General features: G+C 41.4%; 5 protein-coding genes across 5 annotated transcripts; 3 read left to right on the top strand and 2 right to left on the bottom strand.

Annotated features, from left to right (window-relative positions):
* Positions 1-508: 508 nt before the first annotated feature.
* On the top strand, positions 509-5,726 carry PIGH (phosphatidylinositol glycan anchor biosynthesis class H; the record flags this gene model as incomplete). Its single annotated transcript, XM_079536680.1, has 4 exons — positions 509-685; positions 2,105-2,314; positions 3,457-3,540; positions 5,625-5,726. 4 exons carry the CDS (start codon positions 509-511, stop codon positions 5,724-5,726), a joined length of 573 nt encoding a protein of 190 aa, XP_079392806.1.
* Positions 5,727-11,880: 6,154 nt separating this feature from the next.
* Positions 11,881-55,575, bottom strand: PLEKHH1 (pleckstrin homology, MyTH4 and FERM domain containing H1; the record flags this gene model as incomplete). The annotated part of the gene is made up of 28 exons (XM_079537773.1): positions 55,405-55,575; positions 49,832-49,894; positions 46,864-47,013; positions 43,672-43,755; positions 41,644-41,725; positions 37,307-38,313; positions 34,866-34,944; positions 34,110-34,198; positions 33,577-33,727; positions 32,261-32,400; positions 31,197-31,307; positions 29,524-29,610; positions 28,146-28,307; positions 27,382-27,462; positions 26,237-26,416; positions 26,002-26,110; positions 24,863-24,975; positions 23,909-24,085; positions 23,580-23,677; positions 21,314-21,491; positions 20,775-20,930; positions 18,797-18,897; positions 16,876-17,017; positions 15,545-15,687; positions 14,712-14,841; positions 13,059-13,145; positions 12,382-12,528; positions 11,881-12,057 (listed from the first exon to the last, which is right to left on the bottom strand). The coding sequence occupies exons 1-28, from the start codon at positions 55,528-55,530 to the stop codon at positions 11,881-11,883; spliced, it is 4,350 nt and encodes a 1,449-aa protein (XP_079393899.1). The 5' UTR covers positions 55,531-55,575.
* A 58,799-nt stretch (positions 55,576-114,374) lies between these two features.
* On the top strand, positions 114,375-114,878 carry TMEM229B (transmembrane protein 229B; the record flags this gene model as incomplete). The annotated part of the gene is made up of 1 exon (XM_079536661.1): positions 114,375-114,878. The coding sequence occupies one exon, from the start codon at positions 114,375-114,377 to the stop codon at positions 114,876-114,878; it is 504 nt and encodes a 167-aa protein (XP_079392787.1).
* Positions 114,879-132,926: 18,048 nt separating this feature from the next.
* RAD51B (RAD51 paralog B) lies at positions 132,927-476,024 on the top strand (the record flags this gene model as incomplete). The annotated part of the gene is made up of 10 exons (XM_079537451.1): positions 132,927-133,010; positions 133,822-133,935; positions 135,478-135,594; positions 139,335-139,471; positions 141,264-141,383; positions 142,414-142,597; positions 283,093-283,189; positions 331,325-331,449; positions 350,500-350,578; positions 475,888-476,024. 10 exons carry the CDS (start codon positions 132,927-132,929, stop codon positions 476,022-476,024), a joined length of 1,194 nt encoding a protein of 397 aa, XP_079393577.1.
* A 49,526-nt stretch (positions 476,025-525,550) lies between these two features.
* On the bottom strand, positions 525,551-526,965 carry ZFP36L1 (ZFP36 ring finger protein like 1; the record flags this gene model as incomplete). The annotated part of the gene is made up of 2 exons (XM_079537871.1): positions 525,551-526,501; positions 526,909-526,965. 2 exons carry the CDS (start codon positions 526,963-526,965, stop codon positions 525,551-525,553), a joined length of 1,008 nt encoding a protein of 335 aa, XP_079393997.1.
* Between the last annotated feature and the right edge of the window lie 20,994 nt (positions 526,966-547,959).

The following is a 547,959-nucleotide window of genomic DNA, read 5'->3' as shown; positions in this document are numbered from 1 at the left end:
GCGGTGGCACGGGGCGATGGCACGGGGCGGCTCCCCGCCTCTCATCGAGGGATCGCTCCGCTCCGTCGCCTCGCACGGCGCCAGCTCCTGCCCCGCCCCCACCTCCTCGGCCGTCACTTTTAGCACCTGCTCTCCTCGTAACAACGCGCAGGCCCCGTCTCTAACGTTAGCGTCCCATTTTCAGCCTACGCAGGCTTTTTTTCCCACCGGTTCTGCCCTCACCCCTTCAGCCCCCATTTTCGCCGCTCCTTTGTTTACACGGCACCCATGCAGGGACTCTGCAGCCGCCACGAAGGCAGGCAGTTGCACACGGAAAGTTGGTACCGGAGGGGGACAAGCGGGGGAAAAACGCCTGCCCCGCTCCGTCACGGTGAGAGCCACACAGGAGAACAACGCAACCGGAGCCCTCAAAGCCAGGCGGCAGACAGGCTCCCGCAGCTCCGCGCACGCGCCGCCCGCCTCTTCCCTTCCCCTTTTTCCTTCCCGGCGGAAGCGGGGCGCTGTGCGGATGGAGGAGCGGCGCTATCGCTCGGCGTCGGGGGCGCCGCTGGCGCTGCGGTGCCGCCAGCATAGCGCTTCCTGCCGGGAGCTGGCCGTGCGCTGCCCCCGCCTGCAGCTCCGCTCGCTCAGCGCCGTCACCTCCGCCGTCTGGCTGGCGGCCTACGGGCTCTTCGTGCTCTGCCAGGTACCCTCGCCCCGCCCCGCTCGGCTCCTCGTGGGGACCCCGGCGGAGAAGGGCGGCGGGCGCCTCCAGGTGGGCCCTGCGCGTCGCTGCGCTCGGGTCCCGGAGGGCGCCTGCTGGGCCCTGCCGAGGCGACCGGGCTGCTCGCGGGCCCTGCCGGGCAAATCCGGGGCTGCCCGCGGATCCGAGCGAGCTGCGCCGTGCCCTGCCCTGCTGGTGCGGGGCGGGAGCTGCGGCCGCACTGCGGCTGTTGCGCTTCCGTTTTGGCCTCAGCGGTCTTTTCCGTGGAACGAAGGCAGGGAGGGTAGCGGGAGTCAATTGGCAGTGGTTCGCTATGCGGTAGCTACCGCCCGCTGTCGTCCAACTCGGTTTTACATGTGCTCCTGCGGCCCGCGTGTGGCTGCAGTCATTCCTTTCTGCCAGCAAACCGGGTCTGAATGGCTGTCTTCGTGGATTTCAATGCCTGTAACTCATGACTGCCTTTCCATGACAGCAAACTGTGGGAAAAGCTCTGTTTCCATTCTCTTTGTATGTTGCCACGGCTTCTTTCTTATCACCTTACATGGTGATAGAATCTACTGTGCGCTGCTTGCATGGCAGAGCTGTGCCGTTCTGGTAAAGCCTTGCAGTTCTAGCCCTTAGGAAGTGTTAGATTTAACTCGGGCTGATGAGTGTGTGGCCTGGTACTCTCTGAAACAGATCCCAAAAAGCAGCTATAGGTTGAAAGCCTTCAGGCTTTGTTACCAGGTCCTTCATTGATGCTGCTGATTTACTGAGAAAAGATGACTTGTGGAACATATATTTGTAAACTTATGTATTGTTTTATGTAGCAACAAGCCCAAGGTTGCAGCATGCAAAAAACAGTTTGTCCTCAGGTGAAGCACAGGAGGAAGCAGACATTCTCGAGCTTGATGTTTAAGGCAAGAAGAGAGACAAAGTTTGAATGAATTTAGACTTCCCATGGTAAGAAGAAAACTCGAATCTCCTAAGTAGGCCTAGGCCAGTGGTTTTTGCTGAAAGATTTTTCTTTGAATCACCAAGCTTAGTTCAAGTAAACGTTTAACAACATTTCTCTATCCCTACAGATACCTGTATAATACACTGTCAATGATGTATACAACTGCATTTGGATGGGATTTATCCAGTAACTTTACAAGGGAATACAGTGTTCTTGCTGATTTCATTTTCAGTTGTTCTTTCAGACCATCCTATGAAGGGTGATGTTTGGTGACTTAAATCCATCGTGCACATATCAGCCAGCCTTTTGAATGAATGGACTCCACCTACATAAAATCACCTTGTAAATGTAGCCATTATATTATGATTAACTGTTCAGTATTTACTTGTATACTTACATACTTATACTCTACATTCAATTAATTTTAAGACTAGAGCCCTGTCTTTGCTTGGTTTGTGTTACAGAATAGTATGGTGCTTTCTGCCGCTATATTCCTCACGCTGATCGGCCTCATCATCTACCTGCACTTTGTGAAAATTGACCAGGAATCCCTACTGGTCATCGGCTCACTTGGCATTCAGGTGACTTCTTCTTACGCTTCAGGAAAGGAGAGCACAACCTTCATTGAGATGAGCCAAGTGAAGGATGTGGTTATCAATGAAGCCATCCATATGGTAATCATATCGTCTTTCTTGTACCCACCTTTCTTGAGGGTGCGCTCATCACACGTATTTTCACAGGAGTGGTTTGGCATTGCAATTGAATACAGCTGCATAAATACAAATATGTAGACTTGACTGTGCTCTGGAGTGACTGGGAGATGGCAGACGTACTGCACCAAGCTGCTTGCATCAAGGGGGGGGTTGAAACCTGTAACTTCCACAGAAGGCTGAAGCAGGCAGCTGTGATAGCTCTTTAAAGTGACACCCATAAATCCAACAGATTAATGTATGTGAGCCTGAAGTCATCTTCTGCTAGACTTACCCAAAAGAGAGTTGTTTTGCCTGAAGAGCACTCTGGGAAGACATGGAGATTTGCATAGGTCTGTATAAAGTTTTCTAGTAAAAGGAAACAAAGGTTTCTCATTATATGCAAGGAGGCAGAAAAGCCTTTGCACTTGCTTGTCAGTTTTATGTAAGACTTGGTGAGCTGTGCCACCATCACTGTTGAGTTCAAACGGTTACGGAGAACTGAGGTTGTACACAATGTCACTGACGTGTGTGAAATCATCACAGATGAAAACAAATTCTTAGTAAGTCCCCACAATCTTCAACATGGTCCAGCATTGTATAACTTCTTAGAAAGGCAAAACAGGTAATTAGTAAAATGGTCTGTATAACAAAAAAATAAGAGAAAGGCATTGTCAGCAGGAATGTTTAAATCCTATGCTGCTTGTTGTTTTTTTCCTGTGTTTTTTGTTGTTATATGTTTAGTAAGCAGTTCAAGATGAACTTCAGTAACTTGAGTAGATTTGGGTGAAGAATGGCTTTACAGAAGGGATGGGTTTTCTGAAAATCCACCTGCAACCTTTTCAATTCAAAATGAGAAGTTCATGGAGCAAAGCCATCCTGATATTTTTAAGGCTGAACACAAACAGGAAAAAAGTGAAAGGACTGATTTCAAGCTGCTTTATTCATAACCTTGTAGCAAGAATTTTTACCCTCTTGAAATACTGATGTTTCTGCTGTTTTATCTTTAGAAAATGTCACACATTTTGTTCAGCCCGGTGAGCTGAAGCAATTGCTCTTTCTGTGATGACTCCAGGCACTTTGATAGCATTTTCAAACTTCAATTATTTGGTCTGTTTGTCTTGTAGCAAAAAGTTATCTATTACCTGTGCATCCTCCTGTGCGACCCTCAGGATCCTCAGGGAGTGTCTGAGGTTGTGCCACTCTTTCAGGTGAGTGTGACTGAATAATGAGGCAGTACAAAGCTGTGTTTTGTGTGTGTGTCAGATGCCTTGGCGTACCTTTGTTCCGCCACACGTGGGATAGAGGGTTACAGCTGCCTTTCTCCGACTGCACATTCAAGTTGGATCTTACAGCAGTGTGCTGTGAGCAATACTCGAGTCTCACAGAATTAAGTACCAGGGAAGTTTTGTTTGTTGGTCCTCCATGCTAGGAATAGGGCGCTATGTAATTTTGAACCTGACCAGTAGATTGCATGAACTGGAAGTCTTTGGCTCACTGATGGTAATGAGGACTTGCACAGCTTTCTGTGTAATCTCTTGCTCAGTGTTACCTTTGTAATTGTATTGCCATAGTTGATTTATCTCTCGGCAATCTGTGCCAAAAAGATTTCATAAAAATCTCTTTGGCTTACAACGATAGCTTCCCCTACAACCACTGACAAAGATCACAGTACAAGCTGTGAGCAATTTGCTTAATGTGTAATAACTTGTTTGTTTTAGTCACACCCTGTCTATCTCATACCCTGCTTTACTCATACTCTGTCCTTTCTCTTCTCTCGCTAACCTGTTTTGGCTGTTCATAATCCTGTTTTGGGGATGGAATTTCTTTCTCTCTCTGTGTGTACTTCACTCAACAATACACTGATCCTTGAGTGTAAGTAAGGAGTACAGATGTACCTCATATTCTAGACTGCTGATGTCATGTTTATCTTCCTCTCTGTTCACCAACTGCTCATGAATATCAGTTTGTAGTCAAATGCAATTTATGACTGGATACAGTTAAGTCTTCAGCTAAATACTTAGAGGAGTAAGTGCACTAATCCATAGATATTTACAACTGACTCAGTCCCAAAATTGTGAAGACATTTACTAACAGTAAAATAAATGAAGTATTTCATGTATGTCCAAGGAATTCACAATAAGTGTATTCCAGGCAGCTGCACTCAGGATTTGTGTTCCTTTCCAGCTTCCTGGCATTAGTGTGTTAGGTTTTTTTCCCTGTTTTTTTTTTTTGTTTTTTTTCCTCCTTAACTCAAGTCTGAACAGTGTTATTTCTTTGGAAATATCTTAATGTTGGCAGTGTTGATTCCACCAGCAAAGGATTAACAGAAAGAGCTGTGTCAGTTTGCAGTTTGTTACCTGTCAGTAATTCTCACTTTAAAGTTACTTAGTTTTGAAGGAGCAGTAATTAGTAACTTTCTTGCATCTCCTTCAGTGGGTCTTTGCTCCTCTAAGGCATGTCAGCCCTCAGAAACACAACTTAACATGTCACTGCACCCAGGAGCACTTCTGTGCTGAGTTGACCTATTGTTCTCTTAAGCAATGGTTGCAAAGAAAGGCATTAAATGGACTTTACACAGTAATGCTGTTTTGAGATCTCAATAGTCATGGAGCCATAGGGATCCCAGAACTGGGAAACTTTCACCTTCCTGCTGATCCAGGTTAGGAATGATGAAGAATCATTATTCTCTGACTACCATTCCTCTATTAGTGTGAAATTAATTGATGTTTTCAGTTAACCTTCAGTTGTCCTCTTGTTGACAGTAATAGCTGTGGCTAAGGGCCAAGCATGTAAGCTCCTTGTTCTGAAGGTCATTTTTTCAGGGTGGAGATCGTTGAGGGAATATTGTCTCACAGATAGGCTAATGGCTTGGAAGATGTGGATTTTCTTCTGTATTTTCACTGTACATTGTGAGTTGAAAGGAGAGGATCTCTGATTTGGTGAGAGATTCAGGCTGACTGGAGAGTGGTGCTGTGTGTTTTAACCTGACAGCTCTGGGGACTGGTGCTTTTCATCCCTGAGCTGATGTGGCTGATTCTTTTGTCACAACTTACATTAAAAAGCTCCTGGAATTTGATGAATTCTAGATGAGCATGTAAAAAGGAAATCTATTCTCAGATGAGTTAATGTGAGATAGTAACTAGAGATATCTTACTGTTGCATTCCTTATACATGCATGCTTCTATCCATCAGCTTTGTGTCAGCTGTCTCCACATTCCTTTCTCTGTCCGACAAATCTCCTTTTTACAACTGGTTAACAGTGTGATTCTCTGTTGTTTGGCTTGACTTCTAGAGTTCCAAACCACGTCTGGACTGCTTGATAGAAGTGTACAAAAGTTGTCATGAAATCCTGGATCAGAGAAAAACAGCTTCACAACCAGATGGAGTAAAATAATAAATACTCAAGATGGATAACTTGCAGCAGGACTTGGAGAGATGTATGGAAAAGCAAGCAAATCTGACCTATGGCTCTTTAAAATTAAATGTTTAGAATGTGATGCAGTTGTAAGAATGACATTATAGATAACAGCCCGCACAGACTCACAGAGCTGTTATAGAAGATGTCAGCTGAAGTGCACAAGTGAACCTAGAAATTGACTGTTATGAAAAACAGGTGAGCAACACTTATAAAAGAGTCAAACAGAAGAGGTTTTTCCATGCATCTCTGGAAGAAGGTATTGGAAGGGGAGACAAAAATATGCAGCAAAAATATGTTTATTCTTTCATGGATCCGAGATTTCTGACAAAAACAAATTGTAACCTTGGGAAGACAGAAAAAAATACCTTTTTTTACTTTTTTTTTTTTTTTTTTTTTTTTTTTTTTTTTTTTTTTTTTTTTTTTTTTAAGTTTCTTTGTAATCCTTTCTTGGAAAGAGTATCAAAACAAAGGTGGGCTGGCTCAGTAAGTTTTCCTGATCCAATGGGGAATTTCAGATAGAGAATGACAGAAAATGAGAATAAACTGTTGCTTTGATTTATATTTATGGAATTAAGCATAGCAGAGGATACTTTAGTTTCTTCAGCAATCTGCTTGAAAAAAAGTCCCATGGTATGGGACCCTAGGGAGAAGAGTGTCCAAGATTGACACTCGGGAATCACTTCCTCCAAGCACGTGAGTAGTCCATCCCAACAAGTAAAAAGTTGAGCAAAAATGGCAGGAGGCCTGCATGAATGGGCAATTTATTCCTGGCAAAATTAAAATACCGAAAGGTAGAAGTGAGGACAGGTAGCCTGGGATCAATATAGAGACTGTCTCACCATGTGAGGTATGTGGTTAGGAAAGCCAAAGCCTATCTGCAATTGAATTTTTCTAGAAATGCCAAGGGCGACAGAAAAGCCTTCTGTGAGTACTTGAGTAACAAAAAGGCAAGGAAAATGTGAGGCCACCTCTGAATGGTGTAGAGGTGTGGTAACACCAAGACCTGAAAAAGAATGGGGTACTGAATGCCTTCATCATTTCAGTCTTTACTAGAAAGACTAGACTTCAGGAATTCCAGGCTGCACATAGCAAGGGAATGTTCTGGAGCAAGGAAGACCCTTGATGGAAGGTGATCAGGCTAGAAAATACTTAAGCAAACTGCATGTTTGTAAGTCCATGGAACCTGGTGGGATGCACCTACAAGTGCTGATGGATTTTGCTAATGACACAATCTCAGAGGAATGGCTGATATGTCAGAGATGTGTGCTGCCAGGGACCCAGACAGGCTGGAGAGATGGGCATGCAGGAACCTCTTGTAGCTCAACAAACGGTCCTGGAGAGGAATTACTCTGTGCTGTTCCTTCCAGTACATGCTGGTTCTTTTTCAGAAAAGGATGCGGAGGTCACAGTGGACACCAAGCTGAAGACGTGCCAGCTGTGTGTCCTTAGTACAAAAAGGCTAAGAGTGTCCTGGATTGCGTGGGAGATGCATTGCTAGCAGTTCAAGGGATGGGATCCCTCCCCCTTCCTCAGCACTGGTAGGACCACAGCTGAAGTGCTGCATCCATTTCTGGGCTCTCCAGTATGTGGGCATGTCAGGTGCTAGAATGGGCTGCCCAGGTAGGTGGTGGAATCACCGACTCTGGAGGTGTTCAAGGAGCATTTGGATGCTGTGCTGAGGGATGTGGTTTAGTGAGAACTATTGGTGATAGGTGGATGGTTGGACTGGATGATCTTGTGGGTCTTTTCCAACCTTGGTGATTCTGCGGACAGTGAGGGGCTGCTTACATTGGCGTGGAGCTGGAGCCTGAAGAAAGACTGGAAGAGCTAGGGCTTTAAGCCTAGAGAAAAGAGGGTTTGGGGGCAATCGTATATAAGTACCTAAAGGGAGGTTATAAAGAAGATGGAGTCAAGCTTTCTGGGGGCTGGAGCAGAGCTCACTTCCAACCTCATTCAAAAGATCAATTACTATGAGAATATGAGAAAAATATGTTATAAATTAAAATTATAATAATGACTGTGTGAATAAAGTAAGTTAATGTGAAGAAGTTCTTAGTTGATTATTTAAAAGTTACTGTAACTTTTAACTGGTATTTTTCTGTTCTTTTTTTTTTTCCTCCATGACTTCTTATTAAATTAATTAAGGCAATTGAGATATTGGGAAAAGCAAAAGCTAAACTAGCAAGCTGGCAGAAGCCTTGGTCTCAATCTCCATACAACACTGTGCTATTGTTTTGTACATTCCCTAGAATTAAGACATGGCAGCACATCAACATCATCAACATGTAATGTGGGGTTTTTTTGTTTGTTTTTTTTGCACTGTGCTGCAACGTACAGGTTAACTCAATTGACAGGAGTACTCTGGCTGTTGAAGCGAAGGGCAGTGGCTTGGGGATGCACGGTGGCATTTGGGCAACCTTGTCTGGGTGTTCAGTTTCTTCTGTGGTTTCATTTCTCACAGATGCTTTAAATGATGGTGTTGGCTGGATTTTTAAGTCTGGTTCAGTTGCAATGCAAGTTTGTAGGTCTGCCTCTGAGGTTAAGGATGCTGTACCTGATGTTTGGTGGCAAGTCCAGGCAAAGCTGGAGTGTTGGGGAAGAGGCAGAAATTGGCTGTTGACAGCAGAAGCAGGCTCCAGGGATGTGGCTACGGTGGAGGTCCTTTGGCTGAATCTTGTGGCGCACTTAGAGCTGGGTACAGAGCTGCCTGTAGACCTGCTTTGGGCAGGGTGTGTTTCTTCATGGGGATTAGAAATGATTGAGAACACTGAAGAGCATTTATAGCAGTGGGAAGATTTGCTGATCTGTGGGAAGAATGTGTCAGAGGAGAAGTTATCTCAGCAGAGTGGGCAGACTTGGACCTAACAGTTTGCTGGGAACTCTGGCTATGCTGTAAAAATGTCATAGAGTCTGGAGAATGTGAACTGAAGAAATGAAAGAGAAGCTGTATTGCAGGAAGAAGTCTGGAAAATCTTTTTAGCTATCTTTGGGACGTCCCATGCATGTGTCATTGCACTTCAGTGATCTGCTCAAGCCAAGTTAAAAGACAGAATCAAAGAGTGGGAGACGGGGAGCTTTGCTCCAGGTATGTCTATGGAAACTAACACAGTATTTGACCACATACATTTACTTCAGGGTTATTCTGGCTTTTGAGATAAATAGTTTATTTCACTCTGTGAAAACATACGAGTTCATTCAGGATAATTTCATTTTATTAAGATCAGAAATCTCACGTATCTCCAAGACAGCCTTTCACATACACACAGCAGTTAGGGAAACAAAGGCTGTTGTCTCATTCCATACTGTTGGAATTATCATCGCCAAAAGCATTGATTAAAATAAAAACTTTACCAAGGAATCATACAAAATAGGTATCTACATAGGGTTTGTTTTTTTTTAAATTTGTTTGCTTTATTTTAAAATCAAGTAACCTATAAATAAGAGGTATATGTGCATCCATCGGAGTGGAGTGGTCTCTGAAATACTCAAGTATTAATATTTGGAAGAAGGAAAAGTCACATTTGCCATGTTTGTGAATTTAGAATGAATTTATGGCAGAAAACAATGAGCTTCATGACAGCTCTTGCTTATTAACATTTCTGCTTCCTGTTTCCCCAGTACAAGGATGTAGGTGTTAGCAGTGCAAGGTAAGCACAATCTCAGAACAGTGAACTGGAGACTTTCATGCCTTGAGCATCCTTATGACAGATGACAATGAGCGGAGCTCATTTCGTTCTGAGGCAGCTTTGTTACTGGTGGGGCACAAGAAGCAGGCTGCCAAACAGACGTCCAGATACCAGAGAAATTGTTTGTCGCAGGAGACTTAAGTAGTGAGATGGAATAACACTGTCTTTATTCCAACTTGTTTATCCTTACTAAGATCAGAGAGAGAATGTGTACTTCTGATATATTTTCAATAGAGTGATCAGTAGTATACAAGGAGATTACATAAAGAGACTAAAACAATACCTTAACATTATTGTTGACTCAGAAAACTACTTTTTCAATAAGTTCAAGGGGTGGATCTTAAATTCATGACAAGTGGGTACATTGCAGAGTGGACAAATCAGGTCTCTGTGTATATATAATCTCCTACTTCAAGTCTATTGTATAATTTCCACAGGCCATTTTTTTTTTTAGTGTTAAAAATATGCTGATAAGTGATTGATTAGAATGATTGTTGTCCCATGTAGTTTTGATTTTTGGCTTTGTACGCACAATAAGCTTGAAACAAAAACTTCTTGTGGTTTTTGCAGTACTTCTTGCAGTATCAGCTCCACCGTGTATTGAATATTTCAAGGTTGGTGACAGATACTAGGAAGTAAAAAAAAAAAACCACTGGTATGGTTGGTTGATTCATTGGTGAATCACTTTAGTTTGTTATTGCTGAATTCTTTATGATGGTTGGATTCACACTGTTTTAATTTGAGAAAGCTGCCCATGGATGCATTATTATGAAGTTACTCAGGTACTTTTGAAAGGACTATTCTTCTTTACTTCTTAAAAGGTTTCTCAAAATAGCTTAACTCAAGCCAGATAGATATCGAGTTCTTACGAAGAATGTCTGTTTGGTTTTTTTTGTTTTGTTTTGTTTAATTTTGCTTCCCAATCAGAACGAAGTCCCTTTGAAACCAATCAGAAAAACACTCTTTAGGAAAATCTGAAGAACAATATTAGAGTATATGTTTGCTAACAACCTCCTCATTGAGACAGTAGCATGAAGAAAGGAGGAGATCTAAAGGAACAGCTTCTGTGAAGGACAGAGCTGGTTTGGGAAGGTCTGTTCCAATTACTGAAAGATGTAAAAATTGAAAGGTTTGCTTGCCTTGTCTTCCTTTGTCTGAGGTGACATGCACATCGTGAAACACGTAACAGTGATTAATGAAAAGAGTCTGTATGTGGTGGTGGGGCATGTGACACTTTCAGCCCTGCAGCAGGGATCTGGTGTTCATCAGTTGTATAGAGAAGCATCAAGTGTCAAAAGCCATCCATTCTACAGGAGCCAGGGCACTGTCTGACACTGGTCCAATCCCAGCTGTTCTGAGTCCTCAACATGGAAAGACATCAGGTTTAATCTTCATAAAATTAAAGTTGAAAAGATTCTCACGTACCGCTGAATTCTTATTCTATACTCCCTATTCCAGGTCTTAAAAATCACCCCCGACATGGCATCAGAAGTCTTGTCAGTTCTGTTCCCATTCCCTTTCAACAGCTGTATCTCTTTTTCTTTCATGTCTGGGGCAGAGACTTGGAAAGTTTCTGTCTTTGAATTTTGGAATCAGTTTTAGGGAGGAATCAGTGCAGCTTCAGGAAAAAATAAATTATCTTTTTTGTGTTAATTAGTGGCAAAAATACAAAAAACTATCTTAGTCTCTTCAAAAGGACTATCTTGATAGCAAGAGTAGCAGCAGTGAATTTAAACACAGGTCAAAACTTTAATGCAATGGCTATTCATAACCAGAGCACAGAGCTGAAGCTATGTCTAAACTACCTGATCAAACTACATCATATTAATCTTTGCACTCTGGAATAGCCTGCCAGTGTCTATCTAGTTTATGAGGAAGTGATATGCTGCTCCTTATGCAGGCAGTATTCACCAAGATGCATCCTTATACTTGGCTTGTGGCACAGTATCCAGAACCACCTGTCTTTAATTTTATTGAGACTGTGTGCTCAGTCCACTTCTGTCAAATTCAAGCTTACGCACCACTCAAACCTGCCTTGCAGAAGCTGCAGTCTGTTTCAGGTAAAGAGTGAGCGAGTCAGTGACTGATGTAAACAGAAGATTATTGGAAATAATGGGAATAATCCAAAGGGACTGATGAGGACAAGAGATCACAAGGAGTTCAAGAACTGGGCTGAGGTCCCAGGCATAGGGTGCAGTGCAGTGATTTAAATGCAGGTGCAAAGCTGAAAATGGGAAGGATTAAAGAAAATGTTGCTTGTAAACAAAGCTGTAAGCTTGGGAGATGGAAGAATACTTGCAGCGAAAAGAACCAGAGCCCGCATTAAAACAAGGTGTGTAACTGGCACGGAATTGTAGCAGTCTGCAATTTGGTACAGAGCAGTGGGGAAAGCAACAGCACACTGCAACCCCACAAATAAAAAATTCCCAAATCGGAATGAGCCCTCAGAGCAGGGTGGGCCCCTTAGTGCTTCGGGGCATGGAAGGGAAAAAACACCGACTTTCAGTCTCCCAGAGCCTGTTGGCAGGTGGTGTGCTTCGAGAGGGCTGTGCGGAGGGTAGGAGCGGAGTTGTCAACCGGGAGTTAATGTAGGTGGCAATAAGAAGCGTTGCTTCAACAATCTGGGGGAGAAAAAGAAAATGATTAACTGTAAGTCAAGGAGAGGGAAAAGTGCCCTTTGAATTTATTTATTTTCTTAAGAACCTATTGACCACGTAACATTTGCAAAAGATTTCTTTCTCACATGGAGTTGTTAAGTTCTGAATTGAAGGACTGTCTGTAAGAGGTAGAACAAGTCTCTCAATTAAATGAAACAATTTACACGGAACTTCTTGACTGTACATAGCTAGTGCAGCAGCCAGAAGTACCAGACCCAGGGCTTGTTCAAAATGCCTGGCTTAGGTACTGCCAGCTGGAAAGATACTCACTGTTCATTTTGTAATTACCTTTGGAATTGCCATTGTGAAAAGGAGTTTTTCTGTGCTGTTTTTTCCAGAACTCCTTTCTTTTATTTGATTGACTACAATCATGAAGTCGTCTCGACAGCCTCCAAAGGTCAACACAGAAGAGTATGTGTAAGAGAACTTCAGGTGCTGCAGACAACAGAGAGATGAAGAGTCATACTTCTGTAAAAGACAAAATGGCCACCTCAAACTAGTGTGTTTGCTATTTACTGCAAGCAGTAATAGGCAATTGGCTGTACAGATAACAGCTGGTAGAGAAATCTCAAAAGAGAATTGCATTTGTAGGATTTTTCTAGCTTGCTCCATGCCCTGATGCTTCAGAGCTAAGGTGCAAACTTTGTTAACTGGATGGTAATAGTAAAGCACATAGCACTTAGATCTTGCAAAGTGCCTGTATTTGTTTGCTGCCCATCATCAAGGCAGTTAGCTGTTACATGAAACTTTACCTTACACAGAAGCTGTAATTTTCCTTTGTTTATGTAGCTCTAAAACATAGCCCTCACTTCTTCATCTCTGACTTCTACAAATTAACTTCTGGATCCATTTGAAGTTAAACACAAACTTCTACTGACTTTAAGTGGATTCAAGGGAGGTCTTCCTGTGGGAGAGTTTTTTTTTTTTTTTTTTTTTTTTTTAAACAGTGGTGTTCCTCACCATACCATAGTGTTATAATCCAGTACGCTGATACCATCTTCATTCACAGCTATCCAGACTGGACAGTCTTCTAATGAGGAAGGCAAAATAGGCTAGAGAAAAAGAAAATTTGATTTGAGTCATTTATTGAATACTGTAAATAGGCAGTTTCTGATACAAAACTTGAGCTTTAAGGATAAAGTGGAGGTGAAAGAATCCTCTAGACTTACTGATCTAACCTGATTTGACTTTTAAGAGATTTTTTTCAAAATCTGGAAAAATATTTTCAGATTGACATAGAATTTGGGAGACTAGCTGTACATGAGATGGAATTGAATCTCAAAATCTTTCTCATTGTTGCATCAGTGTAGTTAAAAGTGAGGATGATGCTGGGACAATGACAGAATGGTAGTTCCACTCTGTTCTGGTTCTTGCACTACTGCCTTCCATCAAGCAGTAAAGCCCATTGGCTTCAATAGTAGTAACACTCAGAGCCATCATATCAATGCAGTTTTCTTTCTTACTGATTTTGGCAAATGTGTCAATTATCTGTTCTGTCTAATAACATTTTAGGTTTATAATAACATTTAATAACATTTAAATAACATTTAACATTTAACAAATTATTTTATAACTTTTCTGGAAATTTTGCTGGTGTATGGCTGTTTAACTATTGAAAAGTTACATAATATGGTAGTTATCAGAAATACCAACGTTATTTAACCCATTCTTATTCTACACTCTCAAGTAACCTTAAATACCAATAATATTTCTGCTCTAATGCTGAAAGTGGAAAACATGATCTTTATTTTAAAAAATAAATTTTTGCGTATTTACTTGGATTCTCTTTTCATCATTAGATGTAACTATCACAACTTTCTCTTCAAAGTAAGAGACATTAACCATGGGCAAGACACTCTCAGATTTTCAATGGAGCAGAGTTCTGTTGGGTTGGAGAGGATGGTTAATGCCAAAACAAGACTTCTCAGCATGACTGTGTTAGGACATTATTTATGGCAAGGGTAATAGGTACAGAGCTCAACTTTTGGGTGGGCTGAGGGATGGTACAAGCTTCTGGAAGAACTATTCCCACCTATGATTTTTTGCTCTCCTGCCGATGCCCATGGGCTGGCAGATTACCCAATACATGCTTAATTTTTTACATTTCTGCTACAGGACATTATCATTGCTTGCCTGTCCCATGTGGCAAGAAAAGCAGCTTGCTCTTGGATAGAGAGCAGGACTGAAATACTCACACTTTAGCTAGCATCAGCTGCGTGGTGTGATTTATGGGGGACTCTTCCTTTTTTCCACATGGGAGTATGTAAAGACTACTCTTTAAACTATTATTGCAGCTTTATGACCAAGAAAATGCCTTTGGTAAAAGCTGTGGTAAGGATTCAGTGGTAGTATTTTGTATTGTGTTGAAAGGATAGTCAGAAAAGTTTCAATGTCTTATTTAGTGAACGCTAGCAACCCCTAGTGTCTAGAATGTATGTCTTCCTTCTTTCTGAACAAATGTGGCACTAGAACTTGTTCAGAACAGAGCATTGTTAGTTTTTTCCACTTCCTGTAGGAGCATTTTCAATCTTTCAAGGGTTAACAGAAAACAGATATGGTTCTGCTCATAGACTTCATTCTTAGGAGGAAAAAAAGGTGCACTCCTGTACTCCTGTTACCTTAGCAGTAAATAGTTTGCTTCCAAAGAGAGGCCATTTGCGGGCCACTGTCAGATAAATTCGAACGCATTCCGGTGGAGAGCATCCCTGCAGCACCATCCACTTTGTTGCCAGCCTGTCAGCCAGTTGCCTTTCAGAGTCCAAGAAAAAAGACAGCACTATTTAATAAAGTCTTTCAAGGGAACGTGAGTAAAATTATACTAATAACTAAACCTACCTCTCATTCCAAAGGGCTGCTCTGTACAAGCATTGTGGACAAGGCTGTTAGCACTGTTGCTTAGGGTGTGTTGTACAAACTGAGTTTATTTTAGCAGTTTCTCTACTTCGCCAGTTATTTTGCTACTAGTTATACTGTAATATCCAGGAATCCCAGTTGCATGCTGGTTGTTCATTGGTGTATGTACTCAACAACTCCAACAGCAAACACTTGGGCAGCTGTTGCAGTAAAATCCTGCCCAGCTTCACATTCAATTATACTCTCACCTTCATCTTAACCTGTCTATAGTGTGCTCTAGATGCTCTGACAACACACTTCTGCTCCCTCTTGATTTGTCTCTCCTAGGTAACTTAGTTCCACCTTTGCATCCCTAAGTATGTATTCACAAATAGAATTCATCCTAGGCTTAAACTTCTTGACTTGGGGAAAGTTAGTCTATGATTTGGCTGTTTTTGTATGAGTTAACTACTGTTCTTTTTTTAAAGGAATCTTTTTTATGATTCTGGTGTTCTGTTTAAGCTTCTACATTGAAATAAGCTTGACAGGGCTCCTCTAAACTTCTTAAGTATGAAGAGGGCAAATGTACCAAATTGTGTTAAGAGAACAAACAACTTACTTGAGCTGTTCATGAGCAATATTTTTCTTGTAATGTTTGGGGTAGAATTTATCCAAGACCTGATGTAGAAGGTGCTGCATTTTGGAGTGTGATGTTCCCCCAGGACTTGAAGATGCTGTCCGATCCAAATCCCCATATTCTACCTGTATGGGAACAGTTAGGTCATGGCCTGAACCAGTGATAGAGCACCTGGTGAAGGGGCACAGCCAGCCCTGAGAGCACAGGGGGAATCAATTCACCTGTGCAGCCAGAACCTCCCTCACCTCATATAAGGGCTGGCAGCCACCAGGGAACCATTTTTTCCTTTGGAGTATTCAGCAAGCCCTGATCTTTGGAAAGGGGTAAGTTCCTCTTTTATTACTAGCTCGTGACCTCTGCTTTTCTTGGGTGATCCAAAATTGGTTTAGAGTAACTGTATCTGTTACTGCCTATCCATTCACCACTTAAAATAATGTTAGGGTTTGTAGCGTAACACAGTGATGAGGTTTTTTAGTGTAATAGAATGTTGCAGGGATTCCCATACTGATATCTGCTGTGTTTACTAGTCCTGCAAAACAGCACCATCAGGATGGGGAATTTTTGTCTGTAGCATTTACTACAATAAGCGTACAACAAAACAGCAGTAGGGGACATGACTGCTCAAGGAATCCTTTGTTGCTCTGAAAAAAAAAACACAAAACAACATCTGGGCCAGCACCTGCATGAGGATGCTTCTGCTTAACTGCTAAACTTTTGAGTTTTGTTTTCAACTGGCCAATTAAAACAGCAGCCTGTTCGTAAATAGGATGGATAGTGTTTCCAAGCTTCTTCACCTCAGTTTACCTTGCTTTAGCAAATGCAACAGTTTCAGCTTAAGGAGAAATGATTATCCTGTTCATCATGCCCACAGCTCATGCTTTGTGTTTTATGTGGTAAAATGCTAAATGTAAGCCTGGAGTTTTAATGAAGAATCCTGAAAAATGCTGTTTCTGAGTGCAATGGTGAAAGCTTTTACTGTTAGGAAGACTTTTTAGTAGAGGTAATATTTCAATATCCCCAGTATGGCCATAATCAAAGCACTTTGGGGGACAGTCCAGCCTCACTGTGTTTTGAAGTATTTTTTGCAGAACGAAAGGAGACTTTGTCCTGTAGTAAATTTCCCTACAGCAGAAGGTGATCTGTCAGTATGGGTTTGCTGGTGCAATGAGTCTGGCGCAGTACACCTCAGAATACATATTTAATAAGAAATATCACTTTTGGTGCAAAACATAGCTGCTTCCTCAAGATGTTCAGTGTACAGGTGTACTCCCTAGAGGACAAAAACAAGGATTTCTGCCCACATTTATGCTCACCTGAGCCATCAGAGCAACCATTTCTAGAGCTAATTCTTTATTAACTGGGAACCTTCCACTGGCTATTTCATTGCTGACTTGGAAGGCCAGCAGCAGCCGCTCCCGGTCTGTCTCACCCTTGGCTTGGCTCCGAAAATACAGCCTAAAATATAGAAGATTGTAAAGGTAAAAGCATGTTGTGAATTTTAGTCAAGGTGAGTAAAAATGAGCGTTTTGTTTGTTTTTGGTCTAAAGTGACTTTTGTGTATTAGAGGGTGATTAGAGAAAAGTTCAGAAGCTAAGGTGTTTCCCTTATGATGAATATTTAGGCCAGGAGGCTCAAATCATGTTGTCTACTTTGGCAGCTATTTGAATTCTGTGAGCCAACCAAGTCAAGATAGCAAAGCGTTATTATACACAGGTAGACGAGCATCGTTCCTATTAACCATTGAGGCAAAACTTAAGAGATGTCATTCTCTGCTTACCACAGATTACAGAGTTAGAGTTTTCTCTGCTGTGAGGCAAGAACTGTGTGACCTTCTACATGCCAGCCTTGAAGACTTGTTACATTTGCCAACTTTGTTTTGACTGCTTACATTGAAATTGTTATTGAAAATTCTTCAGTTTGCTTCAGCAGGAAATAAGAAACCCAATCATCAGACATTACTGCAAAAATGAAAGAAGCATTCTTGCGATACTACTAAGAAGCTTTGATTTATTCTTTTACACTTAATTCTTTGACCTGGTACAGCAATATGACTAATGGGGGTTGAAGATATAAGTATGGGGAATGCTTCCTAGAACGATTCCTCATATGAGCTGTACATAGGCATGCATCATCTAACTCAAATACTAATTTAAAGTTACAGCAATGACTGTATATTCCACAATACCACACAAGATACTCATTCCAGTGGATCATTGTATCAATTTTTATGACAATTTAAGACAACACCATTAGGACCATAGTGGCCTTACATGTCTTATCATGGTCCTTCAGTTTTGGAACAGTCCAACCTTGGAAAGACCTTATTAAAATATCCTTTCTACCCAGCCTAGCCACATTCCAGTCTTAACAAAATAATACTGCAAAGAGTTACTCCTTAAAAAAAATACTTCTTTGTCAAAAGTAATAACTTCTGCTTCTATTACTGTTAAGCCAGCTAATAGAGTTCCCAGAAATGTATTTCCATCATTATAGTCAACAAAATCTTTGTGTTCAATACAAAACTTTGACTTTTCTAATTTAGGTGAGGCTTAATTTCCCTGAAAATGGAATTAATGTGCAGAAGGTCATTACTTGTTCCTATCCACAGATTTCTATTCATTTTAATTCAGAATTCCTCTCTTTGTTATAAATGATGAACTTGTTCCAGTTTTGTTTTGATCTGTGTTTCATAGTTTTCCTCTCTATCTTTCATCGTCTAGCTTTTAACATTTCTGTCTTTATGAAGTCTGGGCATTGCTACTACATGTCTTCCCTACAGTCCCTGCCATGTGTAATGTTGTTCTTGTATGCTTTTCAACTTCATGATTCCTCACTTAATTGCAAGTTTCATTTATAGTGGTGATATTTTCCCCCCAGGTTTCTCATCCTCTCACCTAATGTTATTTAATTACATTTTAGGATCTAGGCAAACAAAATTTTGCCAAGTGTGTTTTTTTGTATTATAGCTAGTTCTTTAACCCATTTTAAGACTATCTCACCATTGCAAAGTGTTTTTAGATTTACTCCTAGATTGTGTACTCTTTTGTACATGCATACTGCACACATATAAAAGAAATTGCATCACATGTAGGAGTTGACATCGTATTTGCTAAAATAGCTTTGGTGTCAACAGTATTGTACTTCACTGGCTTTCTGCACAAATACAGGCATTCTAGAAATGTTTAATTAACAAGAGGCCGACCTCTTGTGAGGCCAACCAAGAAAACACAGTACCTGCTCTTATAGGTCAATTTCACGATTCTTGTGCCACCTTCATATTTACCAGGATGCAATTCTTTTAAGGCTTGTTCCCATTTAGAAATGACGTCACAGATCTTTTAAAGATATTAAGGAGAGAGAAAAGACAAACGTGAAGCGTATAGTCAAGGCTTGATGGGAAAGTAGGGGGGAAAAAAGTGCTATGGAACACAGATTATACAGAAATAGACAGGATCATTATAAAGACAGCCAAAAGTGATAAATTGATTCCTTTTTCTATTACACAGTATGTTGAAAAAATAAAATAGTTGCAACTAAAAACTCCGTCTCTGAATCTGCAGAGGGACACTGTGAATTCTGGCCTAGTATCAGGCTGTTATGTCTATGTTAGCAAGTTATGTAGCTCGGGGAATGGATGTACACAACAATGTGCTATTGTTAAGACTTTGAGCTCACACTATGGTGTTTTCCTCCGCACTAACTTTAGTTTGGTCAAAAGACTTGGAAGTCCACTAGATTGGATCACATTTTTCATCTTGTTTCATGTGAAAAGAATCCAGTTCCTGCTAAGATAGCTTCACAATGTGAACCAAAGCATAGTTCATAGGAAAGATTGGTAGGATTGCTTCCAAAGTGCATTCCTGAGCTTACCAAAAGCTGTAATGTATTTTCTGAATGGCAGTCACGTGCATGGTTGGCTAAACCACAGCCCTGTGAATGTTCAAACTCTGGGAACATTTGGATCTAGATTCCAGCTTCATACCTCACATATATTCTTAACAACAACACGGTTAACTATTTTGGTTCAGTTCAGATTCCAGTCCTTTCACAAGTGGTTTAATAAAGGTCCGTAAGTTCTCTTTTGATAGCATTCCAGTAAAAGGAATATGAACATAAGAAACCATGTGAAATACATAACCAGATACTCCTATCTTCTCTTAAGAAGGTATTGAAGTTGCCTTGGTCACTAAGTAATAACTTGTTAATAAGGACTAAGAGCAATGCCTTTGGTTGTCTCAGTCTCCTTCTCTTAGTCTAATGCTTTATCTCTCTGAACAACGATTTGATTTCCAGCAAAGCTTCAGATTATCTGATCTGCATCAGGCCAGAAAGCAAAGTTTATTATTTGGCACTGTGTGGTAGTTTCCTTTTTAAATTGTCAAATTTAAAGTTATTGGCCTCTACTCTCTATCTTGGAAGTAGATGCCTATATTGGCATCTACTTGCCCAAGTGAAATTTTACACTGTGTGTAAGTGAATTTTTATATTCCTTACAGATGTCAGGGGTTCTTTGAAGTTGTCACTGCCACTAGATCCTCCATCAGTACTGCATAGCAAATTTCTCTCATAAGTTAATACAAAAATTTGATGTCTTTCATTCATAGCCACTAGTCTACATAATTCAGGTAGCTGTCCAGCTGCAGCGTGAGTAAAAATCTCTGTATGAAAGACGTGTAAGTTAATACTTGAACTGTTTTCCCTTGGTCTAGGCACTCCTCTCTTAAAGTGAAGGTATGCTCAGCAGAGCTTTCTTCTCCTAAGAATACTCCTCAAGCAAAGTTATCTGGAGGAAGCAAAGAGAGAGGTACTTCATAATCCAATATTTAAGATTTGTATAAGCATGCCATGAAAATCACAGCCTAATCTAAATTTGTCTCCACTGGGAGTATTATACTTGATGTTAGTTATGATATCATGTCAGCTAACTCAATCTTGTTTTAATTCTGTAGTTGAGACAAACTAAACTTTAGTATGAGCTAAAATCTGTCTTAAAGCCTTTTTTTAACCAATTTATCACCCACCAAAACAACGTGCTTTGTCTTAACTCAGTAGCTTTGATGATATATTAATATTTAATCTCTGAATACTAATCAAGGGAGGCAAGATCCACATGTATTTGATCTTCTTGCATTAAGAAAAATTTATTAGCCAATTAGCAGCTCTACAAAGATGTATGCTAGACAGATGTAGCAGAGGGGGGAAAAAGAATTACCTTCATGTTGCCCTGCAGACAGTGTTCCAAATCCCTGCCAGAAGGATCATCTGTGAACAGAGAAAACCCCATGTGGGATGGTTTCCGCATTCCTGTCTCCTGGTTCAACCGGTGGATGAATTCATCAACTGTTGAAGAACCATCAAAACCTACAACCTGTGATGCAATAGGAGCTAATTTAATATAACTTTCAAAAAGGATGACGCTGAGTATCACAACTAATGGAACCTAATTTTCTACAGATCAGTGTATCATGATTGATTGTGAGCTGCAGTGACTGCATTTATATTATCTGCTTTAACATTGCATTCTTTCTCAGACTGAGACACTTTCAATGTCTCATCCCAGATACCTTTTCTTTCTAAGTTTTAAAGGAAAGGGACTGAATTCCTTTCCTGGCTAAAATAGCAAGGAAGAGAAATAATACCTATCTCTAAATGCCTGACATGTATAATCACCATGGTGCTACCAAATCACATAAAGGAAGCAGGTTATGGCACAGTCCTCTGGTGCCCAGAAAAGCAACCATAGTGACTCACCTGGTAGGTTCCATTCATGAAGTGCACTGGGATGCTGAAGGGGAGTGAGTGATGGTAGGGATTCCTCAGCAGGATGGACACAATCTCCATTCTTGAGGGCTTGGCTTCCCGTTCACCAGTCTGCACAGTGCGGTCCACTGATCTCTGGCAGTAGATGGCATACTTGCCTATTTCACTCCTAGGCAGGGAGAGAGACATAAATAAATCACAAACGTGCTTTAAATATGTCATTTCCTTCTTCTATGCTGTAGCAAAGCATTTCTCAAGATTCACCTTAAAGTTACATCTCTATGTAGATATCCTATCTGATCTCAACTGAGTAGCTCAGGTGAAAAGTTACAACACAAACCTGAGCTCTGCAGCTCTGTGAAATTCAAGTATACAGTGAGCTCTCTGGAAAGCACAAGAGCATTCCCTGCTCCTGGCTGGACTGGACACAGCATAGGATTGCCCTCTTTTGTACTTTGTTGACATGATAGCATTTGTTGAACCAAGACCAGGTAGTTCGCCCTTAAACTCACTATCACACCAGAAGAACTTAGTTACTATCACTGATAGGAACTATCAGATCCTGATAGGAACTAATCATAAACTATAATGAATTAGCTCTAGTGAGGGAATTACATAAACTTTGTTCATTAATTTGCATGACTATATAAACTACAGGTTTTCATTTATGAAGACTATTTGTCAGTCAACAGGGATTGTTCGTTCATGGCAGGCTCAGATTTGTTGCTAGTCGAATACAGTTCAGGGACAGTTAGTAACGTGATCAGTTTATTGCATAGCAAAGAATTGCTCCACTGACTTGGACCAAAAGGATTTAAGTGTCTCTAAAGCCAGGAAAAAATGGTCAATTACACCTGTTGGAAAAATGTTTAAAATGTATACAGGGAATAAGTTCTGAAACTGAATGCAACCCAAGGATTTATATGGGTTCATAAACTCCCACCATTTTGTAGGTGAAGAGGGAGGAGAGCAGTTCCATTCAAGATGACTTGAGGAGCTCGCTCTGTACATGATTAAAACTGTAGTTAAACCCTTGCAAGCAACATGAAAGTCAGGAGATCCAGGTTTTCTCTGCACTAAGATGCTACTCACTTCCCCAGTAATGTGTTTTTCATGAGGAAGAATCTTGCTTCTATGAGAAGCTGCTGTTTCTGACTCCCAGATGATCCTGAGCCATCTTCTTGCCTAGAACTGTGCGCAACTTTGCTTCCACTTGTAGAACATTAGATACAAACTTAAATGTCACCTTTTATGAAAAGCAATACTTAGAATAAAGGTCTTGGTTAAATCTAAATCATAGGAATTATGCAGCATAATTTGGGAGATGATAATGCATGTAGCTGAAGAAGTAGTTTCTGGTACTAAGCAGAAGAGCCCTAATGTATTATCTTAGACAGTGAGAGTGTGAATTCTGATGAAATCCTGACATCTGTTTTTTACTTCTGAGAAGAAAGACCAATTGGGAGGCATCATCATAACAACAACAACAACAAACAAACAAAAAAGAAAACCACTTGGTAGGAGTACATAGATTCCCTTTCCAATGCCAGGAAATGCTAGACTTAGGCCAAAAGTTTGTGTGAGCACTTGTCTGAAATGAAACACTGTTTTACTGATTTCTGAACAAATACTGTTAAAACCAGACAAAGTGACATCTCTACTCATGACCATGCCAAGGACGTAGTCAGACATGCTGAAGACCAGATCACCGTGAAAACACACGAAGACCACAGCATGAACACCAGAGAAAAGCTTAGTCCTGCTACAGTATATATTATCCTGTGTAACATGCTAAAAAGGTAACAAAAACCAATAGAAGAATGTATTTTCAGGTTTGGTTTTTTTTATAGCTTTCTATGGTTCCCCAAGTTGTTATCTTTTTGTACCATCAGTGTTAGCTAACATGACATAAGAATATCATCACCTAAAATTCATTCTGAGTTTAGTCTGTAACTATGAATAAAAGGAATCAGTTGCATCAGCAAAAGCAAGGAACAAGCAAAAAAAAAAAAGCTGGGTAGCTCCAATTATATTTGGAGAAAGTTCTGCTGGTTTTGTGAACTAGTTTAATGTAATCGATAAAATGAGTGTGGATGGCTGAAGAGGAACAGCTTGATATCTTTAGGAACCTTCCATCCCTTTCCTCAACTTGTTTTGCAGGTAGGATTACAAAGCAATTCCCATCTATTTCTGTAGCAGATGTGAAAGGCAATTGTCTTAGCAAAACAAAACAAGAAAATGTTGTTGAAGCCTTTACCTGGGGTCGGTGTGGCGCTGCAAGTGCTGCTTGACGTACCAAAGGAAGTGATGCTGGGGCAGGAACAGAGGAGCACATAAAGCCAGGAGCTGCCAGCACTGCAACACAAAGCTTGGTCATAATTGTTGCTCTGTACTTCCTGTCTATTGCCTTTCACAGAATACTGTAAGCAAAATGTTGGATGGTGAGTAGTGCTTTCAGGAGTGACCATTTTTAGACATGCAGTTCATGTATCAAAATTCTCTTTCCTCCAGCACACCTTTCGCATTTTATTAATATTATCAATAGCATTAATATTTACAGATTTGGATTAACAAAGAAGAGTTCACCTGAATGACTGAGTGGTTCTGGGGCTGTCTGCAATTCGTCTGTTTAACAAGCTGACAGAAGATTTCATTCTGCAGCTCAGTATGTGTCAAGCAGACCTGCAGTGCTGTCTGGGCGAGTGACACGTGGTAATCAATAGAGGATGCTTCCACAGGGACATTGATGAACAGCTGGCAGGACTGTAAAGTGGGGAAGTTAATCAGTGCTGTTAATACAGTGACTCTTTGGTACTTTCCAGCCCAGATTCCCCAAGCATGTTATAGACAATTCTTCTAAATAAACCTGAAAGGAAACATATAATATTAGATATTTTTATCCCTACCTCTCTTACATCCCTTACAGATGTGGCAACTGGAAAATTCACATAGCCTTCTCCAATCAGAGAAGCTCACAGTTCAGCAGAAGGATCAGGAAATTGTGCTTCCCACCTTTCGTGTCCACGCTTTACTTTGCTATGATTATTTACTCTTAGTGCTGATCTTACACTTTTGAAGTGCAAGCTAGAAGTGCAGGCTCTGAGCACTGTGATCTAGCTGTAGGTGTCCCTGTTCATTGCAGGGCTGTTGTACTAGACAATCTTTAAAAGTCCCAACTCAAACAATTCTATAATTCTGTGAATCAGATCTCCTTCATGGCTTCACCACTGATGTTACTGCCACAGCTGAGTTTGCCAGAACAATGTTTTCTTCAGTCCAGCTGACAGAGAGGAAAGAGGAAGGTATGGCTAAGTTTGAAGTACAAAGCCTGCATGGAACATTGCTCCTAGCTTCAGATTCTCTACAAGGAAAAGTTAATCTTCTAAAAAATGAATGACACCTGATGTATGACTGTAATTGAATGACCCAGTAGGCCTGTCTAAAGCAACCAACTGTGATGGTAAATGTTAACTAACAACATGACCAATGCTGTGTCCCAGCAACTGAGCAAAATGGCTGAAAAATATAATGTCCCTTTACCTTGAAAAGTTTCAGAGCTTCAGTCTGCAGAGCCTCAGAAGGCAGAGTGGTGAGGGACATGTGCAGCCCATCTTTACTGTAGCACAACATAGGGTGTTTCCACAGTGGAGAATCTGAAGTAGCAGATAGGCAAAAACATGCATTGTCAGAACCAGAAGATAGGCAACAGTCCTCATGTTGAAAAGGAGCCTTGTTGAGGAAGCAAAACATACTGGGAAGCAGCACTGTGCTATGCTATATTTATCTTTGAGGCAACTTGGCTGATCATGGCAATGCCTCCTATGAGAGAGAGACCACCATCAGTGTTAGGAATCAGCAGAAAGAAGCACTTCCATCCATGACACAGAGCTCCTTGTCAGTTAGTTTCTGCTGAGAAAGTGCTCAGTTGTGTATTCAAACAGGAGATACAAACTGCCAGGACATTTATGTGCTATGAGAATCTTTATTAATGCAAGTTACAATTCTACAGTAAGCAAGATAGGTGTAGGAATATGTGAGTGTGCAAGATAGAGTATAAAGAACAAACATACCTGTTAATATGCATGCAACCTACTCTAGGGAACCTGCTTTAGCAATGGGGTTGGACTTGATCGTCCACAGAGTCCCTTCCAACCCCTGCAATTCTGTGATTTGAGAACGTGGTGCACAAGTGTACGTGAATGAGCAAGTACCAGAGACAAGGAGGAAAAGATGAGCATGGAGGTAGATGTTAGGGTTTATACATGTGGACAAAAAAACAGATCTGAAGGCAAGTGTGTGTGTGTGTGTGTGTGTATTTAGAGTAGAAAAGAGAGAATGTGTTTGTACTGTCAAGATTCCCATGAAAGGGATACCAGGACCAACAAATATAGAAGCAAAAAAAAACAACAAAGCCCCAGTTATTTGAATTTGAGTAAATATTACAGAAGTTTCATATGCTTTGATAAAAGACGTAATGCTGTTACAGACTTGCTATGTCATTACAATGCCTATACTCTCCCAAGATGTTATTGTGCTAGTAGGAGTGAAATGCACTGTATCATATGCTATTCTACTGAGAATCTCCTTTCTTCATCTCTGACTTAATTAAAATTGAGGATTTAAATTACTTTTCCATATGTTTTGCTACTGTACAAAAAGAGTTTGCTGTTTCTACTTACGAGGGTCTCCCTCTGCATCCAACAGTTTTCCAATGAGTTGCTCGTATGATGTGCCCACTGTGGCATTCCTGCTACCAGCTGCTACTGTCAGATGGTAGAGCCAGGTATCCTAGGCATGAGGATGAGAACAATATGGAACAAATTAAATCTTGTTTTCTACACATAGCTTTATTCCCCATACATTGTCTGATACCAAAAACTCTCTTGCTCTCCAAAAAAAACCCATCATTCATACCTTCTCTTGTTTTGTGCGAATGAGTAAGTATGTGGGACTCTGGTCTTGTGGGTGAATGACCAAAGTGCAATGGGATGAGAGAAGTCCTCCACCAGTGGTTTCATAATCTTCATCAGAGTCACAGGAACGGTCTACTTCTTCCACTTTGGACTCACGCATAGGTAGATGCCCTAAGGGACACTAGAAAGATGAAGCAAGCTAGGTAACTTCAGCTAATGATCTGCTATGGACAAGGAACATTGGGAAAGAAGCTCTATCTCAAAATGTTAGCAGTTCTGTAATATGTGAGTAATTAATTATAATTCAGTCCTTAACAATAAAATTAAATCATCTCACACTTGTACAGAAGCTTCTCCATGAACTAAAGTATTTTCGAACTCTGGTATTACTTCTACTATATTTCTTTTGGGGGCATTTACAGGTCAGAATGAGCATATGAAAATAAAAAGATGATTTTCCTTTAAGCTACTGCTTTCCTCTCATTAGCTCTTTTTGTACCATTAGTTTTGCAGTGTAGGATGTGCTTTCTGATGGTCAGCTGCCCAATATCTTGAGCCACTGGGTTCTAATTGTGGTCAGACTTTCTGGATACTACTGGAAAATAAGTACTTTTAAATTACATAAATTGGTAGATTCAGAAAGACAGAGGATATCTATTGTGTTAACTCTAGAAGTTGATCCCAAGTATGAAACACAGTGTTCCTTGGTAAGCTAAAACTTGGGTTTAGACATTGTTTAGAAAAATAATGGAGCACTGGGCCAAGTTTTCTAGAAACAGAAGAACATTACGCTGATTAAATGACTTTCCTCATTCCATCTTGTTGTCACTACTTCTTTTCATTACAATATGCAAAATATATCAGCTGCTGTACAAAATAGCTTGCACTAAAGTTTTCACTAGACCTAATGTAGCAATTGAGAAACAAGACCCATGGTGATCTCAGAAACAGCAGTCACTTGCCTTTCAAGACTTTTGTAATTTTACATGATGCGGGTTTTTCCTTTAGCTATTTCAGGAGATCATGTAGAAGAGACTATTAGAAGGGGAGAAGTACAAGCAAGGAAGAGTTAGAAATGTGAGAGCCAGAAGCAATAAAAGGAAAGAAAATTTCGTAAGTGGGAATGGAGGGCTCAAGAAGAGTTACCTTATCCTCATGATTTCGGTAGTAGTAAAAAGTTTTTCCAATCAGTGCACACCAGACCAGCTTAGAATGGCCATGCTTGACCTATATGGAGGAGAAAGAAATGCACAATGTTCTTAACATCAGCAATGCTGTTGCCACAGTTTTATAGAAGTTCCATTTTCAATTAAATATTGCTTATAGTACTTGTTGTATGTTAATATAAGCTCCTCCCAAAGCACACAGGGCACCATTTCCAAAGGCAAGTAGGTAGATCCCAGTTAAGTGTCTGGGATATAGGTGTTTGTGGAAATGTCATAGAAGAGAATAATTTCCAGAAACTGTACTTTGTACCAATGCGATTGCAGTCTGTTACTGTGGAAGCAAATCTTCTGCTAAAACTATACAAGACGTGTCCTTAAAACTCTCCTACATCACCAAGTTCAGATCAGTTAAATGAGAAGCTTTACACTTTCTTGGTATTTGTTTATTAAACTATGAAATGTTGTGATTTATGTTGGAGGAAAGCCTACATAAACTATGTCTGTTACTACTTTATTATCCGACAAAGTCAGTATCTCTTCATAGCCTTGTTTGTCCCATTCCTTATCATTAATGTAAACCTTCATCTCTGACAATCCTAAGTTTACTGCCAATTTTCTTTGTTTCACATTCTTCTAGGAAATATTAAAATACTAACTTCTTGCTGACATTTACTGTACAAACCAAGAAGCTGGTACTCTGTCAATACTGAACTAAGCTGAATAAAGTCAAAAGTAGTATTTTACCTTAGTGAGCCAACCTTTCACAGTGGGTTTAGTATCACTGTGAGGAACTCCAACAGGACTGGTCACTTGCACTCTAAGAATACTCTGTAGGACATGAATCCATTCCTCCAGGATGTTGGGAGAGTCTGCTGTCAGGAAGTAGGTTCTTTTCTCCGTCATGAGCTGGAAGGAGAAGGAATGAGGAAGTGTAAATCTGCACACCTTCATTCTTGTCATTATTTGATGAATTTCATTATCCCATTAGATTTTTTCCTGGTAGTTGAGGAGGGATATTTTTGCGTAAGGAAAAAAGTGCTAAAACTCCAAGCCTGAATGAAAGATATGAAACTCAGATAGATAGCAAATTCCTGTGAGCGCTCTTGCTGTTACTCTTAGATACTGCAGCTTTACCTGTCTCTCATCCTGTTTTGTTTTCAGTGCTGATTATAGAATTGTTTAATTGGAAGGGACTCTTAAAGGTTGTCTAGTCCAACTCCTCTGCAAGGAATAGAGACTCGTACAGCTAGATCAGGTTGTACTTCTCCCTCTCTGCCCTTACTACGTGGCATTTCTGAGATAGCAGCTACTTTCTTAGGTCAGTGAGTACCCGGACACAACGACCCCACTGATGTTGATAAGTATTCATTTTAAAAGTTGCTGCAGAAATATTTTTTGTTGCTTTAACTTTGTATTAAATAGTTTGGCAATCCAAGAAGAAAGACACCATGAATTTAAGAGTATTAAGCCTTAGCAACTTCAATTTTGTAAACGCGGAAGGTAGTTTCCAGGCCAGGCAGTGTGGCTTTCAGTCCAAGTATGACAGAAATTTTAATGTCTCCATTATAGTGAACTCCTTTAAAAATAAGGGCTTAAAAACCCAGTGAAGAACTGACTTGTAATGTTTGGAAACTGAATTCTAATAGGAATCCAAAGCTTTAGGTATTTCTTCAGATTCTCCATACATAACCTTAGCATAGTTTGGGTAGGAAAGAACCATTAAAGAACATCTGATCCAGCTTCTGCCATGGGTAGAGACATCTGTCACTACATTACACATGTAAAGTCAGTGAGAGGAGTCTTGCAGAGGAGATCCTATGTACTCTCTGGCTTTAGTTGTTGTAAGAATTGCTTTTCTCTGTAGTTTACAAGTTCTCAAGTTGCAAAAAGGAAAGTGCTATAGTCTAAAATCAAATAAGGGAGAATTTCTTTCAACATCAAAAAAGCTGCATTTGGGTTACAATTTCTCCATTATTATTAAAACTTGTCTTGTGCCAGGAAACAGGAGCCAAAGTTAGCTCTTATCAGTTGAGATGTACAGTACCATTCTGTCTGAAATAAGTGCTCACTCACCCAGACATCAAGTGTATTGTTACCTGCAGGATGAAAAAGGAGTGCTTACCTGGAATGTTTGGGACCCTTCACCTCTGACAATTTGGCATAAGGAATTTAGCTCCATCTGCCCTTGTGGTTTGCGGATAACATCACTCTGGGGAAAGAAAAGCAAACAACTTTTTAAGTAGGAAGAAATTATATGTATAATTTATATGTATAATCTCAAAGTAGTTAAATACAGCATTAAATAAATCCTTGTGCAGGTTGAAATCTGAAAAGGACAGAGGTTGAAGATTGCCAGGTAAAATAAGACAACAATGTGATCCCTTTACAGTAGTGAAATAAGTCTCCTTAGCAGTGACAGACAATACAGCAAGGGTAAAAGTAACAAGTAGCATCTTAGGAAGCTCATATTGGACATTAGGAAAAAAGAATCAACAGCAATAAAACTTTCTTACTAGGAAGGCAAGAAAACTCAAAATAGGTGCCCAGATTTAATGACTTTCCACCTTTGGAACTTTTTAAGACTCAGCTAAAAAAGCTATGGCTGGTCTGGTCTATAGCTGGTGATAGTTCGCTCTCAGTGCGCATCTTCCAGAATTCCCTTGCAAACAACAGTCTGGATTCTTTGCATGTATTAAATTATGTATATGTTATATATGTACAATTTACTTGTAAATCATGATAGATAAACATAGTAGCAGAAATAAAGATGTATTGTGCGCTAAGATGTATTTTTGTATTGTCAGGATATGATGGAGAAAAAAAGTTGGAAATATATTTTATCAGTGTTTCTGACTGTCTGGGAACTGTTTGAGCACAGCCTGAACCAGTGATTGAGCATCTGGTGAAGAGAGTGGTGAGCCCTGGGAGCACAGCTGAAAGCAATTCACCTCTGTGACCACAAGAAGTGAACCCAGGGTCCACCCCTCCATAACCTCATTTAAGGACTGGTAGTCAAGGGGAAAACATTTCTGAGAAAATTTCCTTCTGGGAGCCTTTCGCTGTGTTCTTGCCTTTGGGACAGGGTAAGCTATTTTTATTTATTTATTTTTTTAATAGCTTCTTATTCCTATCTTATGTGTAGCTTTGTTCAAGAGGAGAAAAAAATAGGGAAGGTGAATATTCCTAAACTAAGGTAACTTCACTTAGGATGCTTCCAAGTTATAAAAATATTTGGAAGAGTTTGAATGCACGTGCTCTCTTGATATTGTTTCATTAATTATTGTAAGGGAAAACATTCCATATGAAAACCTTTTTTAAATTGTATCCTACTTTCCTAACACTTTCTTATCAGTTTGGAAGGCTCTGTGAAATTAGACAGCTTGGATTTCCCTTCAGTGATAGCTTTTTTTTTTTTTTTTCCCCCTCTCTTCAAAGCCCCATATATTGTCTTGGTAAGTACTGTGCTCTCCTGGTATTTTCCTTTATTGTCATCTTAAACCTTACCAAACAGTATGCCTTCTTTAGTCATCTATATGGAGTCAACTAGAGGCATCAAACGCCTACATCTGTGAACAGCCCTCCATCTCTCAGAAGCTACATCTCCAAGATTTCCTGCCTGAGCAAACAATCCATAGTTGAACATGTGGGTGAAACACACAACTCTCTGACAGGGTGCTTGGCGGTAAGCTTAGCCACAGCTGCACATTGTGCCAGTGTTGTCTGGAAGCAATTTAGCAGCCAGCCTTCCTTCTATGCTTCCTCGCACAGGTAAGTATCTCTAAGTAAGTGACTCACCGGAGACTTATAGTACATGATTTGTCTGTTTCTTAGTACAAACCATCGTCTCTTCCACATCTTCACCTGGCTGCCCATTTTCAGCAAGTAACCTGATTTCTCCATGGGTTCCTGGAGGTAAGAGAGCAAAGTAGGATTACCACGAACCTTTTAAAATGCAAAGAAAAGCATGAAATTGAGCTCAGACATTTACTGTATCTTCTTCACATTCCTCTTTACTCTGCCAGATGGAATTAGCAGCCATCCAACGTCAGTGATCTTCACTTAGTTCGAAAAAAAGCCCTATACCACGTGTCCAACTGTTTGACTTGCCTGAGCCACATACAAAATATATAATTTATATATATATATATATATACATAATAAACTACTTCTAATTTTTAATTAAAACATTAAAAGAAGGCAACAAAAACGTAAAACTGGTGGGGTATTTGATTTAATTTTGTGAAACTAATGCACAGATCAGCTGTTTGTTTTGGGGTTTTTTTTCCACATTGAAGATATTTGTTTAACTCTTTTAAATGGCCAGTCAAGTTCACTAGAACTGCTAAAGCTGTGAGCCATTTTAATCACAGAACAGTAGAGGCTGGGAGGGTCTTCAAGACATCATTGAATCCAACCCCCTGCTAACTCAGATCCCTCGAATAGGTTGCATAGATAGGTATCAAGATGGATCTTGAATATTTCCATAGAAGGAGGCTCCACAACTTCTCTAAGTAACCTGTTCCAGTGCTCCATCACTCATACCATTAATAAGTTCTTCTATGTGTTTGCATGGAACTTCCTGTGTTTTAGGCCATTGCTATTTGTCTTATCACTACGCACTACTGAGAAGAGCCTGGCCACATCCAACTCTCAACTCCCTTTAGATATTTATAAATATCTAATCACCACAGCATGATGTTTAAGTGAAGAAGTCACTATCCTTTCTTCTTCCTTTGAATTTCCAAACTTGCTTAGTCATAAAGGTATAAGGCTGTCACTGAAGGAAAATACGGCTTCAAAAATACAATATAGATCATCAGGAAGGAATACAGTCCTCAGTGCTTATACTTTTCTCTTACAGTGCAAATTCCACCATCAGTGGAATATGATGATGTCCGCTGTAGCTTGTGCTCTGGCTCTGAGTAATCACCATCCAAGGAATAGGCATCAGGAGGGACAGCATAGTCACTTTCAGAGCTCACTGAGGACATAGAAACACCTGTTAAAAACAAAGGAAAGAATTATAGCTAGGTAGAAGCAGGCACAGGTGTAACATGTATTTGATACTGCATACTTTTGAAAAATTCTTGAGTTCAACACTGAAGTTTCTTTGCTCAATAACATGTTATATCAGAAGTTAGAAATTCAAAGCACACTAACCAAACTTCGGAGACTGTTCTTTTTGTAGGGAAAAAAAGATTTCTGTGAATGTTTCACCATTGGTGGGCATTGCTTACTCATCACAACAGATGTTAAGACCACAAGTAATGAGGTTATACTTTATTGACTGCAAATTGTAAAGAATTTTCTACTCCTGGATCCAGTTTAACCTCTCCAGAAAACTGCCCTAGCCAGGACACAAATTACTTGGTGCCTCTCAAAGGTAAGAAACTTTTCAATTAATTATCGGTAAATGGCAGATTTAAAAAACAAAGCAAAACAAACAAACAACAACAAAAAAAAACACTTTAACATGTCAATATAAACTTGCTTACAAGGAGAAGTCATAAAAGGGAGGGGTCTAGAAGACAAGACTTACGAGGAGCAGTTGAGGGAATTGAGATTGTTCAGCCTGGAGAAGGCTCAGAGGAAACTTTGTCGCACTCTACAACTATTTAAAGGGAGGTTGTAGCAAGATAGTGGATGGCCTTTTCTAGCAGATAACAGTGACAAGATGAGAAGGGATGGCCTCAGGTTGTGCCAGGGGAGGTTCAGGTTGGATACAAGGAAAAGTTTCTCAAAAACAGTGGTTAGGCACTGGAATGGGCTGCCCAGGAAGATGGTTGAGTCACTGTTCTGGTAGGTGTTCAATAAGCACTTAGGTATTGTGCTAAGGGACATGGTTTAGTAGGGAAATGTTGATGGTACGTGGATAGTTGGACTAGATGGTCTTGGAGGTCTCTTCCAACTTTGGTGATTCTGTGAAAAGCTATCAATGCTCCACTGTATGATGAATTTGAGGAATAATCCTTACCATCATCTTAGTTTAGCAACTGTCTGGATAGAAAGCTGCTAGAAGCAAAATCCATCTAAGAGGACAGGTTTCTGTTGAGTAGCTGTTCATGTCTTCATGCATGCTGTGAGAACTTGTATTTGCCTGTGTGCCACTGATGTTGTTCAGGACAATTTGTAGGGAGAACACATGTGCTGCTCAGTAGCAAAACTCCCACTTTACCTCTTTTTGTTGCACGAGGGCTGCCTGGTACACTAGCTTTCCTGTTTTCGGATCCAGCAGCAGAATTCCTGAAGCTGGCATGGGAGCCACAATCATCATCGGAGCCTGAAGACTCATCTAAGAAAGGCACGTTGCTGATCTGTGTGGCTTTCTGGAAAACAGGCATATATGGTCAGCATGTAAGGGAGGAGTTTCTCCAAGGCAATCCCTGTTCACACTGCTTTGACTAATACTGTTCCTGGACTCCTCATTTTTCACCCTTTCACTTTCTAGGCTACAACCACTATCGCTGCTAGGTTTCTACAATCTCATGGCACAAGTTGCAACTTCCTGTACCAAAACTTGCTGCAGCATTCTCTATTTCCTTATAAATTTATCATTTCCTGTTCCTTCTACATTCTTTTGATCTCCACTCCTTAGCATTCTTTGATTTTTCTTTTCTTCTCCGCGCAGCTTCAATCCATTCTGTCTCAAACTAGTGGTAGCCCTGGCCCATGCTTTTCGTAAGAGGGAAAACTGAAATAACTCCTTACCCCCTTCAATGTAGTGTAGACTGGAACTGTGATGTTTTTGTAGATGAGACAGGTAAATGGCCCAGAAGCTGAATATGAGAAATTTGAAACTGGGAAAATTCAGAGAGGAAAGGAAAAAAAAAAAAAAAAAAAGAGAGAGAGAGCAAAAAATACAATCTGGTGAAATGAAACAGATTTTAATGAAGAGGTACATATGTTTTGGAACACAATGGAGGACTGCCATCCTGTACTGTTTGGCCTCAGAAAGCCTAGAGGTTGCATTACTTGTTACATACTACTATCAGAGACAGCTGCAATGTTCCTTTCATTTAGCCTGTAAGACATCTTTTCCCCCCCCCCCCATGCTCCCCATGGTGTGATGGCAGTTGAGCAAACCAATTCTGAACAGGTTAAAGCCAAAAGGGGCAACTTGTTCCCTGCTTCGCTGGGAACTTTTTCATAGCTACCTTCCCTGGCTCACAAACAGGGAAAAGTAATGGTGAAATCACATGGCCAAAAGCATGTCACTGGCACGCAAGGCCAGAACAGTTTCAGTAAAACAGAGATAACAGAATCCTGTGGAGATGTTACTGAATACATGGGCTTAAAAAATTCAGCAACAGTCACTACCCTTTCTTTCTCTGTTACGGTTATCTGATAAATCAAATTTACTTTGAAAACAGGCAAGTAAATGAAGAAGTATAAATAGCCAGTTGTTCAGATTCCTACGCTGTCACTGTAATTGCTCTCTAAGAATGGATCTTGTCTAGAACTTACAGCAGCTGGGAGTGTCATTCACAGTGGCCACTTCAGACATCCTCATGCCAGACTTGGCCACGGCATAGATTCGGCTCTCCTGGAACAATACAATACCATGAACAGCAATGGTCAGACAAAAACACCAGTCCTGCAAAAAAGAAGTGCTCATGGATCACATATCCCTTTTGGTCAGGAAGGAATGGCTCTCCAAGAAAAATTGTTCCATTCTACCAGATGTTGGATAAATGACTGTTAGTGGAAATGTGCATACATGTAATTCCCTGAATCACAACAGACTTGGTGGACAAGAGTGCTAGAGATGACAATTGCAAAATGGAGCACATACATAAAATTGTAAATAAGTAACTAAGTCTCAGCTTAGAATAGTTTTTTTTTTTCCTCTTCTTTTATAAACAATGCATTAAAATAATCAAGAACAGCTCTAAAACAGGATAATTTATTGAAGCACCACCAGCAGAGGATTTCCCTTCTCTGATAAGGGAATGAAGGAAACACTTAAAATGATCTTTATGAGCTTGTGATTTAGCTACATCAACATACAGAGCTTTCAGTTCTAAAGATCTCCAAGCACTTCACAAATTATTTTCAATGGAGGAAACTTAAACCTGTAACTAAGTTCCAACTAAGACAGTGTAAATTTGATAGAATCAAAGCTGGAAATCTGGATCCTCTTGCTGCTCCTTATAATGTACAGTCACTATCAAGTGTCAGGCAACACACGTGCACATACCTTACAGTACCTGATGACTGAGAAGTCAAGCATGCCAAAAAACAAAAGTAACAGGCTCAGTATTATTTCTATATTTATGCAGTGTTATTCAGTCTCTAGTGAAATGCATGCATTTTTTTCCCTACATACTTCCTATTCAGCATACAAAATCACAGAGAGTGGCTGAGACTGGCAAGAACCTCTGGGTCCATCAGGCTCAACTCCTGTTCCAGCAGGAACATCCAGAAGGCAGTTCTCAAACCCAAGTCTAGGTGGCTTCTGAACATCTCCAAGGAGGAGACCCCACAACCTCTGGGCAGCCTGTGCCAGTGCTCCATCACCTGCATAGAAAAGAGCTGCTTCTCAGTGTTCAGACAATCTTTGAATCTTCTGTGTTCCAGTTTATGCCCACTGCCTCATGTCCTATCACAAAAGAGCACCAAAGAACTTGGATCCACCTTCTTTGCACTCTCTTTTCAGGTATTTATGCACACTGGAAAGATCCTCCAAGCCTTCTCCCTCAGCCTTTTCTCATAGGAGGGACGTTCCTGTCCCTTAAGCATTTTATTAGTTCTTTACTGGACTTGCTTCAACAGCACAGTACTCCAGGTAGGTATCATCTGCCTCAGCCTGCTGTCAGTGCTTTTCCTAATGCATCCTAGGATACTAGTGACCTTCTTGGCCACAAGGGCACGCTGCTGGCTCACGGCAGTCTGGTGTCCTGGTCCATATCTGCAGAGCTGCTTTCCAGCAGGTCAGCCCCAGCCTTTTTATTCCTTCCTGGGAGCAGGATTCTGCACTTGCCTTTGTTGAATTTCAAGAGGTTCCTCTCAGCCTAGCTGTTTAGTCTGTCAAGATCCTTCTGAATGGCAGCACAGCACCCTGTGGCACCACCCACTCCACTCAGTTTCAGCAGTAAACTAGCCGAGGAGAAGCTTTATCACTTCAACCAAGTCACTTAATGATTAGTCTGCTATTTAATAATGATACTAAAATACACTTCCCTGACTCTGTTCTGAAGAGAAAATAGTGGATTTTCTCATAAACCTTTCTTTGACTATGCTGTCAAGTTTTGTTCCCAACATGGTTCCATATGGACTGAATACAGGGATGTTCTTTCAGAAAAATAGCTGCCATTATACTGCGATTTAAACTGATATCATAAAGGATGCATCCAAAGATCAAAAATTTAGATTTCATAGTAAAAATATTATAAAACATGAGAAATAACACTGCGCCTTCAATTTGCACCTTCAATAAGCCACTTGCTTGCCAACACCTTTAAAAAAGCAAATTGAAAAGAATGGAATTATCTCCTAGGATATTATATTGTTTTTTACCAAGTGTATCAGTTGGATTGACAGATTAGGAAGAGGACAGCTATTTGAACTAAATACTAAGAACATAACAACAGAACTAAGGATTAAGTTTTGATAACTCATAAGGATGTAACACAATGCAACACTTCTTGACTTTCATTTTTTTTCCTGTCTGTATCTTGAGAATTATTTTTCTTTGACTGTTTTTTTCTTATAAAGGAAGAAGAATAAGAAAACTATCAATGGAAGTAACATGTCCCATGATTGAAACTGTCAGAATAAGTGGTTCAGAAATGAAATCTATATCACCAGGAAGCAGTTGTCTGATATCAAAAGCTGCTCTAGTTAGCCACTGGGCACCTCTCAAAGATGAACAACACCTCTTGGACTGTTGTCCCTGCATTTCTTACCCAGGAAGGAAATCTGTGTAGAGGTGGTGTGGGAGGTTTACCTCCTGGTTCAAGGACACCAGCCTTAGAATGCACAACTTCTCTCTGTTCTGTAGGTAAGTGGTTAATCTCACACATTCCAGCTTCTTCCCTCACCAAGTCACCTTCTGTCTCCATCTTCTCCAGCACTGCGTCATCGTCAATGTCTGTCTCCTCCACTGGCCTGTGACAGACTGGGGAATCTTTTATGGGCTGGAAGGTGCTAGCCTCAAAGCTCATTACACGACAGGAAGAACTAGTACCTGACTGTGGTTGACTGTAATGTCTTTTGGCTAGTTGGATACTGTCTCTTGGTGTACTAGGAGTTCGTATTTTTGGAAAGGTCATACTTGTGCTAAGTCCATGTTCTCTCTCTGGACGGGTGGAACATGCTGTAACGGCAGATGCTGGCACAACTAGGGGTGGCTCAGCAGTTTGAAGGTGGCCCTCAAAGATGCTCATTATTTCTCCTGAGAAAGAAGAATCCAAACAGTGGGAGTGGAACCTGGTATTCAAATCATCAGGGAAGCTGGCTCTGTCCAAAGTCACTTGTTTCAAGGTGCTCACAGTGCTATGGTTACTTGCTAAAGATGACGGGAAAGTCAAAGCCCCTAGGAGTTTTGTAGGCTCAACTGGAGGGTCCAGTGATGTGGGATCAGAGCACCCTAGCCTGTGTTTTGAGCTTATGGCTGAGAACGTGTCTTTCTCTGTGGAGAGATTCCAGCTTGATGGGTCAGTCAAGAGCTTCAGTGTGTTCTGGGAAAGCAGAGATTTATCCTCTTCTTCCTCAGTAAAGTTGTCATTGGCCAGGACTATGTTTGTTGTTGAAAGGACACGTTTGGTCAGTCCTGTCTGACACACCTCTCTGAAAGCAGGTGCAAGGAGCCCAGATTTCTGGTCAATCTTCTCAGGATAAGAGACCTGTGGTGCTCTGGGCTTCAGAGAATTACAGCTCCAAAGAGATTCCAAAGGAGGAATGCTGGTCATATCTATGATGAAGGAGAATACATGGTTAGGGCATTCAAATTCTTTACTGTCAAAAATGTTTCTTGCTAATGTAATTTGTTCCAGTTGTATTTCAGCAGCAGCCATATCAAGACAGGCTAGAGGAGAGGCTCTGACCTAATCAGAACTATAGCCATCTCTCTTCCACAAGGACAGTTACAAGAGAAGTGTTAAATATTTAGAATGGTACAGAAAAGATGAATAGGAAATGATTAAATGATTAATCACAGTTTCTTACAGAAATGGAACTGAGAGACACCTAATGAAATTAGAAGGCAGTGTGTTTGAAATTCACAAAAGAAAGGTTTTTTCGTTTGTTTGCTTGCTTTTTATTGTTGTTTATTTTTTCTCCCTGGTCAACCAGAAGACAAGATACTGACCTAGACAAGCTTTCAGTTTAACCCAATAGAGTAGTTGTTTATTTCTTACTTTTATCCATATTCATGTCTCTTCTGTTAGAATTGCTCAGGTTGGAAAAGACCTTCAAGATCATCAAGTCCAACCACAACCTAACCATACCACCCTAACTAGTAACCCTCTGCATAATCATGTCCCTGAGCACCACATCCAAACAATTTTTAAACACATCCAGGAATGGTGACTCAACTACCTCCCTGGGGAGTCTACTCCAGTCTTAACAGCCCTTTCAGTAAATAAATTTTTCCTGATATCGAACCTAAACTTACCCTGGCACAACTTGAATCCATTTCCCCTCATCCTATCACCTGTCACCAGTGAGAAGAGACCAACCCCGCTCTTAAGACAGACATAAGAAGGAAATGCACCTGTCTACACAATGCTCTATCAAAAACCACCTAGGTGGCCCAGAATACTGGTTAATGTGGATCTTTTGTCTTCAATCCTTCCATTCATTTCTACTGAATGAGAACTTTAGAGGATGAGAAAGTGTGGGTACAACTTTGAGTAGCAGAGGATATTATTTATCCAAGAAACCTATGCTAAAGCCCTGCAAATTTTCTGTGGCTCTTGCTCACCATAGCAAGCTCCTGTGGTATTCCACTGGATACTATGAACTCAGACCTTTATTTTCTAGCACTAAGCTTAAGAAAGAACACCACAAACAACCATGTTGTAGGTTCAGTCTTTCTTCTGTGCTGTTAGAACAGGGACAACAAACCTCAAGGAGCAGCCATGCCTGAAGAGGAGATGAGGGGAGGCTTCATGGCGGCTTACAGCTTTCTCATGATGGGAGTGGAAGGGCAGGTGCTGATTTCTTCTCTCTGGTGACAGCAACAGGACCCAAGAGAACAGCATGGAGCTGTGTTAGGGGAGGCTCAGGTGGGGACAAGGTTCTTCACCGAAGTGTGTTCAGGCACTGGAACATGCTCCCCAGTGCAATGATCTAAAGCCTGCCAGAGTTCAAGCAGCATTTGGACAGCACTCTCAGACAGAGGGTTTGGATGGTCCTACGAGGAATCATGAGTGGGACTCAGTGATCCTTGTGGGTCTCTTCAACTCAGGATGTATTCTGGTATTCTGTATTCCGCACTGCATCTGTGCCAACACTCCTGCAAGGCTGAAAGAAGATTGGCCCAGATCTCCCTGGGCCAGGCTCATCCGTGTTTTGGTGGTGGGTTTTGTTTGGTTTTTTTTTTTTGGTTGGTTGGTTGATTGGTTTGGTTTCTGTTAATCTAGAAGTCTAGAGCTTTGCCATTTTAATCTTTGGTTGTGATAAAACCCTATTTCATTTTTTTCATGTCTAATCTTCTCAACTACTCTTTTCTAGACCACTAGAAATTTCTGGAAGTCTAGCTAACTTACATACATAATTTCCTGCAAGATGGGATGTGGTCACTTAATCACTTAGTGATTTTCACTAACCTTAGCATTTATATTCTGCCTTATTGAAAAGCAGCAAGCCACAACATGCTGTATAATTTGCGTAAAGCTGTGCAGAGTCACATTCACCACATATTACTAAAAGCGCTGCCTGAACAAACTCCACAGGAATTGTTTAAACTCCAGAGAGATTTAAGAGGAAGTAGAAATACACTGAAGACACAAAGTAACAAAGGGAAGCACAAACAGCAGAATAAATCACTGTTAATTGTGGAGAGGCCAAAGCCCGCTTTCAGAAATACAGCTGAGAAAAAGACAGTCAGAGCTGTTCTGACCTTGGCAACTGATCCCAAGAAACTGGATGCTAACAAAGCTATTCCTAACACACAGGCCTGACATGCATTTTTGTTAGACTGAAAAAAGGCCATTCATTTTAAGTAAAATTGATAGTTTTGCAGCTTGCTAGATGTGACAGTAGATGAAGCAGAAAAGCTCTTAGTATTAGCATGGCAAGCAAAAAGATTTGTCCCTCTGCAGGGGCCTCTGAATTTAGCCTGGCACGGTGAGACCAGTGGGGAATAGAGTAGAACTATTTACTGCCCAGAGCACTGGGCTACAGGGAACACTTAATACCAGATTATTAACGCAGCTTACCAGCCATTCACTTTTTGTAAACAGCTAGAGCCAGAGGGGATGAGAAAAGCCCAGCCAATAAAGCATTTAGCTAGAAACATGGTGGGATTTAGAAGGAATCTTGCCCTATTATTTGTGGAGTAACGGGAATGCCAGAAAAAGATTTCTGCAGGAAAGAAGTACCCCCTGCCTGCATGCCCCATGAAGTTCTGAAAATCAGCTCATCTTAGGTGATCAAAACACGCACAGTGAAAAAGGGAAAGAAAAAAGTGAAAAAATTGTAAATATTTTCCTCTTTAAAATGTGTTGCAACAAAATATGCTGATTTCAAATTCTGGAGACCAAAGATCTCCATCTATCCTCCCTTCAGGAATCACAAAAGTGCAAGCAATATAAACTGCTTATTTCACCCCAACCCAATAGCAAAAAAGAACCGAGCTTAGAAAAGCAGATAGGACAGCTGCTGCCTTGGCCCATTCAGTATTCAGTTACTCAATCCAAATGTCAGCAGAGGAGGCCGGCCGCTGACGATGAGGATGCTTCACATGAGAAAGTGAAGTGAAATACCTCAGAGGTTTCTGTTCTGCACCACTGATATTTTCCTACAGAGTGCTTTTAATTCAGGATCTCAGTGGTTTACTTCATTGGCAAAATGGGGAATCTACATTCAATCCTTCATGGAAAACCAATGAAGAATATTTTAAGACAGCTAAACAATGTTATTCCCATTTTAAAAACAGACCCTTTGAAAAACAGAACAACTATACTTTGCTCAGTGATGTAAGTGTTTGTTTCTGACAAAGTGAAGAATGTAACTCAGGAAGGCTGACTTCTACTCTTGAGATGGTTAATAGGCTACAACACCAGGTGAATGCAATTACCTTGCAATGTGTCCTGAAGGGCTTCAATTTGCTCAGTCAGCCTCTGATTACAGTTTTTCAGGTGGTAATTTTCTAGCTCAAGCTATGAAACAACAATAACAAAAACTGAAAATTAATGCATAATGTGTATGTGCTTGTGTTCCTCTACACAGAACAAGTCTTCAACTTCACTTACATTCAAGTATCTGAACAGGAAAATGGAAAAAATTAGGTGAATTCTACCAGTCACCTCCTCCTCAGCAGCACTACTTACACTTACCTGCACTTTCTCAAATCACCTGTCTATTCTATTTGTACCTCTCAGATAGATCTTCTAGTTTTGTTTTCTGCTGTTGTTTATCACTTATTCCCATTTCAGAAATAACTGTTATGAAAGACACAATCAACAGCACTTTTCCTCTATGTGTAAACATAGATCCCCATCTGCTGTATGTGTATGTCTATTGTAACCATAGATCCCCACCTGCTCTAGAAGACCAAAGAAAAAAAACGTTATACATTTACAGTTTTGCCTTATGTCTGTAAAGGAATTGTTAGATCATGGCCTTAACTGGTGATTGAGCACCTGGTGATGGAGTATGGCTGGCCCAGGAAGCACAGGTGCAAACAATTTATGTGTGCTTCCCACACGACCAGAAGGGATGGACCCAGGGTCCACTGTCCCTTCTTTCCTGGACTCCTTTAAGGGCTAGCCTGTAAAGGGAGAACATCTCCTAGATGAAGGCTGTTTCCTTAAAAAGGATGTTCCATAGTCAGAGAGCTTTATCACTAGCTGGGTGAGTCATTTATTTATTTATTTTCATGTGTATGTCTATTGATATTTCTAATGATGCTTTGCCTGGTATTGTAAAGAATTTGTCAGAGGCAGTTTCATTGCTTCATAGGGCAATCAATGTCTTTGCTTGAAGCATATCAGTGTGCAATCTTAAGCACAATAGTGTACCCAACGAGGCTTTATTTTTGATTATTTTTGAATTAAGGCTGAAACTGTACTTGTGGTGCTTTCTAGAGTACTTCATTTGCAGTGTAGATATTAAGTCCTTCAGTCACCTATCGTTTACACATGTGTGGTGTGCACCTAGGATCATCACACAGCATGATCTTATTGCTAATAAAGACACAAGGTGAATGCATAGTCCTGGATTCTCAGCAGTTCACTTTAAGTCAACCCCTTTGTTTCCCTTAGGTTGTATCAGCCAGTAGTGTAGGTGCCCCTTAAGTTACCTCATACAGGAGAATTAAAAAAGTAGCCAAGTTCTCAAGCACACAACTGCAGAGGTAATCTAATGAGTTTACGGAATCATATCTCAGCATAATTAGTGTCCACAAAGACTACTACTTTCAGCTCCAACAAGTTTTTTGGTTTTTTTTTTTTTTTTTATTTCTGGTGTAAGTTCTGAAATGGCTTTCCATTAGAATGAAAAAGAAAGGCTGGATAGACTCAACTAAGGCATATTTAAACCTGAGCGATGACCCATTGTTACCTTTTCATTGCTCTAAAGAGTATTGAATTGCACCCAAATGAAGGTGTACGTCCACAGGATGGTTAAACATGAGAGCATAGGTATGAAAGAATGTTAGGTAGGACAACAGGGATGTAGTGTGTCATGAATGGCAAACTACGGAAGAACAAATGATAATGTTTGTGTTACAGCTGCTTTGTCAGGAAGAAACACAGAAACTGCAACCTCTGAGAAGAAGGGAGGTAGAGGAAAACTGTGGAAAAGCCATTTGTGTTTAGTTGATATGTAGAATGTATGATATGATAGAATGTAATAACATTCTACAGGGCCTGTGTTTGGGCACTAGTGACTTAGCAGTCATTCATAGTTTGTCTAAATCAGTAAAGTAACCCTGAGGGGTGACTCTATTCCTATAGTTGAATGTGTGCACTGGGGAGAAAAAAAGGCTGAAAGACTCTCTGGCAGACTGTCTTCAGACTATTGTTCCTATAGAAGAGCATACAGGCAATGCAGCCACTGCATTTACCCATAGGCCTTGAAACTTGGTAGCAGGCTGCAGACTCACCTCTTTCAGCTTAAATGTTACCCACTCTTTAATCTTGGCAGCTTTCTCTTGAATGATTTTGGCTTCCTCAGTCCTCAGCTGTTTCTGTGTAAAAAAGAATTCTATGCATTAGGATGTTACAACTGACAGTTTTCTCAGTGGTTTACTGCATGAGTTGTTCACTGACAATCCTATTATAAACGTAAAACTTAAAAACTCTGTTTGGACATTACTGTCTAGCTAACCACTGAAAATCAAGTTCTTTAAGTCACCTTATGTAGTCCCTGGAGTCAAATTCACAGGATTATTTTAAGAGCCTGTTGTGGAATAGCAAGCCTAGCTTAGGTAATGATTGCCCCTCTCCCACGGTTTTAAGTAGTCTCCGAGTTTTCCTGTTTTAGGTGGTTTTGCAGTGTTGAGCATCTGTAGTGTCCTTCCTCTCACCACCCCGCCCTGCAAAATACACCCTGCTGGCTGTGGTTAATGAAGAATTAAGCAGTGCCAGTAAGTGATATTCATAAAACAGTGTAATTCTTGCAAGCAAAAGCAATTCATTTGCTGTAAGTACTTGTGTACAGTACGGATTAAAGACATGAGATGGAAACTAACACACGAACAAATTGTTAGTAACGTGCAGTATTAGTAACTTTCTTTGAGAAAGTAGATAAAATGAGTAAACAGATCTAAAAGCTTAAGAATCTGATCTTGAAACAGTGAGATCTGCCAGGATGTTTTTTGTTGGTAGAAGTAGTTGTACGTTTACATATTGATGAAAGCAGTTTTTATTCTACAAAGCAGTGCTATGGAAATACAGTTGACTTGTACAATGAACGTTTTTCTCCCGAGTAGCTGATTGAGCAGCATTGCTACGTTATTTCTGCAGGTGTGTTTTCTCAGCTGCATTTTTCTCCTTTTCTGAGAATTTCTTTGGCAAGGCACTAGATAGGCACTATTGTCACCTGAAGCCTTCTGTTTATCTCCTCTATGGGTTCATCAGGAGCACTGTCGTAGAAAGGCCTCCTATCTACATTGTGGTTTAAATGACTACAAGGAGAAACTAGTACTAGAGGCATGGTAGGGAGTGGGAATATAATCTATGTGATATATTCAGCCTTTAAATTCTTTCCTTAAAGGGACAAAAAGTAATAGTTACTGGTAGCAGTTGGTGTTGTCAGCTTTTCTTTTATTTGCTGATGTGTACAAATATCACTAATTGTGAAAACAGAAGTGAATGTCTTTTTTCTTTTTTCTTTTTCTTTTTTTTGGGGGGGGGGGGAAGGGGGGGCTTAAAAAAAAAGCACAAAAAAACAAACAAACAAAAAAAAAATCAACCCTGAAGAACATAAGTTCAGTTACTGGAACTACTGTATTTATGTGGAGTTCATTAAGTTGCCACATCTTAGCATCACTCTTAATCACTGCATGTTTTTAGTCACCATAGCTGCACATTTAAATGCTTTTATTCAAATGAGCTTCCTGACCTTAAAACAGACCCTGGCAACACTATGGGCAGCAATAAAATTTGTAGTAGAGCACAATGAAATAAAAATAATCTAATCACATGCTTCAAGAGGAGGATTTATTTAGTTTTTTTTCTTTCTGAACATAGCTGTGTGTGTTCCTAATTATCAGGTGCCAGTCTTTGCTAGAGTCATAATATTATACGTGACTGTTGATCTGAAATGATCAAACAAATATAGTGGATTTACTATAGTCCTCTGAATAAACATCATATAGTTATGCTTTTGAATCCCTAATAATTCAGGAAGCAAGTGACAAGTGATTCAGAATATTGCTATACTAGACAGTGAAGTACAAAACCAGTATTTCATTTAGGGTCCTAAACCAGACTAGCAAAATTATGACAGCATTGTGACAGAGCTTACTAAGCCCAGTCTCCAAGCAGAACCAATTTGCTCAGGCACAGCACCCACAGATGCAGTTATTGTGCCTAAATATCCAGGAGCAGTTAGGGATTCATTGTGTCCCATGCTATTGTGTGGTGCAGACATGACCTCAGTGTCCTTTTATTAATACTGTGAACTCTACAGCTTTCCCCAACCTGGTAAAAGCAAATAGAATGGCAACATTACAGCACCAAATGAACTTCCAGAACTCCCACTATCTCATTCCACTTTGAAATTAAACCAGTGACCCAGAGAGAGTGTTATTTGTCTGAAATTGTCCTCTTTTTGCTGGAATAAAAAGATTTCTGCTAACAGAAATGCTTTTCCAACTTCTGTTTATTTATTTTAATTTAATCACACCTTGTATTTATGGGTAAATCAAAATTTCTTTCATCTTTGATTGCAATGACTGCTTCTAGACTTTGATCACTCTTATAGCTCCTTCTCAATGTCTTGTTTTTCTTCCAGAAGAAAAACTTCATCTACGTTGTTTCTGAGTAAGATGGACCAGGGAAGTGACCTGAAACCAGAGACCTGGTGCCTGACCTCCACACACTATACTTGATCTCAGTAAGTACCAACAGCTTACCAATCTACTTTGATTTTGAATTATTTATCAATTAGTTAAATTGAAAGTGCAATTCAAACACCAAAATTTTCCAAGTAAAATTCTGATAAGGAGTTTCCATTAAAAAGAAAGTTATTTACATAGTAATATAAGGTTATCTCATTCCTCATATTATAAAACAGACTACAGGGCCAAGGCCTTTAGAAGAGCTGAAATTTCTGCTGTCAGTTTAGCTCCTGTCATCCACCAAATGAGAATGGAAAAGGCTAAGAGGTTGTCTTTTATACTGAAGGCATCTGGCAAGATAAGAACTGTGTCAAAGAATCCCTGAAGACTAGGAAAAGCCCCTTCCCAAGATGCAGCCCACACTGAGTCAGAGATGAGCCCTGCAATGAATCTGTAGAGCAATCTATATGCTAGGAAGCCAGACAAATACCTAGATTTGAGCGTTACAATTTAGGGTCTCACCACTGATTCAACAGTACTGTAAGCCCTTGAATGATATCTATTAATCTTTTGTAATGAAGAGACAAGTGCTACTGGGGCTGAATGAAGGGTTTGTCTGAAAAGAGAAAGGAAGGAGAAAAATCTCACTGAGGAAGACATCATTTGAGTTCCCTTCAGATCCTCTGCAAGAGGCTAATGTGTAATGGAGACAAGCTGTACCTTTGAACCATATGTTACAAAGTCCCTCCAGCTCATGAAGTCTACAAATCTGCGTGCAGAAGAGGCCTTTACCTGTTTTGCTAACTGTGTCTCCAGTTTGCTAATCACATCTTCCTTTCTTTGCACTGTACTTATCAGCTCTTGATATTTCCTGTACAGAGTGCTGTTTGATTCAGTAGTCTTCATGTTGGCTAGTTTTATCTCCTCTCCCATAATTCTGACCTGTAAGGAAAATCAGAGGGAGAACAAAAAAAAAAAAAAAAAAGCAAATGAAGGAGCTGCTTGTTTAGTGGTAAGACCCTTACTCACAGAATATTTATTATTTCATATTTTTGTAGTCGGAATAGGAAGAAAAAACCTTAACTCGTGTTTACAATAAGGATACTGTCCATTTGTTTGCACTGCAGAAGAAGTAACAGCTGCAAACTGGAAAATGAGCACAAATGCACTGTGAATTGTTACATACTTACATGTTATGAGTCAGAGAGACTGTGCAGGCACTACAGTCCGTACAGATGTTTAAGCAAGGTATACCACATTTTCCTCCTTTGCAATACTACATCCAGCTTTTTAATCCCATTCAGCACCGAAGTATACACCAGAACAACTTTTCTCTATGATCTCCAGCTTAAGATACTGTTTTGGTAACTTCTGACAATTTGGTAACATATTTTTATAGATCTGCCTACTCTTGAGCTCCTGTGAGTGCCAACACTTGGTGATTCTCCTGCTGAGATAAACAATGTAGTGCTCCCTCACTACTGACAGGTTTCAATGCTTTAAAATTTAGTTGCTGCTGGAGCCTTCTAAATTTTTAATTGATTTTGTAAACTTCACTTTCTTCAAAATCAGTATCTCTCAATACCCAGTCTGTTTTTAATCTCTACTTCATCGTAATGCAGTGGATTATAAATCTTCCATTCCTAAAGTGGATTTCTGCTAGCTTAATTCAAATGTTAAATGCAGTATTTAACAACAAGAAGATATCTGACTCCAGTGCATTCCAGACAGACTGAATCTGCAAAATAACCAGTTCCAAGTACTGTTAATTTGCCCTGAGTTTGGAACCAGAAAGGCAGAAGATGGGCACTTCACAGAGCCTGTGCAAGTGAGTTATTCATGCTCTGTTGAACAGACTGCACCTCGTACTGGCAGCTGTATTTTGTTCTTCTGTCTCTCTATGTTAAGTAGAGAAGCACAATGCCTCTTACTCATTCTGAGTAAGAAAGGTAGGCATTCAATATCTGAGCCAGAAAACTGACCCTGCTGAGTCAGATGTTTTCATTAGAGTTTAGGGTGATTATAGTAAAAAAAAAAAAAAAAAAAAAAAAAAAAAAAAAAAAGATGGCTCCTTCTTTCTCTATGACGCCCAAATGTTGACTCTGTGCTAAAGGCACAGAGTGGGGACTGCAAATACATGATTTCTTTAATTGAGGTTGGCAGCTTCAGGGAGCCCATTGAATTAACAAATCCAATCCCTCAGAATCCTGGAGTGAAAGAAAACAAGGGATTTTACACTTGATGCAGAGCCCTCTCATTTGTAAGCTGCTTCTCATTCATTAGAAATACATTTGTTAGCTGAAAGGAATGGCCCTACTCTATTCTGTTGTATCTTCCAGCTGTTAGGTAGCAGCAAGGAATGCCTCTAGCAACATTTCACTATGTGGGGCCAAAGTTGCTAGAAAGGCAGACTATATAGCTTTGAAGGTTGCTGGTCTTTGGGTCCTACCCTATACAAAGCTGCAGAACCTTCATTTGCCTTAGGGTGCCCCTTCTACTCCTTCCCAGTCAAGTACTGTTTTGCTCATTCCCTGGCTTGGATTTGACTTTCCCTACATCTGCCTCTTGGTATCATTGCATCTTCCTATATCATAGGCGCTATTCCTGATGCAGTAACAGTCAACATTACCTTTGTTCATCTGTTTTTGTGTGAACTTATTGATATTACTCTCATGAACAATTCTTGTTCGTGGTTGACAATTGACTGATCTTGCCTAGAGGCCAACAGCATGCAGCTAGTATCCTTCCTAAATTTAAATTGGTCAGAATAAAGAAATCTCACCATTAATACAGAACTGATGGAGGTTTGCAGAACTACGTTTTACAGATGGAAGTTCCTAATTCTGAGGTGGTGTTTTCCAACGCTTATAACAGTCTTTTCAGTCCTTCACAGCCAAAATGCTTGTCAGCCATTCCCAACCATCTTGGATGGTTCTTAGTTCTATGCTTTAATCTCTGACACTATGCTCAGTCCTGCAGTTTTTGACCACCTGGAGGGAGCTGGTTCAATTCAAAGCCTCCATTTAGCTGTTGCTTGCATTGATGCAGGAGCCCAAGCCATCTGGCCCTTCCTGGCTTGTGTTACAATACAATTGTGTTTTACAGTGCAGACTGTATAATAATATGCTTCCTAAAGTTACATTATTCTTTGTCCACAAGCATGAAGCCTTTCTGTCTACTTAGCCATTACTCAAGGAACACAGAAGTACTAGCTTAGAAAACATACCTAATTTTCCAATGGCTATAGTACAGTGCATCATATCTTGCTCTTACTGCTTTTCTCTGTCTCATTTAGAGCAATTACTGATGAGAAGAAAGACTAAAATAACTGACTGGTTTTGCAGAGATGCTATGGTTCTTCTGCAGAACTTTTCTACTTCTAGACATTTCTCTACCAGTACTGCTTATATATTTATTTTCTGAGGACCTGCCAGACAGCTTTATCTCTGCAGTTTAATCCTGAGGTACTACATCCCCTAGCTTTTCCTAAAATTAGTGTGCCTGTCATAAGTGAGGAGGTAAAGGCTGTAAAGTAGAGTGACATATATAACAAACTTGTTTTCACTTAATGTGGACGCATTTGGGAAGCTGTTCATAGTTTAGACTCAAAGACCAGGAAATATGACCTGAATATCCATTTAGTGTGATAAATCAGTGTTCCTTAGTATAGTACAAGGTGCTGTCTGTATGCTAAACTGGAGGGAGTTTAGAGTAAATTCCTACTTGGCTTGCACCAGAGTAACATAAGTGAACATCTTACCTGTTTCTCTGCATCCTCAGCTCTTTGCTCTGCTTCTATCACTCTCTGTTCCAATTCTTGCATCTTCAGAGCCAGAAAAGAAGTAGGGAAGAGGGGGGGAAAAGGAAATAATCATCACCTGGAGGTTCATTTGTTAGAATTCAAACCTTCCATTCCTTAGGTAGGTCACGGATTTTTGGCATCTCTTGGGTTAACTGATCAACTCTGGACCGCGGAAAAAAGCCTTTGACCTTTCCCAGTCATCTGCCCCAGTCTGAATTTACTGGAACTGTTTCCTCATTAGTGAGCTTCATCATTCATTACATGGGTCAAGAAAATAGTTCCAAATTCTTGACCTCTTCTCTACAATTTATGTGCCATCGGCTGTTCCTGCAAGAAGCCTGCCTACAGTTCACAGTTTTTTCCTGTTTTCATTTCATCTCAAATTTATGATGGTGAAGAAAATAATCACACCTTGGAAGTCCCTCAGCAGGTTCTCTATTGTGTCCCTTTATAATCAGTGAATATTTTGGTTTAGCTTCAGAAGTATCCTAGACTTGTATCTGATAGGATTATGAATGTTCTTAGTTTTCATTTTAAAGAACTTTGCAAACTAATGATACTTAATCTAAGCATTGCTTCTACTGAAACATGATCTACAGGTAAACAAATAGCTTCATCACTTGTGAAATACAGATGCATTCAGTGTTCTTCTAACAACTTAACAATAATCTCCCCCACACCTCTGTATTCATGTGTTTATTTTTAAATAGCAGTAGGATTTCATTTGATGTTTGCAAGGTCATCTTCCATCCTCACCCCTATTTGATGGGTCTCAGGTTTTAGTCCAGTAATATCTATGTCACTAAGTTTCAGCCATTGAGCTACACTGGATTTTCAGCATTTACTAGTGTTTTACTCATGAAAGAATGAGAAAGAAATAGCTTCAGTAAATTAAAAGAATCATGCCTCAAGCAGGAAACTTGACTACAAGGGAAACCGAACTTCTCTTTGATACATTTTATGACACTGGATAAAAGTCAAGTTGGACACTATTGGAACAGTATCAACGCTTTTGGAAAGGAAACTTCATTCATCTTGAGTTGATTACCCTGAAGGCAGATGTCAGTATTCCTATGTTTTCATTTACCATCCTTTAGATGGCAACAAGACTCCTCTTCATATGTTAATCAAAAAGAGCAAATTGATACCTACTGAAAAACTTATCAGAATTATATGCACATAGACACATCAGTGATCATGTAACTAAAAAAAGCCATGACAAAGGAATGCACACCATGGAAGTTAGAAAGTGCCATGTGTAGATACCTATCAGATACCTATCTGATGATGATGATGATGATTATTATTATTATTATTTCAGTATAGCAGTCAAGGACAGCACAGTTCATGGAGCTTAGTCTCCAAATGATTGAGGGTGCTTCCTTGGCAGAGAAGAGAGATGCTACGAAAGATTACCCAGACAGCCGAAGTCATAGAAAAGACAGAGTATTTGAGAAACTTAAGAGACTGAGGTCTAGGCAGTTAACATTACAGCAGTTGTCTGGGCACAAGCCTTTGTCCATTAGGAATAGTGGTCTCCTCAGGACCACTGTCAGTCTTGGAATAGCAATCACCATAGACAGGTAATAGCAATTGTGCCAGCAAAAGACATGCAAACTGGAAATGTAATACACTTTAGAAAGTGAAGGCTGTTTCTAACAGTAGATTCTAAGTCAGTTTCTTTTAGTTTTCTCATGAAATGATGGGAGCTACATTCTCAGCACAGTTTAGATGAATCTGTAGACTTTTCCCCAAGGGCTATTCTCTTAGATGTACAGCTGGATTCTTCACAATGGGAGATCTCCATGAAAGACTCAAGTTATTTTAAAAAGGCAGCATTGTTCTGGCTGAAAGAAAAATACTTTATTGTTCCAGCCTCAAGACAATTTGTTTTTTATTAGTAGTTGTCCTGGTTCTTGATCAGGATAAAATGAATTAAGTATGTTGGGACCATTCCTGATCACTAAAGGGTTATGAAACTTCTTGTGCAATCAAGATGATCTGGCTAAGTTCCAGGCAAATCAATTACATCCTGTCACCCTAATCCCCTCTGTAACCTTAAATGAACTTGCACTTTTCTTAACTTCCTCTACTACTTTGTTGGGTTGCCCTACTATGAACTGTTAAGTAACCACTGCATTTCTTGTAGACGAAAATGATTACTTCACCCATCCCTGGTGCCAACTATCTCACTGGAGAACATTACATTTTAATACATCCATGCTTGTAACGCTCTTTCAAATCCCTCAATGAACTAATAGTAATATTCGGTATTTACATGGGTCCTTTCATTCAAAATGCTTTATAATTTGACAAATGCTACTAAATAACTTGACCCAGTTCACACAGAAAAAAATTAGTGGCAAAGCAAATCCAAGTAACTCTTCTCCCATACACTAGCTTGTATGAAGAGAGAAACAGGCCCAGTTGTACAGCCCTCATTGCATGAGACAAAAGAGGCTTTTTTTAAGTGTTCATTTTTATCGAATTAGTACAGAAACTGGTAAAAGCTAGACAGATGGCCCTTAAAAGCTGCAAAAGATCCTTCTATTTGCCATTCAGATAGGCTTTCTCTCTCCTGACTGCTCAGAACATGCAAAATAAAACTAAGTAGAAAAAAGTTCATGCATGTTTCAGCCTCAATTTCCTCTTGTTCTCTTCAAGAGCTCACTTGTAACCAGGTCACTGTGCTGCCAAGACAACAGCTTGCAGTGTCACTCACCAGCAGAGCAGCCAGAATGGAAATAACTGGCTGATTCCAGAGACAATGGGCCCCTGCTGATGGCTGAACCAAGTAGGCATCCATGGCTATTGCATGCTAGGGGAGTGCAGGAGGACAGCAGAGTGCTGCCTGGGACACTGTGCTGAGGCACCTTGGCACACTCACCTGCAGCCAGGCGTGAGCCAACCCAAGCAGTGCTGCTGGAAAGCTGAGCCCAGGTTACTGACGTGGCAGCTCACACCATGTGAACTGCGGTGCTAGCAGTTAAACCGCTGGGTTTTAAATTCTTCTTGTTCTAAACAATGATCTAGATTATTTTGTCTAAGCGGATTTTAAGAATCTGAAGGATTTAAAATGTTAGCATGCATTGTACTACGAGTGATTTTTTTTTTTTTTTAAATTTAGTTTTTTGAGTTAAAATAGTAAAATATGCCTTTAAATCCAAAAATTAGTTGAAGAATGATTTAAAGTTGGGAATCAGGTTTCCAAGCCTTCAATTAGTAGCTTTCCCTGACAAAGCCATGTTTGATTTAAAAAAAAAAAAAAAAAAAAAAAATCCCATTGCTAAAACCATATCAGGGGTTCTCAGGAGCACCACAGGTTGGCCTCACAGTTTCAAATGGTGTCCATTTCTCGAGATTCTCTATCTTCCCTCAAAACTCATAAGAAATGCAGTACAATTTCAAAAATGTCTATATTTCTTCATTCTCACAGATGGACCCAATTATAAACAGAATCACAGTTGCTATAGAATAAAAATGTAGATAATATCTCTAGATACTATGCTATAGATAAAAAATCCCTGAAATTGGCATTATAAGGCATAATACATGCATCTTTTTTGGTTCTGCATCACTGCCTATCTGAGTAGAAGGAAGCACTGTGGACAGGAACCTTGACATACTATGGGGCCTGTAGGGAAGAGAAATAAACTTCTGAGGAAGTAATTGCAGAACAGTTGGGAAGCTGAGGCAGAGGAGACTTGCCATCAACTGTGCAGTGGGAACATCGCGTGCTTGAGCACTTGCTCTAGGTTCTTGAGTCCACCTGTGTCAGGAGAGGACACGAACTGACCCACATTCGCTGGTGCTCTGCCCTTCCTGTATGACATTCAGAGTAGGAAATTGCAAGCCTGATAGCTCTTTGACCCTCCAAGTGAGCCTACAGGGTGCTGTACACGTAGTTACAGAGTAACCTGACCACTGAACCAAGCAGATCCTTAATTTTAACAGAGAGAATGTTGCTTTGACCAAATGGATGGGTGAATTGTCTTAGGGCCCCTTCCTTGAGCAGCCCCACACAGCTGATTACAATTTTGTTCTCTGCTGTGGCTCACAGACATCCCTAAACAGACAGTCCGAGAGGTGCCTGCCAAATTTGCTCTCCAAAATATTGATAGATGGGTTTCTCTGTGTTCTGGAGAATAGTCAAGAGTTAACAAAGCACATGGCTACTTCTCCTGCATTATGGAGTCTGTGGAGTGCTGCACACCACAGTTGTCCTTACCAGACTTGCACCATATGCATACAGGATTCTTACGCTCTTTTGTCTAAATCAACTTTATGACTACTTTTAACATTCTCAAAGGCAAACAATATCTAAGGTCCACCTCCAAATCTACCTTCAAAAGATGAACAGGGTACTAGAATTGCATTATTTCTTAAAACAACATGAGAGGTGGAATCACTGTCTCACATGAAGTGTAAAGCATTAGTGGAAATGTAATTAGACTGAAAGCAACAATAAAAATCACTCCCCTCTGAAGTTGTCATTTAAAAACACAACAAATAAAGACAAACCAGGCAGGCTTAAACACACGGAGGTTACGTAACCCAAAATGGAGCACATCTATCATCAGGTATAGCTTAAAAGCATTCAGAGTAAGCTGCATTCAGTCACAAAGATTTCAACTTTTATTATTATTAGCAAAGCACGAATGAAAGGAATTGTACTCACTTTGATAACAGCGATTGAATGGCTGAATAATCTTTAACTGGACTGAAATATTGTAAGTCACATTTTGAAACAAGGAACTCCACAGTGAATTACAAACTTGGATAATGTGCAAATTAGAGCTTAATGAAAAAGCTTGAATTCAAATTGAAATGTAAACTATTTTGAGATAAAGAAAATGTACACCATGGTGGAAACAAACAATCAGACAAAAACAAATAAAACAAACAAAATCCCCACCGAAAATACCTATATCAAAATCTCTAATCTTTGCTACTCCTCTCCCCTAAGATTGCAGGCAAGTTCATATAAAGCACTTCAAAGAGTTTGGTCGGAGTTGCCTCAAAACGAGATACTCTGCAAATTTCTGACATTCTGATCTTGAAAAGCATCTTAGTTCTAATCTTCAGCATCTCCAGAATGTTTTGACTGGTTATGCAATATTATTCTAACATTATGGCAATACATGTACCACTGCCCAGTCTTACAGTATAATTTCTCATCTTACAAGCTTTTCTATTGCCAAGCCTACTACTATAATTACAAGAATCCACCTTTGCTCTGTAGCTGCCTCACACATTAGAGGTCCAGAATCTTGCTATGGTGTTTTCCAGTAGTCAGAATATCTGGTGATTTTCCAACAAACAAATCCAAGTACTTATTTTCACTAACACCATTTTATACCACTATGGCAACATCCCTGTACCTCAAGAGATATAAGAAAAGTGAAATGACTTAGTGTAAATCAGAAAGAGATCCCTACTGCAGGTAGGACTTTGCCTGATGGGTCAGTATTTAGAGAACTTTTGCTTTCCTGCTATAATTCAGAATGAAGCTGAAGTCACCACTATCTCACCTTCTCAGCTAACAGCTCTCGGATCTTGCTTGCCTGCAAGCGGAATTTGAAGAGCTGGGACTCCAATGCAAGGCATCGCTTTTGCCAGTCCATACAGCTGCCACTCTCCTCTGTGAGTTCAGCCATTGTGAAGTTATTTGTTCACCTGGGATACCTTCTCTGGTGCTCTAAAAATCCTAGAGAAAAGAAGGGAAAAAAAACCCAGCATTTTAAACTGGCAAACTTTTCATTCCTTAGGCCTAGTCTTCCTCAGTTTAGTCAATGGGACTGGGAACAAAGGTGATTTCTTCCACAAGCCGACTATGAAGTGGTGCTATCCCAAGTTATAGACATGCCCTCTGCCAGAAGTTTCTCTTTTTAGTGCTGTTATGGATAAATTGATCATACAACAGTACACCAACTTGCGCTGACCTTGCTAATGGTCAGGATGTGGGTAATTATGTGAACTCAGGAGAACTTGCCCTCATCACCCTCTCAGGGGAAAGAATGATGGTTTCTAGCTGATGAGCAGGGATGAACTCCAGTGAGCAGTGATATCTTCCACAGACACAGCTGCATTTGGAAGAGGGTGGAAATCTAGAAAATGAGAGAGCTGCATGCAGCTACAGATATTACAGATGAGCATAGTGAAGCATTTAATCATACGAAAGACAGTCATTAATGGGTAACAGATAAATATTCAAATAAACTTTTACCTTTAGACTAAATAATTTGCTAGTGCATCACACTGCAAATTTCACAGCCATTTTGCCATCCTTACAGCCCTGCTCAGCCTTTTCCTATGAACTAGTAGTGTTTTTCCCCCCACCTTCTTCATACCAGTATGGTTGCAAACTCTCAAGTCAATAAAACTTTTAAAATATAACTCACTCATTACCAATTTGAGACACCAGTGTCTTACATCATGCAGACTGTTAAGAGAAAGTGACGTATGAAGTAACACTGTCCACAAATTGCATCCAATTCTTAGTTAATCTCAAAAATTCCTCTTCCCATCTGAAAAAGACAGTGAGCTGTCCTATCAGCTCTAAGTCTCAGAATGACTTTTCAAGTCCTGCTCTCTGGAAAATGTAAGGCAATGCACATGCTGCTCAACACTGACAGCAGAGCTGGACACAGGGCCTAAGGAGGAGCTAGAGATTCTCTTGTGCTTTGTAAGGTCTGTGCTCTCCTTACCAGCCAGCTGGCATCCAGGTTTTGTCATATCACAAAATAAAGTTTTCTAGCCTTGAACAGCCCCAAGTCTGGGCAGGACTCCTCTCCACCATTTTGGCATATTTGATGTTGCAATAGGACCTGCCTACAGACAGGGATAAACAAAAAATCAGAAGAAACAAAGTTACACAACATGAAACCCTGAAAGCTTGTACCTTTTCTCATTCAAGACTCAGGTTAAAAATACAAAACTTTACAACACAACCATGCCTCTAACGTTATCGAGCACTGCAGAGAGTAGAAGAGAAAGCCTTGAACATTGGAAGAACTAGACACAGTTACTCGAGACACATTCAACTCAGATGATTCTTCTACACACATCGTGTTCCTGTTTAACTCCCCAGGTACACATTTAATGCTGAATTCCAGAAATAAGAGATGGAAAGAGCCTACTGGGTTGAGTGGGCAAATCTTTTAAAGTTAACCACGGTCAAAAACCAGGAATTTGTTTTTTCCTATGTTTACAGACCTTTCATATTATTTTCCAATAAATACATTTCTAGAACTTTTTTTTTTTTTTTTTTTTTTGGCAACAGTATATCTGAAAACTATAAATATGCAAAAAGTGAACTCGCATTAGAAACCTGACGTATTCCATGCTTTCAGTCAGACTCTGAAATAATATCAGAAGACCTTATCCAACAAAAAGACCTAGGAAGCAAAAAGCACTGTAAGTCCTTATTCACACTTGCTGACTAAAATGAAGCTTGCGGAAGAATGGAAATGCAAACTGCTGGACAGTACTGCTTATGAAAAAGATACAAAGAAGCATACACAGAGAATCCATGCACTGAAAGCCTGTTTGCTGCTCTGTGTACAGGCTACCAAGGAAAGAAGTTGCAGCTTTTTAAACCAATCCTACTTCAGGTGACCTGAGCATCTCTATATACAAGCTTGCAGGAAAAAAGCTAACAAGGAGAAAGAATATGATGTGGATTTCCAAGATGCAGATAGGAAAGCATCAGTGCAGCTTTGGGACATAGAGCTCTTTTTCCTTGCCTCCCCCCATCCCCCACTGCAGCACCATTCAATCCCTCGTTTCCTCCATGTCAACAGCAGCAAGAGGAATCACGTATTCCTGCTCACACATGCTGCTGTGACAGATGGTCCATCTCTTCAGCACAGACAAGCAAGCAGCTTGTGGTCAGTTTGCCCAAAGTTCCTTGTCCAGAGGCAGCCTGTCTCCATCATCACTGCTGGAAATGACATCCATCTTGACAAGGAGTCAAGAGACTTGAATGCTCTACTATTGTCAATTCTATTGCTGACCTCTTTATTTCTGTGTTTCATCCTTCCCAGTCTAAGGAAGGGCAGTGACAACAAGTCCATTATCTTGAACATTTTGAACAATCTAAGCTAAGATTTAAAGCACTCCAAAAGCTCCACCTTTACTATATCTGTTCCTGTGCCACAGAAAGCAGGCTTTAGTGACTACAAGCATCATATGGGTGTCTTCAGACTGAAACATCATATGCAGAGCATTTTGTTTCCACATTTGTTTTACGTTACTGTAACAGAACACAGGCAGTAAGAGACAGAAAACACAGCCTCTGTGCTCTGAACATCGTTTTTACTGCAGCTTAAACATTTCACTTTGACCAATCTCTGCAGCCATCAGACATCCTGTGAAGATGACAGACAGTGGAAGATTATCTAAACAAGCACTTCATTAAAACAAAGAGATAGATCTAGCTAGGAACAAGCGATGTCTGAAGACAAAACTGAAGATGTTGAAGACATCAAGAGTTGTAATTCCACAAAGTAGAGAAAGCTGTAGTTGTTTAATTTTGTTACTCAGTAACTGTTTAGAAGTTTTGTTTTGTTTTAAAATGGGCACAGATTATGTAAGATGTGCATAATGATAGTGCCTTTAATCAAAATGAGAAGTGGCTGAGCATTAACAGACATTATAATACCAAATGAAGGTGTACAGTCCAGCAACAAGCTGTGCAACACTACAAGAACATTTGCAAACCCAAAATAGTTATTAGTTCATCAGCTTCATTAAAACAATGAATCTCAAACTTAAAGGAACTTCTCACCTGCTCACAGGCAAACTCAGAGCTTCCCTGAGTTGGGGCCAAAGCAACAGGCCAAGACTTGGGAAAGAGCAGTGAAGTCACTCAGCCTTACTGCTTGTACATCTGACTTTGTAAGGTGAGAATGCTTAAGATGTCCCTCTGGTTGTATTTGCTCTTCAGCACAGCTGGCTCATATTTTGCAGGTAGGAGAGCTTGAAGTTGCCCCAAGTATATGTAATAGTGTAAGTACACATAACACAGCAGACCACTTAATTCAGAACAGCAGGTATGTAGATGAATAAAGGAAGGCACATTTTATCCCCTTTAGCTACATACATTAGCTGTTAGTTATTTTGTAGGCAGGTAGTTTTCTTCAGTAGTAGGAAGTTTTCCAGGCAATGTGCTGGGAGGTGGAAAAGGGGACAAGGAGCAAATAAACAAAAATTTTAGGAAGGAAAACCAGCATTCTTCAGCAAGTATCAGTACAGCTTATAGAAATACAGACTTGTCTTTTCCACAGTCCAGCCCAGCAAATTACTAGAATCTCTAGCCCCAGTTCCTTGCCAGGCATTTAACTTGGCTTTCACACACTTCACAAGAGTGTAGGATTTCAATCTCAACTACAGGTATCAGCCATTCTCAAGCCAAAAGAAATGCACTAGTTGTGGAAGGATCCTACAACACTAATTCTTTTTACTGGCACCTCTGCTCAGGATGTAATACTTCAGCTCTCAAATGAATTTTTTCATATAGGCACAAAGATATTTTAGTCTTTTTTCATACAGTTTAAGTCCACTGATAGTCAATGAACCTGATTTACTGCACAGTTTATGTCAGAGCAAAAGTAACTTCCTCAGCTAGACCAAAACTGCTGGCTGATCTAAAATACCCAGATCTAAGTCTGAGACTAGGAGAGGTGTCCCAGGTCTGTAAGACTCATTCCCTCTAAACTGTGGACAATGGCATCATGTAATCCCTTTTGTAAATAAACATAGCCATTCCCTAGAACCACACAGGCATTTTTGCTCCCACTATTCCTGTTCTAAAACCTCACCCCTCTAATGAGCTGCCTTGTAATTACCAGCATAAATGTAATCATAACTAGCTTGTATCTGTTCATTCTTGCAAAATATTGTCCTTCAGCCTAACTCGTTTTTTCCCCTCCCCTCCCTCGTATTTGCCCTTTGGTACATTCATAGATAGCAAAAGCGTCTCCTTAGAAAATTCATTTTACAAGGCCAGAGATAAGGAGCTCTTGTGGTCTTCTAAAAAGCTTACCACCTCCTTCTGCACCTGTTCCAACTTCAGTGCATATAAGAGGTGGCTTTTGTCTTTCTCACTCCCCTTCATGTACAGGTGACCACAACTGCAGCTGGAAGGCGGTGTGTCACCAAAGCTTTCTGTGAAGACAATAATTCTCCTAGAGAGTTACCACCCCTGACCACATTTGCCTTTTTATGACCATATTGCACTGGTGGTCAACACCCACAGACAAGGCAACATTGTCAGAGCAGAGGAATCGGAGCTAGCCTTCCTTCACAAGTGCCAGATGTAAGAATGTGGGGGGTCTCATTACAGAGATCCTGGAATAGATTAATAAAGCACAGGTCTGCACCAGATTTCTGCAAGGTCAAGGATCTCCGTACTGCAGTCTATTTCAGATTTTAGCAGGCCCATTTTTATCCTGTGATCAATAGGTATATTCACACATTTTCCTCCTCTGCTGTTTCTAACCAATGACCTCCCAGGCTTTCTATACATTTTGTTACTACAGCTAATGCACAATTTTTTGTTGTTCCATTAGCATTCACTTCATTCTTCACTAAACCCCATTCAACTCTTCCAATAAAATGCCTTTCAACATCCCCTCTTCAGCACAGTGTCACATTCTCTTTCATCATTTCTTTGCACATCTTATCATTCTTCTATTAATCCCCATTTTCTCAGCATTTGCTAATCATTTTCCCAAGCGTCATCCTATCAAATGATTTCAGAAGACCAGAGATTGGATTTAAATCTTCTTCTCTCTAGTAAAAGCTGCACCATTTCAGAGAAATACATCCTATCACTCTGAAACCACGTCTACCACCTCACTCTTATCTTCACCTGCTAAATTACAACTGTCCTTCAAACTTCTGAATTCTCAGTTGCTGTTGAATACACTGCTCCTCCCCACCTTGTCTCCGGAACAGAAGCATTCAATTTGTGCTTTATGAATTACAGTATCAACTTTAATCTAGCAGACTGACTGACTTTAATCTAGCAGACTGACATGAAATCCTTTCTATTGAACATATGATGAGTTCATATGAGCATATGATGAGTTCATATGATATTTATTTAGTTTTTGTTTTGTTTTGTTGTTCTTTTTTTTTTTTTTTTTTTTTTTTTTTTTTTTTTGAGAACTCTTAACTATGTTGATCCACTAAGTTTTTGGATATGATTTTTGCTCAGATAATGGTAATTTTCAAATCAGATAGATAATTTATACAGTTTTATGAACAGTATTTATATGCATATATAAAATTGATTCTACATTTTTTTCCTCTGGCATGTGAAGAAGTCAGGAAACATACTTTCAGGTGCAATATGCTTTCTATGGGGAGGTGGGAAACAGAAAGCAGCCACATTGTTCAGAAAAGCTGAGATCATCAAAACTTGATTCTTAAATGCAGGCATCTCTTGAAGAGCATCTTCATTTTCAGAGTGTTGAGTGTAAACAACTTACAGTGAAAGTAACAGGAGACTCTCAGTTCTTAGAATCTTGCAGCAAACGAAGTCAACTGAACCTGAATGCAGATATGAAACTTCTAGTTCGGACTTCCATGTATAAAAGTTTTGATGATCATCAGGGACAGTTTTATTCCAAATGCTATAACCAAAACAAATGCAATTGGATTTACTTTGAGTGCCCAAGGTTTGATCCTGATGAAGCTAAAATGTCTAGCAGAAACTAATGTTTTCTTCTCTAGACTGGATTCAATCAATATCCCAGAAGTTCTGAATTCTACATTGGATCCAGCGGCACTTCAGACTTCATATATTTTCACCTGAAAAACCTCCTGAGAATCCAAGGTAACTGATTACAATGAACATTTTCAGATATACAATATTTACATGTGAAGTGTTTGCAGCTCGTTCAGTCCATGCAAACAATGAGAGAAGCAAAGCACCATTTCCATATTGCGGACGCAAGTGCTTGGGCAGCTAAGGAAATAGCTTCTTTGGGCTGCCACGGGGAACCCAGTGCAGAAGGAACACAGTTCTTAGCACTTGCTGGAAAAAAGCACCAGCATCTGCATGAACATCAGAGCCAAACCATGGTCTGCTACCACCTTGGTACAAAAAGGAATCGTCAGAAACATGACAGAGGTAACACCGAACGGAGAAATTTCCTCCTATGTCGCTGCTCTAGACAGGCAGCAGGCAGCAGTATGGGCAGCGGGCAAAACCCAGCTCTTCTTCTTGTTTTCCATCTCACAGCCAACTTCACCCCCACGTTTTTAACCCCGAGGCCACTGGATCTGTTCAGCCACAGACTCTTTTTCCACTCGCTAGAGTGGCTTGGAATGCACGGAGAAAGCACGGTGACAAAATGCAGGTAGGGCTTGCTGTACACCGGGAAACGCTTGGCAAAGGGGAAAAAATAAAATTTCTCTCCGTGAGCGCAAGGTGGCTTGAACAGAAAGGCACAAGGCAGGAAGAGGGCTCACGGCTCTCGCATTCTGCTGCCGAGATCTCGCCCTGCACACCGGGGCTTACCATAAAGCCCGAGCAGACGGCAGGACGCAGGTATAGCTGATCTCGGGCTGCATCTCCCTCCAGAGCCGCTGTTCCTGACCGCAGCCCCGCTCCGCTCAACTGCAAGCGGGCAGCTCCGCCAGCTCCGCACGGACCGACCCGTTGGACCTCCACCGCCCTCTCCCCACCCGAGGGCTGCCCTTCGGCAGCGACGGAGCCCAGGCTGCTCCTTCCAGAGCTCACCTTGCCCGGCGCGGGGCTCGCTCGAGCGCAGGGCAACGTCGGGGCCGCCGTCGGGTGCAGGCAGGTGTCCGGCGGGACTTCTGTCCCATTCGGCACTTCGCCGTTCTCCTTCGAGCGGGAGAGACCGGCTCAAATATCAGAGCCAGCCCTCCAGAAGAGCGCAGGAACTGACATCACCCGCCACGGGCTTTAACCCCTTCTCGGGTTCGGCGGTGGGGCAGGTGGGACGGGCAGCCTGCCTCGGGGGACGGGGCGGACCCGGGGAGAGGAGCCGCAGCCGCGCTCTGCTCCTGACGGGATCGACCGCCCTTCCCGCTACCCTCGGGAGCTGCCTCTGAGATAGAACGTGCTGAGAGCGTGCCGGTACCGGCGGGGCATCCCGGGCCGGGCTCCCCGCGGCCATCCGCTCGGAGCTGCCCAGGCTGGACGGCCATCTTGATGTGCCGTAGGACAACGGCAAAAGTTGCTGGAACCCACCCAGGGCAGAACTCCTGGCGGCTGCGAGCGTCCTTTTCTGCACCTGGAATTCCCCTTGTAGTCATCTCTCTGCTTTCAAAGCCAGTGCTCCCAAACCGTCCGCAGCCCCGAGGCGCTGCAGCGTTCTGTGGGCGAGGCGAGCCCCGTCTCCCGCTGCTGCCCTAAGCTCCTCACGCAGCAGTGACCAAGAGGTGTGCGGGCACAGAGACCTCCGCAGCGCCTAACTGTCCTCCTCTGCTGCGTGGCCGAGTCACCCACTGGAGCTCCTCCATGAGCTGCAGGCATCCCCAGGGCATGGGTTCATACTGGGAGAGATGAAAACCAAATAAGTGTCCTAAAAGCTCTCCTGGCCAGTAGATGCTGTCCTTCCCATGTACTTGGGCCACTTCACATATGATGGCAAAAACACACCGGCCTGCAGCTACAAACATTTCTATTGGGAGCTGGCAGTGCACAGAGTATTCTCTTCAAGGTTAGGGACATCACTTAGTGAGCTGCTTTGCCCATAGCATGCACTTATGTGGATACATATTGACATGTGAATACATATACCTGTTACGTCAACCTGGCAAACTGCTGGGGAGTGCCAGTTGCTGCCCGTTGCTGCTCTCTGCTATACACTGCCCATTGCCTCCCCTCCCCAAACTGGCATAGCTGAACAAATTCTTGAATGCAGCTACCTGGCTTACAGGTATCACCTGGTCCAAGATCCGCTGCTTATTAAAGTGTTTAGGTTAGATATTAGGAAGAAGTTTTTCACACACAGGTTGGTGACACACTGGAACAGGTTGCCCAAGGAGGTTGTGGATGCCCCATCCCTGAAGGCATTCAAAGCCAAGCTGGATGTGGATCTGGGCAGCCTGGTCTGGTGGTTGGTTACCCTGCACCCTGCAGGGAGGTTGAGATTAGATGACTGTCATTGTCCTTTTCAACCCAGGGCATCCTGTGATTCTATGATTCTATATGATTTGTTGTAAACAACTGGTAGTATGTTTTCTCTGGTGTCTCAGCAGAAGACTGGTGAAATCACTTATGTGACTATGTAATCAAAGATTCAAAATATAACTAAAACCATTAGGTCTAGATTTGGACACTGAAGTGTCTGAAGGCAGACTCTGAAATCTATGCCTCATTATTCAAATAGACAGTCAGATTTCCAAAGACTCTGTGGGCCTTGCAGTTCTCTCAAGATTGTCTTGCTTTGATTTCTCATCCGTTTCCAGTTTCTCAGGGTTTTGGCTGAATGCAGCTGCCTGTTCCTTTCTAGCTACTAGACAAAGCATGCATTTCTGAGCTGGTTCAGGCAGAGAGCAGGATAGAACTACGCAGAGATGGCCAGTGAGCCAAGAGAAGACAAGGATAAGGCTGAAAAGAAACAGGCATCTGGCAAGGAGTTCTTCCATTTGGCCAGCAGGGACAAGCAGGACTAGAAGATGAGATGGCTGCTGTGACAGTAGATTTCTCCAGCAATTTGCAGCACCAAGGACTCCAATTGCCTGCAATGTGTATGTTTCATGCATGCCTGTATTGACTGGTACTCCCAGTGAATGAGGAGTTGTAATAAATAACCAGAATCAATGTCTCTTGAGGCTCCCTACAGGTGTTTCAGCAGGGCAAAAGGTAGCTTCATGCTTCACAAAGTTTTCTTCTGAACTGAGACTGACCAAAGACTAAATGGGAAAAAGAGTTATTCCCTGCATCCTTTCTATACAGTTTCTGATTTCTTTTGGCCACAGCATGCAACCGCAATGTTCCTTACTCTGAATTTTATGAAGTATTCTTATTCTTCCTTTAAAATTACTGGTCAAATTCTCTCCCTTGCACCAGCAAAGCCAACATGGCTGTATCACTAGCTAAAACATCTGGCCTTGTGTTTTTCCCAGGCATTGAAGCTTGACTGCCAGGACATTCCTCAGCCAGTGAACTTTATACAAAGTACCTCCCCAGGAACTGCCTGCACACACCTTACTTTAACCCTTGGAGGCCCAGACCCACATCAGTGCTCACAGAGCCACGTGCTTCCATTTCTGTAATGCAGATATTCTATAAAGCTGTACCTTTTTATATCTGCTGACCCTTCAATTAAATAATTTTACACAATAATTATTTTTAAAAAAATTAAGTGCTTTCTATGATACAAAGCAGATAGAAAAATTGTTTTAACTTCAGAGGGAGGACATCATAAGAACAGCCAGTAGTATGGCACAGTTCCCAAGGGACTTCCCTTGGCAGTTATCTTTAATATGTCTGCTCCAGCATTTTATGTCAGTTCTTCATAATTTGCAGACAAATCATTCAGCAAAAACCCCAAAATTTACTATAAACAGCAAGTATCTTATTGACAAAACAAACTCTCCAGCAGTTCCAAGAGAACTAGCTTGGCACTGTTAGGCTATTGTTATCACAACACAAGCACAGACTGCTTTGTTAAGAGCACCTTATCTGAGATACCTAAATAGAAGGTCAAGAACATACAAGAGAACAAGGTGTCAGTAGATGAGAGCAGAAAAACCCTAGTAAGCAAAGTTGTTGCAATCCTGCAGATGGGAGAGAGAATAACGTTCCAGACATGGCACTGCTGAAAACTTACCAAAAGGGCAGGAACTCCAAACAGACCTAGTCTGTGTGTGATAGCCCCCCTGAGGGCTCAGTCCTATGTGGGAAAAGACTTGTTCAGTAACAAGACACTGTCGTGAAACATCTATTCAAGGTACTTGTCTCTCTCCAACAAGAACTTAGGCTTCAGACTGTAGCTTTCTAAATTCCAACCAAGTTGTGATTTAGGGGCTTAAAGAAGTTTAAAATGGCCTTTGTGCTCTTCTCATGCTCTGTTTCTTGTGGGCTTGCAGTGTGCTGACAGATGCAACACAGACTTGCAAACTCCCGCCTTGCTTATCTTCTAATTAGCAAACACAAGTTCATGCAGCAGAAAATGAGACAGTCAGCTGTGGATCACTGCACTGCATAAACCAGTTGCTTGTGGGAGGACCCAGTAGGAATGCCAGGAAGACATTGCCCTCCAGTAGGTACTATATCAGCTGGGTTTGATTGTATTATGGTCATTTCATCACACATGACACACGGGACATAAAGGTCCTTGTGTGTTCTAGTCACACTAGAGCTCCTGCTTGAGCAAGAGTGTATGTTTTGTATGCACAGTCTTGACTGGCAGAGAGCAAAACAAATGAGAATTCCCATTATCCTCAGGGAGTCAGTCCAGGGGTAACTGCATTATTACTACCAGCATTAATAGGTTATGCCTTGTTTCATCTCTGTATTTCTTCTATTTCAGCCTCCAAGAATCAGATTTCATTAGATCTTTTTCTGTTAGATTAAGAAGACATCAACTATCACGTATAGACTGTGACAGAGCAATCAAACAACAATCCCAAATAAACAAAAATCCAAACAACAAACCCTTAACTTTCTCTTCTATAAAACACAAACTTAAAATCTTCATAAAAACTGTGTTCTTTTGCCTATATCCTCATAGTTTTACCTAGATCATAGATTAAACAGCTCATTAGGTTCTCACAAACAGCAGTGCTCTTTGAATCTTTTTCAGAGTCCGCATGCTATAGAATTAAATACTGTGCTAGTGATACCATAGATTATGTATCTCACAAGAAAACTGTATCAAGCCCAGATGCTGCAACTAATCAGAGCTTGCTCAACAGCACTTAACAAAACTCTACGCTGCAGCCCCGAGGATGGGAGTCCTGAATGCTCCTGCCAATGAGAAGGAGGCATGGAAAGAAGGGGGAATGGAGATGGAATGAGATGCTAGGGAGAATCAGAAAAGTTGGACCTGCTACTTCTGCAGCCCCAGTGATCTGAAGATGGTCACAGTTCTGCCGCTGCAAAAGGGAGTATGTATCCCTTGCCCTCTACTTCCAGAAGCAGCAGCAGGTCTGCCAACCTAGGAGTGTAGCATAGGCAAAGTAGGCAGCAGTTAATGACTATTTTGCTTCTCCAGGTTTCCTGTGAAATGCCAGACTGGTTCTGGAAGCACAGTGCAAAAAGCTACACTAGAGAAAAACTCAAACCTTGTTGGGAAAAAAAGTACAAGTTGGGAAAAAGAGTACAAGTTTGCACTTGGGCTAAGTATTAGAAATAAAATACTGCTACCCTCTGACAAGCAGCAGCAGAGATGGCTTTGTGGTCAAACTAGTGTTCTCAGCCCAATTCTTAAATATCAGATCTCTGTAGGACATATTCACTAGAGCTGAGCACTGAAGAGGCAATAGTGTGTGCTGCAGGTCACTGAACAGCAGAGCTCCACTGTATTGCAAAGAACTCCACTACTACTATGGTTGATCACAGCTCATCATCCATTTCAACATGGCAAACAGCTTCTCAACATATTCAGACAGGATCATGAGGAGTGAATTGATGTCTGAACCCCATTGGTGCTGTGAGAAGAATTGCAATTGGATGGGAGAGAGTTAGCTAGGCCAGGTAGAATCCTTGTCCTTGCCACATCTGTGTGGCAGCACTGGATGGAAATTCCATTTCAGTATTGTTAAATCAATACTTTCTGTTAGGAGGAATGTAGGTCCCAGCTCACTTTCCTTTTGGGTGCAGATCTGAGAACTCTGGCACAGGCATTGGGGCAGCTCTGTGGCCAAAGCAGGAGATGCTGCACAGAGCATGACAGAGGATCCCCGCCTGCCCAAAACTGGTTTACTTGCTGAGAGTGGGGCAAAGAAGACTAGTAAGTGATGGAGCTACTCTGTGGGAAGGGTTTGGCTGTTTTCCCAGTTTTGCATTGAAGTCAGGCCTACAGCTACCAGATGTCAGGATGGGGTGTGGAGAGGAATGTGGTTTCCCACCGTAGGACTCCTACTTGAAAGAGCCTCTGCTGCTGAACCAGTGGGCAGGCTGTTCTACAGCAAGTGCAGGAGGGAGGCTACATTTCTGGAAAGGCTTTTGGCTCCTTTCCTGGTCTCACACTGGAGCCAGGCACACAGTTCTTCCCAGATGTTTGTGATCTCTGCTCTGTGATTTTTCAGACTTGTCAAGGAGTTGTGTAAAGGGAGGAAATATTTCACTCCTATGCAGAGGGCAGATATGCCGAGAGCCCGCGTGGAGGTCCCTCCGCCTGCTTCTCTTAGGAGGGGTCACCCACAGGTGAGCAGCCTTGGAAAATGCTTCACCTCTCAGCAGGCAAGATCTCAAGACAAAGTGCTTTGACAGCAGCAGTTGCTGAGCCTCCCTGGCATGGCTCTGTTCCTGACAGTTTCCATGGCGATTCACAAAAACGGCAGAAAAGCACTGATCTCTTTTGGAAGGCAAATAATAGGAAGTGATAGTGCTTGTGGCTGCAGAGGTGGGGACAACTCTGCCTTTATGCGGTTAACTGAGCGCCTCAGGGTCAATCCTGGGGCTTACCCCACCAAATTGGCAGGAAAATCATTGCTGTACTATTCCCAAAGGGTGAGCAGCAGCTCAAAGCAATAACTCCTGCTTACAAGCTGCCATAGGCAGGTTCAAAAGATATTTCAGACTGGTTTTTATTTACAGCGTTGGCAAATAATGTCAGCAGGCACCTTGAGCAAGCAGTATTTGATAGTACTTGACTGGAGAGGTTTAATAGGAAGTGCTGGTGGAGAGCCCATGATGTGCCAGCACGTGCCACAGCATGCAAGCACAGATGCAGGTGTTGCATGCAGAGAAAACACACGCATTGCCCTCTCTTCTGTCATGTCTGTAAGTATATGTACAGAATCTCAAACCTTTCGTCTTAGTCATAGAGGGAAATTAACCATGTGCAAAATACAGATACATAATTCTTACAGCACAGTATCATTTTACCAGGGCTTCACCCACTGCCCTGAAGATCTTGCCATGTCCTCTCTGCATTTCGAATGCAGCAAGTGTTACACAACTCACTCTTCCCTATGCAGTCCTTAGGTGTGTGCTTGCTTGATACCCACCCATTCTCTTGCACACAGCAACTGCCAAACAGCACAGCCTCCAGGAAGAAATGACATGGAGGAGATGTTGGAGGAGTGGCTTTTCTGATCTGCACCATTTTTGTGATATGGTTGAATATTTCCAAAAAATTCTAGGACAGAGTAGTAGTTGTGAAATTGTTAAAGGGCAAGATGACTTTCAAACACGGTTAACAAATATCTTAAAAAGTAAATCTAGTTTTGTGTGCCACAACCTTTGGATAAAATGTTCTTGGCTCAGTTCCACAAGTGCTGGCAACCTCTGAAAACAGGCCTCAGGGTGCCTGCAACAAGGTGACCACAAAAAAAAAAGGGTCAGTTTTGAAAATTTCCTACCAATAAGCATCCACTGGCATGCTCAGGGACTGGACCGGACCATTCCACTTGCCTGAGGTCAAACTCCTCATATGACGAGTCTGTCATCTTGGAGGTAGATTTCAACAGCGTTCAGATCTCACTGCCTGGCTGCAGCCATACCAATGACTCCTGCTCACCTCATGCTGTGCTTCCTTGTCCAGAGCCATGCCAGCCTGCAGAGGAGCCTCTGGAAAGCAGGTCGCTGTGCAGCCTCTCCCTGTCAGTGTGCTTCCCTCACCTCAGCCCCAGCATGGCAGTATGCTTGCACCCTCAGAAACCTGGATCAGCACACAGAACAACAGCTAATTAAAACGATCAACACAAAGTAAAGCTGGGATCTTCTGCAAAGGACATCACGGGGTAGTTTTTAATTATTTGTTTAATTAGTGTTAATTGCACACAGCAGGAGAACAGAGCTCAGTCTGCAGTGCCCAGTCAGCTGGCAAGCACAAGGTCTGGCCGCTCTGGTAACTCCAGCCAAAGGCAGTGCAGGAGGGAGGTGCACGCTCTGCTGCTATGACGGAGACGGCAGTCGGTGAGTGAAATTCAGGGGATTTTTTTCTGGAGCAGAGAGAGACCACGCTATCTGTTTAATTGCATAATGTCCGCTTTGCTATGATAATAAGCGTATCATATACAGTAATCTGGAAAAACCACACAGCTCCCTTCGGACGCTCGTGGCTGCCTGAGGACCATCGCCCCCCGGCGCGCGCAGCCCGCGCGGCCCCGGCGGCGGCGGTTGGGAACGGTCGGGCTGCTGGCGCCGCGCTGTCCGCAGGCTGCGTGCTCTGGCGCCACCTGCTGTCCAGTGGCGGCGCTGCGGGAGGGTGGCGCCCGGCGGGAAACCGGGGTGGGATTGAGGGTATTCTTAGACCTGTTTGAACAGATATTGCGGCGCGGAGCTGTGCGGTAGCCTCATTCGGCACTGAAAGGTTTCAGCGTGCGACGTTTAACTGGATCCCAGTGCTCTTATAAGCTACGGAACCTGTGTTGAGCTGTGCTTCCTTTGTTTTGCATTTCTCCACGAGCCTGAACTTCGCAACGGTCAGTTTAGACCCCCTGCTAGTTACAGATAAGAGAGCCAGAATTCAAAGCCTGATGTTTCCATACAAGATTCTTGTCTCCTCTCGGCCATGGACTGTTTTCTCATGCGGACAAATAGCATTAGAGTTTTTAGCATTTGTTGTTTTCCCAAAGGTTATTTGAGAAGACACCACAGAAATTAAATGCCTTATATAAAAACTTCTAAAATTTAAGATCCGTAGCAAAACTGTGCTAGAGCAAAATTATAGTGTGATTTTTCTAGTGATAAAAGTAGTGCCACCATTCCCACAAGAAAGAGTTTCTTTTAGATCTGAGAGAGATTTTCTTGTGATTTCTAGATTTAACTTCCCTCTACAGATATACAGCAGTGCAGAGTGCTCTATCCAGATCTCCATAGTCTTTGCATGAAACCAGTTCCCACATTTTACAATCCTGGCTTTGATTTACTAGATCTATATGGAAGGTAAACCTACTGTCATAGTAAATATTCTGAATGGTAGGCGTGCAGGCAAAAAAGGAGAGAAGAGTCAGCATTTATCTTCCTGCACAGGACCAGGCAAAATCCCCCATGGATCTGTGACTGGGCCGTATCTCTCAACCTCTGCAGAGGAGGCAGCAGGTTTTGGATAGCAGCAGCCGTACGCGTCTTGCAAGCTCATATTCATTCCTCCCAGAGACCAAAATCTCTGTCCTGATTTTCCAGTAGCTGTTTATTCTGTTATCATAAAACTGGTCATAGATGGTGCTTTCGATGCTGGCAGTTTGGAAAAATAATATCTTGTCTTATATTCTGAGCACATCTAATTTAGACTCACTGAGTGGAGTCATGACTGTCCATCATGTTGTCATTGATAGGGAAACATTTTCCTGACTGCAGCTAGATTTTGGGCCAGTATGAACATTTTCAATTAAATAGCAAACTTGAACCTTAAATAGTTACACTTTGCCCTTGCTGTTTGGCTCTCTTGCATACCAAAGACTTAGCTCTTAGCAACATGAAATCCCATCCTAATTAGCTTCTGTTTAACAATACCACTTTGTACCATGCTCAGAATGCCAAACTCCTTCAATTCTGGGGCTTTAGGAGAGGAGAATATTTCGTTTCAAGCCTGATGCAGTTTAAGACTCTTTCTACAATTTTTTGAAGTTTGAAGTAGTCCTTATGTTAAACCTCAACCACTCTGTGTGAGTAAAAATCACATTCAAGAAATAAAATACTTTTAACCAAACATAATTCAGTATAAGAACACAAATGAGAAATTCTGGAATATTCAGCCAGAGAATAAAACAAATGTATGATTCACTCTCTGAGGAGACAGTGAATATTTATGAAATGGAACAATTCTCAAGTGTACAAGTAAGCCATCCTTTGCATTTGAACCAAACCTTCCACCACTTCCCAAACACTTCAGTACCAAAGGTACCTCTGTTTAAGACAACCCTTCCAAAAGAAATAAGGTCTTGGCACATATAATCCTATATCTCAAACAGTCACAGTTTCATGTCCCCATGCAAGATGACAAAATTTCCACCAGCAGTTGTGGAACTGCTTATTCGGTCTGTTGGCAAGACGTGTTCATGAAAATATAAGCAAACACACAAATGTTGAAGAGAAAAAAGAGAGATCTTATACTGAACCATTAAAACAATTGGCATGGCAGTGTGACCGTTTAATGTCTTGAGCTTTGTCTTTTTCTGCCTGCCTTTTCTTCTCTTATGGCCTGGCCACATGGAGAATCACTTCTAGAAAATCTGAAGAGCTATATATCTCCCTAGAATAAAAAAGAAACAAGATGGCATGTGAGGATCTGCCCACCATAAACGCCAATATTTAATGATGATCATGCACACGTACTGTTTTGTATTCGATGTTATGCTACTATCTGTATATGTATCCTCATATTACAGGAAGGTGTCTGCTTTCCATGAAAGTCTCTTTATTTGCAGCTGTCTGAAGATACAGATAGTGATGAGGCAGGGCTAGTTTTCTTTTCATCCTTTCAAGAAAACTCTTTGCAATATATTTCACTCGATATCCTTGAAACTTTGACCTAAATTCCATCCCCAAAATCTATTCCCCTAGACAACATTATTCATAATTATGAAGATCCTGTGATGGCCTCAAATAGGTCTATTTGCTTTTTGTATTTGGTGATTATACAGATTTCTGTCATTTTCTGTGTATTGTGAAGCTGTACAAGCAACATATTGCATTCCTTAAAATAAGGCTTTTTATCTTACAAAGTAAATAAAAATACTCCTTGAAATGAATGATTTTGATGCCTATTTTAAAGGAAAAACTCCACTATCATATGACACATTCCTGTCACTGTAGGTAAGTATAGAGAAACATGGAAAAGCAAAAAAAAAAAAAAAAAAAAAAACAAACAAAAAAAAAACCAAACCAAACAAACAAAAAAAACACCACAACAAAAAAAGAGCTCAAAAATCTTTGCGTAGATACATTTAAGGTTGCAAGTTTGAATGGATATTCAAGTCACTGAAAATTGGCATGATCTTAGTCTTGAAATATAATATCCAGCAAATCTTTATTTTTTAGATCTTTCTGCCCATAAAGATTTGGAGGCAGTGACTGCATTTTGTTGGGATAGTTTCAGCATGTTTTGTCTTTTACACTCAATGGCATGAAAACTGCAGTCAGGAATCATGCACCAGTGGAACCTTTGACCTCTTGCTCTGTGTGGATGACAGACAGCTGTGTAGAGCCACTATATTTTACTCAAATGACAGAGCTAAGAGACTGTGTGTGTAGTCAGGTCTGGGCTCTGAGGAAAGGCCAGCTGGTGGAAGTTGCAGATAAGCCTGCTAGAAATTATCCAGTGTCACAGAGAAGCCTGTATTAGCCCCAGTGAGTGACAGTTTCCATTTGTTACTCTGCCTAATAATTTGTACTTTTTTGTCATTACTGCTTTTGGATACCCAGAAATCAGCACGGGCAAACGTCTGTTCTGAGGCTGTGAGAAGAGCTTTTTGCAGATTATTCTCTTTCCCTCTGTCATCCAGCAGGTGGGAGGAGATAGACACAAATAGTGAAATGTAGGGTTGCTGAATGGATTGCTTCCCAAAGATACCTTGTTTCCCTGTGCACAAGTCCTCTGGGCAGATTCAGTTGCCCTAATTTTCATACAACTGTGCACCAGCCTCAGGAAACGTAACAGCACTAATTTTTACTCTTTTGGAAAGAAAGTATTTAGGTATCGCAGTGTTAATTTTAATTAATAACAACAAAAAGACCCTACTCTTGCCCTAGCAACATCCCAGCAATACCTACACTGAGGAACTGCCAGTTGATGTTACAGGACTGGTGTAAGCAGATGGGATATCAACTCCATCTATCTGCATCCTTTCATTAGCAGTTTTCTACATTGTTTTTAGATGTTTCTACATTTATTTCTGCAAGTATAACATTCTGGGATGTCTTCTTGGGGGGGAAGTGAGGGACAGCATAATCTAATTATGGAAGCAGGGCTTGTGAATTCCTAATTTCATTGTGTTTTATTTATGCCACAGGGATGTTTGCAGATAATTAATAGCTAAATGTTCACACAGAATTATGAGCACATAAATGTTTTATACTCAGCACAATATAGCTAGTAGTGGCAATTCAAATCTGGGATCATGCTGGACAAATAGTTCATTTGGAGAAGATATAATATATACAAGGATAGCTCTGGAAGTAATGCTGTCTATTTTGTTACGTTGTCCCAAGACATCAGAGGCAGATGTTGATGGTATAGCAGTAGAGGTTTGTAGCAGAAATGCTAAGTTACAGCATGAAACTGACTGAGCATCTGGTGAGAAGGCAGGGCCAACCCAGGGGAGCTCACCTGCATGCAATGTGTCTCAGTGACCAGAAGGGGTGGAGCCAGGATCCTCCCCTTCCCAGACCTCATTCAAGGGTTGGCAATGGAGGCCAAGGTGCCTTACTGGAGTTTCTTGTCTATCTGATGTCATTTGCAGGTAAGAAGCTCCTTTGCTTTATTTTTGTGCCCATGGCTGTTGCGTTTGAGTAAACTCTCACTCCCTGCAGCCTGGGACTTTGCTACCCTGTTGTCATTGCTGTGCTTTCCATTGCATTCCAAGATCAAACCTAACCACTAATATTTCTTTATGTTTTGTTGCTGTGTGACAAATGGCAACAAAAGGGCAGTCAGACAAACTTGCATCTGATATGGAAGTGTGTATAAAGCTAAGGTGTTTCATTGAGTTTCTCCTTACGGGAAAAATTTTACTCACTGATGCTAAGTGAGTGCTTATGTAATCCAAGTAGTGGATTTGAGCAGTGGGATAATGGGTGGTGCTCTCCAGTAGTTGTGACATTGGAGTGAAAAACAAATTACCTTCTGGATGGGCACATGCAGCTGTCACACCAAAAAATAAAGAATGTTGTGGTCAGCTTACCTATGTGAGTTGGTGGATTACTACCAGCAAACTGTGTATGGAGCTGAATATCATCTTCAGCACATTGGAAATGATGCTGGGAATGTTGAAACATTGCAGTTTGTGTCAGCTTGGTCCCATGTAGGCTTACAGAGAGATGGAAAGAGCACCCTATGCAAGTTTGTTGGGACCTACTGATCTAATATGAGTCTGGAGGTGACAGGCTCCTGGATCATGTTGTTACTGGTGATTGTAAGTGGTGTCACCACTACAAGCTAGAGCCAAAACAACAGCTTATGGGATGATGACATCTGAAACCCCCTTCTAGGAGAAAGTTCAAGACACAGCCCTTAGTGAGTAAAGTGATGAGCACTGCCTTTTGGAATAGTAAAGGGGTGATTCTACTGGATTTCCTGGAAATCAGACAAACTATCAACTCTGACTGCTGTGTTGTGACACTGGCTAAGCTGAAAGCTCAAACTTCCAGAGTCAGGCTAGAGGGGAAGACAACTTTTCTCTTGCAACCCAATAATGCCAGGCCCCACACAAATTTGAGCACCATGGAGAACATTGCCAGTCTTGTCTGCATTGTCCTACCATACTCGTCTATAGTTTAGATTTGGTGCCTTCTGATTTCCAACTGCTCAGGCTAAAGATGAACTGTGTGGACAATGTTTTCCAAGTGACAATGCTATCATAGCAGCTAACAGTTAACAGCTAACATAATAGCTAGCATAGCAGCTATCATAGCAGTGAAACAGTGGATCACCTCTACTGGTGCAGATTTTGGGTGCGACATGCAGGCCCTTGTTCATCATCTGTGAAAATGCAAGCTAATTGTGATGACTATATTGAAAAACAGTCTTTTACAGCTGAGAACTTTCTCTATCAAATATTGTTAATATGTTCTTTGTATCTATCATAGTTTCCATGAAATAAATAGGAGGCATAACTTTTGGAATGACCTATGTAGTTCATACTCTCGTCAGAATAGATGATTTGTGGTTGCTCTTGTACCTAAGAGACTGATGAATAGAGCATCCTTAACTGCTTGCATCTCTATAGGCGTCCCTTAAGGAAAAAAAAGCCTGCTGAAAATACAGCAGACTCCAGAAGTATCTTATATGCTGATATCATCTTTGGCTGTGCTGAACTATAGTTGAATATTTCTCTCTAATAGCATGCCCGCTGCTAAAACAAAACTTCAAATGTTTTTGAATTGAGAAGCAATTATGATTTATTTATTTATTTGTTTTGCTGAAGCACTGTTCAGTACTGGTACTTTTATTCTCAAATTTGCCTCCTATTGTAATTTTCCTTTGGAAGGATATAAAGGAGGCAAATTAGTTTGTTTACAAAGTCAATTATGCAAAAAGTTCTGATGGCCTTGGGTGGTATAGGAGTGAAAGAGGTCAAATTATGGAACAAGTGCTATTTACTTATGCCTAATTGGGCTTCTTTCTAATCTTCATTTAACCTGTTTAGGATATCTCATGCATTTAGGCAGAGTGTTATGGGACAGAAGTTATCCAGTTTGACCATCAGTGTGGGATTAGATTTCCTGTAGTTGAGCAACTTGTCTGAACTTCTCATCTGGCACTACCTATCATCAGTGGAGAAAGGGGAGCTTGTTCCATCCACTTAGGATTGGAGTGAATCCAGCCAGAAGCATCCACCTCTCATGATTGAGTATACAGGGAGTTACAGGAGTTGGAGGGCAGCAAATTATAATATTCTTGTAGGCAAGTGACTTTCACTGCTGGGGAGACAAAAAAATACATAGACATCTTTGCTCAAGTTTTACTTCACTTAATCTATTTTTGTGCTTGCTTTTCTGAGGTTGACTTCTCGTTATCAACATTAGTTACACAAGCTGTAACTGAAACTTCTGTAGGGTTACTGATTGGGATTATTGGTATCTGAAGGATAATTTCTAGTCTCTATTAGAATTGCAGTTTTTCAAAAGTAAAGTTTTAAGTATCACTGCACTGGATGTTGTTGAGCCAGCATTATTAGGCAGTGTAGAAACATCTGATAGTTTTATATTACAACATGATAAAGTCTCATAATACTTATTTTGAAAATGTCTTGAACTAAATGATCTTTGGGGTAGACATATACTTAATCCTATTACGTTCTTCACAAGAAGTCTCCTTAAAAACTTTCAAAAATACATTCTTTAGACAGCATGACCATTCCTATGCAGTCTGTGCTGGGGTGACGCCTATTGATGGGAAGTTTTGTTATATTAGATAAAGATGATTTTTTCATGAAGTAGTTATTTATTCATTGTATCTTAGAGGCAGAAAGACTTCCTCGTGTGATTCTTCCTAGTCATCAAATGATTTGGGACCATTTGGCTCCTACTCCACCTGACCTGTTAACATTTGTTGGGATCATGTGTCTGTTGTGGGACTACTGCTGAGACGATGACAACACCTGGAAGGAAAAGAAGGAAAGGAAGAAGCCACCTTCTCAAAATGCAAAATGATCTCATGGGTTATCACTTTGATGCATTATTTACCCTACAAATGTATACAGGTAAGGTTAGGTGGCTGCTCATCCAGGCCTCTGGGTATTCTTTCCAGTTCTTTGTGATGAGCTTCAGAAAAACTTCTCTGCACTTGAGGTGACCTGCTTGAGCTCTTAATGCAAATACACTGTAGCAGCTCAAAACCAGAAGTATTTATTGCTAAGAAGAAAATTAATTTAATCAACATTCTGAAAGCTGCTGAAATGATTTTATATATATAATCTCCTGATTTAGTTTCTCTCCAAGGAGAGAATGAGTAGAAGAGGAAGAGACAGAATAAGGAGGATATGCCTTATGTTAAGGACAGTGATTACTTATTTTAGAGTTTTAATAACCAATAATCATATGCTCCTGAATGTACTAAATAATATCAAAGCACAAAATACCACTGGGGGAAAGGAATCTCTCAGAGGCCATCAAATCAAATTAAAGGGCAGGATGAGGCACTCTATAAGCACATCAAAACTGATGAAGAGAAGCTTGGGCAGAAAAGTCTGAAAGATAACTCTTTTTAAACAGCTTTCAGTTAATAGATGAAAAGAAAGAAGTGCCTGAATTTCATAAGCATAATAAGCATTGTTTAAAATTCCATCCTGGGTTAATGTGTGAAGACTGAAGACATACTTAGAAAATAAAAAGCCTACATAGTAAATGGATAAAATGGAAATTCTAATTTATATTGATTAATATATAAATTATACAGTGTAAAAATAGACAGAAAAAGACAACACAAAAATTACTGTCTGTCAGGACTTGAAATGAGTTAAGAGTATATTCAGACTAAAAAGCCCTAATGAGGGCACATACAGTTGCTTGACAGGGATGATAAGATGATAATGCAGCAGAAAATGCAAAAATATTCAATAAGTATTTCTCTTCTCCATTTGGAAGTAATAAAAATGATGATGCACTTACATCATATGGGCTGATGGAAAAACTTTCCACTCCATTAGTGACCGGGAGGAATGTAAAGTATGTACTGGGGGTAAATATTTCAAAATCAGCAGGCCTAGAGAGCTTACAGAAGAATACCAATAGAGCTTATTTAACTGATTTCTAGCCTGCTGGTATTGATATTTAATAAATTCTGCAATAGGGAGGTAATATTAGAACAGTAGAGGAGTGTTTATTCTGTGCCAGTATTAAAAATGACAAAGTCAGTAATCACAGAAGATGTGTGCCAGCAAGGTTAGCAACATGCCACAGTTTGGGGGGGAGTATTAACTGATAAAGAATCATCTCTGAAAGAATGAGAAAACTTAAGGATATGTATTTCCAACAACACAATAATCTTGGTTAGAAAAAATGTCAATAATTAGCATTAACATTCTTGCCCCGGTAAGGACAATGACTAGGATGTTCATAAAGTGCTTTCCAGCCCCATTTTTCTGTGGTCCCAAGGTGAAATAACATGGTTACCAACAGAGTCCTCACTTAATAGGAGTCAGTGTATGTAGGCAGCACTGGATCTTTGTACCCTATGAATTCCACTCATTGAGAGAAACATGTGACAACAGGATTGTTGTTACTAAAAAGTTCTAGCTGCAGTTTTATTCAGCACTTTATTCTTTACAGTAAATAATAATTACAAGCTCACTGGTGACAAAATATGCAGATATATAAAGCCTCATGAAATGGTAATGATGAAGGGAAAGCATTGCTATAAAGCAGGCTCAATCACTTGGCAGATCAGACATATTGGAGTAAAGAGCCTTTTGCTACAGCCAAATGCAAAGTTATGCATGTGGGAACCAGATAGGAGGTTAGGAGATGTGTAATCAGAAACTCTACCCTAGAAAACAGCGGTCTGAAAGGGATCAGGGTCATAAGGAGCAGTTTCACTCCAGCAAGATACTGTGGCGAAAAGGGTGAAATCAATCCGTGCATGCATAAACAGGGAAATGATGAGTAAAAGTACCAGGATGCTTTATTTTCCTCTGTGGTACTTTATTTTGCCTCTGAGGCTAATCATATGCAGGATATTTATTTTCAAAGGCTGCTGAGAAACTGGGGAAGGTGTGGAAGAAGCTTTGCTATTATTCAAGATCTAAAGAAATTGATTTACTGTATTTAAAGAAAAAAAAAAAAAAAAAAACTTGCAGTGCCCAACTTATCTTCCTAACTGAAAAGGAGATGCCTTGATTTATGGTTTGATTAATGAATTGGTATAGTTGGAGGAGTAAAACACGAGAAGGAAAGGCCTCTGAGCAGGGTAAATCTTAGTGAGGTCTTAGTGCAGGGGTTATAAAGCCAGACAAATTCAAGTGAAGAATGAGATAGAAAATGATTAACCACCAGGACAAGCTCATGTGGTGAATCCTTCATCTCCTTATGTCTTCATCTCAAGATTAGATGTCTTCCTTACTAGCCGACAGCCAGATACAAATTGTCAAGCATGATTTATAGTGTTTAAACTGGAATATCTCTGTGAAAATTAATGGTCTATGATATCTAAGAGGTCACTGTAGGTGATACTGATAACTGGGATCCATAATGCTGCAGGAGAGCATGTATTTGTTATGATGATTATGTCAATAAGCTGTACCTAAACATGTGACTTTTCTTATGTGCTGTCATTTAATGATAGCAAGATGAGTCAAGGTAGTTGAGGTAACTAGTGGAAGAAAACTAGTGAAAGAAACTGGAGGACTGTATAGAGAAAAATCAGTCAGGGACTTTTGTTCTAATATTCCTGTAGGCGGCCACTTTGCCAGGTGGACTGCTATTATACACGTGAAATAGAAGTTGCTGAGCGATTGCCTTTTCCCTTCCTTGCTCTGTCTAGAAACTACTTTCTTTAGCTGTGATGTGCACCAATGGCAAGTAAGTAACTCAGCCTCCTGCACACATCATATTAACAAAAACAGATGAAGTATTTCTAAAAGACATGAATGGAAGTTGGGATGCAGAGGGAAAAAAACAACAACAGCGGGTCATTGGACATGCTTTTCAACATTATTTAGGTGCTTGAACACAGGAACCTTATTTTCCAAAATGTTACTTGATATTTGGATCACCAAAATGAATAATCATGAATTGCTGCTAAATTGCTTTTGAGATTCCCTATAGTAGTGACCTGAGTATCTGGGTGCCTAAATACTTTTATGATTCAAGTCCCTGAAAACTTCCCTCCTCCCAAGCTCTTGGGAGGCATTCATGGCTTGAGGGCAAAGCATGGATGCTGCTGATATTGTGCAGCCATTCCAGATAACAATTTAGGAAAGAAACTGAAGAATCTCATCACTAATGGAACTTTAAAGGAAATTCAGGCAATGCAGAATGGGAAAGGGAAGAGCTAATAATGTATTTATAGTAGACAGCTTATCTGACAGATTTAGCTCCTCTTGCTGCTTCAGCCCTACTTGCGAACAGCTTTCATTCATCCCAGATGTTTTCATTATTCAAAAGCCCTTGGCCTGTAGAATGTTCTCAAGCAGTTCCTTGTAAGTATTTGATACATGAAAGTAAAGAGTCAAACTGATTCTTTGCTCTGAATAATTTCTATGTATTCCTTTGACTGATTCACTTTGCACATCGTTTCAGATCTCAGAGGAACACTTTTTCTATTTCTTTCATACAGTTTAGTTGCTCCCAACATTGTTTATTGATCTTTTTTTATATTGTAATTCAAGTCTTTTCCATCATTTCCCCCATCCACTCCCCTCCTCTTCCTGGTTTATTATTATTACTTGACTAATTTTTTCGAATTGTACTGTAATTACTTAGAGCAGGCACTTGTCATTTTACTGTTGTGCAGAGCACTTTGCAAACATGTCGTGTTGTATAAATAAGAATTACAGCTACAGAAATACTTAGTCTCTCAACCATTTTGCAGTATAATGCATACCAGAGGCACTCTATGAAATAGAATTATTTATTATAATTATCCCATCTCTGGTACTGACATTCAAAAGTATTTTAGGTGAATCATGCTCCTTCTCTTTTCTCTTTGTTTTTTAGCTGGCTCAGACTTGCAAGATATGTTGGAAGTGATAGCACTGGGTTGCTTCTAGACACTCTAGAAATCTTTGAATATAACATCTCCTTTCTTTTCCTGCTTTCTACTGGCGTACTTCTCAGCCTTTGAGAGAAGGAAATAAGTTCTGGTTTACAGAACTGTGTTTGGGGAAGCAAACACAGAGAAGTGAATCTGGGGCCCTTGGGGATGCTTGAAGCATGTCTGTGAGCAGAGACCGAGTCTCCAATGCTCCCATCACCTGACACTTTTTAATGGACAATGCTTTCCCACAAAATAAGTTATTGGGCTGAGAAGAGCTGTGCATGTGCAGTGTTGTATGGTGGCTTTCTCTTCTCCACAGTGATGTTTGAAATTTGTTAAACCTGGGAAAATAATGGAAAACAGAGATCCCTCTAAACCCTTCTGGATCTGCAGTTTTCACGTATGTGGTATTTACTTCTGCCTGGCAATGAAGCCAAAATAGAAACTGTAAGGGCTTATTTATTTTTCCAAAAAAGGTAAACAGAATCTTACTTTGCGAGGCATCAGTCGTGATGCACCTTGCCTGCTGCTGGCTCTGCAGCTCTTGCTGGTCTGTTCTGGCTGATATCTACTCAGTCCACCTGAAAGGATGATGGCAGCAGTGCAGGATGCCAGCACCAAACAATTTATCTGTCAGTCCAAAGTGGTCCCTAAACAACACCTGAGAGGAAACTCAAAAGCTTTGGTTTCTGTGGAAATGTTCTGCTGCAACATTCCTTCCCATGCACATATTGAAGTGGAACACTTGTCTTTCCTAAGTAGGCTGCCTGGACAGGAGGAATGCTTTGTTGTGTGTCACTTTGGTAGGATCTCTTCCCTACCCATCCTGCATAGTGAGAGTTCAGCTCTGAAACTAAACCATAAGGTACTGTAGGTATCTACAGCGGAAAGTATGCCTTTTAAAAAAGCATGTAGCCCAAAGCATGCGAACTTTCCTATTACAATTAATACCCAGAGCAAAGAGCATGCTCCTGGAAGGGAATTATTTTAACAGTTTCAGAGAGGAAGGAAGCATTTTCAAAAACATCTGTCTTTTTTGAAGTTTGCTGCCTAGCCTCCAGCATTTTGAGGCAACCCCAAGGGCTGTACCTTATTGGCAGAGTGCAGCATATGGTCCCACTGCAGAACCTGGCATGCAAGTGGTTAAATTAATAGGTGTTTAAATGCCTTGAATTTGGGGCAGAGATATGATAAGAACTTGTGTGGACCTAAGTCCTACTTCAGTCCCTTTGTAGGCCATGGATCTTGTCAGGAATGGTATGATGTTAGTGCCTGAAGTCAGGAGAAGAAAGCAAATGTGCTTTGATAGGGCCTACAGTGGAAAAAAAGAAGTCCAGCTACATGGAAAAAAATAAAAAATAAAAAAACACATTGCATGAGGAAATCTCCACTTTGAAGGGTTCATATTTGAAAAACTACATTTTCTTCCATGAACTCCCTGGAAGTGTGAAGGTGGCTTATGGCTTTCTCTACCTTCAATGAAAAGAGGGAGCAATTTCCATGTTAACGCATTAAAATCTGTTCAAGCAACACAAAAAGTAGGTTAGTCTGCTCTGAAACCGCATGTGACTTGTGGTAGTCTTAAAAACACTTCCTCTTTCTGTCTGGAGAACATGTGGCAACACAGTGATAGGGGACCCCTCAGAAAAAGAGGGGGGGGGAGGGGGGAGAAGGAGAAATTAACTTCTTCAATTTCTTTGTAAGCTTCAGGATTGTTTCTCAGTTTTCTGATAGAGAAGCCTGTTTTGAATGTACATCTGTGAGGGATTTATTACATAGAATACAAAGGAGATGCTCTCTGTTCATTTACCCAGAGAGATGAAATTCTCAATTCCCAGTTGCAGGACATCCTCAGGTATGCAGGAGGGGGGAAGAGTAATTTCATGAGCCAGGTGGTTAAAGTTCTCACTGGAAAAGTTTTTTCTCTGGCAAGTCCCATCCTCCATTAATTCCAAAGTAATAAAAGTGGAAGTCATGGAATTAAAGTGGAAGAAAAATAGGAGTTCCTGATTTCCTAGGTGCTTTTTTTTTTTTTTTTTTTTTTTTTTTCCCCCATCTCTCCACACTGAGGCTGGATTTACAGAAGGGATGAGTGTTCACAAATGAAATGTAAATATAAGAAGCCGTATGAAGCAAAAATCTCTGGAGGAAAAGAGAAGGCTCAAATTTATGATTCCTTTTGACTGTGACATGTCTGGGCTTCAAATCCTAGTCTGCAGAGTGAGATCTGATTTCACTAGGGATGACTGGGCTCGCAGTGGTATTTGTGATGCACTCAGACACTGCTGTAATGACCGCATTAAGAGTCCCTGAAGAAATAAGTCACCCTTCTTTTTCAGTCTGACAACTTTGCCATAAATAAAACACAATTTAGAGTGGGAGAATAGGCTCTGCTAGTCTGGGGTGGATGACTGAGGAACAAGCCTGAGTATGTCCATGCTGTACTCTGAGTGTGCTCAAAGACAAGACTGTGGTACCAAGCAGATGTGATTATGCCAGTTTTTGGGATGTTTATGTATGTTCAAGTGTGATACTGCACCAAATGAATGAATCCTTCCAGATCTGGTGTAGTGCAGAGACCTCTGGCTCTGGATGCACATATAGAGGATCTAGGCCTGGTGCTGCATATGATCTCTCTTTTTCCAGATAAAGGCAATACAGTTGTGGCACAGTTATAAGACAGTTAATAGGATCAGCCACATCTCTGCTGCCTGTTTATAGATGGCTGCAGAGGTGCTGGGGCATCTGTAGGTCACTGCAAATTTCCATCTCAGAGCCAGCACCCTGCACACATTTGAGTGTTCTGTAGAGATCAGTGCTCATTCCTGGCTGGCCCTCAAGAAGCACGCGAGTGGGCAATTCTGGGGATCCTTATGCCTCTAGGCTCATCTTACTGCATATTTCAGCATTTTATAATTTTGGTTCTATTAGCTTTTCCATTACTAGCTCAGGCTAAAAGAATGGAAGCTGGATGGAGAAACAATAGCTTTTCTGGACCAGCCCGAGGGACACAGCACCACCCCAGGTGCTCTCGGGCTGTCTCTCTCCTACCTGTCACTCAGCAAGAGCAGCCCTAGTCTCCATCCCCCTGCCTTGCTGCCACCTCCTTCCTTACTCTTGGAGCCCTCTCCTTTCTCCTCACCTCCTCCTTCCTCCCTGCTTACTGTGACTAGGGAGGAGAATGCAGATTTATATGTTCCCTACGTGTGCTTCTCATTTATTCTGGTCTGTCTCTCGCTGTTGATTTCTCCTTCTTGTAGGTATCTCTTAGCTCTCCTCTTCCTTTCTCTTTGACCTTTCATCTGCTCCTCGTAAGGCATTCTCTGCTCTCATGCTGTGAAATATTCGTGCTGCCTCATGCTGTGAAATGATCTCTCTCACGCTCTCTCTCTGGCACAATGCTCAGCACTTTCTGGAGGATGCTGTTTCACAGAAAATACAAGAGCATAGCATCTGACTACTGTCTTCTGCATCTGTTTGATCAGATACAGTATTTTAAAGGTGCTTCTACAACATCAGAGATACCTTATCTAAGCATTTTCCTTCCTGGCTCTGTTGAAATATACATCAAACAGTTTATTTTTTTTAAGCCAGCCTGAGGTCACTGGCATGCGCTACCATCCCAGCTGGCACACCTTGACTGGGATAGGGCTGGTCGTGTTATTCTCCATTTCCCCTTTAAAACACTCCATCTTTCTGACACTCCAGCTCTCGCAGAGAGATTGTGTGGTCAGGTGACACTCTGACAGGCGCTTTGCTGCAGTGTGGCATCCTCAGAGCAGCCACAGCTCTGTGCACAGTGTGTGGGCCCTTGGAGCATCGGGGCCACGATGGGGTCGTGCATCCATGCAGCACCTGTGGTACCAGTCTGTGGGCAGGCTTTTTGGGAACCCATTCCTGTGAGTGCTTCAGGCCTGAGCCGGTCTGGTGCTGCCTCATCACAGTGATTGGTTTTTATTGATCTCTAAACCGCTGAATCATTAAACAGAGGTCATGAAAGCATCTTTATTCTGCTGAAAACATGAGCTCATCCTTCCTGGTATTGCAGGGGACAGGGGAGAGCGAGAGACATGGGGGCTGGGAGAAACAAGGTGCAGCAGTGACCTGGGCAGAGTGGGGAACTCAGAGATGTGGTGGCTGAAATGCAGGGCCAGGAGCCGGGCCACTTCCCATCCCAATGATGTTACTGGAGGTAGTCTCCTACCCCATGACACACTGGGTTCTCTCCGTAAAGTAACAGACACAGAAATCTCTTTCCCTTCTGGAAGAAGGTAACACATTAACCTGCTGCTGCCCACCGCAGCCCTCCCAAGTGGTGGCACGTGGCTGTGTTGCCTACCCTGCCCCAGGGCACTGAGATGTCCGCTCCTCAGCTCTGGCTTGAAGTTGCAGTTTCCTGGTTTCTAACTCTAGAGAAAGGCACTTCCCTCTCCCATGTTCTCGTGCTGCAGAAGAGTTAATGCAGAAGGAGAGAGGAATTTAATCTGCTCTACTATTTATGCCTTAAATTTATTTTCTTACTCTCCTTCTTTAGGCCATTTTTTTTCAATCTGGAGAGATCCTTCTGGGTAGAAAAACACTTCTTGAGGGGATTATGTTTCACTCTTTACCAGCTAAGCTACAGACAAATATTTCCCCTGATAGTGGTGTTAGACGTCCCTCTGCTCCCGGCTCCAGCAGCAGGCGGTTCAGTCTGAGCCCCACGGCCACCCGGGCTCTGTGGACGCGGATTCCTTCGGAAGGGTAAATACGAAGGACCGCACCGCAGGTACCGTGCACCCGCAGAGCAACCGCTCGGGAGGGCTCCCGGAGGGCTCGGAAGACGGGTTCTGCGGCACGCACCCACCGCGCCGTGCGGGGAACTCCGGGCCCAGACCCCGCAGCCCCTCCGCGATGCGGGAGGGGCGGAAGGCGATGCGAGGCAGTTGGGAAAGAGTTAAGGGAAGGTGGCGGGGAAGGCCGGCTGTCGGAAGCGAGCATGTGCAGATTGCAACCGCATCCACACTACGGGCGAGTGTCACGGGCGCGTTTCGCCTCTCGCCGTCGCCGGTCGCAGGGCACCCATGGACCCCGGTGAGGCGAGGGCCCGCGGCGGGGGGGGACGCGACGGCCGCCCGGCACCTGCCCGGGAGGCGCGCCGGCGCCTGGCGGCCTCCCCGCAGCCGGAGATGCGCCGCCCGGGGCGGAGGGCGGGCGCCCGGCTCTACCGCTTTCGGTTTGGCGGCAGGGGCCGCCTGCACCGCCGGGCCGCGGCCGCGCCTCCCGCTCGGCGGGCGGTCGTAGGGTACCCGGGCGGGCGCCGGTCTCGGGCAGACAAAGGCGGCGGCGGCGGCGGGATCCGCAGTCGCCCCCTCCCGGGAGCAGCCGTGGGGAGCCGCGACCCCGAGCGTAGCCGCCGCTGTCGAGGGGTGCGGCGGTACGGGGGCGCGGAGGGAGCTGCGGGGATGGCGAGGCTGGGGCTGCTTTTCTTCTGAGATGTGACGTGTTTTGAACAAAGCGAGATGTTGTGAAATGTCCCGGTTGTATTGGTTTCACTAACTCTTTGTGCTGGGAAAGGACAAATCCGTGTTCAGCCCCCCAGAACAGGGCGGGGGGTGGGGGGCCGACAGCCCCCTCAGTGATTCCTCCGCAGCCCTGGGAACTGCTCGTGCTGCGGTGCCGGGAGGTCAGGAACCCGGATATCAGCACCGCTGAAACGAGGATATCCTTCTGCCGCTGCTTTTACATTTAAATCGGTCTTGGGATGTTTGTTCTTGTTCCATTTTTGGTATGGAAAACATCCAGAACAGCTGAATTTTTGCGAAATGGAAAATGTGCTTCCTCCCGCCCATCCCCTGCAGCAGGGTTCTGACTACTGTCCCCTGGTTGTGCGGCGCGAGGATGCAGGGAGGATCGCCCTCCCCCTGTCCCCTCTCCGTCTGCCGTTGTGCAACGCGGGGCTTCCCGGGGAGCTCCGCATCGCCGGCCCGGGGGGAGCGCCGACGTGCAAAGTCCCCCAAATCATGCAGCATAGGCGGCACATCTCTGTCAGATGAAATGTTTGGTATTGTTCTCTGGCATCATGTGCTTGGCAGGTTTGTTCCAATTCCCTCCCAGTTCCCAGGAAGAATATTACCTGCAGGGGATGGGGATATTTGCAGGTGAGGTGTTGGCAGTTCCACGATGGAGCCTTATGTTGGGATTTGCAAAGGGACCGGATTGCCCAGAGTGTTGTTCGTGGCTTGTGAGTACACTGATGCATCAATACATGAGCTGCATCAGCTGAAAATGGGGCTCACTGCTGCTTGGGGATAAATAGAAAGCCCTGAAAAGATGAAACGTCCACAGGAAATAGCAAAAGAGGAGGGACTGAGATGCAGGTGTGAGCCTCTGTGGCCACTTTTGCAGGTGCTGGGGAATGCATGGCAGGAGATCTGGGCACCGCCATGCTCACGGTGTACCCTGAGGGCTCCCAAACTGTGGTGCCCCTCTGTACATGTGGTTTTCTGTGCCTCTGAGGCATGATCCTGCTGCAGGGCAGGAGGCTGAAGTAGCTTCCTCTGGGGAGGTCTGATTTTGGGACTCTGGGTGCTGGGTCCCAGGGCAGGCTGCAGGACAGAACCAGGGGCCACAGTGTGAGTCGTGGGCAGTGGTGGATGGGGGCTGAGGGCAGCACAGGGCCCTGCATAGGTATGGAAGGTGCCTGGCCATGGGGCTCTGCAGTTCTACTGGCAGTGTCATAGCACGAGGTTAAGATGAACTTAACCTTGAAGCGAGGGGGGAAGGGTTCTTTGGGTGAGGTGGTGGATCTGGCAGTGTTTGGAGCCTTCAGACTGAGGTATCTTTTTAAGATCTGTACTTCAGTTCAGCAGCTTGAAGAAGTTCTAAGGAGCGCAGATGGAGGATCCCCTTGGCCTTTTAATTTGTTAGTCTGCTTATTCCTTCACATCAAGAGGGTGAGTTGTGCTGCAGTGTCCTGAGATATGCACATCACTCATTCATTTGGGTACAGTGATGGCTGCACCCAGTTCTCACACTACAGGGCTGTGGGTGGTCCCTTGTGCTGTGCAGGAAGGGTGCTCTCTCTCAGTGCGCAATTCACCCAACAACTGCAGTTCTTGTTTTCCTCTGCAGCACCAGCAATGAGCCAGGTGAGGCTGATTGCAGTGGGAGGTCTGGGGAGGTGGGAGGTGATGACCCTACCAAGAGCCATCTGAACCCCAAGAGGAGTTTCTGGTCATGGAAGATGAAGGAGAAGCAATTGGGAGAGCATCCAGAGAAGAGAAGCCCAATGCAGTGGTATGAAGGAGTCCTGATGGCTGGCCTGGGAATTGCAGAAAAAATGGGAAATTTTATTGTTGGCATTTGTGCATTAGGACTCTTTGTTTCTGGGTTGCATTTAAGGATGTTGTATTTAAGGAAATGAAATCAAGTTGTTTGTTTGTTTGTTTTGTGGATTTTTTTTCCTTAGTCTCTGGCTGCTATTATTACAAGGTAAAACAAGAGAGCTACTAACATGACTAATTAAAGGGCAGTAGTGTGTTGTTCCCCTGGGCTAATTATTCTGTAGAAAATGGGTCAATTACTTGGATAAATTGCTTGCCAGCAGGAGGCAGGAAAAGGCCCTGCTGCTCCCTGTAGAATGCTGCTTATCTCCAGTTGAAGGCTTTGGAGAGTTGCTGGAGGCCAGGGTGTTCAGATGCTTAGTGCAGACCAGGCAGGGAGTGGAAATGTCTCACACTGTACAGCAGAAATAATGGTCCTTGCGTTTCTGTGACAACATATGAAACAGGAGCATCCAGATGGTATCTGAGCTCTTGGTGAAAAGACTGTGCAGGCAGCCAGAACAAGGCTAGTGAAGGCTTAGGCTTTCTGGACAGATGACCAACATCTCTGCTCATTTCTGATTAGTCAGAGGTCAGAGTTCCTGGTGGGAAATGGTGCTTCCAATAAGATGTGGTGCAAGATAGAGCCTGGACACTTCATGGGCTGTTTAAAACAAAGCTGAAGGGCATCTACCTGCAGGTATATACCGCTCTTTAACGTGTCCCCGTAGGCTAAGTAAAAGTTCAGCTGCTTTAGAAATTTATTTGTAGCCACATCTGAATGAGATTGTCGTTCGTGTATGAGTTCAGAGGCGTCTAATTGGTCTGTATAAAAGAGAGTAGCATTTTGTTACCTTTGTTTTGTTCTAGATTTTTATTGTTGCCAGCACAGAAGTTTGCCACAACCTTATCTCAATCCCCTCCGCCCTCGCAGGCTTCTGTCAAAGCTGGATTAGATTACAGAGAGAATCTTCTCTACCACAAATGTGTGCCGTCTTGCTTTCATTGCATAAGATCCAAGCATTAGGAGTCATTGGATAAGTGCTGATAGCACGAACAGCAAAACAGGGAAGGCTCCTTCCCAGCTGCCCCACACTCAGGTGCGCTGGTGCTGAGCCTGCACCGGGGCTGCTGCCAGGCACCGTGTTGTGCTTCTCGACTCATGTGGGAGATAACGAGGTATTTCTGATGGGGGAAGCTCTCTTCTAGTACAGACAGCTGTGACACAGCGTGCTCTCAAGTGCCTGTTTTCCTTGGTTTGTTTTTGCCCAGAATATGAGTGGGAGATGGTCAGACTCACCCAGCTCCACTAGCTTAATTTGGCTAAGAACTTCTGTCTGAACTGCATCCATACGCAGCTCTAGGTGGGGTGGGTTCTTGCTGCGATTGGTGGTGTTGGCAGAGCTGGGTGTGCACAGCCTGCAGGATGCTCTTCAGCCGAGGGGTCCTCCTTGGATCTTGGATTGGCTGAGGCTCACGGTAAGGATGTTTCCAGTATGTCCCAGGAGAGAAATGATTTCTTTTTGTGATGCCTGGTGTTTTCCAAAATGTGCATGTGGTTCCCACTAGCGGCATGATAGGTGCCATGTGATTGGGTTTATTTTGATCCAGCAGGTCTTTCCAAGGCAGGTCCCTCTATTAAGCCTTTAATTGGTTGTGGACTTGCACAAGAGCTGCAGGATGTAGGGCAGAGTTTATAAAATTGCTCTAATGTCTACTAGCAAGAGAGGAGCTGCGGTGAAAGTAAGATAATTACTTGGTAGCAGTATAGAGCTTGGCTGTCCTTGCTTGGGGTTTTTCATTGCGGGTTAATACTTTGCCATAGGGATGAGATACTGGGTTCCCAAAACTTTACCTTTGGTTACTTCAGCTGACAGGAACTATGTGCTGTAAGTGGAGCTCCAGCTCCACTGGGCTGTGAGCTGCTTTCTGTGCAGTTGAAGACAGAGGTGCATATATAAGGTAGACACTTTATGTTTTAATGGAATATATCTCATGGATATGCAAAAGATCTATCTCTATGGTGCAAGTTCTTTTTAGAGCTGATTATAACCTTTTGGAAACAGTGCCTAGTTTTGATATTTGTATTATTAGCTATTACTGCTCACTGCAAAGGCAGCTGAAGATTCAATTCTTTCATGGATTAGCTACAGTGTAATTAGGTTTTCAAAGAGCAGATCGATAGGTACAACATGTTCTTTTCTAAAAATGCCATGTATGCACATGTTCTGATTTACCTCTGCTTTTTCGTAGTAGCAGCTCCAGGAGCTGCAGCAGTGCTTAGTACTGCAGCCTCAGGTTGGGGTATGTACTGTGGAGTGGGGGGGAATTTTGGATTTTGTTTTCTTTTTTCTTTCCTAGGTGGTGAAAGTAGATTCTCTTGTTAGAATTGTAATTTGCATGGTGTGAGACTGGACAGTCCTTGTTTCCCTAACAATGTTATGACAATGACTAGAATCTGCTGCTCTTCGGACCAGGGCTTAACAATGTTTGGAGTACTAAATAAGCTGTAAGTGCTAACAACAATGCTTCCTCAGCATCTTTCATCTGAAAATCTTACTGTTCTTAATGAATTTTGGTGCCTCTCTGTGAGGAAGGAATTACTACTGTCATTTCGCAGACAAGTGGATAAAATAAAATACTTTCATAGAGACATTCTGAAAGCCATTTATATTCAGGAATATTAATGCTTCAACTTGCTTTTGAGCTGCTATATTGTCTTTTCTCTTTTGCCAGATACAGCTATAGGTATTAATTTTGGTAGAAGTTTGGTAGATTTATTTTTTTTTTAATTGGGTTAGGAAACATGAAAGTGAGACATTATTATGCAACATCTCTAAGTGTGCATGTGATACTTGAAAAATGGTAATCAGATAAATTGCTAAGCAACTGTACCCTGCCTTCAGTTACCAAAAAGCCAGTGACTTCGCTTTCATGATGTAACATGCTCTATACTTCTCCATGAAGCACGTGTAGGTGGAGTTCTGTGAGAGTTGCTCCTTTTAACTCTCCTCCTGCTTGACTGCCATATTGTGAGGTCAGGTTTGACCGTGGTTTTACAGAAATGTATTCACAGAACCTGAAAGCGACAGAACAAATGTTAGATGAGCTGTTCAAAATAATGAAGTGTAAGTAAGTGTGTATATAAGGAAACAGCCATTCTCTCCCACGGGCCTTCACCAGCTTGTAAAGAGCAGGCCATAGCTCATCCCTGGGAACGCGAGAGGTAAGAAAATGAGTGAGAGGCTGATGCTAAAAGGCACATGTCAGGGAAATGTGGTAAGCTGTGGGGAACCTTGAACACCACTGCGACCCATTTGACCCGAGTGTTGAGAGATGCAGTAATGCACAAGAACCTGTATGTAGAGCCAGCTGGTTCGTTCTCATTGTCTTAGCAAGAAGGGAATGGCAGGAACATCAGCAGTGAAGTGTGCATGTAGAAACAGTAAGTAGGACTCCAATAACATAAGGCAGATTTAGGGGATTTTGTTTGAAACCTGACTACCTGATAGATTACAGGATCTGTCTTAGAAGTTCTGCAGGGTAACTGCAACAACAACAAAATAGACTCTTGTTGGTTATTCTGAAATTCTGCTTCTTGTTGGTGACCATCCACAGCAGCATTTGCAGCTCCTGTGGCTTGTGGAGCACCTGCCCAAGGTTCTCCAGTTCTCACTGGTGCCAGCGCTTTTAGGAGCACTGAAGGCCTTCCAGAAGCCACAGTGTGCTGATGTGGAGGTGTTTGGGAAAGGATGCTCCTAATCTTGAAGGTGCTTTGTTTTTTTGCAGGTGGCTGAAAGCTACTTTCTATGGAGTTTTGCAATCTTGTTGCTCTGCTCCTCTTCCAGCCCAGATGTCATCTCATGGGATGGTGCAGCCCTGCCTCCTGCCTTTGGGAGGGAGTGCCATGTTTTGTGCTCTAAGTACCTTGAGTCTAGGGATCCCAGAGCCTGGCTGCTCCATGCGCAGCTGGAAACCCCAACCAAAGGACAGAGGAAAGGGCGTGCTGGGTTCATTTGGGTGACATCTGCATCACCCTCCGTGGAGGTCTTGCAGGGGTTAGAGTGTGGGGGTGCATTGCTGAGACGTTGTTTGCTTTCTGCTTTAGATAAACTGAGCCTGGGTGCTGCTCAAGGGCTTCGCTGTTGGTGGAACATCTCAGTTTAATTACCAGGTAGTGGCATGGACCTGAGTTTCCTTCTCAAGTGCACTTTGCAAATCATGAAAAAGCATAAGCAAACAGGTGAAGGAACACGCAAGTAGCCACTTGGCAGCCAAGAATTTCATTTCCATCCAGTTCTCACTGGATGAGTGCTGCTCCTTCGCTTACTGACGTGCAGCACTTGCCTGCTGGTGTTGGCATCTGAGAGGAGCCCAAGTCTTGCATAACAGTGGGCTTCAGATTCTTTCTTCCTTTTTTTATTGAATGGCCGCACCACTGCTGAGTATTTGTTGTAGTTGTTGATTTTTGCTAATACAAACATTACACCTTTTTAATCATTAGCATTTCAGTACAAAAAGTTCACTTATCATTTATGCGACCTTTTCTGACCAGCCAAAGTGCTGTGAACTCCAAGGTCAAGCCTTTATCTTCAATGCTGCATTTCTGCTCTTATGTTACCACACAGTCTTTGCTAACAAAGAGTTTCTTTTTCTTTCAAGTGTAGATACACGTGCGACTGAAGCGATGGTTTCTCAAACATTTTGAGCTCGCAGAAATGAAGGAGGCTTTTTTGTTTGCTTTTCTTACTGAAAAAAAGGATCTCTTTCCTGCTGGGTGGAGGCCTGAAAGCCAGATCTGGGAGGTGATATGGCTGAGTACAGGGAGGTTTTTGGTAGCAGCGTTCAGATGAATGGCAAATCCCTTGATTGGAGTTTCTGTGACACTGTGGGCGGCTGTAGGGCTGGTGCTAGCAAAAGGGCTGAGCTGTGCAGCAAGGTGCAGGACAGGACAGAGCTGTCCCAATGTTGTCCCCCTGCCAGGAGAATTTCTCAGCTCCACTCTGTCCTTCACTCCCATGCCAAACCTTTGAGTAAGGAACGGAGCGCTCACACCGAGATATGTGGAACTCACCTGGCAATAAATATACCCTTTTGAAAATGTTGTACTTTGTTTTTTTTCCAGGGTGTGCCCAGCCTTGTGGCAAACAGTGGGTGTATGTGTTTATTAACTGGCTTCAGAGATGGGAAGCAAAACAAGTGACCCAGAGCACAGCTTCTGGTTTAAAAGCAGTGGTGTGTTTTTTGGTTTTCAGGTTTGTGCCTTGAAGGAGTCAAGAGTGTTACAGCTGCTTATTTTGTATCATTTTGTTCTTCTCTCTTTTATAGAACAAATTATAGTCAAATAGATCTGAGTATGTAAAAAAGAGTTCTCAGTGTTATTTAAAATGCATTTCTAGGAAATACTTTTTGAACTTTTGTGTGCAAGCATCTGATAAATAGCTCAGTAGAAATCTATACTGTTACAAAATGCATACAGTGAAAATAGCGTACGTGTGAATAACTTACAGTAACATCAAGTTTAGAGCAATTTAAATGAGAGCTAATAAACAACAGCCGCTCTTTCCAGTGTGACGTATAAGTACCTGGCTGTTAAAATAGCAGCTATTCCTCATGGTAAGAGAGGCTCCAAAGCAGACGTTAACATCAATGCACGTGCAGGAAGTGCTTGGTGTGTCTCATGATACTCAGGTTACATTGATTTAATTAGTAGTTTTATGCTATTCATCACTCTGCTGATCTTGGTGGGAAGGTTTTGTTGGGGGAGGATTAGTTATTTAATCTGCATTTTTTTTATTGGAATATGTTTGTAGTTCAGTGTGATCTAAAGGCAAATGGTGTATTTCTTCTATTGTTTGTATTGTATTTCTTTGTTTTTAAGAGAAAATGTTTCTCTTGAATTACTGTTGGATTTAGGTGCGCAAAATTTTACGTTCATTGGGATCTGATAAATGTTTATAATATCTAAAGGAGGTGGGGTGCAGATGGATGGGGCCAGGCTGTTCTTGGTGCAGCAACAGGACAAGAAGAATAGCCTAAACTTTTATGTGGGAATCTCCATAATAACATGTGGAATAACTTTTTTATGGTAAGGGTGATGGAGTGCTGGAACAGGCTGCCCAGAGAGGTTGTGGAGTCTCCTTTTGTGGAGGTATTCAAGACCCATTTGGATGCCTACCTGTGTGATCTATTGTAGGGTACTTGTTTTAGCAGAGAGGTGGGACTCTCTCTGATCTCTTGAGGTTCCTTCCAACCCTTGCAATTCTGTGATAATGTGAAGATCCTGTTTGTTATGCAATCTGGCACATAGTTGTTCTTGCTCTGTAACTTCGTCACATGCCATTAATCTAGAAAATTGCTGTGTGTAGACAAGCCCTCAGAGTGTGAGATCTGTGAGACTGAAGTGGTTATGTGCTGGATATTTTTGTGTTGGAACTGGCACCTCAATGTGTGACTTCTGCGCAAAGCAGCACAGTGGCACCCTGAGCGACAGTGCCTGAGAAGGGGAGGGCAGCTCAGGCATGCGGCTCTTCTCATGGCCTGGGTCTGATGCAGGGGCAGGTGGCAGCCTCCTCACCAGGGCAGGGGGGAAACAGGCTGGGGGCTGAAAAGGGCCTGCCTGTGTGAAGGTGTGGAGCAGAAAAGGGAGGGGAAGGAATGTGTGGTTAGAGGGGAGATAGGGAGGCAGTGTTAGGAGGAGGATTGGGATGAAACTTAAAAAAAATAAATTAACATCTTTAAAATGATTGATGGGCAGGAAAAAAAGACTGAGCGGACACTTTCTGGTAGATCCTCTATGGTTAACTGAGCCCTTGTCTGAGATGGCAATGGTGAGGAACCTTTGGTCGTTGGCTCTAGTGCTATGCTCCTCGTGTTTGTCATGGCAGGGATCCAGAAGGACAGTATGGAGCTGAAGGACCCAGCCCAGCTTGGGGAGTGGCTGCCAGCCTGGGACTGGGGCAGGGGCAGCACTCATCTGCACTTGGTAGAGGTTGGCCATCCACACAGCCAGGTGCCAGGGCTGAGATACATATGTTGTATTTTGGGTGTTGGAAGGTTCTCTCACATTGTGCCGCATTAACATTAACCTGTGCTGCTTTGCTTTATGAAGGCTGCCTGGTCGCCACACTAGCTGCTGGTTGCACGCTCCTGTCTCGAAGACAGCAGCTGTCTGAAGCGGCTCGGACCTGCGGGGACAGCCTGGCCTCACCACGGATGCTGTGAACTGGGAGCTGGCCAAAGTGGGAGAGCTGCCGGATCCCTCCCAACAGGTAGGGTTGGGGGGTAGAAGGCAGGAGTGGGCTGCAGCACAGCAGATATGTAGAGTGGGTGAGTGTGGACAGGAGGTGAAATTATTTCCATGAGTTCAACCTGCAGATTGCTTTTTGGAAGCATGAGTAAGGTTGCAGTTTGCATGCATTGTCATTGGTTTCTGTCTGCTTCATGTCACACTGTTCTGATCACTCGTAATTTATATTGCCAAGCTTATTCCAGCATTATTGTCACTTTAAAACCTCACCCACAGATAGTCTGAAGAAGTCACAGCAATCAGGACAGTGGAGCACTGCCTGAGCTAAAGAAGAGCAGTAGGTAAGGAGCAGGGGTTGCTCTCTGCACAGATGTGAGTCAGATGATGCAGAGTCTATTCCTGCCCCTGAGGAACTGTGCAATCTCTGCACTCAACAGTGCTACTCTGCTGATCACAGGCTCCTCTTGCCTGTACCTATTGCAGCCTGCTACAATTGCGCAGAGTAAAACGCTATCAAAGTGAGAGGTTTTACATTTGAGTGAAGAGTTGCATTGATCCTAGTAGACAGGCTAGGCATTGTGGGATATGAGCAACAATCCCTGGACCCTGCAGTGTTCTCAGAGTACTCCGCAGCACAGTGCCCTAGCAAGAGGCAAAGTCAGGTGCTCTGCTGCAGCTTTTAGCAGTTTAGAGTACAGTTTTGTTTTCTAGATTGTGGCTAAGGCCCTCATGGTAGGTCATGCACAGTACTTCTCTGACATGGAAATCACTTTGAGTTCTCCATGTGTAGCACCTACCTGTTCAGATTCACATAGCACCTCCACCATAGTCCGCTCTCTGTCTCAGGAGTCTCGTGGCCCTCTCCTTGTGGTGGTGTCCAAGGGATCCCTTGTGGTACTGTCCCAGTCACACAGGTTGCCTTGCTTGATCCCTGCCCCTCTTCTGGGACTGGGCAGCAGTTCTGGACAGATACTGAATAAAAGCAGTGGGCTGAACAATGACAGTGCTAACGACGTGGGTAAGCAGGGTCAACAACTGCTTCAGGCTCTGCGTATGATCTTGTTGCTGGGTTGTGCAGTTATACACATGCCCTCAATTGGTCAGAATGTCATCTCTTGAGCAGCAAGGTTCATGCCAGTTCTGCAGGTTATGACAAAGCAAGAGTCAGCAGCTTCTCAGGAAGTTTGCTGCTGCTGGACCATGCCTTGGAGTGCACCCAGACATTCTGTCAGTGATGCAGCCATGGGTTCTTCTGGAGAAAGCTGTGTCTGGCATGTGCCCTGAGGTATAGTACTGTTGCTGTGAGCGGAGCAAATGCCACTAATCGCCTGCCCTCAAGAGCCATCGAAGGAGACACAGACATCTCCTATTACTGTTAAAACAAAAACTGAGCACTGTGTGGGCACAAGAAAACATAGATCCATTGGCAGCAGAACAAGACTATGAATAATTAATTCCTCCAATGCCTCCTGTATGTGCCATCCACTTGGGCTGCTTGGAATGCCATCTGCTGGAGATGCAGACAGATTTGCTCCCAGAGCCGCAGGGACACGACCCTGCACACTACATCACTCTTCCACTCAGTCTGCCCTTCTCCAAGAACCTGTCATATGCACTGTTGTGACATCCTTGAGGACACAGAAGTAACCTTTACTCATTCTGTGGGCTGTTGGTAGGAACTCCCATAACACCAATGGAACTGGAATGTGTCTGATCACTGATAGAATCCTGGAATGTCTGTGGGAGGGAAATGAGGATCAAGAAGGAAGCACTGACTGCTCCCTTTTGTGAAAGCTGGTAGGGGGTAGCACCTTTAGTGTGGCTGCACCTTGTTTTTGTAAGAGAATTTATGCTATGTTAGGTTGTTTCTATGTCCTACTGAGAAGCCAGACTGTCGTCTGCCGAAAGTCCTCTGAGCATAGCTGGACTTTTCTTTCTTTACAGAGTACCTTAGCATAGAAGAGGGTGCTTACGTGCTGTAAAATATATACCTTTTCTCAACTCATTTACTAGTGGGCATTTGCTCCATAATGATTGGAAAACTTGGCAGCTGAAGCTGAGAGGTGCCAAGGAGTTGAGGAACTACATAGGCTAAATTCTGAACTGCTGTGAGCTCTTGGGATAGATGAGCTGGGAGGTCAGAGGGAACTTGCTGAAGACGTTTTCAAAGGCTCACCACAAAATTCACAGACACAGGGGAGAATTTACCCTCTCTGACATGTTAGTATGAAGATTCTATCAGCCATTTCACATACCTGGGCTGCAGAATGCACACCTTATTTCAGACTTCTAAGTATTGTCCCCCATTTTAATTCTGCGTCTTCCAGATTTGCTCTTGGCTTCAGGCTTTTGATGAGAGATTTAGACTTTTAGTGTGGGAAAAGTTACCATTAACCAGCAACTTCTGCAGAAGTAATGGGCTTCTTTGGCAACAGTTCAGCCCTTGTGTTTGCAGCTGCCTAGCAATGTCATCTACCTTGATTTTAGAGCAATTCAAATGTTCTTCCACAAAAATGAGCTTTGAGGAAAGAAACTGGATGTTTCAATCTAGGAAAGACACTGTAGCTCACATCCAGAACAGTTTTCAGCTTTCAATTTAACCTTCTCACTGAATTTGCCCTAAAAGTCACTCACCTCTGGGGCTGTCCTAGTCCAGAAGCTGAGGGAAGTCGTAGGTGGGAAACAAAAGTGAAATCCCAGCCTGGGTTTGGGGAGTGCTTTTTGAAAGAAGTGGAGTAAATGTGCTGGTGAAAGTCTGCCCAGCTAGGTGGAGAGGTGGGGCCTTTCACAGAGTGGCTCTGAAGGAAGAAGGTATTTTTCCTGAGGCAGGTAAAAAGTGTTTGTCTTCCTGTGATCTAGATAGAAGTGTGGAGATTGGAAAAATAGGATTTTTTTATTTTTTTTTTTTTTAATCAGATAAGGAAGCAGACAAACAGAGCAGGAGGTGGATGTGTGGTTTCCATAGTGATGTAACTGTGGAAGCTTTTGCATGCTGAGCTTTGCCTCACTGTAATCACACTTAAAGGCTACGAGTATTCAACTCTTCTACAAGGGGAATGTAAATGTATGAACACAGAAATGAGAAAAATGCAACTGCATGGCCAAGAATATATGGATGTTGGGAACCTTATTTTTGTCATGGCTTGTTTCTCCTTTATCTGTTGTTCTGTGCTGAGTCAACACACGTGATAATACTGTTATAATACCACAGTTCTTGCTGTACCAGTCTGTGATATGCTGACTTGTGTCCTTAGTTTTCTTCTCATCTGTACATGCAAACATTCCACAGCACTGATAGCTGTCACTCTGTTCACCCACAACAATTTCAAACAGGTACTGATTGAGAAACATGTTCCAAACTCTTTCAACATACCAGCTGATCAGAGCACCACCCTCTACAGCTGGGGGGAAGGTACTTGATGCTGCTCCTAACCATCACCTCAGCTGTTCCTGTAGGCTGTGGAAATGAACTGCACGTGACATTAAACTGTAGTTTATTTGGGAATTTTTGAAGTGTTTTACTATTAAAAACAAACAAACAAACAAAAAACCTTTGGGGGATTTTTTTTTTTTTTTTGCATTTGGAGAGAGATGGTTATGAGCTTAAGTGGCTGAATTTGAAAGCATTCAAAAAAAAGATGGGGTGCCAAATTTTTCAGCATCTCAGTTGATGGAATATCAGCAGGTCATAGAGGTAGATAAAGAACATATCTGTGTGCAAATGCTACACATTTACACATCTGACAACTAGACACACCAATCCTGTGTACCCACCTGCGTAGTCTTCATGAGTCACAGGCATCTGTGCCTCCTCAGCTTCCTCTTTTAATGGCATTGCTGGATGCTTCCCATGCTCTTCCTCTGAAAAAAAGTCCCTTACCTTGGGCATTTGTTTTGCTTGTCTAATGGATGTAATGGGTCATCTGTTCTCTTTATAGAAAGGAATGTTAATTATTTTCAGAAAGCTAATTAGGTTGCTAATGAGAAGCTCTACTACAGTAATATTTTCTTTAATTATTCACTCTTAAGTGCTGTACAGAAGAGAAGAAGCTTATTGAACATGCTGTTAAATATGAATATGTGAATCCACTCAGAGATGCACCTCCGGGCACCCTGGAATAAAAAAATGCCTTGGTGAACTCCAGCATCCATGTGACACAGATGACTGAGTAGACAAGGGTGATGCTGGAGCCTTCCAGTCCTGCAGCCTTTCTGACTCTATCTGGATCTAGTACCGCTGCAAGTGGCTGATTGCAGTTGCTCTCTGTGTTCCACTGGTGCTGGATGGTTTTTGGCAGTATCTGTAACCAATTGTGCAACCTGCCAAACCTATCTGTAACTAAATGCAGTTCTTGTGGCAGCCAGAGGCATAGGAAGGTGGGGTGATTAATCCACAGCTGTATCTCAGAGTGCTGTGAACCTCAGCAAAACGGAGGTTTCATGAGTCCTTTGTTACTGTGCAGTACTATTTAGCCCCTCACATCTCTCTTGTGGCCACTGCATCTTTGATTTTGCACCAGTTTGCACACTGTTTTGTGAGACAGCACAGCTTTAAGATACCCAATCCATGTGTTCACTTTGGCTCTGACTTAGGAATATCATTTTACTTCTCCATTTGAGACCTGGGTGCTACTCGTCTAATTTTTTTTTCTTTCCCCACCCTTCATTGTAGAAATCTGAATGGCTTTTAGAATTAATCTGGAAGAGCTATGGTATTGCAGATTTAGGTGTACCTCCAGAATGAGAGACGTTGGGTAGATCTCCAGTATCTCCTGATCTGTAAGTGCTGAGCCTTCATGCCGCATCACATCTTTGCAGCATTCTCTGATGTGTAGTCCAATTCCTGAGGCTTCATCCCAGCCTTCTAACACCTCTGCCACTTGATTTCTCCTATGCTCTCAGTCAGACTCCTGGAGTCCTTTGTGTGCTATAGCTCTGTCAGGAGGGGAGCAGTATTCTGTTGAAAGGGGACACGTCCAGGCAGCAGCAGGAGCTCCCTGTGCCTGTGTGCTGATCATCGCAGAGCCTGTCACAGAATGAAGGGAGGTTCTGCCGGTGTTGCGGCTGCAGTGTAGAACTTTGTATGTTATAATGTGCTGTCAGTGTCTAAATTCAGATGAGTGGGAGTGACCTAAGGCCTAAATAGCTCAGAAAACTGTTACTAACATAAGGTTTTAAAAGTCACCCTTCAATTCTAGAGTGTTTTCAGGTACAGATGTACTCTGTTCTGTGTTACACATGCACTTGTTTAAAAGTTGCTTTTACATATGCAATGTGTAAGTTAACTTTGTATATTGTTACAGCTATGGGAACTCTGAGAAACAAGGAAAATAGAGTGAAGCAATCTGGTTAGGTGCAGGATAGGTTCTAAGTTAGAACAGGTTTAAGCACAAGGAGCACACTTGAAAAGTGCCTTAGTAGCCATTCTGAACACCTTGGTTTCGCTAGATGCTGCCATTCAAAGTCATGGCACTAGCATGAGTTGTCATGAGTGCAGTGTGACAGGTCTTTTGTTGTATGGATTGAGACTGCTCATATAATGGAAGCACATTCAGTCTGATTTAGCTATGGTAGGTGATAAGAACTTAAATTCTTATTCATCCTATCAATAGTGTATGCTCAAATACCTGCTGATTGACACAGAAGCCCTCGCACACTGCTTGGTATAAGTGCCTCCTGAGAGGAACGGACAGGGTGACCAGTGTGTGTGCCTCCAGGGCTGCCAACAGCAGATGTGTGATTGAAATGACAGCTCTTAAGCATTTTACATAAGCAGAGACAACATATGCTGCTGCTCTGGTTCCATTTGCTGTGGATCATCTGATGCTCTGTTTGTCGAACACATGTTACAGATGATTCTAAAGGAATTTAGGTATGCTTTTTGTTTGTTTTGGAGAGGTTTTTTTTCTTTCTTATGTTTTTGGTGGCTGATGTGAATAGGATTACATTGAAGAATTCTGTATTACTCTTATCACAAGATCATTCCTCACACGCAGAGGAGAGCTGTCCCTTTGCCCAGAGGCATGAGGTACCTATTGTTGCCCCAAGGAAAATAAGGTAAAGAAAAATATCTTTGTGTTTGATAAGACCTGAAATTATCCCACTTAATCTTGGGTAAACTGGGGTAAATAAGTGATGATTCTACAAGCTTCAAGTGCCTGTAGGGAGGTATTGGGAAGGTGCAGGAATAGTACCCTGGTGATACCAATGTGCAGGCTCCACTTTTGTTTCCAGTATGTCCACTTGTGGCTGCCATCACAGTTTGGGTTGACTGCTAGCGAGAGGCTGCAGAGACAAAGCTTGTAGCCAAGGTACCTGGGAGTGTCTGAAGTTTTTGAGTCCATCCTGGTCTGTATGTGGTGAGAGAGAAAGTTTATATGAAATTCAAAAGCTAGTAAAACTGCCATTCAAATAATTTGTCAGAATCGTGTTCTGCTGTAGTAATGGTGTAAAGCAGGTGACTGCAGCCTGAATCTCAAGGAACAGGCGCCCCTATTAAAGGTTCTTTTCAGTTAATATTAACAAGAGCTCTGTGCCTGCACAAAGGAGAGTTCAATTCCTCACTGCTAAACTAACAGCTGTGTCTCCTAAATAACATGTGGGTTGTTTTTTTTTTTTTTTTTAGAGTATGTCTTTATCTTTTATCTTCAGGAAATTGCAAAATAAAAGCTGAAAACATAAGTCAGGTGTTAGGGGCACTCCAAACAAAGAGCTGAACAGAAAGTCCCAAACAGAAAATAGCCTGGCTCTGGAAAAGCCCTGTTCTGCTCTGGAGCCAGTGATGGGTTGCCACTTGGGCAGGATGCTTCTGTCACCTCTGGCCAAGGCCATTCTGTCTGAACACAAAGGGACAATTACACAGTAGCTGGATGAAGCATTAGGTTACAGCAGGATAAAACGAAGTCAGGTGAATTGCTGTTCAGTGACAAGGTAGGGACCACACCATGGGCTCCAGAGGGGCAGTTTGCCTCCATTTTGCCCTCCTGCTGCACTGTGATGTGGCCATGGTGTTTTTCTTTTCTGGGTGTTCCCCCCAGGCCCCAGGAGGAAACGGAGTCCTTCTTACCAGGTGCAGAGCACAGTAAGCTTCCTCTGGCAATGTCACAGAAATTAAGGGACAGCTCGGTCATTGTGAGAAACTGGTTATGGGAGGTATTAAGAAAGAATTGAACTCTGTGGGTGGAAGCAGTGATCTGACCACTTCCTCTTACACATACGAGTGGAATGTAAATGTCTCTGTGGAGTGCAGCCTGGTAGGGAGCATCTTTTCTCATCTTGCAGCTGACAGTGTCCTTGTACATCACAGGATTTGGTCACTAGGCTTTGTGAAACTTTCAGAATTCTACTCTTGGGAACTGGGTGAGGTATTTTCTACTCAGAACTCCTTTTCCTTCAAAGATTAAGTGCCATAGGATTTCCTAAGGAGTGGTAATATGTTTGACAGCAGCTGATGCTGGTGAGGTGCTAGAGCAGGGGTGAACAGTAAGATTCGGGTACTTGGCTGTGTTTGGGCTTGGAGCTATTTGTTGTGTCAGGTTTCTGTCTCTGATCCGATCAAAGTAATAACATCAAAAAGTTGCTGAAAATATGTCTTGGTCTGCGGTGGGTCTGATCTTCTCTACCACAAGCATCAAGCTTCTTGCCTGTGGAACCCAGAAGTGAAGACAAGCCACGTGCATTGCAGAGCTGAAACCAGGCAGACACTGACTGCCAATTGCTCCTCCATAGTCTTGTCCCTGTGTGTTCTGGAGGGCCCTGTATGCCCATCAAAGTGTTTTTGTGAGTGTAGTTTGGTGTTAGTGAAAGGTAGTGACTGGACTGTTCAGAAATTCTGAGACTGAGAATGTGAGCTTTATCTGTTATACATCAATATGGGAGGCAAGTAAATGAATACAGAGTCAACTGGTGTCTGGTCTCTCTTTTGACATGGCCAAGGTTCCTGGCTAATTAGTGCCTGTGGTTGGATTATGAAGAATCTTTGTCAATCATTTGAAATATAAGAAAACATAAGAGCTTCGTGTCTTGGAACATCTTATTTTTGAAGCCCAAATAGCAAAATAAATAGGATTCTAGTTTTTAAATCTCGGTCTTCCTGCAGCAACAGGGAATTAAGAAAGATGATGTGGTTTGACATGTTGTTTTAGGTACATACTGTTTGTGTGTTTGTACAGGCCTTTGTTACTTGAGTTTGCTGATACCTGGTTGTATCCTGTGATGGAAATACTAGGGGAAGGGGGATGAAGGATTCTGATATGAGCTGGGATGCAAGGAATTTATCTGTCTTAACAAACTTCTATTCTAGAAAGGTGTTTTTTCTCTCCTTTCTTTCATTTCATCCTCAATGTTGGCATCTGGGACAGGCAGATGCAAGGCAGGATCTGGCATTTGGCAATTTCAGTTGTGATGTGTGCTGCTAGCCCCGGGCTGAGGCTGCAGGAGATTATGACAACAAAAGCCCCCTCCTGCTGCTGATCTTTCTGCTGGGCATTAGACAAATGATAGCCATGCCCCACTGCAGCACCAGGTTAGTGGAGATGGGATTTAAACAATTGACTTCTCTGTTTCGTAAGGCCAAAACAGGTCAGTGCACACAGTCTGGCTATACTTAGTCATTTTCTGTTCTTCCTGCATACAGCAGCTTCTTCAGACAGAGGGGAATGCTGAACTAGAGAAGCACAATCTCCTGCCTGCAGAGCAGAGCAGAACTTAGTTTTCTGAAACAGTGTCTAATACCAAGGGAAACTGTTCTAGAGGCTGTTGACTTAAGGTTGATAGTCAGAAGTAGGGTAGAACATGTATGCAGATTTTATCTCATCACTGTAGCAGCTGTGAAGAGCTATGGATCTTCATTATTATCTGTGTAGGTGAGGTTAGTGGTTACGAAACAAGCGATTCATTTTCCCAAAATCTGGCCCCTGCAAGGATTCTGCTTTAATACACTTGAAAATTTACTTCTGTGTGTGCACTCTTCCTCATTTCCTTCAATTCTACAAATTATCCTGAGTCTTTCCAACTGTCTTCTTTTGAGCCAGATTTTGTTCTCAAGGCAAGGTTCTCATGAAGTTTTTTCCCACATTATTTCACCAAATCACTGTATGGCTTATGTTGGAGTAGACCTTAAAGATCATCTATTTCCAACCTCTCCTATCTGGGCAGGGTTGCCAACCACTAGATTGGGCACTAGATCAGGTTGCCCAGGGCCCCATCCCACCTGGTCTCGAACATTTCCAGGGATGAGGCATCCACAACTTCTCACCAGCTTTCCCTCCCTTTCTATGCTTTAACTCTTGGGTCTTAAAGGAGACAACACAAATATGGTAGCAGTTCAAGCAAGAAAACTGTTCTGCCTTTTATTGTGGCAGCTGTGTGTATGAACTCAAATCCAAATCTCCCTTTGTCTTTGTGTGTTGACCTTTTGTGTCTGTGCCATCTTTCTCCAGCTGAGAGAGGAAGATATTTTCTGTGTGAATTGGCAACCAATAGGAGTGAAGAGGTGAGTATTATTTTGACCTCCTTGCTGAGTTTAGGATTAGAGTTAGTAGTTCTTAAGGATTTTCTGTTGTAAGGTGAAGGCTTACTAAGGTGGAGGCTTAATTCCTTTCTCAGATGTTTATCAAGTAAGCGGTATTTACATGACACAAGTAGTTTTCAAGTAGTTCCAAAGAAAATGTTTGTTAGGTACTATTCACTAGACGTGGTTTTGAATTCTTCTGAAGACTAAATGTGTACATCAGATCCAGGATAAGGGACGAATACGAGTAGGCTTTCAGCACATATCGCAGCCACAAATGGCCAGATCTTCAAAGCAGAGGTATTGCATTATTTTATGATTTGGGCCACTCTATCTCTATCTATGAATGATTAATTCCTGGACTTGTCATACGGCAGTGTTCAAAGCATCCCTGTGCACATACTTATCAACACGTCTTGTGTCTTATTTCAAGAAGCCTAAAGGCTGATACTGATGTTGACTAATAAATATAGGCCATTTTTCAAAATGCTATACTGCATCAGAGTGATGAATCCATTCACAGGTTTTATCAGGAATACCGTTCAATAAAGCACAGTCATCTGGGCATGCTGCAGTCAAAAAAGGGAATCTGAAAGAAAGACGTAGATCTAGCATTAAATGTACCTGCTTTCATATGGGATCCTCCCTAAAGGATGGAACTGGGCATTCCCTGCGGAGCTGTAATATGTGGTTGGCAAACTGCAGGCAGGAATCCTGAATCTAGCATTTTTATGTATCTGTACATCTGTAGGTAGATTTAAAAATTGTGATTGATTGATTTAAAAATCAAGATATCTGTGGTTCAGTCCCAATTAGAGCGTGAGAGAACAGTTCAGGTCTGTGATTTGGGAGTGAGGCAGCATGAAGCTCAAAAAAAACTGGAAAGGAACCAAGGTGAGGTCAGCTGCAGACAGAAGAGAGGCAGGGCATCCTTCTGACCCAGCTCCCTGGCTCACAAGCTGGAGTTTGTGAAACTGCAGCTGGGAGCACACTTTTCTGCCTGGAAGAACGGTACTGGGAAACATTTCTGGGACTGTGCTTTCATGAGGTGAGTGACTTGAAAAGGAGATAGATGTAGGGTGAGGCAGTAAAAGCTTGAGGGCCAATGCTGAGTTAAGAAACTGATGACTAAAGAGGTAACAGGTTTCTCTGAATAGCAGGAAGAAGCAGATGTCCAGTTCCACATGAAGCACAAATGTTTAGTTACTCTTTTATTTGAAAAAGGCTGTGAGTGTTTGGCCAACCACTTCTTGGAAGGTTGATGATTTCAGTTAGGTTTTCCAGTGGGAAAGTGCCACCTTCTTGAGGCACAAATCAGATGGGTGACTTTGATCTGAGAAGAAATATGAACCTGTGAATTTGAGGTTTGTGACAGATCTGTTTCTTCATTGTTACAAAAGAAAAGAGTGGCAAGAGTGCATAAAAAGTGAAGATGGTATGAATGTAGTTGTAACCCAGAGAGAACAGAATCATAGAATCGTTAAGGTTGGAAAAGGCCACTGAGATCATCTAGTCCAACCATCATCCCACCCCCACCATACCCATTAACCATGTTCCTCAGTGCCATGTCCACTTGGTTCTTGAACATCTCCAGGGATGGTGTCTCCACCACCTCCCTGGGCAGCCTGTGCCAGTGCCCAACCACTCTTTCTCAGAAGAAATTTTTCCTGATATCCAACCTGAAGATAATAAGCTTCCTGATACTTCGAGGAAATAACAGTGCTGAAAATGTAAGCGTTCTTTTTGCAAAGATGTAAATAGCAACTACCCAATGCAGCAGGGGGATATGTCTGCTGTGTAGGAATTTGGCTTAGAACCTAAGACTTTGGTGTTTTGGTTTTTTTTTTTAAATTTCTTATTAAGGACAGAAAAATTTGAGTAGTCTGTGAAGACAAATATCCTCAGTGATAGCACTTACAGGATGCTTGCAGCTTTTTCTGAATTGAGCTAAACCTGAACAGTAGAGGCTAAAATTCACTAATTTATTTGCTCGTACAATGTATTTCAACTGCTGATTTTTGTGCTCTGCAAGCCAGTTATGGCATGATTCACCCCTAAGGTAAAATGGAAGCTGTTTCAGAGGAGCTGCCTTCCCCAGCTGTAGGCAGGGGTGCCTACCTGAGGATTTTGTTTGACACGGTGGTCAGTAGGACTCTGAGACTTAGCCTCTTCTGCCCATCCTTCCCAGATCATTTGCTGCCTCTCAGGATCTGCATGAACTTGAGATGAAGATGAGACAGCCACCGTCTTGGGGGCTCCACTAAGATTTCTTCCTTAAAAGAGAACAATTTAGCAATGTGAAATCTGTGAAGCTTCCTCCTGCAAGGCTGTTAGCAGGAAATCTCAGGCTTTGCAGCATGGCAAAAGCAGAGAGCACTTTGAGGTTCTCATTACTTCACATTTCAGTGGTAGTTTGATATTAGGAAAAGTGTGTAAGTAAATAAGAAAAATACGTATTCGCAGAATATTAAAGGAGGAACAGTTAAGAAGGAAAAAAAATGTAGAATTGCCATCAACAGACTTCAAGAAGTTTTCTTCTCTCTTTCCCCCTTTGATGGCAGTCTAAGGTCCCATTTCTGCAGGTGCTTGAAAGTGTTCTCTCTCTTTTATTTCATCCATCTCCATGCAGCACTTTCTGCCTGTGAGGCTTGAATCTATCTCAGCATAAGCCCAGATGCTGCATGTCTTCATGGTTTGCTGCAGATGCTGTTCCTCTCAGGTGAGGAGTGGCCACAGCTGCTTGCTGTGGGTGCTTGCACTGCCCAGTTACCCACTACCATCACTTGAATAGTAGGGATTTATAAAAGTTTGTGTGCTGGAGAAGAGAAATGCAAGGAGAAGGAAAAAGTTTTTTGCAGCTGTGTATGTAGCAAGAATTTTTTGAGGCTGCTCTCTTCTTCTGCAATAAAAGAAGTACCAGACTTCTGAAATGCTGCATTTCGTTTCTTCTGCAGCAAACCAGGAGACGCTGCCTTGGATCTGCCGATAGTTCTAATGTTTAGGTTTTTTTGGTCTTTTTACACACGCAGTTTCTCTTCACGGTTTTAGGTGACTTGGATTATCTCACAGTATTAGCAGGCAAGGATTTTACATACTTTTACTTCGGTGCCTTGATCACAAGGTTCTTTTCTGCCAAGCTTCATTTTCGATGCAAAGTGAGTTTGAATTTCTTGATGTTCTAATTGCCAAACCTGGCTTTCTTCCACTGCATACTGATTCTGGCTTGTAAGTGAAAATTGTTCTGAAGAGCTGGGCTAAGTGCTTGTTTGTTAGGACTGGTATTGATCTCAGAGTTGTCTAAATCAATTTATTATTGTGAGGTTGTTTATCAGGAGTAGACTGGTGTGTATGCTTTTCATTTTGCTTTGGAAAGAAGACGAGAGGGCATTTACTAAGAAGAAAAAGAAAACTGCAAAAGAAGAGCTGCCTTAGATTTCCTTAAGAAATCATGTAAGTTAGGCAATATGCCTTGATCTTAATGTTTTTTCTCCCTCGTGTTTGCTGGCTCTTTAGTGGCAGAGGAAATGATATTGGCTGTGGCTTGTAAATTCTCAGCATGTTTTCAGGATAAATTCTCTCTCCACTCATCACTCTGTTTTGGTTGCTTTTCCTTGTAAGCCATGATGTGCATTATGTTCTCTGAATGTCAGATTTGCTTCAGTCAGCTAATGCAACATGTTAAGCCCAAGCTTTCAAAAACAGCCGTGAATTTTGATTGCTACTGTGCGTGAGCACACCGTTAGAAGTGCATGTCCGTGGCCTCAAGCAGTGAGCTGACAGCTGCCCACCAAGAGCTACCAATGCTCAGTCCTGAAGTTATGGACTGTAAACTTGCAGCAGCTTTGGAAAAATCATTTCTGGAACTCAGTTCTGCCCTCACCGCAGAGAATAAAGTAAATTTAGGCTACTGTTAAGACTGAAAAACCTCTGCAGGCTGATAGATGCTCTGTCTACTCCTACAGCTGTGCCCTGGCTTCCAAGTGTTCTCTGTGCTGGGGCTTTGGTGGACACTTTCCTCTAGTGCCAGTGCATGTCCTGAGGACTCAGGGCAGCTTTTTCACATGGGAGTGAGGCAGGTGAGGCGGTGTTCTAGCAACTAGCTAGACAGGGACTTGATTTTTGCCTGAAAAGATTTGGACAGACTCAATGATAATAATTCTACATGTTGAGTGTGATCTCAGCCATTTTTCACAAATTTGCCTTGTGAGCATGCTACTTGCTTGACTCTAAAGGAGCTTTTTGTCTGGAACATGAGAAGCATTCCACTTGGTCACTGGGAGTGAAGAGCTGCTGCCTTAGCTTGCTCTCAGGTTAGGGTGGTTGCTGTGGGCAAAGGTCCATTCTGGTAACATGAGGCAATGCATGGTGCAGGGCATGGCAAGTCTCATCTTCCTGAGCTTTTTTTTCAAGAGATCACATTTGTCAGAAAAATTTTTAATCTAGTAGTGCCTTCTTGTTTTCTATTTGTTCCTTGAAAAGCTCCCTCCAAAGAAACCCCCATCTTTCTCCTCATTATGAAATGGTGCCTTCTGGGCATCCCACATAGGCATTACTGGTAACAGCTACACTTCCCCACCCCTTTAGCTTAGTCTGGTAATTGGATTCATTTAATCTTCTTTTGTCGTCATTCCTTTTTACTGAATCCCAGTTCTCTTTGGAACAGATTTGAAAGATAGGCAGGGTCAGAGGCTGCCAGCAAGTATAAGAATGTACAGGGTGAAGGACCCGGAAGATGATGTACCTTGTAAGGAGAAGGAGCTAGAAACAAAAAATGAGGGGAAAAAGCAGAAAATTGTCTTTCTTCCTTGCAATATAGTAGACCTCAGAAGAATGGAGACAACATACATCCCAATGGAGTGGAGTCCAGAGAGAGAAGGAACAAAAACAGATCAATATATTCAGAAGTAACCAAAATCCCAGAGCTCCAGATCCATCCTGAAAGTGCTAAGAGTAAGGAAGGGCCATCAAATCTGTCAAGACACATATGTCTGTGGCTCTCTTCTAGCACTCATTATGAGGCTTGATTAATCGATTTGCTGGAACTGTTCCACACTTTAGAAGAGCTAAAATTCAATTTTCTGAGATGCAGTTAATTGAGGCTCTCAGTTACCTGGAGGATGGCTATCTCCTCAGACTTATGACTTCAATGCATAAGTACTGCTGAGACTTTGCTGCATAAATCTTTAAACACTAATGAACTAATGTCTTGGGGCCAAATCCAGCACTAGTGTTCCATAAATCTTTACTTCTAATGATCTGTGTGAGATTTATACAAAAACACTGAAGATAGATACAGTTGCAGCACGTTAATGTTGTCCCTGGTTGCACAAGCATTCTGATTTCGAGCTTACACAGAGGGAAAGAAGAAAGAGTAAGAGATACGCATTTAAAAAGGTATTGCCTCTAAAATGTGTGTTGCTTTTCATCAACATGTCCTCGTTGACCTACTCTTTGTTAAAGCAAAAAGGCTTTATTTGATTCTCCCAGCCTTAATGAGTAGCAAAGTATCTTCAAAGATGTCCCAGTGAAAATCATCGATAAACTCATTAAGAACAGTTACTTTTATGTAAATACTACTTGGGTAAGAAGGAGCATGTCATAAGCGGAAGGGTTTATAATAAGGGAGTGGCAGGTGCCACTGTTTCAGAGTTATCTACTCACAGTTGTCTCATTTGAAAAAAGGGGGAAAAAAAGGACAACTGGAAGGGAGGATGAAAGTCTTCCTCTTGCACAAAGGATCTTGCACTGATATTTACATCCTTTCTGCTTATGTGGCCTCATGCAGCAGGTTTGACTGCATCTTGCTCACCCTAAGCAATGATGGATATCCCATTTGGAGTTGATATACTGAAGTGTGGAAATATGATCTTACTGCTGTTACAGTATTGTTTTCTTATAGCCCTAAACCAGAATTCTGCCCTAATTCTTCTGAACCATGTCTCTGTAAAGAATCACAGCCCTTCACAGTCTTCCCCTGTTCGACCTGTCCTTCCTTGTTGTAGGCAGAGGAGCTCTTGTCCTCTGTGTTACCTGCACAGGCAGCACATTCCTCTAAGGCCTGGTTGTGGTTTCCATAGATCTCCCATTTTTCTTGTAATTCTATCATCAAGTTGGAAAAGAAGGTCCTACTTGAGAAAAACACAGTGCTTCTGAAATGTTTTTGCTCAGTCTTAATAATGACATTGCATTTTGAGTGAACCATTTCTCTAGCTGCTTGAAATATACTTTTCTGGTGGAAGATATTTCCATCATCTCGAGCTGCTGTCAGTGTGCAGTCTCCATGACTTGTTCTGCTGAGACAATTGCACAGATGGCAACTGTGTTTCTTGTTTTCTGGAAGCTGCTGCTCATTCCACCAGAGCTACCTCGCTGATGAATGCCATTTGTTTTTCTCAGGGGACTGAACAACTATCGTATACTCAGAGTTTTTTAATCTGTATTACTGTCACTCCATTAAAAGTCTTGTATCACCAAGATCAATTATCTATTTCAAGCTTTTCATAAATGTGCATCAGTTACAGTCTTGGCCCTCTGTCTGGATGCTTGTGCCACTAACAGCCTGCAATTATTTTGAACATGGTCCTTGGGCATTAACTGCTATCCAATAAGACAGCACCATTTTCCCTCATTTCCCTTTTAAGACTGTCTTTCTCTGTACTATCTGCCAAGCATGAGCCACTTTGGTATGGCTGAGAGACAAGATACTTGGGAATGGCTGCATTGTCAATTACTTTTGTAATTGCTCAAGCAACTTGTCATCATGACGCTGTACAATACGCAACTTGTGCAAGGATGTAGCTTCTTGTATACACTCTTGGCATTGCCTGTTCTGTTATATTTTTTAACGTATACTTTGGTGTCACCTTGAATTGAATGTTGTACAGGAGAAGCTGCATTGACTGAAGGACTTATTGCCTAGCGCAGTGCAACCAGATTACATCTGGGCTTCCCCAGTTCAGCAACTGTCCTGTCTACAGGTGCTTTTCATCAACAGGCCATCTGTGAGGATTGTCCTTCAAGGATATCAAGAGCAGGAAGTTCCCATCAAGCTTGTGCTGACTTGGCACCTGACAGTTGAAGGGAAGTGCTGAGACAGTGTCAGCACTTTGATGCTTTACTTCTTGCAGTTACAATGAAAGGCTCGGGATTCATAATACATCAGTGGTGGTTATAAATGGGGTCATTTGTACTGTAGAGGTTGTCTCAGACCTAGTTTCAGTTCAGCTATTAGCCAAAAATTTCAGTATCAGGAATTGATACTTAGCAGAGTCTTTCACACACAAGTTCAAAATGTGCTGTTGACCCAAATGTGTAGCATTTGATGATAGTTCAGTACCATATGTGAAACAGATTGTGCTGTTAGGAAAAGAGTCTTTGTTCATTCACATCATGTGAGCTGACAGGTCTATGGTTGTTTATAGGTGATTACGTAAGACAGGAGTGAATTCATGGATACAGTTCTGTCCTTTTCACTTTCAATATTCCCCATTGGTTTTCATTGCTAAGAAACATACCACAGTTCATCTCTCCTCCCATAGGTACTTTTTCAGTGAATATTCTCTTTTGTGCTCTCCATTTTCATTATTCCACTTCCATTTTCCTGATGATTTCCTGACAGTTTTAGTCACACTGCATGTTAATATTTTGTCCAGAGAGGCAGTGATTACAAAGCAGGGCAGGAACAATCCACTTGGAATTGCACACAGGACATAGTGTAGTCCTTACTTAGCACACTGTACCATGGGGTTGACAAGTGCAGAGCAAGTGAATTAAATAATGCCTGATGAAGTCGAGAAACTCAGCCTGGAATAAAAAGTTTTTTAAAATCCAGAAGATGTCTAATTCACCCTGGAGCATAGGTCTCCCTTCAATAAAACTGTATCTAATCAGCTTCTGCCAGTGAATACAGTGTGGTAAAGCAATGCTTAGGACCTTGTGAACCTCTACAAAGAAGCATGAAAATCAACTGTGTTTAAACTGCTCAGCGATAAGCAAATTATGCCCTCTCACAAATCACTTCACCAAGTTTCCTCCTGTAGAGACAAATAGAGTTTGTTCTCATTTCCTACTTATTATGACTAATCACCTCTCTCTATGCTCAGCTGTTCTTTTTATTCTCATTCTTTGTGCTTTGCTGTCCTGAAGCGAAATCTGTATGGATTTCAATGGCTCTCTTGTCTTTTTTTGACTTGGTACTGGGCAGTTCGATAGCATAAGAGATGATTCTCTAAATCCTAGGTATGATGCCAAAATTCTCTAACTGAAAGAATTAAGAAGAGATAACAGTTCAGCTGAATGGATGCAAGGTGTATATGGGGAAGTGTAAAACTTTCTGAGACTTTCTCTTCTGGTTTCCTTTCTGTAGTTCCCATCAAATGTCAGTCTTTCTCTACAGTAAACTTTCTGGGTATGGAGACTGTAGGAGACATGAAAAAGGCTCAGATTTTCAATGCTGTGCTCAGCTAGTCTTCATTTTAGAGGCAGAAATAAAAGCAAAGGACAGTACTGTTTCTTGAAGGGAGCAAAAAGATGATGTGTGCTCCTTCTGAGAAGCCTGTATTTTTCTGCTGATGATTGCATCCAGTAAGTTCTTTAGTAGCCTCACTCCTGGCAAAGTCCTTGAAACTTTCAGTTCCCTCTTTACCATGAGTGCAATAACAGCTACATCCCAGTCTTCAGTCAGAGTAGTCCAGATGCATTCTGAGACTCAGAGCCTGATAAGGTGCCACCTTTCCCCAGGGCTTAAATTTGCTGTAGTAAAAATGATACAATTTTAAATGCACTTTTCTTATTAGAATTTTCCCTTTGTGGATGTTACTGATCTGTGCATGTTGCAATCTAGGTGGTAAAGACTTGACTTCCTCACTGACTCCTCTCTCTGTCTTTGTTTCAGAGTGCCTACCAGGGCGTGTGCAGAAGGATGGCTGCGGCAGAACCTCTGACCGCTTTCTCCCGATGGTACCTCTATGCCATTCATGGCTATTTCTGTGAGGTCATGTTCACAGCTGCCTGGGAGTTTGTGGTCAACTTCAACTGGAAGTTCCCAGGTGTTACCAGTGTGTGGGCACTCTTCATCTATGGCACCTCCATCCTCATTGTGGAGAAGATGTATCTGTATCTCAAAGACAAGTGTCACATTTTAGTTCGCTGCTTTATTTACACCCTCTGGACGTATCTCTGGGAGTTCACCACTGGCCTCATCCTACGCCAGTTCAATGCCTGCCCATGGGACTATTCCCAATTTGATTTTGACTTCATGGGCCTGATCACCCTGGAGTATGCCATCCCATGGTTTTGTGCTTCTTTCATCATGGAACAGCTGGTGATCAGGAACACCCTGCGCTTGAGATTTGATGAGACTGCCGAGCCAGGGGCTCCTACTGTTCCCATTGCCTTGGCCAATGGCCACGTGAAGACGGATTGAACCATGACTCGGAGCCACCCTTAGCAATCTGAGAGAGCCCAGACCTCTACCACAGGCTGTTAGCTCTGGCTTTGAGGTACTGCTCCTTGCTGTATGATAAGATTCATAAACCCCATTTTTCTAATGGGGGTGTGCATGGGATATACCAGAAAAAAAAATGGAACCAATAGATTTTGTAAGGATTTTACTCTTTGGGTTCCAAGGACCAATATCAGTTACTTGTTAGTTAGGTCATTTCTGATTTTAACTTATTACAGATGAAAGCAGTCCTTTTGCTTACTTTTGTGTGGAGAAAGAAGGAGGGAAAAAATACTAAGGTGGAAAAGTATTCAAAAAGGAAAAATGGAATCATTGGAGGATGGTCATGGACACGCCAGCAAAGTCAGTGATCGGCTTACTCCATTAGGCAATATTCAGGTGCTTGCTTGCAACCAATACCTCCTGTGGGACCTGAGATGCTGCAGGAACAAGGAAAATCCGTCTGCTATGGAGAAGAACCTAAGGCTGGCAGTCTGCTGGGGAGGTAGATGGTGTTCCCCTCATGAGGTCCCACTGGCCTACTCCAAGGTTCTTTTTTTGCACCACAGTATAATATGGTGCTGGACATCTTGCTGAATTTATACAAATCTTGTACTTTTTGAAATCTCGGTCCTGATAATAGATTTTTTTTCTTTTTTTTTCCTTTTTTTTTTTTCTTCTTCTTTTTTTTTTTTTTTTTTTTTTTTTTTTTAAGAAAAAGCCTTTTTTGCTGAGTGAATTTTACCATAATCTGTGCAATCTGAATCTTGGCAAAAGGCACAATGAATATGTAAGTCTTCCCATCTCCTCTGTCCCCCCAAAGCAGAACTTGTCTGAAGGGCTGCTGCCGATTCCAGCTCCCATCCCAACCATGCAAACTTTGTAGAGACTATACATGCCACAAGTCTTCTGCCTTCCTTCCCAGGGATTCCTCTGTTTCTGGTGATGTTGATGACTTAATCTGGCTGCAACTCATTGTATTTGACCAAAGGTCAAAATTTTTGTGTGGCTGAAGTGATACCCAGCATTCAGTCCTCTAGCACTGATGGTCACCCTCCATCAGCACTGGCAGCCCAGTGGTCTCCTCAGTGTTCCAAGAGGATTTGCTCTTCTTTCCCAAATTCTATTCTAAATAACTACAGCAAACCTTTCCCATGAGAATAACTGCAGGCAGCAAGAGTGTTGCATATACCATGCTGTCTGATATAGGGAGACACATTACTTCCAAAAACAAACACAATTCTCCCTGAGGAGCTCTTCTTCACAGTTTGAGCAAGGTTTTGGGTTCTAGTGTGAGAGAAGCAATAGAGAGCTGTAGGAGCAGGGAGTGCTGTGGCTCCATTTTGGAGCTGCTTGCATGGGGGCAGTTTGAAATTTAACCTCTTGGGAACACTTGTAGAGTCCGGGAAAAGCTGTAGAATAGGAAAGGTGCCTGATACTGGCAACCACAGGTTAAATAATGTGCTTTGGTAAGCCTTGGCTGTCAGAGTTAGCCACAAAAGTGGAATTTCCTGTTGTCAGAAATATCGTGCTCGTGACAGTTTTACCAGGCAGGTTTGCTGTAATTGTCTCATAGGACAGATTAATTTTGAGTGTTCCTATACGGTAATCAGCAGAGCTGCAGCAGGGATGAATTTGGCTTGAAACACACGTGTTTGTCTGGTTGTGGGTTTCCGCTCTTGCACTGGAAGTAGCCAGGTTATTTTTGTGCTGCTCCTCTGTCTGAGGTAGAGCTCAGCTGTGAACGTTGTCCTTGGGGAAACTTCTCCCAAGGGGAGAAGCACTTCTAGCCCTGTGAAGGGAATCATTGTCTGGTTCTGCCCTTAGAAAGCCAGTGTTAATCCTTTCTGTGTTGCACAGTGTGCAATTATTTTATTCCTCTCCTTCCCCCTTCTCACATGACATCCATTGCTGGCAATGGACACAAATCAATGGTGTCAAGGAGTTAATCACATCTGCCCTAGGATACACAGTGTCTCTTAAAGCACTCTGAATGTTTAGATGGGTATTTAGGGTTTCCTTTTTATAGACCATTAAATTAAAAGAGAGCAAATACTGAGTAGATGTATATACTTTTTCCTTGCTGTGATGCCAGTATTATAAAACCAGAGAAGCAGTATGTTGTTTGTCAGTCCTGATGGTCTCGCGTGTACAGACCCAGGCAAAACAGCCACCTCGTGTAGTGCAGGGGGGCAAAAAGAGATGAGCTCTGCTGAGTTAGAACAAGAACTGCAAGGTATAGATAAGAGCTGGGATCTCATCCCATATCTGGAGGTGTTCAGGGCCAGGCTGGATGGGCCCTGGGCAGCCCTATATGGTGGGTGGCAGCCTGGCCCATGGCAGGGGGTAGGAACTAGATTTTCTATGAGGTCCCTTCCAACCTAAGCCATTCTATGATTCTGTGATGTCCCCGCTTTGGCCCTAATTCTGTCAGGGTCATGCAGTACCTAGAGCCAGGCTATTCTGGCTATTCTCTCACAGCACAGCATGGCTGTGGTATGATGCTGCCTCTTATCTCTCCACACCATCTGAAACCCTCAGTTTCATAGAAGCATTCCTAGGATCTCTGCTTTCTCCTTAGCAGCTACAAAACTCTCAGAAGTGTTAGAAGGAGCTAGCAGCATCATTTGGTGACTCCATACCAGCTGCAGGTGGGACTAAGGGAGGAAGAGTTCACAGAGCTAACTTGGTACACAGCCATGTGTTGTGACTGCAGAAGTTTCCACCAAATGGTACAGTTCTTGCACAGTGATGTAATATTTAGGTGCTCAGGCTATGGAGGCGTCTCCCAGCAGCTGCAACATCTTATTCTATTATCCCTATTGCCTATGCCATTGTAACCACTACTCTGGTTTGCTTTCTAGCGATGTCTGATGCGTACCACCCAGATATTGCATCCTTAGAGACTTGTAATTTACACCCAGAAGTGCACTTTTCTTGCAGTTTGCACACCAGAAACAGGAAGGGGCCCAACAAATTATTAAATAATTTCAAATAATTCCCTGGACAACAAACGTTATTGCAGGGTTTGCTTTAATACCATGTACCTAACAAAGCAGGGTTAGCTAGACTTCTTGCTAAGCAATGTGGCTTTGTCTCTTCTGCAAAATCTCTCTTTTTAATACGTGTGATGCTTCTTACAACATCTTACAGGAGAAGTGCCCAGAGCACGTTACTGAGGTGTTGGTGGCAGCTCAGCATGAGCTCAGGAGCTGGACTGAAGTGATACAGACACTTACATTGTGAAGGAAAGAAAAAAAAAAACAACGCACAAGGCCTAACCATTTGTTTGTATGTGTATCTTCCTTGGTAGATTAAAGTTGCCTGTTTTGAGTTCACCAGCAATAAAAAAAAACTTGTGATTTATCCACCTCGTTCTAACTCTGCAGCAGGAAGGAGACAGGGGCCCTGTGCTGCTTTTTGAGGAGGGTGGGGAATGGGAGTGGTGGATTTTGGGCTCAAAGTACCCCAGGGTTCTACTTTTGACTCCCTTGTATTGCTTATCCCTCACTCTGTCCATCCTAAGGGGTGCACATGTACATGATAAAATACAGTTCTGCATCCTCGGCACACGGAGCAGTTCAAGCACTGTTGTGATGATGTCTGTGCACATTGCAGTGATCTTGCCAGAGGGAAACAGTTGGTTCAAAGCAGGACTAAACCACATTTTGATCTTGGCATTATAATTGAGAGAAATGTGTACATATGTACCAGGTATAATTATGCCTTTGGTCTGAGTGCATTTTCTAATTAAAGCAGAATAATCCAATCAAACTTTTGCTTGACTAGTCCTGTGACTATAAAAGGTAAAAAATGGCAGAAGGACTCAAGCTTCTGGAGAATCAGGAAGCTGGTGGCAGAAGTTCTCCTGCGGCCAGTAGTGTTGCTCTGCTACTGACTTTTTGTAAGCAGCACCGAAAGAAAGGGGATTTCTTCATTCACAGGAACGCCTGACCTCTGACTACTATGAATAAAACATGAACCACCACCAAGACGTGAACTGAAACCAAACAGATTTCTGTTTTATTTTTTTGCTGGGCCATGAATATGTGCACTATACCCTGAATTCAGGGGGACCTGCTCTCTTTGCTTCAGGCTTTTTGCTTGCAAACTGCAGCTGAACCACCAGACAAGGAAACTGCTCTTTTCCCTTCCTTCCTGTGTGTTTGCAGCTACCGCCTCCCCTGTAGAAGGAAATTCTTCCCTGGTGCATCCCTGCTCAGTCAGAAGTCATTCCCACTCTGACACCTCACCCAGCTGCTTTGGCACCCATGCACAAGTAGGCTCATGGAGCTAGGGAGGCATGAGGAGTGCTGTCAAATGGCCACCTCTCATGCCTGCCTTCCCTCACACCCCTGATGTGTCTGCTCGCAGCCCCAGACGTCCGACGCAGGTGCTGGAAGAAGAATTGCTGTCTGGAAGTAAGTCCAAGGGAGGCCTGGGTTTGTTGGTGTCCAGCCCACCCACCACTTCTTTAAAGACAAAGCTGCCCTTGCCCAATGAGTTCTTTACTGTAGGTTGCCCAAACGTCCTCTGAGGAGGAAAGGAGCTTCAAAATCTCATCTTTTTTTTTTTTTTTTTTTTTTTTTTTCTCAAGGAGATTCTCTCCTACAGCTCCATGGAAAAATAGTGATATGCGAGCTCTTGCTCGTTCAACTCACAGAGGTACTGAAATGCCCCCAGCTCTGCGCTCTATCTTCGTAAGGTAGCCATGCTGAGACATAGGACACTTCAGCGCTCAGGGTACTGCCTGTGGCACTCTCAGCACCTGGATTAACCTATGGGCCTACTCAGGAATGCATTTTGCTGTATAACTTGTACTCTTAATTCCATGGGTTCCGAAGGAAATGTTTTTCATGTGAAAGCAGGAGGTTAAAAGAGAAAGACTGAGATACAATACATATTCATTACCATTTTTGATCTCACTTGAAAGCATTTTGTTTAAAGTTCCAGATACTTACTTGAGCCTCTAGATACCAAATGTGGGAAGGTGTTTGTCAAGGCCATGGAAGATATCACTAGTACCACTTAATGCAGGTGAGCTGTGCATGGTGTGCTGCACTGCCCCAGCGCAGCCTGGGAGAGCTTCCAGTGCACGAGGACTACAACCAGAACTGCTGATGTAAGTGCTGGGTAATGGCAGCCCTGCAAGGCCTGCTGGTGACATCTACATTCCCAAATCTTCAGGATCTGGACGGGCTGGAAGCAGCTATTTCCTGTTCTCCGTGTCTGGGACTTCTTGCAGGTGGAAAGCAGTGTGGCAGGGTTTGTTCTGGCAGAAGCAGAGCATTTCCTTGACTCCTTCCTCTAGAGCCCAGGCTGCTCACTGCTGTTGTAGCTGTTGGATTTCAGATGTGAACGGCCTTTGTCAGCTCCTCAGAAAAGAGCAGTTTTTGAATGGTAGTTACAAATGCTTGATGTTAGTTTGTAGAATGGTTTGTCAATTAAGGAGCTAACGACACGTATGTATCTGCAAGTTCTTATTTATATGACTGAGTGGCATGCTGTCCTGCTTTGATGCTATAAAGAAGGAGAAAGAAATATACTCTCTTTGTTTTTTAATAATTAAAAAAAAAAAAAAGAGTAAACATGCAGTTGAAACAATATTTGTTATATAAGTGAACACTATAAGTGTGGTGATTGTAGATATCTGGCCTTTCAAACTCAGGACATTTTCCAGTACAGAATGTGTGATTAGCTCCCATTGCAACATATCTGTACTGCTACTTTGGCATGGCTCTTCTCATTGTGTTTTGGGGGATGAGGGAAGGGAAGGAAGGGAAGGGAGCTCCCTGTACTGGACAGAAACTCGTCTAAGAAGCTGGGCAATCCCTGGTTATGGCATGACACAGGGACCCTGAGCACAGGGTTGCTGTAGAGAAACCTCTCTTTACCAAGGGTTTGGACTAGATGATCTCCAGATGTCCCTTCAACACCTCTGATTCTGTAATTCTGTGATTCTGTCATGATGCATTTAGTTGGAATTTGGGAACCAGTTTAGTGCACTGCATTAGGGGAGTCTTGTCTTGTAAGACGTGTTTATTCTGCTAGCCTGGAGCACAGAGATTTTCCTTCTTTTCAGAAGGCTGTTGTGTTTTTTACTGCTTGGTAAATGGGGTTTTTGATAAACGCAGCAGTCTGCCTTCAAAGTTACCATTCCTGTATTTGAATCAGCACCTTCTACTCTTATCCACAGCAACTTCTATCTCTACTTTTCCCATTTCAAAGCCAAATTTGGCTTGCTTTAAACCCCATGTCTCCTCCATTGGTGTGCACAGTTTTGGTTCCAGAGTGCCCTGTGTGTTACAGCCCTGGGAGCAGCAGGATGCCCACAGGTCAGAGGCTTGTAACTGAAAAAATTCCTTCCGCTTTTCACTGGAGAGAAGTTGCCAGCAGCCACCTGCACGCAGTCTGCCCAAATGCACATGAAGGGGCTGTCAGAGCTGATACATAGCATGGGTCTATTATGTTCAGAATAGAACTGCTCTCCCTCCCTTTACTACATTATCCCATCTTCATCAGCAGAGTACTTTGGGGCATGTATTGCTAGGGGCAATAAACTATGTTAGAGACTAAGAGGAGATGACCATCTGCTCTATCAGTTCTAGTTGTTGCAGTTACTGCAGAGCTTATCTACATTGCTCCTTCTGCTGACATCTTATGCCACAGCTCTTCCTTGTGCCATTTCTCCATCAGCAATTTTGGCAACCTGTCACTTTCTATGCCTTACATCCATTTTGCAAACACAGGTACTCTAAGATTCCTTTCAGGAGCTTTCCTTTGGCAATTTAATACAAATGTGCTGATTATTGATGAGCTGTAGCATCCACTGAAGCCCACAAGAGCTGCAGTTGTCAGAGCTTTGGAAGCTCAGAGCAGAAAGCACTTTACATGCCTGCCTTCAGGCACTGGGATAGCTGCAAGCTTGCAATTAATTTTCAGTGCCTTTGCTATCACATCCACACAATGGCATAAAATAGGCTTTCAGGCCTAAATTCAGCTAAAAGGTTGCCTTGTCAGTCTCTGAATTTCAATGTGTGCAGAATAATAAGCAATTTCAAATGATCCTTCTCACAAATGCCTATACACATAGTGAGTGCATGTGTGTTTAGATGCACAAACACAGCCAAGGGCCTCTGTACTGCACCACTGACTGCATCAGAGCTTGTACTGGTGAGGAAGAACTGTAACTGCTTAGTGCAAGCAGCACTCTGGCCCATTTCCTCTGCTCCTCCCTGAACATCTAAGAACCAGAGAAGAGTCAGGATGAAGATCTGTGTGCTCATGGAGCAGGCTAGGAGAAGTGCTGTGTCTGCATGTTTTACATGGGGCTTTAAAATCAGATTAATATCTAAGACAGACATGCCACACCCCTTTAAAAAGAGGTAGTTACTGCTATGTGGACATCCTCATAGAAGGACATTTTTTACTTAATTTGAACTCATGACAAATCCCCCATTGAGGTAGAACAGGTCATTTCCCCATGTGCTTTGTGTCAGTGGGTTGAGGACACTGAGGGCCTGGGACATGCCCCAGTGGGCTGCATGGCTCCCTCAGGTCACTTCAGGCAAATCTAGGAGGGTTTGCAACTCCTCTGCATGTGGCTTCTCAGCTACACGTTCTTGCTGTATGAACACCATCTCCTCAGGCCCGTTGGTGCTCTCCATTCCTCTGTATTAGATCTGAGCATTCTGTGATCCTCTGAGAAGCTCTTCCATGCTTTCTGTTTCATCATCTCGTCCTCACCCCTGCAATCCTCTTGCTGTATTGGTGCTGCTGTTACTGTGCCTGTTTCTTGTTCCCCATCCCCTATGCAGTTCAGCTGACCTGTCAGAATATACCCTTCTCCCCATTCCTGTCTGTCATGCCAGCCCTACAAACCCTAGCAAATTAGATCATCTACATATCTATTTCACATATTTATGAGTGAGATGCTAATCCCCACATAGTGGAAGGGTCATATGTACAAAAGGGGAAGCAAGGACAGCAATATTACAGGGAGAAGTGGGGGAAGGGAGGCAATGGTGAGGGAAGGGCAGATGTCAAGGATAGGAGTATTGGAAAAAAATGCATAAAAATGAAATGTATAAAGAAGAAAGCAGCAGACAGCAATCGTCACTGTGTCTTTTTCATACAGACACCCCTGGTTCTCTTTCACTGTGCCATTAGAGCTGCTCTGCCACACAGACCCACACTGCAGGGTGTCCTTGCAGAGCCCTTGCCTAACACCTGCCAATTCCTTGGCTCCCAGTGCAGCCACAAGCCACTGCCGGGCTCCCTGCAGGCATAGGATCCACAGCTCCATCTCCCATCTGTTCTTCCTGGAGTACAGAGCAGGTGAAATGGCTGTTGGAAACCATAGGCACCTCTTGGGCTGCAGGAGGGGTAAAACAGCAATTCTTAAAGAAATAGAAAGCTCCTCTATGATGGAGCTCCTTGCAGGAGGGACTGAATTTTACTGCCCTTTAAGTGAGTCTGCAGCCAGTGATCTGGGGATTTGACAGTTGGGTCTCAGTCATATTTAATATGATGCAGACAACAGATGCTTCAGGAAGATTATATTTCTTCATGTACATCAGGTCTCTGGGGAGATTACATGTTCAGGATCGAGGGCTTTAGGGGCAGCCCCAGAGGAGGATTTTTCTGTTTCCAGCAAAAATATCTGTAAGTACAGGGTGTTCTGCCAAGCCTTCTACATGGAGTCAGCAGGAAATGCTGCTCCTGAGGGAGATTTCACCTGCAGCTCTGGCAGAGATAGCATTTATTATAAACAGAGCAACTGATCAGGTATCCTACAGAGTGACAACACCTTGCAGCCTGAGCATCAGGGCTGATCCTGATCCGAGGAGCAGCATGATCAGGCTGCAGAGAGGTTATTTATGTAGGTAGAAACTGTCTCACTCTAAAGGCAGGCTGTAGCAGGCACTGTAAGATGCTGTGGCTTTGAACTGCAGATATCTTGGCCGAGGCAACCAGCTGTCCAGCACAGATTTTGGAGGGGAAATAATGATGCCCGAAGAGGCAACTAAAGTCTTCCCAGTGTCTTTGCAGTAGACACTGACAAGCCAGAGATGATCTATATCTCTAAGAAGCTTCACAAAGAGCTTGCCTCCCCCTCCTCCCAGTCCTGCACCACAGTTAATTGATCTGCTCCAGATATTGAGGGATTAAGGACTGAGCCAGCCCTACCAGAGGGGGAATTTCAGATTCCACATGTCCTAGAAACACAGGGAGCAAGTCCCTCCAAAAGCCACTCCTGGGAACACCCACAGCTATCAGTAACATCCAAGCACAGTGACAGGCGCCCTTCATCCCACAGCAGCTGCCATGTGCTATGGCCCACTGCCTTGCAGGGGAGTAAATTTAGCTTTGAAAAAGGATGGCTCAGGCTGTTTAGATATGTTTTCCTGGCTCCTAGCCCACTCCTTGCATGGTAGCAGCAGGACAGTGATACCTATCTTTGAGAGTTGGGGTACCAGGACATCCGTGTGACATCTTTAGGAACAAGGGATCTGCAGTCATTCACTGAGCTCTCCCAGTCAGCAAACCCAACATAAACATCACTTCTGGCCATGGTACTTGGATCCAGATCTGGCCCTTTTCAGTCTTGGGACAGAACGTGTTCCTGAGGGGTACACGTGGAACGGTTATTCAAAAGCAATATCATAATACCTTTCATTTTACTCATGTCATTACTTCTCCTACCTTGGTGTATTTGAGCACAGTCTTGCTCCTGCTGAACTTCCTTGGTGTCTACAGTTTTGCTCTTTTTTTTCCCCCTCCCTATTCTGAGCAGGCAGAAGGAGGAACAGTGGTGCTGATAAGCAGGTGGAGGTTGTAAAGGGGAGGAAAGATTGAAGGAATTCTTGTTCACCCTAAACTATTTTTTTTCATTTCTTCTAAAATAATGAATTTAATGTTATATGTTGCCTTAGATTTTTGACAGATTGCAGGAAAAGAGCCTATACGCTACACTAGGCATTTTTGGCAGATATGCAGGAAAGCTATCAAGATCAGCAGCTAACCCACAAAGCTTAATCTCCAGCCAAAAGCTTAATCCAACAGAAACCAAACATCTGCCCTTCTTGAGCATGCTGGGATGGAGACAGCAGCCTTGGCTTCTGGGGCTGCCCCAGAATTGTTCCTCTCCTGTCTGTCTGGCTGCAGAGCAGAGCACGTGTACTCACTTTGTGGATTAGGTAAGAGACGGTGATGTGGAGTGGCAGATGCCAGGCTCTCAGAAAAGCAGCCACAAAATCCCAGAATGAACCATGCATAAATAGATTGAGTACAATAACAGTACCTCTCCCTTGCCCTGTAAAACCTTATGCTATTTCTGTCTTTCCTCTCCAAGAGTCTCTTTTCATATACAACAAATCAAGTCCATTATCCCAGAAAAAAAGAAAAAAGAGTGTTCATGCTGCTTTTCTTTGCAGTATCTCATTTCTGACCTCTGCTGCTTTTTTTTTTTACTATTCTAGTCCTTATCATACAGAATGGGAAGCCCAAAGATTTTTCTTCACATCTGACGTTCATTCATCCTCACCACTTCTTTATCTCCCCATGAGATTAAAAGCAGGGAGAAAGAAACAGCAATAGTATTGTGGCCCATATTTTTATACCCAAAAGCCTGATTCTGTTCTTAGTCTCATTTTATCCTTGTGAAACTATTCATTTCACCGATGTAGTTCTGGATCCTTCCAATGTAAGATGGAAGTAGGTTGATATATTTAAAGCGTATTCATTTTAAATACAAAATCAAGAGTTAAGACAAACAAGTCTCATGCTCATCTGCCCTTTCCCTAGTCCTGATGACTGATGTATATTCCTGAGCTTATAATTCAAGCCAGATATATGAAAAGTGACCACAGATTTAGAGTGACTCAAGTTTTACCAGTTTGGGACATCTCTATCCCGATTTTCAGAAGGCTCCAGTTAAAATCATGGCAACTGTGTGCTCCTGTACACAGGGCAACTGTGTATTTCAAGTTGGAAGCACAAAAATCAAGACAGCTTGAATCAGAGGCTTTTAAAAATCCTTTGGCCTTGGTGTCTGAGTTGGTGGTAGATGCAAGCAGGTCCCAGTGCAAGCTGAATGAAAGCCAGATGAGTTAAACCTTTGGTTTAACTGTAAGGCCACTGGTCACACAGCCCAGGATTCACCTGTCCCCACTGGTGCCATGACATCACAGCTGTAATGAAAGTCAGACATGAATGCAGAATGGCTCCAGCTTCCATCATCTCAGGAGCACTTTCCTTGTGGTGCACCTTATTTGGCTGGGGTGGGAGTACTGTCATTTCAAGTTTTGATTCCTCTTGGACATGAAAACTCCAAAGACTTAGGAAAAATATGCCTTCAAATGCTGAAATAGATTGGGCTGACTGTGATGCTACTAGCAGATTTATAAGTCTACATTCGAAGGACCATCTAAAACAAAAGTTTAATTATCTAAGAATTAATAGGACCTTAATTCAGCAAAACAGTTACTCTTGAGTTCATCCTCTGCTGTACATATGTCCTATTTTACTTCAATTAAGTATATGCTTAATTTGCTACATCTTTCATTTAAATCACTGTCACATGCTGCAGTGATTTAAAAAATAGCTGTGACACTGTAAAATCAATTTGTTATGGGTAGTCACTGTAGGGGGATGATAATATGATCACAGTGATGGCATCATGCCCAAACAGTGAACAGCAGACATGCTTGCCTAGATGCTCTATAGTAGTTGAGTTTCGGGTAGTGCTGTCCTGGGGTGATACTCAAATTATTGCTGTGTGCTCATCCCAGTAAAATGGCTAAGAATTGCCATTATCCAAGGTAAAAAGTCAGCATAGAATTAATTTAATTTCTACTTTCCTCTGTAAATTCTTCTGTAATTATCCTTTAAGAAGTCTCTCATATCTGTTCCTCAGCACTGGTAAGACTCAGGACATGAGGTCCCTAGGTCCCTGGTTTGATCAAGTCTGCAAGTTCCTCAAAGGAAACAGTTGAGAGTGAGTGGCAAGGCATGAAGATGTCTCACTCCTTCAGGGCTAAGCAGAAAACTGTAAAGCACAAAGATGCTGAGAGGAGAAACTTACATCGGATTCCTCTGCCCAGGTTTGGCAGTTTCTTCTCTTCCATGCCACTCAGTCACCTTTGGAAGAAGTTCAGCAACATCTGAAGAGGATGGGAAAGCTAGGACCATGCATACATTTGGAGCAGTCTCCCGTCTAGTCCCAGCAAAGGGCTTTTAAAATGAGTACAATTAAAAGCATGCAAGAACCAGAACCAGACTGAAATGATTCATGGAATGAAGCACGGATTGCATCCTTTCCCTTGCTGGTTTTTGTGCTTGTTGTTTGAAATAAGATCTATATTAGGCTCAGTTCAGCTATCAGAGTTATCAGAGTTATTAATCTGTAACAGTGCAAAAGTGAAGGCTTCTCTTCCAAAAGCCAAAGCACTTTCACTACAATTGCTGATTTGGGATACGCTCCTTAGGCAGTGATCTGAACAAATATGTTCACACTGCTTTTTTTTTTTTTTTTTTTTTTTTTTTTACATTGTAGATGAATATTTTTTTCTTTTTTTTCCTTTTTTTCCCTTTTTTTCTTTTCATGGGCACCATTGTATTTGGCAGCTACACAAAGATGAGTGTCTGGAAGTTGATTTTCTCTGCTGCTGTTATCAGCAAAAGCTCCTCCCTCTGCAGTGCCCACCTGCTGCTGTTTGTTATTGCCACTGCAGATCTCTGTGGAAGGAGTGAGGTCAACCTGAAAGGAACATATGTCCTAACGGAGCCACAAAAGCTCTGCAGGTACTAATTGCAGTGTTGTCTGATTCTCTGTGTACAAGGGGTACATGGTGCCATTTCTCTGCTCATCCCCATGAAATGGTTGGATCATCTCAGTCTAATTGCTGCTACTCAATGGAGACTGGATGCTGTGAAGGATCACAGGGTGACTTGCTGGATGCACACATCTACAGAGAAGTCAACCAATCAAAGGAGAACCACTGAACTACTAAACACTACTGAATATCCTTCTGTATCTGGTCACTGTGAAACAAGTCTGCTTCATAGGACATAAACCCTATGTTCAAGTTTCTGAGTAATAGGAAATGTTGCACTTTTCTGTGGTTTAGCATAAAAAAGCTACAGTGGACACCAAAGGATTACCTTGGTTTTCTTTGTGCAATGCTCCTAAAGCTCTACTGCTGCAATATTTGTCATTTCTTAGCAACTCAGGGAAGGATGCAGGAAATGTTGTGGTATGAACAGCAAGGTTGGTAACTGCAGACATTGCAATTGCAGCAAGCGTAGTTCCTTAGTACATGGAACTTCAAGACAAGACAGTAAAAGGGGTGATGATAAGGCAGAGATAAAAGGGAGGATTGTCTTATGTAGGATAAATTGGGTTTAGCTATAAAGATAGCAACAACTTCACCTGGATTATTATTCTGCTGCTTTGTTAGTTCATAGATTTCTCATCCAATTTAAAAGGGAAATGTGAAAAGCCCAAAGACTTGAATGAATCCTGCTGTCCCTTAAACCAGAAAATGCTAAATGAAGTAGGAAGCTGATCTTGGAGAGCAATCTGCTTAGATGAGTACAATCTAAAAGTGGAATAATCCCTGAGGTCTCTCATTTTGCTTGCTATAATTTGGGCAGAAAGCAATCACGTGTGAATTTTTCAGAGCTATAATGCGCAGGTGGTTCTGTCCTTCTGCCTGCAGTGGCAGTGAAGGTGGCCGTTCTGCTGTTCAGCAAAAGGGTGGGAGGTACAGAAGCTCTTTCAAAAAGTCTACATTGCTGCTGAATATTTCTGAAACTGTTTTAGGATGATGGATAATTCTGAATACTTCCTCACAGTAGCATCTATGAAGAGGTAGAAATTGGAGAAATGTCTTCTGATTGTCCTGAGAGATAAGCTTCTTTTTCCTGTGTGTAAATGCGTATGGTTGGACAAGTCCTCACTAATACCTGAGGAGGATTCATTATAACTGGTTTTAATCCTTCCTGAGGCAGGAGGAAAAAGGTTAATTGCCTGGTGAGAGGCATTTAACTGGACTACAGACTGCTCAGAGCAATGGGGGAGGGAGGAATGGTCAGAATGGTCAGAATGGTCAGAATGAGAAGATGGGCTGATATTTCACAGCTCTATTGTTCTTAGTCTGCTTATTATAGCCACTGATAACACCAAGGTTGTGCTGAGCAGTTTGTAGAAACAATAGAAGGATGTTTTCCTTTCCCTCTGCTCCATCTCTGCAGCATATGCAGCTGGGAAAGTCTCAAGTGAGGTGAGGTGGCTTTGATAAAACTTTGCCAAAGTGTGTGTGGAAAACGAAGTGTTTTTAATCAGGGTGTGCCTCCTTGTGATATCACTTCAGTTCTCTCTTTCGAGATGAGTAGAACACCAGAGAGTTGGAAGTAAATCTCCATCTCCTTCAGGGAGACAGTAATGGACAGAATATTTCATTGGCGGTTCCTCTCTATGTCATTATTGAGAAACCTCTTGGGACATTAATATCGGGAAAGAGTGAGATGGTCTCATAACTGCTTTCCAGTCTCAAGAGCACATTAGTTGCTTTTAAGAATGTGCTAGGCATTAAGTAGATATCACCAAGAAATAAGAATACATTAGATTAATTAGGCACTATTCAGCAAACGTAAGGTAGGGAATTGCTCTGAATGTCTGAATTATTGCTGTGAGTCAGAGCTCTCACTGTATTCTCATGCACTGTACTTTGGTAGGGAGCTGTTTTCCTTTCACACAGGTAGTAGAGCACTGCCACTGCAGTTTTAAAGGAGCAACTGATAGTTGGAAAACTGTAATTAATCTGAAGAATATAGTCAATATCAGCAGGCTGATGCTGTTTTAGAAGTTAAGTGAATAATGTGAAACTTTCCAGCACGCAAAACTATTGTCTGAAGTTACTTATAAAAGTCTGTCTTAGGTTACATAAAGACTTTTTTTTTAATTATTATTTTTTAATTTTTTTATTTATTTTTTTGGTTTATTCTTTTCGAGGAAGGAAATATTTTGCCATTATCTTTTGGATTCTGGAGCATAGCAGAACCGCTTAACTCCTGAGCATTTATTTGGATAAGGATTGATAAGCATTTCTTTTCATTCTGTGTCCTTCAAATCAGGTTCTTGCCCCCTTTATTTAATTGTAATTTTATTGTTATTGCTGTGTTTGTTGATAGACCACTCTGGTTCTATGAATTTAATAGTTGCTGCTGTTACGCTTTCCCTTTCTGTAACATTCTTAGTCCACCGCTGCCAATTTAGTGGACCATCTTAAATCAGTGTGGTGAGGCTCAGTCTTACAAAGTAATCATCTTCTCTTAGCTTTTTTAATCCCTTCTTATTATGAGTTCCAGGGGCTGCTAAAGGCTTAGACTGGAGCTGTGCCACAACCAGCACATAATTCTGTTGGGCCAGCAGTGCTCACTGTGTTTACAGTCTAAATAGGTAAAACCAAAAATGAAAAAGAAAACAGATACCCTATCATTACAGAACTTGACCAAGGTCACAGAGCAGAGGCAGAGCTGTTAGTCGAGTGCCCCAATTCCCCAGTGACCAGCGATGCCCCTGCCAAACACACGAGTGTGATGGTCACTGCTCTGTTGCTGCTTGGGAGCTTTGATACATGTAGGTGCATACTTGTCTGAGTATCCTCAGGATGTGTAAGACTGAATTTCTCAAGTCCGATGGAGAAGACAACGCATGATTATTTCCCAGTAGATCTGGAGGTGTAGCAGAGCAGTCAAGAGTGGAACAGCTGTGACTCCATTGAGAAACATGACACAAAGAACTCACAAGAGAGACAATAGGGTGCCTAGGTTTTGCTTACAGATCCTCCAGAGGAGCTATATGGCGAGATGTGTTCTGGTTTAATACAGATATCTGTTTTTGTGGAAGACAGGAAGGAATCTGTAGCCCTTGTGGTAAATGGAAAGACCTGCTCCAACTGAGGGAGAACATCACCAAGGCAGTGTTACTTTTTCTTCCATCTCTGATATAGAGTTTGAGGGTCCCGATGGCATTAGTAACAAGCAGTAAATAAAGACCGCAGCAGAGTTATGCTGCAGTCACGGCCCCTCTTTCCACAGAAACGAACACGCAGCCACAGCCAGCCTTTCTTCTAGCACGCTTTTTTTATGCTGAATTGCGACTTCCCGTTTGGAAGCTAATTTTTACAGAGAGTGTCCAGCAGGAGGAGCTCTTTCTCCATTCCGCTTCTCCGCGCTCAGCCCGCTGCTCCCCGTACCCCGCGTTTCTTTGTGGGCTCTGGACTTCCCTGGGCGGCGAATCCAGGGGATCCGTCCAGGGTACGAACGAAACACCGATTCTAGGGAATCTCTGCTACTACCGCTACCGGGCGCACAGCCCACGGGCCGCTGCCCCAGCACTATCAGTCCCGACATGCCCCGCGCGCCGCCGGCCGTCAGGGCTGCGCGCCATCGCCGGGAGCGCAGCCAATGGCGTGCGCGGGCCTCGCCGGGCGGCTCCGCCTCAGCGCGGCAGCCGCGGGGGGACTTTGAAAAGTTGCGAGCCGGGGCCCGGTGCTGTCGGACGCCCCGGGGTTGTGGTGTGGTTACGTGCCGGCGCGGCTCGCTCCCGGCAGGGCCGACCCTCCGGTTGCCGCTGGAGCTCGGGTGTCGGAGGGCGTAAAGCCGCGTTCGGGCTCCAGATGAGGCGGTAGTTTCAGGCTCTCCTGCGGCACCCGTGTCGTTCGGTGTAAGTCCGTACCGCTCCGTATGCACTGTGGGTGTTTCTACCGGCCCGGGCGCCATCTGCGTGGCCGCTTGTTGCCCTCAAGCGGGGGCTGCGATGCACGGCTGGGTGCGGCCGTCCCGGTAAGGGCTGTTAGCGGGGCTCCCCCGGCACCCGGCCTTCCGCCTCTGCTCCGAAGGGGGCTGTGGAGGGCGGGCGCCTTGTCTCCATCTCGCGAACGAGCGAAGGTCTGCGCGTCTGCAAAGATGTAGGCGGTGCAGGCTGCTTAGAAAGCTTTTGGTTTCGCGTGAACTTCTGTGTGAACGAGTAGTAGGAATATCGCCTAATAAATGTGTGTAGGATGTACTTGAAAGCCTGCTGGCGGAGTTGAGTACAACCACGTGTGGCTCTGCTAGCAGGATGGTACAACTCTCCCCACAGAAAATGCACACGGCTGGGGGTTAGGGGGGCTTCACAGAGCAAACACAATCGCACGTTAGTCCTAAGGCTTATCCAAACTAAGCTACTCTTTAAAAAGAAGTCTCAAAACAATAAATAAACCTGAAGTGGCTTGTCTACACCACAATACCTCATTCCAGTGATGTCGGTTGTTTTGCTGGTTTTTTTTTCTTTGCTGTTTTTAATTCAGTGATATTTACATTGTAGTTCCAGTGTTCACAAACTTAGCTTTGACCTCTAGTTTCTTTTATGCCATTGGTTAAGTAGAAGAGCCCCCTTTTAAGCAGTATTTTCTATAAACTTACCTAGAAGGTTATGAAATGGCTCTGAACAGTTTGTCTGTCTTGAATCTTGCATGTTAAAGCGTGTTTCCAAACCTCGGGTTATTCTTTTGCCTGCATCCTTCCCATCTTTTGACATCTCTGTTGCATACCTGGTCACCACAAGCGTGTTGTATTTTAGCAGTTCTGGGTCTAAGTAAATCCTGTCATTATTGTTCAGTTTTAGCATCTTGGGAGAATCTTCTTTCCTTCTGGTGCCATTTAGCACAAGGAGTTCCTTTTCAACTCATTGCATTGCTGAGTGGTTTTGGGCTTGCTTCTTTCTCAGAAACCCATGTCATACAAGCAAGCACTGTGGTTTCTTTGTTCTTATTGCTGTGATCTCCTAATGATCAAATATTAGGAGATGTGATTAAACAGAACTGTTTTCTGTGTGGTAAGATTATTTCTTGTGACTTAGGCTTTCTATACATGTATATCTTCTTTCCTACTCTTTAGTGAGGAAAGGGTGTAATTGTTTGCATAGGCATGTTCCAAGCAGCCTTTAAAAACTGTTTTATTTGCCTTGTAGACCAAGTGAGTATGGCTGCTAAGAAGCTGAGAAGAGCAAAGTTGTCTCAGGAGCTGTGTGAAAGACTAAGCCGCTATCAGATCACTACCTGCCAGGTGAAAGGGTTACTCTATGGCTTTGGATTACTTTTATTAAATTTCTATGTTTAATTTACACGAAGCTATGCCATCTAATAAAATTTCTGGCTCAGTCTGCTTACCTTGTAAAAATGTTGCTTTAAGATGACGGATAGCTAAGGCATTTAAATGTTGGATATACTTAGTACCTTTCCTTCTGGAAAAAAAAAAAGATTATTTTAAGAGAGGTGTGTAGCTACTTCCCATATGAAGTCAGCCTGCATGATCCCTCTGCAAAAACACATGTACATTACATAATCTAGCATCTATGAATGTGTTATGAAGCTATTCTATCAGTTATGGGTTGATTCATCAATAAACTCAGAAGTTACTGTGTATGTTTCTTTAAAGAGAGGAGAGACTCTGTGCATTTCAACAGCATGTAAGGTAGATGCAAGATCTATTCCTAGAATTGCAACCTAAAAAATGCAATGCAATTTGAATGTTTTTGGGTAGACACCTAAGTGGGGGAAAAAAAGATGATAACTCATTAGAACTTCATCACGGTACTTGCATTTTTAGTTTATGCTGTGTCTTTTAAAATATAAATGCAATTTCTTCTGTGATAACCTTATGATCTTTGAGGTCCCTTCCAACCCAAACTGTTCTATGACTGTCTCTTATTGGCATAAGAGAAGGGTAAAAGAGGTATGAGAAAACACTACATAACGTGGCACAGTTGGTAAATCTGGCCTTTGGAATGTATCCTAGTAATGTATAAATTGTATTAGTTTAGTCCTTAGTCTTGATCTCCCAGTTAAGCTCTCTGAACTGTTTTATCTTCTTTCAGGACTTCTTATGTCTTTCACTCTTGGAGCTAATGAAAGTGACAGGACAGAGCTACAGAAATGTGCAGAAGCTTCTTCGGAAGGTCAGCCTAGCTTGTGCTCCCAAAATGCAGACAGTAAGTATGCTTGTGTTGGTTATATTTTTAACTTTTTGTTTGAGAAAAAACTAAACAGTTTTGCTTGTGTATTTATCGGAGAGTGGCTTTTAATCTAGCTTTGTGGTGTCTCAGTTTGATTGTATAATGAGATAATAGTTTTATGTCTAAATTTAGATCCATGAGTGACTTCAGTTTGAGACGGCAGCTTCTATTAGACATTTTAGCTTAAGGAGATTGTTTAGTCTTACAGAATTGGTCCTGAGTCCCATAGGGTAGTCTACCATTCTCTCTTACATTCCAGCGTATAAAAATTACTTCATTTAAAGGAAGCATTTACTAATAGAAGCATGGAATAAGAATTACTGAATGAAGTCTTAGAGTCTGTGTTATTCAGGAAAATGAGACTGGAAGATTGTTTCCATGGTTAATGTAGGAAAGAAAAAAAATACATATATATATATATATATAGCTTTGCAAATCCTTCTTCATCAGTGTCTATATTCACTCTTGAGTGCTTCAGAACATAAACTCTTAATGAGGTAAAATGTATTATTTGTTTTGGCATGTTCTGTGTCTTGAAAGCTATCTTATTGTATTTGTCTTTAATAGAATAACAGCATGTATGGAAGATTTTGGAGTATTATCTAATGTGCTCACTCATAAAATAAGGAAAAAACTGTAGTATGAGAAAGGAGAGTACTGTATAAAATTCAAGTTGTTCTACTCTGCTGGTAGAACTAGCTGAGAATTCTTCTGATGAATGCTGTAGAAAAATGGCTCACTCATTACTCAACAAGTGCGGACTAAAACATCTATGATTCAGTGGCATGGTGGTTTGTTGATGATTCCTGTGGAGATGCACCATAGTGCACTGTATTTCTAGCCGGCTGATGACATCATTGGGTTAAAACTGATGCTAGTATTTCTCTTGGGGATAGAGAAGCCTCTTGGAATTTTAGGGACTGAAAGCAAGCCTCACACAATAGGAGTACTTTTGAAACATTGTTACAAAACTTAATGTTTAATGTTGTGGTGAATGAGGCACAAGAAACAAACTTACTCTGTGAATTGTAAATAGGATATAAGTCTAAAGAAGGCTAATGGGATGGGGTAGGGAGGAGGACGCTGTAACTGAAAATTGGAATGGTTAGCTTACTTGCAAGTACTGAATCAATCTGGGCTGATGAAAGCAAATGTGAGAATTTCACAGCCTGAACCACTGATTGAGCACCTGGGGATAGGACCCCGTCAGCCCTGGGAGCACAGGTGAAGGCAATTCAGCTGTGTGACCAGAAGGGGTGGAGCCTGGCTGCACCTCTCTTAGACTCCATTTAAGGGCTGAGTGCCACAGGGGTAAGGATCTCTTTCTGGAGATCCCTCCTCTGTGGAGTCTTTCCTGTGAACCTATATCTTTGGATACAGGTGAGCATTCCTTCTCTGTTTGTTCCTTTTCCCATTTTCATCATGATAATCTTTCCAGCTGTAACACCATCAAAAAGATCATCTTATAACCTGTGTTTTTTTATTGTTGCTTTTTTTTTTTTTTTTCCCCTGTTGTAGGCTTATGAAATGAAAATGAGGAGGTCTGTCAATCCCTCTGTAGCCTTTTTACACACCTCGCTGCATAGTCTGGATAAAGTCTTGCATGGTGGAATACCTTGTGGATCCCTCACAGAGGTAACTTTTTAATGTATTTTAATGCAGTTGCACACCACACCTAAAAATCACAAGTCACTGGTTGGCCTGTCTTGTATCAGACCATTTAAACACACAATGAACAAACAATTTGCATGAGAAGCACTTTTCGGGGTATTTCTTCTGCAGCCTGTCAAGTAAGTAAGAAAATGGAAACAAATAGGTGATTTGGTGACTCTATTTTCCTATGAAAAAGATGCTAAATTTTCCCAGGAAGACAGGGAGAGTTGTTGTTTGGATTTTATGGTGAGAAGGGTACAGTGTGGTTTAGTGGTCAGAACATGAGGTGCTGAGTCAGAAGCCCATCTGTTTAGTACCTTCTTACTGATTTACTAAGTCTTCAGGTGTTGGGAAGGAGAAACGAGCAATTAAAACAAAAATGTGAAGGATACAGGAGTGGAAATCATAGATTTTTATGTATAAATGTAACTGATCTTTACAATAAATATGTAATGAGTAATTTTTTGAAAAGATGTTGCAATTAAGGCTTGTATCATATGTGTGTCTATTATGTAACACTACAAGTAGCATATTTACAGCTATTACTGTTGCTGCCTTTGAATGCAATGCTACTTTTTTTTTTTTGCTTGGCATTGTCTGTGTTTCATCTTCTAGTACTTGAAAGCTGTATGGCCTTGCTTGTACAGTTTCTATAATCCAGAAATGCAGAATTTACTTAAATGCTTGTAGGGGACATTGAGTTTTATAAAACTGGACCTGGTCTCTGGCTTAGGAAGTTTCTCAGCCACAGATGAAGGTAGAGAAATGTATTTTTTGGAGGAAGTATCTATGTATGCCCTGTTCTTACTGTGTTTTCTAGCTATTTGTTGTAGGCCTTTGTTAGAGACAGAATCCGGAGCTGGGTGGACATTGTTACTCTGCAGCGTGGTCATACTTGCCTTCTCGGAGTGGAGTTCTCAATAGACATGTCTCCTATGCTCTAAATTCAAATAGATTGAAATATCTTTTCCTTGAACACTTTAATAGTTTCTCTAAAGTGGTTTTCTTTGTCAAATTTCAACTTGGAAATTGCTGTGGCAGAGGAGTAGAAGTGAAAAGATATAAAAAAAAAAAAATACATTCTTTTTTCCATAATCAGAGTAGGTTGCTTTTGATCACGGAGTGAAATTGCCTACAAAATCTAATGGTGACTTCAAAAATGCTAGAATTTAAGCAGTGCTGAGTTTAAACTATGACAGTTGGTGCCAGAAGTTAGAAGGTTTTTTTTTTTTTTTTAAAAAAAAAAAAAGTATTTTGTTTTTCTCTTAAATACTAGCTTTGTAAATTGATTAAGGTACATGTTAGGGGTTTCTCTGCAAGTGAGAGGCAGGGAGCAATTCACTGCACAGACTCTGGTTTCTGTCATTTAAAATCTGATTCTGGAGTAAAAGCATTTTTGTGAAAGTCAGGAGATCAGAATTAGTTTCAAAGCTGGCAGCAACTGCAAGTATTTTTCAACGTGATTGTTAGATGAAATTGCATTAGGAAGCTATCAAATGTCAGTTGGTGCTGCTGTGATGCTTTGCAGTAGCTTGTGAACATTTCACAGGTTGTGTTCTGCTTGGACTCATGATTTTGGAGCTTCTGATTTGCACTTCTATAACTTCCTGGAGCGTAGCTGCCCAGCAGATTATCCTCTATTATTTTTGTTGTTAGGCAGATGTTCCATGTCTGAGAGAAGTTCTCTCCAAAAGTGTGTTGTGTGCAGCACTTAATTCCTGACTGATGTGGCTTAATCTTGCCTTCCTTTTACTTTACCCAGCAGTGAGGGTGGCTGGGAACTTTAAAACTTGGAATTTGAATGGTTGAGCCACAGAGTCGAGTTCTGGTGGTTTCTTCTAAGCCAAACCTACTCACTTTTTGAGTGCCAGAGGGATTTGATTTGCATTTCACTGTCTCGGATCACTTTTTCCCAAACCTCTTGTAGATTTTGAGTTGGAAATTAAATCATAACTGAAATTTTGTGGTTAAGCGTCAGAACTTGTGGCCAACTCCTCTGAGAGAAAATTAAAGTAATGACTTTGTGAATACTGAGGGTTTGATTCTTGGATAGCTGAAGGAGAATTAGCTCCTTGTGACTTTATCCAAGCCCTTCATGAGTGCCAGGGAAAATAATATATAACCTATTGAAAAACAAAGTGTGTTTTATTAGACAGAGGTAAATAAGCTGTTGTATTCTTCACATTTCTGCCTGGGTGTATTTTTGGTTTTCAAAATAAATTTAGAGTGTAGCAAACTGAGTAAGTTTTTTGCAGTCATTCACTTTAAATTAAACCAGAGGCAGCTTAGGTGTGTTTGTGGTGTTCTGTTTTGTTTTTTTTTAAGAATGAAGATTGTATTGATCAAAATGCTTGCTGAATTGATGGTAACCATAATAAAATGTGATATCTGTATGTAATTGTTTATTGTGGATTATTTTAAATCCCACACTAATGCACTTAAAAAGAATGATGATAAAAGATGAATCGTTTGGGGGAAATTCTCTATTGCTCCGCTGGATTGCTTTCTCATACTATCTATTACTGCCGTGCTCCCTGTCTTCCTTTGATCTGATGCACATATTCTCAGACGTGCTTACAGCATCTCTGCTGTGTTAATGAGCAGTGAAATAAATGTTGATTCTGAGGCACCTCCCGGGCAGGCCTCAAACTACAACCTGTCTGAGGTTTCCTCACAGCTGTCCAGATATTTTAATTCAGCACCTGGATTGATGCCCTTCTCTCATTCATTTCAAATCTTGTTAACTGGAAGCAGCTGGTGAGACTCCTTGGCTATTACAGTCTGAGAAATGTGTCTGGTTTCTTCAAATCTTATACACATTTTGGGGTCACGTGAAAATGTGGCAAATACTGTGGAGATGGTATCTTGTAATTTAAATCCGGTGGATGGATGACGGATAATTGCTTAAGTACAGCTCATTCCTGGTCTTTAATTCACCGAATGCAGTATGTGTTTCTAAACAAATGCTAATGCTTCTCTTGTGCTGAAGTTTGAAGTGGATTGACTGATATAACTTGGTTTTCAAGCCTTGTTTCAACTGAAAGCGATGCAAGAGATTTTAATTAAGAACAAAAATTTAGTTCCTATTCAACTATGCAGGTGCAGTCACTGGGACACCTAAAATCTTTCTGATGTGTGGTTCATAGTGCACGTTCAGACTACTTGGGATACAAGCTATTGTCTTTGTGATTTCCAGGTTAATCTTGATTTTTTAACAGAGGTAATCATAATAGCAAGTTGTACTTTGCATCTGTGGATTCAATGGCTTTTGACTGACTTAGAGCTGTAAAGGTAATTTGATGTCAAGTGAATGTCAGCTGTGTATCTTTTAATTGTGCTCTATTATAGAGGATAGCACAAGAGGAGGTAGAAGGTAACAGGATGGCTCTGGGGAAGATCTTGTGAGAAGAGGGGGGAGAAGACTTCAAATATGGGAGAACGAAGTAGGGAAAGAAGGATGGGAAAGAAAGTACAAGCAGAATGCTGCGTGTGAAGAGTTATTCTTCAGTGATGATGATTTTGACTGCAAGGCACAGATCCAAGGCTAACTCCAAGTTGCTCATTGTGGGCTGCATTTTATCTTTCTTGTGACTGTTGTCTTTGATACCTAGAGAAGCAGAAGAAGAGGCATTCTTGCTGATAGGCCTTTTTAAAAATTAGAGTTAGGGTGAAAGGGATGTGACATCTCTTGGTTATGATGTTACCAATCTTTTTTCTTCTAGTTAACAAGCCCACCGGGTTGTGGCAAAACTCAGTTTTGTATTACAATGAGTGTTCTGGCTACGCTGCCTGTAAGCATGGGAGGACTAGATGGGGCTGTTGTATACATTGACACAGAGTCTGCATTCAGTGCTGAAAGGTAAGATGCAAAACTGTAAAATACATACTTTGAACTTCTCTAGCACTTTTTATCTTGGAACCTTCATTTATTTTTCTGAGCATTTATAAAATAAATACTGTGGCTATTAAGCATTCATCTGATATGTGCAGTTACTCTGTAACTTATGAAATTGTTTGAATAGGATGGTTTGCTTACCTTCCTGATTTGCAAGGTGTTCCAGGTTCCCGCTGTGCAACAAGCTGGATAGCACTCCTTCTAATTTAAAAATGGTCTTAGCAGTCCCAAACTGAAACATTTTGCAGTTTAGTTTGTGAAATTAGCAAGATTTTTAAGGTGTAAAGGCCCAGCATTTTGAGCAGCAGTAATTTGTATGTTGTCTGTAATTTATGTATTTTTCTATTGCAAAAAAGCTGTAACATTGTAGGTGGTGTCTGTTGTTCAGCTTTGTCTGAACATGGGCACTGGAGCAGTAGATGGAATGGCCATGTGATTCTAGAAATCAAAATTGTTTTCATCAGTTTTGTAGTAGTTCAAGTCACCTCTTCCTACCTAGCTATTAACTGGAAATGCACCATACTTCTGTAGAAAGTCTGAAAATGCTTACTCTTCTAGCTATGCCTGTTGTCTGTGGGTAAAAACACAGGATTCAAGCTCCTGTGAACTAAAGCTGAGAGCAGCGATGGATTTTTCTATGCTGTGAATCTCTGCTCTTGTAGCAGAAAATGTTCTGTGCAGTTTTTAGTTTCATCGTGACAAATAGGATTTATCTTTTAAAGATCTTTGCACCTACATGGTACTGTGTAGATAATACTGGGATCACAGCAAAATTTGTGTGTCGCTGAAAGGCAATTTGTGTAATATTGTTTTCTTATATGTATGCCTGTTAGAAACTGTAATGAAGTTTCATTTCTTATGGACCACTGAATGACTTTCAAATTGAATGATTGTTACCCAAAAGGTTTACATAATTAATTGTGCAAGCATAAGGAAAAGATTCCGTCCTTGGAAGTTCAGGACAAGTTATATATATATAAAGTAATGTATTGTATGAGTTTCAAGTTACACTGAAAGTGCTTGTTCAGAACAGATATATTAACATTCAAGCCTAATTGTTTTAAAACTCAAAAAATTATTTAAGAGGTTGGTGTTTTTTTTTTTTTTTCCCGGAGTGGCTTTTATTGAAAGAGGCTTAAATAAAGATGTCTGTAGACATAACTTTCTGGTTATCCGCTAGGTGTCATTCTTCTCAAGCGTGTGGGCTGCAGAGTAAGGCAGCTTAAATTACAACTAAGTGTTTTTTGTTTCTGTTCTCAAATCTTCATATAGTTGGAAGGGGAAATGTACAGTGCTCTGGATTGTAACTATCAGTGTCTAAAATCTTGGATTCATCTGTAAGGACCTAGATAAAATTGCCTTGTGTTCACAGGTGTGGAACTTCTACTAATAGAAAATTAGCAGACATGATAAAATGTGTGCTTTTTGTGTCTTTGATTTTATGTACACAAGTTGATTGAAAATGTGGACCTCTCATCTCAACTTCTTGTGTAGACTCTGTGCATGGACTTATTATGTCTTTCCTAAATGTACCCTTGACTCTAGCATCACTGGGAGGAGAATCTAAATGTTCTGATTTCCAGTATTTCAGTCTGCTGCTCAAGTAAACTTCCCCTTTGAAAAAGATTTCCTGTACTACATGGTATCTACTTATCTGTCAGAGCTTTCATTTGTTTACTTTGTGAAAGCTTGATGTCTCATTACCTGCACATGATTTTTTTTTTTTTTAGTGTTATGCCTTTTGTATCTTTGATAGGTTGATAGAGATAGCAGGAAACAGATTCCCTACTTATTTTGACTCCGATGAAAAGCTATTTTGCATGACCCGTAGCATTCATCTGTATCGAGAGCTGACCTGTGACAGTGTACTGAAGAGGTATCCTTTTCTAGATCTTCAAGGGAATGGTGGGAATGGATTTTGGCTGGGTTGTCTATGATAATATATCAAAGTTCTATGAAGAGTAATTCATTACTTGGAAGCTTTTATGTTGGTAACAGTGTGGTCCCCAAAAAGGAAAATTGCTACTAAAAGACTGGCATTGCTTTTCTCATTTCGTAGTGCTCCACTAATCCGCTTGATGTTTTACAGTTTCTGAGAGAATTTCTATAGAATTTGAACATCATAAGCTTTTAAAGAGGAATGCTTGCCTGACAGATCTTGTCTTGGTTTCTGGAGATACCGTAGTGTTAAGAGTTATGTTTGCTGTGAAACAGAAAGGAGGTATTGGTCTTTCAGAAAGACCTGGACCACTCCAGCAGTTGAAGGAAGGAATTGCTTAGAAGTCATCATCCTGAAGGCAATGTTGTATTGTCGTCTTGTTAATTTATGTTGGTTTTTGAGCACATACTGTAATGAAAATGAAAGTTGAGCATCAGAATCTTCTTGTATATTTTGTTAGAGGGAGTATTGTGAGAATAGTTTCTTCTAGTAGGACTTTATCACAGAGGAACTATCAGCATATTACCAACATATTAAGTTTGACTTACCATCTTTGGCATATAGAAGCAGATCTGACTTTCTGCATATGTAGGCAGCAGTTATTTTGTTATTGGCAGTGGGATGCTGCTACTGTATGCGAAAGGCACTGTCTTAATTCTCACTTAACTTGCTGTTTGTGCCATTCAGAGTTTAGGGAGCAAAGTGTTGCTAAGCAGAGTGTCTTCCGAATCTCTCTTGGAGGGGCTTGCCCTGGGTTATGTGGCTGTTGGAGCCTGAGATTCCTTTCTAGACCTCTTCGATGTTTGCAGATGTTAGTGGGGGCAAGTTATGAGGGAGAAAGAACGGTTGACTTAAGATTATTAAAGAAAACCTTGCTTTTAAATAATTCCAGGATTATTAAACAGTTATATTGTATAAATGATGTTATTGATGGCTTAATTTTTTTTTTTTTTTTTTTTTTTTTTAGAATTAAGTCTTTAGAAGAAGAAATTATTTCAAAGAAGATTAAACTCATAATAATTGACTCTGTAGCTTCAGTTGTCAGAAAGGAATTTGACACAAAACTCCAAGGCAATCTGGCAGAGAGAAGTAACTTTTTGGCTAGAGGAGCATCACTGTTGAAGTATTTGGCAGAGGAGTTCTCAATACCAGTAAGTTCTTCCTTCTTAAGTTTCTGCTTATGGTTTCAAATAATAAAATGCAGGAAGAATGGAAATGACAAGATGGTGAAAGATAGGTAAAGCTCCTACTACAAATCTTCAGGCAGGTATCTGCTGAAAAACAGTACTGGAACAGGAAATAACTTGGTGTTGCTTGTATTGCCTTTTTCTCAATATTGACTTTAGTCTTCAAAATAGGCTTTACTGAATGTCTTTCCAGCTGTTGTTTTTCAGTGCTTTGTTGCTCAGTTTTCTTTTTAAATATCATGTTTTATTCTATTTGTATTAAATATTGTTTACCCTGATGGTTCCCATCCTTTGCCTCTTCTACTGAAGCTTATAGAATCTTAAAAGTCCTGATATCCTGAAGTTTTGCAACTGATAACACATGCCAGCTGATGTGGGAAGGAAAGTAACAACTCAACAAATCTGTGTGGATTTGCCCATAAACTGCTATGGAAGGATTTACTGTATCACAGACACAGTGAGAAGACTGATTAAATCATTAAAGAGCACATTAGAAGATGCAAGCTCCGTAAATGTAGGTGTCTCTTTGGGGCTGAGGTTTTTCTCTGTGATGTGATCTGTGGGTAATCAGAAGCAGCAGATGAAATGTGATTGAGATTCAGCTGTAGGAAATATTTCCTAGCATAAGTGAACTTCTTGTCAGAGAGTGTAAGAGAGAAAGTGTTGAGATCCTGATTTTAAACTGGTGAGGTCTCTTCCTTTTGCTGCTTTTGAGAAATATACATGTCAGAGTTGTGGAACTGACTTGGCTGAAGATGAATGGATTTCCTTCTGCCATGTAATTGATAAAGGTCTTTTTGTGGAGAGAATTAAACCCTGCTTAAGTTCCTTTAAGTTCTGATACAAAAGATAGTGTCCTAGTTAGAACAACTAATGAATATACTGCTTACAAGGCCAGGGAAGATGTGCCACATTAAGAGTGTACACTTCTGTATTTTGGGAAATAAGATGCGATCCTATGAAAAAGGAGATGGGTTTTATGAGTAGATATTGTTTTTATCTAATTTTTTTCTTTTGGAAACCCCTGTCCTCCTCACCTGCCTACCTCAATTGAAGTGGTAAAGCTGAGCTGGATTGCAGCCTCTTGATGCTTCAGGCTGCTGCTCTGCTTACATTCAAACAGTGTTAATATTTACAAAGGTCTTAGAATTGGACAACAGTAAGTAGTGTAAGACTGATTTTTATTTTATCCTACATAGAGAGGAAATGAAGGTTGAATGTTTAAAGGTTTCAGTTACATTAAATCTTGCCTGTTTGCTTCAGGACACTTGTAATGACTGGTGTGCTGATTCTCCTTGTTTCCCATTGTGAATGCTCTGGTAAGGAGTCTGGAAATCTTGGCCAAGAGTATGTGCTTCTGACCACAACTATCCTGTATTGCTCTATGAGATGTTTTACCTTTTGAGTAAAATCTTTAAAGTTCTGTGTACTGTTCTAGGAAGGCCTTGGCTCAAGATGGAGGTTACCACAAATGCAGGTCCCTAGGCAAGTGCTGAGTATGTGAAAGATGTGAAATGCAACAACAGTGTTATGTATCTGCAAGTGTTTGTACATATGTAGAAGTAAGTCTATCTTGTGCTAACCTCTGCTATTTCAGATCAGGGAGTATCTGAGGTTTTTACTGTAAACAGCTGTGGTGGAAATGTTCTCAGATGTTCTTCCATATCAGGAGGATTATAGATGTAAACTTGAGACTAAAAACATTAGGAAGGGTTGCAAAGTGATTTGGATCATTAATAAATTGGACATGTGAAATATGTGACACTTTATGGCGGTGCTAGTACACCTAAATATTGAGTTGAATGGCAAATAGTTGTCTGAATTGAAGGCTCTGAAAAAGATGTGGAGGTAATAAATGATAGGACTTGAGGTCAATTCTTTAGATTGATGAAAAATTGAGTAGGTGAGCCAGGGAATCTGAAAGGATGACAAATCAGGGTCCATAGACTAGCCTTGAAAGCATTGGGGATTAGGGGAGAGGAATTTCAGTAACAAAGATGTAAGAATCTTACTTTGTTTAGCTTGGCTAAGTGTTAAGGGTTTGTTTTCTGTAGTTAATATGTACTTGAGAAAATGTATTTGATAGAAAAAACCTTGTCAGCTGACAAAGGTATTCTACAGTTCTGTGGTTGGAAGCTGAATCAAGCAAGTTCAGAGTTCAAGAAAGGGATGTGTACTTCATAAAATAATTAATCACTGTAATATGTTACTAAACTGAAATAGGTTCTTGTCACCAAGTATTTTTAAGTGGATTTCCCCCTTCCCCATTTCCTAAAAAAGAAATTGATTTAGAAAGGCTTTGATTTGGGAAACCCTGTACTACCATGTTATGCTGGAATTCAAATGAGTTTTATGTAGTTCTTAATGTTGTAAATGCTCTAGCTAATAATGATTATGTACCCATGTTGGGCACGTGCTGTGTTTCATTAGCAAAAGTCAAGGGCATTCATAGGTTTTACTGAATTCAAAGGGACCTGTTTCATACCCAGGTAGCTTTATGTGTTATGAAGTATTCCGGGGGGGGGGGGGGGGGGGGGAATAAAAACCAAAACTGATGGTCGTCATTCAGTAATTTGTCTGCACTTCTGTTTTTGGTTTTTGAAATAGGAGTTTGGTTGTGAGCATGCTGAGGAAGGTTATTGTTACTAGTTGTTCCAAAAGCAGACTGTATTGTTGAGCAACATATAGGCTGCCACTGGGAAGTAATACTTCCCAAGTCCACTTGAAAATTTTAAATAATCTGTAGCAAATGAAATTCTAATTCACTTCAGAAAGTGCGGAAAAAATATTAAACATGTTAATTGAAAGGCTTTAGCACTGAACTAAACAAAATGAGAGTATTGTTGAGTGTGAATTTTTGCTTAGTGAGATTTCTTTTTTAATGCATAGACAGCATAAATAATTTCTTGAGAAATGAAATATGATGCCCTGTTTCCTGTTTTCATTCCTACTTCCTCTGAACATTGTAGTAAATTTGGTTCCATTCTAGGTGCTTTAAGTGGTGCCAGGATGAGAGGCAGCATGCAAGCAAGGTTTTGAGGGCTGCTGGGCTATTGACAGCCTGCCAGGAAGCTGTGCTGATGACTGAACAGTCACTGAGTCTATTCCCTGTGGGGGTTTATGTAGTGGTGTCCCTTTCCATCCTTCCCTGCACATTGCAATGACAGAACTGTTCTGCCTGGGTTGGTTGAAACAAGTCAGTAAGCCCAAAAGTGATTGCTGGAAACGAAGGAAGACAGTTTGACTGTAAATCAAATAAAACGCCCCTCTGTTTTGAAATCTAGTGAAGAAGTAAACGTATGTGAAAGACTTTTGTTTTAGAGTGTTGTGTATTTGAAGCACTTAGATCTGAATGTTTTCTGTGACAAAAATTCTGGATTGATGCTGTCTGCCAGATGGCGTGTTTAAGCAGCAATCATCAGTCCTATATCTCTAGTTGTTTCCCAGAATCCTTAGCCTTCCTAAAAGGAATGGGAAGCAAAATGTGTTCTGGGTATTACTTTTCTTTTTCTTACATATTCATAGGAAAATATTTATTCAGGAAAAAATAGGTCAGTGTTCATGCTGTTTGGAGGAAAAAAAAGAAAAAAATGGTACCTCCATCTCAGTGAAGAGCTAAAACTGAATAAAAGTATGACTAGAATTGCTCCTGAGTTTAAGCTGCTCAGCTCATAAAAGTTATTATAGAATCTGGTCATCCTGTTGTTAGTAGATGACAAAATGTGTGAAGCTGACTAGACATCTCTGTGGAAAAGCACTCCAAAAGCAACACTTGCAAAACCGAACTTCCTTAAGTATTCTTTTAAATGTCAAATTGAGACCAGAGATTAAACTTGTTTTGCAAATCCCTAAGGCTGATCAAAAATTACTGCACTGTCTGTACTTTATTCTTTTGTCTGGGTTTTGTCCTTAGATCCACGAAGAGAAACTGTTATTGTGATAAACATAGTGGCTATCATTACCAGTAGCAAATGTATAATGGTATTTATGCTGTTTTTAAGAATATGAAATAGCTTAAGAGGAACAGCTTTCTCTTCTCATTTGTAATATTACAGTGCAAATGGAAGGCAAACTTCGATTAATCTGTGATGGTTTTTAATTGCTGTGTGAAGTTAACAGTAATGAAGAAGGCCTTTATTTCCACAGGTAGTACTTGGTTCCTTTAGATGCAGTGTGCTCCATCTGAAAACAATGAAATTATCACTTTATCAGTATTAATAGTGACAGCAATTAAAGCTGACAGTTTCTTTTGATATTCTCAATTCTTGCGCTTCTCATTTCAGTACTTCCTGCTCAATCATGTATTTTGTCAACTTCAGACACAAGGTTTTCATTTGGTTAGGAAAGCTGAATATTCTGTATGCTTGGTTTTAGCCTGTGAGTTTTTCTTCTCAAAATCAATGCACTGAAATGCACAAACTACTTGACTTCTGCAATGCCTTTTCTGCTGTCTGCTGTTAAGTGTGTTTAAGTGTATCAACTGAGCTTCCTGCAGTAAGGTTTCTCAAGATTTGAAGTGCTTCTGTTGTCAAAGAGAAGTGAAGTTGGAGCTGTTAATTTTCATTCTTTATAAGCAAGTATTTCCATTGGGCACCATCCTTGGTTCTTCTTTGCTTTGGCTGCTTGTATCTCTGCACCTTTATCTCTGTTGTGATAATTGAAACTACTGGTTCATGGAGAGCTAAAGGGATTCCAGAAGGGAAGGTCTGTGGAGAGAAGTTGTTTACCAGTTCAAGAAAAATTGTATTAATGAAATTAATGAACGTTGAGGAAAAATTTATAGAATTAGTTTTCGTGTTGTTGTACGTAACAGTGCTGTATGCAGATGTTTCCAAAGCTGTGGAGATGCATTAGATTTCTAGATTCGTTTGTCTGCATCTGGACCATAAGCTGCTGAATTGCAGACTTTGTATTTCTACTTAGCTGTAAAGTGTTTTTTGCATTATGCTGTCAGGACTATGGGAATGTTAATTGGGTTATCTTTGCGAGTTTAAACCTAAAATAAGCAGAACTTTAAAAGCATAAAGAGGTGGCTCTGTTCTGAAGCTTTCAAGAAAGAAATATTTTAAAATAAGTTGCACCACACCAAAACACGGGTTTCTTAAATGAGGAGCTAATCTTATCAGGAGAAAGCCTTCTACAACTGAGTTACTGAAATTTTGCTAGCCATATGTAGGCCAGATGCGGTTCAACCGGTTTTCACTGGTTAGAATTCAGTGAGAAGTATGGATTCTTGTCTTTGAGCTGCTAATGCACATGAGAGTGTCTTGACCCTCAGCTTCCAAGCGTAACTTGTGTTGGTGCCCATATGCGAATACCCCTCCCAGAATGATGCTTAACTGCCGCTTGCAGTGCTGGTAGTTGCTCTGCTGTTTGCTTACTGCAAAATATTGAGGTTTACCCAGTAATGTAATCCTGCTTTCTGTGTGAGGCTGTTTTGTTTGTTTGTTTTGCTTTTATGCTTTTATTTCCAGATGAGTAGCTTTGGTAGCTTCATGAAGTCTGTATTTGTTTTTAAGGAGCAGCATGAAAGTTAAAACAGTTTAATTCCTTAGACTGAGAAAGCACTTGTGAATCTGCATTTTTAAATATCCATTAACTTCTGGGAGAAAACTACGTGTTCTTCTGTGACTTTGATAGGGTGAAAATGAAACAATCATGTTTCATGCTGACCATGTTTTGAAAGTTATCTGTAGAATAAATACTTAGAATTGGGTAGATAATGCAAATAGCATGTTCTGCTGTGTTCTGTATGAATTAAACATTCAACAGCCTCATATGAGTGGCAGGAGAGAATTGTGTTCATGCCAGCTATGCCTTTTGTAACTTCTTTAATATTGATTTAAAACATTCTCTTTGCTATGGAGGAAAATACATAATCCAATTAGTCATGTTACTTCAGTCTGAGTAACAAATGGTTGTGAAACAAAGCATTTTATATTAAGGTTTCCTTCTCTGTTGTACCTAGCTGTATTTTCATGCCCACAGCTAAGTCTGAGCTTTGTTCTTTTACCAAGTATTGTAGTGTTTTCCCCCGCTTTATTTTTCCCTTGCAAAAGCCTGCTTAAAATAGAGCCATCAGTTTCACATATATATTAACCGTGTTCTTCGTAAAATGTGGTTTGGAATGAATTTTAATTTGTTGTGCTTAATTAGGAAAACAAAATGGCTAAAAGCGAATTACAGACTAGAAGTCTTTCTTTAGCTATAACTTAAGAACAGTTCTTGTTGGCATACTGTTCAAATAGTGCACCCCATGGTACTGAGCAAAAAGTAGCTTGGATTAGAAAGGAGTGTTACAGTGGCCAAGTTAGATGGGTTTGTTTTCTAGTGTGCCTGTTCAAAAGAAAAAAGTATATATTCTTAGAAGGCACAGTTTTGGTTTAAAATGGTTGTTGGAAATGTAATTATAACTATCTTCAATACTGCTGCCATCTGTGTACTCTTTTATACATGTCTGGAGAATATACATTTCTGCAGTTTTGGGCCTGTCAGTCCTTTTGGGCTGTCTACACTCATAAAATGTTCAGTATTGCTGAGAAAAGGAACAAGTAGTAGTAGAGCAGTGTTTCCTGTTCTTGTGAGGTGGTGAAGCACAGAGAAGGCAGTTTTAAATTAGGCTGGGATTAAGATATCTTTTTCTTCTAAAGTAATCCCTCCATTATTTTTTTTTCCACTTCATGTTACACGTGACTTTGTTAAAGGTGTAGTTTTCCTCTAAATTTTGCATCTGGTCTGTAATAGCTTAATCTAGGTTATACTACTCTGGTTTTCAAGTAATAGACATATAAGTGATGCTCTGCTACTGAACTAGAATCTACGGTATTTGTTTCTGGCCTGCCATGTTTTTGACAACTTGGAGACTGACAACAACAGTAACTGTGCTGGAGTCCTTCATGCCTTTAATTGGGAGGTCAGTATTTGCCAATATGAATGGTTTTCACTGTTTTTTTTTTTTTTTTTTTTTTTTAAAAAAAAAAAGCCAGAATTCTTTAGGCCAATTGCTTGCTTGACACTGCAGAGAAGTACTTCACTTTTGAGTAGTCCATTTAAGTTTTCTAGGAATGTTTCCTTTTAGTTTCACATAAACTAAGTTTTTTGGGAATATTTGTGTTTGCATAATATGTAAAAGAAGGGATGCTAGTCTCTCAATAGGATAACAGTGCAAGTTCACTAGGTTAGAAGTTGTTGGATAAACCTTACTTATGTAAGCCCAGTGTAGATTAATTAGTGGTTTGGTTTCTAGATATCCTGAGTTTGTTTACTTTGTGGTTACTTGGCCCCAGGGCTCCTGTGAGTAAATAGGACCTGCTCTCCAATCATTGCTCTTAAATCAAATTGTGCCAGCCTCCTGCGGTGAGAAGGGATGTGGGATGAGATGAAACAGAGCAATGAATGTGATGTTAAAATTACCAGTGTGCTCACTGACCAAAAGTTAAAGTGGTATTTGTTTGAAAACAGTAGCAGATGTCTGATAGGCTCAAGAAGGAAAAAGTTATCTTGGAAATTGTTTGTATGGAACTGGGTGTGCTGCTGGTTTTTCATTAAGAATGTTCTGAAAGCTTCGTGATGCAGTCATGCTGCTGTTAACTAGAGAACATGTCTTCTTAAGCTTCTGCAGAGCTTCCTCACTTTCACTGAAGACTTGGATGGTGATAATGGACAGTCAGACCAAACTATTGCAGATAGACATGATATGGTCCTGGGCTGACTTGGAAATAGGAGCATCTAGGCTAATAGGATAGGCTTTTCAGCCTGCACTTTCTCTTCTGTTTTTGAGGCTCCTGTGATCTATAAGTGGATTTTGCTCTGATTTTCCTCTTCTGTTTTGTGGTTGAATTGGAATCTGTCTCCCAAGTAAGTTCTATGATTTTTCTACAAGAAGACTCCATCTTTTCTATTGAGAATGTCTGTGTTTTGCATCACTGCTCATTGTTGAATAATGGAATTCCTTTTTTAACTAAAAAAATGGGGCAAATCCATTGAAGTATCTGCCAGATTGGTGTATACTTGAATTGTCAAAAGTTCACTGTAATCAAACTGAGAGAGACTCATTCCAAATATGGCTTCCACCGAGGATCTACATGATTTTTGTAACTTCTTCAAAGCTGGCGTATTAGCTCTCTCTAAAATGCATAGCAGCATCTCATTTGAGAATGTAGTAGCTTTGTTGTAATATTCTAAGAATACTGTAGTTGGAAGCTTTTGTTAGACAAGCCTGGGAAGTCCAACTTCAGAGTTTTAATTAAAAAGGGATAAATGACATGAATGAGCAGAATGAAATGTTGTTGTTTTTTTTTTTTTTTTTTTGTTGTTGTTGTTGTTGGTAGGACTTAAATCTGAATTGCAGTAAGACAAGAGCTCTTTTTCCCTCCCCCAATACTCTGCTAACTTCTTTGATGCTGTGATTTGGATGAACTGCCTTCTCCCTCTCAAAGACAAAAGTCATTTGCATTCTGGATTCCAGTATTTTCTTTACTTCTGTACTTACCCTATCTCGTACCTTTGACCTGAGGCAGAGTGTACTTTGCTCTTCAATGATATCCCTGGGGTCTTGACTAAATTCTTGGCAGACTTCAGTGTCATGTTTTTCTATGGTGGGCTGGTTGATAATACATGAACTAATTGCTACTTTTTCATGAAATGAAAACTTATACTGCTTATAGAGTAATGCTTACTGCTTAAAGTGGTTTTTTGTAGCTTCGTTTTGGACCACCTTGGGATAATGACGGCTTGCTTATGGATGCAAAAACATACTGGTGCTACAGGTATATTATTTCTCAAGATCCTTAGTTTAAACAAAGCAAGTTGAGATGCTGACAGTCTTGGAAATGCCAAACTAAACGGAATAATGGAATTCCTTTTTTAACTACAAATGGAAGGAGGCTTAAGTCTCCACAAATGAAGTATTGTGAACTATCCTAGCAAGCTCTCATTATCCAACTAGAACTTTGATGCAGGGTTATGTGTCTGTTTCTCTTTCACTCTTAGTTTTATGCATTGTCAAATGTGTGCTTTTTTCCCCTCAGCACTTATAAGAGGCCACAGTGAAAGATAAGCTAGGTATGACACACTGATGTGGCATTAATGCAATTTTTGCCTTCTGCTGTTGTGTGATTTCCTGAATTGATGTCTTACTCTACAAAGCCTCAAGTCTGCTGGAGAGGTTTTGGAAAAAGAACTGTTCCCCCTTGTCTTTAGCAAATTCTCTCTGGGAATGGTAGAGAAGCCTGCTGTTTGTTTCTCTTACATCATTTTCAAACTGAGGACAGTAAAGGCTCTCGTTTGAAAAAGGAATTTACTGGTGTAACATCAGTTTATCAAAAAATGTTTTGGGGGAAAATTTGTGAGGGGGGAAAAAAAAACCAAAACAATTTTCTGAATGTGCATTGTGATAGAATTTTTTTGGAGGTTACACAGCAGTTGCCAAAGGCTAATTTGTGTCTGGATTGCTTACTTTTCTCTACTTATATGGAAGAACTCTGCTGTGGCCTTATTTATTGTGATAGAAATGGTTGTGCCTGGGCAGACTTGGCAGTGAGTACAAAGTTTCTGAGAAGGCCTTGGTACAGAATGTGTGTGCAGAACTAGTATGCTGTGAATTAGAACAGATATGCCTTGTTTTGTTTCTGTTATACCTGTAAAAATGAGGCTATTGCGAGCAGGCAGATGCTGCTGAAACAGTGCCAAGTCTGCTTCTAATTGTCCTGCTTTCAAGGAGCAGGTTGGCAATAGTAAAGGATGTTGTTACTGGCTGGAGATGCTGTTGTAGGGTTGACAGCAGAACTTATTTCTGGGCTTCCTTTTTCAGTTGGCTGAAGGAATATGTGGTAGGTAGGAGCTGGCAACAGGTTGAAGCTGCTGCCTGGAAAATTCACTGACCAGCAGCCCTTTTTGAAGCTTCCTCTGGGAAAGGCCAGCAGATAAAAAGCTGCAAGCAAAATATCTGTGGAAGTCGCAAAATTGCATGTGGCACACGGGTAGCAAGTTAACTGAGCTGGTGTTATGGAAAGTGTAGTCAGCCACTGTCAGGTTAAACAGTGGAAACAAAATGTGCATTTTTTTCTTGCCTACCTACATTGTAACTCAGTGCACTGTTGAGTTTGCAACTGTCTCGCACCTGCTGATGAGCAAAACAAGGGTAGAATGTAGCTGGAAAGTAACCAGGAGGAAAACATTAGTAGACAATTGTTGCACAGCTGGACAGGCACTGATATAGGCAGAAAGAAGGGGCAGGTGTGTGTGGGTTCTGGCAACTGCGTAGATTTTGACTGTGAAGGTGCACCTTCAGTTAAAAAAAAAGACTAAAAGTACTGACCAGGTGATCATGAGAACAAGAAAAACATTAGGTGCTTAACAGCATCTTTTTTTTTTTTTTTAGCTTTAGACAGTTTTAGAAAAGATTTTGCTGCATATTATGATGTTTTGTATTTTAGAAGTGAGCACCTAATCCTTATATTGCTGATGTTTTTGGTTTTTTTCATCATTAGGTCAGCTTGCTGGTTTTAGTCTGTGTTCTGGTTTTAAAATACGCTGTAATATGGTGTATTTGGAGTTGTAATGTATCCATGAGTAATGAATTTTAGCTGAGGTCAGAAACCATGCTGAGTAGTAGGTTTTGAAACCACTGTATTTCTCCTTATACTGAAATTCAGCATGAAGTGTATAGCAATCCATAAAATAGCTGGTAGGATTCATGATATGCTTGCATTCTTTCATTATTGATAGTTTCATATCCATTTGTCAGCATGCTATTGCTAAACCATTACCCAAGATTTTGCAGCTGTTGTTACACAGGTGTGTAAATGTAGTTATTTCCAGCTCCTGTTTTTTGTCTATCGGTAGGAGGAGTCTTTATGGAGAATTTACTAAATTGTCTAAGACTAAGTTCACTTCTAGGCAAAATTCTGTGGTCTTGATTTGAACTTGTTCTGCAGCACTTTCCTCTTGCTTCTCTTGTTTTAATGGCATTCGTTGCAACAGTTGTTTTGAGTACTGGTATTTTGTTTAATCTTGTTAAAATTTTGCACATAGTTCTGTGTGTTTGTAGTTGTGTTTTTAAGAACATCTTTGTGAAAATTAGTTGCAGATTTCATCTGAAAGTAAGACCCTTAGAGATGAATTGTCTGTTCTGAGATGAATGGGTCTGCAGATAGTGTGTTTTGGTGTGGGTTTTTTTTTCTTTTTTTTTTTTTTTGCTTTTTGCTTCTCCAATCAAAATATGGGTAAATCCTGTTTGTACTGTTTGAAAATACCTGTGTGGAGTAGGAACCATGTAGAATGCTGCACTACTTGGTGTGTGAGACTGAGCAGCTGCTGAATTACAGCAATTACAATTATTTCTCTATTGGTATTGTTTCATACTAGTTACTTGGAAATGCAGATTTCTAGAAGTGTCTGTGTGATGTCCAATATCCCTGTGTGTGTGTGTGTGTGTGTGTGTGTGTGTGTGTGTGTGCACTTTTAAAACTTTCACTTCTGTCACATTCCCAAGGCCGCAGTTCACAGCTCATGATTCATATCTGTTTTCTCTCCCATTTTTGGTGCCAGATTAAAATAAATATATATATATATATATGTTGAGATAAATGTGAAATTTCTAAATGATTAAGTAAAACTTATGTATGTGTACAAGGTTGCGTGACCAAGAATAGCATTATTTATGCTGATAGAATGTAATGAGATCTTTGCTGTGAATGAAACACCGCGCCAGGAGGTAAATTGCATTTTGAATATTTGACTGTCCCATCTGAATTCAGTCCAATTCACTTGCCTCTGAATGGACTACTAACATGTCAAACTTCTCACCAGGTTAATACAGTGGCTGTTAAAATAACAGGCTATGCTTCCATTAATTTCCAAAGTTTAAAGCTTGTTATTTTCATACCTAGACTTAACTGTTATTGCACATGGTTTGAGTGAAGGTGCACCAGTCCATTACTAGACTTAAAATATTAAGGCATCTGAATTACATTTTTCTGGTATTCCTCAGTGGGGATTCTGATGTTCAGTGGGCTCATTTGGAAGAATATTTTTTTTTTAGTTACTTTCATAATTTTTTTTTTTTTTTTTTTTACTTCAGGTGCCCTTATAATAAGAATAAGACAGATACTGCTATTTTTAATATAATCTGAACCTGGCTTCACAGCTTAAGATATAATTGACTAGCAGTAATAGTGATTAGTTTCTCCTCTCGAGAACAATTTGTGCAGAAGACTGTAATGTTTCTACTGCAATTGAGACCTTCCTCTGGATGGTAGAGGTAGGGTTTGCATATCAGTAAACATGCTATGAAGTTTTGGAATTATGACCCAATTACTGCTTTTTTTAATATGGCCTTGCAAGTGTAAGGAGAAGTTAAACAGTGATCTGTGAATAACTGAGAGGAGAGCTTAGCTAGCAATACCATTTTCAAAAGTTAATTTGCTCTTTCTGAAGTACAATCTCTGCAAATGGCAATAGCATGTTTGGAATTAACAGTGCAGCCTGAATGGTAGGTGCTGCTTAAAAATGGGAAACTGGCTGCAGTAAACTTGTAGAACTTCCTGGAGTTTAAGGCAGATCTGAAGCCATCTGCATGTTAAACAGACGTTCTTACGGATTCTCTTGATTGTAACATCCATCTTTTAAGGAAGATTGGGTTTTTATAGCTGTAATGTTCCCCAGATGTTGAGAATATCCAAGGAAGTGCTGGGTAAGTAAGAACAATCAGTTGTGTTACCCCAGTTCTTCTTCAAAGGTTGTGTTTCTGAGCTTTAGAAGTACATGTGAACTCAACCACTGTTACGTTCTTCTGTCAGAAACAATATATGAGATAACAAAATTATGTTTTTACCAATGCCAAGGTTTACAATAATGCATGGACCAGCACAGTCTAGCACCTCAATTTTAATTACCACAGCTTTTTCACTCAGCTTCAATAGGTCTGCTGCTTGCTCTAGAGTTGTTATAACTGGAGGAGGCAAAAAGAAAGTGAAGAAAGATTGTTAGGGAGTAGCGTGGAAATCTTTTCCTGGCTGTTACCAATTGAATTAATAAAAGGGAGAGTTTTTTCACTAGAAACCTGAGGAGGAACCTGGAAATCCTGTCTATCAGTTAATATGATTAAAAAAAATAATAATAATTCTCCCTGTGATGGCTATGTAGTCTGAGTCTTTAGAGCTACTGATGGACAGAGGCATTCGACTTCCATAGCTTCCCTAATAGAAGTGTCATTTACAAAAAAAAAAAAAAAAAAATCCTTTTGAATTGCATTTTTGTAATATTCTGGAAGATAGCAAATGTTTGTGGGCATTTGCATCCTCTGCATTTGAGTAATCTAGTATGGTATGCTGTGCCAATATGCTGATCATTTAGCATCAATGATGTTCTTTTTCCTTTGGAATCCATTCTTGTGGAGAAGTCTTGTGGAAGTTCTAATGGAAGGATGAGGTCAACAGTGTTTGGTTGGTTGTTTGTTTTGAAAGCATTGGGAAGTAAGAATCTGTGGAGTGGACTTTTGATTGTACTAAAATGAAATCAGAAAGCTACCTCACTTTCCCTTCCTGCATCAAATTTTTAAGCAACTGGAGGTGAAAACTGACACTTAAAAACCTCTTGTTCTTTGCAGTGATCACTATGGTTGTAATGTATGTGTGGTGTTCCATCTGTTGTATGAAGCAGCTGAGAACATCTGTATTACACGTAAGGGTTTTCTTTCTTTTTCCTTTTGCTTCAGTTTGTACTCCAGGAGCAATTAAAGAAATCTCCAAATTGAGTCCTGTTATGAGGGTGGCTGTTATTTTTTCCTTCATTGTTTTTTTTTTTTTTTTCTCCTTCTTGCCTCCAGTAAGGTGATAAGAATCTGCTTTTTAAATCTAATGTTTGTTGTATCAATTACAGCATTAGATCTACTTGTAACATCAGGACTCAGTTTGGCAATGTTGGAAATGGCGAAGAAAGTAGCAGAATAACTTGAACTCCTGTGTTTTACTTGTTGTCTTTTCTTTTTAATTCTTTAATACTACTTTTTGTCTCATCTGTTGAAGGCTGAGGAGCTGTTAGCCATGTACTTTGCAACAGCAGTCTGAATATGCAGTAAATGTACAGCACTTATTGAATTTCTCAGACTAAGTTTTCCGAAGCAAACGGGATTGTGTTGTCTGAGTTGGTTGGAATGACAGTGTAGATGGCTGACATTCAGACTGCATTAATCAGATTTAAACTCACTGATTATTTTTTTTTTGTATTTGTGAGTAAAGGTGAAATTTCATTTTAAACTCTTTGACACTTTAAACTCTTTTCTCCCCTCAAGTATCTATCTGGTCTTTTGAGATGTCGGAGGTTAATCTTATTCTATCATATTCATTTCATTTTTGGTGCTGATGCACGAGCCTTCTGTTGGAATGGTGAAGGGGACTCTGTTGTGGAAGGAACAAATAACCAAGAAGGTTCAGAAGAAAGAGGAGGTATTGATTGAGCCTGTATGTGGAGTACTGCTGCTGAACATCAGGCAGGAATTTGTTCATCTCTCTAACTGGAATATACTAACTGGACAACAAATGTGTTTTTCAGTGATGTGGATAAAAACTAAACTTAAATGTACTAATTTTTCTCAGATTTGTTTTCTGTGTGAACATAATGGAATGTAAGTATGGCAGGTGATTTACGAACAAATAATTTCATCCATGATCTTTAATTAGACTGAAGAGAGCTGACTATACAAGAGCTGACTTTGAGTAATCGGAACATGAGGACTGAATTAATGCCCTGTGCTGTAAATTTTTCAGATTTTCTCCATTTTTAGGTCTTTGGGAAAACAAAACAAAAAAAAAAAAAAAAACTATGGTAACATTTTCAAGAACTGTAAGCAGATTTCATGTTCTTGGGTGATTTTCTTTTTTGCTCATTCTATACAATCTGTATACACACTTTGGCAATGATGGTGGAATGCGAAGATGAAGAAAGAGCCTGACGAACTTTTAGAAGAGTAATTGCAAACATTTTTTTGCTTTCTGTTCTTTCTGAATTTTGACTCTACAGATCTTCTGAAGTGTATGCTGTTATTGTGTTTTCTATTGGTATATTCATTTTTATTGCATTAATCTTAGAATGCGGCTGCAGCGTTTTAATTGGGTGCACAGACACTGAATGTTTGGTTTACTTTCTTAGCTGTGTTATCTGTTATCCCACCTGGCCCAATTGATTATGCAAAGGAGAAAAGTTTTAATGGAGAAATCCACGAATGAAAGATTGTTTGTGGCAAAAACCATTTGCTGTCTAAATGAAGTACAGTTTTCTTATTCTAACTTCCAGTGTAGTGTCCCTTCAGTGCTGTGTGTATTTTGGACAAAAATAATGGGCTGTGTTTGCACTGTGCCTAATAGAGCTCACTTTTGATGCTAGTTGGCTATTGCTTATGAAAAATTATCAGATAACAAATAGTTGTGCAATAAACTTCTTATTTATAGCACAAGTTAAATTCCTTACTTCAGAAAACTAGTCAACTTTAGTTGACTTAATTTTAGAAGAACTTCAGTACTTGCCTTGAGTCTAAATATAATAGAGCTTCCATTATCCACTTTTGTTAGACAGACTGCCTTGTTAAAATATGCTCTGAGTTTTTTTAATTAGTAATTTTTTTCATTGTACCAACCTTTGGAATTTCTGTTGACAAAGATGGGAAATGGCTGTACTGGATTTTTTTTCTTTCAGCCTTTCTCCCTGAAAGGGAGCAGCCACAAGGTGGTGCCTTTTCATCACTGGAAAGGGAAAAATATTTCATTTTTTAAACGAGTTTATGTTGGCTTTGGGCCTGTTACTTGGCAGAAAGGGGAAGCTCAGGTACTGAAGTGACAGTTTTGATCTGTTTTGATCCTTTTCTCCCTGAGTGCATGGGCACTATTGTGCGGTGTTTTTGCCAGCCTTTAGGATTAAAAACTTAGATTGTGATGCTTGAATGTTCAAAACTGGAAGTGAAAGGTAGTGGCTTGTAATTCAGAATCAAACAAAATCATGAAAAGATTGGCCTGAGAATACTGAAGCTGTGTAGGTCAGGGTGGATGTAGGCTGCTGCTGTGTGAAATAAGGCTCAGAACTGCAACAACTTTTACATGTCATGTTTAGGCCAGCTTGGTGGGACTGTGCAAGAGCCTGGAAGTGGAAGAAGTGCTTTATGCAAGTCCTACACAGTTCAGGGGAGTGTGGGTAAAGGGTAACTGGCACAGCACCGATGATTCGTGTGGTTGTGTCATAGCTGGTCTTTGCAAATCGAATTCAGTTAAAGAGGGAGACAGTTGGAAAATGACCTGAAATACTATTCTTTATTGTTGAATAAGACCTCACAACAGAAGTATATGAAGTCTTCCACATGACCTGTATATAATTCCCAGCTGTGAGCCCACTGGCAGTGAGTGTGAAATCCAAAACACAGCTGATAGGGGAAAAGGTTGTTGTCAGCCTGGGCTGAGCACTTGAATATTCATAGTGCGGTGCTTTTACAACCACATGCTGAAATACATTGCAGTAATTAGCTTTGAGATCTGAGCAGAATGTCCTCCTAGCTTAGTGCCTTTCCATACACAGTGATGATCAGTGCTGAAGGAGAACCAGGTGTGTACCACATTATACTCATTTTCCTCCAAACTAGCAAGTCCTCGACCTCCCCCCTCCCCCCTTCATGCCTCTTTGCCAAATTTCCTGCTGTAAATTGGTATTACAAATTCTTATATGTACCCTATGACCCTTTCAGAATATTTGTGGTATTTTTAAACACTGCATTGTGTGCATGACACAGTGTTTAGTTTGGAAATGAAGTTTAGTTTAATCGTACATGCTGATTGTGGTGTTTATTTTGGAACCAGTAAGTGGGAGGCACCTTTTTGTGTTCTTATTAGTCTGGATGAATTCTCCCTGTTGCTTGATAACCGTGTATAAGCTTGAACTAAAAATTGATGTTCAAAGATGGCATTTGAATACATACTCTTATCTGCTTTGGGTTAGGTTTGTGATGGAAAACTTCTTGGATATCTGTGATTCACTGTGGTGATAGCGATAGTGTCCATTCTATTTTAGAGGATCACAAATGGTTTCTCTCTGCGCCAGCTGAGCTGTTCTGGAAAGAGCAACATCTGCATTGGAGGAGAGACCTTTGCTGTTTGCCTTGTGCATCTGCTGCAGACAAATGGGGCTGTGTTTGCTGAGGGAGGTTATAGATTTGTGACCCTGGCCTCGTTTCATTTGTATCCCATGTGGCTGCATTTGCAGCAGAGTTAAGCAGCTATTAGAAACTGATTTTCTGCCTTTCTCCTGCCACACCGTCCCTTTGCTTCCCAGCAAAACTGCTCCCATGGTCTGTAGTTAATAATGCACGTGGTGGTGATTCTGGCCCAAAATCTTAGCTGTTGTTGAGTGTTGAGGGTTTTGGAGGGGAAAAAAAGAAAAGAAAAAGTAATGAGTTTCCATGAGTCCTCTTTAATAACATGTAATAGAAAAAGAAATTTAACAAAGAACGAAGGAATACCAGCAAATTTTACGGTATTGAGAGGACGCTTCTCTCTTCAATGTTTTTGACTGCTAAAGCACAGCGATTTTGATGCACAGCTCAGTATGCCGTGAAACAGCAGATGCTGTATGAGAAAGTTGGAGCTGTGTTATGCAACTAACTTCCAAGCTGTATTTTTCCTGTAATTGTTGTCTTGTGATCTTCTGTTAGAAACTTCCCTTCAGGAGGAGTGTTGGAACTCTTTCCTGACTTAACAATGCAATTAAAAGGCAAGATATACTAATTGAGGGTTTTTTTGAGATAGCATGTGTTTTTATTTCCAAACTCCAATGTATCAGAGTAACAGTGTTATTTCCACTACAGTTTTCTGGTGGCTACTGGAAAAGGCTGTTGGTTCTTCTGTTAGCTGTAAGTTTTTCCATGTCTGCTTTCCTTGTTAAAGTAAGCTGGGTTTTATAGAAGCATGACTGACATGAGAAAGAGGCTCGCTTTTGCTTTTACTTAAATTTAACTCTGAAGATCTCCTTTTCATTGTTATGTTAACTTGGATTGCATGCATCAGAGGTGACTGTGTAGTCTTCTTAGCATAGGATGTGTGCTAATGTTCAAGGAGGACAGTATTTGAAGGCATACTATCAAATTTGTCATAAAATTGATGACTTTTTTCTGAATAGTTTTTCTAGTAATAACTTTCATTTGTTGTCTGTAGAAATACTGCACTTGAGTGCAGACACAGTAGATGGCACTTGAGTCATTAGTTTTGCGATGCTGGAAATAAAGCCAAGCTTGGTTATGAACTTAGCTGTTTGTAGAAACAGGCGTATTTTACTGGAAGATGAAAGCAGAAATTTTGAAGCTGTCAGTTACGTAAACATAGAAAACAGTAAAAGAAACATAGAAAACAGTAAAAGAAGCATCCTTTTTCTTTAATGAAAGCATCTGTTCTCTCAAACTTTTTTAAATAAATGGACAGGACATGATCAGCATGAATCATAAATAAGAAATGACAGATTCCCCTTAAACACATTGCAAATGTTCCTTTTTGGCTTGATAATTCATTATTTACAACATTCTCTAAAAAAATTAATTTCTTTCTAGTCTTGCTTATGTCATCTTGTCATTTGTGATATGACCATGAGGGGTAAAAGGGGAAGGGTAAAACCTGCCAACGAAGTGGAGATTTTCTAACAATATCAACTTATTCAGAGTAGCTTAAGTCCTGCATTCCTTCCTCTGGCAGCGTCTTACAACCAAGGCTAAGAGTGTGTCAGTAGTTCTGCTAATCAAAATGTAAACAAATGCTTGACAGTATTCTGAAGTAGCTGCTTTGTGGTGTTCATACCGTCTGCTGGAATGGTACTACTTGGTCATTTACTTATTCTCAGTGTTTTCCGTGCTGGCCAGCAGCAGGCAGTGGATTGATGGTCCTGTAAGCTAAAGCAGCAGTGCAGACTTCGTAATATCCTGTCAGTATGATTCAGCAATCATGTTTATTGCTGAGTTAAGAAGGTGTAGTTAGACTTGGGTCATGATTCATTCTTTGGCCTTTGTGCTGATGCTCTCCTTTTAATAAGAGTGCAGTTGGACTTCAACCTTGGAACTAGCTTCGCTTATGTTCTCTTCTCTAAGTCAATTTACCACTGTCAATTGCAGATTCGTAGAAATGCTCGAAAGCCAAAACAGGATGTTTACTTGCTAGAGGACAGAGGATTTTAATTTCATTTTGTTCAACTACTTTTTGTAACACAGAGGTATTTATATGTACTTTTGTGATGTTTATGGCATTGCAACTACCTTTGGCGAAGTGTTGCAAATCAAACAGGTGTTACTTGAAATTTTTTGGTCAGTGTAACTTCGTAGGGAGTGCAGGAAGCTTACCCTTGGAACTCACTGTCTCAAGTCAAAACAAGCCATCTCTCAGTACAGTTTTCTGACTGTTTCTGATTACACAGATATGTACTGGACAGAAAACTTAAACTGAAAGAATTGTTAACTTCATTTGAAGGCTTAAGTGATTGTGGAGAAGTGGGGGTTTGCCTCTTCGAAGTAACTAGCAGTAGGACAAAAGGGAATGGCCTCACGTTGCACCAGAGGAGGTTTAGGTTGGATATCAGGAGAATTTTCTGCTCAGAAAGAGTAGTAAGTCTTGGAGCAGGTTGTGCAGGGAAGCAATGGGGTCACTGTCCCTGGAGGTGTTTAAGGAAAGGGTAGATGTAGGATTTAGGGGCATGGTTTAGTGGGCAGTATTGGTGGCGGGAAGACAGTTGGACTAAATGATCTTAAAGATCTTTTACACCCATACTGATTCTATGATTATAATTCCCTGCTCACGTGGTCTTTGTGCTATGATTAGGACATCTCTAGGTACTGTAGCTGCAGCTGTCCCTAATTCAGAATGTTCTCTTCAGGTTAGAGAGTATTGAAGTCCTTCTGGCAGCTAGCTGGTTCTGTTAATGCATTTTTTTTTCTTCCAAAAGTCCAGCTTTTTTTCCTCTTTGATTGAGACTCCCCAGCAGGAGGTACCTTTTTGCTTTGCCAGCTGGAGAAAGCCCACATCCATTTACATAGACTATACTGGAACTCGGAGGCATTTCATTTTAGTTCCAGGCAGCCAACCCTTTGCTGCTGCCTTTGGAACAGCTCAGCTGTGGAAGAAGTGAGCTAATCTGGAAATTTGAAAGTGAAGTACTTAGTGAAGCCCTGGGGTTTGCAGTTGAAGTAATTAAGGAGAGGATTTGCACATTCTGTACTTGATTTTTGTTTTAATTAGTGTTCCTTTGATCTCTCAATTTAAATTCGAAGTTCTAAATCATCAACCTGCCCCAATATATTGCTCAACTCTTCTCCTTTTTAGCCTGTAGAGGAGATGTAGAGTCTTGTTTATACTTTGTGTTGTATTTTGTTGCAGGAAGGTTTTGGCTGTCACTCCTGCTTTTTTTTTTTTTTTCTTGTTTTACTGGGATTCTTCCCCCCTCTCCCAACCAGACTCTTCTCCATTTTCTCTCCCTGCCTTCCAACCCACTTTCTTTGTCCTCAAGCATTTCCACCAACTTTCTATTCAGTTCATGATCCAGCTGAGAATTGTTGTAGCTTTTAGAAATCTGCTTCAGGTGTCCTTGTGTTATCTCCTTCACTATGAATCAATCCTACTCTTTGTTCTTTCAAGTGACTTCTCATTTGTTGGAAGAGTTAACTTCTTTGTGGCTGTTGCCATTTGGAATTAGGCTTGCTGCACTTCTCCACCTTGCTGAATACGCTCTCTATTTTTCTTTTATTCCAAAAGGCCCTTAAAGTCAACCTTGTTATCTGAACATCTATTTCTGACACTTGAAGCTTATGTTTATTTCACATTGCTTTTGTGATACAGTTTGTATTTACTTGTGCATTTGCAAAATATGTGTTGAACTATGTCTAAATCTACAGTGATTATGCTATTGATGAGCCATTTCTGTTTTTGTAGCAGATTTTGGTGGTACACTCTATGTCACTGAGCAGGTTTCTCGGATGGAAAGAAAGAAGCTACCAGCTTGTAAGGAGAATGCAATTTAAATTGGTAGCACCAGGCCAACCATCATTTCTTGGAGAAAGGTTGAGGAAAAAATTGATATCAATGTGAAACAAATAAGCCTTTATTTTTTAAAATATTATTGAGAACTCTTCCCTGCCAAAAAGCTGCTGGGCAAATGTGGTACATGGCATAGTAACCTGGTCTATCTACTTTGGAAAAGTAAAACGTTATATTGACATTACTGGTATTTGAGCTTTGTTTCTAGGAGTAGGTTTTTTTTCCTATAGTTAATCTAAGCTATGTTACTATGAAATTTCTGTTACCTCTGAGTGCATACATGCTCTTTTCCATTTTGTAAATAAGCAGAAGATATTTGGAACTTCTGTTACAGCAAAACAAACAAAAGAAATATTTAGGGATAGATGCTGTAGTTGTGATTTGTTTTTGGCAACCATTTTTCTTCAAGACAATTCTACTGACTTTTCTGGGGCTTTGATCACTGATACAGTTACCCTCTTTTCCCATCTAAACTGCCACATGTATATTTTCCTGCTAGCTTTTAAATGTTCCCTTGTTTGAGGATCCTCTTTTGCCACAGATGGTGAGAATCCACAGTGCAGCCATGCCATGGCTGGGGGAGGTGCTGGCTGGAGAATGGAAGGGCTTTCCTGTATGGTAGTGGACTCTGACTACTGCTTACTTTTAAGAGCAGCATTGCAAGGTTGATGTGGGTCTTCTGGCTTTCTTAAATAACATCTGCTTTTCTAATTACGTCTGTCCCACTTTGAATTGACAAATCAGGATGGGAATGTGTAGAATTTTTTTCTGAATGTAGCAGACTCTATCTGTCATACCTGGCATTTCTCTCGGCTTCAATAATGTAGAGTCTGATACAGTTTTAGTTGCATGTGATTTCATTGTAGCAGTATGCTTGGTTGAAATACGCCAAGTATATTTTTCCCCTTTAAATGGTGAAACTGCATGTTCTTATGGCCCTAAGGCAAGCAAGTAAAAACATGATGGTGTGCTTCAGAAGCAACTGTGGAGAGCCATGTTGCTGGCTTGTCATAGGATATTTCAGGCTGTTGCTTCCCAGGGGTTGTCATAGTCTCTACCTGGTAATGCCAGCGAAGCTTTGCTGCTGCTGTCAAAGACTTTCAGTCCTGCAGGTTGTAGGAGAACTAGGAGAGAAGTAATTGAATCTTAGTGGGCTGAGGTTTTCCCCTTACCTGTAGCTGGTCATTTGAAATACAGATTGTAGTGTGTGTAGCTGGTTGTGATGGTGTCTGAGTTGACTGGGTAAGGATTACAAGAGGAGGAAGACAAGTGGGAAGTCTCCCAGTTTTTCATTGTGCAACACAGAGCAGAAACTTACTGTATCTTATCTTTTGAATAAAAGCTGGTTAGATGACTATAGTTACTGTCATAAAGCTTAAAAAAAATGCATTTTCTTAAGCCAGAGGTCTTTGGAGGCAGTGCTGAACAAGGAGATAAAATGTGTCCATGCTATATTGACTCTGTTATACTATATTGACTCTATTTTAACTTGGAAACAAGAAGTTCAGGCAGTAATCTGATGAACTGTTTCAGCTCTGATAGAGAAAAACAATATTCTTTTCTGCTTTTCCTTTTGCTTTAGGTTGTTGGTTCCGTCACAGAAGGAACTTAAAAACCTCACGCATGCACTCATGCTTTGCACTCCAGAAGCATTCTGTACTGTTTTCTCTTTTGATCTTGCAGTTTGCCACAGGTTTCTCCTCAAGTACTTGAAGTACATTTGCTTTCTTTGAGTAGGGCTTTGATTGTTTGTTACAAGTTTTCTAGAAAAAAAGCAATGAGATGAGAGGCTTGGAACAATAGAGGCTAATAAGAGGAGCTTTTCCAAGGTTTTTATTTCTGCAAGAAATAAAGATTAACAATTCTAATCAGTCGTAATGTAATACAAGAACTATACAGTTAGTTACAATTAATTTTCACAAAAATACAAATAATTATTTTGAGTACTTTTAAAAAGTCTCTTGCATGCACATTTCTACATGCTAAGCATTAAAAAAACATAACACGTGAATTAAATGAATTATTCCAAAATGTGGAAAATGTAGGAGAAAAAGAAGTTTCTGCCAATTTAAACTCAGTGAATTTGATGAAGTACCACATTGTGAATTAAACACATTATCTTCATTGCTTGATTTTACTACAAAATGCAAGATAATGCTTTTCTGATATTGACCTTTTAAATGAAAGTTAAATGAGAGTATTACAACAGTGAGTGAGTCAGTTTAATTCCAGGTTTTGAAAAAGCAAAGGTGAGGGGCACTTACAGCTGTTTGTTGTTTTGCCTTAACATCAGATCAAAATAAGCTGAACTCTGAAGAGATCATGGAGGTTTAGGATCCAAATTACAAGGAAGTCTCAGACTATTTGGGTATGATGGTCAAACCAGTCGCTGTCATGCATAAAATATCAATATCTCTTGTATCTCTCATTTAAGTCCATTGCAGAATAAATAAGAAGGAAATAATGTAGAATTGTCATTTAAGGAGTAAGCTGTTTTCCCTGTAACCTGTCTATCTTTGTTTAATCTTGGAATGCTATTAGCTTGAGTATTCCATAGTACAGGATTTAATAGGAAGGAGCATCTTAAAGTAAAGCTTTCAATAACATGATATGGAATTGTGTGTTTATATCAGCAAAACAGACGTTCTTCGTAAAGGGCATCAGATCTTTTGACCTATAATTAGGTTGACAAAGTTTTCTTGTCCTTTTCCAAAATAACATCACCTGGTAACATGACCCTGGAGCTTAGGTTGTAGTGATTGTGCTTTACATTGAGATTTTTGTTCTATCATAATTTTATTTTACTTTGGGTTTTTCTGTTGTTTTTTTAAGACACTTTCCCTTTTCTGACTTGCTAAGAATGATAGCAGTGTGCTACTCTGTATGACATCGAGCATTTTGCTTTGAAACTAATTACTTTCTTAGTTTAGCTTCCGTAGCTTTTCTTAGATCTATGCAGATGAGGTGCCAAGACTATTTAATTTGTGGAGGACACAGCAACTAATTTAAGGAAGCTATAGGGAGGAGGTCATTCACAACTGATAGAACAAACCTATCTGTTCACAGAGCTTTAAACCCACTTCAACTGAATAATTTGAAGGTTGTGAGTATGAAAATGAGAGCTACTTGAGTAGGTATAGTGGGAGAGTTGGTGTGTGGAAGCGGGAATTGCTCATTGGCTCCGTTTTCATGGTAGCAAAGCTTCGTGGTATTTCATGTGCATTTCTTGTGCTTTTTCCCAAACCTGGTTTGCCCCATGCTCCATACTGATAGCACAGTTTTCCACCCTTCGCTTTTGCTGATTTCATTCCCTTTGGAATTAATTCTGTGCTATTTAACAAAATGTATTAGCTTAGATTCTGTGATATACTTTTCCTTTTTAAAGTGGGGTATATCATTAGTGAGGATGTGTTGGTGGGGAATTGGATGTTTAAGTGAGTCTTTAGAAGGGTGATATCTGGGGAAAAGGAGTACTGTGTTTTCCCTTCAATTAAATTCATAGTGTCTTTGAATGGATTTGCTTTGTACTACAACAGTAGAAACACTATTTGCAACAGACAGATTGCACTTATTTTTGTAATAGTGTCAAACCTAGCATGTGTACCTCAGTAAATCTCATTTAAGGAGGAATCTTTCTACTAATGAAACATGCTTCACGAGGTGACAAATATTTACTTGTTGAAAACAACTGTCAAGAATAAGCAGACTTTCTCCACCAGTTTGATCTTATATATGGATATATATGGAACTGCTATGCTGTTGCAGTAGTGCAGTCATCTCTGAGTTGAGACAGCAGTCAAATGATGTGGACAAAAATGTGACTGATTTTGGTCATGTCTATTGGTTTCATTAGAAATGCCATGAGGTTTTTCAAGTCTCATGTGAAAGATGACAAATTGAATTAAACTCTGCTTACTTTCATCTGCATTCTGCACAGATTGAAGCTGTGGTTCCAGGATGTTTAAGCATTTGAAACCTAAGGCAGAGAGTTATTTGTGATTTACTGTAACATTTAACGGAGTGGTAGTGCTTTGCTGTAAATCTAGTTAGACATCAGCTAGTAAATGGAGAGACGGAATGCAAGAAAATGAAAATACTGTTTCATTTTAAAACACTTATGCTTTTGTTTTCAAATGCAAATGCTGAAGGGAGATTTAAGAACAATAATAAAATGACCCTATATTCCCCCTTCCCCATTTTCACTGAAGAGCAGATCTTTTTAACTAGTTGTCCGGTGCTCTGATCCTTTAATATTCAGCCCAGAAAGATTGGCTGACTGTTGGGAAGGTTTGGGAAGGGAACATAAAAAGGGGGAAAGTAGAGTGAGTGTGGTACAACTTTACTTGTCAGAGATGAAATTATAGGTACTAATTCAGAACTGGGTAAGAATTAAAACTTCAAGGAATGTACAGAAGTTGTGCTGCTTTGAGTAGAAGCTGTTTTCCCTGTAGGCATTTAAATCTGAGTGAGGCTTGTTTTTGTGTAGCTGAAGATTTGATTTCAACATGTCCAGTGGGCTAAACCCTGGAAGTGTTTCATAACAAAGATAACCAGAATATATGGTGTATGGATTCCATATTCATTTGAAGGTGAACCTCAAAGTAAACATCACTGGCTTCCTGAATTTTTAAGTGGTGCTCTGCTATGTTTGACTACTGGGTGTTGCAAGGCTGAGAATCTAATGTAGCAGAATGGAATTCATAAAGAATAACAGCAAGTGAAACAGTCCAGTGAGATCTTCTTAGTAGACTTTTCTTGTCCTACTTGTGAATTACAAGAAGATTGTAAGTGATCATTGTGTAAGAAAATCTTTGAAATTTAAAATACGTGTTTGGACGCTTAACACAAGTATTTAATCTCTTAAAAATACTGTTCTGTTTGAGAAAGAACTTGGTGATAGCCCACATACTTATTTTAATATGAAATACTTTGAAGATTGTAGGAATGGAAAAATGCCTGTCCAACACAAATGTGTGGCCTTGATTCTATATAAAGGTAGGCTATTAAGAAGAAAAATGGGACCATCATGCAGTTTTGAAAGGGGAACAGGCTGAAGTATCATGACCTGCTCTGTCATTACAAGGTGGTACACCTTTTCTTCAGCTGAGCACAATTTCCACATTTCAGCAGCAAAGCAAAAGAGCAAGAATATTAAGGCTTTGCTGTAGATGGTACCTGATCCTTCATTTTATTACTTTCCTTGTTAGAAAAGCTTATTTATTACAAAAGGCTTACGTTCAACTGACAGTGATATATTTTATGACAACTATTTTAGGAAAACTATTTTTAAATCCATCCATTTAATGTGGATAGTTTGGTTATAAGATACGCATCAGTTGTCAGATTATAAGGATAACGCAGGTCCTGTTCACTCCTCAGTGCCTGAGATTCAGGTCTCAATAATATTGCAGATAAGCTCCAAATGTTACTGATTTCTGATCCATGAGAGTAAAGTCTTACAGTTATGCCTATGAATTGTTTTTCAATATCTTTCTCTTAACTTTTTTTTAGTTTACATGGACTTGCTCTCAGTACACAGCTCTTAAAGCTACCTTTGTGTGCCCTTATGCACTACTGCTACAGTGCAGAATTTACTAGCCTTGCAGAACTTGCTGGGCTTGTTTGGAACTTGGAAGTGAAAAAATGATTATGGAACTTGTACAGCACAGTTGGACGCTTTCTATAGGTGCTGCATAGGGTGTGATGTTCTCTTTACCAACTGTACCTGTATTAATGGCGTTACCTTGCTTTCCAGATCTATCTGATTTTTATTGGGAAGCACCACTGACTTGGTATGTCGTGTGTTAGTGACAACATAGGTACATCCATGTTTGTAGGAACACATCTTAGTTTCCTTCAGCTGAAGGTAAACATTTTAATGCATCTGTACTTGATACCTATGGACTGTAAATTGCCAAATCTCTTGGATTAAATTAGCGGAATAAAAATAAATGATACATAGTAAACACATTGTTTTACATGTGTGTATAACCATATATTACTGGACTACTTCCTGCCATGCTGAACGTATGTATTCATTTCTGGACTTGTACTCGAGATACCAGTAGTATCAATTCTCAAAATAGAGTTACCAAAGTTGTAAACTAATGTAATTTGAGAAAGTACTTAATTTTCAAATGTTACTAGCATCTCAACAGCTTTGCAGTACCTTTCTACAAGATCTTTCTATGTAAAGATTATGATAAAAGAGCAAAATACATGCCTGCTAAAAGGAATAGAGAACAGAATCCAGCTGCTTGAAGTTAGCAGTGGTAAAGAGGCTTCTAAGTATCTTGCACTGAGTTTGTAACTTCTAATGGAAATTCCAAAGGATAACTACTATGTACAGATGTCTGAGGTGGTTGTTGCATGTTCTCCTTTCAGTTTGATTTAAATATTGTGATTCTGTCTTCTGTTATTCAGCACTATGAAGTTAGGAGCTACAGTCATCAGCTACTTCAAGATTTATAATTGTTTGCTGCAGTAATGAAGTACGAGGTCACCCTGACTGATTTGTTTTCACTCACCATCATTAAATCTTGTTTTTCAAGTTTTATACATATAGGAAATCTTTTTTCCCTTTGTCTCAAGGCTTTTGGTGTCATGTTTGCATCTAGCTTTGCTTTTCTTGGTTTCGTTTTCATAAAAAGAAATCTGTAATCAGGTAACAAACATTTAGATGGCTGGGGGGAGACCTGAGAGGCAGATGTTCTTTCAATTTGAACTGGCAGAAATATTTGAGTCATCTTTTAAGTTCTTTTTTAATCTTTACTGTTCCCTCCAAAAAAGCAACTATTTCTTCAGCAAGGATGTGTTAATATATGGAAAAGGACATAAGAAAACCTAGTTTTCAGATTTTGTGGCCCACTCAGACTAGCAAGTTGTTTTATCTGGTTCAGAATAGATAAAGCAGATTAACACAGTAGCATAGGAACTGGCATTTGTTAGATATAAGTTGAGTTACTGTTCTGGTACTGGTATGCTAAATACAAGGTCTACAAATGAAAGTAAGATTTTGGAAAGCATAATTAAGGCAGGGCTTGGACTCTGTTTTTATTAAGACATTAACAGCAACCAGCTCAATGTTCTATATTTCAAAATATGTCTAAATATAAGCATGGTAGATTTCTACTGGTGGTGCTCATGGAAGTGTTGGTGTGTGCTATGGAATGTGATAGTGATGCTTGCTTTTCTTTGCATTTTTTTAATTATAAAGTCTATGTCATGGCATGTGTGATGAGCAAACAATTTCAATTAAACAACACAAGCAATCTTTCTGTACAGTAATCTTTTGTGACTGGCATGGGTCTTCTGAAAAGGATGGGAGCAGTGTGTGTAGTTTTTGTTGACCATATGCATCTCAGGTTTTGCAAAAACTGCACTATCACATGTTAAACATGAAATTAAAATATATTCTGTTGCTTTTTCCAGTGGATGCTATTTATCTGAGTTACATGCGCTTTGCTCAGCCCTTGTTAGGCAATAGAGTGAAGATAAAGATCATGATTGTAGGTACCTGGTCTGAGATGTGGAACAGCATAGGCAGACACATGAAGTAAAATGATTTGTATGATGTTTTTACTGATCCTAACAAAAAACTCCTCCATTAACAACTGATCCTCTATAGCAACCTTATCTGTGACCCTTTTAGGCTGTCTTACTGTACCTCAGAACTCCTTTTGGAGCTGCTGTATTTGCACTTTCTGGAAGGTGAGCATGGAAAGCCTTTGGATGTAGAAATTACTTTTGGAGTATGATACTTTTTTTTTTTTTTTTGACACAATGTTAACCTGTTCTCAGTTTTCCTGAAATAATGCTCACCTTCCTATTTATTCCAATGTGTCCTGATGCTAGTATAATATGCTATTTAATGGTTTACTTTGTTTAAAAGCACATTAGAATTTGGAATTTACAGGCTTTTGTTCTAGATGTCTTACAAATACTGATACTTTGAAGATATTGAAGCAGTTCTGAAAGAACTTCTCTTCATAATGACCATTAACATCTAACTAACAATGAGGGAAAAATAATAACTAACTCTAACAGGTTAATTAGTGTTTTTGTAGGCTTTCCCTTACCTGACTATTGTTTGGAGCAAGATGTGATTATTTTGATGTGAGTCCAAAGTTGAATGCTTTACCAGCTTTCTTCATTTAAATCTAAATCAAAATCAGCATTTAAGTACTGTAAATACATTTATTGGTTTTTCTTGGTGCAAATGGCTTCATTTTCTTATTTTGCAAAAACGCAGAGCTTAAAGTAAAATTTGCTATTTCCAGTGTTGGGTTGGTTTTTTTTTTTTTTTCTGGTATCTAGAAAGCGTTTTTGATGCACTTATCTCTCAGAATTTAGTGAGAAGCATTCATTAACTGAGAGTTGGTTCTGCAATCTGAGCTTGGGCTGCAGACAGAACAATCCTCATCTCTGTTAAGGGCACAGTTCTGTCGTATGCCTCTGAAAATTTATATAAGGGTATGTTATTTCAGTCCAGAATAGCTTACTGCTGCTTCTGCTTCATGTTAGCAGCCTGCCTGAAAGATATTCTTTGTCCTAAAATGGTGTTTCAAGTTCATTGGCATTCAAGTATTACCTCATGAGTGTGAAGCTGTTTCAGGAAATGATGAGTCTCTTGGATCCCCTACAGAGTTGGGTAACTTAACATCCAAGGAAGATGTCTGCAAGTCCTTAATCCATGAAATGTGTAAAGAATCATGTTTAATGCACCTCCCAGTTTCCCAAAAGTGAGAAGGTGAGCTCATTCTTTCAAATGTTTAGTGCCAACAAAATCATGGAATAAAGTACTGTTCACATAAAAGCGGGAAACAGCTTGGGGAAATGCCTCTCTTTGAGGAGGTCTGTACAACTTTGTGGCACCCCTATGTTCTCTATAGTATTAAGGATTTAATCTAACTAAAATATATTTATGCTAGTATAAAATGAAATATCTGTCTGTCTGCGGTCTTAGTGGGTTAGCTTCTTGAGCCAGTGTCCTTACTACCATCTGCAGTCCCCAGCAAGTATGCCTGGCTGCCATGACCTTACATAGAGAGGTAGGAGTAATGCAAGCTTTCAGATACCTGCTCTCCCTTACACATTTTCTACTTGAGGGTATCAGTAGATGGTAATATCTAGATGTTTTGAATATGGAAAAATGTTTCTGAACGTCTTGCCTTAACCAAAACTTCATTCACCCAGATTCTTATGTATTCTTCTATTTTAAATGGCAGAACAACTCATATCACTATCTTACTGTAGATGCAATAAATAGAGAGAAGGCTCTGGCGATCTTTCTTGAAGGTCTGCTAAATCCTGAATGTTCTAATAACATGAGTGAACTAAGGTAGTGTAGCTGTGTTTTACTGCTGTGTTGCATTTATCTGTTTCTTTTAAGGTGATTTTTGTTCTCCCCTCCTTCCCGGCCCGCACACACAGTTCAAACATTGGCAATATCCTGAACATCTGTAACACGGCTGGCTGGAACTCCTTGCATCCTCCCAAGGTGACATTATGCAATTTGTGGGGCAGCCAGAGACTGTTTTCACTTGATTTTTTTGAGATCTCTTAAGTCTAATTCCATATGAAGTGGCAGCTATCTTAGTATTTGTCAGAGGAGAGCATGTGATACAGACAGTAACTTGGAGAAGGAAATGGCATATTTCTCAATTGCTGGGATTCTTTGAGTTGCGGTTCGTGTATCCAGTCTTAAATGCAATTTTTCGTTACTGCTTTGCAGTGTATGGAGAGTGGTAGCTGAGCAAAAACCTCTCTCCTCTGTTGTCATGAAGATAGACAAATCATATGCATGTCATTCAAATACTGAGGTTCCATACCAAGTCTAGGTATCTCTACCATTTTGCAAATGGCTTTGCTATGAATTTCTTATTGTTCAAAATGGTTCCCAGAAGCCCTTTTATATTAGCAGTGGATTTTACCCAGAGTATCTAATGTGATAAATGTCACTGAGTGGGCAGAGTCAGCATTCAGTGTGCATTGAAATGTCTGTAATTGACTCAGAACCACCTGAGAGCTGAGCTCTGATCTTGCTCTTTGAAATGATGCGGTGCAAATCGCTGTGGTGCTTTCTCTCTCTTTGTGTACTTATTTTGTCTGCTGTTTACAGTTACCTGCTTAAATGCTTCTACATAGGTTTTTTGTGTGTGGTAAGAGGTGTAGGTCAATTTTGGAAGAGGAATCATTGACACCTTCTAATTATTACTATGATTGGAAGGAAAAAATAAAGCCCTCCTAAAGCTATTAATTGAGGATGAAGTTTTCAAACTCTGAATTTCCTGGGCAATTGTCAGTTGGTTACACAGCCTTAACATAAATGTAGTTTGTTTGATGCTTAAGTTGTCTTTAATGATAGGAGAAAGGAGATTTGACAGATCTTTGAATACTGCTGTGTGCTCAGGAAATGCTTTGGCTTCTTAAATATGGTATTTGGCCACATATGTAACAGAAATAGCGGCTCTTACTTGCTGGATATTCAGGAGGGACTTAAAAGGAAAATACTCAGTCTCCAGGAAACTGGTTGCTCTATTCATATACACCTTTGGCCCACTGTAAATGATTTGAATGCTAGTTGAGGGGGCTGTCTCAGAAGGCTGTGTTGTATTGTGCTTCTCTTTCTGGAAACTTGTGAGATCCTATCTGGTATCTATATCCTCATGTTCCATAACAAAACCACAGGTGATGGGGAGGGGAGGATTACTTGGATCAGTAGTTTCTAAAACCAAAGGAACCTACAGCGACTCTTGGTGATAGAAGTAAAGGAGATTAGCAGTAGAATTCCAGTGGTGACCTGGAAATTCAGTTGGAAAGTCAGTTTCTAGTGCAGAGCACTACTCTTAATATGTACTAGAAAAAGAACAATGTCTTCTTACTCTTTATGTGGGTGGAAAAAGAATGATGGTGGTCTAGGTGTACTTGTGAGGACAAAAGCGAAGATTTGAGTTCATTTACTGAGTTTAAGTACTTCAGGCTAGACAGAAGCAGTCTCTTGAATTAATCTGCTATTAGGCTTTGTGAACTCTGTAAGAATCACAAAGTAAATGTAATTCTGATAGACAAAAAGTAAGGTGGTGCAGTAAGCTTTATTTATTTTAAAGCTGTCTGCTTAGTTAATAACACTTGCAAAACGTGGTGGCTTGCAACTGTATTCTAAATAACTAAGTATTTAGCTTGAAAAAAACACAGAATAAAAAATACACATGTAGGAAATTGATTTTTTTTTTTTTTTTTTGCAGCCATTCATAATTCCATTGAAATCTCTGCAGGTGTTCAAGGATTACATGTTTGAACAAAAGATGATCTCCATATCTCTGATCTGTCTTTAAGCTGGTAATCTTATTTTTCTGGAAGAATTATTCTTTGCTCCGTTAAGTCTTGCTTCTTTGTGTGTTGGCAAGTTGTCAATGTCCTTTTCAAGAGCTGAAGCACTTAAGTGTTGTTTATCAAATTATTTGTTTACTTACTAATGTAATGAAATACTAAACTCATTTTTCCATTAAATTGAAAAGCAATTTTTAAGTTTCAGATAAGTTGCACTGCTTGACCTTATCTGGAAGTAGATTAAGTTTTTCTAAAAGGGAGTGGATTTTAGTTTGAGTTGAAATTTACAAAGAAGGAACCTATAAAGCCAAAAATATGGATTCTTGCAGGTTGATACATACGAGGAAAAAGGCGATAGAGACATGTCTTGTGATGGTTTCCTTCTTAGTTATGAATGGTGTACCAAGTTTCCCTTGTCCGAGTGCCAGAAGAATAACAGACCAAGTTTCTTTTCCAGTATTTCACAGCCGCTTTCAGTCAGTACTTAACCCAAAAATTCTCTGTAGCGCTTTCAAACTCTCTGCAACTTCCTTTTCCATTTATTTCCATCTGCTGCTTTATTTATTTATTTTCCACCATGGAGAACACTGAAACATCTATTCCAAACAGTTATCAGCAAATGGCTTTTTTCTGGACTCTCACAAATCTTTAGTTTTCAGCAATGTTTGTAAGTCATTTTAGACTTCCTTTGCATAAAACTTCTGTCATTACAGTAACTTTAGTGCAGAGTATAATCTCAAACTTGAATAATGTTTGATTGCAATTAAACTACTATTTTGCAATTTTTTTTTTATATTGTGAAGGCAGATGTGTCCACTTAAGATGAAAGACTTTTTTTCCCCCCCAGAGTACTGCTGTAGAGTCTGAATATACAGGATTTAATTACATCTTACCTTTTTGGTAACAGTCTGACTTCAGAAAGTAGAGCAAAGGATTCTTCCATTATGTGCAAACTGGAATAGTAACTGTGCCACTTTCCCAAGAACCAACTGTCTATAGTTGTGGTGTTGAAAAGAATAGTTTTTTAACAAGGTGACTTGCAGGAAGAAATAATGGATCTTCATTATCTTACTAAAAATATCAGGTGTGAAACAGCATTTTTCTTACTTTTGAACAGTTACAAGAATAGCTTTCAGATTTCTCCTACAGGAGGAAATTACAGTTGAAATAACCCTCTTAGAGTTCCTTTTGACATCTGGATTGTTCACAATTTACATTGTGCTTTGACAGTTCTGTGGCAAAGCAGGAAAGGTGTTTAAAAAACAAAAACAAACCAAAAACAAAAAAAAACCAACCAAACAAAAAAAACTTGCTTAAAATGTAAGAAGATCAAGTTTTGTGTAGAACTACTCTTCTTTGCAATGCAAACCAAAACTTGTCTTTATATGTGAACTTCACTGTGAACTTCAGATTCTAGAGGACCTGGTTCAAAATCTGGTTCTCAAATTTCCATTTGCGGCAACTTTGGGTTAAGCTTGGAAACAGTGTAGTAAGGGCAGTATCGTAGAATGATTTAGTTTGGAAGGGATCTCTAAAAATCATCCAGTTTCAACTCTATGTTCAGGCCGGCATGTAAGTAAATATACAGTGTCTTCAAGCTGAGAAATAACTTATTTCTTTGTATTCAATTGACCTTGAGAGACTAAGGGTCTTTTATTTTCTGTAACACTGGTGAGCCAATAAAATGTACTTATTCTTTGTCTTCTCCTGGTGGGTTGGCCCTGGTCAGCAGCACGTAATGGCTACTCACTTGCTCTTCTTTCCCCTTCAGTGGGATAGGGCAGAGAACTAGAAGACTAAAACAGAAGTCCTCAGTGGTCCAGACAAAGGCAGTTTAATGGGTGGGGAACAAGAAAATGTAAGTAATGCAGAAGCAGTTGCTCACTACATCTCATCAGCAGGCTAAAAAGCCCAGCCAGCTTCTGATCAATAGCTATCTCCACTGCCATCCAAGCATTATTGCTAAGCCTGTCTGATGTTATCTATTGTTGAATACATCTTTTTGATCAATTCAAAACAGTTGTCTCAGCTGTGCCCCCTCCTGGCCTACTGACTGTGAGGGTAGATTGTCAAGCAGAGAAGGCTTTGCTGTCTGAGTGCTGCTCAGCAAATAGCAAAAACACCAGTGTGTTATAAACACTATTCTGGTCACAAGTCTAAGCAGCTCATATGGAGTTATGCTTGTGAAGTTTGCTCCGGCCCAGCCAGATTTGGTACGTGTGCTGATGAAGCTCAGAATCATCTTAATAGGGTATTAGGGAAGTAATCTTCCTTCTCTGGTCATAGGATATGCAAATAATGAGAGCTACTGTCAGCAGGGCTAAGATGTGGTGCTGTGGAGCAATTTCATGTTTTAATAGTATTGCTGTACTGTCTAGCTTTTAATTTTATCTGTGTGGGATTTTAGAGAAAGAACGTCAGGACAGGACTCTACTGCCTCTATATAGGGTGCAGTGAAGGGGGACTGGCCAGCAGTTCTGTTTAAAAACAGGCCCTTAAAAAAAGGACCAATGTAATTTGCCATTTGAGTGTTGAGTCATTTCAATATTTTGGGTAATTTTCAGACCGGTTTGTTTTAGGTTAGCGTGCACATTACAGAGGAGTTTCTCATCTGCCATTAAGAACAGTACTTGTTGCTAGGATGAGGCAAAGATGACTTCTTTTGGGTATTTTTACATTTTTACTGAGGTACATCAGTGGGACACCTGTCTGCATTATCTGTTCTGCTTCTGCCTGCTGTTCATTGCTTTAGGAGTGTCAGTCATGAATTTATATGCACTTCAGTAAGGCTGGTATTTTTTAAGTTTAAATATTTAAGGTCAGTTGTTGAATTAAGAGACTGAGTTTGTGCTCCACTTGAAGTTTGTATGTTCTCTGCTCAGGAAGTCGTGGCACTGATATTTATGTATCTACTGCTTTTCTTTTTTTGTAACATGACTTCTAAACAGAACAGCTCCTCTTTATTTTTGCTGAACTGTCCATGTGCTTTGTAAGATATTTTATAAGATAAAGCAATGCTCTAATAATTGTTTCGTTAAAATATTTTATCTTGATCTCAAAATGTTTTGCAAATGCTGATGAATAAAATCTCCATTCATTTCTGTGAAGCAGATGATGGTATTCCCATTTAATGTATGGAATGGAACTCAGATGTATTAAATTACAATCCTGTGCCACAAGTAGCAAATCATCTCCTCCCCTCTATTTTTACACAAATCGTCTCTGCTTTCCAACTCTTCACTTTATGAGATTTTTAAATGCACAGAACAGTGATTTACTGTTGATTATTTTTCTAACATTTTATTCTAAATGAAACAGCCCTGTACATTACGAGTTGCTAAATGACAGAAAACAGGAGCTCCCCCAAGTTCAAGCTGTTTTAAAGACTGAAGACTTACAAAAAAGAAAATAATTAAGTGAATAGTGTTAGAGAGGTCTGGGTTTTGGTGTTAAGCTGTCACCGACTCAGCTGTTAACATCTTTGTATTGACAAGTTTGTGGTGCTTCTCTTATTAAAACTGGTGAACTCCCAACTGATGTGGAAGTCTGTCCTCTCTGATTTTGTAAACTATCTTTCAGTCGCTGTGCCTAAGGATGTAGTCATTTTGTCTGATGGCTATAGCATCGTTCTAGAATTGCTGATACAATTTTGAATAAACTTACCACATCTGTGTTGTCCTTTAAAGCTTCTAAGGAGGAGACAAATATCTGTTCCTGGGAATGTTCTTAATGTATGAAAGACATTTTAAAAAAAAAAAGACATTGTTTTGAAGTAATTCTGTCTTGTGGAAAGGTCTTTTACTGGTCACACTGCTGAGCATCTACTTGACTTGAGTTTGAAGAAATAATGGGAGATGCAGGCGTTTGGGAAGATTCATCCTTAATCTACAGAGCAGCAGATGTACTTGAACATAGTCTAATGAGTTAGTCCCTACCTAATGCTTCACTAATAAAATTTAGATACTGCACTTCAGTGTTATTGTAGAGCAGGGGTTTGGAAAGCTGTAGCACTGGGGTACTGGAAAAACTTATAGATGCCTCAGTAAGCAATTGCATTACATTCTGTTAGTGTAATCTTCAAGGTGCCTGAGCTAGCTAAAACTGACCTTGATTTTTTTTTTTTCAGGTTAATAGACTTGTTTGTCTTTCACCTAAATGGATATTTTTAATTGTTTCTTGTTAAACGATCATCAGCAAGGCCGAAGTGGAGGACAACTTATACAAAGCTCTTGAAAAATGTAAAGCTGGTGTATAGAGACCTTTTCTCCTCCTCAGCACGTTGTACTTTTTCCAAAATAAAGCATTAGGAAGAATGAGGAAAACTCTACCCCTACAACAAGCCTTTTAAAAATTATTATTGTTTCGTAATTCAATCACTGCAATACTGGTCAGTGGGTTTGTGCCCTCTGACAAGCATGAGTGGGGGGGGAAAAGATGCCAAAAGTTAAGGGAGGGAATGAAAAGCAGAACTTTTCTGTAAAGGCAGTGCTTGAGAGAGAGCAATCATTAGGGAATTTACTCTGGAAACCAGTCTGATTTCTTCAGATTTCTGCTAATACCTTATAAAAAAAAAAAAAAAAAAAAAGAAAGTTACCTGATGATGAGAATATTCTGCAAACACTGGCTATGTTTAGGGGAAGACCTCAATGCCTTGTAAGTAGACTTTGTAGTTGCTACTGTGTTTCCTGGCACATGGATCTTTGTTTCTTACTTTGCCTTACCTTATGCTTGTTAGGAAACAAAAGTTAGTGTGGTCAAGGGGATCAAGTTCAAAGGGATTTACTTTTAATATGCTCTTTTGTTTTGTTTTCCCCCCACTGGAAACAGGATTAAAAAGCAGGGAAAAAAATTCAAAACATTCAGATTCTGTGCCTGCTTGCAGAAAAATAATGGTTATGTGTAACAGGCCTTATACTTCTTAATTGATGTGAAGTAAGATCTGGATGGTTGAAGTTTGAGGAAATGTTTTTGAAGTAAGAATTGTTTTAGAGTTTGTTAGTAGGCAAGCCAACCTTCAGCCTGGCCATGTTTATCTGTACTGAGGGAAATTACTATTGTTATGTAATAACAATCCAACACTAATCCAAACACTAGTGTAGAAAATGAGGTGTTGATAGTGGTGATATTATAGCTAGGCTAGACTGATTCTAGATCCAGGGTTTGGAGGCACGTAAAAACATCTTAATTTATAGGCGACCTCATGAGGCTGTTCCAGATCTCCCTTTTTTAGATTGTACCAGGTGTTTGCTATTTTGCTGCAATGGTTACTTTGTTCCTCTGGCAGTATGGATTTCTCTGCTAACATCTTGGGAGATTGAATAGACAATAAAAACCTTTAGCATGATCTTGTATTTTGCAGCAGGATATAGTGCCATAGTTACTTACTTCTGATTAGTATAGTCCAAATGTAAACCACCCTGTCACTTAGATAGGAAGAGCTCATCAGGAATTTTCTTGCTATATGGGCTCTTTCTTGTCATATATGCAAAAACAGGAGCTGACCTGACACTGAAGGAGATACTGCGTGACTTGCGATAAGGCAATGTGGTAGTTTCAAAGAAAGACTATGCTTTCAGCTGACACTAATAGAATTGCTATTCTGCTTTTCAAGTAATCTTAATTTTGTAAGGATTCACACAAATAAAGGTGTAAAAGAACATTGTTTTAAAGTGTGCTTTTTAAACTTTGTAGTCCTTAGAGAATGCCTTGGGGTCATGCAGCTCTTAAAGGTCATCGTGATCTGGTGTCCTGTTAAGGTGTTGAGGCTGTTCACTCTGCCATTTTATACATTTTTCCCAGATTTGTAAAGAATTGCTCCTGAAGAAATATGTATGTCTTGGTTGGTTAGAGTTTATTGAAGGAATGCTTCTTGGACAGGAGTTCCTCAAGGGACTGACACTGGAATGGGCTGCCCAGGGAGGTGGTGGAGTCACCAATCCTGGAGGTGTTCAAGGAATGTTTGGATGTTGTGCTGAGGAAAATGGTTTAGTGAGAACTATTGGTGATATGTGGATGGTTGGACTGGGTGATCCTGTCGGTCTTTTCCAACCTTGGTGTTTGTATGATTCTATGACAAGTCGCTTCAGGAAAACAGGGAATGACTTTGCATTGAGAAAGCATGAAGTCTAGCTGTAAATGCTTACCAGGAATTGCAATATCTCTGTCTGAGGTTTGTGATGGGGAGCTGTGTGCATACACTTCGGGGAGAAGCTGGGGGAAGGAACTGAAGAGAGTATCAGAAAAGGTGAGAATGAACTACAAGAATATGCTGCAAGACTCTCAGTATTTCATATCCCTTTAATCCACTTTCAAGACTGTAAATAAGCTCCTTAAGAGTTTTTTAAAAGTTGATTTTGTTGACCAGCCAATAGTTCTTGAATGCTAATAACTGATTACTGAGAATGCACGTTCAATGGCCATTGGCTGGGAGTTGGTATAAGAAGCTTCACCATGTTGGTTGTAGCAGATGACCTGAGAATGCAGATGTGTAATTCCATGTCTTGCTGCAACCCTAGCTTTCACCTTTTCTATCTATTGATTTCCTATCTATTGAATTTCAGCATTAGGGTTAGGAAGCTGGCAGGTTTGTGGTTTTTACTTTGGTGGGCACTGATTAAGAGTACAGTTTTTCTTTTTCTTCTAAATACTACTGAAATACATATTGTTAGTTTAAAAAAGCAAAATATTTAATACAAATTCTTCCATAATGACAAAACTTCTTGTTGCTAATAATGTTCTGTGTTTACAACCTTTCGTATTCCTCAGAGATGGATGGTGTCACAGATGAGGTCAGTTTTCAGCAATATTGTCAGTGCTGGCAGAGCTTAGTGATGCCGCTGTTAACTGGAAATCTTTTACATTCCCTGTTAAAAATGTCAAAGGTCTTACCAATTAGGGAATGCCCCCTAGTATGTCTTTTTGCAGAGCTTGTTCATTGTTCTAGTTGATGTGAAATAACAATAAATACGATGTAGAAAACTAACAAAAACTCGCAGTAGACTCCCACGTTCCCTCCCTGCATCTAATTAACCTAGACAACTGGAAGAAACAGGACAAATGAAGCAAGCCTCCAACAAAAGTATCTTCTGAAAAGTTAGGTAATTCTTCCGGGCAAGTTTCTTCCTCTCCCTGTTCTGAAAGAGAGAAGGGGAGAGGTTGCAGGAAATGAGAAATGTGAATAACAGCAAATGAAGTTTCCAAAATAATTCAAAGCAAGCTTGTTGAAATAATATCCTTTCAAAAAAATGTTTTGTAGCTTGTAGAGTATTCCAATATGGTCACAACAATTACCTCAAGTTGTGCTGAAAGTATCTTTAGTGCGCTCCACCCAGCATCAGCTCAATTAGTTGGCTCTAAGTGAGGCGAAGTATCTTACTATTGAGATTAAGAAGCCTAAACTACAGCTGTTGTCTTTGCTGTGGTTGGGAGCAATGCAGTGCGACCTCTGCCCTTGTGCTTATATTCTTAAGTTAGAGGAAAGCAGCTTTTCTGTAACTTCCACTTGATTGCACCTTTTTTGGTGATTAGCTTGAATAGTTATGCTTTTCCTTATATCAAGTCCAATTAAGGCAGAAGGACTCTGCACCAGCTTCTATCTTGATTAAACAGACTTTATATGGGATAGAACACGGAAGCACAACCTGATAACAGCTGTAGGTCCTGTTGATTAAACTAGGTGCAGACAAATTTACAAGGGAAACCATTCTATGAAAAAAAAGATCCAGCTCTGGCATAAAAAGGTGTCCTGACTATTTTCTCTCTCATTTCCTTGGTGTTGGTGTTGTTTTTTTTTTTGGCCAAGAAAAACATACAATTTCTAGCAAACTGTTGACACTGAAGGTTCTAAATTCTGAATATTTTATCAATCATTTGGGTTTTCTTGAATCTTGATAAACAAACATATGTATCCATGCAGACACCTGGAATTACTCTTAGCTCTTGAAGACTGCATTCTTTTCGAGTGAGTGTTCAGATCCCTGTGTGGCCGTAGCAGATTATCTTTGCATCATCTACTGAGAAGCACCACGAGGTAATGCAAGTTGCAGGATAGCTGTGGCCTGACTTTTGATCGTTTAGTGAAATTTCTAGGGTAACGATATATGCAAATAATTTGGACAGAAATGCCATATGTGTCTTGACCTTGTTAAGCAAGACTTTAAACATTCTGAAAGCTTAAGATATTTTATATTAGTGTCTTAAATCACACTGTTAACAAACATTCCTTTAAAAACTTGTTTGATTGAAAAATAGATTATTCTACAGATAAACTAAAGTATGGAGTGAAAAAAATGCCTACTTCAAAGGTCACTGAATCAGTGGCAGACCCAGCATTATTTACGGATGTCAGATGCTTTGAACGTAAAGTCAACAGTGAGACCAAATGCAATTTGAAGTGATAGTGTCAAATATGTCGTGTATAAAATGAGATCAATATTTTTTTTTTACTTGTGTGTAAGGACCCACACTCATCTGTCATGTTTGAGTTTTGGGCAAAGATAAATATATAAAACCACTTTGAATTGCTGTTGCTGTTTGAGCTTCATAATCTGCTTTATTGGTCTGATGTGTGCTTGCAGTACTCAAAAGTGACTAACTTCCACCTGCATTTGCTTTGATCTGATATGCCAACCTGAAGGAAAAAATTGTGTTGAAGATCAGTGGTAGGGAAGGAAGGCAAATTATTAAGAGTTGCAGTTTCTATTTCTCAAGTTATGATTTTATATATGCACACAGGAGCTGAAAAAAAAAAATCCATACTCTCAAGAACCTAATGGGGTATTTAGTACTGATTCAAGTAATTATGTCCACTCAAATTTAAACAAATCATGCCAATGCAAGATTACCTCACTGTTTGTAAAAGCTGATTTTCTGAAGTGAGTAATACATAATCAGAACAGCTGAATTCTTCCTTGGAGAATCAGATATGCCTTTGGTTGTGTAACTGTGCAGAAGCATGCTTAAGTATTGCTAAATATTCCAAGCAGATTTTTCATAGCTGATCACTGATAGTGCATCTCATTTTCTGGATACTAGATTTGTGGGATTAGAAGTAAAGTGCTCACACCTACGATTACATTCAGTAGAAGCCATTTTTTAACAAGTCTAATGTTTGAACATGGCATATTAAATTGGATAGTCGTGTCTTGAGTGGCTCAAAGCAGGCACCCAAAACTCTAACTTAATCTGTCCGTGGCTCCGTTCCCTATCTGTAAACTGAGTTAATCCCCTTCTCAGTACAGAGGTATTCTGAATGCAAAGCAGCTGTGAAGCACTTAATGTTGCTTTCAGAAGGAAAAGAATGATTTGGTGTTCATGACAGAACTTTAGTGTGTAGCATGAGCTTAGATTACAAGCTTTGGAACGAAGAGGAAAAATTGAGTAATTTCTCCTTGAGAGCTATCCTGCACACACGTAATTGTCTTTTTATAGCCTTGCTTTAAACTTGATCTTTGAAAATTAAAACAAGATGACTTTGGTCTTGCGGAACGTTACTGAACTTTAAAATCTTACAGTGGGAAGTTCTAGCTAGCAGGTACTAACTGTACTAACTCTCAGGTATAGGAGCCTAATGCATATATGTATATTTTCTCTTAGACTTCATTTTCTTAAGTGGAAGCCTTGTTCAGTAAACAGTGTTGTAATTATGGCATCTTCTTGTTTGAGTACCCAAAGAACTAAAAAAAGAATTGTCCTCTTTTCTGAAAATTTTCTTCACGTAATGAATTTCCTGTGAAAGAAGATCATTATAGCTCTTTCTTCATTTCACTGTCTCCCACTGCATTAAGTGTAAACTAGTGGTGTTTTGTAGTAGCTGATAGTGTTAGGATTATATTGGTATGCCATTTGAACTTTTGTTAAATCATCTGTGATGGACATAGCATTGTCATATTGGGAACAGGAGAGTTTGATTTAGATGGATGCTCCTGCAGGCAATGCTCAGGAAATGCGGCTTAAATGACTAAATGAATCTCTATCTTCTGCAACACACAGGGCAGCTATTTAGGACTGAAAAGAGAAACCAACATGTTACTTCAATCTGTTTTGAACAGTCTTACATTTTTCAGTTGTTCTCCTGCTGTGGTGCTTGTGAAGCCTGGGATTGACATCATTGTAATTTTCTCCTCCTTGAATCGTTAAAATACTTCAGAAATGCTCATTAGTTTTTATTACAGCGTTCTACTTAAGAATGCAAAAGTTTTTAACATTGCTAATAATTATACAATACAAAAGAAATACCCTTTTTGACAGCACCTCATGTCACTGGTCCGTGAGCCACATAATGTAGCTTAAAGCTGAGGCTTGTAGCGTATGTGAAGCGATTTTGTTATTTATGAGCAATGAAGCACGTGTTTTCTAAAACAAAATAATTTTGTAATGCAAGTTAATTTGTAAAGGCCTTTAAACTATTTTCTCCAGGTGATAGTGACATTGAAATAAAGTAGACTTTTCAAACTTTTTTCTCATTAAAGTTCTTTGAAATAGTTCAATGAAAACCATGTGAATTACTCTGCTATTGACCTAAATTTACTACCGAATTTGTCTAAATCTGTTCTTATGTATCTTTCACTGCACATACTGCTGCTTGTATTAGCCAAGGCGAATTCAGCGGCAGTTAAATGCCTGTGCTTAATTTACATTTGACAGTATTTTTGGGGAGAATAACTCATGTTTTTAGCTTGGAATTGTTCTTTGAGTTGTTTTGCAGTATAATAGGGGAAACTTTGCAGCCCATTCTGAGCCTTATATAGAACTTCACCATCCTGCCAAGTCTGTAAAGAAAAATATTTTGAAGGAGGCGTGTACCTCACTGGCTGCACTTGCTCTGCTGGTCAGCCAAGTAAATCAAGCATAGTGTGTTGTCCACACATAGTAAACCTCAGGACAATGACTCGAATCCTTTCTTCTTTCTGAAATAGTTGTTGTGGAAAGTAAGGGTCCAGGATATGAGGTGTGATAGGGTATAATGTAATGGCATTTTATCTTGAGATGCCAGTGTCATGAAAGCTGTATGAATGCATTTTGGTGTAGAGAAAGTAGATTGTGGTATTGATGTTCCAGTAGCAATAGATGGGATAGAACTCAAATGGGACCGTACTCTGTGTGCTGGGACCGCATCATACTGGATGAGGAGAGATTTCCTGTGTTTGGCGATGTCATCAGTCATGGGAGCTTGCTCTGATGTTTCATGTCAGGTTGTTACAAATAATATGAGAGCTGTTCAAAAGCAGCTTTTTAGAGCCATCTGGAATTCAGCTACTTTCAGCTGCTGCAGGTCAGAGCCTAACTGATCTCGTGTTGGCAGGTTACATGTAATGTAGCGGTGGAAGCCTAATAGGAAAGAATCATTTTTGTTTGATCTTCCTGTACTTTTTTCATAGGCATTCATATACCACTCAATAACCAAGAGCACGGTTAAGTGCTAAGGGAAAGGAAGTAGTCCAGCTGCAATTGCAGTCATCAACATACACTAGGAATTCATCATCAGCTGTATAAACAGCCATCACAATAATCCAATCAATGTAGTTCCATGGGAAGTGGCATTGCGTACCAACTATACCACTTCTTTCCCTCCGAGCATGTAGGGAAGTATTACCCTAATGAACATATTTGTGCATCCTTGTGCCACAGAAACGATAACCATGTAGAAGTCCACCAGCAATTGCAGTTGCTAAGATGTGCTGCTTCTGTCTGTCAGTCTGAAGTATTAGCTTGAAAAGTTCATCTCAGTCCTATGGATCAAACTCAGCTTGTTTTGCAGAGTATTCAGCAAATCAGCTACTTCTCGTTTTCTCATTTTTCCCACTCAGCTTCAACGTATCAGGAGGTCACTTGTATCTGAAAAAATGCAGTGGACTGTTTTGTACTCAGTTGTGTTTCCCTGTGTGTGACAAGGATTGTAGCATGTGTGAATCTAAGGCTCTTACTCTTGCAGCAGAAGCTCTGTTGTGCTGTCTGTATAGCTCAGCCCTTCCTAATCTGGGAATTTTTAGTCTCATCCTTGTCTTCCCATGCTCTGTATTGCTCTGTATTTTCCTCTGTTTTGGCCTCTCTTGTTTATTTAGAAATATGTTTGTTTTGTACTTGCATGCAGACCGTTCGTGAATACTTAAATTGGTGGTTTCTGGGAAACAATGCATTCATGAAAAGGTTTTCTGCTTTGTAAGTGAGGTAGATGTATCTACATTCATAATGTAATCCTCTGCTTTTTGTAGTATAAATGTAAAATAGTTTTCTAGAGTGTCTATATGTTTGGTTGTATTTTCTATGTTTTCTGTATTTATATAGGTGCCACATAGAATAGCTCAGGTTGGGTAAGACCTTAATGTGGCACCTTGGTCTTGGTTTGCCCTGTAATTTTTTTTTCCTCTGGCTTTTAAACTTTACCTCTTTATTCCCTGCATGTTTATTTTTATTTAACTATGCTGTTTTGCAATGTTTGTTCTCTTCTCTGGGACTTTTGCTTGTTTGCATTTCCTTATGTCCTGCTGGTTGGCATGTGAGTGCCTTTCAAAATGTGGTATGCGTTGCTGAATAAATGTTCATGTATCTTTTAGTTAGTATTTAGGTTAGTAATCGTATTCATTGGAGTCCAGTGTCATACCTGTCATAGACTGCTTCTACAAATTTAACAGTAATTTATGGTTCATTTAAAGCTATCGTTATCTGTTCTGTTCAGCTTAATAGCAGTGATATTCAATATATAACAACTTATTCTTCTATGTAATTTTTAAAAAAAAAATCTTAACTATTGAAAAAAATTTGTACACTGTGGCAGACAAGGCTACATGTATGGGTAAATTTTGCATATCTTGATGAGATGGCTGAAGTAGAGTTTGACAGTTTACCACTGTCACCTGGCTAAAGGCATTAGAGATTTTAGTTTATAATTTCTAATGTAACGTATTAAAGCTAACATATACAACCACAGTTGTCATGATTGACAGATATATAGGTGCTGGGGTGATATGCAGGGTTGATTAAGAAGTTTTCCACAAATGAGAAAAGAAGCCACCATTGTTCAAACTCAGTTGAAATATTTTTCAGATGTTGACTGCAGAAGTGACTGGATTATAATCTTTGAATGTAATCATGCCTTATGGAAACAATTTTCCATTTATAAACATTGTGAATGCATTATATCCTTTCAAAAGCATCTAATCTGTAAGTGTCAGTAATATATTTTCTCTCTCAAGAAGGGCAGCTGAAAGCTTGGCTGACACAATCAACAGTTTTGACACTTGTGAAAAACCAATTAGTTTGCAGAGCTTGCATTAATGTGTTGCTGCTTCTTCTGTTTTGCCCCAAAATAATTAGTAATCTGTAGTACTTAAGCACCGGAGTTCTCTCCCACACATTTTATATGACTACGTTTTATTCTTGTTACTGAAGCTATCTACTTTCTTTTACTGGTTAGAAAAAGAAAATCAGATGTGGCAAGGTAAAAGATACTATACAATACGTGTTGCAAGCTGTCTGTTGACCACGTCTTGTTAATAGTCATATGTACTGACAGCTACTGAATTACACAAAAGAGTGAAAAATGCTAATAGCTAAGTTCAATAATGCTGGTTTCTTTAAGCTAATACAGTATTTTCCACCACTTTATGTAGGTGAGTGATAGTCTTTAGAGGTTAGTGTTCCATGAAACCGAAAGACATCTCAATCTTGTTTGTTTTTTAAAGAATGAGTCATTCAGATTTTAACTTTTTTTAATCTTCTATGCTTGTATACATATACCTATAGATTTTTTCTCTTGCTTTGACGTCTGCTTTCATGAGAGAGCTGCTTTACTCTGAGTTGAATAAACAGTTTAGTAAGTGTGACTTTGTTCTACTCTTGGGGAAACTCGGACTTATCAGCATGGGTCTATTGAGAAAGGTGAGCAAAGGTCTTCTGGGAGTGCCAAGTCAGCAGTCTGTACATGCTTGGGCCAAGAAATTTAATAAGGAGGCTGCAAGTTTAACAAGTCAGGACATTTTAACTATTTCCGTATTTATCAAAACTGTCAAGGAATCTGCTCACAAGGCCTTTTAGGGATTAACTACTCTGCTCTATTAGTTTGATTGTTTTGTGTTTTTGCTCTTAACGGTGACAAAAGCCAAGTTTTCAATGTGTAGCAGCACTTTCATATCCATGAATGTGATGAAAGATTGTCTAATCTTGGAGATCTGTTCTGAATGGCAGGCAGCAGACTCTAAATGTCTAATAGCAACCTGCAGCTGATGGGGAATTGTGCTTTGAGAGGTGACTTCTATTTTGGCACATTTCCCGTGACCAAAAGACTAGAATAAATTTTTAGTGGTGTCTGTAAGTATAGATCAATCAATCAATAATACTTTAAAGCATACATGAAATCTAAGCAGTGAATTTAATCCTTTTAGGCTTGCAAGTGTTATCGAGGTGTTTTGAATACTTTGGTTTAGTAGTGTGCACAAGATTGCAGATATCAAAATGGAAAGGTTCTCTTTCTACCAGTGCTGAGAGCTAACTAAAAAAGAAGAACAAGGAAGCCCAGTCACGTGGGAGAGATGTGTATGTGAGCACACGTAGGTAGTGTGTTTGCAAAATGAGTTTGATTCCATGATTAGCTTGCTCACCTCTAACTCTAAGGGTTAGTCAGCAGATTGATTTGTCTCTATGTACTTTTGCATTAATTCTGAACGGGATGATGGTAAATGAAGTAAAAATTGTATATCGACTGTCTAAAGGTGAAAAATACGTAAGTAAATATTGGAGCATGTGGAAAAATTTTTACTGGTGCTTTATCTTTTGTTTTCCAAAAGCTGTATTCTCCATGCTTGAACTTTACAGTGTGAATGATGTTCCTATAAGTAGAGGTATAGGATCACATGCAACCATGTGCACACACTTGTCAGTATGCTTGCAGAGTTTTGTTAGTTTTCTTTGGCCAATTTAAGACAAATCTGACAGATGATGTGAAAATTAATAAATAATTTTAAAAATCTTTAAAATGTTATGAAAGTAGGTGGCCAACTTGAGAAGATGAAAAAAAGTTGTAAATGCCCATAACTGAGAGAAAAGAGCCAAGAAGTTCTCAAGGGTCTTAGCCTGTAACAAACAAACAAGGAAAATGGGAAGGACGTGCTTAGATACTTCTTTTTCAAATATGAGAATGAGACTCATGAGTGTGGTGTATCCTGTTTTGGCTTTTAAACTTTTGTAAGTATGAGGATGACTTCAGTTTGAAGAAGTGTTATGTTCTGTTTAAAAGCTGTGAAGTAACTGGAGCCCATCCAACTTGTGTGGGAAGAAACCATAAAACAGGCATTTTTATGTTAATGATGTGAGTAAGTTATTGCATATTATTTTCATCCTCAGTGGTTAAAATATTAGCTTCAATTAGAATCATGAGTTTTTTTGCCTTTTTTTGTGTGTGTGATTTAGAGGTTTGCTGGAGATCTAATGTGAGCAGTCATTGGCATTGGGTACGATGCCTTTCTCTTTTCCTTCTGATCTTTTCTTGTTATTTTAGCATTTTGAGGCATGTTTGTGTTTTTTCTTCAAACTGTTGCATTTATGACCATGTATTCTGGCTGGTAATTCAAGAGCTTGTTCTGTGTTGCACTTAGTACCCCGCTGCCTTTTCCTGGAAGGGAAAGGGAGTCTATATTAATGCCATGCTTGCAATTCTGAGACCTATGTGTGGGCAACAGCTGTAGCCCAAGTCACCTCCTTATCAGCATGTAAGAGGAAGGTAGAGGTGACCCTCCTGGCCGCACATTTATGATTGCTCTTTCAGCTGGCCTGCTTCTGCTGTGAGGTGGGGCAAGTGTAACTAGAGGGCAGAGGAGATGTTTTGAGCTTTGTTGAGTCGTTGTTTATAAAGCAGCATAACAGTGTGTGTGAGTTTAAATAGTGAGTTTGGAAATACTGTTTGGGTGAGTCCATGGTAAAGTTGTCTTTTGTTTGTGTTTTCCTGTAACAATTTTAGATGAAGAACAAATGTGGCCAGTGTTGGTCATAACTCTGACTATTAACAAAATCATCAACTATGATGGTTCAGTGATTTTATATTTATAAATGTCCAGAAGGCGCTCACATAACTTTCCTAGTTAGTATAGGAAGGGGAATGTAAGCATGCTACAGATTTGCAGTAGTTAGCACGTGTGTTGGTTGTACTGATTTTCAAGAAAGGAACTGATGATGTACAGCAGTGTCTGCCTGCACTGGTTAAGAAAAGTATTTCAGCATCTTCTGGTCGCAGCCTGTAGCTATATATGGTTCTTGCTGAGACAGATCTCTGATACATACTGGGCGCAAGGATGAAGTAAACATTTGCTATTAAAATCTGTGAGAGAAATGAAAACAGTACTACTTCTACTGTTACATAGCACTCTTCATTCAAACAATTTCAAAGCACTTCAATGCAATTTAACCAAGCTTTAAGATAGCTCTCTGTTATAGAGTGATTTTTATTCCTTGTTCACAGAGAGGAAGAATATAAGTCCAGTGCAAGAAGTTGCAAAGGGAGCTTTTAATAACAGTCAGGAATGAAACCCCAGGAATCTTAACTCTGTTTCCTATTTTGGGCTTGATTCTTGCAAACACTTCTGCAGGTGTTTTAATTCCTGTACTGCTCACAGGGTTGAAGTTAAATACTAGAACAAGTACTTGAAGGAATGGGGAGCTAACAATTAAGATTCTTGTCTTTTTCAATCTGGGAAGGGTAAAATGCCAGACATTTCAAGCTGTTCTTGGATTTTATACTCAAAAAGTATGCATTTAACAATAATCCAGTGAAAATTTATACTACTGAGGTGATTATTTTCTTTTAAAAGGGGAAAAACAACAACAACAACAATCCAGCTTCTTATTGAATATAAATTAAAGTGCAGAAATTTTAAGTACCCCCATGTGAAGTCAGGATGCATTCAGATAGAGAAGTGTTCTTAGGTCCTGCAGCTAAGAGATGCTGAGTGTTCTAAAGGCTTGCATTTCTCATGTCTCCTGTGCCCAACAATTTACACACCACTTATGCACAAGGCTTTAAATATCTAGGAGTTGGCATTGTGCAACGTTGGATGTATTTTCAGCCCTTCTTTTTTCTTGTTCATTATATTGTCAGTTTGAAAGTGTGGGGCTGTTGAACTTGCACCACCACTGTGGTTTAACTCTCCCATCAGAAACCAGGAGAACCACTTCTGTAAACTTAGAGATATGCCTCTGATACTTGGAGATTGTGGTAAGGTGGGGACAGAATCTGAATCACGTGGTGTGATAGCAGAAGTAGGGAATGTAGATGGCTGAGTAAGGTTCAGGCAGAGCAGGGTCACAGAGCCGCGTCTAACTTTTCACTTCAGTGCCCCTGTCTCTGCTTCCTGTCCCTTTTGTGCAGAAAATTCTTTTGCAGGATCCCATGTTTGTTTGTAATTCTTTTTGGATGTAACTGGTTCCTGCCTTCTCCTCTGAGAAATTCAGAGAATCAGATGCTGTCTCACTAATACCTGTACTTGGAAGAAATAACGTTATCACTGATGAGAAATAGAATGCATGGAGTTGTGTTGCAGTGGGCAGGTATGCGCAGTGTTTTTTTACGAAAGGTAATTTTTTGTTTTTGTTTTCTTTTTAAAAAAAAAAAAAAAAAAACAGTAATAAAAACAACTACTCATTTCACCAAACCTGCTCTCAGCCAAGGTTAGTTATTAGTGCTTACTATTATTATTACTATTAGTGTTAAATTAATAGTAGGAGCAAAAAATTTGAATAGCAGCTGTACTCTCACCATTGGTGACTTGGTGAGAAAGCATGGATCCAACTGAAATAGGGTAATAAACATCCACAAACAGAAGCAGGAGGGGGAGAAATGATATGTGTGATGCACTTGAATTGGAGCCAACAAAAAGCCCTCTGATTTCCTTTTTCTTCCCTAGGGTAAAATGAGTGGAAACAAGCAGCTGAAGTAAAGGCAAGTATAGAGAAGGCATGAAGGTGGCTAGCTGAGTCGGCTGAGTCTGTAGTTATCTGTGCAATCAAGTCAGTCACGCATTTCTCTGCCTCACCCCCCTCTCTGTCAGCTCCTGTGCAACTCCAGGCACTGGGTTTGCAGTAGCAGCCATGTTCCTGACCAGGAGCATCAGGGCCCCAAGGTGTAGCAGATCCTCTCCTAGGATGCTGACAGCAAATCTGTTTGCCAGCAGCAACCAAGGAAAACAGTGAATGGAAGCAAGTTAGATTTTATGTCTGAATAAGTGAATGAAGTGTTGAGATAGGATCTTGTTCACAGGCAGTTATAAAACATATGATTGTCTTGTGCTGTATTAAAATTTACACTATTATTTGTCTTGGAGGAAAAAAAAAGTCATGCCAAGTAGGCTGGCTGTACTTAGTTTTGTAATATTTAAATCTTTTTTTTTGCTCCAGAAGTAGGTAGGATTGCATAATGTGCCTAAGCCTGGGAGCCCATTAGGCATGTACAGTGTGTGTGTACTGGGTGAGATGGTTTAGCCACAAAATTCTTATAGTCAAAGTCAACGATGCAGTTTGGGTTTGTTTTGAAATCTTAGTTCATGCAGATGAAAAGAAAAAAGTACTCAAAACGCAATTTAGAAATTCTTACAGCCTGGTGTCATGTGTTTCAATGGCTTTCATTTCTCAAGAAAAAGATCAATTAATTGAACCTATTGCTCCATAACTGTTACCTGTGTAATTTCTTCACAAAATCCTCTCGTACAAATAATTGCAGACGCACAACACTGGACAAGACTGAAGAGAGCAGTTTAGTTCAGTTCAAGAAGTCTCTCTTCTTCATTCTTTGCTTGGACTGGAATCCAATCTCTGGGATAATTCATAACAATGTGGGATGTGCAATCCCCACAGAGCCTCTGACCATTGTTTTCTCATTCTTCATTTTACTTCAGCTCATCCAGACCAATTCAAAATCAAGCTTGCTGACTGTTTTGAGGCTCCTGTTAATGTTCTGCAAATATTCAGAAAGAAAATACAGTGCTTCTACGTGAATTGTATACTTGAGAGAGATTTGACTTTCTCAGCATTTCAACTATTCTGAAACTTTTTTTTCAGTTTAAAGCAGACAGGCCATTTTCAGTGGTGTGTTTTCCTTTGTGTGTGATTTGCTTTTTTGTTTTCAGAAGCCACTTTCAATTATACATTAATTGTAATTTCCATATTTGTTCTCTGAACACTCCCAACTTTTGGTGTGCTGAACACACCAACTGTTTGGTGCCTACTGTGTACTGCAGGCATAGTATTGATCACAACAGCTGCTGAGATGTCCTTGGCTAAAAGCCTTTCTATTTGGTTTAAGTGAGGGGAAAGGGATATCTTGTGCTTGTTTTTTGGGGCATAATTGACAAATTCTGTCCTAAATATGATTATTGTTGCACTGGCTTTTGAAAATACACGAAATGAATCAGATATGAATGTTGGTTCAGACTTTCTTGGCTTTGTCATGTGGGGAAGGTAACCAAACAAAATGGTGTATTCAGAGGGGTTTCTTCTGAGTTCCTGGTTAGTTCTGGTCGAGTACTATACTGTTATAGTTAATACAGTTTGCTATGCGTTGACAAAAATCTGCCTATTCGTTCTCAAATTCTGCCACAAAAAAGGAAGATTTGAAAATATTTTTTTAAAAAGTTATTTAGACTTTGTCTAAATGGTGATGTTTTTCGTATTCATTCACTGGAGAATATGTCATGAAAACCAGCTTCTTAACTAATATTTTCCTGTAGTAGACCCTTTTGAAGGCACATTTCTAATACTGGAAGCACTCAAAAGACTGATCCTCTAACTTTCATTAGTTCATAAGAGTAGTTCATGAGAAGCAAAAAGAAGTTAGAAGATTAACCTGCTAACAGAACTCTGCTTTCAGAAATTTAAAATGGAGTCATGGCCAAAACTTCTAATACGACTTTTGCAGGTATTTATTTAAAATACAGCTCAAAAAGTATTCTACCAAGGTTTGTGATATATTTAGATGAAAATACATGCTATTGCCTTTTCTTAATCTATATTTAAATCGATGATTAAAATTCTGCTTCTGATTTGTGCCAGAGTTCATCTCTCTATTCTGTCCTTCATATTCTGTCTTTATATTGGAAATGTTTGTTTATAGGGAACAGCAACAGGAAGGCAATAGGACCAAAATGCATGGATTGCTCAACCTGAATGTTAACTCATGGTTTCTGTTCCTCTCAGATGTGGAAGAATGAGGATCTGTGTATCATTTGTGGGTGAAAACCATGTTTGAACAATGTTCCTGTAACATAGTACTGAAGCAAAGAGTTGGACAGGATGGAGTGGTGTTGCTGTCACCAGGCTGTAAGCAGAGTTTGTCCGTGTCAGGAATATACACGTACACTTCTGTCCGTGAAGCAGATTCTTATTATAAATTCCTGTCAATAATAAGCTGCCTTCTTAATGGAACAAATATACACACACACAAAAAAAAAATCACTAGTTTTCCTATCTTCACATCTTGGAATCTTTTAAAAATGAGGTAGCTAACAACCACTTTCTGCTAATTCAATCTGAAATGACTTTCAGGCATTTGAAGCAGTCTTCATCTTTAGAAGTTCAAATCTTATTTGTTGCTTGATTTCACTTCATCTAGGCAGAAGGAATTTTGTTTTTTAGGATTCATCTGTTCAAAATGCTTTCTTGCAGACTACAGATTAATGCTAAATTTTATATAGGCCAGGCAGTTTTAGTTTTCCTGTTACATGTTAAAAAAGAACTCTGCCAAATACTGTAACCTCAGAAACAAACATAAAATACAAATATTTGCCTGGAAGATATAGACACATAGGGGGGAAAAAAAAGTAATTGCTGAAGCTTCCAGCAGTCTAGAATGCTTTAGTCAATTTTAAGATTAGATTTATTTCTTTAGGCCAGTTTCTTTTTTCTGACAAACCCAAAGCTGCACTGGAAATGCACTGCAATAGAGACAGAAGACACTTTAATAATAAATATCTAAATTTCCATTTGAGTGGAAACTCAGCTGGGAAAGAGGCTTCACTGCAGGTTGAGTGATTGCAAAAAGGGCTTTCGAAAATTAACTTTATCTATAGATGTTTCACATGCCACCTCGTTAACATTGCAATCTGATGAGTCTTTCTATTTGTGACTTCCAGAGCTGGAATTTCTAGGGATAAGGCTGCAGCTATCAAAAATACAATTAGATCTAATTGTTGTGAAATAAGTATTTTATTGGCACAGAGGATAGAGTTGAGAAATATACACTCTTTCATCTGTGCATTTTAAATCACTTTCCAGCTGAGCTAATTAGGCCCTATAGATAATCAGATGCAATTTATCAATAAATAATGGGAAGTGACTTGTCTAGTATCACGTAGCAAATCAAAAACAGTCCAAAATAAAACCTAGGAGACCTGGCTTGAAATTTCCTGCTATCAGCATGCAGTCAGGCTGCAGTTCCTGATGTTGCGCTTAAATAAGATATATTTGCACGAGACTGTGAAAGTTGAGGGCAGGAATTCTCATGCCTGTGCTGCAGCTTGTTCTTCAATGTACAGTGTATCTCAGGATTGCTGTGCAAAAAGAGGGGAGTTCCTTTGTCAAATGAAGTCATGCTTATTTAAAAAGGCAGGCTTTGCCAAACCTATGGAGAACGCCACTATATTTCTGCAACAAGGTGGAACCTTTGATGTTATTGCTTTGAATCCTGCTTTGGGAACAGATTCTAGGTTAAATAAACAGTGTATTGAGGTTCCTCTAGCGCAGTGGGTTTAGTCTAGGTTTACTTGAGGCACTACTTATTCTGAGGTTTTTTTTTCAAGCAGAAGATAACACTGAAGTTTTGGTTTTCCTCTGCTTGTTTTTTTTTGTTTTGGTTGTGGCTTTTTTTTTCTTTTTTTTTCTTCCTGCTGGTGGTCTGTAGCATAACTTCTATATTTTTCCTGATATAGTGGACTGGTATGTCAGTAGATTACCCTCTCTTTTTTTTTTTTTTTTTTTTTTCTCTGAACGTTCTCTTGGAATCCAGAGTCTGAACTATTATTGCTGGAATACTGATGATATTGGCAGACTTTTTATAGTATTTCTAGCGAAGACAGTGAAGATCGACCTTCCCCTGTGGAACTGCATGCCTATAGTTTGGGATTTATTGAGACTCCAGTGCCTCATATGTAAGAGATTAGCATACCTGGAGCTCTTGTTCAGAGCTTCTAAGTGTGAAACACAAGTTAGAGATTGTGCAAAACTCAGTGGTGTACTGTAGTATGTAATGACATTCAAAAGCAGAATACATCACTGTGGGTATCTCTTCCACTTTTTGAAATAAACTTTATAAAGGCTTAAAACAAATGTCAGGCTTTGGCTTATTTTTTGTTGTTTGTTTGTTTTCTTGTTTGTTTTTGTGTGTTGTTTTTTTTTTTTTTTTTCCTAGCTGGCTGGTCTTTTGCTTTGGTGCTTGTGCACCCTCTGGAGTACCCACATGGGATGAGAAGGGGTAATGTGTTGTGTTGAGCCGCTTGAAGACAGGGACAGTTTGGACTTCAGAAGGGCTTCTAGCTTGTGAAATTGTATCCAGCTTATTTGAAGTTTTGGTGGGAGTCAGTGGGGGGAGTGGTTTCAGGAAATTGATTACGTTTCTTAATCAGGAATCAGTCTGGATTCTTATGGAAGGACAGAATTTGTGTTTTCACATTATGTGGATCACAAATTATTTTTAGATGGTGTTTTTCCATATAACTAAACTTTGAACTTCATAATGTTTATGTTTTTGAGGGTAGTATTTTGGCATAGCCTAATCTTCTAGATCAATAAGGAAACATACAAGTTGTCTCTCTAACTAAGAATACAGCTTATATTTTTTTCCTTTCCCTGAAGTCAAATGCCCTGAAATTAAATGACATGAGAGAGTCTTTCAAACTGTAACTCAGCATTGATAACTTTATTTTTAATTAAGAGGAGTTGTGTTTTGCATAGAGGGGTAAGTGTTACTTGGCAAGAATTACTTCTTACCACATAGCTTTTAAGGTACACCAGTAGAAGAGCAAACAAATTTCTCATGGGAAAAGTGTTGTTGATGAGTGTAAGCAGCAAATCAGGGTATTAATTTAAATAACGTTCATAAGCAGACTGAGCGGAGAAGCAATGTGAACTGTAAGGAACAGTGATAAATTAGTTTACCCCAAAGACAATTCAAAGGCAATTAAGTTACAGACACCGTAAGAAAAAGAGCACTCTAAGTAGTTACTGGTAACCAGGCAGCTCTGCTGTCTGTGCATTCTCTGTATGGGAATGTTTATGTAGAGGAGTTAAAATAGTTGTGTTAGAGCATTGATTGTTGAATCTGGGACTTCTTAAACTAGCAGTCTACATTTCCATTGCCCTTCCAGAAAATTACATTGTGTTCTGAAATACATTTCTGTTAGCTTCGTTGGTGCTACTTTGCACAAAGAAAGCTACTGCTTAATGTGAGTAAGGCTTGCTGGCTTTGAATATGTTGCGATGTTTTTAAATTTATAGAACTAGTACAGTTGCAAGAAAAATTAAGGCATTTGAAGAATTTCTAGCTCAGTTCTGATTTAGGATGGAACCCTTTTAGGTGCCAAAATAACCAGTAACTCAACAACTCATTATGAAGGCTGAATTCTGTCCTCTCACATTCATGGCAGATGAGGAAAACAGAGATCAGATCTGAGGAGTCAGCCAAGCCAAATTAGCTTTTTGTTGCTGCTGAGAGCAGCCCTGCTGCTTTTTCTTTCTCCCTAATTTTGATGCGATCTGTGCCCTTGGGCAGCTGATGGAGGTACTGACTTGCTGAAGGTTTTCAGAATGCCAGGCTGTCACTGCTCTTATATCCAGACTTTGAATTGGGACTACACAAGGAAACCAGTGCCTAGACAGTAATTCTGTCCTACCAGCCTTGAGTTATTCATATAGCTGGACACAGCTATATGTACACTGGATGACATGGGGGTTTTGAAAGAAATCTTATTTGTGAACAGGAGGCACATACTGCATCTCAAAGCCCTTGTTTCTTGTTTGCAGGTATTCTACCATCCCTAAAATTACTGTGGCTGCTTTGGGCAGAGGTATGCAAACATCGTGTAATATTGCAATGTTTATGCTGAGGCATTGGTCTTGCAGTCAGCGTTTCTGGGCTGGGTTAAACAGCCAAGTTCTGCTATGTGTGCTGTAAGTGTACCAATGATATGTGCAGTGCCCATCTCCTTAGCCCAGAACTCTTTCATGAACTGACGCCATAGCAGCATTCCCCTGTCTTTATGGTTCCAGGACTACGTCTGCATTATACTGTGTTGAAGCCTTGAGGATGTGACGCTGTCTTCTTGCTGCCATGTTACTGATTTCCTTGTATGTCTAAATAGAGTACTACTCCAGTTGCGTGCTTCTCAGTAAGCATTTACAAAGTGAGAAGGCAGGATGGATGATCTTTTGGGGCCAGTATTTAAACTTAATAGGCTTACGTATGTGATTATAAACATAAGCATATTAAATTAGCCGTTATGTATGACTTCTGTTAGAAGCTTCTTTCAAATAAAACCTGAAACATATCACAGGTTTGCTGAAGTACCATGAAACAGGACAAGGAATTAGCTATGTAGTATTAATTGCACATTACATCAGTACAACATTCCTCCTTCCTGAGGCAGGCATCTCACTATACTGAATTAGGGATTATTCTTTCTTTCTTTTCAGGAGCTATCAATCGTAGCTTGCTAAAGCTTTTCTGCAGGAGTGCTCATACCTCCTGCCTACGCAAGTTCCACAAACAGTTAAGCATCTGCCCTGTGAAGTTATTCTCAGTTTTCTGAATCTTTGGTTAGAGACTCATTTATAAATTTCAAGGTAAATTCAGGTATTACCTCAGATCAGCCAGCCCCCTGGGGGGGATTCCACATACAATAGGTATGTTTATAGTAAGCAGAGGTAGTCTTGTGGTGACTGTCTAGGAGGAGATATCATAAGCTTTGTTTCTGCTTTGTTGCTGGACTTAATTCTTAGTTTAGAGAAGTCACAGCTCATCTCCCCTGTGAATTAGGGGTTATACCATTAGTTTGTTAGAAAGGAAGGAATGTTGTAAAAAGTGCAAAGTGCCATTTCAACTCTGTGTTTCATCAGGACTCCAGATATCCAGGGTGAGGGAAAATGAGTATCTGTTTTATTGCCTCCGACACCTTTGGATCCAAAAGTACTGCAACTGGGAAAAGACTTCTCACCTAAAGTATCCATTTTTTTCTTCCTCCTCACTTGTTTTGAAAGTGTTCTCAAGTTGCTGCATCTGCCTCTATCAGTTATACTGATGAACTGTTTGTATGCTGCTGCTCTCTTGACTAACATGTTTTTCTGTTTCAGACATGCCATGCTTTTTTCAGTGCTTGGTCTTAATGCACTGCTCTTCATGTGCTACAGCAGAAGCTGCGAGACACTTTATTAATGGCAACTGGCTCTTTGCTATTTCAAATTAAAACACAGGAATAAGAGGAATGCATGTATTAGTGATACTTTTCTCTTTGTGTTTCTGTCCCATGGGGACTTTTGACTACAGAGCTAAATGTTTGTGTAATTTTTTGGTATTGGTATGGAGATTTTGAAGCCACTGAGTTTTGGGTTTTTTGTTTTGTTGAATTGCTCCTTGGTTTGGCTTGTACGAACTTTCCCACTCAACTTCTGTTTTGTCCAGTGCTTTATTGCTTCCTTGCTTTGCTTTTTGTAAGGAAGTGAAGAAAATGAATAAAACAGTTTTTAAAACATAGAAGGTATTGCCCATGTATTGCCCAACTGTGCTGTTGGCATTGGAAAGTTTCATGACTCACTGGTACTTGAATTTGGAAAAGGCTGCTCCTGTTAGTCCAAGGGAAAGGTAGAGGAAGGTGACAAATTCCTCTTCAGCCTTCTCACGTGTTCAGTTTTAGTGCTCAGTACTTATGAATGGCCTGATTCTACGGCTAGCGCCTTCCTGTGAGTGCTACTGAACCTCCCTCATTGCACTGAAAACTTGAATTTAATCTTGTACTTTGTAAGAGAGAGATAAAGCAACTAACAAGGCTTTAATGGCCTCTTGACGGAACAAATCTGTTCAGACGGCTTTACATGGTGTTTGTAAATTGCTGCAAGTTTGCTTTTAATGCACTGTATTTTCCACTTTCTTTGAACTATTTTGATAACTCTTTCTGGAGTAACAAACAGATTAACAGGTTGTATAAATATCAAAAATAGCATATTGTTCCTTTTTTCTTTTCTTTTTTTTTTTTTTTTTTAATTCAGATTGTTGCTTGGGTGCCTGGTAGGAGTTTAGAATAACAAACATCCATCGGTGTTGTTCTGGTTCAAATGCATAGTGCATAGCAAGTGCATAGCAGTACATGGAGGTGGATGCTTTATTAGGAGGAGCATATCTAGAGAATTGTATCTGAGCCAGTGTGATTTCATTTATTTACAACAAGCCACATGGGAATTCTTTCCTTAGAACCTGAGCTTTTGGCTGATGTTCCTCAACCTCTAAGCGTGTAATTGGGCTTAGGGAGATATTCTATTATTTGACACTTGTGCAGCTTGTAGGTGTATAAAGAGCTGTGAACTCAGAGTATAAGTAGCACGTCATACTAACCCTGCTGTTTCTGAGCTATGCTTATTGCTATTGATCTCAGTGTGAAGATCAATCAGCTCTGAACACTCTGAAGTCTTGGCTATGACTGCCTTAGAAATGTGAGTTAAGTACAAGTGTTAAATACAATGTGAGTGGAATACAAACATTAATCTGGTTTCTAGCAGCTTTGTTTATACTTTTTCCCCCTACCTCCTCTATTGCTGTATTTGTAAAAATTACTGTAACTTACTTGAAGGAAATGGATGATTAACTAATGTTAACTAATGTTAGGGCTTGTAACCTTTTTTTCCCCCTAATTTGTTTTGCTTAGGCAATGAAAAATCTCATTGCAAAAAGGAGAGGTAGTTCTTAAGAATCCATTTTAGCCTTTAAAGGGAAAGGAAATAGCAACATGCAGAAACACTGTGATGGCCAATTTCAACAACAGATACAAAGTTTTTAGAGTTTGGTGTAGCAAACAGTGAGCTGTAATCTGTGGAGAATCAGGTTTATATACATGAGCTAACTGAACTATTAAGGAATAAGAAGTTTCTATCCAATAAATGTTCATAATGTTTTAATTGGGAAGAGGTATATAAATATTTGTGGTTCTGAGGAGCTTTGTGTTCATCAGAGGGGTGAAATTAAATAATGGGGTCTTTTATTTGCTTCTTAGTAATTTTGAAGAACCACTGACACATAAGTGTTCATTGTAGTCAAACAAAAGACAACATCCCACTTTTCTACTGAAGTCAGGATCAGTCACAATAGGAGTGCAGTGGTAAAATGCTTCGGAGCTTAAATAGCAATAAAAAAATATACACCAACAAAAATAAATGCTAACAGAACAGGGTTTTTCTGTTTGTTTTTTTTGGTGTTTTTTTTGGTGTTTTTTTTTTTGGGGGGTGGGGTGGGGTGCAATGTTTGTCACCATGCTTTTTCCATCAGTAATTATTAAGCTGAGATTTTTCCTTTATGTTAAAGGAGTCGTACCTTCAGATTTCCTTTTTATAGAGACATGCCAGCAGTGGGTTTTTTTGGGGGGGTTTGTTTTTTTTTTTTTTTGTGATTATTTTCTTCCTCCAGGTTTTCTAATTATGAACATTCCACTTTTTTAATAAACTTTTTCATTTATCATTTAAATATATTAGTTATTTATTCCTTGCTCACATTTTTGGAACTTTTATTGTTGTTTGAATTTTCTAATTTCCAAAGATTGGGAACTTGGCTTGAATCTCAGGAAATATGAAATACTTTCTTGAATCTTTGAGAACTGTTGCTGACTCCTTTTGATGAGCTTTGAGAAAGGAGGGGCGGGTCTGACCAGAGCCTGTGAGAGGTTGGAGAAGAGTTGGGGCTGAAGCTTTTTTGCAGTGTGTGTGTAGAGACTCAGCTGTGTTTTTGGTTTGTGCATGATCCTGTCCTGGCTGAAAGAGGGACTTGTAGAACCACAGTTCAACCTCATTACTTACAAAAGTAGTTATCCTCAAGGATATCCCTAATATAAGCAGTAGCCTTTAGGTATTCTTTTCAGGAGAAAAGCTACCTTTGAAGGCAAATAATATCCTTCCTACACTGTTGCAGTTGGCCACAGCAGGCAGCTCCATTGCTTTCTCCACAGAAGGACAAAGGAGAAAATTTGAAGGGCAAAAGCAAGAGAGAAATACTTGTGGGTTGAGATAAAGATGGTTTAATAACTGGATGGAGGAAAAAAACAAAGCCATTATACAAAGTGATACAAACGCATTACTCATCACCAGGTGAGTGGTGGACAGATTCCCACCCAGGATCTGAACAGTAGCTAGTTTGAAAAAACTCTCCTGCCCCTTCATTTTATGGCTGAGCACAGCATTATATGATACGGACTATCTTTTTGTCAATTCAGGTCAGCTGTCCCAGCTGTGTCTTCTTCCAACCTCTTGCCTATGCCCTATGACCATAGATAGAAAAAGGCTGTAGAGGCCTGTCTTCTCAGTTTGCCGCCGTAGTAAGTAACAGACAGGGAAGTGATGCTGGACTGTTGTTCAGCAATAGCTAAACCACTGATGTGTTAGCAGCCCTGTTCTGGTCACCAGTCTACTGCACAACACCATCATGGTTGCTGTGGAGAGATTTAGTCTGTCAGCCAAACCCAGTACAACTGTGCACTGTTATTATCAATGAGTTTGCTTCGTGCTTCATTTTAGAATTTGTCTTATAGCCAGTGCATATGAACACGTTTCTGGTCGATACTGAAGGTTCAAGCACTGCTTACATATTGTAGTATATCCAATCCAGTAGCTGAAATCAGACTAAATTCTTGAATTAAATGGATGAGTTTCTAGCATAATGAAGTGGAAAAGACCTGGAAACTGAGATTCTCCATTTCTGCTTAGCTTGTAGCGCTTAATCATTATTCAAACCTGACTTAAATATTTATCCTCTTGGATTCAATATCCTCAACCATAAAATGATAGTAATGATAACGCTGAATTCCTAAGTGCATGGTAGTAGAAAGGTAGCAGTGCTAAAGGCAGTATTTCTAAGGATCCTTTATCTCTCGGAATAGCAATCATTTTTTAAAGTCACTATGTTATTACCATCCTTGGATTTTCTTCTTCTGAAGAAAACGTTCTTGGGAAATCGCCATAAATTCTCAAGTTTGCCTTTATCTTGAGACATTTGAAAGCAGTGCCAAACAACACTGGAGCTATTGTTAGAAGGGAACCTGATCTTGTTATTGTTCCACTTAGATGCAGTTGTGTGAGGAAATGCCAGCTCCCCTATTGAGGGAACTCAATCAACTGGAAGAGTTTTTGGTTTCTTGCAATAGTAGCTGCCAAACAAATAAGAACAACTGATTTAATTCAGGTATGACAGCCTACTTAACAAGCATCTCTTGGAGTCACATGTCTCCTCTGCAGAGATTTCTGGACTGTAAATCACAAGCAGGAAACAAGTAGGTTTTAAGCTGTTATGTACATAGATGAAACTCTATATCTTTTAAGATGTGATGAAATTAACATAAAGTGAGTCAACACAGTGTCTCATTTAGAGTATTAGCAGGAAAAAATGTTAGTTGGGATCAGTTGCATTTCATGGAATTCAAAGTGAATTTATTCTACTCTAGAATGTTATTTCTCAGTGTTGCAGTAGGTAGTATGTGGCTTAATTCACTCCCAAATCAGAGGAATAAACATCTTCAACTGACTTCAATGACAAATTATTTGTCCTGAAATTGCATTGCGTTTTTTTTCTTTTAATTTGGATTTTGCTAATTTGGACCTACCTGTGTTTTTGAGAAAGCTCCTGTAATATTAGGAGGGCTGTGTGGAATTCTGGAACTGCAGGCAAAACAACATTGTTATAAGAAAATTTGGCAGGCTGTAGTTTTCTAAGATTCTTTTCTATGCAGAAACTATTATGGAAAATACTGCTAGCACTAGGGCTTTGATTTCTTTTGGGTTTACTCTCTGCTTATCTTCAACTTCTAAAAGATGCACATGGAGTGTTGAGCAGAAGTTTGAATGCCTCCAGCTTTCTGCTTTCTGCTACTAGAAGCAGCACCAGCGGCCAAATCAGCACGAGGTCCCTCTGCTTCAACTGCTCCTGTCTACTGTCTGTTCCCAATGCCTTCTACTGATTTCAGGTCTATAGTTTTCAGTGGTGGAAGATACCTAGGGAATACTGTATTAAGCTGCAATAAGTATTTATCTAGTATAATGAAGACTATGAATTAATTTTACTTACATTCCTACTTGCGGTACTTAAAGGAAGATTCAGCTGCTTCTACAGAAGAGGTTTTTTCTTTTTTTGTTTTAAGACATGCGTTAACTTTGAATTTTGGCTTTTGAATCAGTGAATATATTATCTTTATTCTCCAAGTTGTCGTCATGAAACTGCCTGCTAGCTTTTTACTAAAAGCTTGTTTATTTTACTCTCATATATTTCAGAAGTAGATAAACTCTGTCAACGGTGACCTACTGCTCCCCAGATTTTCTTAGAACTGTTGATTTCACTTGTATTATTCAGCTGCTTCAATTGAATTTGATATTTAAGCCAAGATCTTTAAGCAAAAACAACAACAACAAAAAGGTGGTGGTAATGAAAAACTCCCACAAATTGTAGCATTCTGCAGGTTCTGAAGATTTTCTGCAGTTGGGTAAAGTTGAACAATTCCTTCTGTAGGTTGCAGTAACATAGTTTTTAAGATGCATTTTTATTTACTTCTGTGGCAAGCGTGAGGTGTCTGTTCTTCCACGGCGTTAACAGAGAGCCTATGAATGTTTCAAATCAGCAGTGTTAAAAGTTCCCTTTTAGCTTCAATATGCATAGTATCTTCTCTTTGAAGTCCTGTATCCTAAAGTACAAGCTAGAACTGTTTGTAAACAAAGAGTTTAGGGGTGTGTTGTTACAAGCAGTGCCATACAAGTAGAGCTACTGTTTGGTTTAGACTGTTGGGAAACACACTGAGATAATGTTCAGCACAGCTAGAAGTTTCAGTGCTGCTTTTCATGCATGCTAACTAGTCATAATATAGCAAGTACAAGGAAGCAACCAAACTTAGTAATCTTAATTATTATTAACTTTGTAACAGCATTCACTTTGGTGTGGCAGATTCCCTGAAGGTAAGAAGGAGATGCAGTTAATGGGGCCCTCCCAGTCCTTCAGGGGCTGTGCAAGGGCAAGAGTGCTTGCATTGCAACTGCCACAGTTCATTTATAATTTTATCTTATTTTCCTGAGCCTGGAATTGGTTTTCAGTTTTTTGGGCTTGGATTCAGTGCATACGCCTTGTTTCACAGGATTCTATGGATATGTATTCTGTGTATAAGAAAGAAGAATGAACACAATCTTGGCAGAATTTCAGTAATGTCTGTGACAATCTCCAAATATCAGCATTCCAGTATGAACAACTAGTTAAACAAATGTGTGTCCCTTTCTCCTGTTGTAGCCATGAGCTGTGCTTAGTGGTGTGGCTGCATTTCCCTGCAGATAGTGGCTCACATGGGTGGGGCTCCCACTGGCAGCTCATGGAGGAGAATAATGATCATGCATTTCCAGAAATGTCAATTGCACTATGTGCTGTTTGTTGTTGTCCACACTACAGACCAGATTCCTCACTGACCTGTCAAAGCAGAATGGGCTGAGCAAGGCTTCCTGACTTCCTGGCCATCATCAGCTTGCTGGACAACTGGTTCATTGCAACCAGGACAAGTGATCCATTAACACAGACAAGTCCCAGAAGCACAAGGCAGTGATGTCAGATGAATGAGTCCATGCATTTTTTTAATTTGGTATTTTTAAGGTCATGAAGTGCAGAAGTTCCAGCATTTCTTGCCAAGCCCTATTTAAAGGGCAGCCTCAATTTCTGTGTGAATGGAAGTTCTGGTGGGTCAGCAGTACTTAGTAGATAGTGTGAGCTTTATGCTGTACTGTGGTCCTTTGATGCCCTGATTGGAGGGTGGGAGCTTCACCCAAGGGAAGTTTAGTCTATGGTTTCTTCATAATTGAGATGATTATATAGATGTGGTATGCAAAAAAATGTTTTAAAATGAAATCTAACTATGAAAAAACCTCAGATATTTGAGTAGTAGAGAAAATATGGAGATGCAGTGAGTATAATGATAGTTACAGAATACTGAAGAACGCAACTGGATGTGGTGATGTGGATTTTATAGTATTCTTATATATGAATTTCTGAGTGGTTTTTCTTGCATATGAGAAAGGCAGCATTGGGGAGAAACTTCAGACACTGAGCAAAGAAGAAAAACTTTTTACTGAGCTTGGAAGAGCTAGGAATGGTACAGTTGAAAAAGGGAGTCTGAAGGGAGAAGACTTTGTGAATGGCTGGCAGTGGAAATGAGCCTGGTTTGTCTGCGATCTCTTTCCCTCTCTTTTCCTCTCCTTTTCCTAGTTAGCAGTGGTTTCCCTTCCATCTTGCTGATTGCTCAGCAGTTAGAGTGATGCCTGAGAACAGGCAGACAGGCTCGTATCCCTTTCTTGCCTGGTGGTTATCTGCTGAGCCAAGCCTCCCTCAGCCCTGGGAAGAGGAAGGGGCTGTGGTGGCAGGAGACGGCTCTCACCCTACCCTTCCCCTCCCCCCACCCTCCCCAGCCTGCAATGGAGTTGCCTGGAAAGAGGGGAGTGCAGGGTGGGCTCACTTCTCTGCGTGGTTGCTGGCCCCCAGAAGCCCCTCATCTGATGGAAGTTATTCTAAAGCTGTCCTTTTATGGGAAGGATTTGCAAAGGACTTGACACATTTTCAAGTACTTATTTTTCTGACAAAGCAGGAACTGCTTTATCTCTAGGCAGTATCACTGTTGACATCACAGGCAGGCTTCGGTGCGGGTATAAGCAGGTGCAACTTATTGGCTTGGGAAAAGTTGCACACATTTTTGCCAGAGATGAACATCTCCTGTTTCCACCCACATAACAGTTGGGTAAATAATGATGCACAGAGTTCTCATAAGGGGATTATAGCAAAGCCACAATGGGGTTTATTTAGTTTTGATATGATCAAGTGACTTCACTTCATATGCTGATAATGCGATTTACTGCTGTAGCAAAGATTCAGGTCTGAACCAGGTACAACTCGTTTCGCTTGTGCATACCAAGCGTTTAGCTGAGTTTGAGATGTGTTTTCTGCCAGCTCATTTGAGTTATTTAGTGCAAGCATGTTTAGGATTAACTATCCAAGGTTCCCTTGTGTCTAAAACGGACTAAATTAAGAGCTTGTGATGCAGCAGTTTTTACTGGCATCAAATGTATACAGGGGTAGAAATAAAATAATAAACTTTTCTCCAGTCATGTCTTAAGTCACATTGGTGTGTTTATTTAGGATTCGACATGCCCCTGCTTGTCTTTCCCAGGCTCTGTACACACTTCATTAGGGTTTCTTTATTTATATTGCAAGGTCAAATGTGACCTCGGTGCGCCGGCCTTCTACTTAAACAGAAATCCCCTTGATTGTCAGTGAGATTTTTTTGTTTTCCCCAAGTCACTTTCTGATGTTTAGCCTGATTGAAAACAGGCAGAAACTGGCATGGAACAATATTATGTCATCCTTTGCTTATATTTCCTACCCACTCATTCTTTATTTTAATGTTATATGAGGTCTTCAACAGAGTGTGACATATTGTTATAATTACATCATTTGGAAATGTGTTTATCCCCAAGAGTCGTAATTTGATTTAGGAACTGTTTTCCCTTCTTTCAGTCTGTTATTCATAGCATGGCATGAGCAGCAGGCTTCTGCAGCAGGACTTGACACACCACTTTAAATATTTGCAGACCAAAACACAAGAGCCTATTGATGCATGTGGGGAGGAGAGAAGGAAGGGGGACATGATTTAAGAGTCGATAAAATTCTTGCAGGTTGAATAAACTCTAATAATATTGTGGTAGTTTCTGTCTAGGGTATTAATTCATTCATATCTCTGCCATATAAACAAATGCATTTTTATGAGTGTTTTTATATGTTTCTGTAGGGTGCTTGTAATGGAACTGAATGTCTGGCCCTTGGCCTTGTGCAATGGGAAGCAATTGCTCTTTAACATGTTTGTTAAGAAAACTGCTGTGACTTTTAGCCATGGCTTTTGATGCCTACGGAAAAGAAATATATTTTATTAGAACAGAGAAGCACGGAAATTTCAGAGTAGTGTTCAAAAACATTTCAAGATCTGCCTCCTGAATGGGACAGCTGTGTAAATGTGGGAAAATGCCATTTTAACGATGATAAGAACTGGAGTCCCCTGGCGCCTGCCAGGGTGGAAGAGCTGCCACCAGGGGGGTATCGAGACCCTCCAGAGAGGTGAAGTTACAGCTCAGCCCATGTCTTTGGGGTTGCTGTTACATGAAATGTTTATATCATGAGAATATATCCAAAGGTCCAGAAAAAAAAAATGAAGTGTGCCTTCAGTAGGAAACTCTAGCTGTTCCCGCAGCGTTATTATGCTGTCTCTGGTAATCGTTAAGGTTCACTGAACTGCTTGCTTTTAATCTTCTTGCTTAATAAATAGTTATGGGGGCCTTTTTATATTTATATACACAACGTGAGAGAGAGAGCGAGCGAGCATTGAAACAAATAAATGATTTAAGGCCCACTTCGCCAATCTCTTTTGTGAATAGTTTGTGATTACTCATATGAAAGGAACTCCATAGTTCTTTCTTTACTATACTCATAACTGTTTTGTTTTGTATCAAGTTATTAGAGCATAACACTATATTTTAGTAATGCTCTCCTTCAAGAAAGAAACATTTACCACATTCGGATCAAAGCCTATGGTTCATATGCAGAAGGAAGAGGTGTAGTTCATCTTTGCACTTGATTCTGAACTGTGTCTGCATGTCTCAAATGTCTCAGTGCTGGGCCTGAGAAGGTAGCAGGCATCAACTCCTGATGTACTGTTTTTCCAAGATACCCAGCCCAACACAAAGCAAGCAATTTAGGCATTCTGCACAGTGCTGTTATGCAGATCCCTCTTGGGGAATTTAGGCTGCTCTCAGCCTGTGAGACTCTCAGTGAGAACCTATCTCAGCTTTACAAAAATGTGTTGCTAACATCTAAGAGTTTATTCAAAAGGCAGTTTTATGACTGCTGCCTTTTTCCCACTATCCTCAGGGAATCTAGAGAATGCAGGTATATACAGGCCACTGAGAGAGAAATGAAGATCACTTATTTTCTGTACGCTCATCTTCCAGATCTGCTTTTCCATCTCCTAAGTGCTAATTTTAATCATGGACTTGGGCTGCTGAAGGAACGCAGCTGACGTGGTGTCTTGCACCATCCTTTTCATCTCCACTGTTGCTGGATGTCCAGAATTGAGGTGCGAGGGAGGCTTTATTCTGCAGGCCGTGCAGTCGAGATCTGAACTGCTGTTATCCCATGAGCATATAAGCATGTACCTTGGAGAAATTTAAGTGGATGAACTTAATTTCTGACTTGTATCAGTCTATTAGACTATGAAAGAATAACATAAACATTTTTTATAATCCACTTACCAGGAACTATGAGTTTTATATCTGAACTGTTGGACTCATCATCAGCTCAGGCATGTGTCAAACTTCCTTGCAATGCTATGTCAAGCTCCTCTTACAAGGTTTTGGTTTTGCGGCTTAGGTTTGTTTTATATCTAAGCACGGGAAACAAACTCAGGCACTTTCCTTCTCATTTGTTTTTCAGTCTATTCTTGCTCACGCTACTTTTCCACTGGTTTCCAGGATCATCTTTGCAAGATTTCCAAGTCATAAACCCACTAAAGAAATAAGTTTTATATCTGCATGGAGAAACCTCCATGTTATCGTGCTATTCATAGCATCATGTAGTTCTTTTATCCAAGCTTTGCAGTTAGGTGCATGTGTGTGAATGTGCCTTGCTTTTTGCACTTCTTGGAAAATGGACAAGAGGTGTTACAGTAATTTTTATTTTATTGTACTGATTGCTTCTAGATATTTTTCGCACTTCCTTCTGCCTTGCAGTGTTGCATTTCTTCATTGACCGTTATCTGTTCATCACTGTCATTTCAAAGTAGTGGTGCAAAGTACCTATCTTTCTTTAACTAGGATTTTGCCTTTTTATTTATCACTTGGGAGGCTGCTGTGACTGGTTTCAGACTAAAGCGTGACATGCTTGTAATAAAGCTTGGCTGTATCTCTAAAGCCAGCAAGGATCACTTATTTGGTCATTCACACGCAGAACTTGAAATGATTTTGAGAGTTACATAACAATGAAGTGCAGCACAGCTGCTGGAAAAGGACTGGCTGGAGATTGGTGTTAATAACTCAGAAGTTATGCTGGGTGGGAGCAACTGGAGTCCTTAATCAAGAAGTCTGTTTTGACATTGCAGGATAACATTGGTGGATAAGAATTTTTTAAAGAGAAAGTATAAACAAAAGTATCGTGGACTGTTTTCTTTAAAATTCAAATAATAAAGTAAAAAAATAACATCAGAGTCATTGAAGCTAACAGAATCCTACTGTACTCGAGTACTTTTTATGTGAAAAAGCCTTTTTTTTTTTTTTTTTTTTTAAATACCATCGTCTCCCCCATCTCCAGCGTTGTCTTCCCCCCTTCCTGCCTCCCCCCAGCTTTGTGATAACACCTGCTGTAAAAGGATGAATATTCAGGATTAATGAAGTGACCTCTTACATATTTTGATGTTTTAAAGGGATATCTCAACATACTTGTTTGATTAATGATTGACTTTCAAATGAAAATTATAGTAGCTTGGATCCTAGGGCTTAAACTGTCTATCAAAAGTTAATTTTTAAAGGTTAAGGGACCAGCAAAATAGTTTCTTTGAGGCTCATTTTTGTTTTAGGTAAAATGGGACCCTGTCCTCCTCTCCAAAAAGTTAAGTATTAAATAGCTGTTAGCTGAATGTACTCTGTAATATGATAGTGTATTTGCTATGAGGTCATCAAACTTGTCTTGCTCCTTTGCATATCAGTCTGAAGTTTATTCTGCGTGGATCTGAAGTCTGCCAGAAATGTTTCATCTTGAAATATTTTTTCTAAATGATTTTTATTCTATGAAGTGGTGGTTTATGTTAAGATAAGTGGAATTTGTCATTGTCACCTCATTTCTGCTGTGCTTACTTGTGATAGAGTATTTAAAAATTACTTGATACAGATATTTCATGAATGTCATGGTCAGAGTGGGTCAGCGAAGAGTGGTTGTGTTTTTTCTTGTCCAGTTTCTGGTATTAGATTCACATTTATACGTTGCTGGATAAGATATGCTTACAGGAAAAAATTCTGAAGAACAGGAAGAAATGTTCACCTCACAAAATGAGTTACAAATCTCACTTCCTTTTGAGGTAGATGTTGATATACTTTTGCTACAGTTGGTTACTATGTATTGACCAAATTAATCTGCTGTGAAATATTTCTAAAACAAATATTACTGCTAAAACAAGTAGGGTTATATGAAACTAAATTTGATCTCTTCTGTGTGGTTGATTAAATAATTAATGCATTTCTCTGGGCAGAAAGTGTAGGTGGAATTAATGAAACTGTTCTTTTTTTTCACTAAGTTATCTTACAGTTAACCTTTGTGTTTGTCCAGCTCAACATATTTTCCATGCTTTTCATTAAGACGGTGTTTTCATTACATAGCAAAGTGAGGGAGAGTAACTGCTTTCTGTTTATTAGTTACTTGTGAAACCTGCAGTTTGTAAGCATAAAATGGCTAGCCACTAGATGGTGACTTTTATTACCTCTCAAAATTAAGTCCAAGGTCCCTTCAGCATCAGATTATCAATTTTTGTGTACAGATGTAGAAGCGTTTGTTGGGTGTTTTTTCAGCCCCATGTTTTGGAAGCACTCAGGAAGAGCAACACATTGATGTTGTTACTGAGATACTCATGAAAGAATGCACTGAACAAACAAATGCTTAAAAGGAATATGTCCAAAACCCAAGCTTTTCAGCCTTGTGTTTATTGTCATCCTCAGGCTCTTGGCTAATTTCTAATTGTGTGTAATGTCTCAAACCCAGGGCTCTAATTCAGAAGTAATTATCATATGATCAAGCTGTAGTTGTTATTTTAGTGCAGACTTGGGAAATAAAAGCCTACAGCTGTGTTCCAGCTGCATTTCAGCTGCACTCCATTAAAAAAAAAATAGACAGGAGAAGCAGCTGTGGCAGCTTTGCAATGTTTTCCATCATTGTCGAGCTCAGTGCAGTTGCCTTATCGGGTTGTCCTGTGAAATACTTGTGATGCGTCTCTAGAGCTTAAATAAATAAAACAAGAAAAGAAAGTTCAATAAATAGATGGAAAGTCTGTAAGACATAGGCAGAACACACAAATGCACGTACATGCATTTGACTGTGTTGGATGCATGAGATCGGCTATCGGTTCCTGCTAAACTTTTGAGTAGGGTGGATCAGAGGGGTCACTTCCATTAAATAAACCAAGTTCAAGACACATTCAGTGACTTCCTCTACATGACTTAATAAAAGCTGTCATATAATAGATATTTAGAAAAACAGATTTAAAGTTGTTACTGGTCTGTTTTTTCTAGAAGAACAGTGTTGGGTTGCTAATGTCTGAAGTCAGATATACAATTCCCTAGTCAAAAATGAAGTTCTTGATATGTTTAATGCCCTTGGATGCATGTGTATTCACTCTTGATGCAGAGTTCTGAGGAACAGATCATGTTAAAAGTAAAAGCAAAGCTGAAAGTTGGAACTGTAACTGATCACTCTGTAAAAATGAAGAATGCTCAGGTTCTGCAGATCAGAGATGAGATGCTGACAAGCAACCCAGGCCATTTGACTTGCTTCAAGTTAGAAGTATTTGACCATCATGGGGATAAACCTTTTCAAAACCTGTTGATACAGGAGCTAAAATTGCTGTGCGGGATTGTATGTTAAGGCAATGTCCTGTAGGTTGTGGTTGCTTTGATACAAAGTTTTCTAATGCTCTCTGTTATGGTTTGCTGTGTTTTTCATTAGGTCACTTAAAGATTCTCAATGTGTATTTGTATTTCAACTGAATTAAAAAAACAAAACAAAAAGATTGTCATATCCTCTATCCACTAATGAAACCTGAATCCAGATACACTGTGTAATTGAAAGCTCTTTTGCTTTGAGAACTGGGTAAAGCATCTGTGGTTTGAGTATTTGAGAAGTATCAGATGTTTGATTTCAGAATTATGAACTGAAGTACTTGTGAGTTGATATTACAGAACTGCTGTTTCTCAATTTTCTCTCCAGTGAAAATAATCTGTCTTCTAGTGAAAATAAAGATGGCATTCCTTTGTGCTGCTATCATGTAGGAGAAGAGATCTGTCTGGAAGAAGTAGGAACACTGTGGTTCAGCTCTGGAATGTGAATCATTGTGCATCTGATTTTTCTTTTCATACCTTGTAATTTGTCATCAAAACTGCAAAGGCTTGACTCAGTGAATGGCACAGCTAGTCATTTAATCTTGTAGTGCCAACTAGAACTGGTGTACTGTTGCGCTGTGTGAACACTGGGCTTCTATAAAGAAACGTTACCCATTGAAATCCAAGCACAATAACATGAGCGTGTGCTTTCAGGTTATGGAACAAGTGAACTATGTTGGTAAGGAAGTATTTGGTTGATACTCTTGAGCAACTTTGAACTTTGAGTGAGGTTGATGAATAACATCCACAAGCAGTGTGTGCAATATCCTGACAAGGTTCATGGCAGCTGAACTGGCCATCTCTGCACCTTCCTTTGCTGGGTGTTGCAAGATGCATCTTCTCTGGTGCTCACGGGTGGAAAAAAAACATGGTACAGCCAAAGTTGTCCCTTCGTTTCTTTGCTAGGTGCCCCAACTCCTGCTTGTTATCACAGAATAGTGTGACACCAAGCAATATCTTGTGTCAAGCAAGGGAAGTATTGGACACTAACTTGTGATTGACCTATCTGTCTTTTTCATACTATTTCCAGTCTAAAAGCCTAATTATTATACACACTGTGCTGAATTCTAGTTTATTTCCACAAGAACAGACATTTAGATCTGTGCTAGAAAAATATTTTTCTGCTGGATTTTCTTTATTTATAGTATCAGCTGTTTTATTGCAAGAGAATAGAATGTGTTTGTTTTTTTTTTTTTAATTGCTTTCTCTATGAGAGCAATGCCATGCCTTTTCTCCTCAATAAGCTGAATTTTGAATGTTACCCAGAAAAGAGAGTTAGTGAGGGAGGGAGCTTCCTGGTCCAGCTATTACACAAACCAACCAGGGGTGAAGCGTTACTAGATCTGTCACTCACCGATGCAGGAGGAGATCATTAAAGAGGCTAAGATTGGAAGCAGACTAGGCTGTAGTGACTATGCCTTGGTTGAGTTCATGATCTCAAGTAATATGAGCCTAGCAAAGAGCAGAGTCCTGATCTTCATCTCTTTAAGGAATTACTGAATGTGCTCTCCTGGGAAACTGTTCTTAAGGACAAAGGAGTGGAGAAGATCTAATGGCTCTTTAAAGATATCTTTTTGAGGGTGTAAGAACTCTCCATCTTCCAGTGTAAGAAATCAAGCAAAAGAGGCACAGGAAACAGGCAGTGGAAGTGGGTGTGTGGCCTGGGAAGAATACAGAGATATCTTCTGGTTGTGCAGAGAGGGTCAGGAAAGCCAAGATGCAGATGGAACTGAACTTAATGAGGGTTGTGAAAAACGACAAGAAAGGATTTCCACAGGTACACTGGTCAGAAGAGATGGGCCAAGGAGACTGTAACCCCTCTGATAAACAAGAGTGTAAAGGCTGAGGTACTCAACGAGTTCTTAACCTTGGTCTTTACTGGCTGTCAGACTTCTCATGCCACTCACATCCCTGAACCTTCAGACAGGGGCCTGGGGAACAAAATCTCTTCCAGTGTAGGAGTGGAAAAGTCAGAGGCTGCTTCATGAGGCTGAATGCGTACAAGTCTATGGAGCCAGACAGCATGTATCCTGGGGTCATGAAGGAACTGTGGCTGATGTTCCACTCCATCATATTTGAAATGTCATGGCTATCAGGCAGGCAGTCTTCTGGTGACTGGAAATATGAAACATCATTCCTGTTTTCAAGAAAGGATGAAAGACAGACTCACAGAACTACAGGCTGGTGAACCTCACCTCTGTGCCTGGGAAGATCTGGAAGCAGATCTGGAAGCAAAGTTGGTGCATATGTGAGATGAGGAAATAATTGAGGCAAACAGCTCGGCTTCACCAAGTGCCAGATCATGCCTGGCCAACCTTGTGGTCTTCTATGATGGACAAAGGAAGGGCAACTGATGTTGTCTGACAGGACTTGTGCAAGGCCTTTGACGTGGGTCCCACACCACATCCTTATTTCTGAATTGGAGATATACGGATTTGAAGGCTGGAATATTTAGTGAATAAAGATTGGGGGGATGGTTGCAGCCCCTAAAGGATTGTGGTCAATGGGTCTATGTCCAGGTGGAGGCTGGCCATGAATGATATCCACCAGGGATTTGTCTTGGGACTGCTGTTCTTCAGTATCTTTGTCAGTGACATAGGCAGTGGGATCAAGTGCACCCTCAGCAAGTTTGCTGATGGTGCAGCAGACACAATAGAAGAGAAGGATGACACTCAGAGGGACCTGGATGGGCTTGAAAAGTGGGCCCATCTGAACCTAATGAGATTCAACTAGGCTAAGTTCAGGGTACTGTGCTTGGGTTGTACAATCTAGGAGAAGAGCTCATTGAGAGCAGCCTCTTGCTGAGGAACGCTTGGGAGTTCTGGTGCATGAGAAGCTTCACGTGAAGCAGGAGTGAGCTCTTGCAGCCTGGCAGGCCAACAGTATCCTGGGCTCCATCAACAAAGGGGTTGCAAGCAGAGCAAGAGAGGTGATTGTTCCCTCTACTCTGCTCTCATGAGGCCTCAACTGGATAAAGGGGACAGCTGAAGATTCTGTAAAGTAGTTCGGTGCTGTGTTTTTTGATAGCATAGTCTAGATATGTCTTTCAAATGTGATTCAGGTCAAGAATGTCAAACCTTTTTAAGTCAGTGGGACATTGCAAATTGATGCATAGGCAAGTTTTTAAGAGTTGAATTCTTCAGTTACTTGTGTTTCTGAGTAGCACAATGTTTGTGTTACCTCAAGAAATTTGTTCTAAAAAGCCTGGGAATTTAGGCCGAGTTTATCAGTCTTATGGCAGTCTGTTGTAGAAAACATATGTTTAGTGATAAACTAATGCTGGAATTGTAGTATGGCCTTTAAAATCTGGTCTGAAGTTCATACTTGTTGGATGCAATGCCTTTCATCATTTGTGGTGGTTTCTCCTTTTTGAGGCTCATGCATATTTCATGACAGGTTAGCTGAAAAGCAGGAGTGGCCTGTTTGACTTGATAGAACACACTTGTTGTTTGGGGACTTCAATGAATACGTTGTGGAACATTTTCCAGCTGCTACTCACAAAAGGAAAATTATCAGGGCCTATTAAGAAGGCAGTTATTTTCTAAACCTGCACTGAACTCTGCTGTGAAACCTAGTAAATAATTAAACAGTCTGTGTAATCCATGTAGTCTTGTCAATACACTTCATCCTAATTTCTCATCTTGCATTGTCATCTTTATGTTTTGCATTTATTTTCTTATTAGAATGGGAACTTGTGGATGGCTCCCTGTTGACAGAAATGTTTAAAAATAGGTAACAGAAGAAGGTGATCTTTCCTTCACCTCTAGGTAATTACATTTTTCATTTCAGATCACATGAGCTCCAATGAAGTTTTTCCCTTTTGTCTGAGCACACATCCAGGCCTACAGAACTATTCTTTGATACCAGTGCACATAGCAGGTGGAGTGTAAGGTCCTGCCTGCAAAAGTCAAATGAACATTTGGGAAGGAATCCAATTCCTAAAAGATTGTTCCTTATTATCACATGACAGTATCCAATTTTGCACTGAATGCATTTGAAATGAATGAGCATCACAAAAGAAGATATAATTCAAATTGTCTGGATAAGCAAGGTGAAAAAAAAAACAGTAAAGCTCCACATGCTACTTAATAATCTTGTATTGCTGAAGTAGCTGCTCAGAAAAGCCCTTGTCACGTTGGATGTAGCGGATGTTGGTGCTGTTGTTGGAGGGTTAAAACAATGTCTAAGCTGTCTTTTTTCACGGCCTTTTACTTGGTTCAGCACTGATTCACTTTAAAAGATACTTATATGCGTGTGACTGGACATTGATAGCTAACAGATTTTTTTGTTGTTGTTGGTAACATTGGATAATTTTTTTAAGTCAATGCAGCTTAAAAGCCAAAATTTTTCAAGAGACTGCTGTTGGCTGGAATGATTTTGAGACAATTCCACTAGGACTGAGACTACTATCAAGGAATACTTCAGACTTCTGTGCAGTACCAGTGTCAGGCACTATTCTGCACAAAAAAGGTGTGAGCTTGACGCTTAATAGCGGGAGGTGACTTGATTTAAAAGCAGAGATGGGCTTGGCAGATATCTAAAGCTGAAATATGAAGGAGTGAGCCAGAATATAAATTAGCACTAGGGTGTATTTTCAGGGCACATATTCAAGGAAAGGGATTTTGGAGTCTGGTTTGGCAGAGCTAGGAAGAAAAAAAGAGTCAAAAGAGAGAAAAAGATGCAGATGCTTCTCTATCCACTGCAGTCTATTTCATGTGTTCTATCCTTCGGTTGCTGTTTAAAAAAAAATCAAAAAAGCCACCGGATAATTTTTTCCTTCCAGTGTCATTGGGCTAGATGACATAGTATCCTAGCTGTGATTTTTTTCTTTGTGTGAAAGAATCTCAAAAATTAAAAGCAAAGATTTTTTTCTTTAAACAAACGAACAAGAAGTTGTTTTAAACTGTGTGTGGTATGTGAAATAAGTTCTGGGGAATGAAGTTTTCAGTTAAGATGTTTTCCATTTAACTGCTTTTCTTTAACACCCTTTTTAAAGAGTGACAGGCTTCATTATCACAGGGGTGGAAATTAGAATTGTGAATGCTTTGTGAGGCAGATGACATAAAATGATTTGTTTTGTAAATCTGCTGTTAAGTTTTATTGCATCTTGAAAGTTTATGACAGCAGTGGATGGATAACTAAGAAAGAACAGCCGAGCTCTGTGAGTGTTGTTTTGCTTAGTCTGCAATAATTCCGCACTTGTGGGAGGAACCTGGTACTCTCTGTCCCTTCTCCCAGTCAGGAGAAAGGTGCCTTTATCACGTAGCAATAGGGCTTGCTCACATAGCAAATATTGCACAATGTCAACTCAACTTTTTGTCTTACTGAAAAGTGCTGAGGAAAAAAACTGGAGTAGTTGCTCTAGAAATCTCTGGTAAACTTTAACACTCTCAGAGCACTGTACAACACTGAATAGTGAAGGAACAACAGCCAGTGAGGCACTGCAATTCTGGGCCATCTCAAGGAGGCGTTGCTTGACCCCTGCCCCGGACCTTGCAGAAATCTAGTCTGCTTCTAGGCATGTGTTTTGGTATGCAGTTTGTAATAGTTTAGTCCTTGAAGAGCTCTTTACTTGTCTGCCTTTCTGAAAAGATGACTTAACAGGAGAACTGAAGTCCTTATACTCTTAGAATGCGTAATCTTGAAGGTTTGGGTGTAAGCTGCTGTATTACCCAGTGCTCATCCTACAAAGTTTCATGGCTTTCCTCAGGTATTGCTTCCCTTCTCTTTGTTTCCTTGAGATCCTGATGGGAGAGGCAGACCACTGTAGCATTTTGAGGTGGAATAGCACAAGAAATTGCCCCCAGTGTTGCTTGTTATGCAATTTGTTTGCCAAGTTAATGATAATAAGTAGCCTTTAAACTATTCATCAGAAAGCTGTCTGGATTGGCTTAAGACAGCTAGCACATGTGAGTTTGTACTGAAGCAGACAAGGAGTTCTTAGACCACCTGATCTGTTAAATTCACTGTAGAGCTATAATGACCACTGGCAGAGGTCAAACTGCTTTCCTTTTTCAAAGGAAATTTGAAAGGATTTGTCTCTGTCCTAAGTTAACACTGACCTGTACTATTTCTGTCTTGTGAGTGGGGTGTAAAATAGTACAGTGAAAACTAATTCTGCTGTCATTCATTTCTCGGCACCCATCATGTGAAGAAGACTCTTCTTCTGAGTTGTTGGGTAACTCATTACATAAGGAGTTAACTCTGAGAATTGAAAGCCAAGTTACTTTTTTAATTGCAGACTGTATTTTTATGGATTAGTAGAATTTAAAAGGCACAGTTTATTTGTCTGTAGATATTCGGAAGAGGATTACTGCTTACGTAGCTGAAATTGAACTGTGATCTGCCCTGGGGAGAAATTGGGTACAAACCAAATATTTCTTGGGATTTTGTAAGAGATTGGGATGACCTCAGCCTGCTGCGCAGGACGGAGTTGTTGTGCCAGGTGATGTTACTGACTGCTCTTCATAGAGCTGCTAGTTCCACTCTGTGTTTGTTTGAAGTATTTGTGCAGCATCTTCCATCCCATCTAACAGACTGATTTGACAACTAGTGAGGAATTAAAATTAACTTTTTTTTTTATCACCACTTGCTTTGTTCTTTGATTCTGTCTGGTGGCTCTCCTTGAATAAATGATGAGTGTACATGCTATTGTATAGTTTGGCAGCAAGCTTTTTCTCCTGTAACATTTTGCTCACAAAATTAAAATAAAATTGCATTTAAAGAATTCAGATAATTTTCTACCATTGCGTGCCTAGCAGTGGCTCTGCAACATTAACAATGTATTACTTCTTTTCCCCCCTTAGTACCTCTTTGTCTTCTCTTGCCAGCTATCCTTTCTGATGCTGAAAAACTCAGTTCTGGAAGCTGGCTGGTGATGATTAGCTTGCAAAATTTGTTTCCCTTGAAGGAAAGAATGCAATGCAAAGCACAGTGGTCATTTACAAACTGGTAAGAATCTGTTAGAATGTATGGTACAAGGAAATAACCATTTAAAGAATTTTGAGCACCCTTAACTTTGTTACCTCACAAATACGCTTCCTTCGATATATTCAGGACACTTGGGTTGGATGTTACTGTTATATGCAGTGTGGATAATCTCCATGAGAGCAGTTGCAGTCCTCTTCTGAGAATTTTCCTCAGTCTCCCCTCTTTAGTACTTGTTAAAAATGTTCTACTGAACATTTTAATTGCTCTATTTTGAGCAGTGTGTTTGAAAGAGTCTCTTTTTGACTTTTTCTTTAGGACGTTATCTTTGGTTCTGCCTTCTTGCATTAAGTATTCATGTCTTTTAAGGCTCTATCCTTCCCACTGCCTATTTTTGTGATCCTGTGATATTTTCCTCTTTTAAGAGGAGCTGCTCTTTTAAGACTGAAAGCTTTTAGGCCTGTCATGTTCTATTTCAACTGGAATCTGAAACCGTTCCTGAATCTTGTGCTTAGATGTGGTATAGTCTCTAAATCCTCGTATCTTCTCCTTTCCACGGTTTTGTGTATAGAAGGTGAATGCCTGACAGCAACTGGGAGGTTCTTTTTGAGAAAGAGTCTATTTGTGATTCTCAGCTGAAAAATGAACATCTGAAATGCATGACACGTGAGGATTGATCTGGCTCCTTCCCAACATTACAACTGTGCTGAATGAAACTGGGAAACTAAAAAGGTACATAAGGGTTACCTTAGTTATTTCTGATCAGAAGTTCAATGTTGCAGAGCTACTCCATCAAATATGTGTGGAGAATCCTGATACTGATATATTGGTCTTAGTTGTTGTTAGCCCCTCCTTTTCACATATAGCGTGTTTCCCTCTGATAGGGATTTACTTTCAACCATGAGCTTGTTGTTCTACAAGACATTGTGAAATAAAACAGTTCAGATCGATATTTACAGTTCTGTTACTTCTGAAACACGTTGCCCAGTTTCATTGCAACAGTGCAGCTTCTTGTGTTTCAGAAAGTGATTCACAAGCATTGTATCTGTCAAGGAACCTTCAAGAATGGTTTGTTTTGTTTCTTTCTAGAGTTTTAAATTCTTTCAGAGTAAAGACTTGTATAACTTGCCATGCTATTGATTGTGCCTAGACTTCTGTACTCTTTTTCAGAAACCTTCCAGTGGGAGTATTATGTTATAATTCTGAATTTTAATAGCAGTATCATAACAATGTTTCCCCATCAAGTTGTTTATACCATGGAATGCATATACGTGACAGCTTTTGGTGCAGTTTTTAGGCCTTTGTAGTTGAGCGTGTGATCTTAGCTCTCAGTATTTTTATACATAGGATTCAGTTACTATTCTGTATGTCCATCTCCTATGTCCGTGCATGCCTGTTTTAAAAGCTGTACTTGCAAACAGATGTTTTGTGTGCAGATGTTAGTAATTCAACAAGGACTGTTCTGAAACCTTTTTCTCCCCTTCCCTTGTTTAATTCTAATTTTTTCTTATTATTTCTATCAATTGCTTCTTTGTTTAATATTATTTTAAACCTCTGCAAAGCTTGTATTGTTTGAATCCTGAGGTTTATGAATTCTGAGAGTTTAAAGATTGGATTTTCATGTGGTCTCTGTAAGGCAATGCAGACACATGTAGTGTAAAAACAAACAGAGGCTGAACCTTGCTTTATCATAAATACAGGATGGAATAAGAAGTTGTCACACACAGCTGTTTTTTTTTGTTTTGTTTTTCATTTTCTATCCAGACTGCTTTGTGTTTTAACCATAAACTGTGGTGTTCTGTGAAATTCAGTGTTCAGCCCCAGAGCCAGAGTGAGGTAGTGTGTGTTTTCAGATCATTGGACATGAAAGGCATGGTGGAAAACTGCTATTGCTGCTTTCAACCCATGTAATTAACTTCTCTTTAGGGAAGCAGAGCAAGATAAGAAAATAGTTTGACCTCAACAGAACTTAGGCACAGGAACGTATGTCTCATTGAACAGCACGACCCCAACACAAATATTTCAAGGTGGGGTGAGCAGCCCAATAGCAACTGAACCGTGCTATTCACTCCTCTGCTTGAGAGAGGCAGTGTATTTATTAAAGGAAATGACTCTGCCGAACTAGTGCTGGTGCTGTTCCAACTCCATTGGTGATTACCTTTTCCATGGGGATTGAAATGAATGCGTTATATTTTAAAATAAGCTTATTAACTGCTGCTGCTATTCAGAATTTCTGTCTGTTAGTTGTTTGTTCAGCTGGACATAACAGCTTCTCTCTTAACTGCACAGAGAGGCACTAGCTCAGGTTTAAGTTGGCTTAGGTTCTCCTCCCCTTTTTCCCCTTCATATTAGTGAGCTTATTTTCTTTCTAATCTTCAGCTCTGTAGTGCATAAAGATGTCTGTAAATACTAACCCTAAATATAAAGTGAATTGACGTTTATTCTGTATGACTGGAAAGAAATAATGCGCTAATTACTGAGATCCAGGAAGTTCTCCTACATTTCTGACTATTTAACCCAGACCTCAAAAAGCTGCTGGGCTGGAGCCAGCTACTGTGTATTTGGAGAGGATAGGGAGCAGCAGGGAGTAGAAGATCAAAATGGGGAAGTTGTCTACAGGGTCAAAGTCACCCATGTTGGATCTGGAGTCTGATTCAAATCTAGCTTTCCTCAAACTACTTGGGGAATGACCTAAGACTGCATTTCAAATGAGCAAGCTTGGACTTCTAAAGGAGAGACCATTGTTCTAAGGTTCAATTCTGAAATCAGAAATACATCAAAGAGGGTACAGTTAGAAACTAACTTTTACATTTTGGTTCATGAGAATCTCTTATTTCATCATTCTTTACTGCATCAAGATAGTAATAATCAATAGTAATGTCCACACCATGTTCCAGGCTGCTTGAGCTTTGCTAGTATGTGAATGCAGATGATTTTGTCAAAGAACTGTGTTTATAAGTACATGGCATGTTTCATTTCATGTCTCATGGAGGAAAAAGTTGCTATCTGTAATAAGTAATAAATTGCTGTCAGTTGTTTAATTGGTCTTCATGTAGAAGAGGTTTGCTTTTTTTTTTTTCCCTGACTATTTAATCTCAGCTGTTTGTAAAGGAGAAGACAACCCTAGTAAAAAGTTTTGATGAGGTTACAAATAAAAAAAGCTTTTGCATTGTCCTATGTTGTCAATACTTTGTGTCCTTGTTGAAAGTTAGACACAAATGTTTCTTTCAATTTGCATAGTCTAGATAACACGGATCTCCTTCCGGGCACGTGTGTTAAAGGTGCTGCAGTGGTATTTTTTAAAGTAAATATTTGGGTTTGATGAACTCTTCTGAGGCACCAACCTCAGTGATGAATAGCTTGTAGGTAGGGCTCTATATATTCAACCCTGTTTCTTCTAGCTTCTCTATGTCCCCTGGTTTCAGACAAAGGGATAGGATTCTTTGGTGATGGTATGTGATGAATAAATCACAGAAATAGTAAGAAGGATGGAGAAGGTCTGAAGTGTACACAAACTAGTTCAAGTTCCTGTTTAAAATAAATTTGCAACTCTGGAGATACCTAGTATAAATTAAGTCAAGTAGATATAATGTGAACCATTGCTTTCTGAACATACTGTAAAGGCAGCTAATAAAAACTCTAGTTACAGGAATTTTACAGTATTTGCACCTTATTGTATTGTGCTGGGGATAGTATATAGGATCTGTTTCTTAAAGAATGGGAATCTCGTTGCTACACCTTTCTCAGCAGATGATCGTGGTTAATTAGATACTGTTAAAAACTGTTATTTGGCAATGCTAGATACTTGTTCTTCTGTGTTCTGGTGAACTGATCTATGAAGAGACTGGATAGTTGTTAAAGTTGAATTGCATATAAGTATGCAGTATAAGTATGCATATAAGTATGTAGGAAGAATGCTAATAACACAGCAGCACTTTCAGTGTATTTATATGTTTTGTTATTGGAGCGCCATTAAATACAATAAAACAATATTGTTTATTCGTGGGGTGTCATGACAATTGAGGAGAGTACCACCGTCTTCTGAAAGGCCATTTTATAAAGTATAATAGTTGTGAAATACAGTAAATACTCTATGAAAAACTAGTGAATTTTTGCCTGCAGATCACTGATTTCTTCACTACTCCTCGAAGTCCGCTGGGTCTTCAATGTTCTTCAAATATTTCCAGATTCTGGGAAGAGCCATCAGTTTCTCCTCTGATTCGATTTTCTATTTTCTTTTCAACTGTCTTCATTTTAATGGCAGTTGCCTTTACCTTAATAACTTTATGGTCCCTTACAACTTGTAAGATAACTGTATTTTTATAACAATTTTTCTCTACTCCCCAGCAGCAACTCTCAGAGCCTGTATTCTTATTACTGATGGCCAAGCATTGACCTTTTTCTTGTCTTCCAGCATTTGTAAATTTGCACAACTACCACATCCTGGTCACATAGGTAGAGATTTAATAAACTGACCTGATTGATAACTATTACTAAAAATATACTTTGTTTATTCTTCTGCCCATTTTTACAGTTAAGGAAACAAAAGACAGAGAAACATAATGGATGACTGGCTTGCAAGTGAAAATTCTCTTTTATTAGAAAACAATGATTTACATTAATAAGTATGTAAGAGCTTTTGGCACAATTTTTTAACCAAAGTACTGCTTTTTTAATTGGCAATAAGTTAAATTAAGTTCCTCATTCTGATTTGTGTTTTGTCTGTGATGGTAACTCATGAGCTGTCTTCCTGCCCTTACCACAAGCTTTTTCATCCCACAAGACTTTTCATCTTTCTTACTCCCCTGTCCAGTTGAGAAGAGGGGGTGAAAGTGTGAGTGGAGAAGCACCTGAAGACCAACCAAGGTTAACTTGCCACACTGGGGTATTGCACTGGTGTTTAACGTGGGCCAAAATTTTATAGGTAATTACTCAATTGTCTAAACAAGATGCATGCACCAGGTTGGACTACATTATAGGTGAATGTGAAGCATTGTTACAAAGCTGGCGCTATCATCATCTGTTTCTGGAAATACGAGATTTAAAGGAAATAACCTCTTTGTTAATGTAAGGTACGATTTTTCTTATAGGACAAGTAATTGGTACCTGAGCATCTTGAGGAGGGAATGCTCAAACTGGCTGTGAACAGTCCAGAAAGAAAAGCTGGAGCAGAGGATGATGATTGGACTAGGATGTAACAGGGCAGGGGGAAGGGGCAGACCAAGTGCAAAGGAAAAGCAGGTCTGGAAAAAGGCCTGAAAGATACTCAGCTTTTATGGTAGCTAATGTTTGTAATCTTTAGGCACTACTTAATAATTAATTGAGATTAGTAGCATACATAGAACGTGAGTTCAAAACTGTTGTTCTACTTTTCTGCTACTAAATATTTCCATGGGTAACACTTGCAAGCTTTATTGCTGTGTGTATAGGGGATGATATATATTACAGTGCTCTGGTTTTCCCTCAGTCTTTAGGGTGTAGCTCCATACTTTGTTTCCCACAAACAGTATGGTACCTGCTCTGAAGATTTTTCCCACTCTTTTTTATTCAAGGCTATAGAATATGTTTCTCTAGCAGTTAACTTTACATGGTGTCTTAATGGGAGTGGAATATTTTAATCAGCATTTTAGGAAAAAAAGAAGAAAAAAAAAAAAAACAGATGAGAGAGAGACATAAGGCAGGTAAGTAAGACATACTAATTTTGAAAAATTAGTTCATTCTGTTTTGAAATACCTCAGCCTGTGGATTAATGAAGATGAGGAAATTTGTGGACAGGAAAGAGAAAAAATAACGAAGCACATTGCGTTGGGTACAGGGATGATGGAATCAGAGCTTCACACACGATCCAGACATTCCTGAACTTTTATATTTGACTCTAAAGGAGTGTGAACATTGCTATAATAGTACTGAATATTTTCAAATAGGAAATCAAGCATTATGATATTTGTTTTAAAGCTTCAGTGATGATACTTTTTGGAGGTATTATATACCATCAACATATCGGAACTGAATTTAACTGTTATGTAGTACTTTTGAAACTGGATATATTAGTATAAACATTGAAGTATCTCATCTGTATCCTTAAAAGGCTTAAAGAATTGTTTTCATTGTGTTCTCACAACTCCAGCTTCCATCAAGAGAGCTGAGGAACAAAAATAATAACTTCTAACTTGCAGGGAACCAAGTCAGAAATTCCAGGTAAATTCTTCTTAAAATTAATTTTACTCAGCTGCTCTGCAGGTGTAGAGAATTTTGGCCAGAGCTGCAGTTCTTGCAGACTACAGTCGTTACTGAAGCTCCTGAGCACACATTTCTGTTGGAATGCAACTGATGTCATGGAAAAACAGGACCTTCCTGGTAACACTTAACAACCAGAAGTATAGTAAACAGTAAATGTTACCTCCTCCAAGATACTGGACTTTAAAGAGGCTTAATGGGATGGTTTCCGTGTGCCAAGAAACATAAACTTTTACTGATTTAACTACAGTTTTCCTAAAAGCACTAGCCTGCTGCTGAGGTTTAGCTATGATTCTGATATGCCTAATAAAACTAGAAATAGTTCTATTTAAACCTTCAAATAGCCTGAATTTACTGTTCTTTCCACCACCAAACAGTTTTATGGTCTTTCACATTAGAAATCAGTAATGGTATGTTAGTTACAAGGGAAATAGCACTGTAATTTTCATGATTTGCAAAACACTGTTTCTTTCCAAGGTATATTTTTCCTCTAATTAAATGAATGAGCTGACTTTTTTTCATACGCAGCTGTATAGAAGTGGAGAACAGTTCAACTCCGTTTTTTGTTTTTAAAAAATTTGTTCCCAGCTTAAAACTGTTTTGCACCTGTAGCGTTACTTATGACTTATGGGACAATTTAGGACTTTGCTATCGGAGAAGCGTTCATTTATTTACGATGTCTGTGTGGTTTACCTTTTTATCTGTAGATAGAAAACCACATCACTTTGACCACTTTGATAACTTCTCTTTTTAAACAGACATAATGGAGTAGAGAAAGTTGAATAGGCTAGAACATACCAGCACATTCTTTTTCAGAGCACCAATATAGCTCTTAGTATACTTTTTAATGACCAAATTGACTATGAGATACCATATGCTCATCTGGTACCTTTTGGCTTAAATCTTGAGATTGTTGTCAGTTCCTTTGTGGTTCTAGAGAAGATATACAATAAGTATTGTCACTCAAAGGTACTTTTGGAGGACAGAGCTAACGCTCTTTTTGTTGACTTCAAGCCATGCTTTCCTTGTACTTAGATGACAACCTGAAACAACTTCCTATAGTGTAACAGTGCTATAGATTTTGCACTGCGTACTTCAAAAACTGCATTTGCACTGGAGTTGGTATTCCTTAAGATAACTGCAAATAGGACTTTAAATATAGGAGCAGAACACTTATAAATAAAAATGCAGGAAACACTTGGAAATATCCAGACATTGTGCATAAGGTTTGATCGTGCGTTAGAATAGTAAGAGAAATGAGGGTTTTCTTCTCTAGTTTTCAGAGTTTCTTTATTTCCATTTGAGTGTCCAGCTCTTTTTTGAAAAAGGATGTTGCAATGCGTTCACTGGTATCTTAATGATCGGCTTTGTGAGTCAGCTTATGTTTGTCAACATTTATCTGGCAAGATCAGATCTGCTGTCTGTGATAAGTTCAAAATACTGCTGATTCGGTGATCTGGTATCTTGAATCTCCCCAGCACCTTGGAAGAAAATGTTCTATGTTCCACTGCAAAGCTGTGTGCCTCCTCTTTTTATTAGAATTAAGTTACCTGATTCTAGTTGTGACAAAATAAATGTCTATTTCTAGCTGTTGTGACTTACCCGAACATTAGGAATCCATTCTGTAACTTTTTTTTGTCACTGCTATATGCTGTAATAACTTGTATGTTATAATAATGTAGTTCTTCCTGCTTACCCCGTTGGAGTTTAAAGCACACTAATTTTTGAAGTTAATAGAAAACTGACATTTTGAGGCAGAAGAAGGAGAATGAGGAAACCATTTTTGTTGAATTTATTTTAAAATAGCAGCAGTTCAAGTTGTTTGAAAGTTAGAAATTATAGAACTAGACCTAATATTATTGAGCAATCTATGAGCAGATCAGTGAAATGACACAAATAGAAAAAAAAAAAGCCATTTCTTCCTTAGAGTCTAGTAGAGTTCAAACTGCATGGATATCCCTCACTTGTGTAGGCCTGTGTCACATTCAGTTCTTGACAGACACAAAAGTTGGATATTTTATGATCTAGACAAGAGAGAGAAAAATATGTTTTAGATCTTCTGATCATCTGAACAGCATTCTTCTTTTAAATCATTGGGAAAAGGAGAACAGGGAAATCCAGGAAGAATCTTAAGAGTCAGCGGGACTGTCCAAAGGTGCCTTCTATGCTAGCAGTCAGTACAGTGGGTCTCTCTTTGTTTAACCTCTCATAGACAGGGTCTGCAATATCTCTTTTTGCTTAGTGTTTTTTTCTGAAGTTCAGATGCTTTCTGGGCAGTTTGAGGAGCTTGTTGGTTATTGTATCCTTACATTTTTGTTTGCTTAAATACCTGCAAAGGGTTGTGCTCATAGAGTTAAAGTTGATTATCAGAGGCTGTAAAAACTTAAGAGTATTCCAAAACTTCTTGATTTAGAGTAGGGATCGTACCAAATACTATTCTCTTTTTTTTTTTTTTTTTTTTTTTTTTTTTCTGGAAAGTTTGAAAGTACATTCGGGTGAACAGGAGGCTTTTTTTAGTGGTATTACTGAAAACTGAAAATTGCTGCTGATCTCTTGGCCAGAGCCTGTTAAAGCTTCTGTACAAATAAACTTTCTTTCTTGGAATATCCAGCTGTCCCCTTCTTCTGATATTGCAAATTTCCCATGCTTTTTTCTTAATGGATACTACAATTAATAACTTTCCAGTTCACATAAGAATATGCTGGATTGTTTTCTAGGTAACCACCATGTTTGTATTTCAGTACTCCCTTGTGCTTGACTAAGGGAGGAAAACTTGGAGTGGGTGAGGGGAACGTTGCACTCCAGAGTGGGGGGGCACAGTTTCCCCAAAGATGACTTTTCTCACTGCTAGGGATTCCTTTGTGCAGTTTATCTCATGCGTACTTCTAATGCAAATTACACATTAAAGGTTAGTGAGAGAGTTGCATAGACAAAAACCCTGGGAGGATCTTTAACTCCAATTTCCATCAACTTCTCATAATCTTTTTTTAAAAAAAATTGCTAACAAAATGTCTATTTTTCCTGTTAAGAGCACAGATTCCACTGACCTAGCCCCACCTAGGGGATGAATAGAAAGGGATGAATATGAATTGAATATGAAATATGAATATGAATAGAAGGGATTCTGATGAAGTTGAGCTGGTTTGAAAACACATTTTTAAAGACTAGGATTTGTTTCCTGTGTAGAAGTATAGCAGAAAGTTTTTGAGAACATTTCACACGTCTCTCTCATTTCGTCCTCCTTCTACCACATTTGTAAAATTTACTTTTTGTCCTTCTGTTAGGAGCGGAGAGACTACAGCTGGCAGAGAATGAAACTTTTTTTAGACATAAAATATCAGAGGCAAAATAAACTTAAGTGAGTCAGAGATTTGAGCACTTTACTCTGTCTTTATTTTTGTCTTGTTCAATAAAGTGTACTCCTTAAAAACCCACAGCAATTTAAAGTCTGTGAACCTGCTCTGTCTTCAGTAATGAAAATAATGATCAGTTACATTAAAAATTTCAGTCAATTGCTTCCTCTAGATCTAGAGTTTTCTCAGAATTGGAAGCATCTCTGATCATTGCTGTGCTGAGAACAGTATCTTGCACTTCATGTAAAATGGACTGCTACCCTCATATAACAGCTTAGAAGAGACTAAGCCTGTTGTTCACACACTAATGAAAATTTATCTTTCTTAAGCAATTTGCAGAGGTTCTGACCAAAAAATTCACCAAATAGAAGATTTAAAAGATTTACTAAATCAATCCTTGGGAAGATGGTACAGCACCATCTGCCGTTACCTGTTGCTTTCTCCAGTATTAAATAAGCCAAATAGTGGCCCCTCTACAGCTTTTCCTCAGTCAAATTCACAGTTTATTAGCTTTATAGTTGTGGAGTTTTTCTCAGTGCATGCTACACTTCTATTGTCCTTCACTGTAAATGACCTCTTGGGTCTTTGTGGTTTGAACAGCAGCACACTACAAGCCCTAAGCATTCTGAAGCTGAGGCAGCAACCTCAAAATGTAATAATGGCTTAAAAATAATTTTAAAATCTGCGATATCCTGATGTTCTTTATCTTGCTACCTTTTTGTGAATTTTTCATTTATGTAATTGAGGTCAAAAATGCTTATAACAGTAACAAATGTATTACTAAGTAATACACAGAATTTAAATATCAAGAGAAATACCAAGCATCTGAGACTGGCAGAATCCCCAGGTGTTATCCTCTGCCACAAACAATGTGTTCTGCGCAGAAGCCAGCAGTTATGAAGCAGAACAGCTGTATCCCAAGAAACAGGCTGCTGGCATCTGCTGGCTGTGCTGCCCATGTTCTGCCCCAGCATCCCTGAAAGAATGGGGTTCTGTCTGTTGTTAGGGGGCTGCTGTAAAGTGAGCATTAAATACAGAGAATCCCCTTGCCTGTTCTGAGTTTTACTGACTCGTGCAGGTGCCCTCAACTTACTCTTGTAAAGTCTTTGATGTTTATCATTAGGATGTTCCTCTTAAATTTATGTGAGGTCAGGCAGAGGTCAGAATGTCCTGTCCAAATATCTGGTTTGCACACCTCTAGCAGTTCAATAAAATTCTTGCAGGGTCACGTGGTGGTTTGCCCTTGCAACTTTATGTGACAGGCTAGGGACACTGAAATGCATACTTTTTTTGGCATTTGAATTATCTTGTGCGCACCATGACTTTGAGTAGGTGCATTGTTGTTCCCATTTATTCCTGGGGCTATTTATACGTTTGTTTACTTGTTTGTTTACTTGTAGTTAGGATTTTAAGCACCGTTATGAATGTGACTACAGGCAGAGCCATTGCTTCAGTGCCTCTCATGAAATTAAGCAGTGTATGAGTGTTTCAGTCTTTCAACATCACATGGTCTCCAAAATAATGTACTCTAACTTTGGAATCAATGAATGAATATTCTCATATCTGGCTTAAATATCTAGAGAGATTTTATTAGAAGAGCACTGGTTAAGTAGTTTAGTTCAGAGAACAGAAGCAGGAATTGCTAAGTCTGCATTGTGATGATGGGAGGGAATTTGTGCCTCAAATCTCCAGGGCAGGCAGAAGGCCAGTGCTTGAGATTCGTAGCAATGCCTTCTGAAAGGTTATAACCAAAACTGTGTAAGATCAAGGGAATTAAATGGAGGCAGCTGCTGGAAAAAAAATGCCTAATTTATACTGCCAACCTGTAGTGGAGTGGTTTAAATAAGAATGTTTGGTTGTGTTCACTGGGGAAAGGAAAAAATGGCTTAATTCTCTATTTTACTTCTATGGATCCGAAAAAGAAACGAAGACAATTTTGTCAACTCTTATCGCCTGGCAGATTGCAAAATGTTGAACATAGGACAGCCAACTACTTGTCTGTGCATGCAACACTGTATAAGATGCTGTGGGTCACTGCAAACTTTCTGTCCTTTCTGTGAAGTTTTGGGCACTGGTCATTGCTAGAAGCAAGATTGCAGATAAGGTAGTCAATGGCCTTGGTTATCCAGTTGCTATGGTCATAAGGGTCATGAAGAAATATTAGTCAGGAAAACCAGAATTTGTCTCTGCTCTACATGTCAAAGTTTGATATATGTCTGACTTCAAAATCATCTGCACTGTCTTTAGTATGCACTGGAACTTAGATGATGCATAAGCCATTAGAAATTAAAACCTGCTGCCTTGCTTCTTTTTAAAACTGAAAACAAACACATTTCAAATTTAGATTTCCTTTTGTAGATTGTTTACTGCAAGCTGAATGGAACATTTTTACATACTAGCAGAGGAATTCACATTAGACAACTTATTTTAAAATCTTCTCACATACTTGTTTAGATTAGAAGGGAGGTCCTTGTGATCATGTAGTCCAGCCTCACACATCATCTAAACGTTGAGCTATAAATAAACTGATATTATCAGTCAGTGTTGTATGCATTTTTTTTCTCCCTGTGTTTGCAGCAGATTTTTGAGGAGATAACAAAGAAAACAGTTAACAAAAAAGCAGTAATCCTAATGATTATACGAGTTCTCAGGAATCCGTTTGATATGAATCATGACTTCTTGATAGTGTTCTATTTCATTTACTTTCCTATATACCTAGATTGTTTTAACAAAGAAAAGAAGGATAGTGTTATCACTGGCGAGCACTTTGTATGGCGTTTTATACTGTGAATGTGGTGCTCACAAAGCAGGCTTTTCCATCTGAATTGTGATGGTATGTCTGAGCTTATGGATGTAAAACCCCCTGATATTTCAGTCCTGGGCTCTTTGTTGTGCCTTTGAGCCTCCCATCTCTTTCTGCATTTGTTAAAAACTTAAACACAATGACACTGTGTTATTTTCCATCAACATATCTACCTGAATGCTGACACAAAGGAGGACCAGGTAATACAAATGACAGGGGAAGCAAGGTGTTGCTCCTTTTGATCACAGCGGGCTTATCAATTTAGGCAAACTCAGTAAGAATGCAGCCAAATGAAAATCTCCTTCTATGGAAATAAAAGTAAAAGTATATGAATGTGTCTTAAGTGCTGGATTTCTTCCTCCCATTCTCAGATTACAAAGAAATTGTCACTTGTGAACGAACTTCTCGGTTTGAGCTATGGACTCCTTTTTCTGGTACCTTTTGGTATACAGACGTTTATATAGCATGTAGTACTTTCACCCCTGCATTTAAGTTAACTGGAAATATCTGCTGGAGATTTACTACTTGCTTTATTGCAGTCTCTCCTTTAGATCATCAGGTATAATTCCAGCTGGGAAATAATAAATTGGAGAACATTTAGTTTGCACATGATGTCTGATTGTTCACCAGTTGGGCTGATGAGTACAGTAGTCATTTAGTTAATAGGCAATATAGGCAATATAATTTCAATAAAGCATGTAAAGAAATCTATACTGCAGTGAGGCAGACTTTAAGATGGTGTTATGGCTGATGTTCAAAGATTAACCACAAACTTTGTGTGCAGGCAACTTATCACTTCCTGTGATTGTTTTAATGTGTATTAAATAATACCAAAAGCGGTGGTTTTTACCACAAGAACACTGTGAACTCTCAGACTTTATTGCAGGCTGTGCATAAGAAACAAATTTAGCGTTTTCTCTTAATTGTGGTTCCTGGTGCTTGCTGCCAAAGCCACCAGTTTCCAGACCGTGGTTTGGGAATCAGCTCTACAGGTAGTGGTTGGAAAAATGATGTTAGAGAGATGGTGAGCCAGAGTGTGTGATGTGGAAATAGGAAAACAAGTACACTCTTCAGGGTGTTTGACCTAGAGAGTCCATGTGGATAAAGATCAGAGGCACCAGGAGATGGCCAAGGGATGCGATGGGGTGGCTGACCTGTGGCTGTGGCAGCCCTGTGACGTGAGAGCTGTAGGCCTGTGCAGCACCGTGACACCTGGCCTGCCTGCACTTGGGTGGCCCTGTTCTGTCATGCCCAAGGAGTGGTCTCAATCAGGTGCCCATTGGGTTTATTCTCCTCTGGAATAAAGCGGAACACCTTGGCAGGAACCCAGCGGAAGTGTCAAAACTGGTGATCTTCGTTGCCACCACCTACTGCTCCTGGGGAGCTCTGTCCTTCAGGCTGTGGTTCATTATCTAACACCAGAAGCTGCTTCCTCTCTACTGGCCTGCCCACTTCTCCGTTACCTGATGGGAAAGAAGCGGAAAGTGGCACGTATGTTCGTACCCACCCTTGTTCAGATTGGTCCTTGAGCTGAAACAAAGGATTTGAGAGGCTTAAGACCTTGTGGATGCCTCCTGGATTCCTTCCTGCTGGGCCATTTCCTTGCAGCCCTGTCTGGTTCTTTAAGCTCGCCTGGCAGCATGTGCAGGCAGTCAAACCTGTATTGTGAAAGAGAAATAACACACTTTACATTGGTAATAATTAACTTCCACAGCCTTGTTTGCTACCTCTTTGTCATGTTTTTATTGTAGCTTGTTTGCTCAACTCTGAGGAAATTCCTTTTGGCATTTTATCAGTTTTTATGAACCTGAGTAAATGAAGAATTAAACCGTGGGGCTCAGGTGCAGAGGAAGGTTTTCTTTCTTTGACAATTCACCTGTATAAACACATATCAGGGATGGGTGGAGTTCAATGACAGCAACAGTGGAGTGGAAACATAAGTTTCCCATAGTGTTTCTTGCTAATAGCCCGCTTGAGAAAGGCCTGATCATATATTCCAGACTGATAACCTCCTTGTCCTCAGCTGGGCGAGAAGGACTGGGTGAATTGCTGTGCTGTTTGTGTGATCAGTGCTGAGCTCTGTGGAAAGGTACCTGTAATCTGCCCTTGCTTATGTGGACACGTCAGGGCAAATAACTGCTGGAACAGAAAGGCTGGGTATTGAACTGCTGGGCTCATTGGCAGGAAATGCTGAAAACCGTCAGCTTGAATGTGTGAACACTCTGTTATCTTCAACTTCCATGGGGACTTTTTAATGCAGTCTGAGTTTGAATGTCTCTTCTGTATACACGCAGTGCTTTGCAAAACATTGGTGCACTCCTAGCAAAGTGTTGCTTGGCAGCTGAGAGAAAGGAATAGTTCGCAGTGTTTGAGGCATACTTACTTCAGTGTGTGAGCATGTGCGTTTGGCAAGGAGGGGAATTTGATCTTTTGTGATTTTTTTTCTATTTATTTTTAAGAGGAATGTAATATGTCTGGGAATTTGGTGTAAACAATATTTTTTTATTTTGCTAGAGACTATATAAAAAGCTGGACTTGTTTCTGTGTTGAAGCACTCTAAACGGACTTTTGTATGCAATCGCATTCTTCTTATCTACCGCTACATGTACAGTGGTGAATTGTTTCTCTATGACTTCCCATAAAAATGTTTCAAAAGAATTCAAGAGACTTGCTTAGGCTGTGACTCCAAGGACGACATGAGCTGATGTAGCAGTCCGTTCACCCAGCCTTTTGCTCCTGTGGCACACCTTGCCCTAGTTTCTACATTCATTGCACCCAGCAGAACCAACCCTGGACAGCTTTTTAATCTGCCCTTGCACTGGCTTGAATGCTGTTAGCTCTTCTTCATGTGCAAGAGCACAGAAAAAAATACAGGCAGCAGAACAATGCAGTAACTCTGTAGGGTTATCAGGCTGAAATGCCTTAATGTAGGGTTCAGTGAAATGAGAGGTCAACAGGAGTAAGTGGAAAACACTTGAGGTAGAGATCATGGTATGAAAATGTCCAGAATTTGAAGTACCCTGGAAGCTAAAAATGATTCTTTGTGTGCCCGTTGCTGCTGCTAGCACAGATGCTATTTTGAGATTTCATTTCCTGTGTGAACTTTGTGGATTTGCTGGAACCATTCTGCTTTCACAGGCAACTATGATAATCATCCCCTTTTACACAAGCTAGCAAAATTCTGTCTCAAAGCTTGTTAGGAGGTTTCTTCATGTTTCTCCGGGGAGGAGAGGAGGTTTTAGAGCCCTAATTCTTAGATGATTACACATTTCTTCTGTGTTTTCTAATTTACGTGCTTTTGTTCTGCCTAGTTTGTACCTTTAGGAATGTATTGAACATCTTCTCTTGTGTATGACATACTTTGTGCCAGTGTAATTTGTTTTCCTCTTCTGAGATTACTCCCTGGAAGTATGTGTTAGAGTTTCAGTGTGGTTAAGTGAGGTGGGTTGTTCTTTTTGCATTCAATTCAAATTCTAATTCAGATTAAATTAATTCCTTGTGAGCTAGACTCTCCATTCCACTTTCCAGCAATCCTCTTCTGTTTTAAAGTGCGTATTATTCCAGGTGGTATCTTTCTGATGTCTTGCATAATACTACAGTACTTTCTCAAATGAATAGGAATTGCAGAAACAAAATAACCTGAGATACATCCAGAGTGAAACTGAAGGATCACATACTTGGTATAGATTTCAGATGGTAATAGGTGGTAAGACCAGAATATATGCCAGCCTAATACATACAATAGCATACTTACAGTAATGATCAATTGACTAAACAGATGATATCTAACTTTCTAAGAATCATTTAATGTTTTATGTGTCGTTTTCTTATTTACATTATCAAAGAAGAATTGATTTTGGAGCTTGAAAATGTTTTTCTTATTACAGAAGATACAGAATAAAATATTATTTTTCTTCCTTCATTTCTCATCCTGTACCTGTAAACAGGAATAGAGCTGTTAATAAAAATTTAAGCCAACTGATGAGGAACTTGTTGAAAAGTCTTTTTTGTTTTGTAATAACTTGTGCCAGCTCATCTCATAAAACCAGAATTACTGCTCTCTACAAAATTTGCGTGCTTTAATTGTTGATAAAATGTTGGCATTTTCTTTTATTTGTGCACTTGATTTATCAGAGGTTTAGAGAATGAATACAGCTATTGGTTTGGAATTTAAAAAGAAATAAAAAAGGCAAACTCCCTTATAATGAAAGCTGAACTTTAAGGTCTACTGACTTCAATGCATCTATTTAAGCTGCTGCCTGAACTGTAGTAGTGAGGTGTAGTACAGGTAAGTAGTTTCATTTTTTTGTATTTTTTTTTAATGGGGCCAGTTAGGAAGGTGAATATTTGTTCCTTTCTTGCGTTTGGGTTCAGCATTGGTTTAAGTGTTTATTATTTCACTGTGTGGCACAGTTTGGGGAAGAAATCCAGGCTAAAAATAACCTTCTGGAAAAACATGCCTAGAGACATTAATAACTAGGTGAAGGTAAGCAAGGATGGTGCTTTTTAAAGTCTGCCTTGCTGCCAAAACGGAATTCTCATGTAACTCCCTCCCATCCACAAGCAGTGCAGATATGGCTGTGACAGTCTTTGTGGCATCCCTGTGCCCTGCTCACCAGTGACCTCTGAAATGTCACTTCTGGCCTGCTTCTCCCCTCCTCCGGTCAGCAGGGCTGGCACAGGACTTCCTGAGGCCACCAGTGGGCTGGGTCAGAAACGGAAGTCAACTAGAAGGAACTGATCAAAAAGGTGGAAAGGTGGGGTTAGTTTGAATTTTGAACAGTTCCTCAGCTTGATAAAGGTGGAAATATGATTGATGCAAGCTGCTCAGGTTGTCACTGCCACATGGGGAAGGAAACAGCTGTGGGAGCCCTGCCTGAACTGGCTGCTGTGCTTGGTAGATGAGAAGGACCTAAATAGCTGGAAGAAGCATTAACTCTCAAACTTTAAAAGCATACATGTAAAAAAATGGTGTATCTGACTGCAAATCTGCAAATTTCCTGTGTACAGTGTATAAAATAAGGTTTTCCTGGCAGTTAGAATGTAGTAAACCCAGTCCAGCATAAGTTGCATGCTTAAGAATGTTTATACATGATGAAGAGAAAGCACGAAGTATCTCCTAACCTGCAATGCACAGCTCAGGCTGTAATCTTTTACACCATCTTTCAGTATGGACACTTTCATTACTTCAAAATTCGTATGCTGGATGTAGGAAAAATGAGTAGTGAATTTCACAGTTCAGAAGTGAAAAGACAGCCAATAACACAAAGGGAGAACTTCAAGCACTTCAGTTGTTACACTGGGGAAAGATTCTTCGTTAGAACTCTTCGTATCTGAAACATTTCTGTGAGATGTTATAATTGTTCTTCAGTATTTCCTAAAGTATTGCAATTATTCTGTGTCCATGTGCTATGCTCAGTATAAGTAACGTTTTCCACACTCATGGGTGTTCTTTGCCTTATGCTGACATCTCAGTGCATCTTGCCTATTGCTTCTTGGAGTATTACTTAATAGTATTAGTAGTAGAATAAGGAAAACTGTGCATCAGGGCTGTGTGATCTGCACCCAACCTGTCAGTATGACTGTTTTCTAGTGCCTTCCTTGTAATAATTACTAATATCTTGGGTGAGCTGCTGTATGTCACCATATAACTGTGCTTAATACTTACATATTTTACTGTGCAGTGCTCAGTTTATGCACAGAATGCACATTTCTTCTCAGTGAAGAAATATTGCTTTGGTATTAATAGACCTCTGGGGAAGATTATGAATTGTACCTCTCTTCTATCACTTTCTACTCCCACAGTGGCCCCATCTGTGCCCAGATGAGCACATGGGGTGCTGCATGTGGGAGCTTCCTTTGTGGCCGTCTATGTACTCTTGGTGAATGAATATAGGAACTGAAATTGCTTTTATTCAGAACAATTTCTTCAGAGGCCAGTGGATAAGTAGATAGCTTATGATCTCCTTTAATTGAAGTAGTATATAAAATGCCTTAAGCCACCAGATGCTCAGTTTTTTTCAGAGGATTGCCTTTATTACTATGGCAGGTCCACTGTGATGTGTGTTTTGAGTAATTGTCTGTGGAAGACGAAGGTCGGCTGAGGTTAGAAATAATGTATTCTCTTCTATACTAAATAAATGTCTGCTTTCTGCTTGCGAGAGGCACAGCTCAAAACCAAAACTCACGCAACCCACAGAGAGTTAAAATATTTTCGTCCTAAGTCATCACGTCTGGCTGAGGAGCGACCTCAACCTTCTCCTGCTCTGAATCACTGCTGAGATAGCCACGTGCTCTAAATAGACCGCAGTGGATTGCAGTGCCAGAAACTGTTTGTCTTTTCACGTGTCTCGGATGGCTAAACGAATACAGCCTTGACATTGTTAGAAAGGGTGCAGCTACGCCCAGTTACTGTAGGTGTAGTAGCAGATTAACCACTCTAACTGCTTTCATGTGCGTAATCTTTCTAATCTTGATCTGGTGGCCATGTTGCTCTTCTCTTATGGCACGTAGGCAGTGCTTGGCTGTGGTTTTAATCCTGAAGTTTTCACAGCCATAGGTGCAGACAAAAAACTCCATTTCAAGGAGTTGCAAAAAACGTTACATTGACAAGGGTAAGCTACATTTATTTGAGCCTCTCTGCCCCCAAATTATATATTTGAACTGAAGAAAGCTATTGAAGTGATCCTTCAACAAATGTCTGAAAGTGATGCTTTTCATACTTACCCATTACTGTGAACTCAAATTCATGTAAGCAAACCAGCAAGCAGTTTCTGGCAGTAGCCAAAACTAGTACTTCAGAGGGACAACAGATGCTGGAAACAAAGAAATTCTTTCTTGATTATTGTATTCTTGCACTTACAATTAAAACCATAACTTGCACAATTACAAAGCTTACTGTGAGAAAGCTATCAAAGCCTTCCCTTACTATCACCCACTTAGGCATGAATGAGAACTTGCTGTTTTAAAAAACAGATGGGAGAGCTGTCTCTCATCTCATACTCACAGTTCTATCTAGGCTCTTTTGAATGCACAAGGTGAATATACTTTGGATTTATCAGTTTAGTTTTCTCTTCTGACAACAAAGAAAAAAATTTTAGAAATTCGTTGGTACCTTCTTAGTAGCTTCCAGCTTTTTGTTTTCTCCTACAAGTTTGTGAGATGGTGTCTGAAGTTTTGATTGTGTCTCTGAAAGAGAAGAACAGTTAACCTAAATGGCATTGTTTTCTTTAGACAGATTTCCTGAGCTTGCAGTTTTTTGGAATGACGTTGTCCTCTCCTGTCCTCACTTTGTATATTCGCCCTCTTTGTGACCAATTCAAAACATATCCAGGACTGCAAAGGTACAGCCTAGACTGCGGTGAAAAGCTCTAGTGAAGAACATGTTGTAATTAAAACAGGAATACATTAATTGAGTAGCTAAGTGCTGTGTTAACTATGGCAATAAAACTGTAGTTATACTATTGTAGTATACTATGTAGTTTGGAAGAATAAACAAGAAGCTTTCAATTTCGAAAATGTGCAGGATCAAATAAAGCAGCAGTTGCCATTGGAGTTGCATTCATAAACTTCTCAGTCATGGGGAACGGTACCTTATATTCTTCTGCTTTGTGTACATTCTAATGCTACTTTGACACTTGTCATATCTGAAGATGAAAATATGTTAATATCAGTAAGGCATTAAATGCTTTTATTAACAACTGTTTTATGCAATTTATTCTCTTTTGTATGTCATGTACTGAAATGTGTTTTCCAACGGACATTTGGAGACAATTAATACATTGTTCATATTAGATGATGTCTGGGAGGTACTCCTGATGCATGTTCAAGTATAAGACATTCCTTTGCCTAAAACTAAAGAAGAAATTTCCACAGGAGCTGTAGCCATTTGTTGCCCTTGTATCCCTCAATAGAAGGGACAGTAAGGAGCTGTGAAAGAGAAATAAAAGACATCAGGATAGAGGGTATCTTTGCATAAGCATACTTTTTTGATTTAGAAAGGCCTGCAAGAAAACTGTGCCAGGCAGCCAAACAGCTGTGCTAAATGCTGGTGCAGAAGCAGCTAATGTCCTCTGACACAGTCCAATGGCTTCAAGGTATTTGCAGTGTAGAGTGGGTGTTTCTGGACAGAGTCTGCACAAAGTATGGTTGTGTGAGGTATAAGATGTTTTCACTGCCCCTTGTGTAACCAAATCAAACATGTTGGAGATGGTAAAGATAAATCTGTGTATAAATAGAAGAACTGGCTTTTTCTTGCACTTTTTGGAAAATAATCACTGTAATTAACATTTTAACAACATTGTGGTGGGCACAGACTGTTAAATAAGAGAGTGCTGAGAGCAGGGGACTGGAACAGGCTGAGGCGAAGTTTTGTCTGTTTTGCTTTCAAATGGCACATCTCTTTAATGCAGTCCGTGTGTTCAGCCTTGCTTGACTTAACGTGGTAGAGTTTTGTCATAGGGGGAGGTAATATTTGCAAGTAACTGTTCTGCAATTTGTAACTAAGATAGCTAGGCAGGTCCCTTTGCCTTACACAGGGAACAGAAAATGCTGTTATTTGAGGGGTTACTATTTGGCTTGATTCCAGTGCTCTTAGTCACTCAGACTAAGACCGTGGCAAAGATACCCTGATTGCGTATGCGTTGTGTGAATAAAAATATGAACAAGACTGAAAGCAGGTGTTTGTTTTACAGAGGGGAATGTTAGAACAATATTTATCAGTTATTTGCTGAGTGGCTTTTTTTGTTCTTTTTTTTGTTTTGTTTTGTTTTGTTTTTTTTGCTTGTTGTTGTTTTATTTAGGTTGTTTGTTGTTTTCTACTTCAGCATCTATCTAAAGCAGTAATTCAAAGTCCAGTTTTATTTGGAGGGCCAGTTTCAGCCCTGCAACAAACCCTCACTACTAAATGATCATTCATGTAAGATGTATTAGTTCTTCCTTACCTCTTAATTTTTAGTTTATTTTGGATTCTGCCAGTGGTACCTAATTCAGGCTTTAAAACCAACTGTGGGTACTCATGATCAGTCCCATTGGTGTATAATGGAAATACTCAGCTTTCATCAGAATTGTGAGATTGGTCCACTGGTGTCTTTGTCAATGAGGATCAGCGGTTGAGTATATTTAGCCTGTAAATGGATTTGTTGTGCTTGCTTGTCCTATACTGACTGCCCTGTATGAGAGTAGAAGACCTGAGAGACGCTTCTGTTAGTTCTGTGACTATAAATTGCTTGACATGCTCATTCATGTTGTTTTGTGAAAGCAAGTGGAGGGTGAACCTCTTCAGCTGGAAGGATGCTGATAGAAGATAGGACGAATAGGTGAGTTAAAGTTTAACTAATACGTATGGGCACAACATGGATAGGAACTTAATTAGAAACAATAATCTTTATCAACTGACAAGATCAATTGCACTTTTTTTGTTTTGTTTTCAAACCCTGTGAGGGATGTATTTCATGTGTTGGCTTAGTTACAGAAATAAGTTTTATAGATTTCAGGAGGGCTTGTATGACTTCAAGAAAACAATAAAACAAGGCTGTAGTTTTTTTTCATGAATAAATCATTAATTTAGCAGTGAAAAAAAGTGATTTATTACCGGCCTGATATCAGAGACGTGACTGTGTAGAATGTGTAGGTGCGTATTATTTTAATAAAGCTCACCTGGGTATGTTAGACTGGAATTAACAAGGAAAAATGGCATTGGAGCCTTGTCATGTCATTTACCTATTTGGTTTTCTGGTAGAAATTGTAAGATGCAGCCATGTTCAAGAAGGGAAGAATTAGCTATCTTTCCTGGGAAGTAACTTCTAAATTTTGAGAAGCACGCCTACTTTATTTATATATATGTATATATATATATACACATATATATGTGAAGAGAAAATGTATTATAACTTTATACATTTAATGTCTGAGTATAGAATTACTCTTAAAGGGTTGTTTGGAAAGCTAGTTAGCAGTGCAGCATGTAATTTTTAAAATCCTGATCCTGTGTGCTGAGATTTCCATGACACCATTCTTCAGGTACAGTACGTTTGTTATTGGTGGCTAAATGGTTTCCCTTTGCAAAAATTTGCAGTCTTTGAATCTCCCAATGGCTGCTATCCAGGAAGAGTTGTTGGTTCTGCCCAGTGTCTGCAGATGTGTAATGATATTTATATCCACTGAGGTGTTCTGACTTCAGCTAGATCTGGTAAAACACTTGTAGCAATGACTGAGACCTTTGAAATCAAATTCTGTCTTTGAAGGCAGGCTCTGACTTCCACTGCATCCCTAGTTACAGGATGGGAAAGAAGGTCATTCTAGCTGGTTGGAATCAGCAAAGATTTGAAGAAAGAAGTAAAATTCAAGGCAAAATGGTGTTTAAACATCAACAAAAAGAATATTGATAACTTAAAGGCAAAACTAAGACTTAAAAGGCACAGTCCTTTTTAGGTGGTAAAGTCTTTATAACAAACTTTATTCTACCTAGCAGCAGAGTCATGCCAAAAGTTTTCATAGAAGAGACTTCTAAAATCAAAGGCTACCTTTCTAATATTCTTCTAAGCTGGTGACAACAAAGAGACAGATCATAGAATCAGCAAGATTGTAAAAAACTTCGAAGATCATCCAGTCAAACCATCCACCTACCACCAATATTTCCCCAGTAAAACACGTCCCTTAGTGCAACATCTAAATGTTTCTTGAACACAAGATTTTTCACTTCTTGGGGCATTTCCAGATCTTCCTCTTTTCCCTCTTCAAGAAGCTTCCACATAGAAGAAAATGGGAATTGTGTCAAAAACTCCTTGTTTTGGGAAGCATTTCCAAATATGAAAAGAATACCATGTTAATGTTTTTGAAGAGCAATTTTTACTTAAATCAACAACGATTCACTTGATCTTCTGCTGACATTTCTTAGAGGTGTTCACTGCTTCCTTCAGATATGATTTAATAAAATAACAATCTTGAGTTTTTCTGTATGGTGTTCCATTTATTTTCAAAAAAAAAAAACAAAAAAAAAAACAGTGAAGTTTTGGCTCTATACTTGAGAAATCATGAAGAAAAGAATTGTCGTTTCTCCTTAAAACTTTCTGACCTTTGAGTTGGACAATCTGCAGTCTGATTGGTAGATTAAGGTATCTTGCAGATTTAGCCCCATTCTTAGCTTTGCTGTATATTTTCTGTATAGTCTTCAGTAATGCAAGTGGTCAGTCTGACTGAAGATTTTCTAATATCTGAAAAAAGTCTCATAGCTGCCTTAGAATGGAAATCAGGAAATAGGCACTGAAGTCAATGAAAACTGACTTGGAGATTCTTAGAAAGATGTTGGTGCATGGAAGTAATTTTCCTTGAATATGCATTCTCTTTTAACTTACACTTTTTGAATAGCTTTTATGGCATTAGATGTAGAAATAATTTGTACTGGATGAAACATATGTTGCATAAAACTTTTTGGCTTAGTTCTGTACATGTGATTGTCACTGGCTGAAAATCCAAGTACCACTGAAAGGATGTGGTAAATTTTCCTTACAGCTGGCAAACGTTTCTGTATTTGGAACTTTTAAAAGCAGACTAGATTGATATACTGGAAAATATACTGCAAAAACAGTGCTTTATTTGTAGGAAAATAGGGTAGATAGTCTTGTAGGCCTCTCTGTGTATGGCCAATGAAGTTGTAAATGATTGTTATTTTAATCCACCTTCATTTTCCTGGTGTTAGATGTTGCCGACAGAATGACTGAAGTCCTAAGTCTCATGCCAATGAAAATGGCAATTGGCATTTCCTAGTTTAGTTCCTCTTGTTCAGTGCAGAGTGAAACTGCACGGGTGTAGCGAAGAAAATATTTTTTTTTTTTTTTTTTGTTTTTCATCCAGATGAAAACTTGCAAGCATTTGCCCAGTGGGGTAGGGTAGAGAAGTTATCTTGATTGTGCAACTTCAGTCTTTGGCTCTGCAGCCTTGAGAACACTTGAGCAATAGCTGACTGCCATTTGCTGCGGGCTAGATAATATTGTTGTTTCTAGGCTGTGGACTGCAGACTGACTCTCTCATGAGCCAATGGCATGGGGCTTTCCCACACTTACAACATCCCTGGTTTTCCAACGGTGTGACATGACTTGTGTACAGAAGTTAAACTTCAACTGAAATGCCTTCTGCTCAGGTCAATCATCAGTTGGGCAAAGCTGTGCTCCTTACCTAAGTCAGCAGTGTGTGTCAGCACAAGTTCACAGTGTACAACAAAATCATTTTGAAATACTACACCATAGGGTTAAGGCTATTATGTTTTTTCAGCCTCAGTTTCTTAACCAGCTCATCCCCAGCATGAGTTTCTGGAACATCTCCCTACAGCTGAAATGACATATTGCTCTGGGACTAGAGAGCCTGATACAGTCTGCAGGAATGATTTCACTGAGTTTGGGTCAGAGCTTTGCAGAGAATTGGGCGTGGAGGTGCAGGCGGACAATGTTGTGTCCAGCAGGAGATGCATTCCTGGGCACACAGGCTGCTTGAAGCTGCTGAGAGACCTATTGCAGAGGTCCATGTGCATGCATGGAGTACCTGTAGCGAGGGTTTGGAAGCCTGTGTTTTTCAGCTCTGATGCTAGAGGGTACTTGGTCTTCTTTTTGCTTGTGGTCTCTGACCCTTGGAAATGGCAGATGCAAGTCTGGGTGGTCTGGAGTTAACACTGATTTAATCCATCTAAATCCCCCACGAATTTTGTCCTGTGGTTAGAACTACCTACTTGTGCTCAGTAGCATGGAATTAAGGAAAGGAGTTTGGAAAGGAGGAAATGGAATTTGGAAAGGAAAGGCATTTAAGATCTGAACTGCTGGACACTGAAGTCAGTGGGAGTCATACACTGATTTTTGTTGTTCTGCCTTAGGAGAACTTTTTCAATACAGTAGCTAACATTTCAATTGTCAGCCTAACTTCATAATTTTGAGGGATTTTATGCAATAATAAATGGTCAAGAAAAACTTTCTGGTTTTATCAAGAGCACATAACTGAGGGGTATTGGTTGATGCTCGGCTGAACATGAGCGAACAGTGTGCCCCGGTGGCCTGGAAGGCCTGCAGCATCCTGCCTTGTGTCAGAAATAGTGTTGCTAGAGGAACAAGGAAGTGATCATCCTCTGTACTCAGCACTGGTGAGGCTGCACCTTGAGTGCTGATTTCCATTTTGGGCCCCTCACTGCAGGAAAGACATCAAGGCCCGAGAGTGTGTCTGCAGAAGGGTAACAAAACTGTTGAGGGGTGTGGAGCATAAGTCTTATGGGGAGCAGCTGATGGAACTGGGATTGTTTAGTCTGGGGAAGAGGAGGCTCAGGCGGGACCTTATCCCGCTTTTCAATGACTTGAAAGGAGGTTATAGTGAGGTGGGATTAGACTTTTCTCCCAGGTAATAGTGATAGACGACAGGTAATGGCCTCAAGTTGCCCCAAGGGAAATTCAGGCTGGACATAAGGAAAATTTCTCCTCCAAAAGAGTGGTTGGGCACTAGAATGAACTGCGCTGCCCAGGGAGGTAGTGGAGTCGTCATCCTTGGAGGTGTTCAAGAAATGTTTAAATGCTGTACATGGGACGTGGTTTAGTGGGGAGACATTCATGGTAGGTGGATCGTTGGACTTGGATGATCTTGGAGGTCTTTTACAACCTTAGTGATTCTATGATTCTGTGATACTGTTCATGTTACCAACATTGTCTTTGTTTTTACCTGTGAGGAAGGTGACAATTAACATGAGTAGTAGACAACTATTTTCATGAGATAACTCAGCAGGATTTGTTGTCTGTGCCAGGACTAGAAATAAAAGTGAGGGTTTTGGAACACCCTTATTGTTATTTGAAGTAGAATAAATTAAGTAGAATGAATTTATGGTACGTGTGCCTGTGGAGATATGGTTACAAAGGGTTGGAAGAGAAAGGAAGAAGTAATGGGCTGATGTTTTCATTGGAGGATAGTTTTGGATCTTCTGTACTTCTCTCCAGCCATGGTTGCAGTCTTCTCCCCAAATTTTGTGCATGTAAATATGGCCTTTTGGGTAGTGCTTGTATTAGGTCAGGCTTTGTACACACTTTTGTCAAGGGATCAGAAAGTTCACTGGCCATTTTTTATCTGCAGCTTTGAAAAATACTCTGGTTTCCCAGAAGGCAATAATGTCGGCTCTTTGATGTTTATTGTAGCTGTTTTTTCCTTTTTAATAATCATAGCAGGAGGAAATGTGTTGGACTAGCTGCATGACAGAAGCAGAGGAATTCATTAAAGAAAGTAAAAGGAATTCTACTCAAATTTCAGGCTTCATGGTTGGAGTTACAAACTAGTCATCAGTCTGGTTGTTTTTCATGTTTCTTCTGTGGCGCTTTCCTTGTCCACGAAACTGATATTTACCATTCGTGTGGGTGAGCCTGAGAAAATGAGCAGTGTTGTTGAGACTTTGAGCGGTGTAAACATTAACCAGCACCTTTCTTTTGTAGTCTCTGATGTGTTTGTCAAGGCTTAGGGAAAGAAACTGAATGAATCAGAAGATTATGCAACCTTCCCTTGTAGTTTGCCATTTCAATTACATCCCAGCTTGGTAGTGGCTGGAATACTTTACCAACCGATGGCAGTTTTATATTCTAGGTGATGAAAATCAGTAAGCATTTGCCTTCATGCAAGGTGTTAGAGAAAAACTCTGAGTCTTGGAACAAGATGAATCTGTGGGCCCTTTTATCTGTTTTGAAGTTAGAGCAAGGTGTCAAATCTGTACCATGGCAACACATGCAGTTTCTTATTTGTAGCTAATTTACTTGCCAGTCTCAGATCCAGAGAGCACATCTTTTTATATCCAGCTTTACACACATTGTAAAGCACACACATACATGTTAGCCCCTGGTTTCTGTTTATCCTCAAGAAATAATGCTCCCTTGGAAGTATTTCCATCCAGCTTTGAAGGAATCCTGAGAAAGTAAGGATTCCAAACCTGCATCCGTAACTTGTTGGTGGAGCTGGATCTGAGTTTTCCCCACATTTTCTTCCCTCTCTACAAGGGGTAGTAATGTTTTATTACTGTAAAGGCAAAGATGGTTGATTACTTGGTAGGCATTTATGTAGTTCCTTACTATCACAACATGTATGTGACTAAGACTGATAAATAACAAGCTTACCTTGAAAAGGTAGCTGTGTAAACATGAGGAAGTGCATTAGCTGAGCATCTTGTGCATTTGAGCCATGAATTCAGCAGGGTGACTGATAGGACTGCAGACCTTATTGCTGCACGGTGTAGTGCCCCTTAGTCTGAGCCTCTGATGCAAAGAGAGTAAAATATGCATTCAAGTCTGTGTCAGTACATAGTTTTAAGTTTTTTGTTTCAACTATCAAAAGGAAATTGTACTTTGTATGTAGATTCTCTTCTGCTTTTGTTGAATTAAGCAAGTACCAAAGCCACAGTACAATAAGATGTGGTAGCTGAACCGTAGAGCTGACTTGTCCCATGTCAACTTTTCTGACTTTGGCATATCCATCCTGGCCTTCATATCTGTACAAACTTTAATCACTCAGGGAATATGTTTAAATCTGATGATGAGTAGTTCCTGTATCTTATTACAGAGGAAGCATGTATGTGCAAGTCTTTTAAGTTAAAGAACTGGACAAATGATGTTTTGCCCAAGAGTAGCTTGGAAATTTGCAAATAGGAGGCTGGAAACAGGGGAGTAGTTGTGTTATTTATGGCTAAAGAATGTGTTTCTGTTAATTCCAGCAGCAGCGGTCAGAAGAGCTTTAAAATCAGATTTTTTGTTTCCAGTATTGAAAATGAAAAAGCCTAAGGAGACGCCATCCATAAATCAGGTGGTGCAAATGGGATTAGGCAAGTTCATGAATACATGGCTCTCTGGGTCGCACTCATGGGGCAATGACCGTGGGTGAGTCTCTGGACTGTTGGCCAAAGGCTGCAGGCAGCAGCCTGAACCTGGGTCTGTGAACCACTGTCTGACTGCATACTGTTCTGGTGTTAAATTTGATCACGGTGGTGGTGGTGCGTGTGGTTATTATAGAAGCAATTATTTGAAAACTGTAATTGAGTTATATGTTGAATTGTGAGATGTTAACTGAGGTGTTGATAAATACGTGATGTTTTCTAAAGTGTTCCTGAGGACATCATTGATTCTGCAGATTTGGTGGTTTTGATAGCTGTTGGTTTTAACGGTTCCTGTAGGACAATACTTTATATTTCACATCAGTCACTTTTTAGCAGGCAAATAGGCCTTTCTTAAGGTTGGTGTTGAACCACAGCAACATCCTAAGCATATCATAGGGTGTTAGAGTTCATGGAACTGGATGCTAAGAAAGTTTTCCTATTCAAAATGGAAACATGCATGAACAGCTCTAAATAGTTTTTTCGTTAATATCCTCACAGAAATTGGGATTAAAAAGCAACAAAGGAAAACATTTCAACTGCTAGTAAATATTTCTTGCCCCCTACTCGCTTCCAAAATTCCAAGCTTTTTATTATAGCTTGATGTAATTCACTGTTAGAGGGATATGTCAACATGTCCAGCATAGTGTGGTGTGGACTGAATGCTTCTGTGGTCCGTAACATGCTTTGCAATTCCCCTGGTTTTTTTGGGACAACAAAATCAGATCCTGGCAGTGTTAACCCTTTGTCTTTCCATAGCAGGGATGAGTATTCCAGGGCTCTGAATATCTGCTGGTCTTCCTCCTCTGTTTATTTTTCTTCACCTTGGTATTCCATTACTGCAAGGTTAATGAAAAAAGTCATCTGGTAAACCTCACTCAGGCAAACAATGCATGTCAGGCACCTTTCTCTGAGGGAAGTATAAACAAGGAAATGAATCCTGCCACAAGTGCAATTCATTGTAGAAGAATAAATAATTTGTCACTGATATAGTGTTTTTTATAAATTTGCTTTCTGATCTCCTTTCTGACACTTTGAATTACTATTTAAAGAGGCCATGCACGGTTGCTTCTTTAAATTTCTCCCTGAACTCTTTCAGTCATTAAAACTGACTTTTTTTTTTTTGTCTTTCTTCTGGAACTTTTTTGCATCCCTAACTTTCTCAGAACAGAATAGAACATGGTGTGCTGTCTGCTTTAAAAACAACTAACTTCTTTGTGCTAGGTCTCATCTGCCTGCCTTGCCTGCTCTAATTATGAATTTGCCAAACAGCCTAGGATAGGAAGAATGGGGCTAGGACACGGCTGGAAAGAGAATTCTGGTCTCCACAGAATCTTTAGCGTATAGGAGATCCCCATCATAGTGGGACAATAGATGTTGGAGTATAGTTTTGGAGAATTCTAGTTTTAAAGGTTTTTGTGATAAAGAATGAAGCCAGGACCCAGACTAGTTGATATAATTAAAGCATTTCTTTTAGGTTTTCACATAATTTGTTACTGTTTTTTGCCTACCTCTGTTGTTTTTGCTGTAAAATTTGGCTTCTGCCCTTCTGTGCTGAATCCTCGGATAACGTGTACTGCTAAAAGAGGCTTTCTACCAACCCCAGGTGTGGCTATACTTTAAAGACAGTGGAGAACTTAGGTTTACACACAGGGTTCATCCTGTGACATCCAGGCCTTAGAAATACTTAGATGTCTATTTATACTGCACACAGTTTTTGAGGTTAAAGCGGACAGTGTTACTGGAAAAATCAGTACCATCCTCTCCACCAATTGGTCATGTATTTTCTCCCTGTTTTTAAGGGAACAGCACTATTGGTCTAAAACAGGTTGAAGTCTTCCTTTTGGCATCAGTGTCACCCTAGGCTTGTGTAAAATGTGAGTGGAAACCCAGCCTACAGAAAGGCTGTGGAAGTAGCTCTGTATAGTTTTGTATTTTGAGATGAATGGTCTGAAGAAATTAAGATACTCGTGTAACAGCTCTTGGCGTGCTGTGTGTTATAATCCTAAACCTGTTTCCTTAGATGAGCAACTTCAGATCTTAAACCAATTTTAAAAGTATTTTCTCTGCAGCTGCTGGCAGTGATTACCTTGGAGTTCAGTGGGATTTGGAACGACCTTGGACGATATGATTTGTTTCTTAAAATTCAGGAATACTCATACTTAATTTATGTAGATATACCTTAAGGGACTCACAGAACAGGGTAGACAGCAGAGAACCATTCCACTGAACTTCATTTCCCCTTCTTTCACTGAGTACTGCTGGATATGTATACATACATATTTAGTTGTGGTTTTTGTTTGGCTGGTTTGGTTTTGGTTTGTTTTTTTTTGTTTGTTTGTTTGTTTTTTTGCTATTGTTCAAAACCTGATCAAGTTTTGTGCTGCAGTGCTACATTTTTCACTGGTTAAAAAATTGTGCACCAACTTTAATGCAGGACTTCAGGAACACCATATATGCCATAACAAATTACGTTTTGTAGCACTCCATTATTATTTGGCTTATTTAGTTAAAGTATTTTGACTTCTGGTTGATTAATTAGTCATAAAAGCTTCTTATCTTGTCCAAAAAGATTGGAAGAATCTATTTTGATGTGTAGGGAAAATCCTCAGACAAATGTGAATATTGGTTGTTTCCTTTCCCTTCTTTATTTTTTTTTTTTTAATTCAAATAAATATCTCTTGAGATAAATATATTTTCCCTGACCCTCTAATTTCATCTCTCCATTAGGATTCCTAGCTTCAAAAGAAAAGGTGCTACTTTTGGAATATGGGACCATAACAGATTGATTTCTTGTTTATTACATTTATGATATATCTATAGTACTGCTTCAGGCAGAATTGCAGCATGTGTAGGCACACCTGGACCAGCAAACTGACTGGGTACCCCTTTTTCCCAGCATCCTGAGGAGAATGCCCTGGAGCCTCTGCACCCTCTCCACCTTGCCCTGGCTGATGCTGGGGTGGTGCAGCTACCAGGGTGGCTGCCTCTGATGCAGTCATCCATTTGCAACAAAAATGGACCTTTACAGTATGCTTAATGCAGTATACCCATTGTATTTTTTTGAACAACTTTTTTGTTGTTTTTCAGAAAGCTTGCTCCTTAAACAAAAAGCCCAAAGAAAGAGAGTAGTTTAGGATTTTCTTGCTACTGATCAGGCCGAGGCAGGTTTCAACCAGCTTTGCCAGGGATTCCAGTTGTCTACGCTTCCTTGACTAATACCGGTTAAGAAGATGGATTGTTAAAATGTCAACATACTTTAAGCACCTAGAATATGGCATGTCCCCTGAAAGGCTTCATCCCTGATACACATCATCAGATGAAAGAGGTTTCCTGTTTATTCAAGGCTGTATACAGCTGTGCCTAAACAAAAGGAATTGTAGCTGAGCAAATGACAGTAATACTACCATAATGCATCCTTACCTTTGCTAATGTTGCATAAAGGATACTGTCAATTAGGTGCTTGTACATGATGTCTCCATGCAGGTTTATCTGTTTTGCCATGTTACTAATCTTTCTAACAATCCAGGAAATTCTTAATTTCATATTTACTGCAGTGATTTTAAGTCTATGCTTATATAATGAAAAATGATCACAAAAATCGTGATCTCCGAGACACATCGGCTGTCTGAACTTCTGTATCAAACATGCACAGTCACCTATGCAGAAAATGCACTTTATTTGACTGGTGTTACAAATCCAGTGTTGGTGATTCCTTGATTCTACAACTCTGTGCCTTTGGGGATCCTGAGAAGCCAGATGTATCCCTGAAAACTGGGAAGGGGAGGGGTACCGTGAAAAAAAACCAAACTATGGCCTAAAAATATTTATTCCACAGTCATTGCAAATGACATCTAAAATGGTGAAGAGATTAGAGAAAAAATAATGTTTTTCTTTCTTTATTAGCCATATTCTGTTTTCTTTAATAATCTTATACGTTATTTTTGTCTGGATAGTTAGGCAGCATTCCCACAAAAGTTTTGGTTGGTGAAAGGAAAGCTGCTGAGAACTTGAAAGATTATTTGTTTAAATCCGTTATTAAAATTATAAGCTACCAAGCAAATCCTTAAAATATGTGTGTGAGCATGTATAATTTTAGTATTCATTCCCTGATGCTTGAAACAATACAGTCCAGCTTGCCTTTCTGTAACTGCTTTGATGCTGTTTGACCAAACTGAATTAATATATTGAGTTAAAAATATTTACTGATGGCATTTCACACTATAGCTCAATGAATGTTCTTCTTTGAAATATAAGGAATCATAGAATGGCTTGGATTGGAACAAACCTTTTTAAAGATGATTCAAATTCCAACACCATGCTGTGAGCAGGGCTGCCTCCCAGCAGCTCAGGCTGTCCAGGACCCCATCCAACCTGCTCTTGAGTGCCTTCAGGGATGGGGCATCCACAGCTTCTCCATGGAAAAAGTTCCTAATATCCAATCTAAATTGTTACTCTTTTAGTTTGAAACCATTGCCTTTTGTCCTATCACTATCTGCCCACATATAAATTTTGTCTCCCTCTTATAAGCTCTCTGTAAATATTGGAAGGCCACAGAGAGGTTTCCTGTGAGCCTTCTATTCTCCAAGCTGGACAAGCCCATCTCCCTCAACCTTTTTTCATAGAAGAGGTGCTCCAGCCTTCTGAGAATATTTTGTGCATCCAGTCCTGAGCCCTTTTCACATTTAAGATCAGAATGAAAACATTCAAGGTTGTTAAGGAAAAGCAAGTCTGCCTTTACCATATGGTTTCCTTTAAAGGTATTTTTGCTTGAAAAGTCTGTGTTGTATTAAATTTGAAACTGAACTTAAATGCAGTAGTGTTTGGCTCTCTTTCAGAAGGATAACCTTTGTAACATAATTCTCTAATGTAGAAAACCTGCTGTTAAGCATTGTTGTTCATCTATAAATAAAGTTATATAAAAGAGATTTTGCTTTTCACAGCTTTTGTTGGAAGAAATTAAAACCTAGCAAGAGAGCCATGGGTTGGGTCATGCCCGTCCTTCTGTTCAGCCTGATGCACTAAGAGAAGAAATATTTTAAATTTGCATGGATTACAACTTTATATAATATCAGAGTAAGGCTTTAGGATCAGAACTACCTATAGATCAGAGCCATAAATTTCATGTGCCTTTCAACTTTGATATTTGTAGTCAGGGAAATTATCAGAGTGGAGAAAGTACGTCACTGTCCTAAGGGCTAAAATTTCTGCTTTCACTGCCTGCCAAACAGAATGACAGAGCAGAGGCATTGCAAACTTTGCCTCTTAAATAGGCTAGCTATTATCTCGTCCTGAAATTGTGTCCAGTTCTGCAGGAGGGAAAGGTTTAGACATTCAATTTTGTTTGGTCCTTGGCCTGTTGAAAGCTGCTAACAAGGGCAGTGCTTGGTGCCAATTGCAATGTTTTGCTTTATTTTTCCGTGATCCTGAAAAATGTCTAGTACAAACTGAACTGTGACCACCCACTCATTTCACATGAGCCACAGACCACTTGCCAGTTGGCACAGAGTAAGAAACATGAGATTTACTACAGCAGATCAGTCTGTCGTCCTGTCTGCTGCTTTCTGCTGTTAAGCTCAGAGTAAGGCTGAACTTAGTTCCTCTCCTGGCTTAGTAAGCATCTGGTAATGGAGGGGAATGGGGAAATATCCCCTGGTGTCTGGAGCAACTGTCTATGTTTAGAGGCAAGGCATTTGATTGGACTTATCTGAGTTTGCATGAATATGAAGTTAGCTTTGGTTACAGTCAATCAGCTCTTTTCCTAGATCAACACTGCATTGTAATTTTGTCCCAAGCTGAATTATAGAAAATATAAACCTGTAAGGGCCTACCCCTACCCCCCCCCCAAAACTCAAGAGGACTTAAGTTGTGAGAAATATTTCTGTTGTATAAAATCTCTATTGCAAAAGGTGTTTTTGAGTAATGCTCCTTGACAACTTGCCACACAAATGTTGCTTTATTAATGATTATGTTCCATTGTGAACTGACTCAAATGAAAATTCATTGAAATTCAACTGCTCACCCTGCTTTTGTCCAAGCTGAATGAAATGCCTACAGTAAGGATTGAAATTAACTGAGTTAAAATGGAAACTGTAATATGCTGAATGGTATCTTCTTTAGTAGACTACAGTTCTGGTCCAGGAAAATTCAGATTTTTAATTCATTGAGCATCAATATATGGTCAAAGCCTATACTTTTTAGGTTTTTTTAAGTCATGCTCTCTGGAGAGGCCAGTATTTTTGTTTTGCATCTGGAAAAGTGGAGTTAACACAAAACAAGTGAATTATAAACTTTATACTTTTCAGACATTCTAATTTTTGCAGTTCAGATGTCTGGAGATGTTTATGTGTTTCTAATCTTGAAAAAAAAAATCTAAAAATTATTCCAAAGACCCTTATTTTATGTTTTGTCTTAGCTACTGTAGATGAAGGATTATGTACTAGAAGAACAGAACAGAAGTGCATATCCTTTCCTCCCATTTTGAGAAAGGATGCTTTTAGGAGAAGGTGGGTGGGCCATGGGTTGCATGCAGTTTGTGATGAGATCACGCTGATCTTGGTGTACTCAGAGTCCTGTGTCGTTATTTCTTCGCTATAGTGCAGCTTCATCATTTGTAATGCTCTGGGGATGTCCATGTCTCAGTGATCAGAGAATATTATTGGCTTAAAGCAAAGCTTTAAAATGTTCTGGAGAGAGGGAAGTGTAGCAGGTAGCTTCTTTTGTGGTGGTTTCTTGTTAGTTGATCTTGCCTTATAAATAGGCTATTTGATAATTACGGCTACTGGATGAATCTCACCTTTGCGTCTGAGGAGGAGGAACTTGAGTGGTGTCTCCTGGAGCTGTTTCAAGGAGACAAAAATTGGAACATCTTCACCCAATAGGAGAATTGGTTTTGATCAGTAAAGAGTACCTTTGCAGTTGATAAATGTGGAATTGGTGTTAAATCCAGCCAAGCTTGTGAACAATTCTCTACACTGGTTTGAGAGACAGAACTCAACAGTAAAAGGCCAAGTCAGCTTTTTTGGCTAGCTACTTTTTCCTGTGTGTTTTATTTATTAAGATGATCTATCTTGATCTAAAGCAGGTTTTCACTTGTGTCTGGAACAGACCACATGATGTTAAACAGAAGGTGTAAGACATGCAGGGCACCTTGCAAATTCTCCTGTGGGTCTTCTGGATGTTTGTAGAAAGTAGATCTGGCAAGGACCACAGCAAGTCACAAGAACCCTACTCTCCCAATGCAGAATGCATTTGTGTATGTACTTGCACACAAACACTAGTGAGGAGAAGACATGGGCTTGTGCTTTGCTGAACTTAGTCACCTTGAAAGAAGAAATTTGTTTGCTGCGATTGTGTGTGAGCAGCTTGTGAGGGAAGTGGGAGCCAATAAAGTAGTACAGAATTCATAGTTCTAGAGCCTTTGTACTAATCAAAATCACTTCATAATTTGAGGTGATGAAAACTGCTAGGAGTTCTTACGTTATAAATTCATGCCTCCTTAAAGCCTCTAAGGAGGCTTTTTTATGAAGGTCAGCTCTTAAAGAGGTGGATAAAGGCCCACTTAAGCTAGAATCACTACCACTTGTTTCCTAGTGATTTTTTTCACTGGTAAGCCTTTTGATAAACTCAAGAGCATTGAGTGGCTTTCTTTAGGAATGACCACACTGACCAGTGTTACGGATGATAAGCTGTATACTCTAAACCACATACTGATGCTTCCAGTGTTCTTTTGAGCCTAATTTTCCCCACCTTTTGAGAATTGTAAAGAAGGAGATTGCAAAGTCTGTAGGACGCTATATTTTGAATTCATTTCAAATGACAATCCTGGCAATTTCAAATGTAATTGTAAAGAGATTTGCTGAACAAAACTACAGCACAGCTGTAACTCTTTCTGTGTGTGTGTGTGAAGGACAAAAAGAATCACAGAATGGCCTGGGTTGAAAGGGACCTCAAGGATCATGGATCCAACCCCCCTGCCACAGGCAGGGCCACCAACCTTTCCATTTAATACAGACCAGGTTGCCCACGGCCCCATCCAACCTGGCCTTGAACACCTCCAGGGACGGGGCATCTGCAGCCTCTCTGGGCAGCCTATTCTAGCACCTCACCACTCTCTCTGTAAAGAATTTCCCCCTGACATCCAACCTAAATCTTTCCTCCCTCAACTCAAAACCATTTCCCCTTGTCCTGCAGTTATCGACCTTTGCAAAGAGTTGACTCCCCTCCTGTTTTAGGCTCCCTTAGGTACTGGAAGGCTGCAATGAGATCACGCCACAGCCTTCTATTCTCCAGGCTGAACAAGCCCATCTCCCTCAGCCTGTCTTCATAGGGGAGGTGCTCCAGCCCCCTGATCATCTTTGTGGCCCTCCTCTGGACCCTCTCCAACAGCTCCCTGTCTTTCTTGTACTGGGGCTCCAGACCTACCTGGACACTACTCCAAATGGGGCCTCACGAGAGCAGAGTAGAGAGGGACAATCACCTCCCTGTCAAAGAGGCAAAGAAAGAGAGGGCAAGGGAAATAGTTTGCTTTTCGAAGTTTGAATCGAAAGTCTAATCTTATCAGTGACTATTTACTTTGGTGAGCCAAAAAGCAGCAAACTAGAATCCTTTAGATCATTGGTTATTACCAGGTGATGAGGAACCAGAATGTACTGTTGTCCTTTCATATTCAAGTGAAATGAGTTTGAGGTCTTAGACCTTACTAGCTTGATGAAAGTTGCAAGCACCATCATTTATTCAGCACTTGAAGATACTGTGCATTGTTCATGGGCAGTGAACTCTGCCAGAGGTGATTTGGCAGCTCTGTCATAAAGGAACATGGAAAGAATATTTTGCTATGTCCTCACAGTAACTGATCTCTGTAGTGAAGCTCTCACTGTCTGTGGCTATAGTAATAGCAGCACTTGGAAGCAATGTATTTTCTTAAAAACTGAACAGAATACCAAGGACAAGGTATCTATGTGTGTATATGTAAGTGCTAACATTCAAATGCATATTACAAATTAGGTAAGTGTGCAGCATATGAAATGAAGAAGGATTGACTTTGCCTTTTTCTCTTCCCTGGAAATGAAGCAACACATGATAGCACTTTCAGTAGTTAGGATACAGAAACTAACTGTAATTTCAGTTCCAGGCTTCTTTTAAAGCAGTAATGCTACTAACACTTGTATTACTGCTATGTGATTTGTGTGGATGGGCTGCTATCATTATTGTTTTCTGTTATTGTCTGAGTCTGTGCTTTATTTCCTTTGAACCTCCAGGTGGCATAGGTGAAAGGCAGAAGCACCTTCCTTTGCTTGCGTTTCTTCTAAACTAGGCAATGGAAGCTGGTGCAAGGTACCTCTTTTAAGTCTTTCTTATCTTTCTTATTTACTGCTCGTGCACACTATTTTCCACCATGCCAGGTCAGTATCAGCCGTGTTACGCACTGTGGGTTTGCTGTGCTTCTGCTTTGAACTTGTGAAAGGGCACTGTGTGTTGGCTTGGTCTTGGCATTGCACTGACATGATTTCCATTCTGCTGGGAGCACAGGCACACTGGTATTGTTTGCCTGCAAAAGGTTGTATAGCTGTATTCTGTAGAATCTCTGAAACTGAATAAACTATCAAAGACAAATAGGCATTGTCTGTCTGCTGTTAACATCATGCTGCTGAAAGAGAAAGAGCAAAGTATCCCATTGCTGTTGGCCTGTGGAAAGTCCCAGCTTTCCAAATACTGCAACCTGGTCTTTCTGAGGTTTTACTTACAGCAGTTTTCTCACAGCTTTTAAACCTCTCCATGTAGATTAATCATTTTCATGTTCTGACTCATTCAACCTTAAGGAAATAGCTTCAGGATCTGGTGTCATTGCACTATAGATCAGGCAAGCTGGATAACAAATAGGCTTGTTGTTGATATGTGGAGGAATGGAAGCACTGCCAGAAGTGTCTCAGCATGTTATGCCGAGATGCTGGCAGACGTTGCCAGGGGCTGCTGTAGATCAGCCATGTATTCAAAACAGAATGGTAATTGAAAAGCCTTTTCATACGTATTATGAAATGTTTGTTTTCACATTTTTCAGGTGCTGCAAGATGTATTCATTAATAGGTTGCTCCATTTACTCTTTCTTTAATGACTCCACTTAAAGGTGCATAATGTGCAAGTACATAGCTACATCACCTCAGGCTGTGATTTTGGTCACAATTCACGAGTTAAGTAGGGTTGAGTCTGGTCAGTAAATGGATGGGTAACTCCCCCCTAACCCAAGGGTTGTGTGTGTGGGTTGCAAACTCCAGGAGCTGTTTCTGGCAGTTTGGTTGGAGGCATGCTTCCCTCTGAGTCAGGTCTGAGCCAGTGTCCCAGGGTAAAAGATTACTGCTGGAAAGGACACGTGGTCAATGGGATGCAAAACTGTGATTTCAACATCTTACGCTCAGTAAAGCACTCTTCTTTCTCCTCATCTCCATCTCTCTCTCTCTTTTGTTGATTTTTGTTTGTTTGTGTTTCAAAAGTAGGTGCTCCAGGTAAATTCCAAAAGAGCATCTCTGTCTTCCTCTGTGGAATAATCTTCCAGATTGACTTAGGTGAAGATTTTTCACCTTCCTATTCATAACTATTGCACTGTACTTTAGTTTCTTTTTAAAAACTTAGTAACAGTGATAGATGCACTTCAGTGGGGGAATAAATTATTTCTTCTTATGTATATAGTCTATAGTAGTCGAAACTGCATTATGTAACTTTTCTATGTGTGATAAATTATATAATAGATTTGATGCTCTTGTTGGATATTTTTTAATACACTGTACATGAGCATTTATGATATTCTTTCTCCATTACGATGTTACAGCTTATTGGTTTATATATAAATATATTTTATAGATATATGTATATACATAAGAGTAAGTGATCTTAAGAGTTTCTTAAGGACTTACTCCAGCATTGCCAAATGGGTTTCCTTTTGTCTTGCTTCTGGTGGTCTTTTGTTAACACTAAGTTAAAATGAGTACCAAGTCAAAAATGCCTTTACTCTTATCTTACAGGAGTCTGTCACGCGTAACTTCTGCCACTGTCAAACCCAAGATGATTAACATTTTAAATCAGCGGGGGCAGTCCCACAGCTCTGAGCTGTCACCTGCTTGACCTCTCTTGTTACACCTTGTCCAGGTGTGTTCCCTTTCAAAACTCAGGTCTCAAGTTTGGTCAAACACAGGTCAGAGAACAAATTGATCAAATGATAGGGTATGGCCTTGGAAGTGCACTTTGCTTTATCATAGATGATCTGTCTTCAGAGCAGAAGAGTCTCATTATCCCCCCTGTTGAATTATAAAACAGACGGAATAACATTCCTTGTGGAAATTCGTATGGGAACGTATCTTGTGAGGGAAAAACTCCAAACTCAGCATATTAGAATGTAATAAGGCAGGCTGGAAGAAGTGATAGTTGGCTTTCATTTATTGCACAGACAAGGAAGTTAGGTTACAGTAAAAACTGAAACATCTGCGTAAGGTCTTAATGTAATAACTGCATTTACATATGCAGAAAAAGATAACAAAATTCAGAAACAGAAAAAATATTGTTTATACAGGATGGCGTTCCATTTTGGTACAGAAAGCACAACTCTTTGAAACCAGATCTACTAAAAACATCTCTATTTAAAATTGACTTTTATGCATACGTGCACTTTTTCCAGGTTTATTTTGTATTGATTACAAAGGGAAGAGGCCAGGATCTCTACTGGGACCTAGCTTTGCTACAGATTTTTCTTTGACTTTCTAATGATTATTCTGCTTCAAAATGTAGAGCTATTGATACTTACCATGTAGAAATTATTTGATGCAGGTGGGGATAAAGTTGATAGGCAAATATAAATACATTAAAATTTAGTTAAAATCTCAAAATAGAATTTCATATTGAAATTAAAGCCGGTAATACTGCAGGTCTGCTCATTGAGCTCTGTAATGAGACCCAGTGACAAGAAATAAAGGCTGAAAGAGAAGAAGATGTAGAGGAGCTCATCTAACTCTGCCAGCGAGTCCTGCTCCAGCTCATTGCTGTGTGGGAGCGGCACAGCCACTGCTTTCTGCACCTGCATTGGCCCCTTTGGCTGCAGCAGGACCTGAGCCCTTGGTTGAGATCAGGACTGTGTGCTGCAGCAGAAAAAAGAAACTGCTTGAAAACCTTAGTTGTAAGAGCATTAAGTTGCTGTATGAATGCTGCTTGCAAAAAGCAAGGGGTGTTGGTTATAGGTGAGCAGCTGCCATGCTTAGTATGGTAAATGTCACTAAAACCTTGGTCTAAATGAAAACAAGACAAATATGTCTGTTTATTATAAGCAGTGGTTAGACACACTGTCTTGTACTGTGATCCCCCCAGTCGTGTGAGCTAAGTGATTTCAGTGCAGTGCTGCTGGGATGGAAGCTGTCAGGGATCTCCTGGCCTGGTAATGAGAGGAGACGTGGGACCAGGCAGGAGTAGAGCAGCCTGGTTTGCTGGTTTGCTCTGCACAATCAGTGTTTCCTCCTGCGATGCTGGGAGAGTTTTCTTGTCACTGCCATGTTGTTGGGAGGACTTGGTCAAACTTTATAAATCCTCAACTGCATTACTGCTAGCTGAAGGTGTAAGAGAAGTTACCTTTCCAGTACCACTGGTAATGTTTTACCTACATCCAGCTCACGCAGGGAGTGACTGATGAATTTCAGTATTACTCTGAAGAAAGAAAAAAGAAATAAGATTGTTGTTTTGATACCTCCCTGCGATAGTTATTAGGGTCAGAATTTTAAGCTTAGGAGACTTTTAGACAATTTTCCCTATGTGAATTGTGAATTTTAGAAGATTCATAAAAATATTTCATTTTATGAAGTTTTCTAGTTCATTTGTAACCGACCATTCTTTTCCCTTGTCCCCAACCTCCCTGCATCTTGGCAACGAGCACCATTTGGTTCCCACACTTAAGAAATCAACAAGGTCATAATAATATATTATTAGTTCATGGTTAATAATTAGATTTTTTTCCTTGTGAGGAAATTACCTTTTTTTTTTTTTTTTTTTTTTTTTAATTTGGGTTTTTTAATAGTAAATACATTACATTAAAACGTCTAGTGTATCCAGAAAGCAACAGTAGGTGGCAGAATAATTTCACTGGAAGTCAGTTTCTTGATATGCTGAACTTTTTTTCAATCAACTTCAAGAGAAAAAGAGATGTATCTATATGAGATACAAGCAATTGCTACTCTAGATGGTTGTCTTAAAAGAATTGGTCAGACAGTTCCAAAACATGTGCTGCGAGCATTAGTCAGATTTTAATGATTGTTTGCTCTCTGGTTCTGCAGAATACTTAAATGCTTGTGAAGAATATTTCAGAAGAGCTTGTACGTGGTGCCTTGCTGCTGCCGAACACACATGTATATTAGTCACCAGCGTAGCAAATAGCATTTTTAGTGGTGTAAATAATACATGCATATAATCCTTTCCTTTTAGAGAAAAGCACTTACATAAACATATTGCTATGGAATGTATTGCTTTGCAGAACAGCTCTGCTGTCACCCCTGATGAAAAAAATAAGTTCCCAGGGAAACTGGTAGTAAATCATGACTGAGATTCTTCAACAAAGAGTAAAGCATCTATGGAAGATGTCACTGGCAGGAAGAGGGGGAGAGACAGGTTGCAGTTGCGTCTTGCATTGGATGTATCATGGACTCTGTCATTCTCCTCTATGTCTCCCTGGGAGTAGCTGTAGCATTCCGAATCATGAGCACTTCCAAACAATTCAGTTTAAAGGAAACAGAATAAATAGACCACCTATGGGGAAATTACTTCCTCCACCTTTCTAGCAAACCATGTTATCTTGAGGTATGCCTTGGCCTACAGCCATTCTTTCAGTCACAACTGTCTGATCTAAAATTTTGAGAACTACCAGGACCGGAAACAAAGATGTAGGTCAGTGGTATTTTACTTCATTGTAGCTATGGAAAAGAGTCATAGAATGGTTTGTGTTAGAAGGGACCTTTGAAGATCACTGACTCCAACTATTCTATATTTAATCAGAACTTCTGTTGTCCCTCAAACATCTGCAATCATCTCATCCTTCTTCCAAGTAGACTGGGGAACTGACCTGAGTTCTGGTCACACACGGCTGGTTTTGAGCCACATTGGTCCCTTTGGCCAGTTCACCTCATAACCACACAGATGTTTTGATGCATGGCACAGTTTGGGGATGAGAATGAGAGACAAAAGAGAGCAGGGTAGCTTCCTCTTGTTGTGGTGTTGCCTCATAACACCTAAACCATATGTGAAACTACAGTCTCATGTACCAATTGTTCTGTGTTGAAAAGACACTAGAAATAGTGTCTTTAAAGATTACAGAGTTGTTGTTTTTTTTCCCATAATGGATACCTTTATGTATCCCCATATAATATAATATGTATATTATATAATATATATATATATATATATATATAATATATATATATTATATATTTTTATATAATTTTTTATATTTTTTTATATTATATATATTAATTTTATATTATTTTTAATAATTTTTTATTAATTTATATAATTTTATATAATTATATATTATTAATATATATATATATATTTATATATTGAAAATATCCCCAAAGGAATGTGTGAACAGTGGAGGTGCCCATGGTGTGCTTTCTTACTTTTGAAACATGTCTAAAATGAATTTGCTGAAAAATTACTTCTTATTCAGATTGCATTTTGACAGCTGGAGTGTCTGGAAATGGCCTGTGTACACAAATGACAAAACCACAAAGGTAAATACTGCTATCCCAAAATTATATATATGATCTTTATAATACAGTGTGCGTATTTAAGTTTAGCATGGTCACACATAATGAAGTGTTATACAAATCGAAGGATAAGGAAAACAGTGCCCAGATTCCTGGGGTCTGATACCTGGGTCTGAAGAAGGGGCAGAGTGCTTCATTTTCTCTGTGGCATTTCAGGAGGGTTGTGTTGGGATGTTGTGGTGACTCACCAGCATTCAGTGTTACACTGTGGAGTGCATTTGGTGCATCAGATGGTGATCTTGGGAAGATCTAGAGAAGAACGAGAGGAGAGGAATTGTAGCTGAGACTATTGTGACAACACATATGAGGGAATTTGATTTTGTACCATGAAAAACAGTAATGCTACAGAGGGTAAACTTGCAAATGGGCAAAAAAATATGGTGTCTGTATAACGTGGGAAAAGGAACAAAGGCATGTTTATGTGCGAGTTGTTGTGATACAACTTCATTACAGTAGATTTTTAGTCCGAGTTCCTCCATTCCGAAAGTGAGCTTTGCCAGGACTCACAAGTGTGTTCTGTCCAATTCTACTGATGGATTTGTCTTTAACTTGCCACTTCAGTATCTTTTAGATCCAATTCCTGGCAGTACCTCATCTCTATTATTTGAAAATAGCTGTGGGATCAGGATAAGTATTTGTGTAAGTTTTGTTTTGTTTCACTGAGGACATATTTAACATTTATTTGATATTATTTCTGTAAGTGCTCCTTGTCCCATTTCTCTTTTTCTTCCCAGCAGATTCTTTGTTTGCTTGCCTTAGCTTTGCTTCAGGAATTTATTTGTTTTTATGTCTTTGTTTATTTGCTTTTCCAGTTTTACCACAGTTCTCTAGATTTTACTCTTACATGTCAATTGCTATAATTTATTTTCCTCTCCATCAGCTGTATTAGTTTGAATGTTCATATTTTAAAGTCTGCTTGTCTCTTGAAAATCACATTTAAACATCTCACTCGATTTATTATTGAGGCTGTCCTCTGAGATTAATGTTTGTATTATACGATGGCTGCTCTGAAAGTAATGCCTTCTACTGTATTATATTGGCCCATGATGTCAGAGGTGGACATTGGTGGTATGGTGGCAGAGGCTGAACCTTCCCACCACTATTCTGTTACATTTTGTTGCTGTGTGACAGGTGGCAGCAGAGGCCCAGTCTGACAAAATGGCGCGGAAGTGCGTATGAAGCAGAGGTGTGCCACTGAAATCCTCCATGCAGGAAAAAATGGCACCCATTGACATTCGTGGATGCTTGCTGAACATTTGTAGAGGCCAATTATGGAGTGGATGTGAGCACAATGAAGCAGTGAGTGATGCATTTCAGCAGGGGTGACAGTGTATGTGAGTGACCACCACTTGTGCAGGTTCTTACAAGTGCAGTATGCAGGCTCTTGTTCATTGCTGGCAAAAACACACAGCCAATGGTGGCGACTGTGTTGAAAAATAGTGTTTGAGAATTTGCTCTACCAAACAGTGTCATTGTGTTCTTTGTGTCTGTTGTAGTTTCCATGGAAATAAATAGGAGGCATTACTTACGGGGCAATCTACCTACACAGGCCTTTTTGTTACAATTACAGGCTTTTAAATTTACTTTTGAGCTGCTTTTGACTTCATTTCTTTTCCGAATTAAGCATCACTAAACTGGCTTCTAAAGTTTTCAAAGGGTGATCACAAGTATCAGATGATTATGCGTTTGTAATTTTCTTTGGATATGTCAGATATCTCTAAAACATTCCATTCTGACTTTTGATGAAGTAACTAAGAATAATAATTCTAATGGGTTTAATTACCTTGGTTATTCTTATTATCTGTCTGAATTTTTTACGCTTTGTGTGCATTTCTTGTACATACGGTATGGAAAAGAAATACAGCATTATCTATAGAAATACAGAAAAATAGTTGTTGTCTTCTAATGATTGGGTTTGTATTTATGAAGATTTAGCAGTATGCCACATTCTCGGCTATTATTTTGGTATAAAATTACTGTGGTCTACCTGAAACCTAGTCACTGTTTGCCTAAATCCTTTTCTGTTGCTGCATCCTTTAGCTATTTTTTTTCTTTAGCTATTTTTTTTTTTACGTTTTTTCCTTTGAGCTCTTAATACTAGGACATATTTATTTTTGAAAATGTGCATATTTAAAATATTTGTTTTCTTGAAGCTTGAACTTAAAACACATTCTTTCTATGATCTCAATCTGTTCATGCTTCAGTTAAACTATAGTGGTTTTTTTCTCCCCTTGAAGTACTCCTTTTTATGATTCTGTGCAGTTTGGTAGCTGCAATGCACACTTACAAGAACATTTGATCTCTGCCTCATATGGCCTCCTAAACAATAATCTCTTTTGCATTGCAATAATAAGTAGAATGCTATAAATGCTGCCATTTTTTCATTAACATCTGATTGAATTATTTGACCTCAACACAGGAAAGCACTTAAATGTATTTTAATTAACATTTTAAGTTTATACTTAAAATTGAATGCATGCTTAAGTGCTGCTCTGAGTGGGAATGCTTTTTCAAATTGTTCTTTGGCTTTGTCTCTCTTTCTTCTAATAGTTTATTTTCCAGAAATATACAGGAGTGCTGTACTGTTAACTCTTTCTAGGACTTATATTTTTCAGCCACCTCCAATGAATGGAGTTGTGACTTCTTCCTGTTCCCTGGGTCTCTTTAGGTAAACAAATGCATTACACCCCAGAAATACTTCCTTTCCTGCATAGCCAGAGCAAAATGCCAAAATCTATGCTGTTAGACAGCCACGTGAATTTAGGCCACTTTGACTATGAACAGTTTGCTCTGAAAGACCTTTTTTGGAATATTGAAGTTTTATTTTTATCTCTCAGATGAGATGCTTTCCTTCATCGTGATCTCCACTTTCTAACAGTTTGTTGTCTAATTTCCTGTTTTCTTCATAGAAAAGAAAGAAATCCCGGGCTTTGTGCTTTACACATTTTGGGAAATCCTTGTTTAAATCTCTACTGCTTTGCATCTCCTGAATTTGAGTTCCATGTTCAAAGAAAATTAGAAGGCTTAGTAGAAAGCCTTAACAGAGTTAAGAGGTTTAGCTTCATGTGACACTGGGAAGAAAAAAAAAAAGCTTCAGGTGATTTTGGAAAGCATAGTTATGTCTCCAATTCCTCCTTAATCTTTAACACTTTGGTCTTTAATCTGCTATAATTTGGGGGGTGATGTTCTTCTCTCTTCCCCTTTTAATACGGGACACAGCTAAGTCAGATAAGTTTCTTTTATCTCAGGAAGAATTCTGGGGAAGGCAAGGAGTTTTAACATTCAGGAGAGAACATATTCATAGGTATTTCAGCTCCCAGCAAATTCCCCAGCAGTATCAGACAATGTCTCTCTTCTGTTGTTGTTCTTTTTAACCACTTCTTAGTTCTTCAGATTTGCTGCCTTTTTATTGCTGTGTATATATTGCTGAGCTGCCAAATATTGATACTCTTTTATGTTGACAAGGTATTCCAAACTCCTGCTTTAGTTTTCTGGTCTGCAAGATGAATAGAATAATTTCTGTCTACTACTACTGTTGAGATTCAGTATTTAAATGTGTGCAGTGTTTGAAGAACATCTGGAAAAATATTGTTAAAGGGCTAGCATGAGATGAATTCCAATGCACTTCTCCATCCGGGACTGACATACTGCAAGAGAAATTTTTTTAGTTCTGTCTTGGCCTGCAACAGAGCAGGTGAGGAAGCAGTGATCTGAGTTAGCAAGCCTAGACAGCAAGATTCAGATCTGGGACAAGAGGTGCTAAGTCCACACATACAGCATTTGTATGCACATGTGTAAAATCATGGTCACAGGCTTCAAAACTGAAGTATGTCGTGGCTTGACTTCCTTATAAATTCCTACTGCAAACAAGCCCTTTATCATTAGTTATTTTTTTTCCTGTTTTGTGTTGCAGGGTCTCAAAAATTTATTATAAATCTCACCCTTTTTGTGGCTTGAGGTTAGTTCTGCAACTTCTGCACTTATTTCAGAGTTACTCTCTCCTAAGAGGAAACTTTAATCTCCAAGATTGGAGAGAATCTGAATGCTTATGACACAAAACAGAAAGCAAGTAACAGTACAGTCCTACATTTATGACACTTTCTTGATGCTCTCAGAGTACTGTGAATTCTAAGGAAAAAGAGTGGATGTTGTTTGACTTTGCTAGTTTGTCTCAAATGGATCTTTCTGATGTTCTGGTCTACAGAACCTAATGTTGCACATCTGCACAATGCAATTTGTAGCTATCTGCATGTAGATTATCTTTTAGTCACCTTAATCCAATGATGTGGTCAGAAAATTAGAAATACATTGCACAGATGTTTGTCATAGAGTAATGAGTGTGGAATTTAGGTTTCTGTAACCTCCTGAGCTGTTTGTTGTTGAGTATAAGGGCTTGAACTGCAAAGCTCGTACCCAGCTTCTTCTTAAATGCAGAATTTTATACATCTGTGGGTTGTGAATTGGTCTGTGTTCTGCAGGTTGGCTCCTGCTGTCTGTAGTCAGAATGGAAATGATTACAAAACAAATGGTGGATCTTCCTGCTGGTGGGCTCGCAGGCATATTAAACGCTTTGTATGGCTGATAGTTGGCTTCATGCATGTGTGAACAGCTCTCCTGTTCACTGCCTTGCTCCTTGGAGCATAATGAAACTTCAGACTCTTTCTTTGCCTCCAGATCAGCCCAGTTTTCAGTCTGACCCATCATTTTTATAAGTGCTGATTCCCATGCTTCAACTTGTGGTTGCTGTTGGTATCCACTGTGTTTTATATTCTTCTCAGAAGTTCTGTGATAGTAATTCCTAAGTCGCACCTTCTCCATAGCTATCCATGGCTCTTTCCCTTTCCACTTAAAATTCCAGCGCAGGATCAGCTCTTGGTGAAGTTGTCTCAGGCTGCAGTTTCCTCAGCAGCCATTCCCATGTTGCGTATTTCTAAGAAAGCTGTCAAGATATAGCTTGGGCTAAAATCTATGTAATCTCTAGTGTTTGTTTCATCCTGTTAAAAGCCAGCCTTGAGGTCTGAGACAGTTTCTTACTTCAGCACTCGCTTCTCTTTTTGTGCACACGTGAGTCTCTTGCAAAGAGCCACTGAATATTTTTCCATGCTACTTACACCATACATCTCTGGCTCCTTACTGATCTTCATATTTTAAGAGTAGTTTGAAGTCTATCTGTTGGTCTTGCAACATGCTGAAGAATAGCTGTTATTTGCCTTTTAATAGCACAAGAAATATCTGAACTACCCAGTTCAGAAAATAAATTAGCACAAGCCTGATCTGAAGCTATGCCACATTACTCTTATTTTGTTATCTTCACTGTTCTGGATCTGTAATATAGTTCTTTTAAATACCATCAGTAAACTCAAGAGAGAGCAAAAGTTGTTCACTAAGTCAGAGTCTCAGCTGGTTTAGATAATAAGCTGGTATTTGTTTGTTTCTTCTGTTTCTAATGCAGTACTAATGCTTTACAGTATATTGTACAACATACCAAAAGTTGAGCCAAGAGTAATTCTTCAGATTTACCCTCCCCTAATGTGCAGCACAAACCAGCAATACTTACAGTCTTGACTCACTCAAAAGGGAAGGATTTAAAAATAAAAATAAAATTTAAAAAAAAAAAAAAAAGAAAAAAAAAAGAAAGGAAGAAAGCCTATGGATCTCTTTTGGGGAGAGATTTTGGGAGTTTGCAAGACTTACAACCCCATGCACAGAACTTTTAGCAGTCAACTATATCTACTACATTCTATCTAGATATTGCCCAGCTGAAACACTGGAAATGTCTTCAAACACTCAGTGTTTTTATCACCCGGCATATAGTAAGTTCAAAGCATCAGCAAAGGACTTTTATAGGGTAGGCATTATGTCTACTTTGGAAAATAGAGTACAAAGAATTCATTGTATCACTAAGCTGTCACAGCTACTTAGTGACAGAGCTAGCATTAGGAAATGTGTGCCTGGACTTCTCTCTCTTACTACCTTTTGAGAGAGAACAAAGGTGTATGCAGAGTTAATGGTAAAAGAAAGAAGAAGTCTGAACTTTTTTTTTTTTTCTCTGCAAATGTATTTAGGGACAAAAGGATGAAGGTGTGTTTCATATTGGTGTCAAGTCTTTAGGGCCAATAAAATCAGATCAGCATTAAATCTTAGTCAGGAATGAAAAAGAACATCAATAAAATTTAAGATAGGAACTTGTCAGGCAGCTTCTACATTGAAGTGGATATCTAATACTCTGGAGGAGAAGATTAAGAAGTGGCTGTAGTATAAGAAGTGCATAGCATGAAACTCCTTTCATATATTCATATTTAAGGCGTGGTACAGCAGTCATGGGTTATTACTTTTTTGTAGATACTTTTGACAAACAATTTATTGTAAAACAGACCATGGTTATCCTTAATAAACTCAAGGGAAAGCCAACGGCAGAATAAATTTGTTGAACTAACAACACTACTACTGAAAACACTTTTCTAGTTGCTGCATGTTTTGATGGTTCCCGGACTCAGACAGCACAGCTAGAGGCATGTGCCATAACTATCATATGACAGCAGAAGCTGTGTGTCTCCATACCATGTAAGCCATTTTGCAAATCAGTGTAGCCCAAAATATGGAAGAGTTTTTACCAAGTTTTGAACATACTCGAGCAATTATCTTTCACCTGTCACACACACTGCTCTCCTGCTGCACCTTGAAGTCCAAGCATCTTGTTGTGAATTATTTTTATCTTTGTCTTAAAAACTCTACAAATTTATCCTATCCTTCCCTGAGAAGGTCTCTTCTGGGCTACTCTCTCATCAGTGAGTGGCATCACAATCTCAACTCATGGCATCCAGCAGCTTCTATGCTCCTGTCTCAATCTCCAGATCTGAAGATACGCTTTTGTCTTATCTGAACAGCCTGTTGTTGTTTTTCTCCTGGTTTTCCACAGTGTTTGCTGTGGAAGGAAAGCAGTGTCCTGAAAATATCCTGCCCCAAAACACTTCTTTATCCTAGGCTTCCTTTCTCACGTGTTTGCCCATATCTATCTTATCCTTTTGGAAGAACAGCTGGTTAAGCAGAGGGACTGCAGAAAGCCTGTTGCTAAACATCAGCTATCCAAACTAGGGCATAATTTGTTTCTCTTCAGTTTTTCTCAAAATTGAATTAAAGAAGTTAGTTCCTAACATTACGATATTTGCAGTTTAATATTGGACTTCACACTGGAGGCTCAGCTGCAGTTTCTTGAGAAATACTTCAGACTAAGCTGTTGTAAAGAATCCAAGGAAAATGCATGATCTTGTGAATTTTAATAGCAAGCATGTGAGATATAAAGAGTTGCTAGTTGCAGTGAGCAATTAATGTAGAGCTTCATCAGAATTGCAACTGATTGTCCAGAGTGCATCAATTGCTGTCATTTGTGAGTTTGTAAAATGCACAGCATGAATCTCAAAAGATGTGATCCAACTGTGTTCACTTGGGTTAATTTGAATGATATGAAAAAATAATTCAGTACTCTTAAGTGTAATTCTCCAAGAGTAGGTGCTTTGTAATGGGGAAATATCAGAAATCTTGTCCTAACATTGTTTACTGTTACTGAAGAGGGCACAGTCTATTTTTCATCATTTGACAGCAACGCCCAGCTGTAGTTCCAGTAGCATTTATGATGGTGTTTCCAAATAGTTGAATAAATCTCTTCTTTTTTTGTTCTTGACATTTTCAAAAATTTGCTTAAAACTAAGATACCAGTAAAAGAAAAAAATAATGCTGTTAGACCCAACCTCATTTCTGGTAGAGTCAGTGTGGATGTCCTCAGTTATCACAAACTTCCAAATGAAATTCTCTTTTTTTTCTCTCTCTTAGAGAACACCTCGGGCTTGGATTGACTTGGTTTTGTGTGAATTTCACTGCTATCAGTCCAATTGTGATTTATCTTAATGTTGGAGTAAGGTTTGCCAAAATAACCTGCAGGACTGATCTTCCCTGCAAAACAAATAACATGCTTCGATAGTGCTGTCTTCTGCATATATTTAAGCAGTGACCTGGAAGAGTGGGTTGTTATCCTAAGTAGTGAGAAATTACCTTGAGTCTAGCTTCTAAGGTGTGTGATTTTATGTGGATAATCTCAAATGTTATTTTTTCTGCTATTAACAAAAGCCAAAGGGGGATGCGTCATGCTGTGATCTCAGCGCAGAAATGGCTTCTTGCATTTTTCTGAGTTCATTTTCTGTTCTGAGTCCTAATTTTCAAAGAGGTTTCATCTAATGATTTGCATTTCCATTTTAAGTAAGTTATGTAAATAGAAATTTGTCGTTCTTAAATTAGAAAAAGCTCTTATTTTATCAAGGAAATACTAGCTGTATTTTCTAGAGAAATTACTAGCAAAAATAAGACGCAAAGAACAAGATATTCCAGAATTTATTGACACTACTTTGAGCCATAAGATATTTTCCCCTCTTTCTCTTTCCCCCAAATATTGATGAGAAGAGACATGGCTGATTTATGTCCTGTCTCCTCTTCGTTCCTCTGGATAATATCAGACCAGACATGTTTGGAAAACAATAATGCGCACTCATGTATTTTGTTCTACTTTATTATGGACTGTTTACCTATAAGTTTTAGACTCTTTCTATATTATTTATTTGTCTTTCCCAATACGCTTTTGTGGAATAAGCACTTAGGATAACGAAGCCACTGAGTAGCAAGGCTTCACAGATCACTGTAAGAGATTTCAAAAAGTGCCAGTAAAACTCCTTAGTACAGTGTACCATTCTACATTTTTAATAAGTTGCATCTCTTTTTAGGACAAATTCCTTAAAAATACCTTAGTTTATAAAAATGTGTTAAGCGTTGTAAGTGGTAGGAATTTAAAGCTTAAAGCCATTACATTTAAATTTGCAGGCTTAGGAGATAGAAGAAATGCACCCAAGCAATTTTCCCTTGTATCAAAGTATTGCAAAATATGTTGGATATCAACAGCTGGATGGTAAAACTTTCAGTTCAGTTGGACTAAAAGATGTTGACTATTAAAACAGCCTCAGCCCAGTATTCAGACTGCTGTGTGCTTAGCTGGCTTATTTTTCAAGTCTGTTGCATTTTCAAACTGTCTGAAGCTATTGATTAGTTTGAAATATTACTGATATTTTGGGTAGAAATTGATTACTGGCGAAACTGCAGATTAGGCTGAAAAAGAAATGAAATAAAATGAAATTCAGTAGACAAAGATCTCCATAATGAATTGTTAATATGTACCTACAGCATGTAGAACATACAGTTACTCTTTCATATATTTCTGAGCCTGAAGTTGCAGAGAAGCAAAACTTGTGGTGGCTTAGGAGGGGATGTTGGTTTCAGCATATGGGTGTTTTGTCTTCTAGATGATTTCTGCTCCCTTTTGAAGCCACTGCATCTATAAAGGATGATAACTGAATTTTGTTTAACGTTTCGAAGTAACCAGGGATCTATGCGGGCCTTACTTGCACTAAGTGACTGGCAAGTTTTTTCCTTCCTTTCTTAATAACCACCTCATTTTGTAAAAGATTATTGGTGTATTGGTTAGTCAAACTTCTATGCATTAGTGGTTACTACCCTAATATTCTACAGACCTGTTAAATTACCCTAGACAATCGCAGATGGAGACATATATCCAAATTCTCTCTTCCTCTTCTCTTCAAAATTGACTGACTGCTACATACAGTGAAGTAAAACTGCTTAATTACTTAAGGATAGCCATGAAACAGGTCAGTATAAGTAGCCAGCCTGTGTCCAAAATGCATTCAGCGAAAGTCAGCAACTATCACAAGAAAAAGAAAATTCTTTAATGAACATTGTAGAAAAAGTGTTCCGTGTAATCCTAGACAAGAATTACTTCATTTCTGCGACAGTAATAGAATACATTGAGCACTAAGGACATATGCCATGCAATGTTCCCTGGTGCTGGTAGTCATCTGCCTGTAAAGGCTGATTAAATAGAGGGCAATTTTTGGACCAGGGAGAGCCAATACTCCTGTAGTCCCCTGTTGTCTGCTTAAAAGGTAAATGGAAAGGCTCCAGTGCTGCAGGGCAGGCAAATAAATGTGGTTTGTTGGGGAATTAACAGTAAAGTGCTGAGGGGAATTCTAGCACCTCCTAAAGCTGCTTTGTGCTGCTTCCTTGCAGTACCAAAGAGAGCAGCCTGAACAACCATTGTCCTCACCTCTAAAATGTTGGCACTGTGTCACAGTGTGAGATACGATGGGGTTAGGGAGAGTGTTTTAAAATGGTTCAGAAAAGCTGTGTAATTACAGCAGCCCATTGAGTTGTTCCAGTTTGCTTCCAAGACATGAGTTTGCTGTGACCCACTGTCTTGAAGGCCTGAAGGAATTAACTGGGAGGAATCTACAGAATTAATAAAACTAATGACATTGAGTTGTGCCTTACATTCCTCTCCACACACCCCTCCAAACTTGAACGTCTGTAATACTGCCTTTCTGATGGGCTTGTCAAAACATCAAATGAAAATGCTGGTACTGTGAATTATCTGATTGAAATAGGCCACGAGCCCTAAATAGGCCTTTGTAAAAAGCATTGCATTAGTTTAGTTCATATTCCCATCTGGTTGTTAGGAAATAAACTAGATACCGAAAGATACAGAAAATAGATAAAAGCTAAATATAGAAAGAATTATAAATACATAGCTTGCTAGATAAATATTAGTTCTCTCTGAGGTGCTCTGAGATGTTCATTTGAGTGTGGGGCTTTAGTATCCACCTTATGGATCCAGGGTTTAGGAGTGGTGGTAATGATTGGTGATACCTTTAGTAAGTTCACTCTCTTTCTGAACACTTGTCTCTACATCAGCAAACAGGGGTAACAACATGTTCGTTCCCACAAAGGTATTGAGATTTAATGTCACTGAGCTTAGGAAGGACTGTGTAAATTTGAAGCTCTGAACCAAGAAGGGGAGGTGTGTGGCCTAAGATCTGCACTTGTCCATCAAAACCAAGGACCATTAGCAGCTGTTGAGGAAGCTAGCAAGTATGAATTAACTAAACTGTGTTTTTTACTGAGGAAAAAGGAAGTATGTAGATTCTGACTTTCTTGCAGTTCTGTTAAGGAGCAGGAGTTGTGTCTAGCTCTTCTCTCAGCCTGGAGCATGGCGGTCTGGCAGAGCAGAAGTGAGGCACTATGTGACTTCGGCAGCATTCCAGACAACGCTGTTTCCTCACATCTATCAGTAACAAACAAAACAACAAAAAGCCCTTTTGTTGAGAACATCGTGTGATCTAAGAGTGAGTTCAGATTTATTTTTTTTTTTGGTAAGACATTCCCTTTTAAGCTGTGCTGTTTGCTGCTTGGAGAGTGAAGCAGGTCTTGGCTGTAAGATCTGTCTGTAGGTGTTTTCCTGCAGTGTACTCCAGCTCAGCTAGAATCAGGCCAGAGGCTTTTATGGAGGTACATAGCTGATTTGGTAAAGGAATAAGTTGAATTCAGAGAGCTGTCATTATGCAGAGGCTGCAGGGGAGGGCGGAGGAACATCAAGGCCTGTTGAAACTATCTAGAGCTCTGGGCCGTTGGCAGGGCTTGAAGGAGGGTGGCATTTCTTCTAGGGGGATGCAGACACATGCAGACAGGTCTCTACAGGCTGAGGCAGCACACAGCACGGGATGTGAAGGCCTTCAGGGCACACAAACCCTTTTCATGGAGCAGGGCAGCACAAGGGTGCAGCAGTGCTGATTTTGAAGGTTACATTTGTGTTGGCTGCCTTCCTTGTTCCCAGAGGAGGAAAGGCTAAAGACCTCAGGCTATCTCTGGGTGGTAGCTGTTTCAACTTAAAGGCATGTAGCTGCTTGAGAACAGCATGCTTTTGTTTTGTTTCTTTTTTTCTCCTGGTGGAAATTTTATCAATTTATTATGATAATTTTTAAGCAATTGGTGAGATGTGAATACACACTTCTCCAGAAGGAGACTTGCATAACTTTGTACTTTTCCTATGCAAAGCAAAATAAATTGGATGTAAATACAGTGGCCGGTTTCTGAAAGATTCCTCAGTTTCTTCCAACTCCTATTTATACTCAATGAAATCCAGTGCCTATAAAATTACTTCTGCTGCTGTGAATTGCCTTACTGAGGGAGGAAAAAGAAATTTGGGTAGAGATACCTGGCAAAGCAGGAACTGGAAGTCCTGTGCAAGGAGCTCTAATATGGTGCAGCTAGCAGCATTGTGTCTTGTGCAACAGGTCTCTAATCTTTCTTCTAAAAGGTGCTTGTGAGTCTTTTAGAGAATCACTACTTTCATGTTTTCATGCTGTTGGCTGCATAACCAACTTTTTTTCCCTGGATGTGATGCACGTGAAAATAGGAACAGATGAAATAACACTGAAGCAAGGCCAATGCTTTTTGCTAGATTGCTTATTGGATTAGGAACTATTTCTCATTAGTTTATCAGTGGTTTGTTTGTGTGCGTATGTCTGTTACTCAGGGAGTTGTGCCAAATTCTGTTGACGTTAGTTGAGAATACAAATTCTAACAGCTCTCAGCATAGAGGCCTTGTCTTTGCTGTTAGTGGAGGGTAGGTACCGTGCCTTCCTATCTGAAAACATCCATCTGACACGAGTATCACCATTCTAGCCTATGTCTCTGTCATATATAAATGTGTGACTTTTGTTTCAATTGATTTGTATTAGCAACAATTACTAAATGTGAGCACTTGTCTGTTGTTTATGTTGTGCTTTCTTTGTTAGACCACAACCATTTCAGTACAATAGGTAAATACCTTTGTTATTTAGGTCATGACCAAGTGTCAGAAGCAGCATTTGATTTTGAGCATATTAATTTTGTATGTTGCAAGGGTTTTTTTTGCTTGTAATGACTTGTCTCTGTAGCATGCTTGGTGTTGTCTTCATTCATCCCTACGGAAACTCAGTGTGATGAGGCTGAAGACAAGATCAACTTGGGAGCATGGGATCTTCTACTTGAAAGAGTAGTGATTAGATGTGGTGATTTGCTTGAATTTCAGAAGATAAGAAGTTGGAATTTTTCCCTTGTATATACTTTGTATGAGTCAAAATATGTAGTAATAGTAATATTTGTAGTAACAGTTGTGATGTAAATATGCTTGGTTTGGTTCTGCAGCTCAGGACTGTCAGTTGCAGTAGTGTGGATGCTTTTCATCAGAGAAGCTAGTTTTCCTTTGGGATGAGCTCCTGCTGAGCAGCACTGCACTTGACGTTTTCTCTTGAAAACTTTCATTTTGTGTAGAAATTCTCAGTGTTGCAGTTTAGACTTTGCCTCTTTCTACCTGATTTCACTAAAAATGCTCAGTTTTATAAGAGGTTTCACCCTTGTGAATATTACTAACAAATCCTGCTGAGTTCATTAGGATCTCTGAGCAACTCTTGTAGCAAATAGTAGTGATGCTGAAAAACATGTCCCTGGTGAAACAGGAGCGAAAGAAAAAACAAATTCAGTAAGTAGCCTAGTTGAATATTACAAATACCCTGCTAATTTGACAAACTGGTAATTTAGAGTTCTTCTGGGTAGACTTGTGCTGGTCTCAGGGAGCTGCAGCAGGTTCCTAAGGAGAAAGCTGTGGTTCTCACAGCTGTTTTGAAGTGTGCTGCCTTCACTCCAGTTTGCTCACCGTTCTCTTTTTCTGTTTCCAGGCTTGTTGCCTGCCCCATCTGGCTTCGTGGTATTGCTTGATGTGCTTTCCCTCCACTGGTGCCTACACACTGCACCATTGTTTTGACCTGTTGCTGAATGCCTCACTAAAAGCTCTGTGCTTCAGGGAAAGGGAGAGGTTCCTTCCTAAAGACTGGTGTGAAAAATCGCTGGGGAGCAGTAAAACTTCCTTTCTTTCTCCTCCAGCACGCTGAGTCAGCACCCCAGCCCTACTGGCTGTCATTCTTCACGTTCTCTACAGACGTTGAGTACAGTGAAAACCACAAAATACATAGACTAATAAGAGTAGAGTAGTTTAAGTTTATTGCAAGTCTTCGTGTGCTTACTCCTACAACTCAATAGGAAGACTTTAATAAGTGTTTTCCTAAATGGTGTTGCTTGAAAAACGGGGAATTCTGCTCTATTCTTTTAACAAATAGCCATTTCATGAGAAGTTGTTTTTTCTTCCTCCTCTCTTGGTACATGCCAGAAGACCTTATACCTTTGCTGGTTTCTGATTGATAGTTCTGCACTATGCTGCCTTTAATTTTGCAGTAAACTAACAAGGAGGCCGCGACCACAAAGTTTACAGAAAATGACTTATTTACTCGATGGGATTTACAAGGATGACAAAGTCAGATTTAGTAGTTGCAGTGTGGTCCTAGGAAGGGCAGGAGGAGGAGTACTTGAAAAACTGTACTGTATAAATAATCAAACAGAAAATAGTTTGCTTATTCTTCCATGTAAAGCAATCATATTTCAATTCCTAGGCCAACTCTATCCCAGGACCCGCAGAAGTTTTCAGCATGTGCAGGAATTACACTATTCCCAACAAATATTGGTGCTGGGAGCTCACATACCTTAAATAAGTGTTTTTATTTTTCTATTTCTAGAAGATTGACATTGAAATTGGCATTGTGCTGAAATCACACCGCAGGAGGGAGATGTTATTTTCACCATGGATTAATCTTAGAATTAGCAATGACCTGTCTTAGAACAGGAACACTGCTTTCCTAGAGAATTTCTCATTTCCTTTCCTATAAAGATGAGGGAGATAATCAGAGAAGCAGGCATTTTTTTAAGCTATCTAAAATTAGGAACTTCAAAATGCATTCTCTCTTTCTCTTTGTGTTTCTCTTCATTCATTTCACCAGCTGCAAGTGAATAGACTGAAGGGTCAAAAGGTTTATTGACTTTCATTGGAAACTAACTGAAGCAAATTTCCAGTGTTACTAAACGAGCTAGCTGAATTTTTTTTTCATGTACAATCATGGGCTGAAGAAGTCCCATGTTCTTCATTTGTTGCCAGGGTAACAGTAGGAACCAGTAACAAAACCTCCTTACTGTTGCACACGGGAGGACACAGTGGAGTGCAGAGAGATATAATGATTTTGGTGACTGTTAGTGCCATAAGAAATGAAAGTACCTCTGGTAATAAAAATATTTTGTTCCATTAATTGAAGCTGAAAACAGAAGTTGCTATTAAAATACTATGCATTTTAGTGCGATAACATTAAGGCATTATGTAGCAGCTTTCTTACTGTTGAGTATTCTGCTGGAAGAAAACAAACACATGATGGGCATTGAGCCTCTCAAGTGGAAGCTATACTTGGCTGGTAATGATGTCCACTATCTGTGGAAAGGAACTGCAACAGAGGCAACTCCTTCTTACCTACTTAGAGTATGGATTTGGCAAGTCTCCTGTCCTAAACTGGGTATATCTGATCTGTACTTCAATGGCAGATCTCCAAGGAGAAGTTGAGGAAGTGCTACTGTTCATTCAGTGCAAGGCACTCTTTCTAGTAAATCTGCTTGGACTTGTGACCCCAGACTGTTTCCAGGCACTGTTTTGAATGGAGAGGTAGTTTCTTTCAAATGTGGCCTCTAGCAGACTGAAGGAAAATATTCTAGTCTTCATTCATCTAACATGAGTTATTTGTAAAATATGGAGACATTACGATCAGAACTGAGTACTCAGTTTTCTTCTTTGAAATATAAGTAATCATGGAATGGCTTGGGTTGGGAGAGACCTTAAAGAGCTTCCAGTTACAACCCTGTGCTGTAGGCAGGGCTGCCTTTCATCAGCTGAGGCTGCACGGAGCCCCATCGAACCTGGCCTTGAGTGCTTCAAGGGATGGTATGTTTGCAGCTTCTCTGGGCAGCTGTGACAGTGCTTCACCTGCCCAATGAGCAAACAATTTCGTCCTTATGTTTAATATAAATCAGTCTTCCTTTAATTTAAAACTATACCCACAAAGAAGTCGCACAGCTTTTGCACTCCATATCTCTTCTGCCTGCTTGTGTATTTTCTCCCCATCACACCCAGTCTTTTTTTAAATTCTCTGAATAGATTTCATTCCATCTCAAATGATATTCATATAAGCGTTTAAAAATAATGGAATTAAAGTACATCTTTTAGATTAATGAAAGAGAGTTTGGGGGAAAGTTAACATATTCTTTAGATGCGATGTACTAGAGTCCTGTGGTATGAACACTCAGGACTTTAAACAATGTCTGCAGGATTGGAGAGTGCTGAAAACATACAGCTTTGCATGCTAAAGCATCATTGATGAAATTTTTAATCTATGAAAAATTAAATAAACCTTTGCAATTTCCAGTAATGATTCTGTCATTGGAGATATGAGCCTTTATTAGAAGATGTATGTATCAAGGTAAGTTCTCTAAATTAGAGCGTCCTACCTTTTTTTTTAATTTAGAGATGGAGATGAATAGGGGTCTGCTTTCCTCCTGTTAGCTTGTAGTTTGTGCTTTGTCAGTGAGAGCTTGGAGCACTGTGCATACCTGCAGAGTGAGATTCAAACTGCGTTATATTGTATGCACAGAAATAAATATTGGTTGATGATACAGGAATGCACAGCTGCACCTGATGGAAGAATTTTGCAGTAAACGAGGCTGCGGAAGTGTGACAAAATTTAATGCCACGTTAAGTGCTTAGCTAACAGCCTCTTGATTTGTACTTACAGGAAAGCTGAATGGCTCTGCTGGCTCTGCCAACTTGCAGAAATGAATAATAATTTGTAGTTAATTCCAAAATAAGCATTCTATACATGCATATGGCTTCATCTCCGAGGGTGTTCATTTTCGAGATAATATTTAAACATAAGTTTAAGTAGTGTTTAGCTATCAATGAAGTCATGGAACTAAGATTACTCTTAATTCCCATCCTCAAAACAAGCAAGAGAGGAGCATTTACTTGGCTGGGACTGCGCCTTTTTAAAGTCACTTTTTAAACAGGTGTCTAGAATATTGTTAGTGTTGAATGCTTATTGAAGGACACATCAGAAGTTGAAAAGTAAATTCAGAAGTGTAACCAGAGTTAAACATAAAGGGTGAAAAAATGTACAATCCTACAGCTAACAGAGCTGTGGAGATCCCAGCTGAAGAGGAAACCAAAACTTCTGAAAGATTAAAAAAAAAAAAAAAAAGCAGCTGAATTTGTCTCATTCATTTTTTATTTTGATTTAAGTGTCTAGAATTAGTTTTCTTTGAAGAAGAGCAACAAAAAGTCCATTTAAGTTGTTTCAGTCTTTTTGTGTCTTGTTTTAAGAATGAGCTTTAAATATGGTAGCTTTTCTTTAGTATGTGATACATAAAATACATGATGGTACAGTGTAAGATTATCTTGGCATAGGTTTAGGATGACTACATCACTTACAGAGCTTTTGACACTTGTGAATAATGCAAAAGTGTGCCAGTGAAAGGTCTTTATCCTACCAATATATATGTGCATGGAAGTTTTTGTTAGTGTGCTCTGTTTCAGCACATTTTTTAGTATTTATTGTGAAAAGCTTTCACTTCTATGTGATATTGTATGGTATGCCTGGCTGCCAGAATAGCCCCTATGGCTTCAGATTTTGTGACACAGTGAAAACGAGCAGCTGTGATCTATTCAAAAGGATAAGGCTTGCATCCCATTCTTTATCTTTCCCTGCTCTTAGCTGCCCACTTATTTGCCTTGAACCAGTTTCTTGTGTGTTTGGCAGCATTGCAAGATACACCTTAAGAATCTTAGCCAAGGTGCCAGGCCAAATAAGGCTGTTACCCACCATATGTGCATTCACTGCAGTGGTCATAAATGCCCTGTCCCAATGGTGCAACCTATGGTTAGCCTGGGAAGGGTGGTGGTAACCAGCTGAAGTTCCAAGAGAGCTTGCAGTCTGTGGCAGAAGAGCGCAATTGATATTACTGTGGGACTCTGATGGTCCTGAACTCTTTTGAGTAGATCAAGACTTGACGTAGAAGCTTTTCAATTTAGTCCTGACTGATGCAGCCTGTAAAGCTCTTGGGCAGCACCATGCCTGCAACCAAACAGAGATGGGTGGGCTGAAACGAGTGGGGAAGAAGAGCGGCAGCCTTGGAAAAGGCTGTGCTGACTCCATCACATTTTTTTGTAGCTCACGTTGTGCTGCCTGGCAAGGATGCAGTGCCACCACTGTAGTTATGAGTGTGATCTGACAAGAGCTTATGTGGGATCATTAGAAAGGGAAGATAGTGTCATGTCATACTACTTAGTGTTAGAAAGCGGGAGGAAGACATGATCAAAGGGAGGGAGCCACAATGGAGGAAAGAGGAGAGAAATTTGTCTTCCTTTTAGCAGTATCAAGCTATTAAATTATTCCAGTAGCATCATGAAACCACATCCAGTAGCATGTAGGATTGTTGTGGTTTAACCTGGCAGGTGGCTCAGCAGCACACAGTTGTTCACTCACCTTCCCCTTCCCAGTGGAATGGGAGACATAATTGAAAAATAAAATAGAATCTTTGGGTTGAGATATAGCTATTTACTAAGATAGATAAAATGAGAAGGATAATAATTATGACTATATAGAGATGACTATTTATAACAAGTGATCCACTGCCTGCTGACTGATGCCCAACTAGCCCCTGAGCAGCAGAAGGGAAAAAGATGAGCTCCTACCCCTTTCAAAACTTTCCTTCCACGTGATGTCATATGGTATGGAATATCTCTCTGGCCAGTTTAAGTCAAATCTCCTTATTCTGCCTCCTCCCAGGAACTTTTGCCCCCTTTTGTTGGTAGGGCAGTAGAAAATTAAAATACATTTGGCTCTGTATGGCAACAAATGGAAACATTGGTGTGTTACCAACACTGTTTTTCTCCTAAAATCAAAATATAGCATCATCCCAGACACAATGAAGAAAAGGAACTCTGTCCCATCTGAAACTAAGACAAAGATTCCAGTTTCCCTTTCTCCTGTCAAATACAGCTGAAAACAGGCTGTTTCACAGAGAGTTTGTCAAGAGTGGACACTGTTTTTGATGCAAGTATGAGGATCATTTTGATTCTTTACAACAAAAAACCCTACATAGTATATTTTCTGTAACTTCTATCAATCATCTAAGTAAAGACCAGTTGTAAATGCAGAAATGGCAGCCACATAGAGGTCCAAAACTGGTGAGAGTCAGAGTAGGGAACTGTCTGAACGCTGTGTCTGTGCCTGAGGTATTCCAGTCCTTCCTGGGCTGCTCTCTGCCTTTCTAGATCTGTGAAGATTAATTTCCCTTCTATCTCTGGTTGTCTGTTTGCAGGTTATCTTGACGAATCAGATTACCACATCGTTGAGCAATGGCCTTGCAATCCCAGCAGACCTAGTGTCTCCAGCTCATGATTTGTCCCTGTCTGAAGGTAAGAGATTGCTCCTATTAGAACTGAAATTCTATAGTGACACAAACCCATATTGTAACTCACAGTCTTCAGTATGATGTATAGAGGTCTATGAGAGTCAGGTTATCAAACCTAACATAAAATAAAGGGAACAAGTTATTTTTCAATTGCTTTGAAAATTAAAAAAACAAAACAAAACAAACAAACAAAAAAACCCACAAAACAAAACAACTATTAACTGACCTTTCCTAGGGGCCTGGAACAAATTTTCAAGCTGTGTTCATTTGTAATAATGTGTTACTTGACATTCTACTTTCATTTGCATATATTTAAGATTTTATTTTTCTCCTTCTGGAGTTGTAAGTAGAGTTAATGTACAGGCTAGGCCACAAATTTAATTTTTTTAAGGATTATTGGTAATTCCAAAGAGAAACAACTGGATACAAAGGAAGGACAGCAAATGCTCATTCCTGTTGCTTCTATTATGCTTGTCCAGTTTTTCAAACCCAGTGCCTCAAACTGCAAGTCTCAATATTGTGTGAATGTAATAAGAGCTTTTTGTGTGATACCATGTACTGCTTTATGTCTTCATGTAATGTAATGCCGTAATTTTGACTCTTCCCCCTGGAGTAGCCAGAGTGCCCTTAATTAGGGACTGATACGGAGGAGCCTGTTACTTAAGAGTTATGTTCAACTGTAGGCCTAAATGTATGATGAGAAGCAGTGCTCACCTTTCCTGCAAAGGCGTGATAATTGAATGTTGAAATTTTACTTTGTATAATATGGTTATTTATTTCCTCTCTTTCTTCATTGAGCTTCCCGGTGGCTTTGGTCAGCTTATCTTTGTTCTGGCTGATCACAGCAGCCTTGTCAAGCTTGTCTGACTTAATGTCAGAAAGCTCGGTGGCAGGGGTAAAAGCTGCCATTATTTCTGCAGCTCAGTAGATGAGAGGAAGATGTTGAAGATATATTAAATGGAACATTAAAGAGCAGCAAATAACACCACTGTAATGCTTTGACACTGACTGTTCTCATCATAATGTTGTCAATAGGAGCCTGGGCAAAACACAGCTCATTAAATAATTTTGAAATTGCACTTGTGAGTTTTGTTGGCTCCATCCGTTGATAAAGCATCTCTCAATTTCATTGCATGAATTTCACCCCCTATCTCTGTCAAAGAGTTGAGATTTGGTAACTAGATTTGAAAGAGAAAGGCATCATTTTTTCAACTGTATGATTTCTTTCTTGGCACAAATATGTTACACATTGCCTGATTGTCTCCCAGGGTTGGTCTGACATCCATAATATTTATTTATATTTTGCAAGGAAAGAGTAGTTAGGTGAGTAGTCCATGCACACAAAGCAAATATGTTGCAGTCAGAAATAGACGCCAGATTCATGACTGTGTTCTTACCTCATTCTTCCTTTTCACTCATCACTAACTTAAGCTGAGTTTGAACCAGTGACCTAGATGTGAAAGGACCCGTAACACGTTATTAGTTCTGTAAGCAAATCAGACCTCTTGGTTTGTGTATGTCTAATATGTTGTTTTAATCCTATCTGAAGTCAGTCCTTCGCTGTAAATGGTTTGCTAAAGGGGTGATCTTTCTGAGAGGCAGAAATGAAAATTTCAAACTGAATGTATCGTTAGAAAGAAATGAAATGTTTACAGTGGCTTTTGTTTTTGCTTCTGATCATGCTTTAGAAGGGAGTTTCATGGGTTACATGTTAGATTAGGCAAGGAACCAAGGAAGCTGTTCATTCGATGTGTGACAGAAGGTTAATCTGATGAGCAAGCTGAAAGGACATTGTCAAGCTGTTTCATGCTCAAAATTTGTCTTCTTTAAAATCAGAATCTAACATATGAAAACTTGTCCTAAAAACTTTAGGTGTTTATGAGAATAATAAAGGCTTTATAAAAGCAGAATGAATTGTAAAATCTCCCACACTTAAGTAGCAGTGTAAGAGCTGTTGAATTGTGCTTGTTGGTATTTCTTGTAGGAAATGGTTATATTCAGCTAAATGCCCTGATCTGTGCATACTTCTACTTTAAGACAGAAAAAAAATGCTTAGTTTGCTACAAACTAATGTTGAATAAAATAGGAAAGTTTCTGTAGCTATGAACTGAGTCCTTGCGTTCATTTGGCCTTTATGTGTTTGCCAGGTTATCCTCTGGTTTGGTATGTTTCTCTGACACTTCAAAAGATTCAGACACAGAAGTCTGTGACTTCTTTTCTGAAAGAGAAACTCATATTTATTAGACATAGTGTTCTTATGTGGCCTTATTGCAAACTCTGTCATCATAGGGAATAGACTTGATTGAGCATGATGAGAATGCTGCTGTTTGCTTTTTATGCTTGCTTTGTGGATTAACTTTTTAACTGTTCTAGTAAATTACAAGTTTAAGATGCCTGAAGATTGTTTTTAATTGTGGAGATGTCAGACCACTCCACGACCATCACTAGACTTCAGAATGTGCCGTCAATAATTATTTAAATAATCATCTCTCTAATAATGAGAGAGATTTATTAGGCTAGGGGATTAAGCCATTATTTGTGACTGTGACTGTATTATTTTTATTTTTACAAAGTTCACATGATTGGATTTTACCTAATATAGAGGATCTTTAGAAATGAATTCACAGGCAGTCTGTTTGAGTGCTAGCTGGAAGGTGATGTTTCTGTGTTTCACAAGTATTAGTCTTGGAAAGCCCAGGTTTAGCAAAATTAAGCATATTGTTCTGTGGTACAAAGAGATAGGACAGTATGACCTACTTGATGTCCTTTCTAGTCCACCAGTGCCTATCCTAGTAATATATCTGTCAGCTGCAAGCTCACACTTCCTCTTGCACACATCAAAGATGAGCCTCACCTTTCTTGGAAGAAGATGAGGAGTGTGTTGGCATGAATGAGAGCAGAATCCTCCTCCAATCATGTACAAAGTGTAAGGCAAAAAAAATCTGTCTCAGGCTTCTTGAGTCTCAGCTGGCACCTTACAATATTTATTTGAAAAAGTCAGAATTATTTTGTGTTTAAAGTTGTCTGTAAACTCATGCTAACTCTGGGGAGGCCACCGTTCAGTCTTCTGCCATTTCTGTTCATCAAGCAGTTTGTCATATGCTTGCACATTTTCAATGCACAGTGTGAGCAATGAGTTTAGTCTAGTCTGACCTTTTCATCTTTGTTGCTGTGATCTTGAATTCTTTTAAGATGCTGAGCAGAAGTACCATAATATCTCTCACCCACAAAATTTTCCTGCTTGTGATCATGGGACTTCAGTCTACAGGAAGAATATTTTAAATTAGAATGTTTGGCTTCTTTGTGTGGCTTTGCCCTGGCCATTCATCTATCAGATTGTTGAAACATCTTACCCTTCAAGCCTTGGTTTAAAAGGTGTCCGATACATTTTTTTGCCACTTTTTTGTTGGTTGTGTTGTTGGTGGGGGTTTTTTGTTTTGTTTTGTTGGGTTTTTTGTTTTTTGTTTGTTGTTTTCTTTTTAATTTTTCAAATTACTCTCATAGGGAAAATAGTAAGTTGACCTGCTGTTCACCTCAGAGTAAGATCAGTAAGATCTGTCGTTTACTACTTCTCTTCCTTCAAATCCCCTTTTTCAGTCCTGGTGCTGAATGGGGAGAAAGCAGTGAAGGAATTGTCAAGAGAAGTGAGGGGGCGCCGAAGATGAGAGGCTGTTGTTTGGTTTTATTATTTTTTTTAATTTATTTATTTATGTGTATACTACATTGAAAGTTGGACCTAGAGGTGACTTAATAAAAATTAAAAAGAATATTCTGAGAATCCAAACATTGCTGTTTTGCAGGAACTGTGAGCTTATGAATAGAGCAGCTGTTAAATAAGCTTCTAAAACACTTCTTCCTTGTAGCTTTACAGATAATGCAGAGTAAGTTATGTAGTACTCCAGATTTATATGAATTCAAATAAAAGTATAGCGCTTTGACGTGCTTTAAGCCTCTAATATTTTAACTGCATACTCTCTGTTATAGGCTGATTTACACAATTTTTTTTTATGATAGAGGAGGTGGTTTCACTTGTATCAGTGAAAAACTACTGTTATTTAAAAAATGAAACTATCTTAAGTGATAAAATTCATAAATTAATATCTTATCTTTTTAATAAGAATTCACCCTGTCTTTCTGAGACCCAAATATTTGGGAATAGTTAGTGAAAACATTACTTTTGTCATTTTTGTTATCATTATGGAATAATGTGGATGTGTGGAGAATTCTGTACTCAAGTTTATGTAACTTGAGTACAAGTTGCAGTACAGTGGGAAAAAGATCTTTTAACTGTGGCCTCTTAGTAGATCTTGTAAAGGTTAGTGGATTTTAAATTTGCAAAAAATCTACGAGTACAAATAACACTAGAGATACTTCCCAAGTAACCTGGCATTGAATTCCAACAATTAATCCACATCCATGCGTACCAGAGGTATGTTACCCAAGGCTGATGTGGCTGTGTGAACTCGGAGGACTAAAACACATACCTGAAAAGGTAATAGAGTTCTCTGTTTTTTTCGTTTATCTTGATAGTGAAGTATTCAAATACAGCTTTTGCCCTCTACCGTCATGATGGGGCAGGGAAATATAGTGAGATTTGTATCTGTTTTTACTTCACAATATAAATTGCTACCTTCTATGTGATGGTGTTGTTGCCAGGCCCAAGACCATTTTCCCTCCATGCTGGGAGAGCAGGTCTGGATGAATCCATCAGCTACAGAGATGTGCATTCAGGTCTGAGCCCAGGGTGTCTATGACTTTGTGTAGGAGTCAATCAACTTGCTCAACTCATTGATTCCAGTTCATGTGAAGTGTAACAGAACAGGTGGAATTGTTTCTAGTTCTTTATTGTGCTGCTGGACTTCATATCTCAGCTGTCTTCTAAAAAACTACCCCAGCACAGACCCTGTGATCCAAGTCAATGACACTGTGGGAAACTTTCTCTTCCTTCAGTCTGTTCTCTGCCTTTCAGTTATTCAGTTATTTGGATAGTATATTGAATGAGGAAACAAACAATCTAGGTTAGATGCATTTTCCCCTTGTGGATCATGCAAAATCTGCTCAAGATCAAAGAAGCTTCAGGAAGTCTTCAAAAAGAAGTTTAAAAGGCTCGTATGCACTGAAAGGTGAGAAAAGAACTCATCCTTAACCTGGTGGGAGCCAGGGTAGTATGTAGCATTTTCACTTCAGGATTGATAAGCAGTAACTGCCAAAAAAAGCAGGCACCTTTATAATTCAAATTGATGTATGTAAGAGAGGAGAAAAAAAAAGAAAAGAAAAAAAAGCCTGCCTAAGATAATGGGATTTCTTTCTTGTGCTTGGACTGTGTTCATGATTCTGGTAACTGCTCCCAGTAATAATGGAGTAGGCACGTCAGTGCTTTGAGGAAGTGCACCATCATTACAGGGCCTGGAACAAATGATATTAACCATTAGGGGAAATGATATTGTGATTGTTTCTACATGATGCAGAACTGCGGTGGTATATGGAGCAGTTAGATTTCATGATAACATGTCAACCTGTACTGATCTTGATTGCTGTGTTTCAACAAGTGGGGGAAGTAGTGACATTTAACATCCAGCCAAATTTTAACGACTTTTTAATTGAAAGATAAATCTCTCAGTAAAACAATGGTACAGAGTCTATACATGTTTATGGAAGTTTCAAGCTGAATGACAGATGTAATCACTTGATCTAGACTATGAAAGGCTTGAAAACTGTCAGCAGGAGCATTCAAAGGCTTCTATACATCAGCTGAAGAGAATCTTTGTCCCTCCTTTTCTAATTGCTGAGATGGTGGAATACCAAGTTTTACTGCTTTGTTGTGGTTTCTTTCTGAGGGTGTGATATGACTTCCAATCTTTTAAGTACAGTTTGTAATCCAAAATCCCTTCAGGTATATTTGTTGGGAATCATTCATCTATACATGATAACAGAAGTGCTTACAGTCATAGTTGAGTAGTTAGAAGATAGCATGTCAGCTGAGACAAAGCAAGACCAAGTATGTCTTGCACCATACAGCACAGTGAGATGGATTTGCATGAGAATTCTATTTCCCAATACTAGTTCCTGTTTTCCTTCAATTGCAATAAACTGAGAGCATGCGCAAGTCAGTCAGAGAATTTCATGGTATATAGCTAGAAAGCATTATTTCAAGATTGCTACTTGTCATACCTTAAACATTTTAAAACGAGATTAACTCATGTTTCAGTGTGGGTGAATATAGACACTATGTTCTAATATAGGTTGGAATTTAGAATCTTATTTGTAATGTAACAGTAGAATTAGGAGACCTGGTTATATAATGGTAGTAATCCCATCTCGTCTCCATTACCCTTGCCCTTTCTCTCTATTATATGCAAAATAGAAAAGAACCTGCATTTTTCTGTGGTCCTTCAAACTAGTGGCTTAAACCAGAAATACAAGACATGGTTTGGCTCTAGACTCATTCTGCAGCCCTACGTTGTACCCCGGTTTTCATGGAATGACTTCAGGTTGATTTACCTTTCAAAATGCGTTGTGAAAATGAATTCAAGGGTAGGAATTAAGTAAACACCTTTTGTCCCCATGCACTATGACCAATTACGTTTGCTTTGTGCTGTTCCTAGGTTCTTAAGTTCTCCTTTAATCTGTATGAACAGAGGCTGAGGAAAAAAAAAAAAAAAAAAGAATCTTCATTAATCAGTAGCATCCAGTCCCATGTCTTGTGGAGTTCCATAGTGGATCTCTCTCCTGGTGGGACTGGCGGGGATCCAATTAATTTCCATACCTGAGGAAAACATTACAGTGAAGCACCTGAATTTGGCTTGCAGCATTACATGAAGCATATTGCTCACCTTCAGAACTTGAGCCATTATGTGTGACCTTTGGTGCAGATGTTATGCAGACCATAAGAGGCAGGAAGAGAGGACAGAGAATGATTTCAAAAGTCAGATGTCTATGTTCTGGTTGTAGTTCCAGCTGGATTTCCTCTGGATTTACTGCAGAATGTTTGAAAATGTGGCTCCTTGTTAACCTTGAGCAGCCTGTATGATTGATGATTCCCCTTAGTCATAAAAGGAAGACATTGGTGTTTCTGCTTAATTTGTGTGTATTTCTTGCTTTATTACTGTAATATGATTTATTGTCTTAGATGATGGAAGTTTTATAACCTATTAGCCTTTTTTGGAGATTGAAGCTGGGTGCTCTGCTATGTGAATGAACTTCTTCGTAGTGGTGTTCTGCTGCTAAAAGGTTACATTCAAACCCAAATATAACAAGATAATAAAAACACAACGTATGGTTGGTGCACAATCTCTTTTTAATGAAAATAGGCAGCTTGAGTTTGAGCAGATTTTGCATGATCCACAAGGGGAAAATGCATCTAACCTAGATTGTTTGTTTCCTCGTTCAATATACTATCAAAATAAAAAACATAAAAGCATTCAGAGAAGAGCAACTGAAGTAGTCATACTGCTGTAGAGAAAGATAGGTGAAGAAGTGGTAGAAAGAAGAAATGCCTGGAGCTTAACTAGAGGAGGGCTTTGTGTATCCCAGTTTCTACTCCTAAGTTTCCCAGCATTGCTCCAATCTCATAGGCAAGCAACAGCCTCTGGAAGATCTGTGCCTGAGCTGGTAGCTAACAAGGCAGATATCTCTGAAAAAGAGTAGAAAAGTTAGGGGCTTGCACATTAATGATTTCACTGTTAACAATGGAAAATTTGTTTGGAAATAAAAACCTAAATCAGGCACCACTACTGGGTAAGCAGCCACGACTCTTTGAAAGTAATTTGAACCATTTTGGTACCTGGTAGGGGAGCTGTTGTTTCAGGCTGGCACATGGACCTGTAACAGAGTCTCACAGGCACAGATGAGTATCAAGAAGAAGCTTCTGAGTGTGAAATCTGTTAGACCAGCTGTTCCCAAATGGTTTCTGTTTGTGCCTCTGTTTCTGGTGATGAACTCACTCCAGCCGAGCTTGCGACCCTAAATACTAACATAAACAATCGAATCTCTGTCGGGCTTGCAACCCCACTCTGCGCTGCCCTGACCCTGCCAGAGGTTATGACCTCGGGTTTGGGAACCGCTGGGATAGACTGCCAGATAGTCCTGCAGGGGAACTGGTGATATGCCCCTTCCAGGCCAGGATCATCACAACAAATGCCTTTAGATCGCACAGTAATTTGTAGGCCCCTACCACCAGTTGGGGATTGTAGCCTATTAGAGCTGACATGTCACTTTAGTACATCAGGAACATCTCGGAGATCAAAAGGTCATAGTCCTCCCACGCTGCTAGAGCCTTTCTTCATGGACTCTCCCCTTCTCTAGCTCCCCTGTCAGTTGGCTGGCATCGAGCCCCAGCTCTCGCGCGGCATGCTGACTGGGCCGCCAATGCTGAATGCCTACCAGCTGCAGCTCCTGCCCTGCCACCTCTCCTTCGCCTTGCTCTGCTCACAAGTCACCCCTTCCAAAATACTTGTTCCCAAACTCTCCTTGCTCATGCTTCTCTTGTTGAAATAATTAGAAGTTATATTCAGTGTAATTAAAAGCTATATGGGGCAATGCTAGCAGAGGTGTGCAAAGCCTTTTCCTGTGTTTTGTAGAAGTATAGTTGTTACTTACCTGTAGATGCAAGCACAATCTTCCAGATGCAGAATGCTGATGGCAAAATAAACAATAGAAGGCCTCATGGGGATGTTGTTGTGGTTTGTGAAATGAAGAGCTTTGATAAGACATGCAAGCAGCCTTTGTGGTATGAAACGCAAACTTAAAGATGGCCTAGTTGGAGATTTTTGTGCTTTGTTTTACTGCAGTCTTACAAGGGGCTTATAAGCAACAACAAAAATAGATTTCAAATGGGTTTTTCAAAAGTACTGTTTACCAGAGTGTAAAATAGTGACATTTTAATAGCTAATTGATTTTCATAGTCAAAGGCCAGTGGCTTCATCCTATGCAGTCATGGAAGTTAGGCTGTGGCATTGCTGTGTGACCTGGCAAGGTTGGGGCCTGCAAAAGGTAATTTATCTTGACATTTTTCTTTTTTGTGTTTTGACCCTAAAAAATGACTGTAAGTGCAGGAAGGAGAGAGGAGAAGATGGTGCAGAAAAATTACTTAAAATTTGAATTAAAAAACTGTATTGCATGAAGTTTTACTCAATTTAGTCTGTACAAGTCTTGAGTTTGAGCTCTATATAGAGTGCTTTGTTTAGAGATGTTGCTGGACTGGTTTTCTGTCAGGCAGGTGCACAGAGAGCATTCAAGTGAAAATGAGAACAGAAAAATCAAGTCATGGAGCTCATAATCTACAGTGCCACTCAAGGAAAGAGTCAGAAAATCTTATGGAAATAGTTATTGTACACAGCGCTTCCATATAAAAAAAAGTTGTTTGAAACTTTTATCTGTAACTTGATCATTCCTTAAAAACTAATTACATGTCAGAAAATGGAGCATAAAGTCTCCTCCATCTGTCTGGGTTTGGATATGGTGCGCAAAGGAGCATATCCAATTCATAGTACCTCTTAGGTAATCAGATTAATATCTCTTGAACTGAATTTACCCTTTTGATAGTGAGTCTTTCATATGCAGTGTTTCACATATCACATTCTGTTGAAGCTCTGTGGCCTTTCAGTAATTTCCTTGAAATCTATATCTGGTATGTCTGCACTCTTTGGAGCTGTTTTTGGGACATGCATCAATTAGATGTGTTTCTGGCACTCTCTTAATGGCATACTTTCCCTAGAGTCAAACGCTGCTCCAAAAACTGAGATCATTTGTTTAATTTAAAAGCAAAATGGTATGGAACTACAATTTAAAACTTCATCAGCTATCCCCCTGTAGTTTTCAAGAAAAAAAAAAAAAAACAAAAAAAACTAATATATGTGGTGTATTCACACACAAAAAAATTCTTGGTTCTTCTTAAAATATCTGATTTCATCCTTCTTCTTTTTTTTTTTTTTTTTTTTTTTTTTTTTTTTTTTTTCCCCCCTTTCTTACCAGTTAATTTTAATTTCATTTTTTCTATGGTAGATTTTCAACTTCTTATCAAATTTCATTCTTTGTTGGTTTTGCTCAGCAAACCAGTGGATTCGATTTTGTCATCTGCTACTAAGGAAGAACCGTAAATTATCTAGGTTGGGTCTTAATTAAAATTACTCATAATCAATCTGATCCACAATTACATTTTATGTGGTTGAAGTTTTTGGCTCTAAGATTCTCTGCAAATCCATATTGCACAGGAGTTGGCTGCTGTTTTTTTTTTTAAAAAAAAACACATTGACAGTTATATGCATGTAAATTCCCATATTCTAACAGATCTGTCCAATGAGATTCATTCTGTGCCTAAAATACCTCTTATCCTGCATCTGCATTAGTATTTGGATTGACATATTGACATGGTTTTCAAGCAAAGCGATTGAGAACTCAGTCTAACCCAGCCCATGTAATTAGCATGATTTTGAAATTATTATGGTTTCAGCCCAAGATTTGATTATTGTTCTTTTGCATCAGTATTTAAGGTGGGGGAAATTCACCTGCAATTTGCTGTAGTGTCTTTATATGTATTTCAAGCAAATAAGTAGATTACTGTGTCCATAAAGCAGTGGACTTTCATCAGGCTTCATCAATATAAAGGATTTCTTGTTTTAGTTATGCTGAAAATTTTTGCAGCAACAGTAGTTTCTATGAAGAAAAGTTTAATCAAGTGACGTGTTTTGTTTGGTGTTTTTTTTTTGTGGAGTTGTGTTTAGCCTGATAAAATATGTCTTGAAGATGAGAGGAAACTAGACTGAGGTTCTTGGTCAGAACTAGACGTGTTACATGAATTAACATCTGGGTTATTCTCTGTCTCCCTCTTTCTCTCTCTTCCCCCCTGCTTCCTCCCACTCAAAAAATGTTGTTTTGTGAGGTCTTCGTTTTGCTATATTTTTGAAGAATATAGTGAAAATAAAATTGTTTACCTGAAAGCCCTACTTCTTACCTTTATGTGAAATTATGTGGTGTTTGTCCTGCGTTTTGCACAGATATATGTGGTAGTGGTATACTATATTCTCATTTCTCTTATTAACAATTACCTGCTGGTGGTAGCCTTGTGCGTAGCTGTGAGCAAGCTCTGTACTCAATAGTGCCATTGAAAATGTTTGAGAGCTTACTACTCAGTTTTGGCAGTTTAATTACTAATGATGTGTTACTGCTTCTAAATTAATAGCTGTTTCTGGTTATGATAAAGTTGCTTTAAACCTGCAAGCTTTTTTAAACTGAATTTGTTGCTTCCTCTTTGCAATGTGGTTTCCTCCTTTGGCACCTTTAGAATGTTGTGGTCCTGGGTGTTGCTGAGGTGGCATGTCATATTTACACTCTATTGGAAAAGACTGCGTCATGGACACTTGAAACTGGAGTTTTCTTAGTTCAGATACTCAGAGTTGACTTCCTGTAACCACATGATTACTTATTTTGAATGCTAAAATGTTTTTCTGTATTGTTGTATTTAACTTCATGTCCTATCATACCTATACCTCTTTAGGCCAGGGTCTTGCATCTTCCCTTTCTAAGATTTTATTGCCCTTAACATCTTGTTCCTATTTACATAATAAAGCAAACGATGATGATTTTGTTCGTCCATTTTATCATCTTTTGTCTTACTTGACCATGTAGCAGCAACAAACAGGATATTCATATGATGATCTTCCTTCGCTCCATCTCTGATAATGTTAGAGAAGCCCTGTGCAAGCAAGTTCTGCAATCAGAACAGTTCTAACAGAACACATAGTCCAGGAAACAAAACTTGGAGTGTTTATCTGAATGTTATAATCCATTAGCCACTAAGTGTGCTCCTGCCAAGTCTTTCTGCCATCTCCCAAATCTCTGCAATTGAAATGAATAAGGCAGCCACATGTTAGATGTGTATAGCTGGAGGACTCTTTGTCAATTTCTTATCTGAGGGAACTACAGAGCCAGTCAGCATATAGAAAGTGTCATTTATTGCTTATCTTCAAAGTTTTTAGCAGATCTTCTACTTTTGATTCATCATTTTCTGTATATCTTCGTCACTGTTGTGCTGCATTTGTTACATCTGTTTGTTAACCCATACGCAAAGTTATACATTTTGATGACTCTAATATGTATTTTATGTATTAACTGAGGCCTTATGTGAAAGACAAGAATTTAATTATTTTAATCTCCAATTCCTTAATCATAAATTATCATAGTCTACTTCTGTTAAATGTGCTGGTGGTTTGAAGGTTATCTTCTCTACCAACGTGGGTGAACAAATACTTCTTAAATTTTTAGAAGAAAAATTGTTCTGCTTAAAGGTGAAAGATCAAGAATACTGTCTCTGGAGCCCTCTGTCTGATGTGCGATTGTTGAACTTGAAGAAAATGTGCTTTTCCCCAAATTCTGAACTCAGCAGATAGGATAGTTCTGTCCTTCTTGAAATAAGCAATGTATTTTTAAATGGAAAAACTGCTTTTATTGGTATGCCTTAACTAGTGATTAATAGCATACATAGAGACCTAGGACATCCTGAATTTTGGCCTAATGAGAACTCTGCCCTGCCAAATCTCTTGCAGTACATATCCTCTCATAACTCATAGTCTACTTTTCTCCTCTCTTATTAATCCCAGGATAACATTAAACTACCAGTAAGTCGTAGCCCTCAAATGTTGACATTCCTTGAAAAAGTAACTGGATATAATGCCAGTGACGATCTTACTGTAACTAACCAGATGTAACCAAGGCGTGTTTTAAAAGTGTTTTAAATCCCACCTCCTGGTCAACATTAACATTTTCCTGACACCTAATATAGCCTAGATGAAAAGAATCTTGTTTCTTTCAGGGTATTGACACAAAAAAAACTATGCCTTGTACTTCCATCTGTAGTTAGGAAAATATTTGCTGAAAGCAGACAGTATTTCATAGATTTTAATGGTACTGTAAGACATCAAGCTGAAAGCTATGTAAACCATAGTTGTCTTTTTCTTCTAATTGGACCACTAAACGCAAGAGCTAGTAGCAGAAGCTGTTTTACTGATTTCTCATTGTGTTTCAGCTTTGATCTGGAGACTTCACTACCAACCTCAATCAGAAGGGAAACTCAGGTTCCCATTCCACCTTTTGTTGGATTTCTAAAGCTGTTGGGAAAGCTGTTGGTGATGTAGATTGCAGTTCTGCCATATTTTGCAGTAAGCTGGCAAATCCATTTTGTATCAGACTGCATGCAACGTGTGTTGGTTATGACATTTGGCTATTACTGACCTGTAGTGGATCCAAACTAGTGACCTAAAGATGAAACGTACTTTCTTCTAGAGTCAGTTGGTCTCTTGACTTGGGCCAAACTAGTGAACCAGCAGTGAAAGCACTGTCTCTTTGCATAGTCTATGTGCTGTAGTACAGCAAAGTACTGGGTTCAAAACTCCATGTTAAATCCCGCTGATAAGCCTCATTTTATTCAGTTTTAATGAACCTGGGCAGAAAATACTTCAAGAAAGATACAGCCAAAAACTGGCAGATAGGTCTGATTTTCTGACCATCTCTTACTAACATTTCCCAATTGTTGTCCTGGGTTTAAGGCCTTCTCTATGATACATGCATGTATGTAAGTGGATATGTTTATACTAGGCTGTTTTGTTTGTTCTAATTGTAGTAATTTCCTTGTTAGTTAAGAAGGAATGTGTATGTAAACAATGGCTTTTGCTCCTTATCCAGATTTCTCCTGGCAGTCCTACTGATAGGGTAATCCAGTATCTGTGAAGTTTGTCTGTGGCAATGCCAGGGAGTCTGATTGAAGCCCCTCTCTGAATAAATCTTGCAGGGCAGAAGTCACTGATAAGGGGGAATCATGATGTTTGCACTTCTATGCTTGCAAAATGTAGTTTTTAAAGTGTATTTGGCCTTTGGCCTTTACAAATAAATATCTTACGTACCGGAGGTGAACATGTTTCCCATGCAATTCCCAATATGGAGGGTGGGATTGAAGGATTTCTCCTTTTTTGCTCAATGACATGCTTGTGCACAGCTTTTATAGGACATCCTCATGGCTTAATTGGTTATTTCATTTATCTCCTTGTCTGGTTTGCAGCTCTTTTTTAAGGATTAGACATCTGTGTAGTTCTACTATACCCAAATAATGGTGATGTAAATGAGAGGAAAGAATGCAAGTTTGTGCATACAACATAAGAAACTCATTTAAACACTGCTTTGGAGATTATGCTGAGGTGGAAAAGTAGTTGAAATTTCCTCAGCAGAAGCAGTCTTTGCTCATCAGCTTTGGCAAAGAGGCTCTTAATGTGATCCTAATACATTTTATCAGAATTGCCAGGGAGAAAAAAAAGGAATGCTGTTTATTAGTCTTGGGTACAGTAATAAACTTCAGTTGGAGTTTGTCTGATCCCAGGACTTTGAAGAGGATATGAAAATACAGGAGGAGAGTTCACAAGAGGATCACAAAAAACAATCCATCTCATAGCAAGGCTTTCCAGTGCAAGGCTTCAGGAGTTTGGTGTCAATGTGAGACTGTAGAGGTCTTTATGCTTGGGATTGCTATTTGGCAATTCAGTCTTCTCAGCTGTGTGTCTATTAATGTGAGGTGAGCTGAAGAAGAAATGGTGAGCTTCCACCTTAGAAGACATTACCGGCGGTATGGTTGACTGAACTTTTGGGCGGCTCCTATGGGAAGCTATTACACTAGCTATTGCTTCACGTATTTAAGACCACATTAAACATCTGTATAAAAACAGTCCTTAACCCAGCTTTTTGCAGAGCAGACCAGTGTAAATGTTCACAGGAAACTCTTTTGGCTGTACATACTGCCTTGATTTTACAGTCAGGAAAAATGAGATTGGAAAATGAAAGGCTGACTAAATGTGGTCCATTTGATACATCTCCTAGGTGAAGGCACAGAAGTTTTCTTGAACTGTAATCATTTGGTTTTGGCAGAGCCTTGTCAGAACCTGGCAAAGAAGTGTATCTGTGGAAGAAATTAAGATCTGAAGTCATATTGAGGCATGAAACAAAGTGCATACTTAAAACTCTGCACTTCTCTAACAATGTTTATATGAGATTTTCTAGAACTTTTCAAGGAAAACTATTATTTTGCTTTTGCAGGCTGCATGTTTTAGGAACATGTGCATCCTCTCAGATAGCATGTGTATATACTGCTTGTTTCTGCATGCAGTGACAGTAAGCTCAGTAAGGTGCACAAACCAGCCTTGTGTATCTATGCTTTCTTTTGAAATGTGTCCTGACTAAGCTTTTGGGATTTTGAGAAGAGGAATGCATGGATGCAAATTATAGTTTCCAGTCATATGAATCAGAATTCTCATACTGATATTTTTTGAACTGTGTAATGGAAGGCTTAACTTCCTTTTTAGTGACTCTACAGGCAGAAGTTTTTATAGCCTCTCACTGTATACAGCTTTTCCTGGACACATGCTGCTCAATCCTTTGTGTTTTTAGTGGAGATCAAAACCATAGGAAAGCTCCTTTGAGCTGTGGCCAGTAATATTTACCAAGAGAGAAAAAAAATTATTCACTCAGACACTGGATCACCAGATAGCTCAGGAAGATCTGCATACTTTCCTGTGTGCTGAATACGGAGGACTCAGATGAAGAATGTCAGTGAGATTTGGAAAGTTGGATATGAGAGATGTGGATTAAGGTGTGACTGCTGCCCTGTTCTCATGGGACTATTTGAATTATTAAGCTGAAAGCTATCACTGTCATTGTTCAGGTTGTTTACTTTTAATCTATAGGCAACAAAAATAGACCCAAAATCATACCTGCCTCCCGCCAAGTGGGATTTCTGAATTGTGCTGAGACCATCAACAACTTCCACAGCAAGCAGTAAATGCTATTGCCCTGGTTTGGTGGTCTTAGATCTCCAGTGCAAAAAGTACCGAGCCAGTAAAGAACAAGGTCCTGATGAGACTAGCCATGTATACAAACTGTGATCCTATTCCTTTCTGGTTATATAACTCTCAATGTGCTGTAAAAAGTTTTTTTTGAGGAATGTCTCTTCTTCTGTTATGGCTTATGAACACAAGAAATTTTTAATAGTCCCCCTACTTTGAGGAGGAGAATTGAGATGATGGAAGCAGAATTGCACTAACTCCAAAATCTTTAAATGCTGATGAAAAGCTCCTAGTTGAAGAACATAGCCCAAATGCACATGTATCTTTCAAAGCAGATAAACTTTGTTTTACTCCTATAAAAAAACATGTCATGATACAGATCATAAATTTATTCCTTGAACTCTCCATTTAGGAATCACCTTGGTATATCTGAAATTAGAATGTTGACTTCTGGTTGGAAACATTTGACAGACTTTGGAGGTGTGTAATAGAAATCAGTATCTTCTCCCATATTATGTCATGTCCCATAAAGATATTGAAGTTTTTATATATGGAACCAGTATTAAAGCAATGGAATTGATCCTTAAATCTTGCTTGCCAGCTGAAGAAGTAGTCAGCTACTTGTCAGTCAGGAGCTCATATAAAGACTTTTGGAAAGACTACTTACAGAAGCAAAAATTTTTCAAATGAAGCACTGAAATCATTAAGTCAGAGGATGGCAAGCATAAACCACAGGATAAATCCTCTGCATTTATCTTTCCTTTGGTGACCAAATTTCATGTGTGTCGGATTAACAAGATAGAGCCTAAGGGAATGCACAAAAGCAAAGAAGAAATTTTGGAAGCTGCTTCACTCAGTTCACCTTTCAGAACGTCCATAACAGTTCCTTATGATCTCTACAGAAGTGTTCATACAGTGACTTGTATTAGAATACCTGAATGAGGTGGGGTTTTTTTTGTTTGTTTGTTCGTTTTTAATTTTCTGAATCAAACTCAATACCAGTTACAATTTGTTCACCTTCAGAATGTTCTGTTCTGTGTATAGGGTTGTCTATAGGATGGGAAGAGGAAAAACTCATTCATTGAACATTACGGTATTGTGTGTTTTCTGTTCAATAAGTACCTTATAATAAAAGACACATAAAGTTTATTCAGTGGGAGAAAGTAAAGGATCATGGATAAGAAGAGATGAAGGGATCCTCTTCTGTTAACAGGAATAGGCTTATTCCTATTATATATTATTATTACAGCACTTATTTCCCACCATGCCTGAGCTCTGCTATGTTTGGAAGCAGGATTCAGATTAAAAGTGACCTTTTTTGTGTGACTTTATGCCTTCAGAAGGAAGAAGTTATCAGACTTGCAAATGGCATGTTCTTGCTACAGTTGGCAAGAAGACAGGAGAGTCAGCAAACCATGGCTATTGCTTGTGTCTAATTCTGAATTAGCATCTCATTTTTTGATTTGGTTTCCTGTTATGTCAAAACTCTCTTGTGCAACTTCAGTTCCTCTAGAAATAACTGTCTCTCCTGAATATCTCATGGTGAAGTGGTGGTTTTAACTTCCTTTTGACCGAGTTCCAACTTAAGTGATAATGGATCTTTCTTTTCTCTCTGGCTGCTGCTCTTCCTGCTCATTTTCATAATCTTTTATTACTGAAGTTGCAGAAATTAGGTTTATTTCCCAGTGCATGCGATGGTGTCTTCAAATGGTTTATGTCAGGGAAGATATTTTGAAATGTCCATTTACTTGATAGGACCTCAGGAAGCCTGAAGAAGGAGGTGTGACAGAGTGTGCCTGCACCAAACACATGGAATTCCAGTTCCTTTTGCCTTTGATGCCTTGCTTTTAGCCTTGTCGAGTGATGTTCATATCCATGGGACCAAGGTCATACCAAATTGTCTTAACTCTGCCACCCAGGGATGAACAGATACTTGTCATGGCAGTGCTACAGACTAAAATCAATGCAAGTGCTGCCTAGTCCTATTATTTTAATCCTTTTTGCATTCAAATGTTACCTTATAAAACATGACCCTTTTCTTCCTGGATTTGATATTTTCATCTTTTTTTCTGACCACTTGTTATTTATTTTTTGTATCTTTAAGTGTTCGTTACAGAAAATAATTCCATACTTTTTTTTTTCTTTTTCTTTTTCTTTTTTTTTTTACATTTAAAAACTATGCTTGAAATCATAGGCCTGTAATGATGGAGGACTTTTTTTCTTCTTTACTAGTACAGTCAACGTGGCCAGTTCAACAGCACCGTATCAATAGATAAATTAACTTCTCTTATGGTGCTATTTCAGCACTGAATATTAAAAATGTTTGAAAACAGCTTCTCCTGAAAAGACAAACCTACAAAAGTAGATCCCTAACCTTTAGGGATCTAAGCTTCAGTTTTCAAAGAAGTCAGTATAGTATTGTGACAAAATGCTGGAAGTTTTAGGAACTTAGGTATGGTGTTGAGTTTTTCTGAGAGGTGATTAAGTCAAACCTCCAAATTATAATGGCCGTGATATAATGTCTTCATAGGTGCATTTGTCAGAGTGGCAGAATATCAGAAGGGAAATTAGAGTTCATAAATACAGGTTTTGCTAGCACTGGCATTGCATTTCTCTGTAAAAATTCTCTCTGACTCTGCTTGGCATCTCACTGAATACAAAGTCTGGCTTGATATTGCGTTAATCTTCAGAAATAAAGAAGTAAATATTCCTTCATACTGGAGTTACGATACGCTATATTTTTTCTTTTTTCCTTGCTGTTTAAGAATTTCAAATTAGCTAATAAATTTCAAATTTTAGAGTACATCTTCTGAAAACATGAAGGATAATTTTAATTTTATCTGGCAGTCAGATGCTGGTAATGACTCTGGTGCTGCTTGCAATTAGCCCGTGATGGTTGTAGTTTCTGCATCCTAGCCAGGGTCACTTTGTGAAGCAGAGCCCATCTCAAAAAGTTAGAAAGTTATTTCTGAAATACATGGTCTTCTGAGCATGAAGGGCAGAAAAGTCAGCGGAAAAGAATACATATATTGTGAACTGGAAAGAAATCAGTGCCTTTGAAATTGTATCCCTTGCTTTGCCCTAACTCTGGCTGCAGCTTTTAGCTTCCACCACATGTTTACATTGGAATCTCTCTTTGTGCATATAGAGTTTGTTCTCTTATGAAATTATGTCTCAGGGGAAGGATAATTTAAAGCCATTTCCATTTGTTATGTCTGGACCAAACTAGGCTATTAGAGGCAGTTAATGCTGGATTAACTCAAAACCTACAACTACCTTCATGTATGGATTACAGAATCTGTCCAACAAATTGCATGCTGATATTACTAGCATAAGGAATTATGGACACTTTCAACTTGTAGCTGGTGCTGGGGTGATTTTATATTGTAGCCCATCTCAGGGATGTGCTGCTAATGACAGGTGGGCATCTGACTTCACTTTAGGAAGACTGAGTTTATAAAGGTTAATTTTGATGATAGCCAATGTTATTCTAGGTTTCTTGGTTAGGAGCTCTTGCTGGACAGTCTTTGAGAAAACTTGGAGTGAGTTTTCTGCAATTCTAGACCCAGCATAATCTTATTCTGTCTTTTAAAAAAAAAAAAAAAAAAAAAAAAAAGGCTAATGATAAGGTCATGCACAGCTGTAAGCAGGGGACAAGTTGTAAACTGTAAGCTGTGCTTTGAGTGTAACCACAGACAGCACGAAACACACTGCTAAGCTGAAGGTTTTCTTTCCTCTTGTCTTTGGCATAAGAATGATCTTGTAACACTGTAACATTCACTTATTTTAGCAATTCTTACCATTCCTTTGTTGCTTCAGATAATAGCTTGACAAATGGCATGGCTAGGAGCCAAAAAATCACCACATTCTCTTCATTCACTCTGCTCCTATTGTAGTGGTAAGCCTGATTGACTGCATTGATAACTGGGATCCAAGACCCAGGGGCCAGTGGTGTCCAGTTTGAGAGACCCTCATTCCTGCCTACGAGTGTGTATTCCTAGCTGTAGCATTATTCTTATCAAAACTGGTAAGTTCAGATACCAGTTATCTGCTGTTTATAATTAGAAGATCTGTTCAGAAGACTTATATTTGCTGCAGATGAATGCTTTTGTAAGTGGAAGCATGTCTCTGTTGCTTATCTAAAATAGTGGGCTACAAACATCACTAAAGCTTGTTTTCTGGAGAAAATCTGCTGCATTTTGTTTTCTTTGACTGTGAGATGGAAAAACAAATCACTCCTTTGGTATGTCCCAGATTATTCCAGTCATGCAGATACATAAAGGTGAAGAAGAACAGAACAAAACTATAATTCACAGAGTATAAAATCTGTCTTACTTAAAATTTTCCCATCGCGCTCATGTGGTAATTTTCTTAAGGCAGTAAGGGCTTAAGGCATCACTGGGCTTCTAGCTTCCCTAAAATGCCTTGGACGTTTTAGCTCACTATGAATAACCTGAACTAAAAGGAATGAAATAGCCTGATCAGTGATTATTATTTATGGAAGCTTTAGGAGCTTGCATTGTTTTTAAAGTGTTCTGATTCTCGCTTAATGACATAGAAGTTGTAAATTGTTTGACTCGTTCACATAGATTACCATCAATAGCTGTAAGTAAAGCACGTTGATTTTGTAATTCCAGAAATATCCTGTATATGAAACACAGTAAGGGGAGTATTAGTTTCATGTTCCTAAGTTTTCCATCAGAGTGGTGTGGAAAATTGTACCTACCAATTTCCAGTCAGTCAGGGCAATGGTCCTGATGATAATGGATAGCTGACTTTTGTCTGCTAGTACAGCTGTTGATATGTTATGGAGTTTTAAAATCAAATTTATGTTATTAAATTTCTTTACCTTTATAATCCTAGTATTACTAAGCTTACCTTGCTGTTTGAATGCCTTCCTTTTTTGAAGGTGAAGGCAGCTTTGATGGGAAAGTTTAGTATTGCTTCCTCCAGGGCACAGTCAGGAGAAACTGTCATGTATTTCTCAATAGTGCATCAGTTACAACTGCAGTGTTCAACAGAGGTGGGGTTCTTGCTCGGGAATGATATCTTAAACCTTTTCTAGCGGGATTGTATTAAATATAATAATCAGTATCAGTTGTAATAAATGCCTATAAATGAAATTTTAAAAACTTAGGGAAGGCGGGGATTTAAAATTCAGTAGAAATTGTCCCTCAGGAAAGAATTTAGTCCAATTGCCTTAATCATTACTGGTCGTTTGTGATTTTTGACAACAATTTCATATTCAACTCTTCAAAGTGTGTCTTTTTAGGAATCAAAATGACAAATACATAAACAGTGATCTGTTCTTCGATTCTTTTTATTAGAGTCATTGTTTGCATGTTCTGTTTTTTAATCACTCCTGTACAAATAGTGTGGTGTGTCTGTATAAACTCACAGCTTCACGTTTGGCATTCCTCTGTGTAATAAACTGTGTTTGCTGAGAAAGGTTATCCTAGTTTATGAAAGCCAGGGGCTGCTTTTTGTGTAAGGATGCTGTGTGGAATTTTGAACTTGTGCTCAAGGTAAAAGATCCAAGAAGTTAATTATGAGGAAATTAATCTTCCCTCATACTCACTGGATAAAGATCACAGACTTTAGGTTTTTAGGAGACAGGATAAAAAAATTCTTCACTGTCAGCGGCCATGAGGCTGAAATGTTTTTATTCTCTGGAGAGGCAGAACTCATCTGCAACTTCCCCTCATTTAAACTCATGACACTTCAGTTTCCTGTTTAGCTTGCATCTAACTAGATTTTCTTTTAGATTGCAGATAGTTGTTTGTGTATACTTTGCTGAGGATTATTATTTTTTCCTTTAGCTGGTGTCTTGGGAATTGCCTAAACAGTGTTGCTTTATTGAAAAGGATTATGTGCTACCTTGGGTAGGGACCCCAGAGGAACAGATATCACATAAATTCAAAACACAGTGTTTCAAGATTGCCGGTCACTGGGTCTTTCAGCAGTGATCTAGGTGAAGCAGTCTTGAGGGAAAACAAGTATTTAGAGATTCTTAATTTCTGTAGCACCACTCACACTGGCAGAACATGGAGAATCTGTGTTCCTTTTTGTGGGGCAGTCATAGTGAATCTATAGGTCTCACACCCAATTGATCATGGTGATGCAGGGCAGTTGTTTTTTTCTTTCAGCCTGGATTAATGTCTTCCATCAGGCTGTAGACCATCTCAAGTGGGTTTTTACATTCACTTTGTGGCCTTCATCAGCTTTTTTCTTCAGAAGACCATCTGTAAGGCTAAATGTAATTTTTCTAATGTCGTAAGTTTTCAAATTTGCCCTTGGAATTCCTGGTTGAAATAGGAAGACAGTGTTAACAAAACTGGCTTATGTTGCCTGGCTGTAAAAAGAGAGGCTTTGTTCCTTTCTATTCATGCTAAAGTCCCCCCATGCCGGCCACTTCTAGAGGATTCTTCTAAGATATTAGCTCTCCTGGGTTCTGTGCTTCTTTTCTAGCAGAGAAAAAATGCCCCAGCAGAATGCAGTTTTCATAGCTCATGTTGCCATTTTTTTATGGAGGCTTTGCAGACTGGAATATTGAAGATTGAAAAGTATGATGTAAATGGTTCTTTTCAAAAAGTTGCAAAAGCATGGCTTAGAGTTATGTATTTCAAAATACAGCAGGTAAGTCCATTGTAATTACTAGGCTATCATCAGAAGGAGGAGGAAATAGGCAGTTGCTTCTCACTGAGATATGCTGCTTTGACTTTTAAAATCTGCAGCTGAAGTGTTCATGTGCTTCTCCTTTGCTAGTGGATCTGTTATCGGTGCAAGATCACAAAAACCTTGGCCTGTATTCTTTTCAGTTTGATTCTCCATTGATACCTTAGTATTTAATTTATTTCTAGAGAAATGAGTAACTTGTTCTTGTGGCAAGCAAACATTTGCGACACCTTGTAATTGTCAGCAACATTTCCAAGCAGGCTTGCACTGGGAAGAGGCCTCTACAAAACTAAACTGAAAGAAGGACAATACTCTAACAATCTACTCGATTTCTAAGCCAGTGCTGTCACACAAGTGTTCGTATTGGAAGGTTCTCCTCTGTTAGGCAAAAATCCTCTGCTGGATTGCCTAACTTGGTTTCATAGTGGACTAGAACTAACAATCTATTACACATCTGTGTATGCGCTGTGGAAGAAAGAAAGAGGACATAGGCGCCAGAGTCTGAAAGAATGGAGTTTGGAGAGAGAAGAAAAAAAACTCATCTGGGCCCTTTTTGAGAGTTTGAATTTTGCTACTGAGACCCAGGATGGAGAGAGCTACAGACTGTAAAACTGATTTTTCAAAAAACACGCCTCTTTAATCCTCTGCATCCGCTGAGGGCCTCTTAGTATTGTCATAAAAGGTCTCTTTTGCAGAGTGATTTGATTCCCATAGCCACAGGCAAAGGCACCCAAGCAGCCCTTGTTTGATTAAAAAGCTGAATTGTTTGCTGATGTCTGTAAACACAAACAGCTGCTTTCTGAAACCATGTAAAAATGAGAGCCAGATTGGTACTTCTGCTTGCAGTACAGAGCTTTAAACAACTCTCTAGCTGAGAATATATTCTTTTGGAAAATTGTTGTGATGCATGTTAATAAATGCAGGCTGAAAAGCATGTGTACTTAGCTCGTCTTCCCTCTGCCCTGATTACTTATGATACGGACTGACTCTCCAGTGTAAGAACAGAACAAAAGTGACTAAGCTTGCTTCAGGTAGTAGCCTTTATAGAGACTTCAAAATACAACTGTGATGAAGAATGTGTAAGATTTACAAGATCGGTCAACACTGACTGTTTTCTGTTTGGCAGTGACTTCATTTGACTTGGAAAAGAGAGAAGGCGTGATCAATGCAGGCCTTATTACACTGAAGTAATTCTTCTTGGACTGATTTTGTTGAATTTATGATCGTACTTTTCTACCCGCAGAATACATAAGCAAGTATACTCTGAGTATACTCAGAGTGGGTATAAGTGTGCTCAGGGGTGTAGTCTCCTGGTTTCCATGTTTATATTTAATATACTTTATTGTTCTTTGCAGTTAGGTATTCCGAAGATTATGGACTGCCTCTCACATGCCACTGCATAGCTACTGTCCTTAGCAAATATTGTTTCAAAGGTCGTGCAATCATTTTAATTAACTTTACCTATGTGTAGTTACATATTGAAAGGACTGTCAACAAGATGAGTAGAAAACATCAGACAATTCCCTACCTAAGATTACTAGAACCAAAAGGCTGTGCACAATCTTGTTTACTACTTTCTGTTGAAGTGGTTTTTCATTTTACTCTGAGAGTTTTTGTTTGCCAAGAACAAGGAACATGAAAGGCAGTATGTAAAGCGAGCTTTTTTTCAGAAGTATAACTTTGCATTTCTTAGACACTAGCTCAGACCTCTTCACTGCGATTGGATTTCCAGCCTTTCAAGATACAGCCCATGTATATAGTGACACATTTTACTATGTGGAGATATTGCTTCCATACGCACACAAGTCTTTTCAGAAGTATTCTGAAATTACAGGACTAGCCATCAGAGACCTGGCTTCTGTACGTGGTTTTACCATAAACTTCCTGAAGGACTTAGGCAAAGTTGGAAAGTTTTTTACACAATTATATTGGACAGTATATAATCCTGTTCTGGGGAATAACGTTGTCAGTACAAATCTGTATTGTATGGTGGAGACATCTTCTCCATCAATGCACTGTGAGGGTTAAGATTAATGAAGGCTCTTTCAGCTTTTTATCTTTCTTGCCACTTGACTTACTGTGTCCTGCAGAGCTTGCTTTTTTTTTTTTTTTTTTCCTTTTAATCCACTTACTTTTTTTTTTTTTTTTTTTTTTTTTTTTTTGAATCTGTTTAGCTCTTGACTGGCTTTAAGGGAAGCATTTCTCTCCTCATCTAGTCTACTTTGCAGTGTAACCTATAGGTTGGTAACCACTCTAAAGATGTCTTTCTGCTGATTCCCCTTGAATGTGCACTGGGGATAATGCAGCCTTTCTAGAGAAGACCACAAGACTTGATTCATTGATGTTGTAGCAACTGTCAAAGTCTTGTGACAGAAGCGGAAAATTTTGTTGACATTGGAAAGAGGTGGCTAGAGCTGCAGTCTGGGTTCCAGCTGTAGGAGTATTTCTATTAACTAAAAAGGGATTCAGAACCTTATTCTGAGATGTTTTTATGAACTTAAAATAATTGAGAACAGTTTTTGTTTAGCTCTGGGTATTTCCTGAATGCATATGCAAGTCAGACAGTGTAGCACTAGGCTTAAAGCCTGGCTCCAGCTTGAGTCTTATTAAACTAAACAAAGAAAATGTATCATGGAAATGTATATAACATTTTGAACATTTTCAAGCTGTAATTAGTAGTGCTATTATAACAGTTACGCACTTTGTAATTGAAAATATAATCTATTATAGGATTGTCAAAGGGAAAAAAACAACTTTGCAATCCACAATTACTGTATTTACTGTATTTACTGTATTACTGTATTACTACTAAACTGTCTCAGCATCCCCTAAGTATTTTAAATGCAGAAATAATGACAGCAATCATACCATCTTCTTTTTCAGCCTGTAAAGAAGATAATTATTTCAAATGTTAATTACTGCATGAACTTTCTAGTGTATAGGTAGAGGTCTTGAAGAAATTTAGGGCAAGCTGAATTGCTGTTGTCTTTTGGTCCAGGAGAATTCCTTTCCTGGTGCAGCCAGGAGCATCCTCTGGCTCTGACAGCCTGACTTGTGCCACTCTTGTGGGTAGCTGAGGGACTGCAGAGATGTGATTACTCACAGAGTGTTGGCTGATCTACAGATATAATAAGCAAGCAAAAAAGATGAAAAGTCCAGAAAGAGTAAATGAGGATGTTTGGTATTCAGGGTAGTTCAGCATTTGAGTATTGTTTAGGTCCTCTGCTCCTCTGAGCATATCTTATAATTGGCATGGGATAAACATCAGCTCTAGCCACTTCTTTCCTCTGTGTGCCACGCATCTTTCTTTCTCTCACTTCTACAGTGCTTCCTTTAGTTCTTGCTGGTTTCTCTGTTGACTGATCTCTCCCTACCCTTCTTACAAGTGAAGCACGATTCTTTATCCCCTGTCAATAGTACGAAAAGGTAGAATCAAAAGAAGGATGTCTGGAGGACACTTCCAGCCATTAAGCTCAAGTAAGCAGGGTGGTAAAACCCTTTGTGCTGTTGGAAGAGGCAGTCCTATACTCCCAGCTGGGACTCTGGTTTTGTTGCTGCCTGGACGGCAGCAAAGATTTGGAGGCCTGAGAAGCCCCGTGCTGTGTCCAGGGATGGCACAGTGGGAATATCATTGGAAGAAGGGGCAGCGCAGACGCTGGTCCTCCCACAACAAGGCTTCCCTTCCCCCTTCCTTTTCTTTCCCAGTTGCACACAGTGCTGTGCCTCGGAGGTCATTTGTTTCCCACAGCTTCACAGAACACTGTAGCAGAAAGGGGGACAATGGTCTCTTACAAGGGGCGATATGAGGCTGCCTTTCATCTCTAATAAGCCCCTTCACTTGCATTGGGAAGCCTGTGGTGCATGTGTGTGCATGCACAGTTCCAGTGTGAAATAATCTACAGCTTCGATTGATGTAAAGCATCCAGGTTTTTTTGTTTTGTTTTCTAAACAGGCAACTCTTGGCTTGTTCCAGCCTGAAGTGGGTTTTCTTTTCAGTACAAGCACATCAGAGACATCTCTTCTCCTTTTCACATAACTGTTAAAACTGAGACCCTGTCTGGTCAATGCCAGTCAGCAGACTTAACTAGGAAAGCAAGGAGAGGAGGAAATGACTGTCTTTATCTCCTCTCTGCCAAACATCAACTCCTCTTGTTGCTCTACCTAAAAGTGTTTGCTAACAGAGCGTGGCGGGAGGAAGGCAAGTTGTTGAATGGGTTGTCCTGTGGATGGCAAACTTTTGGGGAATTAATAGTGAGAGAGACTAAAAATAGTGATATCTATCCAGTCCAAAAACAAGACAATTAAAATTCTGTAGCTGCTCTCTTGAGTCTGCAAATAAAATTGCTGGTTCTTTTGACAGTGACGGAAAACAGAGTATAAAAGACAAGAAGCTGGGATTCCACCATGAATCCTCATCTGTCTTTCCATGCTTGTTGACTGAAACACTTAATCCCTTTTATTATCATGTGAACACAAAGGTGCAGACAGCTCTAGCACCCTTCCAACACCCTCTCTCTTCATCATAGGTGTATCTACTCACCCCTTCATCCCTTCAAATTCTCCTTACTTCTTTGTTGTGTTCTAGTGAAACTAAGCTTATAAGAAGGTTTTTAAATAGAATAAGCATTCCTTCTGACAGGACAGGTCATTGTTTGCTTTTTAGGTAAAGTGAGGAAGTAATCCAGAGGATCTCTTTTCAGAACATCTGTCTTTATGGAGGGATATTTAGCAACCCCATAGTAAAGCTTCCAATTGATCTCCACTGCCCTGTTAAAGCACAAAAAGACCAATCTCCAGGACTGAATGGATCAAAGACTACAAAAACCTCTACAGAGAATTTTAGAAATCACGACCAATACAATTTAATTTAAAAAAAATTAGAAACTTGACAAAAAAATAGTGTCGTTGATGGAAGTATAACAGTGTGGCATAAACAAATAACAAGTTCATTGCTATATGAACGTTCGAGGGATCTTAAGCTCTTGTGACTTTCAGCTGGTATGCTAGTATCTTTTTCCCCAAAAGAAAACCATAGAAGTTGCTTAGAACTGTCTATATGTTTTGCAGTCTGACCTGTGAGAGATTTAAACTTCACTTGGAGCAATAAGAGAAAAAGCAGACAAGATGACTTGTGGGTCAGTGCTCAGTTCATTTCCACAGTGTTACTATACTATCCTTTCAGTTTTAAAATGTACCATGTATACTGTTTAGACTGTGCTATAAAGTCTTTCCTGTTGTTTTCTTGCATGCACTCAACATGCTCATTGCTTTCTACTGTCCTCTCAACTTCTTGTGATGCTTTGCTAGCTGTTTGCCATTCCCTCCTACCAGGCAGTTCAGCTCAGCATTGACTCTCCACCCTGTTCCCCTTCCTTCTGCTGACCCCATTTCAATCTTGCCTCTCCCCTTCAACTGTAACATTTTCCAAATGTTCTCTTTCTCTGCCTCCCTTGCTGTTGGTGCATTGTAGCAGAAATGCTAAGTCATGGCTTGAACCAGTGATTGAGCAGTTGGTAGGAAGGTAGGGCCAACCCAAGGGAGCTCAGCCGCATGCAATGCACCTGAGTGACCAGAAGGGGTGGAGCCAGGATCCTCCCCTTCCCCAACCTCATTTAAGGGTTGGCAGCAGAGGGGAGGGTATCTTGCTGGAGATCCCTCCTACCTGAGGCTATCTGAAGGTAAGCAGCTTCTTTGCTTTATTTCTGTGCCCACAGCTGTTTCATTTGAACAAATCTTCTTTTGCTGCAGCTTAGGACCTTGCTGCTCTGCTGTCATCACTGTGCTATCTATCACATTACGTGCATCCACTCAAAAAGATAATGTACATGGATATTCATGCAAGATTTGTGTTTCTAGGTACTATCTAGCAACTAGATATACCACAGAGAGCGGTGAAATGTTCACGAAGTAAAGATAAATGATAATCTGAATATTTTACTAGGTGGGTTACAAAGAGGACGAGAGCTGTTCAGAGAGCTGTTGATACGTACTTGGGAGAGCAATTTAATCCCAGAACAGCAAATTAATTTATTTGTACATTGGGCCAGCATCTTCAGGCAGACAAAATCCTTCTGTTAGGGTGTTTTCCATCGAATCCATCCAACTGTCCTCTTTACTCAGGACGTGTTTATTCTAAGCAGCATGCATGATTCGTCCCCCCTGGGAGGTAAAGCAAGGTTTGGTGCTGATCTCAGACAATTTTTCTTCCCCCCATCTCCCCCTCAATCTGACTGTATGAAGCAGTTTTGTACTAGGAAATTACATCACTGATAAAATCTCTCAAGGGGAACTTCCACCAAGTTATAGCATAGAAAATAATAGAGAATTTTTGCTGTTGAGTAGTGGTGAGGTTAACTTATTTACGTCTATTTTGTACAAGGCAGCAGGCGCAGTAGGTGATGGAAAGGGTGACTTTAGTATGGAACCTCACTGAATCTATAACACAATGCACAGTACTTGGGAGACCTGTAGAAGTATCACAGTATCTGAAAATTCAGTCATACTTCAGATCCCTTGAGAGTATAGTTCCTTTGCTTCTGGGAACTAGCTACGTAGTAAGACTCTAAATAATCATTTTTTGAAAGAAACCTAGCTTGTTACCTTTCAGAGAGTGAGGGATGTAGTTTTGTAGTAGGAAAATAAATATATGCCACATATTTCCTTACTGTACCAGAGCTGCTGGGACTTAAAAGTCCCACGCTTGTATACTTGATGTGACATTAGTCAATTAAATGAGGCATACAAGAAGAATGAATGGCCAAGTCATTAACGTTCCTTATAGTGTGTTTGTTGTCCAGCACTGTCCAGTATGAAAGGGAAATGGTTTATAGCTGAGTTGATAAATATTTATTTCAGTTATATTTATTTCAGTGGTTTGCTGAAATGGAGAACACGTGCATTCTGAGCAGCATATTATTCTAAGCCAATGCTGAAGTTGTGCATGTCCTTCACAATGAACCACTGCTGCTAGCCATACCAGGTTTACTATGAAAAGCAAAACTGAGACCCCAGAATCTTTAAAATCATTTAGGAACTTATGCTATGGAAACCGAAGCAGCATATTAATGGAATTAACATGGCAAAGCTCCCGTATGGGTAATAACCTGAGCTGTGCAACATGCTTGCCAGAAAACCCAAAAGGTACACTTAGAATTTATTTGTGTTTTAGAATTCATTGCAAACTCAGTTAATCTAAGGACTCCATACAGTGTACTTAAAACTGTTTCTGGTTTTCAGATTTTACTTGGTTGTGATTCTATTTGGATTAAACTCTGTTTTTCAAGTGAAATTTGGTGTAGGTTTTCCAGACAGTGTTTGCGTCTGCTGCTTCAAACTGTAAAACCAGAAACAGCAGCAAGGTAGTGCAAGTGCCTGCCTTGTAGTTATCCACTGAAAACTAAAACCAACCAACCAAAACTACCCAAGATTTTGATTGTTATAACAAGATGGTTAATAAATACACTATATTGTTATGACTTGTCATAATCAAGATTTTGCTGATTTCTAGGATGTGTATTCAGTGTGACAGGCAGAGTTCACTGGGCTGTTCTGCAGGTGTATGCATTGTTTCTTCCCCGCTATGTAGATTGCTCCAAAAGTAATGCCTCCCATTTATTTCCATGGAAGCTTCAATAGCTATGAAGAGCACAACAACTCTGTTTGATAGAGCAAACTCTTAGCTACAAAACACTTCTTTTTTTTTTTTTTTTTTTTTTCAATGTAGTCACCATCATTAGCTATGCCCAGTGATGACCAAGAGCCTGCATGCCTTGTTTATAAAAATATACACCAGTGGAGGTGACCCACTGTTGCCGGGTGGGAAGGTTCAACCTCTACTGTCATACTAGCAACATCCACTTCTGACGTCTGGGCCAATGTGATAAAAATGGGGACATTACTTTCAGAGCAGTCTTTGTGAATACAATGCGATTCTTCTTAACCCAAGCTTTCAATGTAGCTGTAGAGCTGCTAGGCAGGTATTTACATTCCAGCTTAAAGGAATGGCATTAAGGGAAGTGAACTGTATGCAGTAGAGTGTGTAAACAATCTTTATGTGTCAGTGTGTTCAGACTTGTGTTCATCATTCTTGCTTTACAAGTAAACCTCAAGTCAGAATACATAAAACCTGAAATATTTATATCTGATTAGAGTTGAGATTAAAGATAAAACAGTAAAAGTCATAGATCTGAAAAAAAATCCATGAAATTTAAAGCAGTAAAGAATCAACACAGTTACAAAGAATCAGTTACTATCAGCTATTAGCTGATAGATTTTAGAAAGTAATTTGCTCTACAAGCAATCTACCTGGCATGTATCAATATAGACTGTCAGAAGACTTACTGGCATCTACGTGTTTTCAGAAAATGTTAATCTATTAGCAGAGTGATTTTTAGTTTATTTATTTATTTTTACCAACTTTGGTTTGGAAATATTTCGGCATAGCCACTATATTGGAGCAAAGAATGTATGTTATACAGTTCAGTGAGTATGGTCATAGCTCTGGATGCAGGTTGTCAGTATGTTTCTGTTCATCAGAAATGGCTGCAAACTACAGGTAGAAAACAGTTCTGGTGACTAGGCCCAGATCTGCTACCAACTACATCCCTCCCAGTCCCACTGCCTGCTTTAGCACCTGGCCATAAATACCTACTTGCAGGTGGCAATCAGTAAAGTGAGCAAGTTGAAGTACAAGTGGGTGTTTTCATATTCTGCCTTGTAGTGCATGAAGCTGTCACTTCAATAACAAACTGTTTGAGAAAGCTAGAAGGGTAAATTTCTTACACTCTCAAAAAATTCTGCTCCTACGTTTCCATAGTAAATTGATGTTACTGACTCTGACTTCTGAATTGCACGGTGAAATGTTTTTGTTTTCTGATCTTTCTTTTTATGATACTAGCAAGGTGGAAGCTTAAACCTGTGTTTTTATGGGTCCAAAGTAAATTATGGAAATTCTGTTGCTCATTCACAGAACCTGTTATTTAATTCCGTAAGATTCATTTTCATTTAATAATTTTCACAAATCATCTTGAGAATTACTTCTCCTTCCAAAAAAAAAAAAAAAAAGTATGCTAGGTAAAGAACAGTCCATTCTAATCATCTAGTTCAGGTCATCATGAGTCTCTTCTAGCAATTTCTTTGGCTAGAAATGCTAAAGCACATCCTTTAAAACCTACGTATAAGGCTTTGAAAAATTCTTGGCCTCCAATAGGTACTAGATATCTGGACATCCTTTATTTTTGGCTGAAAGTCCTAATTGTCTAAATAGATACTGCCATGCAAAGCGCTTATTGCTTGCAGCCCTTCTGACAGGAGTGGAAGATACAGAGTGTCATGGTAATCAATAATATCCAGGGGATGCCTTCCTAACAACTACTTTGTAAAGAGTTTTCATCATGTTCATAGCGTGATTGTGAAATGAAGCATGTCCCTGAATTTAGAACTAATAGTAGATTTTATATTGTATGTGTGTAGAGTGTATTTAAATATGTGAATAAAGCGCATTCATATCATCAAGCCACAATATTAAAACTATGACTAAACTAAGATCCAGCATCTATAAGTTGCTCACAGACATTGCCTTTAGGAAGAAGGCTTTTCTTCTCTGCTGCTATTTCAGGAATTCTACGCAGTGTCACTGCTCACTAGACTTTGTCCTTTCCAGGTCTTCTGTGGATTAGTGGCAGGTGAGCCTTCTTTCTTCGTACAGCATCCTCAAAGGCCAGTCCTAAGAATGCTTCCTTGTTTTAGGTTGAAAGACAATGACTGTATCTTTCCACCTCCTCAGACCTTGTTTTTAAAGAGAAGTTCTTTTTTCTGCGTTACTTGGGCCTTCAGTTTTTTGCTGATGCTTTAGTTCACAGATGAGATGGGATGTAAGCTTTTGAGATACGCCTGTGTGCTACTGCAGACTAGCTCTGAATTTCACAGTTGTCGATCTTTAAATTATGGAAACTTTCTGCCACTGTATACAGTTTTTCTGAGAGCTCATGTAAGAACAAAATTTGAAGTTGTTTTCACAAGAAAGAAAACGAAGTTGCTCAGGGCTTTTGCTAAGACACTCCTTAGTCCGCATTCAATGCTATATTGTGTATGTCAAGTTGATAGTATCTTTAATCGTACTCTTATTTGGAAACAGAGTTACTGAAGTACTTGTTCTGCTTTTTAATCAGCATTCTTTTCAAAGTCAAGGGCTCACAACCTTATTACGAGTTCTACTTGAGAAGCATGCTTAGAATTCCCCAGAGATTAGACTCTGCCATATTGCTCAGATTATTTGTTTTATATACTCCTAACCCAAGCGTGAAGAAGTTTGAATGATCTGAAAGTGTAATGTAATCCAATTTTAGAGTTAATAAATTGGACAGACAGCTCAAGAAGAGGTGAAAAAAGCGGCCCTTAGCTGTTTCTACTATGTGGTGTAGATGGACTCTGTCTTTTGTTGCATCAAGCAGAGTGAATTTGCCACCGTGTTCTTTTCCAGAAGCAGAAATCAGTTGGCTTCACTGACACCAAGACAAGCATGAAGCCAAAGTGAATTTTATTGGAGAGGGATGGATTAAATATGTACATGAAGCAGAGATACCCTGAATTTCATTGTTGGTTAATGACTAGCATTACTTTCTGGCAATTAAGTTATGCTGGAAAAATTCCGTGTGCACTGGATAGCTCTCCTTCTGTATTTGAATATTCAGAATTTTCTGTGCAATGTTAGTATTGGAAGGACAGATTTGGCATGACCTAGGAAGCAAGTTGCTTGCAAGTTGCTGCTGGCATAATCATCAACCCATAGCCATTCTCCTGGTGAAAGAAAGTAACAAATACATTAGTAAAATGATGTGTTAGTTTTTCATGTGTCGTATAGTCTTGTTTATTATGAAGTGGATGCTGTAGCACAGCATTTTCTCCAAATCTCTTTCACGTTTTTCACTTTTCAACCCAAGCAGCAGTTTTTGCGGATTTTATGTGAATATGATTTTATGTGATTATGTAAATGTTAATTTTGCCATCTCAAACTTGAGAGGAATTAAGTCCTTAAAATGCAGCTTAAGCTGTACTGAGGGCTCCCTTTTACTGGGAGAAGACATTATCCTCTGTTAATTTCAAAAGTGATGTGGAGATTTAAAGTCATCTGGTGTTTTATACATTATTTTTCATGCAGGAAAAAAGAAATCCAGACTCAGTTGATTGACAGTGTTGTAGGTATCATCTCGTGAATAATAATGTGTGCAAGTTGGAAAAAAAAGAGTAGAAATAATCCTTAATGTTTGTAGATGCCATTTGTTTTTCTGATACTACCCCTAGAAAGACAACTTACTCAAGTTACTTCCTGAGATGTAGCCTGCTTCCAGTTTTGAGAAGCCACATAGAAATGAAAACTGTAAGGGTGTTGGCAGCTCATACTAGAGCTGGAGATTGAAAGCCTGATGACTTTGCTATTTTTACAGCTGTTTATTTTGCTTCTATAATACAATAATACATATTTAAAATCCTATAGCTTTCTAGCTTAGAGGATAAGACAAGTGTGGAATGCTCAGTCTGAAGTTGTCTGGTCTCAGCTAAAACATACAAAAAAAGCCTTACATGATTTTCAGGAATTCATTGCAGATAATGAGAATTTGTGTAATTATTACACCTAGATGGATTCAAAATACACAGCAAAATCAGGTGACTGCTTAGAGTCACATAACAATTGATCCCGTGTTCATATCATGCATTTTAAATTGAAATAGTAAAGCAAGGTTGATAAATCTAGTACCTTAAATTGCTATTGCTGCATCAATATTACTAAACCTTAATGGACTCAGAAAATCGAAATTTAAAACGTGTACGTATTTGGAATTCCATCTCCCCTCACTGTTCAGATTCCATTTTAACACTCTTAATGTTGCCATAGGGTCATCAATGACTTAAAAATATTTTCTTTTATCTATTATGAAATAACATCACTGTGACAGCATCATGCGGAGAAACAAGATCAAACACAGTTTTTGAGGAAAGACTGTCACATCCTCACTAACTGCTGCTTCTCTGCACTGTTGGGCTTTTCAGCTGTCTGCCATGGAAGTAAAAGCATAAGAACTGAACATGGAAGAGCTAATGAAGCCCTAGGTAATACCATGGTAATAACCAAGATAATACCTTATGAAACTTGATGAAGGAATGCAGCTGTTCTCTCGGGTATCAGAAGCAATTTATCAGTGTTAGTATGGTGTTCTGCCAGACAAAATCCTCGTGCTCTAAAGGCAGCTTGAGCTTACTTCTGAAGCTCTGCACTGTACATTACCGGACAGTAATGTGTAATTTAATACAAGTACTTTCTGCCCAAGTGTTTGTTAAATGGTCTGTCTGATGCACTGCCTAACAAGGTCCCCAAAAATAAGCTTTTGTTTGGACTGCAGAGCACTTTGAAGGGGCTAGCTGTATGCCTCTGAAGTGGTTGGCTGTGTAAAGTCATCTAGTGACACATCTATATGCTATGGGCATTCTGGAATATAGTACAGGCTTTCTGTTTCTGGAAAGATAATGATATTTTCTGTAATTCTGATGAAAATGCATTAAATCTTATTTTCTTCAGAAGAATTCAGTTTAAAGGTTTAGAAAGCCTATTCATAAGTACAAAATATCGTTAGCGGGTATTTTGTTGAAACCTACTGTAAGGACTCCTTTGGCCATGCTACTTGTTCTCATGAAATTGTCATCTTGGCTATAGCAATTCACTGCAGAGTGAAAATGAAAAATGCACTTTTTGTACATAATTGCAGCTTTTATTCTAACTTTTCAGTGATTTTTCAGCCTTTGGGCAGCCCTTTGTTTCATTGAGTTAAAAATCTGTGCTTCCAAATTATTTTTTAGAAATGTTGGGTTTGCAAGTCAAGTGAAACTCGCACAATTCTTACTTCTTGGACATGGCCTGGTGTGTTCCCTGATGTCCGTTCTGCAATTTCCTCTCTTCTCTTTCCACTTCTCACTGTAGTGCCAGCCTGCTAGAGGCCTCTTGGAATTTGTAGTAAGAGGAACAAGTTTGACACTATTACAAAGAAAGCTGAAAATCCCTTCTTCCTGGGTCTGTTCTACTTTTTATTTGCCCACTGTGTTCTCGGCAAAGGCATCACCTCCATGTGCGCTCTTATCCAGCACTGTTGCTGCTGTGCACTGATAAGATATTTTGCCTTACAGTCAGCATTGCTCTAGGCCTGGAAAAAGGTAGCTGTCTTCCAGTATGATTTGAGGTAAGTTTGCTTAAATGCTTAACTTCCAGTCCTGCAGTCCTGGCAACACTGGAAGTGCCAAGGCTGCATGTCCTGGTAGTGTTTGAATGCAGTCGCACAGTGATGTCAGTTCTCCTGAGGTTGTGGGTCTGTCATGCTGACACCCCAAGAAATATTTATCTCTGGCTCTGAAAAGGTTTCTTTTGCATTTAAAAAAAAAACACCACATCCATTTATTTGTATTACATAACTGTGGAGATCTCAGTTATACTGCTAATCTCTCATATGATTTAGTCACGCTGGCAAAGAGCTCGAAGGAATGCCATTATATTATTGGACATGACATTGGTCATGCAGTAGGGGACAGTCTCCTGTCAGTCTGTAACAAGGCAGTACCCAGTGGAGCTGCAGTGGAGCCAGACATGCCAGCTTCTGCACTGAGATGCAAACCAGATTCACAACTGCTTGTAGTTACTGCCATCTCATAACATTTTTGCTCTCAGTGAAAGTGTTAACCCTCACTAGCTGTCCCAGCTACAGCCTGGCAGTTGTTTTCAGCTTCCAAAATGGTAGCTTAGTAGTTAAACACTCAGTGCTTTTCATTTCTTGGTCTCAGTTATTGACCAGTGGCCCTGCTCATCAGTGAGCAGAATTACTTGCAGCCATTTACTTGTGAAGTACATCTGATCAGGTTTGTTCTTGTAAGGGGAAAAAAAATAATTCAGTGTTTCCCTAGATTCTGCTCTATAGGCCGTACCCAAGCATGTATATAAATCTTACTCAGATTGTGTCTTAGTGAGTATTGGAGATGATTTGGGTTTTGTTGTGTGTGGTGGTGTTGTTTTTTGTTTGTTGTTTTTTTTTTTTAAACAGAATGGTTTGTGTGGTTGTAAAAGTGTAAATCACCTTAATTCATTAATTTTTTTAATTTTAATTCAGCATACACTTTGCTTAAAAAAAACAAACAAACAAACAAGAAAAGCACATACTCAAGCTTATCATGTGTGCTATTACAACAATCATGAGTTAATTCTGAAGTTATCTTTTCTGTCAGGCATTCTTTAATGATACACCAAGTGATGTTTGAGCTCTTTTTTGAAATGTATCAACTTGTCAGAAGGAACTCATGTGGCATAAAAGGTCAGTTACTATGTTATATATAGCTTTTTGTTTTCATCCCCTCTGTTCTGGTGGGGAACTCAAAATGCGTTAGACAACAGATGTGAAACACTTAAAATATTTGGAATGTGTGGGAATATACTGAGGGACCACCTGTCCTGCAGTGTGACAGAATCGGTTTGTGAGCCCTGTTCATTACACTGACAGTGACAGAGAACAGGAGGAGACGTACGACAAAAGTAAAGCAGAGTGAAAACTACTGCACAATTGTTTGAGGCTGGCTGTACTCGAGGAAGTATGGGAAGAAAGGCAAATTAACAAGTTCAACTTCATTAATACTCAATAATCAATATTTGAGATTCCCTTAGTAAGGATAACCTGAAGCAGGTTTTTTTTTTTTCAGTTCAGGAAGCTAATAATTAGGAAGAAAATAAACAGACTTTATCTGATTTAACCTAAATAAGGTGTTTTATTTTTTTTTACTACTTCTAACAGTCAGATCCTATCTATTTAGTTATAGGTTAACAGTTACAGCTGATAATAGCTATATTGGATATCTTTTATGAAAACAAACAAAACCATTTATATAGTGTAGAAAGCCAGAACTTTGATAGTAATTTGGATTCCTTTGGAGCCTGAGGATTTTAAGGTTGATTTGTTGCTGCTGTCTGTTTTTCTACATATTTAGTATTTATTGACTAAAGTTAACAAGTGCTGTTTCACAGATGAAGGAACAAAGGCCCAGATAGGATCAGCATGCAGTATTTGCATTTCTTCATTCTGAGTTTTGGCATGTGAACACCCGCAATTCTTTATTATCTCTTTCCTTCAATGATTTTTTTAAAAAGAGGATATTAAAATTGGGATGATGGCTACTTCCCTGCCCCAGGGAAGAGTTGGGTAGATAGTTAACGTTTACACCCACAGCTCCCTCTTTTCCTCCCTCCAGTTCCTGCATGAGATTGCCACTGCTTCTGTCCCAGTTACAGAGCAAGGGGAAAGTATTGTGCAGGGGTTCTGCCCATGGGCAAGGATAGGCTGGGAAAAACCACGTAGCATGCTCTGCTCTAAAAAAAAAAATGTATATATATTTAATGTATAGAAATTAGAAACTTACACAGATTCATTCCTGCTACTCAAAGCTGATAGTGAATCCTGATTGCGCTGAATGGCATAGGTCTTGCTGTAAATGTTGGGAATGGATGTGAAGCTGACCTTCAAAACTGTAATCTGCCTGATACTAGTCACACAGAATCAATCAAACAGCCGTTGCTGAGCTCTCTTGATGAGGACCGATGAAAGTCAGGACATACACGAGCTGTTTCCCACAGTGCATACAATTCTCCCTATCCTTCTGTATAATGGCTCACTGTTGTACACTATGCAAACAAATTATGTGTACTGTGGGAGCCACAGCTTTAAATTTATCAACCTTTTTGCATGCAAAAATCTAGAATTAATTATGCTTTCTTACTTTTAAAGTTCCTCTTAGCTAGCTGGAGGGAGGTCTTTGTGATTAAAGGAAGCAGGTTTCACTGAGTTAGACAAGTTATGATCTGTCCTCTCTTTCACCTCTCCTCAGGGCAAAGACCAACAGCTTGAGGGTGACCCCTTCAAGAAGTTTCACTGAAAAGGAAGATGAGAAAGGCTGGACAAGCTCTTTCTAATGCTCTGCACTGGAGCCAGGAAGAGGCAGCTGTTTCTAGCCTTTCTGCTTTCCTCCCCCACTCCCCCCCTTTTTTTTTTTTTTTCCCCCTCCCTTTTCCTGATAGCTGAGATCTGGGCTTGCTGCCATATCTGTTTGTCTGTCTGTCTCATGTTGTTTTTCTCGGAGAGCTTCAGAGGCCAGTTGCCCATAGTCAGTTGCTGGGAACAGAGGTTGTTCCTTGTATCGTCTTAACTCCCCATGCCAGTGTGTTCATGCTTGAATAGGAAACAGCAAGATCTGTCAAAATAGCCCTTTTCTTTGGAGCTTTGAGGCTGCATTCTCCACGGCCATCTGTTCCCTTTCACCCTTTTGGACAATGTTGCTATTTGAAACCAAGCACTCTTTGCTCTCTCCCTTTCCCCCTGCCCTCCCCTCCACCCCCGAATCTGGGAAAAAGGGGTAAAAAAAAAAAGTTGTTTCTCGCCTCGCCTGGCCTCTGGAGGGTTCAACCATTTTGTAGTCCAAGGATTAAAAAGTGATATTTTGCTTTTTTTTTTTTTTTTTTTTTTTTCTTCACTGACTTTAAAAAAATGTAATACATCTCAGGAGAGAAAAGTCACTGCAGTGAGAGATTGTTTTGGATTTATGCATTCGTGGAGCACTTCAGTGTACGTTGGTGCCTGGTACAGCTTACAGCAAAAACCTGGCATGTCTTGGAATACTTTGTGTTATAGCAGTAATGGAAGGAACCTCCTATAGTTAAGGCCGTATAACTTTTTCCCTTCTTACCCTCTGCATTCAGTCAGAAAAAACTTATCAGCATGAAATTTTCCAGTCTTGGTTCTTGTCCAAAATTTAATTTATTTGGTTATTTGGAGATAAAGCAAGTCATTGCTTTTTGAGAATGAGAAGAAAAAAGAATCTACCTCCTCAGGGCCTGGATTGGAACTGCAATGTGAGGAGAGGGCTGGGTGGACTATGGGTCTTCTGCAAGGCCTGGGTAACTGAGGACCAGTGGCCCCATTGTCCTTCTTTTTAACATTCTCCATGTTATGTAGGGAAGTGTGTGTGTGTATATATATATATACACTTATATATATACTATGTACAATGTACATATATATATATGATTTTTCAGCCTTGTAAAGGAGCGCATTCTGAACACTGTGTGAGGTTTGCCAGGCCAGCAAATGAAGCAGAGCAGATGGGCATCAGCCTGTGGCATAGGCCCCACTATGCTGGGAGATAGGTGCAGCCAGTGAGAGGGATACTGACAAATACAGACTTGTGATTAAAAGCAAGTTAAGACATTCCACAGTCAGCCCTGATGCTATTTGTTGTGAAAAGTAAGAATCCTTATTCTGCATTCGATAGGCAGAGTTACAGTTGCATATACCATTTTTTTTATATTTAATGTTTCTTAACTTTTATGTTCCTTATCAAATAATGAAAATATTCTTTTAATTTGTTGTTTTGTGGTGTTTCATTTTTTTGTTTTGTTTTCTTTTTTTTTTTTTTTTGATGGATAATACTGAGAGTTTGGCCAAATCTGAACTCCAGATGTGAACAGCTGTAGTTTGCAAACTGTCATCTCTAAGGCCCCAAATGTTTGGCTGACCTCTGCTTCCTTGTTACAGGCTGAAAGAGAATTGTTTCATGTTGGAATTTCATTTTTTTTTTTTATAGCTTTGGCTCATGATCCAAGCTGTACAACTCTAAGACTGTTTCTATTTACACCTCGAGAGAACTGTTTTAATTGTTAACTGTGTGACTGATGTTAAGAACAGTGAAGGCTTAAATTTTCAGATAAATGGCTGCGGTCATAATGCAAATTAAAGCAGTTTACTCAGTTTGCATACAAGAAAGGTTGTTAAACATAACCCTTGTGGTTAACAGCCCCACCCTGAACTCTTAAATTATTGTATGTTCCAACCTTTTACATCAAGAAATCGCCATTCACTGAGATTTGAAAATAAACCTGAAGGAGGGCTAGTGCTGAAATAATCCTGTATCTACGAGTATAAAGGATGGCTAACTTCATTCACCAGTTCAAGTGCAAGCCTGTGATCAAAAGCTGTTGTTTGCTAAGGCTTTTTAGTCTGCGCTGAGTATTTTGGGAAAGGTGCAGTGGCTGCAGTGCCGCTGTGAGCACTCGTGTTAATTGAGCTAATTCACGTGGTGGGTTGGCTGCAGCAGCACAGCATCCTCTGTGGCTTCGTAGCAGAATATGTTTGCCGAGGCAGAGTTTAGTGCACATTTAAAACTAGCTTACATACCCCTACTGTCCTTTTCCGTCTGGCATGCAGACATGCCATCAGGCTACTCTCTGGGAAGTAGACAGCCGTGTCAGAATCACCCTCAGAATGGTAGCACTAATTGGTTCATTTATTGGTTGCTTTGATGGAGAACTCAATGTGTGTTCAAAACTTGACTCTGTCCTTTCTCCCCCCCTCACCCTTTGCGCCCTGCCTCTCAAATGTAATTTAAGGTTCATTTGCAGACTGGCTCCTGCCTTGCCTGAAACGCTGCTGCTTTTGTCTGCACTGAGTCAGTTTTGTGTGTACCAGAACTAAGCTGCCAAGACACTGTTTCTTTACCAGAATATATTTTATGGAAAAAATGTCAACTGTGGGAATACAGTCTGTGCCTCAGACCGCAGGATCCTACAATGACCATAATGCTGTGCACTGCATTTTGAAACTCACTGCTATTTCAAAATTCCATCTCTCTCTCCTGCCCCCAGCTGTATTATTTTTTGTTCTGCCTTTCTGGGACTTAGCTGTTTAAGACTTCCAGACTTCAGACTGTTATGTTGGGGGTTTATTTTGTCCTTGTCAGGGAGGAGTGTAGCAGCTGGCTCATTTGGTTCTAGCCTGGAAAGTTCGGAAGTGGCAAATCCAGATGATGGGTAAACACTAGCAGAAACTGATGAAGTTTAACAGCTGAGATTAAGCATCCTGGGAAAATCAGATACTATAATGCCACGGCTGTGTAGGTCAGAGGGCTGAGGCTTGCAGCATGCAAGGTTTCAGTTGCTTTGACAGTGTGATTTTAAATCTTCGTTCTTTATTTAAGCCTTAAGGGGCCAACACATGTGTAACTCTAGTGTTCTGCCCCCTCTCTCCTATGTGCCTTCTGATTAATATCATGATCTGTTTAATTCCCCGAGGGAACTTAACAACAACAAAAAAGCAGCAATAACTTGTAGTGTGATTAGTGAGGTGATAATTAAAAGCATTTTCTGGTTCACAGGGCCCCTGGCATTGCCAGACACCATGACTGGGCAAGCTTTGTTTTTCAGCCTATGCATCCTTTATATGTGCAGGCAGGCAAAATTCCAGCTTTTTTTTTTTCCCCATTTTTGTCAATGGCTTGGGACTCTGTTTTTCTAGTCTTGGAGAGGCAGGAAGAAGTGACTTGCAGACGACATGGTAGAAGGAAGAAGCTCCTTTAAGGTTTAGTGGTGAACGATGTGTGAAAGAACTCTGGATACCGAAAACAGTGTAAGTTCAGGACAGTTTTAGTTTTTCTAAAATTTCTCCAGCTCTGTCATCAGAAAGGAGGGTGAGCTGAGGAAAAAAGTATTTATTCTTTGTTACAGAAGAAAGATCAACTTAAAACCACTGTCTTCTACTTGGTCTTCACAATCCATCCCACCAAATGACTTATTCAGTTACTTGCACTCCAAGTGCAGAGCAGAGGAGTCCAGAAACCAATCAGTCTGTGGTACATTGTCAGGCCACAGAAGAAGAAGAGAGGAAAAACAAAACAACAACAACAAAAAAAAACCAACAACGTACACTGCTATCAAGAAAGTATCTGTTCCCAAGCATGCTAATTCCCTGTTTCAGGTTCTGTTTCAGGTGGTATAAACCAGCTGCCTTCTCTCCTTCACAGGTCTCCTGAGACCTGAGCATTTTTTTCATGGCTGGTAGATTGTCTGGCAAGAAATCAGACCAGCTGGATTTTCTCATTTCTTAATGTTAGTTCCTTTTTTAGGTCAGCAGACAGGAGTCTCAGTACTAGCATGTGTATTTCCCTCTCTGTCCGTCTGTCTCAGCTCAAAACAGAATCAACATGAACTCACTGAGGTCAGGAAATGTGAGCTGTTAGTGCAGCACACACTGGTTATAGTGGGCACACTGGTCAGCAGCAGTGGGAAGAGATAAAAACAAGCCAGCATCCGGCCAATTCTCTGGAGGACCCTTCCTACATCTTTGGCCTGGATTGAGGTCCGAGCTGATTTTTCAGGATAGGGTAATGATTAATATTGCTTGTTTGAAAAAGCTTCTAAAGTTTCATGGAGAATACTGAAAGACCCAACTTACTGGACTGTCACATGCTTTGGTTTATTTTCCATCCTTCTCCAGGGAGGATTGCTTGTAAGTGGGGAATAATCAGCAGCAGCTGAAAGACTCTTAAATGGCAATTCTTATGAAAAGGAGATATTTAGGTCAGGAGCTGTCTTTTTCTTCTGCTTATATGGTCCTTGTGTATTGCAGATGAGAGCTTTAGGAGCTGTCAAAATAACAATAATAAAATAGCTGTAAAAAAGCAGGAAGGACCTTATTTTTTTCCATGGGACATCAGATAAGAGAATAAACAGTTTAAAGGAGAGAATTTTTTACATGGCTAATTTTGTGGCCAAGCTTGATTCCTGCAACAGCTGGCTTTTCTGCTATATGTGCTAAGTAATAAAAGACTATATGAAGGTGATGCTGTATTCCAGCAAGTAAGTTTTGATTTTTCTCCTAAGATGAACTGTTTGGATTCCTGCATAATACATTAAGTGAAACAGGACTGTACAGCTGAAACAGAGACAGCATTTTCTTCAGTGTCCGTACAAATGAGTAACTCATGTTTGGTGATAACCTAGTTATGTGTAGATGTGCTTTGTCTCAAGTGGGTGATTGTAAATGGTAGTCTAAATATCTGCCTCGTATTGTTCTAAAGGACCCAGTTTTTATCATCCTCAGTCATATCCTCTTAGTTCAGTGTGTGCTGAGGGCAGAAAGCGTATGGCGGGAAGGGTTTGCGGTGTACCGTAGCCCACCAGTACAGAGTGAGATGGTCACCAGTGTGGGGTAAGAGAGTCAGAACTGCCTTGTGCCTAAAGAGATCATTGCAGAGAAGGGCTGAGAGAAGGGCTGCAAATGGTGGAAGTCAGTGAGTGGGAGTTTGAAGAAAGCTGTGGTTAGTTACTTCACAGATGAGTTTGTCTTGTGGGTTGTATTTTTACTATGTGATGGGTTTTTCCACCATTCGGTATTTTTATACTTGTACTTTCTGAAGAGGTGAAGATGGAAAAAATAGATAGGTAGTTGTTTTTGTTTTGTTTTTCATTTCTTTTTTTTCCCCTTCTGGTGTCATTGTTAGAGATCTGCACCAAAAATGCAGACTAAATGCAATGCAGGTGAAAAGCAGTGATCTTTGAGCTCCACCAGTGAACCAGAACATCCATACAGGAAAACTACGCAGCCTGTGTGAGAGGGAAAGTACTTATTGCAAGATGTGCTGTTTTTATTATGAGCCGTTTTTGTCCATCTCAGTAGTTTAGTTCTTTATAAATATTTTCTCTGTACTTTTGGAGGGTTTTTCCTCCTTTTTGATAAATCGGGCTTTCATCGAGATGATTTTATGTTGAAATTTGGGGATTGGTAGCTTCTGTGTTTTGTTACTTCCATGTCCTAATGTGTATCAGTCCCTTTTTGCATTAATTGAAAAAAGATTTTTAAATTATGAAATGATAGAGATTGCAACCTACTATCCCCATTCAGACTATCTGTGGCGTTAATCTCAGTGTTAAGGAAGGTCTTTAGGAACGTTCATTTAAATTGCACTGATGGGAGAATTGGACAAAATGATTTTAACTTTTGTATGTAACAGGACTAAGTGCTGTAGCCCAATTCCTCTGACAGCTTCTGTCAAGGCATCAGAGCCCAGAAGATATGCACCTCAACCTCTGTGTGGAGATGACATTGCAGCTGAATAATCCTCAGTTGAAGAATCACCCTTTCTTCTTTGGTCTGTTTCTTCCCTGGTTGTGCAGAGTCATTCACTTTGCATTTGACCCAAACCACAAGAAGCTTTATTTTTACTTGACAGCTGTTGAGTGAGAGTGAAGGAGACAGTTTTTGCCTTGTTCGTGCTTTCCAGAGCAGACAGTCACTACTCTAGTGCCTCTGGTGGTGCCCTGAAGAGCCCAGTTTCACGGGAAACAGCAGAACAGGTACTGAGTGCAGTCCTGCCTGCCACTGTGCTCTTTGATCCCTTCAATGCTAGTACTTTTTGTGTGAGGAAAAATGGAGTGTTTACTGGAATCATAGTCACTGCTGCACTTCATTTGAGCTGGATCTGAATACATGGAGAAGGGTTTATTTGGAGGTCTTCTCCTACCCTCTACCATGCACCCTCACCTCCCTATCACAGAATCATAGAATGGCCAGGGTTGGAAGGGACCTCAAAATCATGAATCTCCAATCCCCTGCCACATGCAGGGCCACCAACCTCCACGTTTAATGCTAAACCAGGCTGCCCAGGGCCCCATCCAACCTGGCCTTGAACACCTCCGGGGATGGGGCATCCACAACCTCTCTGGACAGCCTGTTCCAGTACCTCACCACTCTCTGGGTAAAGAATTTTCCCCTGATGTCTGACCTAAATCTCCCCTCCCTCAACTTAAAACCATTTCCCCTCGTCCTACACATATCAACCCTTTCAAAGAGTTGATTCCCCTCCCCTCTGTAGGCTCCCTTTAGGTATTGAAAGGCTGCAGTGAGGTCACCCTGCAGCCTTCTTTTCTCCAGGCTGAACAAGCCCAGCTCCCTCAGCCTGTCCTCATAGGGGAGGTACTCCAGTCCCCTGGTCATCCTAGGATCCCATCTTTGTGCTTCTGCACACCCATTCCCTTTTCACATTTACTGTCTTCCTTTTGTCCAGCTGTGAACTGAGATTTGCCATCTCTCTCTCTCTCATTAGATTGTCAGCCCTCCCCCTTTTCCTCCTCTCCCTGTCCCTGAGCTCCCTGTATCTGCCATATCCTGAGCAGAAACTTAGTGACAGTACTGACTGGGGCATGAGCAGTGTGCTGACCAGGCTGGCAAGATAGAGGTGCTGCCCGTCAGCTGGGACCTGCTATTTTGTGCCTCTCTGAGTGCTTCAGGATGGACAGTGGGAGGACTTCTGAGCAGAGACCTATGTCTTTTAGAACCAGGGAGCCTCTAAGAGCCAGGTTCTTCTTGGGCCAAGGTTGGTCTATCCCATCTCTAAATATGAAAATGTCAGAAGGAGAATCAAGGCAGTACATACAAAAAATATGCTCTCTCTAAACAGTTTTATTTATCTATTTTCCTAGTGCTTTTCATTAATGACTAAGTAGTGTTTGAATAACAGAAAAGATAAACTTGGGATTTTAAGACCATGCTTGAATGTAAATATATTTTCTTAGCATATACTCTTTCCTTCTTCTGAAATCATTGCTATCTTTTTGTGTTTAGAGCAAGGGGAAGGAAAGAAGTGCATACTGTCGCTGTTCTTGAACTTTTCTGCAAGGCTGGTGCAGCTTCCCCTCCATTAAGCTCGCTTGTTGGTGTGCTCCTCCTTTTGCCCAATGCATCATTGCAGGAGCATCCATTATAAAACGGAAATCTTTCCTGTGAGGCATTTCTTTCCACCCTGTAAACAGTCTTCACTGTAAATTTGCTCCAGGCTTACTAACCGCTTTGCACCAGTCATAAATTTGAATAACTTCATAGGAGAGGATTTGCCTGAAAGTGGGTCACAAAAAGTCCTCTTCAGACGGGATGATACAGTATGGTGCAGCAGAATTTCTCCTGTATAATAAAATAAATACAGCAATTAGCTTGTTTGTTCTGCTATATACGTTATACTTCTGCCTTATACTTCTAATACTTCACTTTGGTATAGGTTTTAGGCCTGCAAGAAATGCAGAATTAGGAATCGTTATGGCGTGACGTACATCTTGTTCAGGAGTGGTCACTGTGCATGCTGCAGTGAGTTACCGTGAGGGGGGAAGCGACTCACGAGTATTGAGTCCAGCTCCTATCAAACTATGGGCTTGAACCAAGTGCTTCACCACATTCTTTCTTTAGTGCACCCTAAGTGTTTAAAGACCTAATCCAAATTCCAGCAACGTCACTGCAAACCTAAATTATTCAGGGAGGAGGGCAGAGGGGAGATTTGGTATCTATAGGTGAGTCCTTGAGTGCACTGCAGTGATTCTAGGCCCCTGTCTCCAGCCTGCTACTCTCCTCTCTAATGCATTCTCCTGTAATTATTTGCAAGCTACTAGTAGTGATATAAATAATGATCTTTACTGCAGTTTGCAGGAGATACCTTTGTCAGCCCAGTACACAATCGCTTCCAAAACCTAGTACTTATAATTCAAGTTTCAACATTTACTATGCACTCCTGACAGAGTTTTGACAGAAACATAAGGCTTTTCTGCAATTTGTAATGCAGTCATTGCCATATTCTTTTCATAGTCTGCTTTAACCATGGGAAACATATCTACCTTGTAAGCAAGGTGAAGAATTTCTTTTAACTCTTTGACTGGCTCTATGAAAGTGTAGAAGTTAGCGTGGTCCTGTCATATAATCTGCTCTCTTCCACTGTTTTTTTTCCTCAAAGTCTTGTCTGATGTAATATTAATTGAGTCACTTGACAAGGATTTTATCACTATCCTGGGGAAGCAGTTTTGGCTTTTGCTTGGTATTGCAATTTTTGTTGTCTTCATTTTGTGGCAGGTGACAGGAAGTTCCCTGACTTTAAGTCCAGCTTTCTCTCATTCAACTTCAGGTCAACACTCATCACTTTTAAACTTTATGCACTGACTGTCACAAACTGTTTTCAACTTTCAGGTTACCATGACTTTCTGCAAGTTGCGGTCATATACAAATACATCTTATATATCTGCAAGTAAATCCAAGCAACTTGTATTTTGTTTCCAAATTTCTTTGATTTGCCTGTTTTGCACTCCATTCTTAAAGTGTCATTTGAAGTATAAGCAACACAACCATCTATCTGTTCATCTTATGCAGAATTTGCTGTAAGCAAAGATGGAGGTCTTGGACACCTTTCTGCTTGTTTACTGATATATGTACATGAATGGGTTCTTTGGTTTCAGTGCTGAAGAAATCAAGTGAAAAGGCAGTTCAGCAAGCTGGGTCATGCTGCATTATTGGAAGCACTTTACATTATCATTGCTGATCACAGCAGACAGCATTTTCCTTTAGGGTTATAAAAAGTTCAGATGATCTCCAAAACATCACAATGGTATTTACAGTTAGAAGGCTCCCTTTTTAAATTTTAGAAAACATGAGGGATGCCTGCTTGTGTGAAACAGTATTTTAATTTTTGGATCAGAGTATCATGGCACCACATCCTGCTCCTTTAACTTCCCTTTTTGTTATTGAGTTATACACTGTCATGCTTGCTTTACCGTGCCCATATAAAGCTGGTTTGCTGGGAGTTCTTGTGTTTGAAAAGGACAAGACAAGTGTGTCCCAGTGCACCTCCAGCTATTTAGGAGTTTCATGCAATACTGTCTGTTAAAAACAAAATTGTGACAGCTTGAGATGATTGATTAGAGTTTCCATGCTGAAATCTTTTCTGTGGTGCTGTCCTGATGCAGTTTCTTTTGTAATCAGTTTCAGGAACTTCTGGAAGTGGGCAGAGGGAATCTGCTTGTGTGACAGCAGCCCTTGGTAACACGTGGAGTCACAGTGTCAACACCAGGCTCATCCTGCAATATCACGACTTGCTGACAAGGCAGGTGAGAACTTAAATAAAGTCATCCAAGCAGTTGTTTGCCAGGCGGGTAACTGTATGACAGCCAGCATGGTTAAGTACCATGCGGTGAGAATGGGCCAAGTGCCTACCTGGGATGCAGGGAGGTGACTGTTCTTTGCTTTTCAGGGATGGCCAGTCCTCCAGTGCCTCCCTGTGTTAGAATGGGCTTATCTGAGTCAAAGGATCTGGTGTGTGTTGGCACAGACATGCAAATTCCTTGAGTTTTTAGGGCATTGCATATTGTGGAGATGAAGGTAATTCTTGAAGTGTTCTCCTGCACAGGGATTTTGGGACAGAAGTGGGAAGCTAGTCCTTTTAGTGGCATGACTGTTTTGCTGTCGCATCTTTCCCACTCTTCTGTGCCAAATTTCTTCTATGGCTGTTAGGATAGGGAGTGCTCTATCTTCTGCAGCTGCTGTTTGCAAGTGGAGGCTTGCTGCCTGTACCAGCAAACTCATTTTGTGCATTAAGTATGGTAGCAACTTTCTAGTAGTATGTCTGCAAAAAGGAGATAGCTAACACTTTTACTGAGGGACTTTGTGCTTTTGAATGAACTATAGTACCTTTTTTTTTTTTTTTTTTTTTCTTTTTTTGCCTGGCCATTTTCACCTTTTAATTTAAAAAAAAAAAAAGAAAAAAAAAAGAAAAAAAACCCTGAAAAGCTAAGGGATAAGATGTGGGGTTTGATTGAGGGAATGACACTTCCTGTTTTTAAAACATAACAACACATGATTTCATCTGTCCCTTGGGATATCCATGGTTAATCTCTTTCGGTTTCATCTATTCTGTTTTTCATTGGCGTAACTTTTTTTGAAAGCTGTGACCCTTGGTCTTAATGTTATTGATGTTTTGTCCACTATGAGTGCTGTCATAAGAGGTGTTATGTGACTTTTTTTTTTTTTTTGACACATTTTTTTCTTTTAAATGCAAGAATTCTTTTTTCTTGGTCACTTTACTTCCTGAGGGAGGACTTTCTGGCTCTACTTTCTTTTCCTCTGGAGGAGGTGAGGTCACAGTGACAGTCTAGGAGAGATCTTCCCATGTGTCTGACTTGCATGGCACTAGAGCCAGGGTGCTTGTGCTTGCTGGGAAATCTTGCCCTCAAGAGCAAAATAAGCACTTGAGATTTGCTGGGCTGTGAGTCCAGAGGGTAGTATTCTTCAAGATGTGAAGATACAATCATTAAGGAGGATTCAAGCCATCAGTTTACAAGAAAATGTAGAGTACAGCCCACTGAATTGCTTGATGTTTGTTCTCAGCCTCACAGCATTGAGTTCTGGGAAAGCTCAAGGCCAGTGCAGTAGTCCGTAGACCTGAAACTACAGAATGCCAAGACAGCAGGTGGCATAAAGAGTATGCAACAAATCTGGGGAAATCAAGCATAGAATTCTTACACAGGAGTTGTTTTTTCTTTTTTCTTTAAGCTGAGTAAAAGATTCTTTCTTTTTGTCTGTTTTGCAGCCGTTTTTTTTTTTTTAGCCAACTACCCACCCCATCCTTCACATGTCTGTTGAACATTAATAAGACAACAGCCAATTCAGCGAAGTATTGAAATTTCTGGAATATCCCACCTGCCTTAAAATCTGTTAGGTTTGCTTTATTGCTTGGATAGGACCAGCTTTTCCCACTTTCCAAAGCCTGTGTTCTGGTTTCATTCTCCTCTAGCAGAGATACATTGCCACAGGTGGGAGAACAAGCACAGGTTTCCAGCCTTCTCTTGGAATGATTATGCCATCAGAATCCATGTGCATGGGTTGCAGTCAGTCTGCTGACTACTGAGGTAGGGCTGAAGCTGCACAAGGCACGGAGCAGTATGGAGTCATAGGAGCTTGGAAGAAAGTGGGAGAAGTTAATCATTTCACACAAATGTGTTCACAAAAGGAATTTGCTACTATCTGTCCAGTATATGGATAGTGATAGTCGGTTCTCCCTGAGGAGTCTTGTAAGTCATTAACCTTGACATGTGTTTTCCTGAATTCCATACGTAAACATGCAGGGCCTTTGAAGTCGGGCCAAAACTAACGAGACTGTGCCACAAACTACGAGATTCCTCAGTTGCCGCTATGCTTATAATGATCATGCTTTCCTGAATTGGAGTCAAAAGGCTTCCAAGCTTACTGTTTTCATGTGTGCTCAGCTGTCTTTGGGGGACAGCATGGTAGGGTTTAATAATTTGACGTGCTATATTTAACATTTTATTCTTGTCTATTAGAGGCAGGATGCTGGATTAAGTGAAACACTGACCAGATCTGGTATGGCAACTAAAATGTGCCTGGTTTATTTTATAGTTTCCAAGGGATTTGTGAGACTCATATTGTAATACTAATGGCTATAATGTGTTTGGAAATACTCAGATGGAAAATGCTGTGGAAGCACAAGGTGTTATTATATAACAAGTCAATGTTATCACTTAGTATTTTAAAGAACTTTCAGGATTGAGATACGAGATAGGGACTAGGGCTTTCAAGCCATGCCAGGTAGTTGTTGTACAGCTGTTTTCCTGCTTCAGGTAAAGTGTTTCAAATGGATAAGTATATGATGACTCAGTCTTAAAACAAAACAGAAAGCCATCTCTTATTCTGATTAATGCCAGACATAACTTTGTTGTGTCCTTGGTTACAGACCAGCTGTTTTGTCTTGGTCTGTTCAGTATCATATGAATAAGCCCTGAATAAGCATTCCAAAATTGTGATGGCAAAGTAACCATGGTACTTGCTGGCGTGGAGAAGGGCTGGGAGAATTAGAAGGGGGGCGGAGATGAACTTTTATGTGTATGGGACTTAAGGCTTCAGAATAAAACTAGATTTATGTCTCCCTGTAAGACCTTGATGGTAGTTGTTAGATAGGCTCTATAGCTATTGGATAGTTGTCCGATTTTTAAGATAACATCAGTTGAGGTTTTCATCTATAAAAAGGGAAAGCAAATAAACCACAAAAAATAAAGCAATTACAAACAAAGCAAGTAGGCTGAGGAAGAAAACGTATGCTAAGTGCTGTCTGGGTTTAAGGCCTTCTAATTTTTGCCTTAACCTAGGCAAGAGAGAGTACAGTAATGAAATCTGGAAAACAGAATTGAATGTTTGCATGTCAAGGCTCAGTGGAAGTTTATAGCCTCACATTGTGAAGACTTCTGATTGCTTTGAGACTGCAGTGTTTACTGCAAAGAAAAAGAGAAGTGATGGAATGTGCTGAAATCACTGTGAAATGAAAAGAATAAGGTCCAATGTAAATAAAATATAGTGGTAGTGTGTTTTCTTCTGTTAATTTTGTAACAATTATAGATGCATACTAAACCAAATGAAGATGCAGAAGGAGAAGTGTAAACATATTTTTTTCAGTAGTCTTAAAATACCTTTGAAGTCAGATGGGGAAGCTGGAGGTGATCCGTTCAAGGCAGACAGAAAACTTTTCACCTACTTCAGCAGGGCTGATTCAGTCTTTGACGTGGTTGGAACAAGAAAAATCCCACGGAGAACTAGGCATTGAAATCAGTGTTTTGCCAAAGAAGGTGGCTGAGGATGTACACAGGTTGCCTGTGTGAGGTGAGAAACGTGGTTCTTTACATTCTTTACATGTCGTTTGCCAAGCTAGGATTTGGGGAGACTCAGAAAAAGAAATTTCTGTACCTTAAGAACAGAAGAGAGCTCTGAATGTACAGTTCTCACAGAAGTACTAGAACAAATGCAATGCTGTTTAGTAGCCTCAACTGCACTGAGAAAACCTGACTGCATATGCTACACGAATCATGTACATAGTCATGTAAATTATATACATAATTTGGTTCTTTTTTCAAGTGTGTAGATGTGAATAAAATCAGCAGATGATGGCAGGTAAGCAGTAGTAGAAAAGAGATGTGGCTATTGGGTTGTTTCAGAATTGAAATGTTATAAAGTGTTCATCTGTTGTAAGCCATTTGTTATATAATATGCTTATCATATGGCAAATCAGCTCTGTGAGAGCACAGAGAGACTTCTTAAGACAAGGAAGAGTGATGACAGGGAGTCATGTGAAGGGTAGGAAATTTTGCAGAAAAATAGTTTTATTCAGGTGAGAGTTTTTTTTTTCATCAAAAACGTTGCTTTTAAAGAAATAGCTGTGGGAAGACTCCAAGATCACTGATCCAAACACTGTAAACTCTTCCATTAAAAAAAAAAAAAAAAAAAAAAAGCAGTTTTTTCTAGGGCTGTTTACTTTAGAGATTTCTGCCTCGTCCTTGTCATCTTTTGACTCTTTAGAATCAAGATGCAATGCAGGTTTTTGTAGGTTCAAATTTCAATGTGTGCATACAAACCACATCCCTTAAGCTGATAAATAAGTAGCTTATTATGTTTTTCTGATGACAATATCCCTAGACTAGTGACTCTCACAACAGAAGTCTTTTGCTTATCCGTAGATCGTATACAAGCATAAGCAGCGATATGACATTGAGTTGCATGTGAACAGGATGAAACTGGTCAGTGCACAAGTGTAGCATAAACAGATGATTATTGAAACAATATGATAAGTGATTTAATCCAGCAAAAGTACCAAATGAAAAGATGCCATGAAAATAAATAAGATTCATTAACAAGTAGCTAGAGCTCAAACTTCATTAGGTCGCTTTCCCAACTTGTGTGTTCATATTGCTGTTGTTTTCATTACGCTTTCTGCATAATGGACCTTGTGGGAGGTGGTTGTACAATATAAGCATCACTGCAGTCCTGTCCAGGGCTGGATTTATGGCCCCTTCCTGTTGACAGCACACTTTTATAGAGGAAAAACTTTTCCATCAGTCTTGAGCAATCAGTCATTTACTCAGGTGCTTATATAACACTATTCTGTTTGTTATCTAAGAATCTAAATAGAATTGAGAGGACATTAGGTAAAACTGAAAAGAACAGAAGGAAACTTCAAAATAATTTATATTTTTCTGATTTTTTTTTTAATAGCTTTGCAGTTTTCCTTAACGAAGATTATTCTAATGCTAGATTAACAAAAATGTAGCAGCAGCTGTTAACTTCAAAAACACAGCTCTGTAGTTCAGAGCATCCCAAACAAAGAAGCAGAAATATCCCTGGGGTTGCAAGTGCAAACTCATTAAGTTCTACCAAGTCTTCCTCATGAACTTGGTGGTACAGGTGGTCACTCAGTACCTGGAATTGAACTTGTACGCATGATCCTTTGTTATTTTTGACTGAGAGGCCACTTAGCTCTTCTTTGGATGTGGCCAACCTGCACTGGTCATGGAGTTAACCATGTCAAAGTCAGAGGAAACAGGAATTAATTTTACCCTTGTACCAAAGCTCTGGAGACATCTCTGGAGCACTGTGTTTGGCTTTGACATTTGTGTTGAAGTAGCTGTGTTCAAACAAGTGCTATGACAGAATAATAAGAATGGGAATGGAGCTGCTGCTCTGAGAGAGAACTTGTGTGCGTTAATACATGTGATGCATGGTGTTTGATAAAATATGTTTGCCCGCAGTAGAAAATTAGGTTTAGTAATAGAGGAAATCTCTCATACTTTGTATTCCTGTCAGAATAATGGTCCTATGACAGTACTATGAAAAACTCACAGTGAAGTTCCATGCCTTTTCTCTTTGTATATGTGTTAATTTATAAATCCAAGGTGATTTTTCTATGTTGAGGATTTTTTTGCATCATTAATTGTATTTTCTTCTTTCTTCTCTCTTTCCACTTTCTTCCCGGGTATGGTCTGTGCAAAGCAATATATTTCTTGACATTGCAACAACTTTGAGCTGTTGCTAGTGAAAATGAACCTCAGATAAAGCTTGTCTGGCTTTTAAACTTTGATATACTACTGTTGGTAGGCAAAATGCTTTGCATATGTTTTGAAAAGGTAGGGATCAGACATGATCCCTGTGATCCAATGCAGTACAATTTTAACGATGCTTTAGTTATGTTAAAGGAAAATCATCTAAGAAGTTCGTGTATGTAGGATATTACACTTTGAAATATTCGCTTAATGAAATTTTAACTTCCTTATCTCACCCAAAGATGTTCTTGCTAGATGAAATCTGAGTCTTGTAGAAAGATTGAAATTAGACATAATTTTATACTTACCACCTTTTCTCAACACATACAGTATGATAGTACTCCAAAAGTGCATTCATTTCCTCTCTGTTTATTGGCTCACACGTCTGTTAGTATTTTCTCTTGTCCTTAAATGATGCACACTGAAATCTAACATGTTTTCTACTGAAGCTCTATTTAAGATAATACTACTGTCTTTCACATGTGAATTTAGCAGTGGTATTTTTTGATTATTTTTTTTCCCCAAAGACTTTGCTGAAGTGCACACACTCAAAAAAGCTGGAAACAGTTCTTATTTGTTTCATATCAAAAGCATTTTGCAGCCACTAGTGTGGGTCAGAAATACTTATGCTTTAGTCTTGGACTTGGTTGAATTCCATCTCTTTTTGGCCCATGCTTAGGAATTTAGGATTACGCCTTTACATCAAGGAGGTATAAAGGACGTTGTTTTAATTGATGTCTAAAAACAATGAATACAGGATGGGGGAAGAGCACACTTGTGGGAATCACCTTTTACAATATATTAATTCGCTTTCAATTTGTAAACAAGAATCTTGAGGTGTTTTCATCATTTATTAAGCTAAAACAAAATGGAAGGAGGAATGAATATTAAATGAATAAAGACTTGAGAAGCATTAGAAACAGGGATAAGGGTTGAATTTGTTGCAGATATTTTTTTTATCTGTGGAATTATGTTAAAACTATCATGAAGAAGCTTCACAGAGATCTGAAGAATAATAAAAGCAGTAAATCATTATGGCAACGCATATGCTAATTACATATTTAAGAATGTATGTTCCTTATGTTGTGGTTAAGACTAATATCAAGTTGATCTGTTCTGTGTTATGGTGGGGGCTGGATGCTGGTTGGATCCCTACAGAGACTAACTTTTTACGTAGCCTAATAGTTATAGGACAAGGGGAAAGGTTTCAAACTAAAAGAGGGGAGATGTAAATTAGATGCTAAGTGGAATTTTTTTTTTACTCAGGATGGTGAGGTGCTGGCACAGCTGTCCAGAGAGATTGTAGATGCCCTATCCCTGGGAGTTCAAGCCTGGGTTGGATGGAATCCGGGCAACCTGATCTGGTGAGGAGCAGCCCTGCCCATGGCACAGAGTTAGTACTGGGTGGGCTTTAAGGACTCTTACAACTCCAGTCATTTTATAAGATGTGGCTCTGCAGAGAAGAGTGTGCAGCTACTGTGCTTCCATACTTGTCTCTCAGCTGCTCCCTTCTCTTAAGGGCAAGTCTGGCAGGCATAGTGGAAGCAGCTACACATCCTTTGGTGCTTTTATGCTGCTCTCTTGTGAGTCCTTCCAGATTTGGGATGTATGATGCAGAGGATACAAGATACTATTCCAATATGTGTCATAAATAACAATTGCATCTTTCAGTCCTCTTCTTATTTTTAGAACCAAAGTCAAGCTAAACAACACGGAAGGCTCTGAAAAGCTTCATAAACTGTTTCTGTTCTTAGCACCAGTGAGTATACCGTAAGTCCAATGAGTGACCACAAGCTGAGTGACACAGGAGAATTCCCCCGGGAGGCTGTGTTTATGCTTTATCCCTCCCCAGCACCATCCCCAGGTTCTTTTTCTTAGTGCAGTTTCTGTGTGGTGACTTGGACATGCTGGCTGCTTTCCCACTGAGTAAAAGCTGCAGGCTTCTTCTCCTGAATTACCCTTCGTGTTGGATACTTACCAGGGCTTTGGGCCTCAGCAGTTTTATAGCATAGGAAATCTTCAGGGCCAAGTTTTGTGAAGTATCCTGACCTTTTAGAGGACTCTCCACTGGGAAAATTTGGAGAGACTCAGAAAAGACAACAAAATTCAGTGTACAAAATAGGGAATAAGGTACGTGGCAGGGAGACAGAAAGTGATTCTGGGAAGAGGAATTTCACTGGGTCTGGTGTTACATGAGCAGAAAGGGGCTGACTGGCCCTGCATACCAAGCATTTCACAGTGGGGAGCTTGCACCAGATGTCCCAGAAGCCAGAAGTCTCTATGGCTTAAGTGGAAGCTTACTGGAGGCAGCCTGGTTTGTACAGTTCCCAGACCAGGCTGTTGCAGTTCAGACACGGTTCGGATAAACATCTGGGAATGTATTTTCTTCTTCAGTTAAAACTTGAAATGGCCCAATGTTTGCCTGGGCAGTGCAGTTCCCTGCCTCAGAAGTTATTGTGAATCCTTAAGTCATCAAGCAGGAAAAAGGCGACCTGGCTGCAAGAGCACAGGACCGTATTCACTGTCTGGGAGAGGATAAAAAGCCAAAGAAGCATTTTGTTCATTTGGCCTATTGCAGTCAGGACAGTCGTTGCTGTGGAGCAGAGCGGAACAGCTCACCTTAGAAAGCTGTGTTTTTCTTGCCTGTGATTATCTTTGATACTCATTTGAGGTTTCCGTGGTTTCCTTCCATAGAAATTCTGTTTACTCACTGCAAGGATATTTGGAGCTCTTCACTAGCCTTGAGCTAAAGCAGAGTCCGAACGGCAACCCTTACAATATACTGAGCTCTTTCACTTGAAATTCAGTATTTGGCTAGTATTTGCACACTGCAAGGACTGGAACAGTTTCCAGACTGATCGTGTGGTGTTAGCAACTACATGAATAGGATAGATTTAGGACCTAGAAAATGTGGTAAATTAATCTCCTATCAGGAGTATCTGGTGAATGCTTCCTGCTTATGGGCAGTAAGCACTAGAATTTGAAGGAGAAATCATTTGGAGATAGAGGAGAATATTACAGTCAGCAAGTGCCTTTGCTCTGGTTTTATTGGGGCTGAGGTGGGGAGAGGGTTGGAATTGTCTCTACTGAACTTGAGGAAACAGATAAGAGTTGTTAATTGATCCTTCTGCTGTCGCCTCTGTGTGGGAAAAGTAGGCTGTCTCCAGAGCTGTGCCTACCTGGCAGAAAGCTAGTATGAAGTTGCTGCAGATATATGTTCCCATGCTTGGTTTTGGACTCAACCAAAGGAATGGGGTTTGCTCAATGAATCAGTGGGAGAATTATGAAGAGTACCTGATTCCCAGATGCTGGCATTGTGCACTATGAAAAATCTTTTAAAATATATATTGCTCTTTAGAAGAATGAACTGAAGCCATCCAGGTATTGCAGAACTTGGTGTCCTTGTTCCTGGATTTGTTCTTAAAAGATTCTTGGTTTTTATTTCTATCTCCTCCTTTTGTTTGTTTTCCCTCCATTTCTTTCATTTACAAGTATTGAATGTCTCCTCTGGGAGTAAGCCTAGCCACATGTGCGTGCAATGGTGGTTTATTTTTATTGGAGTCATTGCCTGTGACTGTTATTCATTACTGTAGGAAGAACTGCACTAACAAACTGCTCTGAACCTTTATTCTTTTTTGGGGGGAGAGGGGAGGAAGGGGGAGCAGAGAGGGTGTAAAAACTCCTGGTTTGTACATAGCTACTGAGAGTATCTCCTGCCATTGTTAAGATGCTGGGAGCTTAGAGAATCACAGAATCACATGTCCAGAGTTGCAAAGCAGAATTTCCACTTCTTTCAGCTTCCTTGCAGTTGTCTCCTTTCAGACAATTTTTTAACCTTCTGTACATCTCTCTGCTACTGAAAAACTGAATTGGCTCATGCTCATGGAAGATTTTGGGGTTGTGCAAGCCTAGTGCAGTCACTGACAACATTGAAGTTATGGCTTCTTATGGTAAAGGCTACAGCTGGAACAATGCCTATTAGGACTGCCTGGCGTAGAATGGCTGATCCAGAAAAGGCAAGTCAAAAGTGCTGGAAAATGCACCTGTACTTCCAGTCTTCTCTTGACACTGGTAAAGTAACATGCAGTCCTATCTCCATCACTTTATTTCTAGTCATTGCACATTTCTGTGCCACCATGGGCAATGCCACAGTCTACTGTGGTGTTCATCTCTCTTGAAAGTACTTCTTTAAGATTAACCTGTGGCATAAATAATAAAATGATTGACAGTTAAATTAGAAGCTAAAGCTTACCAGAAATATAAGTCAGAGCTCAGAGATGGAACAAGCCCAATTGGTTTCTTATAAGAAGTACAATAATTTAAAATAAGTGATTATTAATTAACTACTCTTGAGATCAGAGTGGAGCACAGTGAGGAAAGAGAGTTGATTTGCCTATGCTTATCCAAAAGAACACAGAACCTTTTCCTGAAAGTTAACATTAAGACAAAGCAAGCTGACAAGAAGCGATTTATCTAAAGTTTGGCTAACATTGCATAGATTTCTAGAGGTTTGTTTAAAGTTTCAGGATCTCAATTTCCCACTAGCATTTACATTTGACTCTTAAAATCAAAAGTAATCTAATAGATTTTGGTGAGATTTGATCTCTGTTTTATCTTTGTTAAAATAAGTGTCATGCTGCTTTTTCAGTTTTGAGATTTCTTTGAATTCTTCATCCCATCTGAATCCATCTCACATTCTCCATCAGGCTTATGAGGTCCTTCCTTTTACAAACTTTCTTACTCAAATCATTGACCACTGTAGCTATGTCCTCTGCAAAACTGTCCTAAATGTTCATATTTCTGCCCTTCTTTTTCTTAAGATGAGAGCCACGTACTGCTTGACTTTGCAGTCTTAGCAATGCATTTTAATACATGGAATTTCTGTGCATTACATTGAAGGAAAATGCAGATGTACTGGTGTGTTTTGGGACTAAGACAACAGCAGGATGGTCAACTATCCTTTGTTCATTTTCCAGTTGTTTCCAGATGTGCTAAAGGACGTTTTCAGGATATACACGCAAACTCTACTTACCTACTTTCCTGTAGTAATTGCTTTGGATTTATGGAATGCCTCTCATAAAGCGTCTCTTGCTGCTGTTGCTGCTTTTCTATAAAATAGTAGAAAGGAAACTCATTCCTAAATGGTTTCCTCTGGACAGGATTTTCTCGTGGGGGAGGGAGAGATGCAATCCATTTAAGTTGCTCCATAAAGAGTTTTATTGAGCTGTGGCCCATTAAATTGGACTTGATGAAAACCTTTCCAAACAACTGGACTTCAGGGAGCCACAACTCTGAAGTGCTGTGCATAGCACAAATTAAATGATGCTTTCATGAGAAATCATTTTAATCCAAATTGTGACTTGGTTTTTTTTTTATGTGTACAAAAGTTATAGGGACTTCTTGGCTATTTCTTGCACTGAGGCATGTTCATAGTCCCATCTCTCATCATTTGTTCTCATGCTCAGGACATCTTAACCTTTCCCCATTTTCAAGTCACCAAGTCTGTTTTTACCAGGCAGAATATATGTGTAGAATCTAGATGATTTGGAGGACTGCAGGATAACTGTATGTATTTCCCTCGACCTGTTTTCCTTCTTTATTCACAGCCTGTGGCCTTTTCTACAGACAAGGAAAGCACCCCAGAAGAAGCCTTCTGGTGGGGCACAATGTGCAGGTGTGAGTGGTACTGCTGGCATGTCTCAGCTTTACCTTCTTGCAAACAGGGAAGGTCTGTGCATAGAGAGTTTACCTTGCAAGCCTTACTAGGATTTGGTGAAGTGGTGAAGTTTGGCAGCAAACAGACTTCTACCTTGTAAAAGGCCATTGCCCTGAAGGACATTTCTGCAGAAAGGGAGCAAGGAACAGCTGCTATGTGAATCCTGGATGCTGCTGTAGAGCTAGTGCCTGGAGAGAGCCCCTGAATCTCTCCTCAGGCAACGTTCAGAAGGGCTGGCGGCAGTGAAACCAGTGAAACTGGAAATGAGAACAGGCCTGGGTACTGGGTTACAATTCTTGCTCAAAAGCAGATGACCTTCAGAATAAGGACCACTGGTTTCATTTCTAGAATAGATCAAATTCCTGCACAGAGGGCCCAGGAAGAACCAGCAGCGAGGGGAAGAAAAACAGTCCTGAGGTCTGCTGGGATATCTGATGCAAAATCAACTTTGTTGTTATCCTAACAGGCTTTTTCCTGGGCTCTGTTGCAGCTGAAAAAACAACCCTTGTAATCTATAATAAGAAGGGAAATTCTGGCATGAAGATTGTCCACCCAGACGTTTTGGCACAATTAGAGGAAAGATTTGTTTAGCTTAGCACTGCTTTTATTGGTATGTAAGTCTAACCGAACCTGCAGAGGTAGTCTTTTCTTGTTGAATGATAGTGTTAGTGGTGTAGGCTTCCCTCTCAGCGTTTCTCAGTGTTTCTCAGCTAAGCTTTCTGTTCTTCTGCAATTTGTGTTCCCTTGAAATGCTCCGTTAGCAGCGATTGTTTAACGCAATAGGACAAAAATATGAATTAGCAAAAAAAATTGTAACAAACAAGTGCTGTTTCACTAAGGAAAAGTATAGTATACAGTCGGAAAAGGTACAGGCTTTTTTCACGTATCTGTGTTATTTGCTAATTTGTCTTTTATCTGAGTTCCAAAGTTGGCTGTTAGTGTAATTTGTTATTCACTGCCATCATTAGCGCAGAAGTATCTTCAAGCTCTCTAGGAGTACAGAAAATAAGGTAAATTCAGCAGAAAAGAATATCTAAGGAAGGAAATAACAAAGTTTAAAAATCTGATATACTTTAAAAGAAGCTTTACAAGCTTTCACTCATGTTCCTCAGTCATCACTGAGAACCTGTTCCTTAGAACAGTCTCATGGGGAAGGTGTATGTCTTCCCAGTGTAAACAGAAGTGATGTTGATGTTAATACAACTGATTTTATTAATGTTTCATTAAAATATCAAAAGTCCATTAATTTTGTTAAAATCCTCTGTTTTCCATGATAAAATCTTGGGGCTTTTTTCTTACCATATGAGAGCTCATAGCCCAGTTAAAATCCTCTTATTTCATCACTTAGTGCATCTTCCTGGCATTTTCATAACTAATTTGATGTATGATCCTATCCCCTTCATCTTTTCTTTCTTTCTTTTTTTATTCTTTTTTTGGTAAGGCACTGGCTTTATTTCTGCTTATTGGACTACTTCTGAAAGTCCATCCAATAAATTTTTCCAATTCATTGCTTTTTCTGCTTTTGACAAGGGATGTTGTCCTAGTAATTAGTATTTTCTGCTGGACTTATGCAATCAATTTCAGTGATTCATCTCTTTCATAAAGATTCTATAGTAAATAATTATTATAGAATTACAATTATGTATATAAAATAAATATTTATTTATAATATTTTATATAATATATATAGTTATTAATTAAAAAGCTTTCCCTAATTAAAAAAACAAACTGTAATGTACATTTTTCTGCAGTCATCATCAGTTCTCTCTAAGCCTTTTGTTTCTCAACTGCTCTGCCTGTCTCCCATTTATCTTCCTTTATCTAATCTAATGACATCTCTCCAGTTTCTATTCACTTTTCATCAGGGCAATATATTTTCTCTTCCATAATACCTTTGTGTTCTTAACATGCCTCGTGACAGAAATCATTTTTCAGTTATTTAATGTTTATTCTACATTGTTCTCAAATAATAAATAATTCTTACAAACCACCTGATGGGGGGGAAAGGCAATGCTAGGAGGGAAAGGAAAATAGGAAAGAAAGAAGGGGAAAGGAAAATAAGAGGTTTGACAATTTTCTAAAGTTAAGAGTTTGAAAAACAAAATAGCTTGGATTTCCTAAACCTCTCACCCATCTTTATCTTTCTCACTTCAGTAGGATTGCTGCACAAGAATAGCAGCATCTGCTACTTATAGTCCATTCCAGAAGTTCACGGATAGCGCAAATCTGATTCAGTACCGTTTCACCATTTGCCAATGTCTATTTTCAATTCATATTTCACCATTTAAAAATAAACTCATTTCAGCGTGGTAACTTCTTAAGATTACTGTTTACTGCCACTGTTTACTCAGCTCAAATTGCATTCTGCTTTTGGTGAAACTTTGACTGAAAAAAAAAAAAAAAGGGCAATTTTCTGGTAATAAAAAATAAAGATTATACCAATAAACAATAAATGAATATTGCCAAGAAAGTATCAGTAGGAAAAAAATTCTGATGAGGCCAGGGTTTTCTTTGATTCCTAGGTTACATAGTGCTTATCAGAAGAGATGTTTCTTAGACTTGTCTGCGTAGGAGACAAAGCAATAAATTCCTTCACATGCATCAAGAGCATTTATAGGATTGTATATTCCTTTATCTTCCAGAAGTGAAAAGGAATATATTTCTTATGTTTCTTAGTCTAAGTTTGGGAAAGTATGTCTGTGGAAACAGTTTTTGGTCTCAGCACACTCTACAGCTAGCCCGCTATAGAGGATTGATTTTCAGACTCAGGTTCAGGTAATTTCTATACTCCTTTCCATACTCCCTCCAAATTTTGCCCAGAGCTGATTTAGAATTGGAGCAAGACGTATGGTTAAATGTATGTCAGTTTTAAAAATGCTTCTGAGATATCCTGGAAGCCTCCTTGTGTTCTCCCCATCCTCAGCTGATTGCTTGGATTCTTAGGGAGAGCAGCAGATGCTCAGCAGAAGATAGGGAGAGAAGACTTTAAATAAGAAATTCTATATTTGAAAACCAGCGGGGTTTCTCCTTTAACTAACTGCTAAGATCCCTAGTTGCATGCGGACCTTCAATTGTTAGCCTGTAGGCTTCCAGCTCTGTCAGTTCTCAGCATAGAAAATGAATTGGTAGTGCTTTTGTGTTTCTCAGTCTGCACGTAGCACTAGATTTGATAGGTTATGGAGCGCATCACAGGCACTGCTTCTTATCCCTTTCATAAATATTTTAGTCTGAATCCTGAAAACAATGATTATTTTTTTTTCTAGCTCTTTGAATCGAAGGCTGTTCCAGAATCTTACTTTACTGATGGTTATAAACTTTCAAATTTCCAGCCAAAATGTATTTGTGGCTACACGTTTGTTCCTGTGCCAGTGTTGTCTTCCAGTCTGAGAAGCTCTCCTCTTTCTTTCCTGCTCCATTCCCTCATGTCCCCATCCTACTTGCTGCACAGACAGCAGACAGCCGCCTTTTTGGCAGGATTCACTGAGCTCATGTTTTCTGGTGGCCTTTCCATGGCTGCCTTCTCCTCAGCAACACATGGCTCATCTCTTGCAGTTTGAGTTCCTCAGTGACCTGTGCTGTGCCTCGTATTCCAGAGTGAAGCTTGCCAGTGCCTTGTAAATTGTACCAGTGCACTGTACAGTTGGGATTGCTGTTGGCCTAGCTATGTTATGGGGTGGGTTTAGTAACCCTGCAAGGTACTACTATAGCTAAGAAGTGTTTTCTTTTTAATAACTGTTTTCCCTTTTGTCTTACAGCTTCTGTGCTTATTTTTATTTTCTTTGTCATTAATTATGATTCAAAGCTTTGTGAGATCAAAATAGATGAGATCCAATATATCATTTTTCCTAAAAAAAAAAAAAAAAAACAAAAACAAAAAAAAAAAAACCCTCAGTGTATGTCAGAGAAAGATGTGCAGTGTGTTTAGCATGACATCCATGTTACATTCTACCCTGTTTCCCAAGTCTTTAATTATACTTCCCTTCAACATTTCTTCTAACACCCTGCATGGTACTGATTCAGATCACAGGCCTCAATTCACAAGTTTACCTTTATTTTCCCTCTTCCATTTGAGGTCTATGTTTGCAGCTTCTCAGTTACACTGCATCATGTTCAGTTTCACAGATGTATGACAAATACTGGCTATCAGGCCTCAATCCACATACAGGTTCTTACCATTTTGTTTTTTTCCAGTTGGGTTTATCTGTTTCCTCTTGAATGTGCTGAGCTCCTGGGATTTTCTTTCCAGTCAGTTGTTTCTGCTTCCATAGGTTTGTCTTCCCCATCGCTTCTTGCCTTTCCTCTTTTTCAGCATTCTTCTGCTTGTTGAAAACCGCGTATTTCTTCACCAGTTTCTAGAACGTGATTAATCACTATCCCAATCTCATTTGATTATAACTCAGATTTTAATTTCCTTTTTGATACTGTTAATATTGTTTCCAGTGTCATCAGTAGCGTGATTTTTGGCAGCTCACATCATGGCATCCAAAACACCACTCTCTTTTTGGATCTGTATTTCATTCTGTGTTTTCTGAGATCCTTGAAGATGCTTAAGAGCCTACTCTGTGTTGGCCTTTCCATCCTGAGGATGGTTTACAGTGACTTTTGTAGTATTTTGTTTCTCTTTGATCAGAAAACAAATGTAAATATCTAGGTTTTTTCAGTTTATGTTAATGCAGACTTAGTTGTTACCAAAAAAAAAAGTGTATCTGGTTGTGAGGTGTACAATTGTACTTTAAAGGTTATTTTTCCAAGTAAACAATCATTCAAAATAATACATTGCCTTTGAATATCGTGAGCTAGTTCTGTTTCACTAAAAGGAAAGCTAATGCTGAGCCTCAGAGGTAATTGGAGCAGCATCTCAGAGGGGGCCCTGCGATGTGCTGCTGAAAGGACATGATTTATTATGTTTTTTCATTGCTATACTTAGTTATATGCATACTGTAACTACCTAAAAATGCAGTAACAGAATGTACGTAGGGTTATTTGAATGTCTATCCGTTTGCACGTACAACTGTGCCTTGCGCACGTTCATGTGTAGGTTAGTACTTACGTGCAGAATGCTGCGCAGAATGCCAAATATCTGACCTTAGACATCAGGTTTGTAACTGTTTCGCTTTGGGCCTATCTGATTAAACATCCAGCTGTTGTGGGAGACTGTAGCTGAGCGTTTGCAGTTTTTCCACCCCATCCTCTCCCTTGCATTCTCAGAGGCCAGCAGTTTTGGCCCTGCAGGCAGGCTAAGCACCAGGAGGCACTCTGCTGTCTCTCTGGTAGATTGTCTGTGCTTCCCTGTGAGGGAGGAGGGCTGTCTCTCTGGGAATCGTGATGGAAAGGAATTCTGGTTCTGTCAGGGTGCATCGCAGATGTGTGATGGGACATGCTTCTCCTTCCTCCAGAAGTTTGTTGCAGTAAGAGTAATAATTAACATGCAAGAGGGGAAAGTGCTAGCACCACAGTTTTCCTGCTTGGAGTAGTTCAAAAGATTGTGTCACATCCTGGGGTAGTTTTGCCAGCTTCATAAGGAAAACATTGATATTCAGACTAGTCTGATGTTCTCTGGCTGTATTTATGGTCTTTATGTGCCTTCCTTTATTTTTTTTACTGTCTGAAGAAGAAAGGAAGACTGTATTTGGTTTAAATTCTGAAAATCATAAAACTGTTACCTTGCTGTGGACACACGTGGGTTGTGATGGTTATATTTAAGGACCAGGTGTGAGGACTTTATTTCTTCATCCTGTGTCACAGTTGGATGAGGCAGACATGATCATGCTGAGATTTCTTGTGACTCTGCAGACTACAAACGCAAATGAAACCTGCCTTCCAAATGGATGTCCTTAACATTTAAAACTGTGCACATCTTTGTTTTGCAGCATAATTTGCTGCTGAATCTCTTGTTACATTAAGTATGCTTTAAGGCCCAAACTTCTGATGCTTGTTACTGTTAATATTGCACTTAGCAATAAATATTCTAGATCTATGTATCTGTAAAGTGGTTTGATACTGTGTGATGTTTTAGGGAAATGTGAATAGTTTTGGGGAGCATGAACTTCCTCATTTTTCTGTAATTTCTCTTAAGTTTTATAAAACACTGTTTCCTGCTGATCGTTATATGCCTCCAACCAAAATTTGTATGCAGCAGTCTTAAGCCATTCTTGAGTGGTTGATGGAATTAAGGCATTACCTTTGGAAATAATGTTCTTTTTATTCCATTTGAAATCAGTAGGAGCTATTGGTGTTCCACACCTCTACAGACAAGATCGTTGTTGTCTGTAGTTCTGTGAAATTTGGATTTGAATGCATCTGCCAGAGATTGCATGTCTCGGGCTGATGTGGTGCAGTGTATGATCTGGGGAGGCTTTGGAAGTGTAAACACTGAGATGTGTGCTGCTTCTAAAATACTGTACAGAGAAAGCTGTGCTGAGGTTGAGTCAGGTAAATCAATACACTGAAGAAAAGGTTATAGACCCGATTTCCTGATCTGTTGAGACACAGGCTCTGTGCACAGAACTCTAGAAGGGATTGAGGTGTGTCATGTGGGAGCAACTGGGCTTCATGGTGCCCTTGGGTGGACAGGCTCTTATGAGCTGCATGCTGGGAGAGCAGGTCTTCAGTTCCCGGGTGACGTGGGGATCACTAGACTGGTGTTTGTGTTGACTGTGCTCTAGCCAGACGTTATTAACTCTGTCATATAGATGACAGAGTGGGGGTTATTTTCTGGCAAGCTCAGATGGAGCAGTCCTTAACTATCAGCAAAAATCAAACAAACAATAAAACCAGGCATGTTTGGGTGATTTGACTGCACTGTGGATTCCACATCTGAGCCTTGCTAACATATCCTTTTCTGTCTGTCCAGAGCTTTGCTGCAGTTCATCCTCAGTAGTGGATGGTTCCTTGCAGTGGAGTGAGGAAGTTTGGCAAATTTCTAACCTGGCCAGCATACCTGAATACCAAGCTATATCTAATTGCACTATAGAGCCTCAGGGAATTTCAGGTCATATTTTGAGACAGCAAGGACAAGATTCTTGAATAAAATTCTACTTAGCCACTGTCCCTTTTTCAAAAGAGCCTGTCCAGATCATTGCAATGCTATGTTACCTTCCCTGATATGATGACCTGCAGGTGGATTACACTGCTTCTGTGGCAGCAGAAACATGGTAGAATTCTTGGAGGAGCCAAGGATGCACAGCTGTAGGAGTGTTAATGGCAATTAAAATTACACTGTATACTGGCAGTTAGTGCTTTGCTCAAAATTGTCTCGTGCCTGAACCAGCAGGAGTGATTAGGCTTAATAGAATGACAGTAAGACAAGCAAAATGTTCTGTTTGTAAGATGGTAGTTTTTTTTATTACCTGTGAATCCTTTTAAAATTGCAGCATAATCTCAACGTTCCTAGGAGAACATCTCAAGTACTTAGAAGTGACAGCTTAAATCATAGTACCTTTGTTATTTCTGTGGTCTGCTCTTCTCTTCTGGAAGTTAAATCTAGTGAGATTGTCCTACAGATTTGAGCTCTGATCAGTATGTGATAGAGACGTGTACTTACAGATTGTTTGTTTGTTTTGCAGATCCTGGTTGCAAAATCCCCTGTTGCTCCATTTTCCACATTTTTCTACACCATTGAGAAATCAGGCTTGGTTCTTCAAGGTAAGATGAGAACACTGACTATTTTGCTTTTACTATTAGTATTTTAAGTAGGCTGGAGGGAAATAAAAGTGACTATTGTTGAAATGGTGTGTTTTAACAGTCTGGTTGAGAAGGGCAGTCTTCTGCTTCTTTCACTGTCTTGTCTTGGATTGTATCGAATTAGTTGTTGCATATTTAATGTGGATGCCGTATGGTCCTAAATGGACATGGGTGTCCATCCTTTTGGCTTGCCTGGATCACATTGAGTGAAGAGGAATTGTTGTGGGCTGAATATAAAATATATGATATAGTTAATGTGTATAAGCTACAGAACTTTTAAAAAAGTATATTTTTAATTAAAATGTAAAAAGGTTGAGTAGCAGAAACATGTAACTAGTTGGATATTTGGCCTTGTTTTTGATAAACTAATGCATCAGTGTCAGATTCAGTGGTAGTGGTTGCAATTCTTAGTGAATTCTCAAGGTGCTTGTCAGAAATTTTTAATGAAATTTTAATCTTTCTGTACTTGATCCTTGAAAATATTTGTTTACAAATGTACATACTGCCAAAAAGCGATGACCTGATAATGCATGACTGTGATGCCACAGATATTTTTCTATGGTAAGAGAGGTCATATAAAGGTCTAGTAAAGAGAGCTGATAAAATTTTTTTAGTTGAATATCTGATTGCAACTCTATATTCCATTTGAAAATTTGTAACTAATGTATTTATGTTAACTGCAAATATATTAAAAAAAATGACCATTTATTCAGGAATCTTGAAACCTTTATCAAAACAGAAAGCACAGCTGCATTTTTCGCTCTTCACGGGACTGTGTTTTGCCCATGTATCAAAATGCTTAAAAATTATTTGCTGTAACTTGAGTTAGTGCTGCACTTCCTGAGTCCTGGTTTCAGACGAAGTGGTGCCAATTGTACAGCAGTGTTTGGTGGTTGTGAGCAATGGGTGTGTGCCTAGGGCTGGGCTGAGACATTCGGCAGGGCGAAGCTGCTGCCACAGTGGTGTGAGGCAGGGAACAGCTGTGGAATGGGTTGTGCTGGGCTGGGTTGGACATGGCTGCTCCAGGGTGTGAGTATTGTACTAAAAAGCTGGATACTGATACCATGGTGACAGAGAGCTAGAGTTCTTTGTGGCTGTCTCCAAAAATATGTATTTTAAAACTATGGTGAATAAGAGAAATGCAGTCCTTCACTACTTTTCTCCCAATAAATATTTCTTTAGTGTACCTACTTTTTGACAGATGTTCATAGACAAGCTTTGTTGAGTTGCTCGCTGTTGATGTGCAGTCTGGCTCCTGATTGCTGCATTAGTTAAGCAGATCAGATAAAACTAATCAGTACCTGTCAATTTTTGTTTGGAGGATACACTCTCATATGCAGTCATGGCATTAAGAAAAAAAAAATTGTTTTGCTGTTTTTCAGGTTCCAGTGATTGAGAATCACTGATCCTTTAAAGCACTAGAAACCTGTAGTTTGTGTGAGCAGTCTTCTTATAAAATAGCCCATTTTCCTGTTAGAAACTGGCTATACCAGACCAGTAGCATGATTACATTTATTGATGACTAGATAAGCTTAGATATCTGGTGACAAATAATTTAAGAAAAAAAATAAAAGGAGCAAAACTTGATGCATCTACACAGTGATAATGTGAGGGTGCTCTGCTTGTTTTCTAGGTCTTTAGATATTACATACAGTATATTCTTAGATGGCATTCTTGCAAATTGATGTGCTTTATTTTGACCAGTAATTATAAACAGGCTGCAATATCTAGATACAATCTTTATCAGTTTAAACTGTAATGGCTTGCAGAACTTGCTCTGGATGTACTTTGATTCAGAATGGGGTATAAGACATGCTACTTTTGGACTCAAATATCTTCTGGGTTGCAAACATGTTTCTGGTCATTATGAAATAATACTATTTCCTGCTCGTTCTTCAGGCAATAGTGGGAAACTTCGGGAAAGAAACATTTCTGATTTCAGAAATGGCAATCACTTATTCAGAGAGGATCTTTGTTTCACTTTGCTTCTGTGAGCCAAGTGTACAGCTTTCTGAGGACTGAATGCTACTTTTACAGAACAAACCTGCCTGATAATGTGTAATGATGATGGAGCAAGGCTTTTTTGATAGAAGGATCCTTGAAAGCACTGTATTAGGAGTACGACAATTGCTCTTCTCCCTGTTTCTGGAGCACATATCAAATAACCTTCTTTGTTTTTCTGAAATCATTGTGGATTTCTCTAAGTGATCAATTGTATCCCCATTAGGCATTCTTTGTGTAAGCTTATTCTTAGTCACTGTCTACAACATTGTTTCAATTTCAGTTATTTTTTTCTGAGATGGATAGTAAGCAAGGTCATAATGGCTGTAAGCTGGAAAAGGGTAGATTTAGACTAGGTCCGAGGAAGAAATTCTTCACTGAGGATGGTGAGACACTGGAACAGATTGCCCAGTGAAGTTGTGGGTGCTTCCTCCCTGGAGGTGTTCAAGGCCAGGCTGGATGGGGCTGAAAGCAACCTGGTCTGGAGCGAGGTGCCCTTGCCCATGGCGGGGTGGGGGTGGATGGATCTAAATGATCTCCAACATCCCTTCCAACCCAAACCATTTTATGATTCTGTGGAGCTCTTGCTGCTTTCCAAAGAGAAGCTGGATTCAAGTAAGATGTCCCCAAAGCAACTGGGCATGGGTTTTTTTGGCAAGGTAGTTGTTCCAGTGCTGCAGCCTGTAGGATGCTGTACACTGTGAACAAGCAGAATCTGTCCCACAGCCTGATTGCAGAGGCAGCCTTCCCTTTCAATTTTTGTTGTTGAATTCATTTGGTGTCAGGAGGTGAGCATATTCAGGGTGTCTGAGAACAAGTGGATGGGTGTGGGAACCGGTGAGAAGCAGCAGCTGTCTGAAATGCTCAGAATTCTTTCTTCTTACTCAGGGGGTCCCATCCCAGGACCATTAACCAATAGGCCATAAGCAAAATTGATATCGGAAAATGTGGCTTGAAGCTCCTTGATTAGTGAGGGTGCATAGGGAATGAAAGACAAAGTGAAAGTGCGATTTAACAGTTGCACAAGCAATTTCCATTACCACCTCTGAGGGATTAGAATGTGTGGAATAGGCTAAAAACGAGGAGGAGCTCCCTCCCTTTTGTTCTTTGGGCCGGAGGATAATAAAACGGCAGGAGAGGCAGTGCGGCTAGTTAGGGATTTCACAGACTGCTATTTGATGCAGTTTAAGGAGCCCTTCTGCTATTGTTGCAGTTGAAATGGGAAGCGGAACTGTTCTCCATTCGCAAAAATCTCCAGCCTCCTCAGGAAGAGGGCTGAGAGCAAAAGGCTATTAAGATGGTAATGCTGCCCCATTTGGAGAAGTGTATCAAAATCCTCTTTGTCAGTGTAAATCGCTGCTCTGTTTCCCTTGTGTCTTTGCATCTCATGGCCCAGTGCGAGCACAGAAGCGTTCAGAGGAGACCTAGTGAAGGAAGACCTGCTCCCCTTGTATTGTCAGAGGAAATCTCCAGGCTGCCCAAAAGTGCCACAGATAACTTTTTTGTTTTTACAAGCTTAATGTGTTTAGGGATGAAAGTAGTCTAGCTGTTCACTCCTTCTTTTATTTCTGCTTTCAGCGCAGATAAATGAAATTTGATTATTGGAAAACAAGAGTGGCTAGTGAGAGATTTAGCAAGGAAAATCAGCTTTCACTCTCTTCCTTTCATGGCTTCAGTATGGTCTGTGCTGTGGAGGAGGTGGAGTGCAAACCCAAAAATACCCTCAGTTGTCTTTACACTGTAATGCGATGTCATGTGCTGCCACGCTGCACAGTATGACTCTGTAATGGACCTGAATTATGATTGGAAAATCCAGTCTCAGTTTTATAAAGCTGCTTTTCTTAGAGAGGCAGAAGCCTGAAATTTAAACACTGCAAAATAGTGGAAATTTTACTGTCTGCATGTGTATTCTGTTTAAGCTGTTGCATTCCTAAATCAGTTAAAGTGAATGACGTGATTCTGTTCAGAAAAGAATTGACAAAGAAAAGGCTTCAGATCTACTTGTTTAGGGCTGCAAGTCACAGGATAATTTTTATCACTGACAGCGACATAAATTTTATTTTGGATTGGAAATGATTAGCTGGTACTTCTGTTACTGGTGTGTCAGGCAGAGCAGATTTGGGGCTGATGTTGCCCAGCTGTAGCTTCAGAGAGGCTGAATATAGCGCCTATTGGGCTGGGTCAGCTGGACTACAAGATGTGACTTGCAAACATGCATGCTTGTCCAGAGAGGAGAAATTCTGAATAGCCGATTTTAAGCTGTGTTCTGGGGATGATCTTCTGATTTTGGGAAATAAATACAAGCTAGCAACAGACCCTATCTATTAGCAACTGGCAACTCAGCTGTCTGAAATGTCTCATTCCATCTCACCCCTGTAAATACTCTCTGTTACCAAGAAGATGGTGTGGCAAAAGGTGACGGGAAGCGTGGTGGCTGCTTGCCAACTGGAGAGCTTGTTGGGACTTTTCACTGCATGATTTTACCAAGTGATTAACATTGCTCTTCACAGAATGAACTCAGAAGCATTGGAAACATAAGGCAAATAATATTAGTGAGCTGTAACTTGCTTTAGAGTAATGATTTATTTTCAGTTTATAGGGTTTTTAAAGAAGGATGCAATCAGGTCATCCAAACTGACCTATGTAATTCACACATTTCCTTCAGCAATCTGATAAGTTATGTTACAGTGAAGCATTTCTTCTAGAATTGTATTCACTTTTATTTGGAGATTCAAGAAATGTTCCTGCTTTGTTCCTGAGAGCTGAGTTTTAGCTATCTTGTTGCTAAATACTTGTTCTGTACTTTAGATTAGAATTTGTCTGCCTTCAGCTTTTGGCTTCTGTTCTCATTATGGCCTTTGGTGCTAAATAAAGGAGCCCTTAAATTGTTGCAGTTTTTTCATAAGTGTACATGACCTCAGGATTTACCCTCCTACATATTTGTTCTTCCATTTGAAAGAAAGTTGTAAACTATCTGCAAATTTAACCTCAAAACTTCAGTGTCTCATGCTGAGTGGCCCACCTCACTACCTCAAGAAAGGAAGAAGACTTTGTACTGCCAAAGTGAAGAGTTTCATTTCTGTCTCAGCAGGACTGGATTATTAGTTGGTTGATTAATTCACTGTTTCTCCTTCCTGCCCTCTCTTCCACTGCACTCATATTTGTGTGCACAACCACACTCACATTGCCTGTGATGCCTTATCAAGGAAAATGACTTCTCTTAAGTTGAAATGTGACACTCTGAGGAGAGTTTCTTAAGTTTTCAGTTTTACAGAACTAAAGAGCAAGAATTCTAGAAACAGCTAAATCTCGGCAAACCCTGTTACGTTACATTGCTTCATTTGTCACTAATATAATGGAAAAAGCTCATTTTGGTCTCAAAATAGCACAGTCTGGGTTTTTAGTGCTGCATGGCAAACAGTCTCCAAAGTGCTATAACTAATGTACGTGGCTGAAGCAAGTGAAAAGTGCCCCATTTTATTTTGTAAAGAAATGTTTTGGTAATGAGTAGTGAGGTAGAAAAAGAATTCTGAAAGAAAGGGCAGCATTATTTGTATTGTATTGTGCGAGTCTGAACAGTGAGAGACAATGATTTACTGCATCAAAAGCTTTCATTCAATTGAAGAACTGTAACTATAAAGTGACCTTTGTCTGGAGCAACATGGATATAATCTGTAAAATGAAGCAGGGTTTTACTTGATGTGTGAATGGATAGAAGACAGATTAATGGGAATGAAGTTGTGCTTTGCTGTTGAGATGGTAACAGATTTGCAGTGCCACTGGTAATTTCCGGCCCTATTGGAGGGATAAAGATGAACTGATCATTGTTAGGATCTCTGTGGGGTGGAACAGTTTTTGCTGAATTCGCCACAGGGCACTGAAAGGCTCATGCTACTTGTAACAGTTTTATAATAATGGGAGCAACAAAGCATGGTCGGTTTGTAGGCTAGGTCTGTCCTGACAGTAAGGAATGTGGAAAGAATAGGACCCCCATCATTCCTATGCCAGTAATCACCCACATTGATGCAACTGACATTAAAAAAAGTCCAATTCTCTGCATTCTGGAGAGCAGATCACTAAACCTGACCCAAGAATGCTGGTCACTTGCATGAGCATGTCTTCGCTAGGTGGCTTTGCAGGAGTTGCTCTGCTGCTCTGCAGCTGCAATGGCAAAGCCTCACTGGAGTAGCCCAGCTCCACGTCTGTTACACGAAGGAATCCAAAGGAACAAAGCATGGAGATAAAAACAATGAAAAATGGTAATGAAGAGAGAGGGAGGGATTTTTTTTTTAATTGTGAAGGAAGACTAGAGGTATCTTGGGTTCAGATCTGACAAACAAAATAAACTCTGTCATTTTAGTAAGTTTAAGTGTTCTTCTCTGTGAAGGCGGTCTTTCTATCTGCACAGTAGATAGGCAAAAGGTAGTTAAGTTTCTGGCCACACTTTTTGCCATGACTGTAACTTACAGAAGGATGTTACACTGAATAAATCCAGTTTATCATAAAGTATTGAAGTATCTCCTTATTTCTGAATATGTATATAAAGGTGCTGGAAATAACAGTACAGCTCTCTTGCAGCAAAAGCCAAACATACACCTAATTGACAAACAAAGTAACAGCATTTTTCTTATTTTGCTAAACATAATATGAAAAAAGCAATGTGTCGAATCTGTTCTCATTTGTGTCAATGACAACTAATTTATTTTAATCCAATGTTGTTTAAAAAAAAAAAAAAAAAAAGAGTATGAGTCTCATTTGCAAAGATGCAGCCTCTGTTCAAGACTGACCCTTACTGCAGGCTTCCTGGGACAAAGCGCTCTCACTTCAGAGAAATCATTTCCTTACTGGTCTCACAGTAATGAATTCCTGATCAAAGTGGGTAGCTCCCCTGTGTTTTCAGCACAGTGCTAAAGCAAATGGCCTCTTCTCCAAAAGGCCTTTAACATAAGGAGTGAATGTGCATGTTGATTAGAGGTAGTATCTGTGATTTGTGACATTATATTGTTCTGGGAACTAAGTTTTCTCGTAGAAGTCCAAGACTCTACTATTGATTGCCTGCTTTTGACATAGATGATGTTACATCTTTCAAGCTACAGATTTGTATAATAAGGACAAATGTACTTACAGTGTACTTAATGTTCTTAAGCAAACACATTCATGAGTAGGAGGCCAAGAAAATGTCTGTCTGAAAACATGTTTTTCAGCCAGAATAAAGTCATATGTTTTTGTGTGCAGCTTAGGGAGGTAAGAGGCAGCTAAGTGTTACTGTGACTGATCCGTTTCTCACACAGGCGCAACTGGATTTCTTTTACTGTTGTCAAAGTTTGTCTGTTCTGGCATTTTTGCATTGCCACTAACATGCTTGTTGAAGCCACCTCTACCTTCATTCAATCTTGTAAAATGATAGTTAACGAGAGAGGGCTACATCTAAATGATTTATCCTTTGTAGTGCCTACAACACTTCTTTTGCTGCAGGACCTGATGCATTCTGAGCGTTAGAATCTGAACGTGCAGTTTGATTGCCAAAGGGAACTGCTGGAAGCTGTCATTCCTTGCACTGAGGAGGGGAGAGCGATGCAGAGATCCAGCGGTTAGCTCCGGTCTAAACCCGTACATCCTCACAGTGCAGCGCTGTGTGGACAGGCACATTTGAATAGCACTTCACAGAAATGGGAAAGCTTTGCCTGAGGGTAGGCTTATTAGCACAGGGATAGCCTTGCAAACAAGGTTCCTGCTGCTTTGGCCCCAGCACTGTTTGTCTTTGAAACTTTCTCTGTGTTTCTAGGATTAGTACAGCAGGAACAACCTCAGTTATCTCAACATCTGATGTTGACTTGCCCTGCCTTCAAAACTGGATTAACCACAAAACTTAAATTATTTTATCACGTAGGCTTCAGTCTCTCTTGATGAGATAAAATATATGGCACTTTAATGCAGACAGACATATATGATACACCCTCCCAACAAACAGGTTTTTACTTCAAAAGGTTTTTCTCATTACAGTCTTCCCTAAAATTAATAACACTGAGTGGTTGTATAAAGTGTTTTCTGTTATATTTATTTGAACTTTTAAATATTTATCAACCATGTGTTAGTACCGCTTTTCTCTACCTTTTAGTATTCATAAATAATAAAGATAAAAGGTAATGTACTAGCTGAGATTTTGTAACCATCCAAGTGTTGCTGTTAGGGAAAGGCAAATTTCCATATCGTAATCAAGCGTGGGCCATGGAGCATTCTGGATACCTAGTAAAAAGCTAAAAAATATTACACTACATACATACCCTGTTAAAATAGGCTGAACATTACTAATGAAGACTTGCAATAGACAGTACAGTGACAAGCTATAAAATATTTACCTACAGAATTTATTGAGTGATTAATTCAGTTTACAATAGGTATGAGTGTAATATTAGTTACATGGTGCTAGTGATTGTTTCAGCATTTCTCCTCACTGTTTGTGTTGTAGTGAAACTAAAATCTGGCCCTTTGTCATTCAGTTCTATGAAGATCCTTGAAAAATTTGAGTGATTAAATTTCAGGACTTTATTGAGTTAACCAAGGGCTACAAAAGATAAGAGAGAATGATTTGTTAGAGCGTGGTATCAGCCCTGGCCCTCCTTTGTTTGCCACCTGAATAACCCTCCAGGGTCTGCCTGAAGTGTAGCCAAGGCAAGTCAGAGCACACATGGCTGCGTGAGTGAAGAGGCAATGTGGCAAGGTTATATTAGAATTAACAGTTTATCAAGAGATGTGTCTGGGACTGGTAAGGAATGTCTCAAATCAACATGAAGCAATCAACACACTGAAAAGATTCTGCTCTACTCAACACTGGATCTGACTTTATTTTGACTTCCTAGTTTTCCATTACAGAAGCAATGTCTTATATTAGTCCAAAGTGCTGTGAAGGTGATGTGCTTCTCCCAGAAGCAGCGGAGAAAATGTGGGAAGTGACATTTCTAAAATATGTGCCATAACTGTAAGAGTTCTCTCGGGCTGTCTGTGATAGAGTGACTTCTCAGAGTGCCGTAAGCCATTCAGAAAAGCGCAGCTGCAGGATATGCACAGCTGAGTGAGTAAGCTTAGAATAGGCTTCTGTCCTAGAAGTCTGGTGTCCTGAGTCCAAACGCTGCACTCTTGGAGATGTTCTTAGTTCTTTTGCTTAGTGGCCTACAGAAAACACTGCGCTCTTCCCTTAGGGTGCATGCATTTGATGAAGGACTTCAGTCCTGAGGCATGTCAGGTTGAAACTGCATACTACAACTAAGTCAATTTTCAATTAAAAATACCCCTCCTTGGACTTCTTCATTCTGTATTTTTGCTAAGAGTGAATTACCTGGAGCAAACTATGGGTCAGCTAGCCACATTTATTGTAGTTGCTTGTTTGTAGACTGTATCCTGTCTGCCCTGATCATTTGGTGGGGTTCACTCAAGTGCGGCCACATCCTGTTTGTTTCATTTTCTTTTGTCTGCCCTGTACCAGCACAGGGAGAATACTCCTATATATCTTTTCTTTTCTGCTCTGCAATTGGATCACAGTACTCATAATTGTGTTCAATAGCTGGAAATGCTGAGGATATCCGATTGCTGAGATCTCTTATTTTAAACTCCATATGCCAGGAAGAGTATGTGGGATCCCACCAGCTTAGCACTGGAGGGTGCAGGATGCATCAACAGGAAAACCAAACAAAACATGAAGTGAAATTCATTTGGAAAGGGAAGGGACTCATATACCACCCATCAGCAATGTTTAAACTATTCGTATCCACACAATAGGCCTTCTATTTTCCTCGAGTTCATCTTACTATGCAAATTGATCTCAAATTGATTTTTAGAGGTGCAGCTGTCAGTAAAGTCAGTGGGAGCTGTAGGTGCTTTGTTACCTTTGAAAATCAAGCCAGCATATTCTAATGTGACAGCAAAAGCCAAAACCACCAAATTGGAGTAGTTGAACTGTAAGTCTTAGCACTGTAAGGTGATCCCCAGCCACCTTTGTATGTGATACAGAGGCAAGACCTTGTGCTGTGTACACCAGAGCCCAAAGGTAAATTGCTCTTTCTCTGCCCGTGGGCCCTCTACTTCTGCACTGTGCGGTCTAAGTTTTAACAGAGCTAACTTGTGTTCATCCGTAATGCTTTCATTTCCCTGTGAAATAAGCGTGCTCTGCAATTTTCTCCACAACAGGCAGTAAACAGTGCTGGGGAATGGTCGGTTCCCATGCTGACTTGTAGCCTCCTGCCCATCATAAGCACAGAGAGCTCTAGCAGCCACCTGAGGCAATGCTGGATTTTTACTTTGAAGATTTTCTGTGCCGTGGGAGAGATTCCTAAGCAGCGGCCACAAAACAGAGCAAGGCCAGATCTCTGCTCTGTGAAACAAACTGAACTCTGCTGTCAAGCCTGAGTGTGTGGGGAGAAGGGCAGCACTCCAGCTGGGCCCAGCTGCCAGAGCTCAGCAAGGACACTGCTCATTACTGCAGCACTCAAGGGCACAGGAAACTCAGTATACAAATGCGGTCTGCAAAGCGGTAAATGAGCTGACCCACCTGAGGGCTGCAGCTGACACCCTAGCATTAATTGAGGCCAGCTTGCCTCTTGCTCTTTCAGCCTCTGTCTTCTACAAACTGATCTCTGTAGGCTGAGACCTTGCTGAGGGTGAAGCTGTCTGCCTCCCTAAAGCTGGCACATTTTGCAGAGCAAAAACTGGGTCGAATGAAGGCATATGTCCAAGAAATAGTTTATTTCATTGCCATTGTCTTCATGGTTATTATGTGTCAGTTGATACCTGTATGTGCTTTGGCTTGGGGCAGGGATTTGGAGCGGTTTCACAGACTGAGCGAAGGTGAGAGGGAACCCATTTTTTTGTGTGTGTATTCCTGCGTGATCCATGTAAATAGCCTAATAACTGTATGCTTCAGTTTACCTGTCTGTAAATAAGTTGTAATACCTTCTGTCCAGGTTTCTACAACTGTTATTAGAGAAACAGCTACTCGTCTCTAATACAAGCAAATGTACGCTTCAGGTACAGCTTGGGAAGCGGCTAGCAGGAACTGAATACGTGTATTAGTCTAGTTGCTGAGAGCTAGGTGGCAGATGTAGGTATTGCTGTGTTCAAAGGAGTTAACCAAGGTTAACTTTTGTAAGCAGTGCCATGTACTGTGGCAGGAGAAGGCCAGAGGGCTGGAAGCTGGCAGCTGATTGTCTGGAATTCTCTTCCCTCCTCCTAAATTAGGCAAAAGAAGAGTGATGGTGAACCAAGACTTTCTTTTCCTTTTGTCTTGACTAGAGTAGATTAGTGAGAGATCAGTCTGAGTAGTTCAGGAGCTGGAGCTGAAATCTTGGCTTTGCCTGGATTGATTGTCCAGAGAGGACTGCAAAGTTGTTATTAAATTTGTTCATCAATCCTTCCTTTAGTATGAAGAGTAATTGATAATTTAGTCATTTGTCCAGAATGATTACTTGTCCAAGAAGAATAAAATTTGCAGGAGTGCGCAAATGATAAACCTGTGGTAAATAGGGTTTGACAGCTGTCTGTTACAGATCAAAGTATATGGATTTTGCTGAATGTCCTGAAGACTTTTGTTCATAAAGTAATGGATGTGGTAGGAAAAGGTCTACTGCTAATGGTCATTTCAGGAATTGTGATCAGTATATTCCAAGTCTAAACTGTGGTCTTCTTGAGCCCTTGCTTGAATAGTTGCTAAGGATTAAGTTGTTTTGCTTTTCTTTATTACTTTGTTTGTATTATTTTTTTTCTTAGTGCTCAGAATCGATAGCTTGACTGGTTCAGAGAAAGCTATTTTAAACGTTTTTTTTTGTTACTGCTTGCACCCTAGATTGGCATTTTTCGCAGTTCACTGGTTCTGTAACGTATTTTTATAGTACCACGTATTGTTAGTAAAATAAGAAGGCTTTAAAATACAGGAAGTGGAGGTAATGTTGATCTTGAAATACCAGCAATTGAAAGGACTATTCAGAGTTTCCTTCAAAACAAAACCAAGTGGTAAGATAATGCTAACCAGGGCGGTGTGCCCAGCAGAGCATCATATTAAATGTCCACTGTTATTGTTCAGCTCAGTGTTTGTTCTTCATGTGAACAAAAGGAAGGAAGAACTCTGTTATCAGGCTAGAGAGGAAGGAGTCTTTGTTGCCCTTGGCTACCCTAACTTTAAATGTGAGGAAGCACAGGGCACTGCAGCATAACCTTTCTGCAGTATTGGACAGGAAGAATTAACAGTTTGGGAGGTGAAGGGCAGACACTCTCTTTACTTAAAGAATGTTTCCTTTCCATGATAGCCCCAAATCAGGTATTGCAGTCCTAGTATTTTATTTACATCATGTTGAGTCAGAGGTTTCAAACCTGGTTCCTCTGCTTTGCTGTTTCTCCTACTGTTATGTTCTTCCTCTGTGGTGCTCAGCATCAGAACAGTAAGGGATGCAATTCCCCTACTGAGTGTGGCAGGCATTGGATGTCCTCAATGTGAAGTTCAGACTTGTTGCTGAAGCATCAGGAATGTATCTGCTGGAGATGAAGCAAGACAGGCTTACTGTACTTTGCTGCTGCTGCTGCTCCACCCACAGAGTTGACTGCTGAAGTGACAGAATCCCTGCCTTCACTCTCCCCCTCCTTCAAGTCATGAGGCTGACGCGCTCTCAGATTAATGAGGAAGTTTACCGTGCTCACAGCCATTGTTTCAGAACTTCAGATGATTCAGACAATGATTGAGTCATCAGCTATGCCTGTGTGTACTCTTACTTCAGTTTGTCTGGTCTGCGTTCCACCTCTTTAAGTATCAAGGGACATTGGAGAAGTAGATTTTCATCCCACTAGAGGCAATGTTCTATTGTTAAGGTGTTTGAAAAATTTTGTATTTTGATTGTAATATAAAGGCTTTCTTCCTTGCAAATGATGCTATTAAATTTCTGCAACCAGAATTAAGGAAGCTCAGAAATATTTGTTGTCTTTGCATTTAAGATGTGCCCATGGATTGACCTGTTCATTCAGAGGCTGCCCTGATGCAAATGCTGTACAGAATTCCACGTTTATAGGTTTATGACAGTCTGTTTCCATAAATCCACAACCTAACTGCACATTCATAACTGTTCTACTGGTTAGCTCAGCTAAGGGCTTGACTTCTTCCAGCCTGTAAGACATGAGTTTTGGAACACTGTTTGCAAACTTTTATAATAGAAAACTTTACAGAACCTAAGTCCTGTGAAGGCTCTACCAACATTACTGTAGTCAGATGAAGATTAGGCAGAGCAAGAATGCTAGTTAGAGAAAATCATTGTGTTCTGTTTAATGTAAGCATTTTAGGACATGTTAAGTAGAGTGGAAGCATATGATAAGAGAATGCAAAGTGTAAGGAATATTCTGAGGGGTCAAAGTCACATACAAAACTAATGAAGGTGTGAGAGTTAGGGCCAACCTCAAATCAGATATATTTCTTGTATGGCAAATCTGGATCTGGAGGTGATCAGCTCGTGTAAAACCACGCTGGATGCAAGAAGAAATAAAATACTCAATATTATTTTATTGGTATTGTGGCTCTGTAAAACCATGAAGTTCAGCAGAGAAAATGGAAAGAAAACTTAAAATGTCCTGGAAAATAAAATTAAGAAATAAAACGAATTCAGACCACCCACCAAAGTAACTTTGTAGAAACAGATTGATTTTTACTTCGCATAGTAGATGTGAAAGCACAGTAAAATGCTGTGCTTCCCCCTAGATGTAGCAGTGCGGGGAAAGACACTGCTCAAACTTGTATTTTACATTACTAGCGTCTTAATATGTGTCAGTTCTTTGAAGAAAAAATCCAAGATTACATTTAGCACATCCCTGTCAAGCCACAGCAAGTATACTCAAATTGAGTACATGTGTTTAGATATTTCTTTTTATTTTCTAGTAGCTAATCTTAGAAATTGTTGTCTAAAAGAAAAAATAGTTATTTTCTTTTTATGTATCATGAGTGATTTTAGTGGCATCAACTGTGTCTTCCATGTCAGCTAGATCTGTTGTCTGCAGTTATGCCAATCATGGAGTTTTTACCATTTGCAGTTACAGTTCTTGTATTTGAGTGTTAAAGCTGAAGAGGGGCAGAGGAAATAAAATCTACTTTTTTGGGGAGGAGGGGGCATTTGCTGAACAGAACTAGCAAGGCTGACTGAGGACTGAGTTCATCAGTGTGACTGAAGCACAACACAAGAAGTTTGGAGTACTCTGAGGGAGCAATTCAGGTGCTGTTTTCATGTCTTTGCAGTTTGAGCTGTCTGGTACTGCTGGGGGGGCTTCTTTCCCCTTCCAGGGCTATGTGGCTTGGCAAAACCTCCTCTGGGATGAAACTGTGGGATATTTCTCTGTAATGCCTCGCCTATTCAGTTCCTTGGAAGGGACGACCTATTGCAAAACCATCTTACCTTAGAAATCAAAAGGCATCTCTTAGTTGTAATCCCCTTTTCCTAGGATAGAGGCTTATTAACAGGAGAAAGTGGTACTAAGTTTACAAGTGAACTAATCTGGCAAGAAAAAGACAAGAGTACTTGTTACTGCAAAACAGTGCTTCTTGAAGGAAAATGATGTTGTTTCCACAAGGTAGCAAGAGAGAGATATTGGTTCCTACAGCAGGAATGCAGTGGCATCTGATTCACCAGCCTGGTTGTTTACTGGTAGAAACACTGTGGATGAATATTTTAAGTATTCCAGAAAGAAAAGGGAGACTGAAGACTTCACCATGTTTTATTAACATTCTCTTTCCAACACAAATCATAGTGAAGAAGACAACAGATAAATCCTGATTTCACTTCATTAATAGTTGTTGAGATATGCATTTATTACGAGAAATGGGAAACAGATTACACCAGCAAACACATCTGGCCTCAGATTGGCCTTTAAGCCATCCAAAAAGAAGAAAAAAATATGGCGTTGTTTACAGCCAGGCTCTTACAATCCCACACAGCTGTGGGGTGAGAGGCAGACGAATAAACTCTCAAGACAAGCTGACAACAGCTCCACTGCTGGGGTGCCCCTTTTACAGACGAGACAACAACAGATGAAGAAATCTTGAGTGACCCAGAGCAGTACTCATTAGTGAATGAAGCGCAGGCAGGAAATGGGACAAGATTCCTTTTGTCATAGTTTTTCACCCAGCTGTCCACCCACCCCACTGCCACCCACGTGCAATCAAGTATAGCCCTGCTTGTAGTCAAACCGTGGAAAAGTTAAGCAAATAAAATCTCTGGTAGTTTCATGCAGACCCCTTCCAGTTATGTTTGCCCGTTAGCAACGAATGAAAAATTGTTGAGTTTAATTCAGCCATGTTGATCACTGCAATTGAGATTTATTACGAGAGATTGTATTCAGGTAAAGATGATTAGGGTTGTGCAATTCTTCTTAGTCATATTTATCTGTCTGTCTGTCCATTCCTCTGTGTATCTACTGTGTATTATTCATTACCAGCTCTTTTGCTATGTCTGTAGTATTTCCTTCATGTGGCAAAAAGAAAGATTTTTATTTTATGTAGGTAAATACTCTCTTGGTTTGTCTAAAACAGATGCGTTTGATTCCCAAAAGGACAGCATTAGCACACATGCAGAAAAACATTTCTGGTGTTCTGAAATAGATTCACTGAGGATTCAAATGCTCTTTGGAGATTTTAAAGTTATGAAGACATAGTGATCTGACTTCTTGGAATCTTTTTGATTGTGAGTACAGCTCACTAAAATTTTTTTTTTCCTCACATATCAAGTGTAGATTTTTACTTGTATTTCTCAGCTGAAGTGCAATCACAAAAGTCTATTAAAGACAACTCTGTAAAGGACTTTCCTCCTTCTGAGTGGTTTCCATCCTCTTCTCCAGCAGGACTGCGACTAGTGTGAAATTGCAGTCTACTCCCCTGTTGGTCACAGTCCCTTCACACTTGACTTTGCTCCTCAGTGGTTGTTTTTAAATACAATACTTTGGGTACTAAAGACAAATTAGATAGGAAGAAGTCACAATTGCTGATCAACATAAGTTTAACTGGGAAAGGATGCTGCAACTATCAGAACTGTGTTTGCAAAATCTGATTTGCTACTTTTGGAGTCTCATTACTATCTCTTCTATGTTGTCAAGACTGTAATAGCAGCTATCAGATAGCGCTGGATCTCCTCTTAGCAGTGTATCTGGGCTTACTATCACTGTAACTTCTTTCCTCAGATAGCTCTCATTTCTCATCTTTATTTGAATCACAGGCTTGTTCAGTAGGTCAGCTAATGGAGAGCAGATTTTTTTTACTCATTTTGTTTCCTTTTTTCTCCTTTTCCCTCTATTTATATAACACACAATTTGTAATCTTTTTAAAACCAAAGAAGAAGTCTTGAGTTCATCTAGATTAAAATCAGCTGCAGACCATTAATGGACTCAGCCCAAGACTGAGACTTTAGGAAACAAAAACACTGGACTAAATTAGACTGAACTGGTCTCTGTGTCCTGGTAAGGGGATTCATATAGCAAAAGGAAAGGGGGAAAGGGGGGTGAAAGGAGAGGATCTCCATGTGGCTTTAATTCATTTTGATTCTCTTCCTGAAACTAATTTACCCAACACAAAGGCTCTGTAGTGGTCAGCCAGCTTTTTAGAAGTTTGGCTTTCACTGATAAACAACTCAATTCCTGTTCTGAAGGTTTGAGATAGCTCAGACCTGTGTGTAATCAACAGAGGTTTAATGTGGATATTTTGGTACAGGGTATTTCGGTTACATATTAGAGCTCTTTCATCATCTGTCAGATTGTATCCTGAAGACTCAGATAATTGATCTAACTTCTCCATTCATTCCTCCCCAGAAACAGACAGTGAATTGTCCCATTGAAGAACCAGATCAGCCAGGGATGGGTCTGTGTCGCCACAAGCACTTCCACTGCATTGTCAGAAGGCAGTGCTTAGCTTGTTCTGGGCATAGGAGACTATGCTATCGTACTGGAAGCACTGGTGCTGAAGGGAAAATACTAGAATGTTCTATTCATCCCCTTTGCTATTAAATCTTTTTCATTGCATTCTTAGCCCCATTGGTGTGCATGTAGTCCTCTAGCAACATGCAAGAAATTATATCTTTGCCCTAAAAAAGCCAGACAGTGGGTGGGGAAGAGAAGCAAACAGTAAATAATTAGCTGGAAATGACTTAAGTGATTGTTAGGCACAGACAGTCTTTAGTTACAATCTTCATGTATATAGTGACAATGACCGGTAATCTAAGCAAAGCTAAAAGGAAAATGGGAAGGTTAATGGAGGGATGGAGGAAGGAGTGGAACCAGGCCTTGAAAGGGAGGGCTGGCTGAGACGATATCTGTGTGCGTGTGGTTTTGCAGTGCCTCAGTCCCATGTGCAAATGTTTGTTACACTAAATGCATGTATGTAGGGTATTTACTGCTGACTGGCTAATGGGTCGTGATCATCCAGTACAGTTGCTTGCTGCTCTTTAAAATGTTCCCCACGAATGAGTAATATCAAAGGAAATATAGCTGTAGGGTTGAGATGTGAAGATACCTGGTTTCAGCTGCCAATTCTTGCCCAGTTTTGCGTAATAGTGGAGAAATGAGAAATAGTGGAGAAATGTGGAGAAAATCCACATTTTGTTTTCCATCATCTTTTCTATGTTCAGCAGCGCGTGTAGTAGCATACTGTTACCCAGAAAGCCTTACATTTCTTTCCAAGGAGAATTTTGCATTGTTTTGGCATTCCTACTTTCAGAGTCACTTTGACCAAAGCTTTAAGTAGACACATAATCTCTTGCACTTTCTTTGACTTCAATCATTGCTTACATCTAAAAGAGCTCACCTGGGGACTAGGTTGATTGGGACCTAGGTTTCCTCATGGGCTTCTCCTGTAATCTTTCCTCTTTCTGACCATGTACCTCACCCTCAGGAGCCTGTCCACTTCCTCTGCACTGCAGTTCTCTGAAAACAGGGCAGGGATGCTGCAGAACTTTGGGATATTAGACTAGTTTTATGGAAATCAAGTTTGGTTTGATGTGTCAGTGCTGTGAGAAAGACTATTTGAATATGAAAGTGAACTATTAATCTTAGTAGTTCCTGCCTATGTTTTTTATTGCCAAAAGTTGAGACATGGTATGGCTGAAATTGAAAGACTCAAAGGCTTTTGGAAACTGTTAAGTATTCCCGTTTCTTCTAGGCCTTCCCCAAATGCTGTTACAAACAAACTGATCTAGTTCATTTTATTCTTTTGCTTTTATTCTATCAGTAAGTTTATTATTTGTTTAACACTCGGACAGATTGCTTCTATCTCTCTCTCCAATGCACATTAGGCACTGATGACTCCAACAGAGGTGATATTTATTCAGAAATAACTAGAAGTAATTAGTTGTCTAGGATTTGGCCAATAAAAAAGATGTAGTTAAAAGATCAGCTGAAATCGTAGCCATCTTCTTAACAGGGTTCAGATTTTTGTTTTAAGGGTTAAAGTAACCTATCAGTATTTTGAGGGAATAAACGCATTTTGAGTGGCTGCAGATGGCTTTCTTGAAAAAGAAACCTATTACTGGTACTCTTTAAAAAAAAAAAAAAAAAAAAAAAAGACTGTTTTATACTATTAGTATTCCACATGCTTTGTGAGACAGCTAGCAAAATACCAAAGTATTAACTATGGTAGTTTAATGCAGTAAGAATGATGTACTTAACATAGGCTTAACAGTAAGCCTCACCTTAGAATCTTCGTATGTTGAAAGAGGGATACCACACTCATCCTCAGTCCTTGATTGATTAAGGTTCATCTGTTCTGCTCCTCTCAGAGCAGAGCTGTGCTATTCCTTGCACTGCTGTCCACATTTGGGGTATTTATCTGTTCCTGTGATTCACTTTGTCTTGTGAGGTCCTGGCTCAGCCTGTGGAGTTTTTGTGGGGCTTTTTGTTTGCTTTTTTTTGTTGTTGTTGTTTTGGTTTTTATTTCAGTCTCTTGTTTTTAGCAGTTGCTAAACAAATAAGTACACCACTGTTGCCTTATTTAGCTTGGAAGAACTCAGTAGCGTGAGATCTACAGGTTTCAATAGGTTTTAACCCTGCTCTGTATCAAAAAGCCAGGTCTCTTTCTTCCATTGATCAAAATCTGAAGAAACCAGGAATCCTCAAACAAAAATCTCTGGGGAAAAGTATGAGATTCAGAGAATCATTTCAAGTCACCAAGATATGACATGGAAGTTATTTGTGAGAAACCTGTTTTAGTGTGTTTGTAAAGACAGACAACTTAGTCTATTGCTTGCTCTGCATTCGTGATATAAAAATTGTCTTCACAGCCATGCTAACATGTCATTCCATTATGAAAATTTTATCTTGATCTATTCTGAGCCTGTCCATTTTGATCCTTCCCTGTCACACAAAGTAGGGGTAGCCGTAAGGTCTTGATCCTGGAGATTCCCACAGACATGATACACCAAATGGAATGTGTTATCTCTGAGTGCCTGTACTAGACTGAGCTCAGCTACCCTTGCACTGTTAAGAGCCTGTAACTCTTTTGCTCATTTTTTACACACAGAGAGGAAAAACCTCCCAATTTTCCAGTTTTCACCTAAAAAAAAGATGAGAGACATCCTGCTTTCATGGTCCTTTAAGCAAGCAACACAAAATCTCTGTAGTCAAATGCACACACGCAGTTCAGTGCTCTTGTGCACACTTGGGTTACATGAATGCAGAGTAAGCTCCGCTCCTCTAGCTGTGTGGCTGGTAACAGAGTGGGAAGCAGGGCCTGTTGGGAGGCTTTGTTTTAAGAATCTGCTGTGCAATTTAGGTTCCTTTCGACTGCAGTGTTCTTTGTCAGCATATGGCTGTTCTCTTAGGGATTCTCTGAGTGAGATGTATGGCTGTTATTGTTTCTCATTTGTCTTGCTATGCTTCAGACTAAGGTATGGTTTCAGGTCAAGCTGAATCTCACATGGTAACCAACAGTATTTCACCTTAGCGCATAGATATCCGACCTTTTAACTTGCCTGGTCCACAATTTGTGTAGATAACTGTCTTGGGTCACCATATGCAGAGGTTGCTCCAGACAAAATGCTTTCTGTTTATTTCCATGGAAACTGCAACAGATACAATGAGCATAGTAACTCTGTTTGATAGAGCAAATTCTCAGCTATGAAACAATATTTTTCAACATAGTTACCACTATTAGCTATGCATTTTCACCAGCAAAGAATAAGAGTCTGCATGCCATGCTCATCAAAATCTGTACCAGCAGAGGTGACTCACTTTCACTGGTCAGTTTGGTTGGATAGCAGTGGCTGCAACTCTTATTGAGTTCTCATGGTGCTTGTCAGAGATTTTTTATGGAATTTTACTCCTCCTTTGCCTTCATTCTTGGAAGTAGTCGTTCACAATTGTATGTACTGCCAAAAGCAATGAGATTAACAAGGCGTAACAGCAAAGGGAGAGACTTTTGTCTTCAAAAGTCTAGTAACGAGACATGGTCAGATTTTTGAGTTCAATATCTGATTGCAACTCAATATATTCAACTTGAAAAATGTATTTGTGTCAAATGAAAATGGAGTTGCAAATATAACAAAAATGATTTTTTTTTTTTGCAGTCTTGAGACTTATTCTCAAATTTCTTTTATGAAATCAGAAAACATGGCTGCATGTTTTTTTACTATTCACAGAACTGTGTTTAGCCACTGTATCACAATGCATAAAATTATTTGCCATGCCTGGAGTTGGCACTGCACTGTGCTCTCCCCTTGCCTTGGTTTCAGCTCAGTCAGCATTAATAGCACACTGACGAGTTGGTTGTTGGGAGCAATGGGTGCATGCCTGATGCTGGTCTGGGCCTCTCGAGGGCAGAGCTCCTGCCTTTATAGTGCTGGGCAGGGCAAGCTGAGCTGTGTGACCCATGGGCCGTGTGTTGGACTTGCTTGCCTTAGCTGCTGTCAAACCTTTTTGATTTTATTTCCAATTTCTTCTACTACTGTAACATAACTTAATTGCATAAGTAAATATAAATAAATTAGGCCGTGTTTCAATAGCGTGCCACTATCTTACCATAAAATGTATGTTATTCAGGAAGCATGTACATGGGGAACTGTGTACAAAACTTTGCAAAATGGTTTATGAACAGAAGGCAGAATAGTATAGAAGAACATACTGTAATATTTATTTTTAAACTGAAGTGCCGTTAGAAGTACATCTATAGTAATTACTGTACTTTGTCTATTTGTCTAAATCCTTTCTGAAATTAGATGGCTTTGCTACATAGAGGACTCCAAGCAGAGAATTTGTCCTTAACCTAGGAGTTCTACTGCTACTCTCTTCTAGCTGTCATCTGTTATCACGGCCTGCTGGGTGAACATTGCATTTTGAGTTATTTGTTTGCTTCCAGCAGAACAGTGGATAAAGAATGAAGTTATTGGCTTCAGTCACCAGGAATTTCCAGTGAAACTCTAAGATGGCATTTACCAGGAGCTGGACACATCATTCATAGCTGACAACGTTTTCATGCTGGGCAGCACTTATTTTGTGAGTCTTTTGTACCCACAGGCTTACAAACAATATAGGCTTCCTGGCACATTTCAAATTCACTTATGCTTTGCATCTTGTTGCTTGCAGTATTTTCCACAAGAGTTTCCCAATATAATCAGGTTATTTGTTTTTCATCCTAATTGCAATGAGTTCTAAAAAATCTCATACTGTTCAGAGAGTAACGGGCCAGACAGTAAAGGCAGAACTGAAGGACGGTTGGTTGCACCACAGCTCAGAGTCAAGTCATGCTGGTTTTCTGAGCCTGCTTAGCGTTTTGCTTTGATGTGTGGATTCTGCACAGTGAAAGGTGAGCACAAAAGTAGAATTCTGGTACTAGCCCAAAACTTCAGATGTTTATCATCTGTTATCTGAATTACATATACCTGCAAAACTAGACTTGAGAAGTCCACAAGGGGAGTTTTCTTTTGAGATATTTGCTTTGATTTGGGTTGGATCTATGCAGAAAATGTCTTGTGGCATATTATTTTAATTGTTGCAGTTTTTTCTGCATCACAAAATAAAGTTCCTGAAGTTCTGAGCCAGCAGAAGAAGGTGAAATAAGGTGGAAGATGATCATGTAGACAATTCCACACATGTTCAGAGGTTTAGTCTTTAGATTTTTGCCAAGTCTGAATAAAAGTTTGGGCTGGCCCTGATGTCATCCACAGTGATTCATCTGCTTCACGCTGTCTCCCAAGTGGATGAATCATGCTGTATATCTCCAAGACACTGTCAATATACGCAGGCAGAGAGAGGTACACTGGAAAACTCACTGTTGTGAAGTCAAACTCTCCCCATGAAGATGACAACCATCAGATAAACAGGCATGTTCTTTCCTGGTTTTCTACATAGTGTGTTTTTTATTCCCTCTACCTAGAGAAACACGAGGCCTACAGAACAACCTAACATGTCAGAAGAGAAAGTTTCTTTCCTGATACTGAGAACCATAGGAAGATTATTTTCTCCTTCCTCCTAAGTTCCCTGGCTCTTTTTTTTAATTTTTATTTTGACAGTATCCATTGGAGAAGATTTTCCTGTTTTAGATAAAACTTTGTTTTATTCTCATCCTCACCCCCCTCATTTTTATTTTTATTTTTGTCCTAGACCAGGAAAGTGTATCATTTGAGGAAAAGAAATCAAGCTTCTATTTCTACATCTGCTTTTCTCCCCCAAGCTTTTATCTGTTGGCTTGACTGATTTGCAGCTCTTCCTTCCCCCCTTGCTGTTAACTAATGGACTTTGGTACTAAGCCAGCCTTTCAGAGCATACCACCATGCCAACGCGAGTGTGTGCAGCTATTCTGTCTGCTTCAGAAGGCTACAGATGCGGCCAGAGCTAGAACAATTCCTGTATTGATCCCGTGCTTGTCAGTTAATCTGTCATAAGGCATGGGAATCGTAGCCCCTTCCACATCTGCTTGCATAACTGCAGGGGGAAAACCAATTCTCTGAAGCTCTCACCAGGAAACAAGAAAGCAAAGAGAAATGGGAGCTTGCTGGGAGCGCAGGCTGCAGGCTCCTGCGCTGCAGGCTGTGAGATTGCCTACCTGCTCCACCCTTTCCTTCCCTCTCTTTTCATCCTCCTGCAGGTCAGCAGGATCAGGTTTATGTTAGCGAACCATGAAGCTTATCAAATAAATGCTGCAGCAGCAGGTGTTTGGCTGTCTCCACAGGCCAAGTCTAACAAGGTTGATATTGTGTCTGTGGCCAAAGTAATGCAGTAATTACTTTTCTGGGCTTGGAACCCCCAAGAGGTTTCTGGGAATCAGTTAGAAAAACAAACCTTACTAAGAGCAGGGGATTTTTAGAAAGAACAGTAGTGCTGCCTGTGCCAGAGCAGAGGACGGGCATTTCAAGCACGGTGCTTGCTTTCCCCTCTGCTTTCCCCTCAGCTTGCCTCACAGGGCCAGGACTGGAGCAGCGTGTGTTGGGCTGATTGGCCCCAGGGGCAGCTCCTTCGGTCCCACAGCAGCATGTGGAATGGCTGCTGCTTTCTGCAAAGACCTGAACACGGTGCTGTGAGAAGGAGAAAACCCAGGGTAGGGGGGCCTTCGAGAGCTTGCAATTCTAGTAGCATAATTCAATTTGACCAGGAGTTGTATAGCATAACTTGCCACTTTTGAGCATTTCTCTTGTAAGTTATGAATGCAGGAACTGAAGTTTGACAGCAGTGCAGCCTCATTTCAACAAAGGACTAATGTGATTGCTGCCACACACTCCTTTGTCTCTGGTCATGTTTCCTTGGCCAAGGAGAAAGTTAAGGCTTCTACAGTGGTAGTGCTTTAAGCAGCAACCTTCACTGCTCCTCTTGGGAAGGTATTTATTTTTCAGGTCAGAGCTTTTTGCATGAAGCTGCTTATTGTTTATGATAATGCCTTCTGTTGTAAAGTGATTTAAGCCAGGTTTAGTAATTGAAAAATTTTCCTGAATTACTGGAAATTTCTTCTACTGCTTCATGATTGTCCAACAGACCACAATTTAAAAGCAAGAAGAAGAAGAAAGCAAAACTGATTAGATATTCATCAACACATTAGATTCGAGCATACTATGTCTAAAAAATGCTTTCTATTAAAAAGAGCCTATCAAGTTCTTACAACTTGTAAGAAATTCATTAAATGTCCTTCTCTGCTCTCCATTGAAGCTAGAAAGCAATGGCTAAGCTAGATGGCATAGTTGATAGCAGTGAAGGAACTTTCTCAATTTAGGAAAGTTAATATTTCACTAGTGTCTGGTAACACGTTCTTACTGTTTATTTTAAGCTCTGTTTTTGTATGTTAGCTTATATTGCAGAGATGCAGAGCTTAGGTGATGGTCTAAGTGTATTATGGTATTCACAGTGTTCTTCAGTGTTTCTTGCTTAAGTTTTTGGGTTTGGGGATATTGTTGTGCTGAACACATTGTGCTGAATGATAGTCTCCAGTGTTTGGTTTTGTGCCAGGAATACTGTGCGCTTGCAGGAGTCCTACAGGTAAGTTGGACACTCAATTCATCAGGGTACTCGGTGTCTTCACAAGCACTGCCTGAGTGTTAGCAACCAAAAAAGTGCTGTGCGTGGACTGTGCACATTGCACAGACAGCAAATTGCCTATGTTATAAACGCATGACACTTGCCAAAAATCATCTAGTACAGCTCATCCTGGTTCATCGGGCAAAGTATTTACTTACCTCCTAATATGGCCAAGATGGTCCTTATGGAGCTCACCACTTTGGTTGCGCAGTATGGACAGTTTTGTTTAACAATGGTACTTTAATTTGATGTGCTATTTTTATCGCTGAACCACTTGTGCAACACAACTTGCAAGACAGCTTAACTAGGATAGATTTTCTTCATCGTGTATTTTGCAAATGTTCAAGAATGAAAGTTGTAATTTGGAGGAAGTGATGTTGCAGCATTTGGTACAATTATGTTTCTGTACTGATGTTAGAAATTCTGGGAAAGAGATGAAGGCCCATATATTTATTTTTTTCTGTAACAAATATATACCAACAATGGCCAGCTATAATAAGTCATGTATGTTATTAATGCTGGAGTGGAATAGCAAGAATCCATTCAGGACTGAGGTGTATGACAATGTCAAAAAGAGGCTGAAGCGTGTTAGGAGTGGTGTTGTAGTGGCAGAGCTGTGTATCAGAGCCTCACACATGACTTATCAATGTTCACCTGAGTGTAACCAGACATAAACCAGAACATATTTGCTATTAATATTACAGCTGTGATTTTTTTCTTTTGTAATTAGAAGAATGTGCCAGCTTGTGTGTGTGTTCTGGCAGGGGAAGGATGCAAGTGCCTACAGTTTTCATATGAAAGCAAAAGTGTACCTTTTCTAGGCCCCAGGCTTTAAAAAAGTACCTCATAAAGCTCAAGAAATAATGTCAGAGAAGGAAACAAGTGGCAGCAAGTTAGGCCAAGATATTTTATGTACTGTGATGTTTTTGTGTAGTCATCTGGAAAGAAACAGAAAAGACCTTTTGAAGATCATTGATTGGAAACAATCTTTATTACTGATCAAGTTCATCTTTGTCAAAAAGTTGACTACTTAAATATTAGACGTCTTTTACTCCCATGGCACAAAACTGATTCAAAGACTTGACCTGATATATCAGTTGCTAAATGGCGGATTAGATTAGATAAGGGAGTTGGAATGTATTTGATGTTAATATTACATCCCTGCATACCATCTGAAATCTCTCTTCATCTATCGTCTGATGAAATATATTACCCCAGTATTGGATGTCATCTGCGTGTTCTGTAGAGTCTTCTGAAGGCTAAGGATTAGATATTTCTTTTGCTTTTACTACTATTTTTTTTCCAGTAGAAAAATAAAATGCTGTTGGCTATAAATAAAGAAAAACACATAGAAATTTTCAGGAATTTGTAACAAACAACAGAGTTCTCAGCTAATAGTCAGCATACATTTAAATCTGGGCTGTAACAGAAAAAAAAAAAAGAAACTAGTATGAAAAGAAATTATTTCATTCTGCTCTTTAACGGAGCCGATTATTCCTGACCTTTTACATAGATGTTGCCAGTACGAATGGAGTTGCATTGACCCCTGCAAAGTCTCTTCTCTTAAATCATAGAATCACCAAAGTTAGAAGAGACCTCCAAAATCATCCAGTCCTACCATCTACCTACCACCAATATTTCCCCACTAAGCCATGTCCCTTAGTACAACGTCTAAATGTTTCTTGAACACTTCCAGGAATGGTAATTCAACCACGTCCCTAGGCAGCCTGTTTCAGTGCCTGACCGCTCTTTCAGAGAATAAATTTTTCCTAATATCCAACCTGAACTCCCCTGGTGCAACTTGAGGCCATTCCTCCTAGTCCTACAATAAAGTAAATAAAGTACCATGTATTGTCATTTATCGTCAGATTCAAAATTCTTACGCCCTTAACACATCCCATGATTTCTGATTCTGCTGGGACTCAGATCTCATAGTAACATGCACAACAACCGTCAGATGGAGTGTGAGATGTCATTTATGTGTTTTAGATGTCATTTAGCTTTCCCTGGTATTTTCTACGCCTGTGATGAATATCAGTAGTAGTTGATCACTTACTAACATGGTATTTGCATGTATTTTTTATTTGAAGCCAATCCTAATTTGACTGCGAAGTATGTACAGAGATTGCTTATGCAGAGATTCTCTTCTCCTGGGTAGAGTTGTGTATAAAGCTTTTAAACATCATTTGAACATCCCTCCCAAATGCTTTTCTGTATTCTCAATGTGAACTTTTTTTTTAGTGACCTGCTTTCAATTAAAAATGATAAAATGGGTCCATGACATGTTTATCATGAGCTGATTTCAAGTGCTCATATATTCCGAAAAGCAAGTCTGAGGCAATAGTTGGAACGCACTTACTAAAACACGCAGATACAAACTCTTAGAATAAGAATTCTCTGGGGAATCTGTCTTGAACAACTGCTTGTGCAGGATTGTTTCTTGTCACCTCTACAACTGCTTACCAATGTGATTTAAAGTCTCTGGAGAGAGTGAGACAATTTTTAGGAAACATATTCTGCAGAAAACAAATAGTGCTGAGGTCTTTATTTAGGTTAATCAAAGCCTTTTGAATACGTACAAAACTATATAACTGTGAATGTTGTGAGACTGGAGATGACTCTGTATTTTAAAAATTTGAATAAAATTTCTGAAAGTTCTAGCTGGCATGGTGAAAGTTTTCCTGTTTGTTTTTTGGATCTCAGCTATCTTACAAGTTGTTCATGCTGTTAATGCTAAAACCATAGGAGTTTTGAGAACCATTTCGGAAATACGCAAAGTCTGTAGAGTCAAAAGGAAGTTCAGTGTATCTGGAATTTATAGAATCCAGTTTTCCTTGTTAAACTATCAAGTTTGTCTCTTTTTCTCCTCTTCTGAAGTTGTCTTGCTCCAAAATCTCTCTTTACTCTGTTTTTCCTTATGCATGTCTTTTCTGTGCTAGTTTTTAAGGAAGTGGTAAGAATATTAAAATACATTAAACAATCTATTATGCAAATATAATTTTTGTATATGGTATATTTGGTATTAGCAAGACACATGTCAGTAAAAAAATTCCTTATGCTTTTTGGAATGGTGGTCTTAGGCCACAGTTAAGATTCTTGTTTCCCAGCTGTTTAATAATGTGGAAGTTTAGTCAAGGGTATTAAGGTATGCCCTTGGTTAGGGGATGGTACTTCGGGAAACAAATGTTAGGAATGGCAGAGATTGGAGGTCCTTTAATGTGTTTTCATTAAACAGGCTAGAAAGAAAGCAAATATAAAAGAAAGCTAAAGGAAAGAAAAGAACCATAGGGGAGAAAAAAATTAAAGTGACAGTAGAAAGGTCATCAGGGACAGAGAATCAATCGTCTGAGAAACTGAAGGGTGGGGAATGGAAAACTGGAATTAGGAGGGGGCCTTAAAAAATCAGGCCTAACACTTTATCCATGCTGCCAAAAAGTTTATTTTGTTCAATTTTGGCTAAGCAAGACAAACATTTTTTCTGGCAGGTATAAGCGGTGGCCCAAATTTGTTTGTTACAAGTGGGTTGAAAAAAAAAATCTTTCAAAAATGTTCTTCCCTAGTCTTAGTGAATTGTGCTAACTCATATTTTTACTCTGAGTCAAACAAATTTGGCCCCACGGAGGCAGGCCAAACGCTGAAGCAGATCAGACACGGTTGGATTTCGCAGCTGTTTTTAAATTCTGTGGTTTTAGCTGTGTGGATGCAGCCTAACTGCAACATCCCGTCAGAACTCCCCAGGAAGGCGCACCCCGAGGTAGCATTCTCAGCTCTGCCAAACATCAGGAACCGCCTAAAAAGGGAGATTTGGCACTTCATAGTCTTCATGTCTGTAGCATAAAATCATGACAAACATGCCTGCAGCAGGCTGTGCAACACACACACACCACAACAACAACAAAAGCCAAAAAGGACACAGACAATGAATACGAGTGTACTTTTTCTATGTGTCGTGTGCTTGGCTCCATTTTGTGCAGCTGTGGTGGGGAATAGGTCCCAAAGCAGAGTCAAGATCTGCCTGGAAAGGTGGTGTAGTGGAGGGAGGGAAGAGGCCGAATGTTCATTTTGTCTTTGTCTTTGTGACATTTTGGTACTTGCTTAGAGTTGGCCTAAACAGGGTGCCTGCTGTGTGTTCCCATGGAGCTCTCTTGCTGAGCGAGAACTACAGGGTGCAGAAAGTTAGGCATCAAGGCAGCTTTCAGGTGCTACTAATTCTATCTCTTATGATCGCCAGCTGTTGTCCAGCTGAAGGCCAACTCCTGCATTTATTCTCATGCTTGTCTAAGCCCACAAGAGGTCAGAAATCTGCTCAATTCATAGGTACAGGCTTTTTGCTGCTTTTGCTTCATGAACGGACTTTCTGAGGAGTAAGATGAGCGTTAGTGCAAGGGAAGCATCAAGGCAGGATGAAAAAGATGTGTGGAGGACAGCACAGGCCCATTAATTTTGCCAGCTGTTCACAGTTATGGTGATTGGTGCCAGTGTTACCCCTCATTTCTGAAACCAGGAAGTAAAGCTTCCTCTTTCAGGAAAGTATGCCTTTGGCTCAGGTGGTGCAGTGGTGCAAAAGATTGGCAGCACAAGCCCGAAAACATCTGTGTGTTTTCACTTTTTCCTATCAAACAGAGAATTTCCATCTTTTTTTGGAATCTCTTACAAACATCTGAGTATAGTAAACTAAGAATGTGTGGCTTGGTGCAGATCTGAACTTCGTGCTCAGTATCTACAAATTCTCTTGCAGTTGTCATAGTTAGGAGTCTTCTGTGGATCTAAGGTCATCCTGTAACATCTACAGGAACTCTCTTCTGTACTCAGCATTGATTTTCACTGAATTTCTGTGATCTCACAGATATCTGAAAATGTCTAACAGACTTAGATGAAAATAATCAGTGGTTGAAAAGTTTGTAGACTGAGATACAGAACATAATTACAGAGCATTGTCTGTGTAGAAAACCATACTAAAAAATAAGAGGAGGAAGATGACACAACTCAAACAATTGTTTGACTGCAAACATGATTTTAACATTTCTTCCTTCAAATAAAGTCTAAATGTCCAGCTGTTCAGCAGAATGTTTCAACTTGAACCTGATTATTTTAGTTGAACTGACAAAAGACTGTGCTTATAAATGTGGATCTAACTTTTTTCTTTTTTTTTTTTCTTTTCTTTTTTAGTGTTGGTTTTACTGTATATAGAAGAGCTAGTAAGGACTTGTTAAAATGATTCTGGCATCTGGAAAGGTGGTCTGTATACCTGGTCTGTAGCTGACAGTAGTACCTCATGGGATGTAAGGTGTTATTTTTTGAAAGCTAGAATCATAGAATCACTCAGGTTGGAAAAGATCTAGAAGATCATCGAGTCCAACCATGACCTGACCATACTACCCTAACTCTAACCCTTTGCTAAATCATGTCCCTGAGCACCACATCCAGACGGTTTTTAAACACATCCAAGGATGGTGACTCAACCACCTCCCTGGCAGTCTATTCCAGTGCTTAACAGCCCTTTTTGTAAAGAAGTTTTTCCTGATATCCAACCTAAACTTACCCTGGTGCAACTTGAGGCCATTTCCCTTCGTCCTGTCACCAGTGAGAAGAGACCAACCCGCTCTCGCAGTCATCTCAGATATTGGAAGAGAGCAATAAGGTCTCCACTCAGCCTCCTTTTCCCCAGACTAAACAGCCCCAGTTCCTTCAGTTGCTCCTCGTAACGCATATTTTTTTCCAAGCCCTTCACAAGCTTTGTTGCCCTTCTTTGGACCTGCTCCAGCATCTCAATGTCTTCTCTGTACTGAGGTGCCCAAAACTGAACACAGTAGTCGAGGTGCGGCCTCACCAATGCTGAGTACAGGGGCAGGATTACTTCCCTAGATCTGCTCACCATACCATTCCTGATAAAGCCAGGCCTTCTTGACCACCTGGGCACACTGCTGGCTCATAAAAGCATCTTTGTCACATTTTCTCAGGCATGATTTCATTGATGCATAACTGGAGGAACAACAGTGAATTGAGGTGCTGAGCCTCATTTTTCTGACAGTCTGAGTACCTGGTTATTGGTTGTTTGTCAATAGCATCTCTGGCCCCTTTTCAAATATTTTCAGAGCCTTGAAACATAAGGCACTATGTACATGCAAAGAATAAAAATATAGCCCAATTCAAATGTGATTTATGGTTCCTCCAGCAACTCAGTATGTCAAACAACACCAAAACTCATGGCCAACAAAATCATAAACTGTGAGAACAAACTCAGCTTAAAGAGACCATATGAATCACCATGTGAATGTTGTTCTGTTGGACACTGGAAACATTTCTGACTTCTGATTGGCATGTTGATAAACTCCTACAACCAACATCACGTGACAAAAGGGCAAACCCAACACCCAGTGTTTCCAAAGTGATCATAAATGGGATCACACTTCTTTATGAGCACTCAGAAAGTGAAAATAGATTTTGAATTGCACTACTGGCAAATAAAAAGGGCGAAAGGGGAAAACCAAGAACAATATCTTCAGTTGCAGTAAGTGCCCAAAACCATAGAATGAATACCAATGCTTTATGAAAGAGTACTGCAAACAATTTGAGCCGTCCGTTTTTCTTACTGACTTTTTTAGCCATAAGCCATTCTCCATAGATGAACAGTGATCTCCAGTCTTTGCCAGACAAAGAGAAAAAGGGAAAAAAAACTTTGTGCTTAAGTTGTTGTGGTTCTTTTAGGACTTGCAGGAGTTTTGTAAATCAGTGCACACAATCATTCATTCTGTTTTCAGCAGTGTCCTTGATCATACTCCCTGCCAATAACAGGGCCTTTAAGTCCAAGAGAGGAGAGAAACATCTTTTTCTTTTTTTTTTTTCTTTTTTTCTCTAACCAGCTAGCAGAGGATGTGCTGAGCCAAACTAGAAATAGCAAGGTCAGGTCAGGGCAAGGCCCTGCATTTCATTAGCCAGACCTGGCTAGGAGTGATTAAATGCATACAAGAGGCTTTGACTAGATGGGGCAGGGAAGATGACATTGTGGAATACAGAAAAATTCTTTAGTGCAGACAACTGACTGAATACAGGATGGCACTTAATTAGAGAGATAAAAGGAATTTATTTTAATTATTTTAATTTTGTAGAAGAGAGGATTTTTTTTTTTTTCTTCTGAGTCTTTTGTAAGAGGGGGAGAAGATCTGGACAAAAAGCACAAACCTGGATTAACAGAACCCAGACATCCCCAAGATACATGTTAACCTAGCCCCCAGTTCTCATGGATACAACCCAATGAAAAGAACAAAATCATTCTGGTAGTGTAACCAAAGCCCTGTTAAATTTTGGAGGTGCTCTGACTTGGAACTGATGACCTTCTGAGCACATTGCACTGCCTGTTTCATTAGACCAGTTAGAGAGAATTTGAAAAAAATGGAGCTTTGAAGCAGAATAAAGTACTGTGTCAAGTGGTGCATTGGCTGCCCAGCTTGAATTTGCTGTTGGGATTGCCTGACTTAACTCACTTTTTATAGCTGTATTGTAATTCTTGTATGACGATTGCATTATTGCATAGGCACCTAAGCACTGAATGCAGGCTGTCTGTTGTCCTTTTCCATAGAAACTAGCAGCCCAACTGGAAGAAATGAGACTATATTTACATTTGTCCAGAGCACCTACAATTATGTCTTTGCAAAAGAGCTTTTTTCTTAAACTGTCTGTAGGAATTTGGATCTCAATTTTATACCTTTTCTGGAAGATCATTCCTCCAGCAGCATGTCACTGCTGGAAGGTAGATTCAGCATCAGCTAGGAATTTTTGTACATTCTTTTTTGCATGAATCTAATTTAGACACTGTAGAAGACTAGATATGGTTACGTTAGTGGAATCTTTCTGGACAAAAACATCTACAGACTGGTAAAAAGATATTTGTAACACAGTTCATGTTGCCTAAATACTGCATTTTTCATCCTGGTCTGATACATCTTGACTACATAGTAATTGTCATATCTTCGTTGCTCTACAGTAAATAAAGCTTATAAAAAATCTTTTCTGAAACATTTGACAGTGAAGCTGACATTATTGGTCACTGGTGGAGTATTATTGTTTTATTTATATGTTTCCTCGCTCAGATGTTAGATTGACAGCCCTGGGAACAGAAATACTCCGATAATTGCCCAAACATGCAGCATAGTGCAAACTTTGCCAACCTTTCACAGCGATAGTATCTTGATTCTTGAGCGTGAGAGCATATCTAAGCCTTCAGAGGGCATTCAGAGCTGAACCCGATAGGGCCTAAGAAGTACTTTTTGTTAGATCTCATCATGATTCATGAAGGTAAACAATGACCGTGAGGTTCTTTTGTATAAAGCAATTGAACGGCCGGCCTGCCAGCAATAGCTGGGAGTCAGAACTAACAAGAGCTATGTTTCAAGCTATGGTTAACTTTGTCCTAAACGGTTGCAGATCACATTTTCAGTCCCATGAGTCAACACTTGCCCCCAGTCATTAGATCTAGCCCAGTTGTTCCACTACCCGTAATGATCAGTTGTGGGCCTGAAAGTTTAGGTTGCACATTCTTGGAGATTTCTAAATGAGCACTAGTGTAAATTTGGACTCAGAGGCTTGGTTAGAAGCAGTGTTTGTCAATAGATGGTTGCTGAATCAACATTGCTGTCCCTATGCACCCATCACAGCAAGTTTGAAATGCTGGCCGATTGTGAAATTCCTCGTTCTTTCTCTGATTCTTTCCATATTTGCTCTGCTCCTCCTATACAGCCTTTCCCTCTCCCATTTCTCTCATCCATTCCCTTCCTCATGTCTCTTCATCCCTCCATTCACACTTTTCCCCTTTTTTTCTCCTTTTTTTTTTTTTTTTTTTTGTTAATTCCGGTTCTTCTGCCTGGCCCTGTTCTCATTTCTCTCCACTTTCCTGCATCATATTTTTTCTCATTTATTCCTCTTCCCGCTGCTTCCTATTGCCCTCTCCTCATCAGCAGGAGTAAACAGTGTTGTTATGATTTGACAGCTGCTATTAGCAGCATTGTACCAAAATATCCTGCATCATTCTGGTTTTTTGTCCTCATAATTTCTTGTTGCCAGTTGCCTTAGCGGTGACATAACTAATATACCAGATTTTATTATTTTCCTTTCTTTCATTTGAGAAGGAGGAGTGGAATGAGGATATACATATTTGTCCTTTTCTCCTCCCCTGAAGCTCAGACAGTTCTACTATGGCCTTTTTCTATGTGTAAAAAGCGGTAGAGGCCCTGCCTTGAAAAACTTTTTTTTTTTCCTCCCTTGAGGTTTTCTTCCAGGTCCTTTTTTAAGTGAATGGAGAGGAGTGATTTTCTTGTATCGCCAGCATTCTTTTCTCTCCCTCCTCCCCTCGGTGCAGTCACGTCCCTAATTAATTGAATTCCCTACTAGACCTTTTGTGAGTCATTTCAATTACCCATTAGTGAAGCAGCCTGGGATTTCTGCTGTGTTTTCACTCATCTTCCTGGAATTTCTCTCCTCCTCCCTCCCCCCTTCCCCTTTTAGTCACTCTGGTCTGTGAAAAGCATTAGATGGACTTCAGTGCCGGGTGCCTATATTGTTTGCAGGCCCAGCTGCATACTTCCACACTCTGCCTCGTGCGTCACAGCTATTCATCTTGTTTTGTACTTGGCTCCGCTGCAGATGCTGTAAATATGGTAATTTTAGATTCCCTGATTGGAAAGGGTTGCAGGGCGGGTCTAAGTGGTAGGAGTGCTGCTTGATTTACACTAGTTCATTCTAGTTTCATAGAGTTTGGAGTTTTGAGCATACAGTTGAACTAAAATGTATTTTTAAGTGCAATTTCTTTTTTAGAGTTAGGAAATGGAGAAGCGTGAGGATAGCTTTGTGTACTTGCATGCTGAAGTGCTTCCTGAGAAACTTCAGGAGACTGAAAGAAAAAGAAAAAGAGCAGGAGACAGTGCCACCTCAGATAACATCAGTTCCTTTCCATGGATAGGTGAAAAATATGTATATATATGCCTGAAAACTGCAAAATGCAAAAGATCCAAGGAAGAACTGTGCAAGGCAAAGCTGGAACTTGACAAAAGTGTCATCAGTTCTGAATTTCTGTAGATGGCAAACTCTGAAGAAAAAAAAAATTATGCAGCTTATTTCTAGAAGATTTTGGAAATGCTGGGTATGACTCTACCAGATAATATGCAGTATGTTCCTAAGGAATGGGATCACTTTGAGCAGTGATAAGGCCTGCTTGCTAAAATTATGATGGATGTGGTGACTGTCTGAAATTTGATGTCTGGAGAATCACATTTCTGTTCTGAAAATGAATTTGTACAGCACATGAATCTTTCAGACTCGGGGTAATTCTCAAGTGATGCGAGCATGCAAACAGCATCACCAGGAATCAGCGTATCAAAAGTGTGCCCCGCGTGTCCCAAGTTACAAAAGTAATTTACAGTGCTCAAGCTATTACAGTGCTTTCATATTGTTATGATAGTTGGTCCTGTGAGGTTACCGTATTTCACAAGGGAAGTGCCTTTGATAATCAGACTGCTGTGAGAAGGCTCCCCCTCCCAGCTTCCCAGGGGGCTTCCTTGTCAGACCAATGGGAAGTGAATTTATGAGGATTCCCTGGTCATCAGTCTTCATAGGCTTTTTTTTTCCCCCTATATCCTTATCCAGTCAAAGGAGAGTGGAAGGGAATGGTGTGAAAATACAGCTCAGTATGGACGCGTAAAGATGTTAGTAAGAGACCTGCTGGATGGCATTTTAGCTTTTATGTCTTGAAATCTTGTGACCCCTGGTAAGCAGCAGTACATGTCAGGGTTCGTTAGATGACTCTGGAGATCAGCGACTTCATGGGATTATATTATTCAAGTTTAAAACGAGAACCTGCCAAAAGAGAGGAAAGCAGATAAGGAGGAGCTGTGTACAAGAGTCCCCTGTTTCTGCCTGACACATGCAGCAGCAGGGCCTGTGCCATTTTATCCGAAGTATCAGACCTTGGCATCACCTGTGTCAGATGTCTCTCATGTTGAAAGAGGCTGTGGATGCTCTGTCCCTGAAGAAGTTCAAGCCAGGTTGGATAGGGTCCTCAGAATTCTGGTCTAGTACCGGATCTGAAAGTTTGTGGCCATGCCTGTAGCAGGGGGATTGGAACTTGATGATCCTTGAGGTCCTTCCAACCCAAGCCGTTCTATGATTCTATGTTCCTCTATTTCCTAGCCCACAAACCATCACTAGTATCACGTTAAATGCTGTTATGATTTGGCAGGTGTACACCTTTTTATTTCTTATGGATCCTCTTAGGTTGAGCCTCTCCTATGAGGTTAGGGCTGCAAGGGCTGCACCTGGCTCCTGGCCTTCCCAGCAGCAGGGCTTGGGGAGCCTTGGTTCTGCTGTCACATCACCTGATGAGGTGTCTGGTATGTGCTGGAGGGTGCCAGCATGCACTCACTGAACTACCGGAGCTCAGGGTGGCTTTCTGCATCCTTCCATAGCACTGCTTTTCTTTTCCTGATGGTGCCCAGAGGAACAGCAAAGTTCCAATGGCATGCACTGAGAAAAGCAGCAGTTTGTCGCAGAGCAGGACAGCGTGATGTGCCCCAAAAGGCAGCAGGGAGCCTCTGAAGTCTGGATGACTCAAGGATAGCTGCCCTGGCCCAGCCAACCTGTCCTGGTAACTTTATCACCAGAGCTAACTGCAGTGCAAAAATAACAACAGACTTCTTTTCTTTTTTTAATCTTGGACATTCTGTCTCTTACAGCACTGAGAGCACACTGCATATGCTATAGGTGAAAAACATCTTAGCCTTTCCACACCAAAATGCATCTGAATTCCATTTACCACATGTGCAGCCTAAATTCTCCTCCTGTAATATTATTAGAATTCTTTATGTAGTTTTTGCTGTTGCATAGCTCTGCTTGGCTCTTACGAAGGACTGCTGTGTTTTACTCCTGAGCTGCTTGCATCCGAGTAGTGGGTAAGAACCTGAAATTGAAAAAAATAATCTAGTTCTTCTGTTGGTTAGTAAAGAAGCTACAGAGATTTAAGTTTATTGTATTCCTAACCTCTCTTGAAGTTTTCACAGTGTTTCTATGTGTATAAACAAATCCACAGCTTCTATAGCATACATTCTATTGTGGAACTATTTTTGACTTGCAGGATTCTGGGCTGAAAAACTCCCTAGAGCTTGCTAGATTCCTAATTATAGGTTATGCTGTTACTATAATTCTTCTGAGAGAGCAGTAAGAAAAATGTTGATTGTTTTATATTTTCTAAAATAACTGAACAGTGATGAAGTTTTCTATTTTTAGTTCTGTTTTGATACACAAAAACTAGGTTTACAATACCATACCGGCTAAATCCCTCTTCACTGCAAAAAGCAGATGATAAATATGATTTTAATTCCCCTTGTCTCAGGACTACGCAAGGGACTGGTTCAGTCTGCGCACACATAACACGTGCTAGTGCTTGACCTAGCATATGCCCATTTATAGCATTTCTCTAACAGCACCTACTCCCTCCTCAGCAAAGGATCACTGCTCGGGCTCCAGATGAGGTGTGCTGTTTGGAAAGGGACTTAAACGTGTGTGACATGAGAAACATAGTGTGCCAAAATAGTTTTCAAGGAGCTTTAATAGTTACAGCAAATTTACTGCTAGCTAACACTTACGTTATGAAAGCATACTCATAACAGATAAAGAAATATCATCTGCCCTATCTTTTCCATTGCATGCTGGCTGATTACTTAATGGGATTGAGGAAGAAGCGGTCCTTTGGGTGAGATTTGCCAGAAAAAGGAGAATGGCACTGTTGTGTCATCACAAAAAGAATTTTCCGCCATGTGGTTTGTAGTTACCCATATTTCTTTGGTGGTTGGTTACTCCTCAGAGCTGGGCAGCTTGAAGGCAGGATGTCCCTATGGTGAGTCAATAAGTAGGGAGGGAAAAGAAGGGTAGGGCTGGTGAAAGAAGTGAAGGAGATCAGGGAGAAAAGAATGAATAAAAAGAGGCCATTCAGGGAAAGAAATGATGATGTAATTATGGGAAAGAGAAGATCTTGGTATCTGCATTGTTTTTGGAAGAATAAGGGATCAGATTAGGATAATTGGAAAGATCTGCGAGGAATACCTAGTTAACAAAAACCAAGCGTTTAAGTACTACTTCTTGGGTGATCTGTTGGATATATTATCTATTTAAGTAGGCACATGCATGTCAAGTACATGTTCCCTGATATTTTGTAAATCGATAGTTAACACTCCATGCAGAGAGTTCTCAACTTCTCCTGAACCTTCCAAACACCTTTCAAGAACTACTCAATTATATTTTTTGTTCCCAAATTCATTTGCTTCAATACCACCCCCAGCTCCACTGGTAGCCATCCCCAGCACTGAGTTGCTGAACACACACAAATTTCAGGAGGTTGGGCTTTATCTGCATACCACTTGGAAATAGTTTGGGATGTGCCTGCACAGAGTGAGCCCACTGCCAATTTAAGTCCTTCCCCTACCTATTGTTCCATTGCCATGTAACAGTGATGCTGAACTGTGTGTCTTACCTAGTCATAAACTGGGTTAGTATTTGAGCGTGAGATGGTACTTGAGTCAGTTTGATCCAAAATTTTCTAGGTCTCGGTTCTGTATCTAACTCTTCTACAGGTCAGATGTCTAATCTAGTCTGTTCCATCTGTTGGGTTGCAAATGGCAGGCCATGTTACATATAGGAAATAGAGTTACTGTGCAGTGCATGTAACAGGGCATGAAGTTTATGGGGAGAAGATGGGAAAGACCTCATTTGAGTTGATTCCTCTTCTCACCAATAAACTGTAAACAAATTATCTCCTTACAAAATAAAGTATTCATCCCACCTTTTGTTTCATTTCATTTTGATCTAAGCAGATTGATGAGAATATGGCCTAATCATCAATTTCTTTCTGGGTCTTGTGTTTGATTTTGCTCTTGGTACTTGAAATGAGTCAGATTGCATTCCCCTCTCTTTCTATTGTGCTGTGTGTTTGGAGGGGTTTGTGTGGGCCATCATGCTCAGCTCCCATGAGATCGCACATCTGGTAAGGGATGGAGTGTGTGACCCCACTCACAGCCTCTTCCTTACCTCCAGCCTCCCCCCTCCCATCATCTGAGAAGGTTAAACTAAAAGCAACATCTATGATGGCAAAGGTCCAAGTTTGAAATGTGGCCATTGTATGTGTTCAGTTCAAAAACAACATATCAAGGCGAGTGCAGTCCTTACAAGTAGCACCCCTGGGCCTTCTTTTATTCCAAAGCAGAGATATTTACCCAAGGAAAAGAGGGAAGTGACGGGGTAACAGAGTACACATGTTGTGAAAATATGCAGGCAGAGACTGAAGAAAAAATAACATTCTGCCACAAGTAGCTGCCTTGTTCCTCAACTTTTTTTTTCCTTCAGATTAGAACCAGCCATTTCTTGTGCTCTTTCAAGCACCTTCTGTGGTTTCCTGACAGCTGGCTGGAGTGGATTGAAATCTGGCCGAAAAAATGGGCAATGGGTCATGTTATTTTCAAGAGAGAAGAAGTAAAAGTTCCTATAATGGTCTTTGTTTTTTTGGGTTTGTTTTTTTTTGGTTTTTTTTTGGTTTTTTTTTTTTTTGGTCATTGTTGCTTGGTTTTTGGTTTTTGTTTATTATTATTATTTTAAGAAAATCAATTGTGGACACTTTAGTGTATAACTTCAGTTTGAAGTGATTAATAGAGAATATCCAGAAAATCATCTCTTTTCTTCCTGCTGGCTGATTTATAATGGCAAGCAGTGTTTAGTGTGGAGTCAGTCTGTGCTTTTAATCAAGACTGTGAGAGGAAGGTGCTCAGCTGTATAAAAGAGAATGCTGGGGATTTGTGGAATTATTTTGGGTTTGTTTTCTTTTTTGTTGCTTTTGTTGGGTTTGTTGTTGCTGTGTTTTGTTTTTTGTTTTTGTTTTTTGTAGTGATGATATAACATTTTTCTTGCAAAAACCACTCCATTAACAGAAAGAGAAGCCTGAGTAACAACATGCAGGCTGGTGTTCTTGTTCTTGGCTCTCCTGAGCCTGGATTGACAATACCAATACATTCCCTGCTTTATGTTCATCAAATGGTTTCTGTTAGGAGTTATAAATCTTTCTTTTCTTTTGTTCTCTGGTGAACAGGTTCTTTTTTTCAAATTGTTTTCAAAGTGAATACTTAGTTCACAGACTTGCTAACTAACCTGACCTGTATTGCAGAGCACAGGGCTTCCCCTTGGGAGCTGGGCTGACTAGCCAAAGGACACAGCCCAAAACAGTAGTGCTGTCAGCTAGATTAAGGAAACAAGGGAAAGAAAGTAGAAGCAGGGTGAGAGGTAGAAGAGAGAAATCTCAGCAAGAGACAGCGAGTACAGAAATCCAGCTGTCATGCCCTGCTGTATGGAGAGAGCCAAGAACTCCAGCACAAACCCAACTGGCTGTAGAATGGAAGGAAAACAGGAGTGTTGCTTGCCTCCTGACTTTTGAATGGACTGAGAAACAAACAGCCCTGGGCACTTGCAGGGCATGCCTGTGACAGGTACAGCAGCAGTGGGTGTACAGAGGCTGCAAGAGTGGAGAACCAGGACCACATCCTGACATCAGTGTATGCTCTGTGTCAGCAGCACCACGTCTGCTCCTCCAGCACTGTCCTGGGAGCAGCTTTCTGCGCTTTGCTTTAAAGTGTTATAGATCCTTCTATGGTTGGACTGGTTGGGAGAGTGCTCTTTGTATGGTTCAGTCTATCTGTAACACTTCAGGAGGCTCATTTAATGGTACTGTTAATAAGAGTGGTTCTTTATTTGGAAACATTCTCTAAGAATTGCAATGGAAGCCTGCTACATACAGTTCACTGAATAGAGGGTTTCTTAATGGGTAAATCAGATAAAAATAGTCATCCATCCTTAAACACAAGTAACTCTTTTAGAATGAGAACAAGCAGTACAGTCTAATGGATAGAAGATGTTGATGGACACCAGGAATGCCTTAGTTCTAAAGTTCACTCAACTCTGCGCTTGTTGAGTGACAGTGGATAACAAGCATGGGTCAGCCCTTTCAACCAGTAGTTAATAATTCTGAAATCCTGTGTGAAAATCTGGGGGACAAATAGTTAGCACTTGCGAAGTGTTTGGAAAATGTCATTTTCCATATTTATGTTAATTATTTTTGACAGTGCACCATGCTGCATGATGTAAAAAGTATCTGTTAAATTAACTAAAGAGATAAATGGGTCTCTTCAAATTCCCTCATGTCCATGCTACAAATGGTAAAAACACACTAATAAAAGATGAAACTGATTCAGGCAGATTTCCTCATCATGCCACTGAGTTGCCCTGATTTATATGACGCTATGTCCTTCATTATTGATTTGGCTTGCTGTGTCCTGTGACATAGTAAAAATTTTTAAACAAAATTTATAAATGCAAAATTTATAAAGCGAGAAGGTCTGCTCTCATTGCCTTTCTGTACTTCCAGTAGGAATTTCTGCACCAGAGGTACAAACATCATTGTGAAAAGATCTATTTTATAGTCTTCAGTTGCAGATGAGCCCTTTCATTAGTATTAACTCTCCCACATCCACACCAGAAAGTTGACTTTACTCCTGGAAGTAGCACCAAATGCCAAAGCAGATTACTTCCACTCTATAACCAGCTTTCACCTGTTTTTGGGTTCAGAGGCATTAACGAAAGAATTCATCTTGGTATGGTTTAATGGTTAGAGGAAGGTAGTATGGTTCAAGGCTTTACTAGGCAGTAGCTCAGGTCCACTACAGGGTTGTTGTGTGAACTGCTCAAATTATTTGTAAAATACATTTCCAGTCAGAAAAATGGGTGTAAGAATGTTACTATTCTGCTGGCTTTGTTTCTTGTAAGCTCTTTGCAGGGACTTCATGCATTTTTTTTTTATTCATTTACTATTTTTACTGCAATGTGTTTAAAACTCTCATTTTTCTAGTTTTTCCGTGATTGGCTATCATGGCAATAGCCCTGTTTTTCATGTGACATACTGTACTCACTATTGTTTGAAATGGCCATTAGAACACTTGACAATAACGTTTTCTTTCCCAACTGGTTTGTATTTTTTCCAGCTCTGATTTTTTTTTCTTTCCTGTTTATCTCAAGTAGCTGGAGGAAAGGGACACATTGCGTCAAGGCTGATAGGACAAGAATCAGACCTACTGTATGTGCTGCTTGTATTCAGGCCTACAAATGCTTCCTTTCTCCTCCCCCTGTGCCCAAAGCCAGCTCTGCTCCATTCTTTGGAGCCAGCAGGATATTGAGCATTGCAAGACCTCTACCCTTTGAAGTACTGGGAGACCAAGGTTCCCGCGCAGTTCTTCACAAAGCTTGTCCCTGAGCCTGAGGAAAATAGGCAACATGGTGGTGAGGATGGAAACCTTCATATTCCCCACATTTGAGATAGTGTGTAAAGAAACACAAGGTTTGCTGTTATTTGGCACTTGGGATCAGTTACATCTAAAACTTGGTCTAGGCTTAGTGTAGAGCCAAATTCTTATGTGATTTACTCTTGCTGTGTGCATGTTTTCTCCTGCATGAATATGTATGCAATGGCAGAATTTGCCCTCCTGGAGTTGCAAAGGATTTGTTAACCCACAGAAATCCCCCCAGTTTAATTTAAATCAGTTTAGCAGATTTAGTGAAACTCATGCCACACCCATGCTTAAGCTAAATTTCATGAAGTGCTTACACAAGCATTTACAATAGTTTAAGTATATTGGATACAAACTGTCCATTTACTTAAATCAGTGCAATTACCAGATGTAAACAAGACCAGTCCCAGCAGCTGGAGGACAGTCACAGCTCGGGCTAGGCTATAGCCTCAGTGACATACAGGCCACGTTGCCTTCAACCAGCTTACACACACCTTACCAATTCCTACGGAATGGAAAGCTTATTTAATTTCTGAGCAGAGGAGCATCAGCTTGTATCCAACACTGTGCCAGTGTTCAATCTGTCACATGCCAGGAAATTTGTGTACGGTAAATCATTTCCATTTTCCAGTTAGCGCAGAATATTCAGCAGAGAAGTTTTCAGGCTGAATCCAAAGTGACTCCATTTGCCATTTCTCTCACAGTAGTTTGCTCTCTGTAATTGTAATTCTGGAATACCTTTATATGGCTGTATTTTAGTTTTACTACTCATTTGTTTTTCGCTCTGGTTGCCATAGCTGCCCAAAAGCTGCAGAATTTCTTTCCACTGCCTTCAGTGGAAATGAGTGGAGCAGGGCCCATTTGCCTCTGTTGCAACCAGGGAAGATCTCTTAAAAATATCTGAAAAAATGTTCTAGCGTTAAGGAGTGATAACATAGGAGCTCATGGGCTAAATTCAGTAGATTTCCAAAGTGAATCCAATTGTTTCTTCCTGTGTTTTGCTAGAGTTCAGCCCCATAGAGTTTAACCCAAACATTTTGCTCCTTGTTCAGCTCCCAGCTGTGTGCTCCCCTCTCCTCTTGTACTGGCACTGGCACTTTCCTGACCTGAATAATTGCAGGAACTGGCTTAAGACAGCTGAAAAACAATCCTGTGAGATTTTTTTAGAGCATTCAGCTAGGATGGTGGAAAGAGGTGTGGAACTGCATCTTTAGATAGTCGTTCATCAGTTCCTCTAGGCTTCCCAGCACAGTTTCTGAATTTGGTGGGTTTGCTTCATAGCTGCTTTACAAATATAACTCTTCAAAGTAGACAGGACCCACCACAAAGAAACAGCAGTATATATTCTTAAAACATTTTAAAAGAGTGTCCTAAGTTAATAGCTGTATAGGTTGTTTAACATCAGGAAGTGTTTGATTTCATGCGGATGATATAAGCCTGCGACTTACATTAGGCATTGTTTTCTGTAAGGTTGGGCCTACTTTAACAAATAACAACAGGAAACTAACAGCGTGAAGGTATTTAGCTTTTGGAAGGGTTGATAGACCTTTGTTTGCTGTAGCCTGTTTCTCTCCCCAGCCAGCAGGAAGCTGTTGGCCACCTTGGTGGCTTCACCACAAGGAATTCTAGCTTTATGTGGATGCAGAGGACTGCAAAGCAGACCTAGAACTGTGCTCCTACAACTCATCTTTTGTCTTTCTGAAAAGAATCAGGGGTCCCCTTGTGATTAACTAGAGGTCAGGACAGGAACTCTGGCTTTGATGTCAGCAGAGTAGTCCCTAACTGAGTGGTCGGAAGCCAGAGATCTTGTCTGTAGCTTTTCTCAATCTGATTCGGTCACCACAGACTGGCAGATAAGAGAAACTTATGCTGCTGCTCATCCGTGAAGTGTGTTTTGCAGTTAGAGAACTTCTGATCCCAGTATTCTTAGGCTTTTTACTTTTTATCATCTCTAGACTAATCTTCAGGTAGAACAGAATGAGAAAGTTTACATCAGGCAATCCTACTTTGATTTTGCAATGTTTTTGCCATTTGTTGAGTAATTGCTGGCAAAAGAAGGGTGCTGAGGCATTAACAGAAAACTGTGTTTGTAAGCATGAAAGTGTATATCACTACACTTGCAGAAAAGTGATTTATTTACCACAAAGGCATCACACGAAAGCCCAGGCAGTGACCTCCAGAGGATATGTATGAGTTAAGACTAGCGCACATAGAGACATGGAATTGCCCCTGTCATCCAGGCAACTGGGAGCATCTGAATAGACTGTAGTGTCCCTAAGTTAAGGAATTTAAGGTTGGTTTGGACATGTTTGCTTGTTTTGTCATTTGGAGTTGGTGTCCCTGCATAGCTGATAGAAAGGCGGGCATAGCTACTCAGGTCGCTGCAGTTGTCTCATGCATTCCATTACAGAATCTTATTTTCAACTAATTCTAATTTATCATAGCATTTGGGCCAAGAAGTGTTTATATAAGGGACTTACTTATGGATGGTTCTCATGGCAGGTTTCTTTGGAAAGTTTGATAGTTTCAAGTACTGTCGGGAAAGATGTTGTTGATTTACCAATGATTAAAAACAACTCTCAATTATTAAAAAAAAAAAAAAAAAAAGCTGTATTGCCTTCATTTTTGGAATACAGATTGCATTTTACTGATGGATGAAAGGAATTTTAAGAAGAAAAAAAGGGGAAGGAATTTTTTTTAAACTGTAAATTTATCCAAAGAGTGATATTCTAAGCATGCTCCAGATCAAGGTAAATCTATCGTCTTTTGAAATTCTCTTTTCTAGCCTTTGGGAACTGTTGTGTCACAGAAGGGTGGTATTTGGGAAATGGAAGTTAAGTTGTATCCTTCAATCCATAGTACTCCTCCTGAAGAAGCATGAATGGAAAGCAGCAAGGAGTGCAACCACAACAGAGATTGGCCAGGAAAGAGTTGAGCAGAAGAATGTAGGAGAGACAGCTGTGAGGATGTTAAAGATTGGGGTGGGATAAGGAAGAGAACCACATAGGGAGATACAGCTTAAAGGGACTTGTCTCCAGACTTCAAGTTTACACTGAGGTTTTTAAATCACACCTTTCACTGTTACATAACAATTGGCTGACAAGATACTTGCTTCCTCTCTTGCCCTTAACAGTATAGCTGATATTTGGGCAAGCAGTTAAATGTCAGCATTTTTCTGTGGTGGAATGCTGGGGGGAATACGATTTGCCATTTGAAATTAGGAAGATAAACAGAAAGCTAGTATTTTGGCTTTAGGCTTTTGTCCATCTAACACAACTGGAAGATAATAAAGCCAGTACTTTTGAAAATGCCTTGTACAGCAACAAGGCCAGCTCCTGATGACTTTTCACTGATAGGTCCATTCAGTGAAAACATTATGGGCATCTCCTTTATGAATTCTTAATAGACAGAAAAGCAACAAGCAATTCAGTGGTTCAGTCCAGAGTGAGGACTTTTGGTAAGCTGTAAGGCAATAATTTTACCAATACAATAGTTTTAATTTAAAAATTCTCTTTGGTAAAATGGTACTTGCTTCTTCAGTACAGCTTTGTCCAAGATGAGGGCATTTTTTTATTTCATCAATAACTACATTTATTTCTTTCCATAAGTTTCTTTAAACTTGCATATGTAACTGGGGTTTGACCTATTTCTAGTAATCACAGAACTCTTACTTGCTTCAAATTCCGGCTATTCTGAAATGCTCTGTTTTGATATTGGCACCGTATCAACCCTTCTCATCTTCCCACTAAAACTGGAAACTCTCTTGATTTGCGAGGGGTAAGGAGTGGCCCAAAATGATAAAAGCGTCTTAGGAGACTATAAAATTTATCATGAGACTGAGATCTATTAGCCTGTAAAATTTTCTTTGGCTTGATTGCATCTCAAAGTTTACCAGAACATACACAAATAGTTTCTAGTTCTAAGAACTGTGCAGACCTCAGTTTTGCATATGGCCATCTCTCCAAACCACAAGTCACTGAAGAATGTCAGCGTGATGTCTGGCTGGCTGGAGGAGGCAGCTCTCCTACAGCAGACTTGTGGTTTTATCCCCACAGTATGAATACTCAAACGTTAGAGAGATTATTTTCTTTCACATGTATTACAATTTATTTCTTTTTCACAGTCTGAAGTAGCAGCACCTGTGTAACCTTATTTAACTGCCTTCACACTTCTTCTTTCCCTCAGCTAGTATTCCGCCAGTGCGATAAACTTTCCTCTCTTTGAACTGCAGAACACAAGGAAAGCCTGCATCTCTCAACCTTGTCCAACAATGTGAATGTCTGTTGTGCGTTGTTCTTGGGACCTGCCATTTTACTTATACTGCAAAAACGTGACCACTACCAAGCAGAATAAATTTAACAGCTAAGCTGTTACTATTTGTTTTTTATAAAGATTGATACATATGAGGGTCCCAGACACAGAGCTTTGCAGATAATTCACTACTGCTCTTTGGTTAAGAATTTTTTCTCTGGTAGAGGCTGAGAGGAAGCTATATCCACACATCTGAATGCAGTCATGTTTCCTTACCTTTGTGTTGACAGAAATAAAAAAACAGCATGCCTTATAATCTTTAAGTCCTTTCCTACCCTCTGAAGTCCTGAAGGATGTTCATTCCGTTTCTTGCTTCTCCACTCATTCTGCCAGCAAGGGTCAGCTAGACTGGTACATTAGAAACTAAACTGAGACTTGTCACGTATTTAATTTCTGTTCTCAGGGACGCTGCAGAAAAATTGCAATTATCACAGTCTGCACCCTAACCAGGGCACCTCGCCTCTGTCCCAGTTTATTTTCCATTTCCAAGTATATATCCTCCTCTGTCTCTATAGTGATGATAGTTGTCAGCAAATGATGGACCATTTGGGTAAGTGGCATTCAATTCCTCACTTGCTGCTCTCTGCCATCTGGTGCAATTATTTTGCTATCTGTTTCTTCTTATCCAGCCTCACAGAGCTCACTGTCTCTCAAATGGCTCAGAATTAATTTCAAAAAAATGCAAGACTGTAAAAAGATAGGTGCAAGTCCCTAGCAAGTGAAGGTAGTTCATAAACGAATTCATTCTTCGAGTCTAAAATACCTGCCTTCCAGTGACCAGAAAGCCTTACTTTTACAGTGAGCAGCCCTTTTGTTAGAGCTCTTAGCAACAGAGGGAAGGGAATTTGTTAAAATACTAATTTTATTTCCATACTGTCACTTTAAGCATGAGCCAACTCCATGTTTTCCTGAAAACCAATGAGGCTTGAGATTTTTTTTTAATTAAAAACCAGCGAAGGTAGGGTTTGTATTTCCTTTCCCATAGAACACATTTGAAGCACCTCTGTCTCCAGCTGGCTGTGGGAGCAGAGCCAGCCCATAACGGTTCCAAGCCCAGTGTGTGCACAGGGAGTAGGGCTTTCACCTGATTGATGGCTCTGAAAGTGTGCAGCACAGTGCTGAAGCTGGTAGCACCAAGGTTGTTCAGAAGTGAGGGGAGAGAAGGTGGCTGTGTTTTTTGGAACCTGGCAATTCTTCTCTATCAAGTGCAGCAAATGGTGCATGAAGGGGCTCATTTCATCTGCTTGTGGGTGCTCTGCTCCTTGAAACCTTTTGAAGTGGTTGCCAGAGGATGCTGCTGAGATTGGTTGAACTTCCTCAGTGTTTTTCCCTGACCCTACAGCCATGCTTTTGGCTGGGCTCTCTGAAGCTCTGTTACTGAGACTATATAGGAGGCATTGGTAAGAGTAGGGATGAACATAAATCATTTACCCTGGTATCACTTAAGAACTTAAAGTAATGTGACATCTTCCACAGTATGAGTACATTTTCCAACTTTACATAACATTAATTACCTCCTGGGCTTCATCTCACTCCAGTTTTAATCTGGATTTCTTAGGAAATTCATAGTATCTTTACTTGATCTGTGACACAGTGGCCCTGTTGTCATTTCCGTAGTATGATAGTGACATTATTGCCTCAAGTGACTTAAAAATTGCTTTTAGGGCCATGCAGATATCTCTATAGCACCTCATTAATGGCAATGCTTCCAGCATTATGCTGGAGAGGGGAAATGGAAATGTCCTTCTTGCTCAAGGAGCCGGTGTCCCTGTCACACGTGGGGCAGTGGGAGGTGCATCCTGGTCATGTTCACAGGCTGGAGGAGCAGGGAATAAGGTGGGAGTGACCCCACTGTCCCATTTTCAAGGACTTTTCTTTTTCATTAGCAGAGTGGAGAAGCCAAACTTGAAATTATGAAAAAGGGAGAAGAAATATGTAGACTAGAAAAAGGGGAAGAGTCTGGGGAAAGAGCACACGGCAGGGTAGTACAGACCTTGCTTACTGGAGTGCTTATCTGTAAAAATGGCGCTGAAGAGCAGAAAATGTGCTTTTCTGCAGGTTTGCAGATTTGGGCTTCTTAGCAGCTCAGAAGCTGAATGTGTGGCCTGTTCCATGACAGCTGAGTGGTGCTGGGTGGACCTGTAAAGAGCAGACACACTTGAAGATGGGCAGGTGGCAAGAGAAATTATCTGAGCTTTATTGAAAACCAGAAATTCAGGGAGACAGACGCCTGATTTCAGTTCTGGGCAGATGCTCAGGTCGAATCTTATTTTGTCCAAACCACTTCCCCTACCCTTGGGCGTGATATTTTCAGAGTGAAAGGACAGGCAGAGCCCAGGGAGATTCCAGAGCAGGGCTCCCCGCACAGCTGCTCGGGCCGCACTTGCCGGCTGCAGGGCAAGATCGCACTCCTCCCGTGGAGAGCCAGGCCCTGGGCTTGTGCGCACACACAGAAACATGCAGACGCGTGCATGTGCACACCAGAAAAAACCAGTTCTCTCCTGCCTGCTGGGGAGGCTTCGGTTACAGGCTCTGAAGCCAGAGATTGCGCTTAAGCCATTCTGACTCAGAGCGCTATATCCCTGCCTTCCTCCTTCCTTTCTCAGCAGAGAGCCAGAACAACACTCCTCCTCCTCCCACCTTTGCCAACACGCCTGACACAAAAAGCAGAAAGCAGCCCAGGCTGGCCGCTGCAGCTGGTGCGTGTCAGCCAGGACACACACATCAGGGCAGCCTGGGAACCATCGTGCGACAGCGAGGGGAGCGGGAGGAGCGGGGCCGCAGCCCTTTTTTTATCGTTATTATTATTATTGTCTGCTCTTTTAGAAAGGAAAAGGAAGAAAGATTACAGCAGCTTTTCTATTAAATGAAAAGATTAGCGTGCCGTGGATGCTTTGCTGGGGCGTGATGAGATTTGCAGCAGATGAGCCTGTTGCTAGGCAATGCTAATGAAAAGCAGGCTTTCAAAACTGTGTGCGGTGAGGGCCCAAAAGTTATCTAGCCTCCCGCCCACAGCCCCCCGCCCCGTGCTGCTTCCCAAATATTTCTCAAATCCTCACTGGGAACAGAAAGACACAGGCTGGGCCGGTCAGCTCACTGTGCTGGGGCTGCCCATGAGACACGCACATGCGTGCCCAGAACTTTGCTGATTTTTCTTTTCCTCTTTACAAAGGAGGAGGTAATTGAAGACAAAACAATAGCTTAAAAAAAAAAAAAGAAAAAAAAAAAGAAAAAAAAAAAAAAAGAAAAAGGGGTGGAGGTGGAGACCAGAAGCAAAGTGAGCAGTGGCTCCCAGACTGGCTTGGGCTCGGGTTGTGGAGATCAGGCAGAGCGTAAGGGCTGTGTGCGTGCTGGGTAGGTGCGTGGTTGTTCTCTCCCACTCTGCTCTCCCAAGCTGGGCTCTGTTGTGCCCTGCTCTGTCCTCCCGCAAGCTGCTTTCCCTTTCAAGGTCTTCCCACACAATGGGCCAATTTTCCCATGCTCCCGGGGAGCTGGGCTACGTGCATTAAAGCTGCAGCCTCTAAGGACCCTTTAAATACAAAAGTTGAACACTGCTGAAGTTACAGACAGGGCTTCTGCTATTTTTACAAATGACCCGCCTCTCACTCCCCTTCTCAGAGCATCAGCATTCTTAGATATCTTAGCAGCTGTCCCGCTCAGTTGTTTTTTCAAGTGAGCTTAGTGTTGTGCCAGTCCTGCAGGCTGTTGCCTTCTGCTTTTACCCCGTGTTCTTCTCACTGTTGCCATGCCTCCAAATTAGAGCAGAGTAGCTTCATAGCAGCAGCAAAAGGTAGATTTCCATGGGCTGTTCTTGGCTAAAGCTGCTGAGGAGCTTTGTGTTACAGTAGGATTTAACAAGGTCTCATTCAAAACAACCTGACTAAGTTGTACAGCTCTGTGATGATAAAGCCCACTGACATTCCTGAACTACCTTGGGCCACAGGATGCAGTTTGGCCCCTGAAACAGTGGCCCCACCACACAGCCCACTGGACTTTCGTCCTTCCCTTGCCCCATGGTATCATGTTCAATGGGAAGGGCCATGTTCTCCCTTCAGTGCCAGCGTGTATTTTTCATGAGTGCTTTTGGGGAGGCAAGAGGTTAACATGAATTGGAAACAGAACTTAAATTTATTGTGGAGAGTGAATACAAGAGTCTCATATGGTGGTCCCATAAAGGTAGTCCAGCTCAGAACGTTAATGATCTTGGTTGAGGTCTGCAGAAGCCACTGGCACTTGGCTTAATGAAAACAAGAGCATGTGGGCGTTTTGTGGGATTTTTTGTTTTGTTTTGATTTAAAACATACTGTAGCAGCTCTGTTTTTCCTGGATTCTTTCACACTGATGCCAGTATAAATTGCTAATCAATAAGAAATTCCTTGCATAAACAGATTTTGGGGGGCTATATTACACCAACCTCTTTACGCTGTGTTTCCCGTGATATAGAACCTGTATGTTTGGGTATGTTTTTTTCCCCTTTTTTCTACTCTCAGCACTGTTTTAGTCATATTACATGAGATGTTAAACCCAGGTCCTGATCGTGTGTGGTCATTAAAAATCTCTAGGCATTCTCTCCAGAAGTTAATCTTTCAATTATCAGTTAGGAGAATTAAATTTTGCTTCCATAAATTCTCCCACTGTTTCAATTAAATAGGGATGGCCAATTTCTTAATGCTTGGGAATACAGCCAGCTGCTGTGTGTAGACTGTGGGGTGTCTATTCAGGTAATGTTCCACTATTTGAAGTGTGAATCCTGCAGGACACGTTACAGGACATGCTAGGGAGTGCAGCAGGGGCAGAGCAGTAGGGGGCCCTTCCTCCTGTCCTTTGCCAGGCCTAGCAAAATGCCTGGAGGGCTCCACATTTTTGAAGCCCAGCTCCAGGCATGCCAGGGCTGCACTGATGTGCCTGCAAGGTATTGTTGACCACTGTATAGGGAAACATATTTTTCCCTTTTTTCCAAAGTTGTTGCGTAGTACTGTTCAGGGAGGTCAACCACTACCCCTAGAACCATCTCAATAGTGGAAGTGAGTATTCCTTTGTGTATTATTTTGATATCTTCCAGAATAAAAAGCATGTTAAATAAGGGCATTTCTGGAAACTAGCCTTATGTGATGTTATATGGTCTTAATTCAAAACCCAGCATGTGCCTTTTCCCCGTAGTTTTGCTCCCACCATAGTGGTGTCCAGGAGCCATGCATAGCTGGGTCAGTCTTTTGTCAAAGTGCTGCAAAAATGCTTTGATTTTTGATGTTAACAGAATTAGGTGATGAATGTACAACATGGCCAAACAGTTTTCATTCATATGAGACTGAATTTTTCACTTTTTTTCACTTTTGCACAAGAACCTACTGAATTTTGATCAGTCAGGCCTTTACCAGTGCGATGGTTCATAGGAAGCCCATTTAATAGTCTCTCTGACTGCTGTGTGTGCTGCATCTTGTATTTCACACATACAGGAATTCTTGAAGGAAGTGCTCTCCCCTCCAGGAAAAGGAACAAGATCATGTGGTTTATCTGTATTTACTTGCAGGAGATAAAATAGGGATAAATCTGGTGAAATGTATTATCCTGTAGGCCTCAAGGTGTTTAATGTGTTTAAAAAGTAGCTGACACATTCCTAGTGTGTACCTGGAAGCATTCCTGATGGTGTGCCCCTTGGACTTTCTGGGGAGTAAGATAGGGTGTATAATGGATTTGAGGAATAAATGCTGATAGATCTATACAAGCAGAACCACTTTTGCAGACTTAGAGATAGCAAAACATGTAATTCCTCCCTACAATAAATGCTGTGTAACTGAAATTAGCTTTGCTGGATTTCTAGTTCCACAACTGCCCCTACTATCTCTACCAATTGTTTAAAGAAGGTCCTCTGCAGATTCACACACACTCAATTGATCACAAATGAATGTAAGAGCAGTTATTAATCTTACTGCCTGGTTGCACTCTAAACCCTCCTCTAATCCTGCCTCTGTTCTCATAGACAATGACTGCAGTGAGACGAAGGCAGGATCAATGCCAGCATGGAGCTGCCCTTTTTAGTAGTTATCATGGCAGGGTTTTATACATCAGCAATAGTGAGTGGTTCTCAGCATATTGGGGGGAGAAGGGAGTGAAAATGAATTAAAAGGGTCAGTCGTCATGCTTCTGAAGGGATGGCAGGGTCCCATCCCCACTCTTGGTCTCTGGTGAATTTTTTGATTTCTTGTATTTAATGACTGACCTAATGAGACACTGCAGCCCTACTGCCCCTCAGAGATCCATGAAGAGCTGAACACAAACTAAGAAAGGGCGCATTGTGTCTTTGATCCACTGGGCAGTATTTCACAGGCTGGCAGACTTAATAAAATCTCAGAGGAAACTCAGCTCATATTTTAAGAGGCTTAACATTGAGTTAAAAGTTCCTGCATTGTTGGAGACTGTTCTCTTCCTGCGTGCAGCCAGAGGACCTGTAGGGAACTGGGGCTTCATGAGCCCAGATTGGAGGTAGGCAGCTGTTTGAGACTGGTTGGAAATCTGCAGGAGGAATAGCGGGAAGCAAGAAGCTTCGTAATCCTTTTTGTGTTTCTTATTCTTTGAAGTTCTCCGCTGCCTCACATTCAGTGTGAAAACTTTGCTCCATACCTGAAAGGAAAGCCAAGCTGCTGATAGGGCCTTTTGGTCAGTCGTTTTGAACCGTGTGACATGATAAAGCTAGGTCTAGTACTGCTGCTTCTAGCAATGTTATTTGTACCACTGCTGACAGTAAGTAGAGATAACTGACTCCACAACCAGAAACAGGGTTGCTATCAGAGAGTCCTCCCTGACATAGTGTTTCTAGAGATAGCCAGAAAGCAAGTGGCAAGGTGGAGAAGATCTTAAAAAGGTTGATAAATGGATCCTCAAAGCTTCACGTAGTGCCCTAGTTTCTTATCCAAAGCTGCCTATCTTATGGAAAAAGCAAAAGATGGTGAAGCAGAGAGCAAGGCAGGCTGGAAGAGAGCCACTCAAGCAGCATGCTTTCTTTGATGTTCAACCCTGAAGACTAGGGGCATTTGAGCCAGGAAGCAAATCACAAAGTGCCAATTTGGAGTGCAGACAGAGGTCAGAATCTGAAAACTGATGAATAGTGGAAACTGCAATGTTTGTTTTTGAGTATCTGATCACTTTAACCACTGCTCTGCTCCCTCCCACTCTGCTTGCTTCTGTTATTGCTACAGAGCTCGTGGTTATGGACTTCATGGATAATATCAGAGCAAGAGTGCCAATCTAAATCATATGTCAAAACTTCAGTCTAGCTTTACATAGAAAAACTAGTGCTAGGAAAATGCCAGTTCAAGGGAGGGGCAGGATTTTACTTAAATTTTCAGAAGTGCAGATAAATAGTTCTGAAATCCCAAGCACTTGAGTATTACCTTTTTTGAGAAGTGAAATACAGTTCTTATGGTATTTCAGTCATCACTGCCTCTAAAACAGGATCCTTTATAAACTCAGAAATTCATTGCTACATTGCTGCCCACTCACATGGATAACACAGGCTGCTGGAGTTTTGGATGTGAAACAAAAATGGAATCTTCTACCCAGGGACTAGTAGTTAAAATTTGCTTTGTCGTTGACTGAAGTTTCGCTTTTGTAATGGATGAAGTTTCATACTTTAAAAAGCATTCATATGACCCGGTAAGCGATTTGCCAAAATTGACATCTGAAATGATTGGTGATCAGGAAGGGAAGGCTCCAAACTTGCCTTTTAGAACTTGTGCCAATTTATGCTTCTCTTGTAACATAGCAGCTGTGGCCCCCATTTCATTGAGCCTTGTTCTCAGAACCATGTCTTCCTGCAGACAGATGCAGATTCTGCAGAGGCGTACAGACTACAACTTCCACAAATATTCTTAACATAACTCTTTTCTTGAGAGAAAACAGCAGAAGGGAAAAAAAAAAAATCAGGTAGAAGAAATAGCTGTTTGCAATTGTTATGCCTAGGGGTGGTGCTGAATATCAAGAGAAAATAAAATTTAATAAACTATCGCAAAGGAAGAGGCAGTCATGTAAAAGGCAAAGATGATTTGTGAGATTTTGCAATGCCTTCCCAAGGGGTGTAAGGCATTCTGCTTTGAGACATTTAAAATTAGACTGGACAGGGCAATGGAAATTCCAAGCACTGGGCCCTTTGGAGCAGAGGGGATAAGCCACTAGGTCTCCCCTTGCGTGCTCCTTTACTCTTTTGTAACTCTTCATGAATACCTCCATTCCAAACAACCATTTGTCTTCCCTGGACACCCATCCTGGCCCTCTGTTCCCCCTTTCCCCTTTAAGAAAGGAGCAGGGGTTGATGCATGGTGTCAGTTCTCTTCCAAGCTCTGCACAGATCCCAGGGGCAGGAGAGCGTGGGGCTGATGAGGGTAGGGGTGATCAACTACAGGCTTTCCTGTTGCTGAGCTTGCTGCAGGCCTGGCCGTTTTTAAGACTTCAACAGATGTTTCTGCTTAGAAACTATTGGCATCTTTATGGACTGTTTTTTCCATTCTTCCCTCCCAGCCTGTGTCCCTGCAGCAATGAATTATGTAAGACTACATTCTAGCCTTTTCTTTATTAATATTTCTGTAGACACATCTCTAAGAAGTGTATCTGCAGTTCTCTTTCCTAGTTTTAGGTGCGTCTGCTTTCACTTTGACCGAAACATGCACCTACCTCAAAAACATTCCTGTGCCTTTTTATTCTCTTTCAGAAACAGATGCCAAAAACACAAACACTGAAATCCTTGCTCCTGGCTTCAGATTCAAGGCATCTCTCGCTGTTCATACTGGGATCTTAATTGATATGCCTTGTGCTTAAAGGTTAACCCCTTGGTATGGGGGCTGCCTTTATTTGTCTTTTACCTCACACTGATTGCGCTGCTGGTGCTTAACAAACAGTAATTAATAATAAGTAATGGAAGGAGATTTAGAAACTGCTGTGAGAGCTCAGAACGGCTCCAACAAGAATCATCCCCACCTGGCTTAGTGGTCTAGCTGACAGTTATTAGAAATGAACCAGTTTTAGACAGTTTTGAGTGGAATAAATGCGTTGGACTGGTTTATTTGTACTGTTGATAAGCACTTGTAATCCCGCAAAATACGCAGTTTAGTGCATGCAGGGCACCTGATGCAGTCTGGGTAGACTTAACCCTTTTACCTTGGACAGGAAAACTTCAAAGCTTGAAACTGGAGAGATTAAGTTTCTTTAAAAGGCGATGTGAATAATATGTGCAAGACCACATGCAGATTACTTTAAATCAGGAGAATGAAACCTTCTGCACTGAAAAATTTGACATGGCACCACCAGGCTACTCCTTGATTTCAGACATACTGTAGTAGCAGAAATAAGCAGTTGCCTTCTTTGGAAACTCAGTACCAGAAGGAAACAGAGTAGCCTTAGCCAGTGTGCCACAGCCAAATGTGCAAATTTCATGCAGGCCTATATCTAATAATTACAGCAAAAGGTTCCTGTAAATCTCTTGATGCACTTAGTGACTGAATTCCCACTGAAAGGAAAGCACATCTTTGCCAGAATGGTAAGCTCGCATTGTTGACCACCTCAAGTCCTTTTTGTAACTGTGCTGCTCTGACAAGACTCATCACTGCCAGTGGTTCTCTAGCATTTCACCCTTTCGTGAATTTAATGCCAATACAAAATTGCTGAGTGGATGGTTTCCTTTAATTTATAACATATGTGTGTTCTCCAGTAACAGCCAACCAAATTCACCTTGTCCTACCTGGTTTTGCAGGACCGTTATGATAGCTGGAAAAAGGCTTGGTCCCTTTTTGACACCTTGTTTGAGATTGCCCAGTGAGAGAGATAGTACTGATGAATGTGATATGACTTTGAACCAGTGAGCAGATGATCTGGAGTCCCTCTCCAAAGAGAGCAGAACGTGGTGCAGCTCAGCTGGCCTAGGTGACACGAAATCCCTCATCTCTCAGATTTAAATCAAACTCCTATGGATTTCCCTCCTGGAAGTAGAGCAGTGAATCTCATCTGGTGAGAGGTAAAACATGTATGTTGTAGAAGAATGAGAGTTAAACTTTGTCATAGCCTTTTTCTATCACTCAGTGAAAAAAAAAGCTACAAAGATTGCCAGATCAGCCAGTCTAGCATCTTTCATTAATAGTTGTATTCATAAGAGTGTATGATATGATATGTATTCATAAACACAGTGGTAGACGGGAATTTTTAAACTTCAGTCTGTTTACTGGGAGACAAGGCATTGCTGAGGGGAGCAGGTATTTCCCCTCTTTTGGACAGGGAGGGCCATTACAGCAGGCAGCATTTTTTTGACTGATGTAGAAGGGAGACAACCTCCATGCCCTCATGTCTTCAGAAAGCTTGACATTGCACAAACATCCTTGATGTACGTCTTCATTGCTTCCTGGTTTTGCTGTTATTGTTATTTTTAATAACTAATGCTCTCCTGGTGGAGAGTCACATAGTGAAATAGCCAAGATCTGATCTCAAGAATTCCTGTGCTTGTTCCTTTAGACCATGCTGTTTTTCTTAGGAGAATTTAATTCATTTCAGGGTCCAGGAGAGTTGTGAGCCAAGCTATGAGCTGTTATCCACTAAAAAAAAAAATCTGCAATAATAGCAAATGGAGCATGTAAACTGCCTTTCCAAAGAGCTCGATGCTCTCTTCTCAGAGGTCTCTGAGCTGAGATCTCCCCAGATCTCTCCCTGTTAAATACGAAATCCTCTAGCTCCTTAGGGCCCACTACTGACCCCTTGGCTAATGGCTTTCTGCCAGTCCTGCTTTGCACGGTTATTCTGTTGGCTGACGTTGCATTTTTACAGTACAGTTTTGTTTCTCATAGTCTTAGAAGTGGCCGTTTGCATTGTCAATAAATACATCTCTTTGCCCAGTACACAGTATTCTCCTAGTGGTTTGGTGCTCAGACTGTAGGGAGCTGTAAACAACACTGTTTATACTTTCTGCTGATAGCAGAACATTAGCATATAAATAGCGGAGAGATTTAAACAGGCTCAAACAACCCTAGCCTGGCCTATTGGGAAGGGCGGACAAGCTGCTTTTCACTCTCCTTGCCAAGGATGTCAACTTTTCTGTGGGACTATTGCAAGAATGAAGGGCTTAAAGAGATGGGAAGCTTTTATCTGACAAAAGAAAGGTCGATGAGCTTTAGAAATGCAGAAATGGTCTGAATAATAGTCTGCCTGTTGAGATTTCCTTGTAAGAACTGTTGGTGTTAGTGTGGGTATGAGTGAGGAAAACTACTCACTTAAAAATCGCTGCAATGTGGGACAGGAGCTTCCTTTAAAGGGGGGTAACTTGCAGTAAAATATTAAAAATATTATATGTGCAGCTGGAATTAACTTACCTGAAGAAACATGTCATGCAACCTTCAGCATTCTTTTAGATACAATGTATTTCAGTAATGTGGTACAGCCAAATACTAAAGCAAATAATCTATCTGTTGAATTACGAAAATTCCTCTCACCTTTGGTGTCACTGAAAGACAGGCACAAATGCTGCAGTTATTGTCAAATGACTTTGGTTCTTTTTTCAGTTGAAGTTTTATTTTATTTTTTTGTAATAGAATATGTGAAGGGGAGTTAACAGAAGCGTAGGTAGAAGCAAGGGAGAAGTTCTCAGTTTAAGAGTCCTTTGGAAACTAGAGACCAAGAAAGGGTGAAAGCAAGCCATAAATGTTGTTTCCAGATGAGAAACAGATTTTAAAGAAAGCTGTCACACAAAGAGTGGAAGTGAAACAATGAACCAGAACTTACCTGTACCAGAGATCTGTCTTGGGCTTGGAGATATGCCTCAGTGGCACCTTCCTGGAGACCTTTGGCTCTCTAGACCCATTCTGGGACTAGAGATTTTTGGACAGTGGAGCCTCTTGTTCTCATCCCTCTGATGGGAGGGAGAATGTTTGAGATGGCTTTTCTTATCAGAAGCAATGAAATGCTCAAAAACAAGAAGTTCCTATGATCATTTTGTACTATCACCTTTCTGAAGCCTGTGGAAAAAGCTGTTTCAAAGTTAAGACCACAAAACTGGAAGAAGTACTGGGATTTGTGATATTAATCCAGAAAAGTTGCTGTAGGCATGCTGTGTAGTCAATATAAGTGTGACAGTGAGAGAGGAACGTGAAAAAGAGAGAGATGTAAACCAAGCAGGCTTTTATTCTCTTAGTAGAGCTATTAATTTGGTACATCGGTGTTTACTCCTTCCAATGCCCTCCTGGCTGATGGGTCGAAATGAAGATTCAGACCTGGAATAACTGGCAGTAGTGGTAAAGCAAATCAAAAGGCACTTCACAAAACAAACCACAGTGCACATGCAAGCTTGCTAATATAGGCAGGAGATAAATCTCTCTGCTTTGAGGTGCAGGTTACCAGCAGATAAGCAATTGCCTTTGTGGTAGGAATCTCTGATTGCACACTGCTGGAGGAGCTCAGGGAGAAGAGGAGATACTTCTGAGCTGTGAGACCATCAATGTTCCAGAAAGAGTGAGGCATTAGAGGTTGAAGGCTGCAAAACATTCCTGTATTTCAGAGAAGACCTCAATCATAGAGCCACCATGTTCTCCCACAGGATTAGTTGCCCTTAGATTAACCTCATTAACAGTAGTTCTGAAGGCATTTCCCTGACATTTCCCTGTCATCGTTTCCCCTGTATCATGCTGTAGGACATCCTCCTCCTGCTTCTTTTTATCTGTCTTGTAGATTAGTGTATGGGAACTGCTGAATCATGGCCTGAACCTCTGATTGATCACCTGAGGTGAGCAATGAGTCAGCCATGGGAGCACAGGTGAAGGCAATTCACCTGTGCTGCCGGAAGGGGTGGAGCCTGGCTCCACCTCTCCAACACCAATTAAGAGCTGACAACCAGGAGGGAAGGATTTCTTTTGGATCCACTCTGCTCACTTTCCTAAGTGAGCCCAGGATACAGGTAAGCGTTCTGTCTTTTCTGCTTTAGTGTAATAACTGCACGGCTAAGCTCTCTGGTACATCTCATGACTATAGCCTCTGTACGTTCGTTGACTGTATGATTAGGTATGAGAATTCTTTGTTATCTCTCAGACTTTTTTTCTGCAATGTGAACTGACCAGTTTAAGCTCTATACTGTAGTGCTCTCGGTTCAGTGCCTTGCTTTTGTTGGGCGAAACTTATTGTTCAGATAATTGCTTTAAAGCCATCAGCAGTACAATTGTCTTTTGTCTTTGGGTTGGGTTCCCATTAACCTGGGCTTTTCTCAACCTTTAGTGAGTACAGATGTGGCAAAACATTCCCCATTTGGAAGGAGTCCTGGACATCTCTTGGGAAAGAGATAGCTAGAGCACGAGTGTCTTGGTAGGCTGAGGGAATAAGGTACCGATGTTTACAGCATGATGTTTAAGGTAGGATGGTCAACCAAAGACTGAGCAACAGAGAGAAGCTAGCAACTGCATATATAGCTTGCCAAGTTGGCTTATTTGGAGGATATGTGTGCCAAAGGACAGAGAATTCTGTTTCTGCTCTATTCACTTGGGTTATGCCATACACAAGAAGATTAACCTGAAAAAAATAAGGGTTGAAAAGACTCTGTTGTATATACTCCTCTCACCAGAGGGCAATGAAGTCAAGTTTCTTAGTGCAGGACTGTCCAGTATCACCTAAGCTATGTTCCTTGTGTGCTGAAACCCAAAGAATGCCACCTGATGCAGCAGCAGTGTTTGAATAGAAAGGTGGCACTGGGTCATGGTGACTTATGCATAACAGGTGGCATACAGGTAAGCAGATTGCCCCAGTTGTCCATAAAAAAATCATGAGATACTGGTGGGAGGACTTGGCAACAGACACTGCAAGAGAAACTGGTGTTCACAGCTACTTTGAGGCAGAGAAACTTATCTGCATCTCAGTAAATCTGCTTCCAAAGTGGCTTTAATAGTCTGCATTAATTAGCCAAATGCATTGCAGGAACAGGGTTGGGAGACCAGACTTAAATTCAAAGCAATTGAAGTCAACTTGCAGCACAACTCAAATGTGGAAATGCTGTAATGGATGGGAAGGGAAACTGGAAGAGGTCTGAGTCTGAGCTGGTGCCAGTCCTTGGAGGATTTAAAAGGGGGCTGTTCTGAACTGATTCAGTCAAAAGTGAATAGGAGAATCTAATGGATGGAAATAACTGCATTTATAATGTCTTCATTCTTTCCATTACCTTTCCTCATTCTCTCTGGAGCACTGCTATTGCATCTCACAGAGCTGAACAGCTCAGCCAAGACCTGGCACTTGGTATTCCAGTCAGACCCGGTATTTTTTGCAGAGTGCCAAACAGCCACAGTGTAGATGCCTCAGCCCTCCCCCCCCCAACCCCAATACACACAGATGCATCTATGCAAAGCCTTACAAAGCCTTCTAAATGCCTTGCAAATAGGACAAAGATAGGAGGAAATGAGATCTCTTCTCAGATTTCAAGAGTCCATTTAAAAATTTCACCATGTGGGCGAACTGGGGTTCTCACCAGAAGGCTTTGAGAAATGAAACTTTTGCATTTGGGTACTGGCTCGACTTTGATCTACGAGGACACTTGCAGCTACAGTTTAACGCTTGACTCAGACTGTTGAAGAAAGGCGTGTTTGGAGGGTGTTTCGAGGGATTGGGAGACTTTCTGCAAAGCTCAGTGGCCAGGCTGCAGCCAAATACCATCTCGTTGAGACATTTCTGGCCAGAGAGGGCTGAGAGCAGGGCAACCTAAGCAGCGGCCCAAATCATTGCCTGGGGTGACAGCTTTCAGGCTCCAAGGCTATCGGTCCTCCGCTGTCCGTGTCTGTAAGTGTACGTGCTAGGAGAGAGCTGGCCTGGGAAGATGGCGGTGGGGCCAGGCTGAGTTTAGGTGCCCTGCTGGGCCTTCCCTTGCTTGGGATTGATAAATACCCTGCACCTTCCCCCGCCCTGCTGCCCATTTTCCAGAGCAGAGAGCAGGCACAAGGGGACTCTTTCATCTTGGCACATCCCCTTGCTGATTAATGTGATGCAATGTTCCCACAACAACACTATGTCGGCCATGTAATTAGGCGGGAGATAATGAATGCTTCGGAGACTATTGAGGCAGCGGTGCCCGCCTCCCTGCCGAACAACCTCCTTTCTCAGCAGTGAAGCCAAGTGGAAGGAGCGACAACAGAAATGCCATTGGTGGCGGGCCTAATTGTGCAGGAACTGGGGGCTCTCACAGCAGAAAAGAGAGTAAGGGCTGGTGTGGGAGAGATGGGCAAGTGGGTCCACTCCGGTATCTCAGGGCCAAACTTTTTGTTGTGTCTTTTCATGTGTTTGACCTTGTGGCAGGAGAAGCCTTAAACGTGCACATCTCTGGCTTTGTGTGTGCTTTTTTTTGTTTGTTTCAAATCATTAGGGAGAGCCGTCATTTAATAAGCATAAGAGCCTGTCTTCTCAGTAACCCAGAGGCAAAGATGCTGGTGCTACTTAGTGGCCTTTGAAATGTGGGAAACACACTGGGGACACAATAGGCTTATTCTCTTTTAGGGGGCTTTACAGTTAAGCTGCCATTGTCTAGCTAACATTAGCAAGAAGGATACTCCCCTTCTTCCCCAGACTCCTATGTAGACTCTGGGAAAACAACCAATTGGTTTAAAATTCACTACCCAAATGTCTCCAGATGCCCGAGAATAAAGCCAGCAAGTAGCTGAAAGTCTGTCTGATCAGCTGGAAGCCAGTGAATCTACTGTCAAAGGTCTTAGCAGAAATCTATTCTTCTGCTCAAACTGCTTTCTGCATTTTTTTTTTTTTATTGCTTGCTTGCTGATGCAAAATCTTTTTAAACCTCCTATTGGAGTATACAATGTAATACACGTAGGCAGTGCAACTTGGTGTAGGCAACTGATAAAATTTGTCCTGAACCTTCTTCAGTAGTTGTGAACATAAAAGGTAATTGAAGTTGTGTATGAGGTGCAAGTAGGCAGGAAACATCAATTTCTGATGGCATTGAAGCAGGAAAGGAAGATGATTGTTTCTTAGCAAGAGGTCATTGCACATTGGAGCTATCAGAAAGAGCAACTAACAATTCATTAAAATCAAATAATTCATATGCACATTCGTACTTAAGCTTGCTTCATTCCAACAAGTTCTGAAGCCATAATGTGCCCTTTTGTAAATGCATACGTTCCCAGGGTGACCCACTGAACACTACTGAATTAAATGATGTACTTCTTTTTGCATTCCCTCTTGAAAGGCAGAAGGATGTAAGTTATATTATTCTACTGCTGAGGCCCATTTTCTAATCAGTTTATTATATGAAGTGCACTACTTCTCATTGACGCACTTTTTGACTCTGCATCAGATAGTGTACCAATAGTTCTTAAGCCTTTCTTGTCCATGCTGTGTCAAAAAAAAAAAACCCTCCAGATTTCTCTGAGAATCTTTCAGTGCTGCAAAGTAATAGAAGAGTTGTGACGGGGGAAAAAAAAAAAAAGAGTTCTGGCAGGGAGAGCAGCTTTTATAAAGGGCAATCCGTTCCACTGACATGTTCACAGAGCTGTCCGGTGGCATGCTTAGTCATGTGCCTCTGTGTCATGCAAACACTGCATTCATTTGTGCTGTACCATTGCATCCTAAAGCAAATGCACGTACTCTCACTATAACCCTTAGATCATGTGTCCTCTATTTCCCCTCCCTCTGTCACATGCACAAACACAGCCTACAGGGTCTATGTGTGAGACAGAGTAGGGGAGTGCTTCTAAAATTGATTATCGGCATTTTATTGTGTCAGGAACTCAAAGACTGAAAAAAAGAAAAATGTGATCTGGAACTAAGGAGTCCAGTTGTTGGTACCTAAAACTGAGAAAGACCTCTGTCCTGAAAGGAGATTAAGATGTTTTACTTCTGTCTGTGCTGCTTGCTGGCCAAGTGTGCTCTAACAGGAACTTAAGTTAGTACTTCTCCCAGTAGCACAATGTCCTCCAGAGGAACATAAAGTCAATGTCATCAAACTGTATCTATATTAATGAGTGTCAGTCCTTTAAATTGACCTGGCTGATGTAAAGACATTTCATTATTATACTGATTGTGTGGGGTGGCATCCTGTATCAGGGAATGCATTTAAGAAATATCAAGAGGAATGAGCACAGGCAACTCATGCAGGATCTATGAGACCAGCTTCCTCTCATAAAGTGGAATATCTCCTTGTGATCTCTCTTTTCCCTCTGCCTAATCCAGTAACAAAGCAAATTGCATCAAACTCCAGCAAGAACTACACATCTGGGAGAGGAGTTTCCCCTCCAAAAGCCATTCAGTCACCCACAGTTCAGTGATGTGACCTTTCTCAGGGCAGCTTTCATATAGATTGGCACTCCTAGAATTATGTGATGTTGACAACATCTGGAGTTCAGTTGTCTCCAGCAAAAGCACAGATGTTTTGCTTCTGCTGGTCCCAAACTTCTCCCCATGTTACTGTTCCAATTTCTGCTTAACATTGCATCCAACCAAGAAATGAACATAAATTTGCTTGGAAACTGTTCCAAAGAATTTGCCATCTGAACTTGAAAATGTTTTGCTGCTTTACTTGGTTTTTGACAAGCTCTGAAATTTGTCCAGACCTCTAGTTGGAATGGAATTTCTTTTGCATCTCTTCTATTGGCCCAAGTGATGCAAGGACCATCCCAGTGAAACCATGATAGTGCACTAGCAAAGAACGGGATAAGGGAAGATGTTGTCTGGTAGTTCCTTTCTGCTCCCAGATCAATGCAGCCATCTGCGCTCCCAAATGATACTAAACCTTGACTCTGTTTTGGCCTATTTTGAGTGTTACAGAATAAACCAAACTCCTAGTGTAGGCAAGAGTTCATACTCGCTCTTCATTTGCTGTGCAAACCGTTTACCCTTAGCTATTCAGGCAGGGCAAAGATTGTGGACCAACATATTCTGGATTGTTTCAAGGTTGAGGGATCCCAAGAGTGGCGCATGAAATCGAACCAGGAGACGCAGCCAAACTTCTTCTGCTCTTCAGCAAACCTCTGCAGCCAGGACACAGCTTTCAGCACAGCTTGGAGCAGGTGTGAGAGCATTTGTGTCAGGCATGCAGTCCAAGTGCTATGCTGTAGGACAAGTTCGCTGGGAGCAGGGAGAGATGGGGAAGTAACAGGAGGTTTGGTGTGGTGCTGGGCCCAGTGCTGACTGCTTTGCAGCGCTGGCACTGGTGCATTCCTGGCCCTGAGCTCTCTGCCTCCCCATGCACAGCATGATATTGGCCACGTGAGAAACTCCTGCTGACTTACACCTATGGCCTGGCATGGTCTTGGCTTTGCTTGAGTTCTCTGCTCTGGCTGTGGTCACATTCTAATACAACATCCTCTCTGCCAAGTGTCTCCCTATCTTTTGCTGTCCTAGCATTATGTGTATGCCCATTGCCCAGCTGAAAAAGGTGCTGTTGGCCCACCTGCTGCTAACTCCCTCCCACTGTGGCTCACTAGAAAAATGTGTTTGCTGGGCCAGGAAGGGGGTTGTGGGAAAGCAAAACAATGGTGTCAGATAAGCACCCGTGTACAAGAGGGTAGCCAAAGCAAGCCTGCAGCCTGCCTTGCTCTGCCAGCCCCAGCAGGCAGCTGCTCAGGCAGCACTGAGCGCCGAGATAGTGGAATGCGAAGGAGTTAAACAGGCTTCCAGGGAAGGCGGGCTGGGGAGAGAAGGGGGAGAGGAGGAGCAGTTGCGAGTCCTCTTGTGCACAAACTTTCCAGAGCCTCACTAAGCCCCAAGGAACCACAGGCCTATGCGTAAGATGCCTATTTATTTAGATCTGTTGTAGTTTAGATGTTTGGGATCTAAATAGTTTGTGATTTACCCTGAAAGGTATGTATGGTGACAGGATATAACTTGTCACAGCAAACTGAACCGTGGGGAGTGACTGTAATTCAATCCTTAAACTCAGCTTAAAATCCACCTGATAGCAAGGGAGTCCTACAGACATATTCAGAGACAAGCAGTTGTTTGCTGTGAGTCATTAAGAGACTTGAGACGTGAGAAAGTACCAAAATGGCTCTGACATGCACCTATATGCATGTCACACACAGATCTTACTGGTTGCTAGTAGTGGGCCTCTTTTCAGTTTAATTTGTTCTCGTTACCCATAGATAAACCCCCTGTGCATTTATTTTCTTAATGAAATGTTGGTTCTATTGCAATATCAACTCTGTAGGGGTTGCCAGAACATATAACAAGAAAAGCCATAAACTACATTCATTATTGTTGTGGTATAATGCCAGGTCCAGTACTGCTTCCAGAAAGCAGGAGAAAGAGAACAGAACTTAACATGTCCCTGACCTGTCCAGAGGGACAAACAGAGAGCTTTTATTCTATTTGTTTCTACAGTGACTCAGTCTGTAGTAACTGGGTTAAAGTCCACTTAGAAACGAAAAGAACAAAAGGCCTCCTGTTAGTGCTGGACGTTTTCCTTCTTCAGATATCACCAAAAGGATTTAGAGGAGAAAAAAAAAAAAAAAGCCCTCCAGCAGAATGCAGGAAACCACAAGTTTATGGGAATGTAGCAGCACTTTGGAAAGGAAAACACTGCCTCAAACTTTCATCTGCAGGGCTAGCTTTTTTTTTTTTTTTTTTTTTTTGGCTTTTTATTTTCCTTACCTTCTTTTCATCTCCTTACAGCTAGAAGCATTAGCCAGGTCAACACAGAGCCTGGAGAAAACACTGGCTGGGAGAGGAGTTAGGTTGCAGGAGGTCATTGCCAGATCCCAGACAGAGGGGAAAAATGGGTTGTGCAGTTCACAGCAGTCTGCAATGGGGATCCAGCACAGAGTGCGGTGCTGCAGCTGTCCTGCACCTTCCAGTCACATGGCAGGCTGAAGGCGTTTCTGGAGTCAGGTTCTGGATGCTACAGACCCTACTACAGGGGAGAAGAAAGGCATTTTCTTAATTTTGGTTTAGTACATCTGACCCGGGTTTATTTTATTTTGTTTTTAAAGCTTAGCGACATCTTAGTAACAATCAAATCACATAGATGTTCGGCAAGATATAAAAAGTATCTGAAATACTTTCTCTCTTCCACATCGTGCCTGTCTCTTAAAGCGAACATTTTCATGCAAGCATTCGCAACATTTCATTAATTTTTGATTCAACATTTTCCTAAGGAAACTGTCCTGGCAGTAACAGAAAAAGCATGCTGGAATTATGTTTTGTATGTGAGAATGAGCACTTTATTTTGTTTTCCAACATTTTCCTTTCCTTTCTCAAAACTAAACAAACAAAATCAAAGCAACCCCAAAACCTTCAGAAATTTGTGGCTGTCTAAAATGAAATGGAAGAGTGAAATTCACTTCTTACTTCTAGCTTCAGCTATTATTGTGATCCCAGATTATAGAAAAGGAATGCGTTACCTTTTGTTAGGTGTTCTGTGCTCACCTACATCAGTAAACAGCTTGACAAATGGTCTAATGAGCAATGTGCTGGGTGTAAGGAAGGAAAGGGAATGCATAGCCAGAGCCAGGCCACATAAGTCGACAGCTTAATTTAGACTGCTGTGGAGCCATAATCTCAAGTGGTAAGCTTCAGAGCGACTTGACCAAGAACTACATAGCACATAAGTAGTTACCTTACTTAGTTGGGTGACTAAGTTAGAGAAGTTGAAGTCTTTTGTGTGTTGGCCAGCGTCTATCTTGTACTACTTGGCTTAAGAGTGAAAACAGTACTCTAGTATTAACTACCACATGGTTCAGTGCTATTTTGTCCTCAATATGATCACATTTAAAGCACATTTTAAAACTCTGTACAAGAGCTAGAAAATAAAGCCTGACTAGCCAAGATGTTTGAAAGCCCATTTGAGATTTCTTATACTGAGAAATTCCAGTATCTTACACCAGTTATTAACTGATACACTTTTGAGCACTTTGCGGAAATAAGAAGGGTGGTCATTCCCACGTGAATAGTTTTTAGCTCACATCCTAGGAGTTAGTAGCTCTGAGTCATAAGTTTAAACATAGCCATTATATTTAGCAGTAAACATCAGTAAGCAGATGTTTTAATACAAAACCATCTTCCAGTGTAAGTGCACTTGTGTAAATGAACTTGGAGCATGCTCAGTAGCTTTTGCAGTTTATTACATGATGTGCTTTAATCGCATCCTTACACATCAACCATCCAGCTAGAAATAGAAACATGCTGCTGATTCATAAGGGAGAAGGCTTGCACGGTTCTGGCTAATAATGAAAAAGCAGAGCATGTCAGTCTCTATAGTGTCACTGTAAAATCACTGCATTGTCACACATAGAAAAACACATTCGTTGCTTTTTAAGATCCAAACCATCCCCGATAACCAGTGTTGCCAAACAGTGCTCCCAAGGAATAAGGAACAGCAAACATTCCTTGCGATTTGTTTGAGTTCGGAGCTTCTAACTCCGCCTTTCTAAGCCTCGAGAGAGAAGCATTTTTCCTCAGCTCCATCTGGTTTGGCACTCTGGAAAACTTCAGCTTGGCCCACGCCCTCCTCAGCCCCTGAACTTTCTAATTTTTCAGCTGCCAGAATCACTAACTGCCCGGTTTTATGCAACTCCAAATATCTGCAGTAGAGCTGGAGCATACACACATGGAGGAAGTTCTGTGGCTTTTAAGCTATGCCCAGAAGTTTGCCTTAACTTTCTTTGGTGGGAGGGGGAGGAGGAGGAATGCAGTGAGGGTATACACAGGACTTTTCAAAATAGATCAGAAATTCTGTCTGCAGGGAGGATAGGTGTAGTTTTGGTTTTGAAATCTCCTCCTTTTTGGAAGGGACTCAAAACACATTCCTTGGTTTGAGTGTTTTTGCTGTTATGTTTGATAAGTGTAAATACTCCAATAAGAATTTTGAGAGATTTTCAGTTCCTCGTGTCTGTTGCCTGTCGCTCTAGGGGACCAAATCTCACTCATAACAGCTATTACCAGTGTTTGTACAGCCAAAAGGGCCAGTGGTTTTCCCCAACTCTAACTAACAGCTTTCCAGATCAATCTGCTGTGCCTGGGCTTCTGCAGCCAAGCAAAGCAAATGGACATGCAGCTTTTATGGCACTTGAAGCTTTACACTCCAGTACCACAGGAAAAAAATGTCAACCACTCAGAGGAGTCAGGCAGGGCATGGAGGCTGGCATTTCCAGGGCCCATAATCCCTTCCTTTTCCCTTATTCTCTTCTAAATTGTTTGCAAACTCCAGTGCAATTTTTGTGTTTATTGTTTCAAAATAAATATGTTGTGGTGATTTGTGTGTTTGCGTAAAAGATAGTGACCTGGAAGAATGGGAGAATGAGGTTTAGCACTGTAATAACATAACAGCAAACCGCCTATCAAACCAGAGACAACCCTGCAATAAAGTAGTGTATCCAGACCTGTAATCACAAGTGACCTAGCAATAACAAATCAGTGCATGCCTATGTGTGTGGGAGAGAGATGAGCAGAAGTGAGAGAAATACATTCCTAGAAGAGTTAGGAGAAAGAGAACAGAAGAAATGAGGTGTGGAGAAGATAAACAGGAGTAGCACATGCTTTATGCATGTCATTTTTGCATGTACAGCATAAGCAGATGAAGTTAAAGCTTTCTTCCTGTTTCCTACAACATACAAAACCTACATGCTTCTGCCAAACGCTGTAACAGGAGCAGGAAGTCAGCATCAGTTCCTCTTGAAACAAAATTGAACCTGCATGCAAACAGGTTTAACACATCATCCAAGTTGGAGTTGCTATCTGTGGGCAAGGTGTGCCAGTGGTCTGTAGCCAGAGGAGCCAGCACTAGGTGCTACCATAGTCATACAGGGATGAAACTAATGAAAAGTAAAGTGGAAGCTTACAGAAATAGGCTATCAATAAGGTTAGTTTTAAAGGGGTGTGGTTAAAGATAAATATCAAACTGTGCATAGTAGAGCTATGTTAATGAATTGCAAACTTTAGAATTACAGAATGAGAGTCCTTAGGCAAGTCAGATTGTAGATGTGGAGGTATGATGCTCTTGCCATATAACTGAAAGGTTCCAGTCTTCTCCTAGACTGAAAAACTGGCATCTTGGATGTGTATAAAATTGAGCTTTTGGCTTGGGCAGCTGTGTCTCTCCCAGGGAAGCGCCTGAAACGTCAAGAGAAGAGTAGATGTGCTTACAAGTGCAGGGATTCGTGACCACGTGTATACTCTGCCAGTGGGAGAGACAAATGTGTCACTGCAAACAGAATTACTGCTTCAGGCTCCTTAGTGGGATTTGTTTCTGAAACCCCTTTGGGACCCTGTTGTTGCACAGCCTGTGTGCTGCAGGCTGAATTCGTTCCTGAGTGCACTTAGTATTTAAAGACATTAATAATTTAGAACTGTCTGCCACAGCTTCATTTGGTGTGATTGGAGCTCTTGGCCTCTTCAGGCTCTGATTCCCAAAAAAGAAAGGGACTATGGTGTGGCACATAGCGATAGAACATGTGTACCCATGGGTGAACCTTCCAAAGAGGCCGAGTGTCATTAATGCATGGTGAGGATGGGAGGTATCTTACCTAACTGCTACTTTTTTTTTTTTTACCAGATGTCTTCACCATGCTGATTTCACCTCATCAGAGAGGTTAGAGGTGCAAACAATGTTGTTACTGGAACAGTCCAGCTCCCTTCCTGAGCTGCTGGGTCTCCAGCATAGAAGCCCCTTTCTCAGCACTGTTAGGTGCGTCCATAGCCAGTCCCAGGCTCAGACGGCAAGAGTGCAGCCTCAGAAGGCTCAGGTAGAGGCAGCGACAACACTGGATTCACAGCTGAGGTCAGGGACAAGAGAGCTGCCCAATTTTTGGAGAGGCCACAGATGTTGTCAAATTCAGACTCTGTGGAAAGCACCAGAACAGTATAAATGGATGTGTCTGGCTTTTTCTTCCAGGACTGACTTGAGGGGCCAAATAGCTGAGAGCTAAGCGTATACTGAGCCTTGTATGTTCTAGTCAAGGCACTGATCAAAGGTGGACAGTGGCACTGGTTGTGTGGAAGCAGGAGGTATTACCCTGTGTCGTCACATTAAAGGCTTTTTTCTTCTGAAATCAAATGTGGGCAGTGTATTGGCATAGGACTCCTTCCTTCTCCACCTTCTCCAGGCCAGCTGGCTCAAGTCTCCAGAGCTTGGCAAATGTTTCTTGGGCTGGGTGCATATCAGCAGTGTCCTCCCTCTCTTGAAATTCCACCTTTCTCTTGAACTGCTGTTGACATAATGGAGTTATTTGTGCAGAGGACAAGGAGAACTATAAAGAAAGATGAGGTTAAGAAGTGCAGCTTTGAACACACATGCAGAGCTGCTCTGAAGTGGAGGCAGGAATGACAGAAATGACAAGGATGGCAGGCTTGGCTCATGGTGCTGACATGGGGCAGAGGGCTGGAGCCCTGTTCTTTCCCTGAAATTGCACAGGAGAGAATGGCCCAGGGTCACTCTTACCCTCCATAGTGGGATAGCTGTAAGAGGACTAGGAGGTGGATGTTGGTGGGGCGCATTACTTTTGAGGTCAAAGTTGACCCACGTCCCATTAGCTGGGGAGAGGTGTCTGCTGGAATTTCTCTCAACACAGAGAAGGCATACATCAGGCTCTCACAACCTTTACCCAATTGCTTCTGCCTTCACCAACTGCCAATTGGCTGGAGCCAAAATTGACCTTGCCTTATGGTGCCAGCCCCAGCTCAGAGGATGTGCATATATTTTTCTAAGCTACACAAATTGACATAGCAAATAGTCCCAGCATGGGAGGAAAAGGTAAAACACTGTGACCTCATTTCAACAAAATGTAGTAATTAAAAAGCATGGTGACTAAAACATGCCAGCAAATATCTTCAGATCCTAAGTATCTCATGCCCAAAATAAGCAGTGCATGTGCACATTTGGAGGAAAAGGTAGTGCTGGGTGTTTTCCTCTTTCAGCCTATGCAGCTTCTGAATCCTGTGCAGTTTGCTGCTTTGGATTGCTTTGTCCAGGATAAAAGGTTAATTCAGGAAAAACATTAAGTTCTGTCTCTTTGGATGATAAAAATGATGAAGAAAAGTTACAGTGATCTTGACTGTATTGGGAATGAGTTCATGTCCCAACTTCTCATCCTGGAAATTAGCACTTTCATAATGAGGACTTACAGTATCTCGAGAGATGAGATTTCAAAACTGCAGATAGCACATTCTTGTAAGATTCAGCAGCAGCCTTCTGGAAGGTGTTCTGTAAAAATTCCTTTTTTATTCTCCCTTTCTTATTTTTATTTTCCTTCTGTTTCTTTTGCTAAAGATGAAACAACAGACTCAGATCTCTAGCTTTTGGAGAGAGTCAAAAGTATTCATGTGGCATAACAATGGGTTAAATCAAAACACACACATGAAACCAAACATCTCTGTTTTCTAAGAAAGTTTGCTTACAGATCCAAACATCATATCTAAATTAAATTCTTGTTTCACCACTACTAGCCAGAAACCATGGTGAGATAAGTAAGATCAGATGGGGGGAAAAAAGAGGTTCAAATTTATGGCAGAAAAGTTCTCAGTGTAATAGCGTGTCTTTGGCTGCCCTGTCAAGGAAGGAAAAAGAAGAATCTTTCTGTCTACTCCCATTCTACAACTGGCTAGGTGCACTCACTGTTTTAGCTTTCTTCTGAATGAGTTTTGCTGGGAACAAAATATTGGCAGGATCTGGTAACACAAACCTATGTTCCCTTCTGCCTGGCCTCTCTTACTGGGAAGATCAAACTAACTTTAGATGAAATGCTGCATCCATTCTCTGTCTCATGGTCAGTTACAATCAATGGCTGAGTTATACAGGAACTGTAAGGAAAGCCTCAAGCTCTTACCATGAGACTCACCCAATTGCAGAAAACAGACTGTGCAGCAGGGTGTGTGAGGAGGCCAAACAGGCAGCCAGGTGGAAGGAGTGGATGACGGGAAGTGGAGGCTGAATTAACTGTGTATTTGACCTCTGCAAACTCTGCTGGGAAAATTCAGTTCCATTGTTATTTGTGCTGAACTGAAAAAGAACAAGAAAATCAGTGGCAGCGAAGGAAGACTAGATCGCATCAAATTGGAGATGAAAGAATATGTCAGTGTCTCTCATTTGAGGCCCTGGTCTGAGTACAGACTCCAGGATCCCTCTCCCGTTCTTTCCCACAGAGCTTTCTCAAGCTCACAGCACAGCTGAAAGCAGAGGAAGGAGCGCACCCGCTGTCTGTATGGCCACTGTGGGAACAACAGGACTAGGGTTAGGGACCCACACAGTGGGTCTGGCTGTCTCCCATGACTATTGCCGAGGGGTGCAACGCCATTAACACGGTAGATCCACACTGACTTGTGATAAGGTGTGAAAGAGGAATTCAGCTGAATAAGTCCGTGGCAATTCAGAGAACACTGCTGAGGACTTCTGAGGGCCTTGCAAAATTTTGCATTGTGACTTTGCATCATTTCATATCTGTACTGGAAAAGGTGCACACAAGCCTTCTGCAAGCAAAACCTTGACAGTGTTTTCACTTTCCTTGTACTGCTTTGGCTGGAATCTCCTTGCTCGCTGAGTGCAACTTCTCATTGCACAAGAAACCACGAACGTGCTGAGACATTGCTGTTGCAAACTGAATGCAGCATGGCCACATCCATGGGTATGGAGCATGGGGTTCTTTCCTCCCCCTGCTCACCAATCCCAGCACAGACGCTGTCAGCTGTCTGTTACTCCAGGTTGATGTGAGCTTGTTCCCTGGGTCTCCCAAAGTGCAGCTTAAGTTTCCAGCAGGAGAGCTTCAGGGACCAAGAAGGAGACCTTTTGCCTGCTCCAGTGGCTCCAAGTTGTGCATGCCTGGTGCTGACCTTCCCTGCCCTTTGGCCTCTGCCCTTTCCTCCTGACCTTGCAGGATTATTCCTGCTGTGCCTGCTCCAGGACAAGGCCCCTTGGCTGCAGCTTTCATGTCGAGGGTGACTGCGAGAGGAAAGCAGAAAATCCCCCTCTGATGAGTGGCTTTTGTTGAGGGCAGTAATCAATACCCTGCACCGAGTGCAGTGCTGAGGAGAAGTGCGTTAAGCCTCCACCTGCTGACCTCCTCCAGGTCGCCATCCTTTTTCCACAGCACACTTCTCCATCCTCAGGATATCAAATGATGCCTGTCCTGGTCTGTTTTCTGGTTTTGGCCTCAGGAGCAAGATGGGAGGCAGAGTTCACCCTGGAAAAACTGGCAATGGATGAGGGGAAGCCACTCCCCTCACTCCTGCACCATAGGCAGGGGCCATTTTGTGGTTGTTTATTTGCTTTTCTCTGAACCCTGAATTACCAGGCAGTGCTGATGGCAGGTCACCAGACTCAGCAGACAAGATCTGTTTTTGCAAATTCTCCCTCTCTTCTTAGCAGAGCTTGAGGCCCCTGCATCGTATGCAGGCTATTCCAGTGGGGGAATGAGAAACTAGGCCTGCATGTTGCATCAGTGCTCTTTTCTTGGTCATGCTGGTTGGTTATAATGAGAAAATACTTCAGCTTCCTAGCAAAAACCCTTTCTTCCTTTTGTTATTACTGGATCAGACAAGCTAAGCTAGCACTGCAGCACTGGATGGTTGGCAGTGATGTCAGGGTGGGAGGTAGGACTCCCAAATCCCCATCCCAGCTTTGTTTCTCAATAAAAAAAATAAACCTGAAAATCACCTAACTTGCTGCATCTTCTCTTGTAGTGGGGCATGTAACAGGATCAGCAATACAATCCCAAATGTTTAAGACCTCAATTAGCAAACGTTAGTGAAAAGATCCTTCAGTGAAAGTGATTGAAATGCAAAGTGGTAGGGCTTTCTCAGACTTGATTTCTGAGCAAAGCTGATTTCAGCTGCAGCAGCACGTCTTAAAAATTCTCAATCCTCATCTGCTGCAGAAACTTAACACATGTTCTGGACAGTAAATTGGATTCAAAATTGACAAAGGCTTCAAATTCCAGGTGCCTTGCCTCATCACTGAGGCATAAGTTGTGAGGTGTTGATGCTGGTAGCCAGCAGTGCAAAATGCTGTGGAGAATGTATCAAATCTTCTTGCTGGGCTGTGCAGTACAATTAATTAAATCATTTTATGATTTTGCAGTCACAAAATGTAGCATACGCTCAACAGAGGCTAGAAGTTTGGGGACCCAAGATTTGTGTATATAGTATCTTGTCAGTCCCTGTCCTGGTAAGCGGAGATAACCTTAAGATTCCTTTTCTGCATATTTCCCATTTCCTCTTTTATTTTCACTTGTGCTTCAAATCACAATTTTCTCATACTTTCTAGTCTTCTTTAAATATTTTTAAAACATTCTTTAGCCTCAGAGTAGTCCCTGTGAGTAAACGTAATATAAAATTATATATTTTACATATGGGGAAACTGAAATACAGAGTATTAAATAATGTAGTAACTTAATGAATTCCAAACCATTTACAAACTTTAAGATATATTTCCCTGTCAGCCTATATCTTATATTTTAATATTAGAAAGCCATTTTGAGCATTCTTTAAATGAAAATTGATAATTGTGTGATAATGGGCAAGGTATGGGTAGTGAACACATTCATTTTGGAGGAAATCTGTGGGAATTCCAGATACTCATCATATCTCCATGTAGCCAGAAGGTCATATTTTATATTGCATTATTTCCATTGGTTTTTGAAACAGTTTTGAGACATTTCCAGATGTCTTGATTGGAAAATGTGCGGCTAAGGGTTGAAGCTCTGATAACTGCTATAAAGGTATGCGAATCTGATGGGAAGAAATACATACCCCTCTTTCTTTTGGTGTTCACGTAGCCCCTATCCACGTAATATCTGAGCATCTCGTACATATTTAAAAATAGAAATAACAATAACAAACCCTTCCTTCCCAGCCTGTAAGCGAAAGAACTATATCTGTTCAAAGGACTTTTTCCTTGTGGGTTCTAAATATTTAGCTGTGGTTTTACACAGTTTATCTACTGTTCCGTTACTCCATGAAGAGGGGGGAAAATGATGCCATTTCCATTATTTTGTAGAACACAGAAAGCCGCAGTGTTATATATATTCCCTCTGCTGATTCCCATGTAGAGTTTAACCAATGCCATTCCCAGCACTGTTCATTCATTAGTTTTTCTGCTGCACAGCCAGGGATGTTTGGGGCAGGATTAGGTGTTGTGTAGGCCACATGTGATGTCAAAAGAAAACTTCTGTGTTTGCTAATTTCAGCCGTTCACAATACTTACAACTTGATAAAGTAACATTTTTTTTAAGCTTTTTTTCCTGCTTTGTATTTATTTTTGGCCTTCATCACCTTAATATAAAGCATGCGGTTTTAATAATCAACTTCATTTCTCATTCAAATTTCTACTTTCTCTTTTGATATAGTAGTGGGTACAGATCCATGTCTTCCAAATTTAATTATTGTTCAAAATGCACTGTACAGGAGTGCAAAGGATTTTCCTGAAGACACCGAGATTTATGGCCACTGTTAGACCCTTTCCTAAGGCAGTTCTGAACATTCATCCCTTTCATGTGTCAAATTTCTTACGTTCATCTCCCTGAAAAGATCTGAAAGTCTTGAACTGACCAGGTAGTCTGCACAGTCAGTTGTGCTGGAGGAACTGGATTTGTTGTTCAGCCAACAAGGTGCTGCATGAGCTATCAATTCTAACCTCTTTAAGTCTTCTCAAATGTAGTGACTACAGAAAGCAAAGTTTGTGGCCATAAAGGTACAGTTCACACTGTGTTGCAGGCCTCAGTTGTTCACTCACATGTGCATGACCTTAGACATCCAAACGAGGCCACGTTCCATAAGAGTCACCATCTAGATCAGCTTTTTTTTTTTTTGCTGTTGCAGCTGTTTGTGTATCCTACATCAGGGAGGCCTGTAGAGAGACCTTGACGTTCCGTGTCACTGTGGCAGCAGTCTGTTCTTTCGATACAGCATGATAATTGCTAGCATGTCTAAAATTTCACCTCTTCTGCCAGCATTGTCTGTATCTTTTTTTTTTTCTGTTTGGCTAAGAAACAGGGTTTATCTTCACCTTTTATTTGAGCTTAGGGATTCAGTTGGATGGGAAGTAGTGCTGTTGTTTTGCGAAGACAGTATACAGATAGGTGTTACAAATACTCTCCTGACACTCAGGGGTGCTGTGTCTCGCACATTTGTACTTACCTAACAGTATGGGGAAGACTGTGGGCTTCTGTGGTTGCAGAAATGTCTCCACTTATCACGGGAGGAGAAGGAATGTGAGACAAGTCTACTTTTTTTTTTACATTCACATACAGACAAGCATTAAGCTGAGACAGCCGCATCTTGTGATCATTTAGAGCTGAAGGCTGCTGAGAAGCCTTATAATCTGAGTACTTCCTGCCCCTTTCCTCATGGTTTAAGACAAATTTCCATAACAGAAAATATTTCTTTCCAAACTCTCACATAATTTCCAAGTTACACAATCTAGCAGTAGAAAAAGTAATTAAGAATAATACTCGTTTCCAGATACAGAACACTGATACTTGTCTGAATGTATCATCTGTACTGCATTTTATGGAACATCTGACTTTCCCATAGCAACCTCCGTGCTTCATCCTGTTCCTGTATACCCCTAGAAAAGCAGCATTCTCTTCCACTTTCCAAAGGAGGATCCACAACTAGTAACAACTCACAACTAGTTTTAAAGAGCTATCAGAATTTAGGTGAAAACTTCAAAAATTGCCTTCCTTTTGTAAGTTAGTTCTGCCAAAATATTAATTTTTCTGTAATTAATTATTGAAAATAGTATTAATTTGGGAACAGGAGATCTTCTGGATAATCTGCTTGCAGTATCTAATCATCAGTTTTATGTTTTGGGAGAGATTCTCTTATTCTTTACAAACTCAAGCATGTCCAAATAATTCCAGCAAGAGTCTACCTGTTGGTATGACACAAAAACACCTAATTTCTCCCCTCACTATTCTCCAAAGTCCTTTATGTACTCCAGTCCATTTTGAGACCAATTCTGAAGTCACACTCACTGGGGTAGGAATCTATGAGAGCCTTATGGAGGCTTAGATCAGTGCTTTTATTCTAGCTCACTTCTCACTCACCATGTATCAGCCCACGTGTACACTTACCCACCATTGCAACAAATTTCACCCTCCTCCATCTTCTTTTCTCTCTGTCCACCTTATTCCAGATACCAGCCTCAAGTACTTCCTCTCCACCTGCAGCTCAAACTACACTTTAGGAATATAGGAGTAGGAACTCATGCTTAGAGTGTGAGAGCAGGAGCCCAGAAGTGCTGTATCCTAATCCTACCTCTGGCATGAAGATGTTGGGCAAGATGTTTTAGCTTCCATCTCCTTGTTGTTGCCCTGGATGGCTAAGCAGGAAAATAATTCCTAGTTAATACTTTGCAGAGTTCTGTGGGCTTAACTATTTGTCTGTGAGTTAGCAATATTAAAAATACAGGCAACTTTGTAGCTGTTGAGGATTTTAACCACAGTCATCTCTTTCAGTGTCTGTCATTTTTTTAATTAACAGAAGTTAGTCTTTTAGCTGTATAACTTAATAGCTTTACAGCTTGGAGTCTCTGAAAGACACCATAGCAGATCTTCTCAAAATGTAATTGTGTGTTATTATAATTATGGCTAAGAAATTTACTTTGTGCGTTAGCAGAACAGGAAAGTAAGACTGCTTTGCCCTTGCTACTTGGCACAAAAGCATCCAAAACTGTGTAAATTTATGCCTTGGTCCTGCACCAGATCTGTACACGTTATACAAATGAGAGGTCCCTTTGCCTGCTTAAAGCATTGCCTGATTATAGACAACACTTTTTAGCGATTGATCTTGCAAGATATACACCAAGAAGGGCATGTCTTATTACTGCCATTGTGCTGGACAAACTGCATAATACAGTGCATTGCAGAAAGTGGCATTAGCTAACAGGGAGTTCCTGTCTGCCTTCTCCACAGTCTAACAAATGGGCAGTAAGAGCGGTCTCTGCGTCCTTTCATTTTACAATATGGAGAGTGAATGATAGTTCTTGAAATAAACCTTTTTATAGTTACTGCTTAAATCAAGGGAAATACATAAAATTACAGCATCAACAAGGACTGAAAAAGTTTTGTAATTCTTTCATGTTTAATTGCTTCTGTTGTTTCAGCAACATAGATACTTTTAGCATGTACATCCGAACCCGTTTGGCCACAACACATATTCAGCCCTCCGTGACTGAAGTTGCATGCATGTACAACATGGCAGAAATGCATGTCTCTTTCAGATTTACTAATTTGTAGGACTGAAAGGGTTAAGAAAAACTTGTGCACATACCTGGTATATAAAACTGTCATATAATCAAATGAGAGGAATGCACTCCACTGTGTACATTAGCAAACACTCCATGCAAGCTGGCTGGCTGAGGCTCAGGGTTTTCAGTGCTGCCTTGCACTACAAAGCCCTTCTTTGTTCTCTCAGCTCTGTTTTAAATATCTGATGACTATTCCACACCATGTCGGTGCCAAATCCCCTGCTTCACTGCAGGCTCTTTACAACAGCACATTGTGGGCAGATCGGATGGGGATGGGCTGGCAGAGTGTGGGTATCTCCCCTTTCTTTGCTTCTCAGGCAAGTCCTCTCGCCAACTCATATCCCCCTGTAATTTCTGTAGCCCCTTATGCAGCCACCTGGATAGTTTTCAAAGCCAGAAGGAGTAACTAAGGAGTGCAGAAATTCAACTTGGATCCTGACATGGCAGCTGCATTCTGTGAGTGTGCATCAGGATGGGTGTAGTCAAGGTTCAGCCAAGGAAGGCAAATGAATCAAAGAGTGTTCTTGCAACAAATATTTTTGTTGAAACTTGTTGTGCCTATACTGTTGTTGGCTGGATTTTGCCTAAGCTTGCTAGCCAAGTGGGACTGGGCTTTGAAAAATATTAGATGAAAGATTTCCTATGAACATGCGTACATAAAGGCAGGAAATAATGCTGATGACTAAGGAGATGGTGATGTTCCTTCTTGATTTGGAACCTAACTACTTCCCTGGAAGGTTTTTAACACTGCAGCACACATCTCATCCTCTGTTAGATGAGATGTTGAACTAGGCTCTCGTTAAGGATCCTGTGGACATTTTCATATGACTTCTGTCTATATTTTATTTAGAAAGGTGATGTAGCCTTTTGTACAAGGCAGTTCTGTGGTGTTGCCTTAATTGCTGCATTAATGCTGGTTCTGCACCAAATATGTATTTTTCATTTCAGGGAGGAAAAGAAGAAAAAAAAAAAGGCTGCTTTTGTACAAGGAGACCTACAATGGGGATGTAACATCTTTTTGGTCCTAAACGTACTAACTGTGTTCATGAAGAGTACTTCTATTTTTCTGGATTAATACAGGGTTAATGTTATTTCCTCCAGTACTCAGGATTTCTGTGCATATGCACTGGAGTAGGAAGTAAAGAGCGAGCTTACTGGGTTAAGAGAAGATCTTATACAATATTATTTTAGTAGTGCTGCCCACTTTTGGCGATTAAAGTGAAAAGAAGCTGAACTGCTCGATTTCCCGTTCTGTTTCTTGTTTCCCTTCCTGAAGCTCCTTGGCATCCAGTTCTGGTCTGCTGGAAACCCTGCCCTGCAGTGGGTGGCTGCAGTGCCTTCTAAAATAAACAAACCTGTTTTCATTCAAATGTCTTCATTTCACATGCAAATATTTCCTGGTAGACTCAGTAAGAAACCTTTTTCTAAAGTAAAACCTATTTATTAAGGGCCACTTGAAGGTGCACTGTAATGCTTTTGCTTAATCATTTAAAATCCATGAAAGCTTAAATCACTGAAAGTATGGCATACAGCACTGTAGAAGCTGTGCACGGCCATATTCTCCATTAGAGCTCTTTGGCCTAAATAGTCCCATTCAGCCCACCCTGCATTACTGTGTATCAGGATCCTGCAGGGGACTTGCTGTGGCTGCATGGGATATGCAAGTGCAATCACAGAGTCATAGAATGGACAAGAGAAAAGACAAGTCACTCTTGTTTTTGCTGTTTTTGTTTCAATAATGCAGGACTGAGTACTTCACAAAGAGAAATGAATTTTCTCTGTGTGGTAAAGAATGAATACGTGATGGGGAGGTGTTACTGTCATCTCACTCAGATGTGATGTAGCAAGAGTCAAAAGAACTCTCCTAGTGGCATATATAAGTCTATACCAGAGTCAGAAATTAATTCCATATGTCGCATGATCCACTTGAATGCTTTATTCATTAACCATTGGTTCTCATTTTGTGCAGTACCGCCCATCACATACGCAATCACAGGCAAGTTCACAAATGTGATCCTTTCCCATTAGGCAGAGAGTAATCAGCCAGTGAGAGCCTCACTTTTTAATACTGTGGCAGAGGCTATGAACATGGTATGTGTCCCTTTTTTCTTTAAAAAAAAACAAAAAAAACAAAAAAAAACAAAAAAACAACCATGATATATTTTTAATTTTCCCCGAAAGTTTGGTGAAAATCAGATTAATGATTACTGTTTTTCCAGAGATGAATCAATTAGCTTTTTTATTATACTTTAAGATATTCCTGCTTCCTCTCTTTGCCCCAGCTTCTTCACTGTCTCTCCATAGAGGTACCTCTTTGGAAGAGAGTGGCCATCCAAATTGGTCTTGATCAGATCTCCACAGATGAATGAGCAAGACCTCCAAAACAGACTGTCACTAGAGAAGTCTTCTACTGTCTGTACCAGATTCATCCTTCTGGATTCTCCAGAACTTTTCCTCCCTTCTTTCTCATCTTTATCCATCATTGGCTGCTCAATCTCCCACTTCAAAGCCTTTGCATATTCCCAGTGCCCACCCAGCTGCTTGCATAGTGGTACTCCAGCAGAGGGACATGGGTTTCTGTCAGGGAGGTAAGAAATCGCTCATTTGCTGCTCTGTTGTTTATTTAGGTCTATTATCAGCTTATTTATATGGTGGTTTTGACCATCTTAGCACAGGGAGATAGTATTTCTCTCTTCTAGGTTTATCATTCACCAGAAGAGTATTGATTTACTATATAAAGGTATCTTAGGTGACTCTCAGCAATTACAAAAAAGTTAGGTTTTTCAGAGACAAGGCTAAAACCAGTACCCTACCTTGCAGACAGATGCTTTGTCCTTCAACACAGGCTGCCAGGAAAAAGGATCAAGTTAGATCTGGAAGAACTTGGGAAATGCTCCAGCTTTAAAATGCTCTAAAAAGCAAGTTGCTCCCAGGGGGAGAGCTGCAGCTGACATAAACCAAGAGATACTACAAAGATCTGAACCAAAAAGAAGCAGTTAGAGAAAGTAAAGACAAGGCTGTGTATTTAAAAGCTAACTATATTTTGTTAGGAGTGACAGAAGTAGGCTGTTTTCCTGGCAGTCATTGTTTGGTGGGACTGAAAGAATGAGCCAGGTATTATGCCATTACTTCAGATGGGACTTCAGGGAGAAATTAGGTTTTTATATATTTTATATATAAAAATATATATTTCATAAATCTTTATATTATACATTTTTAATTATATATTTTTAAAATACTACTCGGCCTCAAAAGTAGCGAGTTCAGGAATGAATGCAGAGCCAGAACAACTGGTATTCGTGATTCAAGGTGATTGAAACTGAACAAAGAATGACCACTTCAAGTGGAGCTCTCTTCTAACTGCTAGTGAGCACCACGTGCTCCTGTGTCCCACATCAAGCGTGCTGGTCCTGTCAGGCTAATTGAATGTCTTTCTTTCTCTGATTTGGTTGTGTCTGAAAACAACTTCTTGTTGCCAATCACAAGAAGATGCAGTCTTGATGAAATACAGCTGTATCTGTCCAGCTGCCATACTCATCTACTGTCATCTGCTTCATACCAAAGCAGAACCTCCCACTTTGCTTTCAGTTTCCATGACTTTCCCTACTACAGTGACAGACGCCCTTCTAACTACATCTCAGCTTTCCAACTTTCTTGCACCAAACTTCTTTGTCTTTCCTGTGAGCTTCTTGTTTGGGCTCAAACCTTCAGTCCCAGGAGTCCCATATAAGTCAGCCATTGCATAGATCTCTGCTGTTGCCAGGCTCTCTGCTTTTCTCCAAACACAACTGAGCATGGAACTTTTATCAACTGGTGGAAGTTGAACTGTGAATTGGAAGAAGAGCTAATGAATGAAAATTCCCCAGTACATACACGCAGTGTAGGAAAAGCCCCAGCTAGCCATTGGCTGAAGAAAAATTTACTGGATAGAACAAAGTGAGAACATCCTTCCATCTTTCCAGTGTAAAATAAATGCTTATTAATAAGTAGATGGTGCTGGGGTGATACGTTGTGAAGTGTGAAGTTTTGTTTTCTTCTGAGAGCACCACCATACTGCTCCAAGGAAGAAAAGGATTTCAAGTGGCCTTTCTCCACTTTGTTGTCAAGTCAGCCTCTGAGTCTCCCGGGATAACAAGAGTGCCTGATACACTGAGCAGATGCACCTTGAAGGATGTGAGGACAGCTACTATATTGGGATCAATAGCATACTTTTTCTCTCTGCAGCATGTAAACATTAGATAATGATAAATGCTGGATCTTCTTAATCTGCCTCTTCCTTTCTGTTTGTCTTTAAAGAACATCTGAATCCCATATCCATACGTTGAAATAATATTTTATAGTGAGTTGAATGAGTTTTGCTGCATTAAGAAAAGCTATTGAGGTCAACAGTGACAGTGTTTCAGAGTGAGCAGCTGCAGAAAACCTTACAGTGGCTGGATGCTTATTACTTGTTGGGAAATCTATCTGTGTATGTTTTCTGGAGAAGTACTGTGTATGTTTGCTTAGGAAATCCAAGTGAAATTTAGGTGTAAGAGTGTTGGTGGAAGTTTTATGTTGATTCAATTTACGTTTAACTGAAATTAGGTTGCCTACTGCAGTCAAAAGAAATAGTTTTATTTGTACCAGTAATGTGTAAGCTACAGTGTGCTACAGGCCGTGCTGATAGGACCTCAATTCATTAATAGGGTATTTTTAATGCATTTGTAGTGTTTTGAGGGACTATTATGGAATGACGCTTCCTCCAGCAATCTCTCTTTAGAAATTTTGCACTTTGAGATACACATATTCACAAAGTGAGTGAAAGACTGTGTTCAGTTGCTAATGACTTTAAACAGGAAAGCTTTTCATTTAAACGAAATTGGAAAGTCGCATCGCTGGACAATGTTTTATTCCTGGGACATATTCTGAGTATGTACTCATGCAGTGCTGAGGCAAACAGCAGCCATCTGTAGGTGCAGCAGAGCTGAATGAAGGTCAAGGAATAGACTCTGCAGGTGTCTTCCCTGAGGGAGCTTTTCATACCTGTTATTCCGTGCAACCTAACCTATTATATAAGTGAGAGATTTGCTCTTCTGAAGAATGTTAATGATCCTCAGGGACCATGCTGTGTTGGCAGGAATGATTTAGAAGGATTCAGAGTGAATGTGAGAAGCAAAAGGCAACCTTCATCTACTGCCATATGTTGGATGGTGCTGTTTGACTATGAAGGTGTCTGATCCTTCTCCAAAACATCAGAGATATAACTGCTTTCCAGCATTAATAGATAAATCAGCGAGGAATATATATTTTCTTTTCCCTTTGTGCCTATTTTAAAGTAGTTTTGATCCTGATGAAAAGCCCTGGAGTGACAGACCCGGTGATTTCATTCTTGTATTCCAAAACCACGATGAGTAAAAACCATGGGAATGCAAACTGCACTGGCCTGGGAAAAGGATATGTCTTTTCATATAGCTGGTACCCCCTAAGATACAGTCTAGAGCAAATCTGGTTTATGAGCTGCCCTTCTGACAGTGGCAAAAAGAAGAGGGAAGGTAAAGACAGTGCTGTAGTACTTGGCAGAGGAACAGCACACCAGCCTTTGAAGAATTGATTGCAGTTACAAAAAGAACTGGGTAAGGTGGCCATTTTGTATCTTGTTTCATCTTCTCTGGGTAGTGCTAAATAACCAAAACACACAGTAAGTGAGGGCTGATATCAGTAAGAATGCTATGGACATGCAAGAAATCCTGGTATTGAAAGAATAATTGCACTGTGTTGTAGGGACCTGAACATTATAGGGAACTGAAATGCACGGAGTTTCAGCCAGAACTACTTCAGCCTCTGCCTTTGAGTCAGTTCTTACATTACTGATTAGAGGTTAAGAAAACTTTTTTGTTCTACCATAGGATCTCTCGGATCTGTCTGTCAGAACATTCTAATATATGCTCTACCTGTTCCTGCTCCTAACAAAGGACTGTACTGCTGGCAGCTCAGTACATCCCATGCACAGCTTTATTTTCCACCTCTGTTTTTTTGCTCTTGCTGGAGTGATATCATACAGAAAACAGCTATCTTGAGTAGAGAGGTAATGCTGGTCTTCCGACTGAGAAACCAACCCCAGACTTACAACACAGCATATAAAGGGCTGTTGTAGATGGCTCCAGAGTGGACACGACATTAATCCACTGGAGGAGCTGTGCTGACATCCTGGACCCTGAGAGGGCAGCTGAGGTGGTTTAAGAGCAACAGTGAAGTTTCAAGAGGAAAGCCAGGCTTTTATTGTTCACACTACAGTCAGCAATTGTTTTCCTTCTTGTTTTTCTCAAGATATTTAGACATGTCTGGTGGGCAGGAAAGTGAAAGGCTGGAAGTGCCAGTTCTGGGCAGCCACAGCACTCCCAGGTACTCTGCAAATTTCCTCACACTAAGCAGGAGAATCATCTTCTTCTGCCTTGTAGAGTTCTGTGCAGTTTGTTTCCTTTTCATTTTTGCTGAAATTTGCTTTTCTTGCAGCTCTGTTCCTGCTGTTTCAAACCAAAGCTATAGCTCCTGTCTGAGCATTTGGTCCTGAATCTCACAATCTCCACCTCCAGCCTAACCTGCACTTGTTTGTCTAATTTTGATGTGTGTCATCCCACACAACTCTGTCCAATCATCTCAAGTTTAGTCAAGAGCAGCTAGGCCAGGATGTGTTCTGAAATGAAACTGCATGAAGGGTGTAATTATACAATGTTCTGTAATGATTTTATGATAGCAACTGAAGACTAGTGTGATCCTTTAATTTCAGCTGTTTCTTGGACAGACATGAATACCTAAATAGAGTCTTGCTCATTAAATTAGTCTTCACAGTTTCAAAAGGATACTATTCATGAAAGCAGAATATCTGTTAGCTGAATAGAATGCAGCAATGATTCTCTGGTCTCTTAAGTCATATGAGAGTACAGAATGACCTTAGAGCTGACAGCTACCCAGTAGAGAATTCCTGCTTAGGGATGAGAACAGCCAACTGCCCAGCCCTCCCTTGTAGTAAGATGTGTATAAGAGAATAATTTGAAAATAATTTGTACGTCCTTTATCTGCCAAATTAACTCTTTGTGTGAAGTAGTTCTGTTATGATCAAGACCTTGGCAGCTCAGTACTAAATATCTGTAGAATCTTCTCTCCCTGTGCCCTAACTTCTCTTCCAAGCCACTGTGAGAGACGGTGAAGAAACAAGTCCATTTTTACAATATTAAAAACATTTGGATCATTGCTATTATCACAGAACTCGTGACAGTTCCACCAATATCCAGACGCTGATGTTATGCTATCATAAAAGTGTTGGGACCAGCTTCTTCGCTGATATAATCCACAGGGGGGAAACTGAGCCATAGCATGGATTGTGTTTTAGAGAATCAGATCACTGCATAGATTCATGTGCCAAAAACTTCTTTTATAGCACTTAGGGTGACACCTTTCTTCCACAGTCTAGTTTGCTCAGATTGTTTGCATGTGTGCACTCAGTTTTCCATGCTAAGTGAAAGTAATCTAATTATAAAAATAAACCCTCCTGATGATGGAGGTGGAGGATATCTGATGTTCAAACAGGGGCACAGATAAAGACTTGACTTACTACCCTCTGCCATCTTGTGTATTTTTTTCCATTTCTGAAAGGCAAAAGCACATTGGCTAACCCCACATATAGGATCCCACAGCAGGGAGTTGTGGGGTTTGAATGAAAACAGAATGTCCCACACTGGTCAGAGTCCCCTGCAGAAGGCATCAATGAATTGACTTTGATAGGAAGGAAAAAAAAAAAAAAAAAGATTTTAAAATAAGAATGTTAAAAAAATCTTGACTCCCCAAGCTACTCATGTTTCATCAGCTCTGTCATGAGTGCTAGTTGCAAAGGTAGATTTCTAGTTTGAAAGACTAGTGATATGTCAGTGCTAAAATGCTGGAGCTTCATGGACAGCATATCAAACTCCCAGGACTGCTGTTGCTGGCTCCCTGCAAAATCAGTGAGAGATTTTAGGTATATGATATATACCTAGTATTATAGATGTATTTACAAGGAATTGTATTTATTATTCCACTGTTGAAGTCTCCAGAACAAGGAAACAACCAAATGCTCTTTATCTAGGATACTTGTTTCAAAATGGATGAGCATTCACTTTACCATTCTTTTCTACTATTTTCATATCATTGCTGGTTCACAAAGACACTGCGCAGGGATGAAGGAATGCTTTTAGTCTCCTGCACTCGGTATCTCTATCATGAATTAAGGCGTTATGCTGATGGAGCACATTGCAGGTGTGCCTAACAAAATAATAGAGAATCTAGAAGTGGGTATCTTACCTGTTAGTACTGCTCTTGTAAGAAAGAGCTGATGGAGTTTGATGAATTGAGCCAGAAATGTTTTATGTCCACTTTCCTCTAACTACAGGCTGTAGTGAACACCTGGAGAAGCTGTTCCTGTTTTGTCCAGTTCAGTCTTCCATGCCCAAAGCTGTGGGTATTTTTTCACTTTCTTCTGCAGAGTTGATGTTTTTTGAGCTCTTGCTGTGCATACTGTCTGTGGGAAGTGTCTGCTCACACCTGGGGGAAAGATACAAAGCCTTTAATTGCTTCTGGAACAGTACAGAGAATTGTTTAGACTAGATTTACTTTTCTGATTTGTGCTTAGAGACAGAGCTGACCTTTACCATGACTACAAAGAGCACCCAGCTGAGATGGTTAACATCTCTTAGGAAACAGTTCAGGAACGAGCCTAACTCACTGCCCAGTGCTGTAGTGATTACAGTAAATCCTCATCTTCTGCTGACTTCAGCAGGGTATTTGTAGACAGCACTTCTGATTCTAACAGGATCTCAGAGCCTAAAGAATGTGAAGCATGAAGGCTTCAGTATCAAAGTCTGCTTGGACCTTTTAATCGTTTTCTTTAGCAGCTTTCATTTCTAATGCTTCAAACTAGCATGTTTTTCCTTTAAAGCATCCATGACATACATGAATGCTCTGCCTGAGTGAAGCATGTGGAAGAAGTTCTGCATTGTCTTTAAGGAAAGGTGTGGAGTGTTTTTATCTTGTGTCTCAGGCACTGTGAGCTTGCCTAGCGGAACAAGACAAACCCACTGGAGAGCTCTGCACAGCCTCTTACTTTACCAGTTAGATGTCCTTATTTCCCCAGTCCTTGTATCAAGTTTAGGGTTGCTATAAAAATTTACATGATTGTTTTATAATGTTGCCTTTGCACACTGCATCATGCACTGCTCCTGTCATTGCCAGTTAAATCTCTAGCTGTTATCTCAATCTCTGCCTTGTTTCGTTTGGTATCCTTGTCTCCTGGTCTGTATGTTGCCCCATTTCTCTTTTGCTCCTACCGTACAGAAGGTGTCTATTTTTCTATTCCCCATCTTTTCTGAGGTATGGACATATAAAGAGATACACTGCTTCTATCACTCCTTGTTCTGCATTGAAAAATTAGAACATTTAAACTTATGCATGTCTGTTGTATTACTGGTGAAGAGTGTGTGAGCGCACTGCAAAACGGTACGTCAATTACTGCTTTGCAGCTTCTGTGCATTGGTTTGGTTGTGCTCCAGTACCTATGTATGTGTATCACAAATGCTGTTGGGTTAGTTGATGGAGTACAGCCTAGAAGCTGTGTAGTTAATATAGCTGGAAATAAGATCTCTCTTTTTTCCTCTTAGAACAGTCCTGTAGGGCAGGGATGAAGGACGCTGGCATTGAAGTGATATTGCTGTCTAACATACCCAAAGCCAGGAAGAGTGTATCTTAAAACAGCCTTTATCTATCTGTACACGAGGCACATGAGAACATACTAATTTAAGACAGCCACAACATGCAGTTTGTCATTAGGTGAATATGCAGATCCCCTCAAATGCTAGCTAATATTGAAGCCAGATACACAGCTGCTGGTTTTTACGTTTTTCCCAAACTTTCCATTTCAGAAAGACACTCTTCTTTTTTCATTCTATTATTTGTACATGCAAGCAAAATAAAGATGGAAGGCTAAAGCAACCAGACCTTGACAAGCAATCCCTGCTTCTCCTCAAACTGGCTCTTCAGTCTGTGCTTCAAAGGCAACAGGCTGCTCTTCTCCTGGTAGTGCAGGGAGCAATTGGACTCCTCTGGACTCCAAGGTCCCACTGTCTTGCTCCATGTTCCAGGGACCTCATTGCTGTGCAGTGGCACACAGTGCTCACTTTCACAAACTCCTGACAGCATACTGATGCCTAGAAGCTCTAAGCTAGAATAATTAAGCACCAGAAGATGCTTTGGCAGTTATGACTGTCTTTCTACCATTTTGCCAGTAATGCTGTTTGTTTTCATCTTAGTTGTCCTTCTAAACTGTGTGAGATAAGACCTCAGCTTTAATGAAGATAGGCTCCATTTGTTATTTGAGATGTCCTTTTAAGAGCTGATGATGGAGAATCTGAGGTACTGAGACCTCAGGTTTGAGAAAACACCTGCAAACAAGAATGATACTGAAGAGAATGAAATGAAATGTTCAAATCAAGCTGTTTAAGCTGTGGAATGGAAACGTAGTTGTTCTATGTCTTGTTTTTACATCAAGATATGATGAGGAATTCAGAAATTTTAGATAACTAACTTTTAGATTATAAGATGAGGGATTTAGAAAGTGTATTACTATCTTCATTTTGAATGTGCTGCATCTGTGGAAGGTTGTCTTCATGGTTTTTCTGTTTACAAGGCCTAGCAGAACGCACGGTAACTGAGGCATACTTGATGAAGACTTTATAATGCTTGTAGTTGCAATTACCTTATGGAAAAAGTTTCCCATACACCACTAAGGAACATATTTAGGCCATTTCAGCCACGTAAAGGAAATTAATGTACAGCAGAGGTCAATGCCCTAACTGTTCTGTGCCAGAAATCCTTTGTACATTTTTTGAGGTGGTATTTATACTGAAGTATGCATTATCTGTAGCATGTTTATAAATATGCCTGCTAATTCTACACAGTGTTTCTGCCTGTAGAAGCTCTTATAATAACATATACCCCAGGGTTTAACTTATTCTTTTCCCAGCTTGATTTTTCTTTTTTCTTTATAATTCATTTAATTGGCTAACAGTGGCAACTTAAGTTTCGTTGTTTTTTTTTCTCTCTCTTTTTTGTTCTTTTCTTTATTTCCCCCTCACAAATTATTGCAAGTCATTGTGCACTAAATATAGTTCTACTTTCTGTTTTCCAGATGTGGAGAGCTTGGCATACATCCTTAGAGCATTCCAGCCTAATTCTTTCTCTCTCTTTTTCTCTCTGTCACACACACACGACTATTCAAAGAAAATTTATTGAGTTCTGTGCTACAAGAAAATCTTGATAGTCCTCTTTGCAGAAAGGAGATTAAGTTTTAGTAGAACATGTTACATTTTTTGTGGGCTTTATGTTCGATTGCTGTACTCCATGTTCGTTGTTGTGATGGTCCAATACATGGTTCTTGTTGACTGATCTAGGTCACGAAAATTTTTATCTACACACACCTCAGTGTGTATTTTAATGATTTAGACCTCAAATTTTGCAGTCTGATCTAGCTGGGTAAATTTCTCTTTTCATGCAACTGGAGTACAATAGAATATCAGGGCCAACTTCAGAGGTATTTCAGCTCAAAATATGGAAATTCCACAGCAAAAGTCAGTAGAGCAGAAAAGTATATACACGTCTGAGCCACAGCTGCAAATTCAGTTTGGATGTGATTAGAACTTATTACAGTTATCCAAAGCAACATTAATTTTCAGGAAAATTAACTTTCTGCTCTATTTCTTTTGAGAACTAGTGCTGGTATCCCCGTAAGGCAAGTGACTGGTAATGATCAAGTAGTTCATACATTAGGATATGTAATTTTCCTAGCTTTTAAAGCTATTTAGTATAGCAAAGCACATAGAAAACAGGTATTTCATTTTGATTTTATCAACAATCAATAGTGCCTTGCACCAGTACAGTATATTTTTATTTGAAAGTGCCCCAGTTTAAGACAGGCATTTATGCTGAAATTTGTTAGGATCAATTTATTTGGATCTTCAACAGCCACTGAAATGCGGCTGTGATGCAACATGGCAGCTGTTTGCAGCAGGAAGCAGGGAAAATGTTGTGCCTAATCAAAGCTGCAGTGGGAATTGATTGGCAGAATGTATTTACTGTGAAGATGGGTCTGTCCTGTCTAACACACTGAGTAATCCTGACTGGGGCTTTGACGTACTACTTTAGTACAAATGCAAACAGCTCTTCATTTTGAGACTTGGTTAAAGCACAAGGATTAAATTTCTCTGCAGTCTTGTCTAAACTTCCTCAAATCTGCGCTGATCACAGCCCCTTCTCCCTCAGGACAGCACTCTGTCCCCTCAGCATGTCTGCTGGGAGAAGAGCGAGCCCTGCCCCACCATTCACCCCTTCCTTCTGCTCCTGCGGAAGGGAGCAGCCTCACTCGCTGTGAGCCTGGCTGGGAAAAGCGGAGGGCTCTGGCAGCATGCCATTGCTTGATTTCTATAATGCTTAAGGTCATAAACATATAAAGCCTACAAAACATCAGCAAAGCTGAGAGGCCAGATAAATCTGGTTCCTGGGCCTGATACGTGCACTGCTCAGCTGATGATGAGAAGCTTCCCAGGAGGCTTCCAACCCTTGGGATTCCAGAGGAATTGTAGTACCAGATGCCGCTGCCGGGGCCATCCCACAGCAGCTTGTGCAGAAATACCGACAGCAGGCCACGGCTTGATGATCACCTGCTTTTCTCCCAACACAAGGAGCATGTCATTCCCAACAGAAAGTACCGCAGCTCAGCGCAGGGCTGGCCGGCAGGATCCCGCAGGCCTGCAGAAGGCCGCTGGCACCCTGCTCTGCTGGAGGGCTGGAGGCTGGCTGCCGGGCGGGGGCTGCAGGAGAAGGCCACTCTCGCAGCCTAACAAGGGACCGCATTGTTTCAGGGCCTATCGGCTGGTTTCTGATTCACCCGCGGCCAACGCACCATGATCAGATCACAGCTGGCCCAAGGATATGCTTTCCAGTGCATTTAGCACTTGGAACAGTCCCAGGTTTCAGGAACACATGGGAGGAGGAAGGGACAGCTGTGAGACAGAGAAAGGAGCTGATTTCTGCCTTCCCTCAGGATGAGCTTTTATTTCATAATTTGATTGAGTTAGCAGCACTTGAGATTGTAAATTAATTTGAAGCCTATCTAGATTTGAAAGGAGGGTAGATTGGTGCAAAGGGGGATCAAACAGGCAGTGCACTCTGTCCTGCTCAGCTATGGCACTGCTTGTGGCAGCTCTCAGATGGCTCTCACGTACTCACCTGCATCGTCTTTCAGCTCAGGGCAGGACAGCTCTGCTTCCCTCTGCCCAGCGGTGAGATGGTGAGAGCAGGGAATGACCCGAGCGTGACTGGGAGTAGTGCTGGGCTTCAATGCCAAGCTGACCTTTTCATTTATCACTGCAGTACAGCACAACACTTTTGAGTGATTCCTGACGTTTTTGTTCAGATTTCCCACTGAACAGTAAACAAACCATTCCTCACCTTCTAAACTAAGCTCCCCTGTGTTTTGCATGCAGCTTTGCTGCTTCACCTAGGGGCAGCTGCAGCTCAGGGAGAAATGAAGTGGTGCCTGTCTGTTTGCAAGTCCTCTAAGTAAATCTGGAACCTCCTTGTGATCTACCAAGTCCTTCACTTCCCAACTGAAGGCTTTGTCACGCTGTCTTGCTTCCAGAGCTGATCCAAGAATGGCGGCTGTGATTGCAGGTGCTGCCATAAGCTTCTTTGCTCCACTACAGAATTTCAGTAGTAATCTATGGCTGGTCGGGGAAATCTGCAGTTCTCTACCTGTGGCCTATACCATCTAGCTCTACAGAGTACCGTAGTGCTTCAAAAAGTCAGTCTGTTAATCAGCAAAAATCGTAAGCCCACTTTTTCTGTTTCCCCTTTCAGGACCCCAATTCTATACAGTCATGGAAGTTAAACCTTGAAAAGACCTGCAGGGTAGTTCAGTACATCTAGTAGTGCGGGATTGTACTCTGTTAAAAATTTCTATTTGTATGTCAGTTTGGTCTTAAATAATCTCTGCAGTGTGATTTACACATTTTCTTGAAATATGCTCAGCCTTACACATCCCCTGTTTCTTGAAGATTTTCCTGAAAGTTATCTGAATGGTTTCTTTAAAAATTAATGCAGTTTCTCTCTGTTAAACCTTTGCTCTCCTGCCAGCATGGTTCATTCTACCAAAAAAAACAGTTCAGTTTTCCTTTAAAAGGACTACTGGGGCAGCCAGCCTTCTATTTGGCTGGGCTGCTTCCAGATCTCATTTCTCAACCCCACCCTTCCCCTTTTCTGAGGAGGAGGGGCAGCCTTCATATTTTCCCTTTAAGCTGAGCTACAAAAAATAACTGTTTGCCAAAATGTTTTACCTTGGTCGTAGACCTTTACTGATGTTTTCTGCAGAATAAACAAAGCAGCAAAGAATGTTGAGAGATGGAGGAAGCGAGGTGGTTGGGGTGGAGGAGAGATTGCACTGGAGAGTTACGGCTGCAGCCACTCAGCTGTAGCCTACCTTTCAGAAGTGCTCAAGATCTGCTCCCACTGCTCAAGGAGCAGAGCCAGTTGTAAAATCATGTGCAGCTTGATATAACATGAGCATTCAGCCCTGCAGTCTAAGCATATGCAATGCACACGTCACCATAGCATATGTGCAAATTAAGAATAGTGACAAATCAGTCTGATAATACCAAGATCTCAGCTGTTCTTCAGCCATTTTCCTGTTCCAAGAGAGACAGTGCCAGCCATTGCCATAAGGAAATAGGATTTCTGGGAATAAATATATTGTACTTCGTGCTCTCCAAATTGGAAGCTCTGACTTTGCACCCCACGTAATATCTGCAGTGCCCCAAACTAGGGCTTCGCCATGGGCTATGCCAGCTCTGCGTGTCCAGGTACTGCTGTTGTCTTAGGGAATCAAAGACAGCCTTGTTCACTTTTACAAGCCTTGAGTACCACAAACTTATGACATAAGAGCATTTTCTGGAGCAAGTGAAAGATCCTGAATTTTGTTGAGATTGTCAATTCTGCTATCTTTTGGAACAAGCAAAATATCCACAGAACTGTGAAGTAGGTTCCACCTCCTGGTTTTGAAGGCAGACAGGAGCTGTTGGGATAAAGACCTCATGTGAAAAGGAGAAGCTCTTTGTGAAAGAAGTATTTATAAATGTTGCTGCCTACTGAATGAATTCAGTATGGTTTTAATGACATTTTTGACAGCAGGAAATGGTGGCAATTATGCAGTTGTTCACCTCTGTGTTGTCTAAGAACAGTGCTTTGGGCTAGTGGGCTAGTTTTTACTGTAAACAAAATCAGTTATTGTTTAGGAGCCTTGAAAGCAGATTCATAATAGCCAGCATAAACCACTTAGTGCAGATGAAAGGGGTCAGGAATCTGGGCAATTCTTAAACAATTTGAGGCTTGAGAGGGAACCTCAGAATCTCTGCTGTGGTCACATACGAATCACAAAGAACATACTGGTCATGTTTGTGTATATCCCAGAGGATCAGTTTGTGAGCTCTCCTGCCTATGCTGGTGGGTTGAGAGGCACCAGAACAAAAGGGACCATGGTTGGAAAGATTTGCATATTAAGGAAAAGAATGTGGAATGTATGTATTATGTGTAGTAAGAGTGTGGAACTAATGGCTTATGACAGGGATACAACTATGGAATTAATGTGTTTTGGCAGCCAGGCATTAATATGGAATGGACAATTTTGGAGGAAGCAGAACTGGAGCACATAAGTAGTTGAAGCTCGTCCTTTGCATAGGAACTGTATTGAAGAAAAGTTTCTTGCAGATGTATGTATGCAGTTTATCCATACATCATTGCTAGGAAGTAGATAAAAATATTTATTTGTATTTGTAGAGTGTGAGAAGCTTTTACTCTCTGTTGAGTTAACATGAGGAATCCTTTTGAGCGCACATCCTGCCTTTTTGTGTGGTTACAATTTAACTGCGATCACAGTTTCGTTGTTTAGGATTCCATTAAAAATGTTTAGGCTTTTCTATGAAGAAAATGGAGATGGATGTATTTTTGGCTATCAAATTGGGATTATGATTGAAGAAATGGCAGAGATGAGGATGTTGCAACACTGTGCAAGCTGGCTCTGAATGGTGGTGAAAATAAGTGTGCCAGGAACAAACCATCAAAATCATAGAATCATTGTATAATTGTAGAATGGTTTAGGTTGGAAGGGATTCTAAAGATCCTCCAGTTTCAACCCCCCTGCTGTGGGGGGGTTGCCACCTACTGGCTCGTGTCCAGCTTTCTGTCCACCAGGACCCCCAAGTCTGTCTCTGAAGGACTGCTCTCAATAAGTTTTTCTCTCAGTCTGTACACATATCTGGGATTGCCCTGACCCCAGGGCAATACCTGCACTTGGCCTTGTTGAACCTCATTATTTTCTTGTGGACCCACTTTTCAAGCTTGTCCAGGTCCCTGTGAAGGGCGTTCCTTCTTTCTGTCGTATCAGCTGCAACACTCAGCTTGTTGTCATCAGTGAACTTGCTGAGGGCACACTGGATCCCACTGTCTAGGCCACTGATAGAGATGTTGAAGACTGACAGTCCCAAAACTGATGATTGAGTGGAGTGCGGCATAAGGTGCATGCGTGGTGTTGTGGAAGGAATTGTCACTTATGTGCATATTTCTGCTCTGTTAGCCTAGATAGAATTGTCCCCACTGAACTATTAGCTAGAACTCAGTCTCTGCAGTTCCATTTGATGTGGGAAGCACTAGATATAATTGACTTGAGACTACAGAAAAAAAAGGTGTATGGCAGCCTTCAACTCAGCCATAAGCTTGCTCTGAGCAACACCTCACATACCAGTAATGCACGATAGCATTGTTGCTTTCACAGCTGCTATAAAAGTGGCACAAGAACACTGCAGGAGCCTAACATTTTCTTTGCTGAAGCCTTGGTTGCATAAGGGAATTGAGCAGCATCGTTGTTCCAGATACTGCTGCTTCATAAACGGTATTTTGTTATATTGCTGCCATCCAGCCTTTGATCAAGAGGAGGCATTACACAAAGGACTCTGTAGGATGAAAGCCTACAGATGGTAATATCTACCATGCCTGGAGTGGTTGGAGTGGTATATGTAGAGTGTGTAGATGTTAGATATGGAGTGTGTAGATGTTACCATCCATAGGCTTCTGTTCTGCAGAATCTGTCTAAAATACTGCTTGTCAGCTTAGCTGTGCAATCCCTATGAGACTCAAGGTATCAGAGAAATGCTGGTTAAAAGGGACCTCTGGAGATTTCTAGCCCATCATTCTGCTTAAAGCAGAACTGTTGCCTGGACTTGAACAGGTCAGCAGTGACTTTGTGTAACCAAGCCGTGGAAATGTCCAATGATGAAGAATGCACAACCTCTCTTGGTTATGCATTTTAGTACTGTACTACTCTCCTAGCAAAATGTAAGATGTAAGATTCTACGTATTCATTCTGACGTATCTTAAAGACCTAGAGGTGGAATGAGATGTACTCAGTCCTCTGAAAATTTTCCTTTGCAACTCTAGTTTCTTAATAGAAGGAAACACTGCCTTGAGAACAGTGTTTCTGTCTTCTTGTCACCTGTCCCACTCTACCGCTAGAGACTATAAGATGTCATCCTAAAATCTATGATGAATGAATTGAATGTCTCTCTCTCTCTACTACTCTCTACTACCTACACAAACTGTCCTTCCCACTTTCCTTTTTCTACCAGAGAGTCGTCTCTTTCTGTTTTCTTAGAAAAAAGATCACTTTCACATCTGAAGAAAAAAAAAAGGCTTAAGAAATATCTTCAAGATGATCCCCGGTTGAATCATCAGCACCACTTCCTGCTTCACCCTCCACCTCCTTTGAGTTCTCTCAGTCACATACCTGACCTGATCCTAATTAGTCTGTGAGAGTTAGAAAGTTTGCCGCCCGTGGTGTGGCTGTGGGCCAGGCAGGCAGAGTTCTCAGTGCCTGGTACTGTAATTGTTGTGAAATCTTTCTTGATGGACAGAAGGTTATTCCTTGTTTAAGATTATTTTTTCCAACAAATGTTCTGGAAATGTGCAGGAGCACATTTTGGAGCTCAGAAAGCTGACTCTTTAGAGGCCACAGTGGCAAAAAGAAACCCATGTCTTTAATGTTGCTCTCAGATAAGGAGGATCAATAGCACTTTTCTTTCCAGGAATGTTTAAAACAATCTTCACACATTTTGTCCTGCTTTTACAAAACTCCTTATTGTTTTCTAAGTTCTGTTTATGCCTCTTGTCTGTGGACACACTGGAGTCTTTGTTAAGTCCCCAGGAGAAGTATATGTACTTCTAGGATATTAAGACTTGTTTCTCTTGCTTCTCTTTACCAAAACATCAGCTAGTTCTGCAAGACCAGCTCTTAAAAACAGCCGTACCTAGGAGATACAGGATGGGCCACTGGTCTTTCTATCATGCTATTACACTGCTTTGTGTAGAGGGGAAACAAAGCACAGCCTGATGGTTTAGGCCACTTCATTTGTATCTTGTTCAACTGTGCTTTTTTCCTATCCTCTACTAACGGTTCTGTAAATCTTCCAAGGAATGTACTTCTGAACAATAAATGTGTCCATTTGTTTGCTTGGATATTGAAGTGCTGTAATCTTTTCTCCCTCCTGAATTGTCAGTTTCAATATCCATCAACATTTTTGTTGGGGGAATGAAGTACACTGAAAGCAAATGCCTAACAGGCGCTGAAGAATAACTAACATTAAAACCATTATATCAGTGACTTTAATTCCATTGTCTGTGGATCCATCAGGGTGCACTGACTGCTGAGGAATCTGCAAAAGATAACTGGAAACAGCAAAAACATTTTCAGGAAACTTAAATTCGCAACATAATCATCAATTCTGTTTTGGAAAATGTCTCCTGTTTGTTCTAGGTAATTTCTCCAAATGAGCAGAGAGCTGAATAGCAAGGAAGAAATGATCAGGTATAGATCATTATCATGTATCCAGCCTCAAGGTGCTAAGGGTGCATGGGAATAGTTCCCATCTGATAACAATTTAGGCACCGTTATAAATGAGTAGTTTCTGTCAAGGTCCTTGAGAATGGATGGCTGCATCACAAAAAGCAGCTTTACATTTTGGATTAAATGGATTGATGATAGTAATCCCAATAGAAAAAGCATAAGAGGAGAACTGTAATGGGAGCTCAGCAAGCCTCTCAGTTCTGGAATTGATCCATTGGTTGGGAGAGTGGTAGGGGCAGACTGAATGGGTCTTGAGCTTTCTGCATTAAAAATGTATTCAACTTCCTATCAACGGAAATTTTACGTAAAAATGAAGGCTGCAAAAGTTACTTAGTTTTAAAGGTCTCCAGTTCTAGAAGTGTGTTCCTACCTTTTCTGTTACCTTTGGAAATTGTTGTTTATCCAGCATAAAAAAATTTGTGGACAAATTCTGCCTTCAAGATCTGTAAACCTGATCAGTGTTTTTAAACCCCTGGAAGCAATGCTTTGTTTATCTCCAGAAGTCCAAGAATAAGCTGATTTTGCTATTTTTAATCTATCCGGAAATATGCAAAGAGGAGAGCTTAATTGCAAACAGACCAAACCTTATATAGGAAATGGGTATGTCCCTTGGGGGCACCTAAAAAGTAATGTCTGAAATTAAATTCAAACACTCTTCTCCCTTGCTCCCTGAAGCACGTACTCTTGGAATGAAAGAGAATGCTGTGTGCTAGCATAATATCCCAGCAGTTTCTTTCCATTGTAAAACTTAGGCTATCTTAATATTCAATTGACAGATGTTTCTCAGCATGTATGAGCTCAAGGTGACTAGTTGGATTGTTGTTTGCAATGAAATCACAAACACAGAGAGCAGAGGAAAAAGTAGAAAAATAAAAGCTTAATTGCTAAGATCTTAATTTGGTTACCAGAGAAAAAAGAAGCAGGAACACTGCGATTCCAAAATTGCACCCACACTTTTCTCAAGAGAGTGCTACCACACCGAGCCAGCAAACAACACTAAAACTTGGCATCATGAAAGTTCTTCCCGTCACCTGCCCAGTGATTCTGAAATTAAATTACACCCTGTCATAGTTAGCATCCAAAGATGGGCCAGACACGTTTAGCTTAACTAAAAATCTCCCCCCACAAAAAAAAAAAATATAAAAGGAATTACATTGTTTTCATACAGGCACAGAAGCAGGCTCTGACTGTCCGTGCCATTTTAATGTTAGCTCTTCTACAGTTCACAGCAGGACCATTGAGCACATCGTGTTATTCTGTCTGGATGTGCCCTACACCATGTCATGGGGTTTGGCTAGAGCACTGGACCAAAGCTGTGTTCCTACAGGTTTGGAAACAACCAAATCTGGGATGTGCTCATCCCAGGCATTCGCACTGTTGCACATCTGTCAGTAGAGCATGTTTTGCTATACTCTCACAAGCTGAAGTGGCACGGCTGCGCCACCTGAAGAACACAGCATGCTGACCTGCGTGCTGAGTATTGCCTTCAGTGCAGAAGGGTCTGCCGTGCCCCACACCATCAGTAGCACTTCCCTGCTCTCTGCACACAGTGTCTCTTGAATCTGCTTCCTAGCCTCCCTGTTCCATGGCCTAATAGCCGTAGTGGTCTGGGTAACGTCCTGATTGCTGAGCAGCCTGCTGGCAAGAGTGCACACAGGGGACCCAAAATCTGTAGATTTATTGCTTCTAAACCAAAAAGTATATTAAAAAAAAAAAAAAGATAAAAAAAAAAAAAAAGATAAAAATAGATGAGGAGCTTGGGGACCGGAAAGGCAGCCAGTGGAGATTAGATGCACTGCTGGTTGACTCATCCAGCTTATTTTATTGTAGCACAGCTCCAATAACGGCTGTATTATTTCAGCTTATGTGCAGTGAGCAGACATTTGTTTTGCATAGAAGCTTTCTCACATAAATGTGCTCCATTTTTCATTTCTCCTTGCATCTCCCAGCTTTTCAGCTGGCAATTGCAAATGAGAGAGGTGATGGCTCCAAAAAAATGTTAGCCAACTTCTCAGCTGGTATAAATCAGCAACACCCCCTGGTCTTTAATAAAGCTATGCAGCTTTATACCAGTTGAATCTGCCCCAACTTTTCCTTTAAAACACGTCCCACCTTATAAAGAGTTGTGTTTTCGTCAGTGGTGGATTCTGAAATTAATGAAAAGTACTGGCCCAGCTGCCTCATAGAGCAAATACAGTGTGCATCTTGGCAGGATCAGCTTTCCAGTGTGTGGCTGCTTTCAGTCGGAGGGACTTCTTTGCCAGAGAACAATAACAGCCATCATATGCTGCCTGTGGGACTTGAGCCGTGACCGAATATCCTGCAGAAGGTCTGCACACGGGCCAGACACTGCATGCTACCCACTGCCTCCCAGCGTCTTTAGCCCCTGCTTCACTTCAGTTCATTAAAACTGTTGTGTGCTTGCATGTAAGTGGCTACAAGGAATAGCTAGGGAGAAAAGACGTGGAATGCGTGTCAGTCTTCATTAGCTGTTCTCACCTTGCTTCACAGCTTGAAAAGTGCTGCCATGCCAAGTTGGGCTGCATTCAGAGGCAGAGATTGGAAATAACTACAGGGAAAGAGAAGAACAAGCATTTACCATAACCTCAAAACAGGTGAAACTACACCTACCTCACAGGCTGTGCATTTGTTACAAGATGGTGGTGTTTTGCAGCTTTTAGGGTGTATACAGACTGAAGGAATACTTTGGATTCTGTGTAGCTTTTTAGAGAAGGTTGTTTAAGGGAGATTTTCTGGGACAGAACCTGGTGATCAGGAGGGTCATTTCTGACCCATGTTCCTGTGCATCTCATTATCAGTTCTTGAGCAAGCCAGACTGCAGTGCAGGCAAATGTTGTGTGGCTGCTTAGCTGTGGCAACAAGAAAAAGAGCCTTTATCTCTCCCATGTTTGTGTGAGCATTTTTTTAGCTGAAGGAAAGTCTGTGGAAGAATCTGCCAAAATGCGACTTTGTTTTGTCAGAATCTTCTCCCTTATTGTGGAAGCTTTATGGTAACAGGCTTTTCCACGGCAATGTTGTGACCAGGTGCAGAGCTTGCATCCCAACAGATACTAAAAAAAAAAAAAAAAAAAAAAAAAAAAAATCTAGTGTTGCCATTCAGACAGCTATATAACCAAAAAGGTCCAAAGTGATATACTGTCAATTTATACAAGCGCATATGAATTAAATTTACAACTACCTTTGTAACCATCAACTATTTTCTATCTTTAAAAAAATGGCTTCGTTGTTTTTTCATAAACTTGTCAATCTCATGAATATCCAGTGACAGTCTTTTACAGGAATAAGTGGTGAGGTAACAGCAGCGTTGTGTAGGATGAGATAAATTTGGGTATGAAATAAATGACGACCTCCATAGGAGGTAGAGTTAGGAAACTGGTGTGTGGGAAAATTGGAGTGAGTGAGAAGGCAGCAGGGAAAAGGAAGCCACAGTACAAATTAAAGATTGGAAGTAACAGGGCTGGATGCCAAGAGCCTCAGAAAAGAAAAAAATATATATATCCTTGATTAGCTAAACTATTTGTTTTACTATATAAAAACTGACCTCCTCGAAGAGCCCTGAGCCCTGGCCTCCTGGGTGTCTGAGTACGTGCAGGCGAGTGGCTGCCATGCTGATGGCAATGCAAATACTTCAACAAGAATCTTCTGCCCCATGGATTTCCAGTAAGACCAGGTGCAAACACTTCAGCTGGCAGGATCTCTGCCCACGTCAAGCCTTACATTTTATTCAACCTGGCAATACATGCTTTCCTTTTTTTTTTTTTCCTAAATTGCTGCAATAATCCATTGCAGTTCCATTAGCTATGTGTGACTGTGTGTGTTGAAGGGACTTCGTCTCCCAGAGCAGCCCAGGCATGACTTCCAAAGGGACCAGCTGACAGCACAGCAAGCATAATGAGCCCACTCCCCCAGCTGAGCTCCACACAACCACAGGAGAGACAGGAGCCCCTCAGTCTCCTGCACTGAGGCCTCCATAGGCCCCAGTTCCATTGCTGCAGCCAGCAGGATCCTCCGCTGCCCTGCTGGTACGGAGCTTTTCTGGTGCCCTCATCCTGGGTCCCCAGGGATTATTTCAGCTCTTCTGACCTGAAGACTTTGCCCTACCCAGGAGATGCTTTTAAGCACTATGTTCTCATGGAAAGCCATGGACCAAGCCTGGACCATGGACCAATTACCAATTACAGTGGGTAGTACAAATGACCACTTACGTTAAGATGGCGTCATCTTAACGTAAGTGGTCATTTGTATTACCCACTATTACTGATAATGTTTTTCTCCCACTCATCCATTCCCAATGGCATCACCAAGTTGAGTCCAGCCTGTAGAAAGGGAAATTCGAGAGCTACAGAGAATGTGCTTGAGCACCTAACCTGGGTGTGCTTCTAGCACTTGCTGATGCTTTTTGAACAGGAATTGTTCTGCCAAGGATACAACACGAAAGAGCTATTGCAGACAGAGCTGCTTAGACAGCACAGACGGGGAACTGAAACCTTTTGCCAGCAATTCCCCCTGTTACTTGTTCTCTAAAAACCCATCTTCCATCACTCTGTAACTGCAAAAAGTCATAAGAGAGGCCAGCTTGTGAAACAGCCTGGTACAATTTAATTAAATAATGTAAAGACTGCAAGTGAAGAACTCTTTAACAGAGAACGGAAACATTACAGGACTTCTTCATGATGGAACAAGATTGAAACAAGCAACATTTAACCTTTGTAAAAACTTCTAGAAGTTAACCTCTCTAAACATCTCTATTACAATCTGAGTTTTATAGGTGGAGAAACAAAGAGGTGATTGTATTTATGAGGCCTCTAGCATAGTCTACATAGAGCTCTGGTCCTGGAGCTAGAATCTATATTCAAGTTCAGGACTATACCTGGAATCATGGTCAAAAACTGGAGTCATGTGGGTATCTAATTGCACATTTTTGGCCATAAACCAAACCTTTTAATCTGTACTAGTTCGTTCAGATTGCACAAGGCTACAGGGTGAGCAGAACATACTTGTATTGAACTGTTCTAGCTTTCCTTGTTTGAGTATATTAAGGAAGATGAAGAAGGTCAAGTGAAGGCAGTTTGCAGGGACCTTGAATGCAAGGCTTCCAAGCACTTGAGATTTACTGTGCTTAAAGGTGTATTCCAGCATCCTTTCTCAGGAACAAAACAGATTTGAAGCCCAACCAAAATCAAGTCCCTCAAACAAGCTTAGCTCAGGAATGTGAGAGCACAATATCAGCAGCAGAGGGACATCACTAAAAAAGGAAGAAATAATATCAGCTGCTCTCTGTTCATACTAGATTGTTCTTCCAAGAATCTCAAGTCTTCTGAAATGCCACTAAACTCTCAGTATACCCTTTGGATGGCTGGGTGTTACAGATGAGGAAACAAAAGATGGGAGGCTGTGCAGCCATTGCATGACACAGTGGCATTCAATTTGGGGTGAAGCTGCCTTAGGCAGTCAACACATACTTAATATTGACGTCTATATACGTGATGTCTATTTTCAGCTGTACTGTACAAGACCAAAAGTAGTCCAGGGCTTCTAATCTCTTTATTTACCTATGAGATTACACAGTCACTTCAGACATTTTTTGCAGGCTTCAACAAAAAGGAATAGAACAAGTTACCAAATTGTTCCAGAAGACTTTTGCAACTGTTGGTGTGTAGGTTTGTTGTTTCTGCAGAGGCAGGAGAGGCTCTGAAAGAGATGCTCATACACCACAAAACAGTGCATAGAATATGCTACCTAATGGCTAAAGTACACTGAGCGTTCAAAGCCACATTAATGCCACATGAATATTGGCAGCCATTTGTTGGCCAGGAAGAAAGAAATGGAACATTAACAGTTTCTGAACATGGGCAGGATGCACACATAGGAACAATTTTCATTGCAAGCTTTTAATTCTGCTGGATTTTTTTGGAAGTATCTGCCTGCTGTTCCACCATGATCAGAATGAAGACAAGGGATTGCAGTATGATTGCGTATAATCAAAGAATATTAGGATGTTATAATCACAAACTAAACAAGAGAGTTAGGCAAAGTAGACTATGATAACAAAAGAGAAAAAATAGAAGGCTTACCCTTATCCTGGACTCACCCACAAAACACCAGTAGAGGCAACCTCCAGAAGAGATCCTTCCCCACTGGTAGCCAGCTCTTAAATAGGTCTAGGAGAGGTGCAGCCAGGCTCCACCCCTTCCGGCAGCACAGGTGAATTGCCTTCAGCTGTGCTCCTCTGGCTGACTCATGGCTCGCCTCAGGTGATCAATCAGAGGTTCAGGCCATGACTCAGCAGTTCCCACACAGATTGGCACAGCAAAACTAGGAAACAATACAAAATGGGAGTTTGTCACATAAGTAGAGTGTATTAAACTGATTCTGTATAGTATTTTCATCCCGAAGTGCTTGAGAAGTTTGCATATAAATGAATTACTTCCCTGTGGCTTAAGTGCAACTGCATCTGGGCTGAAATGCAATTGTCCTCATTGTGCATCCAGTGCTTAAGCTGCTTGTGAAAGATTTGCTATGTTATGCATTTGTTTTCATCCAGCTGTTCAGAATAAAATGAGGGCTTTGCAACACCTGATTCAGATTCACAAATTGGAAAAGGCAGTTGCTAATGCCAGAGGTCCTCCACTGAAATTTCCAAATCAGAATTCAGAGATGTGTTAATACATGGCTGTAAACAATTACAAGCAATAGCACGTAAGCCCTGCTTGATGAATCTTGAGGAACTGGTGGCATCGCTTGCATCTCTGGAAAATCGCTACTACAGTTGTTAGCGGTGGCAGATCATTTCGTTAGGAGTTCGCTGTGTCCTGGTCTCTCTCTATTCTTCCTCTTCTTCCAAACACCTGTGACTTAAAGAGAACCCCTGAAGTTGAGAGGGAATTGAGAGACTAAAGGAATTAAAAGAATTTCATGTTATTTTTCCATCATATAAAATATCAGTAGTTGACGCACTTCCTTCACAAGTTCTACCTTTATATAAGAGATTTGAAACAGCCTAATTCCACACATTTTCTCAGTAGTTCCCAACTTCTTTTGATACTATTTCCTAACTACTCATTTGATGAGGAATAATGAAGCTAGAGCAGTAGAACTACATCTGTATATATTGCGGATATCTTACATTTATTTATTCCTGCATTATCAGAGCTTGTTTCCCTTGGCAAGTACAGTATGTATAGTAACAAGAAGCTTGACGTACCCTGCCATCTTTTTTGCACTAGTTCCTTATAGTAAAGTTACCTTTACTCAAGTAGAAAATAACAATCAAGAGAGGTGATATCATTTTTTGTACATTTATACTTTTTCCAAAGTCAGTAACAAAGCTGAGACTATTCTGTGATTGTCTCTTATATTTTCTGCTGGATTTCATCCCCACCATTTTTAAGCAAATCATCACCTACAAAATCTAGCTCTGGACTTTGCATCATTGTATTTTCATCAAATGCTCCAGGGATTAAGTTTGAACCTGCCAAATCCCTCCCAATCTGCAAATCATAAATTTGTAACTGAAAAAAAATTCTTTGTGTTTGTGAGGAGAGGGGGTTTGCCAGACCACTTTGGCAATCACAGCAAGTGGCTTATGGTCAGTTCTCTTAAAAATTAAACAATAATCCAGGAAACCTTTTTACACTCATGGGCAAATGCCAAATCCTTTCTCTCTGACACTTGGATTTTGTTAGTATTCACTGCACAGAAATTGCTGTCCTCCAGTTCTGACTATATTGCAAGAGGATTAGCTCAATTCTCTTCTGGGGACAACTCTGTCTCATGTGTGCCGTTAAGATACCATGGGGCTGCATCCTCTTCAATGACCTCTTTCATTTTCTGCAATTGTTATCATTTGTAGTCAAAGTCAGCTGGATGTCTTATAGCAGTGCCCTGGGGTTGGCAGGTCACACGATCAAGTTGCACACATCTCCTAGGGCTCTCATTTCAGCAAGTCTTTGTGCCCGCTGCTTCTGCACGCATCTCAGCTTCTCCGTAACCCTGCTGCATACCTGGCTCTGACAGTGTCTCTCCCCACTGTTTTATAGCTGCTGTGAGAAATTAGCATTTTTGTCTGTCTAGCCAGCTTCGTTTCTTCTCAGGCAGCTCTGAAGCCCTTTACCATGTTATTCTGTGTTGTTTTTTTTCCGCTGATCTTAACATCATCTGATCTGTGTAAATGCTGAAAACTTGGTCCATCATCAAACATCTGCTGTATTTTTGGAGAAATGTCTCAAGTTTGGTGAAGCAATCTAAATCACCAGAAACTGTGATTCTCAATTTGCACAAAATGCGTGTTCTGTTTTTTAAGGGCTTCTGCCAGACCCTGCTGACACATGAAGCATAAGAAAATATTTGGCATCAGCCACTTCCCCAGAGATTTTTCCTCTTGTAGGTAGTGGAAAATGATCCCTCTGTACACATGTATTCAATTCTTTTAGGTCTATTCGTAAGCAAAGGTTTCGTCTCCTTTTTTAGAATACCCATTCTGATGGTTTCACTATGCAGCTTGCGGTGATGAATATATTCACCTCCTATTTTTGCCTCTGCTTTAGGGCACGGGGAAACCATGCCAGTGTTGTAGATTGTGGATGTGGAGGAGTCTTCAAACTCTTTTTCAGGGACTTGATTCCCCCTTTTTCCAAAGCAAAAGGCATCTTGATAAGGCAGAAGACGGCCTCCCTTTTCTCGTATGTTATTGAGGTTACTTGCCTGCCTGCCTGACTTTCTAGCCTTGCTGCAGGACTGAACTCACCGCATTGCTCTAGAGTTTTACCAGTTTCTGTTGTGGCATGGCTGCTGGCAATGCACAGGCTCACGCACCAATAAGTGCCTTAGGGCCAACACATGCCACTCTGTTACAGAGCACTGGAGGCTCTTTGTACCTCAGACACCTCCATAAATCCTCTCTCTCATAAACTCTCCATGGTGTTTAGTGCTGCTGTCCTTCAGGGTGTGCATCTACTGGTGGCACCTTCTAAGGAATTATGGGGTCCTGCCTGTTTATGTTCTCTACCTGGCATATGCCCAACACCTCCACTTACTGAGAAGGGACTTGGGTTTTTGTTGCATGGTAGGGAGAAGGTGAAGCTTGGATACACGGATCCTTTTCCCATCAAGTTCAGGACAGATCCAGGCCCAGGCCCACCTTTGGTTACCTAGGAGGGAAACAAAGCAGAGTTGTAAAGAGAGCCAGACGCGAACAACGTTTAGGGCTATGTGGCCCCTTCTAACAGGACTATGCACTGTCAAATCTCAACAGCTCACCCTCAGTCACATCATCATGGATTATGAGCGCACAACTGTTGCTAAAAGAGAGCGAGTGAGAAAAAATAATAAAAAGAGACAAAATGCAAGAGGCTTAGGAGGCCCCTGGTTTCCTTAATGGAATTAGCCCTTCCTTTATGAATTCCAGGGCTAAACTCTGTAAATGTGATTCACATACTCCCTCCCCTCACCAAAGCAGAAAGATCTGCTAGACACATGTTCTAAGTGGAGCAGGGGAAGATATGATGTGACTCAAGAGCCTGGAAGGCTAAAAGGAGTAGATGGGGAGAGCGCTGCAGCCCTTGATCTTTGCAAGATTTACTGCCTTTGCCTCTTGCAGAGATCTTTTTTTTTTTCCCTGGAAAATTGCTAGCTTCTAGCAATTTGAAAAAAAAAAAAAATTGGCTGGGGCAGTAAACAAGATCTTTGAAGGGGGAAGGAAGCCAAGAGAAAGTCAGGCCCATTAGTCACGCAGCTGCATTTCCTGTCACAAAGGACCCCAGTTGAGTAATCACTCAAAATATGCTTGTTATTTTTTCCTATTTTACTTCAACTTTCAGCTTGCCAATATCTACTGTAAGAACAAATTAAAACAAGAAAAAGAAGCCTTTTATTCTCAGAGGAGAAAACAATGTAGAAACAGACACTGATTTACATTATTTTTCCTTTCTTTAATTTTCATGGTCTAAAAACACTTCAATCATTTGAGAGGAATGTAAGTAGCTCTGAGTCTGAGGCAGTCCTGGTGTTTTCAGGGTATATCATTTCAGCAGGAGTGTGGGTGTTAGAGTTCCTTGGCTCCATGTCCAGCTGCTACCAATAATTTGCTGCACAACCTTGATTGAGTCATGAATTAATTTATCTGTAATTTATTTTGACTGTATGAAAGGTGAAGATGATAACAGCTTCTGCATAATTACTTCGTTAAGCTTCACTAATAATGCTTATAAGTAATACTGGGTGTTCTGAAATTTTTGTTCAAGCTTTGTCCAAATATTTGTCTAAAGAAAAGCTGGAGTGAGGACTAAAACACATAGACTTTTAATTTAAAGCAGAACGTTCTTATGAGCAGATTTTAAAAGAACTTAAGTGAAAAAACGTTGGAAATAGGAACTGGACTATGAAATAGGAGAAGGAAAATCTTGCTGACGCAGTATCTTGAGATGCTTAGAGGTAGAAAAATAGAGCACGTGTGTCACTGTACAACTGCTTTTACAGTGTTGGAAGAGAGGGTGTAATTGACCAACAGTACCACTTGCCCACATCCAGATCTTAGATTTAAAGACAGTGGCTCTGATCAGTCTGGGACCATCATCAAAAGTACATCACCAAGAGTACATGAAGAAAGTAAAGCCAGAAAAGTGCCCCTTTTCCAGACTGTTCGAGAAAACAACCCACCTCTTTTACCAGCAAGTAGAACTCCAAAACACCAAAGACCACATTGTATTTACTCAAAACTAATGAGTATGGTGACCAGGCCACCTATAAAGAATGACTGTAAGCTTCAGGGCACATAACAGGTTGTCACTTATATTCCTGATTGGAGTACCTGCCTATATGGCTACAATGAAAATGACTGCAAAGAGGAAACTCCTGTTTGGACTGTTGTATAAGTAGAGAGTAGGTGACTGTAGTTTATGGTACAGAATAGCGCAACTTAAAATACCACACAAAAAATGACACTTACATTTGCATGTAAGTGACTGGTAATGTCATATAATTCTCTAATTTGCACACATTTGATACTACAGATGTGTGGTGTTTTTAAAACCACAGCTTATGAGCAGATGTGATTTACACAGCAATGGAAATCACAGCCTCCTAGAGCTCATAAAAGGGTGCAAACACAAACAAATGTGAGACTTACGCTATTTGATTTAAGAGAGACTTTGAAAAGCTGTTCCTATGTATTTTGTAAAGCAAGTCAAAATGATAATTTCTGCTTATTTACACTGAATGGAAAGGTAAGAGCCTTGTGAAGCGCGATCCAAATATGAAAAATTCAGCTCCAAATTATGTTTGTAAAGTTCATCCTGTGTCTCTCCAAATGGCAGGCAAGGCAGATGGTGCTCCTCGAGAGGGCACAAGTGGACACTCCCTGGTTTGTGGTCTGAGCTAGCACCAGGCTGTAGGGGTTCCCTGCTGTTCTCACACCAGATGACTTTCACCACTACATACCCCAGCCTCCCAGATCCCCATAGTATCTGACATTCTGTGCAACAGCCATAGTTTTATGTTCCTAAAACTTGCTCTGCTGTGATGTGAGCTTATAAAGGCCATTTCCAGTGATTGTTGGTATCCTCGTAGCTTAGAAATTATATACTGGTATGTATGAATGAGTGGAAATAATTAGTTTACAAAAGCAACATAAACTTGGAACATCCTCTTTTATGAGTACCACTGTATGTGTACTTAGTGTTACAGGGGCATATAAATCACACATCCGCTACATCAGACTGTAATATAAATAGCCATCTATGGGAATTATTCCTGACAAGTATTTGGGCAGCAACTAATATTTATCTATTTACCTACCTGTTTATTTCAGAAATTTGTATAGCTCTGTAGACATAGTACTCGAGTATCTGCAGACCTCTGAACTTTTGACGTATCTGTTCTGTCCACACGAGTCTGATGTAGATTAATACAATTAGCTCTGTGTAAGTGTGCCACTAAAGTCCTAAGAAGAATGAGTAACCCAGAATAACCTCTGAAGTGTATGACCTCTTGATTCACCTCCTGGCTGCAAATAATTTCTCTCAGGCTTACATGGGAAACTGAGTCATAAAGAGAAAGGTCAGATGCCCATAAGCACATAGATGGCAACAGAGAGGGAAGCAGACCTCATGATGTACAGATCCTCAATCTGTGGTGTATGTATTAAATTGCCCTCCCTTATCTTCAGTGAATTGAAATTGCTCGCGTTGTTGGCACTGCAGTGCAGGCTTCTGTGATGTGGATGGAGAAGACCTAGAAAATAGTCACTTAAAAAGAAGCTAAGTTAACTGGAACACAGGGCAGTTGCTTACTGCATTAACAATGGAACTTGTCAGCCTTTCCACTAAATTGCTGAATGAATCTGGGCAATTCCTTCACATCCACAAGCTGCCATTTTTGTAATTTAATACAGGGATAATAACACACTTGGAGGTCCAGGCAACAAATTTGCTATATAGTGCTGCTCCAGTTCTCATTTAAGACAGTGAAATGAGAACAATGGAAAGGAACAGAGAGAATAGTAGGTTTCCCATTGAATTGAATTAAGTTTCTATGATACAACTCAAAAATCTCACTCTGGAAATAAGTGTGGCTGGTGAGAACAGTTGTATTTCCAGTCCCATGTTGATGCAGAGCTGTTGTGCTAGCAAGGGTGCAGCTTTGCAGCTGTGATTTAGGGGTTCTGCACCCCTCACCTGTCAGCATTGAACAAGACTCTTGAAGAGAGGCTTGTGGTCTGTGGTCTGCAAAATACACAAACCTCAAGGCTGAACAGAGCTCATCGTGGAACAGGGGAGAGAACATGGAAAACCTTAGAAGTGGAGACTGCTTCTGCATGTTAACATCTATTTATTAACATAAAAAAAATGCTGAAACAGAATCCTCTGGGTCTGCCTCTGAGCTAGTTTTCCTTTCCTCCAAATACAGTAGAACTGAGCTGTATGTAGATATGCTTTCAGAGAAAAACTGACTACGAAAGAGTTAACCTGACTAGTGGCAACACTTCAGTAAAAGTGAGAGAGGTGGAACTCAAGTCCAAGTCTTAATAAAACACAGGTGTTTTATTGTTAGGTTAAAAACTCCTAGTCTAAGACTCCAGCAAGCATTTAAAAACAGGGAAAAAATGTGCTGTTGAATAAGAAACTTGGAAAGGCTACAACTGGCCACGTTAGGCATTTATGGAGAATGCATCATTCACTGGCTCAAGCCTACCATAAAGTTCACAGTGGGAAAACAAAACACATATTACATGAAGGACACCTCTTACAAAATGCATCTGGCCTCCAATGTGTTACACCTGGGATTAACTTCTGATACTCTCCATCATCCTGGCTTTGCTCTTACTACACCCTGCAGAGTGCTCAATACTATCACCTTCCAGCTCCAGCTCTTCTTGTTTCCTGGTCTGTTTGTGGAACTTATGAGGTGGTAGGCAGCATGAACATCACATTCAGCGCACTGATAGCTCAGCTCTTGCAACTGCTTTTCTGTCAGGAATGGGACCTTTTCCTTTGAACGAGAGAATGGTTGCTACTGCAGAACTAGTGAAAAGATGCAAGGAAATCACTCATCTCTTTATTCTCCTTTTCCCCATTCCCTCCACATCCCAAGGAAGCAGAAAGTCTTAGGGAGCATCTTTCAGTAAACTTCACTGAGTTTGTGTCACAGTGTAAAGTGATTGCTGTGAACTTTGAGCTTCAGCTTCAAGTTCCTCATGAATTTTGAGAACAGAAGTAGTTACAACTTATTAAAGAGAAGTGGAACATGAAGAACTGGGGAAGTCCGAATGCACTTACAGTGGTCCGAGGCCTAGGATTGCTGCATTGCCAGTACTGGGGCCTTTAATTAGTGTTATGGAGATGGACTGGGTATTTTTGGTATCTGCATAGTGAAAATAATTAACTGCGCTCAAAGAAACTAATTCACCCAAGAGAAAGTCAGGTATCAGTTTCCCTGGTCATGGTCTTAGTGATAGAAATCAACTGTCATTACTAGAAGAGAAGGAAAGAAATAGTCCATGGAAGACCTAATAGGACAAGAAGCAGAAGAGTGGCTTTCAGGAATTAATGCAAGAGTTTAACAACTGCAATTTAATAGGAGAGAGAGAGGCAGACATGCAGATGGTCAGAATTTGACGTCTTCATTCCCAGCCATCATCAAAAACTGATGTATTTTGAAGAAACTTTTTGTGAAGATGCAATGGAAACACGGACTGCAGATTAACAGAGGCCTGGGAGTAGAAATCTTCATTTAGAGTATCCCAAAAGTCCTAATAGGAATCTTTATGTCAGCCTTAATTTGCCTAGGATGAGCCCCTTGAGGACAATCAAGAGAAGTTTCTGTCAGCATCTGCTAGCTACTCCTAATTTTAGATCTTCCCTGGCCTTCTCCTTTCCCCCTTCACCCTCTAAGACTGCTTTTCATCCCACTCCTTTGCAGCTGCTGGTTCCTGTTACTAACTTGCGTCAGCACTTCTTGATCTCAGACAACTCTGCTGTCATTTGTGCTTTGCTATGAGAGGGAAACAACCCATGCTTTCTGTTCCCTCCTGAAAAGTCACCACACCTCAAGCTCCATCAGAGCTAGGTCAGACCCTGTTCAACACAACCTCTGGCCAGCCCAGCACATCAGACTGCAAAAACTGACAAAGCCACTGGTCTCAGTGCTGGGAAATAGCCAAGATCAAAGCTAGAAGCTCGGTTTCTTTCATCTCTCATCAAACTGGCCTTTATTTTTTCTTTGCAGTCTTAAAATTACTGTTATCTTTTCTGATGTGTGTTATCACTGTGAGTCACTGAGAAGTAGAGGACAGATTTCCAATAATACGTGTATAGCCATACTGAAGTGTTGTCAAATTGGCTTGTCTCAGCTCTGAAATAATAATGATGTCAGTTATTGAAATATTCGAGAGAAGTACTTCTATTTGACTTAAAGCGAGCGATGAACTTAGCATCCCATTTCTTATTATTCTCATTGCATGTTAAGAATTCCTTTTCCGAATTTCATTTCCTTTATGCATAGTTATTTTAAATGCCTGGAAACAAAAATCCTTTACAGCTTTCTTCTTTATTTATCAAATGATGCAGTTAACTGCTTGTAAAAGAAACAAGGATCCCCATCTGAGAGAATAATAAATAGGTAATTCATTGCAGGAGAGGGAAAGGGTGACAGGGCTGAGATTTTACCAATAGCACAGAAAGCAAAAAAGATTAAATTCAGAATACTGAAGAAAGTCAAATCCTTTCCTTTTTTTGGTTCCCTATCTGTACCATCTTTGTGGGTATGTTTTAAGGAACAACTAGGATATGATTAATCTTATTCTCTTTTTTTTTTTTTTTTTTAAGAAGTAAAAGAATGCTTACCCTAACTACTCCTTATTTTTTGTTATTGTAGCCTAACCTAAAAGATTTCAGCACCATCCCTTTCATAGGTGATCTGTAGCTCTTCTATGGGGAGTGAAAAATACCTGAAGTGCTTGTATGTAGAGCAGCAGGATCCTATGGCCTTCATTAAACAACAGGCTAGAAATGGGTTTTAGGGGCAGCGGTGCAGATGCTTCCATCCATGGCAGGGCTCACAAGGGATAGGTACAAGCGAGTACAAAACTGTTTGTTTTTTCTTTCCCTTGCATTACTGTGGGATACTTGCAAACATTTAATTAAAGCTATTGTATACATGCTTAACTTGGAGATGGTGGTTCCTTGAAACCGTTACACAGGAGCACCAAAGAAAATACAAGGGAGTCACTGAAGGAAAATACAAGTGAATTAGAAAAGCATAGCAACCGAAGAATACATTTCCCATAATACAACAGTCAAAGGTCATGAGGTCCCAGATGCTCAGTTGCTCATGCATATCTTCTATTCTCTCCACTTGCATGCCTACTCCAGAGAGGGCAAAGATTTAATGAGGATGGGGCTAGCTTTAGCAGTTCTCACCCTTCCTTACACCCTACATCTGAAAGACCATTGAAAACCTCTTTGAAGTTGGAATAGACTCAAATTGAACTGTCCCAGTGCACACATACAGTTTGTTTTTTCTCATCAGGTAGAAAAATACAAGGTAACTGTTCTCTTCCGGCAGTCCTGGATACAAACAAAGCTGTTGAATCAGACTTACTGAATTTAGGGTGGAAAGGAGTTTCTCCAATCCATCTGTCTCTTCAATCTGCAGTAGCTGCCTTTCTCAGAGTCAAACAGTTTCTACTAGCCAGGTCATTTTTTTCTCAGTCCTTAAGAAGTTCAGTCAAAATAGTGTACTACTTACAGGAAGGTTGGCAGGGTCAAAAAGTGACTGCAAAACCAATCTCTGGTTAAAACGCATACATTATCTGCTCAGATGTAGATACCATTAGAACTCAGAAATCTCTGATTTGCTATCAGGACCTTGAAGGTGATTTCAGAGTCAGATTTGTTAAACTTGGCAGCAGTATGAACATTGTCATTTGTCATTAGCAGAGCTAACTGAGTTGCTCCAAGTCTCACTTAATCTATCCAGCTCACTACCCTACAGCTTCTGACCTACTTAGTCACTTCCTGCCTCTGATTTTCACCCAGAAACCTCTTTTCTGTGTTGGTCTGTGTCTGCCATTTAATCTTAATCAAACTTCCTTAGGCTTCCATTACTGTCAAGTACAACTCCTCTCACTGCAATATGCACACTTCTGAGTGCAGGAAAGTTGATTTACAGCCAACAGTCTACCTCTTCTCTTACGCTCTAAGTTCAACTTAGCTTTGTTTTTCTTCCTGTATGAGTCATTCCTTCCCCTCTTTGAGACACCATGCCACACTTTCTGATCCACCTCCATTCTCAGGGGCTGAGAAGCTGCAGTATACACCATTCTTGTTGAGATCTGGATAGCTATTACCATGAGTGCACAACTACTGCATGCAGATTCAGAAGAAACTGAAAACTAAGAAATTGAGTTGGTCACAGGCTGCTACAGAAAGTCAAGTATTTTAATGTGCTTTTGCTGCAAGCCAGAAATTATAACCTGCTCTTTTCCTTTAAGCCTTTCTAATGAGCTACTAAAGCAAAACACAACCACTTTGTCTGTGTCTCCCAAACCTTGCATGTCCCCTGGTGCTCCTGGGCACCTATTATAGAGATGCTGTATTACAGAAATTAATGCTGAATTATAGAGATGCTGTACATTGGGCACCAGTTGTCAGGGGTTTACCCATGATACTGTGATGTACCTTTGAACCAGAGTTCTTCAGGCAGTTTCCCTTTATGACCAGAATCCAATTTAAAGATGTTAACAGAGTGCCATGGTGACTTTTGCTTGCACAAGGGCACTAGCTGGCCTGGTCTGTTGTTTCCACAGCTTCTTTTACCAACACAATGAAGCTCAAAGGGGCTGGGCCCTGTGCTCTTTGGATGTCAGACAGAATATTTGATGGCAACAGCAACTACGTGTAAGCCATATGAGAGACGTGCTTAGTCTCTCCTTGCCTTGTGCTCTCTCACAGCACTGTTTTCAATATAAGCACTTCTGCTTTTTCCCATACTCATACTCACACTCTTGATTCTTTGTCGTTGATGTTAACAAGCAGAGGGTATATGATCATTCACTGAGGGTAGCTTCCTAATAAGAAGAAAAATACCATACAGATTGAAAGGAGGAATTAGCTACAGGCCGTTCTCATTAAGCCTTTCTTTCAACTTATCTCTGCTTAAATTGTATTTTTGAACTGCAGTCACTGTACGGCATTGTAAGTTGAAAACAACCACTTGAGTCCTTTCCAGTGAGGCTTTGAGTGGCCCTGATACTGTGCTTGGAGGAGAGATAAGCAGCGCATTGAAGTTGCGGTATCGCTGTCGCTGAGGGCAGGGAGTGAATGGAAACACAGCCTCCCTCTGGCACTGCCTCGCTCTGGCTAGGGGGAAGGATCAGGCCAAGCAGACCTAGTTCACATGCAGCAGGAGGCAGCGGCCTCCCAGCTGATGACAGATTAGACTCAGGGCCTGGGTAGTGGGAACACTGTGATTGGGCTTCAGCAGCATCTGTCTCCAGCACTAAAGGAATTACTGCTGCAGGCTGTGATTTTCTCAGCAAACTGTAATTATACCAGGAGCCTCATTCCTGCCATTTTTCTTGACAACTTAAGTGAGAGAAAAAAAAAAAAGAAAAGGAAAAAAAAAAAAAAGAGGGTGAGGGAGCAGAGAAGCAGAAATTGTGAAGGGAGCCGGAAAGAGGGAAGAGACATCTGTTTGTTTTTATTCAGCTCACCTCAGTGGCTTTCTCTAGGCTTCTTAGATCCACATGAATCACAGCCCCTTTTCCTCAGAGTCCAGTGCCAAGGTGTAACTCCCAGCACTGCCCTGCACACCACTGAGTTGACAGGATGCATCCTCCCTGTGCACTTTGGCCATGGCAGCTGAGCTGAGCATGCCCCAGCACCCCAGGCCTGGCAGTGCCGTTGACCTTTAGTAAGGACCAGACTCCAAACCCCTGAGAAGGAACAGCTGAGGCAGAAACAAGGACATGGGGGAGTGGGCAGGGGGAGCTGGAGCCTGGATTGGTCAGGATTTTTTTTTTTTTTTTTTTTTTTTTAATGATTTAAATCCAGGAGAGTAGGACAGAAATATTTAAGAGCACTGTATGCCACCACAGCTTCACCATCCAATACTTAAAAGGTAGACAAGGTCAAAACAATTCAAACTAATATACATGCTCTTTTCTTAACTTACCGTGGGGCTTTAATGCAATCCAGTATACTGTGAAGGCAGGAAAGCCTTGTCTGTGTCAAACAAACTACATCAAGTATCTCCTCCCCTAGAAGAAGGCAGAGCCAGCCCCTGCAGTGCTCCTGTCCATCCAGCAGCATGCTGGGGGGGAAAGCACAGCAGCAGGCTGCAGACCCCTGGGCAGGGAGCCCTGCAAGCAGCAAACTGGCAGCAGATCCCCATCTGCAGGCCCAAAACCTTCAGATATCGGTGGGAAAGACATGTGTCTGGAATTGTCTGAAACTGGCAGAAAAAGCTTGAGACAGAGTAGAGAAAGGAAGGGTTAGAAGAAAAGTGGAAAGAACACTTCTTACACATTTCGCTTTCTCTTCCATCTGTGTGATGTTGATGTGAGCTATTAAACAGCTGCAGTGCTCTGCCCCCAAAAGGAGCTGTGTTTCAGTAGTGAGAGAATGAATCCTACATCTCAGTGCTTCAGGAGCCCTGTAGAACGAGCAGGGTGATAGAAATATGTTTCTTTGATTCACTATAAGGCTAAACACACTGAAGCAGGGCACTTGGGGCAGCATGCAGAGGCCTGCTGGAGCTCTTCACACCTGAAGGCCCGGTACGCAGTACCTTTTCCTGACCCATCCCTTGTGCAGTTGGCAAGTCCCTCTTCTCTTTTGTCTTCCAGGCAGACAAGCAAGTGTTGCTTTCCAGCTCTCCAGCGCTGGTTCTGAAATTTGAGGAGGGCAGATTGCTCAAGCAAAAGTTGTTTGCTGACTGCAGGACTTCATAGCCTGGGAAGATAAGGGTCGTGTAGGAGGACTGGAAGCAGGAGGAACAGGCATAATGCAACTGCCAAGGACTGAGCAAGAGAACTTTTTTTTCTGCATCCATTCAGACGCTCAGCTATTTCCTGCTCCGTTCCTGCAGTCAGCATGCTCCACCTGCTTTTACTTAACCATTTCCTGTTTACTACTTCCAAAAGCTTTCTGGTGCAATCAGTACTCTGCTGCTAGACTGTCTTCATCATCCTTTTTTGACAGGCTTCACTACATTTTCTTCTTTCTGTCTTCTCTGTACACAGACCTTTCATTCTGTAGAATTGGGGCGGGAGTGCATGTATGCATGCATGCCTGCATGTGTTTCCAATGGCCAGATTCAGTCTAGGTTTGTCAGGAAAGTATTTGTTCGCTCACACACTTGTTCTTTCTCACTCCGTATACATTGTCTTCTTATCCTCCTGCACATTGCTTTTTGCAGACTCACCACAGAAACAAACAGTATCACTGTAAGCAGGTTTACCTTACTGTAGGACAGAGGACACAAGATAGAAGACAGACTCTTCCTGCTACTTTCAAGAGTTCAACAGTTCTCCCACAGACAAGAGATTTATTTCCTGGATAGCTTGCCCAAGGTTCACATTTTCTAGTTCTGAAAACAGTAAGACAGTTCCCTTCAGTTTGTCAGACAGGTAATACAAGGTGTGAGGAGGCAGAAGGATCACACAAAGAAAAATAAATCCCTTTCTAGATGTAGATGGTTCCCACAAGACCCCATCGCACACTCAGACATGTCTTAAAGAAACCACTACAAAATTATGCATGCTTCAAGCCTGCTCTTTTGCCATACTGTAGATAACACTGCAGCCAACACTAAAATCAAGTTTATTTGTTACTGCTTTTGCTGTTTGTTTACTTTTTATATTTCTCTTCTGGGGTTGTGAAAATATGTTCTTCAGTTTCCTCTCGGGTTCTCATGCTCTTGCACAGCACTGCAATGTTTGGGTTGCGGTGAGCACTGCAGGGGAATGTTCCCTTCTTAAAATAAATCATGGAAACATTTCTGTTGGAATCAGGGCTTGTAAAAGTTTATAGGTTGTTTTTTTTGGGGGGGTTTGTTTGTTTTGGGGGTTTTTTGCCTTTTTTTTTTTGTGTGTGTGTGTGTGTGTGTGTGTGTGTGTGTGTGTGTGTGTGTTTTTAAAAGAAGAATGTTAGGACAGCTTTGACCTGACAACAAACCCTTTTAAAGGGGTCAGGCTTGTGATGCGTGTCAGCGTACATGTATGTTTCTGGCAGTATTTTTTTTTTTATATATATATATGTATATATATATATAAAATATATATAATATATATATAAAATATATATATATATATATATATATATGTGTGTGTGTGTGTGTGCGCGCGCAACACACACAAGTATATATGCCAGTTATACTGGTATAAGTGAGTGCTGAAAGCATCCTCAAAGAATGCTTGATATGTTGTCCCAGCCAGAATCAAACAGATACACAAGTTCCTCTGCTAGCCCTGTTGCAAATCAATGTAAGCCAGTGGTGCTCAGGCTAATAGCTTTCCAGAAGAAGGCAGAGGTCCATGAACATACATTGGTATTGTCTCCATGCTGTTCCACACTTTTGAAGTGAAGTTGATGGGCTCATGCTCATATTTCTGAATTTCTTAAGAACAACACTAGGACCATCCTGCTCCAACTACATGATAGGGTGGCAACTGTGCCCATGACAGGGAGTTAGAACTAGATTATCTTTAATGCTCCCACCCAAGCCAATCTATGATTGATGCTCTGGTTCTATGATGCTATGTAATGATAGCACACTTGTGTTTGCTAGGAGGTATGACCTGGACATCACTGATATGCAGAGATCTATCTGCTGTAGGCATAGCACAACCCCACTTAAATCAAAGTTTGCTGAAGCATCATTCAAGTAGTCTGTGAGCAGCTTTATGAATTTTGTTTTTAAGCAGATGTAATGCTATAATACGATGGAAAGTACAGCAATAATAGCAGAGTGACACAAACCTAAGCTACAGCAAATGAGAAGACAAATACAGCAGCCGTAGACACAAAAACAAAGGAAGAAAAACTGCTTACCTTTGAAAGATCTCCAGGAGGCAGGGATCACCAGCAAGATACCCTTGCCTCTACTGCCAACCCTTAAATGAGGTCTTGACTCCACCCCTTCTGATCACTCAGGTGCATGCAATGCACCTGAGCTCCGTTGGATTGGCTCTGTCTTCCCACCAGGTGCTCACTCACCATTTCAAGCCATGATTTAGCATTTCCACTACATCATGAAAGGAAGCAGTTGTTTTCTGCACAGAAGTGTCTTTCAGATTGGCCCAAATATGTAAAATGTCTGCTTTGGTTCCCATCCAGCCCAATTCATTCAACGGTTTGTGTCAGGGTACTTGTCATCAGTAGCAATTGCCCAGAGTGAGTCACACCCATGCAATGATGTGTTTTCATCTTCATTTTATAGGGCACAACCCTGGCAAATTCATGGCCGTATTGTACCACACAGCTCTTATAACAGCAGCTCCTTTTCTTCTATCCAGCTGTCAGTCCAAGAGGCAGCTACTTCCAAAAGAGACTCTGTGATTCGGTGCCCATCTTTGTTTTCCAGATGTTTCTTTCAACACTCTGTTTTCCGGTTACTCTGCACATTGTGTGCATTCAAAATATTTTTGCCTCTCTCCCACCCCTTAAATTGGTGGAAAGTTGGAATATATGAAAATGTAAGCAGAATGAGACTGGGACTGCATAGGACTCTTTCCAGGAAATGGGTAGAAGGTTCATCAGATGAGTCACTGAAACCTTAGATGACTAAATTCTTGTAGAATAAACTGTCAGGAATATGATACTGGACAGGACATTTAGAGGGAAGGAGAAACTTCTCAAATAGCTCTTGTTTGTTTTCTGTTAGTGATTCATTCCTAAGGAAATTGCCACATTCTGGCCAGGACAGCAGCAGCACAGAGACAGTGCCAGCCTTCACGTGCAGTGTGCTGCGGCGCCCGAGGCCTTGCAGAGCCCAGTGTTTGGAAGCATCACTTGTCCTGCCCCTGGGCAGGTCTTTCAGCTCCCTGTCCCTCCCCACACCACAGGAAGGCGGACTCAAGGCCTGACATGTTTGGGTCACCCTGAAGGTCTAAGTTTTGAAGGCAGAGAGCCTGTGAGGAAAGTCTGTACAGAGCCAAAGTGAACAAAATAAGGCAGGGTCACCAGTGTGCTTCTGCCATCTGAATCAATTTGCCTCTTTCTTTATATACCAGCAGGTATGAGACCAAGAGGAAATGAAGGCATTAAACCTCCAATTTCTAAGTTCCTTTTAAAAATTTCCCTTCCTCTACCTGCTCCAACCAGTAAACCAAGTTGTATCAATAAAACTGGACCAAAGCTCTGAATGTGTGTTTCAGAGAAGGTCTAGAGATTTTAAGTGCCAGTAACAACAGAAGCAGTCGGGCTCCCTCCACAGCTACCTCCAGAGGAGCTGAACCAGCATTAGCAGCAGCGGGAAATGTTTGCAGTAGTATTCGAGTGTGGAGAAACCCCAGCATTCCAGCAAGCTGCTGCCAGTTCCCATTTTGGTGAGTTTGACCTAGAGCATTTAGCATTGCAACATCAGTTCTGCGTCTCATAACGCCGCTTACGTAATGAGCTCTCATTTGGTTCCTATTAAAATCACAGTCTTTCTTCTGCAAACCACCGCTTGTAAAAATCAAGCCACCCAGCTTTTCATTAGATTTTAATATGGGAAATAAATAGTCCTAAATAGTAGGATGCACACCATAATCATTAGACAGAGAATAGGTGTCAATTTTTCCCCTCTTGGATATACAAACTTCAGATCTCAAAGTAGGAATGAGGAAGATCTGTTAAGGGTTACTGAATCCATCTCCTGCAAAACCACTGTGTAGTTACACCCCTATGCTTATTGCTCAAACAATATACTGATAAAAAAGAGAGCCTACAGCTCTTCGTAGTCACAGCAGCAAGAATTCTCCTAAAGGCTGCAGAAATGGTGTGTCGCTCTTTACGGATTGTCCCAGAGCCATTACCTGTCTGAGGCAGCGCAGAGCAGTTCCTTGTATTATATATACCAGGACTTTGAAGAATTCCGTTTCAAATATCTCAAACAATGGGGGTTTCACCGCTTCCTGTGGGAGCCAGTTTTGCAGCCTAACTCACTCCACCATCTGGAGTGTTTTCCTGACTGTCTGCCTGCTTGTAATTTTTTTTAGTTTAGTTCAGTTTAGTTTCTTTCTCCATAAAGGTGACTCGCTAAACTCTTCTGTTGTGTGAAATTCATGTTCCATGGTGCTTTTTTTCTTTTTTATGATAATCAAGAAAAACCTGAAAGCTTGATGGTTTCTTGTCTTTGCTCTTCCTTCCTCAGAAATAAGAGTAAGTTATAAATAAATTATGGCTTTTCTCTTCATTCATCTCAGAGGCTTACCAGGACTGCCAGTATGACTGCTCTCTTTTTATAGATGGGAGAACTAAGCACAGAGCAGGAAACATCATTCAGCGAGCTGGTGGCAAGACCTGGGTTTTTAGCCAGGTCTCTACAATCATAGTGCCCTACTTTTTTTGATATATATATATATATATTTTTTGGTCCAATCCAATTCCTCTGGTGTTGTTGGAGTACCTAAAACAAGCTTTCTGAGAACTTTATTCAGAACTGGAACTGAAAACTCATCCTACTGAATATTTAACAGTTACTATCTTTCTGATGTGTTTGTTAAGCATCCTAATTAAGTACTGATACTTAAAACCAACAAAGCACTTTAACAGACTGATTCAGTCCCTAGGGCCTCCAAGCTGAGTTTCCTTCAGCTAGCCTATGTTTTCCTGTTTGCAGATTGTCCAAACTGAACGCAGTGTATAACAAGCATGCTGTTATCAGTGCGCTGCAGAGAGATTTCCTTCCTCCTCAGTGCCACCATGCTTACTTCACCTGTTGTATTTCCCTTAGCAGTGGTTTTTGGTAAGCCCATTTCTCAGAATCTGGATAGGTACTGAATTATAAATCTTCTCACATGGGACAATAACACCGCAATCAGTTCAGCACAGAGTACCGTGTAGAGACTGATACCCAGGCTGGCACAGCACTGCTCATCTGGGCTTCAGCTGCCCTCAGCAGCACAGCGCCCCATGGGCTGCTTGCAGCCACGGCATTACACCTCCCTGAGGACATGCCCTAGGGTCTCTGCCTACCCAGCTTGTCCGTGCCACAAGTGTCTCAGCTAGATGTGCCTGAGCACACGAGACTTGTCTTTTCCCAGCCCCCTCTTGGGGATGACGGTGACAAGCTACTTCAGTGTGGCTGGCAACCTGGTTTCAGAACTGTGCCAAGCTGATCCCATACTGAACTGGTGACACGGATCCTGTGCCCAGTGCAGCACGTTGTATGGCTCAAGAAATGGAAGTTAGAGAAGCAGTAGGCAGAGTCATATACTGTCACCCACTTTTGAAGCATGCCAGTAAGTGAGTGAAGCCCTTACCAGAGGAGTCGTTCCCCCACTTCTCCTCCGGGCCACCTTTATTCCGGATATCATTGAGCCAGAGCTGGAGGATTTACCGAAAGCTGCGAGGCTGCTGAAGGTCACGGAGCACATTGTCTTTGCTTTCAGATTGAGTTTGAGAAATTACCAGTGGTGTCATGCCTGTGCCTCCTGGCCATGTGAACAGAGGAAGCTAACGAGCAACAACAGATTACATAAAGCAGGGAAATCCCCCTCCAACTTCTCCCCTACTATCTCAAACTGAAGTTGATTTGCATACGTACACTACAAATAACTTTGCAATGGCTTCTAGCCCCATGAAAGAGTTACATGTGCTTGCCTACATGCGCTTGCCTATAATCATTTAGGCCAGTTCCACCAGTTGAATCACTCACAGAAAATAAAAAAGGCTGAATGAGAGCCTTTGTAGAAATCTAAGCAGTTTTATGTAGCGTCAGCCTACTTCAGGTAAGGACACAACTGGGTAATGCGATTCCACGTGAAATAAACAGGAACTGTTCAAAACCTATTAAGAAATAGTGGCTATTCTAGAAAATGTGTGCTAAAAAACTATATTAATGTTTATAATTTGTGATTATGGATGGACAGACAGGTGGGTGGACGGTGTCTTTCTTTAGCTAAACTTGCAACTAAGCTTCCAACGCAAACCCTGCTTGGTGGAAAATGAACTTTACTGAAACCTGGAAAAAAACTGCAGCATTCTATCAATGAAAATGATGGCCAGCTACTTTACAAAACCTGAGATTCATTAGGCCTAGCACTCCTGAGCAATGCTGTTCAAGAAGCAGTGGCATTAAACATGCCTTCAAAATTCCTGTGATTTCTTTTAAATGTTGTGGTGCAGCAGAAACAAATGAGCAATAAGGGGACAGGATGGTGAAAAAAAATGCATATTTACTGGGTTATCTCTGGCCCAGAAATCTACTTGGTTAATCTGACATTTACAAAAATCTTTTACATTATCTTTAATGCTCTAAGAATGGCAATATTTGTAAGCCTAGCACATCATGTCTGCAGAATGCCTGGATTCTTTTTGAAGAAAGATGGTTTTCTGTTCTTTTGCTGAGGGACTTTGCCAAGTAAAAAAAATGTTATTTTTCCCATTAACTGGTTTCTTGTTTTGTTGAGTTTTAGAGCCAAGGGTTTTTCTATTGGTGGTTTGTTGTTTCTGGTTTTTTTTAATTTATTTTTGATAGATAAGAACATAAAGTTTCCAAACTTTGGAAAGACTATTCTTCTACTCACTTTCTTAGTTTTCTGCTGAAATAGTTCTTCAGATGCATTTGCTGCTAATCCTCTTCCAAAGCTAGACAGAGTGCAGACAACTGCACTGGTCATTCTTCTCTACCAATGAATTCACAGAACAGATCTTCTGTACATTTTCTGAGTTTTCAAACAAGCTCTCCATTAAAATAAATAAAGCTGGCTAGGGAAATAATTTTTAGTAATGCTATGGATGTCTTACAGTAGATAGCAAAGTTGTTTTAAACAGTCACATTTGCATTGAGGAATTCATCAAAGATGTATAGGCCAAAGTGCATTATGACTATCATCACTGTCAGTATAGTTATAGCAGTTTGCTGAAGGAGCAACTCTTTTCTAGGGTAGCCAGTTTTCATATAGTTAACAAGGAGGGATAGAGAAGAGAAGGAAAACTGAGATACAGCTTACCTGTACAACCCGTGTAAGTCTTCTGATTCTTCTATGATATCCCCTCTGTTAATATGAATCATGTCATGACCTGTTGCAGAGGAATACCTTGCCTTTCACCCTCCTCCTGTCAGCTTCATTGACTTTATTCAAAGCTTTAATGGAGCACAATAGGGACCAGCCCAGATGGGAGTTGGCTGTTCTGTAGCCCTTGGGAGCTGCCCACTCCCCGGGCTACAACAGAACTTGTCACAATGGATCAGCTGTAGAAATCAGAAGAGATGTACATATTTGAGTAGGAGCATGATACCTTGCAGTGCACTTGATAGCAGCAAACAGGAGGACATGGCACGTTTGTGACTGCTTATTCATTTTTACCTTCGATATTTTGGTTTTAATAGCTTCATGTGTCTCTGGCTTGTGTTCTCTCCTGTCAATTTGTAGGTCGATCAGGGAGGCATCAAAAGATGCTTTTTTTTCTTTTCTTTTCTTTTCTTTTTTTGTCTCCTCTCACTAACAACAGTCTATTTTCAACACTTTAATCACAGTAATATAATATTCTTTGTTTAAACATTAAACTACATCCCACTACAGCATTTACAGCCATTGACATGGGACTAAGACTAAGAGTGGAACAGCTCATACTGGTTAGGAAGAAGGCTTTGCTCTCAGCCTAAGTATTACAAAGGTAGATAGGGTGCAGCCATAATATTTGCTCTGAATCCAGTACAGTTTGCTAATAGTTGGAAAATACACTGGTATAAGCTGTGCTCTGTTTAACTCTAAGAAACATGTTTGAACTGTAAAAAGCAAACTGTGGTAGAGATGTCAGTCCTTTTGCAAATTCAATTCTCTATTCACAGGCAGCAGCTACCAAAAAAGTTTTACTGGGAAGCTAGAGTGACACAAAGGTCCTCAACAGAAATACACTGGCCCTGGGAGAGCTCTACCAAAGAGTCACAATGGGAGCTGGACCATGCGAAGGTTTGGCTCCAAAGCACAAGAGTAGCATCAGAAACTTTGCTGCACAGATTCAGTCTGGATATTGGTAACTAAAAGGACAGCCAGGCAGGCAGCAGAAAGAGGACCTCTACATATAAGTACATCCATCTTCAACCAGTCCGTGAGATTTACCTTGATTTGTTTTGTGAATTAAACTGGTTTCCAAGTGGCTGGAGGAAATGGTGACTTTGTCATTTCATTCTTACATGTTGTCATTGAGGTGTCTGTCTTTGTTGTGTGTTTCAGATGGAAAGAATCTTTCAAATTTACCCTGGGATGGAATCAATCCTGCCCTGCAAACCATACAAGTGAAAAACACTGCCTTGAGAAATGCTTTACTCAACATCACCGATGAGACTCCTGGAGATACACCCAGTCTATAGAAAGGTCACATGCAATCTTCACTGAGAAATGAACAAACAGCCCTGGTTTTTAAAAATCCAGTGAAGCAGATATTAGACATTCTTCTTTTGCCTCTTTGGAGACTAAAATAAAAAACAAGTGCTGTTCTCTCTACATGTGGGCCACATTAAACCTTGGAATTATGAAATTTTTGAATATTGCTCAGGTTTAATTAAATTACATAGTAATAAAACTCTATGAACAACACACATGTCAGTGAAGAAGCACAGGCCTCACAAGCCTTCCTAATTCACCCTGACACCTCAGCAGTCAGGAGGAGGAGGCAGTCAAAAACATATAGCACTGGGTTTCAGCTGCATTATTTACTCACACTGTACTGAGACTGAGAGAATGTATGACTCGCTAAGGGCTGCTGAAGGCAGTAGCTCAGCTGTGACTTACATCAAGTTGTTCCTGATATGCAATCCTCAGATCCCTAAGGGAAAGCTGTGTATGTGCTGAGTTAGTGTTGATGGCTGATGCACAGTCACCATCAGCCCAAGACATGGTTCAGTGCCCTGCAGTCATGGGGAAGGCCTCACTGAGCATCCTCATGGAAAGCAGAGCACCCTGCACAGAAGAGCGGGAGGTTCAGGTAACCCAGCAAGGGGATCAGCGCTGAGGTGAACAGGTTGCCATCTGCTGTTTGCTGGGCAGGTTTGGAGTGACCAAGGGTGTTCCCAGCAAACACAAGGCCCCTGTTAAATACCACTGTGTGCCCTTACAGCTGCACTGTGGGAGGCTGAAGAGTTGTCGGGGTGAGGAAGCCAATGACCCTTTGCTTGCAGGCACCAAGCAGGCTGGTGGGGAGAGGGCTGCTCTGTAACTCTCTGCTCACATGCCTGCTTGGGCAGCTTTGTGCTCTCCTTGAACAAGAAAGTTTCCAGGTTTTCATCATAAGCGAGCTACTCCATTTCAACGTTACTTTTAAAAGCTAATAGGTTTCACTCTGGAGAGGAGCAGTTCTCCAGCTTTACAGATTTTATGCTTTAAAGAATTTTCTTTTAATTTCATTTTAATTTTGTTTTAATCAAAGTTTAGATTTCCTTCTTGCCAGTGTTGCACTGCTGTCCAGTCAGTCAAACACTGCTGAACTTGCTTGTCGCCATTTTATCTGGATATCTTGTAAATATTTGGTAGAGCACTCAGACACAGAAGTGGTTTTTGCTCTTACAGTCACATGCCTGGTTCCAGGACCTTTCAGAAGTACAAAAGACCGAAGGCAGGGAAAATTCCACTGAGATGCATTCAAGTCTCCAAGGAGCAACTGGACTCTGTTTAGACTAAAATTTCTTGCTGCTGATTCTCTCCTTTTTTCTTTATTTAAACATGGAAGGATAGAGGGGGGAAGTTGCAGGGTAAGGGTGTTTTTTTTTGTTATTATTATAAACACTGAAATACAAGTGCTGTATCACTTGTTTCTCTCATATTACAGGAACATTTGCAGTTAGAGAGGGAGATAAGCTTTTTAATGCTCTCTGCAAAACCTGGGAAATTTCCACCCGAGTTCTAAAAAGTGTTACAGATATTAATGAATTAAAGCTTAATCCCCTTCTTCTCAGTCCTGTGAAGTAAGGACTAAATACAATTTAAAGACACGGATAATGAATCTAAAAAAGTTGTAAGTGCCTTGCCTGAAATCACTCAGGCAGAGTGGCAGGAGGACTCAGATCTTTGGGTCCCAGCCTTCTATCTTACACCACAGCCAGCATAGTTCCCTGCCTTTTCAAGGCTTGCTGTACTTGCCCTTCTGGGATATAGCGAGTACATGCTGGCATCGTACCTGGACATATCCTTGCTTTTTTCCCCCTGGGACACAGAGACCTCCCACAGAGTCACTCCTGTGAGATTAAGATGTTGAAAAGATCAGAGTGGGATGTAAGCAGGGAAAAGGGAAAACAAGGCACTGCTCTGCTCTGAGCTCATCCCGCCTCTGCTGTGGCAGAGGAGTTAGTGAGCAGCCTCTAGCTTGTGCTCCCATAATGGGTTTAGGCAGGGCTGTGGTAAAGTTTTTACAGTTTACAGTCAGAGGGAGATCTTGACTGACAAGAACGTTGGACAAATGAGCCAGTGAGCCACTCTCCTGTATAAATACCTATGAGTTCATTATTCTCCTCATTGTGAGTCACAGTTCTTATTATCAGAATTCCACAGCTATTGCTGCAGCCATTCTCCAGGCCCTCTTCTGAAGAGAGGGATAATCCCATCCAGTTCCTCTCCGGTGGCATGAGTCAGGTTTTTACCAGGGCGATTAATGGACAGCTGAGAAGAGCAATTCCAACACGGATGAGCCAAAAGCAACGTCCACATGACTCATCAAGTGAAAGAGAAGGAAAAAGGGAGCAAAATCAGTTGAGAGCTGGGCGGTCCCTGCTGCCTTCCCCATGGCCCAACCCTGCAGCCCCTCACAGTGCCTTTGCCCTGTTCGTGCCCTGGCCAGCCCAGCACTGCAGCAGCTCTCCTGCCAAGGACCCAGAGTACTCGCAGATGCCTTGCACAACACTCACTTCATTCCTGCTGAAAGGCAGCCAGGCCCAGACTGAGACATGGCAAGCGCTTTACTGCGCCTGGCAACACTGCCCAGATGCCGAGAACAAATAGGGAAGAAGGGCTGTGTAAAAATGCAGGGGAATTTTCACATAGGCAGGATGTAATTAGCAGAGCTGGAATTTGGCCAGGATGCTGGGGTTAAAGCACTGGCTTGCAGGTAGCACAGTGGGAGCTTTCATAACTCTCACGCTCAGGATCTCCCATTTCCATCTTACCTAGAGGATGTCAGAGGACTGCTCCCCATTTAATGTTCCAGACAGCTTTCTGAGCTCTGACACAAAGGGAAAAGTATCAGAGAGTGCTGCAGCTGCAGTGTGCCAGGGTGACAGCTGGCAGGACCGCACCCCAATGGGCTGCAGCACCATCTCAGCAAAGCCTGGCACTCTGCATCCTGCCTGTGGGCTCTTGTGAGCATGCACCTGCCTTGCTCAGCTTTAGGCCCTGAGCTCCCAGCCAACAGATAGAAAAAGGGATGAAAATAGGGCAGCCCCTCATATATTAATTGTGAGAGAGGGAATACTGCTTCAACGCTATTCCCTGCCACAGATCAGAATTGACATCCAGCACTCCTCCCCAGTGAGTACCACTGAACTTTCCGAATGTGCCTTGCCGGTAATAAACTGCACTTTTTAAGAGTTCATGCCTCCTCTGTCCTTCCAGCTGAAAAATCACATTCAAAGCAGCAAAACATTTTGTTTCCTTTTGTGACCTCACTTTCCATATATGCAATCTTCGTGTTTACTACGAGGATGCTGAATGTCCACAAAAGGTCAAGGAAGTCACGCAAGAACCTCACGTGTGGAAAGTCCACACAGCATTTTTACCACATTGTGGTCCACAATGTGAAAAACCTTCCAGAAAACCAAAACCCCTGGGAGTGGCAGCCGCGCAGACAGGCAGCAGCCCCAAGTGCTGCCTTCCTTTTCACTGTGAGCCAACAGGGGTGCTGCCCCTGCTCTGGGAAGCACCGCCTGTGTGTCACCTCCCTGCATTGACCTTGGGCTTGCCGTGGGTTTACACACAGTCCCCTCTCTGTTAGGTGTTAGGCAACCACTGCTCGAGCTGGATGGGAGCACCTCAGTGAGCAGGACAACGGAGATGCGGGTTCAATGGAACAGCCCTGCAAGCTGGAGAGGGGAAAGTACAGGCAGCTGCAGGCAACAGGAAACCTAGCGCTCATAAATAATACGTCTTACAGCCAGAAAGAGGAAATAAACAGCACCAGTACAGATGGAGAGGACAGAAGAGAGGAACACAGCGTAGCTGTGGTGCAAGAGTCGCATTACAGTGAGCTCATTTTCACAGACCATCATCCCACTTTGTTGTATGTCCCGAATGCAAAGATCAGTGGGGGAGTGGGGACTGGTCAAAGAGAGGGTCTCTATCAGAAGTTGTCAACAGCTGCTATAATTAAGGAAGCAGCCAGAGCACACACAACCTGAGCGGCCGCCAAACTGAAATGAAAGCATTTTTTGTTTGCAGCTATAGCCCTGAAGGATAATAAAGATAGCTGCAGCGTGCCAAGCTGGGAGCTGCAGAGACATCGTCTCTGAGCGGCGAATGCCCCACTCCAGCTATCCAAACTCCCATGCTCTGGGAACGGATAGCTCCCTACATGCACTGCCAGTGTACGTGTCCACAGCCACCATCTTGGGCAGCTTCTTGCCAGGCTGGAGAGCCCCAGGCACAGCGGAGGTGACGGGTACAGCCTCTGTGAGCTCTGCCTGCTGGCTGACAAGTGCTCATAACTCTAGGATACCCTCCTCAGAGCTTTCCCCTCAAACACCACGGATCACCATGGCCTGTGGTTTGGCCACCAGCAGCAACAGATGCCGTGCTTGGGACATAGTGGCTGCTTGTGTTACTGTGGCTCCTCACCTGGGCCACCGCAGCATCCCAGGCAGCTGATATGCAGAGCCAGGGGGTGGTGGGACCTCCTCAGCCATGAAACACTGCTCTCAGGCTTTCACCAAGCACAGTACAAACTCGTGCGCAGGTTCAGCAAAGGGAGAATAGTCATTCACAAATTGCATGCATATTTCTTCATTCATTCATTGAGTCGGGCTTCCCTTTCATCCCCCAGCCCCACACACATTGCTGGCATACTCCCGCAATCCCATCTAATAACCTGAAGATCTCCACAAGCTGCTGCTTGCCGATGGAGAGCACGGCCCGCTCAGTCACGAGATGTTCCTTGTAAAGTTTTAATGCTCCTTCCTGACATCAGCCCTTTCCCATGAATCCCCTGCAGTATTTCCCTAATCAGGTCTCAGGGAGGCTTTGCACAGTGCAGGGTGCTAAGAGGGTGGCTGTTGAGCTGCAACATTTCCAGAGTCCCTGAGCTCTCCCAAGTCCTTTCCCTAGAGTTTCCAGTGTCAATGTCTAGATGGCACTGCAGGTGCTTGTTGCCTATACTCACAACCTGGAAGGACAACAACAGATCTTTCTCATCCCTCCTGCCTGGGATGCATAGAGAAGATGTATGCTTTTGCAAAAACTCAAATGGAAGTGATTTTTTAATTAAATATGGACAGAAAGCAAAAATATTCAAAAGCTGTTTTGGATACACAAGCAACAACAGCCATTTCCTTATTATTGCCATAAAGTGAAGGAGTGCAGGTATCTCTCTGAGTGTTCTTCTCCACCTGATGCCTCCAGGTAGCGTTTCACTCGTGTGCCAGCAGCGATCTGCAGGCTGCAGCTCAGGTTTGCAAAGGCAGACATCATGGCTGGCTCACAGGCCCAGTGTTCATCTGGGGCTCACGTGGCCACCCCACTGGACAATCAACAGAGTGTTTGTCTTCAGGTTCAGTTCTCCTTTTGGAGGGAGTGGGCAGGCTAGTCATGAACTGCGCCCTGTGCGTGTGTTTGGTGGTGTGAAATGAAAAGATATCAAAGTTTTACATTATAGTCTGCTTAGGTTGTTCTGCACTAAGTTCCATCGTTACCAACATAGCTTCCAAAAACAAACCATAAATAAATAAAATCTGCAGTATTTTTTAAAATTCTCTGCTTTTCTCATGCATTCAAAAGCATAAGCCTGTTCTGTAGGACTGGCTGACTGTCCGATTATTGCTTTTTATTTTATGGCATTGTTTAATTTTTAACTGTACATCTCCCAAATCATAACGTTCTGGTCTCAGTATTTACATTCAAATTTTACTACTGAAAGGTGTCTAATTAATTCTTCAGTACATGTGGCTGTTAACATAGTTTCCTTAAGTTGGACATTTCCAACTGGAAACAAGTGGCAGACTTGAGAAGTTCTGCTGCTCACAGACAAGAGTGTACCTGGAAAGCACCAGAATGACTTTCCTCACTGAAAACTATTATCAGAGTGCACGCATAAATGCTGGGGTTTAACCAGCCAGTGCTGTCTACTTGTTTGAAGGAGAAGTGCATGTAACCCCTCAGGAGAGGCTCAAACTTCCAGTGAGAACAGAGATCAGTCTGAGCAGCCAAATGGTGACATTTTCATAGGAAACATGTGTGGGTCACCTGTGCCAGAAGAAGGGCAGGACACCATGGGGAGGCTTTTCCATTTCTGGGAAATGGTGAAGTGGGGGAGCCTAGCGACCACCAAGTGGTCTTTCTTTCCACAAAACGATGTCTTCAAGATACTCTTTGATATCCATCCAGTCAAATAGTTTGACAACTTGAATAAACAAGCAGAAAACGTTATGGATTTTTGACCTAAGCATCCGTCTCTGAAGGAGAACAGAAACCCGGCATGCCTCTGTCTCTTTGGATACCCACACTTGAACGTGGCCACATCACCGGGGCCTGTGTGGGGTGCGTTCCACCGTGCGTCACGCTCCGGTTGGCAGCAGCAGCCCTGCCCTCCTGGGGGGTGGCACAAAAACCTCTTTATTCCTGAGAGAATAGAGAGGGGATTGCGGGAGGCCTCTGGGAGCCTCACAGCAGTGAAGTGGCTTTTGTCTGCCCATCGCGGTACGGTGTCCGCACAGTGGCTGTGCTGCCAGCAACATGCCAGGAGGGGCCGGTGTGTGGGGCAGCATCAGGTGGATGACAGGCTGGGATATCTAGATAGAAGTCGGTGAGAAACACCTGAGGAAGACCCTGCGTTACCTCTGCAGCCTAAACAACACGGGAAAAGTGATGGCGGATGGCAGAGTCTCAGAACAGCTCTGAAGTCTGGGCCACCACACTCTCATCCCCCCAGCGCCAGCACTGCCGTGCAGGGAGACACTCCAGTGCTGGCTGGAAATTAACCTCCTGCTTAGTGTTTCTCTGAAACGTACAAAAAGGGGCTACTTCACTAGAATGTCTCCAAGTTTCATCAAAAAAGAAATGCACATATAAATGTATTAGAAACTGAAAAGTGCAAAAGTAGATAGAACTTTGAAACAAAATGCAGCAGACTCTCTAAATACAGCTAGTTAAAACTCTTCTTAATGCATTTATGCATCACTGCCTCCTTTGCCAGCACCTCATCCTGCACAAAGCAATAAGCCTAAACAATGCAGATATGCTAAGCAAAGCTGCTCTGAACACGGCTCCCAGCGTAATGACTCACGGCCTTATCCAGTTCCCATGAACAGCATCGGGAAAGCTTCCTCTAACACTAAGAGACAAAAGATTGGATGGCAGAACAACTACATAACTTTTGACCAAAACGTGAAGTTTTCATAAAGCACTGATAAAAGATTCATGCAGAACAGCGTGGAGACTCTGACCAAAGCCGTCGCGATGCTAGGAATGTTTCAAGTGAGCCCAATCAGTTTTGGAGCCACACTCATTCCCACTCCTGATGTGTGCTCTAAGAGGGAAATATAGACCAAACTTCATAGTTCTTTTTTTTTTTCTTTTTTTTTTTAGAAGAAAGCATTTATGATGTCTTTATTACGGATGTGCAAAAGACTCCCCTTCTGTTGCTGGGAAACCCATTTCCAGCTCCATAAGCACTAAAGTGCATCCTAAGTTTTAGAAAGCATTTGTTAGGCAAAGCAGGTCATTTTTTAAGATTTTGTTGTTGTTGTTGTTATAATTGCAGCCTTTCTGTTGATGCCAGCTGCCTTAGTTGTAGGTATCTCCTGGGAGGTGGTGTCTATCAGCCAGCCCCACGTGGGTGTCCCTGTGGCTATCTCCCATAGCCACCCTCCCTGTAAATCACAGCATATTAAAAAAAAAAAGGGGGATAACGTTGACATGTGAACTAATCCCCACATCAAAGGGAACAACTCTCCCTCCTCTAAACAGCCGCCCCACTCTTTTCCTGGGAAAAGTCTAATGCCTAGAAGGTGATTTACACAAAACTTCATCCCAGTTGTTAGGAATCTTGCAGTGCTGCTTATTAGCCAGCTGCAGAAGAAACCTGGGAATCAGGGAACCACAACAGCTAGCCTGAAGGTTCCAGCATTTAGCAATTCAGGGGAGAAAGAAAATTGGCTTCTTATAGCAAACTCGTGCATATGTTGATTGTATGGCAGGATAGGTGTGTAAATGTGACGAGTAATGCTGACCTGCATGGGCACGGTCATATCTGCATGTGTCTGCATATACTTGTATATGCACAGGAGTGCCTGTTCTGACATACAGACACAAGAACATTCACACCTATCTTTTTACCTCTTTGGAACAAAGAGGGCTGATGGGAAATGCATACAAAAAATATATGGGCATATATAGCTGTGCATCAGGAGTAGGCCTGGAAACAGCTATCTGCAGCATATGTTCTCTCAGAGCATTCCTTTGCACCATAGGCCTGGTTTTGAGCCATTGGTTCAAATGCTGGGAATATGTGGGCAGGGTGGATACATCTGTGTAAGTCAAGATTCAATCATAAACTCTCTCCAGTCCTTACCCAGGCAAATACTCCTTTGTATTTGTGTGCTAAGCATATGAAAATCTTCCCAATAAGGTGCTGTCTTCGGGATGCAACAGAAGAGAGGGTTGTGTCCCTCTGTGTGTTATCTGCCTGCCCAGATAACCATCTTTTTCCAAATTAGCTCTGAGTTTGCACCTGTGCTAGGCACACTCCTCAGCAATGCCAGCAAAGCAGTGCCAACATCCCGCGCACAAAAAGTATACTGGTAGCTCTGTACTTAGAGCCAATAAACAAACCTACCCACCCTATTTGAAATGAGCTGTGTTAACGAAAGTGCATGAGTACCTAAGTAAGCACATGTAAATGAGGTACTGCAGGCCATCCCTTGCCCTGGGCCAGAGGGCCATGAGCACCCACATAGGCAGTGCCACCTGCAGGAGCTGGTATCACTCACAGTGCAAGCACTGGTGTGGTCTGTGAGTGAATTAGAGCAGGAAATTGAGATGAGTTAAAAATAAAAAGCTTCCTTTTCTTCCCTTGGTCAGCTGTAGCTCAGCTTCACTCCCCCATGCACTGCTGTGCAGCTGCACAAGTGGGGGCTCTGGAGAGAAGCAATGGCACAGCACCAGGGCAGTGCCCGGGTGGCTCAGTGTGTTGTGATCCCACTTACATGCTTCCATACAGCCTTGTGTGTGTCTGTGCCTGTCCCTGCCCCATGTCAAATGGAGAAGATGTGAGAGAAACCCCAGCACGGTTGCAACCTTCACCTCCAGCACATGGAAAAACAAACACAGACATTCTCCTGTTTGTTGATTTAGTGCAGGGTACTCCTTCCATTACAAAACCATTTCCCTGCAGGCAACAGCCTCAAACCTATTTGCTTATTATTCCGCAAAAGAAGATGAGGGTTTGGGGAGCTGTGCAATCTTCAAGCATCTGATCTGCTGATAGAGGACTTCAAAGGAGGGAGCCCTCCCAGGTTCCTCTCAGCCAGCATGGCACGTTTCCTGGCTATGCATGGCTCTTCGTGGTTCCTAGCTCAAGGATGCATGCCACATGTTTATGTTTCTCCTCCACTTCTTTTTAAAATATAAATCTAGTATGGGAGAGCTTTGTGGAGCTTTGTGCTTAGAAATGAGCAAGTGCATCACCCCAGGTATTCCCATAGACACAGCTCTAATCACAGAAAGCTGCCCCAAAGCCACAGTTTCCAGCACACCCACCCTTCCTGTGCATCAGCACTTGTCACAGCTCAGTCCCCAGGCAGCAGGCACAAGGAGCTCCCATCCTGCTGCTCAGGCTGGTGGTCCAGTGGCTACCCCACATAGGGCAGGGCAAACACCAAGTCCATTAGTGACCTGGAACAGCAAAGCAGGACTCTGTGTGTGAGAAGCAAATGTAGAGGAAGCATTTGCAGAGTCCCTTCTGATTACTGGTATTGATGAGGTGCTCCCAGTGGCAGTTCCTGCTGCTGACTGGAATGGGTCTGGGTGAGCACTGCAGGAGGAGCAGCACAGCTTATCTGGAGCTGGCACCAGTTTTGGCACTCAGCTAAATTAGCTATTTCTACTTGAAGCAACAGCACTTTGTTTTTGCCAGCCTCTCCCCTCCCCCCTTCCCCCCCACCCCCCTCCCCCCCCTCCCACACACAGTTAAACTGCACTCAGCACCTTCTTTTCTCAGATAAAACCACCTCTCCTGCTGTTGGCTCCAAGATGGACAAAACCACACTCTTCCGGCTGGTCTTTTGGATGGCAACTTCAGTCTTTGCAGGAACCCAAACTAATTGCATTGAAAAGGAATAAATTTATGGGGGAGACATACAACAGACAATGTCAAAGGAAAAGCAGATCAAAAAGAATTGCTGGTGTGGGATATGCGGGCTGTCCTTCGGCTGCTTTGGGACACATGCTTTCAGCACAAGAAAAGCTCAAAGGAATCTGGCTAATCTGTTGTCAAACACAGCACTGTGATGGGAGACGGGTCTTTCAACAGCCCAGCAGAGCTGAGCATGCCTGCAATAGCCATGAGCCCCAACCCTGTTCCCAGCTTTTCGCACCCATGGCCACAACCAGCCCAGTTCAACAACAGCACCTCACTCCACCCAGCATTTGCTGCCTTGGCCATCTGAAGGCAGGCTCCATTTCACAACCACAGCCCTTGGAAGGGCCTTGGTCGACTTGAATCCCACAGTGAGACCCCAGCCACAGGCTTGAATGTGTGTGAGCAGGAGCAGCCCAGGCTGCGTACAGTACAATGTCCCATAGGTCTGCAGCTCCAAATAACAAACAGGAATGGTGAGCAGTCCACATACATGCTGGCTGAGATACCACAGCACCAGGGCAGAGCGGATAACAGTAAAAATTACTAGATAAATAATAGGGGATTCCATTGCTTTCCTTCTCCCCTGCATTTCAGCACAGCACTCCAGCAGCATGTGCTACATACATAATGGGTTAATTCCCTTCCCAGTGACTCATTCTTGAGGTCTTCCGAGTAGGATTCAGCACTCAGTGTCAGCATTCAGTGCCACCAGTTTGGACATCCCTGCACGGTAAGGCTGAGCAGAGTGCTGAGCTTGGGCAGCAGCACAGGAACGTTAGGGTTTGTTTAGCATTCACCGCATATCTTCCTAAAAAGTCAATGTGCAACCCCCCGGCTCAGCTGACTGCCTGAACACTGCAGAGCACTTTGTTCAGCTTTTGTTTTAGAGCATGAAGGGTACTGTCTTGTGAAAGGGTACCTTCTTATTTAACTTCAGTAGCAGACTGTGTCACTGTAATTTGATTTTAAACTATCCACTACTGAGGCTTTCACAAGGGAATCCAACACACGTGCATTTGCTCTGTGACAAATTTGACTGTCTGGAGAAACAAAGGTTGATAATTAAGCTAACAGCGGATTATCAGGATGGGGTCTAAGCACGGCCTAAAGCCTCAACAAGTCAATGCCTTAATTTCTGGATACTTATCAAAAGAAAACCTCTACCTGCTGCAGCTCGCCCATTCTGGCCGATCTGGCTCTGCGAGTCCCATTGCTCGCTGCCGGGCTGTACCATAGGGACTCGGCACCTCCTTGCACAACGGAGGAATGCTGAACAAGCAGACACCACTCCAGGGTAATCAGCCATGCCAAATCAAATGCATAATTCAGCAAGATTAGGGCTAAATCTGGGAGATACATGAGACCTCAGCGCCTTTTGTAGTCTGAAATTCCGTTAATTAATATTTATCAGATGTAAAACGCGACACCAACTACTTCATACAATATGCCTTGAAGCACTGTATTATTATTCCTTTTAAAGCGCATGTTACAGCCAGGGAGACCAAGGAGGATGAGCACAAGTGTTACCAGCAACAAACATCAGTCAGCTGGGAGCCAGATTTTTGAAGTCCACCCATGGCTGCACCGTGCCACGCTGTACTGTGCCATGTGTAGGCAGTGAAGGCACCTTCACTCCTTGCTGCCCAGAGCTGAACACCAGCAGCACTCGCTCTGCCGCCACATTGAGAGAGCCCAACACGTGTGACAGCACAGCACCTCCAGACCACCACAGCACGGGCTTCCTGGTGGTTTGGCTCCCAAGGCTGAAGTCTCTGGATAACTTCCATCCCAAATGTATGTCACATTTCCTCCCAGTGAAAGCAAAATATTTACACTAATCCTGGGTCACCCGGAGGCCACCCCACTATCGCAGGCTGGAAGCGGCTGCGATACTGTAAACTGAGGGGCACAAGGGTGGAGGGGATTAATGCCGGCCTCCAAAATAAACTGTGCGACCGGCTGGTGGCTGCTGCTGGAGGACGGTCAGCACCAAGGCAGACAGTGCCTGACCAGGGGGACAAGGAGGGGCTGGGCTGGGAGCCAGCTAAAGATGAAGGCACAGGGTGGCACAGCAACCATCAGGGTTTTCTCAAAGTTGAGATGAGCAGTTTCTGGACCTACCCACCGGGAGAGAACATCCTGAGAAGCCGGTGTCCCATCTACCTCACTCACCCCTTTCCAAAAACAAAATCCCAAGGCTCCAGTCACCTGGATAAGCCCAAGCAGCTTGCTGAAATCCTTCAGAAGGGCAGAGGGATTCATTAAGATCCACAGAACCCAGAACATCCCTGCAGGTCACCCTTACTGGCTGTTCTCTTCAGTGCCCGGCTGGTGGCTGCAGGTCCCCCACACAGCCCTAGCACAGCACAGCCAAAGCCATGCTTTGGCCAGCATCTGAGGTGCTGGCCACACCAACACCACTTCTTCACCTGCCTTCAAGAAGCTGTTTGGAAATCAGAGAATCACAGAGAGTTTGAGATTGGCAAGGACCTTTAGGTCCATCTGGTCCAACCTCTGCTCACACAGGGAAACCCAGAGCAGAGTGCTAAGGATCATGTCTGAAAACATACAACTTCTGTTCTGCAAAGGTGTTCTGGGCACAGTTAAACCCAAATGGAAAATACTGGGCTAGACTTGCCCCACAAAAATGCATTGAATTCAACAATATAAACACACAAGCTTGAAGTACAGGCCTCACAGCCTCTGTAATCCCTGAGAATAAGGGCTGCAATTCCCCAGTGTAGAGTGGAGGAGATCTTTCTGAGACAGCTCTTCCCATCTCCTCATAGCCCAAATCTCTCTTATACAGAACCAAAAATTTCTTTTTTAACCCATATTATACAAAAAAAAAAACAAAAACAAAAACTCTGCTGCATACTGTAATACATGCAAATGAGTCTCTTGATAAAACACCTGGAGCTGCTGGCTAGCCACCCACCCATCAGATACCACTGACCTCTCCCTGGCTCCTGCTGTACTGCTTTCTCACAATGGTAACCCCCAGCTGGGTTTCACAGGTAAATATGGCACATAGACAGACACTGGGAGTTCTCTGCCAGGCAGCAAATGAACGGTACTTCTTTTGTATGCCCCAAACTTGGTGTGGGGGTAGGACACCAAACCTACCAGCACCTGAGCTGCTTCAGAAAGCCTTCACCCAGGTGCATAGAAGTGAGCCCCAGACATGAGACATACTGGGGATGAAGCTCCTTCCCATTCACTGCTGCCTGATAAATAAGTCCATGAAGAGTAGCAGTTTGATCAGAATGAGCCCACAATGTCTTATACTTGTTGCCAGCAAGACTCACATGAAAACATGTGGAACAACCAAAATATTAACAGCCATCCCAGTTATTCTCATCTGTCTAAGCAAGACATAACTGCACCTTTTGCATCAAACCATTTTCCTCTGGCACTTTTCACCATGACAGGGTTGGTATCTGAGATGTCAGTATGGGGATGAAGCTGAACAGGGTGACATGTGTGCTCTCTACTGCTTCAGTTACATGGCTTTCTTCAGCTCTGCACAGAAGTTGTCTTATGCTGATCTAAGCTATTAGGTATGCAAGACATTACTATATCAGAAGGGGGTTTCTGTGTGGGACGAAACAGTGTGATTCAGCTTGGCCTTGCGAAACAAAACATCCAAGCAACAGAATATGCTTTTCTTTTTGGACACTCTGTCCTGTGCCTTTATTCTACCCATGCAGCCACAACCCCTGTGCTCTGAGATCTTGCAGTCAGCTCAGCTAGCAGGAGGACTTGTCAAGAAAAGGGGAATTCGCAGAAGCACTGAGATGACCTGGTACTCCCCTATTATTTCCCTCGTGAGAGATATCAGAAGCACAGCAAAGGGAAGGAGGGAGCAAAAGCTCCACTCAGGCACCCAATTGTCACCTCTTGTAAAAGATCTTTGAGACAGGCATGGGAAAGTCATATCAGGAATGCTATTCCAGCTTTGGAGACCTGCCCGCTTTGCAGCGCGCCCAATATCTGGCACACAATGCATGGCTGAGCATTGCTCACATACCTACTGCGTTGCACTCGTCGTTCAAAGGGATTCATTACTGCAGCTGAGGTAAGAAGTTGGCCCTACTGTTGGGTGATTATTTTAGAACAGCCTTCAGGAACATACCGCCCCTCATTATCTGGGGTTGCAAAGGAGGATGGGAACAGTACACAAAAAGAGCTGATTTCAAGAAGTATTCTAACTCGAAATTCTATCTCAGGCTATTGTCATTATGTTACTGGTTAAAAAGAATTTAAAAAGCCTTCCTGGAAATTTTATTAAAAATAAATAGAGATTCGTCTCTGCCCCAGACAAATCAAATTTAAGTTAAAATAGAATAATTTCAGATGTTTTAAGTTACGGAAGTTCACAGTGAAGGTCCCAGCCTGCCCATCCCAACAATGCCCCAGAGAAAAATCAGAGCCATCCATAACAAACAGTTCCACCTTATCAAGGACCACAGAAAGTTGGATGCCTTAATCACCCTCACAGAGGGACTGGGCCAAGTCCGGCCGTCACTGTGAGCATACAGAAGTTTGTTTTTAGCACATTGCTGACAAGACAAATGGCACACAGGAGACAAATGTTCTTCAGCCTTCTTCTTCAAGGCTGGCTCAGAAAGTCAGAAGCTTGTGCACAGCAGTGGTATGTGTCATATCTAAGTATCATTAGACGCAGCACTAGGATGAGGCTGTGCATACTCTCCTAGTCTTCAGGCACTCTTCTCACATGTTCCACTAACAAAAAAGTTACACTATTGCAGGTATGTTATTATGAAGCCACTTTATAGGCAGTGTGCGTATGTTTCATTTTCAGTACTTTAGTCATCCTCAGAAAAGGAGTGAGGGGCAGGCTCCAACTTGCTTGCTGAATAACATGAAACCTTTAAGACTCAGGTTACAGTGCATACTTTGGCTCTAAACTCCAGCTAGGAAGTAAACAGCCCACAAACTCTTCCCTAGAACTAAAGTGGCAAACTCCAGTAACATCTGAAGTCAGTGACAAAGGGCATGAGTGCCAAAAGAATCTACTAGTTACAACAAAAATAATACTTCTTAAATTATTAATTGTAAGATCTCCTATCTCAGAAGCAAGGTCACCAGCAAGCATCACCCCGCCTCCATCTGGAAGCACCTTGGGGCTGAGATGTCCTCCATTCCACACACCCCAGCACGTGGGTCCCCACCTGACAGCAGCTTGCAAGCTGCTCCCTTGCAAATGCTGGCTCTGTGCAACAGGCTGGCTTAGTATGAGCTGACCTTTGCACAAGTCATATGCCACCCCTGTAGTCCAAGGAAACGCTTTATGGAACACCAGACTGACCAGTCCTTGGTCTGATCCGGTACAGCTCTTGTCATCAGCCCAGTATAAGAAAGTTCTTGCAGTGCTCCAGCAAAGGCATTGAACTCTTGCAAAAGACCATGAAAAATATAACTCCCAAGGAAACGCAACAATGTATGATACATGATAAATCTAAAATACAAGGCTGAAGGTGTCAAGGGTTTTGCTACTGAGTTTTAAAAGGGAGTACAGTTAGGCCTTATACAGCCTGTCCTTGGCCACGCTTCAAGCTGTCTAATGGGGCAACTTCCCGTAAATAGAGAAATTGAATTATGCCAACATGAAAAGACCATCCTCTTCAGAGCCTCTAAACTTTCTTCCAAACGGCAGTACTTCCTTTTTCCAGAGCTATATACAATATGATGGTTCAGGTCCTTCCTCGAAATGAAAAGGTCCATTCTCCCTTAACATCCTCATTTCTGTGAAAATATGTATGATGAGAAACCACATGCACACGCACATGCTTTGGCATGAGCCCTAATGTGGGCACAGTTGATGTGTCTAAATGAACGGGTACACAAAGGTCTCTGTGTAGGTAAGAGCATTTGGCACACGCGGTGCTATGAAGTGCACGCATGATTCCAGTTAGAACTGGCAAAATTGGCTGTCAGATGCTTTAACACAAAGATCCACTCTGGTATGTCCAAACCTGCAGATTTTGTGATATTGGGATGGCGTAAGCTGGCGTTTGAAGATAAGACAGTTAGGAAACAACTTCTAAATCAATTTTTGAAGTGAATTTCTGCAAGTACAATTAAGGTGCCTGCAAGCAGACATGGCCATCAGATCTAAGGCTCGTTTATCTCATTTTTGCAATTAGTACCTACTTTACAAAGTGGCAGACAAATCATCAGCTTGCAGTGATCAGATATTAGACCTGTGTCCCTGTTCTGCCAATGGGAAGAAGTCTTCAGTTCGATTTCAACAAGACAGATTAAACACTTTTGCACATCACACCAAACTATGCATTGGACACGCGGTTTGACGTGGCTTTTACAAAGTCAGCTGTGGCAGAGCTCTGTTTGCTCAATGCTGGTGGCTTGCAGAAGTCCCCTAAAGGATCTTGTGGATCTTTGCCCTCACATTGAGAAATAAATTAAGATCAAGTTAGGTGAGCCACATATGAAAAGGACAGTAAGGCCAGAAAGAGAAAAGGGTGAGAGATTCTTAAACTGACTTCAACTTTAATATTCTGTGGTTGTTTAAGGAAAAGTCAACATGAGCCTTATCACTGATATGAGTGAAACAGTCTATTTCACAGTCATTTTGAGAAAAAAAATGTAATTGTGAAGCCATTAGCTGAATAAATGAATTCATTTAAAAATCAGTCAAATCCCATAATATTTTGTTTCATGTGTGGTCCTTTCTCCTGTTCCATTTCCATTCAGGGACAATATATTTTTGATAGGCAAGCAGTCACAGTTTCCACATTTTCATTCTCTATTGGTCTCTAAGATTTCTGTTTCTAGGTAGAATCAAATTACTAGCAGGATAACTTCTAGCTCAAGGGGAGGAAGAAAAAAAAAAAAAGAAAAAAAAAGAAAAAAAAAAATCAACAAGCTTCCTTCTCTTCTTTCCCTCCTGTCTTCAAGATATTCTAGAAATCCCAGGTGCATCAGTGGCTAGCCCCATATGCTGCCTTCAGAAAGGCTTTGCTTTCTGGTCAGCAGTTCTCTCTGTAGAAGGGTTTTGCCCACACTCCTCTGGGTACAACTGAATGATTTAGGTTCTTCACAGTCATTTTGATCAGTCTGCTTCTGCAGATTGCACAGAACTGGAAGGCTGCAAAACTAGAAGTTGAGCTCCTTCCCACACCTTTATTTGGCCAGTTTTGCCACCCTAGAGGATGCTGCTGATCTTCAGTGTGGCAACAGGAGCCCCTAGCAAGGCTAAGCAGGATGTTCTATAAACTTGACCTGGATGGGGAAATACACTTCCCTCAAAGATATTTCCTTTTAGAAAACTACAGGCCTAGTTTCTACTCAGGTTTCCTGAAAGCAGGACGGCTCCTGCTCACCCACAAGCTGTTGGTTATATATAAAGTCTTTCCTGAAGCTTTTTCTGAAGCTCAGGTGACATCCACCAGTTAACTGCCCTCCTTAGTGAGGGGAAAAAAACAACCACAAATCCATGCCAGTTTCAGCACCTTTGCCCTTATGATTGACACCTTCCCTCCACTGCTGGGTTAAGACCGCTGCAAGTGGGAATTCCTTCTCCTGAATTAATTAACTCTGTATTGTTACTGCCTTTGATCTACTGCCATAGGAACAGAAGCAAGCACTGGAAAACCTCCACTTGTGTGCATTTCTTACGCAAATAGCTCTGGACAGAATATTAAAAGGGACTATTGAGAAGATGGTGGGCAGAAGTTTTCCCCTCCCCAGAGTTACCTCGAGGCTTGTGCTGTGGAGGAAACTGCATGGGAACAGTTACAGACCTCTAGTGGCTCTGTTTATATAGCTTGTCTAGTTTCCTAATTGCTCACCAGTACAGTATTTTGGAAAGCTGTATAGAGATTTCCCATAAGGATTACAACACAGTGTCATTTCGTCTTCTCTGCATTTCCCATCCCGTTGTCTGTTTGTTTTATTTTCCTCACCATAACATCTGTCCCACGTCGCTGAGAGATTTCACAATTGCAAACCTGCTATAAATTATGACACAGAGTTAAAGGACTTCAGTGTTTGCTCTCTGCTGGTTTTTTTCCAAGGGACATTGGGTTAGTCACCTCTTTAAAACGAGCCTCTTTTTTTTTTTTTTTTTTTCTATTTATATACTGATGTTTGTAAAAGCAGTCTTTGGAAAGTAAAAAAAAAAAAAAAGTGTATTTCTGTCTTTCTCGTACCCTTTTCCACTTATCACCCTTTGAGTTCCTAGAGAAGCGCGAACTCCTCTAAGTGCTTGCAGAAAATAATCTCTAGCAAGCTCTGTCCCTGAAGCCCTGTGGGGACTCCAGACAAAAAACAATCGCTCACATTTCTATTCCCCAGTGTCTGATGGAGCCTGTGGCAGCTTTAGCACTGCTAGTGCCAGCCTGCGTCACTAGTGCCAGCACTACAGGCTCAGCAGGCCTCTGGTTCCTACCAAAACGGAGGCAAGCACTCTTGTATTCTGTAGATCAGGGAGGCCAGCTCTGCTTGGCTGCAATTAACATGCAGGCACAACAGGAAGGATGTTTTATACTGATCAGTGCTTTCAAGGTTAGTGTTGTGCATCATCACTATGGTTAGCTTCAGAGACATTCAAAAGCAAAAGAAACCTTGCAGTATGGTATTCTCATAATCTAAGGAGGTGTCATTCTTTGATGGTGTTACCTGCCACCAAAACCATTTTCCTGTAAATCCACAAGCAGCACATCTTGCTCCTGCAAAACTTGGCTCTCACTCACAAATGAAAGCGTCACAAACCACAAATGTGGAGCACTCATAATCCTGGCATTCTTCAGCAGACAGGATAGAATCTATGTGAGATTTATGTGGCTGGAAGGGATCTCAAATGATCATTCAGTCCAGACTCATATCCCAAGACAAGATCATTATTCTTATGCCACTTTTGACAAATGCTTGCTAACCTCATCCTAAGCACAGGATGGTGAGTCTACAGCCTCCTCAGATACTCCTAGGTGCCATTATCCTTAGTGCTTTCTTTCTTCTAACATCTTTGCTATAATTTAAGCTCACTACTTGTCCTATCCATCAGGGATGTGGAAGACAACTTATTTTCCTTTTCCCAACCACCTTACACATAATCAACAGAAGGAGCCCCATCTCCTTCAGTTTTAAGTAGACTAAATAACATCACTTTGATCACCCCTCCCTCCTAGGTCTTGTTTTCAAGAACTCTGATTATTCCCATTGCCATCCTCCAGACTCTGCCTTGAACATAGCACCCATAACTGACCTATGCCCTCACAGAGAACTGAACAGAAGGCTTAGTTGTAGGGTCTGTGCCTATTTACACATCCTCAGCAGGCATTTGTCCTTTTTGCATTAGCAATTGACTCACATTTGGATTGTGTTCTGAAACATTTCTCAGATATTTTTATGTAGAGTTGCAAATTAGGAAAACATTTAACTACCCTGTATAAGCAAAATTAATTATTCCCAGCAATGCTTGTCTACAGAAACTTACAACCTCCTGTACTGAAATGAATCCTACTTTGGAGACCATTTGTCTAACTAGTTTTTAATTGTAGTTTTATATTTCAGTATATCTATAGGTCTCTTCCAACTTTGCGGTAGACAAGAATATGATATTCCCTATTCCACTGTGCAAGCTGTTCATAAGCACCTTAAATCATGCTGACCCAATACAGTCTCTCAAACAGCTCTTCTTGATCCACCTTTCCCTTTCTAAAGGATCACTAAGAACTATTCTCTGTGTGTGGTTTTCCAACTAATGTTGCATCACCCCAGGCCAGCCCCATCTAGCACAGGTTCCCTTTATTTGCTTACGTGTATCACATTACACTGCAACATAAGCCTCCCCATAGTCAAAATAGAGGACAACTATTGCTTCTCCCTTATCAACAGGGTTTTTTTTTTTACTCTGACATGAAAGGAAGTTTGAACCATTTTACACAGTTATTTGTTTTTGACAACTATATGTTGGCCGTTATTCATCTCTTTGTTTTATTCTACATGCTCAGAAAAGTTTGATTGTTTGTTCCAGTATTTTTCCGGGAATTGAAGTCAAACTGAACAATCTGCAAGCCCTGGCTCCTCCTTTTTTTCCTTTTAAGGGCAAGAACTGTAACTGCGCTTTTCCAGGCTTCTAAGTGTGTTCTTGGAGTCTGTAACATCCTAGATGCTAGGCTAGGTTATGGCTAGGACTTAAATAGTTGCCTGGTGCGATTACCCTAGGCTGAAATTCTTCTGGTCCAACTGACTTGGACACTAACACACAGAGAGATTTTTTAACTCATTCTCTGCTCTCGTTTTTGTGAGCTTGCCCCCCTTCTGTCATTGACATCAATTGCAATAGTGATCTGAAGTAAAAAAAAAAAAAAAAAGCAAGAAAATGTATGAAACACCCTGCGAGTCTAGCCAAGATCTGTCCATAGACTGTCTTCTCCACTGCAGAGCAGCTCCTGGGTTGTCCTCTTGCTGCTATAGTGATTAAAAAAACCTACTTGTTACTTTAAAATCTCTTGTTAATTGGGTCTCATTTTGCTGCTTAACCTTTGTGATTTTGTCCTCAGATATCTAGCCCTGTTTATGCATGCTTTTTTCCTTGAGGCTAAGATCAAAGACCTGATGATTTACCTACTTATTTCCTACCAATTGCCCAGTTTTGGGATAGCCTATGCTCACTGCTGTTCTATCTGAGATGCTTTCCACATCATTAAAATTTTGCACTTGTCTAAAGCCCCAGATGACATGCTTTTAACTACTAAGCAACCTCAACAGAATCACAGTTGGTTTATCTTGGTCTAGGACAGAGCAAAAGCACAACCTCTATAGCCACCAAATGCTAAGCCCAACCCGGGCACACTCCATTTCTGCTGGTCTGTTTCTGTTTAACCTCCTGTCTTATCAGAGGCGATGGGTAAAAGTGACAAGATCTCCCAGTACAGATCTGAAATTTAATTTCTCCTAAATGCTAGAAATGCTTACAGCCAGAAGTATCCATCAAGTTTGTCATAACTGCTCGTTAGAAAAACATCTGTTCCTGTTTGGTACATTTTTTTTCTGGCTTCCCTCTCAGCTGGCTTTCCAGTCTTGACGGCAGAACCAACTAGGCTGACAGAGTGAAGAACATTTTTTTGTTCTCATACATACGAAAAACTCACTCCACTAGTAACATAATCATGCCAAACTCCTGCCTGCACAGAAACCTCAGCTTATCTGCTATCATCACATACTCTTCACATCATTAAAGATAGGCAAAAGCTCACTGCTTAAGCTGTAGCTGTAAAGCAACACTGTAAATACAGCAGTGTTATAACACTATAATGGTGCTCTTTCAAAAGAGCAGCCTGAGCAGCCAAAAGGGGAAGGAATTCAGACAGCCTTTCTGTTGCCCAAGCGGAAGTGAATTTCAGATACTGCTCCAGTTTCCTTTAGTTATAATTCCCCATAAATGAACAGCTAACACATCAGTTGATAGTAAGGACATTGCAAGCAGACTTCCAGAAGTGGAGGCTCAGAGGAAAAAGCAGAAAAGCTGGCCACTTGCCTAGCTATGAGTCTCCTTCCTTTCCATTCTGCTTCTTTTGTTTTTAGGGTTCCTGCATGTTTTGCAGTGTCAGCCAGTTGTCACAGCTGAGAGGACAGCAACACGTGTATTTCAGCTGAGCCCACGACCCCAGACACCTCTCGCGGGCTGGGACATGTTCACTGCTGTTTAAACCAAAGCAACAATCTAGGATCATAAAGCAAGTGACAAAACATCCTGCTGATAAACTACAGAATGTGGAAGCCTACACATTATTTACAGATTGTTAGAGGTTAACATTAGAAAGAGCAAACCATAATGGCTGCGTTGTCCTCCTCCAGTTGTCATCCAGCCTTATCATGACAATTTTCCACAGTTTTAAAAAAAAAAAAAAAAAATTTCCTTTCAGCCCAGGAAAATCATGCTGACAGCAAAGTATCCCTCTGTCCAGCTACTCTTACACCACGCCTTCTGGTCAGAATTCATTGTACTTTTAGCCTTTTGATTTTGTTTTGTCTTGTCACACTTTCCCCGTGTCAACATACATGAGTTACATTTAGAGACTGATACATAGAGGCAAATTGTGTACCAACATCTAAAAAGCAGGCGAGCATGACAGAGACATTTCTCATCTTTATAAGACTACTTGCCAAAAAACTAGAAAAACAAAAAAAACCACCCTTGGAAAGAAAGGTGAGTGGTGGTGTTGCAAGATGCAGCAACATGTCAATGCTGGTAAAGGCAGGTGGGCATTAACCTCCTGAAACAACAGACAAGTTCTCACTGTCCTACACACAATGCTGCTATTAACATCAAGTGCAAAATGATAGTGATGCTGGATAATGGATGATATCCCTCCTGCCAGAAGGCAACAGAATCTCCATCTCTCTTCTACAAATGTACGTCCAATAGAGCAAACAAAGGCTCACTGAGCTTACATTTCCTCACTCTGCACAAGACAGTCAGTGAGTGGAGATGGGTGGAGCGAATGAAGGAGCATGCAACCCACTGCACGCCCATACATGTGAACATATGAGGACCAGCATTAATGAAAGGTTCCTAGCAAACCAAACTTCTCTCTACCAGTACATCCCACTATCTAAAGTTATGTTTATAAAAGGGATTCATTCACTCATTGAGAGTATATTACAAAACAGGCTGTTTGCAAGCACGGCTCATTCAGGCAAGGTAGGGGACAACTGTGACATCACTGCACCCCACCTGAACATGTTTCGTCATAGTTCTGGCAGCAGTCTTGCTGGTAGAAACTTGCTATGCAGATCTGAGCTACGATAGAAAGATTGTGGAAAGAGAAAGGAGGGTGGGGGATGTGTTAGATGCCAAAATCCTGATCCTTTTTCAGAGGAAATCCCTCTGCAAAGAGGGATTGTCTTACAATAGCCTGAAGAAGGATGGCATGATACCTGAAAAAGATTAAAACTAAAATCGTACTCAGGCTGAGCTGCCATGTGGAAAATCTGGCATTCTCCATGCAGCAATGGTGCCTGTTTACTCCTATAGCCAGATGGGAGGGAAAACTACTGGAAGGAGGAGAGTAATAAAAAACTATTTGCACATTTAAAGGTTGACCTGATCTTTGGAAATAGCCAACCTCCTCCTTTTCAATAGAAGTGAGAAGTCCATGCCCCTCACCTGCACTGCAAGTCAGGAATTCTTGGCCAAAGGGAGGTATTAAGGTGGGGAGAAGGACCCCCAGGCAAGAGAGTTTAACGTAATCATTTACGATAATGGACTGCTCTTCAAGAACTGAGGCTTGAAAAAGTAAACAAACAAACAAAGAACAGCTCTGCCTCTTTTGTGGCCCATGGAGGTACCGAAAACCTCCAGAAAGACTACAGAAATTTTCCAGCTAAAACTAGCATTTGAGCAGAGAAAGTGTGCCATTTGCCACTGCTGCACTCGTCCTGGCACCTGGAGCTGTGCTGGCCAGCAAAACCACAGTCATCCACCCCTTTCCATGACCTCAAGAGGAGAATCACCACCACAGCAGTGCAAGTGCTCATCTCTAGGCTTTATCAGCAAGTGGATGTATAGGACAGGTGCTTGCTTCTGTTTTGCAACCCATCATTCACGTAGACTCTCAAAACATAGTTCTGATACATTATCTGGCTTAAATTTTTGGATTAAAGAAAAGAATGCACTGCCAATTACCACATTCTGACATTGTGATGGTTGCCAGCAAGGGATTAAGCCCTACCCTCAATTCTTCTGTTAAACACAGACCTTCTAAGAAGCTTACCTGTCAGCTTGCAGCTGCCTGAAGTCTCCAGCTCTTCAAGATACCCACGTGCTCACTGTAACACACTGTGGTGGAATCCTTGCTCTTCTGAGGCAGCAAATAAATGGTAGCCACTTACCAGAGGTCTTAAAATAAATAAACAAACAAACAAATAAATAAATAAATAAATAAAACCCACTGTACGAGACTTTCCTAGAGCACCTTGCCTGAATGCAGAACCATATGCTCACTCTGAAGCTCACATTTACACTCAGGGTTGACTTCTGCCCTCCTAGAGCTCTGTGTGCCCTATGTAACTTTCACCTGAGAGTCCAAATGAGATGAGGAGGAAATGGTAATGATCCATGGGACTCTCACCTGCAGCATATATTCAATCAAGCAGCACACTTCACTGAGGCTCCAGCTTGCTTCCCAAACATTTAAAAGGTAGATTTACAAAAATTCTCAGAAAAACAATTATACTTTTATTTCTATCAAACATTTTATGAGGAAGTCGTCCTTCCCCATCAGTTTGATAGTAGTTCTCTATCATAGGGGTGGCAGGACAGTGAAATAAGGTAAATCTACCCAGCTGGCCCCAATTTAATGAGATTTTTTAGGCCTTATCATTCACCCTCTACTTTCTCCCATTACGAATTTCCTATCTCCCTCTAAAAGAGCTGCTTTTTTTTTTTTTTTTTTTTTTTTTTAAATTGGACTCTGTTTGATCAGCCCTTTACTCTTTCTTTCCACAATCCCCCACACCATGCTGGAACTAGTACCAGCATGTCATCATGCCCTAGCAACAGGGAGATTAAGGGAGCCAGCAGCTCCAAGGAGTGCTGCCTTGGACTTGCTAATTAACTGCAGTGAAAGAAGAGAATGAGAGCAGCCCTTTCTTTGGGGCAGAGAAGGCACTAGAGGTGGATGAAGGAGTTCTGCTAAAAGATTTCCCTCCCCCAAAATGTGTCAATGCTCAGACCAGTCTTTCCTCGAAAAGACTATGTACCTTTGGGGATTGCTTGGCTGACAGCAGCCTTTGCAGAAGGCTGATGCAGAAAAACACTGGTGGGAGTGGGATCAGGCCACCCCTATGTCCTACCCAGCTGCGTCCCACTGCAGGTGGTGGCTGTTGAGTGTGGGTCTACAGGTGATCTCAAGGCATGCTCCTCCCCCAGGCCACCTCACACACAGCACTCAGCCACCAGCTGCTGCTGCCCTTCTGAGGGCACCTGGGCCTGCCACTGCCATCATGGCAGGGATGTAGGAAACACAAGCAGCCTTCCATCCCAGCACCCCGCTGCTGCATCTGGCCCCTGCCTCTAGGAGTCCACTTTGCGCAGGGTCCCTTCACACCAAATCCCCCCTGGCTGTTGTTAGTCAGCCTCAGCCACTGCCCGGAAATCTTTCAGAATTATGTAATACTTGTCAAACATCTCTCTTTAAAAACAAAACATATATATATATATATATAAGTAATATATATTATATATTATATATATTAAAAGTATATATATAAAGTTTTATATATATATATATACATATAACTTTGCATTCTTGCTGCTTCGGCACTTCAGCTTTGGGATGAACTGGAAGTGAAACTGCTGAAATCCCACAGGAGCAACAGATACAACACAGGCACAGCTTCCTGTAACTCATCCCTTTCTCTAACGCAAAAAGCTGAGATAAACTGGAGAGGTTTGCAAACCTGATGCAAGGCTGCAGTGTGGGAAGCAGGATGGGGCCTGTTGGGCCACTGCAGCCTTAGCCTGTCTGAACCCAGGGCCCTGGGACGTGGCAGCTGGCAGGGGCTGCTTGCACTCTGCTGACAGTGACAGCACCCCAAGTGCTCAGAAACCGCTGGAAACAGCAGATCTATTTTTCTGAAGTCAACTGCCACTGAGAAGGAAACTGTAACAGCCTCGCTCTGAAAGCGTGAGCTTCCTGTGAAAAAAAAAAGGCTATGGAAAAACAGTACTGTCTTACAAAACAGAACATGCGCCTTTGCATATTAGCCACTGATCTGCCGGTATTAGAGACAAAGTCGGATTTTATTGCTTTTTATTTCTTTCAGCCCTGCAGCACTGACACAGATGAGCCACATAATGAACTGCAGAACCTTTCTTTCTCGAGCATCAGAAGTGAATTCTTTTTTTTGCTCAACTCCGCTCAGCCCTAACTTTGCTAACATGTTAAGCCCATACCTGGCCTTACATAGCTTCATAAAACCTGCCTTTTTTATTCAGGTGTACTGCTTTCCAGTGTGCTGATTTCCAGAGTTAACCTCTACCAATTAAATTTATGAGGGCTGCTGCTGCTTTCTCTCTCTTTAAGGCTGTGAGACCTCGCCATATGTGTTTGTACAGGACCATTTCTTGGAGCAGACTTGTGCTTGGGCAGTGCAGCGTGCTGGTGCCTGTGAAGGGGGGCAGAGAAGTGCTCCTGGGCTGCAGCTTCCCAAGGGAAGCAGAACAGGGTTAACCCCACAGGCTGGCTGCGGCGTCCCAGACCCCTGGACTTCAGATGCCGAGAAGGGACATGAAAAAAAAATCCCTCTGAGAACGTGCTAAATAATTCAAGGCTAGTTTAAAAAAAATATATTCAGTCTTTTCTTGTAACAGCTCGGCCTTTCTTAATACAGCTTGGAAGAGCAGGATATCTGGCTGCTTTCCTAAAGTCCTTGTTATGGTATTTAATGAACCCAAGGGATCATTACACTATAAATATGCTTTGTGTTTATATAGATGCATTGGGCAACATATTACAGTGCTAGGGGTTAACAGTCTATTCCATGGATTCCCAACCAAGATAAAGTCATCCACACCCCTGAGGTGAATACTATTTAAACCTGTGTTTGTAATAAAGAAGGCAGTCAGACTTTCCAACATCTGAAAAATGGGCAAGTTTATCTGTTATTTATCTCCCAGGTTTGGCTTTTATATGTAAATGTGTCCACAGTGGCTGCGTGGACGGGTCAGTGCTATCTCTGTCCTAAGGCTGTCCTAGGGTCGGTCACTGCCCCAGCATCCAATCTGCTAGCAGGCAGCAACCCTGCAGCTGGAGGGGAAACCCAGCCCAGTGCTCCCCTCCTGGGGATGGGCTATGAGGAGCAGCCACCTCACCTGTCCCTGGAGGGAACCAGCTCCCCTCCAGCCACCAGGACCTGCCACCAAGGGCTGGGCAGAAATAGCAAGCTCCACATAAGCAGCACGTGCACTGCGTGGTTGCGACTTGTTTCAGACTGCTTCTGAGTTTACCTAGACTAATATCGTGGTAATGGAGTTTTCTAATGGTATCTACATGAAGCAGGCTATTTTAACGCATGTGTTTACACACATGCGGAAATATCACTGAGGTGACTGTTTTCTGAGAAAAGGACTGTGGGTTGAGACCAAATGTGGAAAACATTACCCAGAAAAGTGTTGGAGAAAAAAGGAACAAAAACCCCACGCTACACGTGTAGTAAAAGTAGTCACCACGTCTGTCAACAAACAGTCCCACAGGCACCCACATTGGCAGCAAAATGAGACCTGGGGTGGAAACACGGCACATCATGAGGGTGAAGAATCACAGCAAAACATCAGGCAGGATCAGGCAGGTATGGAGCAACGCCGTGCTCCTGTTGCAATGAATGGGAGAAAACCTGACTGCTGGTGGTGGGTTTGGTCAGGGCCTTAGGCTGGCAAACAGCCATTCTCTTCTGAGGGGATAAAGTTGATTTTTAACGATGGCCAGTGCTCAGGCCGCTCATTTCACAGCTGTAACATGCCTCTTACTAGCAACAAACTTCAAGCTGCTTTCCTGTGTGACAAACAAGTTGCTTCTTGCTTCCACCTCCCCTTATTTCAATGTAGCCCACAGTCAAGCTGGAAAGCTTTGGTTCCGGAAGCAGAGCATACCCCAGCAACAACAGGGGTGAGGGAAGCACACAGCCATCTTCCATGCACACACCGGGCTGCCCAGCTTGCTGGTGGCTTTCAGAGCTGCCAGCTGCCCTCGCCTGCTCCATGTCAAGAAGCACAGGTGTGTGCAGTGCCGAGCAAATTTTAATTCACATTACATCACCTGGAAGGTTGGAAGTCAGCTGCCCCATTCCCTGCATGGGGTATGTGAAGCTCAGCCAAGCTCCTTGGGCACTGCTTTCCTTTATTCTTCATTTCATGTGTTTTCTGTTTTTCCTCTTTCAATATTTACTTCCAAGAAGGGATTAGGTGAGATGGGTGTGGGGCGGATTGCACTGACACAGCTCTGTGAAAGGGACTCATCCAAAGGAGAGACATGGGTTGTTTATTAGCAGCTTGCAGAAATCCCAGGATACCATTACGCTCTGCACCATGGCAGAGCCAGCCCAGCCTCAGAGCACAAAACTTCATTCCACGTCTCCAGTGGAAAGCTTTTAGCAAAAGTCAAGTACCCAAATGGGATTAGAGTAATAACAGTGCCCTGCACTGAAGTATAAAATATAGGGTGTGAAATCAAGCGGCTGATCAGTGGCCAAAATTACTACCACATTGACTCCTCAACTACTTTCTTCCATTCAACAAACTGGACATTTTTGGAGTGGGCTCTTCCAGAGCAGGCACATAGTGCTGCATCTTGATTTTAGCAAAAGGAAGCGTGAAACATCAACAAAATTAGCATTTTTCTGTCACAGATCGGTGGAAACTGCTTGCCTGGGCAGACAGAGGTGAGAGGTGCTATAGAAAACCGCACAGCCAAATTCTGGGGCAGTGGGTGGCTCACGGAGCTGGGGAGCCCTGCAGGGCCACAGGAGGAAATAGATGCAAAATCTCTTTTATCACTGCACTCAGCAGCTGCACCTCCTCATACAGAAATCTGACCTATTTTGCCAGTCACACACACCAGTTTTACACCAGTGTCAGTCCAGTGACATCAGTGTGGTTACTCCATCCCATAAGATAAAAATCAGGCTGAAAGAATAGCTTCACTGAGCAGAAAGAGGCTTTTTTTTTTGACATGCTCCTAGTCCAACCACACTCAGGGGACTAATCCCAGTTTTTGCTGGTTGTTTGTTCATTTTCTGTGTAAGAGCATTTGTCTTTTGGGAGTTCTTGGCTCCATCTACACCAACTCAGGTATCCTCATGACATCGACACCAGCGCAAGTGAGCTGAACCAAGAGCCACCACCACGTGGTGGAAACACTGCTGCAGTTTCCTTTCATATTCTCCTTCCATTCATGTCTCCTGTTTATCAGTGTGAATCTTCAGGCAGCCTTTCAGCTACCTGTTTTGGGGGTGCTGGAAGCCAGGCCAGCGGAGTCCCTGGAGCACTTTAAATGAAGTAGAAGGTGAGATCGGAAAGATGGCCAGAAGCAGAGAGAGCATGCGGTGTAAGATCAAGGAGATAAAGCCTTTTGTTTTCAGCTGCTATTGCTGCCAACAGCAATCCAGCCTGCAGCTGCCAGCAGATAGGTGTGCCACCACGCCTTGGCAGACGAGACAAGGGATTCTCATACCTCCTGCCACATGGATCTGAATAGGCTGCAAAAGCAGTTTAAACCTAAAGACATTATGTATGTTGACTGCCCCTTACATAGAGCTATGCTCAGAGATCAGTAAGATTGCAAAACCAAGTTCCTATATTTAGAAAAAGTCAGGCTTGTGCTGCTGGTGAAACCTGAACTCCGTGCAGACGTTGGAATGCTTTCTTGCTCAAGCCCCTGCAGGAAGCCTGTTGCAGTGAGAGGCAGGACAAGGCTGAGGGGGCCAGAGCAGGCCCTACTGCCCTCACCCCAGCCTGCCTCACCACCCACATGGGCTTCCAATGAGGCAGCTTCTTGTAGAGCAAATAGCGTGTGATCACATAATTACAAACTGCCATAATGCCTGTTCACAAAAGAGCTGAATTAATCCTGAGCAGGCAGTTACAAGCACTATTACATCATTAGACTAATCGCTACTTGGCTGGCCATGAAGGACCTCATCCTGTTCCCACTGAAGCCAAAAGACCATACATACCTCTGTTGGCTGCAGTGGAAGCTGGATTGGGCTCGCCCCAAGGCTCATTCATGGCTGTTAGCTGGTAGTTGAGGCTCTACCCTTAAACACATTAATCTTTTCATGCATAACTCATACACCACACCTAACACTTGCACTTTCATTCAAGTAGAGACTTCAGCCCCAGTGCTGTAGGTGGTGGAGTGAGCGTGAGGGGAACTCGTCCTGCCACTGTGCTTGCCTTACCTGTTTGGCCTGTTAAGTTGTTCATTGCCCTCAGCTGCTGCAGAGCAGTAGGTGGAGGAGGTCTGCTCCTGCCTTGTACAGCCCACAGCTAAAGCCCTTCTGGCCACAACAAAGCACCCAAATCTGTTTCCCCACCCTGGCGCACAGGTGAGAGCAGGGTGCCCTGGCAGCCATGATGGCATCAGCTGGGACACAGTGGCAGAAGATGTTGGAGGTGGGAGTGGAACAGGGACGTGTGCCTGGTGGCATCATATCACAAAAACAGTGCTGTGCTCCTTCAGGCTGAATGGCAGATGTGCTGTGGGGTTAGTTTTCAAGAACAGCTTTTACCTTCACCACATCCCCAACCTACCTGGCTTTGTAACTTTTGCAAAGGGGCTGAATGTATGAGACTTCTGGGGAAGGCTTCAGTGGGTGATAATGTATGCGGGAACAACCTTTACATATGAACACGTCTTAGCCTCAACCCTCTTGTTTATGTTCTCTAAATATTGCAAACAGTCATTGGAGTTTTCCTTTACAATAATCTCATGTGTAGCTTTTTTATCACCCCAAGAAACCTGCCATCTGACAGCTCTGCCCCCATTACTTACCGTGTGCCAATTTCAGAGTGGCACACAGCAGCAATGTCACTCCAAAATAGCGGTGTGCAAAATGCCCAATCATTGCCCTGGAGAAAGTAATTATGCCTCAATCTAACAAACCAAGGATGTTATTCCTGTTATTTCATTTCAAGTTTTCCTTTCTTTAACTTAAACTGATCTGGTTTAACTCTTTTTTTCTGTACCACGTGAAATAACTCCATGGCCTTCCTTCTGTTTATCCACAAAGGAATGAATGAGATCATTTTATATTGCTCTTCAAACCCCAAATGTGTTTGTGGATATATTTTACATGCACAGGGGGGTGGGGAAGGGGGGGGAATAAATAAATAGAAGAAACTGAAAGGAAAAGGAGTGGAAAGGGCAAAACAGAACCTCAAATTAAAAACAGAGAAAGCATATGTACACATGCGTGCATGTCCATACACTCAGGCACACATGGTCTCACAGACACCCAGGCAACTTGCTATTAAGGCAGCTCAGCTGTTTCTAATACATAGCATAGAATTCTAGCTGGAGAAACATTTTATTTTAACAGTGAGTCACTCATGAGAAAAATGTGGGTGTAACTTAGAGGGAACAGGGCTGGGGGAAGCTCTATGAACGCTAATTTTGCAAGCCCCCAGATAGGAAGATGCATGAAGCTGATTAAGATGCATAGGGTATCCCATTTGGGCCATGGCTGGATCTGTCCTGCCCTGGAGAAGCCTGCAGAGATGGTGGTGGGAAAACTCTGCACATCCCCACTAGGGCAACCCCAGGTATGGCCATAGCCAGCATGGATGCCAAGCAGAGCCAAACAATGCCAAACAGAAGGGCCATGCTTTATGCAAAGTTGTGTGGGCCAGATGGTGCTGTTGGATACACATCCTTCACTCCAGAGTAATTTGATTCACTTCACTGCCAGTGAGACTGGGACGCAGCCCAGGGCTGAGGGTCCCATTCCAGCCCCTTAGCGCAAGGGAATGACGGGAAGTCATTGTCCCAGCACCTCTAAGACCGGGCACATTGAGGCTGGGAACTGTAAACACGTCATCAGGTTGTGAAACACCCACTGATTCTCAGGAGTGTAATCACCATGGGAAGAAAGGTGGCTGTTGCTTAGGAGTGACAGCTCCAAGATCAGGTGTTCTCCCTTGGCTGTCCTGTAGTCTTTCTATGAGTGTTTGAATTCCCATGTCCCAGTTTTCTCACCAATAAACTGGTGACTAAGAGGGACCAGTCTTCTCAGGAACAGCTGAACAATATTAGTGGGTACTGCACAGAGCATTCATGACGGCTAACATTCTTCTGGTGGGCAAAACCTGCTGACACCCAGAGTTATATTGTTGTTAATTATTCCTTGGTGTGATTCAAGGAGGCATGGCCAAGAATAGCAGCAAAGTGAGCAGCAGGAGACCTACCAGGAAATAAAGCATAATGGTAAAATCTCATAGAGCGTGGAATTGCCTTCTGGGGAAAAAGTGCTCTGTTCCTTAGGCTGATTAAAAAACGCATCACCACAGGCATTTTGAAGCAGCAGCGCTTTTTTGCTTGTTTAGAATGGTCTATCTGTCTCAACCAAGAGGAGGTTGACTCTTAGAACTCTGCTATACTCATGCAACTGTAAAAAGATGTTTTTTACTCTGATTATATTATTCATATATGGTGTGTATATATACTATATACACCCGTATTAGTGAGAGAGAATTTCTCCGGGTCTTTTCCGTCTGTTAAGTTCCATGGTTTGTGATTCACTGTAAAAAAAACAAGGGTGGTAGAAAAAAAAAGAGTTGTTTTGAGCCATGTGGTGATGAAATACAGTAACTGAAAATGCTGTGGGTTTTGAGGTTGGATTTTGTGATTAAAATATTGTTAGGTTCAGGGTAGGATTGGCTGGTAAAATGAGTTACAGTAAGACATTATGTTTTCACCTCTAGAAAGTTGAGTTCAAGCCCTGTTTAAGATCACAAAACCCGTAAGTCGTTCAGGATGATTAACAGTTTCTGAATGGCACAGGGCAGGAACAGCAGGGGCTGAGAAGGTCGGGTGGGATTCCCACCATGGAGGCCATGGCCTGCAGCACAGCAGGGCACCACAGGCGAGGTCAGACTTCTCCTGGCATGGGGGTAAGGACGAGTGCAGAGCGGGGGCTGAGGGGCCGGATGAAGGCTGTGTGGCCATGTGGTTGTGGCGGGTGCCACGTGAAATGCGTGCCCTGCATGCGCTACCAAGCAGTGACAGAGGCTCAATACAGTTTAGTCCCACCCACCTCAGTCAGATTATGAGCAGAGATGACGCTACTTCTGCACAATGGTGCAACATCAGAGGCTCCTGCGCAGATAGCCACTTCAACCCATACAGCAATGACATTTCTTAGGACCATTTTGCAATTTGTTCCCACGCTGCTGATTCAAGAAGCTGAGTTGCAGAAGGAACCCTCTCAGGTTCATCTTACTCAAGCTTTCAGTTTTAACCTATCTCAACAAGATGTGTATTCTCATCAAATGCACCACTTGCAGGCATGTATCCCAGACAGCTGGAAACAGCACTGATGCCCTTCAAGCTGCTAAACACAAACCAGTGCAGCAAGCAGATTTGCTTTCGAGCTGCCAGGCCAACCCATTAGCCAAGTACCACTTGCTCTTGAAATACAACATAGATAGGGTGTAAGTGATGCATCACTGACGGTTTGGTGTTCTGCATTTACCCTAAATGTAGTTAATGTGGTTACTGTTAACAGAGAGTTACAGATCTACTCACAAGTTAACAGCTCTGTTAAGATCATCTTATCTAGTTGTCTGGAAATAAAACTGAGTTTTTTGCATAGCACAGTGTTTATTGGGTGTTTTTGGTTACTTCTGAGATTTTGTAAAGTACTGTGACTGAGGTATGTTTTTTTTTTCTTTTTTTATAATTTCAATGAGTCCTAGAGTGAAATATGAATTTGATTCAATTTGAACTTGAGTACTTTTATTACAGCCTTCTTTTAGCACTCAAGTTACTCCCTAAGTTTCTAAGGCTTATCTGTAAGCTTATCTTACACAGGGAGCAACAAACCCATTCGAAACCACAACATGCTTCCAAAGTGCTTTAGGGAGCTGGGAATTATTTGATATAGACCAATTATTTGATATACAGACCAGTCTCCATTTCTGCACAGAATGGAGCCCAGCTCTAACACCATGTCTCCCTACGGCAACCATCAGCCCACAGTACCATTCACAAGAGCTGCTCTCAATTTGGCTTAGCTAGGCAGGGGTTCAGAGAAGCTGTGTTTATTTACATTTCCTTGAGTAAAGGACAATCTATCCAGAGCCCTGGATAACCCAAAATGCAATTAACAAATCCATTCAATTTCTACAATAAGAAAATACTTTGCTCAGTAGGAAACTAATCATGTAGCACTTCCAGAAATCCCTTTGGATGCTTCCCTTCTTCTAGGGATTAAAAATCATAATGATCCACAAAACTCCAGTATCTCCAAGATTTGGTTTTACGAGGAGTCCTGAAAAAAACAGCAAATTCAGCTGAGTCCAGGCAGAGACGGTGTTTTCCAGCATCGTGGTACCCCCATTGCCCTGCAGAGACCTACTCTTTCCTAATACGGGGACTCTCCTGCAGAAGCTCCTGCTGAGAGCTGCTGTGACAGTCTGTGAAGGGAAAGGAGACGCTCGTTAAAGCCAATTGTGGGCCATTCAGGTAATTTACAGGAAGCAACCAATCCCCGACCCTTCTGGAGCCCGTGAGCCATCAGGAGATATTGTGCGCTCCCAAGGAGACGATGCCCCAAAACAAAGGCACCGCCTTTCTGCAGTGTTCCTGCAGTAGCTGCCATCTCCAGATGGGTGTAGGATGTGACCGTAGGAAGGCACATTGCAGCAGCCTAAAGTTGCTGGCTCTGCAAATGTAGATGACGCCCCATCGAAGGGCAGTGTTGCAAAACTGGTGCATCGCACAGCCCTTTCCAGTAGAACAGTTCCCAGAGCGTTGTGCCCTAGACTTTTGCGTCACTTCTTGTGCTCTCCCTGGTTAAGTCGCTGTTTTCCCAGCACTCCCCACATGGCACCTTGCACAACACTGACAAGACTCCTCGTGAGCACCTGAACTCAGCCAACAGCTCTCAGAGGATGCCCTGTCCTAATTCAGCTCCCATGGCCCCTGAGCTCTCCGTTCCTCCCAGTAATGACCTGAAGCACAGGGCCGTGTGTGATGGCAGAGCCAGGGCGGCCCAGGCACCCTGCGAGAGGCACAGCGTCCTCCCGCCCCACCAGCCTGAGCTTGTGCAGCAGCACAGGAACAAAACAAACCACAGCGGAAGTGTGGCCAACAACGCCCGGCACGCCGTGTTCTCAAACGCGCAGCTTTGTGCCGGAGCACCGCCAGGTTTGGCTGGCGAGGCGAGCACTGTGACGGGGCGTGCTGCGGCAGGCAGCCCTACGTGCGGGGCCTGCCGGCGCTGACGCACAGAGCTGTGGCTGCAGGCACAGGCCTTCCTCGGGCTGCCCTCCCACCCTGCAGCCCGGCCCAGCACCAGGCCTCCATCACCGCTCGCCCTGCCCTGCGCACTCATGGACACAGACAGGGTTATTAGCAGCTGGGTGCAGGCAAAGAGCCTGCCCTGGCATTTTCTGCCCCCAGTAGCAGCAAGGCCTGGAGAAAGGCAAGGCGAGAGAACCTTCAAAGAGGGTTGCAGGGTGTGTGGCCCCCACCTGCTGCCAGAGGCTCCCAAGAAGAGGTAAGATGTGACCACCGTCACAGCTCTCATGACCACACGCCTTTGCTCAGTGTTGCGTCTGTGCAACCTCACGTCGCAGGCATGCAAGCTAAAAACCTCTAAAGGGTGCTGAGTCACTGCTCAGCACTAAATCAGCACAGCATATTCTGGCACAACTGGATCCCCTCATAGCACAGAAGTCAGGACAAGTTCCAGCATGGGAGTATTTGGTGCAGTCACTTGAGCTATGTCCATCCATCTCACTGCCACCCCAGGACACATCCAAATTCCACAAGCAATGTGAAGCCCACACCTCAGAGCCAAGCAGGAGATGGCAGCACGGTGGTTCGGGCAGGACACAGTGTGAGGGCACCTTCCTAGCAAAAGGGCTGTGGCTAAGGCAAGCCCTGCACTGACTTAGCCCTGTATGCTACCAGTGCTGAGAAAGAAATCCCTTTAATCCTTTTAAACTCACGCTTTGCTGTTGTTGTTTTTTTTATCTTGAATACACCTCGAGGGAAATTCTGAATCCCTCCATGCTTGAGCCCGCTGGTATTTATATCTGAGCTGCAGTAGCAGAGCCATGTGAATAACTGATTACTGTTCCAGGCAGATTGCAAATAAAAAGAATTCAGTTTCCTCATTGAATGGAACCTTCTTTTTTTCCTCTCAAATAGGAACTCCTCTCTACTCAGGAAAGTGCCAAACATTTAACCTGTTTGTTTCCTTTTTTTTTTTTTTCTTCAGGTTTCTTTCATTTAGAAACGATTAAAATGTAACCAAACTCACTCCTGACAAAATCATTCTAAAATGAAAAATAGCATTTAGATGCCACAGCACCTAAGCATGGCAATATTTCTGCTTGTTTTCTGCTAAAGCCATTTGCAGATATGATACATTATGTTGGCCTGAAGGAGCACGGAATCAATTATTTAACAAAGTAATGTGCCTAGCTCTACTTGATTTTGTTCTTTCAGTACAACAACATTTAGGTAGCGCTAATAAAAATTGCTGCCTTGGTGCGAGTGGAAGCGGGAGATCTTTGTTTGATCACTGTTTCCCAGCATGAAAAAGAGCAGTGCTAACTTCCCTCCGCTGTTGTCAAGGCACCTCCTTGGGTCGGCCCGGGGAGGCAGCGGGAAGGGGAATGCAGCTTCCATGACTCATTCATTCCTCGGCTGCTCTGTGGAGACGGCCCGATCGGTGGCAATTGTCATGGGGAGTTTGTGATGTGGGTGCTCAGACCATCAGCATATTGCACAAGAGCCGTTCAAGGGCTTTTCTCTTGAGGAAAGCAGGTCCAGACGCTGTCTCTAAACCTGAGAAACTCCTCCTGTGTCTCTCACCGAGTCCATCTCAACCACCTTTCAGGGTGCTGTTTATACAACGTTATTTTTTTAAATAATACTTTTAGCAATGATGTGAGTAAATCGACCAAACTGCTAAGGAAGGAGCAGGGCCAGATCAGGGTTATCAGAGACAAACCAAAAATACTTTCAGAAGAGAAATGTTTTAGATAGTACTGCAGGAGAAGGCATTTAAAATTATTCCACCTTCTAATCACATCTTTCTCTAAGCTTCCCCCTGTAGCACACTGCATTCTCAGTGTATCCTGAAGTTAACAAAGACCAAGAAGTATGTCCAACAAAACGGAGAAGAACAGTATGCTTCAGAGAAACGCTTTAAGCTACCCACAGTAGTTATGGGAGGCATTCTGCAACCATAAGACATGGCTGGGTTTAGCTAATGCACTGTCCAAAAGGGCTTTATTTCCACCAGACCCCTTTTCCAGCAATCCTCTTGAGCCAGACCAGCATTGAGTCAGTTTTGTCTACTTGCAGGCTATAAACAAACTCTTTTTTTCTTTTGTTGGGTGGTATTCAATCGCCCACCTCCCTTGGTAGCAGTGAAGATTTATAGCAGCATGAAAGGCCAGCCTAACTATGGCAGGTGTTTGCAGCAACGCTGCCTTAAGTTCCAGCTTTGCTTCGTGGGGAGCTAGGAGATATCTGCAATGGGCCTCAGCTCATGCCTGTGTTACATCTGTATTCAGGTGCATGAAAAAAGCAGACATGTGCCAGGTAATTCCCATGCACGTGCTCTCAGTGTGCTGCACTCTGTGACACAACAAAACCTTTGCTCACGCTTGTACCTGCCGGGTTAGTCGTATCAACCACATTGCCACTGGAGCTGCACGAGTGAGTGAGAGGTAAGGAGCCAGCAATTTGTGAGGGCACCAAGAGTGTAGCGAAGATGCATCACTGCCTGCAAGGCGGAGGACTCTTCTGCAAACCAGCTCCTGAAGAGTCAGAGCACAGAGCAGGACTGGTGGCCAGAATCCCAGTGCCACCTTGTCTTTCCATACAGGCAGAGGTAGCACCAGTGGACAGCTTGGCCACAGAAACGGCTCCCAACTCCTGGCAATGCTCCCCTGTTCCCCAGATCCCAGTACAGATTTGTACATCTCAGACCTTCCAGAGTGGAATCCGGGAAGCTGCTCCTCGCCCTGGGTCACGGCACAGCCATGCCCTGCATCGCCCCGGGAGGTGGGTGCTGGGCCTCAATGGGGGCTGTAAAAGGACACTTAGCATCCTTGTGCTGGATGGCCCTCCTCTTGTTGCTATGCATGCATTCAGTGCTTAAATCCGGCTTCATTTCCCTCTGAAAGCTCGTCGTGCAATTTGGAAAAAGAAAAGAAGAAAAACAGCACTTAAAAGCATTTACTGTTTTTAGAACGATTTTGTAGTACTGCAGACTCCAGGCTCACTTGTGCTAGGTGCTGTGCAAACATAAAGGCAGCTCACAAATAAATATGGCCCCGTATGATCTTCCTTTGTCTGAGACATAAAGCTGCACTCGGAAAGGCTGGTAATCTTTTTCCATAGGGCCATCCAGGTCTGAAATAAGTGGGGTGTGGTAAATCTATGCTGACGTAAATGAGAGAAGGTGTTTTGAAGAACCCGGGACAGAGAGGGCAAATTGAAAACAGAGCACTCTGTGAATATTACACAAGAAGAGCCTCGTCTATTTTCTGTTTCTTATTTCTATTACTGCAGAAATTCCCCTCGTCTTACATTAGAGAGAGGAGGCCAGGAGGCCAGAGCCATGCGGTTTGCTGCTGTGATCTGGCAGTAACCGAAAGAGGAAACCAAAGTGACTGCGAACCACCCAGCCCTGGACCTTGATGCGAGAGTGCAGAGCTCAGCCAGACCGACAGCTGGCCCCTGCCTCATGTGGGGTGAGTCCAAACTCCACAGCCAGATCCGAGGACATCTGGGCCGGCTGGGAATGGGGACTGGTACGAAATCACAAGTGGTGCCGCTTCTCTTTAAGGCAGCAATGGTGTTTTGGGCTTCTGTCCCCCTCTTAATGCTGCAGAAAGCTGCGAGCCAGACTATTTCTACTTGAATGAAAGGGTAAAAACCTCCTCTTCTGAATTCATGTGCTAAATAGTGTGATAGTTTACGAGAAACATTTCTTAAAAAGCTGTTTGGGCTTGATTTTTATATTCCTCTTCCTCTAACAAAGTGCCTGTGAGTTCGGTACAAACAGATAAACAGTCCTGCACAGCGGGTAGCCTAGCTACATCAGCTTGTGCTCTGAACTACTGAGGTTTTGGATGATGTCAGCCTGGTCTCCTGAGGGCTGCTGTTGTCATCAGATAGCGAGGTCGATAAGGCACATGTTATGATGAGGCATGCTCTTGGGTTTAACCATAGTATCGTGTGCGAGGCAGTCAAGAAAGCAGAGCATTTCCTGGTACAGTACCTCGGTGAGGCTGCCTTCATAGGTATTTCCATCACACTGCCCTGTGCTCAGCACGCAACGCACTGCTGACAACCCAAAAGACCAAAGATTGCAAGGTTTCAAACATCCATTTCCTCTAACACAAACATGTTTGTTTGGGACTTGTTTCTTTTCCTGATATCAGTTTCATTATTCTTTCCTTTTTTCTTGTTCCTTTTCTTTCCCTTTCTTTCCTCTGCTTTTCTTTCCATCTCTTTTCTTTCATTTTTCTTTCCTCTCTTTTCTTTGCTTTCTTGCCTTCTCTTTCTCCAGAAAACACTACTTAGAGCCAGACAAAGTAAAGACACTTTCAGGAGCAGTTTTTCTGCTGGTCCCTCACCCCAATTGCATTGGAAGCACCTGAAATCCTGCACAGTCCGTGGGCTGGAGGCCCTTGTCTGGATTTGAAGGCTCCAGCCCCCCATCAGCCCTGGTTTCCCCACTGCTCAGATGCTCACTGCCAAACTGCGGTTTTTTCCCCTCCTCTTGTATTACTTTATATTGAATATTGTGGTTTGTTCTATTGGCAGACTGAATGCTAATAGTTCAGGATCAGTTATGTGACTCAAGGAGTACTGAAAAGGAGATTATACATAGGCTTTACCTGGAGCTGAACTGAATTTTACTTTTTTAGCATTCAATTTCATGTATACTTTTCATATTTCACTTAGGTGGAGCAGGCTGGATCCCTGACCACCCTTCATTGCTGGACAGCTGGAAGACTCAGGGCAGCTCCAGTCTCACCAGAGAGGCAATAGATGTACAGAACCTGAAGTGATCCACACTTCTGCCAGCTCTGGCCTGCCCACAGCAAATCTCCATGTACTGTAAAAAGGCAGAAAATGCATTTTTTCAAAATCCTGACTATATACCTCATAATCTTGAACTTTGCTATCTCTCAGTCTTCAATATACCAACAAATAAAGAGGCCATTTCACTACCTAAATAAAGCCTCTGGGACCCAGTAGGAAAGCATTACACCTGTGTGAAAAGAGCAGCAGTTAATGTGAAGCAAAACTCCAAGCTGACAAAAGCACTACGTGCAAGCCCACAGCTTTGCGAGGAGCAGCGACAGGCTCAGTATGATGGCACTTACTGCAAAACTTGGGTTTTTCCATCCCCTAAAGGACTGAACTCAGCATAGCTTTTAAACTTCTTCAGGCCTTTTAGAAAGTAACTCGTCATGAGCTTTTAGACTCTGAGGACAGGAGGTCTTGGCTGAGCCAAGGATAAGGTTTGCACAGCTGGAGGGCCCCATACAGGAGCAAGGCTCCTGGTGTGAGCATGCTGGGAGCTGAGAGACTCCAGGAGCTGGAACCCACACTGGGCATATTGCTATCTGTCTCATAGCTGGGTTTACTGCTGCCGTAAGTCACACATTTTGAAACCCAGCACGTGTTCCCTGTTGCCCACACAAGACAGAAAACATTGAATGCATTTTGTAGCTGAACTGAAAACCTCATCTCACACCCTCTGACCTCGCTCTCCTCCTCCATTCACAGTCCTGTGGCATTCAAGGCTTAATTGCTTGTAGTTCTGTTAGTCAAGGTGGTTATACTTGCTGATCATCTTGCATGTGACAACACGATCATACACTGAATTAGAAAGAAATATTGAAGGAACAGATAGAGGTGACCTAGTAAGCATTCTGTGGGTCATCCATATTTTTACACCAATTTTGATAAGGTCTCCTATAAATATTGTCAGAGGGCATAAGTAACATCAGCTGAGGGCCAAAGTTTTTTTTTACTGACAATAAACCAGCAGCATGATAGGAAACAGAGCTGCAGGTCACCCTTCCTCTCATAGCGAGGAGAACAACGGGGTCAGTAATCTGCACCCTCCCATTCAGCCACTGACAGAAATTAGATGTAGATACAGCTGCCAGAAAATGGTCTATCTGATATGGCTGGTTATCCAGCTCACTGATTGTAAGGACAGGCAGTTAGATTCATAGTTGCTGGATTTAGTGCCTAAAATCAGATAGAATTGCCTTTTTTTGTTGTTATTTTTTTTTTCTCCTTTGGAGACATTAGGCACCTAATTGTCCTCTTTCTTTACCACAACTGGAACCCAGATTCTCACTGCTGAGCCCTTATCATGGCTCAAGAGCAATTCACAAAAAGCAACCAGCTTGCCCTTCAGATTCTAGGTGAGATATATTACAAAAAATACTTCAGCTTGCAATAGCCCCAGAGGTGATCCAGCATCTCCAGGAGACCATCACTTTGTGTTTCCCAACACAGAACTTCATTTATGGCAGTTGCCAGTGAGAAAAGCTGAGCAACCTAAATGCAAGGACCAGGCAGAACAATTCAGAGCTATAGAGTGCACAGGGAAAGACGCTGAGACCAACGTGGGGACACCAAGCAAGACAGTTGCTGCCAAAAAAAGGGAGACAAACATTTGTGATCAATATGAAGGAACAGTTTATTTCCCCTCTGCATGTTCACCCTTTGGAAATGAGCTGATCAGTGAGGTCACAGGACCAAACTCTACTGCTGACTTTTTTTTTTTAAGGACGGATAATTTTATGGCCACTGTTAAGCACTGTAATTTATGTAAACAGAGATAATGATAAGTGGGAAGAAATCAACTTATGTTTCAAAGCCTTCATTCCCTGGGGACAGGGATGAGAATCTCTCCTTCAGAAAGGAAAGCTGAAGGGCAGGAACACAGTTTCCTCTGAGTATCTGACAGTGGAGCATGGCACTCCCATTGGAGCTGGATATTTCTACATGAGTACCCATGCACACAACCCAGCTGGGATACATTTCCAAGAATTTCCACAAAATTCTACAAAAAACAGAGGTAGAACAGCATCAGTGAGAGGAAAACAAGGATGAAAGTGAAGCACAGGGCTGTTTCAGGACACGTTATTCATGGCAGAGACATGGGAAGAGAGCAGCAGAAAAGTTTGGAGAAGCAGATTCCTTGGGACCAGGCTGGTGAAGAGAACAGCAAGGACTTCATCTAGCACCTGAGCTCAGTCTTGTTCAGCAAAAGGGATGGGGCACGAAGCTGATGACCATAAACCTCCACAGAAGACATTTAGAAGAAATATTAGGTGAAATTATAGAGAGGTCACAACATCCTGAGCAGTGAACTACCCCGAGATGGGAACACACTGAGGACATCAAGGCTAAGGCAAGATAACTCCCTGTGCCGGAGAGGTGGTTTGGGGATAATGAGTTCAGTCCTGTCATGGTTAAGAGTGAAGGTCTAGATGACTCACTAGAAATCTCTGCCAACCTGGACAATACACTGATAACCCCATGGGCTGCCTGTCTCCAGCCTCCATCACGAGACCTCTGGCCTTGTCCAGCTGCCTGCCCTCCAGTTCTCTCAGGCTGCCTGCTTTTGAAACGAGCTTTCAGAGGGTTTAAAAACATTTCCAGTGCTGTTTTCATGCACGTTGAAAGTGTTTTGCTGGTCAGAAAAGTGCCAGAAGAAGGAAAATATCTTGGTCAGCAGATTCAGCCTGAGAATCCAAAGCCACATTAACTAAATTTAGAGGAAAATAGTTTTCTGCAGTTCCCCTAGGTATTTTGGCTGCACTCTTAAGAGAGGGTCAATTAGGTTTGTTCATGGCTTTTCAGTCCCCTGATAATTTTGCAAGTCTAAAATCATGAGGTTTATCGTAAACATAGCACACAAGATCTGAGGCTGAGAGAAAATAAGCAGGGGACCTCTTTGCACATTTTCAGTACTGACCCTTTTCCAAGCAAAAGCACACTTTTTACACTCTTGTGTTGGTCTTGGACATAACCTTTCCTCATTTCTTGTGGCTGCAACATCTTAGTAAAGCAGGACATTGCTCGTGCCCCAGAGTCCAGAGCCAAGAAGTATATTCTCTCACTGTAGCTATAATTGGGGTGAATCACGATGGCTCCCACATTAGACTGCTCAAGAAATCTCTTTGTAGCAAATACAGCAATAGCTTCAAGAAATAACTTCACTGGCGTTTGCTCCATATGGATTAATGTCTCCTCAGGGGCCGTGGCTACCATCCCAAACAACATTTCTAGGGCTTGCGTGGCTACATCCTTTTCCTGTGAATCAACGTTGGCATCTGCTCATCCAGAGCATTCAGGAGAAATATTTGCTGTTGCCTGGAGACTAAGACAGGATAAAAAGTATTGGGAGTCCTAAATTATTTTTACAGCTCTTCCTCTGATGCCGTGCCACTCCCAGACAATCTCTTTTACTTAGCTGTTGCGTGTCTCATGGGTTCTTCAACCTGTGGAATAGGTATGGTTATACTTGCCAAGTGCTCAGAATACTTGAAAGTCCTCCCAGGCTTGAAAGGAATCATATAGAAGCACATCCACTATAAGGGCCACCAAGACTCTGTCTGTCTTTGTCAGCATCATCATTATTTGTTCCACTCCAGGAAGGTGATAAGCCCCAGAGAGACAGAACAGCCGCACTGAGAAGTGGCCTTTCACATCACACCGACCCCCGCTGGATACATGCACGATGAGGAAACTTCCTTCCACCCAGAGGTGCAAGCAGACTCTGGAGCTGGCAGTCACGTGTTGCTCACAGTCTCACAACCCACAGGATCCTGCATGGAAAAATTTCACTTCCATGTGTTGACTGAGTTAATGTGGTGGGGAGAGTGGGCGGACATAAAATGGAACTACGAGAAGAGATTAATTTGCAGCTGAAGGCCAGGCAGCGGGAACGCCAGCTCTGTGTTTGCTCAGAGAACAGCAGTTTAGACCAAAACCCAGTTGAAAAGAAGAGGTTAAGGCAGTGGTAGTAAAAAAAATCAAAACTGGAGAAAAAAAGCAAAAGTTAAGCAAAGCCGCTCTGGAAATTAAGATGTGGAATTCAAAACATTCGCAGTATAATAAACCCAGCCGAGCCCATAAAGCTGCACCAGCCAAAAGGAGGTCTGTTCTGCCTACGAGGAAACACGAAACCGCGTCATGCCTGGCAGCAGCCGCCCCTTAGTCCCGTTTCCTCCCTGCTTTATTGCAGAATTGTGCTGCTGGGTGCCCTCGGCTATGTTTAACGCAGCGTCTGTTTCCACTCTAACCCCTTTGCTTTGGAGGGGGTGGATATAAATCAGCTGCGGAGCTGCCCACAGGGCTTAGTCACAGCAGGTATTGGTTTAGGGTGTCTTAGAGGAACTTTTTTTTTTTCCTTCTGGAAGTATTCTAGGGAATAAGCGCAGGCTTTGTGTGGAACAGGCATTGCTCCACAGGCCAGAGTGTCCAGACAAAAGACATTTTACATCACCCAGAAGAATCCTCTTCTAACATTCTCGGCTGCTGCTCCACGAGGCCCCAGAAGATGCTTGTCCCCAAGTCCCCACCGAGCGAGCCTCCCATCCCTCCTGGCACTCACAGGAGCACGCCTGCCCTGTCTGCTGCCCCTCCCCTTAGGACATTCTGTGTGCTGGGTATCTCCCCCTTCCTCCCAGCTTCCTCCAGCCCAAAGCTCCCGCACGCAGTTGGCAATGTGTCCAGATACCTCTCTTGCACACACACTGCCCGGTACACCTCCTTCCTTCCAACTCCCAAAGAGTCTTTCTCCAGATTCAAGCACATGCCAGATTTCCCCAGCGCAGGCCACACAAATTGTAGCAATTAGCAAGCGTAAAGGGCATGCTGTGGCTTTCTCACACATTACTGCATCCATGCTACTATTCCTGTCCCCGGGCACACTCATCAGATTGCGTACAGTCAGCACTATTATCCAGGCCCCACTGCAGAGACCCAGTTCATAGCATTTGTGCATCCAACCACCAGTAGTTAGGAAGTCTTCAGACTCAAGACAGCATCGCATCTCCCATCCCTGCCAGCCCTATGTTGTGTGGACTTGATCTCTCTAGCTTTTCTCGTGCTTCCCATCTCTAACCGTGTGCCTTCAGTTTCTGCCCCACCACATCTTTACTTTGTGATGGCTGGCACAGCCCAACCTTCCCTCTGATTTGCAACAGCAGCTCCCAGCTCCATTTCAGCCCAGGCCCTCCCAGCAGGAATCATATAGATCGTAAGTCCAGATTTGCTTTTAATGGTCTTCTAGGCATATTTCTACTCAGAGAAGACGTTTCTCCAAGTTCTTTCTTTTCTGCCTCCCAATCTCATGACAGTGCTGAACTTTGAGCATTTCAAGGGTTTTTTAAGTGGTATTTTATTGTTACGTGCAATTGTGGCACACCACACACTTATCAGTGAGTGGCTTTGGGCAAAGGTCAGCCAAAACTAGACCATAACCAATCACCTTTAAGAACAGCAACACAGTAACCCTATTCCACTTCACAGAATCACAGAATTGTAGGGGTTGGAAGATCCAGAAGAACCTCCAGAGATCATCGAGTCCAACCCCCACTTCACACCTCTCACCTACAGAGATGCTCAAGAAATGAGAAACTTCATTTCCACAGCCACCAACTGCAAAACTGAAGGTGTTTCAGTACAAGAGGTATATGGCCCATATCAAGGTGGCCTAGTTACTGGACACTGACAGCTGCCATCGGTGCTGGGAAGTGAAAGGCAGCTACCAGATGGGATATGAGCCACACAGAGCTCTGCAGATCAAAGTCATCATGTGCCTCCTGACTGTATGGCACAGACAGCCATACATGCTGGCTATAATTTCCAGAGACAGCTAGACACAGTAAAGGTGCAGCTCCAGAGTTACTTAAATTCTAAGCCAAAAAATACATATCAGCTAATGCTTCCTGTCCAAAGGCATGAACCCAAGCCCCTGTCAGGGACACAGCAAACATCCATGACTGTAACCAGAAATGCATGAGGAACAGCCAGACAGACACCTTAGGTGTCCCTCTGTGCAGCAGCAAGAGCTGTAAGTACAACTTGAAAATTGCACCAATGCACTCATGTGGGAGCAACTGCGCCAGCACACAGCCCAGCCAGCCCCTTCTAGCCACCTGAGAGTCCCATGCAATGAACAAATGAGCCAGAGCATCAACAAGCCCCATATCAAAGGAACATGTCCCTCATTATCTATTATCTACTCTTCTGAGCCTTGGTGAGGATATTACAAATACGCATCCAACCTCTAGTGGAGACAGATGAGAACCCTGAGAGAAACAACACACTCACAGCTCATCCAAGGGAGCAGAAGTCCCTCCAGACTATGTGCTGCCATACGCCCAAGCCACAGTGAACCTTAATGATATCAGATCGGACAAACCCCATGTTTCTGTAGGCTCTCACATGCACGCACTCTCTCGTATAAATTATTACAGAAAGTAAATGCCTGATAGTGCTTGCTCAGCTCTTCTCTGTTCCCCATGTGACTGAGCTCAGGGTTAATTTCAAAAAGCAAAGCACCAAGTGACAGAGATTAACAGACACAGAAGAAAAGTAGTGCTGGTATCCCAGAACCAGTGCCCTGGAAAGACAAGGAAAGCATACAAGCACCGCAAACAAAGACCTACTTTTAGCACAGCTTCACAGTTGTTTATCATACCAATAGCACCGTGCAACTGTACAGCTATTTCTTCATCAATTATTAACTGTGCAAAGACTGTCTGAAGAGCCATGCAGAAAGTCCAAAGAGGAAGCAGGCAGTTTCAGCTCCACATATGCGCCCTGCAACAGGCTTGGGATCCTCTTCAGATCAGACAAGCCTCATACACTGGGGCCAAGGCTCTGCTCCCGCAGCTGGGAAGGAGCAGGCCCAGGCTGCAGCTGGGCACGGGCCTCCCAGGCCACAGCACATCCTTGGCGCAGGCCATGGAGCAGTACCAGGCTGTGCCCGAGGCTGTTCTCTTGCATGCAGACCATGCTGCAAGCTAGTTACATCAGCATCTGCTGAGTGAACTCCCCATGCAACTTTTATACTGCTCATGGGAACCAGCCCCTAGCAGCCACTCTCCCCTTCCACCATCTTTCCTCCACCAAGCTCACCTTCATTGCCAGACCACACAAGAAAGCACGTTGCACAAAGCCAGCAGCAGGAAGGTGTGGTACTGCAAGCCTCGAGGTATCCCGCAGCTTTTGTTTTGCAGGAGCTCTTCCAACGTGAGTTAGGAAACATCTCTCCCTAACGTTGAGGCATGTCAAGACAACTGACCAAGCAGTGGTTCAGCAGCAATATTCCACCCCCGATTTGGAAGCGAGCTGGAACAGCTTCAGATACAGAGCGCCAAGCCTCCTCCAGAATGCTCGAAGGTGAAGAAAACAAGAGCTACACCATGAGCAGCAGTGGCAAAGAGGCGTCCCTAAATACAAACACTGGTTGCAAAAGTTTCTGGGGTTGCTGGCTGGATGGTCCCATGAGTCCAAGGGCCTGAATGCAACATTAGGATCAGCTGCATGTACTGTGCTGGAGATCTACATGCTCCTCCCTTGCAAACTGGGACTCCACCTCAGCCACTCTACCACCAAGGCCCACCACCACCAAGCTGGGCCAGAGGTCTGGGAAACCTACACCACTCAGCACCTCACCAGAACCCCACCCAAAGCACAGCACGGGCCTTCCAGCTGAAGGCACAAGCTACACCAAGAGAGAGTAAGCCAGCAGGGACAGAGGGGGCAAGAGGAGACGGCTGGAGGTTCCCTAAGAGACAGAGGGCTGAAGGCCAGGGCTGGGCACTCGCCAGGGCTGACCTTCACACCCCAAGCTAGGTGGCTGACCAGCTGCACCTGCAGGAGTGAAGGAAAGTGCTGAGCACCTGGCAGGTGCCTCACAGAAAGGCAGAGAAACAGCTGCATGTGAGCAGCCTCCTAAAGCCAGCGCCTCGATTTCTGCAAGTAAAACCACTGTCAGTTTCTTGAAAAAACTTGGGGTTTATTGATTTAAACTGCAAACAGTCGTTACAAAAGAGATTCTCTTTTAAATAAACTCACACAAAGAGGAAGAGAAAGCAATGTAGTGAACAGTAACAGGGGGGAAAAAAAATTACATTCATTATTCTCTTTGTGCCAGTCCCGTTCACCTCGGCAAGGAAAACTCCAAACTTGGATACAGAAACGCAAAGACAAACTGTATTTGGAATGTCTTCAGATAGGCACTTGGAGCTCAAGGCTTTTCTCCTTGAATCTATACAAAAAGAGGAAGAAAAAGGTCTTCCTTCCACACTGCCTTGCACAGAGCTCACATATGTACATTCTGTAGCCCACTTGGCAAGACCCAGGGCAGGGGAAGAGGAGGAGGAAAGGAAAGGCAAAGAAGCACATTAACTCAATTTGCAGTCCAACACACAAAAAAAAAAAAAAAAAAAAAAAAAAAAAAAGGGAGGGGGGGAAATTCTAAAATAAATAATCCAAACACAGTTTTTTGCATTTTTTTTTAAATTAATTTTTCATTTTTTAAAATAAAATAACCAAAAAAAAGTGTAAAGTTACAAAAAATGTCATTGTAGTATAATATATTAAACTGTGGGGGGAAAAAAAAAAGGAAAAGACACTTCACAATCTTAAGATTAATATGGAAGATCATAATTTAAACATAAAAGAATATATTCTATGGATTCATCATCCCGATAAATATGAACAAAATTAACAAAAAAGCATAGGTTTCGGCAATAAATACGTTTTGATAAGTTAAATAAGCTTTTTTATATTGTTGTGCAGTGACAAGCAAAATTTGCTCTCCAATTTCTGAAGTTATACAAAATTAAAAACCCGGAAAAAAAAAATAATAATAAAAGCTCGGCGTGAGTGCTCTAAGATAGGTCTAAGGTACTCTAGAGCAAAACCATTAAAGCTATGTCTACTGGAACTTTGTTTACACGAACGTGTGTATGTGTGGAATGACTTCCGTCCGCCCCACCCCCTCCGTTTCTTTATTTGTTGTTAAGATGTCACACGAATACACGAGGAACTTTTAGCACCAAAATCGAGTCTCTCCCAGCACAGTCCACCTCTTTTGCTTTCTGCCATCTTTTTCGCTCGTTGTCCTCCCAGCCGAAGTCCCACTCGTGTCACAACCGCTCTGTTCTCAGCTCACCCTCCCCGCAGGCAGGCGGAGGGGCGAGGCGAGGGGCTGGATGTTAACGCTGCCACGTGCCTGCAGCCGGGGGGGCCCGGGGGGCGGTGCAGAAGGCGGCCAGCGGGGGGAGCCGGGCGCGGGCACGTCCTGCACATCTGGAAGCGCGCAGAGCTGCGGTGCCCTCTGCAGCCGGAGAGGTAATAGAGTCACAGTGAAAGTGTTACAAGGCACTAATTTTGTAAACGTTATTGCTTCTCGTCGTAATTTGGCACTTAAGGTTGGAGCCGATGGGTGCGCGACAGGCAGGTGGACGCGTTAACATCCAGCTGGGGGGAGTGGGGGAGGGCGGGGGGTCAGCTTAACATCGCCACCGAGGGGGGAGCAGGACGAACCCGCTTAGTCGTCGGAGATGGAGAGTCTGCTGAAGATGGGCAGGCGCCTGGAGGTGTCCAGGATGGGCGAGTCGGAGCCGCTGTGGCTGCTGCTGGAGCTGCTCAGATAGCCCTCCTGGTCGGAGAGAGAGTCCTGAGGGCTGGGCGGCGAGTCGAACATGTGGGGAGACTCAGACATGGGCCTGAACAGGAAGGCGGTGGGGGAGCTCCCGCCGGGCACCGGCACCCCCACGCTGGGGGCGAAGAGGCTGACCAGCTCCTGGCTGGAGAAGGTGAAGGGGTTGCTGGCGCAGTCGGGCAGCGTGGGGGAGCCCAGCAGGTCGTCGGCGCTCAGCATGGGCGGCGGGGTGACGGAGGTGGGGCTGTCCAGCAGCCCGGGGGCAGCGGCGCTGGGGAAGCCGGCGAAGCTGAAGCTGTGCTGCAGGCGGGGTCTGTCGGCGGCGGGGGGCTCCCGGCCGCCCGCCACCGCGCGCCGCTCCTCGGCGTTGTGGATGAAGTGGCAGCGCGGCCCGTAGGGGCAGAAGCCGATGGTGTGGAAGGTGCGGCAGAGCTCGGTCTTGTACTTGGGGTGGCGGGTGAGGCTGCGCAGCTCGTGGATGCCGTGGGCGAACTGGCACTTGTCGCCGTACTTGCAGGCGCCGTTCTCCTCGAAGGGGCGGCACAGCTCCGTCTTGTAGCGGCTGGAGTTCACTTGGCCCCCGGGCTGTTTTTGCTGCAGCAGCCGCTCGCCGCCCTCCGAGAAGGAGCGGTCCCGAAAGCGGCTCTCCCGGGGGCCGAGCGCGGGCGCGGGCTCCCCTTTGAGGCCGCCGAGGAGCTGGCTCTGGTGGAACTTGGCGTTGGGCAGCGTCACCGAGTGCCTCCTAGGGAAGCCGCCGCCGGCCGGGGTGCCCACCGCCTTCCTGTCCAGAAGGCACCCGCCGACCCCTGCGGGGCTGTAGTTCAGCATCTTGCTGCTCTGCGGGGGAAGGGAAGCAAGCGCCGGTCACTCGCACAGCCCGGAGCGGAGGGGCCGCGGCCGTCCCGCAGCGGAAGCCCTCCCCGCTCCCGGCCCCGACGGCCGCCCCTCGCGCAGCGCCCGCTCCGAAAGAAGCGCTGAGCGGCCGCGCGGGACGACCGCGCGCTACGGTGCACGCCCAGCCCCGGGAGCGTGTGCTGCGCTGCGCTGTGCTGCGGCGGGGCCTGACCCCACGAGCTGCCCTTGCGCGGCCCGGCTGGAAGCGTTCCTGGCCCCAGCGCTAACGTCGCTCGCGAGCAGAAACCGGGAGGGAAAGGAAAAAGAAAATAAAAACAAAAAAAATGCAAGCACAGCAAAAGGCGCCCTCCTGAAGTTGGGAGAAGCAACGCCCCGACGGCGGCGCTTACCTTGCATAAAACTTCGCTCAAGTCGAAGATGGTGGGCGACACCAGGGCCGTGGACATATTGTCGGGCGAGCGCGGGACGCGGAGGGCAGCGGCACGCGTGGAGGGGTCGCGCTGCGGGAAGGGCTCGGCCTCCGCCCGACTCTGTGCCACCCCAGCCCTGCCCGGCCCCGCGCCGCCCGCCGCTCGCTGCGCGCCCGGACGATGGCACTTATAGAGTTTCGCCTTACCCCGGGAGGAGGGGCGGTGGGAGGAAGGGGAGGAGGAGGAGAGGGCGGGGTGAAGAGCGCGGCGGCTGAGTCACCCGCGGGCGGGGCGGTCCCGCAAACTTTTCGAGAGGAAGAAGCGGGGGGGGAGGGGGTAAGAAAAAGGAAAAAAAAAAAAAAAAAAAAAAAAAGCCAAGAAAGGGGGAAAAAAAAAAAAAAACGCGTCCCTGCAAGAACGGCTCCGAGCTGCTCCTTTTCCCCCCTCCCCCTCTCGTGCGTCTCCGCGCGCTCAGCCCGCGGCCATATGCCGGCTGGCTCGCCTCCGCCACACTTTTAAGTTACTAAAACACGGCTTTAGAAGGGTGCGTGGTGGATTCTGCCTTTCACCCCCCGTGCGCTTCCTTTCCGCAGGGCTCTGGGCTGTAACCCTGCCGAAACACACCGCGACGCCGCTCGCAGGGTGTGGGCACGGCGGACCCTGGGCCACTCCAAGAGCGCGGCGCGGCTCCGGGACGGCACTGCGGGGGGGAGCGGGGCGCAGCCCCAACCAACGGCTGCAGCGCGCGGGGCCCCGCTCTGCCCTCCTGCGGTGTCGGGGAGCGGCCGAAGCTGCCGCGAGCCCCTCCAGCTCTCTTTTTGCACTATTGCCGTTGTTGTTTACTTAAGGGGAGCAGTCGGGTTCCTCGAGCTCCCTTCCCTGCCCAGTTCCCCTCGCCCCGGCCGGCTGCGGGCAGTTCGCCGCTCTGGACGCGGCGCCCGTTCCCAGGGCTCTCAGGCTCTATAATTAACCACGCGGTAATTGCCGAGCTGGAAACGTCACTGCGGGGACTTTCCGAAGCTCCCGAGAGCCGCCAGCGGTCATCGCTTCGCTGCTGCCCTCCGTAACACCCTCCCTCTCCCCACTCCCCCCCGTGCGCTGCTTTGGGCCGCCGGGACGGGGGCGGGCGGGAATCGGCGCGGCGCGGCGCTGCGCTGCCGCCGGGCGGGGCGGGCAACGCGGGAGCTGCGGGGCCACGGGGAGGGGCGGTGGGCGCGGCAGTGGGAGCGCGTTGTTACGGGAGGGCGCGGGGCGAGCAAATGGGTGCGCAGTGCGCTCGGCGTGGCCTGCGGCGTTCCTGCGCCCCGGTCCTGGTGCGCGTCCTGGGCCGCACAGGGATGGAGTTCTCGGCCCGTGCGTACGTTGAACACAGCGATTAAAAACTGCTGTCCCCATCCAGAATGGCTAAAAGCAGGGAGCGAGATGACGAATTGCAAGTGACGTGGTGAGCTGGGAGGGGAACGTTCCCCAAAGTGTGCGCACGGAGCTGTGGGCAGCTGGCACACAGTGCTTGCAGGGTCATACGATCACAGAATCATAGAAGGGCTTGGGCTGAAAGGAACCTTAAAGACCATACAGCTCCTCTCTGTACCATGGGCAGTGCTGCCACCCACCAGATCAGGTTGCCTAGGACCCCATTCAACCTGGCCTTAGAAGCTACTGGGGACACGGCACCTACAGCTGCTGTGCCAGTGCCTCACTGCTCTCTATCACCTAACCTAAACCTCCCCTCTTTTAGTTTAAAGCCATTTTCCTTTGCCCTTGGGCAGAGCAGAGGGGGGCAATCCCCTCGTCTCCTTGCTGGCTGCCTCTGTGTTGATGCAGCCCAGGGTGCAGTTGACCTTCTGGGCTGCAAGCATACACTGCTGGCTCATGCTTTTCATCCATCAGGGTCCCCAAGTCCTTCTCAGCGGGGTTGCTCTCAATGAGAGCTCCTGATCTGTACATATATATGGAATGCCCCCACCCGAGTGCAATACTTGGCCTTACTGAACCTTATTATGCTCTCACGAGCCAACTTTTCAAGCCATCCAGGTCCCTTTGGATGGCATCTCTTCCTTCTGTTACATCAACTGTACCACTCAACTTGGTGCCATCAGCAAACCTGCTGAGGGTGAGCTTTATCCCACTTTGTAGGCCATCAATAAAGAAGACACAAGTGTAAACAGAGTCAAATAAGCCATCTAACAAATACCTGAAAGAAAAGTCCCTGGAGACCTGCTTTGGCTTGTTCCCACCGCAACCTGTTTCTGAGGTTCCAGGCTGGGAATCTGCTGTCGCACAGAGATTCACTCCCATGGTTCTGAGGCACCCTACAGGCACCCCGTGTTGTCCCGCAGCCATGCCGCATGCACACGGGGCTCAGCACACTCCCTGCCTGCAGTGCTGCTGGGCTCTGAGTGAGCTGGTGCCGGGCAGCCACGGCTCTTACCTAAGGGGTCAGGTACTAATTTTGCTGGCTGTGCACCTGGAGGCACAGAAATGTCTTTCTATAGGCTGTGCTACCCCCCCCCTCCCCAGGGTACCTTTGCAGCACTGTGGCTCTTAAGGTAGAGCAAGTGGCTGTCAGTGGTGCCATGCAAATATTGTGAGCCCTTAATCCTGCAGGCTTTGCACGTTTGAGTGACCAAAGCCCATTGTGCTAGGATGTCCTCATGCAGAGGACAGCGTTGCTAGCAGGTAACTGGGCTGGCCCTGGGCTGGGTGCCTGTGGGTAGGGCTCTGTGCCCCAGCAGCTCAGGGCTCCGTCAGGCACGAGGGATGGAGACGGCGCATGACCTCGAGGAAGAGCCACGCGGATGTAGCACCGTGTTGCTGACAAGGTGCTGCAGTGGAAAAAGCAGAGGTGTTCTTCCAGCGGGCGCCTGGTAAAGAAATTGGCTGAGCTCTATTGGCCCAGGTTACAATTTCCAGTGGAAACGCCAATGTGTTTGCAGATCACAGGACAGCACGCCCACGTCCCGCTGCTCGCCATGACCACCCCCAGCTCCACACTGCAGCTGAGCTGGGCTGGGGATTACTGCAGTGGGGTGGGATGAAGAGCTGCAGCTTACAGCAGCAGGTCAGGATTCACAACCGCTTTCCTGCTCACAGGCCCAGCATAGCAGTGCAGTAACACAGCAGCATGGTGTGCCTGGCGCCCATGCCAGCTTCCAGTGGGAGCAGCCCTGGCTGCTGAGTTGTTCATCAGACATCAGAATAGACTGTTTCCATGATATTTTTCTCCCCTGAAAGAATGTGCTAGGACTAAATGCTTTCACCTTTTTCTTTTCCTTTTTTTTTTTAAGAAAAGGTCTAGCACCCCTCAAAGGCCTTCAGGCTTCACCATTGACCTTCTGCATGGTGCTGTGTCCCATGTGTGAGGCTCCTTTCAGACCCACTTCTGGGAGGGGATTCCTAGGGAGCTCCCCTGTTGTCCCCTTTGTAACAAAGGCTCTAGGAAAGGATGGATTTCCTCTCACACAGATTTAGATGCCTAAAAGTTAGGTGTTTAAGCCTAATTAGTTGGCCAGGCTTCTTGCATAGTCAATGGAGACAAATAGGCACCTCCAGTGTGTGATTCACCTTAGCTATCTGCAGCATTTATCTGAGGGTCTGACTCACTCAGGAGTAAATGAGGAACCAAGTGCCCGCTTCTCTCTGCAACTCTTGGGCAAGTGAGTGACTCGCTTAGGACTGGACAGCTGATCTGTGGCCGCCCCAAACTCAGCCCCCATCCCACAGCCTGGCTCTGGGACCCCCACTCCATTTCCCTTACAGGCCTCATGTCCAGCCCTGCCGAGCAAGGCTTGGTTGCAGCCTGCCAAATCATACTGTCAGCCCCTATCGCCTCATCAGACCGAGTTAAATATTTATAAAGCTGCAGGGGCAGGGTCCATGCCTTGCTACGTGTCTGTGTATTCCTTGGCATAGCAAAGCCCAGCATCCCAACCCCTGTGCGATGTGGGATGGAGACTCTGCAAAAAGCTGCAAGTCCTGACGAAATGCAGCTGGGAGTGCACAGAGTGCTCGTGGACGTTGGGAAATAGGCAGGAATGAATCATAAGAGTCGGGAGAAGCTGCTAATGTGTGGGAAAAAGGCAAATGTGCTACCTCTGCACAAACATATAATAAGGAAGTATGTAATAATAATTATTGTTATTGTAATACGGTCTGGGTGAGCATTTGGGAAAAAGATATCTAATAACTGACAAGCACCACGGCTCGGTTTGTTTTGATCTGAAATTCAAACAATGGTGATGTTTATAAGGTAATAATACACAGGGCACAGAGTGCTGGCACCGCACCAACTATGCACTCCACAAGTCGGGTTTATATAGGTCATGCCAAACAAATAATAGTGTTCTTCAATATAATTACTGATTCATTAAGAGAATGGGAGAGAACGTAATTGAGTCTGTTTGGATTTCAGGGAGGTGTTAGATATGGTAAATTTATACATTTGACCTTGGATTTTGGAGACATTACATGCTCGCCCAGCTCTGCTCCTCTGGAAGGCAGCGGTGACATTCCTGTTGCGGTCCCTGCAGCTGGTGCAGGACACCTCTCGCTCAGCCCTGGCAGCCCCTGGACGTACCTGAGGCTTTTCCCCAAGGAAACACAAAGTGTGGTGGCTCAGCCGTGAGTCCAGCATCCCTCATCCCTATTGCCAGCCTTTCTGCTGCTTCCTTGCTCCTGGTCCCACCAGGGAGCAGCTGCATTTTTAAAAGAAGGCTGAGCTGGGGCTTCTAGGAAAACAGGGGCCACGCCAGCCCAGTCCGCAGATGGGGGAAGGGAGCGGCTGTGAGCTGAGACACGTATAAGCAGCGGGGTCTGGAGCCGGAGTGAGGGCATGTCCCAAAACTGCACTGCCCTGGGGCTGACCTCTGCTCTGGAGTGAGCAAAACAGTAAAGGGAGAAACAAAACTGCTGAGCACAAGCAGCATCCAAAGTAAGTGGGAAGGATACGGTGATAATAAGTGAAGGCAGCTTTTTGTGAAGCTAAATTATGCCCCTCTAGTCAGTTGACTTCTTTGAGCTTCTAAAAAAGGCTGATCAGGAAGAAGTAGGGAGCAGAGTAAATACAGCCTTTCAAAAGGGTTTTTGATAAAGACCTTTCCAAGAGTGAAATAAACTTGGCAACCGTGGGATGAAAAGTCCCGTCATGGATTAAAAAGTGGGTCAGAGCTGATAGGAAGGAGAAAATCCATTAGAAGGAAATGGCCAGCAGGGTAAAGAAAGCCTGCAGAGGGGGCCGGTGGGGCCGCGTGTGGAGGGGCGGAGGCAGCTCTTGGAATGGGGTGTCAGAAACAGAGACAGGGAAGAGGGATAACGAGGCAACACTATTACCTGCCAGCAGAGCATTATTTATTGTAACTTCAAGCATGGCTGGGCAGGGCTGGGAGGCGCTCCAGAAGCTTCTAACTAAACTAGGAAATCAAACCACAATGATGGAGAAAGTTCAGCTTACACAAGTGCCAGTGCAAACCGTTTCAGAATACTGGGCAAGCCTCTTGCTCTGAATTAGAAGTTATCTTGTAGGGGTCAACCGTGGCACGGCACTGATTGCTCAAGCCTTGCTCAAAAAAGGTCAGGACCCCAGATCAGCAGGATGAATCTGTCACCGTATAGCCCGGCTGCACGTTGCAGTCCCTGTGTGCCTGCATTGAAGGGCCGTAGCAGCAGGGCCTAAAGCAGCTTCCTGAGAACAGCCCTGCTGGGTCCGTTTGAAAGCCCACCAAAGGCAGAGTGGGCGAACGGAAATGGGATGGGATCTGCCAATGAGCTCACGCCTGGCCCAAGCCTGGCCCAGCTGCCAGCCCACCGTAGTGGCGTGCCTGCCCCAAGTGCGAGCCGGTTTTGGTAGGGCTGGTTGCAGCTGCCCTGTGTCTCCAGCCCCCAGCACCAACAGGCGAGGCCCAGGCTGCATCCCTGAAGCTTACCCAGTGTGGGTGTCCAGCCATCGCAGCGCAGGAATGGCTCTGCTGGGACAGGCGCAGATCCTGGCGGGGTGTGGTTGCACGAGCCCCATGCAACAAGAAACGGAAGGGGAGTGCATTTGTAAATAATTTACTAGAATGACCTACATGCTACCAAGCCTTTGTTCCCTTTTATGCAGTCAGTAGAGAACCACACAGCTTCAGAGAATGAAGTCTGAGGACGAAACGCTGAGAGGTGACACAGAGAAGAGGCATCTGAGCCCTTCCTGCAGAAAGGCACCTGAAGTGCCTTCAGAGTGTACAAGCTTTTCCAAGCTTTGCAGACAAGTGGGAGAGGGGGAGATGTCCCACAGCCCTGTGGAGGGAGCAGGGAGGGGACAGCTTGCTGATGGTGCCTGTCACATGTTTGGAGCTGCCAGCGCTGCACTGGGGTGGAAACTTGTGCATGGAGCGGGAGAGCTGAGGTGGAGGAATCAAGGCCCGGGCTAACTGCCAGCAAAGAAAAGCAGATCGTGCTCTTCATGAGAACAGAGAAATTGGGCCCGGTGTGTGAGCTGCTTTTGAGAGCTGGCTGGAGATGGGACCCAATGATGCCCAGCTGCATGGCAGAGTTTCCTGGACATTGCTAAGCCCTGGTGGCCTTGGGGATCGACAGCAGGATGCTTCCTCTCTGAAATCTTTGCCTTCTGTCATGGGATAAGGTGTGGTGCACAAACACAAAACATCGATCACTAGCCACTGGTGGGGCCAAAGAAGGGCCACTGCTCATGCTTGTTGCTACTTTTTTCTTCTTTATGATTCTGCTCTGTAAATCATGTGATTACAGGAGAATCTCAGTTTTCAGCTAAGAAAAGTATGCTTTTCTTGCTGGTTATTGCAGAGACAAACCTGAAAATTCTAGAGTGTTGAGCCCAAAGAAGACTGAAGAGTCAGAAGATAAACAAGCACAGAATCCAATGCTACTGATTTTCTAAATTTTTAAATTATATTGTTTAGGCGACTGACAGTATTTTGGAACCCAGTTCTCAAATGTTTGGGATTAGCTGTCCTGGAAAGTCGAGCATGTTGGCTGCCTAGGGCTACTTGGGAATGTCAAAATCCCAGCCCATGGATCTGCTTAGTCTCGCTTCCTCAGAAGCCCAGGACCACCTTCTGGGGCTTGGAGAGCAAAGCTGGTCTCTGAGCTCTGAGCTCTGAGCTCTGCTGCACGTGGCAGTCTAGCTGGACAGCCCTGCCAGCAGCAGGAGCTGTGGCCCCCCAATGGCTACCTGGCTTCCCCTGTGAAGCAGAAGTAGCACTGGCATTTCTTAGCGGGTGAGGATCTTTGTGTCTGCCTTGACTGTTCCACTCAGCACCAACAGCACGTGCACAACCTGTGCTTCTTTGCTTTTCGCTGTAGCTTCTCTACGTACAGACTCGCTATCTCTGGGCCTACAGAGATGATTAATGTTTCTCCATTTTTAGACATAATAATAATAAGAAAAATAACCAGTGGCTTCTGACTCCCACTTGTGCTGCCCCTCAGTGTGTGCATCTCGGCTCTGGGAGCTGAGAAGCTGTACCCACTCGTTGCGGCTGAAGCTGGCTAACCTTAGTGCAGGGATGGGATGCGGGCTCTTCCCAAGTCCACGTGACTCAGTCTGTCACTTCTAATGTCACTGATGGATCGAAAACCCACAAATTCACGCTGTGGTAGATGTGACTGTGTCTGTTGTAAATGCAGCTGCTGCAAAACGCAGAAGAGAATTTTTAAGTGCTGCTGAAATGGTGAAAACCCTTTGAGGAGCAGGTGTGGGGCCGGTGGATGGCAAAACCATCCTCAGTGAAACTGCTCAAAAGAGCAAGTCTATTAATGTACCAGGAAAGTGAAGGAACATGTCAGTCTGAGCCTTGCTTCCTGAAGCAGCACAAAGCTTCTCCCAGGAAGTACTGGGGTACAGTGGAAGGAAGTACTGGGGTACTCCAGGAAGTTCTGGAGTACTGTGTCCAGGTCTGGAGCCCCCAGTACAAGATACAAGACAGGGAGCTGTTGGAGAGGGTCCAGAGGAGAGCCACGAAGATGATATGGGTACTGGAGCCTCCCCTATGAAGGCTGAGGGAGCTGGGCTTGTTCAGCCTGGAGAAAAGAAGGCTGTGGGGTGACCTCACTGCAGCCTTTCAAAACCTGAAGGGAGCCTACAAAGAAGAGGGGAATCAACTCTTTCAAAGGGTTGATAACTGCAGGACAAGGGGAAATGGTTTTAAGTTGAGGGAAGGAAGATTTAGGTTGGATGTCAGCGGGAAATTTGTTATTATGAGTGGTGAGGTGCTGGGACAAGCTGCCCAGAGTGGTTGCGGATGCCCCGTCCCTAGAGGTATTCTGTGAGAGGAAGGAGGGCTGCTGCAGCAACAGAGCAGCGTGGTGGGATGTCAGCCTCAGAGCTGTGCTGTGTGCAGTCCCTGAAGTGTACGTGGGCAGGGCTCGTTTTTCCATCTCTCTTTACTACCAGAAAAAGCAAAGCGCCCCTGTGTGTGTGCTTGCTAGACTAGGAAGAGTGTGCACATACGTGTGTGCGTGTGCACAACGCCGAGCACGTGAACAGCGGTCGCAGGGTGTCATGGAGCATGCAGCCCACGCAGGGCTGAGCTGGGCGTGCTGACGGCAGCATGGCTGTGGCAGGCAGGGCTCCTTTGCACACTGATGAAACGCAGCTGGGCTCAGCAACCGGCTCACTTGGTAGAGAAGAGTCTAGAAGGGCTCGTGCCAGCTATAAACAGAGCGATCAGCATACACAGGATGTGGTGAGCAGCTACAGGCGTCCCGTTATTAACTTCACTTTTATTTCAAGGCGATTCACTTCTCTGTTCTGTTTCCCATTTGGGAAGTGAAACCTAAGACTACGGTACCACTTAACAAAAAAAAATTTGGTCGCAGCTCATTTGTTTTTCTACTTTATTCTTTTTTTCTCTTGTAAAGGTTACTCCGCTGTTCCTGTGATGGAATTTATTGAAATTACTGGCAACGCGCTGACTCTTCACTCTCTGTTTCTCTCCTGAGGAATTATCTCATTTGTGCTCATTGAAGACTGTTGACTCTGAGGGAAGTGTTTACTTGAGGACACCTCGCCTGGAGGAAGGAGCAATGTGGAGAGCGAGCGCTGGTTCCTCCCAGTCACAGTCCAACCAGCCTGTGCTGCTCAGAGGTGCTTTGTAAACATTCATTCATCCTTGCACACACCTCCCACCCCCTGTAAGGTGAGGAAATGTTATTGTCACCTTTCCACAGATGGAAGAAGTGAGCACAGAGAGGTGCAGTGACTCATCGGCCGCAGTTGAGGCAGAGCTGGAGCTGCAGAGCCGAGCTCCCAGCCCTGACATTGCCAGGAGTCATGTTCCCACCTGGTGCTGGGATGTGCCAGCCCCATCCACCTGCCGCCCACATGTCCTGGGAGCCATCAGTGTGCATCTCAGCATGTACAGAATGAGATCAGATCACCGTGGCTTACTCCGTGTGCTGGTGTCATCACAGCATGGTGTGCTGTTATGTCACGATGTTATTACGCCTGAAACTAGCACAAGGCTACTCACAATAACAGGGCAGGCAGCTGAACATGACTGCGTGCTGCTCAACCACATCACACGGTACACACACACTGCACCGGGGTGTCAGTCAACCCCACTGCACTGTGAGGACCTGCCTCGATCTGCGTGCTGGGCAGGGCTGGCCCTGGCCCTGTCTCTGTCTCCATCCCTATTCCTGTTTCCCCTTCTCAGCCAGGCCTGCACACTCGGTGCAAGTAACTAAGAGGAAACATAGTTCTGTGAAGCAGTGAAAGGAAAGTATTTGTCTCACCAGTGCAAATGGCTCTCACAGCACACGGTCATCAGGACTGCAGCCTGGTTCTCAGGGGGTGCTGCCTCTTGGGAGTGCTGGGCACTTGTTGGAAGCCAAGCTGCCCTTGGTGCGAGCGTTCAGCAGAGAGGCACTCGGTGCCTAATGGCAGCTGTACGTTCAGGGCTGTATGTTGCCATTACTTGGTGGCACCTATTGCTGTTTACAGTCTTCATCAATATTGCTCCTCTCTCCCACGCAGAATCAAGAACAACAACTAACACCCCCGCTCCTTATCACCTCTGCTTGCTTTCCATGCTGTCTGCACGAGCATGGTTTCACTCATCCGCAGCTTGGTGCGGGTGAGTTCACATCAGTCTGTTCCACTTTGTGACACAGGTCTGTCTGTCTGTCTGTTCTCAGGTCTGGGCAGGATGCGCTGTGATCAGATTCACCATACCCGAGGGGAGGGTAGAATTCGCTCTACACATCTGTTCATTTTTAAGTAAAATACTTGGTACTTTCTTCTTCTAAATGAAACCTTTGAGGCAGGTCATCCTCATTAAGCTCACACCTAGCTGCCTCTTGCCTAGCCAGCTGCAAAACCATTCATTGCCACGGTGAAGCCCAAAGAAGGAACCTCTTTGTCATCTGTGGGCTTTGGGACAGTTCAAGAGCCTGGTCCTGCACAGCCGAACACCCATGAAATTCAAAGCATGAGAAACCAGGGTTTCAGTGGTGCTTAGGAGCATGAAAGATAGACAACTGAGCACCTGGACTGTTTACAGGCATCTCTGCATCTCATCCTACCTTGGTGTGTGGTTCTGCAGAGCACTGGGACCTTGTAGATGTAGTGGAATGGAGAGGAAGATGGCTCTTTCTCTGGCCGTCTTTCAGGCAGTAGCACCTAAGGCTACAGAGCTGAGGTTCCCTGCCTTCGCTGAGGGTCAGGCTGGAACTGCAGGGTGTGGGGAAGGCAGGCCAGGCCGCGAAGGAGATGGAGAACATGGGCCAACGTGATGGGGAGCCTGGAGTCAGCATCTTTTGTCTGGAGAAACAGAGGGCCCTCTGTAGTGGCACTGGCAGAGTTAATCTCATAGTTAAACTGTTACCGGGCTTTACCTGCTCTTATCCCTGCACGGTGCAAGGGGCAAGGGGCTCAGTAGGTCAACTGGCACTGGGACTTTACAGCAATTAAAGGGACCCAGCCAAGGCCCAGGATTTGACCCATGCTTTTTTGATTAGGTCCCTTTCCACACCATGTCAGTCCTCACAGATGTCATTTGTGCTTCATTGTGGCTTGTGCTAAACAAAGTAGAGCCCTGCAAAGCAGCACACCCATCCCAAAGCCAGGGTTGCACGGCATAGAATTCACGAGCCACCCTGCAATAGCATGCAGAGGGTGCTCACAAGAGCAGCCTCAACGTAACTGATGGGTATGTGGCTGTCAAATCTGTGCAAAACATGGTGCCTGAATGTCAGGTCTCCTAGAAGGGGAAGGCAGCAGTGCCAGCAGTGAGGTTTTGAGAGGTACATAAAACAACTAATTGAGAATCCAGGGCAAACACCCAGGCAGTACCCCGCCTTCTTCTCATAAGAGGCATATAGCCAACACCCCATCACACTGGTAATCAGGGCCCTTGATAATGTGGGGTTTGTTTGCTGCTAATATAGCCATTGTATCTACCCTAGCTGCAGAGCCCTGCTCCTGAGCTGAGGCACCAGGACTGCAAGTTACAGCTCTGCTGGCTGAGAGCTTTCTGAATGGGAGCACAGAGCAATCCTCCCTATCTCTACAGGTTCTAGCTCAGCAATGAGTGCTACACCCATTCATCTGAATGCAGAACTTGCTCTGAAACTAATGATAAGGCCTTAAATGCCATCACAATCACACAGCTCATTTATTTCTCCACTGTCCCACAGTGCTTCCCAGGTGCTGAAATCCTGTTTGCCAAAATCTCCATAGCCTCTGCCGACAAGCCTCATCAACATATCTCTGCGCTGTAGCACCTTCCCAACTGCTGCAGGCAGGGTGCTGCCAGTGGTTGCGTTCAGCCACAAGACCCCAGGAGGGTGGTCGCTGTGCCTGGCACACAGCTGGGGAACTGAGGCCCCTAAGGGACATGCCATGTCCCCATGCAGACAGGAAGCGTGTGCCAGAGGAGCAGCATCAGCTGGTGCCTTTCTTTTTTCACGCATCTGTCCCCTCCTCAAAGCAATTTAGCAGTTTTTTTCGCCTTGATGCCAGTGGCATTACATAAGTGTAAACTGGTTGTGAGATCACGATACGACACGTCGATTATCCAGGGAGGCACAAGGTCATAATCTGCCTGAGGAAGGAGAGGCAGGCTGTGCATACACACAAACACACCTAGGTGGATGTATATAAACACACGTGGGCCCCTGGTGTTCCCATTGCAGATGTGCTGTGCATGGCACATGTCTACCAGGGAAAGCTAACTACTGCTGCCTGTGTTTCTGCATCAGAACCTTTCTGTTTTCCCTTTCGGGCTTGGAGTTACTTCTCTTTTACAAAAATAGCACCACTGGAGGCAGCTTTCCCGATAGGTGGAATAGTTTCCCCTTGAGAAGGAACTGGTGGAAATCCCCTCTCTTGAGACATTTTAACTCTGCCAAAAAATGCACAATGGGAGTGACTGCTTTAACTAGCAAGCTGACTTGGATGAGCTAATGGATTTTTCCATCACTAGTGTCTAGTTCCAGGGATTTCCATGAATTGCTGTCAGGACAGAAGAAGGCAACAGATTGCAACTGCGGGATCTGCTGTTTCAGCTCCACTGACACGTCATTCCCTCAGGACACCCAGTGACCTGGTTAATCTAGTTCCTTGCTTCTGACTTCTCCTCGTAAATGATTTATCAACTGGCGTGGATCCCTGTTTGCTTAAGGAGGCGTGTGACGACCTCTCGCAGGCTGGCTGCACAGAGCCATGGCCGCGTTTGGCAGCCGACTGCTGGCCGCAGCTCATGACCCTTGGCTGGGGGAGCAGGGGATGGGCAGCAGAGCCCGGTGGGTGATGTTTATGTGGCTGGCTGGAGGGTGCTGGTGACCAAGCTGCAGGCTCAGCAGTGGGAGCACTCACCTAGGACCTGCCTCGGCCCAATCTGACCCCCGCGGTATGAAGGCACGTTGGGCAGAGGGCTGGCACGGGCTGTGGTTGCCCGCCGTGGGAGCGCCAGCTGCACCAGAACCATCCTTGAGGTCCCCGTGCTCCACAGAAGAAATAACACCAACTTTGATCCACTGCGTTGTCCACAGCGCGGCAACATCCGTGGGGTGACATCAGTGCCACATCTGAAGCAGATGCAGCTCTGGAGGTCTTCCTCATGTGCACACATAGGTCAGTATGCGTGTCACCACACACACAGCGCTGAAGTAAGAAAGAGATGGTGCAGATCTGAACTCAATCAGAAGCCAAGGAGAGAGGATGAAAATGACTCCTGCAAGCTTTACATCCTGCCTTTGTACCTGGGCTAAAGGAGCATGGAAAGAGATCAGATATCGCAGATTGGGCACCCTTCTAAAAAACTGTCTATGGGCAACTCCCCGCCTTCCCTCCAGGCCAGTTATTGCCGCTTCCTGCTCTGATTGTTTCAAATCCGGTTATCTGGAGTTATGCCTGTTCTGGCAAATACGGTGCAGCAAAGGGGAGGGACTGTTCCAGCCAGTGCTGTATGCATGCCACAGATCACAGAGATTAGCATGGGAGGAACCACAGAGATGAGCTGCTTGAGGCAGATAGTGGGAAGCTTACAACAGAGCTGCTTAACAATTACAGTCATGAAACTGTAGGACAAAATCTTTATTTTGGGGACACGAGGCAGCGCTGGGTTTCCAGCTGGCAGGAGGCTGTCTTGTAGGAGCAGCACATGGCAGTAAGGTAAGAAGGAAGCCCACCACAGCCAGCCCTCTCCCCAGCAGCACTGTGTTGAACCACTCAAAGGCCACACATCAGCAGGAGGGCTGGGCTGCAGCGAAGAACCTGTAGCCACATGCAGACAGAGGCAAGGGTGTGTTCCTTTCCGCATAAGGGTGGGTCTGGAGCAGCCTGCAGCTTCCTGGGACCTCAGGGGTGGTCGTTCCTCTTAGCCCACAAGGGTGGAAGTTGCAGCTCCTGTTCCCTTTTTCGGGGTCACACCACTTGATTCTGCCTCAGCAGAAACCTCTGTGTTCACACCCAATGTGCTCCCACACTGCACCTCCTACAGCAGACCAACAGCATGGAAGGACAGACAGCTGACGGGCTGTGTGAGAGCTAATCCATCCTCACCAGGAGCACCATAGCCACTCTGCTGCTCAAATCACAAGCCCATGTCCCCAAGAACAAGTTTAGTCCACGCTGCTCCTCAGGTGTCCCATGAAATCCTCATCATAGTAACAGAGCAGAGAGGTAGTATGGGAGAAGAGGCAGAGGCCAGTGAGTTATCCCAAAATCATATTTCTAACCTTTTAATATGTGTGGACTTACCTTTGACATAACTTCAGTCTGAATTCCCAAGCGCTGATAGACTTGTGAGTGGATAACTCAAAGCTCAGGCTTCAAGCCCAAGCTCACTGACTGTTCATACCACCTGTCCCATACGCTGTCTTGCTCTCTGAACAGCAGAGAGGAGCCTGGTCCATGTAGGAAATGTCCTTCCAAGCAGCACAAGTACTCCTGACTCTAACATCTTGGAACTCAAACACAGGAGAACCAAGGACAGCACAGATGCAAGTGATGCAAGTACAAAACTCCCCAAAAGCTTCATGTCCCTAGGGCACTGAAACAAGAGCCAGGATTTCTCATTGACCTCCTCCATGGCAGGTGCACAGGTTTAGCAACTACACACTAAAGAGAGCAGCCAGAAACTCTTTGGCAGAGACAGGGCTGGAACCTGCTTCCTCATAGCCAGCTGCCCAGGTTGCTTAGAATCATAGAATCATGAAGGCTGGAAAAGACCACTAAGATCATCCAGTCCAACTGTCCACCTATTATCAATGTTGCCCATTAAACCATCTTCCTTAGTACCACAACTATACATTCCTCGAACACCTCCAGGGAACAGCTTCCAAGTGCCTGCCTTTGTTCTGGTCCTGGCAACACAGGGTGATTTTCTGGTCTTTCTTTTGTATATCCGAAAGGGTTTTTAATTTGCATTTTCTACCACAACCAATCACAGATATTTTCATTGAACTGTTCACGCAGAAACCATTTTATTGAGCTGTTCTGGTTTTGGTGTGCTTAAATCATCCAGCTGGCAGAGCAGGCTAGTGCATGACAGAGAAAGAAAAGTCACATACCCCTCTGCTGGGTCTGACTGTAGGAGATCCTACCAGGTCAAGGTTGCAGCTGCGTGTCACGCAGTCATGACATCCAAAGTTACTGTCACTCTTTCAGGAAGACTGGCTCAGAGCTGAGAGGCAGCTGACTGTAGTTTCTTATCCAGGTTCCCTGCTGATGAGGCTCAGACTAAATCTACTGGCAAACTCTAACAAGATTGCAAGCAGAAGGACACAGCTATGGATAAATAGAAGTGAGGGGAATAATAGCCTGCTTTTCTTGGACTGGGTCCAATATTCACTAAAGGGATTCCCATGAGCATCAGTAGGATTCAAATCAGAACATAAATTTCTTATAAATTTTCTTCTACTTTATTAAACCATAAAAAAATCAACCCAGCCTCCCCTCCTTCCCCCCAAAAATATCACACACACAAAATCCAACCTAACAACTATTTTAAGAGCTGTTTCCCCCTTTTCTTAAACATTTATTCTCCTTTCTGCTCTTTCTCAGTAGCAGGAAGGCTGTACTGCTCCTCTGACAGCTCCTTGACCTGACAGCTGCCCACAGTCTGAGCAGTTTGCTTCTGACCGGGTGAGCCAACCCGCTGCGAGCTGCTGCAGCTCAGTGCATGAACACTGGGTGAATGTCCAGCTTGCAGAACAGCTATTCACTAGGTGCCCCAAGGGGACATCCTTCTTGTATTGTGAACTATCCCTGAACTATCAGTTAAAAAGAATGCCACACTTCTGTACCCTATGGATGTCGTCTGCCTTCTGTGCGCACACACATTCCACTAGGAGAGGTACTGTAAGTATTGCGGTATTAAAGATGCCAGAGGGAGCCCAGTGGGATTTCAAAAAGGCAGCGGTCCTGACTGCTTTGGATTTCAGTGCAGGTCAGACGCGTAAGCTCCAAGCCTTGCCCCTGGGGCACCAGCACCTTTGGAATCTGGTTCCCTCAGCTCCCTCTTTGAATATGGCAGTTAGCTCCCAGGATATTACCAGATGGAAAAAGTAAAGACTATGAGTTCTCAGGAAATATTGAAATGGGGTCAACTAAGTTACATTTAAGTCAATTAGAAAGACAGTCTGTTAACAGCCTGTTAATAGCTGGCTGAGATGGATTCCCATGATTCCCTGGCCAGCATCTCTGCTCACACAAGGAAATATTTATGACTCTTCTCCCTCAAAAGCCTGGTTAACCTCATTTAAAGTAGAGAGCATGAAGATAGATCTATCAACATGAGGGACATTAACTCTCCCTTTTTGTCCCTGCGATTAAAAGAGAAAAGAAGACTTCAAACCTTGAAGTGGGAAGTGAATTACCCAGAGTGGCTGCAGATGGGAGCCATTAAATGCCTGGCTGCGTTTTTTTATAATTGAAACAATACAGCAATTTAGTATACAAATAGCTCTGGCAAAGCACTGCTCTGGTTCTGTGGAGGTTGGCCACCCCACATCCCACGGGTCACACACAGCAGCACAGCCCGGACCTCCTGCTCCCAGCAGAGCCGCCGGCACCCGGGGCGAGGCGCATCCCTGGGCAGAGCACCGCAGCTCCGCCTCGCTTTCCAGACGACTTCAGGAACGCCGGCAAGAGTTCCCAGTGGCAGCTCCCGGCCCATTACCCAGTACAGAGCCCAGAGGGGAGCAAGTCCTTACTCCTTCTTTTGGGCAAGGCGACGGGAAAAAACAAACCCAGATGGGTCCCACTGTAATCTCGACTGCCCGCAGATTTTGGTCCGAGCTCCTGAAGTTTTAGGCCTGCCCGTAAGTCCAGCTTTGAGAAGGAAGGCGTTTCTGCTTTTTCAGTTTTCTGACGTGTGAATAATAGGGGTGCCATCTAGAGGCCGAAGCAACTTTCCAGCACATTCCTTCGGACAGGAGTGGCATTGTTAATAACCTCCTCCTCCCACTACCTCCTTACGAAGGAGTTCTGGCTTCTAAATAAAATTGTCACAGTACAAAGCACTTCTCCATCCACATCCCTGCCCACGGCAGGGGGCTGGAACTGGATGATCTTTAACATCCCCTCCAACCTAAGCCATTCTATGATTCTGTCATCTCTCATTCAACAATTGCAAATTCTGCCTTAATCAATCCAGCTTAAGATTGAGCTCTACAGATAGGTAATCCGTTATCCACTGTAGGAATGAGATGCTGGCTCTATGAGTCTCAACCCCATTCTTCCATCCTGTCCCTGAGCTAAATGGCACCAGCCAAGCTGGGCCAAACTCAATGGGATCCATTCTGGACTCAGCCTTGCAGAGAAGTTAGTTGCTGCAAACGTTAACAGGAGGCAGATGCAGGGCAGCCATGGCCACACACTGCTCACCATGCCTGCTCACTTGTGCTAAACTTGCACCCAAGTGGAGCAGCCCATGCAGGGCAGCAGGGAGTGAGGGCTGCGCTCTGCTGTGCAGGCCTGGCAGCAGAGGAACCCCACTCCAATGCTTTGCAAAGCACTTCAGATTTGCTTGCATACTGCCTGCCTCGCACCCCGCACCCACCAATTGCAAAATCCCCTGTTGATATGACTAAGAGTCACGCTCTGCAGCCTCAGCTTTGGGTTCTACCTCTCACAGTCCTGAAATGGGGACAGGGAAGTGCCAGATGCTTTCTGTTCTCCTTGTCAAGGATTCTGTGACCACGGGTGTTTTTGAGTCAGCAGTGTTCAAGGGACCTTTCAGTCAGTGCAATTGCGTGAGTGGCCAAATAAAAACAGACCCAAACGCCATGGGCTCCGCTTACATCAAGGAAAAGGGAAGAAGCTCTTCTACAGCGAGTGCAAGTAAAGTTCTGCAAGAGGTGGCTAAAAATAGGGCTGCCCCCCTACAACACTTCCGTCCTGCCTTTGACACGCTCGCAGCTTTCACGTCCCATCAGCTCCGCCATTTCCTCGCCCCACACTCGGCATTGCCCCGCAGCTCTTCCTGCCTGTGCAGGGCTTTGAAGTATGGGCAGCTCCCTCACGCCGGACAGCAGCGGCCGCTTCCTCTGCTTTCTACACTCTATTTGTGTGCTTTGGTCACAAGTGAGAAGTGGGGCGGGTCCCGGTGAAGGTCTCGCCCCAAGAAGACGCTGGAAGTCCCAGAGGTGCCAAAGACAAGAAAAGCTTTCCGCAGTGGTGTGTTTTCAAGGGTGTTTTTCTCAGTAAATGAAATGATGGAAAGTGTTTCTGTCAATACCTCCAGGACAACATTCCCAAGTATTTGCTTTCAGTTTGGCATTTGTTCCTGGAGAATCAGGGGCTGAAAATGGCATAAAGCTGCTTCTCGGAATAAGAAGGAAAACAAGCAAGCAATGCAAAGGAGAGGATGCGAAGGGGCCGGTGCCTGTTAGCAGGCAGTGACACTGCACGGCTGTTACATGATGGCCCTTGGAAGATGGCAGCAATGCAGCAGTGTGCCCTCAGAGCAGCAGAGCTCCAGTTTTATCAGCCTGTCTGGGAGAAGAGGCACAGGACAGAGCTCAATGTGGGTGGGCTGTTAAGCTGAGGAAAAGGCAATATGACGTCTCTTATCCTCAATGAAACAGAGTGTTGAGAATGGCCTGTGCATTTGCCCAAGGTTTTCTAGATCCTGAGTAAATAAAATCCCTGAGAAGCTGGGCCAGTTGGCACCTCATTTACCTTTGTCTTCCCTGCTTTTCAGCCCAGCAGGTACCCTGATGTCCTGATAAGGACAAATAGGACGAGGCAAGCCCACATTCTCAGGACCATAAGAGGATGGAATAGCTCACCACCGTGCTGTCAGATGGCAGGAGCTGAGCCCTGGTGGTCTGGGGGCCAGCCTTCTCCTCCAGGTGCCTCTTGTCTGGCTGTTGTGGCCTCATGCTCTTAGGCAGAGGAATTTAGCCTTGAGGGGGAGCCATTTTGCAGACCCCCTGTTCTGTCCGGGAGTGAACAGAGAGAGCCAGCAGAGGTCCCTCGCTGTAAAAGGGCTGATGAAGAAGGAGAACAGCCTGGGCCTCTGCTGGGCCTGAGGGTGCAGCCTCCCTGGAACCCTGAGGCAGGCAGAGGCTGGTGTGAGCACAGTTCTGTTTCTGATATGCAGAAAGGCTGCCTCGGGGAGGTTGTTTAGAAAGGGTGGAACAGGAAAGGCACACCTGGGGACAGAGCCCCTGGGCAGTCTGCAAGGCAGCCTCCAGGGAATAGCTGTCCTGCTGTGAGAGGGCTACTTTGGGCAGGAGATGTAAAACAAAGCAGAAAGCCATCAGCTCAGAAGGCACATCCAGAGACACTTTCACCAGACCAAGCCAGAAGTGACTTCCTGAAGCTTCTTTGTCACCAATCTGCTTGAGAAGAGTGGTACCACTGAATGACACTGCTGCCAACTGCAAGCAGGGCCATGGCAGGAGGCTGCCAGCTCCAGTCCTGGGCAGCTCCTGCAGGTACATGTCTGTGTGTGGGGGTGAGGAAGGTGTTGGGCGGCTGGCTCCTCAGCAGTTCTCTGGTTCAGAAGAGGAGCATTTGCAAACTCTTTGCTACTTCTAAGGCTCAGCAAACACCCTCAAGAACAGTCTGTGAAGGTTTCCTGGGTGGTTGGTTTGTGGTTTTTACAGTTGTAAAAACATCCCCCTTGCTCCTCCCAACTGCTCATGGTTACTGGTGCCTGCTGTGAAGCTGTGCCTGCATCCTTCAGGAGCTGCTGAGGAGCTGAGTAACAAACACAGGCCCACAGCCCTTGGGTCACTTTGTGGGCCCTCATGGCAGAGGGATGGAAGTGGCACACGGGCTGCCACAGATCCTGTGTGAGCAGCACGCACCTCAGCTGAGTGCTGAGGCCCTGCTCCCCTCCTCTTCCTTCCGCCCTCAGCAGGTGAGCGTGCCGGAAACCACACAGAGGGAGGAAAGCAGAGTTTCCAGTTCTCTAGGCAGGGGTGCTGCTATGTATTTTCGGTATACAAATATATATATATTTTTTTCCACAAAAGTGTTGGTTTGGGTCAACAAGGCTATTTTAAGATGGGTTTTGCGTTTCCTCCATAAGGGGCCGTTCCTTGAGGCAGTGTTACAGCACCATCTGGTGGGTCCCAGGAAGCTTCGAGCAGCAAAGGAGCCCCGTGCTGCTTGCTGCCAATGGCCGCAGCACTGCCAGAAGAGGGGCTGGGAGCATGCAGCCCTCTGCAAGCAGAGCCCTGTCCCCGGCACACCAGCCCTCAGCAAGGGCTCTCGGAGATGAGAATACTCCTTAACTTCCTAACCACTGCCTCATCTGGCCCACAGGCGTCTGCAACTCCAAATTAAGGCTACAGGAGCATCTGCATATTTTGACACTTTCAGCTAGACTGGCAGGTGCTCACAGTCGTGAAAAGCATGACCTCTTACACCTTACCCATGCCAGCCATATCTGAAGGCCTCTGAAACACAAGGAGAAATCAACTGCCTTAGAACTGCTGAGTGCTAGCTGTTGGGCAATAGAAAATAAGCATGCATATACGGTTCCACCTTGCCTGATCTCAGTCTCCAGTGATGCATCTCATGTACACACACACACACACACACACACACACACACACACACACACCACAAATAGAAGCACGTTGATTCGCATCTTTCTAGCTCACTGCCAAATACCCATGCAGCACACAGGTTTTCTAAGATGGAGAAAGAGATTCAACCCTTGTTACGATAAATTGCCGCTACACCACACCAGAGCATCACTCAATCCCAATCAAACTCTTTATTTTAAGCCCCTGATTAATCTTGAAGAGTGGCTTTTACCTTACACTCTTACCTCTCCCTCATCACTCACTCACATGTAGGCCCAGTAAATCAGGAGCAGTGATCATCCTTTGGACGTCTTGAGTCCACCCAGACCTATAGAGCTGCCATTACCTAGCATTTCACTACAGCACGTTGTTTGGTGTTGTTTTAACCAAAACCTCCAGCGTGTTAGGCCATGCCCTTTCCTTTTGGTTCTTTCCAGGTGCAGGCCTGGAGTGGCTCCATACATGGAGTCAGCGTATCTGCTGCATCCCCACTATTAACTAATGTGCAGAGCACCTTGCTTGTGT

Source organism: Tetrao urogallus (assembly GCF_951394365.1).
Source record: "Tetrao urogallus genome assembly, chromosome: 6".
In the NCBI taxonomy this organism is placed as follows: domain Eukaryota; kingdom Metazoa; phylum Chordata; class Aves; order Galliformes; family Phasianidae; genus Tetrao; species Tetrao urogallus.
The sequence above is the reverse complement of the archived record's forward strand: the minus strand, read 5'-3'. Positions and strand labels throughout refer to the sequence as shown.